The sequence below is a fragment of the Narcine bancroftii genome, chromosome 7, assembly GCF_036971445.1.
Source record: "Narcine bancroftii isolate sNarBan1 chromosome 7, sNarBan1.hap1, whole genome shotgun sequence".
NCBI lineage: Eukaryota > Metazoa > Chordata > Chondrichthyes > Torpediniformes > Narcinidae > Narcine > Narcine bancroftii.
Window position 1 is genome coordinate 111,619,289 of NC_091475.1, and position 576,716 is coordinate 112,196,004.

Below are 576,716 nucleotides of genomic sequence, written 5' to 3' on the forward strand. Positions count from 1 at the left end.
CTGATTCCCAACCTCTGATTCCCCACCTCTGATTCCCCGTGTTTGATTCCCCGCCTCTGTATCCCCGCCTCTGATTCCCCGCCTCTGATTCCCCAACGCTAATTCCCCGCCTCTGATTCCCCATATCTGATTCCACGCCTCTGTTTCCCCGCCTCTGATTCCCCGCCCCTGTTTCCCCATATCTGATTCCCTGACTCTGATTCCCCAACTTTGATTCCCAGCCTCTGATTCCCCAGCTCTCATTCCCCGCCTCTGATTCCCCGCATCTGATTCACTGCATCTGATTCCAAGCCTCTGATTCCCTGCCTCTGATTCCCAACCTCTGATTCCCCACCTCTGATTCCCCATATCTGATTCCCAGCCTCTGTTTCCCCGCCTCTGATTCCCCGCCTCTGTTTCCCCATATCTGATTCCCGGCCTCTGATTCCCCGCATCTGATTCCCCGCCTCTGATTCCCTGACTCTGATTCCCCGCCTCTGTTTCCCCATATCTAATTCCCCACCTCTGATGCCCCAACTCTGATTCCCCGCCTCTGATTCCACAGCTCTGATTCCCCGCCTCTGATTCCCCACATCCGATTCCCCATATCTGATTCCCCGCCTCTGTTTCCCAGCCCCTGATTCCCCGCCTCTGTTTCCGCATATCTGATTCCCCGCCTCTGATTCCCAACTATGATTCCCCGCCTCTTATTCCCCAGCTCTGATTCCCTGCCTCTGATTCCCCGCGTTCTATTCCCTGCCTCTGATTCCCCGCCTGTGATTCCCCATCTCTGATTCACCACCTCTGATTCCCCACCACTGATTCCCCCTATCTAATTCCCCACCTCTGTTTGCCCGCCTCTGATTCCCCGCCTCAGTTTCCCCATATCTGATTCCCCGCCTCTGAATCCCCAACTCTGATTCCCTGCCTCTGATTCCCCAGCTTCATTCCCCGCCTTTGATTCCCCCCGTCTGATTCCCAGCCTCTGAATCCCCGTGTCTGATAACCTGCCTCTGATTCCCCGCCTCTGATTCCCCATCTCAGATTCACCGCCTCTGATTCCCCACCTCTGATTCCCCATCTCTGATTCCGCACATCCGATTCCCTGCCTCTGATTCCCCGACTCTGATTCCCCACCTCTGATTCCCCAGCTCTGATTCCCCGCCTCTGATTCCCCAACTCTGATTCCCCGCCTCTGATTCCCCAGCTCTGATTCCCCGCCTCTGATTCCCCGTGTTTGATCCCCTGCCTCTGATTCCCCATCTCTGATTCCCCATCTCTGATTCACCGCCTTTGATTCGCCACCTCTGATTCCCCATATCTGATTCCTCGCCACTGTTTCCCCGCCTCTGATTCCCCGCCTCTGATTCCCCATATCTCATTCCCCGCCTCTGATTCCCCATCTCTGATTCCCGGACTCTGATTCCCCACCTCTGATTCCCGACCTCTTATTCCCGGCATCTGATTCCGGCCTGTGATTCCCGGCCTCTGATTCCCTGCTTCTGATTCTGATTCCCTGCCTCTGATTCCCCATTTCTGATTCCGCACATCTAATTCCCTGCCTCTGATTCCCCACCTCTGATTCCCCATATCTGAATCCCCGCCTCTGTTTCCCCGTCTCTGATTCCCCGCCTCTGTTTCCCCATATCTAAGTCCCCGCCTCTGATTCCCCAACTTTGATTCCCCACCTCTGATTCCCCAGCTCTGATTCCCCGCCTCTGATTCCCCACCTCTGATTCCCCATATCTGATTCCCAGCCTCTGTTTCCCCGCCTCTGATTCCCCGCCTCTGTTTCCCCATATCTGATTCCCGGCCTCTGATTCCCCGCCTCTGATTCCCCGCTTCTGATTCCCTGCCTCTGATTCCCCATCTCCGATTCCGCACATCTGATTCCCTGCCTCTCATTCCCCGCCTCTGATTCCCCGCCACTGATTCCCTGCCTCTGATTCCCAACCTCTGATTCCCCACCTCTGATTCCCAGTGTTTGATTCCCCGCCTCTGTTTCCCCGCCTCTGATTCCCCGCCTCTGATTCCCCAACTCTAATTCCCCGCCTCTGATTCCCCATATCTGATTCCCCGCCTCTGTTTCCCCGCCTCTGATTCCCCGCCCCTGTTTCCCCATATCTGATTCCCTGCCTCTGATTCCCCAACCTTGATTCCCAGCCTCTGATTCCCCAGCTCTGATTCCCCGCCTCTGATTCCCCGCATCTGATTCCCTGCATCTGATTCCAAGCCTCTGATTCCCTGCCTCTGATTCCCAACCTCTGATTCCCCACCTCTAATTCCCCATATCTGATTCCCAGCCTCTGTTTCCCCGCCTCTGATTCCCTGCCTCTGTTTCCCCATATCTGATTCCCGGCCTCTGATACCCCGCCTCTGATTCCCCGCCTCTGATTCCCTGCCTCTGATTCCCCATCTCCGATTCCGCACATCTGATTCCCTGCCTCTGATTCCCCGCCTCTGATTCCCCGCCTCTGATTCCCTGCCTCTGATTTCCAACCTCTGATTCCCCACCTCTGATTCCCCGTGTTTGATTCCCCGCCTATGTTTCCCCGCCTCTGATTCCCCGCCTCTGTTTCCCAATATCTAAGTCCCCGCCTCTGATTCCCCAACTCTAATTCCCCACCTCTGATTCCCCAGCTCTGATTCCCCGCCTCTGATTCCCTGCATCTGATTCCCTGCATCTGATTCCAAGCCTCTGATTCCCTGCCTCTGATTCCCAACCTCTGAGTCCCCACCTCTGATTCCCCATATCTGATTCCCAGCATCTGTTTCCCCGCCTCTGATTCCCCGCCTCTGTTTCCCCATATCTGATTCCCGGCCTCTGGTTCCCCGCCTCTGATTCCCCGCCTCTGATTCCCTGCCTTTGATTCCCCATCTCCGATTCCGCACATCTGATTCGCTGCCTCTGATGCCCCGCCTCTGATTTCCCGCCTCTGATTCCCTGCCTCTGATTCCCAACCTCTGATTCCCCACCTCTGATTCCCCGTGTTTGATTCCCCGCCTCTGTATCCCCGCCTCTGATTCCCCGCCTCTGATTCCCCAACGCTAATTCCCCGCCTCTGATTCCCCATATCTGATTCCCCGCCTCTGTTTCCCCGCCTCTGATTCCCCGCCCCTGTTTCCCCATATCTGATTCCCTGCCTCTGATTCCCCAACTTTGATTCCCAGCCTCTGATTCCCCAGCTCTCATTCCCCGCCTCTGATTCCCCGCATCTGATTCACTGCATCTGATTCCAAGCCTCTGATTCCCTGCCTCTGATTCCCAACCTCTGATTCCCCACCTCTGATTCCCCATATCTGATTCCCAGCCTCTGTTTCCCCGCCTCTGATTCCCCGCCTCTGTTTCCCCATATCTGATTCCCGGCCTCTGATTCCCCGCATCTGATTCCCCGCCTCTGATTCCCTGACTCTGATTCCCCGCCTCTGTTTCCCCATATCTAATTCCCCACCTCTGATGCCCCAACTCTGATTCCCCGCCTCTGATTCCACAGCTCTGATTCCCCGCCTCTGATTCCCCACATCCGATTCCCCATATCTGATTCCCCGCCTCTGTTTCCCAGCCCCTGATTCCCCGCCTCTGTTTCCGCATATCTGATTCCCCGCCTCTGATTCCCAACTATGATTCCCCGCCTCTTATTCCCCAGCTCTGATTCCCTGCCTCTGATTCCCCGCGTTCTATTCCCTGCCTCTGATTCCCCGCCTGTGATTCCCCATCTCTGATTCACCACCTCTGATTCCCCACCACTGATTCCCCCTATCTAATTCCCCACCTCTGTTTGCCCGCCTCTGATTCCCCGCCTCTGTTTCCCCATATCTGATTCCCCGCCTCTGAATCCCCAACTCTGATTCCCTGCCTCTGATTCCCCAGCTTCATTCCCCGCCTTTGATTCCCCCCGTCTGATTCCCAGCCTCTGAATCCCCGTGTCTGATAACCTGCCTCTGATTCCCCGCCTCTGATTCCCCATCTCAGATTCACCGCCTCTGATTCCCCACCTCTGATTCCCCATCTCTGATTCCGCACATCCGATTCCCTGCCTCTGATTCCCCGACTCTGATTCCCCACCTCTGATTCCCCAGCTCTGATTCCCCGCCTCTGATTCCCCAACTCTGATTCCCCGCCTCTGATTCCCCAGCTCTGATTCCCCGCCTCTGATTCCCCGTGTTTGATCCCCTGCCTCTGATTCCCCATCTCTGATTCCCCATCTCTGATTCACCGCCTTTGATTCGCCACCTCTGATTCCCCATATCTGATTCCTCGCCACTGTTTCCCCGCCTCTGATTCCCCGCCTCTGATTCCCCATATCTCATTCCCCGCCTCTGATTCCCCATCTCTGATTCCCGGACTCTGATTCCCCACCTCTGATTCCCGACCTCTTATTCCCGGCATCTGATTCCGGCCTGTGATTCCCGGCCTCTGATTCCCTGCTTCTGATTCTGATTCCCTGCCTCTGATTCCCCATTTCTGATTCCGCACATCTAATTCCCTGCCTCTGATTCCCCACCTCTGATTCCCCATATCTGAATCCCCGCCTCTGTTTCCCCGTCTCTGATTCCCCGCCTCTGTTTCCCCATATCTAAGTCCCCGCCTCTGATTCCCCAACTTTGATTCCCCACCTCTGATTCCCCAGCTCTGATTCCCCGCCTCTGATTCCCCACCTCTGATTCCCCATATCTGATTCCCAGCCTCTGTTTCCCCGCCTCTGATTCCCCGCCTCTGTTTCCCCATATCTGATTCCCGGCCTCTGATTCCCCGCCTCTGATTCCCCGCTTCTGATTCCCTGCCTCTGATTCCCCATCTCCGATTCCGCACATCTGATTCCCTGCCTCTCATTCCCCGCCTCTGATTCCCCGCCACTGATTCCCTGCCTCTGATTCCCAACCTCTGATTCCCCACCTCTGATTCCCAGTGTTTGATTCCCCGCCTCTGTTTCCCCGCCTCTGATTCCCCGCCTCTGATTCCCCAACTCTAATTCCCCGCCTCTGATTCCCCATATCTGATTCCCCGCCTCTGTTTCCCCGCCTCTGATTCCCCGCCCCTGTTTCCCCATATCTGATTCCCTGCCTCTGATTCCCCAACCTTGATTCCCAGCCTCTGATTCCCCAGCTCTGATTCCCCGCCTCTGATTCCCCGCATCTGATTCCCTGCATCTGATTCCAAGCCTCTGATTCCCTGCCTCTGATTCCCAACCTCTGATTCCCCACCTCTAATTCCCCATATCTGATTCCCAGCCTCTGTTTCCCCGCCTCTGATTCCCTGCCTCTGTTTCCCCATATCTGATTCCCGGCCTCTGATACCCCGCCTCTGATTCCCCGCCTCTGATTCCCTGCCTCTGATTCCCCATCTCCGATTCCGCACATCTGATTCCCTGCCTCTGATTCCCCGCCTCTGATTCCCCGCCTCTGATTCCCTGCCTCTGATTTCCAACCTCTGATTCCCCACCTCTGATTCCCCGTGTTTGATTCCCCGCCTATGTTTCCCCGCCTCTGATTCCCCGCCTCTGTTTCCCAATATCTAAGTCCCCGCCTCTGATTCCCCAACTCTAATTCCCCACCTCTGATTCCCCAGCTCTGATTCCCCGCCTCTGATTCCCTGCATCTGATTCCCTGCATCTGATTCCAAGCCTCTGATTCCCTGCCTCTGATTCCCAACCTCTGAGTCCCCACCTCTGATTCCCCATATCTGATTCCCAGCATCTGTTTCCCCGCCTCTGATTCCCCGCCTCTGTTTCCCCATATCTGATTCCCGGCCTCTGGTTCCCCGCCTCTGATTCCCCGCCTCTGATTCCCTGCCTTTGATTCCCCATCTCCGATTCCGCACATCTGATTCGCTGCCTCTGATGCCCCGCCTCTGATTTCCCGCCTCTGATTCCCTGCCTCTGATTCCCAACCTATGATTCCCCACCTCTGATTCCCCGTGTTTGATTCCCCGCCTCTGTATCCCCGCCTCTGATTCCCCGCCTCTGATTCCCCAACGCTAATTCCCCGCCTCTGATTCCCCATATCTGATTCCCCGCCTCTGTTTCCCCGCCTCTGATTCCCCGCCCCTGTTTCCCCATATCTGATTCCCTGCCTCTGATTCCCCAACTTTGATTCCCAGCCTCTGATTCCCCAGCTCTCATTCCCCGCCTCTGATTCCCCGCATCTGATTCACTGCATCTGATTCCAAGCCTCTGATTCCCTGCCTCTGATTCCCAACCTCTGATTCCCCACCTCTGATTCCCCATATCTGATTCCCAGCCTCTGTTTCCCCGCCTCTGATTCCCCGCCTCTGTTTCCCCATATCTGATTCCCGGCCTCTGATTCCCCGCATCTGATTCCCCGCCTCTGATTCCCTTCCTCTGATTCCTCATCTCCGATTCCGCACATCTGATTCCCTGCCTCTGATTCCCCGCCTCTGATTCCCCGCCTCTGATTCCCTGCCTCTGATTCCCAACCTCTAATTCCCCACCTCTGATTCCCCGTGTTTGATTACCCGCCTCTGTTTCCCCGCCTCTGATTCCCCGCCTCTGATTCCCCAACTCTAATTCCCCGCCTCTGATTCCCCATATCTGATTCCCTGCCTATGTTTCCCCGCCTCTTATTCCCCGCCCCTGTTTCCCCATATCTGATTCCCTGCCTCTGATTCCCCAACTTTGATTCCCAGCCTCTGATTCCCCAGCTCTGATTCCCCGCCTCTGATTCCCCGTGTTTGATTCCCTGCCTCTGATTCCCCGCCTCTGATTCCCCATCTCTGATTCACTGCCTTTGATTCGCCACCTCTGATTCCCCATATCTGACTCCCCACCTCTGTTTCCCCGCCTCTGATTCCCCGCCTCTGATTCTCCATATCTCATTACCCGCCTCTGACTCCCCATCTCTGATTCCCGTACTCTGATTCCCCACCTCTGATTCCCGGCCTCTTATTCCCAGCATCTGATGCCAGGCCTCTGATTCCCGGCCTCTGACTCCCCGCTTCTGATTCTGATTCCCTGCCTCTGATTCCCCGCCTCTGATTCCGCACATCTGATTCCCCGTCTCTGTTTCCCCATATCTAATTCCCCACCTCTGATGCCCCAACTCTGATTCCCCGCCTCTGATTCCCCAGCTCTGATTCCCCGCCTCTGATTCTCCACATCCGATTCCCAATATCTGATTCCCCGCCTTTGTTTCCCCGCCCCTGATTCCCCGCCTCTGTTTCCCCATATCTGATTCCCCGCCTCCGATTCCCAACTATGATTCCCCGCCTCTTATTCCCCAGCTCTGATTCCCTTCCTCTGATTCCCCGCGTTCTATTCCCTGCCTCTGATTCCCCGCCTGTGATTCCCCATCTCTGATTCACCACCTCTGATTCCCCACCACTGATTCCCCATATCTAATTCCCCGCCTCTGTTTGCCCGCCTCTGATTCCCCGCCTCTGTTTCCCCATATCTGATTCCCCGCCTCTGAATCCCCAACTCTGATTCCCTGCCTCTGATTCCCCAGCTTCATTCCCCGCCTTTGATTCCCCCCGTCTGATTCCCAGCCTCTGAATCCCCGTGTCTGATAACCTGCCTCTGATTCCCCGCCTCTGATTCCCCATCTCAGATTCACCGCCTCTGATTCCCCACCTCTGATTCCCCATCTCTGATTCCGCACATCCGATTCCCTGCCTCTGATTCCCCGACTCTGATTCCCCACCTCTGATTCCCCAGCTCTGATTCCCCGCCTCTGATTCCCCAACTCTGATTCCCCGCCTCTGATTCCCCAGCTCTGATTCCCCGCCTCTGATTCCCCGTGTTTGATCCCCTGCCTCTGATTCCCCAGCTCTGATTCCCCAGCTCTGATTCACCGCCTTGGATTCGCCACCTCTGATTCCCCATATCTGATTCCTCGCCACTGTTTCCCCGCCTCTGATTCCGCGCCTCTGATTCCCCATATCTCATTCCCCGCCTCTGATTCCCCATCTCTGATTCCCGGACTCTGATTCCCCACCTCTGATTCCCGACCTCTTATTCCCGGCATCTGATTCCGGCCTCTGATTCCCGGCCTCTGATTCCCTGCTTCTGATTCTGATTCCCTGCCTCTGATTCCCCATTTCTGATTCCGCACATCTAATTCCCTGCCTCTGATTCCCCACCTCTGATTCCCCATATCTGAATCCCCGCCTCTGTTTCCCCGTCTCTGATTCCCCGCCTCTGTTTCCCCATATCTAAGTCCCCGCCTCTGATTCCCCAACTTTGATTCCCCACCTCTGATTCCCCAGCTCTGATTCCCCGCCTCTGATTCCCCACCTCTGATTCCCCATACCTGATTCCCAGCCTCTGTTTCCCCGCCTCTGATTCCCCACTTCTGTTTCCCCATATCTGATTCCCGGCCTCTGATTCCCTGCCTCTGATTCCCCGCCTCTGATTCCCTGCCTCTGATTCCCCATCTCCGATTCCGCACATCTGATTCCCTGCCTCTCATTCCCCGCCTCTGATTCCCCGCCTCTGATTCCCTGCCTCTGATTCCCAACCTCTGATTCCCCACCTCTGATTCCCCGTGTTTGATTCCCCGCCTCTGTTTCCCCGCCTCTCATTCCCCGCCTCTGATTCCCCAACCCTAATTCCCCGCCTCTGATTCCCCATATCTGATTCCCCGCCTCTGTTTCCCCGCCTCTGATTCCCCGCCCCTGTTTCCCCATATCTGATTCCCTGCCTCTGATTCCCCAACTTTGATTCCCAGACTCTGATTCCCCAGCTCTGATTCCCCGCCTCTGATTCCCCGCATCTGATTCCCTGCATCTGATTCCAAGCCTCTGATTCCCTGGCTCTGATTCCCAACCTCTGATTCCCCACCTCTGATTCCCCGTGTTTGATTCCCCGCCTCTGTTTCCCCGCCTCTGATTCCCCGCCTCTGATTCCCCAACTCTAATTCCCCGCCTCTGATTCCCCATATCTGATTCCCTGCCTCTGTTTCCCCGCCTCTGATTCCCCGCCCCTGTTTCCCCATATCTGATTCCCTGCCTCTGATTCCCCAACTTTGATTCCCAGCCTCTGATTCCCCAGCTCTGATTCCCCGCCTCTGATTCCCCGTGTTTGATTCCCTGCCTCTGATTCCCCGCCTCTGATTCCCCATCTCTGATTCACCGCCTTTGATTCGCCACCTCTGATTCCCCATATCTGATTCCCCACCTCTGTTTCCCCGCCTCTGACTCCCCATCTCTGATTCCCGGACTCTGATTCCCCACCTCTGATTCCCGGCCTCTTATTCCCAGCATCTGATTCCAGGCCTCTGATTCCCGTCCTCTGACTCCCCGCTTCTGATTCTGATTCCCTGCCTCTGATTCCCCATCTCAGATTCACCGCCTCTGATTCCCCACCTCTGATTCCCCATATCTGACTCCCCACCTCTGTTTCCCCGCCTCTGATTCCCCGCCTCTGATTCTCCATATCTCATTACCCGCCTCTGACTCCCCATCTCTGATTCCCGTACTCTGATTCCCCACCTCTGATTCCCGGCCTCTTATTCCCAGCATCTGATGCCAGGCCTCTGATTCCCGGCCTCTGACTCCCCGCTTCTGATTCTGATTCCCTGCCTCTGATTCCCCGCCTCTGATTCCGCACATCTGATTCCCCGTCTCTGTTTCCCCATATCTAATTCCCCACCTCTGATGCCCCAACTCTGATTCCCCGCCTCTGATTCCCCAGCTCTGATTCCCCGCCTCTGATTCTCCACATCCGATTCCCAATATCTGATTCCCCGCCTTTGTTTCCCCGCCCCTGATTCCCCGCCTCTGTTTCCCCATATCTGATTCCCCGCCTCCGATTCCCAACTATGATTCCCCGCCTCTTATTCCCCAGCTCTGATTCCCTTCCTCTGATTCCCCGCGTTCTATTCCCTGCCTCTGATTCCCCGCCTGTGATTCCCCATCTCTGATTCACCACCTCTGATTCCCCACCACTGATTCCCCATATCTAATTCCCCGCCTCTGTTTGCCCGCCTCTGATTCCCCGCCTCTGTTTCCCCATATCTGATTCCCCGCCTCTGAATCCCCAACTCTGATTCCCTGCCTCTGATTCCCCAGCTTCATTCCCCGCCTTTGATTCCCCCCGTCTGATTCCCAGCCTCTGAATCCCCGTGTCTGATAACCTGCCTCTGATTCCCCGCCTCTGATTCCCCATCTCAGATTCACCGCCTCTGATTCCCCACCTCTGATTCCCCATCTCTGATTCCGCACATCCGATTCCCTGCCTCTGATTCCCCGACTCTGATTCCCCACCTCTGATTCCCCAGCTCTGATTCCCCGCCTCTGATTCCCCAACTCTGATTCCCCGCCTCTGATTCCCCAGCTCTGATTCCCCGCCTCTGATTCCCCGTGTTTGATCCCCTGCCTCTGATTCCCCAGCTCTGATTCCCCAGCTCTGATTCACCGCCTTGGATTCGCCACCTCTGATTCCCCATATCTGATTCCTCGCCACTGTTTCCCCGCCTCTGATTCCGCGCCTCTGATTCCCCATATCTCATTCCCCGCCTCTGATTCCCCATCTCTGATTCCCGGACTCTGATTCCCCACCTCTGATTCCCGACCTCTTATTCCCGGCATCTGATTCCGGCCTCTGATTCCCGGCCTCTGATTCCCTGCTTCTGATTCTGATTCCCTGCCTCTGATTCCCCATTTCTGATTCCGCACATCTAATTCCCTGCCTCTGATTCCCCACCTCTGATTCCCCATATCTGAATCCCCGCCTCTGTTTCCCCGTCTCTGATTCCCCGCCTCTGTTTCCCCATATCTAAGTCCCCGCCTCTGATTCCCCAACTTTGATTCCCCACCTCTGATTCCCCAGCTCTGATTCCCCGCCTCTGATTCCCCACCTCTGATTCCCCATACCTGATTCCCAGCCTCTGTTTCCCCGCCTCTGATTCCCCACTTCTGTTTCCCCATATCTGATTCCCGGCCTCTGATTCCCTGCCTCTGATTCCCCGCCTCTGATTCCCTGCCTCTGATTCCCCATCTCCGATTCCGCACATCTGATTCCCTGCCTCTCATTCCCCGCCTCTGATTCCCCGCCTCTGATTCCCTGCCTCTGATTCCCAACCTCTGATTCCCCACCTCTGATTCCCCGTGTTTGATTCCCCGCCTCTGTTTCCCCGCCTCTCATTCCCCGCCTCTGATTCCCCAACCCTAATTCCCCGCCTCTGATTCCCCATATCTGATTCCCCGCCTCTGTTTCCCCGCCTCTGATTCCCCGCCCCTGTTTCCCCATATCTGATTCCCTGCCTCTGATTCCCCAACTTTGATTCCCAGACTCTGATTCCCCAGCTCTGATTCCCCGCCTCTGATTCCCCGCATCTGATTCCCTGCATCTGATTCCAAGCCTCTGATTCCCTGGCTCTGATTCCCAACCTCTGATTCCCCACCTCTGATTCCCCGTGTTTGATTCCCCGCCTCTGTTTCCCCGCCTCTGATTCCCCGCCTCTGATTCCCCAACTCTAATTCCCCGCCTCTGATTCCCCATATCTGATTCCCTGCCTCTGTTTCCCCGCCTCTGATTCCCCGCCCCTGTTTCCCCATATCTGATTCCCTGCCTCTGATTCCCCAACTTTGATTCCCAGCCTCTGATTCCCCAGCTCTGATTCCCCGCCTCTGATTCCCCGTGTTTGATTCCCTGCCTCTGATTCCCCGCCTCTGATTCCCCATCTCTGATTCACCGCCTTTGATTCGCCACCTCTGATTCCCCATATCTGATTCCCCACCTCTGTTTCCCCGCCTCTGACTCCCCATCTCTGATTCCCGGACTCTGATTCCCCACCTCTGATTCCCGGCCTCTTATTCCCAGCATCTGATTCCAGGCCTCTGATTCCCGTCCTCTGACTCCCCGCTTCTGATTCTGATTCCCTGCCTCTGATTCCCCATCTCTGATTCCGCACATCTGATTACCTGCCTCTGATTCCCCACCTCTGATTCCCCATATCTGATTCCCCGCCTCTGTTTCCACGCCTCTGATTCCCCGCCTCTGTTTCCCCATATCTAATTCCCCACCTCTGATGCCCCAACTCTGATTCCCCGCCTCTGATTCCACAGCTCTGATTCCCCGCCTCTGATTCCCCACATCCGATTCCCCATATCTGATTCCCCGCCTCTGTTTCCCCGCCCCTGATTCCCCGCCTCTGTTTCCCCATATCTGATTCCCCGCCTCTGATTCCCAACTATGATTCCCCGCCTCTTATTCCCCAGCTCTGATTCCCTGCCTCAGATTCCCCAGCTCTGATTCCCCGCCTCTGATTCCCTGCATCTGATTCCCTGCATCTGATTCCAAGCCTCTGATTCCCTGCCTCTGATTCCCAACCTCTGAGTCCCCACCTCTGATTCCCCATATCTGATTCCCTGCATCTGATTCCCTGCATCTGATTCCAAGCCTCTGATTCCCTGCCTCTGATTCCCAACCTCTGAGTCCCCACCTCTGATTCCCCATATCTGATTCCCAGCATCTGTTTCCCCGCCTCTGATTCCCCGCCTCTGTTTCCCCATATCTGATTCCCGGCCTCTGGTTCCCCGCCTCTGATTCCCCGCCTCTGATTCCCTGCCTCTGATTCCCCATCTCCGATTCCGCACATCTGATTCGCTGCCTCTGATGCCCCGCCTCTGATTTCCCGCCTCTGATTCCCTGCCTCTGATTCCCAACCTCTGATTCCCCACCTCTGATTCCCCGTGTTTGATTCCCCGCCTCTGTATCCCCGCCTCTGATTCCCCGCCTCTGATTCCCCAACGCTAATTCCCCGCCTCTGATTCCCCATATCTGATTCCCCGCCTCTGTTTCCCCGCCTCTGATTCCCCGCCCCTGTTTCCCCATATCTGATTCCCTGCCTCTGATTCCCCAACTTTGATTCCCAGCCTCTGATTCCCCAGCTCTCATTCCCCGCCTCTGATTCCCCGCATCTGATTCACTGCATCTGATTCCAAGCCTCTGATTCCCTGCCTCTGATTCCCAACCTCTGATTCCCCACCTCTGATTCCCCATATCTGATTCCCAGCCTCTGTTTCCCCGCATCTGATTCCCCGCCTCTGTTTCCCCATATCTGATTCCCGGCCTCTGATTCCCCGCATCTGATTCCCCGCCTCTGATTCCCTGACTCTGATTCCCCGCCTCTGTTTCCCCATATCTAATTCCCCACCTCTGATGCCCCAACTCTGATTCCCCGCCTCTGATTCCACAGCTCTGATTCCCCGCCTCTGATTCCCCACATCCGATTCCCCATATCTGATTCCCCGCCTCTGTTTCCCAGCCCCTGATTCCCCGCCTCTGTTTCCGCATATCTGATTCCCCGCCTCTGATTCCCAACTATGATTCCCCGCCTCTTATTCCCCAGCTCTGATTCCCTGCCTCTGATTCCCCGCGTTCTATTCCCTGCCTCTGATTCCCCGCCTGTGATTTCCCTTCTCTGATTCACCACCTCTGATTCCCCACCACTGATTCCCCCTATCTAATTCCCCACCTCTGTTTGCCCGCCTCTGATTCCCCGCCTCTGTTTCCCCATATCTGATTCCCCGCCTCTGAATCCCCAACTCTGATTCCCTGCCTCTGATTCCCCAGCTTCATTCCCCGCCTTTGATTCCCCCCGTCTGATTCCCAGCCTCTGAATCCCCGTGTCTGATAACCTGCCTCTGATTCCCCGCCTCTGATACCCCATCTCAGATTCACCGCCTCTGATTCCCCACCTCTGATTCCCCATCTCTGATTCCGCACATCCGATTCCCTGCCTCTGATTCCCCGACTCTGATTCCCCACCTCTGATTCCCCAGCTCTGATTCCCCGCCTCTGATTCCCCAACTCTGATTCCCCGCCTCTGATTCCCCAGCTCTGATTCCCCGCCTCTGATTCCCCGTGTTTGATCCCCTGCCTCTGATTCCCCATCTCTGATTCCCCATCTCTGATTCACCGCCTTTGATTCGCCACCTCTGATTCCCCATATCTGATTCCTCGCCACTGTTTCCCCGCCTCTGATTCCCCGCCTCTGATTCCCCATATCTCATTCCCCGCCTCTGATTCCCCATCTCTGATTCCCGGACTCTGATTCCCCACCTCTGATTCCCGACCTCTTATTCCCGGCATCTGATTCCGGCCTGTGATTCCCGGCCTCTGATTCCCTGCTTCTGATTCTGATTCCCTGCCTCTGATTCCCCATTTCTGATTCCGCACATCTAATTCCCTGCCTCTGATTCCCCACCTCTGATTCCCCATATCTGAATCCCCGCCTCTGTTTCCCCGTCTCTGATTCCCCGCCTCTGTTTCCCCATATCTAAGTCCCCGCCTCTGATTCCCCAACTTTGATTCCCCACCTCTGATTCCCCAGCTCTGATTCCCCGCCTCTGATTCCCCACCTCTGATTCCCCATATCTGATTCCCAGCCTCTGTTTCCCCGCCTCTGATTCCCCGCCTCTGTTTCCCCATATCTGATTCCCGGCCTCTGATTCCCCGCCTCTGATTCCCCGCTTCTGATTCCCTGCCTCTGATTCCCCATCTCCGATTCCGCACATCTGATTCCCTGCCTCTCATTCCCCGCCTCTGATTCCCCGCCACTGATTCCCTGCCTCTGATTCCCAACCTCTGATTCCCCACCTCTGATTCCCAGTGTTTGATTCCCCGCCTCTGTTTCCCCGCCTCTGATTCCCCGCCTCTGATTCCCCAACTCTAATTCCCCGCCTCTGATTCCCCATATCTGATTCCCCGCCTCTGTTTCCCCGCCTCTGATTCCCCGCCCCTGTTTCCCCATATCTGATTCCCTGCCTCTGATTCCCCAACTTTGATTCCCAGCCTCTGATTCCCCAGCTCTGATTCCCCGCCTCTGATTCCCCGCATCTGATTCCCTGCATCTGATTCCAAGCCTCTGATTCCCTGCCTCTGATTCCCAACCTCTGATTCCCCACCTCTAATTCCCCATATCTGATTCCCAGCCTCTGTTTCCCCGCCTCTGATTCCCCGCCTCTGTTTCCCCATATCTGATTCCCGGCCTCTGATACCCCGCCTCTGATTCCCCGCCTCTGATTCCCTGCCTCTGATTCCCCATCTCCGATTCCGCACATCTGATTCCCTGCCTCTGATTCCCCGCCTCTGATTCCCCGCCTCTGATTCCCTGCCTCTGATTTCCAACCTCTGATTCCCCACCTCTGATTCCCCGTGTTTGATTCCCCGCCTATGTTTCCCCGCCTCTGATTCCCCGCCTCTGTTTCCCAATATCTAAGTCCCCGCCTCTGATTCCCCAACTCTAATTCCCCACCTCTGATTCCCCAGCTCTGATTCCCCGCCTCTGATTCCCTGCATCTGATTCCCTGCATCATATTCCAAGCCTCTGATTCCCTGCCTCTGATTCCCAACCTCTGAGTCCCCACCTCTGATTCCCCATATCTGATTCCCAGCATCTGTTTCCCCGCCTCTGATTCCCCGCCTCTGTTTCCCCATATCTGATTCCCGGCCTCTGGTTCCCCGCCTCTGATTCCCCGCCTCTGATTCCCTGCCTCTGATTCCCCATCTCCGATTCCGCACATCTGATTCGCTGCCTCTGATGCCCCGCCTCTGATTTCCCGCCTCTGATTCCCTGCCTCTGATTCCCAACCTCTGATTCCCCACCTCTGATTCCCCGTGTTTGATTCCCCGCCTCTGTATCCCCGCCTCTGATTCCCCGCCTCTGATTCCCCAACGCTAATTCCCCGCCTCTGATTCCCCATATCTGATTCCCCGCCTCTGTTTCCCCGCCTCTGATTCCCCGCCCCTGTTTCCCCATATCTGATTCCCTGCCTCTGATTCCCCAACTTTGATTCCCAGCCTCTGATTCCCCAGCTCTCATTCCCCGCCTCTGATTCCCCGCATCTGATTCACTGCATCTGATTCCAAGCCTCTGATTCCCTGCCTCTGATTCCCAACCTCTGATTCCCCACCTCTGATTCCCCATATCTGATTCCCAGCCTCTGTTTCCCCGCCTCTGATTCCCCGCCTCTGTTTCCCCATATCTGATTCCCGGCCTCTGATTCCCCGCATCTGATTCCCCGCCTCTGATTCCCTGCCTCTGATTCCCCATCTCCGATTCCGCACATCTGATTCCCTGCCTCTCATTCCCCGCCTCTGATTCCCCGCCACTGATTCCCTGCCTCTGATTCCCAACCTCTGATTCCCCACCTCTGATTCCCAGTGTTTGATTCCCCGCCTCTGTTTCCCCGCCTCTGATTCCCCGCCTCTGATTCCCCAACTCTAATTCCCCGCCTCTGATTCCCCATATCTGATTCCCCGCCTCTGTTTCCCCGCCTCTGATTCCCCGCCCCTGTTTCCCCATATCTGATTCCATGCCTCTGATTCCCCAACTTTGATTCCCAGCCTCTGATTCCCCAGCTCTGATTCCCCGCCTCTGATTCCCTGCATCTGATTCCCTGCATCTGATTCCAAGCCTCTGATTCCCTGCCTCTGATTCCCAACCTCTGATTCCCCACCTCTAATTCCCCATATCTGATTCCCAGCCTCTGTTTCCCCGCCTCTGATTCCCCGCCTCTGATTCCCAACCTCTGATTCCCCACCTCTGATTCCCCGTGTTTGATTCCCCGCCTCTGTATCCCCGCCTCTGATTCCCCGCCTCTGATTCCCCAACGCTAATTCCCCGCCTCTGATTCCCCATATCTGATTCCCCGCCTCTGTTTCCCCGCCTCTGATTCCCCGCCCCTGTTTCCCCATATCTGATTCCCTGCCTCTGATTCCCCAACTTTGATTCCCAGCCTCTGATTCCCCAGCTCTCATTCCCCGCCTCTGATTCCCCAGCTCTCATTCCCCGCCTCTGATTCCCCGCATCTGATTCACTGCATCTGATTCCAAGCCTCTGATTCCCTGCCTCTGATTCCCAACCTCTGATTCCCCACCTCTGATTCCCCATATCTGATTCCCAGCCTCTGTTTCCCCGCCTCTGATTCCCCGCCTCTGTTTCCCCATATCTGATTCCCGGCCTCTGATTCCCCGCATCTGATTCCCCGCCTCTGATTCCCTGACTCTGATTCCCCGCCTCTGTTTCCCCATATCTAATTCCCCACCTCTGATGCCCCAACTCTGATTCCCCGCCTCTGATTCCACAGCTCTGATTCCCCGCCTCTGATTCCCCACATCCGATTCCCCATATCTGATTCCCCGCCTCTGTTTCCCAGCCCCTGATTCCCCGCCTCTGTTTCCGCATATCTGATTCCCCGCCTCTGATTCCCAACTATGATTCCCCGCCTCTTATTCCCCAGCTCTGATTCCCTGCCTCTGATTCCCCGCGTTCTATTCCCTGCCTCTGATTCCCCGCCTGTGATTCCCCATCTCTGATTCACCACCTCTGATTCCCCACCACTGATTCCCCCTATCTAATTCCCCACCTCTGTTTGCCCGCCTCTGATTCCCCGCCTCAGTTTCCCCATATCTGATTCCCCGCCTCTGAATCCCCAACTCTGATTCCCTGCCTCTGATTCCCCAGCTTCATTCCCCGCCTTTGATTCCCCCCGTCTGATTCCCAGCCTCTGAATCCCCGTGTCTGATAACCTGCCTCTGATTCCCCGCCTCTGATTCCCCATCTCAGATTCACCGCCTCTGATTCCCCACCTCTGATTCCCCATCTCTGATTCCGCACATCCGATTCCCTGCCTCTGATTCCCCGACTCTGATTCCCCACCTCTGATTCCCCAGCTCTGATTCCCCGCCTCTGATTCCCCAACTCTGATTCCCCGCCTCTGATTCCCCAGCTCTGATTCCCCGCCTCTGATTCCCCGTGTTTGATCCCCTGCCTCTGATTCCCCATCTCTGATTCCCCATCTCTGATTCACCGCCTTTGATTCGCCACCTCTGATTCCCCATATCTGATTCCTCGCCACTGTTTCCCCGCCTCTGATTCCCCGCCTCTGATTCCCCATATCTCATTCCCCGCCTCTGATTCCCCATCTCTGATTCCCGGACTCTGATTCCCCACCTCTGATTCCCGACCTCTTATTCCCGGCATCTGATTCCGGCCTGTGATTCCCGGCCTCTGATTCCCTGCTTCTGATTCTGATTCCCTGCCTCTGATTCCCCATTTCTGATTCCGCACATCTAATTCCCTGCCTCTGATTCCCCACCTCTGATTCCCCATATCTGAATCCCCGCCTCTGTTTCCCCGTCTCTGATTCCCCGCCTCTGTTTCCCCATATCTAAGTCCCCGCCTCTGATTCCCCAACTTTGATTCCCCACCTCTGATTCCCCAGCTCTGATTCCCCGCCTCTGATTCCCCACCTCTGATTCCCCATATCTGATTCCCAGCCTCTGTTTCCCCGCCTCTGATTCCCCGCCTCTGTTTCCCCATATCTGATTCCCGGCCTCTGATTCCCCGCCTCTGATTCCCCGCTTCTGATTCCCTGCCTCTGATTCCCCATCTCCGATTCCGCACATCTGATTCCCTGCCTCTCATTCCCCGCCTCTGATTCCCCGCCACTGATTCCCTGCCTCTGATTCCCAACCTCTGATTCCCCACCTCTGATTCCCAGTGTTTGATTCCCCGCCTCTGTTTCCCCGCCTCTGATTCCCCGCCTCTGATTCCCCAACTCTAATTCCCCGCCTCTGATTCCCCATATCTGATTCCCCGCCTCTGTTTCCCCGCCTCTGATTCCCCGCCCCTGTTTCCCCATATCTGATTCCCTGCCTCTGATTCCCCAACCTTGATTCCCAGCCTCTGATTCCCCAGCTCTGATTCCCCGCCTCTGATTCCCCGCATCTGATTCCCTGCATCTGATTCCAAGCCTCTGATTCCCTGCCTCTGATTCCCAACCTCTGATTCCCCACCTCTAATTCCCCATATCTGATTCCCAGCCTCTGTTTCCCCGCCTCTGATTCCCTGCCTCTGTTTCCCCATATCTGATTCCCGGCCTCTGATACCCCGCCTCTGATTCCCCGCCTCTGATTCCCTGCCTCTGATTCCCCATCTCCGATTCCGCACATCTGATTCCCTGCCTCTGATTCCCCGCCTCTGATTCCCCGCCTCTGATTCCCTGCCTCTGATTTCCAACCTCTGATTCCCCACCTCTGATTCCCCGTGTTTGATTCCCCGCCTATGTTTCCCCGCCTCTGATTCCCCGCCTCTGTTTCCCAATATCTAAGTCCCCGCCTCTGATTCCCCAACTCTAATTCCCCACCTCTGATTCCCCAGCTCTGATTCCCCGCCTCTGATTCCCTGCATCTGATTCCCTGCATCTGATTCCAAGCCTCTGATTCCCTGCCTCTGATTCCCAACCTCTGAGTCCCCACCTCTGATTCCCCATATCTGATTCCCAGCATCTGTTTCCCCGCCTCTGATTCCCCGCCTCTGTTTCCCCATATCTGATTCCCGGCCTCTGGTTCCCCGCCTCTGATTCCCCGCCTCTGATTCCCTGCCTTTGATTCCCCATCTCCGATTCCGCACATCTGATTCGCTGCCTCTGATGCCCCGCCTCTGATTTCCCGCCTCTGATTCCCTGCCTCTGATTCCCAACCTCTGATTCCCCACCTCTGATTCCCCGTGTTTGATTCCCCGCCTCTGTATCCCCGCCTCTGATTCCCCGCCTCTGATTCCCCAACGCTAATTCCCCGCCTCTGATTCCCCATATCTGATTCCCCGCCTCTGTTTCCCCGCCTCTGATTCCCCGCCCCTGTTTCCCCATATCTGATTCCCTGCCTCTGATTCCCCAACTTTGATTCCCAGCCTCTGATTCCCCAGCTCTCATTCCCCGCCTCTGATTCCCCGCATCTGATTCACTGCATCTGATTCCAAGCCTCTGATTCCCTGCCTCTGATTCCCAACCTCTGATTCCCCACCTCTGATTCCCCATATCTGATTCCCAGCCTCTGTTTCCCCGCCTCTGATTCCCCGCCTCTGTTTCCCCATATCTGATTCCCGGCCTCTGATTCCCCGCATCTGATTCCCCGCCTCTGATTCCCTGACTCTGATTCCCCGCCTCTGTTTCCCCATATCTAATTCCCCACCTCTGATGCCCCAACTCTGATTCCCCGCCTCTGATTCCACAGCTCTGATTCCCCGCCTCTGATTCCCCACATCCGATTCCCCATATCTGATTCCCCGCCTCTGTTTCCCAGCCCCTGATTCCCCGCCTCTGTTTCCGCATATCTGATTCCCCGCCTCTGATTCCCAACTATGATTCCCCGCCTCTTATTCCCCAGCTCTGATTCCCTGCCTCTGATTCCCCGCGTTCTATTCCCTGCCTCTGATTCCCCGCCTGTGATTCCCCATCTCTGATTCACCACCTCTGATTCCCCACCACTGATTCCCCCTATCTAATTCCCCACCTCTGTTTGCCCGCCTCTGATTCCCCGCCTCTGTTTCCCCATATCTGATTCCCCGCCTCTGAATCCCCAACTCTGATTCCCTGCCTCTGATTCCCCAGCTTCATTCCCCGCCTTTGATTCCCCCCGTCTGATTCCCAGCCTCTGAATCCCCGTGTCTGATAACCTGCCTCTGATTCCCCGCCTCTGATTCCCCATCTCAGATTCACCGCCTCTGATTCCCCACCTCTGATTCCCCATCTCTGATTCCGCACATCCGATTCCCTGCCTCTGATTCCCCGACTCTGATTCCCCACCTCTGATTCCCCAGCTCTGATTCCCCGCCTCTGATTCCCCAACTCTGATTCCCCGCCTCTGATTCCCCAGCTCTGATTCCCCGCCTCTGATTCCCCGTGTTTGATCCCCTGCCTCTGATTCCCCATCTCTGATTCCCCATCTCTGATTCACCGCCTTTGATTCGCCACCTCTGATTCCCCATATCTGATTCCTCGCCACTGTTTCCCCGCCTCTGATTCCCCGCCTCTGATTCCCCATATCTCATTCCCCGCCTCTGATTCCCCATCTCTGATTCCCGGACTCTGATTCCCCACCTCTGATTCCCGACCTCTTATTCCCGGCATCTGATTCCGGCCTGTGATTCCCGGCCTCTGATTCCCTGCTTCTGATTCTGATTCCCTGCCTCTGATTCCCCATTTCTGATTCCGCACATCTAATTCCCTGCCTCTGATTCCCCACCTCTGATTCCCCATATCTGAATCCCCGCCTCTGTTTCCCCGTCTCTGATTCCCCGCCTCTGTTTCCCCATATCTAAGTCCCCGCCTCTGATTCCCCAACTTTGATTCCCCACCTCTGATTCCCCAGCTCTGATTCCCCGCCTCTGATTCCCCACCTCTGATTCCCCATATCTGATTCCCAGCCTCTGTTTCCCCGCCTCTGATTCCCCGCCTCTGTTTCCCCATATCTGATTCCCGGCCTCTGATTCCCCGCCTCTGATTCCCCGCTTCTGATTCCCTGCCTCTGATTCCCCATCTCCGATTCCGCACATCTGATTCCCTGCCTCTCATTCCCCGCCTCTGATTCCCCGCCACTGATTCCCTGCCTCTGATTCCCAACCTCTGATTCCCCACCTCTGATTCCCAGTGTTTGATTCCCCGCCTCTGTTTCCCCGCCTCTGATTCCCCGCCTCTGATTCCCCAACTCTAATTCCCCGCCTCTGATTCCCCATATCTGATTCCCCGCCTCTGTTTCCCCGCCTCTGATTCCCCGCCCCTGTTTCCCCATATCTGATTCCCTGCCTCTGATTCCCCAACCTTGATTCCCAGCCTCTGATTCCCCAGCTCTGATTCCCCGCCTCTGATTCCCCGCATCTGATTCCCTGCATCTGATTCCAAGCCTCTGATTCCCTGCCTCTGATTCCCAACCTCTGATTCCCCACCTCTAATTCCCCATATCTGATTCCCAGCCTCTGTTTCCCCGCCTCTGATTCCCTGCCTCTGTTTCCCCATATCTGATTCCCGGCCTCTGATACCCCGCCTCTGATTCCCCGCCTCTGATTCCCTGCCTCTGATTCCCCATCTCCGATTCCGCACATCTGATTCCCTGCCTCTGATTCCCCGCCTCTGATTCCCCGCCTCTGATTCCCTGCCTCTGATTTCCAACCTCTGATTCCCCACCTCTGATTCCCCGTGTTTGATTCCCCGCCTATGTTTCCCCGCCTCTGATTCCCCGCCTCTGTTTCCCAATATCTAAGTCCCCGCCTCTGATTCCCCAACTCTAATTCCCCACCTCTGATTCCCCAGCTCTGATTCCCCGCCTCTGATTCCCTGCATCTGATTCCCTGCATCTGATTCCAAGCCTCTGATTCCCTGCCTCTGATTCCCAACCTCTGAGTCCCCACCTCTGATTCCCCATATCTGATTCCCAGCATCTGTTTCCCCGCCTCTGATTCCCCGCCTCTGTTTCCCCATATCTGATTCCCGGCCTCTGGTTCCCCGCCTCTGATTCCCCGCCTCTGATTCCCTGCCTTTGATTCCCCATCTCCGATTCCGCACATCTGATTCGCTGCCTCTGATGCCCCGCCTCTGATTTCCCGCCTCTGATTCCCTGCCTCTGATTCCCAACCTATGATTCCCCACCTCTGATTCCCCGTGTTTGATTCCCCGCCTCTGTATCCCCGCCTCTGATTCCCCGCCTCTGATTCCCCAACGCTAATTCCCCGCCTCTGATTCCCCATATCTGATTCCCCGCCTCTGTTTCCCCGCCTCTGATTCCCCGCCCCTGTTTCCCCATATCTGATTCCCTGCCTCTGATTCCCCAACTTTGATTCCCAGCCTCTGATTCCCCAGCTCTCATTCCCCGCCTCTGATTCCCCGCATCTGATTCACTGCATCTGATTCCAAGCCTCTGATTCCCTGCCTCTGATTCCCAACCTCTGATTCCCCACCTCTGATTCCCCATATCTGATTCCCAGCCTCTGTTTCCCCGCCTCTGATTCCCCGCCTCTGTTTCCCCATATCTGATTCCCGGCCTCTGATTCCCCGCATCTGATTCCCCGCCTCTGATTCCCTTCCTCTGATTCCTCATCTCCGATTCCGCACATCTGATTCCCTGCCTCTGATTCCCCGCCTCTGATTCCCCGCCTCTGATTCCCTGCCTCTGATTCCCAACCTCTAATTCCCCACCTCTGATTCCCCGTGTTTGATTACCCGCCTCTGTTTCCCCGCCTCTGATTCCCCGCCTCTGATTCCCCAACTCTAATTCCCCGCCTCTGATTCCCCATATCTGATTCCCTGCCTATGTTTCCCCGCCTCTTATTCCCCGCCCCTGTTTCCCCATATCTGATTCCCTGCCTCTGATTCCCCAACTTTGATTCCCAGCCTCTGATTCCCCAGCTCTGATTCCCCGCCTCTGATTCCCCGTGTTTGATTCCCTGCCTCTGATTCCCCGCCTCTGATTCCCCATCTCTGATTCACTGCCTTTGATTCGCCACCTCTGATTCCCCATATCTGACTCCCCACCTCTGTTTCCCCGCCTCTGATTCCCCGCCTCTGATTCTCCATATCTCATTACCCGCCTCTGACTCCCCATCTCTGATTCCCGTACTCTGATTCCCCACCTCTGATTCCCGGCCTCTTATTCCCAGCATCTGATGCCAGGCCTCTGATTCCCGGCCTCTGACTCCCCGCTTCTGATTCTGATTCCCTGCCTCTGATTCCCCGCCTCTGATTCCGCACATCTGATTCCCCGTCTCTGTTTCCCCATATCTAATTCCCCACCTCTGATGCCCCAACTCTGATTCCCCGCCTCTGATTCCCCAGCTCTGATTCCCCGCCTCTGATTCTCCACATCCGATTCCCAATATCTGATTCCCCGCCTTTGTTTCCCCGCCCCTGATTCCCCGCCTCTGTTTCCCCATATCTGATTCCCCGCCTCCGATTCCCAACTATGATTCCCCGCCTCTTATTCCCCAGCTCTGATTCCCTTCCTCTGATTCCCCGCGTTCTATTCCCTGCCTCTGATTCCCCGCCTGTGATTCCCCATCTCTGATTCACCACCTCTGATTCCCCACCACTGATTCCCCATATCTAATTCCCCGCCTCTGTTTGCCCGCCTCTGATTCCCCGCCTCTGTTTCCCCATATCTGATTCCCCGCCTCTGAATCCCCAACTCTGATTCCCTGCCTCTGATTCCCCAGCTTCATTCCCCGCCTTTGATTCCCCCCGTCTGATTCCCAGCCTCTGAATCCCCGTGTCTGATAACCTGCCTCTGATTCCCCGCCTCTGATTCCCCATCTCAGATTCACCGCCTCTGATTCCCCACCTCTGATTCCCCATCTCTGATTCCGCACATCCGATTCCCTGCCTCTGATTCCCCGACTCTGATTCCCCACCTCTGATTCCCCAGCTCTGATTCCCCGCCTCTGATTCCCCAACTCTGATTCCCCGCCTCTGATTCCCCAGCTCTGATTCCCCGCCTCTGATTCCCCGTGTTTGATCCCCTGCCTCTGATTCCCCAGCTCTGATTCCCCAGCTCTGATTCACCGCCTTGGATTCGCCACCTCTGATTCCCCATATCTGATTCCTCGCCACTGTTTCCCCGCCTCTGATTCCGCGCCTCTGATTCCCCATATCTCATTCCCCGCCTCTGATTCCCCATCTCTGATTCCCGGACTCTGATTCCCCACCTCTGATTCCCGACCTCTTATTCCCGGCATCTGATTCCGGCCTCTGATTCCCGGCCTCTGATTCCCTGCTTCTGATTCTGATTCCCTGCCTCTGATTCCCCATTTCTGATTCCGCACATCTAATTCCCTGCCTCTGATTCCCCACCTCTGATTCCCCATATCTGAATCCCCGCCTCTGTTTCCCCGTCTCTGATTCCCCGCCTCTGTTTCCCCATATCTAAGTCCCCGCCTCTGATTCCCCAACTTTGATTCCCCACCTCTGATTCCCCAGCTCTGATTCCCCGCCTCTGATTCCCCACCTCTGATTCCCCATACCTGATTCCCAGCCTCTGTTTCCCCGCCTCTGATTCCCCACTTCTGTTTCCCCATATCTGATTCCCGGCCTCTGATTCCCTGCCTCTGATTCCCCGCCTCTGATTCCCTGCCTCTGATTCCCCATCTCCGATTCCGCACATCTGATTCCCTGCCTCTCATTCCCCGCCTCTGATTCCCCGCCTCTGATTCCCTGCCTCTGATTCCCAACCTCTGATTCCCCACCTCTGATTCCCCGTGTTTGATTCCCCGCCTCTGTTTCCCCGCCTCTCATTCCCCGCCTCTGATTCCCCAACCCTAATTCCCCGCCTCTGATTCCCCATATCTGATTCCCCGCCTCTGTTTCCCCGCCTCTGATTCCCCGCCCCTGTTTCCCCATATCTGATTCCCTGCCTCTGATTCCCCAACTTTGATTCCCAGACTCTGATTCCCCAGCTCTGATTCCCCGCCTCTGATTCCCCGCATCTGATTCCCTGCATCTGATTCCAAGCCTCTGATTCCCTGGCTCTGATTCCCAACCTCTGATTCCCCACCTCTGATTCCCCGTGTTTGATTCCCCGCCTCTGTTTCCCCGCCTCTGATTCCCCGCCTCTGATTCCCCAACTCTAATTCCCCGCCTCTGATTCCCCATATCTGATTCCCTGCCTCTGTTTCCCCGCCTCTGATTCCCCGCCCCTGTTTCCCCATATCTGATTCCCTGCCTCTGATTCCCCAACTTTGATTCCCAGCCTCTGATTCCCCAGCTCTGATTCCCCGCCTCTGATTCCCCGTGTTTGATTCCCTGCCTCTGATTCCCCGCCTCTGATTCCCCATCTCTGATTCACCGCCTTTGATTCGCCACCTCTGATTCCCCATATCTGATTCCCCACCTCTGTTTCCCCGCCTCTGACTCCCCATCTCTGATTCCCGGACTCTGATTCCCCACCTCTGATTCCCGGCCTCTTATTCCCAGCATCTGATTCCAGGCCTCTGATTCCCGTCCTCTGACTCCCCGCTTCTGATTCTGATTCCCTGCCTCTGATTCCCCATCTCTGATTCCGCACATCTGATTACCTGCCTCTGATTCCCCACCTCTGATTCCCCATATCTGATTCCCCGCCTCTGTTTCCACGCCTCTGATTCCCCGCCTCTGTTTCCCCATATCTAATTCCCCACCTCTGATGCCCCAACTCTGATTCCCCGCCTCTGATTCCACAGCTCTGATTCCCCGCCTCTGATTCCCCACATCCGATTCCCCATATCTGATTCCCCGCCTCTGTTTCCCCGCCCCTGATTCCCCGCCTCTGTTTCCCCATATCTGATTCCCCGCCTCTGATTCCCAACTATGATTCCCCGCCTCTTATTCCCCAGCTCTGATTCCCTGCCTCAGATTCCCCAGCTCTGATTCCCCGCCTCTGATTCCCTGCATCTGATTCCCTGCATCTGATTCCAAGCCTCTGATTCCCTGCCTCTGATTCCCAACCTCTGAGTCCCCACCTCTGATTCCCCATATCTGATTCCCTGCATCTGATTCCCTGCATCTGATTCCAAGCCTCTGATTCCCTGCCTCTGATTCCCAACCTCTGAGTCCCCACCTCTGATTCCCCATATCTGATTCCCAGCATCTGTTTCCCCGCCTCTGATTCCCCGCCTCTGTTTCCCCATATCTGATTCCCGGCCTCTGGTTCCCCGCCTCTGATTCCCCGCCTCTGATTCCCTGCCTCTGATTCCCCATCTCCGATTCCGCACATCTGATTCGCTGCCTCTGATGCCCCGCCTCTGATTTCCCGCCTCTGATTCCCTGCCTCTGATTCCCAACCTCTGATTCCCCACCTCTGATTCCCCGTGTTTGATTCCCCGCCTCTGTATCCCCGCCTCTGATTCCCCGCCTCTGATTCCCCAACGCTAATTCCCCGCCTCTGATTCCCCATATCTGATTCCCCGCCTCTGTTTCCCCGCCTCTGATTCCCCGCCCCTGTTTCCCCATATCTGATTCCCTGCCTCTGATTCCCCAACTTTGATTCCCAGCCTCTGATTCCCCAGCTCTCATTCCCCGCCTCTGATTCCCCGCATCTGATTCACTGCATCTGATTCCAAGCCTCTGATTCCCTGCCTCTGATTCCCAACCTCTGATTCCCCACCTCTGATTCCCCATATCTGATTCCCAGCCTCTGTTTCCCCGCATCTGATTCCCCGCCTCTGTTTCCCCATATCTGATTCCCGGCCTCTGATTCCCCGCATCTGATTCCCCGCCTCTGATTCCCTGACTCTGATTCCCCGCCTCTGTTTCCCCATATCTAATTCCCCACCTCTGATGCCCCAACTCTGATTCCCCGCCTCTGATTCCACAGCTCTGATTCCCCGCCTCTGATTCCCCACATCCGATTCCCCATATCTGATTCCCCGCCTCTGTTTCCCAGCCCCTGATTCCCCGCCTCTGATTCCGCATATCTGATTCCCCGCCTCTGATTCCCAACTATGATTCCCCGCCTCTTATTCCCCAGCTCTGATTCCCTGCCTCTGATTCCCCGCGTTCTATTCCCTGCCTCTGATTCCCCGCCTGTGATTTCCCATCTCTGATTCACCACCTCTGATTCCCCACCACTGATTCCCCCTATCTAATTCCCCACCTCTGTTTGCCCGCCTCTGATTCCCCGCCTCTGTTTCCCCATATCTGATTCCCCGCCTCTGAATCCCCAACTCTGATTCCCTGCCTCTGATTCCCCAGCTTCATTCCCCGCCTTTGATTCCCCCCGTCTGATTCCCAGCCTCTGAATCCCCGTGTCTGATAACCTGCCTCTGATTCCCCGCCTCTGATACCCCATCTCAGATTCACCGCCTCTGATTCCCCACCTCTGATTCCCCATCTCTGATTCCGCACATCCGATTCCCTGCCTCTGATTCCCCGACTCTGATTCCCCACCTCTGATTCCCCAGCTCTGATTCCCCGCCTCTGATTCCCCAACTCTGATTCCCCGCCTCTGATTCCCCAGCTCTGATTCCCCGCCTCTGATTCCCCGTGTTTGATCCCCTGCCTCTGATTCCCCATCTCTGATTCCCCATCTCTGATTCACCGCCTTTGATTCGCCACCTCTGATTCCCCATATCTGATTCCTCGCCACTGTTTCCCCGCCTCTGATTCCCCGCCTCTGATTCCCCATATCTCATTCCCCGCCTCTGATTCCCCATCTCTGATTCCCGGACTCTGATTCCCCACCTCTGATTCCCGACCTCTTATTCCCGGCATCTGATTCCGGCCTGTGATTCCCGGCCTCTGATTCCCTGCTTCTGATTCTGATTCCCTGCCTCTGATTCCCCATTTCTGATTCCGCACATCTAATTCCCTGCCTCTGATTCCCCACCTCTGATTCCCCATATCTGAATCCCCGCCTCTGTTTCCCCGTCTCTGATTCCCCGCCTCTGTTTCCCCATATCTAAGTCCCCGCCTCTGATTCCCCAACTTTGATTCCCCACCTCTGATTCCCCAGCTCTGATTCCCCGCCTCTGATTCCCCACCTCTGATTCCCCATATCTGATTCCCAGCCTCTGTTTCCCCGCCTCTGATTCCCCGCCTCTGTTTCCCCATATCTGATTCCCGGCCTCTGATTCCCCGCCTCTGATTCCCCGCTTCTGATTCCCTGCCTCTGATTCCCCATCTCCGATTCCGCACATCTGATTCCCTGCCTCTCATTCCCCGCCTCTGATTCCCCGCCACTGATTCCCTGCCTCTGATTCCCAACCTCTGATTCCCCACCTCTGATTCCCAGTGTTTGATTCCCCGCCTCTGTTTCCCCGCCTCTGATTCCCCGCCTCTGATTCCCCAACTCTAATTCCCCGCCTCTGATTCCCCATATCTGATTCCCCGCCTCTGTTTCCCCGCCTCTGATTCCCCGCCCCTGTTTCCCCATATCTGATTCCCTGCCTCTGATTCCCCAACTTTGATTCCCAGCCTCTGATTCCCCAGCTCTGATTCCCCGCCTCTGATTCCCCGCATCTGATTCCCTGCATCTGATTCCAAGCCTCTGATTCCCTGCCTCTGATTCCCAACCTCTGATTCCCCACCTCTAATTCCCCATATCTGATTCCCAGCCTCTGTTTCCCCGCCTCTGATTCCCCGCCTCTGTTTCCCCATATCTGATTCCCGGCCTCTGATACCCCGCCTCTGATTCCCCGCCTCTGATTCCCTGCCTCTGATTCCCCATCTCCGATTCCGCACATCTGATTCCCTGCCTCTGATTCCCCGCCTCTGATTCCCCGCCTCTGATTCCCTGCCTCTGATTTCCAACCTCTGATTCCCCACCTCTGATTCCCCGTGTTTGATTCCCCGCCTATGTTTCCCCGCCTCTGATTCCCCGCCTCTGTTTCCCAATATCTAAGTCCCCGCCTCTGATTCCCCAACTCTAATTCCCCACCTCTGATTCCCCAGCTCTGATTCCCCGCCTCTGATTCCCTGCATCTGATTCCCTGCATCATATTCCAAGCCTCTGATTCCCTGCCTCTGATTCCCAACCTCTGAGTCCCCACCTCTGATTCCCCATATCTGATTCCCAGCATCTGTTTCCCCGCCTCTGATTCCCCGCCTCTGTTTCCCCATATCTGATTCCCGGCCTCTGGTTCCCCGCCTCTGATTCCCCGCCTCTGATTCCCTGCCTCTGATTCCCCATCTCCGATTCCGCACATCTGATTCGCTGCCTCTGATGCCCCGCCTCTGATTTCCCGCCTCTGATTCCCTGCCTCTGATTCCCAACCTCTGATTCCCCACCTCTGATTCCCCGTGTTTGATTCCCCGCCTCTGTATCCCCGCCTCTGATTCCCCGCCTCTGATTCCCCAACGCTAATTCCCCGCCTCTGATTCCCCATATCTGATTCCCCGCCTCTGTTTCCCCGCCTCTGATTCCCCGCCCCTGTTTCCCCATATCTGATTCCCTGCCTCTGATTCCCCAACTTTGATTCCCAGCCTCTGATTCCCCAGCTCTCATTCCCCGCCTCTGATTCCCCGCATCTGATTCACTGCATCTGATTCCAAGCCTCTGATTCCCTGCCTCTGATTCCCAACCTCTGATTCCCCACCTCTGATTCCCCATATCTGATTCCCAGCCTCTGTTTCCCCGCCTCTGATTCCCCGCCTCTGTTTCCCCATATCTGATTCCCGGCCTCTGATTCCCCGCATCTGATTCCCCGCCTCTGATTCCCTGCCTCTGATTCCCCATCTCCGATTCCGCACATCTGATTCCCTGCCTCTCATTCCCCGCCTCTGATTCCCCGCCACTGATTCCCTGCCTCTGATTCCCAACCTCTGATTCCCCACCTCTGATTCCCAGTGTTTGATTCCCCGCCTCTGTTTCCCCGCCTCTGATTCCCCGCCTCTGATTCCCCAACTCTAATTCCCCGCCTCTGATTCCCCATATCTGATTCCCCGCCTCTGTTTCCCCGCCTCTGATTCCCCGCCCCTGTTTCCCCATATCTGATTCCATGCCTCTGATTCCCCAACTTTGATTCCCAGCCTCTGATTCCCCAGCTCTGATTCCCCGCCTCTGATTCCCTGCATCTGATTCCCTGCATCTGATTCCAAGCCTCTGATTCCCTGCCTCTGATTCCCAACCTCTGATTCCCCACCTCTAATTCCCCATATCTGATTCCCAGCCTCTGTTTCCCCGCCTCTGATTCCCCGCCTCTGATTCCCAACCTCTGATTCCCCACCTCTGATTCCCCGTGTTTGATTCCCCGCCTCTGTATCCCCGCCTCTGATTCCCCGCCTCTGATTCCCCAACGCTAATTCCCCGCCTCTGATTCCCCATATCTGATTCCCCGCCTCTGTTTCCCCGCCTCTGATTCCCCGCCCCTGTTTCCCCATATCTGATTCCCTGCCTCTGATTCCCCAACTTTGATTCCCAGCCTCTGATTCCCCAGCTCTCATTCCCCGCCTCTGATTCCCCGCATCTGATTCACTGCATCTGATTCCAAGCCTCTGATTCCCTGCCTCTGATTCCCAACCTCTGATTCCCCACCTCTGATTCCCCATATCTGATTCCCAGCCTCTGTTTCCCCGCCTCTGATTCCCCGCCTCTGTTTCCCCATATCTGATTCCCGGCCTCTGATTCCCCGCATCTGATTCCCCGCCTCTGATTCCCTGCCTCTGATTCCCCATCTCCGATTCCGCACATCTGATTCCCTGCCTCTCATTCCCCGCCTCTGATTCCCCGCCACTGATTCCCTGCCTCTGATTCCCAACCTCTGATTCCCCACCTCTGATTCCCAGTGTTTGATTCCCCGCCTCTGTTTCCCCGCCTCTGATTCCCCGCCTCTGATTCCCCAACTCTAATTCCCCGCCTCTGATTCCCCATATCTGATTCCCCGCCTCTGTTTCCCCGCCTCTGATTCCCCGCCCCTGTTTCCCCATATCTGATTCCATGCCTCTGATTCCCCAACTTTGATTCCCAGCCTCTGATTCCCCAGCTCTGATTCCCCGCCTCTGATTCCCTGCATCTGATTCCCTGCATCTGATTCCAAGCCTCTGATTCCCTGCCTCTGATTCCCAACCTCTGATTCCACACCTCTAATTCCCCATATCTGATTCCCAGCCTCTGTTTCCCCGCCTCTGATTCCCCGCCTCTGTTTCCCCATATCTGATTCCCGGCCTCTGATACCCCGCCTCTGATTCCCCGCCTCTGATTCCCTGCCTCTGATTCCCCATCTCCGATTCCGCACATCTGATTCCCTGCCTCTGATTCCCCGCCTCTGATTCCCCGCCTCTGATTCCCTGCCTCTGATTTCCAACCTCTGATTCCCCACCTCTGATTCCCCGTGTTTGATTCCCCGCCTATGTTTCCCCGCCTCTGATTCCCCGCCTCTGTTTCCCAATATCTAAGTCCCCGCCTCTGATTCCCCAACTCTAATTCCCCACCTCTGATTCCCCAGCTCTGATTCCCCGCCTCTGATTCCCTGCATCTGATTCCCTGCATCTGATTCCAAGCCTCTGATTCCCTGCCTCTGATTCCCAACCTCTGAGTCCCCACCTCTGATTCCCCATATCTGATTCCCAGCATCTGTTTCCCCGCCTCTGATTCCCCGCCTCTGTTTCCCCATATCTGATTCCCGGCCTCTGGTTCCCCGCCTCTGATTCCCCGCCTCTGATTCCCTGCCTCTGATTCCCCATCTCCGATTCCGCACATCTGATTCGCTGCCTCTGATGCCCCGCCTCTGATTTCCCGCCTCTGATTCCCTGCCTCTGATTCCCAACCTCTGATTCCCCACCTCTGATTCCCCGTGTTTGATTCCCCGCCTCTGTATCCCCGCCTCTGATTCCCCGCCTCTGATTCCCCAATGCTAATTCCCCGCCTCTGATTCCCCATATCTGATTCCCCGCCTCTGTTTCCCCGCCTCTGATTCCCCGCCCCTGTTTCCCCATATCTGATTCCCTGACTCTGATTCCCCAACTTTGATTCCCAGCCTCTGATTCCCCAGCTCTCATTCCCCGCCTCTGATTCCCCGCATCTGATTCACTGCATCTGATTCCAAGCCTCTGATTCCCTGCCTCTGATTCCCAACCTCTGATTCCCCACCTCTGATTCCCCATATCTGATTCCCAGCCTCTGTTTCCCCGCCTCTGATTCCCCGCCTCTGTTTCCCCATATCTGATTCCCGGCCTCTGATTCCCCGCATCTGATTCCCCGCCTCTGATTCCCTGACTCTGATTCCCCGCCTCTGTTTCCCCATATCTAATTCCCCACCTCTGATGCCCCAACTCTGATTCCCCGCCTCTGATTCCACAGCTCTGATTCCCCGCCTCTGATTCCCCACATCCGATTCCCCATATCTGATTCCCCGCCTCTGTTTCCCAGCCCCTGATTCCCCGCCTCTGATTCCCAACTATGATTCCCCGCCTCTTATTCCCCAGCTCTGATTCCCTGCCTCTGATTCCCCGCGTTCTATTCCCTGCCTCTGATTCCCCGCCTGTGATTCCCCATCTCTGATTCACCACCTCTGATTCCCCACCACTGATTCCCCCTATCTAATTCCCCACCTCTGTTTGCCCGCCTCTGATTCCCCGCCTCTGTTTCCCCATATCTGATTCCCCGCCTCTGAATCCCCAACTCTGATTCCCTGCCTCTGATTCCCCAGCTTCATTCCCCGCCTTTGATTCCCCCCGTCTGATTCCCAGCCTCTGAATCCCCGTGTCTGATAACCTGCCTCTGATTCCCCGCCTCTGATTCCCCATCTCAGATTCACCGCCTCTGATTCCCCACCTCTGATTCCCCATCTCTGATTCCGCACATCCGATTCCCTGCCTCTGATTCCCCGACTCTGATTCCCCACCTCTGATTCCCCAGCTCTGATTCCCCGCCTCTGATTCCCCAACTCTGATTCCCCGCCTCTGATTCCCCAGCTCTGATTCCCCGCCTCTGATTCCCCGTGTTTGATCCCCTGCCTCTGATTCCCCATCTCTGATTCCCCATCTCTGATTCACCGCCTTTGATTCGCCACCTCTGATTCCCCATATCTGATTCCTCGCCACTGTTTCCCCGCCTCTGATTCCCCGCCTCTGATTCCCCATATCTCATTCCCCGCCTCTGATTCCCCATCTCTGATTCCCGGACTCTGATTCCCCACCTCTGATTCCCGACCTCTTATTCCCGGCATCTGATTCCGGCCTGTGATTCCCGGCCTCTGATTCCCTGCTTCTGATTCTGATTCCCTGCCTCTGATTCCCCATTTCTGATTCCGCACATCTAATTCCCTGCCTCTGATTCCCCACCTCTGATTCCCCATATCTGAATCCCCGCCTCTGTTTCCCCGTCTCTGATTCCCCGCCTCTGTTTCCCCATATCTAAGTCCCCGCCCCTGATTCCCCAACTTTGATTCCCCACCTCTGATTCCCCAGCTCTGATTCCCCGCCTCTGATTCCCCACCTCTGATTCCCCATATCTGATTCCCAGCCTCTGTTTCCCCGCCTCTGATTCCCCGCCTCTGTTTCCCCATATCTGATTCCCGGCCTCTGATTCCCCGCCTCTGATTCCCCGCTTCTGATTCCCTGCCTCTGATTCCCCATCTCCGATTCCGCACATCTGATTCCCTGCCTCTCATTCCCCGCCTCTGATTCCCCGCCACTGATTCCCTGCCTCTGATTCCCAACCTCTGATTCCCCACCTCTGATTCCCAGTGTTTGATTCCCCGCCTCTGTTTCCCCGCCTCTGATTCCCCGCCTCTGATTCCCCAACTCTAATTCCCCGCCTCTGATTCCCCATATCTGATTCCCCGCCTCTGTTTCCCCGCCTCTGATTCCCCGCCCCTGTTTCCCCATATCTGATTCCCTGCCTCTCATTCCCCAACCTTGATTCCCAGCCTCTGATTCCCCAGCTCTGATTCCCCGCCTCTGATTCCCCGCATCTGATTCCCTGCATCTGATTCCAAGCCTCTGATTCCCTGCCTCTGATTCCCAACCTCTGATTCCCCACCTCTAATTCCCCATATCTGATTCCCAGCCTCTGTTTCCCCGCCTCTGATTCCCTGCCTCTGTTTCCCCATATCTGATTCCCGGCCTCTGATACCCCGCCTCTGATTCCCCGCCTCTGATTCCCTGCCTCTGATTCCCCATCTCCGATTCCGCACATCTGATTCCCTGCCTCTGATTCCCCGCCTCTGATTCCCCGCCTCTGATTCCCTGCATCTGATTTCCAACCTCTGATTCCCCACCTCTGATTCCCCGTGTTTGATTCCCCGCCTATGTTTCCCCGCCTCTGATTCCCCGCCTCTGTTTCCCAATATCTAAGTCCCCGCCTCTGATTCCCCAACTCTAATTCCCCACCTCTGATTCCCCAGCTCTGATTCCCCGCCTCTGATTCCCTGCATCTGATTCCCTGCATCTGATTCCAAGCCTCTGATTCCCTGCCTCTGATTCCCAACCTCTGAGTCCCCACCTCTGATTCCCCATATCTGATTCCCAGCATCTGTTTCCCCGCCTCTGATTCCCCGCCTCTGTTTCCCCATATCTGATTCCCGGCCTCTGGTTCCCCGCCTCTGATTCCCCGCCTCTGATTCCCTGCCTTTGATTCCCCATCTCCGATTCCGCACATCTGATTCGCTGCCTCTGATGCCCCGCCTCTGATTTCCCGCCTCTGATTCCCTGCCTCTGATTCCCAACCTCTGATTCCCCACCTCTGATTCCCCGTGTTTGATTCCCCGCCTCTGTATCCCCGCCTCTGATTCCCCGCCTCTGATTCCCCAACGCTAATTCCCCATATCTGATTCCCCGCCTCTGTTTCCCCGCCTCTGATTCCCCGCCCCTGTTTCCCCATATCTGATTCCCTGCCTCTGATTCCCCAACTTTGATTCCCAGCCTCTGATTCCCCAGCTCTCATTCCCCGCCTCTGATTCCCCGCATCTGATTCACTGCATCTGATTCCAAGCCTCTGATTCCCTGCCTCTGATTCCCAACCTCTGATTCCCCACCTCTGATTCCCCATATCTGATTCCCAGCCTCTGTTTCCCCGCCTCTGATTCCCCGCCTCTGTTTCCCCATATCTGATTCCCGGCCTCTGATTCCCCGCATCTGATTCCCCGCCTCTGATTCCCTTCCTCTGATTCCTCATCTCCGATTCCGCACATCTGATTCCCTGCCTCTGATTCCCCGCCTCTGATTCCCCGCCTCTGATTCCCTGCCTCTGATTCCCAACCTCTGATTCCCCACCTCTGATTCCCCGTGTTTGATTACCCGCCTCTGTTTCCCCGCCTCTGATTCCCCGCCTCTGATTCCCCAACTCTAATTCCCCGCCTCTGATTCCCCATATCTGATTCCCTGCCTATGTTTCCCCGCCTCTTATTCCCCGCCCCTGTTTCCCCATATCTGATTCCCTGCCTCTGATTCCCCAACTTTGATTCCCAGCCTCTGATTCCCCAGCTCTGATTCCCCGCCTCTGATTCCCCGTGTTTGATTCCCTGCCTCTGATTCCCCGCCTCTGATTCCCCATCTCTGATTCACCGCCTTTGATTCGCCACCTCTGATTCCCCATATCTGACTCCCCACCTCTGTTTCCCCGCCTCTGATTCCCCGCCTCTGATTCTCCATATCTCATTACCCGCCTCTGACTCCCCATCTCTGATTCCCGTACTCTGATTCCCCACCTCTGATTCCCGGCCTCTTATTCCCAGCATCTGATGCCAGGCCTCTGATTCCCGGCCTCTGACTCCCCGCTTCTGATTCTGATTCCCTGCCTCTGATTCCCCGCCTCTGATTCCGCACATCTGATTCCCCGTCTCTGTTTCCCCATATCTAATTCCCCACCTCTGATGCCCCAACTCTGATTCCCCGCCTCTGATTCCCCAGCTCTGATTCCCCGCCTCTGATTCTCCACATCCGATTCCCAATATCTGATTCCCCGCCTTTGTTTCCCCGCCCCTGATTCCCCGCCTCTGTTTCCCCATATCTGATTCCCCGCCTCCGATTCCCAACTATGATTCCCCGCCTCTTATTCCCCAGCTCTGATTCCCTTCCTCTGATTCCCCGCGTTCTATTCCCTGCCTCTGATTCCCCGCCTGTGATTCCCCATCTCTGATTCACCACCTCTGATTCCCCACCACTGATTCCCCATATCTAATTCCCCGCCTCTGTTTGCCCGCCTCTGATTCCCCGCCTCTGTTTCCCCATATCTGATTCCCCGCCTCTGAATCCCCAACTCTGATTCCCTGCCTCTGATTCCCCAGCTTCATTCCCCGCCTTTGATTCCCCCCGTCTGATTCCCAGCCTCTGAATCCCCGTGTCTGATAACCTGCCTCTGATTCCCCGCCTCTGATTCCCCATCTCAGATTCACCGCCTCTGATTCCCCACCTCTGATTCCCCATCTCTGATTCCGCACATCCGATTCCCTGCCTCTGATTCCCCGACTCTGATTCCCCACCTCTGATTCCCCAGCTCTGATTCCCCGCCTCTGATTCCCCAACTCTGATTCCCCGCCTCTGATTCCCCAGCTCTGATTCCCCGCCTCTGATTCCCCGTGTTTGATCCCCTGCCTCTGATTCCCCAGCTCTGATTCCCCAGCTCTGATTCACCGCCTTGGATTCGCCACCTCTGATTCCCCATATCTGATTCCTCGCCACTGTTTCCCCGCCTCTGATTCCGCGCCTCTGATTCCCCATATCTCATTCCCCGCCTCTGATTCCCCATCTCTGATTCCCGGACTCTGATTCCCCACCTCTGATTCCCGACCTCTTATTCCCGGCATCTGATTCCGGCCTCTGATTCCCGGCCTCTGATTCCCTGCTTCTGATTCTGATTCCCTGCCTCTGATTCCCCATTTCTGATTCCGCACATCTAATTCCCTGCCTCTGATTCCCCACCTCTGATTCCCCATATCTGAATCCCCGCCTCTGTTTCCCCGTCTCTGATTCCCCGCCTCTGTTTCCCCATATCTAAGTCCCCGCCTCTGATTCCCCAACTTTGATTCCCCACCTCTGATTCCCCAGCTCTGATTCCCCGCCTCTGATTCCCCACCTCTGATTCCCCATACCTGATTCCCAGCCTCTGTTTCCCCGCCTCTGATTCCCCACTTCTGTTTCCCCATATCTGATTCCCGGCCTCTGATTCCCTGCCTCTGATTCCCCGCCTCTGATTCCCTGCCTCTGATTCCCCATCTCCGATTCCGCACATCTGATTCCCTGCCTCTCATTCCCCGCCTCTGATTCCCCGCCTCTGATTCCCTGCCTCTGATTCCCAACCTCTGATTCCCCACCTCTGATTCCCCGTGTTTGATTCCCCGCCTCTGTTTCCCCGCCTCTCATTCCCCGCCTCTGATTCCCCAACCCTAATTCCCCGCCTCTGATTCCCCATATCTGATTCCCCGCCTCTGTTTCCCCGCCTCTGATTCCCCGCCCCTGTTTCCCCATATCTGATTCCCTGCCTCTGATTCCCCAACTTTGATTCCCAGACTCTGATTCCCCAGCTCTGATTCCCCGCCTCTGATTCCCCGCATCTGATTCCCTGCATCTGATTCCAAGCCTCTGATTCCCTGCCTCTGATTCCCAACCTCTGATTCCCCACCTCTGATTCCCCGTGTTTGATTCCCCGCCTCTGTTTCCCCGCCTCTGATTCCCCGCCTCTGATTCCCCAACTCTAATTCCCCGCCTCTGATTCCCCATATCTGATTCCCTGCCTCTGATTCCCCGCCTCTGATTCCCCGCCCCTGTTTCCCCATATCTGATTCCCTGCCTCTGATTCCCCAACTTTGATTCCCAGCCTCTGATTCCCCAGCTCTGATTCCCCGCCTCTGATTCCCCGTGTTTGATTCCCTGCCTCTGATTCCCCGCCTCTGATTCCCCATCTCTGATTCACCGCCTTTGATTCGCCACCTCTGATTCCCCATATCTGATTCCCCACCTCTGTTTCCCCGCCTCTGACTCCCCATCTCTGATTCCCGGACTCTGATTCCCCACCTCTGATTCCCGGCCTCTTATTCCCAGCATCTGATTCCAGGCCTCTGATTCCCGTCCTCTGACTCCCCGCTTCTGATTCTGATTCCCTGCCTCTGATTCCCCATCTCTGATTCCGCACATCTGATTACCTGCCTCTGATTTCCCACCTCTGATTCCCCATATCTGATTCCCCGCCTCTGTTTCCACGCCTCTGATTCCCCGCCTCTGTTTCCCCATATCTAATTCCCCACCTCTGATGCCCCAACTCTGATTCCCCGCCTCTGATTCCACAGCTCTGATTCCCCGCCTCTGATTCCCCACATCCGATTCCCCATATCTGATTCCCCGCCTCTGTTTCCCCGCCCCTGATTCCCCGCCTCTGTTTCCCCATATCTGATTCCCCGCCTCTGATTCCCAACTATGATTCCCCGCCTCTTATTCCCCAGCTCTGATTCCCTGCCTCAGATTCCCCGCGTTCTATTCCCTGCCTCTGATTCCCCGCCTGTGATTCCCCATCTCTGATTCACCACCTCTGATTCCCCACCACTGATTCCCCATATCTAATTCCCCGCCTCTGTTTGCCCGCCTCTGATTCCCCGCCTCTGTTTCCCCATATCTGATTCCCCGCCTTTGAATCCCCAACACTGATTACCTGCCTCTGATTCCCCAGCTTCATTCCCCGCCTTTGATTCCCCCCGTCTGATTCCCAGCCTCTGAATCCCCGTGTCTGAAAACCTGCCTCTGATTCCCCGCCTCTGATTCCCCATCTCAGATTCACCGCCTCTGATTCCCCACCTCTGATTCCCCATCTCTGATTCCGCACATCCGATTCCCTGCCTCTGATTCCCCGACTCTGATTCCCCACCTCTGATTCCCCAGCTCTGATTCCCCGCCTCTGATTCCCCAACTCTGATTCCCCAGCTCTGATTCCCCAGCTGTGATTCCCTGCCTCTGATTCCCCGTGTTTGATCCCCTGCCTCTGATTCCCCAGCTCTGATTCCCCATCTCTGATTCACCGCCTTTGATTCGCCACCTCTGATTCCCCATATCTGATTCCTCGCCACTGTTTCCCCGCCTCTGATTCCCCGCCTCTGATTCCCCATATCTCATTCCCCGCCTCTGATTCCCCATCTCTGATTCCCGGACTCTGATTCCCCACCTCTGATTCCCCAGCTGTGATTCCCCGCCTCTGATTCCCCGTGTTTGATCCCCTGCCTCTGATTCCCCAGCTCTGATTCCCCATCTCTGATTCACCGCCTTTGATTCGCCACCTCTGATTCCCCATATCTGATTCCTCGCCACTGTTTCCCCGCCTCTGATTCCCCGCCTCTGATTCCCCATATCTCATTCCCCGCCTCTGATTCCCCATCTCTGATTCCCGGACTCTGATTCCCCACCTCTGATTCCTGACCTCTTATTCCCGGCATCTGATTCCGGCCTCTGATTCCCGGCCTCTGATTCCCTGCTTCTGATTCTGATTCCCTGCCTCTGATTCCCCATTTCTGATTCCGCACATCTAATTCCCTGCCTCTGATTCCCCACCTCTGATTCCCCATATCTGAATCCCCGCCTCTGTTTCCCCGTCTCTGATTCCCCGCCTCTGTTTCCCCATATCTAAGTCCCCGCCTCTGATTCCCCAACTTTGATTCCCCACCTCTGATTCCCCAGCTCTGATTCCCCGCCTCTGATTCCCCACCTCTGATTCCCCATATCTGATTCCCAGCCTCTGTTTCCCCGCCTCTGATTCCCCAGCCCTGTTTCCCCATATCTGATTCCCTGCCTCTGATTCCCCAACATTGATTCCCAGCCTCTGATTCCCCAGCTCTGATTCCCCGCCTCTGATTCCCTGTGTTTGATTCCCTGCCTCTGATTCCCCGCCTCTGATTCCCCATCTCTGATTCACCGCCTTTGATTCGCCACCTCTGATTCCCCATATCTGATTCCCCACCTCTGTTTCCCCGCCTCTGATTCCCCGCCTCTGATTCCCCACCTCTGATTCTCCATATCTCATTCCCCGCCTCTGACTCCCTATCTCTGATTCCCGGACTCTGATACCCCACCTCTGATTCCCGGCATCTTATTCCCAGCATCTGATTCCAGGCCTCTGATTCCCGGCCTCTGACTCCCCGCTTCAGATTCTGATTCCCTGCCTCTGATTCCCCATCTCTGATTCCACACATCTGATTACCTGCCTCTGATTCCCCACCTCTGATTCAACATATCTGATTCCCCGCCTCTGTTTCCACGCCTCTGATTCCCCGCCTCTGTTTCCCCATATCTAATTCCCCACCTCTGATGCCCCAACTCTGATTCCCCGCCTCTGATTCCACAGCTCTGATTCCCCGCCTCTGATTCCCCACATCCGATTCCCCATATCTGATTCCCCGCCTCTGTTTCCCAGCCCCTGATTCCCCGCCTCTGTTTCCGCATATCTGATTCCCCGCCTCTGATTCCCAACTATGATTCCCCGCCTCTTATTCCCCAGCTCTGATTCCCTGCCTCTGATTCCCCGCGTTCTATTCCCTGCCTCTGATTCCCCGCCTGTGATTCCCCATCTCTGATTCACCACCTCTGATTCCCCACCACTGATTCCCCCTATCTAATTCCCCACCTCTGTTTGCCCGCCTCTGATTCCCCGCCTCTGTTTCCCCATATCTGATTCCCCGCCTCTGAATCCCCAACTCTGATTCCCTGCCTCTGATTCCCCAGCTTCATTCCCCGCCTTTGATTCCCCCGTCTGATTCCCAGCCTCTGAATCCCCGTGTCTGATAACCTGCCTCTGATTCCCCACCTCTGATTCCCCATCTCAGATTCACCGCCTCTGATTCCCCACCTGTGATACCCCATCTCTGATTCCGCACATCCGATTCCCTGCCTCTGATTCCCCGACTCTGATTCCCCACCTCTGATTCCCCAGCTCTGATTCCCCGCCTCTGATTCCCCAACTCTGATTCCCCGCCTCTGATTCCCCAGCTGTGATTCCCCGCCTCTGATTCCCCGTGTTTGATCCCCTGCCTCTGATTCCCCATCTCTGATTCCCCATCTCTGATTCACCGCCTTTGATTCGCCACCTCTGATTCCCCATATCTGATTCCTCGCCACTGTTTCCCCGCCTCTGATTCCCCGCCTCTGATTCCCCATATCTCATTCCCCGCCTCTGATTCCCCATCTCTGATTCCCGGACTCTGATTCCCCACCTCTGATTCCCGACCTCTTATTCCCGGCATCTGATTCCGGCCTGTGATTCCCGGCATCTGATTCCCTGCTTCTGATTCTGATTCCCTGCCTCTGATTCCCCATTTCTGATTCCGCACATCTAATTCCCTGCCTCTGATTCCCCACCTCTGATTCCCCATATCTGAATCCCCGCCTCTGTTTCCCCGTCTCTGATTCCCCGCCTCTGTTTCCCCATATCTAAGTCCCCGCCTCTGATTCCCCAACTTTGATTCCCCACCTCTGATTCCCCAGCTCTGATTCCCCGCCTCTGATTCCACACCTCTGATTCCCCATATCTGATTCCCAGCCTCTGTTTCCCCGCCTCTGATTCCCCGCCTCTGTTTCCCCATATCTGATTCCCGGCCTCTGATTCCCCGCCTCTGATTCCCCGCTTCTGATTCCCTGCCTCTGATTCCCCATCTCCGATTCCGCACATCTGATTCCCTGCCTCTCATTCCCCGCCTCTGATTCCCCGCCACTGATTCCCTGCCTCTGATTCCCAACCTCTGATTCCCCACCTCTGATTCCCAGTGTTTGATTCCCCGCCTCTGTTTCCCCGCCTCTGATTCCCCGCCTCTGATTCCCCAACTCTAATTCCCCGCCTCTGATTCCCCATATCTGATTCCCCGCCTCTGTTTCCCCGCCTCTGATTCCCCGCCCCTGTTTCCCCATATCTGATTCCATGCCTCTGATTCCCCAACTTTGATTCCCAGCCTCTGATTCCCCAGCTCTGATTCCCCGCCTCTGATTCCCCGCATCTGATTCCCTGCATCTGATTCCAAGCCTCTGATTCCCTGCCTCTGATTCCCAACCTCTGATTCCCCACCTCTAATTCCCCATATCTGATTCCCAGCCTCTGTTTCCCCGCCTCTGATTCCCCGCCTCTGTTTCCCCATATCTGATTCCCGGCCTCTGATACCCCGCCTCTGATTCCCCGCCTCTGATTCCCTGCCTCTGATTCCCCATCTCCGATTCCGCACATCTGATTCCCTGCCTCTGATTCCCCGCCTCTGATTCCCCGCCTCTGATTCCCTGCCTCTGATTTCCAACCTCTGATTCCCCACCTCTGATTCCCCGTGTTTGATTCCCCGCCTATGTTTCCCCGCCTCTGATTCCCCGCCTCTGTTTCCCAATATCTAAGTCCCCGCCTCTGATTCCCCAACTCTAATTCCCCACCTCTGATTCCCCAGCTCTGATTCCCCGCCTCTGATTCCCTGCATCTGATTCCCTGCATCTGATTCCAAGCCTCTGATTCCCTGCCTCTGATTCCCAACCTCTGAGTCCCCACCTCTGATTCCCCATATCTGATTCCCAGCATCTGTTTCCCCGCCTCTGATTCCCCGCCTCTGTTTCCCCATATCTGATTCCCGGCCTCTGGTTCCCCGCCTCTGATTCCCCGCCTCTGATTCCCTGCCTCTGATTCCCCATCTCCGATTCCGCACATCTGATTCGCTGCCTCTGATGCCCCGCCTCTGATTTCCCGCCTCTGATTCCCTGCCTCTGATTCCCAACCTCTGATTCCCCACCTCTGATTCCCCGTGTTTGATTCCCCGCCTCTGTATCCCCGCCTCTGATTCCCCAACGCTAATTCCCCGCCTCTGATTCCCCATATCTGATTCCCCGCCTCTGTTTCCCCGCCTCTGATTCCCCGCCCCTGTTTCCCCATATCTGATTCCCTGCCTCTGATTCCCCAACTTTGATTCCCAGCCTCTGATTCCCCAGCTCTCATTCCCCGCCTCTGATTCCCCGCATCTGATTCACTGCATCTGATTCCAAGCCTCTGATTCCCTGCCTCTGATTCCCAACCTCTGATTCCCCACCTCTGATTCCCCATATCTGATTCCCAGCCTCTGTTTCCCCGCCTCTGATTCCCCGCCTCTGTTTCCCCATATCTGATTCCCGGCCTCTGATTCCCCGCATCTGATTCCCCGCCTCTGATTCCATGACTCTGATTCCCCGCCTCTGTTTCCCCATATCTAATTCCCCACCTCTGATGCCCCAACTCTGATTCCCCGCCTCTGATTCCACAGCTCTGATTCCCCGCCTCTGATTCCCCACATCCGATTCCCCATATCTGATTCCTCGCCACTGTTTCCCCGCCTCTGATTCCCCGCCTCTGATTCCCCATATCTCATTCCCCGCCTCTGATTCCCCATCTCTGATTCCCGGACTCTGATTCCCCACCTCTGATTCCCCAGCTGTGATTCCCCGCCTCTGATTCCCCGTGTTTGATCCCCTGCCTCTGATTCCCCAGCTCTGATTCCCCATCTCTGATTCACCGCCTTTGATTCGCCACCTCTGATTCCCCATATCTGATTCCTCGCCACTGTTTCCCCGCCTCTGATTCCCCGCCTCTGATTCCCCATATCTCATTCCCCGCCTCTGATTCCCCATCTCTGATTCCCGGACTCTGATTCCCCACCTCTGATTCCTGACCTCTTATTCCCGGCATCTGATTCCGGCCTCTGATTCCCGGCCTCTGACTCCCTGCTTCTGATTCTGATTCCCTGCCTCTGATTCCCCATTTCTGATTCCGCACATCTAATTCCCTGCCTCTGATTCCCCACCTCTGATTCCCCATATCTGAATCCCCGCCTCTGTTTCCCCGTCTCTGATTCCCCGCCTCTGTTTCCCCATATCTAAGTCCCCGCCTCTGATTCCCCAACTTTGATTCCCCACCTCTGATTCCCCAGCTCTGATTCCCCGCCTCTGATTCCCCACCTCTGATTCCCCATATCTGATTCCCAGCCTCTGTTTCCCCGCCTCTGATTCCCCAGCCCTGTTTCCCCATATCTGATTCCCTGCCTCTGATTCCCCAACATTGATTCCCAGCCTCTGATTCCCCAGCTCTGATTCCCCGCCTCTGATTCCCCGTGTTTGATTCCCTGCCTCTGATTCCCCGCCTCTGATTCCCCATCTCTGATTCACCGCCTTTGATTCGCCACCTCTGATTCCCCATATCTGATTCCCCACCTCTGTTTCCCCGCCTCTGATTCCCCGCCTCTGATTCCCCGCCTCTGATTCTCCATATCTCATTCCCCGCCTCTGACTCCCCATCTCTGATTCCCGGACTCTGATACCCCACCTCTGATTCCCGGCATCTTATTCCCAGATTCTGATTCCAGGCCTCTGATTCCCGGCATCTGACTCCCCGCTTCAGATTCTGATTCCCTGCCTCTGATTCCCCATCTCTGATTCCACACATCTGATTACCTGCCTCTGATTCCCCACCTCTGATTCAACATATCTGATTCCCCGCCTCTGTTTCCACGCCTCTGATTCCCCGCCTCTGTTTCCCCATATCTAATTCCCCACCTCTGATGCCCCAACTCTGATTCCCCGCCTCTGATTCCACAGCTCTGATTCCCCGCCTCTGATTCCCCACATCCGATTCCCCATATCTGAATCCCTGCCTCTGTTTCCCAGCCCCTGATTCCCCGCCTCTGTTTCCGCATATCTGATTCCCCGCCTCTGATTCCCAACTATGATTCCCCGCCTCTTATTCCCCAGCTCTGATTCCCTGCCTCTGATTCCCCGCGTTCTATTCCCTGCCTCTGATTCCCCGCCTGTGATTCCCCATCTCTGATTCACCACCTCTGATTCCCCACCACTGATTCCCCCTATCTAATTCCCCACCTCTGTTTGCCCGCCTCTGATTCCCCGCCTCTGTTTCCCCATATCTGATTCCCCGCCTCTGAATCCCCAACTCTGATTCCCTGCCTCTGATTCCCCAGCTTCATTCCCTGCCTTTGATTCCCCCCGTCTGATTCCCAGCCTCTGAATCCCCGTGTCTGATAACCTGCCTCTGATTCCCCGCCTCTGATTCCCAATCTCACATTCACCGCCTCTGATTCCCCACCTGTGATTCCCCATCTCTGATTCCGCACATCCGATTCCCTGCCTCTGATTCCCCGACTCTGATTCCCCACCTCTGATTCCCCAGCTCTGATTCCCCGCCTCTGATTCCCCAACTCTGATTCCCCGCCTCTGATTCCCCAGCTCTGATTCCCCGCCTCTGATTCCCCGTGTTTGATCCCCTGCCTCTGATTCCCCATCTCTGATTCCCCATCTCTGATTCACCGCCTTTGATTCGCCACCTCTGATTCCCCATATCTGATTCCTCGCCACTGTTTCCCCGCCTCTGATTCCCCGCCTCTGATTCCCCATATCTCATTCCCCGCCTCTGATTCCCCATCTCTGATTCCCGGACTCTGATTCCCAACCTCTGATTCCCGACCTCTTATTCCCGGCATCTGATTCCGGCCTGTGATTCCCGGCCTCTGATTCCCTGCTTCTGATTCTGATTCCCTGCCTCTGATTCCCCATTTCTGATTCCGCACATCTAATTCCCTGCCTCTGATTCCCCACCTCTGATTCCCCATATCTGAATCCCCGCCTCTGTTTCCCCGTCTCTGATTCCCCGCCTCTGTTTCCCCATATCTAAGTCCCCGCCTCTGATTCCCCAACTTTGATTCCCCACCTCTGATTCCCCAGCTCTGATTCCCCGCCTCTGATTCCACACCTCTGATTCCCCATATCTGATTCCCAGCCTCTGTTTCCCCGCCTCTGATTCCCCGCCTCTGTTTCCCCATATCTGATTCCCGGCCTCTGATTCCCCGCCTCTGATTCCCCGCTTCTGATTCCCTGCCTCTGATTCCCCATCTCCGATTCCGCACATCTGATTCCCTGCCTCTCATTCCCCGCCTCTGATTCCCCGCCACTGATTCCCTGCCTCTGATTCCCAACCTCTGATTCCCCACCTCTGATTCCCAGTGTTTGATTCCCCGCCTCTGTTTCCCCGCCTCTGATTCCCCGCCTCTGATTCCCCAACTCTAATTCCCCGCCTCTGATTCCCCATATCTGATTCCCCGCCTCTGTTTCCCCGCCTCTGATTCCCCGCCCCTGTTTCCCCATATCTGATTCCATGCCTCTGATTCCCCAACTTTGATTCCCAGCCTCTGATTCCCCAGCTCTGATTCCCCGCCTCTGATTCCCCGCATCTGATTCCCTGCATCTGATTCCAAGCCTCTGATTCCCTGCCTCTGATTCCCAACCTCTGATTCCCCACCTCTAATTCCCCATATCTGATTCCCAGCCTCTGTTTCCCCGCCTCTGATTCCCCGCCTCTGTTTCCCCATATCTGATTCCCGGCCTCTGATACCCCGCCTCTGATACCCCGCCTCTGATTCCCTGCCTCTGATTCCCCATCTCTGATTCCGCACATCTGATTCCCTGCCTCTGATTCCCCGCCTCTGATTCCCCGCCTCTGATTCCCTGCCTCTGATTTCCAACCTCTGATTCCCCACCTCTGATTCCCCGTGTTTGATTCCCCGCCTATGTTTCCCCGCCTCTGATTCCCCGCCTCTGTTTCCCAATATCTAAGTCCCCGCCTCTGATTCCCCAACTCTAATTCCCCACCTCTGATTCCCCAGCTCTGATTCCCCGCCTCTGATTCCCTGCATCTGATTCCCTGCATCTGATTCCAAGCCTCTGATTCCCTGCCTCTGATTCCCAACCTCTGAGTCCCCACCTCTGATTCCCCATATCTGATTCCCAGCATCTGTTTCCCCGCCTCTGATTCCCCGCCTCTGTTTCCCCATATCTGATTCCCGGCCTCTGGTTCCCCGCCTCTGATTCCCCGCCTCTGATTCCCTGCCTCTGATTCCCCATCTCCGATTCCGCACATCTGATTCGCTGCCTCTGATGCCCCGCCTCTGATTTCCCGCCTCTGATTCCCTGCCTCTGATTCCCAACCTCTGATTCCCCACCTCTGATTCCCCGTGTTTGATTCCCCGCCTCTGTATCCCCGCCTCTGATTCCCCGCCTCTGATTCCCCAACGCTAATTCCCCGCCTCTGATTCCCCATATCTGATTCCCCGCCTCTGTTTCCCCGCCTCTGATTCCCCGCCCCTGTTTCCCCATATCTGATTCCCTGCCTCTGATTCCCCAACTTTGATTCCCAGCATCTGATTCCCCAGCTCTGATTCCCCGCCTCTGATTCCCCGCATCTGATTCCCTGCATCTGATTCCAAGCCTCTGATTCCCTGCCTCTGATTCCCAAACTCTGATTCCCCACCTCTGATTCCCCAGCTCTCATTCCCCGCCTCTGATTCCCCGCATCTGATTCACTGCATCTGATTCCAATCCTCTGATTCCCTGCCTCTGATTCCCAACCTCTGATTCCCCACCTCTGATTCCCCATATCTGATTCCCAGCCTCTGTTTCCCCGCCTCTGATTCCCCGCCTCTGTTTCCCCATATCTGATTCCCGGCCTCTGATTCCCCGCATCTGATTCCCCGCCTCTGATTCCCTGACTCTGCTTCCCCGCCTCTGTTTCCCCATATCTAATTCCCCACCTCTGATGCCCCAACTCTGATTCCCCGCCTCTGATTCCACAGCTCTGATTCCCCGCCTCTGATTCCCCACATCCGATTCCCCATATCTGATTCCCCGCCTCTGTTTCCCAGCCCCTGATTCCCCGCCTCTGTTTCCGCATATCTGATTCCCCGCCTCTGATTCCCAACTATGATTCCCCGCCTCTTATTCCCCAGCTCTGATTCCCTGCCTCTGATTCCCCGCGTTCTATTCCCTGCCTCTGATTCCCCGCCTGTGATTCCCCATCTCTGATTCACCACCTCTGATTCCCCACCACTGATTCCCCCTATCTAATTCCCCACCTCTGTTTGCCCGCCTCTGATTCCCCGCCTCTGATTCCCCAGCTTCATTCCCCGCCTTTGATTCCCCCCGTCTGATTCCCAGCCTCTGAATCCCCGTGTCTGATAACCTGCCTCTGATTCCCCGCCTCTGATTCCCCATCTCAGATTCACCGCCTCTGATTCCCCACCTCTGATTCCCCATCTCTGATTCCGCACATCCGATTCCCTGCCTCTGATTCCCCGACTCTGATTCCCCACCTCTGATTCCCCAGCTCTGATTCCCCGCCTCTGATTCCCCAACTCTGATTCCCCGCCTCTGATTCCCCAGCTCTGATTCCCCGCCTCTGATTCCCCGTGTTTGATCCCCTGCCTCTGATTCCCCATCTCTGATTCCCCATCTCTGATTCACCGCCTTTGATTCGCCACCTCTGATTCCCCATATCTGATTCCTCGCCACTGTTTCCCCGCCTCTGATTCCCCGCCTCTGATTCCCCATATCTCATTCCCCGCCTCTGATTCCCCATCTCTGATTCCCGGACTCTGATTCCCCACCTCTGATTCCCGACCTCTTATTCCCGGCATCTGATTCCGGCCTGTGATTCCCGGCCTCTGATTCCCTGCTTCTGATTCTGATTCCCTGCCTCTGATTCCCCATTTCTGATTCCGCACATCTAATTCCCTGCCTCTGATTCCCCACCTCTGATTCCCCATATCTGAATCCCCGCCTCTGTTTCCCCGTCTCTGATTCCCCGCCTCTGTTTCCCCATATCTAAGTCCCCGCCTCTGATTCCCCAACTTTGATTCCCCACCTCTGATTCCCCAGCTCTGATTCCCCGCCTCTGATTCCCCACCTCTGATTCCCCATATCTGATTCCCAGCCTCTGTTTCCCCGCCTCTGATTCCCCGCCTCTGTTTCCCCATATCTGATTCCCGGCCTCTGATTCCCCGCCTCTGATTCCCCGCTTCTGATTCCCTGCCTCTGATTCCCCATCTCCGATTCCGCACATCTGATTCCCTGCCTCTCATTCCCCGCCTCTGATTCCCCGCCACTGATTCCCTGCCTCTGATTCCCAACCTCTGATTCCCCACCTCTGATTCCCAGTGTTTGATTCCCCGCCTCTGTTTCCCCGCCTCTGATTCCCCGCCTCTGATTCCCCAACTCTAATTCCCCGCCTCTGATTCCCCATATCTGATTCCCCGCCTCTGTTTCCCCGCCTCTGATTCCCCGCCCCTGTTTCCCCATATCTGATTCCCTGCCTCTGATTCCCCAACTTTGATTCCCAGCCTCTGATTCCCCAGCTCTGATTCCCCGCCTCTGATTCCACGCATCTGATTCCCTGCATCTGATTCCAAGCCTCTGATTCCCTGCCTCTGATTCCCAACCTCTGATTCCCCACCTCTAATTCCCCATATCTGATTCCCAGCCTCTGTTTCCCCGCCTCTGATTCCCCGCCTCTGTTTCCCCATATCTGATTCCCGGCCTCTGATACCCCGCCTCTGATTCCCCGCCTCTGATTCCCTGCCTCTGATTCCCCATCTCCGATTCCGCACATCTGATTCCCTGCCTCTGATTCCCCGCCTCTGATTCCCCGTGTTTGATTCCCCGCCTATGTTTCCCCGCCTCTGATTCCCCGCCTCTGTTTCCCAATATCTAAGTCCCCGCCTCTGATTCCCCAACTCTAATTCCCCACCTCTGATTCCCCAGCTCTGATTCCCCGCCTCTGATTCCCTGCATCTGATTCCCTGCATCTGATTCCAAGCCTCTGATTCCCTGCCTCTGATTCCCAACCTCTGAGTCCCCACCTCTGATTCCCCATATCTGATTCCCAGCATCTGTTTCCCCGCCTCTGATTCCCCGCCTCTGTTTCCCCATATCTGATTCCCGGCCTCTGGTTCCCCGCCTCTGATTCCCGGCCTCTGATTCCCTGCCTCTGATTCCCCATCTCCGATTCCGCACATCTGATTCGCTGCCTCTGATGCCCCGCCTCTGATTTCCCGCCTCTGATTCCCTGCCTCTGATTCCCAACCTCTGATTCCCCACCTCTGATTCCCCGTGTTTGATTCCCCGCCTCTGTATCCCCGCCTCTGATTCCCCGCCTCTGATTCCCCAACGCTAATTCCCCGCCTCTGATTCCCCATATCTGATTCCCCGCCTCTGTTTCCCCGCCTCTGATTCCCCGCCCCTGTTTCCCCATATCTGATTCCATGCCTCTGATTCCCCAACTTTGATTCCCAGCCTCTGATTCCCCAGCTCTGATTCCCCGCCTCTGATTCCCTGCATCTGATTCCCTGCATCTGATTCCAAGCCTCTGATTCCCTGCCTCTGATTCCCAACCTCTGATTCCCCACCTCTAATTCCCCATATCTGATTCCCAGCCTCTGTTTCCCCGCCTCTGATTCCCCGCCTCTGTTTCCCCATATCTGATTCCCGGCCTCTGATACCCCGCCTCTGATTCCCCGCCTCTGATTCCCTGCCTCTGATTCCCCATATCCGATTCCGCACATCTGATTCCCTGCCTCTGATTCCCCGCCTCTGATTCCCCGCCTCTGATTCCCTGCCTCTGATTTCCAACCTCTGATTCCCCACCTCTGATTCCCCGTGTTTGATTCCCCGCCTATGTTTCCCCGCCTCTGATTCCCCGCCTCTGTTTCCCAATATCTAAGTCCCCGCCTCTGATTCCCCAACTCTAATTCCCCACCTCTGATTCCCCAGCTCTGATTCCCCGCCTCTGATTCCCTGCATCTGATTCCCTGCATCTGATTCCAAGCCTCTGATTCCCTGCCTCTGATTCCCAACCTCTGAGTCCCCACCTCTGATTCCCCATATCTGATTCCCAGCATCTGTTTCCCCGCCTCTGATTCCCCGCCTCTGTTTCCCCATATCTGATTCCCGGCCTCTGGATCCCCGCCTCTGATTCCCCGCCTCTGATTCCCTGCCTCTGATTCCCCATCTCCGATTCCGCACATCTGATTCGCTGCCTCTGATACCCCGCCTCTGATTTCCCGCCTCTGATTCCCTGCCTCTGATTCCCAACCTCTGATTCCCCACCTCTGATTCCCCGTGTTTGATTCCCCGCCTCTGTATCCCCGCCTCTGATTCCCCGCCTCTGATTCCCCAACGCTAATTCCCCGCCTCTGATTCCCCATATCTGATTCCCCGCCTCTGTTTCCCCGCCTCTGATTCCCCGCCCCTGTTTCCCCATATCTGATTCCCTGACTCTGATTCCCCAACTTTGATTCCCAGCCTCTGATTCCCCAGCTCTCATTCCCCGCCTCTGATTCCCCGCATCTGATTCACTGCATCTGATTCCAAGCCTCTGATTCCCTGCCTCTGATTCCCAACCTCTGATTCCCCACCTCTGATTCCCCATATCTGATTCCCAGCCTCTGTTTCCCCGCCTCTGATTCCCCGCCTCTGTTTCCCCATATCTGATTCCCGGCCTCTGATTCCCCGCATCTGATTCCCCGCCTCTGATTCCCTGACTCTGATTCCCCGCCTCTGTTTCCCCATATCTAATTCCCCACCTCTGATGTCCCAACTCTGATTCCCCGCCTCTGATTCCACAGCTCTGATTCCCCGCCTCTGATTCCCCACATCCGATTCCCCATATCTGATTCCCCGCCTCTGTTTCCCAGCCCCTGATTCCCCGCCTCTGTTTCCGCATATCTGATTCCCTGCCTCTGATTCCCAACTATGATTCCCCGCCTCTTATTCCCCAGCTCTGATTCCCTGCCTCTGATTCCCCGCGTTCTATTCCCTGCCTCTGATTCCCCGCCTGTGATTCCCCATCTCTGATTCACCACCTCTGATTCCCCACCACTGATTCCCCCTATCTAATTCCCCACCTCTGTTTGCCCGCCTCTGATTCCCCGCCTCTGTTTCCCCATATCTGATTCCCCGCCTCTGAATCCCCAACTCTGATTCCCTGCCTCTGATTCCCCAGCTTCATTCCCCGCCTTTGATTCCCCCCGTCTGATTCCCAGCCTCTGAATCCCCGTGTCTGATAACCTGCCTCTGATTCCCCGCCTCTGATTCCCCATCTCAGATTCACCGCCTCTGATTCCCCACCTCTGATTCCCCATCTCTGATTCCGCACATCCGATTCCCTGCCTCTGATTCCCCGACTCTGATTCCCCACCTCTGATTCCCCAGCTCTGATTCCCCGCCTCTGATTCCCCAACTCTGATTCCCCGCCTCTGATTCCCCAGCTCTGATTCCCCGCCTCTGATTCCCCGTGTTTGATCCCCTGCCTCTGATTCCCCATCTCTGATTCCCCATCTCTGATTCACCGCCTTTGATTCGCCACCTCTGATTCCCCATATCTGATTCCTCGCCACTGTTTCCCCGCCTCTGATTCCCCGCCTCTCATTCCCCATATCTCATTCCCCACCTCTGATTCCCCATCTCTGATTCCCGGACTCTGATTCCCCACCTCTGATTCCCGACCTCTTATTCCCGGCATCTGATTCCGGCCTGTGATTCCCGGCCTCTGATTCCCTGCTTCTGATTCTGATTCCCTGCCTCTGATTCCCCATTTCTGATTCCGCACATCTAATTCCCTGCCTCTGATTCCCCACCTCTGATTCCCCATATCTGAACCCCGCCTCTGTTTCCCCGTCTCTGATTCCCCGCCTCTGTTTCCCCATATCTAAGTCCCCGCCTCTGATTCCCCAACTTTGATTCCCCACCTCTGATTCCCCAGCTCTGATTCCCCGCCTCTGATTCCCCACCTCTGATTCCCCATATCTGATTCCCAGCCTCTGTTTCCCCGCCTCTGATTCCCCGCCTCTGTTTCCCCATATCTGATTCCCGGCCTCTGATTCCCCGCCTCTGATTCCCCGCTTCTGATTCCCTGCCTCTGATTCCCCATCTCCGATTCCGCACATCTGATTCCCTGCCTCTCATTCCCCGCCTCTGATTCCCCGCCACTGATTCCCTGCCTCTGATTCCCAACCTCTGATTCCCCACCTCTGATTCCCAGTGTTTGATTCCCCGCCTCTGTTTCACCGCCTCTGATTCCCCGCCTCTGATTCCCCAACTCTAATTCCCCGCCTCTGATTCCCCATATCTGATTCCCCGCCTCTGTTTCCCCGCCTCTGATTCCCCGCCCCTGTTTCCCCATATCTGATTCCCTGCCTCTGATTCCCCAACCTTGATTCCCAGCCTCTGATTCCCCAGCTCTGATTCCCCGCCTCTGATTCCCCGCATCTGATTCCCTGCATCTGATTCCAAGCCTCTGATTCCCTGCCTCTGATTCCCAACCTCTGATTCCCCACCTCTAATTCCCCATATCTGATTCCCAGCCTCTGTTTCCCCGCCTCTGATTCCCTGCCTCTGTTTCCCCATATCTGATTCCCGGCCTCTGATACCCCGCCTCTGATTCCCCGCCTCTGATTCCCTGCCTCTGATTCCCCATCTCCGATTCCGCACATCTGATTCCCTGCCTCTGATTCCCCGCCTCTGATTCCCCGCCTCTGATTCCCTGCCTCTGATTTCCAACCTCTGATTCCCCACCTCTGATTCCCCGTGTTTGATTCCCCGCCTATGTTTCCCCGCCTCTGATTCCCCGCCTCCGTTTCCCAATATCTAAGTCCCCGCCTCTGATTCCCCAACTCTAATTCCCCACCTCTGATTCCCCAGCTCTGATTCCCCGCCTCTGATTCCCTGCATCTGATTCCCTGCATCTGATTCCAAGCCTCTGATTCCCTGCCTCTGATTCCCAACCTCTGAGTCCCCACCTCTGATTCCCCATATCTGATTCCCAGCATCTGTTTCCCCGCCTCTGATTCCCCGCCTCTGTTTCCCCATATCTGATTCCCGGCCTCTGGTTCCCCGCCTCTGATTCCCCGCCTCTGATTCCCTGCCTTTGATTCCCCATCTCCGATTCCGCACATCTGATTCGCTGCCTCTGATGCCCCGCCTCTGATTTCCCGCCTCTGATTCCCTGCCTCTGATTCCCAACCTCTGATTCCCCACCTCTGATTCCCCGTGTTTGATTCCCCGCCTCTGTATCCCCGCCTCTGATTCCCCGCCTCTGATTCCCCAACGCTAATTCCCCGCCTCTGATTCCCCATATCTGATTCCCCGCCTCTGTTTCCCCGCCTCTGATTCCCCGCCCCTGTTTCCCCATATCTGATTCCCTGCCTCTGATTCCCCAACTTTGATTCCCAGCCTCTGATTCCCCAGCTCTCATTCCCCGCCTCTGATTCCCCGCATCTGATTCACTGCATCTGATTCCAAGCCTCTGATTCCCTGCCTCTGATTCCCAACCTCTGATTCCCCACCTCTGATTCCCCATATCTGATTCCCAGCCTCTGTTTCCCCGCCTCTGATTCCCCGCCTCTGTTTCCCCATATCTGATTCCCGGCCTCTGATTCCCCGCATCTGATTCCCCGCCTCTGATTCCCTTCCTCTGATTCCTCATCTCCGATTCCGCACATCTGATTCCCTGCCTCTGATTCCCCGCCTCTGATTCCCCGCCTCTGATTCCCTGCCTCTGATTCCCAACCTCTGATTCCCCACCTCTGATTCCCCGTGTTTGATTACCCGCCTCTGTTTCCCCGCCTCTGATTCCCCGCCTCTGATTCCCCAACTCTAATTCCCCGCCTCTGATTCCCCATATCTGATTCCCTGCCTATGTTTCCCCGCCTCTTATTCCCCGCCCCTGTTTCCCCATATCTGATTCCCTGCCTCTGATTCCCCAACTTTGATTCCCAGCCTCTGATTCCCCAGCTCTGATTCCCCGCCTCTGATTCCCCGTGTTTGATTCCCTGCCTCTGATTCCCCGCCTCTGATTCCCCATCTCTGATTCACCGCCTTTGATTCGCCACCTCTGATTCCCCATATCTGACTCCCCACCTCTGTTTCCCCGCCTCTGATTCCCCGCCTCTGATTCTCCATATCTCATTACCCGCCTCTGACTCCCCATCTCTGATTCCCGTACTCTGATTCCCCACCTCTGATTCCCGGCCTCTTATTCCCAGCATCTGATGCCAGGCCTCTGATTCCCGGCCTCTGACTCCCCGCTTCTGATTCTGATTCCCTGCCTCTGATTCCCCGCCTCTGATTCCGCACATCTGATTCCCCGTCTCTGTTTCCCCATATCTAATTCCCCACCTCTGATGCCCCAACTCTGATTCCCCGCCTCTGATTCCCCAGCTCTGATTCCCCGCCTCTGATTCTCCACATCCGATTCCCAATATCTGATTCCCCGCCTTTGTTTCCCCGCCCCTGATTCCCCGCCTCTGTTTCCCCATATCTGATTCCCCGCCTCCGATTCCCAACTATGATTCCCCGCCTCTTATTCCCCAGCTCTGATTCCCTTCCTCTGATTCCCCGCGTTCTATTCCCTGCCTCTGATTCCCCGCCTGTGATTCCCCATCTCTGATTCACCACCTCTGATTCCCCACCACTGATTCCCCATATCTAATTCCCCGCCTCTGTTTGCCCGCCTCTGATTCCCCGCCTCTGTTTCCCCATATCTGATTCCCCGCCTCTGAATCCCCAACTCTGATTCCCTGCCTCTGATTCCCCAGCTTCATTCCCCGCCTTTGATTCCCCCCGTCTGATTCCCAGCCTCTGAATCCCCGTGTCTGATAACCTGCCTCTGATTCCCCGCCTCTGATTCCCCATCTCAGATTCACCGCCTCTGATTCCCCACCTCTGATTCCCCATCTCTGATTCCGCACATCCGATTCCCTCCCTCTGATTCCCCGTCTCTGATTCCCCACCTCTGATTCCCCAGCTCTGATTCCCCGCCTCTGATTCCCCAACTCTGATTCCCCGCCTCTGATTCCCCAGCTCTGATTCCCCGCCTCTGATTCCCCGTGTTTGATCCCCTGCCTCTGATTCCCCAGCTCTGATTCCCCAGCTCTGATTCACCGCCTTGGATTCGCCACCTCTGATTCCCCATATCTGATTCCTCGCCACTGTTTCCCCGCCTCTGATTCCGCGCCTCTGATTCCCCATATCTCATTCCCCGCCTCTGATTCCCCATCTCTGATTCCCGGACTCTGATTCCCCACCTCTGATTCCCGACCTCTTATTCCCGGCATCTGATTCCGGCCTCTGATTCCCGGCCTCTGATTCCCTGCTTCTGATTCTGATTCCCTGCCTCTGATTCCCCATTTCTGATTCCGCACATCTAATTCCCTGCCTCTGATTCCCCACCTCTGATTCCCCATATCTGAATCCCCGCCTCTGTTTCCCCGTCTCTGATTCCCCGCCTCTGTTTCCCCATATCTAAGTCCCCGCCTCTGATTCCCCAACTTTGATTCCCCACCTCTGATTCCCCAGCTCTGATTCCCCGCCTCTGATTCCCCACCTCTGATTCCCCATACCTGATTCCCAGCCTCTGTTTCCCCGCCTCTGATTCCCCACTTCTGTTTCCCCATATCTGATTCCCGGCCTCTGATTCCCTGCCTCTGATTCCCCGCCTCTGATTCCCTGCCTCTGATTCCCCATCTCCGATTCCGCACATCTGATTCCCTGCCTCTCATTCCCCGCCTCTGATTCCCCGCCTCTGATTCCCTGCCTCTGATTCCCAACCTCTGATTCCCCACCTCTGATTCCCCGTGTTTGATTCCCCGCCTCTGTTTCCCCGCCTCTCATTCCCCGCCTCTGATTCCCCAACCCTAATTCCCCGCCTCTGATTCCCCATATCTGATTCCCCGCCTCTGTTTCCCCGCCTCTGATTCCCCGCCCCTGTTTCCCCATATCTGATTCCCTGCCTCTGATTCCCCAACTTTGATTCCCAGACTCTGATTCCCCAGCTCTGATTCCCCGCCTCTGATTCCCCGCATCTGATTCCCTGCATCTGATTCCAAGCCTCTGATTCCCTGCCTCTGATTCCCAACCTCTGATTCCCCACCTCTGATTCCCCATATCTGATTCCCAGCCTCTGTTTCCCCGCCTCTGATTCCCCGCCTCTGTTTCCCCATATCTGATTCCCGGCCTCTGATTCCCCGCCTCTGATTCCCCGCCTCTGATTCCCTGCCTCTGATTCCCCATCTCCGATTCCGCACATCTGATTCCCTGCCTCTGATTCCCCGCCTCTGATTCCCCGCCGCTGATTCCCTGCCTCTGATTTCCAACCTCTGATTCCCCACCTATGATTCCCCGTGTTTGATTCCCCGCCTCTGTTTCCCCGCCACTGATTCCCCGCCTCTGATTCCCCAACTCTAATTCCCCGCCTCTGATTCCCCATATCTGATTCCCCGCCTCTGTTTCCCCGCCTCTGATTACCCGCCCCTGTTTCCCCATATCTGATTCCCTGACTCTGATTCCCCAACTTTGATTCCCAGCCTCTGATTCCCCAGCTCTGATTCCCCGCCTCTGATTCCACGTGTTTGATTCCCTGCCTCTGATTCCCCGCCTCTGATTAACCATCTCTGATTCACCGCCTTTGATTCGCCACCTCTGATTCCCCATATCTGATTCCCCACCTCTGTTTCCCCGCCTCTGATTCCCCGCCTCTGATTCTCCATATCTCATTCCCCGCCTCTGACTCCCCATCTCTGATTCCCGGACTCTGATTCCCCACCTCTGATTCCCGGCCTCTTATTCCCAGCATCTGATTCCAGGCCTCTGATTCCCGGCCTCTGACTCCCCGCTTCTGATTCTGATTCCCTGCCTCTGATTCCCCATCTCTGATTCCGCACATCTGATTACCTGCCTCTGATTCCCCACCTCTGATTCCCCATATCTGATTCCCCGCCTCTGTTTCCACGCCTCTGATTCCCCGCCTCTGTTTCCCCATATCTAATTCCCCACCTCTGATGCCCCAACTCTGATTCCCCGCCTCTGATTCCCCAGCTCTGATTCCCCGCCCCTGATTCCCCGCCTCTGTTTCCCCATATCTGATTCCCCGCCTCCGATTCCCAACTATGATTCCCCGCCTCTTATTCCCCAGCTCTGATTCCCTTCCTCTGATTCCCCGCGTTCTATTCCCTGCCTCTGATTCCCCGCCTGTGATTCCCCATCTCTGATTCACCACCTCTGATTCCCCACCACTGATTCCCCATATCTAATTCCCCGCCTCTGTTTGCCCGCCTCTGATTCCCCGCCTCTGTTTCCCCATATCTGATTCCCCGCCTCTGAATCCCCAACTCTGATTCCCTGCCTCTGATTCCCCAGCTTCATTCCCCGCCTTTGATTCCCCCCGTCTGATTCCCAGCCTCTGAATCCCCGTGTCTGATAACCTGCCTCTGATTCCCCGCCTCTGATTCCCCATCTCAGATTCACCGCCTCTGATTCCCCACCTCTGATTCCCCATCTCTGATTCCGCACATCCGATTCCCTGCCTCTGATTCCCCGACTCTGATTCCCCACCTCTGATTCCCCAGCTCTGATTCCCCGCCTCTGATTCCCCAACTCTGATTCCCCGCCTCTGATTCCCCAGCTCTGATTCCCCGCCTCTGATTCCCCGTGTTTGATCCCCTGCCTCTGATTCCCCAGCTCTGATTCCCCAGCTCTGATTCACCGCCTTGGATTCGCCACCTCTGATTCCCCATATCTGATTCCTCGCCACTGTTTCCCCGCCTCTGATTCCGCGCCTCTGATTCCCCATATCTCATTCCCCGCCTCTGATTCCCCATCTCTGATTCCCGGACTCTGATTCCCCACCTCTGATTCCCGACCTCTTATTCCCGGCATCTGATTCCGGCCTCTGATTCCCGGCCTCTGATTCCCTGCTTCTGATTCTGATTCCCTGCCTCTGATTCCCCATTTCTGATTCCGCACATCTAATTCCCTGCCTCTGATTCCCCACCTCTGATTCCCCATATCTGAATCCCCGCCTCTGTTTCCCCGTCTCTGATTCCCCGCCTCTGTTTCCCCATATCTAAGTCCCCGCCTCTGATTCCCCAACTTTGATTCCCCACCTCTGATTCCCCAGCTCTGATTCCCCGCCTCTGATTCCCCACCTCTGATTCCCCATACCTGATTCCCAGCCTCTGTTTCCCCGCCTCTGATTCCCCACTTCTGTTTCCCCATATCTGATTCCCGGCCTCTGATTCCCTGCCTCTGATTCCCCGCCTCTGATTCCCTGCCTCTGATTCCCCATCTCCGATTCCGCACATCTGATTCCCTGCCTCTCATTCCCCGCCTCTGATTCCCCGCCTCTGATTCCCTGCCTCTGATTCCCAACCTCTGATTCCCCACCTCTGATTCCCCGTGTTTGATTCCCCGCCTCTGTTTCCCCGCCTCTCATTCCCCGCCTCTGATTCCCCAACCCTAATTCCCCGCCTCTGATTCCCCATATCTGATTCCCCGCCTCTGTTTCCCCGCCTCTGATTCCCCGCCCCTGTTTCCCCATATCTGATTCCCTGCCTCTGATTCCCCAACTTTGATTCCCAGACTCTGATTCCCCAGCTCTGATTCCCCGCCTCTGATTCCCCGCATCTGATTCCCTGCATCTGATTCCAAGCCTCTGATTCCCTGCCTCTGATTCCCAACCTCTGATTCCCCACCTCTGATTCCCCATATCTGATTCCCAGCCTCTGTTTCCCCGCCTCTGATTCCCCGCCTCTGTTTCCCCATATCTGATTCCCGGCCTCTGATTCCCCGCCTCTGATTCCCCGCCGCTGATTCCCTGCCTCTGATTTCCAACCTCTGATTCCCCACCTATGATTCCCCGTGTTTGATTCCCCGCCTCTGTTTCCCCGCCACTGATTCCCCGCCTCTGATTCCCCAACTCTAATTCCCCGCCTCTGATTCCCCATATCTGATTCCCCGCCTCTGTTTCCCCGCCTCTGATTACCCGCCCCTGTTTCCCCATATCTGATTCCCTGACTCTGATTCCCCAACTTTGATTCCCAGCCTCTGATTCCCCAGCTCTGATTCCCCGCCTCTGATTCCACGTGTTTGATTCCCTGCCTCTGATTCCCCGCCTCTGATTAACCATCTCTGATTCACCGCCTTTGATTCGCCACCTCTGATTCCCCATATCTGATTCCCCACCTCTGTTTCCCCGCCTCTGATTCCCCGCCTCTGATTCTCCATATCTCATTCCCCGCCTCTGACTCCCCATCTCTGATTCCCTGCCTCTGATTCCCCGCCTCTGATTCCCCGCCTCTGATTCCCTGCATCTGATTCCCAACCTCTGATTCCCCACCTCTGATTCCCCGTGTTTGATTCCCCTCCTCTGTTTCCCCGCCTCTGATTCCCCGCCTCCGATTCCCCAACTCTAATTCCCCGCCTCTGATTCCCCATATCTGATTCCCTGCCTCTGTTTCCCCGCCTCTGATTCCCCGCCCCTGTTTCCCCATATCTGATTCCCTGCCTCTGATTCCCCAACTTTGATTCCCAGCCTCTGATTCCCCAGCTCTGATTCCCCGCCTCTGATTCCCCGTGTTTGATTCCCTGCCTCTGATTCCCCGCCTCTGATTCCCCATCTCTGATTCACCGCCTTTGATTCGCCACCTCTGATTCCCCATATCTGATTCCCCACCTCTGTTTCCCCGCCTCTGATTCCCCGCCTCTGATTCTCCATATCTCATTCCCCGCCTCTGACTCCCCATCTCTGATTCCCGGACTCTGATTCCCCACCTCTGATTCCCGGCCTCTTATTCCCAGCATCTGATTCCAGGCCTCTGATTCCCGTCCTCTGACTCCCCGCTTCTGATTCTGATTCCCTGCCTCTGATTCCCCATCTCTGATTCCGCACATCTGATTACCTGCCTCTGATTCCCCACCTCTGATTACCCATATCTGATTCCCCACCTCTGTTTCCACGCCTCTGATTCCCCGCCTCTGTTTCCCCATATCTAATTCCCCACCTCTGATGCCCCAACTCTGATTCCCCACCTCTGATTCCACAGCTCTGATTCCCCGCCTCTGATTCCCCACATCCGATTCCCCATATCTGATTCCCCGCCTCTGTTTCCCCGCCCCTGATTCCCCGCCTCTGTTTCCCCATATCTGATTCCCCGCCTCTGATTCCCAACTATGATTCCCCGCCTCTTATTCCCCAGCTCTGATTCCCTGCCTCAGATTCCCCGCGTTCTATTCCCTGCCTCTGATTCCCCGCCTGTGATTCCCCATCTCTGATTCACCACCTCTGATTCCCCACCACTGATTCCCCATATCTAATTCCCCGCCTCTGTTTGCCCGCCTCTGATTCCCCGCCTCTGTATCCCCATATCTGATTCCCCGCCTTTGAATCCCCAACACTGATTCCCTGCCTCTGATTCCCCAGCTTCATTCCCCGCCTTTGATTCCCCCCGTCTGATTCCCAGCCTCTGAATCCCCGTGTCTGAAAACCTGCCTCTGATTCCCCGCCTCTGATTCCCCATCTCAGATTCACCGCCTCTGATTCCCCACCTCTGATTCCCCACCTCTGATTCCGCACATCCGATTCCCTGCCTCTGATTCCCCGACTCTGATTCCCCACCTCTGATTCCCCAGCTCTGATTCCCCGCCTCTGATTCCCCGCCTCTGATTCCCCAACTCTGATTCCCCAGCTCTGATTCCCCAACTCTGATTCCCCACCTCTGATTCCCCAGCTCTGATTCCCCGCCTCTGATTCCCCAACTCTGATTCCCCAGATCTGATTCCCTGCCTCTGATTCCCCGCCTCTGATTCCCCGCCTCTGATTCCCTGCCTCTGATTCCCAACCTCTGATTCCCCACCTCTGATTCCCCGTGTTTGATTACCCGCCTCTGTTTCCCCGCCTCTGATTCCCCGCCTCTGATTCCCCAACTCTAATTCCCCGCCTCTGATTCCCCATATCTGATTCCCTGCCTATGTTTCCCCGCCTCTTATTCCCCGCCCCTGTTTCCCCATATCTGATTCCCTGCCTCTGATTCCCCAACTTTGATTCCCAGCCTCTGATTCCCCAGCTCTGATTCCCCGCCTCTGATTCCCCGTGTTTGATTCCCTGCCTCTGATTCCCCGCCTCTGATTCCCCATCTCTGATTCACCGCCTTTGATTCGCCACCTCTGATTCCCCATATCTGACTCCCCACCTCTGTTTCCCCGCCTCTGATTCCCCGCCTCTGATTCTCCATATCTCATTACCCGCCTCTGACTCCCAATCTCTGATTCCCGTACTCTGATTCCCCACCTCTGATTCCCGGCCTCTTATTCCCAGCATCTGATGCCAGGCCTCTGATTCCCGGCCTCTGACTCCCCGCTTCTGATTCTGATTCCCTGCCTCTGATTCCCCGCCTCTGATTCCGCACATCTGATTCCCCGTCTCTGTTTCCCCATATCTAATTCCCCACCTCTGATGCCCCAACTCTGATTCCCCGCCTCTGATTCCCCAGCTCTGATTCCCCGCCTCTGATTCTCCACATCCGATTCCCAATATCTGATTCCCCGCCTTTGTTTCCCCGCCCCTGATTCCCCGCCTCTGTTTCCCCATATCTGATTCCCCGCCTCCGATTCCCAACTATGATTCCCCGCCTCTTATTCCCCAGCTCTGATTCCCTTCCTCTGATTCCCCGCGTTCTATTCCCTGCCTCTGATTCCCCGCCTGTGATTCCCCATCTCTGATTCACCACCTCTGATTCCCCACCACTGATTCCCCATATCTAATTCCCCGCCTCTGTTTGCCCGCCTCTGATTCCCCGCCTCTGTTTCCCCATATCTGATTCCCCGCCTCTGAATCCCCAACTCTGATTCCCTGCCTCTGATTCCCCAGCTTCATTCCCCGCCTTTGATTCCCCCCGTCTGATTCCCAGCCTCTGAATCCCCGTGTCTGATAACCTGCCTCTGATTCCCCGCCTCTGATTCCCCATCTCAGATTCACCGCCTCTGATTCCCCACCTCTGATTCCCCATCTCTGATTCCGCACATCCGATTCCCTCCCTCTGATTCCCCGTCTCTGATTCCCCACCTCTGATTCCCCAGCTCTGATTCCCCGCCTCTGATTCCCCAACTCTGATTCCCCGCCTCTGATTCCCCAGCTCTGATTCCCCGCCTCTGATTCCCCGTGTTTGATCCCCTGCCTCTGATTCCCCAGCTCTGATTCCCCAGCTCTGATTCACCGCCTTGGATTCGCCACCTCTGATTCCCCATATCTGATTCCTCGCCACTGTTTCCCCGCCTCTGATTCCGCGCCTCTGATTCCCCATATCTCATTCCCCGCCTCTGATTCCCCATCTCTGATTCCCGGACTCTGATTCCCCACCTCTGATTCCCGACCTCTTATTCCCGGCATCTGATTCCGGCCTCTGATTCCCGGCCTCTGATTCCCTGCTTCTGATTCTGATTCCCTGCCTCTGATTCCCCATTTCTGATTCCGCACATCTAATTCCCTGCCTCTGATTCCCCACCTCTGATTCCCCATATCTGAATCCCCGCCTCTGTTTCCCCGTCTCTGATTCCCCGCCTCTGTTTCCCCATATCTAAGTCCCCGCCTCTGATTCCCCAACTTTGATTCCCCACCTCTGATTCCCCAGCTCTGATTCCCCGCCTCTGATTCCCCACCTCTGATTCCCCATACCTGATTCCCAGCCTCTGTTTCCCCGCCTCTGATTCCCCACTTCTGTTTCCCCATATCTGATTCCCGGCCTCTGATTCCCTGCCTCTGATTCCCCGCCTCTGATTCCCTGCCTCTGATTCCCCATCTCCGATTCCGCACATCTGATTCCCTGCCTCTCATTCCCCGCCTCTGATTCCCCGCCTCTGATTCCCTGCCTCTGATTCCCAACCTCTGATTCCCCACCTCTGATTCCCCGTGTTTGATTCCCCGCCTCTGTTTCCCCGCCTCTCATTCCCCGCCTCTGATTCCCCAACCCTAATTCCCCGCCTCTGATTCCCCATATCTGATTCCCCGCCTCTGTTTCCCCGCCTCTGATTCCCCGCCCCTGTTTCCCCATATCTGATTCCCTGCCTCTGATTCCCCAACTTTGATTCCCAGACTCTGATTCCCCAGCTCTGATTCCCCGCCTCTGATTCCCCGCATCTGATTCCCTGCATCTGATTCCAAGCCTCTGATTCCCTGCCTCTGATTCCCAACCTCTGATTCCCCACCTCTGATTCCCCATATCTGATTCCCAGCCTCTGTTTCCCCGCCTCTGATTCCCCGCCTCTGTTTCCCCATATCTGATTCCCGGCCTCTGATTCCCCGCCTCTGATTCCCCGCCTCTGATTCCCTGCCTCTGATTCCCCATCTCCGATTCCGCACATCTGATTCCCTGCCTCTGATTCCCCGCCTCTGATTCCCCGCCGCTGATTCCCTGCCTCTGATTTCCAACCTCTGATTCCCCACCTATGATTCCCCGTGTTTGATTCCCCGCCTCTGTTTCCCCGCCACTGATTCCCCGCCTCTGATTCCCCAACTCTAATTCCCCGCCTCTGATTCCCCATATCTGATTCCCCGCCTCTGTTTCCCCGCCTCTGATTACCCGCCCCTGTTTCCCCATATCTGATTCCCTGACTCTGATTCCCCAACTTTGATTCCCAGCCTCTGATTCCCCAGCTCTGATTCCCCGCCTCTGATTCCACGTGTTTGATTCCCTGCCTCTGATTCCCCGCCTCTGATTAACCATCTCTGATTCACCGCCTTTGATTCGCCACCTCTGATTCCCCATATCTGATTCCCCACCTCTGTTTCCCCGCCTCTGATTCCCCGCCTCTGATTCTCCATATCTCATTCCCCGCCTCTGACTCCCCATCTCTGATTCCCGGACTCTGATTCCCCACCTCTGATTCCCGGCCTCTTATTCCCAGCATCTGATTCCAGGCCTCTGATTCCCGGCCTCTGACTCCCCGCTTCTGATTCTGATTCCCTGCCTCTGATTCCCCATCTCTGATTCCGCACATCTGATTACCTGCCTCTGATTCCCCACCTCTGATTCCCCATATCTGATTCCCCGCCTCTGTTTCCACGCCTCTGATTCCCCGCCTCTGTTTCCCCATATCTAATTCCCCACCTCTGATGCCCCAACTCTGATTCCCCGCCTCTGATTCCCCAGCTCTGATTCCCCGCCCCTGATTCCCCGCCTCTGTTTCCCCATATCTGATTCCCCGCCTCCGATTCCCAACTATGATTCCCCGCCTCTTATTCCCCAGCTCTGATTCCCTTCCTCTGATTCCCCGCGTTCTATTCCCTGCCTCTGATTCCCCGCCTGTGATTCCCCATCTCTGATTCACCACCTCTGATTCCCCACCACTGATTCCCCATATCTAATTCCCCGCCTCTGTTTGCCCGCCTCTGATTCCCCGCCTCTGTTTCCCCATATCTGATTCCCCGCCTCTGAATCCCCAACTCTGATTCCCTGCCTCTGATTCCCCAGCTTCATTCCCCGCCTTTGATTCCCCCCGTCTGATTCCCAGCCTCTGAATCCCCGTGTCTGATAACCTGCCTCTGATTCCCCGCCTCTGATTCCCCATCTCAGATTCACCGCCTCTGATTCCCCACCTCTGATTCCCCATCTCTGATTCCGCACATCCGATTCCCTGCCTCTGATTCCCCGACTCTGATTCCCCACCTCTGATTCCCCAGCTCTGATTCCCCGCCTCTGATTCCCCAACTCTGATTCCCCGCCTCTGATTCCCCAGCTCTGATTCCCCGCCTCTGATTCCCCGTGTTTGATCCCCTGCCTCTGATTCCCCAGCTCTGATTCCCCAGCTCTGATTCACCGCCTTGGATTCGCCACCTCTGATTCCCCATATCTGATTCCTCGCCACTGTTTCCCCGCCTCTGATTCCGCGCCTCTGATTCCCCATATCTCATTCCCCGCCTCTGATTCCCCATCTCTGATTCCCGGACTCTGATTCCCCACCTCTGATTCCCGACCTCTTATTCCCGGCATCTGATTCCGGCCTCTGATTCCCGGCCTCTGATTCCCTGCTTCTGATTCTGATTCCCTGCCTCTGATTCCCCATTTCTGATTCCGCACATCTAATTCCCTGCCTCTGATTCCCCACCTCTGATTCCCCATATCTGAATCCCCGCCTCTGTTTCCCCGTCTCTGATTCCCCGCCTCTGTTTCCCCATATCTAAGTCCCCGCCTCTGATTCCCCAACTTTGATTCCCCACCTCTGATTCCCCAGCTCTGATTCCCCGCCTCTGATTCCCCACCTCTGATTCCCCATACCTGATTCCCAGCCTCTGTTTCCCCGCCTCTGATTCCCCACTTCTGTTTCCCCATATCTGATTCCCGGCCTCTGATTCCCTGCCTCTGATTCCCCGCCTCTGATTCCCTGCCTCTGATTCCCCATCTCCGATTCCGCACATCTGATTCCCTGCCTCTCATTCCCCGCCTCTGATTCCCCGCCTCTGATTCCCTGCCTCTGATTCCCAACCTCTGATTCCCCACCTCTGATTCCCCGTGTTTGATTCCCCGCCTCTGTTTCCCCGCCTCTCATTCCCCGCCTCTGATTCCCCAACCCTAATTCCCCGCCTCTGATTCCCCATATCTGATTCCCCGCCTCTGTTTCCCCGCCTCTGATTCCCCGCCCCTGTTTCCCCATATCTGATTCCCTGCCTCTGATTCCCCAACTTTGATTCCCAGACTCTGATTCCCCAGCTCTGATTCCCCGCCTCTGATTCCCCGCATCTGATTCCCTGCATCTGATTCCAAGCCTCTGATTCCCTGCCTCTGATTCCCAACCTCTGATTCCCCACCTCTGATTCCCCATATCTGATTCCCAGCCTCTGTTTCCCCGCCTCTGATTCCCCGCCTCTGTTTCCCCATATCTGATTCCCGGCCTCTGATTCCCCGCCTCTGATTCCCCGCCGCTGATTCCCTGCCTCTGATTTCCAACCTCTGATTCCCCACCTATGATTCCCCGTGTTTGATTCCCCGCCTCTGTTTCCCCGCCACTGATTCCCCGCCTCTGATTCCCCAACTCTAATTCCCCGCCTCTGATTCCCCATATCTGATTCCCCGCCTCTGTTTCCCCGCCTCTGATTACCCGCCCCTGTTTCCCCATATCTGATTCCCTGACTCTGATTCCCCAACTTTGATTCCCAGCCTCTGATTCCCCAGCTCTGATTCCCCGCCTCTGATTCCACGTGTTTGATTCCCTGCCTCTGATTCCCCGCCTCTGATTAACCATCTCTGATTCACCGCCTTTGATTCGCCACCTCTGATTCCCCATATCTGATTCCCCACCTCTGTTTCCCCGCCTCTGATTCCCCGCCTCTGATTCTCCATATCTCATTCCCCGCCTCTGACTCCCCATCTCTGATTCCCTGCCTCTGATTCCCCGCCTCTGATTCCCCGCCTCTGATTCCCTGCATCTGATTCCCAACCTCTGATTCCCCACCTCTGATTCCCCGTGTTTGATTCCCCTCCTCTGTTTCCCCGCCTCTGATTCCCCGCCTCCGATTCCCCAACTCTAATTCCCCGCCTCTGATTCCCCATATCTGATTCCCTGCCTCTGTTTCCCCGCCTCTGATTCCCCGCCCCTGTTTCCCCATATCTGATTCCCTGCCTCTGATTCCCCAACTTTGATTCCCAGCCTCTGATTCCCCAGCTCTGATTCCCCGCCTCTGATTCCCCGTGTTTGATTCCCTGCCTCTGATTCCCCGCCTCTGATTCCCCATCTCTGATTCACCGCCTTTGATTCGCCACCTCTGATTCCCCATATCTGATTCCCCACCTCTGTTTCCCCGCCTCTGATTCCCCGCCTCTGATTCTCCATATCTCATTCCCCGCCTCTGACTCCCCATCTCTGATTCCCGGACTCTGATTCCCCACCTCTGATTCCCGGCCTCTTATTCCCAGCATCTGATTCCAGGCCTCTGATTCCCGTCCTCTGACTCCCCGCTTCTGATTCTGATTCCCTGCCTCTGATTCCCCATCTCTGATTCCGCACATCTGATTACCTGCCTCTGATTCCCCACCTCTGATTCCCCATATCTGATTCCCCACCTCTGTTTCCACGCCTCTGATTCCCCGCCTCTGTTTCCCCATATCTAATTCCCCACCTCTGATGCCCCAACTCTGATTCCCCACCTCTGATTCCACAGCTCTGATTCCCCGCCTCTGATTCCCCACATCCGATTCCCCATATCTGATTCCCCGCCTCTGTTTCCCCGCCCCTGATTCCCCGCCTCTGTTTCCCCATATCTGATTCCCCGCCTCTGATTCCCAACTATGATTCCCCGCCTCTTATTCCCCAGCTCTGATTCCCTGCCTCAGATTCCCCGCGTTCTATTCCCTGCCTCTGATTCCCCGCCTGTGATTCCCCATCTCTGATTCACCACCTCTGATTCCCCACCACTGATTCCCCATATCTAATTCCCCGCCTCTGTTTGCCCGCCTCTGATTCCCCGCCTCTGTATCCCCATATCTGATTCCCCGCCTTTGAATCCCCAACACTGATTCCCTGCCTCTGATTCCCCAGCTTCATTCCCCGCCTTTGATTCCCCCCGTCTGATTCCCAGCCTCTGAATCCCCGTGTCTGAAAACCTGCCTCTGATTCCCCGCCTCTGATTCCCCATCTCAGATTCACCGCCTCTGATTCCCCACCTCTGATTCCCCACCTCTGATTCCGCACATCCGATTCCCTGCCTCTGATTCCCCGACTCTGATTCCCCACCTCTGATTCCCCAGCTCTGATTCCCCGCCTCTGATTCCCCAACTCTGATTCCCCAGCTCTGATTCCCCAGCTGTGATTCCCTGCCTCTGATTCCCCGTGTTTGATCCCCTGCCTCTGATTCCCCAGCTCTGATTCCCCATCTCTGATTCACCGCCTTTGATTCGCCACCTCTGATTCCCCATATCTGATTCCTCGCCACTGTTTCCCCGCCTCTGATTCCCCGCCTCTGATTCCCCATATCTCATTCCCCGCCTCTGATTCCCCATCTCTGATTCCCGGACTCTGATTCCCCACCTCTGATTCCCCAGCTGTGATTCCCCGCCTCTGATTCCCCGTGTTTGATCCCCTGCCTCTGATTCCCCAGCTCTGATTCCCCATCTCTGATTCACCGCCTTTGATTCGCCACCTCTGATTCCCCATATCTGATTCCTCGCCACTGTTTCCCCGCCTCTGATTCCCCGCCTCTGATTCCCCATATCTCATTCCCCGCCTCTGATTCCCCATCTCTGATTCTCGGACTCTGATTCCCCACCTCTGATTCCTGACCTCTTATTCCCGGCATCTGATTCCGGCCTCTGATTCCCGGCCTCTGATTCCCTGCTTCTGATTCTGATTCCCTGCCTCTGATTACCCATTTCTGATTCCGCACATCTAATTCCCTGCCTCTGATTCCCCACCTCTGATTCCCCATATCTGAATCCCCGCCTCTGTTTCCCCGTCTCTGATTCCCCGCCTCTGTTTCCCCATATCTAAGTCCCCGCCTCTGAGTCCCCAACTTTGATTCCCCACCTCTGATTCCCCAGCTCTGATTCCCCGCCTCTGATTCCCCACCTCTGATTCCCCATATCTGATTCCCAGCCTCTGTTTCCCCGCCTCTGATTCCCCAGCCCTGTTTCCCCATATCTGATTCCCTGCCTCTGATTCCCCAACATTGATTCCCAGCCTCTGATTCCCCAGCTCTGATTCCCCGCCTCTGATTCCCCGTGTTTGATTCCCTGCCTCTGATTCCCCGCCTCTGATTCCCCATCTCTGATTCACCGCCTTTGATTCGCCACCTCTGATTCCCCATATCTGATTCCCCACCTCTGTTTCCCCGCCTCTGATTCCCTGCCTCTGATTCCCCGCCTCTGATTCTCCATATCTCATTCCCCGCCTCTGACTCCCCGCCTCTGATTAACCATCTCTGATTCACCGCCTTTGATTCGCCACCTCTGATTCCCCATATCTGATTCCCCACCTCTGTTTCCCCGCCTCTGATTCCCCGCCTCTGATTCTCCATATCTCATTCCCCGCCTCTGACTCCCCATCTCTGATTCCCGGACTCTGATTCCCCACCTCTGATTCCCGGCCTCTTATTCCCAGCATCTGATTCCAGGCCTCTGATTCCCGGCCTCTGACTCCCCGCTTCTGATTCTGATTCCCTGCCTCTGATTCCCCATCTCTGATTCCGCACATCTGATTACCTGCCTCTGATTCCCCACCTCTGATTCCCCATATCTGATTCCCCGCCTCTGTTTCCACGCCTCTGATTCCCCGCCTCTGTTTCCCCATATCTAATTCCCCACCTCTGATGCCCCAACTCTGATTCCCCGCCTCTGATTCCCCAGCTCTGATTCCCCGCCTCTGATTCCCTGCATCCGATTCCCCATATCTGATTCCCCGCCTCTGTTTCCCTGCCCCTGATTCCCCGCCTCTGAATCCCCGCGTCTGATTCCCTGCCTCTGCTTCCCCGCCTCTGATTCACCAACTCTGATTCCCCGCCTCTGATTCCCCGTGTTTGATTCCCTGCCTCTGATTCCCGGCCTCTGATTCCCCATATCTGATTCCCCGCCTCTGATTCCCAACTATGATTCCCCGCCTCTTATTCCCCAGCTCTGATTCCCTGCCTCTGATTCCCCATCTCCGATTCCGCACATCTGATTCCCTGCCTCTGATTCCCAGCCTCTGATTCTCTGCCTCTGATTCCCCATCTCCGATTCCGCACATCTGATTCCCTGCCTCTGATTCCCCGCCTCTGATTCCCCGCCTCTGATTCCCTGCATCTGATTCCCAACCTCTGATTCCCCACCTCTGATTCCCCGTGTTTGATTCCCCTCCTCTGTTTCCCTGCCTCTGATTCCCCGCCTCCGATTCCCCAACTCTAATTCCCCGCCTCTGATTCCCCATATCTGATTCCCTGCCTCTGTTTCCCCGCCTCTGATTCCCCGCCCCTGTTTCCCCATATCTGATTCCCTGCCTCTGATTCCCCAACTTTGATTCCCAGCCTCTGATTCCCCAGCTCTGATTCCCCGCCTCTGATTCCCCGTGTTTGATTCCCTGCCTCTGATTCCCCGCCTCTGATTCCCCATCTCTGATTCACCGCCTTTGATTCGCCACCTCTGATTCCCCATATCTGATTCCCCACCTCTGTTTCCCCGCCTCTGATTCCCCGCCTCTGATTCTCCATATCTCATTCCCCGCCTCTGACTCCCCATCTCTGATTCCCGGACTCTGATTCCCCACCTCTGATTCCCGGCCTCTTATTCCCAGCATCTGATTCCAGGCCTCTGATTCCCGTCCTCTGACTCCCCGCTTCTGATTCTGATTCCCTGCCTCTGATTCCCCATCTCTGATTCCGCACATCTGATTACCTGCCTCTGATTCCCCACCTCTGATTCCCCATATCTGATTCCCCGCCTCTGTTTCCACGCCTCTGATTCCCCGCCTCTGTTTCCCCATATCTAATTCCCCACCTCTGATGCCCCAACTCTGATTCCCCGCCTCTGATTCCACAGCTCTGATTCCCCGCCTCTGATTCCCCACATCCGATTCCCCATATCTGATTCCCCGCCTCTGTTTCCCCGCCCCTGATTCCCCGCCTCTGTTTCCCCATATCTGATTCCCCGCCTCTGATTCCCAACTATGATTCCCCGCCTCTTATTCCCCAGCTCTGATTCCCTGCCTCAGATTCCCCGCGTTCTATTCCCTGCCTCTGATTCCCCGCCTGTGATTCCCCATCTCTGATTCACCACCTCTGATTCCCCACCACTGATTCCCCATATCTAATTCCCCGCCTCTGTTTGCCCGCCTCTGATTCCCCGCCTCTGTTTCCCCATATCTGATTCCCCGCCTTTGAATCCCCAACACTGATTCCCTGCCTCTGATTCCCCAGCTTCATTCCCCGCCTTTGATTCCCCCCGTCTGATTCCCAGCCTCTGAATCCCCGTGTCTGAAAACCTGCCTCTGATTCCCCGCCTCTGATTCCCCATCTCAGATTCACCGCCTCTGATTCCCCACCTCTGATTCCCCATCTCTGATTCCGCACATCCGATTCCCTGCCTCTGATTCCCCGACTCTGATTCCCCACCTCTGATTCCCCAGCTCTGATTCCCCGCCTCTGATTCCCCAACTCTGATTCCCCACCTCTGATTCCCCAGCTCTGATTCCCCGCCTCTGATTCCCCAACTCTGATTCCCCAGCTCTGATTCCCCAGCTGTGATTCCCTGCCTCTGATTCCCCGTGTTTGATCCCCTGCCTCTGATTCGCCACCTCTGATTCCCCATATCTGATTCCTCGCCACTGTTTCCCCGCCTCTGATTCCCCGCCTCTGATTCCCCATATCTCATTCCCCGCCTCTGATTCCCCATCTCTGATTCCCGGACTCTGATTCCACACCTCTGATTCCCCAGCTGTGATTCCCCGCCTCTGATTCCCCGTGTTTGATCCCCTGCCTCTGATTCCCCAGCTCTGATTCCCCATCTCTGATTCACCGCCTTTGATTCGCCACCTCTGATTCCCCATATCTGATTCCTCGCCACTGTTTCCCCGCCTCTGATTCCCCGCCTCTGATTCCCCATATCTCATTCCCCGCCTCTGATTCCCCATCTCTGATTCCCGGACTCTGATTCCCCACCTCTGATTCCTGACCTCTTATTCCCGGCATCTGATTCCGGCCTCTGATTCCCGGCCTCTGATTCCCTGCTTCTGATTCTGATTCCCTGCCTCTGATTCCCCATTTCTGATTCCGCACATCTAATTCCCTGCCTCTGATTCCCCACCTCTGATTCCCCATATCTGAATCCCCGCCTCTGTTTCCCCGTCTCTGATTCCCTGCCTCTGTTTCCCCATATCTAAGTCCCCGCCTCTGATTCCCCAACTTTGATTCCCCACCTCTGATTCCCCAGCTCTGATTCCCCGCCTCTGATTCCCCACCTCTGATTCCCCATATCTGATTCCCAGCCTCTGTTTCCCCGCCTCTGATTCCCCAGCCCTGTTTCCCCATATCTGATTCCCTGCCTCTGATTCCCCAACATTGATTCCCAGCCTCTGATTCCCCAGCTCTGATTCCCCGCCTCTGATTCCCCGTGTTTGATTCCCTGCCTCTGATTCCCCGCCTCTGATTCCCCATCTCTGATTCACCGCCTTTGATTCGCCACCTCTGATTCCCCATATCTGATTCCCCACCTCTGTTTCCCCGCCTCTGATTCCCTGCCTCTGATTCCCCGCCTCTGATTCTCCATATCTCATTCCCCGCCTCTGACTCCCCATCTCTGATTCCCGGACTCTGATACCCCACCTCTGATTCCCGGCATCTTATTCCCAGCATCTGATTCCAGGCCTCTGATTCCCGGCCTCTGACTCCCCGCTTCAGATTCTGATTCCCTGCCTCTGATTCCCCATCTCTGATTCCACACATCTGATTACCTGCCTCTGATTCCCCACCTCTGATTCAACATATCTGATTCCCCGCCTCTGTTTCCACGCCTCTGATTCCCCGCCTCTGTTTCCCCAGATCTAATTCCCCACCTCTGATGCCCCAACTCTGATTCCCCGCCTCTGATTCCACAGCTCTGATTCCCCGCCTCTGATTCCCCACATCCGATTCCCCATATCTGATTCCCCGCCTCTGTTTCCCAGCCCCTGATTCCCCGCCTCTGTTTCCGCATATCTGATTCCCCGCCTCTGATTCCCAACTATGATTCCCCGCCTCTTATTCCCCAGCTCTGATTCCCTGCCTCTGATTCCCCGCGTTCTATTCCCTGCCTCTGATTCCCCGCCTGTGATTCCCCATCTCTGATTCACCACCTCTGATTCCCCACCACTGATTCCCCCTATCTAATTCCCCACCTCTGTTTGCCCGCCTCTGATTCCCCGCCTCTGTTTCCCCATATCTGATTCCCCGCCTCTGAATCCCCAACTCTGATTCCCTGCCTCTGATTCCCCAGCTTCATTCCCCGCCTTTGATTCCCCCCGTCTGATTCCCAGCCTCTGAATCCCCGTGTCTGATAACCTGCCTCTGATTCCCCGCCTCTGATTCCCCATCTCAGATTCACCGCCTCTGATTCCCCACCTCTGATTCCCCATCTCTGATTCCGCACATCCAATTCCCTGCCTCTGATTCCCCGACTCTGATTCCCCACCTCTGATTCCCCAGCTCTGATTCCCCGCCTCTGATTCCCCAACTCTGATTCCCCGCCTCTGATTCCCCAGCTCTGATTCCCCGCCTCTGATTCCCCGTGTTTGATCCCCTGCCTCTGATTCCCCATCTCTGATTCCCCATCTCTGATTCACCGCCTTTGATTCGCCACCTCTGATTCCCCATATCTGATTCCTCGCCACTGTTTCCCCGCCTCTGATTCCCCGCCTCTGATTCCCCATATCTCATTCCCCGCCTCTGATTCCCCATCTCTGATTCCCGGACTCTGATTCCCCACCTCTGATTCCCGACCTCTTATTCCCGGCATCTGATTCCGGCCTGTGATTCCCGGCCTCAGATTCCCTGCTTCTGATTCTGATTCCCTGCCTCTGATTCCCCATTTCTGATTCCGCACATCTAATTCCCTGCCTCTGATTCCCCACCTCTGATTCCCCATATCTGAATCCCCGCCTCAGTTTCCCCGTCTCTGATTCCCCGCCTCTGTTTCCCCATATCTAAGTCCCCGCCTCTGATTCCCCAACTTTGATTCCCCACCTCTGATTCCCCAGCTCTGATTCCCCGCCTCTGATTCCCCACCTCTGATTCCCCATATCTGATTCCCAGCCTCTGTTTCCCCGCCTCTGATTCCCTGCCTCTGTTTCCCCATATCTGATTCCCGGCCTCTGATTCCCCGCCTCTGATTCCCCGCTTCTGATTCCCTGCCTCTGATTCCCCATCTCCGATTCCGCACATCTGATTCCCTGCCTCTCATTCCCCGCCTCTGATTCCCCGCCACTGATTCCCTGCCTCTGATTCCCAACCTCTGATTCCCCACCTCTGATTCCCAGTGTTTGATTCCTCGCCTCTGTTTCCCCGCCTCTGATTCCCCGCCTCTGATTCCCCAACTCTAATTCCCCGCCTCTGATTCCCCATATCTGATTTCCCGCCTCTGTTTCCCCGCCTCTGATTCCCCGCCCCTGTTTCCCCATATCTGATTCCCTGCCTCTGATTCCCCAACTTTGATTCCCAGCCTCTGATTCCCCAGCTCTGATTCCCCGCCTCTGATTCCCCGCATCTGATTCCCTGCATCTGATTCCAAGCCTCTGATTCCCTGCCTCTGATTCCCAACCTCTGATTCCCCACCTCTAATTCCCCATATCTGATTCCCAGCCTCTGTTTCCCCGCCTCTGATTCCCCGCCTCTGTTTCCCCATATCTGATTCCCGGCCTCTCATACCCCGCCTCTGATTCCCCGCCTCTGATTCCCTGCCTCTGATTCCACATCTCCGATTCCGCACATCTGATTCCCTGCCTCTGATTCCCCGCCTCTGATTCCCCGCCTCTGATTCCCTGCCTCTGATTTCCAACCTCTGATTCCCCACCTCTGATTCCCCGTGTTTGATTCCCCGCCTATGTTTCCCCGCCTCTGATTCCCCGCCTCTGTTTCCCAATATCTAAGTCCCCGCCTCTGATTCCCCAACTCTAATTCCCCACCTCTGATTCCCCAGCTCTGATTCCCCGCCTCTGATTCCCTGCATCTGATTCCCTGCATCTGATTCCAAGCCTCTGATTCCCTGCCTCTGATTCCCAACCTCTGAGTCCCCACCTCTGATTCCCCATATCTGATTCCCAGCATCTGTTTCCCCGCCTCTGATTCCCCGCCTCTGTTTCCCCATATCTGATTCCCGGCCTCTGGTTCCCCGCCTCTGATTCCCCGCCTCTGATTCCCTGCCTCTGATTCCCCATCTCCGATTCCGCACATCTGATTCGCTGCCTCTGATTCCCCGCCTCTGATTCCCCGCCTCTGATTCCCTGCCTCTGATTCCCAACCTCTGATTCCCCACCTCTGATTCCCCGTGTTTGATTCCCCGCCTCTGTATCCCCGCCTCTGATTCCCCCCCTCTAATTCCCCAACTCTAATTCCCCGCCTCTGATTCCCCATATCTGATTCCCCGCCTCTGTTTCCCCGCCTCTGATTCCCCGCCCCTGTTTCCCCATATCTGATTCCCTGCCTCTGATTCCCCAACTTTGATTCCCAGCCTCTGATTCCCCAGCTCTCATTCCCCGCCTCTGATTCCCCGCATCTGATTCACTGCATCTGATTCCAAGCCTCTGATTCCCTGCCTCTGATTCCCAACCTCTGATTCCCCACCTCTGATTCCCCATATCTGATTCCCAGCCTCTGTTTCCCCGCCTCTGATTCCCCGCCTCTGTTTCCCATATCTGATTCCCGGCCTCTGATTCCCTGCATCTGATTCCCCGCCTCTGATTCCCTGCCTCTGATTCCTCATCTCCGATTCCGCACATCTGATTCCCTGCCTCTGATTCCCCGCCTCTGATTCCCCGCCTCTGATTCCCTGCCTCTGATTCCCAACCTCTGATTCCCCACCTCTGATTCCCCGTGTTTGATTACCCGCCTCTGTTTCCCCGCCTCTGATTCCCCAACTCTAATTCCCCGCCTCTGATTCCCCATATCTGATTCCCTGCCTATGTTTCCCCGCCTCTGATTCCCCGCCCCTGTTTCCCCATATCTGATTCCCTGCCTCTGATTCCCCAACTTTGATTCCCAGCCTCTGATTCCCCAGCTCTGATTCCCCGCCTCTGATTCCCCGTGTTTGATTCCCTGCCTCTGATTCCCCGCCTCTGATTCCCCATCTCTGATTCACCGCCTTTGATTCGCCACCTCTGATTCCCCATATCTGATTCCCCACCTCTGTTTCCCCGCCTCTGATTCCCCGCCTCTGATTCTCCATATCTCATTACCCGCCTCTGACTCCCCATCTCTGATTCCCGTACTCTGATTCCCCACCTCTGATTCCCGGCCTCTTATTCCCAGCATCTGATTCCAGGCCTCTGATTCCCGGCCTCTGACTCCCCGCTTCTGATTCTGATTCCCTGCCTCTGATTCCCCGCCTCTGATTCCGCACATCTGATTCCCCGTCTCTGTTTCCCCATATCTAATTCCCCACCTCTGATGCCCCAACTCTGATTCCCCGCCTCTGATTCCCCAGCTCTGATTCCCCGCCTCTGATTCTCCACATCCGATTCCCAATATCTGATTCCCCGCCTTTGTTTCCCCGCTCCTGATTCCCCGCCTCTGTTTCCCCATATCTGATTCCCCGCCTCTGATTCCCAACTATGATTCCCCGCCTCTTATTCCCCAGCTCTGATTCCCTTCCTCTGATTCCCCGCGTTCAATTCCCTGCCTCTGATTCCCCGCCTGTGATTCCCCATCTCTGATTCACCACCTCTGATTCCCCACCACTGATTCCCCATATCTAATTCCCCGCCTCTGTTTGCCCGCCTCTGATTCCCCGCCTCTGTTTCCCCATATCTGATTCCCCGCCTCTGAATCCCCAACTGATTCCCTGCCTCTGATTCCCCAGCTTCATTCCCCGCCTTTGATTCCCCCCGTCTGATTCCCAGCCTCTGAATCCCCGTGTCTGATAACCTGCCTCTGATTCCCCGCCTCTGATTCCCCATCTCAGATTCACCGCCTCTGATTCCCCACCTCTGATTCCCCATCTCTGATTCCGCACATCCGATTCCCTGCCTCTGATTCCCCGACTATGATTCCCCACCTCTGATTCCCCAGCTCTGATTCCCCGCCTCTGATTCCCCAACTCTGATTCCCCGCCTCTGATTCCCCAGCTCTGATTCCCCGCCTCTGATTCCCCGTGTTTGATCCCCTGCCTCTGATTCCCCAGCTCTGATTCCCCATCTCTGATTCACCGCCTTTGATTCGCCACCTCTGATTCCCCATATCTGATTCCTCGCCACTGTTTCCCCGCCTCTGATTCCGCGCCTCTGATTCCCCATATCTCATTCCCCGCCTCTGATTCCCCATCTCTGATTCCCGGACTCTGATTCCCCACCTCTGATTCCCGACCTCTTATTCCCGGCATCTGATTCCGGCCTCTGATTCCCGGCCTCTGATTCCCTGCTTCTGATTCTGATTCCCTGCCTCTGATTCCCCATTTCTGATTCCGCACATCTAATTCCCTGCCTCTGATTCCCCACCTCTGATTCCCCATATCTGAATCCCCGCCTCTGTTTCCCCGTCTCTGATTCCCCGCCTCTGTTTCCCCATATCTAAGTCCCCGCCTCTGATTCCCCAACTTTGATTCCCCACCTCTGATTCCCCAGCTCTGATTCCCCGCCTCTGATTCCCCACCTCTGATTCCCCATACCTGATTCCCAGCCTCTGTTTCCCCGCCTCTGATTCCCCACTTCTGTTTCCCCATATCTGATTCCCGGCCTCTGATTCCCTGCCTCTGATTCCCCGCCTCTGATTCCCTGCCTCTGATTCCCCATCTCCGATTCCGCACATCTGATTCCCTGCCTCTCATTCCCCGCCTCTGATTCCCCGCCTCTGATTCCCTGCCTCTGATTCCCAACCTCTGATTCCCCATCTCTGATTCCCCATCTCTGATTCACCACCTCTGATTCCCCACCACTGATTCCCCATATCTAATTCCCCGCCTCTGTTTGCCCGCCTCTGATTCCCCGCCTCTGTTTCCCCATATCTGATTCCCCGCCTCTGAATCCCCAACTCTGATTCCCTGCCTCTGATTCCCCAGCTTCATTCCCCGCCTTTGATTCCCCCCGTCTGATTCCCAGCCTCTGAATCCCCGTGTCTGATAACCTGCCTCTGATTCCCCGCCTCTGATTCCCCATCTCAGATTCACCGCCTCTGATTCCCCACCTCTGATTCCCCATCTCTGATTCCGCACATCCGATTCCCTGCCTCTGATTCCCCGACTCTGATTCCCCACCTCTGATTCCCCAGCTCTGATTCCCCGCCTCTTATTCCCCAACTCTGATTCCCCGCCTCTGATTCCCCAGCTCTGATTCCCCGCCTCTGATTCCCCATGTTTGATCCCCTGCCTCTGATTCCCCAGCTCTGATTCCCCATCTCTGATTCACCGCCTTTGATTCGCCACCTCTGATTCCCCATATCTGATTCCCCGCCTCTGTATCCCCGCCTCTGATTCCCCGCCTCTGATTCCCCAACGCTAATTCCCCGCCTCTGATTCCCCATATCTGATTCCCCGCCTCTGTTTCCCCGCCTCTGATTCCCCGCCCCTGTTTCCCCATATCTGATTCCCTGCCTCTGATTCCCCAACTTTGATTCCCAGCCTGTGATTCCCAGCTCTCATTCCCCGCCTCTGATTCCCCGCATCTGATTCACTGCATCTGATTCCAAGCCTCTGATTCCCTGCCTCTGATTCCCAACCTCTGATTCCCCACCTCTGATTCCCCATATCTGATTCCCAGCCTCTGTTTCCCCGCCTCTGATTCCCCGCCTCTGTTTCCCCATATCTAATTCCCAGCCTCTGATTCCCCGCATCTGATTCCCCGCCTCTGATTCCCTTCCTCTGATTCCTCATCTCCGATTCCGCACATCTGATTCCCTGCCTCTGATTCCCCGCCTCTGATTCCCCGCCTCTGATTCCCTGCCTCTGATTCCCAACCTCTGATTCCCCACCTCTGATTCCCCGTGTTTGATTACCCGCCTCTGTTTCCCCGCCTCTGATTCCCCGCCTCTGATTCCCCAACTCTAATTCCCCGCCTCTGATTCCCCATATCTGATTCCCTGCCTATGTTTCCCCGCCTCTGATTCCCCGCCCCTGTTTCCCCATATCTGATTCCCTGCCTCTGATTCCCCAACTTTGATTCCCAGCCTCTGATTCCCCAGCTCTGATTCCCCGCCTCTGATTCCCCGTGTTTGATTCCCTGCCTCTGATTCCCCGCCTCTGATTCCCCATCTCTGATTCACCGCCTTTGATTCGCCACCTCTGATTCCCCATATCTGACTCCCCACCTCTGTTTCCCCGCCTCTGATTCCCCGCCTCTGATTCTCCATATCTCATTACCCGCCTCTGACTCCCCATCTCTGATTCCCGTACTCTGATTCCCCACCTCTGATTCCCGGCCTCTTATTCCCAGCATCTGATTCCAGGCCTCTGATTCCCGGCCTCTGACTCCCCGCTTCTGATTCTGATTCCCTGCCTCTGATTTCCCGCCTCTGATTCCGCACATCTGATTCCCCGTCTCTGTTTCCCCATATCTAATTCCCCACCTCTGATGCCCCAACTCTGATTCCCCGCCTCTGATTCCCCAGCTCTGATTCCCCGCCTCTGATTCTCCACATCCGATTCCCAATATCTGATTCCCCGCCTTTGTTTCCCCGCCCCTGATTCCCCGCCTCTGTTTCCCCATATCTGATTCCCCGCCTCTGATTCCCAACTATGATTCCCCGCCTCTTATTCCCCAGCTCTGATTCCCTTCCTCTGATTCCCCGCGTTCTATTCCCTGCCTCTGATTCCCCGCCTGTGATTCCCCATCTCTGATTCACCACCTCTGATTCCCCACCACTGATTCCCCATATCTAATTCCCCGCCTCTGTTTGCCCGCCTCTGATTCCCCGCCTCTGTTTCCCCATATCTGATTCCCCGCCTCTGAATCCCCAACTCTGATTCCCTGCCTCTGATTCCCCAGCTTCATTCCCCGCCTTTGATTCCCCCCGTCTGATTCCCAGCCTCTGAATCCCCGTGTCTGATAACCTGCCTCTGATTCCCCGCCTCTGATTCCCCATCTCAGATTCACCGCCTCTGATTCCCCACCTCTGATTCCCCATCTCTGATTCCGCACATCCGATTCCCTGCCTCTGATTCCCCGACTCTGATTCCCCACCTCTGATTCCCCAGCTCTGATTCCCCGCCTCTGATTCCCCAACTCTGATTCCCCGCCTCTGATTCCCCAGCTCTGATTCCCCGCCTCTGATTCCCCGTGTTTGATCCCCTGCCTCTGATTCCCCAGCTCTGATTCCCCAGCTCTGATTCACCGCCTTGGATTCGCCACCTCTGATTGCCCATATCTGATTCCTCGCCACTGTTTCCCCGCCTCTGATTCCGCGCCTCTGATTCCCCATATCTCATTCCCCGCCTCTGATTCCCCATCTCTGATTCCCGGACTCTGATTCCCCACCTCTGATTCCCGACCTCTTATTCCCGGCATCTGATTCCGGCCTCTGATTCCCGGCCTCTGATTCCCTGCTTCTGATTCTGATTCCCTGCCTCTGATTCCCCATTTCTGATTCCGCACATCTAATTCCCTGCCTCTGATTCCCCACCTCTGATTCCCCATATCTGAATCCCCGCCTCTGTTTCCCCGTCTCTGATTCCCCGCCTCTGTTTCCCCATATCTAAGTCCCCGCCTCTGATTCCCCAACTTTGATTCCCCACCTCTGATTCCCCAGCTCTGATTCCCCGCCTCTGATTCCCCACCTCTGATTCCCCATACCTGATTCCCAGCCTCTGTTTCCCCGCCTCTGATTCCCCACTTCTGTTTCCCCATATCTGATTCCCGGCCTCTGATTCCCTGCCTCTGATTCCCCGCCTCTGATTCCCTGCCTCTGATTCCCCATCTCCGATTCCGCACATCTGATTCCCTGCCTCTCATTCCCCGCCTCTGATTCCCCGCCTCTGATTCCCTGCCTCTGATTCCCAACCTCTGATTCCCCACCTCTGATTCCCCGTGTTTGATTCCCCGCCTCTGTTTCCCCGCCTCTCATTCCCCGCCTCTGATTCCCCAACCCTCATTCCCCGCCTCTGATTCCCCATATCTGATTCCCCGCCTCTGTTTCCCCGCCTCTGATTCCCCGCCCCTGTTTCCCCATATCTGATTCCCTGCCTCTGATTCCCCAACTTTGATTCCCAGACTCTGATTCCCCAGCTCTGATTCGCCGCCTCTGATTCCCCGCATCTGATTCCCTGCATCTGATTCCAAGCCTCTGATTCCCTGCCTCTGATTCCCAACCTCTGATTCCCCACCTCTGATTCCCCATATCTGATTCCCAGCCTCTGTTTCCCCGCCTCTGATTCCCCGCCTCTGTTTCCCCATATCTGATTCCCGGCCTCTGATTCCCCGCCTCTGATTCCCCGCCTCTGATTCCCTGCCTCTGATTCCCCATCTCCGATTCCGCACATCTGATTCCCTGCCTCTGATTCCCCGCCTCTGATTCCCCGCCGCTGATTCCCTGCCTCTGATTTCCAACCTCTGATTCCCCACCTATGATTCCCCGTGTTTGATTCCCCGCCTCTGTTTCCCCGCCACTGATTCCCCGCCTCTGATTCCCCAACTCTAATTCCCCGCCTCTGATTCCGCATATCTGATTCCCCGCCTCTGTTTCCCCGCCTCTGATTACCCGCCCCTGTTTCCCCATATCTGATTCCCTGACTCTGATTCCCCAACTTTGATTCCCAGCCTCTGATTCCCCAGCTCTGATTCCCCGCCTCTGATTCCACGTGTTTGATTCCCTGCCTCTGATTCCCCGCCTCTGATTAACCATCTCTGATTCACCGCCTTTGATTCGCCACCTCTGATTCCCCATATCTGATTCCCCACCTCTGTTTCCCCGCCTCTGATTCCCCGCCTCTGATTCTCCATATCTCATTCCCCGCCTCTGACTCCCCATCTCTGATTCCCGGACTCTGATTCCCCACCTCTGATTCCCGGCCTCTTATTCCCAGCATCTGATTCCAGGCCTCTGATTCCCGGCCTCTGACTCCCCGCTTCTGATTCTGATTCCCTGCCTCTGATTCCCCATCTCTGATTCCGCACATCTGATTACCTGCCTCTGATTCCCCACCTCTGATTCCCCATATCTGATTCCCCGCCTCTGTTTCCACGCCTCTGATTCCCCGCCTCTGTTTCCCCATATCTAATTCCCCACCTCTGATGCCCCAACTCTGATTCCCCGCCTCTGATTCCCCAGCTCTGATTCCCCGCCTCTGATTCCCTGCATCCGATTCCCCATATCTGATTCCCCGCCTCTGTTTCCCTGCCCCTGATTCCCCGCCTCTGAATCCCCGCGTCTGATTCCCTGCCTCTGCTTCCCCGCCTCTGATTCCCCAACTCTGATTCCCCGCCTCTGATTCCCCGTGTTTGATTCCCTGCCTCTGATTCCCGGCCTCTGATTCCCCATATCTGATTCCCCGCCTCTGATTCCCAACTATGATTCCCCGCCTCTTATTCCCCAGCTCTGATTCCCTGCCTCTGATTCCCCATCTCCGATTCCGCACATCTGATTCCCTGCCTCTGATTCCCAGCCTCTGATTCCCTGCCTCTGATTCCCCATCTCCGATTCCGCACATCTGATTCCCTGCCTCTGATTCCCCGCCTCTGATTCCCCGCCTCTGATTCCCTGCATCTGATTCCCAACCTCTGATTCCCCACCTCTGATTCCCCGTGTTTGATTCCCCTCCTCTGTTTCCCCGCCTCTGATTCCCCGCCTCCGATTCCCCAACTCTAATTCCCCGCCTCTGATTCCCCATATCTGATTCCCTGCCTCTGTTTCCCCGCCTCTGATTCCCCGCCCCTGTTTCCCCATATCTGATTCCCTGCCTCTGATTCCCCAACTTTGATTCCCAGCCTCTGATTCCCCAGCTCTGATTCCCCGCCTCTGATTCCCCGTGTTTGATTCCCTGCCTCTGATTCCCCGCCTCTGATTCCCCATCTCTGATTCACCGCCTTTGATTCGCCACCTCTGATTCCCCATATCTGATTCCCCACCTCTGTTTCCCCGCCTCTGATTCCCCGCCTCTGATTCTCCATATCTCATTCCCCGCCTCTGACTCCCCATCTCTGATTCCCGGACTCTGATTCCCCACCTCTGATTCCCGGCCTCTTATTCCCAGCATCTGATTCCAGGCCTCTGATTCCCGTCCTCTGACTCCCCGCTTCTGATTCTGATTCCCTGCCTCTGATTCCCCATCTCTGATTCCGCACATCTGATTACCTGCCTCTGATTCCCCACCTCTGATTCCCCATATCTGATTCCCCGCCTCTGTTTCCACGCCTCTGATTCCCCGCCTCTGTTTCCCCATATCTAATTCCCCACCTCTGATGCCCCAACTCTGATTCCCCGCCTCTGATTCCACAGCTCTGATTCCCCGCCTCTGAATCCCCACATCCGATTCCCCATATCTGATTCCCCGCCTCTGTTTCCCCGCCCCTGATTCCCCGCCTCTGTTTCCCCATATCTGATTCCCCGCCTCTGATTCCCAACTATGATTCCCCGCCTCTTATTCCCCAGCTCTGATTCCCTGCCTCAGATTCCCCGCGTTCTATTCCCTGCCTCTGATTCCCCGCCTGTGATTCCCCATCTCTGATTCACCACCTCTGATTCCCCAAGACTGATTCCCCATATCTAATTCCCCGCCTCTGTTTGCCCGCCTCTGATTCCCCGCCTCTGTTTCCCCATATCTGATTCCCCGCCTTTGAATCCCCAACACTGATTCCCTGCCTCTGATTCCCCAGCTTCATTCCCCGCCTTTGATTCCCCCCGTCTGATTCCCAGCCTCTGAATCCCCGTGTCTGAAAACCTGCCTCTGATTCCCCGCCTCTGATTCCCCATCTCAGATTCACCGCCTCTGATTCCCCACCTCTGATTCCCCATCTCTGATTCCGCACATCCGATTCCCTGCCTCTGATTCCCCGACTCTGATTCCCCACCTCTGATTCCCCAGCTCTGATTCCCCGCCTCTGATTCCCCAACTCTGATTCCCCAGCTCTGATTCCCCAGCTGTGATTCCCTGCCTCTGATTCCCCGTGTTTGATCCCCTGCCTCTGATTCCCCAGCTCTGATTCCCCATCTCTGATTCACCGCCTTTGATTCGCCACCTCTGATTCCCCATATCTGATTCCTCGCCACTGTTTCCCCGCCTCTGATTCCCCGCCTCTGATTCCCCATATCTCATTCCCCGCCTCTGATTCCCCATCTCTGATTCCCGGACTCTGATTCCCCACCTCTGATTCCCCAGCTGTGATTCCCCGCCTCTGATTCCCCGTGTTTGATCCCCTGCCTCTGATTCCCCAGCTCTGATTCCCCATCTCTGATTCACCGCCTTTGATTCGCCACCTCTGATTCCCCATATCTGATTCCTCGCCACTGTTTCCCCGCCTCTGATTCCCCGCCTCTGATTCCCCATATCTCATTCCCCGCCTCTGATTCCCCATCTCTGATTCCCGGACTCTGATTCCCCACCTCTGATTCCTGACCTCTTATTCCCGGCATCTGATTCCGGCCTCTGATTCCCGGCCTCTGATTCCCTGCTTCTGATTCTGATTCCCTGCCTCTGATTCCCCATTTCTGATTCCGCACATCTAATTCCCTGCCACTGATTCCCCACCTCTGATTCCCCATATCTGAATCCCCGCCTCTGTTTCCCCGTCTCTGATTCCCCGCCTCTGTTTCCCCATATCTAAGTCCCCGCCTCTGATTCCCCAACTTTGATTCCCCACCTCTGATTCCCCAGCTCTGATTCCCCGCCTCTGATTCCCCACCTCTGATTCCCCATATCTGATTCCCAGCCTCTGTTTCCCCGCCTCTGATTCCCCAGCCCTGTTTCCCCATATCTGATTCCCTGCCTCTGATTCCCCAACATTGATTCCCAGCCTCTGATTCCCCAGCTCTGATTCCCCGCCTCTGATTCCCCGTGTTTGATTCCCTGCCTCTGATTCGCCGCCTCTGATTCCCCATCTCTGATTCACCGCCTTTGATTCGCCACCTCTGATTCCCCATATCTGATTCCCCACCTCTGTTTCCCCGCCTCTGATTCCCTGCCTCTGATTCCCTGCCTCTGATTCTCCATATCTCATTCCCCGCCTCTGACTCCCCATCTCTGATTCCCGGACTCTGATACCCCACCTCTGATTCCCGGCATCTTATTCCCAGCATCTGATTCCAGGCCTCTGATTCCCGGCCTCTGACTCCCCGCTTCAGATTCTGATTCCCTGCCTCTGATTCCCCATCTCTGATTCCACACATCTGATTACCTGCCTCTGATTCCCCACCTCTGATTCAACATATCTGATTCCCCGCCTCTGTTTCCACGCCTCTGATTCCCCGCCTCTGTTTCCCCATATCTAATTCCCCACCTCTGATGCCCCAACTCTGATTCCCCGCCTCTGATTCCACAGCTCTGATTCCCCGCCTCTGATTCCCCACATCCGATTCCCCATATCTGATTCCCCGCCTCTGTTTCCCAGCCCCTGATTCCCCGCCTCTGTTTCCGCATATCTGATTCCCCGCCTCTGATTCCCAACTATGATTCCCCGCCTCTTATTCCCCAGCTCTGATTCCCTGCCTCTGATTCCCCGCGTTCTATTCCCTGCCTCTGATTCCCCGCCTGTGATTCCCCATCTCTGATTCACCACCTCTGATTCCCCACCACTGATTCCCCCTATCTAATTCCCCACCTCTGTTTGCCCGCCTCTGATTCCCCGCCTCTGTTTCCCCATATCTGATTCCCCGCCTCTGAATCCCCAACTCTGATTCCCTGCCTCTGATTCCCCAGCTTCATTCCCCGCCTTTGATTCCCCCCGTCTGATTCCCAGCCTCTGAATCCCCGTGTCTGATAACCTGCCTCTGATTCCCCGCCTCTGATTCCCCATCTCAGATTCACCGCCTCTGATTCCCCACCTCTGATTCCCCATCTCTGATTCCGCACATCCAATTCCCTGCCTCTGATTCCCCGACTCTGATTCCCCACCTCTGATTCCCCAGCTCTGATTCCCCGCCTCTGATTCCCCAACTCTGATTCCCCGCCTCTGATTCCCCAGCTCTGATTCCCCGCCTCTGATTCCCCGTGTTTGATCCCCTGCCTCTGATTCCCCATCTCTGATTCCCCATCTCTGATTCACCTCCTTTGATTCGCCACCTCTGATACCCCATATCTGATTCCTCGCCACTGTTTCCCCGCCTCTGATTCCCCGCCTCTGATTCCCCATATCTCATTCCCCGCCTCTGATTCCCCATCTCTGATTCCCGGACTCTGATTCCCCACCTCTGATTCCCGACCTCTTATTCCCGGCATCTGATTCCGGCCTGTGATTCCCGGCCTCTGATTCCCTGCTTCTGATTTTGATTCCCTGCCTCTGATTCCCCATTTCTGATTCCGCACATCTAATTCCCTGCCTCTGATTCCCCACCTCTGATTCCCCATATCTGAATCCCCGCCTCAGTTTCCCCGTCTCTGATTCCCCGCCTCTGTTTCCCCATATCTAAGTCCCCGACTCTGATTCCCCAACTTTGATTCCCCACCTCTGATTCCCCAGCTCTGATTCCCCGCCTCTGATTCCCCACCTCTGATTCCCCATATCTGATTCCCAGCCTCTGTTTCCCCGCCTCTGATTCCCCGCCTCTGATTCCCCATCTCTGATTCCCGGCCTCTGATTCCCCGCCTCTGATTCCCCGCTTCTGATTCCCTGCCTCTGATTCCCCATCTCCGATTCCGCACATCTGATTCCCTGCCTCTCATTCCCCGCCTCTGATTCCCCGCCACTGATTCCCTGCCTCTGATTCCCAACCTCTGATTCCCCACCTCTGATTCCCAGTGTTTGAATCCCCGCCTCTGTTTCCCCGCCTCTGATTCCCCGCCTCTGATTCCCCAACTCTAATTCCCCGCCTCTGATTCCCCATATCTGATTCCCCGCCTCTGTTTCCCCGCCTCTGATTCCCCGCCCCTGTTTCCCCATATCTGATTCCCTGCCTCTGATTCCCCAACTTTGATTCCCAGCCTGTGATTCCCCAGCTCTGATTCCCCGCCTCTGATTCCCCGCATCTGATTCCCTGCATCTGATTCCAAGCCTCTGATTCCCTGCCTCTGATTCCCAACCTCTGATTCCCCACCTCTAATTCCCCATATCTGATTCCCAGCCTCTGTTTTCCCTCCTCTGATTCCCCGCCTCTGTTTCCCCATATCTGATTCCCGGCCTCTGATACCACGCCTCTGATTCCCCGCCTCTGATTCCCTGCCTCTGATTCCCCATCTCCGATTCCGCACATCTGATTCCCTGCCTCTGATTCCCCGCCTCTGATTCCCCGCCTCTGATTCCCTGCCTCTGATTTCCAACCTCTGATTCCCCACCTCTGATTCCCCGTGTTTGATTCCCCGCCTATGTTTCCCCGCCTCTGATTCCCCGCCTCTGTTTCCCAATATCTAAGTCCCCGCCTCTGATTCCCCAACTCTAATTCCCCACCTCTGATTCCCCAGCTCTGATTCCCCGCCTCTGATTCCCTGCATCTGATTCCCTGCATCTGATTCCAAGCCTCTGATTCCCTGCCTCTGATTCCCAACCTCTGAGTCCCCACCTCTGATTCCCCATATCTGATTCCCAGCATCTGTTTCCCCGCCTCTGATTCCCCGCCTCTGTTTCCCCATATCTGATTCCCGGCCTCTGGTTCCCCGCCTCTGATTCCCCGCCTCTGATTCCCTGCCTCTGATTCCCCATCTCCGATTCCACGCCTCTGATTCCCCGCCTCTGTTTCCCCATATCTAATTCCCCACCTCTGATGCCCCAACTCTGATTCCCCGCCTCTGATTCCACAGCTCTGATTCCCCGCCTCTGATTCCCCACATCCGATTCCCCATATCTGATTCCCCGCCTCTGTTTCCCCGCCCCTGATTCCCCGCCTCTGTTTCCCCATATCTGATTCCCCGCCTCTGATTCCCAACTATGATTCCCCGCCTCTTATTCCCCAGCTCTGATTCCCTGCCTCAGATTCCCCGCGTTCTATTCCCTGCCTCTGATTCCCCGCCTGTGATTCCCCATCTCTGATTCACCACCTCTGATTCCCCACCACTGATTCCCCATATCTAATTCCCCGCCTCTGTTTGCCCGCCTCTGATTCCCCGCCTCTGTTTCCCCATATCTGATTCCCCGCCTTTGAATCCCCAACACTGATTCCCTGCCTCTGATTCCCCAGCTTCATTCCCCGCCTTTGATACCCCCCGTCTGATTCCCAGCCTCTGAATCCCCGTGTCTGAAAACCTGCCTCTGATTCCCCGCCTCTGATTCCCCATCTCAGATTCACCGCCTCTGATTCCCCACCTCTGATTCCCCATCTCTGATTCCGCACATCCGATTCCCTGCCTCTGATTCCCCGACTCTGATTCCCCACCTCTGATTCCCCAGCTCTGATTCCCCGCCTCTGATTCCCCAACTCTGATTCCCCAGCTCTGATTCCCCAGCTGTGATTCCCTGCCTCTGATTCCCCGTGTTTGATCCCCTGCCTCTGATTCCCCAGCTCTGATTCCCCATCTCTGATTCACCGCCTTTGATTCGCCACCTCTGATTCCCCATATCTGATTCCTCGCCACTGTTTCCCCGCCTCTGATTCCCCGCCTCTGATTCCCCATATCTCATTCCCCGCCTCTGATTCCCCATCTCTGATTCCCGGACTCTGATTCCCCACCTCTGATTCCCCAGCTGTGATTCCCCGCCTCTGATTCCCCGTGTTTGATCCCCTGCCTCTGATTCCCCAGCTCTGATTCCCCATCTCTGATTCACCGCCTTTGATTCGCCACCTCTGATTCCCCATATCTGATTCCTCGCCACTGTTTCCCCGCCTCTGATTCCCCGCCTCTGATTCCCCATATCTCATTCCCCGCCTCTGATTCCCCATCTCTGATTCCCGGACTCTGATTCCCCACCTCTGATTCCTGACCTCTTATTCCCGGCATCTGATTCCGGCCTCTGATTCCCGGCCTCTGATTCCCTGCTTCTGATTCTGATTCCCTGCCTCTGATTCCCCATTTCTGATTCCGCACATCTAATTCCCTGCCTCTGATTCCCCACCTCTGATTCCCCATATCTGAATCCCCGCCTCTGTTTCCCCGTCTCTGATTCCCTGCCTCTGTTTCCCCATATCTAAGTCCCCGCCTCTGATTCCCCAACTTTGATTCCCCACCTCTGATTCCCCAGCTCTGATTCCCCGCCTCTGATTCCCCACCTCTGATTCCCCATATCTGATTCCCAGCCTCTGTTTCCCCGCCTCTGATTCCCCAGCCCTGTTTCCCCATATCTGATTCCCTGCCTCTGATTCCCCAACATTGATTCCCAGCCTCTGATTCCCCAGCTCTGATTCCCCGCCTCTGATTCCCCGTGTTTGATTCCCTGCCTCTGATTCCCCGCCTCTGATTCCCCATCTCTGATTCACCGCCTTTGATTCGCCACCTCTGATTCCCCATATCTGATTCCCCACCTCTGTTTCCCCGCCTCTGATTCCCAGCCTCTGTTTCCCCGCCTCTGATTCCCCAGCCCTGTTTCCCCATATCTGATTCCCTGCCTCTGATTCCCCAACATTGATTCCCAGCCTCTGATTCCCCAGCTCTGATTCCCCGCCTCTGATTCCCCGTGTTTGATTCCCTGCCTCTGATTCCCCGCCTCTGATTCCCCATCTCTGATTCACCGCCTTTGATTCGCCACCTCTGATTCCCCATATCTGATTCCCCACCTCTGTTTCCCCGCCTCTGATTCCCTGCCTCTGATACCCCACCTCTGATTCCCGGCATCTTATTCCCAGCATCTGATTCCAGGCCTCTGATTCCCGGCCTCTGACTCCCCGCTTCAGATTCTGATTCCCTGCCTCTGATTCCCCATCTCTGATTCCACACATCTGATTACCTGCCTCTGATTCCCCACCTCTGATTCAACATATCTGATTCCCCGCCTCTGTTTCCACGCCTCTGATTCCCCGCCTCTGTTTCCCCATATCTAATTCCCCACCTCTGATGCCCCAACTCTGATTCCCCGCCTCTGATTCCACAGCTCTGATTCCCCGCCTCTGATTCCCCACATCCGATTCCCCATATCTGATTCCCCGCCTCTGTTTCCCAGCCCCTGATTCCCCGCCTCTGTTTCCGCATATCTGATTCCCCGCCTCTGATTCCCAACTATGATTCCCGGCCTCTTATTCCCCAGCTCTGATTCCCTGCCTCTGATTCCCCGCGTTCTATTCCCTGCCTCTGATTCCCCGCCTGTGATTCCCCATCTCTGATTCACCACCTCTGATTCCCCACCACTGATTCCCCCTATCTAATTCCCCACCTCTGTTTGCCCGCCTCTGATTCCCCGCCTCTGTTTCCCCATATCTGATTCCCCGCCTCTGAATCCCCAACTCTGATTCCCTGCCTCTGATTCCCCAGCTTCATTCCCCGCCTTTGATTCCCCCCGTCTGATTCCCAGCCTCTGAATCCCCGTGGCTGATAACCTGCCTCTGATTCCCCGCCTCTGATTCCCCATCTCAGATTCACCGCCTCTGATTCCCCACCTCTGATTCCCCATCTCTGATTCCGCACATCCAATTCCCTGCCTCTGATTCCCCGACTCTGATTCCCCACCTCTGATTCCCCAGCTCTGATTCCCCGCCTCTGATTCCCCAACTCTGATTCCCCGCCTCTGATTCCCCAGCTCTGATTCCCCGCCTCTGATTCCCCGTGTTTGATCCCCTGCCTCTGATTCCCCATCTCTGATTCCCCATCTCTGATTCACCGCCTTTGATTCGCCACCTCTGATTCCCCATATCTGATTCCTCGCCACTGTTTCCCCGCCTCTGATTCCCCGCCTCTGATTCCCCATATCTCATTCCCCGCCTCTGATTCCCCATCTCTGATTCCCGGACTCTGATTCCCCACCTCTGATTCCCGACCTCTTATTCCCGGCATCTGATTCCGGCCTGTGATTCCCGGCCTCAGATTCCCTGCTTCTGATTCTGATTCCCTGCCTCTGATTCCCCATTTCTGATTCCGCACATCTAATTCCCTGCCTCTGATTCCCCACCTCTGATTCCCCATATCTGAATCCCCGCCTCAGTTTCCCCGTCTCTGATTCCCCGCCTCTGTTTCCCCATATCTAAGTCCCCGCCTCTGATTCCCCAACTTTGATTCCCCACCTCTGATTCCCCAGCTCTGATTCCCCGCCTCTGATTCCCCACCTCTGATTCCCCATATCTGATTCCCAGCCTCTGTTTCCCCGCCTCTGATTCCCCGCCTCTGTTTCCCCATATCTGATTCCCGGCCTCTGATTCCCCGCCTCTGATTCCCCGCTTCTGATTCCCTGCCTCTGATTCCCCATCTCCGATTCCGCACATCTGATTCCCTGCCTCTCATTCCCCGCCTCTGATTCCCCGCCACTGATTCCCTGCCTCTGATTCCCAACCTCTGATTCCCCACCTCTGATTCCCAGTGTTTGATTCCTCGCCTCTGTTTCCCCGCCTCTGATTCCCCGCCTCTGATTCCCCAACTCTAATTCCCCGCCTCTGATTCCCCATATCTGATTTCCCGCCTCTGTTTCCCCGCCTCTGATTCCCCGCCCCTGTTTCCCCATATCTGATTCCCTGCCTCTGATTCCCCAACTTTGATTCCCAGCCTCTGATTCCCCAGCTCTGATTCCCCGCCTCTGATTCCCCGCATCTGATTCCCTGCATCTGATTCCAAGCCTCTGATTCCCTGCCTCTGATTCCCAACCTCTGATTCCCCACCTCTAATTCCCTATATCTGATTCCCAGCCTCTGTTTCCCCGCCTCTGATTCCCCGCCTCTGTTTCCCCATATCTGATTCCCGGCCTCTGATACCCCGCCTCTGATTCCCCGCCTCTGATTCCCTGCCTCTGATTCCACATCTCCGATTCCGCACATCTGATTCCCTGCCTCTGATTCCCCGCCTCTGATTCCCCGCCTCTGATTCCCTGCCTCTGATTCCCAACCTCTGATTCCCCACCTCTGATTCCCCGTGTTTGATTCCCCGCCTCTGTATCCCCGCCTCTGATTCCCCGCCTCTGATTCCCCAACTCTAATTCCCCGCCTCTGATTCCCCATATCTGATTCCCCGCCTCTGTTTCCCCGCCTCTGATTCCCCGCCCCTGTTTCCCCATATCTGATTCCCTGCCTCTGATTCCCCAACTTTGATTCCCAGCCTCTGATTCCCCAGCTCTCATTCCCCGCCTCTGATTCCCCGCATCTGATTCACTGCATCTGATTCCAAGCCTCTGATTCCCTGCCTCTGATTCCCAACCTCTGATTCCCCACCTCTGATTCCCCATATCTGATTCCCAGCCTCTGTTTCCCCGCCTCTGATTCCCCGCCTCTGTTTCCCATATCTGATTCCCGGCCTCTGATTCCCTGCATCTGATTCCCCGCCTCTGATTCCCTGCCTCTGATTCCTCATCTCCGATTCCGCACATCTGATTCCCTGCCTCTGATTCCCCGCCTCTGATTCCCCGCCTCTGATTCCCTGCCTCTGATTCCCAACCTCTGATTCCCCACCTCTGATTCCCCGTGTTTGATTACCCGCCTCTGTTTCCCCGCCTCTGATTCCCCGCCTCTGATTCCCCAACTCTAATTCCCCGCCTCTGATTCCCCATATCTGATTCCCTGCCTATGTTTCCCCGCCTCTGATTCCCCGCCCCTGTTTCCCCATATCTGATTCCCTGCCTCTGATTCCCCAACTTTGATTCCCAGCCTCTGATTCCCCAGCTCTGATTAGCCGCCTCTGATTCCCCGTGTTTGATTCCCTGCCTCTGATTCCCCGCCTCTGATTCCCCATCTCTGATTCACCGCCTTTGATTCGCCACCTCTGATTCCCCATATCTGATTCCCCACCTCTGTTTCCCCGCCTCTGATTCCCCGCCTCTGATTCTCCATATCTCATTACCCGCCTCTGACTCCCCATCTCTGATTCCCGTACTCTGATTCCCCACCTCTGATTCCCGGCCTCTTATTCCCAGCATCTGATTCCAGGCCTCTGATTCCCGGCCTCTGACTCCCCGCTTCTGATTCTGATTCCCTGCCTCTGATTCCCCGCCCCTGATTCCGCACATCTGATTCCCCGTCTCTGTTTCCCCATATCTAATTCCCCACCTCTGATGCCCCAACTCTGATTCCCCGCCTCTGATTCCCCAGCTCTGATTCCCCGCCTCTGATTCTCCACATCTGATTCCCAATATCTGATTCCCCGCCTTTGTTTCCCCGCCCCTGATTCCCCGCCTCTGTTTCCCCATATCTGATTCCCCGCCTCTGATTCCCAACTATGATTCCCCGCCTCTTATTCCCCAGCTCTGATTCCCTTCCTCTGATTCCCCGCGTTCTATTCCCTGCCTCTGATTCCCCGCCTGTGATTCCCCATCTCTGATTCACCACCTCTGATTCCCCACCACTGATTCCCCATATCTAATTCCCCGCCTCTGTTTGCCCGCCTCTGATTCCCCGCCTCTGTTTCCCCATATCTGATTCCCCGCCTCTGAATCCCCAACTCTGATTCCCTGCCTCTGATTCCCCAGCTTCATTCCCCGCCTTTGATTCCCCCCGTCTGATTCCCAGCCTCTGAATCCCCGTGTCTGATAACCTGCCTCTGATTCCCCGCCTCTGATTCCCCATCTCAGATTCACCGCCTCTGATTCCCCACCTCTGATTCCCCATCTCTGATTCCGCACATCCGATTCCCTGCCTCTGATTCCCCGACTCTGATTCCCCACCTCTGATTCCCCAGCTCTGATTCCCCGCCTCTGATTCCCCAACTCTGATTCCCCGCCTCTGATTCCCCAGCTCTGATTCCCCGCCTCTGATTCCCCGTGTTTGATCTCCTGCCTCTGATTCCCCAGCTCTGATTCCCCATCTCTGATTCACCGCCTTTGATTCGCCACCTCTGATTCCCCATATCTGATTCCTCGCCACTGTTTCCCCGCCTCTGATTCCGCGCCTCTGATTCCCCATATCTCATTCCCCGTCTCTGATTCCCCATCTCTGATTCCCGGACTCTGATTCCCCACCTCTGATTCCTGACCTCTTATTCCCGGCATCTGATTCCGGCCTCTGATTCCCGGCCTCTGATTCCCTGCTTCTGATTCTGATTCCCTGCCTCTGATTCCCCATTTCTGATTCCGCACATCTAATTCCCTGCCTCTGATTCCCCACCTCTGATTCCCCATATCTGAATCCCCGCCTCTGTTTCCCCGTCTCTGATTCCCCGCCTCTGTTTCCCCATATCTAAGTCCCCGCCTCTGATTCCCCAACTTTGATTCCCCACCTCTGATTCCCCAGCTCTGATTCCCCGCCTCTGATTCCCCACCTCTGATTCCCCATACCTGATTCCCAGCCTCTGTTTCCCCGCCTCTGATTCCCCACTTCTGTTTCCCCATATCTGATTCCCGGCCTCTGATTCCCTGCCTCTGATTCCCCGCCTCTGATTCCCTGCCTCTGATTCCCCATCTCCGATTCCGCACATCTGATTCCCTGCCTCTCATTCCCCGCCTCTGATTCCCCGCCTCTGATTCCCTGCCTCTGATTCCCAACCTCTGATTCCCCATCTCTGATTCCCCATCTCTGATTCACCACCTCTGATTCCCCAACACTGATTCCCCATATCTAATTCCCCGCCTCTGTTTGCCCGCCTCTGATTCCCCGCCTCTGTTTCCCCATATCTGATTCCCCGCCACTGAATCCCCAACTCTGATTCCCTGCCTCTGATTCCCCAGCTTCATTCTCGCCTTTGATTCCCCCCGTCTGATTCCCAGCCTCTGAATCCCCGTGTCTGATAACCTGCCTCTGATTCCCCGCCTCTGATTCCCCATCTCAGATTCACCGCCTCTGATTCCCCACCTCTGATTCCCCATCTCTGATTCCGCACATCCGATTCCCTGCCTCTGATTCCCCGACTCTGATTCCCCACCTCTGATTCCCCAGCTCTGATTCCCCGCCTCTGATTCCCCAACTCTGATTCCCCGCCTCTGATTTCCCGTGTTTGATTCCCTGCCTCTGATTCCCCGCCTCTGATTCCCCATCTCTGATTCACCGCCTTTGATTCGCCACCTCTGATTCCACATATCTGATTCCCCACCTCTCTTTCCCCGCCTCTGATTCCCCGCCTCTGATTCTCCATATCTCATTCCCCGCCTCTGAATCCCCATCTCTGATTCCCGGACTCTGATTCCCCACCTCTGATTCCCGGCCTCTTATTCCCAGCATCTGATTCCCGGCCTCTGATTCCCGGCCTCTGACTCCCCGCTTCTGATTCTGATTCCCTGCCTCTGATTCCCCATCTCTGATTCCGCACATCTGATTCCCTGCCTCTGATTCCCCACCTATGATTCCCCATATCTTATTTCCCGCCTCTGTTTCCCCGCCTCTGATTCCCCGCCTCTGTTTCCCCATATCTAATTCCCAACCTCTGATGCCCCAACTCTGATTCCCTGCCTCTGATTCCCCGCGTTCTATTCCCTGCCTCTGATTCCCCGCCTGTGATTCCCCATCTCTGATTCACCACCTCTGATTCCCCACCTCTGATTCCCCATATCTAATTCCCCGCCTCTGTTTGCCTGCCTCTGATTCCCCGCCTCTGTTTCCCCATATCTGATTCCCCGCCTCTGAATCCCCAACTCTGATTCCCTGCCTCTGATTCCCCTGCTCTGATTCCCCGCCTTTGATTCCCCCCGTCTGATTCCCAGCCTCTGAATCCCCGTGTCTGATTTCCTGCCTCTGTTTCCCCGCCTCTGATTCCCCGCCTCTGATTCCCCATATCTCATTCCCCGCCTCTGAATCCCCATCTCTGATTCCCAATATCTGATTCCCCGCCTCTGATTCCCCACCTCTGATTCCCCACCTCTGATTCGCCAGCTATGATTCCCCGCCTCTTATTCCCCGCGTCTGATTCCCTGCCTCTGATTCCCCGCCTCTGATTTCCCATATTGATTCCCTGCGTCTGATTCCCCGCCTCTGATTCCCCAACTCTGATTCCCCGTCTCTGATTCCCCATCTCTGATTCCGCACATCCGATTCCCTGCCTCTGATTCCCCGACTCTGATTCCCCACCTCTGATTCCCCATCTCTGATTCCCCGCCTCTGATTCCCCAACTCTGATTCCCCGCCTCTGATTCCCCAGCTCTGATTCCCCGCCTCTGATTCCCCGTGTTTGATCCCCTGCCTCTGATTCCCCGCCTCTGATTCCCCATCTCTGATTCACCGCCTTTGATTCGCCACCTCTGATTCCCCTTATCTGATTCCTCACCACTGTTTCCCCGCCTCTGATTCCCCACCTCTGATTCGCCAGCTATGATTCCCCGCCTCTGATTCCCCGCGTCTGATTCCCTGCCTCTGATTCCCCGCCTCTGATTCCACATCTCTGATTCACCACCTCTGTTTCCCCGCGTCTGATTCCCCGCCTCTGATTCCCCATCTCTAATTCCCCATCTCTGATTCCCCAATTCTGATTCCCCGCCTCTGATTCCCCAGCTCTGATTCCTCACCTCTGATTCCCTTCCTCTGATTCCCAACCACTCATTCCACACCTCTGATTTCCCATATTGATTCCCTGCGTCTGATTCCCCGCCTCTGATTCCCCAACTCTGATTCCCCGCCTCTGATTCCCCAGCTCTGATTCCCCGCCTCTGATTCCCCGTGTTTGATTCCCTGCCTCTGATCCCCGGCCTCTGATTCCCCATCTCTGATTCACCACCTTTGATTCGCCACCGCTGATTCCCCATATCTGATTCCCCGCCACTGTTTCCCCGCCTCTGATTCCCGGACTCTGATTCCCCACCTCTGATTCCCGGCCTCTTATTCCCGGCATCTGATTCAGGCCTCTGATTCCCGGCCTCTGATTCCCTGCTTCTGATTCTGATTCCCTGCCTCTGATTCCCCATCTCTGATTCCGCACATCTGATTCCCTGCCTCTGATTCCCCACCTCTGATTCCCCATATCTGACTCCCCGCATCTGTTTCCCCGCCTCTGATTCCCCGCCTCTGTTTCCCAATATCTAAGTCCCCGCCTCTGATTCCCCAACTCTGATTCCCCACCTCTGTTTCCCCAGCTCTGATTACCCGCCTCTGATTCCCCGCATCTGATTCCCTGCATCTGATTCCAAGCCTCTGATTCCCTGCCTCTGATTCCCAACCTCTGATTCCCCACCTCTGATTCCCCATATGTGAATCCCCGCCTCTGTTTCCCCGCCTCTGATTCCCCACCTCTGTTTCCCCATATCTGATTCCCGGCCTCTGATTCCCCGCCTCTGATTCCCCGCCTCTTATTCCCTGCCTCTGATTCCCCATCTCCGATTCGGCACATCTGATTCCCCGCCTCTGATTTCCCGCCTCTGATTCCCTGCCTCTGATTCCCAACCTCTGATTCCCCACCTCTGATTCCCCATATCTGATTCCCCGCCTCTGTTTCCCCGCCTCTGATTCCCCTCCTCTGATTCCCCAACTCTAATTCCCCGCCTCTGATTCCCCAGCTCTGATTCCCCGTGTTTGATTCCCTGCCTCTGATTCCCTGCCCTGATTCCCCATCTCTGTTTCACCGCCTTTGATTCGCCACCTCTGATTCCCCATATCTGATTCCCCGCCTCTGTTTCCCCGCCTCTGATTCCCTGCCTCTGATTCCCAACCTCTGATTCCACACCTCTGATTCCCCATATCTGATTCCCCGCCTCTGTTTCCCCGCCTCTGATTCCCTGCCCCTGTTTCCCCATATCTGATTCCCTGCCTCTGATTCCCCAACTCTGATTCCCCGCCTCTGATTCCCCAGCTCTGATTCCCCGACTCTGATTTCCAGTGTTTGATTCCCTGCCTCTGATTCCCCGCCTCTGAATCCCCATCTCTGATTCCCGGACTCTTATTCCCCACCTCTGATTCCCGGCCTCTTATTCCCAGCATCTGATTCCCGGCCTCTGATTCCCGGCCTCTGATTCCCCGCTTCTGATTCTGATTCCCTGCCTCTGATTCCCCATCTCCTATTCCGCACATCTGATTCCCTGCCTCTGATTCCCCACCTCTGATTCCCCATATCTGATATCCCGCCTCTGTTTCCCCGCCTCTGATTCCCTGCCTCTTTTTCCCCATATCTAATTCCCAACCTCTGATGCCCCAACTCTGATTCCCTGCCTCTGATTCCCCGCGTTCTATTCCCTGCCTCTGATTCCCCGCCTGTGATACCCCATCTCTGATTCACCACCTCTGATTCCCCACCTCTGATTCCCCATATCTAATTTCCCGCCTCTGTTTGCCCGCCTCTGATTCCCCGCCTCTGTTTCCCCATATCTGATTCCCCGCCTCTGAATCCCCAACTCTGATTCCCTGCCTCTGATTCCCCAGCTCTGATTCCCCACCTTTGATTCCCCCGTCTGATTCCCAGCCTCTGAAACCCCGTGTCTGATTTCTTGCCTCCGATTCCCCGCCTCTGATTCCCCATCTCTGATTCACAGCCTCTGATTCCCCACCTCCGATTCCCCATCTCTGATTCCGCACATCTGATTCCCCAGCTCTGATTCCCCGCCTCTGATTTCCCGTGTTTGATTCCCTGCCTCTGATTCCCCGCCTCTGATTCCCCATATCTCATTCCCCGCCTCTGATTCCCCATCTCTTATTCCCGGACTCTGATTCCCCACCTCTGATTCCCGGCCTCTTATTCCCGGCATCTGATTCCGGCCTCTGATTCCCGGCCTCTGATTCCCTGATTCTGATTCCCCATCTCTGATTCCGCAAATCTAATACCCTGCCTCTGATTCCCCACCTCTGATTCCCCATATCTGATTCCCCGCCTCTGTTTCCCGGCCTCTGATTCCCCGCTTCTGATTCTGATTCCCTGCCTCTGATTCCCCATCTCTGATTCCGCACATCTGATTCCCTGCCTCTGATTCCCCACCTCTGATTCCCCATATCTGATTTCCCACCTCTGTTTCCCCGACTCTGATTCCCCGCCTCTGCTTCCCCATATCTAATTCCCAACCTCTGATGCCCCAACTCTGATTCCCAGCCTCTGATTCCCCGCGTTCTATTCCCTGCCTCTGATTCCCCGCATGTGATTCCCCATCTCTGATTCACCACCTCTGATTCCCCACCTCTGATTCCCCATATCTAATTCCCCGCCTCTGTTTGCCCGACTCTGATTCCCCGCCTCTGTTTCCCCATATCAGATTCCCCGCCTCTGAATCCCCAACTCTGATTCCCTGCCTCTGATTCCCCAGCTCCGATTCCCCGCCTTTGATTCCCCCGTCTGATTCCCAGCCTCTGAAACCCCGTGTCTGATTTCTTGCCTCTGATTCCCCGCCTTTGATTCCCCATCTCTGATTCACAGCCTCTGATTCCCCACCTCTGATTCCCCATCTCTGATTCCGCACATCTGATTCCCTGCCTCTGATTCCCCGACTCTGATCCCCACCTCTGATTCCCCAGCTCTGATTCCCCGCCTCTGATTCCCCAACTCTGATTCCCCGCCTCTGATTCCCCAGCTCTGATTCCCCGCCTCTGATTCCCCGTGTTTGATTCCCTGCCTCTGATTCCCCGCCTCTGATTCCCCATCTCTGATTCACCGCCTTTGATTCGCCACCTCTGATTCCCCATATCTGATTCCTCGCCTCTGTTTCCCCGCCTCTGATTCCCCGCCTCTGATTCCCCATATCTCATTCCCCGCCTCTGATTCCCCATCTCTGATTCCCGGACTCTGATTCCCCACCTCTGATTCCCGTCATCTTATTCCCGGCATCTGATTCCGGCCTCTGATTCCCGGCCTCTGATTCCCTGCTTCTGATTCCCCATCTCTGATTCGGCAAATCTAATTCCCTGCCTCTGATTCCCCACCTCTGATTCCCCATATCTGATTCCCCGCCTCTGTTTCCCCGCCTCTGATTCCCCGCCTCTGTTTCCCCATATATAAGTCCCCGCCTCTGATTCCCCAACTTTGATTCCCCACCTCTGATTCCCCAGCTCTGATTCGCCACCTCTGATTCCCCTTATCTGATTCCTCGCCACTGTTTCCCCGCCTCTGATTCCCCGCCTCTGATTCCCCATATCTCATTCCCCGCCTCTGATTCGCCAGCTATGATTCCCCGCCTCTGATTCCCTGCGTCTGATTCCCTGCCTCTGATTCCCCGCCTCTGATTCCACATCTCGGATTCACCACCTCTGTTTCCCCGCGTCTGATTCCCCGCCTCTGATCCCCATCTCTGATTCCCCATCTCTGATTCCCCAATTCTGATTCCCCGCCTCTGATTCCCCAGCTCTGATTCTTCGCCTCTGATTCCCTTCCTCTGATTCCCAACCACTCATTCCCCACCTCTGATTTCCCATATTGATTCCCTGCGTCTGATTCCCCGCCTCTGATTCCCCAACTCTGATTCCCCGCCTCTGATTCCCCAGCTCTGATTCCCCGCCTCTGATTCCCCGTGTTTGATTCCCTGCCTCTGATTCCCGGCCTCTGATTCCCCATCTCTGATTCACCGCCTTTGATTCGCCACCTCTGATTCCCCATATCTGATTCCCCGCCTCTGATTCCACATCTCTGATTCACCACCTCTGATTCCCCGCATCTGATTCCCTGCCTCTGATTCCCGGACTCTGATTCCCCACCTCTGATTCCCGGCCTCTTATTCCCGGCATCTGATTCAGGCCTCTGATTCCCGGCCTCTGATTCCCTGCTTCTGATTCTGATTCCCTGCCTCTGATTCCCCATCTCTGATTCCGCACATCTGATTCCCTGCCTCTGATTCCCCACCTCTGATTCCCCATATCTGACTCCCCGCATCTGTTTCCGCGCCTCTGATTCCCCGCCTCTGTTTCCCAATATCTAAGTCCCCGCCTCTGATTCCCCAACTCTGATTCCCCACCTCTGTTTCCCCAGCTCTGATTCCCCGCCTCTGATTCCCCGCATCTGATTCCCTGCATCTGATTCCAAGCCTCTGATTCCCTGCCTCTGATTCCAAACCTCTGATTCCCCACCTCTGATTCCCCATATCTGAATCCCCGCCTCTGTTTCCCCGCCTCTGATTCCCCACCTCTGTTTCCCCATATCTGATTCCCTGCCTCTGATTCCCCGCTTCTGATTCCCCGCCTCTGATTCCCTGCCTCTGATTCCCCATCTCCGATTCCGCACATCTGATTCCCTGCCTCTGATTCCCCGCCTCTGATTCCCCGCCTCTGATTCCCTGCCTCTGATTCCCAACCTCTGATTCCCCACCTCTGATTCCCCATATCTGATTCCCCGCCTCTGTTTCCCCGCCTCTGATTCCCCTCCTCTGATTCCCCAACTCTAATTCCCCGCCTCTGATTCCCCAGCTCTGATTCCCCGTGTTTGATTCCCCGCCTCTGATTCCCTGCCCCTGTTTCACCATATCTGATTCCCTGCCTCTGATTCCCCAACTCTGATTCCCCGCCTCTGATTCCCCAGCTCTGATTCCCCGCCTCTGATTTCCAGTGTTTGATTCCCTGCCGCTGATTCCCCGCGTCTGATTCCCCATCTCTGATTCACCGCCTTTGATTCGCCACCTCTGATTCCACATATCTGATTCCCCACCTCTGTTTCCCGCCTCCGATTCCCCGCCTCTGATTCTCCATATCTCATTCCCCGCCTCTGATTCCCCATCTCTTATTCCCGGACTCTGATTCCCCACCTTTGATTCCCGGCCTCTTATTCCCGGCATCTGATTCCGGCCTCTGATTCCCGGCCTCTGATTCCCTGATTCTGATTCCCCATCTCTGATTCCGCAAATCTAATACCCTGCCTCTGATTCCCCACCTCTGATTCCCCATATCTGATTCCCCGCCTCTGTTTCCCGGCCTCTGATTCCCCGCTTCTGATTCTGATTCCCTGCCTCTGATTCCCCATCTCTGATTCCGCACATCTGATTCCCTGCCTCTGATTCCCCACCTCTGATTCCCCATATCTGATTTCCCACCTCTGTTTCCCCGACTCTGATTCCCCGCCTCTGCTTCCCCATATCTAATTCCCAACCTCTGATGCCCCAACTCTGATTCCCAGCCTCTGATTCCCCGCGTTCTATTCCCTGCCTCTGATTCCCCGCATGTGATTCCCCATCTCTGATTCACCACCTCTGATTCCCCACCTCTGATTCCCCATATCTAATTCCCCGCCTCTGTTTGCCCGACTCTGATTCCCCGCCTCTGTTTCCCCATATCAGATTCCCCGCCTCTGAATCCCCAACTCTGATTCCCTGCCTCTGATTCCCCAGCTCCGATTCCCCGCCTTTGATTCCCCCGTCTGATTCCCAGCCTCTGAAACCCCGTGTCTGATTTCTTGCCTCTGATTCCCCGCCTCTGATTCCCCATCTCTGATTCACAGCCTCTGATTCCCCACCTCTGATTCCCCATCTCTGATTCCGCACATCTGATTCCCTGCCTCTGATTCCCCGACTCTGATCCCCACCTCTGATTCCCCAGCTCTGATTCCCCGCCTCTGATTCCCCAACTCTGATTCCCCGCCTCTGATTCCCCAGCTCTGATTCCCCGCCTCTGATTCCCCGTGTTTGATTCCCTGCCTCTGATTCCCCGCCTCTGATTCCCCATCTCTGATTCACCGCCTTTGATTCGCCACCTCTGATTCCCCATATCTGATTCCTCGCCTCTGTTTCCCCCCCTCTGATTCCCCGCCTCTGATTTCCCATATCTCATTCCCCGCCTCTGATTCCCCATATCTGATATCCCGCCTCTGTTTCCCCGCCTCTGATTCCCCGCCTCTTTTTCCCCATATCTAATTCCCAACCTCTGATGCCCCAACTCTGATTCCCTGCCTCTGATTCCCCGCGTTCTATTCCCTGCCTCTGATTCCCCGCCTGTGATACCCCATCTCTGATTCACCACCTCTGATTCCCCACCTCTGATTACCCATATCTAATTTCCCGCCTCTGTTTGCCCGCCTCTGATTCCCCGCCTCTGTTTCCCCATATCTGATTCCCCGCCTCTGAATCCCCAACTCTGATTCCCTGCCTCTGATTCCCCAGCTCTGATTCCCCACCTTTGATTCCCCCGTCTGATTCCCAGCCTCTGAAACCCCGTGTCTGATTTCTTGCCTCCGATTCCCCGCCTCTGATTCCCCATCTCTGATTCACAGCCTCTGATTCCCCACCTCCGATTCCCCATCTCTGATTCCGCACATCTGATTCCCCAGCTCTGATTCCCCGCCTCTGATTTCCCGTGTTTGATTCCCTGCCTCTGATTCCCCGCCTCTGATTCCCCATATCTCATTCCCCGCCTCTGATTCCCCATCTCTTATTCCCGGACTCTGATTCCCCACCTCTGATTCCCGGCCTCTTATTCCCGGCATCTGATTCCGGCCTCTGATTCCCGGCCTCTGATTCCCTGATTCTGATTCCCCATCTCTGATTCCGCAAATCTAATACCCTGCCTCTGATTCCCCACCTCTGATTCCCCATATCTGATTCCCCGCCTCTGTTTCCCGGCCTCTGATTCCCCGCTTCTGATTCTGATTCCCTGCCTCTGATTCCCCATCTCTGATTCCGCACATCTGATTCCCTGCCTCTGATTCCCCACCTCTGATTCCCCATATCTGATTTCCCACCTCTGTTTCCCCGACTCTGATTCCCCGCCTCTGCTTCCCCATATCTAATTCCCAACCTCTGATGCCCCAACTCTGATTCCCAGCCTCTGATTCCCCGCGTTCTATTCCCTGCCTCTGATTCCCCGCATGTGATTCCCCATCTCTGATTCACCACCTCTGATTCCCCACCTCTGATTCCCCATATCTAATTCCCCGCCTCTGTTTGCCCGACTCTGATTCCCCGCCTCTGTTTCCCCATATCAGATTCCCCGCCTCTGAATCCCCAACTCTGATTCCCTGCCTCTGATTCCCCAGCTCCGATTCCCCGCCTTTGATTCCCCCGTCTGATTCCCAGCCTCTGAAACCCCGTGTCTGATTTCTTGCCTCTGATTCCCCGCCTCTGATTCCCCATCTCTGATTCACAGCCTCTGATTCCCCACCTCTGATTCCCCGACTCTGATCCCCACCTCTGATTCCCCAGCTCTGATTCCCCGCCTCTGATTCCCCAACTCTGATTCCCCGCCTCTGATTCCCCAGCTCTGATTCCCCGCCTCTGATTCCCCGTGTTTGATTCCCTGCCTCTGATTCCCCGCCTCTGATTCCCCATCTCTGATTCACCGCCTTTGATTCGCCACCTCTGATTCCCCATATCTGATTCCTCGCCTCTGTTTCCCCACCTCTGATTCCCCATATCTAATTTCCCGCCTCTGTTTGCCCGCCTCTGATTCCCCGCCTCTGTTTCCCCATATCTGATTCCCCGCCTCTGAATCCCCAACTCTGATTCCCTGCCTCTGATTCCCCAGCTCTGATTCCCCACCTTTGATTCCCCCGTCTGATTCCCAGCCTCTGAAACCCCGTGTCTGATTTCTTGCCTCCGATTCCCCGCCTCTGATTCCCCATCTCTGATTCACAGCCTCTGATTCCCCACCTCCGATTCCCCATCTCTGATTCCGCACATCTGATTCCCCAGCTCTGATTCCCCGCCTCTGATTTCCCGTGTTTGATTCCCTGCCTCTGATTCCCCGCCTCTGATTCCCCATATCTCATTCCCCGCCTCTGATTCCCCATCTCTTATTCCCGGACTCTGATTCCCCACCTCTGATTCCCGGCCTCTTATTCCCGGCATCTGATTCCGGCCTCTGATTCCCGGCCTCTGATTCCCTGATTCTGATTCCCCATCTCTGATTCCGCAAATCTAATACCCTGCCTCTGATTCCCCACCTCTGATTCCCCATATCTGATTCCCCGCCTCTGTTTCCCGGCCTCTGATTCCCCGCTTCTGATTCTGATTCCCTGCCTCTGATTCCCCATCTCTGATTCCGCACATCTGATTCCCTGCCTCTGATTCCCCACCTCTGATTCCCCATATCTGATTTCCCACCTCTGTTTCCCCGACTCTGATTCCCCGCCTCTGCTTCCCCATATCTAATTCCCAACCTCTGATGCCCCAACTCTGATTCCCAGCCTCTGATTCCCCGCGTTCTATTCCCTGCCTCTGATTCCCCGCATGTGATTCCCCATCTCTGATTCACCACCTCTGATTCCCCACCTCTGATTCCCCATATCTAATTCCCCGCCTCTGTTTGCCCGACTCTGATTCCCCGCCTCTGTTTCCCCATATCAGATTCCCCGCCTCTGAATCCCCAACTCTGATTCCCTGCCTCTGATTCCCCAGCTCCGATTCCCCGCCTTTGATTCCCCCGTCTGATTCCCAGCCTCTGAAACCCCGTGTCTGATTTCTTGCCTCTGATTCCCCGCCTTTGATTCCCCATCTCTGATTCACAGCCTCTGATTCCCCACCTCTGATTCCCCATCTCTGATTCCGCACATCTGATTCCCTGCCTCTGATTCCCCGACTCTGATCCCCACCTCTGATTCCCCAGCTCTGATTCCCCGCCTCTGATTCCCCAACTCTGATTCCCCGCCTCTGATTCCCCAGCTCTGATTCCCCGCCTCTGATTCCCCGTGTTTGATTCCCTGCCTCTGATTCCCCGCCTCTGATTCCCCATCTCTGATTCACCGCCTTTGATTCGCCACCTCTGATTCCCCATATCTGATTCCTCGCCTCTGTATCCCCGCCTCTGATTCCCCGCCTCTGATTCCCCATATCTCATTCCCCGCCTCTGATTCCCCATCTCTGATTCCCGGACTCTGATTCCCCACCTCTGATTCCCGTCATCTTATTCCCGGCATCTGATTCCGGCCTCTGATTCCCGGCCTCTGATTCCCTGCTTCTGATTCCCCATCTCTGATTCGGCAAATCTAATTCCCTGCCTCTGATTCCCCACCTCTGATTCCCCATATCTGATTCCCCGCCTCTGTTTCCCCGCCTCTGATTCCCCGCCTCTGTTTCCCCATATATAAGTCCCCGCCTCTGATTCCCCAACTTTGATTCCCCACCTCTGATTCCCCAGCTCTGATTCGCCACCTCTGATTCCCCTTATCTGATTCCTCGCCACTGTTTCCCCGCCTCTGATTCCCCGCCTCTGATTCCCCATATCTCATTCCCCGCCTCTGATTCGCCAGCTATGATTCCCCGCCTCTGATTCCCTGCGTCTGATTCCCTGCCTCTGATTCCCCGCCTCTGATTCCACATCTCGGATTCACCACCTCTGTTTCCCCGCGTCTGATTCCCCGCCTCTGATCCCCATCTCTGATTCCCCATCTCTGATTCCCCAATTCTGTTTCCCCGCGTCTGATTCCCCGCCTCTGATCCCCATCTCTGATTCCCCATCTCTGATTCCCCAATTCTGATTCCCCGCCTCTGATTCCCCAGCTCTGATTCTTCGCCTCTGATTCCCTTCCTCTGATTCCCAACCACTCATTCCCCACCTCTGATTTCCCATATTGATTCCCTGCGTCTGATTCCCCGCCTCTGATTCCCCAACTCTGATTCCCCGCCTCTGATTCCCCAGCTCTGATTCCCCGCCTCTGATTCCCCGTGTTTGATTCCCTGCCTCTGATTCCCGGCCTCTGATTCCCCATCTCTGATTCACCGCCTTTGATTCGCCACCTCTGATTCCCCATATCTGATTCCCCGCCTCTGATTCCACATCTCTGATTCACCACCTCTGATTCCCCGCATCTGATTCCCTGCCTCTGATTCCCGGACTCTGATTCCCCACCTCTGATTCCCGGCCTCTTATTCCCGGCATCTGATTCAGGCCTCTGATTCCCGGCCTCTGATTCCCTGCTTCTGATTCTGATTCCCTGCCTCTGATTCCCCATCTCTGATTCCGCACATCTGATTCCCTGCCTCTGATTCCCCACCTCTGATTCCCCATATCTGACTCCCCGCATCTGTTTCCGCGCCTCTGATTCCCCGCCTCTGTTTCCCAATATCTAAGTCCCCGCCTCTGATTCCCCAACTCTGATTACCCACCTCTGTTTCCCCAGCTCTGATTCCCCGCCTCTGATTCCCCGCATCTGATTCCCTGCATCTGATTCCAAGCCTCTGATTCCCTGCCTCTGATTCCAAACCTCTGATTCCCCACCTCTGATTCCCCATATCTGAATCCCCGCCTCTGTTTCCCCGCCTCTGATTCCCCACCTCTGTTTCCCCATATCTGATTCCCTGCCTCTGATTCCCCGCTTCTGATTCCCCGCCTCTGATTCCCTGCCTCTGATTCCCCATCTCCGATTCCGCACATCTGATTCCCTGCCTCTGATTCCCCGCCTCTGATTCCCCGCCTCTGATTCCCTGCCTCTGATTCCCAACCTCTGATTCCCCACCTCTGATTCCCCATATCTGATTCCCCGCCTCTGTTTCCCCGCCTCTGATTCCCCTCCTCTGATTCCCCAACTCTAATTCCCCGCCTCTGATTCCCCAGCTCTGATTCCCCGTGTTTGATTCCCCGCCTCTGATTCCCTGCCCCTGTTTCACCATATCTGATTCCCTGCCTCTGATTCCCCAACTCTGATTCCCCGCCTCTGATTCCCCAGCTCTGATTCCCCGCCTCTGATTTCCAGTGTTTGATTCCCTGCCGCTGATTCCCCGCGTCTGATTCCCCATCTCTGATTCACCGCCTTTGATTCGCCACCTCTGATTCCACATATCTGATTCCCCACCTCTGTTTCCCGCCTCCGATTCCCCGCCTCTGATTCTCCATATCTCATTCCCCGCCTCTGATTCCCCATCTCTTATTCCCGGACTCTGATTCCCCACCTTTGATTCCCGGCCTCTTATTCCCGGCATCTGATTCCGGCCTCTGATTCCCGGCCTCTGATTCCCTGATTCTGATTCCCCATCTCTGATTCCGCAAATCTAATACCCTGCCTCTGATTCCCCACCTCTGATTCCCCATATCTGATTCCCCGCCTCTGTTTCCCGGCCTCTGATTCCCCGCTTCTGATTCTGATTCCCTGCCTCTGATTCCCCATCTCTGATTCCGCACATCTGATTCCCTGCCTCTGATTCCCCACCTCTGATTCCCCATATCTGATTTCCCACCTCTGTTTCCCCGACTCTGATTCCCCGCCTCTGCTTCCCCATATCTAATTCCCAACCTCTGATGCCCCAACTCTGATTCCCAGCCTCTGATTCCCCGCGTTCTATTCCCTGCCTCTGATTCCCCGCATGTGATTCCCCATCTCTGATTCACCACCTCTGATTCCCCACCTCTGATTCCCCATATCTAATTCCCCGCCTCTGTTTGCCCGACTCTGATTCCCCGCCTCTGTTTCCCCATATCAGATTCCCCGCCTCTGAATCCCCAACTCTGATTCCCTGCCTCTGATTCCCCAGCTCCGATTCCCCGCCTTTGATTCCCCCGTCTGATTCCCAGCCTCTGAAACCCCGTGTCTGATTTCTTGCCTCTGATTCCCCGCCTCTGATTCCCCATCTCTGATTCACAGCCTCTGATTCCCCACCTCTGATTCCCCATCTCTGATTCCGCACATCTGATTCCCTGCCTCTGATTCCCCGACTCTGATCCCCACCTCTGATTCCCCAGCTCTGATTCCCCGCCTCTGATTCCCCAACTCTGATTCCCCGCCTCTGATTCCCCAGCTCTGATTCCCCGCCTCTGATTCCCCGTGTTTGATTCCCTGCCTCTGATTCCCCGCCTCTGATTCCCCATCTCTGATTCACCGCCTTTGATTCGCCACCTCTGATTCCCCATATCTGATTCCTCGCCTCTGTTTCCCCCCCTCTGATTCCCCGCCTCTGATTTCCCATATCTCATTCCCCGCCTCTGATTCCCCATATCTGATATCCCGCCTCTGTTTCCCCGCCTCTGATTCCCCGCCTCTTTTTCCCCATATCTAATTCCCAACCTCTGATGCCCCAACTCTGATTCCCTGCCTCTGATTCCCCGCGTTCTATTCCCTGCCTCTGATTCCCCGCCTGTGATACCCCATCTCTGATTCACCACCTCTGATTCCCCACCTCTGATTACCCATATCTAATTTCCCGCCTCTGTTTGCCCGCCTCTGATTCCCCGCCTCTGTTTCCCCATATCTGATTCCCCGCCTCTGAATCCCCAACTCTGATTCCCTGCCTCTGATTCCCCAGCTCTGATTCCCCACCTTTGATTCCCCCGTCTGATTCCCAGCCTCTGAAACCCCGTGTCTGATTTCTTGCCTCCGATTCCCCGCCTCTGATTCCCCATCTCTGATTCACAGCCTCTGATTCCCCACCTCCGATTCCCCATCTCTGATTCCGCACATCTGATTCCCCAGCTCTGATTCCCCGCCTCTGATTTCCCGTGTTTGATTCCCTGCCTCTGATTCCCCGCCTCTGATTCCCCATATCTCATTCCCCGCCTCTGATTCCCCATCTCTTATTCCCGGACTCTGATTCCCCACCTCTGATTCCCGGCCTCTTATTCCCGGCATCTGATTCCGGCCTCTGATTCCCGGCCTCTGATTCCCTGATTCTGATTCCCCATCTCTGATTCCGCAAATCTAATACCCTGCCTCTGATTCCCCACCTCTGATTCCCCATATCTGATTCCCCGCCTCTGTTTCCCGGCCTCTGATTCCCCGCTTCTGATTCTGATTCCCTGCCTCTGATTCCCCATCTCTGATTCCGCACATCTGATTCCCTGCCTCTGATTCCCCACCTCTGATTCCCCATATCTGATTTCCCACCTCTGTTTCCCCGACTCTGATTCCCCGCCTCTGCTTCCCCATATCTAATTCCCAACCTCTGATGCCCCAACTCTGATTCCCAGCCTCTGATTCCCCGCGTTCTATTCCCTGCCTCTGATTCCCCGCATGTGATTCCCCATCTCTGATTCACCACCTCTGATTCCCCACCTCTGATTCCCCATATCTAATTCCCCGCCTCTGTTTGCCCGACTCTGATTCCCCGCCTCTGTTTCCCCATATCAGATTCCCCGCCTCTGAATCCCCAACTCTGATTCCCTGCCTCTGATTCCCCAGCTCCGATTCCCCGCCTTTGATTCCCCCGTCTGATTCCCAGCCTCTGAAACCCCGTGTCTGATTTCTTGCCTCTGATTCCCCGCCTCTGATTCCCCATCTCTGATTCACAGCCTCTGATTCCCCACCTCTGATTCCCCATCTCTGATTCCGCACATCTGATTCCCTGCCTCTGATTCCCCGACTCTGATCCCCACCTCTGATTCCCCAGCTCTGATTCCCCGCCTCTGATTCCCCAACTCTGATTCCCCGCCTCTGATTCCCCAGCTCTGATTCCCCGCCTCTGATTCCCCGTGTTTGATTCCCTGCCTCTGATTCCCCGCCTCTGATTCCCCATCTCTGATTCACCGCCTTTGATTCGCCACCTCTGATTCCCCATATCTGATTCCTCGCCTCTGTTTCCCCGCCTCTGATTCCCCGCCTCTGATTCCCCATATCTCATTCCCCGCCTCTGATTCCCCATCTCTGATTCCCGGACTCTGATTCCCCACCTCTGATTCCCGTCATCTTATTCCCGGCATCTGATTCCGGCCTCTGATTCCCGGCCTCTGATTCCCTGCTTCTGATTCTCCATCTCTGATTCGGCAAATCTAATTCCCTGCCTCTGATTCCCCACCTCTGATTCCCCATATCTGATTCCCCGCCTCTGTTTCCCCGCCTCTGATTCCCCGCCTCTGTTTCCCCATATATAAGTCCCCGCCTCTGATTCCCCAACTTTGATTCCCCACCTCTGATTCCCCAGCTCTGATTCGCCACCTCTGATTCCCCTTATCTGATTCCTCGCCACTGTTTCCCCGCCTCTGATTCCCCGCCTCTGATTCCCCATATCTCATTCCCCGCCTCTGATTCGCCAGCTATGATTCCCCGCCTCTGATTCCCCGCGTCTGATTCCCTGCCACTGATTCCCCGCCTCTGATTCCACATCTCGGATTCACCACCTCTGTTTCCCCGCGTCTGATTCCCCGCCTCTGATCCCCATCTCTGATTCCCCATCTCTGATTCCCCAATTCTGATTCCCCGCCTCTGATTCCCCAGCTCTGATTCTTCGCCTCTGATTCCCTTCCTCTGATTCCCAACCACTCATTCCCCACCTCTGATTTCCCATATTGATTCCCTGCGTCTGATTCCCCGCCTCTGAATCCCCAACTCTGATTCCCCGCCTCTGATTCCCCAGCTCTGATTCCCCGCCTCTGATTCCCCGTGTTTGATTCCCTGCCTCTGATTCCCGGCCTCTGATTCCCCATCTCTGATTCACCGCCTTTGATTCGCCACCTCTGATTCCCCATATCTGATTCCCCGCCTCTGATTCCACATCTCTGATTCACCACCTCTGATTCCCCGCGTCTGATTCCCTGCCTCTGATTCCCGGACTCTGATTCCCCACCTCTGATTCCCGGCCTCTTATTCCCGGCATCTGATTCAGGCCTCTGATTCCCGGCCTCTGATTCCCTGCTTCTGATTCTGATTCCCTGCCTCTGATTCCCCATCTCTGATTCCGCACATCTGATTCCCTGCCTCTGATTCCCCACCTCTGATTCCCCATATCTGACTCCCCGCATCTGTTTCCCCGCCTCTGATTCCCCGCCTCTGTTTCCCAATATCTAAGTCCCCGCCTCTGATTCCCCAACTCTGATTCCCCACCTCTGTTTCCCCAGCTCTGATTCCCCGCCTCTGATTCCCCGCATCTGATTCCCTGCATCTGATTCCAAGCCTCTGATTCCCTGCCTCTGATTCCAAACCTCTGATTCCCCACCTCTGATTCCCCATATCCGAATCCCCGCCTCTGTTTCCCCGCCTCTGATTCCCCACCTCTGTTTCCCCATATCTGATTCCCTGCCTCTGATTCCCCGCTTCTGATTCCCCGCCTCTGATTCCCTGCCTCTGATTCCCCATCTCCGATTCCGCACATCTGATTCCCTGCCTCTGATTCCCCGCCTCTGATTCCCCGCCTCTGATTCCCTGCCTCTGATTCCCAACCTCTGATTCCCCACCTCTGATTCCCCATATCTGATTCCCCGCCTCTGTTTCCCCGCCTCTGATTCCCCTCCTCTGATTCCCCAACTCTAATTCCCCGCCTCTGATTCCCCAGCTCTGATTCCCCGTGTTTGATTCCCTGCCTCTGATTCCCTGCCCTGATTCCCCATCTCTGTTTCACCGCCTTTGATTCGCCACCTCTGATTCCCCATATCTGATTCCCCGCCTCTGTTTCCCCGCCTCTGATTCCCTGCCTCTGATTCCCAACCTCTGATTCCACACCTCTAATTCCCCATATCTGATACCCCGCCTCTGAATCCCCGCGTCTGATTCCCTGCCTCTGATTCCCCGCCTCTGATTCCACATCTCTGATTCACCACCTCTGTTTCCCCGCGTCTGATTCCCCGCCTCTGATTCCCCACCTCTGATTTCCCATATTGATTCCCTGCGTCTGATTCCCCGCCTCTGATTCCCCAACTCTGATTCCCCGCCTCTGATTCCCCAGCTCTGATTCCCCGCCTCTGATTCCCCGTGTTTGATTCCCTGCCTCTGATTCCCGGCCTCTGATTCCCCATCTCTGATTCACCGCCTTTGATTCGCCACCTCTGATTCCCCATATCTGATTCCCCGCCTCTGTTTCCCCGCCTCTGATTCCCGGACTCTGATTCCCCACCTCTGATTCCCGGCCTCTTATTCCCGGCATCTGATTCAGGCCTCTGATTCCCGGCCTCTGATTCCCTGCTTCTGATACTGATTCCCTGCCTCTGATTCCCCATCTCTGATTCCGCACATCTGATTCCCTGCCTCTGATTCCCCACCTCTGATTCCCCATATCTGACTCCCCGCCTCTGTTTCCCAATATCTATGTCCCCGCCTCTGATTCCCCAACTCTGATTCCCCACCTCGGTTTCCCCAGCTCAGATTCCCCGCCTCTGATTCCCCGCATCTGATTCCCTGCATCTGATTCCAAGCCTCTGATTCCCTGCCTCTGATTCCCAACCTCTGATTCCTCACCTCTGATTCCCCATATCTGAATCCCCGCCTCTGTTTCCCCGCCTCTGATTCCCCACCTCTGTTTCCCCATATCTGATTCCCCGCCTCTGATTCCCCGCCTCTGATTCCCCGCCTCAGATTCCCTGCCTCTGATTCCCCATCTCCGATTCCGCACATCTGATTCCCTGCCTCTGATTCCCCGCCTTTGATTCCCCGCCTCTGATTCCCTGCCTCTGATTCCCAACCTCTGATTCCCCACCTCTGATTCCCCATATCTGATTCCCCGCCTCTGTTTCCCCGCCTCTGATTCCCCTCCTCTGATTCCCCAACTCTAATTCCCCGCCTCTGATTCCCCAGCTCTGATTCCCCGTGTTTGATTCCCTGCCTCTGATTCCCTGCCCTGATTCCCCATCTCTGTTTCACCGCCTTTGATTCGCCACCTCTGATTCCCCATATCTGATTCCCCGCCTCTGTGTCCCCGCCTCTGATTCCCTGCCTCTGATTCCCAACCTCTGAATCCACACCTCTGATTCCCCATATCTGATTCCCCGCCTCTGTTTCCCCGCCTCTGATTCCCTGCCCCTGTTTCACCATATCTGATTCCCTGCCTCTAATTCCCCAACTCTGATTCCCCGCCTCTGATTCCCCAGCTCTGATTCCCCGCCTCTGATTTCCAGTGTTTGATTCCCTGCCTCTGATTCCCCGCGTCTGATTCCCCATCTCTGATTCACCGCCTTTGATTCGCCACCTCTGATTCCACATATCTGATTCCCCACCTCTGTTTCCCGCCTCCGATTCCCCGCCTCTGATTCTCCATATCTCATTCCCCGCCTCTGATTCCCCATCTCTTATTCCCGGACTCTGATTCCCCACCTCTGATTCCCGGCCTCTTATTCCCGGCATCTGATTCCGGCCTCTGATTCCCGGCCTCTGATTCCCTGATTCTGATTCCCCATCTCTGATTCCGCAAATCTAATACCCTGCCTCTGATTCCCCACCTCTGATTCCCCATATCTGATTCCCCGCCTCTGTTTCCCGGCCTCTGATTCACCGCTTCTGATTCTGATTCCCTGCCTCTGATTCCCCATCTCTGATTCCGCACATCTGATTCCCTGCCTCTGATTCCCCACCTCTGATTCCCCATATCTGATTTCCCACCTCTGTTTCCCCGACTCTGATTCCCCGCCTCTGCTTCCCCATATCTAATTCCCAACCTCTGATGCCCCAACTCTGATTCCCAGCCTCTGATTCCCCGCGTTCTATTCCCTGCCTCTGATTCCCCGCATGTGATTCCCCATCTCTGATTCACCACCTCTGATTCCCCACCTCTGATTCCCCATATCTAATTCCCCGCCTCTGTTTGCCCGACTCTGATTCCCCGCCTCTGTTTCCCCATATCAGATTCCCCGCCTCTGAATCCCCAACTCTGATTCCCTGCCTCTGATTCCCCAGCTCCGATTCCCCGCCTTTGATTCCCCCGTCTGATTCCCAGCCTCTGAAACCCCGTGTCTGATTTCTTGCCTCTGATTCCCCGCCTCTGATTCCCCATCTCTGATTCACAGCCTCTGATTCCCCACCTCTGATTCCCCATCTCTGATTCCGCACATCTGATTCCCTGCCTCTGATTCCCCGACTCTGATCCCCACCTCTGATTCCCCAGCTCTGATTCCCTGCCTCTGATTCCCCAACTCTGATTCCCCGCCTTTGATTCCCCAGCTCTGATTCCCCGCCTCTGATTCCCCGTGTTTGATTCCCTGCCTCTGATTCCCCGCCTCTGATTCCCCATCTCTGATTCACCGCCTTTGATTCGCCACCTCTGATTCCCCATATCTGATTCCTCGCCTCTGTTTCCCCGCCACTGATTCCCCGCCTCTGATTCCCCATATCTCATTCCCCGCCTCTGATTCCCCATCTCTGATTCCCGGACTCTGATTCCCCACCTCTGATTCCCGTCATCTTATTCCCGGCATCTGATTCCGGACTCTGATTCCCAGCCTCTGATTCCCTGCTTCTGATTCCCCATCTCTGATTCGGCAAATCTAATTCCCTGCCTCTGATTCCCCACCTCTGATTCCCCATATCTGATTCCCCGCCTCTGTTTCCCCGCCTCTGATTCCCCGCCTCTGTTTCCCCATATATAAGTCCCCGCCTCTGATTCCCCAACTTTGAATCCCCACCTCTGATTCCCCAGCTCTGATTCGCCACCTCTGATTCCCCTTATCTGATTCCTCGCCACTGTTTCCCCACCTCTGATTCCCCGCCTCTGATTCCCCATATCTCATTCCCCGCCTCTGATTCGCCAGCTATGATTCCCCGCCTCTGATTCCCCGCGTCTGATTCCCTGCCTCTGATTCCCCGCCTCTGATTCCACATCTCGGATTCACCACCTCTGTTTCCCCGCGTCTGATTCCCCGCCTCTGATCCCCATCTCTGATTCCCCATCTCTGATTCCCCAATTCTGATTCCCCGCCTCTGATTCCCCAGCTCTGATTCTTCGCCTCTGATTCCCTTCCTCTGATTCCCAACCACTCATTCCCCACCTCTGATTTCCCATATTGATTCCCTGCGTCTGATTCCCCGCCTCTGATTCCCCAACTCTGATTCCCCGCCTCTGATTCCCCAGCTCTGATTCCCCGCCTCTGATTCCCCGTGTTTGATTCCCTGCCTCTGATTCCCGGCCTCTGATTCCCCATCTCTGATTCACCGCCTTTGATTCGCCACCTCTGATTCCCCATATCTGATTCCCCGCCTCTGATTCCACATCTCTGATTCACCACCTCTGATTCCCCGCGTCTGATTCCCTGCCTCTGATTCCCGGACTCTGATTCCCCACCTCTGATTCCCGGCCTCTTATTCCCGGCATCTGATTCAGGCCTCTGATTCCCGGCCTCTGATTCCCTGCTTCTGATTCTGATTCCCTGCCTCTGATTCCCCATCTCTGATTCCGCACATCTGATTCCCTGCCTCTGATTCCCCACCTCTGATTCCCCATATCTGACTCCCCGCATCTGTTTCCCCGCCTCTGATTCCCCGCCTCTGTTTCCCAATATCTAAGTCCCCGCCTCTGATTCCCCAACTCTGATTCCCCACCTCTGTTTCCCCAGCTCTGATTCCCCGCCTCTGATTCCCCGCATCTGATTCCCTGCATCTGATTCCAAGCCTCTGATTCCCTGCCTCTGATTCCAAACCTCTGATTCCCCACCTCTGATTCCCCATATCTGAATCCCCGCCTCTGTTTCCCCGCCTCTGATTCCCCACCTCTGTTTCCCCATATCTGATTCCCTGCCTCTGATTACCCGCTTCTGATTCCCCGCCTCTGATTCCCTGCCTCTGATTCCCCATCTCCGATTCCGCACATCTGATTCCCTGCCTCTGATTCCCCGCCTCTGATTCCCCGCCTCTGATTCCCTGCCTCTGATTCCCAACCTCTGATTCCCCACCTCTGATTCCCCATATCTGATTCCCCGCCTCTGTTTCCCCGCCTCTGATTCCCCTCCTCTGATTCCCCAACTCTAATTCCCCGCCTCTGATTCCCCAGCTCTGATTCCCCGTGTTTGATTCCCTGCCTCTGATTCCCTGCCCTGATTCCCCATCTCTGTTTCACCGCCTTTGATTCGCCACCTCTGATTCCCCATATCTGATTCCCCGCCTCTGTTTCCCCGCCTCTGATTCCCTGCCTCTGATTCCCAACCTCTGATTCCACACCTCTAATTCCCCATATCTGATACCCCGCCTCTGAATCCCCGCGTCTGATTCCCTGCCTCTGATACCCCGCCTCTGATTCCACATCTCTGATTCACCACCTCTGTTTCCCCGCGTCTGATTCCCCGCCTCTGATTCCCTACCTCTGATTTCCCATATTGATTCCCTGCGTCTGATTCCCCGCCTCTGATTCCCCAACTCTGATTCCCCGCCTCTGATTCCCCAGCTCTGATTCCCCGCCTCTGATTCCCCGTGTTTGATTCCCTGCCTCTGATTCCCGGCCTCTGATTCCCCATCTCTGATTCACCGCCTTTGATTCGCCACCTCTGATTCCCCATATCTGATTCCCCGCCTCTGTTTCCCCGCCTCTGATTCCCGGACTCTGATTCCCCACCTCTGATTCCCGGCCTCTTATTCCCGGCATCTGATTCAGGCCTCTGATTCCCGGCCTCTGATTCCCTGCTTCTGATACTGATTCCCTGCCTCTGATTCCCCATCTCTGATTCCGCACATCTGATTCCCTGCCTCTGATTCCCCACCTCTGATTCCCCATATCTGACTCCCCGCCTCTGTTTCCCAATATCTAAGTCCCCGCCTCTGATTCCCCAACTCTGATTCCCCACCTCTGTTTCCCCAGCTCAGATTCCCCGCCTCTGATTCCCCGCATCAGATTCCCTGCATCTGATTCCAAGCCTCTGATTCCCTGCCTCTTATTCCCAACCTCTGATTCCTCACCTCTGATTCCCCATATCTGAATCCCCGCCTCTGTTTCCCCGCCTCTGATTCCCCACCTCTGTTTCCCCATATCTGATTCCCCGCCTCTGATTCCCCGCCTCTGATTCCCCGCCTCAGATTCCCTGCCTCTGATTCCCCATCTCCGATTCCGCACATCTGATTCCCTGCCTCTGATTCCCCGCCTTTGATTCCCCACCTCTGATTCCCTGCCTCTGATTCCCAACCTCTGATTCCCCACCTCTGATTCCCCATATCTGATTCCCCGCCTCTGTTTCCCCGCCTCTGATTCCCCTCCTCTGATTCCCCAACTCTAATTCCCCGCCTCTGATTCCCCAGCTCTGATTCCCCGTGTTTGATTCCCTGCCTCTGATTCCCTGCCCTGATTCCCCATCTCTGTTTCACCGCCTTTGATTTGCCACCTCTGATTCCCCATATCTGATTCCCCGCCTCTGTTTCCCCGCCTCTGATTCCCTGCCTCTGATTCCCAACCTCTGATTCCACACCTCTGATTCCCCATATCTGATTCCCCGCCTCTGTTTCCCCGCCTCTGATTCCCTGCCCCTGTTTCACCATATCTGATTCCCTGCCTCTGATTCCCCAACTCTGATTCCCCGCTTCTGATTCCCCAGCTCTGATTCCCCGCCTCTGATTCCCCCGTCTGATTCCCTGCCTCTGATTCCCCGCGTCTGATTTCTTGCCTCTGATTCCCCGCCTCTGATTCCCCATCTCTGATTCACAGCCTCTGATTCCCCACCTCTGATTCCCCATCTCTGATTCCGCACATCTGATTCCCTGCCTCTGATTCCCCGACTCTGATCCCCACCTCTGATTCCCCAGCTCTGATTCCCCGCCTCTGATTTCCCGTGTTTGATTCCCTGCCTCTGATTCCCCGCCTCTGATTCCCCATATCTCATTCCCCGCCTCTGATTCCCCATCTCTGATTCCTGGATTCTGATTCCCCACCTCTGATTCCCGGCCTCTTATTCCCGGCATCTGATTCCGGCCTCTGATTCCCGGCCTCTGATTCCCTGCTTCTGATTCCCCATCTCTGATTCCGCAAATCTAATTCCCTGCCTCTGATTCCCCACCTCATATTCCCCATATCTGATTCCCCGCCTCTGTTTCCCGGCCTCTGATTCCCCGCTTCTGATTCTGATTCCCTGCCTCTGATTCCCCATCTCTGATTCCGCACATCTGATTCCCTGCCTCTGATTCCCCACCTCTGATTCCCCATATCTGATTTCCCGCCTCTGTTTCCCCGACTCTGATTCCCCGCCTCTGTTTCCCCATTTCTAATTCCCAACCTCTGATGCCCCAACTCTGATTCCCTGCCTCTGATTCCCCGCGTTCTATTCCCTGCATCTGATTCCCCGCATGTGATTCCCCATCTCTGATTCACCACCTCTGATTCCCCACCTCTGATTCCCCATATCTAATTTCCCGCCTCTGTTTGCCCGCCTCTGATTCCCCGCCTCTGTTTCCCCATATCTGATTCCCCGCCTCTGAATCCCCAACTCTGTTTCCCTGCCTCTGATTCCCCAGCTCTGATTCCCCGCCTTTGATTCCCCCGTCTGATTCCCAGCCTCTGAAACCCCGTGTCTGATTTCTTGCCTCTGATTCCCCGCCTCTGATTCCCCATCTCTGATTCGGCAAATCTAATTCCCTGCCTCTGATTCCCCACCTCTGATTCCCCATATCTGATTCCCCGCCTCTGTTTCCCCGCCTCTGATTCCCCGCCTCTGTTTCCCCATATATAAGTCCCCGCCTCTGATTCCCCAACTTTGAATCCCCACCTCTGATTCCCCAGCTCTGATTCGCCACCTCTGATTCCCCTTATCTGATTCCTCGCCACTGTTTCCCCACCTCTGATTCCCCGCCTCTGATTCCCCATATCTCATTCCCCGCCTCTGATTCGCCAGCTATGATTCCCCGCCTCTGATTCCCCGCGTCTGATTCCCTGCCTCTGATTCCCCGCCTCTGATTCCACATCTCGGATTCACCACCTCTGTTTCCCCGCGTCTGATTCCCCGCCTCTGATCCCCATCTCTGATTCCCCATCTCTGATTCCCCAATTCTGATTCCCCGCCTCTGATTCCCCAGCTCTGATTCTTCGCCTCTGATTCCCTTCCTCTGATTCCCAACCACTCATTCCCCACCTCTGATTTCCCATATTGATTCCCTGCGTCTGATTCCCCGCCTCTGATTCCCCAACTCTGATTCCCCGCCTCTGATTCCCCAGCTCTGATTCCCCGCCTCTGATTCCCCGTGTTTGATTCCCTGCCTCTGATTCCCGGCCTCTGATTCCCCATCTCTGATTCACCGCCTTTGATTCGCCACCTCTGATTCCCCATATCTGATTCCCCGCCTCTGATTCCACATCTCTGATTCACCACCTCTGATTCCCCGCGTCTGATTCCCTGCCTCTGATTCCCGGACTCTGATTCCCCACCTCTGATTCCCGGCCTCTTATTCCCGGCATCTGATTCAGGCCTCTGATTCCCGGCCTCTGATTCCCTGCTTCTGATTCTGATTCCCTGCCTCTGATTCCCCATCTCTGATTCCGCACATCTGATTCCCTGCCTCTGATTCCCCACCTCTGATTCCCCATATCTGACTCCCCGCATCTGTTTCCCCGCCTCTGATTCCCCGCCTCTGTTTCCCAATATCTAAGTCCCCGCCTCTGATTCCCCAACTCTGATTCCCCACCTCTGTTTCCCCAGCTCTGATTCCCCGCCTCTGATTCCCCGCATCTGATTCCCTGCATCTGATTCCAAGCCTCTGATTCCCTGCCTCTGATTCCAAACCTCTGATTCCCCACCTCTGATTCCCCATATCTGAATCCCCGCCTCTGTTTCCCCGCCTCTGATTCCCCACCTCTGTTTCCCCATATCTGATTCCCTGCCTCTGATTACCCGCTTCTGATTCCCCGCCTCTGATTCCCTGCCTCTGATTCCCCATCTCCGATTCCGCACATCTGATTCCCTGCCTCTGATTCCCCGCCTCTGATTCCCCGCCTCTGATTCCCTGCCTCTGATTCCCAACCTCTGATTCCCCACCTCTGATTCCCCATATCTGATTCCCCGCCTCTGTTTCCCCGCCTCTGATTCCCCTCCTCTGATTCCCCAACTCTAATTCCCCGCCTCTGATTCCCCAGCTCTGATTCCCCGTGTTTGATTCCCTGCCTCTGATTCCCTGCCCTGATTCCCCATCTCTGTTTCACCGCCTTTGATTCGCCACCTCTGATTCCCCATATCTGATTCCCCGCCTCTGTTTCCCCGCCTCTGATTCCCTGCCTCTGATTCCCAACCTCTGATTCCACACCTCTAATTCCCCATATCTGATACCCCGCCTCTGAATCCCCGCGTCTGATTCCCTGCCTCTGATACCCCGCCTCTGATTCCACATCTCTGATTCACCACCTCTGTTTCCCCGCGTCTGATTCCCCGCCTCTGATTCCCTACCTCTGATTTCCCATATTGATTCCCTGCGTCTGATTCCCCGCCTCTGATTCCCCAACTCTGATTCCCCGCCTCTGATTCCCCAGCTCTGATTCCCCGCCTCTGATTCCCCGTGTTTGATTCCCTGCCTCTGATTCCCGGCCTCTGATTCCCCATCTCTGATTCACCGCCTTTGATTCGCCACCTCTGATTCCCCATATCTGATTCCCCGCCTCTGTTTCCCCGCCTCTGATTCCCGGACTCTGATTCCCCACCTCTGATTCCCGGCCTCTTATTCCCGGCATCTGATTCAGGCCTCTGATTCCCGGCCTCTGATTCCCTGCTTCTGATACTGATTCCCTGCCTCTGATTCCCCATCTCTGATTCCGCACATCTGATTCCCTGCCTCTGATTCCCCACCTCTGATTCCCCATATCTGACTCCCCGCCTCTGTTTCCCAATATCTAAGTCCCCGCCTCTGATTCCCCAACTCTGATTCCCCACCTCTGTTTCCCCAGCTCAGATTCCCCGCCTCTGATTCCCCGCATCAGATTCCCTGCATCTGATTCCAAGCCTCTGATTCCCTGCCTCTTATTCCCAACCTCTGATTCCTCACCTCTGATTCCCCATATCTGAATCCCCGCCTCTGTTTCCCCGCCTCTGATTCCCCACCTCTGTTTCCCCATATCTGATTCCCCGCCTCTGATTCCCCGCCTCTGATTCCCCGCCTCAGATTCCCTGCCTCTGATTCCCCATCTCCGATTCCGCACATCTGATTCCCTGCCTCTGATTCCCCGCCTTTGATTCCCCACCTCTGATTCCCTGCCTCTGATTCCCAACCTCTGATTCCCCACCTCTGATTCCCCATATCTGATTCCCCGCCTCTGTTTCCCCGCCTCTGATTCCCCTCCTCTGATTCCCCAACTCTAATTCCCCGCCTCTGATTCCCCAGCTCTGATTCCCCGTGTTTGATTCCCTGCCTCTGATTCCCTGCCCTGATTCCCCATCTCTGTTTCACCGCCTTTGATTTGCCACCTCTGATTCCCCATATCTGATTCCCCGCCTCTGTTTCCCCGCCTCTGATTCCCTGCCTCTGATTCCCAACCTCTGATTCCACACCTCTGATTCCCCATATCTGATTCCCCGCCTCTGTTTCCCCGCCTCTGATTCCCTGCCCCTGTTTCACCATATCTGATTCCCTGCCTCTGATTCCCCAACTCTGATTCCCCGCTTCTGATTCCCCAGCTCTGATTCCCCGCCTCTGATTCCCCCGTCTGATTCCCTGCCTCTGATTCCCCGCGTCTGATTTCTTGCCTCTGATTCCCCGCCTCTGATTCCCCATCTCTGATTCACAGCCTCTGATTCCCCACCTCTGATTCCCCATCTCTGATTCCGCACATCTGATTCCCTGCCTCTGATTCCCCGACTCTGATCCCCACCTCTGATTCCCCAGCTCTGATTCCCCGCCTCTGATTTCCCGTGTTTGATTCCCTGCCTCTGATTCCCCGCCTCTGATTCCCCATATCTCATTCCCCGCCTCTGATTCCCCATCTCTGATTCCTGGACTCTGATTCCCCACCTCTGATTCCCGGCCTCTTATTCCCGGCATCTGATTCCGGCCTCTGATTCCCGGCCTCTGATTCCCTGCTTCTGATTCCCCATCTCTGATTCCGCAAATCTAATTCCCTGCCTCTGATTCCCCACCTCATATTCCCCATATCTGATTCCCCGCCTCTGTTTCCCGGCCTCTGATTCCCCGCTTCTGATTCTGATTCCCTGCCTCTGATTCCCCATCTCTGATTCCGCACATCTGATTCCCTGCCTCTGATTCCCCACCTCTGATTCCCCATATCTGATTTCCCGCCTCTGTTTCCCCGACTCTGATTCCCCGCCTCTGTTTCCCCATTTCTAATTCCCAACCTCTGATGCCCCAACTCTGATTCCCTGCCTCTGATTCCCCGCGTTCTATTCCCTGCATCTGATTCCCCGCATGTGATTCCCCATCTCTGATTCACCACCTCTGATTCCCCACCTCTGATTCCCCATATCTAATTTCCCGCCTCTGTTTGCCCGCCTCTGATTCCCCGCCTCTGTTTCCCCATATCTGATTCCCCGCCTCTGAATCCCCAACTCTGTTTCCCTGCCTCTGATTCCCCAGCTCTGATTCCCCGCCTTTGATTCCCCCGTCTGATTCCCAGCCTCTGAAACCCCGTGTCTGATTTCTTGCCTCTGATTCCCCGCCTCTGATTCCCCATCTCTGATTCACAGCCTCTGATTCCCCACCTCTGATTCCCCATCTCTGATTCCGCACATCTGATTCCCTGCCTCTGATTCCCCGACTCTGATCCCCACCTCTGATTCCCCAGCTCTGATTCCCCGCCTCTGATTTCCCGTGTTTGATTCCCTGCCTCTGATTCCCCGCCTCTGATTCCCCATATCTCATTCCCCGCCTCTGATTCCCCATCTCTGATTCCCGGACTCTGATTCCCCACCTCTGATTCCCGGCCTCTTATTCCCGGCATCTGATTCCGGCCTCTGATTCCCGGCCTCTGATTCCCTGCTTCTGTTTCCCCATCTCTGATTCCGCAAATCTAATTCCCTGCCTCTGATTCCCCACCTCATATTCCCCATATCTGATTCCCCGCCTCTGTCTCCCGGCCTCTGATTCCCCGCTTCTGATTCTGATTCCCTGCCTCTGATTCCCCATCTCTGATTCCGCACATCTGATTCCCTGCCTCTGATTCCCCACCTCTGATTCCCCATATCTGATTTCCCGCCTCTGTTTCCCCGACTCTGATTCCCCGCCTCTGTTTCCCCATTTCTAATTCCCAACCTCTGATGCCCCAACTCTGATTCCCTGCCTCTGATTCCCCGCGTTCTATTCCCTGCCTCTGATTCCCCGCATGTGATTCCCCATCTCTGATTCACCACCTCTGATTCCCCACCTCTGATTCCCCATATCTAATTTCCCGCCTCTGTTTGCCCGCCTCTGATTCCCCGCCTCTGTTTCCCCATATCTGATTCCCCGCCTCTGAATCCCCAACTCTGATTCCCTGCCTCTGATTCCCCAGCTCTGATTCCCCGCCTTTGATTCCCCCGTCTGATTCCCAGCCTCTGAAACCCCGTGTCTGATATCTTGCCTCTGATTCCCCGCCTCTGATTCCCCATCTCTGATTCACAGCCTCTGATTCCCCACCTCTGATTCCCCATCTCTGATTCCGCACATCTGATTCCCTGCCTCTGATTCCCCGACTCTGATCCCCACCTCTGATTCCCCAGCTCTGATTCCCCGCCTCTGATTTCCCGTGTTTGATTCCCTGCCTCTGATTCCCCGCCTCTGATTCCCCATATCTCATTCCCCACCTCTGATTCCCAATCTCTGATTCCGCACATCTGATTCCCTGCCTCTGATTCCCCGAATCTGATCCCCACCTCTGATTCCCCAGCTCTGATTCCCCGCCTCTGATTTCCCGTGTTTGATTCCCTGCCTCTGATTCCCAGACTCTGATTCCCCATATCTGATTCCCCGCCTCTGAATCCCCAACTCTGATTCCCTGCCTCTGATTCCCCAGCTCTGATTCCCCGCCTTTGATACCCCCGTCTGATTCCCAGCCTCTGAAACCCCGTGTCTGATTTCTTGCCTCTGATTCCCCGCCTCTGATTCCCCATCTCTGATTCACAGCCTCTGATTCCCCACCTCTGATTCCCCATCTCTGATTCCGCACATCTGATTCCCTGCCTCTGATTCCCCGACTCTGATCCCCACCTCTGATTCCCCAGCTCTGATTCCCCGCCTCTGATTCCCCAACTCTGATTCCCCGCCTCTGATTCCCCAGCTCTGATTCCCCGCCTCTGATTCCCCGTGTTTGATTCCCTGCCTCTGATTCCCCGCCTCTGATTCCCCATCTCTGATTCACCGCCTTTGATTCGCCACCTCTGATTCCCCATATCTGATTCCTCGCCTCTGTTTCCCCGCCTCTGATTCCCCGCCTCTGATTCCCCATATCTCATTCCCCGCCTCTGATTCCCCATCTCTTATTCCCGGACTCTGATTCCCCACCTCTGATTCCCGGCCTCTTATTCCCGGCATCTGATTCCGGCCTCTGATTCCCGGCCTCTGATTCCCTGCTTCTGATTCCCCATCTCTGATTCCGCAAATCTAATTCCCTGCCTCTGATTCCCCACCTCTGATTCCCCATATCTGATTCCTCGCCTCTGTTTCCCCGCCTCTGATTCCCCGCCTCTGTTTCCCCATATCTAAGTCCCCGCCTCTGATTCCCCAACTTTGATTCCCCACCTCTGATTCCCCAGCTCTGATTCGCCACCTCTGATTCCCCTTATCTGATTCCTCGCCACTGTTTCCCCGCCTCTGATTCCCCGCCTCTGATTCCCCATATCTCATTCCCCGCCTCTGATTCGCCAGATATGATTCCCCGCCTCTGATTCCCCACGTCTGATTCCCTGCCTCTGATTCCCCGCCTCTGATTCCACATCTCGGATTCACCACCTCTGTTTCCCCGCGTCTGATTCCCCGCCTCTGATTCCCCATCTCTGATTCCCCATCTCTGATTCCCCAATTCTGATTCCCCGCCTCTGATTCCCAAGCTCTGATTCCTCGCCTCTGATTCCCTTCCTCTGATTCCCAACCACTCATTCCCCACCTCTGATTTCCCATTTTGATTCCCTGCGTCTGATTCCCCGCCTCTGATTCCCCAACTCTGATTCCCCGCCTCTGATTCCCCAGCTCTGATTCCCCGCCTCTGATTCCCCGTGTTTGATTCCCTGCCTCTGATTTTCGGCCTCTGATTCCCCATCTCTGATTCACCGCCTTTGATTCGCCACCTCTGATTCCCCATATCTGATTTCCCGCCTCTGTTTCCCCGCCTCTGATTCCCGGACTCTGATTCCCCAACTCTGATTCCCGGCCTCTTATTCCCGGCATCTGATTCAGGCCTCTGATTCCCGGCCTCTGATTCCCTGCTTCTGATTCTGATTCCCTGCCTCTGATTCCCCATCTCTGATTCCACACATCTGATTCCCTGCCTCTGATTCCCCACCTCTGATTCCCCATATCTGACTCCCCGCCTCTGTTTCCCCGCCTCTGATTCCCCGCCTCTGTTTCCCAATATCTAAGTCGCCGCCTCTGATTCCCCAACTCTGATTCCCCACCTCTGTTTCCCCAGCTCTGATTCCCCGCCTCTGATTCCCCGCATCTGATTCCCTGCATCTGATTCCAAGCCTCTGATTCCCTGCCTCTGATTCCAAACCTCTGATTCCCCACCTCTGATTCCCCATATCTGAATCCCCGCCTCTGTTTCCCCGCCTCTGATTCCCCACCTCTGTTTCCCCATATCTGATTCCCGGCCTCTGTTTCCCCGCCTCTGATTCCCCGCCTCTGATTCCCTGCCTCTGATTCCCCATCTCCGATTCCGCACATCTGATTCCCTGCCTCTGATTCCCCGCCTCTGATTCCCCGCCTCTGATTCCCTGCCTCTGATTCCCAACCTCTGATTCCCCAACTCTGATTCCCCATATCTGATTCCCCGCCTCTGTTTCCCCGCCTCTGATTCCCCTCCTCTGAATCCCCAACTCTAATTCACCGCCTCTGATTCCCCAGCTCTGATTCCCCGTGTTTGATTCCCTGCCTCTGATTCCCTGCCCTGATTCCCCATCTCTGTTTCACCGCCTTTGATTCGCCACCTCTGATTCCCCATATCTGATTCCCCGCCTCTGTTTCCCCGCCTCTGATTCCCTGCCTCTGATTCCCAACCTCTGATTCCACACCTCTAATTCCCCATATCTGATTCCCCGTCTCTGTTTCCCCGCCTCTGATTCCCTGCCCCTGTTACCCCATATCTGATTCCCTGCCTCTGATTCCCCAACTCTGATTCCCCGCCTCTGATTCCCCAGCTCTGATTCCCCGCCTCTGATTTCCCGTGTTTGATTCCCTGCCTCTGATTCCCCGCCTCTGATTCCCCATCTCTGATTCACCGCCTTTGATTCGCCACCTCTGATTCCACATTCTGATTCCCAACCTCTGTTTCCCCGCCTCTGATTCCCCGCCTCTGATTCTCCATATCTCATTCCCCGCCTCTGAATCCCCATCTCGGATTCCCGGACTCTGATTCCCCACCTCTGATTCCCGGCCTCTTATTCCCTGCCTCTGATTCCCCAGCTCTGATTCCCCGCCTTTGATTCCCCCGTCTGATTCCCAGCCTCTGAAACCCCGTGTCTGATATCTTGCCTCTGATTCCCCGCCTCTGATTCCCCATCTCTGATTCACAGCCTCTGATTCCCCACCTCTGATTCCCCATCTCTGATTCCGCACATCTGATTCCCTGCCTCTGATTCCCCGACTCTGATCCCCACCTCTGATTCCCCAGCTCTGATTCCCCGCCTCTGATTTCCCGTGTTTGATTCCCTGCCTCTGATTCCCCGCCTCTGATTCCCCATATCTCATTCCCCACCTCTGATTCCCAATCTCTGATTCCGCACATCTGATTCCCTGCCTCTGATTCCCCGAATCTGATCCCCACCTCTGATTCCCCAGCTCTGATTCCCCGCCTCTGATTTCCCGTGTTTGATTCCCTGCCTCTGATTCCCAGACTCTGATTCCCCATATCTGATTCCCCGCCTCTGAATCCCCAACTCTGATTCCCTGCCTCTGATTCCCCAGCTCTGATTCCCCGCCTTTGATACCCCCGTCTGATTCCCAGCCTCTGAAACCCCGTGTCTGATTTCTTGCCTCTGATTCCCCGCCTCTGATTCCCCATCTCTGATTCACAGCCTCTGATTCCCCACCTCTGATTCCCCATCTCTGATTCCGCACATCTGATTCCCTGCCTCTGATTCCCCGACTCTGATCCCCACCTCTGATTCCCCAGCTCTGATTCCCCGCCTCTGATTCCCCAACTCTGATTCCCCGCCTCTGATTCCCCAGCTCTGATTCCCCGCCTCTGATTCCCCGTGTTTGATTCCCTGCCTCTGATTCCCCGCCTCTGATTCCCCATCTCTGATTCACCGCCTTTGATTCGCCACCTCTGATTCCCCATATCTGATTCCTCGCCTCTGTTTCCCCGCCTCTGATTCCCCGCCTCTGATTCCCCATATCTCATTCCCCGCCTCTGATTCCCCATCTCTGATTCCCGGACTCTGATTCCCCACCTCTGATTCCCGGCCTCTTATTCCCGGCATCTGATTCCGGCCTCTGATTCCCGGCCTCTGATTCCCTGCTTCTGATTCCCCATCTCTGATTCCGCAAATCTAATTCCCTGCCTCTGATTCCCCACCTCTGATTCCCCATATCTGATTCCTCGCCTCTGTTTCCCCGCCTCTGATTCCCCGCCTCTGTTTCCCCATATCTAAGTCCCCGCCTCTGATTCCCCAACTTTGATTCCCCACCTCTGATTCCCCAGCTCTGATTCGCCACCTCTGATTCCCCTTATCTGATTCCTCGCCACTGTTTCCCCGCCTCTGATTCCCCGCCTCTGATTCCCCATATCTCATTCCCCGCCTCTGATTCGCCAGATATGATTCCCCGCCTCTGATTCCCCACGTCTGATTCCCTGCCTCTGATTCCCCGCCTCTGATTCCACATCTCGGATTCACCACCTCTGTTTCCCCGCGTCTGATTCCCCGCCTCTGATTCCCCATCTCTGATTCCCCATCTCTGATTCCCCAATTCTGATTCCCCGCCTCTGATTCCCAAGCTCTGATTCCTCGCCTCTGATTCCCTTCCTCTGATTCCCAACCACTCATTCCCCACCTCTGATTTCCCATTTTGATTCCCTGCGTCTGATTCCCCGCCTCTGATTCCCCAACTCTGATTCCCCGCCTCTGATTCCCCAGCTCTGATTCCCCGCCTCTGATTCCCCGTGTTTGATTCCCTGCCTCTGATTTTCGGCCTCTGATTCCCCATCTCTGATTCACCGCCTTTGATTCGCCACCTCTGATTCCCCATATCTGATTCCCCGCCTCTGTTTCCCCGCCTCTGATTCCCGGACTCTGATTCCCCAACTCTGATTCCCGGCCTCTTATTCCCGGCATCTGATTCAGGCCTCTGATTCCCGGCCTCTGATTCCCTGCTTCTGATTCTGATTCCCTGCCTCTGATTCCCCATCTCTGATTCCACACATCTGATTCCCTGCCTCTGATTCCCCACCTCTGATTCCCCATATCTGACTCCCCGCCTCTGTTTCCCCGCCTCTGATTCCCCGCCTCTGTTTCCCAATATCTAAGTCGCCGCCTCTGATTCCCCAACTCTGATTCCCCACCTCTGTTTCCCCAGCTCTGATTCCCCGCCTCTGATTCCCCGCATCTGATTCCCTGCATCTGATTCCAAGCCTCTGATTCCCTGCCTCTGATTCCAAACCTCTGATTCCCCACCTCTGATTCCCCATATCTGAATCCCCGCCTCTGTTTCCCCGCCTCTGATTCCCCACCTCTGTTTCCCCATATCTGATTCCCGGCCTCTGTTTCCCCGCCTCTGATTCCCCGCCTCTGATTCCCTGCCTCTGATTCCCCATCTCCGATTCCGCACATCTGATTCCCTGCCTCTGATTCCCCGCCTCTGATTCCCCGCCTCTGATTCCCTGCCTCTGATTCCCAACCTCTGATTCCCCAACTCTGATTCCCCATATCTGATTCCCCGCCTCTGTTTCCCCGCCTCTGATTCCCCTCCTCTGAATCCCCAACTCTAATTCCCCGCCTCTGATTCCCCAGCTCTGATTCCCCGTGTTTGATTCCCTGCCTCTGATTCCCTGCCCTGATTCCCCATCTCTGTTTCACCGCCTTTGATTCGCCACCTCTGATTCCCCATATCTGATTCCCCGCCTCTGTTTCCCCGCCTCTGATTCCCTGCCTCTGATTCCCAACCTCTGATTCCACACCTCTAATTCCCCATATCTGATTCCCCGTCTCTGTTTCCCCGCCTCTGATTCCCTGCCCCTGTTACCCCATATCTGATTCCCTGCCTCTGATTCCCCAACTCTGATTCCCCGCCTCTGATTCCCCAGCTCTGATTCCCCGCCTCTGATTTCCCGTGTTTGATTCCCTGCCTCTGATTCCCCGCCTCTGATTCCCCATCTCTGATTCACCGCCTTTGATTCGCCACCTCTGATTCCACATTCTGATTCCCAACCTCTGTTTCCCCGCCTCTGATTCCCCGCCTCTGATTCTCCATATCTCATTCCCCGCCTCTGAATCCCCATCTCGGATTCCCGGACTCTGATTCCCCACCTCTGATTCCCGGCCTCTTATTCCCAGCATCTGATTCCCGGCCTCTGATTCCCGGCCTCTGATTCCCCGCTTCTGATTCTGATTCCCCGCCTCTGATTCCCCGTGTTTGATTCCCTGCCTCTGATTCCCGGCCTCTGATTCCCCATCTCTGATTCACCGCCTTTGATTCGCCACCTCTGATTCCCCATATCTGATTCCCCGCCTCTGATTCCACATCTCTGATTCACCACCTCTGATTCCCCGCGTCTGATTCCCTGCCTCTGATTCCCGGACTCTGATTCCCCACCTCTGATTCCCGGCCTCTTATTCCCGGCATCTGATTCAGGCCTCTGATTCCCGGCCTCTGATTCCCTGCTTCTGATTCTGATTCCCTGCCTCTGATTCCCCATCTCTGATTCCGCACATCTGATTCCCTGCCTCTGATTCCCCACCTCTGATTCCCCATATCTGACTCCCCGCATCTGTTTCCCCGCCTCTGATTCCCCGCCTCTGTTTCCCAATATCTAAGTCCCCGCCTCTGATTCCCCAACTCTGATTCCCCACCTCTGTTTCCCCAGCTCTGATTCCCCGCCTCTGATTCCCCGCATCTGATTCCCTGCATCTGATTCCAAGCCTCTGATTCCCTGCCTCTGATTCCAAACCTCTGATTCCCCACCTCTGATTCCCCATATCTGAATCCCCGCCTCTGTTTCCCCGCCTCTGATTCCCCACCTCTGTTTCCCCATATCTGATTCCCTGCCTCTGATTCCCCGCTTCTGATTCCCCGCCTCTGATTCCCTGCCTCTGATTCCCCATCTCCGATTCCGCACATCTGATTCCCTGCCTCTGATTCCCCGCCTCTGATTCCCCGCCTCTGATTCCCTGCCTCTGATTCCCAACCTCTGATTCCCCACCTCTGATTCCCCATATCTGATTCCCCGCCTCTGTTTCCCCGCCTCTGATTCCCCTCCTCTGATTCCCCAACTCTAATTCCCCGCCTCTGATTCCCCAGCTCTGATTCCCCGTGTTTGATTCCCTGCCTCTGATTCCCTGCCCTGATTCCCCATCTCTGTTTCACCGCCTTTGATTCGCCACCTCTGATTCCCCATATCTGATTCCCCGCCTCTGTTTCCCCGCCTCTGATTCCCTGCCTCTGATTCCCCAACCTCTGATTCCACACCTCTAATTCCCCATATCTGATACCCCGCCTCTGAATCCCCGCGTCTGATTCCCTGCCTCTGATTCCCCGCCTCTGATTCCATATCTCTGATTCACCACCTCTGTTTCCCCGCGTCTGATTCCCCGCCTCTGATTCCCCACCTCTGATTTCCCATATTGATTCCCTGCGTCTGATTCCCCGCCTCTGATTCCCCAACTCTGATTCCCCGCCTCTGATTCCCCAGCTCTGATTCCCCGCCTCTGATTCCCCGTGTTTGATTCCCTGCCTCTGATTCCCGGCCTCTGATTCCCCATCTCTGATTCACCGCCTTTGATTCGCCACCTCTGATTCCCCATATCTGATTCCCCGCCTCTGTTTCCCCGCCTCTGATTCCCGGACTCTGATTCCCCACCTCTGATTCCCGGCCTCTTATTCCCGGCATCTGATTCAGGCCTCTGATTCCCGGCCTCTGATTCCCTGCTTCTGATACTGATTCCCTGCCTCTGATTCCCCATCTCTGATTCCGCACATCTGATTCCCTGCCTCTGATTCCCCACCTCTGATTCCCCATATCTGACTCCCCGCCTCTGTTTCCCAATATCTAAGTCCCCGCCTCTGATTCCCCAACTCTGATTCCCCACCTCTGTTTCCCCAGCTCAGATTCCCCGCCTCTGATTCCCCGCATCTGATTCCCTGCATCTGATTCCAAGCCTCTGATTCCCTGCCTCTGATTCCCAACCTCTGATTCCTCACCTCTGATTCCCCATATCTGAATCCCCGCCTCTGTTTCCCCGCCTCTGATTCCCCACCTCTGTTTCCCCATATCTGATTCCCCGCCTCTGATTCCCCGCCTCAGATTCCCTGCCTCTGATTCCCCATCTCCGATTCCGCACATCTGATTCCCTGCCTCTGATTCCCCGCCTTTGATTCCCCGCCTCTGATTCCCTGCCTCTGATTCCCAACCTCTGATTCCCCACCTCTGATTCCCCATATCTGATTCCCCGCCTCTGTTTCCCCGCCTCTGATTCCCCTCCTCTGATTCCCCAACTCTAATTCCCCGCCTCTGATTACACAGCTCTGATTCCCCGTGTTTGATTCCCTGCCTCTGATTCCCTGCCCTGATTCCCCATCTCTGTTTCACCGCCTTTGATTCGCCACCTCTGATTCCCCATATCTGATTCCCCGCCTCTGTTTCCCCGCCTCTGATTCCCTGCCTCTGATTCCCAACCTCTGATTCCACACCTCTGATTCCCCATATCTGATTCCCCGCCTCTGTTTCCCCGCCTCTGATTCCCTGCCCCTGTTTCACCATATCTGATTCCCTGCCTCTGATTTCCAGTGTTTGATTCCCTGCCGCTGATTCCCCGCGTCTGATTCCCCATCTCTGATTCACCGCCTTTGATTCGCCACCTCTGATTCCACATATCTGATTCCCCACCTCTGCTTCCCGCCTCCGATTCCCCCCCTCTGATTCTCCATATCTCATTCCCCGCCTCTGATTCCCCATCTCTTATTCCCGGACTCTGATTCCCCACCTTTGATTCCCGGCCTCTTATTCCCGGCATCTGATTCCGGCCTCTGATTCCCGGCCTCTGATTCCCTGATTCTGATTCCCCATCTCTGATTCCGCAAATCTAATACCCTGCCTCTGATTCCCCACCTCTGATTCCCCATATCTGATTCCCCGCCTCTGTTTCCCGGCCTCTGATTCCCCGCTTCTGATTCTGATTCCCTGCCTCTGATTCCCCATCTCTGATTCCGCACATCTGATTCCCTGCCTCTGATTCCCCACCTCTGATTCCCCATATCTGATTTCCCACCTCTGTTTCCCCGACTCTGATTCCCCGCCTCTGCTTCCCCATATCTAATTCCCAACCTCTGATGCCCCAACTCTGATTCCCAGCCTCTGATTCCCCGCGTTCTATTCCCTGCCTCTGATTCCCCGCATGTGATTCCCCATCTCTGATTCACCACCTCTGATTCCCCACCTCTGATTCCCCATATCTAATTCCCCGCCTCTGTTTGCCCGACTCTGATTCCCCGCCTCTGTTTCCCCATATCAGATTCCCCGCCTCTGAATCCCCAACTCTGATTCCCTGCCTCTGATTCCCCAGCTCCGATTCCCCGCCTTTGATTCCCCCGTCTGATTCCCAGCCTCTGAAACCCCGTGTCTGATTTCTTGCCTCTGATTCCCCGCCTCTGATTCCCCATCTCTGATACACAGCCTCTGATTCCCCACCTCTGATTCCCCATCTCTGATTCCGCACATCTGATTCCCTGCCTCTGATTCCCCGACTCTGATCCCCACCTCTGATTCCCCAGCTCTGATTCCCCGCCTCTGATTCCCCAACTCTGATTCCCCGCCTCTGATTCCCCAGCTCTGATTCCCCGCCTCTGATTCCCCGTGTTTGATTCCCTGCCTCTGATTCCCCGCCTCTGATTCCCCATCTCTGATTCACCGCCTTTGATTCGCCACCTCTGATTCCCCATATCTGATTCCTCGCCTCTGTTTCCCCGCCTCTGATTCCCCGCCTCTGATTCCCCATATCTCATTCCCCGCCTCTGATTCCCCATATCTGATATCCCGCCTCTGTTTCCCCGCCTCTGATTCCCCGCCTCTTTATCCCCATATCTAATTCCCAACCTCTGATGCCCCAACTCTGATTCCCTGCCTCTGATTCCCCGCGTTCTATTCCCTGCCTCTGATTCCCCGCCTGTGATACCCCATCTCTGATTCACCACCTCTGATTCCCCACCTCTGATTCCCCATATCTAATTTCCCGCCTCTGTTTGCCCGCCTCTGATTCCCCGCCTCTGTTTCCCCATATCTGATTCCCCGCCTCTGAATCCCCAACTCTGATTCCCTGCCTCTGATTCCCCAGCTCTGATTCCCCACCTTTGATTCCCCCGTCTGATTCCCAGCCTCTGAAACCCCGTGTCTGATTTCTTGCCTCCGATTCCCCGCCTCTGATTCCCCATCTCTGATTCACAGCCTCTGATTCCCCACCTCCGATTCCCCATCTCTGATTCCGCACATCTGATTCCCCAGCTCTGATTCCCCGCCTCTGATTTCCCGTGTTTGATTCCCTGCCTCTGATTCCCCGCCTCTGATTCCCCATATCTCATTCCCCGCCTCTGATTCCCCATCTCTTATTCCCGGACTCTGATTCCCCACCTCTGATTCCCGGCCTCTTATTCCCGGCATCTGATTCCGGCCTCTGATTCCCGGCCTCTGATTCCCTGATTCTGATTCCCCATCTCTGATTCCGCAAATCTAATACCCTGCCTCTGATTCCCCACCTCTGATTCCCCATATCTGATTCCCCGCCTCTGTTTCCCGGCCTCTGATTCCCCGCTTCTGATTCTGATTCCCTGCCTCTGATTCCCCATCTCTGATTCCGCACATCTGATTCCCTGCCTCTGATTCCCCACCTCTGATTCCCCATATCTGATTTCCCACCTCTGTTTCCCCGACTCTGATTCCCCGCCTCTGCTTCCCCATATCTAATTCCCAACCTCTGATGCCCCAACTCTGATTCCCAGCCTCTGATTCCCCGCGTTCTATTCCCTGCCTCTGATTCCCCGCATGTGATTCCCCATCTCTGATTCACCACCTCTGATTCCCCACCTCTGATTCCCCATATCTAATTCCCCGCCTCTGTTTGCCCGACTCTGATTCCCCGCCTCTGTTTCCCCATATCAGATTCCCCGCCTCTGAATCCCCAACTCTGATTCCCTGCCTCTGATTCCCCAGCTCCGATTCCCCGCCTTTGATTCCCCCGTCTGATTCCCAGCCTCTGAAACCCCGTGTCTGATTTCTTGCCTCTGATTCCCCGCCTCTGATTCCCCATCTCTGATTCACAGCCTCTGATTCCCCACCTCTGATTCCCCATCTCTGATTCCGCACATCTGATTCCCTGCCTCTGATTCCCCGACTCTGATACCCACCTCTGATTCCCCAGCTCTGATTCCCCGCCTCTGATTCCCCAACTCTGATTCCCCGCCTCTGATTCCCCAGCTCTGATTCCCCGCCTCTGATTCCCCGTGTTTGATTCCCTGCCTCTGATTCCCCGCCTCTGATTCCCCATCTCTGATTCACCGCCTTTGATTCGCCACCTCTGATTCCCCATATCTGATTCCTCGCCTCTGTTTCCCCGCCTCTGATTCCCCGCCTCTGATTCCCCATATCTCATTCCCCGCCTCTGATTCCCCATCTCTGATTCCGGCCTCTGATTCCCGGCCTCTGATTCCCTGCTTCTGATTCCCCATCTCTGATTCGGCAAATCTAATTCCCTGCCTCTGATTCCCCACCTCTGATTCCCCATATCTGATTCCCCGCCTCTGTTTCCCCGCCTCTGATTCCCCGCCTCTGTTTCCCCATATATAAGTCCCCGCCTCTGATTCCCCAACTTTGATTCCCCACCTCTGATTCCCCAGCTCTGATTCGCCACCTCTGATTCCCCTTATCTGATTCCTCGCCACTGTTTCCCCGCCTCTGATTCCCCGCCTCTGATTCCCCATATCTCATTCCCCGCCTCTGATTCGCCAGCTATGATTCCCCGCCTCTGATTCCCCGCATCTGATTCCCTGCCTCTGATTCCCCGCCTCTGATTCCACATCTCGGATTCACCACCTCTGTTTCCCCGCGTCTGATTCCCCGCCTCTGATCCCCATCTCTGATTCCCCATCTCTGATTCCCCAATTCTGATTCCCCGCCTCTGATTCCCCAGCTCTGATTCTTCGCCTCTGATTCCCTTCCTCTGATTCCCAACCACTCATTCCCCACCTCTGATTTCCCATATTGATTCCCTGCGTCTGATTCCCCGCCTCTGATTCCCCAACTCTGATTCCCCGCCTCTGATTCCCCAGCTCTGATTCCCCGCCTCTGATTCCCCGTGTTTGATTCCCTGCCTCTGATACCCGGCCTCTGATTCCCCATCTCTGATTCACCGCCTTTGATTCGCCACCTCTGATTCCCCATATCTGATTCCCCGCCTCTGATTCCACATCTCTGATTCACCACCTCTGATTCCCCGCGTCTGATTCCCTGCCTCTGATTCCCGGACTCTGATTCCCCACCTCTGATTCCCGGCCTCTTATTCCCGGCATCTGATTCAGGCCTCTGATTCCCGGCCTCTGATTCCCTGCTTCTGATTCTGATTCCCTGCCTCTGATTCCCCATCTCTGATTCCGCACATCTGATTCCCTGCCTCTGATTCCCCACCTCTGATTCCCCATATCTGACTCCCCGCATCTGTTTCCCCGCCTCTGATTCCCCGCCTCTGTTTCCCAATATCTAAGTCCCCGCCTCTGATTCCCCAACTCTGATTCCCCACCTCTGTTTCCCCAGCTCTGATTCCCCGCCTCTGATTCCCCGCATCTGATTCCCTGCATCTGATTCCAAGCCTCTGATTCCCTGCCTCTGATTCCAAACCTCTGATTCCCCACCTCTGATTCCCCATATCTGAATCCCCGCCTCTGTTTCCCCGCCTCTGATTCCCCACCTCTGTTTCCCCATATCTGATTCCCTGCCTCTGATTCCCCGCTTCTGATTCCCCGCCTCTGATTCCCTGCCTCTGATTCCCCATCTCCGATTCCGCACATCTGATTCCCTGCCTCTGATTCCCCGCCTCTGATTCCCCGCCTCTGATTCCCTGCCTCTGATTCCCAACCTCTGATTCCCCACCTCTGATTCCCCATATCTGATTCCCCGCCTCTGTTTCCCCGCCTCTGATTCCCCTCCTCTGATTCCCCAACTCTAATTCCCCGCCTCTGATTCCCCAGCTCTGATTCCCCGTGTTTTATTCCCTGCCTCTGATTCCCTGCCCTGATTCCCCATCTCTGTTTCACCGCCTTTGATTCGCCACCTCTGATTCCCCATATCTGATTCCCCGCCTCTGTTTCCCCGCCTCTGATTCCCTGCCTCTGATTCCCACCCTCTGATTCCACACCTCTAATTCCCCATATCTGATACCCCGCCTCTGAATCCCCGCGTCTGATTCCCTGCCTCTGATTCCCCGCCTCTGATTCCACATCTCTGATTCACCACCTCTGTTTCCCCGCGTCTGATTCCCCGCCTCTGATTCCCCACCTCTGATTTCCCATATTGATTCCCTGCGTCTGATTCCCCGCCTCTGATTCCCCAACTCTGATTCCCCGCCTCTGATTCCCCAGCTCTGATTCCCCGCATCTGATTCCCCGTGTTTGATTCCCTGCTTCTGATTCCCGGCCTCTGATTCCCCATCTCTGATTCACCGCCTTTGATTCGCCACCTCTGATTCCCCATATCTGATTCCCCGCCTCTGTTTCCCCGCCTCTGATTCCCGGACTCTGATTCCCCACCTCTGATTCCCGGCCTCTTATTCCCGGCATCTGATTCAGGCCTCTGATTCCCGGCCTCTGATTCCCTGCTTCTGATACTGATTCCCTGCTTCTGATTCCCCATCTCTGATTCCGCACATCTGATTCCCTGCCTCTGATTCCCCACCTCTGATTCCCCATATCTGACTCCCCGCCTCTGTTTCCCAATATCTAAGTCCCCGCCTCTGATTCCCCAACTCTGATTCCCCACCTCTGTTTCCCCAGCTCAGATTCCCCGCCTCTGATTCCCCGCATCTGATTCCCTGCATCTGATTCCAAGCCTCTGATTCCCTGCCTCTGATTCCCAACCTCTGATTCCTCACCTCTGATTCCCCATATCTGAATCCCCGCCTCTGTTTCCCCGCCTCTGATTCCCCACCTCTGTTTCCCCATATCTGATTCCCCGCCTCTGATTCCCCGCCTCTGATTCCCCGCCTCAGATTCCCTGCCTCTGATTCCCCATCTCCGATTCCGCACATCTGATTCCCTGCCTCTGATTCCCCGCCTTTGATTCCCCGCCTCTGATTCCCTGCCTCTGATTCCCAACCTCTGATTCCCCACCTCTGATTCCCCATATCTGATTCCCCGCCTCTGTTTCCCCGCCTCTGATTCCCCTCCTCTGATTCCCCAACTCTAATTCCCCGCCTCTGATTCCCCAGCTCTGATTCCCCGTGTTTGATTCCCTGCCTCTGATTCCCTGCCCTGATTCCCCATCTCTGTTTCACCGCCTTTGATTCGCCACCTCTGATTCCCCATATCTGATTCCCCGCCTCTGTTTCCCCGCCTCTGATTCCCTGCCTCTGATTCCCAACCTCTGAATCCACACCTCTGATTCCCCATATCTGATTCCCCGCCTCTGTTTCCCCGCCTCTGATTCCCTGCCCCTGTTTCACCATATCTGATTCCCTGCCTCTGATTCCCCAACTCTGATTCCCCGCCTCTGATTCCCCAGCTCTGATTCCCCGCCTCTGATTTCCAGTGTTTGATTCCCTGCCTCTGATTCCCCGCGTCTGATTCCCCATCTCTGATTCACCGCCTTTGATTCGCCACCTCTGATTCCACATATCTGATTCCCCACCTCTGTTTCCCGCCTCCGATTCCCCGCCTCTGATTCTCCATATCTCATTCCCCGCCTCTGATTCCCCATCTCTTATTCCCGGACTCTGATTCCCCACCTCTGATTCCCGGCCTCTTATTCCCGGCATCTGATTCCGGCCTCTGATTCCCGGCCTCTGATTCCCTGATTCTGATTCCCCATCTCTGATTCCGCAAATCTAATACCCTGCCTCTGATTCCCCACCTCTGATTCCCCATATCTGATTCCCCGCCTGTTTCCCGGCCTCTGATTCCCCGCTTCTGATTCTGATTCCCTGCCTCTGATTCCCCATCTCTGATTCCGCACATCTGATTCCCTGCCTCTGATTCCCCACCTCTGATTCCCCATATCTGATTTCCCACCTCTGTTTCCCCGACTCTGATTCCCCGCCTCTGCTTCCCCATATCTAATTCCCAACCTCTGATGCCCCAACTCTGATTCCCAGCCTCTGATTCCCCGCGTTCTATTCCCTGCCTCTGATTCCCCGCATGTGATTCCCCATCTCTGATTCACCACCTCTGATTCCCCACCTCTGATTCCCCATATCTAATTCCCCGCCTCTGTTTGCCCGACTCTGATTCCCCGCCTCTGTTTCCCCATATCAGATTCCCCGCCTCTGAATCCCCAACTCTGATTCCCTGCCTCTGATTCCCCAGCTCCGATTCCCCGCCTTTGATTCCCCCGTCTGATTCCCAGCCTCTGAAACCCCGTGTCTGATTTCTTGCCTCTGATTCCCCGCCTCTGATTCCCCATCTCTGATTCACAGCCTCTGATTCTCCACCTCTGATTCCCCATCTCTGATTCCGCACATCTGATTCCCTGCCTCTGATTCCCCGACTCTGATCCCCACCTCTGATTCCCCAGCTCTGATTCCCTGCCTCTGATTCCCCAACTCTGATTCCCCGCCTCTGATTCCCCAGCTCTGATTCCCCGCCTCTGATTCCCCGTGTTTGATTCCCTGCCTCTGATTCCCCGCCTCTGATTCCCCATCTCTGATTCACCGCCTTTGATTCGCCACCTCTGATTCCCCATATCTGATTCCTCGCCTCTGTTTCCCCGCCACTGATTCCCCGCCTCTGATTCCCCATATCTCATTCCCCGCCTCTGATTCCCCATCACTGATTCCCGGACTCTGATTCCCCACCTCTGATTCCCGTCATCTTATTCCCGGCATCTGATTCCGGCCTCTGATTCCCAGCCTCTGATTCCCTGCTTCTGATTCCCCATCTCTGATTCGGCAAATCTAATTCCCTGCCTCTGATTCCCCACCTCTGATTCCCCATATCTGATTCCCCGCCTCTGTTTCCCCGCCTCTGATTCCCCGCCTCTGTTTCCCCATATATAAGTCCCCGCCTCTGATTCCCCAACTTTGATTCCCCACCTCTGATTCCCCAGCTCTGATTCGCCACCTCTGATTCCCCTTATCTGATTCCTCGCCACTGTTTCCCCACCTCTGATTCCCCGCCTCTGATTCCCCATATCTCATTCCCCGCCTCTGATTCGCCAGCTATGATTCCCCGCCTCTGATTCCCCGCGTCTGATTCCCTGCCTCTGATTCCCCGCCTCTGATTCCACATCTCGGATTCACCACCTCTGTTTCCCCGCGTCTGATTCCCCGCCTCTGATCCCCATCTCTGATTCCCCATCTCTGATTCCCCAATTCTGATTCCCCGCCTCTGATTCCCCAGCTCTGATTCTTCGCCTCTGATTCCCTTCCTCTGATTCCCAACCACTCATTCCCCACCTCTGATTTCCCATATTGATTCCCTGCGTCTGATTCCCCGCCTCTGATTCCCCAACTCTGATTCCCCGCCTCTGATTCCCTAGCTCTGATTCCCCGCCTCTGATTCCCCGTGTTTGATTCCCTGCCTCTGATTCCCGGCCTCTGATTCCCCATCTCTGATTCACCGCCTTTGATTCGCCACCTCTGATTCCCCATATCTGATTCCCCGCCTCTGATTCCACATCTCTGATTCACCACCTCTGATTCCCCGCGTCTGATTCCCTGCCTCTGATTCCCGGACTCTGATTCCCCACCTCTGATTCCCGGCCTCTTATTCCCGGCATCTGATTCAGGCCTCTGATTCCCGGCCTCTGATTCCCTGCTTCTGATTCTGATTCCCTGCCTCTGATTCCCCATCTCTGATTCCGCACATCTGATTCCCTGCCTCTGATTCCCCACCTCTGATTCCCCATATCTGACTCCCCGCATCTGTTTCCCCGCCTCTGATTCCCCGCCTCTGTTTCCCAATATCTAAGTCCCCGCCTCTGATTCCCCAACTCTGATTCCCCACCTCTGTTTCCCCAGCTCTGATTCCCCGCCTCTGATTCCCCGCATCTGATTCCCTGCATCTGATTCCAAGCCTCTGATTCCCTGCCTCTGATTCCAAACCTCTGATTCCCCACCTCTGATTCCCCATATCTGAATCCCCGCCTCTGTTTCCCCGCCTCTGATTCCCCACCTCTGTTTCCCCATATCTGATTCCCTGCCTCTGATTCCCCGCTTCTGATTCCCCGCCTCTGATTCCCTGCCTCTGATTCCCCATCTCCGATTCCGCACATCTGATTCCCTGCCTCTGATTCCCCGCCTCTGATTCCCCGCCTCTGATTCCCTGCCTCTGATTCCCAACCTCTGATTCCCCACCTCTGATTCCCCATATCTGATTCCCCGCCTCTGTTTCCCCGCCTCTGATTCCCCTCCTCTGATTCCCCAACTCTAATTCCCCGCCTCTGATTCCCCAGCTCTGATTCCCCGTGTTTGATTCCCTGCCTCTGATTCCCTGCCCTGATTCCCCATCTCTGTTTCACCGCCTTTGATTCGCCACCTCTGATTCCCCATATCTGATTCCCCGCCTCTGTTTCCCCGCCTCTGATTCCCTGCCTCTGATTCCCAACCTCTGATTCCACACCTCTAATTCCCCATATCTGATACCCCGCCTCTGAATCCCCGCGTCTGATTCCCTGCCTCTGATACCCCGCCTCTGATTCCACATCTCTGATTCACCACCTCTGTTTCCCCGCGTCTGATTCCCCGCCTCTGATTCCCTACCTCTGATTTCCCATATTGATTCCCTGCGTCTGATTCCCCGCCTCTGATTCCCCAACTCTGATTCCCCGCCTCTGATTCCCCAGCTCTGATTCCCCGCCTCTGATTCCCCGTGTTTGATTCCCTGCCTCTGATTCCCGGCCTCTGATTCCCCATCTCTGATTCACCGCCTTTGATTCGCCACCTCTGATTCCCCATATCTGATTCCCCGCCTCTGTTTCCCCGCCTCTGATTCCCGGACTCTGATTCCCCACCTCTGATTCCCGGCCTCTTATTCCCGGCATCTGATTCAGGCCTCTGATTCCCGGCCTCTGATTCCCTGCTTCTGATACTGATTCCCTGCCTCTGATTCCCCATCTCTGATTCCGCACATCTGATTCCCTGCCTCTGATTCCCCACCTCTGATTCCCCATATCTGACTCCCCGCCTCTGTTTCCCAATATCTAAGTCCCCGCCTCTGATTCCCCAACTCTGATTCCCCACCTCTGTTTCCCCAGCTCAGATTCCCCGCCTCTGATTCCCCGCATCTGATTCCCTGCATCTGATTCCAAGCCTCTGATTCCCTGCCTCTGATTCCCAACCTCTGATTCCTCACCTCTGATTCCCCATATCTGAATCCCCGCCTCTGTTTCCCCGCCTCTGATTCCCCACCTCTGTTTCCCCATATCTGATTCCCCGCCTCTGATTCCCCGCCTCTGATTCCCCGCCTCAGATTCCCTGCCTCTGATTCCCCATCTCCGATTCCGCACATCTGATTCCCTGCCTCTGATTCCCCGCCTTTGATTCCCCGCCTCTGATTCCCTGCCTCTGATTCCCAACCTCTGATTCCCCACCTCTGATTCCCCATATCTGATTCCCCGCCTCTGTTTCCCCGCCTCTGATTCCCCTCCTCTGATTCCCCAACTCTAATTCCCCGCCTCTGATTCCCCAGCTCTGATTCCCCGTGTTTGATTCCCTGCCTCTGATTCCCTGTCCTGATTCCCCATCTCTGTTTCACCGCCTTTGATTCGCCACCTCTGATTCCCCATATCTGATTCCCCGCCTCTGTTTCCCCGCCTCTGATTCCCTGCCTCTGATTCCCAACTTCTGATTCCACACCTCTGATTCCCCATATCTGATTCCCCGCCTCTGTTTCCCCGCCTCTGATTCCCTGCCCCTGTTTCACCATATCTGATTCCCTGCCTCTGATTCCCCAACTCTGATTCCCCGCTTCTGATTCCCCAGCTCTGATTCCCCGCCTCTGATTTCCAGTGTTTGATTCCCTGCCTCTGATTCCCCGCGTCTGATTCCCCATCTCTGATTCACCGCCTTTGATTCGCCACCTCTGATTCCACATATCTGATTCCCCACCTCTGTTTCCCGCCTCCGATTCCCCGCCTCTGATTCTCCATATCTCATTCCCCGCCTCTGAATCCCCATCTCTGATTCCCGGACTCTGATTCCCCACCTCTGATTCCCGGCCTCTTATTCCCAGCATCTGATTCCCGGCCTCTGATTCCCGGCCTCTGATTCCCCGCTTCTGATTCTGATTCCCTGCCTCTGATTCCCCATCTCTGATTCCGCACATCTGATTCCCTGCCTCTGATTCCCCACCTCTGATTCCCCATATCTGATATCCCGCCTCTGTTTCCCCGCCTCTGATTCCCCGCCTCTGTTTCCCCATATCTAATTCCCAACCTCTGATGCCCCCTCTGATTCCCTTCCTCTGATTCCCCGCGTTCTATTCCCTGCCTCTGATTCCCCGCCTGTGATTCCCCATCTCTGATTCACCACCTCTGATTCCCCACCTCTGATTCCCCATATCTAATTTCCCGCCTCTGTTTGCCCGCCTCTGATTCCCCGCCTCTGTTTCCCCATATCTGATTCCCCGCCTCTGAATCCCCAACTCTGATTCCCTGCCTCTGATTCCCCAGCTCTGATTCCCCGCCTTTGATTCCCCCGTCTGATTCCCAGCCTCTGAAACCCCGTGTCTGATTTCTTGCCTCTGATTCCCCGCCTCTGATTCCCCATCTCTGATTCACAGCCTCTGATTCCCCACCTCTGATTCCCCATCTCTGATTCCGCACATCTGATTCCCTGCCTCTGATTCCCCGACTCTGATCCCCACCTCTGATTCCCCAGCTCTGATTCCCCGCCTCTGATTTCCCGTGTTTGATTCCCTGCCTCTGATTCCCCGCCTCTGATTCCCCATATCTCATTCCCCGCCTCTGATTCCCCATCTCTGATTCCTGGACTCTGATTCCCCACCTCTGATTCCCGGCCTCTTATTCCCGGCATCTGATTCCGGCCTCTGATTCCCGGCCTCTGATTCCCTGCTTCTGATTCCCCATCTCTGATTCCGCAAATCTAATTCCCTGCCTCTGATTCCCCACCTCATATTCCCCATATCTGATTCCCCGCCTCTGTTTCCCGGCCTCTGATTCCCCGCTTCTGATTCTGATTCCCTGCCTCTGATTCCCCATCTCTGATTCCGCACATCTGATTCCCTGCCTCTGATTCCCCACCTCTGATTCCCCATATCTGATTTCCCGCCTCTGTTTCCCCGACTCTGATTCCCCGCCTCTGTTTCCCCATTTCTAATTCCCAACCTCTGATGCCCCAACTCTGATTCCCTGCCTCTGATTCCCCGCGTTCTATTCCCTGCATCTGATTCCCCGCATGTGATTCCCCATCTCTGATTCACCACCTCTGATTCCCCACCTCTGATTCCCCATATCTAATTTTCCGCCTCTGTTTGCCCGCCTCTGATTCCCCGCCTCTGTTTCCCCATATCTGATTCCCCGCCTCTGAATCCCCAACTCTGATTCCCTGCCTCTGATTCCCCAGCTCTGATTCCCCGCCTTTGATTCCCCCGTCTGTTTCCCAGCCTCTGAAACCCCGTGTCTGATTTCTTGCCTCTGATTCCCCGCCTCTGATTCCCCATCTCTGATTCACAGCCTCTGATTCCCCACCTCTGATTCCCCATCTCTGATTCCGCACATCTGATTCCCTGCCTCTGATTCCCCGACTCTGATCCCCACCTCTGATTCCCCAGCTCTGATTCCCCGCCTCTGATTTCCCGTGTTTGATTCCCTGCCTCTGATTCCCCGCCTCTGATTCCCCATATCTCATTCCCCGCCTCTGATTCCCCATCTCTGATTCCCGGACTCTGATTCCCCACCTCTGATTCCCGGCCTCTTATTCCCGGCATCTGATTCCGGCCTCTGATTCCCGGCCTCTGATTCCCTGCTTCTGTTTCCCCATCTCTGATTCCGCAAATCTAATTCCCTGCCTCTGATTCCCCACCTCATATTCCCCATATCTGATTCCCCGCCTCTGTTTCCCGGCCTCTGATTCCCCGCTTCTGATTCTGATTCCCTGCCTCTGATTCCCCATCTCTGATTCCGCACATCTGATTCCCTGCCTCTGATTCCCCACCTCTGATTCCCCATATCTGATTTCCCGCCTCTGTTTCCCCGACTCTGATTCCCCGCCTCTGTTTCCCCATTTCTAATTCCCTACCTCTGATGCCCCAACTCTGATTCCCTGCCTCTGATTCCCCGCGTTCTATTCCCTGCCTCTGATTCCCCGCATGTGATTCCCCATCTCTGATTCACCACCTCTGATTCCCCACCTCTGATTCCCCATATCTAATTTCCCGCCTCTGTTTGCCCGCCTCTGATTCCCCGCCTTTGTTTCCCTATATCTGATTCCCCGCCTCTGAATCCCCAACTCTGATTCCCTGCCTCTGATTCCCCAGCTCTGTTTCCCCGCCTTTGATTCCCCCGTCTGATTCCCAGCCTCTGAAACCCCGTGTCTGATATCTTGCCTCTGATTCCCCGCCTCTGATTCCCCATCTCTGATTCACAGCCTCTGATTCCCCACCTCTGATTCCCCATCTCTGATTCCGCACATCTGATTCCCTGCCTCTGATTCCCCGACTCTGATCCCCACCTCTGATTCCCCACCTCTGATTCCCCGCCTCTGATTTCCCGTGTTTGATTCCCTGCCTCTGATTCCCCGCCTCTGATTCCCCATATCTCATTCCCCACCTCTGATTCCCAATCTCTGATTCCGCACATCTGATTCCCTGCCTCTGATTCCCCGAATCTGATCCCCACCTCTGATTCCCCAGCTCTGATTCCCCGCCTCTGATTTCCCGTGTTTGATTCCCTGCCTCTGATTCCCAGACTCTGATTCCCCATATCTGATTCCCCGCCTCTGAATCCCCAACTCTGATTCCCTGCCTCTGATTCCCCAGCTCTGATTCCCCGCCTTTGATACCCCCGTCTGATTCCCAGCCTCTGAAACCCCGTGTCTGATTTCTTGCCTCTGATTCCCCGCCTCTGATTCCCCATCTCTGATTCACAGCCTCTGATTCCCCACCTCTGATTCCCCATCTCTGATTCCGCACATCTGATTCCCTGCCTCTGATTCCCCGACTCTGATCCCCACCTCTGATTCCCCAGCTCTGATTCCCCGCCTCTGATTCCCCAACTCTGATTCCCCGCCTCTGATTCCCCAGCTCTGATTCCCCGCCTCTGATTCCCCGTGTTTGATTCCCTGCCTCTGATTCCCCGCCTCTGATTCCCCATCTCTGATTCACCGCCTTTGATTCGCCACCTCTGATTCCCCATATCTGATTCCTCGCCTCTGTTTCCCCGCCTCTGATTCCCCGCCTCTGATTCCCCATATCTCATTCCCCGCCTCTGATTCCCCATCTCTGATTCCCGGACTCTGATTCCCCACCTCTGATTCCCGGCCTCTTATTCCCGGCATCTGATTCCGGCCTCTGATTCCCGGCCTCTGATTCCCTGCTTCTGATTCCCCATCTCTGATTCCGCAAATCTAATTCCCTGCCTCTGATTCCCCACCTCTGATTCCCCATATCTGATTCCCCGCCTCTGTTTCCCCGCCTCTGATTCCCCGCCTCTGTTTCCCCATATCTAAGTCCCCGCCTCTGATTCCCCAACTTTGATTCCCCACCTCTGATTCCCCAGCTCTGATTCGCCACCTCTGATTCCCCTTATCTGATTCCTCGCCACTGTTTCCCCGCCTCTGATTCCCCGCCTCTGATTCCCCATATCTCATTCCCCGCCTCTGATTCGCCAGATATGATTCCCCGCCTCTGATTCCCCACGTCTGATTCCCTGCCTCTGATTCCCCGCCTCTGATTCCACATCTCGGATTCACCACCTCTGTTTCCCCGCGTCTGATTCCCCGCCTCTGATTCCCCATCTCTGATTCCCCATCTCTGATTCCCCAATTCTGATTCCCCGCCTCTGATTCCCCAGCTCTGATTCCTCGCCTCTGATTCCCTTCCTCTGATTCCCAACCACTCATTCCCCACCTCTGATTTCCCATTTTGATTCCCTGCGTCTGATTCCCCGCCTCTGATTCCCCAACTCTGATTCCCCGCCTCTGATTCCCCAGCTCTGATTCCCCGCCTCTGATTCCCCGTGTTTGATTCCCTGCCTCTGATTTTCGGCCTCTGATTCCCCATCTCTGATTCACCGCCTTTGATTCGCCACCTCTGATTCCCCATATCTGATTCCCCGCCTCTGTTTCCCCGTCTCTGATTCCCGGACTCTGATTCCCCAACTCTGATTCCCGGCCTCTTATTCCCGGCATCTGATTCAGGCCTCTGATTCCCGGCCTCTGATTCCCTGCTTCTGATTCTGATTCCCTGCCTCTGATTCCCCATCTCTGATTCCACACATCTGATTCCCTGCCTCTGATTCCCCACCTCTGATTCCCCATATCTGACTCCCCGCCTCTGTTTCCCCGCCTCTGATTCCCCGCCTCTGTTTCCCAATATCTAAGTCGCCGCCTCTGATTCCCCAACTCTGATTCCCCACCTCTGTTTCCCCAGCTCTGATTCCCCGCCTCTGATTCCCCGCATCTGATTCCCTGCATCTGATTCCAAGCCTCTGATTCCCTGCCTCTGATTCCAAACCTCTGATTCCCCACCTCTGATTCCCCATATCTGAATCCCCGCCTCTGTTTCCCCGCCTCTGATTCCCCACCTCTGTTTCCCCATATCTGATTCCCGGCCTCTGTTTCCCCGCCTCTGATTCCCCGCCTCTGATTCCCTGCCTCTGATTCCCCATCTCCGATTCCGCACATCTGATTCCCTGCCTCTGATTCCCCGCCTCTGATTCCCCGCCTCTGATTCCCTGCCTCTGATTCCCAACCTCTGATTCCCCACCTCTGATTCCCCATATCTGATTCCCCGCCTCTGTTTCCCCGCCTCTGATTCCCCTCCTCTGAATCCCCAACTCTAATTCCCCGCCTCTGATTCCCCAGCTCTGATTCCCCGTGTTTGATTCCCTGCCTCTGATTCCCTGCCCTGATTCCCCATCTCTGTTTCACCGCCTTTGATTCGCCACCTCTGATTCCCCATATCTGATTCCCCGCCTCTGTTTCCCCGCCTCTGATTCCCTGCCTCTGATTCCCAACCTCTGATTCCACACCTCTAATTCCCCATATCTGATTCCCCGTCTCTGTTTCCCCGCCTCTGATTCCCTGCCCCTGTTACCCCATATCTGATTCCCTGCCTCTGATTCCCCAACTCTGATTCCCCGCCTCTGATTCCCCAGCTCTGATTCCCCGCCTCTGATTTCCCGTGTTTGATTCCCTGCCTCTGATTCCCCGCCTCTGATTCCCCATCTCTGATTCACCGCCTTTGATTCGCCACCTCTGATTCCACATTCTGATTCCCAACCTCTGTTTCCCCGCCTCTGATTCCCCGCCTCTGATTCTCCATATCTCATTCCCCGCCTCTGAATCCCCATCTCGGATTCCCGGACTCTGATTCCCCACCTCTGATTCCCGGCCTCTTATTCCCAGCATCTGATTCCCGGCCTCTGATTCCCGGCCTCTGATTCCCCGCTTCTGATTCTGATTCCCTGCCTCTGATTCCCCATCTCTGATTCAGCACATCTGATTCCCTGCCTCTGATTCCCCACCTCTGATTCCCCATATCTGATATCCCGCCTCTGTTTCCCCGCCTCTGATTCCCCGCCTCTGTTTCCCCATATCTAATTCCCAACCTCTGATGCCCCAACTCTGATTCCCTGCCTCTGATTCCCCGCGTTCTATTCCCTGCCTCTGATTCCCCGCCTGTGATTCCCCATCTCTGATTCACCACCTCTGATTCCCCACCTCTGATTCCCCATATCTAATTCCCCGCCTCTGTTTGCCCGCCTCTGATTCCCCGCCTCTGTTTCCCCATATCTGATTCCCCGCCTCTGAATCCCCAACTCTGATTCCCTGCCTCTGATTCCCCAGCTCTGATTCTCCGCCTTTGATTCCCCCGTCTGATTCCCAGCCTCTGAAACCCCGTGTCTGATTTCTTGCCTCTGATTCCCCGCCTCTGATTCCCCATCTCTGATTCACAGCCTCTGATTCCCCACCTCTGATTCCCCATCTCTGATTCCGCACATCTGATTCCCTGCCTCTGATTCCCCGACTCTGATCCCCACCTCTGATTACCCAGCTCTGATTCCCCGCCTCTGATTTCCCGTGTTTGATTCCCTGCCTCTGATTCCCCGCCTCTGATTCCCCATATGTCATTCCCCGCCTCTTATTCCCCATCTCTGATTCCCGGACTCTGATTCCCCACCTCTGATTCCCGGCCTCTTATTCCCGGCATCTGATTCCGGCCTCTGATTCCCGGCCTCTGATTCCCTGCTTCTGTTTCCCCATCTCTGATTCCGCAAATCTAATTCCCTGCCTCTGATTCCCCACCTCATATTCCCCATATCTGATTCCCCGCCTCTGTTTCCCGGCCTCTGATTCCCCGCTTCTGATTCTGATTCCCTGCCTCTGATTCCCCATCTCTGATTCCGCACATCTGATTCCCTGCCTCTGATTCCCCACCTCTGATTCCCCATATCTGATTTCCCGCCTCTGTTTCCCCGACTCTGATTCCCCGCCTCTGTTTCCCCATTTCTAATTCCCAACCTCTGATGCCCCAACTCTGATTCCCTGCCTCTGATTCCCCGCGTTCTATTCCCTGCCTCTGATTCCCCGCATGTGATTCCCCATCTCTGATTCACCACCTCTGATTCCCCACCTCTGATTCCCCATATCTAATTTCCCGCCTCTGTTTGCCAGCCTCTGATTCCCCGCCTCTGTTTCCCCATATCTGATTCCCCGCCTCTGAATCCCCAACTCTGATTCCCTGCCTCTGATTCCCCAGCTCTGATTCCCCGCCTTTGATTCCCGCGTCTGATTCCCAGCCTCTGAAACCCCGTGTCTGATTTCTTGCCTATGATTCCCCGCCTCTGATTCCCCATCTCTGATTCACAGCCTCTGATTCCCCACCTCTGATTCCCCATCTCTGATTCCGCACATCTGATTCCCTGCCTCTGATTCCCCGACTCTGATCCCCACCTCTGATTCCCCAGCTCTGATTCCCCGCCTCTGATTTCCCGTGTTTGATTCCCTGCCTCTGATTCCCCGCCTCTGATTCCCCATATCTCATTTCCCACCTCTGATTCCCAATCTCTGATTCCGCACATCTGATTCCCTGCCTCTGATTCCCCGAATCTGATCCCCACCTCTGATTCCCCAGCTCTGATTCCCCGCCTCTGATTTCCCGTGTTTGATTCCCTGCCTCTGATTCCCAGACTCTGATTCCCCATATCTGATTCCCCGCCTCTGAATCCCCAACTCTGATTCCCTGCCTCTGATTCCCCAGCTCTGATTCCCCGCCTTTGATACCCCCGTCTGATTCCCAGCCTCTGAAACCCCGTGTCTGATTTCTTGCCTCTGATTCCCCGCCTCTGATTCCCCATCTCTGATTCACAGCCTCTGATTCCCCACCTCTGATTCCCCATCTCTGATTCCGCACATCTGATTCCCTGCCTCTGATTCCCCGACTCTGATCCCCACCACTGATTCCCCAGCTCTGATTCCCCGCCTCTGATTCCCCAACTCTGATTCCCCGCCTCTGATTCCCCAGCTCTGATTCCCCGCCTTTGATTCCCCGTGTTTGATTCCCTGCCTCTGATTCCCCATCTCTGATTCACCGCCTTTGATTCGCCACCTCTGATTCCCCATATCTGATTCCTCGCCTCTGTTTCCCCGCCTCTGATTCCCCGCCTCTGATTCCCCATATCTCATTCCCCGCCTCTGATTCCCCATCTCTGATTCCCGGACTCTGATTCCCCACCTCTGATTCCCGGCCTCTTATTCCCGGCATCTGATTCCGGCCTCTGATTCCCGGCCTCTGATTCCCTGCTTCTGATTCCCCATCTCTGATTCCGCAAATCTAATTCCCTGCCTCTGATTCCCCACCTCTGATTCCCCATATCTGATTCCCCGCCTCTGTTTCCCCGCCTCTGATTCCCCGCCTCTGTTTCCCCATATCTAAGTCCCCGCCTCTGATTCCCCAACTTTGATTCCCCACCTCTGATTCCCCAGCTCTGATTCGCCACCTCTGATTCCCCTTATCTGATTCCTCGCCACTGTTTCCCCGCCTCTGATTCCCCGCCTCTGATTCCCCATATCTCATTCCCCGCCTCTGATTCGCCAGCTATGATTCCCCACCTCTGATTCCCCGCGTCTGATTCCCTGCCTCTGATTCCCCGCCTCTGATTCCACATCTCGGATTCACCACCTCTGTTTCCCCGCGTCTGATTCCCCGCCTCTGATTCCCCATCTCTGATTCCCCATCTCTGATTCCCCAATTCTGATTCCCCGCCTCTGATTCCCCAGCTCTGATTCCTCGCCTCTGATTCCCTTCCTCTGATTCCCAACCACTCATTCCCCACCTCTGATTTCCCATATTGATTCCCTGCGTCTGATTCCCCGCCTCTGATTCCCCAACTCTGATTCCCCGCCTCTGATTCCCCAGCTCTGATTCCCCGCCTCTGATTCCCCGTGTTTGATTCCCTGCCTCTGATTTTCGGCCTCTGATTCCCCATCTCTGATTCACCGCCTTTGATTCGCCACCTCTGATTCCCCATATCTGATTCCCCGCCTCTGTTTCCCCGCCTCTGATTCCCGGACTCTGATTCCCCAACTCTGATTCCCGGCCTCTTATTTCCGGCATCTGATTCAGGCCTCTGATTCCCGGCCTCTGATTCCCTGCTTCTGATTCTGATTCCCTGCCTCTGATTCCCCATCTCTGATTCCACACATCTGATTCCCTGCCTCTGATTCCCCTCCTCTGATTCCCAATATCTGACTCCCCGCCTCTGTTTCCCCGCCTCTGATTCCCCGCCTCTGTTTCCCAATATTTAAGTCGCCGCCTCTGATTCCCCAACTCTGATTCCCCACCTCTGTTTCCCCAGCTCTGATTCCCCGCCTCTGATTCCCCGCATCTGATTGCCTGCATCTGATTCCAAGCCTCTGATTCCCTGCCTCTGATTCCAAACCTCTGATTCCCCACCTCTGATTCCCCATATCTGAATCCCCGCCTCTGTTTCCCCGCCTCTGATTCCCCACCTCTGTTTCCGCATATCTGATTCCCGGCCTCTGTTTCCCCGCCTCTGATTCCCCGCCTCTGATTCCCTGCCTCTGATTCCCCATCTCCGATTCCGCACATCTGATTCCCTGCCTCTGATTCCCCGCCTCTGATTCCCCGCCTCTGATTCCCTGCCTCTGATTCCCAACCTCCGATTCCCCACCTCTGATTCCCCATATCTGATTCCCCGCCTCAGTTTCCCCGCCTCTGATTCCCCTCCTCTGATTCCCCAACTCTAATTCCCCGCCTCTGATTCCCCAGCTCTGATTCCCCGCCTCTGATTTCCCGTGTTTGATTCCCTGCCTCTGATTCCCCGCCTCTGATTCCCCATCTCTGATTCACCGCCTTTGATTCGCCACCTCTGATTCCACATATCTGATTCCCAACCTCTGTTTCCCCGCCTCTGATTCCCCGCCTCTGATTCTCCATATCTCATTCCCCGCCTCTGAATCCCCATCTCGGATTCCCGGACTCTGATTCCCCACCTCTGATTCCCGGCCTCTTATTCCCAGCATCTGATTCCCGGCCTCTGATTCCCGGCCTCTGATTCCCCGCTTCTGATTCTGATTCCCTGCCTCTGATTCCCCATCTCTGATTCAGCACATCTGATTCCCTGCCTCTGATTCCCCACCTCTGATTCCCCATATCTGATATCCCGCCTCTGTTTCCCCGCCTCTGATTCCCCGCCTCTGTTTCCCCATATCTAATTCCCAACCTCTGATGCCCCAACTCTGATTCCCTGCCTCTGATTCCCCGCGTTCTATTCCCTGCCTCTGATTCCCCGCCTGTGATTCCCCATCTCTGATTCACCACCTCTGATTCCCCACCTCTGATTCCCCATATCTAATTCCCCGCCTCTGTTTGCCCGCCTCTGATTCCCCGCCTCTGTTTCCCCATATCTGATTCCCCGCCTCTGAATCCCCAACTCTGATTCCCTGCCTCTGATTCCCCAGCTCTGATTCTCCGCCTTTGATTCCCCCGTCTGATTCCCAGCCTCTGAAACCCCGTGTCTGATTTCTTGCCTCTGATTCCCCGCCTCTGATTCCCCATCTCTGATTCACAGCCTCTGATTCCCCACCTCTGATTCCCCATCTCTGATTCCGCACATCTGATTCCCTGCCTCTGATTCCCCGACTCTGATCCCCACCTCTGATTCCCCAGCTCTGATTCCCCGCCTCTGATTTCCCGTGTTTGATTCCCTGCCTCTGATTCCCCGCCTCTGATTCCCCATATCTCATTCCCCGCCTCTGATTCCCCATCTCTGATTCCCGGACTCTGATTCCCCACCTCTGATTCCCGGCCTCTTATTCCCGGCATCTGATTCCGGCCTCTGATTCCCGGCCTCTGATTCCCTGCTTCTGATTCCCCATCTCTGATTCCGCAAATCTAATTCCCTGCCTCTGATTCCCCACCTCTGATTCCCCATATCTGATGCCCCGCCTCTGTTTCCCGGCCTCTGATTCCCCGCTTCTGATTCTGATTCCCTGCCTCTGATTCCCCATCTCTGATTCCGCACATCTGATTCCCTGCCTCTGATTCCCCACCTCTGATTCCCCATATCTGATTTCCCGCCTCTGTTTCCCCGCCTCTGATTCCCCGCCTCTGTTTCCCCATATCTAATTCCCAACCTCTGATGCCCCAACTCTTATTCCCTGCCTCTGATTCCCCGCGTTCTATTCCCTGCCTCTGATTCCCCGCATGTGATTCCCCATCTCTGATTCACCACCTCTGATTCCCCACCTCTGATTCCCCAGCTCTGATTCCCCGCCTCTGATTTCCCGTGTTTGATTCCCTGCCTCTGATTCCCAGACTCTGATTCCCCATATCTGATTCCCCGCCTCTGAATCCCCAACTCTGATTCCCTGCCTCTGATTCCCCAGCTCTGATTCCCCGCCTTTGATACCCCCGTCTGATTCCCAGCCTCTGAAACCCCGTGTCTGATTTCTTGCCTCTGATTCCCCGCCTCTAATTCCCCATCTCTGATTCACAACCTCTGATTCCCCACCTCTGATTCCCCATCTCTGATTCCGCACATTTGATTCCCTGCCTCTGATTCCCCGACTCTGATTCCCACCTCTGATTCCCCAGCTCTGATTCCCCGCCTCTGATTCCCCAACTCTGATTCCCCGCCTCTGATTCCCCGTGTTTGATTCCCTGCCTCTGATTCCCCGCCTCTGATTCCCCATCTTTGATTCACCGCCTTTGATTCGCCACCTCTGATTCCCCATATCTGATTCCTCGCCTCTGTTTCCCCGCCTCTGATTCCCCGCCTCTGATTCCCCATATCTCATTCCCCGCCTCTGATTCCCCATCTCTGATTCCCGGACTCTGATTCCCCACCTCTGATTCCCGGCCTCTTATTCCCGGCATCTGATTCCGGCCTCTGATTCCCGGCCTCTGATTCCCTGCTTCTGATTCCCCATCTCTGATTCCGCAAATCTAATTCCCTGCCTCTGATTCCCCACCTCTGATTCCCCATATCTGATTCCCCGCCTCTGTTTCCCCGCCTCTGATTCCCCGCCTCTGTTTCCCCATATCTAAGTCCCCGCCTCTGATTCCCCAACTTTGATTCCCCACCTCTGATTCCCCAGCTCTGATTCGCCACCTCTGATTCCCCTTATCTGATTCCTCGCCACTGTTTCCCCGCCTCTGATTCCCCGCCTCTGATTCCCCATATCTCATTCCCCGCCTCTGATTCGCCAGCTATGATTCCCCACCTCAGATTCCCCGCGTCTGATTCCCTGCCTCTGATTCCCCGCCTCTGATTCCACATCTCGGATTCACCACCTCTGTTTCCCCGCGTCTGATTCCCCGCCTCTGATTCCCCATCTCTGATTCCCCATCTCTGATTCCCCAATTCTGATTCCCCGCCTCTGATTCCCCAGCTCTGATTCCTCGCCTCTGATTCCCTTCCTCTGATTCCCAACCACTCATTCCCCACCTCTGATTTCCCATATTGATTCCCTGCGTCTGATTCCCCGCCTCTGATTCCCCAACTCTGATTCCCCGCCTCTGATTCCCCAGCTCTGATTCCCCGCCTCTGATTCCCCGTGTTTGATTCCCTGCCTCTGATTCTCGGCCTCTGATTCCCCATCTCTGATTCACCGCCTTTGATTCGCCACCTCTGATTCCCCATATCTGATTCCCCGCCTCTGTTTCCCCGCCTCTGATTCCCAGACTCTGATTCCCCAACTCTGATTCCCGGCCTCTTATTCCCGGCATCTGATTCAGGCCTCTGATTCCCGGCCTCTGATTCCCTGCTTCTGATTCTGATTCCCTGCCTCTGATTCCCCATCTCTGATTCCACACATCTGATTCCCTGCCTCTGATTCCCCACCTCTGATTCCCCATATCTGACTCCCCGCCTCTGTTTCCCCGCCTCTGATTCCCCGCCTCTGTTTCCCAATATCTAAGTCCCCGCCTCTGATTCCCCAACTCTGATTCCCCACCTCTGTTTCCCCAGCTCTGATTCCCCACCTCTGATTCCCCGCATCTGATTCCCTGCATCTGATTCCAAGCCTCTGATTCCCTGCCTCTGATTCCAAACCTCTGATTCCCCACCTCTGATTCCCCATATCTGAATCCCCGCCTCTGTTTCCCCGCCTCTGATTCCCCACCTCTGTTTCCCCATATCTGATTCCCGGCCTCTGTTTCCCCACCTCTGATTCCCCGCCTCTGATTCCCTGCCTCTGATTCCCCATCTCCGATTCCGCACATCTGATTCCCTGCCTCTGATTCCCCGCCTCTGATTCCCCGCCTCTGATTCCCTGCCTCTGATTCCCAACCTCTGATTCCCCACCTCTGATTCCCCATATCTGATTCCCCGCCTCTGTTTCCCCGCCTCTGATTCCCCTCCTCTGATTCCCCAACTCTAATTCCCCACCTCTGATTCCCCAGCTCTGATTCCCCGCCTCTGATTCCCCGTGTTTGATTCCCTGCCTCTGATTCCCCGCCTCTGATTCCCCATCTCTGATTCACCGCCTTTGATTCGCCACCTCTGATTCCCCATATCTGATTCCTCGCCTCTGTTTCCCCGCCTCTGATTCCCCGCCTCTGATTCCCCATATCTCATTCCCCGCCTCTGATTCCCCATCTCTGATTCCCGGACTCTGATTCCCCACCTCTGATTCCCGGCCTCTTATTCCCGGCATCTGATTCCGGCCTCTGATTCCCGGCCTCTGATTCCCTGCTTCTGATTCCCCATCTCTGATTCCGCAAATCTAATTCCCTGCCTCTGATTCCCCACCTCTGATTCCCCATATCTGATTCCCCGCCTCTGTTTCCCCGCCTCTGATTCCCCGCCTCTGTTTCCCCATATCTAAGTCCCCGCCTCTGATTCCCCAACTTTGATTCCCCACCTCTGATTCCCCAGCTCTGATTCGCCACCTCTGATTCCCCTTATCTGATTCCTCGCCACTGTTTCCCCGCCTCTGATTCCCCGCCTCTGATTCCCCATATCTCATTCCCCGCCTCTGATTCGCCAGATATGATTCCCCGCCTCTGATTCCCCACGTCTGATTCCCTGCCTCTGATTCCCCGCCTCTGATTCCACATCTCGGATTCACCACCTCTGTTTCCCCGCGTCTGATTCCCCGCCTCTGATTCCCCATCTCTGATTCCCCATCTCTGATTCCCCAATTCTGATTCCCCGCCTCTGATTCCCCAGCTCTGATTCCTCGCCTCTGATTCCCTTCCTCTGATTCCCAACCACTCATTCCCCACCTCTGATTTCCCATTTTGATTCCCTGCGTCTGATTCCCCGCCTCTGATTCCCCAACTCTGATTCCCCGCCTCTGATTCCCCAGCTCTGATTCCCCGCCTCTGATTCCCCGTGTTTGATTCCCTGCCTCTGATTTTCGGCCTCTGATTCCCCATCTCTGATTCACCGCCTTTGATTCGCCACCTCTGATTCCCCATATCTGATTCCCCGCCTCTGTTTCCCCGCCTCTGATTCCCGGACTCTGATTCCCCAACTCTGATTCCCGGCCTCTTATTCCCGGCATCTGATTCAGGCCTCTGATTCCCGGCCTCTGATTCCCTGCTTCTGATTCTGATTCCCTGCCTCTGATTCCCCATCTCTGATTCCACACATCTGATTCCCTGCCTCTGATTCCCCACCTCTGATTCCCCATATCTGACTCCCCGCCTCTGTTTCCCCGCCTCTGATTCCCCGCCTCTGTTTCCCAATATCTAAGTCGCCGCCTCTGATTCCCCAACTCTGATTCCCCACCTCTGTTTCCCCAGCTCTGATTCCCCGCCTCTGATTCCCCGCATCTGATTCCCTGCATCTGATTCCAAGCCTCTGATTCCCTGCCTCTGATTCCAAACCTCTGATTCCCCACCTCTGATTCCCCATATCTGAATCCCCGCCTCTGTTTCCCCGCCTCTGATTCCCCACCTCTGTTTCCCCATATCTGATTCCCGGCCTCTGTTTCCCCGCCTCTGATTCCCCGCCTCTGATTCCCTGCCTCTGATTCCCCATCTCCGATTCCGCACATCTGATTCCCTGCCTCTGATTCCCCGCCTCTGATTCCCCGCCTCTGATTCCCTGCCTCTGATTCCCAACCTCTGATTCCCCACCTCTGATTCCCCATATCTGATTCCCCGCCTCTGTTTCCCCGCCTCTGATTCCCCTCCTCTGAATCCCCAACTCTAATTCCCCGCCTCTGATTCCCCAGCTCTGATTCCCCGTGTTTGATTCCCTGCCTCTGATTCCCTGCCCTGATTCCCCATCTCTGTTTCACCGCCTTTGATTCGCCACCTCTGATTCCCCATATCTGATTCCCCGCCTCTGTTTCCCCGCCTCTGATTCCCTGCCTCTGATTCCCAACCTCTGATTCCACACCTCTAATTCCCCATATCTGATTCCCCGTCTCTGTTTCCCCGCCTCTGATTCCCTGCCCCTGTTACCCCATATCTGATTCCCTGCCTCTGATTCCCCAACTCTGATTCCCCGCCTCTGATTCCCCAGCTCTGATTCCCCGCTTCTGATTTCCCGTGTTTGATTCCCTGCCTCTGATTCCCCGCCTCTGATTCCCCATCTCTGATTCACCGCCTTTGATTCGCCACCTCTGATTCCACATTCTGATTCCCAACCTCTGTTTCCCCGCCTCTGATTCCCCGCCTCTGATTCTCCATATCTCATTCCCCGCCTCTGAATCCCCATCTCGGATTCCCGGACTCTGATTCCCCACCTCTGATTCCCGGCCTCTTATTCCCAGCATCTGATTCCCGGCCTCTGATTCCCGGCCTCTGATTCCCCGCTTCTGATTCTGATTCCCTGCCTCTGATTCCCCATCTCTGATTCAGCACATCTGATTCCCTGCCTCTGATTCCCCACCTCTGATTCCCCATATCTGATATCCCGCCTCTGTTTCCCCGCCTCTGATTCCCCGCCTCTGTTTCCCCATATCTAATTCCCAACCTCTGATGCCCCAACTCTGATTCCCTGCCTCTGATTCCCCGCGTTCTATTCCCTGCCTCTGATTCCCCGCCTGTGATTCCCCATCTCTGATTCACCACCTCTGATTCCCCACCTCTGATTCCCCATATCTAATTCCCCGCCTCTGTTTGCCCGCCTCTGATTCCCCGCCTCTGTTTCCCCATATCTGATTCCCCGCCTCTGAATCCCCAACTCTGATTCCCTGCCTCTGATTCCCCAGCTCTGATTCTCCGCCTTTGATTCCCCCGTCTGATTCCCAGCCTCTGAAACCCCGTGTCTGATTTCTTGCCTCTGATTCCCCGCCTCTGATTCCCCATCTCTGATTCACAGCCTCTGATTCCCCACCTCTGATTCCCCATCTCTGATTCCGCACATCTGATTCCCTGCCTCTGATTCCCCGACTCTGATCCCCACCTCTGATTACCCAGCTCTGATTCCCCGCCTCTGATTTCCCGTGTTTGATTCCCTGCCTCTGATTCCCCGCCTCTGATTCCCCATATGTCATTCCCCTCCTCTGATTCCCCATCTCTGATTCCCGGACTCTGATTCCCCACCTCTGATTCCCGGCCTCTTATTCCCGGCATCTGATTCCGGCCTCTGATTCCCGGCCTCTGATTCCCTGCTTCTGTTTCCCCATCTCTGATTCCGCAAATCTAATTCCCTGCCTCTGATTCCCCACCTCATATTCCCCATATCTGATTCCCCGCCTCTGTTTCCCGGCCTCTGATTCCCCGCTTCTGATTCTGATTCCCTGCCTCTGATTCCCCATCTCTGATTCCGCACATCTGATTCCCTGCCTCTGATTCCCCACCTCTGATTCCCCATATCTGATTTCCCGCCTCTGTTTCCCCGACTCAGATTCCCCGCCTCTGTTTCCCCATTTCTAATTCCCAACCTCTGATGCCCCAACTCTGATTCCCTGCCTCTGATTCCCCGCGTTCTATTCCCTGCCTCTGATTCCCCGCATGTGATTCCCCATCTCTGATTCACCACCTCTGATTCCCCACCTCTGATTCCCCATATCTAATTTCCCGCCTCTGTTTGCCAGCCTCTGATTCCCCGCCTCTGTTTCCCCATATCTGATTCCCCGCCTCTGAATCCCCAACTCTGATTCCCTGCCTCTGATTCCCCAGCTCTGATTCCCCGCCTTTGATTCCCGCGTCTGATTCCCAGCCTCTGAAACCCCGTGTCTGATTTCTTGCCTATGATTCCCCGCCTCTGATTCCCCATCTCTGATTCACAGCCTCTGATTCCCCACCTCTGATTCCCCATCTCTGATTCCGCACATCTGATTCCCTGCCTCTGATTCCCCGACTCTGATCCCCACCTCTGATTCCCCAGCTCTGATTCCCCGCCTCTGATTTCCCGTGTTTGATTCCCTGCCTCTGATTCCCCGCCTCTGATTCCCCATATCTCATTTCCCACCTCTGATTCCCAATCTCTGATTCCGCACATCTGATTCCCTGCCTCTGATTCCCCGAATCTGATCCCCACCTCTGATTCCCCAGCTCTGATTCCCCGCCTCTGATTTCCCGTGTTTGATTCCCTGCCTCTGATTCCCAGACTCTGATTCCCCATATCTGATTCCCCGCCTCTGAATCCCCAACTCTGATTCCCTGCCTCTGATTCCCCAGCTCTGATTCCCCGCCTTTGATACCCCCGTCTGATTCCCAGCCTCTGAAACCCCGTGTCTGATTTCTTGCCTCTGATTCCCCGCCTCTGATTCCCCATCTCTGATTCACAGCCTCTGATTCCCCACCTCTGATTCCCCATCTCTGATTCCGCACATCTGATTCCCTGCCTCTGATTCCCCGACTCTGATCCCCACCACTGATTCCCCAGCTCTGATTCCCCGCCTCTGATTCCCCAACTCTGATTCCCCGCCTCTGATTCCCCAGCTCTGATTCCCCGCCTTTGATTCCCCGTGTTTGATTCCCTGCCTCTGATTCCCCATCTCTGATTCACCGCCTTTGATTCGCCACCTCTGATTCCCCATATCTGATTCCTCGCCTCTGTTTCCCCGCCTCTGATTCCCCGCCTCTGATTCCCCATATCTCATTCCCCGCCTCTGATTCCCCATCTCTGATTCCCGGACTCTGATTCCCCACCTCTGATTCCCGGCCTCTTATTCCCGGCATCTGATTCCGGCCTCTGATTCCCGGCCTCTGATTCCCTGCTTCTGATTCCCCATCTCTGATTCCGCAAATCTAATTCCCTGCCTCTGATTCCCCACCTCTGATTCCCCATATCTGATTCCCCGCCTCTGTTTCCCCGCCTCTGATTCCCCGCCTCTGTTTCCCCATATCTAAGTCCCCGCCTCTGATTCCCCAACTTTGATTCCCCACCTCTGATTCCCCAGCTCTGATTCGCCACCTCTGATTCCCCTTATCTGATTCCTCGCCACTGTTTCCCCGCCTGTGATTCCCCGCCTCTGATTCCCCATATCTCATTCCCCGCCTCTGATTCGCCAGCTATGATTCCCCGCCTCTGATTCCCCGCGTCTGATTCCCTGCCTCTGATTCCCCGCCTCTGATTCCACATCTCGGATTCACCACCTCTGTTTCCCCGCGTCTGATTCCCCGCCTCTGATTCCCCATCTCTGATTCCCCATCTCTGATTCCCCAATTCTGATTCCCCGCCTCTGATTCCCCAGCTCTGATTCCTCGCCTCTGATTCCCTTCCTCTGATTCCCAACCACTCATTCCCCACCTCTGATTTCCCATATTGATTCCCTGCGTCTGATTCCCCGCCTCTGATTCCCCAACTCTGATTCCCCGCCTCTGATTCCCCAGCTCTGATTCCCCGCCTCTGATTCCCCGTGTTTGATTCCCTGCCTCTGATTTTCGGCCTCTGATTCCCCATCTCTGATTCACCGCCTTTGATTCGCCACCTCTGATTCCCCATATCTGATTCCCCGCCTCTGTTTCCCCGCCTCTGATTCCCGGACTCTGATTCCCCAACTCTGATTCCCGGCCTCTTATTTCCGGCATCTGATTCAGGCCTCTGATTCCCGGCCTCTGATTCCCTGCTTCTGATTCTGATTCCCTGCCTCTGATTCCCCATCTCTGATTCCACACATCTGATTCCCTGCCTCTGATTCCCCTCCTCTGATTCCCAATATCTGACTCCCCGCCTCTGTTTCCCCGCCTCTGATTCCCCGCCTCTGTTTCCCAATATTTAAGTCGCCGCCTCTGATTCCCCAACTCTGATTCCCCACCTCTGTTTCCCCAGCTCTGATTCCCCGCCTCTGATTCCCCGCATCTGATTGCCTGCATCTGATTCCAAGCCTCTGATTCCCTGCCTCTGATTCCAAACCTCTGATTCCCCACCTCTGATTCCCCATATCTGAATCCCCGCCTCTGTTTCCCCGCCTCTGATTCCCCACCTCTGTTTCCCCATATCTGATTCCCGGCCTCTGTTTCCCCGCCTCTGATTCCCCGCCTCTGATTCCCTGCCTCTGATTCCCCATCTCCGATTCCGCACATCTGATTCCCTGCCTCTGATTCCCCGCCTCTGATTCCCCGCCTCTGATTCCCTGCCTCTGATTCCCAACCTCCGATTCCCCACCTCTGATTCCCCATATCTGATTCCCCGCCTCAGTTTCCCCGCCTCTGATTCCCCTCCTCTGATTCCCCAACTCTAATTCCCCGCCTCTGATTCCCCAGCTCTGATTCCCCGCCTCCGATTTCCCGTGTTTGATTCCCTGCCTCTGATTCCCCGCCTCTGATTCCCCATCTCTGATTCACCGCCTTTGATTCGCCACCTCTGATTCCACATATCTGATTCCCAACCTCTGTTTCCCCGCCTCTGATTCCCCGCCTCTGATTCTCCATATCTCATTCCCCGCCTCTGAATCCCCATCTCGGATTCCCGGACTCTGATTCCCCACCTCTGATTCCCGGCCTCTTATTCCCAGCATCTGATTCCCGGCCTCTGATTCCCGGCCTCTGATTCCCCGCTTCTGATTCTGATTCCCTGCCTCTGATTCCCCATCTCTGATTCAGCACATCTGATTCCCTGCCTCTGATTCCCCACCTCTGATTCCCCATATCTGATATCCCGCCTCTGTTTCCCCGCCTCTGATTCCCCGCCTCTGTTTCCCCATATCTAATTCCCAACCTCTGATGCCCCAACTCTGATTCCCTGCCTCTGATTCCCCGCGTTCTATTCCCTGCCTCTGATTCCCCGCCTGTGATTCCCCATCTCTGATTCACCACCTCTGATTCCCCACCTCTGATTCCCCATATCTAATTCCCCGCCTCTGTTTGCCCGCCTCTGATTCCCCGCCTCTGTTTCCCCATATCTGATTCCCCGCCTCTGAATCCCCAACTCTGATTCCCTGCCTCTGATTCCCCAGCTCTGATTCTCCGCCTTTGATTCCACCGTCTGATTCCCAGCCTCTGAAACCCCGTGTCTGATTTCTTGCCTCTGATTCCCCGCCTCTGATTCCCCATCTCTGATTCACAGCCTCTGATTCCCCACCTCTGATTCCCCATCTCTGATTCCGCACATCTGATTCCCTGCCTCTGATTCCCCGACTCTGATCCCCACCTCTGATTCCCCAGCTCTGATTCCCCGCCTCTGATTTCCCGTGTTTGATTCCCTGCCTCTGATTCCCCGCCTCTGATTCCCCATATCTCATTCCCCGCCTCTGATTCCCCATCTCTGATTCCCGGACTCTGATTCCCCACCTCTGATTCCCGGCCTCTTATTCCCGGCATCTGATTCCGGCCTCTGATTCCCGGCCTCTGATTCCCTGCTTCTGATTCCCCATCTCTGATTCCGCAAATCTAATTCCCTGCCTCTGATTCCCCACCTCTGATTCCCCATATCTGATGCCCCGCCTCTGTTTCCCGGCCTCTGATTCCCCGCTTCTGATTCTGATTCCCTGCCTCTGATTCCCCATCTCTGATTCCGCACATCTGATTCCCTGCCTCTGATTCCCCACCTCTGATTCCCCATATCTGATTTCCCGCCTCTGTTTCCCCGCCTCTGATTCCCCGCCTCTGTTTCCCCATATCTAATTCCCAACCTCTGATGCCCCAACTCTTATTCCCTGCCTCTGATTCCCCGCGTTCTATTCCCTGCCTCTGATTCCCCGCATGTGATTCCCCATCTCTGATTCACCACCTCTGATTCCCCACCTCTGATTCCCCAGCTCTGATTCCCCGCCTCTGATTTCCCGTGTTTGATTCCCTGCCTCTGATTCCCAGACTCTGATTCCCCATATCTGATTCCCCGCCTCTGAATCCCCAACTCTGATTCCCTGCCTCTGATTCCCCAGCTCTGATTCCCCGCCTTTGATACCCCCGTCTGATTCCCAGCCTCTGAAACCCCGTGTCTGATTTCTTGCCTCTGATTCCCCGCCTCTGATTCCCCATCTCTGATTCACAACCTCTGATTCCCCACCTCTGATTCCCCATCTCTGATTCCGCACATTTGATTCCCTGCCTCTGATTCCCCGACTCTGATTCCCACCTCTGATTCCCCAGCTCTGATTCCCCGCCTCTGATTCCCCAACTCTGATTCCCCGCCTCTGATTCCCCGTGTTTGATTCCCTGCCTCTGATTCCCCGCCTCTGATTCCCCATCTTTGATTCACCGCCTTTGATTCGCCACCTCTGATTCCCCATATCTGATTCCTCGCCTCTGTTTCCCCGCCTCTGATTCCCCGCCTCTGATTCCCCATATCTCATTCCCCACCTCTGATTCCCCATCTCTGATTCCCGGACTCTGATTCCCCACCTCTGATTCCCGGCCTCTTATTCCCGGCATCTGATTCCGGCCTCTGATTCCCGGCCTCTGATTCCCTGCTTCTGATTCCCCATCTCTGATTCCGCAAATCTAATTCCCTGCCTCTGATTCCCCACCTCTGATTCCCCATATCTGATTCCCCGCCTCTGTTTCCCCGCCTCTGATTCCCCGCCTCTGTTTCCCCATATCTAAGTCCCCGCCTCTGATTCCCCAACTTTGATTCCCCACCTCTGATTCCCCAGCTCTGATTCGCCACCTCTGATTCCCCTTATCTGATTCCTCGCCACTGTTTCCCCGCCTCTGATTCCCCGCCTCTGATTCCCCATATCTCATTCCCCGCCTCTGATTCGCCAGCTATGATTCCCCACCTCAGATTCCCCGCGTCTGATTCCCTGCCTCTGATTCCCCGCCTCTGATTCCACATCTCGGATTCACCACCTCTGTTTCCCCGCGTCTGATTCCCCGCCTCTGATTCCCCATCTCTGATTCCCCATCTCTGATTCCCCAATTCTGATTCCCCGCCTCTGATTCCCCAGCTCTGATTCCTCGCCTCTGATTCCCTTCCTCTGATTCCCAACCACTCATTCCCCACCTCTGATTTCCCATATTGATTCCCTGCGTCTGATTCCCCGCCTCTGATTCCCCAACTCTGATTCCCCGCCTCTGATTCCCCAGCTCTGATTCCCCGCCTCTGATTCCCCGTGTTTGATTCCCTGCCTCTGATTCTCGGCCTCTGATTCCCCATCTCTGATTCACCGCCTTTGATTCGCCACCTCTGATTCCCCATATCTGATTCCCCGCCTCTGTTTCCCCGCCTCTGATTCCCAGACTCTGATTCCCCAACTCTGATTCCCGGCCTCTTATTCCCGGCATCTGATTCAGGCCTCTGATTCCCGGCCTCTGATTCCCTGCTTCTGATTCTGATTCCCTGCCTCTGATTCCCCATCTCTGATTCCACACATCTGATTCCCTGCCTCTGATTCCCCACCTCTGATTCCCCATATCTGACTCCCCGCCTCTGTTTCCCCGCCTCTGATTCCCCGCCTCTGTTTCCCAATATCTAAGTCCCCGCCTCTGATTCCCCAACTCTGATTCCCCACCTCTGTTTCCCCAGCTCTGATTCCCCACCTCTGATTCCCCGCATCTGATTCCCTGCATCTGATTCCAAGCCTCTGATTCCCTGCCTCTGATTCCAAACCTCTGATTCCCCACCTCTGATTCCCCATATCTGAATCCCCGCCTCTGTTTCCCCGCCTCTGATTCCCCACCTCTGTTTCCCCATATCTGATTCCCGGCCTCTGTTTCCCCACCTCTGATTCCCCGCCTCTGATTCCCTGCCTCTGATTCCCCATCTCCGATTCCGCACATCTGATTCCCTGCCTCTGATTCCCCGCCTCTGATTCCCCGCCTCTGATTCCCTGCCTCTGATTCCCAACCTCTGATTCCCCACCTCTGATTCCCCATATCTGATTCCCCGCCTCTGTTTCCCCGCCTCTGATTCCCCTCCTCTGATTCCCCAACTCTAATTCCCCACCTCTGATTCCCCATATCTGATTCCCCGCCTCTGTTTCCCCGCCTCTGATTCCCTGCCTCTGATTCCCAACCTCTGATTCCACACCTCTAATTCCCCATATCTGATTCCCCGCCTCTGTTTCTCCGCCTCTGATTCCCTGCCCCTGTTTCCCCATATCTGATTCCCTGCCTCTGATTCCCCAACTCTGATTCCCCGCCTCTGATTCCCCAGCTCTGATTCCCCGCCTCTGATTTCCCGTGTTTGATTCCCTGCCTCTGATTCCCCGCCTCTGATTCCCCATCTCTGATTCACCGCCTTTGATTCGCCACCTCTGATTCCACATATCTGATTCCCCACCTCTGTTTCCCCGCCTCTGATTCCCCGCCTCTGATTCTCCATATCTCATTCCCCGCCTCTGAATCCCCATATCTGATTCCCGGCCTCTTATTCCCAGCATCTGATTCCCGGCCTCTGATTCCCGGCCTCTGATTCCCCGCTTCTGATTCTGATTCCCTGCCTCTGATTCCCCATCTCTGATTCCGCACATCTGATTCCCTGCCTCTGATTCCCCACCTCTGATTCCCCATATCTGATATCCCGCCTCTGTTTCCCCGCCTCTGATTCCCCGCCTCTGTTTCCCCATATCTAATTCCCAACCTCTGATGCCCCAACTCTGATTCCCTGCCTCTGATTCCCCGCGTTCTATTCCCTGCCTCTGATTCCCCTCCTGTGATTCCCCATCTCTGATTCACCACCTCTGATTCCCCACCTCTGATTCCCCATATCTAATTCCCCGCCTCTGTTTGCCCGCCTCTGATTCCCCGCCTCTGTTTCCCCATATCTGATTCCCTGCCTCTGAATCCCCAACTCTGATTCCCTGCCTCTGATTCCCCAGCTCAGATTCCCCGCCTTTGATTCCCCCGTCTGATTCCCAGCCTCTGAATCCCCGTGTCTGATTTCTTGCCTCTGATTCCCCGCCTCTGATTCCCCATCTCTGATTCACAGCCTCTGATTCCCCACCTCTGATTCCCCATCTCTGATTCCGCATATCTGATTCCCTGCCTCTGATTCCCCGACTCTGATCCCCACCTCTGATTCCCCAGCTCTGATTCCCCGCCTCTGATTTCCCGTGTTTGATTCCCTGCCTCTGATTCACCGCCTCTGATTCCCCATATCTCATTCCCCGCCTCTGATTCCCCATCTCTGATTCCCGGACTCTGATTCCCCACCTCTGATTCCCGGCCTCTTATTCCCGGCATCTGATTCCGGCCTCTGAATCCCGGCCTCTGATTCCCTGCTTCTGATTCCCCATCTCTGATTCCCCATCTCTGATTCACGACCTCTGATTCCCCACCTCTGATTCCCCAGCTCTGATTCCCCGCCTCTGATTTCCCGTGTTTGATTCCCTGCCTCTGATTCCCAGACTCTGATTCCCCATATCTGATTCCCCGCCTCTGAATCCCCAACTCTGATTCCCTGCCTCTGATTCCCCAGCTCTGATTCCCCGCCTTTGATACCCCCGTCTGATTCCCAGCCTCTGAAACCCCGTGTCTGATTTCTTGCCTCTGATTCCCCGCCTCTGATTCCCCATCTCTGATTCACAACCTCTGATTCCCCACCTCTGATTCCCCATCTCTGATTCCGCACATCTGATTCCCTGCCTCTGATTCCCCGACTCTGATCCCCACCTCTGATTCCCCAGCTCTGATTCCCCGCCTCTGATTCCCCAACTCTGATTCCCCGCCTCTGATTCCCCAGCTCTGATTCCCCGCCTCTGATTCCCCGTGTTTGATTCCCTGCCTCTGATTCCCCGCCTCTGATTCCCCATCTTTGATTCACCGCCTTTGATTCGCCACCTCTGATTCCCCATATCTGATTCCTCGCCTCTGTTTCCCCGCCTCTGATTCCCCGCCTCTGATTCCCCATATCTCATTCCCCGCCTCTGATTCCCCATCTCTGATTCCCGGACTCTGATTCCCCACCTCTGATTCCCGGCCTCTTATTCCCGGCATCTGATTCCGGCCTCTGATTCCCGGCCTCTGATTCCCTGCTTCTGATTCCCCATCTCTGATTCCGCAAATCTAATTCCCTGCCTCTGATTCCCCACCTCTGATTCCCCATATCAGATTCGTCGCATCTGTTTCCCCACCTCTGATTCCCCGCCTCTGTTTCCCCATATCTAAGTCCCCGCCTCTGATTCCCCAACTTTGATTCCCCACCTCTGATTCCCCAGCTCTGATTCGCCACCTCTGATTCCCCTTATCTGATTCCTCGCCACTGTTTCCCCGCCTCTGATTCCCCGCCTCTGATTCCCCATATCTCATTCCCCGCCTCTGATTCGCCAGCTATGATTCCCCGCCTCTGATTCCCCGCGTCTGATTCCCTGCCTCTGATTCCCCGCCTCTGATTCCACATCTTGGATTCACCACCTCTGTTTCCCCGCGTCTGATTCCCCGCCTCTGATTCCCCATCTCTGATTCCCCATCTCTGATTCCCCAATTCTGATTCCCCGCCTCTGATTCCCCAGCTCTGATTCCTCGCCTCTGATTCCCTTCCTCTGATTCCCAACCACTCATTCCCCACCTCTGATTTCCCATATTGATTCCCTGCGTCTGATTCCCCGCCTCTGATTCCCCAACTCTGATTCCCCGCCTCTGATTCCCCGTGTTTGATTCCCTGCCTCTGATTCTCGGCCTCTGATTCCCCATCTCTGATTCACCGCCTTTGATTCGCCAACTCTGATTCCCCATATCTGATTCCCCGCCTCTGTTTCCCCGCCTCTGATTCCCAGACTCTGATTCCCCAACTCTGATTCCCGGCCTCTTATTCCCGGCATCTGATTCAGGCCTCTGATTCCCGGCCTCTGATTCCCTGCTTCTGATTCTGATTCCCTGCCTCTGATTCCCCATCTCTGATTCCACACATCTGATTCCCTGCCTCTGATTCCCCACCTCTGATTCCCCATATCTGACTCCCCGCCTCTGTTTCCCCGCCTCTGATTCCCCGCCTCTGTTTCCCAATATCTAAGTCCCCGCCTCTGATTCCCCAACTCTGATTCCCCACCTCTGTTTCCCCAGCTCTGATTCCCCACCTCTGATTCCCCGCATCTGATTCCCTGCATCTGATTCCAAGCCTCTGATTCCCTGCCTCTGATTCCAAACCTCTGATTCCCCACCTCTGATTCCCCATATCTGAATCCCCGCCTCTGTTTCCCCGCCTCTGATTCCCCACCTCTGTTTCCCCATATCTGATTCCCGGCCTCTGTTTCCCCACCTCTGATTCCCCGCCTCTGATTCCCTGCCTCTGATTCCCCATCTCCGATTCCGCACATCTGATTCCCTGCCTCTGATTCCCCGCCTCTGATTCCCCGCCTCTGATTCCCCACCTCTGTTTCCCCATATCTGATTCCCGGCCTCTGTTTCCCCACCTCTGATTCCCCGCCTCTGATTCCCCACCTCTGATTCCCCATATCTGAATCCCCGCCTCTGTTTCCCCGCCTCTGATTCCCCACCTCTGTTTCCCCATATCTGATTCCCGGCCTCTGTTTCCCCACCTCTGATTCCCCGCCTCTGATTCCCTGCCTCTGATTCCCCATCTCCGATTCCGCACATCTGATTCCCTGCCTCTGATTCCCCGCCTCTGATTCCCCGCCTCTGATTCCCTGCCTCTGATTCCCAACCTCTGATTCCCCACCTCTGATTCCCCATATCTGATTCCCCGCCTCTGTTTCCCCGCCTCTGATTCCCCTCCTCTGATTCCCCAACTCTAATTCCCCACCTCTGATTCCCCATATCTGATTCCCCGCCTCTGTTTCCCCGCCTCTGATTCCCTGCCTCTGATTCCCAACCTCTGATTCCACACCTCTAATTCCCCATATCTGATTCCCCGCCTCTGTTTCTCCGCCTCTGATTCCCTGCCCCTGTTTCCCCATATCTGATTCCCTGCCTCTGATTCCCCAACTCTGATTCCCCGCCTCTGATTCCCCAGCTCTGATTCCCCGCCTCTGATTTCCCGTGTTTGATTCCCTGCCTCTGATTCCCCGCCTCTGATTCCCCATCTCTGATTCACCGCCTTTGATTCGCCACCTCTGATTCCACATATCTGATTCCCCACCTCTGTTTCCCCGCCTCTGATTCCCCGCCTCTGATTCTCCATATCTCATTCCCCGCCTCTGAATCCCCATATCTGATTCCCGGCCTCTTATTCCCAGCATCTGATTCCCGGCCTCTGATTCCCGGCCTCTGATTCCCCGCTTCTGATTCTGATTCCCTGCCTCTGATTCCCCATCTCTGATTCCGCACATCTGATTCCCTGCCTCTGATTCCCCACCTCTGATTCCCCATATCTGATATCCCGCCTCTGTTTCCCCGCCTCTGATTCCCCGCCTCTGTTTCCCCATATCTAATTCCCAACCTCTGATGCCCCAACTCTGATTCCCTGCCTCTGATTCCCCGCGTTCTATTCCCTGCCTCTGATTCCCCGCCTGTGATTCCCCATCTCTGGTTCACCACCTCTGATTCCCCACCTCTGATTCCCCATATCTAATTCCCCGCCTCTGTTTGCCCGCCTCTGATTCCCCGCCTCTGTTTCCCCATATCTGATTCCCTGCCTCTGATTCCCTGCCTCTGATTCCCCAGCTCAGATTCCCCGCCTTTGATTCCCCCGTCTGATTCCCAGCCTCTGAATCCCCGTGTCTGATTTCTTGCCTCTGATTCCCCGCCTCTGATTCCCCATCTCTGATTCACAGCCTCTGATTCCCCACCTCTGATTCCCCATCTCTGATTCCGCACATCTGATTTCCTGCCTCTGATTCCCCGACTCTGATCCCCACCTCTGATTCCCCAGCTCTGATTCCCCGCCTCTGATTTCCCGTGTTTGATTCCCTGCCTCTGATTCACCGCCTCTGATTCCCCATATCTCATTCCCCGCCTCTGATTCCCCATCTCTGATTCCCGGACTCTGATTCCCCACCTCTGATTCCCGGCCTCTTATTCCCGGAATCTGATTCCGGCCTCTGATTCCCGGCCTCTGATTCCCTGCTTCTGATTCCCCATCTCTGATTCCGCAAATCTAATTCCCTGCCTCTGATTCCCCACCTCTGATTCCCCATATCTGATTCCCCGCCTCTGTTTCCCGGCCTCTGATTCCCCGCTTCTGATTCTGATTCCCTGCCTCTGATTCCCCATCTCTGATTCCGCACATCTGATTCCCTGCCTCTGATTCCCCACCTCTGATTCCCCATATCTGATTTCCCGCCTCTGTTTCCCCGCCTCTGATTCCCCGCCTCTGTTTCCCCATATCTAATTCCCAACCTCTGATGCCCCAACTCTTATTCCCTGCCTCTGATTCCCCGCGTTCTATTCCCTGCCTCTGATTCCCCGCATGTGATTCCCCATCTCTGATTCACCACCTCTGATTCCCCACCTCTGATTCCCCAGCTCTGATTCCCCGCCTCTGATTTCCCGTGTTTGATTCCCTGCCTCTGATTCCCAGACTCTGATTCCCCATATCTGATTCCCCGCCTCTGAATCCCCAACTCTGATTCCCTGCCTCTGATTCCCCAGCTCTGATTCCCCGCCTTTGATACCCCCGTCTGATTCCAAGCCTCTGAAACCCCGTGTCTGATTTCTTGCCTCTGATTCCCCGCCTCTGATTCCCCATCTCTGATTCACAACCTCTGATTCCCCACCTCTGATTCCCCATCTCTGATTCCGCACATCTGATTCCCTGCCTCTGATTCCCCGACTCTGATCCCCACCTCTGATTCCCCAGCTCTGATTCCCCGCCTCTGATTCCCCAACTCTGATTCCCCGCCTCTGATTCCCCAGCTCTGATTCCCCGCCTCTGATTCCCCGTGTTTGATTCCCTGCCTCTGATTCCCCGCCTCTGATTCCCCATCTTTGATTCACCGCCTTTGATTCGCCACCTCTGATTCCCCATATCTGATTCCTCGCCTCTGTTTCCCCGCCTCTGATTCCCCGCCTCTGATTCCCCATATCTCATTCCCCGCCTCTGATTCCCCATCTCTGATTCCCGGACTCTGATTCCCCACCTCTGATTCCCGGCCTCTTATTCCCGGCATCTGATTCCGGCCTCTGATTCCCGGCCTCTGATTCCCTGCTTCTGATTCCCCATCTCTGATTCCGCAAATCTAATTCCCTGCCTCTGATTCCCCACCTCTGATTCCCCATATCTGATTCCCCGCATCTGTTTCCCCACCTCTGATTCCCCGCCTCTGTTTCCCCATATCTAAGTCCCCGCCTCTGATTCCCCACCTCTGATTCCCCGCATCTGATTCCCTGCATCTGATTCCAAGCCTCTGATTCCCTGCCTCTGATTCCAAACCTCTGATTCCCCACCTCTGATTCCCCATATCTGAATCCCCGCCTCTGTTTCCCCGCCTCTGATTCCCCACCTCTGTTTCCCCATATCTGATTCCCGGCCTCTGTTTCCCCACCTCTGATTCCCCGCCTCTGATTCCCTGCCTCTGATTCCCCATCTCCGATTCCGCACATCTGATTCCCTGCCTCTGATTCCCCGCCTCTGATTCCCCGCCTCTGATTCCCTGCCTCTGATTCCCAACCTCTGATTCCCCACCTCTGATTCCCCATATCTGATTCCCCGCCTCTGTTTCCCCGCCTCTGATTCCCCTCCTCTGATTCCCCAACTCTAATTCCCCACCTCTGATTCCCCATATCTGATTCCCCGCCTCTGTTTCCCCGCCTCTGATTCCCTGCCTCTGATTCCCAACCTCTGATTCCACACCTCTAATTCCCCATATCTGATTCCCCGCCTCTGTTTCTCCGCCTCTGATTCCCTGCCCCTGTTTCCCCATATCTGATTCCCTGCCTCTGATTCCCCAACTCTGATTCCCCGCCTCTGATTCCCCAGCTCTGATTCCCCGCCTCTGATTTCCCGTGTTTGATTCCCTGCCTCTGATTCCCCGCCTCTGATTCCCCATCTCTGATTCACCGCCTTTGATTCGCCACCTCTGATTCCACATATCTGATTCCCCACCTCTGTTTCCCCGCCTCTGATTCCCCGCCTCTGATTCTCCATATCTCATTCCCCGCCTCTGAATCCCCATATCTGATTCCCGGCCTCTTATTCCCAGCATCTGATTCCCTGCCTCTGATTCCCGGCCTCTGATTCCCCGCTTCTGATTCTGATTCCCTGCCTCTGATTCCCCATCTCTGATTCCGCATATCTGATTCCCTGCCTCTGATTCCCCACCTCTGATTCCCCATATCTGATATCCCGCCTCTGTTTCCCCGCCTCTGATTCCCCGCCTCTGTTTCCCCATATCTAATTCCCAACCTCTGATGCCCCAACTCTGATTCCCTGCCTCTGATTCCCCGCGTTCTATTCCCTGCCTCTGATTCCCCGCCTGTGATTCCCCATCTCTGGTTCACCACCTCTGATTCCCCACCTCTGATTCCCCATATCTAATTCCCCGCCTCTGTTTGCCCGCCTCTGATTCCCCGCCTCTGTTTCCCCATATCTGATTCCCTGCCTCTGAATCCCCAACTCTGATTCCCTGCCTCTGATTCCCCAGCTCAGATTCCCCGCCTTTGATTCCCCCGTCTGATTCCCAGCCTCTGAATCCCCGTGTCTGATTTCTTGCCTCTGATTCCCCGCCTCTGATTCCCCATCTCTGATTCACAGCCTCTGATTCCCCACCTCTGATTCCCCATCTCTGATTCCGCACATCTGATTCCCTGCCTCTGATTCCCCGACTCTGATCCCCACCTCTGATTCCCCAGCTCTGATTCCCCGCCTCTGATTTCCCGTGTTTGATTCCCTGCCTCTGATTCACCGCCTCTGATTCCCCATATCTCATTCCCCGCCTCTGATTCCCCATCTCTGATTCCCGGACTCTGATTCCCCACCTCTGATTCCCGGCCTCTTATTCCCGGCATCTGATTCCGGCCTCTGATTCCCGGCCTCTGATTCCCTGCTTCTGATTCCCCATCTCTGATTCCGCAAATCTAATTCCCTGCCTCTGATTCCCCACCTCTGATTCCCCATATCTGATTCCCCGCCTCTGTTTCCCGGCCTCTGATTCCCCGCTTCTGATTCTGATTCCCTGCCTCTGATTCCCCATCTCTGATTCCGCACATCTGATTCCCTGCCTCTGATTCCCCACCTCTGATTCCCCATATCTGATTTCCCGCCTCTGTTTCCCCGCCTCTGATTCCCCGCCTCTGTTTCCCCATATCTAATTCCCAACCTCTGATGCCCCAACTCTTATTCCCTGCCTCTGATTCCCCGCGTTCTATTCCCTGCCTCTGATTCCCCGCATGTGATTCCCCATCTCTGATTCACGACCTCTGATTCCCCACCTCTGATTCCCCAGCTCTGATTCCCCGCCTCTGATTTCCCGTGTTTGATTCCCTGCCTCTGATTCCCAGACTCTGATTCCCCATATCTGATTCCCCGCCTCTGAATCCCCAACTCTGATTCCCTGCCTCTGATTCCCCAGCTCTGATTCCCCGCCTTTGATACCCCCGTCTAATTCCCAGCCTCTGAAACCCCGTGTCTGATTTCTTGCCTCTGATTCCCCGCCTCTGATTCCCCATCTCTGATTCACAACCTCTGATTCCCCACCTCTGATTCCCCATCTCTGATTCCGCACATCTGATTCCCTGCCTCTGATTCCCCGACTCTGATCCCCACCTCTGATTCCCCAGCTCTGATTCCCCGCCTCTGATTCCCCAACTCTGATTCCCCGCCTCTGATTCCCCAGCTCTGATTCCCCGCCTCTGATTCCCCGTGTTTGATTCCCTGCCTCTGATTCCCCGCCTCTGATTCCCCATCTTTGATTCACCGCCTTTGATTCGCCACCTCTGATTCCCCATATCTGATTCCTCGCCTCTGTTTCCCCGCCTCTGATTCCCCGCCTCTGATTCCCCATATCTCATTCCCCGCCTCTGATTCCCCATCTCTGATTCCCGGACTCTGATTCCCCACCTCTGATTCCCCATCTCTGATTCCGCACATCTGATTCCCTGCCTCTGATTCCCCGACTCTGATCCCCACCTCTGATTACCCAGCTCTGATTCCCCGCCTCTGATTTCCCGTGTTTGATTCCCTGCCTCTGATTCCCCGCCTCTGATTCCCCATATGTCATTCCCCGCCTCTGATTCCCCATCTCTGATTCCCGGACTCTGATTCCCCACCTCTGATTCCCGGCCTCTTATTCCCGGCATCTGATTCCGGCCTCTGATTCCCGGCCTCTGATTCCCTGCTTCTGTTTCCCCATCTCTGATTCCGCAAATCTAATTCCCTGCCTCTGATTCCCCACCTCATATTCCCCATATCTGATTCCCCGCCTCTGTTTCCCGGCCTCTGATTCCCCGCTTCTGATTCTGATTCCCTGCCTCTGATTCCCCATCTCTGGTTCCGCACATCTGATTCCCTGCCTCTGATTCCCCACCTCTGATTCCCCATATCTGATTTCCCGCCTCTGTTTCCCCGACTCTGATTCCCCGCCTCTGTTTCCCCATTTCTAATTCCCAACCTCTGATGCCCCAACTCTGATTCCCTGCCTCTGATTCCCCGCGTTCTATTCCCTGCCTCTGATTCCCCGCATGTGATTCCCCATCTCTGATTCACCACCTCTGATTCCCCACCTCTGATTCCCCATATCTAATTTCCCGCCTCTGTTTGCCCGCCTCTGATTCCCCGCCTCTGTTTCCCCATATCTGATTCCCCGCCTCTGAATCCCCAACTCTGATTCCCTGCCTCTGATTCCCCAGCTCTGATTCCCCGCCTTTGATTCCCGCGTCTGATTCCCAGCCTCTGAAACCCCGTGTCTGATTTCTTGCCTATGATTCCCCGCCTCTGATTCCCCATCTCTGATTCACAGCCTCTGATTCCCCACCTCTGATTCCCCATCTCTGATTCCGCACATCTGATTCCCTGCCTCTGATTCCCCGACTCTGATCCCCACCTCTGATTCCCCAGCTCTGATTCCCCGCCTCTGATTTCCCGTGTTTGATTCCCTGCCTCTGATTCCCCGCCTCTGATTCCCCATATCTCATTTCCCACCTCTGATTCCCAATCTCTGATTCCGCACATCTGATTCCCTGCCTCTGATTCCCCGAATCTGATCCCCACCTCTGATTCCCCAGCTCTGATTCCCCGCCTCTGATCTCCCGTGTTTGATTCCCTGCCTCTGATTCCCAGACTCTGATTCCCCATATCTGATTCCCCGCCTCTGAATCCCCAACTCTGATTCCCTGCCTCTGATTCCCCAGCTCTGATTCCCCGCCTTTGATACCCCCGTCTGATTCCCAGCCTCTGAAACCCCGTGTCTGATTTCTTGCCTCTGATTCCCCGCCTCTGATTCCCCATCTCTGATTCACAGCCTCTGATTCCCCACCTCTGATTCCCCATCTCTGATTCCGCACATCTGATTCCCTGCCTCTGATTCCCCGACTCTGATCCCCACCACTGATTCCCCAGCTCTGATTCCCCGCCTCTGATTCCCCAACTCTGATTCCCCGCCTCTGATTCCCCAGCTCTGATTCCCCGCCTCTGATTCCCCGTGTTTGATTCCCTGCCTCTGATTCCCCATCTCTGATTCACCGCCTTTGATGCGCCACCTCTGATTCCCCATATCTGATTCCTCGCCTCTGTTTCCCCGCCTCTGATTCCCCGCCTCTGATTCCCCATATCTCATTCCCCGCCTCTGATTCCCCATCTCTGATTCCCGGACTCTGATTCCCCACCTCTGATTCCCGGCCTCTTATTCCCGGCATCTGATTCCGGCCTCTGATTCCCGGCCTCTGATTCCCTGCTTCTGATTCCCCATCTCTGATTCCGCAAATCTAATTCCCTGCCTCTGATTCCCCACCTCTGATTCCCCATATCTGATTCCCCGCCTCTGTTTCCCCGCCTCTGATTCCCCGCCTCTGTTTCCCCATATCTAAGTCCCCGCCTCTGATTCCCCAACTTTGATTCCCCACCTCTGATTCCCCAGCTCTGATTCGCCACCTCTGATTCCCCTTATCTGATTCCTCGCCACTGTTTCCCCGCCTCTGATTCCCCGCCTCTGATTCCCCATATCTCATTCCCCGCCTCTGATTCGCCAGCTATGATTCCCCGCCTCTGATTCCCCGCGTCTGATTCCCTGCCTCTGATTCCCCGCCTCTGATTCCACATCTTGGATTCACTACCTCTGTTTCCCCGCGTCTGATTCCCCGCCTCTGATTCCCCATCTCTGATTCCCCATCTCTGATTCCCCAATTCTGATTCCCCGCCTCTGATTCCCCAGCTCTGATTCCTCGCCTCTGATTCCCTTCCTCTGATTCCCAACCACTCATTCCCCACCTCTGATTTCCCATATTGATTCCCTGCGTCTGATTCCCCGCCTCTGATTCCCCAACTCTGATTCCCCGCCTCTGATTCCCCAGCTCTGATTCCCCGCCTCTGATTCCCCGTGTTTGATTCCCTGCCTCTGATTTTCGGCCTCTGATTTCCCATCTCTGATTCACCGCCTTTGATTCGCCACCTCTGATTCCCCATATCTGATTCCCCGCCTCTGTTTCCCCGCCTCTGATTCCCGGACTCTGATTCCCCAACTCTGATTCCCGGCCTCTTATTTCCGGCATCTGATTCAGGCCTCTGATTCCCGGCCTCTGATTCCCTGCTTCTGATTCTGATTCCCTGCCTCTGATTCCCCATCTCTGATTCCACACATCTGATTCCCTGCCTCTGATTCCCCTCCTCTGATTCCCAATATCTGACTCCCCGCCTCTGTTTCCCCGCCTCTGATTCCCCGCCTCTGTTTCCCAATATTTAAGTCGCCGCCTCTGATTCCCCAACTCTGATTCCCCACCTCTGTTTCCCCAGCTCTGATTCCCCGCCTCTGATTCCCCGCATCTGATTGCCTGCATCTGATTCCAAGCCTCTGATTCCCTGCCTCTGATTCCAAACCTCTGATTCCCCACCTCTGATTCCCCATATCTGAATCCCCGCCTCTGTTTCCCCGCCTCTGATTCCCCACCTCTGTTTCCCCATATCTGATTCCCGGCCTCTGTTTCCCCGCCTCTGATTCCCCGCCTCTGATTCCCTGCCTCTGATTCCCCATCTCCGATTCCGCACATCTGATTCCCTGCCTCTGATTCCCCGCCTCTGATTCCCCGCCTCTGATTCCCTGCCTCTGATTCCCAACCTCCGATTCCCCACCTCTGATTCCCCATATCTGATTCCCCGCCTCAGTTTCCCCGCCTCTGATTCCCCTCCTCTGATTCCCCAACTCTAATTCCCCGCCTCTGATTCCCCAGCTCTGATTCCCCGCCTCTGATTTCCCGTGTTTGATTCCCTGCCTCTGATTCCCCGCCTCTGATTCCCCATCTCTGATTCACCGCCTTTGATTCGCCACCTCTGATTCCACATATCTGATTCCCAACCTCTGTTTCCCCGCCTCTGATTCCCCGCCTCTGATTCTCCATATCTCATTCCCCGCCTCTGAATCCCCATCTCGGATTCCCGGACTCTGATTCCCCACCTCTGATTCCCGGCCTCTTATTCCCAGCATCTGATTCCCGGCCTCTGATTCCCGGCCTCTGATTCCCCGCTTCTGATTCTGATTCCCTGCCTCTGATTCCCCATCTCTGATTCAGCACATCTGATTCCCTGCCTCTGATTCCCCACCTCTGATTCCCCATATCTGATATCCCGCCTCTGTTTCCCCGCCTCTGATTCCCCGCCTCTGTTTCCCCATATCTAATTCCCAACCTCTGATGCCCCAACTCTGATTCCCTGCCTCTGATTCCCCGCGTTCTATTCCCTGCCTCTGATTCCCCGCCTGTGATTCCCCATCTCTGATTCACCACCTCTGATTCCCCACCTCTGATTCCCCATATCTAATTCCCCGCCTCTGTTTGCCCGCCTCTGATTCCCCGCCTCTGTTTCCCCATATCTGATTCCCCGCCTCTGAATCCCCAACTCTGATTCCCTGCCTCTGATTCCCCAACTCTGATTCTCCGCCTTTGATTCCCCCGTCTGATTCCCAGCCTCTGAAACCCCGTGTCTGATTTCTTGCCTCTGATTCCCCGCCTCTGATTCCCCATCTCTGATTCACAGCCTCTGATTCCCCACCTCTGATTCCCCATCTCTGATTCCGCACATCTGATTCCCTGCCTCTGATTCCCCGACTCTGATCCCCACCTCTGATTCCCCAGCTCTGATTCCCCGCCTCTGATTTCCCGTGTTTGATTCCCTGCCTCTGATTCCCCGCCTCTGATTCCCCATATCTCATTCCCCGCCTCTGATTCCCCATCTCTGATTCCCGGACTCTGATTCCCCACCTCTGATTCCCGGCCTCTTATTCCCGGCATCTGATTCCGGCCTCTGATTCCCGGCCTCTGATTCCCTGCTTCTGATTCCCCATCTCTGATTCCGCAAATCTAATTCCCTGCCTCTGATTCCCCACCTCTGATTCCCCATATCTGATGCCCCGCCTCTGTTTCCCGGCCTCTGATTCCCCGCTTCTGATTCTGATTCCCTGCCTCTGATTCCCCATCTCTGATTCCGCACATCTGATTCCCTGCCTCTGATTCCCCACCTCTGATTCCCCATATCTGATTTCCCGCCTCTGTTTCCCCGCCTCTGATTCCCCGCCTCTGTTTCCCCATATCTAATTCCCAACCTCTGATGCCCCAACTCTTATTCCCTGCCTCTGATTCCCCGCGTTCTATTCCCTGCCTCTGATTCCCCGCATGTGATTCCCCATCTCTGATTCACCACCTCTGATTCCCCACCTCTGATTCCCCAGCTCTGATTCCCCGCCTCTGATTTCCCGTGTTTGATTCCCTGCCTCTGATTCCCAGACTCTGATTCCCCATATCTGATTCCCCGCCTCTGAATCCCCAACTCTGATTCCCTGCCTCTGATTCCCCAGCTCTGATTCCCCGCCTTTGATACCCCCGTGTGATTCCCAGCCTCTGAAACCCCGTGTCTGATTTCTTGCCTCTGATTCCCCGCCTCTGATTCCACATCTCTGATTCACAACCTCTGATTCCCCACCTCTGATTCCCCATCTCTGATTCCGCACATTTGATTCCCTGCCTCTGATTCCCCGACTCTGATTCCCACCTCTGATTCCCCAGCTCTGATTCCCCGCCTCTGATTCCCCAACTCTGATTCCCCGCCTCTGATTCCCCGTGTTTGATTCCCTGCCTCTGATTCCCCGCCTCTGATTCCCCATCTTTGATTCACCGCCTTTGATTCGCCACCTCTGATTCCCCATATCTGATTCCTCGCCTCTGTTTCCCCGCCTCTGATTCCCCGCCTCTGATTCCCCATATCTCATTCCCCGCCTCTGATTCCCCATCTCTGATTCCCGGACTCTGATTCCCCACCTCTGATTCCCGGCCTCTTATTCCCGGCATCTGATTCCGGCCTCTGATTCCCGGCCTCTGATTCCCTGCTTCTGATTCCCCATCTCTGATTCCGCAAATCTAATTCCCTGCCTCTGATTCCCCACCTCTGATTCCCCATATCTGATTCCCCGCCTCTGTTTCCCCGCCTCTGATTCCCCGCCTCTGTTTCCCCATATCTAAGTCCCCGCCTCTGATTCCCCAACTTTGATTCCCCACCTCTGATTCCCCAGCTCTGATTCGCCACCTCTGATTCCCCTTATCTGATTCCTCGCCACTGTTTCCCCGCCTCTGATTCCCCGCCTCTGATTCCCCATATCTCATTCCCCGCCTCTGATTCGCCAGCTATGATTCCCCACCTCAGATTCCCCGCGTCTGATTCCCTGCCTCTGATTCCCCGCCTCTGATTCCACATCTCGGATTCACCACCTCTGTTTCCCCGCGTCTGATTCCCCGCCTCTGATTCCCCATCTCTGATTCCCCATCTCTGATTCCCCAATTCTGATTCCCCGCCTCTGATTCCCCAGCTCTGATTCCTCGCCTCTGATTCCCTTCCTCTGATTCCCAACCACTCATTCCCCACCTCTGATTTCCCATATTGATTTCCTGCGTCTGATTCCCCGCCTCTGATTCCCCAACTCTGATTCCCCGCCTCTGATTCCCCAGCTCTGATTCCCCGCCTCTGATTCCCCGTGTTTGATTCCCTGCCTCTGATTCTCGGCCTCTGATTCCCCATCACTGATTCACCGCCTTTGATTCGCCACCTCTGATTCCCCATATCTGATTCCCCGCCTCTGTTTCCCCGCCTCTGATTCCCAGACTCTGATTCCCCAACTCTGATTCCCGGCCTCTTATTCCCGGCATCTGATTCAGGCCTCTGATTCCCGGCCTCTGATTCCCTGCTTCTGATTCTGATTCCCTGCCTCTGATTCCCCATCTCTGATTCCACACATCTGATTCCCTGCCTCTGATTCCCCACCTCTGATTCCCCATATCTGACTCCCCGCCTCTGTTTCCCCGCCTCTGATTCCCCGCCTCTGTTTCCCAATATCTAAGTCCCCGCCTCTGATTCCCCAACTCTGATTCCCCACCTCTGTTTCCCCAGCTCTGATTCCCCACCTCTGATTCCCCGCATCTGATTCCCTGCATCTGATTCCAAGCCTCTGATTCCCTGCCTCTGATTCCAAACCTCTGATTCCCCACCTCTGATTCCCCATATCTGAATCCCCGCCTCTGTTTCCCCGCCTCTGATTCCCCACCTCTGTTTCCCCATATCTGATTCCCGGCCTCTGTTTCCCCACCTCTGATTCCCCGCCTCTGATTCCCTGCCTCTGATTCCCCATCTCCGATTCCGCACATCTGATTCCCTGCCTCTGATTCCCCGCCTCTGATTCCCCGCCTCTGATTCCCTGCCTCTGATTCCCAACCTCTGATTCCCCACCTCTGATTCCCCATATCTGATTCCCCGCCTCTGTTTCCCCGCCTCTGATTCCCCTCCTCTGATTCCCCAACTCTAATTCCCCACCTCTGATTCCCCATATCTGATTCCCCGCCTCTGTTTCCCCGCCTCTGATTCCCTGCCTCTGATTCCAAACCTCTGATTCCACACCTCTAATTCCCCATATCTGATTCCCCGCCTCTGTTTCTCCGCCTCTGATTCCCTGCCCCTGTTTCCCCATATCTGATTCCCTGCCTCTGATTCCCCAACTCTGATTCCCCGCCTCTGATTCCCCAGCTCTGATTCCCCGCCTCTGATTTCCCGTGTTTGATTCCCTGCCTCTGATTCCCCGCCTCTGATTCCCCATCTCTGATTCACCGCCTTTGATTCGCCACCTCTGATTCCACATATCTGATTCCCCACCTCTGTTTCCCCGCCTCTGATTCCCCGCCTCTGATTCTCCATATCTCATTCCCCGCCTCTGAATCCCCATATCTGATTCCCGGCCTCTTATTCCCAGCATCTGATTCCCTGCCTCTGATTCCCCAGCTCAGATTCCCCGCCTTTGATTCCCCCGTCTGATTCCCAGCCTCTGAATCCCCGTGTCTGATTTCTTGCCTCTGATTCCCCGCCTCTGATTTCCCATCTCTGATTCACAGCCTCTGATTCCCCACCTCTGATTCCCCATCTCTGATTCCGCACATCTGATTCCCTGCCTCTGATTCCCCGACTCTGATCCCCACCTCTGATTCCCCAGCTCTGATTCCCCGCCTCTGATTTCCCGTGTTTGATTCCCTGCCTCTGATTCACCGCCTCTGATTCCCCATATCTCATTCCCCGCCTCTGATTCCCCATCTCTGATTCCCGGACTCTGATTCCCCACCTCTGATTCCCGGCCTCTTATTCCCGGCATCTGATTCCGGCCTCTGATTCCCGGCCTCTGATTCCCTGCTTCTGATTCCCCATCTCTGATTCCCCATCTCTGATTCACGACCTCTGATTCCCCACCTCTGATTCCCCAGCTCTGATTCCCCGCCTCTGATTTCCGTGTTTGATTCCCTGCCTCTGATTCCCAGACTCTGATTCCCCATATCTGATTCCCCGCCTCTGAATCCCCAACTCTGATTCCCTGCCTCTGATTCCCCAGCTCTGATTCCCCGCCTTTGATACCCCCTTCTGATTCCCAGCCTCTGAAACCCCGTGTCTGATTTCTTGCCTCTGATTCCCCGCCTCTGATTCCCCATCTCTGATTCACAACCTCTGATTCCCCACCTCTGATTCCCCATCTCTGATTCCGCACATCTGATTCCCTGCCTCTGATTCCCCGACTCTGATCCCCACCTCTGATTCCCCAGCTCTGATTCCCCGCCTCTGATTTCCCAACTCTGATTCCCCGCCTCTGATTCCCCAGCTCTGATTCCCCGCCTCTGATTCCCCGTGTTTGATTCCCTGCCTCTGATTCCCCGCCTCTGATTCCCCATCTTTGATTCACCGCCTTTGATTCGCCACCTCTGATTCCCCATATCTGATTCCTCGCCTCTGTTTCCCCGCCTCTGATTCCCCGCCTCTGATTCCCCATATCTCATTCCCCGCCTCTGATTCCCCATCTCTGATTCCCGGACTCTGATTCCCCACCTCTGATTCCCGGCCTCTTATTCCCGGCATCTGATTCCGGCCTCTGATTCCCGGCCTCTGATTCCCTGCTTCTGATTCCCCATCTCTGATTCCGCAAATCTAATTCCCTGCCTCTGATTCCCCACCTCTGATTCCCCATATCAGATTCGTCGCATCTGTTTCCCCACCTCTGATTCCCCGCCTCTGTTTCCCCATATCTAAGTCCCCGCCTCTGATTCCCCAACTTTGATTCCCCACCTCTGATTCCCCAGCTCTGATTCGCCACCTCTGATTCCCCTTATCTGATTCCTCGCCACTGTTTCCCCGCCTCTGATTCCCCGCCTCTGATTCCCCATATCTCATTCCCCGCCTCTGATTCGCCAGCTATGATTCCCCGCCTCTGATTCCCCGCGTCTGATTCCCTGCCTCTGATTCCCCGCCTCTGATTCCACATCTTGGATTCACCACCTCTGTTTCCCCGCGTCTGATTCCCCGCCTCTGATTCCCCATCTCTGATTCCCCATCTCTGATTCCCCAATTCTGATTCCCCGCCTCTGATTCCCCAGCTCTGATTCCTCGCCTCTGATTCCCTTCCTCTGATTCCCAACCACTCATTCCCCACCTCTGATTTCCCATATTGATTCCCTGCGTCTGATTCCCCGCCTCTGATTCCCCAACTCTGATTCCCCGCCTCTGATTCCCCGTGTTTGATTCCCTGCCTCTGATTCTCGGCCTCTGATTCCCCATCTCTGATTCACCGCCTTTGATTCGCCAACTCTGATTCCCCATATCTGATTCCCCGCCTCTGTTTCCCCGCCTCTGATTCCCAGACTCTGATTCCCCAACTCTGATTCCCGGCCTCTTATTCCCGGCATCTGATTCAGGCCTCTGATTCCCGGCCTCTGATTCCCTGCTTCTGATTCTGATTCCCTGCCTCTGATTCCCCATCTCTGATTCCACACATCTGATTCCCTGCCTCTGATTCCCCACCTCTGATTCCCCATATCTGACTCCCCGCCTCTGTTTCCCCGCCTCTGATTCCCCGCCTCTGTTTCCCAATATCTAAGTCCCCGCCTCTGATTCCCCAACTCTGATTCCCCACCTCTGTTTCCCCAGCTCTGATTCCCCACCTCTGATTCCCCGCATCTGATTCCCTGCATCTGATTCCAAGCCTCTGATTCCCTGCCTCTGATTCCAAACCTCTGATTCCCCACCTCTGATTCCCCATATCTGAATCCCCGCCTCTGTTTCCCCGCCTCTGATTCCCCACCTCTGTTTCCCCATATCTGATTCCCGGCCTCTGTTTCCCCACCTCTGATTCCCCGCCTCTGATTCCCTGCCTCTGATTCCCCATCTCCGATTCCGCACATCTGATTCCCTGCCTCTGATTCCCCGCCTCTGATTCCCCGCCTCTGATTCCCTGCCTCTGATTCCCAACCTCTGATTCCCCACCTCTGATTCCCCATATCTGATTCCCCGCCTCTGTTTCCCCGCCTCTGATTCCCCTCCTCTGATTCCCCAACTCTAATTCCCCACCTCTGATTCCCCATATCTGATTCCCCGCCTCTGTTTCCCCGCCTCTGATTCCCTGCCTCTGATTCCCAACCTCTGATTCCACACCTCTAATTCCCCATATCTGATTCCCCGCCTCTGTTTCTCCGCCTCTGATTCCCTGCCCCTGTTTCCCCATATCTGATTCCCTGCCTCTGATTCCCCAACTCTGATTCCCCGCCTCTGATTCCCCAGCTCTGATTCCCCGCCTCTGATTTCCCGTGTTTGATTCCCTGCCTCTGATTCCCCGCCTCTGATTCCCCATCTCTGATTCACCGCCTTTGATTCGCCACCTCTGATTCCACATATCTGATTCCCCACCTCTGTTTCCCCGCCTCTGATTCCCCGCCTCTGATTCTCCATATCTCATTCCCCGCCTCTGAATCCCCATATCTGATTCCCGGCCTCTTATTCCCAGCATCTGATTCCCGGCCTCTGATTCCCGGCCTCTGATTCCCCGCTTCTGATTCTGATTCCCTGCCTCTGATTCCCCATCTCTGATTCCGCACATCTGATTCCCTGCCTCTGATTCCCCACCTCTGATTCCCCATATCTGATATCCCGCCTCTGTTTCCCCGCCTCTGATTCCCCGCCTCTGTTTCCCCATATCTAATTCCCAACCTCTGATGCCCCAACTCTGATTCCCTGCCTCTGATTCCCCGCGTTCTATTCCCTGCCTCTGATTCCCCGCCTGTGATTCCCCATCTCTGGTTCACCACCTCTGATTCCCCACCTCTGATTCCCCATATCTAATTCCCCGCCTCTGTTTGCCCGCCTCTGATTCCCCGCCTCTGTTTCCCCATATCTGATTCCCTGCCTCTGAATCCCCAACTCTGATTCCCTGCCTCTGATTCCCCAGCTCAGATTCCCCGCCTTTGATTCCCCCGTCTGATTCCCAGCCTCTGAATCCCCGTGTCTGATTTCTTGCCTCTGATTCCCCGCCTCTGATTCCCCATCTCTGATTCACAGCCTCTGATTCCCCACCTCTGATTCCCCATCTCTGATTCCGCACATCTGATTCCCTGCCTCTGATTCTCCGACTCTGATCCCCACCTCTGATTCCCCAGCTCTGATTCCCCGCCTCTGATTTCCCGTGTTTGATTCCCTGCCTCTGATTCACCGCCTCTGATTCCCCATATCTCATTCCCCGCCTCTGATTCCCCATCTCTGATTCCCGGACTCTGATTCCCCACCTCTGATTCCCGGCCTCTTATTCCCGGCATCTGATTCCGGCCTCTGATTCCCGGCCTCTGATTCCCTGCTTCTGATTCCCCATCTCTGATTCCGCAAATCTAATTCCCTGCCTCTGATTCCCCACCTCTGATTCCCCATATCTGATTCCCCGCCTCTGTTTCCCGGCCTCTGATTCCCCGCTTCTGATTCTGATTCCCTGCCTCTGATTCCCCATCTCTGATTCCGCACATCTGATTCCCTGCCTCTGATTCCCCACCTCTGATTCCCCATATCTGATTTCCCGCCTCTGTTTCCCCGCCTCTGATTCCCCGCCTCTGTTTCCCCATATCTAATTCCCAACCTCTGATGCCCCAACTCTTATTCCCTGCCTCTGATTCCCCGCGTTCTATTCCCTGCCTCTGATTCCCCGCATGTGATTCCCCATCTCTGATTCACGACCTCTGATTCCCCACCTCTGATTCCCCAGCTCTGATTCCCCGCCTCTGATTTCCCGTGTTTGATTCCCTGCCTCTGATTCCCAGACTCTGATTCCCCATATCTGATTCCCCGCCTCTGAATCCCCAACTCTGATTCCCTGCCTCTGATTCCCCAGCTCTGATTCCCCGCCTTTGATACCCCCGTCTGATTCCCAGCCTCTGAAACCCCGTGTCTGATTTCTTGCCTCTGATTCCCCGCCTCAGATTCCCCATCTCTGATTCACAACCTCTGATTCCCCACCTCTGATTCCCCATCTCTGATTCCGCACATCTGATTCCCTGCCTCTGATTCCCCGACTCTGATCCCCACCTCTGATTCCCCAGCTCTGATTCCCCGCCTCTGATTCCCCAACTCTGATTCCCCGCCTCTGATTCCCCAGCTCTGATTCCCCGCCTCTGATTCCCCGTGTTTGATTCCCTGCCTCTGATTCCCCGCCTCTGATTCCCCATCTTTGATTCACCGCCTTTGATTCGCCACCTCTGATTCCCCATATCTGATTCCTCGCCTCTGTTTCCCCGCCTCTGATTCCCCGCCTCTGATTCCCCATATCTCATTCCCCGCCTCTGATTCCCCATCTCTGATTCCCGGACTCTGATTCCCCACCTCTGATTCCCGGCCTCTTATTCCCGGCATCTGATTCCGGCCTCTGATTCCCGGCCTCTGATTCCCTGCTTCTGATTCCCCATCTCTGATTCCGCAAATCTAATTCCCTGCCTCTGATTCCCCACCTCTGATTCCCCATATCTGATTCCCCGCATCTGTTTCCCCACCTCTGATTCCCCGCCTCTGTTTCCCCATATCTAAGTCCCCGCCTCTGATTCCCCACCTCTGATTCCCCGCATCTGATTCCCTGCATCTGATTCCAAGCCTCTGATTCCCTGCCTCTGATTCCAAACCTCTGATTCCCCACCTCTGATTCCCCATATCTGAATCCCCGCCTCTGTTTCCCCGCCTCTGATTCCCCACCTCTGTTTCCCCATATCTGATTCCCGGCCTCTGTTTCCCCACCTCTGATTCCCCGCCTCTGATTCCCTGCCTCTGATTCCCCATCTCCGATTCCGCACATCTGATTCCCTGCCTCTGATTCCCCGCCTCTGATTCCCCGCCTCTGATTCCCTGCCTCTGATTCCCAACCTCTGATTCCCCACCTCTGATTCCCCATATCTGATTCCCCGCCTCTGTTTCCCCGCCTCTGATTCCCCTCCTCTGATTCCCCAACTCTAATTCCCCACCTCTGATTCCCCATATCTGATTCCCCGCCTCTGTTTCCCCGCCTCTGATTCCCTGCCTCTGATTCCCAACCTCTGATTCCACACCTCTAATTCCCCATATCTGATTCCCCGCCTCTGTTTCTCCGCCTCTGATTCCCTGCCCCTGTTTCCCCATATCTGATTCCCTGCCTCTGATTCCCCAACTCTGATTCCCCGCCTCTGATTCCCCAGCTCTGATTCCCCGCCTCTGATTTCCCGTGTTTGATTCCCTGCCTCTGATTCCCCGCCTCTGATTCCCCATCTCTGATTCACCGCCTTTGATTCGCCACCTCTGATTCCACATATCTGATTCCCCACCTCTGTTTCCCCGCCTCTGATTCCCCGCCTCTGATTCTCCATATCTCATTCCCCGCCTCTGAATCCCCATATCTGATTCCCGGCCTCTTATTCCCAGCATCTGATTCCCGGCCTCTGATTCCCGGCCTCTGATTCCCCGCTTCTGATTCTGATTCCCTGCCTCTGATTCCCCATCTCTGATTCCGCATATCTGATTCCCTGCCTCTGATTCCCCACCTCTGATTCCCCATATCTGATATCCCGCCTCTGTTTCCCCGCCTCTGATTCCCCGCCTCTGTTTCCCCATATCTAATTCCCAACCTCTGATGCCCCAACTCTGATTCCCTGCCTCTGATTCCCCGCGTTCTATTCCCTGCCTCTGATTCCCCGCCTGTGATTCCCCATCTCTGGTTCACCACCTCTGATTCCCCACCTCTGATTCCCCATATCTAATTCCCCGCCTCTGTTTGCCCGCCTCTGATTCCCCGCCTCTGTTTCCCCATATCTGATTCCCTGCCTCTGAATCCCCAACTCTGATTCCCTGCCTCTGATTCCCCAGCTCAGATTCCCCGCCTTTGATTCCCCCGTCTGATTCCCAGCCTCTGAATCCCCGTGTCTGATTTCTTGCCTCTGATTCCCCGCCTCTGATTCCCCATCTCTGATTCACAGCCTCTGATTCCCCACCTCTGATTCCCCATCTCTGATTCCGCACATCTGATTCCCTGCCTCTGATTCCCCGACTCTGATCCCCACCTCTGATTCCCCAGCTCTGATTCCCCGCCTCTGATTTCCCGTGTTTGATTCCCTGCCTCTGATTCACCGCCTCTGATTCCCCATATCTCATTCCCCGCCTCTGATTCCCCATCTCTGATTCCCGGACTCTGATTCCCCACCTCTGATTCCCGGCCTCTTATTCCCGGCATCTGATTCCGGCCTCTGATTCCCGGCCTCTGATTCCCTGCTTCTGATTCCCCATCTCTGATTCCGCAAATCTAATTCCCTGCCTCTGATTCCCCACCTCTGATTCCCCATATCTGATTCCCCGCCTCTGTTTCCCGGCCTCTGATTCCCCGCTTCTGATTCTGATTCCCTGCCTCTGATTCCCCATCTCTGATTCCGCACATCTGATTCCCTGCCTCTGATTCCCCACCTCTGATTCCCCATATCTGATTTCCCGCCTCTGTTTCCCCGCCTCTGATTCCCCGCCTCTGTTTCCCCATATCTAATTCCCAACCTCTGATGCCCCAACTCTTATTCCCTGCCTCTGATTCCCCGCGTTCTATTCCCTGCCTCTGATTCCCCGCATGTGATTCCCCATCTCTGATTCACGACCTCTGATTCCCCACCTCTGATTCCCCAGCTCTGATTCCCCGCCTCTGATTTCCCGTGTTTGATTCCCTGCCTCTGATTCCCAGACTCTGATTCCCCATATCTGATTCCCCGCCTCTGAATCCCCAACTCTGATTCCCTGCCTCTGATTCCCCAGCTCTGATTCCCCGCCTTTGATACCCCCGTCTGATTCCCAGCCTCTGAAACCCCGTGTCTGATTTCTTGCCTCTGATTCCCCGCCTCTGATTCCCCATCTCTGATTCACAACCTCTGATTCCCCACCTCTGATTCCCCATCTCTGATTCCGCACATCTGATTCCCTGCCTCTGATTCCCCGACTCTGATCCCCACCTCTGATTCCCCAGCTCTGATTCCCCGCCTCTGATTCCCCAACTCTGATTCCCCGCCTCTGATTCCCCAGCTCTGATTCCCCGCCTCTGATTCCCAGTGTTTGATTCCCTGCCTCTGATTCCCCGCCTCTGATTCCCCATCTTTGATTCACCGCCTTTGATTCGCCACCTCTGATTCCCCATATCTGATTCCTCGCCTCTGTTTCCCCGCCTCTGATTCCCCGCCTCTGATTCCCCATATCTCATTCCCCGCCTCTGATTCCCCATCTCTGATTCCCGGACTCTGATTCCCCACCTCTGATTCCCGGCCTCTTATTCCCGGCATCTGATTCCGGCCTCTGATTCCCGGCCTCTGATTCCCTGCTTCTGATTCCCCATCTCTGATTCCGCAAATCTAATTCCCTGCCTCTGATTCCCCACCTCTGATTCCCCATATCTGATTCCCCGCATCTGTTTCCCCACCTCTGATTCCCCGCCTCTGTTTCCCCATATCTAAGTCCCCGCCTCTGATTCCCCACCTCTGATTCCCCGCATCTGATTCCCTGCATCTGATTCCAAGCCTCTGATTCCCTGCCTCTGATTCCAAACCTCTGATTCCCCACCTCTGATTCCCCATATCTGAATCCCCGCCTCTGTTTCCCCGCCTCTGATTCCCCACCTCTGTTTCCCCATATCTGACTCCCGGCCTCTGTTTCCCCACCTCTGATTCCCCGCCTCTGATTCCCTGCCTCTGATTCCCCATCTCTGATTCCGCACATCTGATTCCCTGCCTCTGATTCCCCGCCTCTGATTCCCCGCCTCTGATTCCCTGCCTCTGATTCCCAACCTCTGATTCCCCACCTCTGATTCCCCATATCTGATTCCCCGCCTCTGTTTCCCCGCCTCTGATTCCCCTCCTCTGATTCCCCAACTCTAATTCCCCACCTCTGATTCCCCATATCTGATTCCCCGCCTCTGTTTCCCCGCCTCTGATTCCCTGCCTCTGATTCCCAACCTCTGATTCCACACCTCTAATTCCCCATATCTGATTCCCCGCCTCTGTTTCTCCGCCTCTGATTCCCTGCCCCTGTTTCCCCATATCTGATTCCCTGCCTCTGATTCCCCAACTCTGATTCCCCGCCTCTGATTCCCCAGCTCTGATTCCCCGCCTCTGATTTCCCGTGTTTGATTCCCTGCCTCTGATTCCCCGCCTCTGATTCCCCATCTCTGATTCACCGCCTTTGATTCGCCACCTCTGATTCCACATATCTGATTCCCCACCTCTGTTTCCCCGCCTCTGATTCCCCGCCTCTGATTCTCCATATCTCATTCCCCGCCTCTGAATCCCCATATCTGATTCCCGGCCTCTTATTCCCAGCATCTGATTCCCGGCCTCTGATTCCCGGCCTCTGATTCCCCGCTTCTGATTCTGATTCCCTGCCTCTGATTCCCCATCTCTGATTCCGCACATCTGATTCCCTGCCTCTGATTCCCCACCTCTGATTCCCCATATCTGATATCCCGCCTCTGTTTCCCCGCCTCTGATTCCCCGCCTCTGTTTCCCCATATCTAATTCCCAACCTCTGATGCCCCAACTCTGATACCCTGCCTCTGATTCCCCGCGTTCTATTCCCTGCCTCTGATTCCCCGCCTGTGATTCCCCATCTCTGGTTCACCACCTCTGATTCCCCACCTCTGATTCCCCATATCTAATTCCCCGCCTCTGTTTGCCCGCCTCTGATTCCCCGCCTCTGTTTCCCCATATCTGATTCCCTGCCTCTGAATCCCCAACTCTGATTCCCTGCCTCTGATTCCCCAGCTCAGATTCCCCGCCTTTGATTCCCCCGTCTGATTCCCAGCCTCTGAATCCCCGTGTCTGATTTCTTGCCTCTGATTCCCCGCCTCTGATTCCCCATCTCTGATTCACAGCCTCTGATTCCCCACCTCTGATTCCCCATCTCTGATTCCGCACATCTGATTCCCTGCCTCTGATTCCCCGACTCTGATCCCCACCTCTGATTCCCCAGCTCTGATTCCCCGCCTCTGATTTCCCGTGTTTGATTCCCTGCCTCTGATTCACCGCCTCTGATTCCCCATATCTCATTCCCCGCCTCTGATTCCCCATCTCTGATTCCCGGACTCTGATTCCCCACCTCTGATTCCCGGCCTCTTATTCCCGGCATCTGATTCCGGCCTCTGATTCCCGGCCTCTGATTCCCTGCTTCTGATTCCCCATCTCTGATTCCGCAAATCTAATTCCCTGCCTCTGATTCCCCACCTCTGATTCCCCATATCTGATTCCCCGCCTCTGTTTCCCGGCCTCTGATTCCCCGCTTCTGATTCTGATTCCCTGCCTCTGATTCCCCATCTCTGATTCCGCACATCTGATTCCCTGCCTCTGATTCCCCACCTCTGATTCCCCATATCTGATTTCCCCCCTCTGTTTCCCCGCCTCTGATTCCCCGCCTCTGTTTCCCCATATCTAATTCCCAACCTCTGATGCCCCAACTCTTATTCCCTGCCTCTGATTCCCCGCGTTCTATTCCCTGCCTCTGATTCCCCGCATGTGATTCCCCATCTCTGATTCACGACCTCTGATTCCCCACCTCTGATTCCCCAGCTCTGATTCCCCGCCTCTGATTTCCCGTGTTTCATTCCCTGCCTCTGATTCCCAGACTCTGATTCCCCATATCTGATTCCCCGCCTCTGAATCCCCAACTCTGATTCCCTGCCTCTGATTCCCCAGCTCTGATTCCCCGCCTTTGATACCCCCGTCTGATTCCCAGCCTCTGAAACCCCGTGTCTGATTTCTTGCCTCTGATTCCCCGCCTCTGATTCCCCATCTCTGATTCACAACCTCTGATTCCCCACCTCTGATTCCCCATCTCTGATTCCGCACATCTGATTCCCTGCCTCTGATTCCCCGACTCTGATCCCCACCTCTGATTCCCCAGCTCTGATTCCCCGCCTCTGATTCCCCAACTCTGATTCCCCGCCTCTGATTCCCCAGCTCTGATTCCCCGCCTCTGATTCCCCGTGTTTGATTCCCTGCCTCTGATTCCCCGCCTCTGATTCCCCATCTTTGATTCACCGCCTTTGATTCGCCACCTCTGATTCCCCATATCTGATTCCTCGCCTCTGTTTCCCCGCCTCTGATTCCCCGCCTCTGATTCCCCATATCTCATTCCCCGCCTCTGATTCCCCATCTCTGATTCCCGGACTCTGATTCCCCACCTCTGATTCCCGGCCTCTTATTCCCGGCATCTGATTCCGGCCTCTGATTCCCGGCCTCTGATTCCCTGCTTCTGATTCCCCATCTCTGATTCCGCAAATCTAATTCCCTGCCTCTGATTCCCCACCTCTGATTCCCCATATCTGATTCCCCGCATCTGTTTCCCCACCTCTGATTCCCCGCCTCTGTTTCCCCATATCTAAGTCCCCGCCTCTGATTCCCCAACTTTGATTCCCCACCTCTGATTCCCCAGCTCTGATTCGCCACCTCTGATTCCCCTTATCTGATTCCTCGCCACTGTTTCCCCGCCTCTGATTCCCCGCCTCTGATTCCCCATATCTCATTCCCCGCCTCTGATTCGCCAGCTATGATTCCCCGCCTCTGATTCCCCGCGTCTGATTCCCTGCCTCTGATTCCCCGCCTCTGATTCCACATCTTGGATTCACCACCTCTGTTTCCCCGCGTCTGATTCCCCGCCTCTGATTCCCCATCTCTGATTCCCCATCTCTGATTCCCCAATTCTGATTCCCCGCCTCTGATTCCCCAGCTCTGATTCCTCGCCTCTGATTCCCTTCCTCTGATTCCCAACCACTCATTCCCCACCTCTGATTTCCCATATTGATTCCCTGCGTCTGATTCCCCGCCTCTGATTCCCCAACTCTGATTCCCCGCCTCTGATTCCCCGTGTTTGATTCCCTGCCTCTGATTCTCGGCCTCTGATTCCCCATCTCTGATTCACCGCCTTTGATTCGCCAACTCTGATTCCCCATATCTGATTCCCCGCCTCTGTTTCCCCGCCTCTGATTCCCAGACTCTGATTCCCCAACTCTGATTCCCGGCCTCTTATTCCCGGCATCTGATTCAGGCCTCTGATTCCCGGCCTCTGATTCCCTGCTTCTGATTCTGATTCCCTGCCTCTGATTCCCCATCTCTGATTCCCCATATCTGATTCCCCGCATCTGTTTCCCCACCTCTGATTCCCCGCCTCTGTTTCCCCATATCTAAGTCCCCGCCTCTGATTCCCCACCTCTGATTCCCCGCATCTGATTCCCTGCATCTGATTCCAAGCCTCTGATTCCCTGCCTCTGATTCCAAACCTCTGATTCCCCACCTCTGATTCCCCATATCTGAATCCCCGCCTCTGTTTCCCCGCCTCTGATTCCCCACCTCTGTTTCCCCATATCTGACTCCCGGCCTCTGTTTCCCCACCTCTGATTCCCCGCCTCTGATTCCCTGCCTCTGATTCCCCATCTCTGATTCCGCACATCTGATTCCCTGCCTCTGATTCCCCGCCTCTGATTCCCCGCCTCTGATTCCCTGCCTCTGATTCCCAACCTCTGATTCCCCACCTCTGATTCCCCATATCTGATTCCCCGCCTCTGTTTCCCCGCCTCTGATTCCCCTCCTCTGATTCCCCAACTCTAATTCCCCACCTCTGATTCCCCATATCTGATTCCCCGCCTCTGTTTCCCCGCCTCTGATTCCCTGCCTCTGATTCCCAACCTCTGATTCCACACCTCTAATTCCCCATATCTGATTCCCCGCCTCTGTTTCTCCGCCTCTGATTCCCTGCCCCTGTTTCCCCATATCTGATTCCCTGCCTCTGATTCCCCAACTCTGATTCCCCGCCTCTGATTCCCCAGCTCTGATTCCCCGCCTCTGATTTCCCGTGTTTGATTCCCTGCCTCTGATTCCCCGCCTCTGATTCCCCATCTCTGATTCACCGCCTTTGATTCGCCACCTCTGATTCCACATATCTGATTCCCCACCTCTGTTTCCCCGCCTCTGATTCCCCGCCTCTGATTCTCCATATCTCATTCCCCGCCTCTGAATCCCCATATCTGATTCCCGGCCTCTTATTCCCAGCATCTGATTCCCGGCCTCTGATTCCCGGCCTCTGATTCCCCGCTTCTGATTCTGATTCCCTGCCTCTGATTCCCCATCTCTGATTCCGCACATCTGATTCCCTGCCTCTGATTCCCCACCTCTGATTCCCCATATCTGATATCCCGCCTCTGTTTCCCCGCCTCTGATTCCCCGCCTCTGTTTCCCCATATCTAATTCCCAACCTCTGATGCCCCAACTCTGATACCCTGCCTCTGATTCCCCGCGTTCTATTCCCTGCCTCTGATTCCCCGCCTGTGATTCCCCATCTCTGGTTCACCACCTCTGATTCCCCACCTCTGATTCCCCATATCTAATTCCCCGCCTCTGTTTGCCCGCCTCTGATTCCCCGCCTCTGTTTCCCCATATCTGATTCCCTGCCTCTGAATCCCCAACTCTGATTCCCTGCCTCTGATTCCCCAGCTCAGATTCCCCGCCTTTGATTCCCCCGTCTGATTCCCAGCCTCTGAATCCCCGTGTCTGATTTCTTGCCTCTGATTCCCCGCCTCTGATTCCCCATCTCTGATTCACAGCCTCTGATTCCCCACCTCTGATTCCCCATCTCTGATTCCGCACATCTGATTCCCTGCCTCTGATTCCCCGACTCTGATCCCCACCTCTGATTCCCCAGCTCTGATTCCCCGCCTCTGATTTCCCGTGTTTGATTCCCTGCCTCTGATTCACCGCCTCTGATTCCCCATATCTCATTCCCCGCCTCTGATTCCCCATCTCTGATTCCCGGACTCTGATTCCCCACCTCTGATTCCCGGCCTCTTATTCCCGGCATCTGATTCCGGCCTCTGATTCCCGGCCTCTGATTCCCTGCTTCTGATTCCCCATCTCTGATTCCGCAAATCTAATTCCCTGCCTCTGATTCCCCACCTCTGATTCCCCATATCTGATTCCCCGCCTCTGTTTCCCGGCCTCTGATTCCCCGCTTCTGATTCTGATTCCCTGCCTCTGATTCCCCATCTCTGATTCCGCACATCTGATTCCCTGCCTCTGATTCCCCACCTCTGATTCCCCATATCTGATTTCCCCCCTCTGTTTCCCCGCCTCTGATTCCCCGCCTCTGTTTCCCCATATCTAATTCCCAACCTCTGATGCCCCAACTCTTATTCCCTGCCTCTGATTCCCCGCGTTCTATTCCCTGCCTCTGATTCCCCGCATGTGATTCCCCATCTCTGATTCACGACCTCTGATTCCCCACCTCTGATTCCCCAGCTCTGATTCCCCGCCTCTGATTTCCCGTGTTTCATTCCCTGCCTCTGATTCCCAGACTCTGATTCCCCATATCTGATTCCCCGCCTCTGAATCCCCAACTCTGATTCCCTGCCTCTGATTCCCCAGCTCTGATTCCCCGCCTTTGATACCCCCGTCTGATTCCCAGCCTCTGAAACCCCGTGTCTGATTTCTTGCCTCTGATTCCCCGCCTCTGATTCCCCATCTCTGATTCACAACCTCTGATTCCCCACCTCTGATTCCCCATCTCTGATTCCGCACATCTGATTCCCTGCCTCTGATTCCCCGACTCTGATCCCCACCTCTGATTCCCCAGCTCTGATTCCCCGCCTCTGATTCCCCAACTCTGATTCCCCGCCTCTGATTCCCCAGCTCTGATTCCCCGCCTCTGATTCCCCGTGTTTGATTCCCTGCCTCTGATTCCCCGCCTCTGATTCCCCATCTTTGATTCACCGCCTTTGATTCGCCACCTCTGATTCCCCATATCTGATTCCTCGCCTCTGTTTCCCCGCCTCTGATTCCCCGCCTCTGATTCCCCATATCTCATTCCCCGCCTCTGATTCCCCATCTCTGATTCCCGGACTCTGATTCCCCACCTCTGATTCCCGGCCTCTTATTCCCGGCATCTGATTCCGGCCTCTGATTCCCGGCCTCTGATTCCCTGCTTCTGATTCCCCATCTCTGATTCCGCAAATCTAATTCCCTGCCTCTGATTCCCCACCTCTGATTCCCCATATCTGATTCCCCGCATCTGTTTCCCCACCTCTGATTCCCCGCCTCTGTTTCCCCATATCTAAGTCCCCGCCTCTGATTCCCCAACTTTGATTCCCCACCTCTGATTCCCCAGCTCTGATTCGCCACCTCTGATTCCCCTTATCTGATTCCTCGCCACTGTTTCCCCGCCTCTGATTCCCCGCCTCTGATTCCCCATATCTCATTCCCCGCCTCTGATTCGCCAGCTATGATTCCCCGCCTCTGATTCCCCGCGTCTGATTCCCTGCCTCTGATTCCCCGCCTCTGATTCCACATCTTGGATTCACCACCTCTGTTTCCCCGCGTCTGATTCCCCGCCTCTGATTCCCCATCTCTGATTCCCCATCTCTGATTCCCCAATTCTGATTCCCCGCCTCTGATTCCCCAGCTCTGATTCCTCGCCTCTGATTCCCTTCCTCTGATTCCCAACCACTCATTCCCCACCTCTGATTTCCCATATTGATTCCCTGCGTCTGATTCCCCGCCTCTGATTCCCCAACTCTGATTCCCCGCCTCTGATTCCCCGTGTTTGATTCCCTGCCTCTGATTCTCGGCCTCTGATTCCCCATCTCTGATTCACCGCCTTTGATTCGCCAACTCTGATTCCCCATATCTGATTCCCCGCCTCTGTTTCCCCGCCTCTGATTCCCAGACTCTGATTCCCCAACTCTGATTCCCGGCCTCTTATTCCCGGCATCTGATTCAGGCCTCTGATTCCCGGCCTCTGATTCCCTGCTTCTGATTCTGATTCCCTGCCTCTGATTCCCCATCTCTGATTCCACACATCTGATTCCCTGCCTCTGATTCCCCACCTCTGATTCCCCATATCTGACTCCCCGCCTCTGTTTCCCCGCCTCTGATTCCCCGCCTCTGTTTCCCAATATCTAAGTCCCCGCCTCTGATTCCCCAACTCTGATTCCCCACCTCTGTTTCCCCAGCTCTGATTCCCCGCCTCTGATTCCCCGTATCTGATTCCCTGCATCTGATTCCAAGCCTCTGATTCCCTGCCTCTGATTCCAAACCTCTGATTCCCCACCTCTGATTCCCCATATCTGAATCCCCGCCTCTGTTTCCCCGCCTCTGATTCCCCACCTCTGTTTCCCCATATCTGATTCCCGGCCTCTGTTTCCCCGCCTCTGATTCCCCGCCTCTGATTCCCTGCCTCTGATTCCCCATCTCCGATTCCGCACATCTGATTCCCTGCCTCTGATTCCCCGCCTCTGATTCCCCGCCTCTGATTCCCTGCCTCTGATTCCCAACCTCTGATTCCCCACCTCTGATTCCCCATATCTGATTCCCCGCCTCTGTTTCCCCGCCTCTGATTCCCCTCCTCTGATTCCCCAACTCTAATTCCCCACCTCTGATTCCCCATATCTGATTCCCCGCCTCTGTTTCCCCGCCTCTGATTCCCTGCCTCTGATTCCCAACCTCTGATTCCACACCTCTAATTCCCCATATCTGATTCCCCGCCTCTGTTTCCCCGCCTCTGATTCCCTGCCCCTGTTTCCCCATATCTGATTCCCTGCCTCTGATTCCCCAACTCTGATTCCCCGCCTCTGATTCCCCAGCTCTGATTCCCCGCCTCTGATTTCCCGTGTTTGATTCCCTGCCTCTGATTCCCCGCCTCTGATTCCCCATCTCTGATTCACCGCCTTTGATTCGCCACCTCTGATTCCACATATCTGATTCCCCACCTCTGTTTCCCCGCCTCTGATTCCCCGCCTCTGATTCTCCATATCTCATTCCCCGCCTCTGAATCCCCATCTCTGATTCCCGGCCTCTTATTCCCAGCATCTGATTCCCGGCCTCTGATTCCCGGCCTCTGATTCCCCGCTTCTGATTCTGATTCCCTGCCTCTGATTCCCCATCTCTGATTCCGCACATCTGATTCCCTGCCTCTGATTCCCCACCTCTGATTCCCCATATCTGATATCCCGCCTCTGTTTCCCCGCCTCTGATTCCCCGCCTCTGTTTCCCCATATCTAATTCCCAACCTCTGATGCCCCAACTCTGATTCCCTGCCTCTGATTCCCCGCGTTCTATTCCCTGCCTCTGATTCCCCGCCTGTGATTCCCCATCTCTGATTCACCACCTCTGATTCCACACCTCTGATTCCCCATATCTAATTCCCCGCCTCTGTTTGCCCGCCTCTGATTCCCCGCCTCTGTTTCCCCATATCTGATTCCCCGCCTCTGAATCCCCAACTCTGATTCCCTGCCTCTGATTCCCCAGCTCAGATTCCCCGCCTTTGATTCCCCCGTCTGATTCCCAGCCTCTGAAACCCCGTGTCTGATTTCTTGCCTCTGATTCCCCGCCTCTGATTCCCCATCTCTGATTCACAGCCTCTGATTCCCCACCTCTGATTCCCCATCTCTGATTCCGCACATCTGATTCCCTGCCTCTGATTCCCCGACTCTGATCCCCACCTCTGATTCCCCAGCTCTGATTCCCCGCCTCTGATTTCCCGTGTTTGATTCCCTGCCTCTGATTCACCGCCTCTGATTCCCCATATCTCATTCCCCGCCTCTGATTCCCCATCTCTGATTCCCGGACTCTGATTCCCCACCTCTGATTCCCGGCCTCTTATTCCCGGCATCTGATTCCGGCCTCTGATTCCCGGCCTCTGATTCCCTGCTTCTGATTCCCCATCTCTGATTCCGCAAATCTAATTCCCTGCCTCTGATTCCCCACCTCTGATTCCCCATATCTGATTCCCTGCCTCTGTTTCCCGGCCTCTGATTCCCCGCTTCTGATTCTGATTCCCTGCCTCTGATTCCCCATCTCTGATTCCGCACATCTGATTCCCTGCCTCTGATTCCCCACCTCTGATTCCCCATATCTGATTTCCCGCCTCTGTTTCCCCGCCTCTGATTCCCCGCCTCTGTTTCCCCATATCTAATTCCCAACCTCTGATGCCCCAACTCTTATTCCCTGCCTCTGATTCCCCGCGTTCTATTCCCTGCCTCTGATTCCCCGCATGTGATTCCCCATCTCTGATTCACCACCTCTGATTCCCCACCTCTGATTCCCCATATCTAATTCCCCGCCTCTGTTTGCCCGAATCTGATTCCCCGCCTCTGTTTCCCCATATCTGATTCCCCGCCTCTGAATCCCCAACTCTGATTCCCTGCCTCTGATTCCCCAGCTCTGATTCCCCGCCTTTGATTCCCGCGTCTGATTCCCAGCCTCTGAAACCCCGTATCTGATTTCTTGCCTCTGATTCCCCGCCTCTGTTTCCCCATCTCTGATTCACAGCCTCTGATTCCCCACCTCTGATTCCCCATCTCTGATTCCGCACATCTGATTCCCTGCCTCTGATTCCCCGACTCTGATCCCCACCTCTGATTCCCCAGCTCTGATTCCCCGCCTCTGATTCCCCAACTCTGATTCCCCACCTCTGATTCCCCAGCTCTGATTCCCCGCCTCTGATTCCCCGTGTTTGATTCCCTGCCTCTGATTCCCCGCCTCTGATTCCCCATCTCTGATTCACCGCCTTTGATTCGCCACCTCTGATTCCCCATATGTGATTCCTCGCCTCTGTTTCCCCGCCTCTGATTCCCCGCCTCTGATTCCCCATATCTCATTCCCCATATCTAAGTCCCCGCCTCTGATTCCCCAACTTTGATTCCCCACCTCTGATTCCCCAGCTCTGATTCCCCGCCTCTGATTCCCCGCATCTGATTCCATGCATCTGATTCCCAGCCTCTGATTCCCAGCCTCTGATTCCCAACCTCTGATTCCCCACCTCTGATTCCCCATATCTGATTCCCCGCCTCTGTATCCCCGCCTCTGATTCCCCGCCTCTGTTTCCCCATATCTGATCCCCGCCTCTATTTGCCCGCATCTGATTCCCCGCCTCTGTTTCCCCATATCTGATTCCCCGCCTCTGAATCCCCAACTCTGATTCCCTGCCTCTAATTTCCCAGCTCTGATTCCCCGCCTCTGATTCCCCGCGTCTGATTACCGGCCTCTGATTCCCCGCCTCTGATTCCCCATCTCTGATTCACAACCTCTGATTCCCCACCTCTGATACCCCATATCTGATTCCCCGCCTCTGTTTCCCCGCCTCTGATTCCCCACCTCTGATTCCCAATATCTGATTCCCCGCCTCTGATTCCCCACCTCTGATTCCCCGCCTCTGATTCGCCAGCTATGATTCCCCGCCTCCGATTCCCCGTGTTTGATTCCCTGCCTCTGAATCCCGGCCTCTGATTCCCCATCTCTGATTCACCGCCTTTGATTCGCCACCTCTGATTCCCCATATCTGATTCCCCGCCTCTGTTTCCCCGCCTCTGATTCCCCACCTCTGATTCCCCATATCTCATTCCCCGCCTCTGAATCCCCATCTCTGATTCCCGGACTCTGATTCCCCACCTCTGATTCCCTGCTTCTGATTCTGATTCCCTGCCTTTGATTCACCATCTCTGATTCCGCACATCTGATTCCCTGCCTCTGATTCCCCATCTCTGATTCCCCATATCTGATTCCCCGCCTCTGTTTCCCCGCCTCTGATTCCCCGCCTCTGTTTCCCAATATCTAAGTCCCCGCCTCTGATTCCCCAACTCTAATTCCCCACCTCTGATTCCCCAGCTCTGATTCCCCGCCTCTGATTCCCCATCTCTGATTCCCCATATCTGATTCCCAGCCTCTGTTTCCCCGCCTTTGATTCCCCGCCTCTGTTTCCCCATATCTGATTCCCGGCCTCTGGTTCCCCGCCTCTGATTCCCCGCCTCTGATTCCCCATCTCCGATTCCGCACATCTGATTCCCTGCCTCTGATTCCCCGCCTCTGATTCCCCGCCTCTGATTCCCTGCCTCTGATTCCCCGCCCCTGTTTCCCCATATCTGATTCCCTGCCTCTGATTCCCCAACTTTGATTCCCAGCATCTGATTCCCCACCTCTGATTCCCCGTGTTTTATTCCCCGCCTCTGTTTCCCCGCCTCTGATTCCCCGCCTCTGATTCCCCAACTTTGATTCCCAGCCTCTGATTCCCCAGCTCTGATTCCCCGCCTCTGATTCCCCGCATCTGATTCCCTGCATCTGATTCCAAGCCTCTGATTCCCTGCCTCTGATTCACCACCTCTGATTCCCCACCTCTGATTTCCCATATCTAATTCCCCGCCTCTGTTTGCCCGCCTCTGATTCCCCGCCTCTGTTTCCCCATATCTGATTCCCCGCCTCTGAATCCCCAACTCTGATTCCCTGCCTCTGATTCCCCAGCTCAGATTCCCCGCCTTTGATTCCCCCGTCTGATTCCCAGCCTCTGAAACCCCGTGTCTGATTTCTTGCCTCTGATTCCCCGCCTCTGATTCCCCATCTCTGATTCACAGCCTCTGATTCCCCACCTCTGATTCCCCATCTCTGATTCCGCACATCTGATTCCCTGCCTCTGATTCCCCGACTCTGATCCCCACCTCTGATTCCCCAGCTCTGATTCCCCGCCTCTGATTTCCCGTGTTTGATTCCCTGCCTCTGATTCACCGCCTCTGATTCCCCATATCTCATTCCCCGCCTCTGATTCCCCATCTCTGATTCCCGGACTCTGATTCCCCACCTCTGATTCCCGGCCTCTTATTCCCGGCATCTGATTCCGGCCTCTGATTCCCGGCCTCTGATTCCCTGCTTCTGATTCCCCATCTCTGATTCCGCAAATCTAATTCCCTGCCTCTGATTCCCCACCTCTGATTCCCCATATCTGATTCCCCGCCTCTGTTTCCCGGCCTCTGATTCCCCGCTTCTGATTCTGATTCCCTGCCTCTGATTCCCCATCTCTGATTCCGCACATCTGATTCCCTGCCTCTGATTCCCCACCTCTGATTCCCCATATCTGATTTCCCGCCTCTGTTTCCCCGCCTCTGATTCCCCGCCTCTGTTTCCCAATATCTAATTCCCAACCTCTGATGCCCCAACTCTTATTCCCTGCCTCTGATTCCCCGCGTTCTATTCCCTGCCTCTGATTCCCCGCATGTGATTCCCCATCTCTGATTCACCACCTCTGATTCCCCACCTCTGATTCCCCATATCTAATTCCCCGCCTCTGTTTGCCCGAATCTGATTCCCCGCCTCTGTTTCCCCATATCTGATTCCCCGCCTCTGAATCCCCAACTCTGATTCCCTGCCTCTGATTCCCCAGCTCTGATTCCCCGCCTTTGATTCCCGCGTCTGATTCCCAGCCTCTGAAACCCCGTATCTGATTTCTTGCCTCTGATTCCCCGCCTCTGTTTCCCCATCTCTGATTCACAGCCTCTGATTCCCCACCTCTGATTCCCCATCTCTGATTCCGCACATCTGATTCCCTGCCTCTGATTCCCCGACTCTGATCCCCACCTCTGATTCCCCAGCTCTGATTCCCCGCCTCTGATTCCCCAACTCTGATTCCCCACCTCTGATTCCCCAGCTCTGATTCCCCGCCTCTGATTCCCCGTGTTTGATTCCCTGCCTCTGATTCCCCGCCTCTGATTCCCCATCTCTGATTCACCGCCTTTGATTCGCCACCTCTGATTCCCCATATGTGATTCCTCGCCTCTGTTTCCCCGCCTCTGATTCCCCGCCTCTGATTCCCCATATCTCATTCCCCATATCTAAGTCCCCGCCTCTGATTCCCCAACTTTGATTCCCCACCTCTGATTCCCCAGCTCTGATTCCCCGCCTCTGATTCCCCGCATCTGATTCCATGCATCTGATTCCCAGCCTCTGATTCCCAGCCTCTGATTCCCAACCTCTGATTCCCCACCTCTGATTCCCCATATCTGATTCCCCGCCTCTGTATCCCCGCCTCTGATTCCCCGCCTCTGTTTCCCCATATCTGATCCCCGCCTCTATTTGCCCGCATCTGATTCCCCGCCTCTGTTTCCCCATATCTGATTCCCCGCCTCTGAATCCCCAACTCTGATTCCCTGCCTCTAATTTCCCAGCTCTGATTCCCCGCCTCTGATTCCCCGCGTCTGATTACCGGCCTCTGATTCCCCGCCTCTGATTCCCCATCTCTGATTCACAACCTCTGATTCCCCACCTCTGATACCCCATATCTGATTCCCCGCCTCTGTTTCCCCGCCTCTGATTCCCCACCTCTGATTCCCAATATCTGATTCCCCGCCTCTGATTCCCCACCTCTGATTCCCCGCCTCTGATTCGCCAGCTATGATTCCCCGCCTCCGATTCCCCGTGTTTGATTCCCTGCCTCTGAATCCCGGCCTCTGATTCCCCATCTCTGATTCACCGCCTTTGATTCGCCACCTCTGATTCCCCATATCTGATTCCCCGCCTCTGTTTCCCCGCCTCTGATTCCCCACCTCTGATTCCCCATATCTCATTCCCCGCCTCTGAATCCCCATCTCTGATTCCCGGACTCTGATTCCCCACCTCTGATTCCCTGCTTCTGATTCTGATTCCCTGCCTTTGATTCACCATCTCTGATTCCGCACATCTGATTCCCTGCCTCTGATTCCCCATCTCTGATTCCCCATATCTGATTCCCCGCCTCTGTTTCCCCGCCTCTGATTCCCCGCCTCTGTTTCCCAATATCTAAGTCCCCGCCTCTGATTCCCCAACTCTAATTCCCCACCTCTGATTCCCCAGCTCTGATTCCCCGCCTCTGATTCCCCGCATCTGATTCCCTGCATCTTATTCCAAGCCTCTTATTCCCTGCCTCTGATTCCCAACCTCTGATTCCCCATCTCTGATTCCCCATATCTGATTCCCAGCCTCTGTTTCCCCGCCTTTGATTCCCCGCCTCTGTTTCCCCATATCTGATTCCCGGCCTCTGGTTCCCCGCCTCTGATTCCCCGCCTCTGATTCCCCATCTCCGATTCCGCACATCTGATTCCCTGCCTCTGATTCCCCGCCTCTGATTCCCCGCCTCTGATTCCCTGCCTCTGATTCCCCGCCCCTGTTTCCCCATATCTGATTCCCTGCCTCTGATTCCCCAACTTTGATTCCCAGCATCTGATTCCCCAGCTCTGATTCCCCGCCTCTGATTCCCCGCATCTGATTCCCTGCATCTGATTCCAAGCCTCTGATTCCCTGCCTCTGATTCCCAACCTCTGATTCCCCACCTCTGATTCCCCATATCTGATCCCCAGCCTCTGTTTCCCCGCCTCTGTTTCCCCATATCTGATTCCCGGCCTCTGATTCCCCGCCTCTGATTCCCCGCCTCTGATTCCCTGCCTCTGATTCCCCATCTCCGATTCCGCACATCTGATTCCCTGCCTCTGATTCCCTGCCTCTGATTCCCCATCTCCGATTCCGCACATCTGATTCCCTGCCTCTGATTCCCCGCCTCTGATTCCCCAACTCTAATTCCCCGCCTCTGATTCCCCATATCTGATTCCCCGCCTCTGTTTCCCCGCCTCTGATTCCCCGCCCCTGTTTCCCCATATCTGATTCCCTGCCTCTGATTCCCCAACTTTGATTCCCAGCATCTGATTCCCCAGCTCTGATTCCCCGCCTCTGATTCCCCGCATCTGATTCCCCGTGTTTGATTCCCCGCCTCTGTTTCCCCGTCTCTGATTCCCCGCCTCTGATTCCCCAACTCTAATTCCCCGCCTCTGATTCCCCATATCTGATTCCCTGCCTCTGTTTCCCCGCCTCTGATTCCCCGCCCCTGTTTCCCCATATCTGATTCCCTGCCTCTGATTCCCCAACTTTGATTCCCAGCCTCTTATTCCCCAGCTCTGATTCCCCGCCTCTGATTCCCCGTGTTTGATTCCCTGCCTCTGATTCCCCGCCTCTGATTCCCCACCTCTGATTCCCCGTGTTTGATTCCCCGCCTCTGTTTCCCCGCCTCTGATTCCCCGCCTCTGATTCCCCAACTCTAATTCCCCGCCTCTGATTCCCCATATCTTATTCCCTGCCTCTGTTTCCCCGCCTCTGATTCCCCGCCCCTGTTTCCCCATATCTGATTCCCTGCCTCTGATTCCCCAACTTTGATTCCCAGCCTCTGATTCCCCAGCTCTGATTCCCCGCCTCTGATTCCCCGTGTTTGATTCCCTGCCTCTGATTCCCCGCCTCTGATTCCCCATCTCTGATTCACCGCATTTGATTCGCCACCTCTGATTCCCCATATCTGATTCCCCACCTCTGTTTCCCCGCCTCTGATTCCCCGCCTCTGATTCTCCATATCTCATTCCCCGCCTCTGACTCCCCATCTCTGATTCCCGGACTCTGATTCCCCACCTCTGATTCCCGGCCTCTTATTCCCAGCATCTGATTCCAGGACTCTTATTCCCGGCCTCTGACTCCCCGCTTCTGATTCTGATTCCCTGCCTCTGATTCCCCATCTCTGATTCCGCACATCTGATTACCTGCCTCTGATTCCCCACCTCTGATTCCCCATATCTGATTCCCCGCCTCTGTTTCCACGCCTCTGATTCCCCGCCTCTGTTTCCCCATATCTAATTCCCCACCTCTGATGCCCCAACTCTGATTCCCCGCCTCTGATTCCACAGCTCTGATTCCCCGCCTCTGAATCCCCACATCCGATTCCCCATATCTGATTCCCCGCCTCTGTTTCCCCTCCCCTGATTCCCCGCCTCTGTTTCCCCATATCTGATTCCCCGCCTCTGATTCCCAACTATGATTCCCCGCCTCTTATTCCCCAGCTCTGATTCCCTGCCTCTGATTCCCCGCTTTCTATTCCCTGCCTCTGATTCCCCGCCTGTGATTCCCCATCTCTGATTCACCACCTCTGATTCCCCACCACTGATTCCCCATATCTAATTCCCCGCCTCTGTTTGCCCGCCTCTGATTCCCTGCCTCTGTTTCCCCATATCTGATTCCCCGCCTCTGAATCCCCAACTCTGATTCCCTGCCTCTGATTCCCCATCTTCATTCCCCGCCTTTGATTCCCCCCGACTGATTCCCAGCCTCTGAATCCCCGTGTCTGATAACCTGCCTCTGATTCCCCGCCTCTGATTCCCCGCCTCTGATTCCCCAACTCTGATTCCCTGCCTCTGATTCCCCAGCTCTGATTCCCCGCCTCTGATTCCCCGTGTTTGATCCCCTGCCTCTGATTCCCCAGCTCTGATTCCCCATCTCTGATTCACCGCCTTTGATTCGCCACCTCTGATTCCCCATATCTGATTCCTCGCCTCTGATTCCCCATCTCTGATTCCCGGACTCTGATTCCCCACCTCTGATTCCCGACCTCTTATTCCCGGCATCTGATTCCGGCCTCTGATTCCCGGCCTCTGATTCCCTGCTTCTGATTCTGATTCCCTGCCTCTGATTCCCCATTTCTGATTCCGCACATCTAATTCCCTGCCTCTGATTCCCCACCTCTGATTCCCCATATCTGAATCCACGCCTCTGTTTCCCCGTCTCTGATTCCCCGCCTCTGTTTCCCTATATCTAAGTCCCCGCCTCTGATTCCCCAACTTTGATTCCCCACCTCTGATTCCCCAGCTCTGATTCCCCGCCTCTGATTCCCCACCTCTGATTCCCCATATCTGATTCCTGGCCTCTGATTCCCCGCCTCTGATTCCCCGCCTCTGATTCCCTGCCTCTGATTCCCCATCTCCGATTCCGCACATCTGATTCCCTGCCTCTCATTCCCCGCCTCTGATTCCCCGCCTCTGATTCCCTGCCTCTGATTCCCAACCTCTGATTCCCCACCTCTGATTCCCCGTGTTTTATTCCCCGCCTCTGTTTCCCCGCCTCTGATTCCCCGCCTCTGATTCCCCAACTCTAATTCCCCGCCTCTGATTCCCCATATCTGATTCCCCGCCTCTGTTTCCCCATATCTGATTCCCTGCCTCTGATTCCCCAACTTTGATTCCCAGCCTCTGATTCCCCAGCTCTGATTCCCCGCCTCTGATTCCCCGCATCTGATTCCCTGCATCTGATTCCAAGCCTCTGATTCCCTGCCTCTGATTCCCAACCTCTGATTCCCCACCTCTGATTCCCCATATCTGATTCCCAGCCTCTGTTTCCCCGCCTCTGATTCCCCGCCTCTGTTTCCCCATATCTGATTCCCGGCCTCTGATTCCCCGCCTCTGATTCCCCGCCTCTGATTCCCTGCCTCTGATTCCCCATCTCCGATTCCGCACATCTGATTCCCTGCCTCTGATTCCCCGCCTCTGATTCCCCGCCTCTGATTCCCTGCCTCTGATTTCCAACCTCTGATTCCCCACCTCTGATTCCCAGTGTTTGATTCCACGCCTATGTTTCCCCGCCTCTGATTCCCCGCCTCTGTTTCCCAATATCTAAGTCCCCGCCTCTGATTCCCCAACTCTAATTCCCCACCTCTGATTCCCCAGCTCTGATTCCCCGCCTCTGATTTCCTGCATCTGATTCCCTGCATCTGATTCCAAGCCTCTGATTCCGTGCCTCTAATTCCCAACCTCTGATTCCCCACCTCTGATTCCCCATATCTGATTCCCAGAATCTGTTTCCCCGCCTCTGATTCCCCGCCTCTGTTTCCCCATATCTGATTCCCGGCCTCTGGTTCCCCGCCTCTGATTCCCCGCCTCTGATTCCCTGCCTCTGATTCCCAACCTCTGATTCCCCACCTCTGATTCCCCGTGTTTGATTCCCCGCCTCTGTATCCCCGCCTCTGATTCCCCGCCTCTGATTCCCCAACTCTAATTCCCCACCTCTGATTCCCCATATCTGATTCGCCGCCTCTGTTTCCCCGCCTCTGATTCCCCGCCCCTGTTTCCCCATATCTGATTCCCTGCCTCTGATTCCCCAACTTTGATTCCCAGCCTCTGATTCCCCAGCTCTGATTCCCCGCCTCTGATTCCCCGCATCTGATTCCCTGCATCTGATTCCAAGCCTCTGATTCCCTGCCTCTGATTCCCAACCTCTGATTCCCCACCTCTGATTACCCATATCTGATTCCCAGCCTCTGTTTCCCCGCCTCTGATTCCCCGCCTCTGTTTCCCCATATCTGATTCCCGGCCTCTGATTCCCCGCATCTGATTCCCCGCCTCTGATTCCCTGCCTCTGATTCCTCATCTCCGATTCCGCACATCTGATTCCATGCCTCTGATTCCCCGCCGCTGATTCCCCGCCTCTGATTCCGTGCCTCTGATTCCCAACCTCTGATTCCCCACCTCTGATTCCCCGTGTTTGATTCCCCGCCTCTGTTTCCCCGCCTCTGATTCCCCGCCTCTGATTCCCCAACTCTAATTCCCCGCCTCTGATTCCCCACCTCTGATTCCCCATCTCTGATTCCGCACATCCGATTCCCTGCCTCTGATTCCTCGACTCTGATTCCCCACCTCTGATTCCCCAGCTCTGATTCCCCGCCTCTGATTCCCCAACTCTGATTCCCCGCCTCTGATTCCCCAGCTCTGATTCCCCGCCTCTGATTCCCCGTGTTTGATCCCCTGCCTCTGATTCCCCAGCTCTGATTCCCCATCTCTGATTCACCGCCTTTGATTCGCCACCTCTGATTCCCCATATCTGATTCCCAGCCTCTGTTTCCCCGCCTCTGATTCCCCGCCTCTGTTTCCCCATATCTGATTCCCGGCCTCTGATTCCCCGCCTCTGATTCCCTGCCTCTGATTCCCCATCACCGATTCCGCACATCTGATTCCCTGCCTCTGATTCCCCGCCTCTGATTCCCCGCCACTGATTCCCTGCCTCTGATTTCCAACCTCTGATTCCCCACCTCTGATTCCCCGTGTTTGATTCCCCGCCTCTGTTTCCCCACCACTGATTCCCCGCCTCTGATTCCCCAACTCTAATTCCCCGCCTCTGATTCCCCATATCTGATTCCCTGCCTCTGTTTCCCCGCCTCTGATTCCCCGCCCCTGTTTCCCCATATCTGAATCCCTGACTCTGATTCCCCAACTTTGATTCCCAGCCTCTGATTCCCCAGCTCTGATTCCCCGCCTCTGATTCCCCGTGTTTGATTCCCTGCCTCTGATTCCCCGCCTCTGATTCCCCATCTCTGATTCACCGCCTTTGATTCGCCACCTCTGATTCCCCATATCTGATTCCCCACCACTGTTTCCCCGCCTCTGATTCCCCGCCTCTGATTCTCCATATCTCATTCCCCGCCTCTGACTCCCCATCTCTGATTCCCGGACTCTGATTCCCCACCTCTGATTCCCGGCCTCTTATTCCCAGCATCTGATTCCAGGCCTCTGATTCCCGGCGTCTGACTCCCCGCTTCTGATTCTGATTCCCTGCCTCTGATTCCCCGCCTCTGATTCCGCACATCTGATTCCCCGCCTCTGTTTCCCCATATCTAATTCACCACCTCTGATGCCCCAACTCTGATTCCCCGCCTCTGATTCCCCAGCTCTGATTCCCCGCCTCTGATTCTCCACATCCGATTCCCCATATCTGATTCCCCGCCTCTGTTTCCCCGCCCCTGATTCCCCGCCTCTGTTTCCCCATATCTGATTCCCCGCCTCTGATTCCCAACTATGATTCCCCGCCTCTTATTCCCCAGCTCTGATTCCCTGCCTCTGATTCCCCGCGTTCTATTCCCTGCCTCTGATTCCCCGCCTGTGATTCCCCATCTCTGATTCACCACCTCTGATTCCCCACCACTGATTCCCCATATCTAATTCCCCGCCTCTGTTTGCCCGCCTCTGATTCCCCGCCTCTGTTTCCCCATATCTGATTCCCCGCCTCTGAATCCCCAACTCTGATTCCCTGCCTCTGATTCCCCAGCTTCATTCCCCGCCTTTGATTCCCCCCGTCTGATTCCCAGCCTCTGAATCCCCGTGTCTGATAACCTGCCTCTGATTCCCCGCCTCTGATTCCCCATCTCAGATTCACCGCCTCTGATTCCCCACCTCTGATTCCCCATCTCTGATTCCGCACATCCGATTCCCTGCCTCTGATTCCTCGACTCTGATTCCCCACCTCTGATTCCCCAGCTCTGATTCCCCGCCTCTGATTCCCCAACTCTGATTCCCCGCCTCTGATTCCCCAGCTCTGATTCCCCGCCTCTGATTCCCCGTGTTTGATCCCCTGCCTCTGATTCCCCAGCTCTGATTCCCCATCTCTGATTCACCGCCTTTGATTCGCCACCTCTGATTCCCCATATCTGATTCCTCGCCACTGTTTCCCCGCCTCTGATTCCCCGCCTCTGATTCCCCATATCTCATTCCCCGCCTCTGATTCCCCATCTCTGATTCCCGGACTCTGATTCCCCACCTCTGATTCCCGACCCCTTATTCCCGGCATCTGATTCCGGCCTCTGATTCCCGGCCTCTGATTCCCTGCTTCTGATTCTGATTCCCTGCCTCTGATTCCCCATTTCTGATTCCGCACATCTAATTCCCTGCCTCTGATTCCCCACCTCTGATTACCCATATCTGAATCCCCGCCTCTGTTTCCCCGTCTCTGATTCCCCGCCTCTGTTTCCCCATATCTAAGTACCCGCCTCTGATTCCCCAACTTCGATTCCACCCCTCTGATTCCCCAGCTCTGATTCCCCGCTTCTGTTTCCCCATATCTGATTCCCGGCCTCTGATTCCCCGACTCTTATTCCCCGCCTCTGATTCCCTGCCTCTGATTCCCCATCTCCGATTCCGCACATCTGATTCCCTGCCTCTCATTCCCCGCCTCTGATTCCCCGCCTCTGATTCCCTGCCTCTGATTCCCAACCTCTGATTCCCCACCTCTGATTCCCCGTGTTTGATTCCCCGCCTCTGTTTCCCCGCCTCTGATTCCCCACCTCTGATAACCCAACTCTAATTCCCCGCCTCTGATTCCCCATATCTGATTCCCCGCCTCTGTTTCCCCGCCTCTGATTCCCCGCCCCTGTTTCCCCATATCTGATTCCCTGTCTCTGATTCCCCAACTTTGATTCCCAGACTCTGATTCCCCAGCTCTGATTCCCTGCCTCTGATTCCCCGCATCTGATTCCCTGCATCTGATTCCAAGCCTCTCATCCCCTGCCTCTGATTCCCAACCTCTGATTCCCCACCTCTGATTCCCCATATCTGATTCCCAGCCTCTGTTTCCCCGCCTCTGATTCCCCGCCTCTGTTTCCCCATATCTGATTCCCGGCCTCTGATTCCCCGCCTCTGATTCCCTGCCTCTGATTCCCCATCACCGATTCCGCACATCTGATTCCCTGCCTCTGATTCCCCGCCTCTGATTCCCCGCCACTGATTCCCTGCCTCTGATTTCCAACCTCTGATTCCCCACCTCTGATTCCCCGTGTTTGATTCCCCGCCTCTGTTTCCCCACCACTGATTCCCCGCCTCTGATTCCCCAACTCTAATTCCCCGCCTCTGATTCCCCATATCTGATTCCCTGCCTCTGTTTCCCCGCCTCTGATTCCCCGCCCCTGTTTCCCCATATCTGAATCCCTGACTCTGATTCCCCAACTTTGATTCCCAGCCTCTGATTCCCCAGCTCTGATTCCCCGCCTCTGATTCCCCGTGTTTGATTCCCTGCCTCTGATTCCCCGCCTCTGATTCCCCATCTCTGATTCACCGCCTTTGATTCGCCACCTCTGATTCCCCATATCTGATTCCCCACCACTGTTTCCCCGCCTCTGATTCCCCGCCTCTGATTCTCCATATCTCATTCCCCGCCTCTGACTCCCCATCTCTGATTCCCGGACTCTGATTCCCCACCTCTGATTCCCGGCCTCTTATTCCCAGCATCTGATTCCAGGCCTCTGATTCCCGGCCTCTGACTCCCCGCTTCTGATTCTGATTCCCTGCCTCTGATTCCCCATCTCTGATTCCGCACATCTGATTACCTGCCTCTGATTCCCCACGTCTGATTCCCCATATCTGATTCCCCGCCTCTGTTTCCACGCCTCTGATTCCCCGCCTCTGTTTCCCCATATCTAATTCCCCACCTCTGATGCCCCAACTCTGATTCCCCGCCTCTGATTCCACAGCTCTGATTCCCCGCCTTTGTTTCCCCATATCTGATTATCCGCCTCTGATTCCCAACTATGATTCCCCGCCTCTGAATCCCCGCGTCTGATTCCCTGCCTCTGCTTCCCCGCCTCTGATTCCGCAACTCTGATTCCCCGCCTCTGATTCCCCAGCTCTGATTCCCCGCCTCTGATTCCCCGTGTTTGATTCCCTGCCTCTGATTCCCGGCCTCTGATTCCCCATCTCTGATTCACCGCCTTTGATTCGCCACCTCTGATTCCCCATATCTGATTCCCCGCATCTGTTTCCCCGCCTCTGATTCCCCGCCTCTGATTCCCCATTTCTCATTCCCCGCCTCTGAATGCCCATCTCTGATTCCCGGACTCTGATTCCCCACCTCTGATTCCCGGCCTCTTATTCCCGGCATCTGATTCCGGCCTCTGATTCCCGGCCTCTGATTCCCTGCTTCTGATTCTGATTCCCTGCCTCTGATACCCAATCTCTGATTCCGCACATCTGATTCCCTGCCTCTGATTCCCCACCTCTGATTCCCCATATTTGACTCCCCGCCTCTGTTTCCCCGCCTCTGATTCCCCGCCTCTGTTTCCCAATATCTAAGTCCCCGCCTCTGATTCCCCAACTCTGTTTCCCCACCTCTGATTCCCCAGCTCTGATTCCCCGCCTCTGATTCCCCGCATCTGATTCCCTGCATCTGATTCCAAGCCTCTGATTCCATGCCTCTGATTCCCAACCTCTGATTCCCCACCTCTGATTCCCCATATCTGATTCCCCGCCTCTGTTTCCCCGCCTCTGATTCCCCACCTCTGTTTCCCCATATCTGATTCCTGGCCTCTTATTCCCCGCCTCTGATTCCCCACCTCTGATTCCCTACCTCTGATTCCCCATCTCCGATTCCGCACATCTGATTCCCTGCCTCTGATTTCCCGCCTCTGATTCCCTGCCTCTGATTCCCAACCTCTGATTCCCCACCTCTGATTCCCCATATCTGATTCCCCGCCTCTGTTTCCCCGCCTCTGATTCCCCTCCTCTGATTCCCCAACTCTAATTCCCCGCCTCTGATTCCCCAGCTCTGATTCCCCATGTTTGATTCCCTGCCTCTGATTCCCTGCCCTGATTCCCCATCACTGTTTCACCGCCTTTGATTCGCCACCTCTGATTCCCCATATCTGATTCCCCGCCTCTGTTTCGCCGCCTCTGATTCCCTGCCTCTGATTCCCAACCTCTGATTCCACACCTCTGATTCCCCATATCTGATTCTCCGCCTCTGATTCCCCGCATCTGATTCCCCGTGTTTGATTCCCCGCCTCTGTTTCCCCGCCTCTGATTCCCCGCCTCTGATTCCCCAACTCTAATTCCCCGCCTCTGATTCCCCATATCTGATTCCCTGCCTCTGTTTCCCCGCCTCTGATTCCCCGCCCCTGTTTCCCCATATCTGATTCCCTGCCTCTGATTCCCCAACTTTGATTCCCAGCCTCTTATTCCCCAGCTCTGATTCCCCGCCTCTGATTCCCCGTGTTTGATTCCCTGCCTCTGATTCCCCGCCTCTGATTCCCCACCTCTGATTCCCCGTGTTTGATTCCCCGCCTCTGTTTCCCCGCCTCTGATTCCCCGCCTCTGATTCCCCAACTCTAATTCCCCCCCTCTGATTCCCCATATCTTATTCCCTGCCTCTGTTTCCCCGCCTCTGATTCCCCGCCCCTGTTTCCCCATATCTGATTCCCTGCCTCTGATTCCCCAACTTTGATTCCCAGCCTCTGATTCCCCAGCTCTGATTCCCCGCCTCTGATTCCCCGTGTTTGATTCCCTGCCTCTGATTCCCCGCCTCTGATTCCCCATCTCTGATTCACCGCCTTTGATTCGCCACCTCTGATTCCCCATATCTGATTCCCCACCTCTGTTTCCCCGCCTCTGATTCCCCGCCTCTGATTCTCCATAGCTCATTCCCCGCCTCTGACTCCCCATCTCTGATTCCCGGACTCTGATTCCCCACCTCTGATTCCCGGCCTCTTATTCCCAGCATCTGATTCCAGGACTCTTATTCCCGGCCTCTGACTCCCCGCTTCTGATTCTGATTCCCTGCCTCTGATTCCCCATCTCTGATTCCGCACATCTGATTACCTGCCTCTGATTCCCCACCTCTGATTCCCCATATCTGATTCCCCGCCTCTGTTTCCACGCCTCTGATTCCCCGCCTCTGTTTCCCCATATCTAATTCCCCACCTCTGATGCCCCAACTCTGATTCCCCGCCTCTGATTCCACAGCTCTGATTCCCCGCCTCTGAATCCCCACATCCGATTCCCCATATCTGATTCCCCGCCTCTGTTTCCCCTCCCCTGATTCCCCGCCTCTGTTTCCCCATATCTGATTCCCCGCCTCTGATTCCCAACTATGATTCCCCGCCTCTTATTCCCCAGCTCTGATTCCCTGCCTCTGATTCCCCGCTTTCTATTCCCTGCCTCTGATTCCCCGCCTGTGATTCCCCATCTCTGATTCACCACCTCTGATTCCCCACCACTGATTCCCCATATCTAATTCCCCGCCTCTGTTTGCCCGCCTCTGATTCCCTGCCTCTGTTTCCCCATATCTGATTCCCCGCCTCTGAATCCCCAACTCTGATTCCCTGCCTCTGATTCCCCATCTTCATTCCCCGCCTTTGATTCCCCCCGACTGATTCCCAGCCTCTGAATCCCCGTGTCTGATAACCTGCCTCTGATTCCCCGCCTCTGATTCCCCGCCTCTGATTCCCCAACTCTGATTCCCTGCCTCTGATTCCCCAGCTCTGATTCCCCGCCTCTGATTCCCCGTGTTTGATCCCCTGCCTCTGATTCCCCAGCTCTGATTCCCCATCTCTGATTCACCGCCTTTGATTCGCCACCTCTGATTCCCCATATCTGATTCCTCGCCTCTGATTCCCCATCTCTGATTCCCGGACTCTGATTCCCCACCTCTGATTCCCGACATTTTATTCCCGGCATCTGATTCCGGCATCTGATTCCCGGCCTCTGATTCCCTGCTTCTGATTCTGATTCCCTGCCTCTGATTCCCCATTTCTGATTCCGCACATCTAATTCCCTGCCTCTGATTCCCCACCTCTGATTCCCCATATCTGAATCCACGCCTCTGTTTCCCCGTCTCTGATTCCCCGCCTCTGTTTCCCTATATCTAAGTCCCCGCCTCTGATTCCCCAACTTTGATTCCCCACCTCTGATTCCCCAGCTCTGATTCCCCGCCTCTGATTCCCCACCTCTGATTCCCCATATCTGATTCCTGGCCTCTGATTCCCCGCCTCTGATTCCCCATCTCCGATTCCGCACATCTGATTCCCTGCCTCTCATTCCCCGCCTCTGATTCCCCGCCTCTGATTCCCTGCCTCTGATTCCCAACCTCTGATTCCCCACCTCTGATTCCCCGTGTTTTATTCCCCGCCTCTGTTTCCCCGCCTCTGATTCCCCGCCTCTGATTCCCCAACTCTAATTCCCCGCCTCTGATTCCCCATATCTGATTCCCCGCCTCTGTTTCCCCGCCTCTGATTCCCCGCCCCTGTTTCCCCATATCTGATTCCCTGCCTCTGATTCCCCAACTTTGATTCCCAGCCTCTGATTCCCCAGCTTGGATTCCCCGCCTCTGATTCCCCGCATCTGATTCCCTGCATCTGATTCCAAGCCTCTGATTCCCTGCCTCTGATTCCCAACCTCTGATTCCCCACCTCTGATTCCCCATATCTGATTCCCAGCCTCTGATTCCCTGCCTCTGATTCCCCATCTCCGATTCCGCACATCTGATTCCCTGCCTCTGATTCCCCGCCTCTGATTCCCCGCCTCTGATTCCCTGCCTCTGATTTCCAACCTCTGATTCCCCACCTCTGATTCCCAGTGTTTGATTCCACGCCTATGTTTCCCCGCCTCTGATTCCCCGCCTCTGTTTCCCAATATCTAAGTCCCCGCCTCTGATTCCCCAACTCTAATTCCCCACCTCTGATTCCCCAGCTCTGATTCCCCGCCTCTGATTTCCTGCATCTGATTCCCTGCATCTGATTCCAAGCCTCTGATTCCGTGCCTCTAATTCCCAACCTCTGATTCCCCACCTCTGATTCCCCATATCTGATTCCCAGAATCTGTTTCCCCGCCTCTGATTCCCCGCCTCTGTTTCCCCATATCTGATTCCCGGCCTCTGGTTCCCCGCCTCTGATTCCCCGCCTCTGATTCCCTGCCTCTGATTCCCAACCTCTGATTCCCCACCTCTGATTCCCCGTGTTTGATTCCCCGCCTCTGTATCCCCGCCTCTGATTCCCCGCCTCTGATTCCCCAACTCTAATTCCCCACCTCTGATTCCCCATATCTGATTCGCCGCCTCTGTTTCCCCGCCTCTGCTTCCCCGCCCCTGTTTCCCCATATCTGATTCCCTGCCTCTGATTCCCCAACTTTGATTCCCAGCCTCTGATTCCCCAGCTCTGATTCCCCGCCTCTGATTCCCCGCATCTGATTCCCTGCATCTGATTCCAAGCCTCTGATTCCCTGCCTCTGATTCCCAACCTCTGATTCCCCACCTCTGATTACCCATATCTGATTCCCAGCCTCTGTTTCCCCGCCTCTGATTCCCCGCCTCTGTTTCCCCATATCTGATTCCCGGCCTCTGATTCCCCGCATCTGATTCCCCGCCTCTGATTCCCTGCCTCTGATTCCTCATCTCCGATTCCGCACATCTGATTCCATGCCTCTGATTCCCCGCCTCTGATTCCCCGCCTCTGATTCCGTGCCTCTGATTCCCAACCTCTGATTCCCCACCTCTGATTCCCCGTGTTTGATTCCCCGCCTCTGTTTCCCCGCCTCTGATTCCCCGCCTCTGATTCCCCAACTCTAATTCCCCGCCTCTGATTCCCCACCTCTGATTCCCCATCTCTGATTCCGCACATCCGATTCCCTGCCTCTGATTCCTCGACTCTGATTCCCCACCTCTGATTCCCCAGCTCTGATTCCCCGCCTCTGATTCCCCAACTCTGATTCCCCGCCTCTGATTCCCCAGCTCTGATTCCCCGCCTCTGATTCCCCGTGTTTGATCCCCTGCCTCTGATTCCCCAGCTCTGATTCCCCATCTCTGATTCACCGCCTTTGATTCGCCACCTCTGATTCCCCATATCTGATTCCCAGCCTCTGTTTCCCCGCCTCTGATTCCCCGCCTCTGTTTCCCCATATCTGATTCCCGGCCTCTGATTCCCCGCCTCTGATTCCCTGCCTCTGATTCCCCATCACCGATTCCGCACATCTGATTCCCTGCCTCTGATTCCCCGCCTCTGATTCCCCGCCACTGATTCCCTGCCTCTGATTTCCAACCTCTGATTCCCCACCTCTGATTCCCCGTGTTTGATTCCCCGCCTCTGTTTCCCCACCACTGATTCCCCGCCTCTGATTCCCCAACTCTAATTCCCCGCCTCTGATTCCCCATATCTGATTCCCTGCCTCTGTTTCCCCGCCTCTGATTCCCCGCCCCTGTTTCCCCATATCTGAATCCCTGACTCTGATTCCCCAACTTTGATTCCCAGCCTCTGATTCCCCAGCTCTGATTCCCCGCCTCTGATTCCCCGTGTTTGATTCCCTGCCTCTGATTCCCCGCCTCTGATTCCCCATCTCTGATTCACCGCCTTTGATTCGCCACCTCTGATTCCCCATATCTGATTCCCCACCACTGTTTCCCCGCCTCTGATTCCCCGCCTCTGATTCTCCATATCTCATTCCCCGCCTCTGACTCCCCATCTCTGATTCCCGGACTCTGATTCCCCACCTCTGATTCCCGGCCTCTTATTCCCAGCATCTGATTCCAGGCCTCTGATTCCCGGCGTCTGACTCCCCGCTTCTGATTCTGATTCCCTGCCTCTGATTCCCCGCCTCTGATTCCGCACATCTGATTCCCCGCCTCTGTTTCCCCATATCTAATTCCCCACCTCTGATGCCCCAACTCTGATTCCCCGCCTCTGATTCCCCAGCTCTGATTCCCCGCCTCTGATTCTCCACATCCGATTCCCCATATCTGATTCCCCGCCTCTGTTTCCCCGCCCCTGATTCCCCGCCTCTGTTTCCCCATATCTGATTCCCCGCCTCTGATTCCCAACTATGATTCCCCGCCTCTTATTCCCCAGCTCTGATTCCCTGCCTCTGATTCCCCGCGTTCTATTCCCTGCCTCTGATTCCCCGCCTGTGATTCCCCATCTCTGATTCACCACCTCTGATTCCCCACCACTGATTCCCCATATCTAATTCCCCGCCTCTGTTTGCCCGCCTCTGATTCCCCGCCTCTGTTTCCCCATATCTGATTCCCCGCCTCTGAATCCCCAACTCTGATTCCCTGCCTCTGATTCCCCAGCTTCATTCCCCGCCTTTGATTCCCCCCGTCTGATTCCCAGCCTCTGAATCCCCGTGTCTGATAACCTGCCTCTGATTCCCCGCCTCTGATTCCCCATCTCAGATTCACCGCCTCTGATTCCCCACCTCTGATTCCCCATCTCTGATTCCGCACATCCGATTCCCTGCCTCTGATTCCTCGACTCTGATTCCCCATCTCTGATTCCCCAGCTCTGATTCCCCGCCTCTGATTCCCCAACTCTGATTCCCCGCCTCTGATTCCCCAGCTCTGATTCCCCGCCTCTGATTCCCCGTGTTTGATCCCCTGCCTCTGATTCCCCAGCTCTGATTCCCCATCTCTGATTCACCGCCTTTGATTCGCAACCTCTGATTCCCCATATCTGATTCCTCGCCACTGTTTCCCCGCCTCTGATTCCCCGCCTCTGATTCCCCATATCTCATTCCCCGCCTCTGATTCCCCATCTCTGATTCCCGGACTCTGATTCCCCACCTCTGATTCCCGACCCCTTATTCCCGGCATCTGATTCCGGCCTCTGATTCCCGGCCTCTGATTCCCTGCTTCTGATTCTGATTCCCTGCCTCTGATTCCCCATTTCTGATTCCGCACATCTAATTCCCTGCCTCTGATTCCCCACCTCTGATTACCCATATCTGAATCCCCGCCTCTGTTTCCCCGTCTCTGATTCCCCGCCTCTGTTTCCCCATATCTAAGTACCCGCCTCTGATTCCCCAACTTCGATTCCACCCCTCTGATTCCCCAGCTCTGATTCCTCGCTTCTGTTTCCCCATATCTGATTCCCGGCCTCTGATTCCCCGACTCTTATTCCCCGCCTCTGATTCCCTGCCTCTGATTCCCCATCTCCGATTCCGCACATCTGATTCCCTGCCTCTCATTCCCCGCCTCTGATTCCCCGCCTCTGATTCCCTGCCTCTGATTCCCAACCTCTGATTCCCCACCTCTGATTCCCCGTGTTTGATTCCCCGCCTCTGTTTCCCCGCCTCTGATTCCCCACCTCTTATAACCCAACTCTAATTCCCCGCCTCTGATTCCCCATATCTGATTCCCCGCCTCTGTTTCCCCGCCTCTGATTCCCCGCCCCTGTTTCCCCATATCTGATTCCCTGCCTCTGATTCCCCAACTTTGATTCCCAGACTCTGATTCCCCAGCTCTGATTCCCTGCCTCTGATTCCCCGCATCTGATTCCCTGCATCTGATTCCAAGCCTCTCATCCCCTGCCTCTGATTCCCAACCTCTGATTCCCCACCTCTGATTCCCCATATCTGATTCCCAGCCTCTGTTTCCCCGCCTCTGATTCCCCGCCTCTGTTTCCCCATATCTGATTCCCGGCCTCTGATTCCCCGCCTCTGATTCCCTGCCTCTGATTCCCCATCACCGATTCCGCACATCTGATTCCCTGCCTCTGATTCCCCGCCTCTGATTCCCCGCCACTGATTCCCTGCCTCTGATTTCCAACCTCTGATTCCCCACCTCTGATTCCCCGTGTTTGATTCCCCGCCTCTGTTTCCCCACCACTGATTCCCCGCCTCTGATTCCCCAACTCTAATTCCCCGCCTCTGATTCCCCATATCTGATTCCCTGCCTCTGTTTCCCCGCCTCTGATTCCCCGCCCCTGTTTCCCCATATCTGAATCCCTGACTCTGATTCCCCAACTTTGATTCCCAGCCTCTGATTCCCCAGCTCTGATTCCCCGCCTCTGATTCCCCGTGTTTGATTCCCTGCCTCTGATTCCCCGCCTCTGATTCCCCATATCTGATTCACCGCCTTTGATTCGCCACCTCTGATTCCCCATATCTGATTCCCCACCACTGTTTCCCCGCCTCTGATTCCCCGCCTCTGATTCTCCATATCTCATTCCCCGCCTCTGACTCCCCATCTCTGATTCCCGGACTCTGATTCCCCACCTCTGATTCCCGGCCTCTTATTCCCAGCATCTGATTCCAGGCCTCTGATTCCCGGCCTCTGACTCCCCGCTTCTGATTCTGATTCCCTGCCTCTGATTCCCCATCTCTGATTCCGCACATCTGATTACCTGCCTCTGATTCCCCACGTCTGATTCCCCATATCTGATTCCCCGCCTCTGTTTCCACGCCTCTGATTCCCCGCCTCTGTTTCCCCATATCTAATTCCCCACCTCTGATGCCCCAACTCTGATTCCCCGCCTCTGATTCCACAGCTCTGATTCCCCGCCTTTGTTTCCCCATATCTGATTATCCGCCTCTGATTCCCAACTATGATTCCCCGCCTCTGAATCCCCGCGTCTGATTCCCTGCCTCTGCTTCCCCGCCTCTGATTCCGCAACTCTGATTCCCCGCCTCTGATTCCCCAGCTCTGATTCCCCGCCTCTGATTCCCCGTGTTTGATTCCCTGCCTCTGATTCCCGGCCTCTGATTCCCCATCTCTGATTCACCGCCTTTGATTCGCCACCTCTGATTCCCCATATCTGATTCCCCGCATCTGTTTCCCCGCCTCTGATTCCCCGCCTCTGATTCCCCATTTCTCATTCCCCGCCTCTGAATGCCCATCTCTGATTCCCGAACTCTGATTCACCACCTCTGATTCCCGGCCTCTTATTCCCGGCATCTGATTCCGGCCTCTGATTCCCGGCCTCTGATTCCCTGCTTCTGATTCTGATTCCCTGCCTCTGATACCCAATCTCTGATTCCGCACATCTGATTCCCTGCCTCTGATTCCCCACCTCTGATTCCCCATATTTGACTCCCCGCCTCTGTTTCCCCGCCTCTGATTCCCCGCCTCTGTTTCCCAATATCTAAGTCCCCGCCTCTGATTCCCCAACTCTGTTTCCCCACCTCTGATTCCCCAGCTCTGATTCCCCGCCTCTGATTCCCCGCATCTGATTCCCTGCATCTGATTCCAAGCCTCTGATTCCATGCCTCTGATTCCCAACCTCTGATTCCCCACCTCTGATTCCCCATATCTGATTCCCCGCCTCTGTTTCCCCGCCTCTGATTCCCCACCTCTGTTTCCCCATATCTGATTCCTGGCCTCTTATTCCCCGCCTCTGATTCCCCACCTCTGATTCCCTACCTCTGATTCCCCATCTCCGATTCCGCACATCTGATTCCCTGCCTCTGATTTCCCGCCTCTGATTCCCTGCCTCTGATTCCCAACCTCTGATTCCCCACCTCTGATTCCCCATATCTGATTCCCCGCCTCTGTTTCCCCGCCTCTGATTCCCCTCCTCTGATTCCCCAACTCTAATTCCCCGCCTCTGATTCCCCAGCTCTGATTCCCCGTGTTTGATTCCCTGCCTCTGATTCCCTGCCCTGATTCCCCATCTCTGTTTCACCGCCTTTGATTCGCCACCTCTGATTCCCCATATCTGATTCCCCGCCTCTGTTTCGCCGCCTCTGATTCCCTGCCTCTGATTCCCAACCTCTGATTCCACACCTCTGATTCCCCATATCTGATTCTCCGCCTCTGTTTCCCCGCCTCTGATTCCCTGCCCTTGTTTCCCCATATCTGATTCCCTGCCTCTGATTCCCCAACTCTGATTCCCCGCCTCTGATTCCCCAGCTCTGATTCCCCGCCTCTGATTTCCCGTGTTTGATTCCCTGCCTCTGATTCCCCGCCTCTGATTCCCCATCTCTGATTCACCGCCTTTGATTCGCCACCTCTGATTCCACATATCTGATTCCCCACCTCTGTTTCCCCGCCTCTGATTCCCCGCCTCTGATTCTCCATATCTCATTTTCCGCCTCTGAATCCCCATCTCTGATTCCCGGACTCTGATTCCCCACCTCTGATTCCCGGCCTCTTATTCCCAGCATCTGATTCCCGGCCTCTGATTCCCGGCCTCTGATTCCCCGCTTCTGATTCTGATTCGCTGCCTCTGATTCCCCATCTCTGATTCCGCACATCTGATTCCCTGCCTCTGATTCCCCACCTCTGATTCCCCATATCTGATTTCCCGCCTCTGTTTCCCCGCCTCTGATTCCCCGCCTCTGTTTCCCCATATCTAATTCCCAACCTCTGATGCCCCAACTCTGATTCCCTGCCTCTGATTCCCCACGTTCTATTCCCTGCCTCTGATTCCCCGCCTGTGATTCCCCATCTCTGATTCACCACCTCTGATTCCCCACCTCTGATTCCCCATATCTAATTCCCCGCCTCTGTTTGCCCGCCTCTGATTCCCCGCCTCTGTTTCCCAATATCTGATTCCCCGCCTCTGAATCCCCAACTCTGATTCCCTGCCTCTGATTCCCCAGCTCTGATTCCCCGCCTTTGATTCCCCCCGTCTGATACCCAGCCTCTGAATCCCCGTGTCTGATTTCCTGCCTCTGATTCCCCGCCTCTGATTCCCCATCTCTGATTCACAGCCTCTGATTCCCCACCTCTGATTCCCCATCTCGGATTCCGCACATCTGATTCCCTGCCTCTGATTCCCCGACTCTGATCCCCACCTCTGATTCCCAAGCTCTGATTCCCCGCCTCTGATTCCCCAACTCTGATTCCCCGCCTCTGATTCCCCAGCTCTGATTCCCCGCCTCTGATTCCCCGTGTTTGATTCCCTGCCTCTGATTCCCCGCCTCTGATTCCCCATCTCTGATTCACCGCCTTTGATTCGCCACCTCTGATTCCCCATATCTGATTCCTCGCCTCTGTTTCCCCGCCTCTGATTCCCCGCCTCTGATTCCCCATATCTCATTCCCCGCCTCTGATTCCCCATCTCTGATTCCCGGACTCTGATTCCCCACCTCTGATTCCCAGCCTCTTATTCCCGGCATCTGATTCCGGCCTCTGATTCCCGGCCTCTGATTCCCTGCTTCTGATTCTGTTTCCCTGCCTTTGATTCCCCATCTCTGATTCCGCTCATCTGTTTCCTTGCCTCTGATTCCCCATCTCTGATTCCCCATATCTGATTCCCCGCCTCTGTTTCCCCGCCTCTGATTCCCCGCCTCTGTTTCCCAATATCTAAGTCCCCGCCTCTGATTCCCCAACTCTGATTCCCCACCTCTGATTCCCCAGCTCTGATTCCCCGCCTCTGATTCCCTGCATCTGATTCCCTGCATCTGATTCCAAGCCTCTGATTCCCTGACTCTGATTCCCAACCTCTGATTCCCCACCTCTGATTCCCCATATCTGATTCCCAGCCTCTGTTTCCCCGCCTCTGATTCCCCGCCTCTGTTTCCCCTTATCTGATTCCCGGACTCTGATTCCCCACCTCTGATTCCCTGCCTCTGATTCCCCATCTCCGATTCCGCACATCTGATTCCCTGCCTCTGATTCCCCGCCTCTGATTCCCCGCCTCTGATTCCCTGCCTCTGATTCCCAACCTCTGATTCCCCACCTCTGATTCCCCGTGTTTGATTCCCCGCCTCTGTTTCCCCGCCTCTGATTCCCCGCCTCTGATTCCCCAACTCTAATTCCCCGCCTCTGATTCCCCATATCTGATTCCCCGCCTCTGTTTCCCCGCCTCTGATTCCCCGCCCCTGTTTCCCCATATCTGATTCCCTGCCTCTGATTCCCCAACTTTGATTCCCAGCCTCTGATTCCCCAGCTCTGATTCCCCGCCTCTGATTCCCCGTGTTTGATTCCCTGCCTCTGATTCCCGGCCTCTGATTCCCCATCTCTGATTCACCGCCTTTGATTCGCCACCTCTGATTCCCCATATCTGATTCCCCGCCTCTGTTTCCCCGCCTCTGATTCCCCGCCTCTGATTCCCCATATCTCATTCCCCGCCTCTGAATCCCCATCTCTGATTCCCGGACTCTGATTCCCCACCTCTGATTCCCGGCCTCTTATTCCCGGCATCTGATTCCGGCCTATGATTCCCGGCCTATGATTCCCTGCTTCTGATTCTGATTCCCTGCCTTTGATTCCCCATCTCTGATTCCGCACATCTGATTCCCTGCCTCTGATTCCCCATCTCTGATTCCCCATATCTGATTCCCCGCCTCTGTTTCCCCGCCTCTGATTCCACGCCTCTGTTTCCCAATATCTAAGTCCCCGCCTCTGATTCCCCAACTCTGATTCCCCACCTCTGATTCCCCAGCTCTGATTCCCGGCCTCTGATTCCCCGCATCTGATTCCCTGCATCTGATTCCAAGCCTCTGATTCCCTGCCTCTGATTCCCAACCTCTGATTCCCCACCTCTGATTCCCCATATCTGATTCCCAGCCTCTGTTTCCCCGCCTCTGATTCCCCGCCTCTGTTTCCCCATATCTGATTCCCGGCCTCTGATTCCCCGCCTCTGATTCCCCGCCTCTGATTCCCTGCCTCTGATTCCCCATCTCCGATTCCGCACATCAGATTCCCTGCCTCTGATTCCCCGCCTCTGATTCCCCGCCTCTGATTCCCTGCCTCTGATTCCCCGCCTGTGATTCCCCATCTCTGATTCACCACCTCTGATTCCCCACCACTGATTCCCAATATCTAATTCCCCGCCTCTGTTTGCCCGCCTCTGATTCCCCGCCTCTGTTTCCCCATATCTGATTCCCCGCCTCTGAATCCCCAACTCTGATTCCCTGCCTCTGATTCCCCAGCTTCATTCCCCGCCTTTGATTCCCCCCGTCTGATTCCCAGCCTCTGAATCCCCGTGTCTGATAACCTGCCTCTGATTCCCCGCCTCTGATTCCCCATCTCAGATTCACCGCCTCTGATTCCCCACCTCTGATTCCCCATCTCTGATTCCGCACATCCGATTCCCTGCCTCTGATTCCCCGACTCTGATTCCCCACCTCTGATTCCCCAGCTCTGATTCCCCGCCTCTGATTCCCCAACTCTGATTCCCCGCCTCTGTTTCCCCATATCTGATTCCCGGCCTCTGATTCCCCGCATCTGATTCCCCGCCTCTGATTCCCTGCCTCTGATTCCTCATCTCCGATTCCGCACATCTGATTCCATGCCTCTGATTCCCCGCCTCTGATTCCCCGCCTCTGATTCCGTGCCTCTGATTCCCAACCTCTGATTCCCCACCTCTGATTCCCCGTGTTTGATTCCCCGCCTCTGTTTCCCCGCCTCTGATTCCCCGCCTCTGATTCCCCAACTCTAATTCCCCGCCTCTGATTCCCCACCTCTGATTCCCCATCTCTGATTCCGCACATCCGATTCCCTGCCTCTGATTCCTCGACTCTGATTCCCCACCTCTGATTCCCCAGCTCTGATTCCCCGCCTCTGATTCCCCAACTCTGATTCCCCGCCTCTGATTCCCCAGCTCTGATTCCCCGCCTCTGATTCCCCGTGTTTGATCCCCTGCCTCTGATTCCCCAGCTCTGATTCCCCATCTCTGATTCACCGCCTTTGATTCGCCACCTCTGATTCCCCATATCTGATTCCCAGCCTCTGTTTCCCCGCCTCTGATTCCCCGCCTCTGTTTCCCCATATCTGATTCCCGGCCTCTGATTCCCCGCCTCTGATTCCCTGCCTCTGATTCCCCATCACCGATTCCGCACATCTGATTCCCTGCCTCTGATTCCCCGCCTCTGATTCCCCGCCACTGATTCCCTGCCTCTGATTTCCAACCTCTGATTCCCCACCTCTGATTCCCCGTGTTTGATTCCCCGCCTCTGTTTCCCCACCACTGATTCCCCGCCTCTGATTCCCCAACTCTAATTCCCCGCCTCTGATTCCCCATATCTGATTCCCTGCCTCTGTTTCCCCGCCTCTGATTCCCCGCCCCTGTTTCCCCATATCTGAATCCCTGACTCTGATTCCCCAACTTTGATTCCCAGCCTCTGATTCCCCAGCTCTGATTCCCCGCCTCTGATTCCCCGTGTTTGATTCCCTGCCTCTGATTCCCCGCCTCTGATTCCCCATCTCTGATTCACCGCCTTTGATTCGCCACCTCTGATTCCCCATATCTGATTCCCCACCACTGTTTCCCCGCCTCTGATTCCCCGCCTCTGATTCTCCATATCTCATTCCCCGCCTCTGACTCCCCATCTCTGATTCCCGGACTCTGATTCCCCACCTCTGATTCCCGGCCTCTTATTCCCAGCATCTGATTCCAGGCCTCTGATTCCCGGCGTCTGACTCCCCGCTTCTGATTCTGATTCCCTGCCTCTGATTCCCCGCCTCTGATTCCGCACATCTGATTCCCCGCCTCTGTTTCCCCATATCTAATTCCCCACCTCTGATGCCCCAACTCTGATTCCCCGCCTCTGATTCCCCAGCTCTGATTCCCCGCCTCTGATTCTCCACATCCGATTCCCCATATCTGATTCCCCGCCTCTGTTTCCCCGCCCCTGATTCCCCGCCTCTGTTTCCCCATATCTGATTCCCCGCCTCTGATTCCCAACTATGATTCCCCGCCTCTTATTCCCCAGCTCTGATTCCCTGCCTCTGATTCCCCGCGTTCTATTCCCTGCCTCTGATTCCCCGCCTGTGATTCCCCATCTCTGATTCACCACCTCTGATTCCCCACCACTGATTCCCCATATCTAATTCCCCGCCTCTGTTTGCCCGCCTCTGATTCCCCGCCTCTGTTTCCCCATATCTGATTCCCCGCCTCTGAATCCCCAACTCTGATTCCCTGCCTCTGATTCCCCAGCTTCATTCCCCGCCTTTGATTCCCCCCGTCTGATTCCCAGCCTCTGAATCCCCGTGTCTGATAACCTGCCTCTGATTCCCCGCCTCTGATTCCCCATCTCAGATTCACCGCCTCTGATTCCCCACCTCTGATTCCCCATCTCTGATTCCGCACATCCGATTCCCTGCCTCTGATTCCTCGACTCTGATTCCCCATCTCTGATTCCCCAGCTCTGATTCCCCGCCTCTGATTCCCCAACTCTGATTCCCCGCCTCTGATTCCCCAGCTCTGATTCCCCGCCTCTGATTCCCCGTGTTTGATCCCCTGCCTCTGATTCCCCAGCTCTGATTCCCCATCTCTGATTCACCGCCTTTGATTCGCAACCTCTGATTCCCCATATCTGATTCCTCGCCACTGTTTCCCCGCCTCTGATTCCCCGCCTCTGATTCCCCATATCTCATTCCCCGCCTCTGATTCCCCATCTCTGATTCCCGGACTCTGATTCCCCACCTCTGATTCCCGACCCCTTATTCCCGGCATCTGATTCCGGCCTCTGATTCCCGGCCTCTGATTCCCTGCTTCTGATTCTGATTCCCTGCCTCTGATTCCCCATTTCTGATTCCGCACATCTAATTCCCTGCCTCTGATTCCCCACCTCTGATTACCCATATCTGAATCCCCGCCTCTGTTTCCCCGTCTCTGATTCCCCGCCTCTGTTTCCCCATATCTAAGTACCCGCCTCTGATTCCCCAACTTCGATTCCACCCCTCTGATTCCCCAGCTCTGATTCCTCGCTTCTGTTTCCCCATATCTGATTCCCGGCCTCTGATTCCCCGACTCTTATTCCCCGCCTCTGATTCCCTGCCTCTGATTCCCCATCTCCGATTCCGCACATCTGATTCCCTGCCTCTCATTCCCCGCCTCTGATTCCCCGCCTCTGATTCCCTGCCTCTGATTCCCAACCTCTGATTCCCCACCTCTGATTCCCCGTGTTTGATTCCCCGCCTCTGTTTCCCCGCCTCTGATTCCCCGCCTCTGATTCCCCAACTCTAATTCCCCGCCTCTGATTCCCCACCTCTGATTCCCCATCTCTGATTCCGCACATCCGATTCCCTGCCTCTGATTCCTCGACTCTGATTCCCCACCTCTGATTCCCCAGCTCTGATTCCCCGCCTCTGATTCCCCAACTCTGATTCCCCGCCTCTGATTCCCCAGCTCTGATTCCCCGCCTCTGATTCCCCGTGTTTGATCCCCTGCCTCTGATTCCCCAGCTCTGATTCCCCATCTCTGATTCACCGCCTTTGATTCGCCACCTCTGATTCCCCATATCTGATTCCCAGCCTCTGTTTCCCCGCCTCTGATTCCCCGCCTCTGTTTCCCCATATCTGATTCCCGGCCTCTGATTCCCCGCCTCTGATTCCCTGCCTCTGATTCCCCATCACCGATTCCGCACATCTGATTCCCTGCCTCTGATTCCCCGCCTCTGATTCCCCGCCACTGATTCCCTGCCTCTGATTTCCAACCTCTGATTCCCCACCTCTGATTCCCCGTGTTTGATTCCCCGCCTCTGTTTCCCCACCACTGATTCCCCGCCTCTGATTCCCCAACTCTAATTCCCCGCCTCTGATTCCCCATATCTGATTCCCTGCCTCTGTTTCCCCGCCTCTGATTCCCCGCCCCTGTTTCCCCATATCTGAATCCCTGACTCTGATTCCCCAACTTTGATTCCCAGCCTCTGATTCCCCAGCTCTGATTCCCCGCCTCTGATTCCCCGTGTTTGATTCCCTGCCTCTGATTCCCCGCCTCTGATTCCCCATCTCTGATTCACCGCCTTTGATTCGCCACCTCTGATTCCCCATATCTGATTCCCCACCACTGTTTCCCCGCCTCTGATTCCCCGCCTCTGATTCTCCATATCTCATTCCCCGCCTCTGACTCCCCATCTCTGATTCCCGGACTCTGATTCCCCACCTCTGATTCCCGGCCTCTTATTCCCAGCATCTGATTCCAGGCCTCTGATTCCCGGCGTCTGACTCCCCGCTTCTGATTCTGATTCCCTGCCTCTGATTCCCCGCCTCTGATTCCGCACATCTGATTCCCCGCCTCTGTTTCCCCATATCTAATTCCCCACCTCTGATGCCCCAACTCTGATTCCCCGCCTCTGATTCCCCAGCTCTGATTCCCCGCCTCTGATTCTCCACATCCGATTCCCCATATCTGATTCCCCGCCTCTGTTTCCCCGCCCCTGATTCCCCGCCTCTGTTTCCCCATATCTGATTCCCCGCCTCTGATTCCCAACTATGATTCCCCGCCTCTTATTCCCCAGCTCTGATTCCCTGCCTCTGATTCCCCGCGTTCTATTCCCTGCCTCTGATTCCCCGCCTGTGATTCCCCATCTCTGATTCACCACCTCTGATTCCCCACCACTGATTCCCCATATCTAATTCCCCGCCTCTGTTTGCCCGCCTCTGATTCCCCGCCTCTGTTTCCCCATATCTGATTCCCCGCCTCTGAATCCCCAACTCTGATTCCCTGCCTCTGATTCCCCAGCTTCATTCCCCGCCTTTGATTCCCCCCGTCTGATTCCCAGCCTCTGAATCCCCGTGTCTGATAACCTGCCTCTGATTCCCCGCCTCTGATTCCCCATCTCAGATTCACCGCCTCTGATTCCCCACCTCTGATTCCCCATCTCTGATTCCGCACATCCGATTCCCTGCCTCTGATTCCTCGACTCTGATTCCCCATCTCTGATTCCCCAGCTCTGATTCCCCGCCTCTGATTCCCCAACTCTGATTCCCCGCCTCTGATTCCCCAGCTCTGATTCCCCGCCTCTGATTCCCCGTGTTTGATCCCCTGCCTCTGATTCCCCAGCTCTGATTCCCCATCTCTGATTCACCGCCTTTGATTCGCAACCTCTGATTCCCCATATCTGATTCCTCGCCACTGTTTCCCCGCCTCTGATTCCCCGCCTCTGATTCCCCATATCTCATTCCCCGCCTCTGATTCCCCATCTCTGATTCCCGGACTCTGATTCCCCACCTCTGATTCCCGACCCCTTATTCCCGGCATCTGATTCCGGCCTCTGATTCCCGGCCTCTGATTCCCTGCTTCTGATTCTGATTCCCTGCCTCTGATTCCCCATTTCTGATTCCGCACATCTAATTCCCTGCCTCTGATTCCCCACCTCTGATTACCCATATCTGAATCCCCGCCTCTGTTTCCCCGTCTCTGATTCCCCGCCTCTGTTTCCCCATATCTAAGTACCCGCCTCTGATTCCCCAACTTCGATTCCACCCCTCTGATTCCCCAGCTCTGATTCCTCGCTTCTGTTTCCCCATATCTGATTCCCGGCCTCTGATTCCCCGACTCTTATTCCCCGCCTCTGATTCCCTGCCTCTGATTCCCCATCTCCGATTCCGCACATCTGATTCCCTGCCTCTCATTCCCCGCCTCTGATTCCCCGCCTCTGATTCCCTGCCTCTGATTCCCAACCTCTGATTCCCCACCTCTGATTCCCCGTGTTTGATTCCCCGCCTCTGTTTCCCCGCCTCTGATTCCCCACCTCTGATAACCCAACTCTAATTCCCCGCCTCTGATTCCCCATATCTGATTCCCCGCCTCTGTTTCCCCGCCTCTGATTCCCCGCCCCTGTTTCCCCATATCTGATTCCCTGCCTCTGATTCCCCAACTTTGATTCCCAGACTCTGATTCCCCAGCTCTGATTCCCTGCCTCTGATTCCCCGCATCTGATTCCCTGCATCTGATTCCAAGCCTCTCATCCCCTGCCTCTGATTCCCAACCTCTGATTCCCCACCTCTGATTCCCCATATCTGATTCCCAGCCTCTGTTTCCCCGCCTCTGATTCCCCGCCTCTGTTTCCCCATATCTGATTCCCGGCCTCTGATTCCCCGCCTCTGATTCCCTGCCTCTGATTCCCCATCACCGATTCCGCACATCTGATTCCCTGCCTCTGATTCCCCGCCTCTGATTCCCCGCCACTGATTCCCTGCCTCTGATTTCCAACCTCTGATTCCCCACCTCTGATTCCCCGTGTTTGATTCCCCGCCTCTGTTTCCCCACCACTGATTCCCCGCCTCTGATTCCCCAACTCTAATTCCCCGCCTCTGATTCCCCATATCTGATTCCCTGCCTCTGTTTCCCCGCCTCTGATTCCCCGCCCCTGTTTCCCCATATCTGAATCCCTGACTCTGATTCCCCAACTTTGATTCCCAGCCTCTGATTCCCCAGCTCTGATTCCCCGCCTCTGATTCCCCGTGTTTGATTCCCTGCCTCTGATTCCCCGCCTCTGATTCCCCATATCTGATTCACCGCCTTTGATTCGCCACCTCTGATTCCCCATATCTGATTCCCCACCACTGTTTCCCCGCCTCTGATTCCCCGCCTCTGATTCTCCATATCTCATTCCCAGCCTCTGACTCCCCATCTCTGATTCCCGGACTCTGATTCCCCACCTCTGATTCCCGGCCTCTTATTCCCAGCATCTGATTCCAGGCCTCTGATTCCCGGCCTCTGACTCCCCGCTTCTGATTCTGATTCCCTGCCTCTGATTCCCCATCTCTGATTCCGCACATCTGATTACCTGCCTCTGATTCCCCACGTCTGATTCCCCATATCTGATTCCCCGCCTCTGTTTCCACGCCTCTGATTCCCCGCCTCTGTTTCCCAATATCTAATTCCCCACCTCTGATGCCCCAACTCTGATTCCCCGCCTCTGATTCCACAGCTCTGATTCCCCGCCTTTGTTTCCCCATATCTGATTATCCGCCTCTGATTCCCAACTATGATTCCCCGCCTCTGAATCCCCGCGTCTGATTCCCTGCCTCTGCTTCCCCGCCTCTGATTCCGCAACTCTGATTCCCCGCCTCTGATTCCCCAGCTCTGATTCCCCGCCTCTGATTCCCCGTGTTTGATTCCCTGCCTCTGATTCCCGGCCTCTGATTCCCCATCTCTGATTCACCGACTTTGATTCGCCACCTCTGATTCCCCATATCTGATTCCCCGCATCTGTTTCCCCGCCTCTGATTCCCCGCCTCTGATTCCCCATTTCTCATTCCCCGCCTCTGAATGCCCATCTCTGATTCCCGAACTCTGATTCACCACCTCTGATTCCCGGCCTCTTATTCCCGGCATCTGATTCCGGCCTCTGATTCCCGGCCTCTGATTCCCTGCTTCTGATTCTGATTCCCTGCCTCTGATACCCAATCTCTGATTCCGCACATCTGATTCCCTGCCTCTGATTCCCCACCTCTGATTCCCCATATTTGACTCCCCGCCTCTGTTTCCCCGCCTCTGATTCCCCGCCTCTGTTTCCCAATATCTAAGTCCCCGCCTCTGATTCCCCAACTCTGTTTCCCCACCTCTGATTCCCCAGCTCTGATTCCCCGCCTCTGATTCCCCGCATCTGATTCCCTGCATCTGATTCCAAGCCTCTGATTCCATGCCTCTGATTCCCAACCTCTGATTCCCCACCTCTGATTCCCCATATCTGATTCCCCGCCTCTGTTTCCCCGCCTCTGATTCCCCACCTCTGTTTCCCCATATCTGATTCCTGGCCTCTTATTCCCCGCCTCTGATTCCCCACCTCTGATTCCCTACCTCTGATTCCCCATCTCCGATTCCGCACATCTGATTCCCTGCCTCTGATTTCCCGCCTCTGATTCCCTGCCTCTGATTCCCAACCTCTGATTCCCCACCTCTGATTCCCCATATCTGATTCCCCGCCTCTGTTTCCCCGCCTCTGATTCCCCTCCTCTGATTCCCCAACTCTAATTCCCCGCCTCTGATTCCCCAGCTCTGATTCCCCGTGTTTGATTCCCTGCCTCTGATTCCCTGCCCTGATTCCCCATCTCTGTTTCACCGCCTTTGATTCGCCACCTCTGATTCCCCATATCTGATTCCCCGCCTCTGTTTCGCCGCCTCTGATTCCCTGCCTCTGATTCCCAACCTCTGATTCCACACCTCTGATTCCCCATATCTGATTCTCCGCCTCTGTTTCCCCGCCTCTGATTCCCTGCCCTTGTTTCCCCATATCTGATTCCCTGCCTCTGATTCCCCAACTCTGATTCCCCGCCTCTGATTCCCCAGCTCTGATTCCCCGCCTCTGATTTCCCGTGTTTGATTCCCTGCCTCTGATTCCCCGCCTCTGATTCCCCATCTCTGATTCACCGCCTTTGATTCGCCACCTCTGATTCCACATATCTGATTCCCCACCTCTGTTTCCCCGCCTCTGATTCCCCGCCTCTGATTCTCCATATCTCATTTTCCGCCTCTGAATCCCCATCTCTGATTCCCGGACTCTGATTCCCCACCTCTGATTCCCGGCCTCTTATTCCCAGCATCTGATTCCCGGCCTCTGATTCCCGGCCTCTGATTCCCCGCTTCTGATTCTGATTCGCTGCCTCTGATTCCCCATCTCTGATTCCGCACATCTGATTCCCTGCCTCTGATTCCCCACCTCTGATTCCCCATATCTGATTTCCCGCCTCTGTTTCCCCGCCTCTGATTCCCCGCCTCTGTTTCCCCATATCTAATTCCCAACCTCTGATGCCCCAACTCTGATTCCCTGCCTCTGATTCCCCACGTTCTATTCCCTGCCTCTGATTCCCCGCCTGTGATTCCCCATCTCTGATTCACCACCTCTGATTCCCCACCTCTGATTCCCCATATCTAATTCCCCGCCTCTGTTTGCCCGCCTCTGATTCCCCGCCTCTGTTTCCCAATATCTGATTCCCCGCCTCTGAATCCCCAACTCTGATTCCCTGCCTCTGATTCCCCAGCTCTGATTCCCCGCCTTTGATTCCCCCCGTCTGATACCCAGCCTCTGAATCCCCGTGTCTGATTTCCTGCCTCTGATTCCCCGCCTCTGATTCCCCATCTCTGATTCACAGCCTCTGATTCCCCACCTCTGATTCCCCATCTCGGATTCCGCACATCTGATTCCCTGCCTCTGATTCCCCGACTCTGATCCCCACCTCTGATTCCCAAGCTCCGATTCCCCGCCTCTGATTCCCCAACTCTGATTCCCCGCCTCTGATTCCCCAGCTCTGATTCCCCGCCTCTGATTCCCCGTGTTTGATTCCCTGCCTCTGATTCCCCGCCTCTGATTCCCCATCTCTGATTCACCGCCTTTGATTCGCCACCTCTGATTCCCCATATCTGATTCCTCGCCTCTGTTTCCCCGCCTCTGATTCCCCGCCTCTGATTCCCCATATCTCATTCCCCGCCTCTGATTCCCCATCTCTGATTCCCGGACTCTGATTCCCCACCTCTGATTCCCAGCCTCTTATTCCCGGCATCTGATTCCGGCCTCTGATTCCCGGCCTCTGATTCCCTGCTTCTGATTCTGTTTCCCTGCCTTTGATTCCCCATCTCTGATTCCGCTCATCTGTTTCCTTGCCTCTGATTCCCCATCTCTGATTCCCCATATCTGATTCCCCGCCTCTGTTTCCCCGCCTCTGATTCCCCGCCTCTGTTTCCCAATATCTAAGTCCCCGCCTCTGATTCCCCAACTCTGATTCCCCACCTCTGATTCCCCAGCTCTGATTCCCCGCCTCTGATTCCCTGCATCTGATTCCCTGCATCTGATTCCAAGCCTCTGATTCCCTGACTCTGATTCCCAACCTCTGATTCCCCACCTCTGATTCCCCATATCTGATTCCCAGCCTCTGTTTCCCCGCCTCTGATTCCCCGCCTCTGTTTCCCCTTATCTGATTCCCGGACTCTGATTCCCCGCCTCTGATTCCCTGCCTCTGATTCCCCATCTCCGATTCCGCACATCTGATTCCCTGCCTCTGATTCCCCGCCTCTGATTCCCCGCCTCTGATTCCCTGCCTCTGATTCCCAACCTCTGATTCCCCACCTCTGATTCCCCGTGTTTGATTCCCCGCCTCTGTTTCCCCGCCTCTGATTCCCCGCCTCTGATTCCCCAACTCTAATTCCCCGCCTCTGATTCCCCATATCTGATTCCCCGCCTCTGTTTCCCCGCCTCTGATTCCCCGCCCCTGTTTCCCCATATCTGATTCCCTGCCTCTGATTCCCCAACTTTGATTCCCAGCCTCTGATTCCCCAGCTCTGATTCCCCGCCTCTGATTCCCCGTGTTTGATTCCCTGCCTCTGATTCCCGGCCTCTGATTCCCCATCTCTGATTCACCGCCTTTGATTCGCCACCTCTGATTCCCCATATCTGATTCCCCGCCTCTGTTTCCCCGCCTCTGATTCCCCGCCTCTGATTCCCCATATCTCATTCCCCGCCTCTGAATCCCCATCTCTGATTCCCGGACTCTGATTCCCCACCTCTGATTCCCGGCCTCTTATTCCCGGCATCTGATTCCGGCCTATGATTCCCGGCCTATGATTCCCTGCTTCTGATTCTGATTCCCTGCCTTTGATTCCCCATCTCTGATTCCGCACATCTGATTCCCTGCCTCTGATTCCCCATCTCTGATTCCCCATATCTGATTCCCCGCCTCTGTTTCCCCGCCTCTGATTCCACGCCTCTGTTTCCCAATATCTAAGTCCCCGCCTCTGATTCCCCAACTCTGATTCCCCACCTCTGATTCCCCAGCTCTGATTCCCGGCCTCTGATTCCCCGCATCTGATTCCCTGCATCTGATTCCAAGCCTCTGATTCCCTGCCTCTGATTCCCAACCTCTGATTCCCCACCTCTGATTCCCCATATCTGATTCCCAGCCTCTGTTTCCCCGCCTCTGATTCCCCGCCTCTGTTTCCCCATATCTGATTCCCGGCCTCTGATTCCCCGCCTCTGATTCCCCGCCTCTGATTCCCTGCCTCTGATTCCCCATCTCCGATTCCGCACATCAGATTCCCTGCCTCTGATTCCCCGCCTCTGATTCCCCGCCTCTGATTCCCTGCCTCTGATTCCCCGCCTGTGATTCCCCATCTCTGATTCACCACCTCTGATTCCCCACCACTGATTCCCAATATCTAATTCCCCGCCTCTGTTTGCCCGCCTCTGATTCCCCGCCTCTGTTTCCCCATATCTGATTCCCCGCCTCTGAATCCCCAACTCTGATTCCCTGCCTCTGATTCCCCAGCTTCATTCCCCGCCTTTGATTCCCCCCGTCTGATTCCCAGCCTCTGAATCCCCGTGTCTGATAACCTGCCTCTGATTCCCCGCCTCTGATTCCCCATCTCAGATTCACCGCCTCTGATTCCCCACCTCTGATTCCCCATCTCTGATTCCGCACATCCGATTCCCTGCCTCTGATTCCCCGACTCTGATTCCCCACCTCTGATTCCCCAGCTCTGATTCCCCGCCTCTGATTCCCCAACTCTGATTCCCCGCCTCTGATTCCCCAGCTCTGATTCCCCGCCTCTGATTCCCCGTGTTTGATCCCCTGCCTCTGATTCCCCAGCTCTGATTCCCCATCTCTGATTCACCGCCTTTGATTCGCCACCTCTGATTCCCCATATCTGATTCCTCGCCACTGTTTCCCCGCCTCTGATTCCCCGCCTCTGATTCCCCATATCTCATTCCCCGCCTCTGATTCCCCATCTCTGATTCCCGGACTCTGATTCCCCACCTCTGATTCCCGACCTCTTATTCCCGGCATCTGATTCCGGCCTCTGATTCCCGGCCTCTGATTCCCTGCTTCTGATTCTGATTCCCTGCCTCTGATTCCCCATTTCTGATTCCGCACACCTAATTCCCTGCCTCTGATTCCCCACCTCTGATTCCCCATATCTGAATCCCCGCCTCTGTTTCCCCGTCTCTGATTCCCCGCCACTGTTTCCCCATATCTAAGTCCCCGCCTCTGATTCCCCAACTTTGATTCCCCACCTCTGATTCCCCAGCTCTGATTCCCCGCCTCTGATTCCCCACCTCTGATTCCCCATACCTGATTCCCAGCCTCTGTTTCCCCACCTCTGATTCCCCGCTTCTGTTTCCCCATATCTGATTCCCGGCCTCTGATTCCCCGCCTCTGATTCCCCGCCTCTGATTCCCTGCCTCTGATTCCCCATCTCCGATTCCACACATCTGATTCCCTGCCTCTCATTCCCCGCCTCTGATTCCCCGCCTCTGATTCCCTGCCTCTGATTCCCAACCTCTGATTCCCCACCTCTGATTCCCCATCTTTGATTCCCCGCCTCTGTTTCCCCGCCTCTGATTCCCCGCCTCTGATTCCCCAACTCTAATTCCCCGCCTCTGATTCCCCATATCTGATTCCCCGCCTCTGTTTCCCCACCTCTGATTCCCCGCCCCTGTTTCCCCATATCTGATTCCCTGCCTCTGATTCCCCAACTTTGATTCCCAGACTCTGATTCCCCAGCTCTGATTCCCCGCCTCTGATTCCCCGCATCTGATTCCCTGCATCTGATTCCAAGCCTCTGATTCCCTGCCTCTGATTCCCAACCTCTGATTCCGCACCTCTGATTCCCCATATCTCATTCCCCGCCTCTGATTCGCCAGCTATGATTCCCCGCCTCTGATTCCCCGCGTCTGATTCCCTGCCTCTGTTTCCCCGCCTCTGATTCCACATCTCTGATTCACCACCTCTGTTTCCCCGCGTCTGATTCCCCGCCTCTGATTCCCCATCTCTGATTCCCCATCTCTGATTCCCCAATTCTGATTCCCCGCCTCTGATTCCCCAGCTCTGATTCCTCGCCTCTGGTTCCCTTCCTCTGATTCCCAACCACTCATTCCCCACCTCTGATTTCCCATATTGATTCCCTGCGTCTGATTCCCCGCCTCTGATTCCCCAACTCTGATTCCCCGCCTCTGATTCCCCAGCTCTGTTTCCCCTCCTCTGATTCCCCGTGTTTGATTCCCTGCCTCTGATTCCCGGCCTCTGTTTCCCCATATCTGATTCCCCGCCTCTGAATCCCCAACTCTGATTCCCTGCCTCTGATTCCCCAGCTCTGATTCCCGCCTTTGATTCCCCCGTCTGATTCCCAGCCTCTGAAACCCCGTGTCTGATTTCTTGCCTCTGATTCCCCGCCTCTGATTCCCCATCTCTGATTCACAGCCTCTGATTCCCCACCTCTGATTCCCCATCTCTGATTCCGCACATCTGATTCCCTGCCTCTGATTCCCCGACTCTGATCCCCACCTCTGATTCCCCAGCTCTGATTCCCCGCCTCTGATTCCCCAACTCTGATTCCCCGCCTCTGATTCCCCAGCTCTGATTCCCCGCCTCTGATTCCCCGTGTTTGATTCCCTGCCTTTGATTCCACGCCTCTGATTCCCCATCTCTGATTCATCGCCTTTGATTCGCCACCTCTGATTCCCCATATCTGATTCCTCGCCTCTGTTTCCCCGCCTCTGATTCCCCGCCTCTGATTCCCCATATCTCATTCCCCGCCTCTGATTCCCCATCTCTGATTCCCCGCCTCTGATTCCCCGCCTCTGATTCCCTGCCTCTGATTCCCCATCTCCGATTCCGCACATCAGATTCCCTGCCTCTGATTCCCCGCCTCTGATTCCCCGCCTCTGATTCCCTGCCTCTGATTCCCCGCCTGTGATTCCCCATCTCTGATTCACCACCTCTGATTCCCCACCACTGATTCCCAATATCTAATTCCCCGCCTCTGTTTGCCCGCCTCTGATTCCCCGCCTCTGTTTCCCCATATCTGATTCCCCGCCTCTGAATCCCCAACTCTGATTCCCTGCCTCTGATTCCCCAGCTTCATTCCCCGCCTTTGATTCCCCCCGTCTGATTCCCAGCCTCTGAATCCCCGTGTCTGATAACCTGCCTCTGATTCCCCGCCTCTGATTCCCCATCTCAGATTCACCGCCTCTGATTCCCCACCTCTGATTCCCCATCTCTGATTCCGCACATCCGATTCCCTGCCTCTGATTCCCCGACTCTGATTCCCCACCTCTGATTCCCCAGCTCTGATTCCCCGCCTCTGATTCCCCAACTCTGATTCCCCGCCTCTGATTCCCCAGCTCTGATTCCCCGCCTCTGATTCCCCGTGTTTGATCCCCTGCCTCTGATTCCCCAGCTCTGATTCCCCATCTCTGATTCACCGCCTTTGATTCGCCACCTCTGATTCCCCATATCTGATTCCTCGCCACTGTTTCCCCGCCTCTGATTCCCCGCCTCTGATTCCCCATATCTCATTCCCCGCCTCTGATTCCCCATCTCTGATTCCCGGACTCTGATTCCCCACCTCTGATTCCCGACCTCTTATTCCCGGCATCTGATTCCGGCCTCTGATTCCCGGCCTCTGATTCCCTGCTTCTGATTCTGATTCCCTGCCTCTGATTCCCCATTTCTGATTCCGCACACCTAATTCCCTGCCTCTGATTCCCCACCTCTGATTCCCCATATCTGAATCCCCGCCTCTGTTTCCCCGTCTCTGATTCCCCGCCACTGTTTCCCCATATCTAAGTCCCCGCCTCTGATTCCCCAACTTTGATTCCCCACCTCTGATTCCCCAGCTCTGATTCCCCGCCTCTGATTCCCCACCTCTGATTCCCCATACCTGATTCCCAGCCTCTGTTTCCCCACCTCTGATTCCCCGCTTCTGTTTCCCCATATCTGATTCCCGGCCTCTGATTCCCCGCCTCTGATTCCCCGCCTCTGATTCCCTGCCTCTGATTCCCCATCTCCGATTCCACACATCTGATTCCCTGCCTCTCATTCCCCGCCTCTGATTCCCCGCCTCTGATTCCCTGCCTCTGATTCCCAACCTCTGATTCCCCACCTCTGATTCCCCATCTTTGATTCCCCGCCTCTGTTTCCCCGCCTCTGATTCCCCGCCTCTGATTCCCCAACTCTAATTCCCCGCCTCTGATTCCCCATATCTGATTCCCCGCCTCTGTTTCCCCACCTCTGATTCCCCGCCCCTGTTTCCCCATATCTGATTCCCTGCCTCTGATTCCCCAACTTTGATTCCCAGACTCTGATTCCCCAGCTCTGATTCCCCGCCTCTGATTCCCCGCATCTGATTCCCTGCATCTGATTCCAAGCCTCTGATTCCCTGCCTCTGATTCCCAACCTCTGATTCCGCACCTCTGATTCCCCATATCTCATTCCCCGCCTCTGATTCGCCAGCTATGATTCCCCGCCTCTGATTCCCCGCGTCTGATTCCCTGCCTCTGTTTCCCCGCCTCTGATTCCACATCTCTGATTCACCACCTCTGTTTCCCCGCGTCTGATTCCCCGCCTCTGATTCCCCATCTCTGATTCCCCATCTCTGATTCCCCAATTCTGATTCCCCGCCTCTGATTCCCCAGCTCTGATTCCTCGCCTCTGGTTCCCTTCCTCTGATTCCCAACCACTCATTCCCCACCTCTGATTTCCCATATTGATTCCCTGCGTCTGATTCCCCGCCTCTGATTCCCCAACTCTGATTCCCCGCCTCTGATTCCCCAGCTCTGTTTCCCCTCCTCTGATTCCCCGTGTTTGATTCCCTGCCTCTGATTCCCGGCCTCTGTTTCCCCATATCTGATTCCCCGCCTCTGAATCCCCAACTCTGATTCCCTGCCTCTGATTCCCCAGCTCTGATTCCCGCCTTTGATTCCCCCGTCTGATTCCCAGCCTCTGAAACCCCGTGTCTGATTTCTTGCCTCTGATTCCCCGCCTCTGATTCCCCATCTCTGATTCACAGCCTCTGATTCCCCACCTCTGATTCCCCATCTCTGATTCCGCACATCTGATTCCCTGCCTCTGATTCCCCGACTCTGATCCCCACCTCTGATTCCCCAGCTCTGATTCCCCGCCTCTGATTCCCCAACTCTGATTCCCCGCCTCTGATTCCCCAGCTCTGATTCCCCGCCTCTGATTCCCCGTGTTTGATTCCCTGCCTCTGATTCCACGCCTCTGATTCCCCATCTCTGATTCATCGCCTTTGATTCGCCACCTCTGATTCCCCATATCTGATTCCTCGCCTCTGTTTCCCCGCCTCTGATTCCCCGCCTCTGATTCCCCATATCTCATTCCCCGCCTCTGATTCCCCATCTCTGATTCCCGGACTCTGATTCCCCACCTCTGATTCCCGGCCTCTTATTCCCGGCATCTGATTCCGGCCTCTGATTCCCCACCTCTGATTCCCCATATCTGATTCCCCACCTCTGTTTCCCGGCCTCTGATTCCCCGCTTCTGATTCTGAATCCCTGCCTCTGATTCCCCATCTCTGATTCCGCACATCTGATTCCCTGCCTCTGATTCCCCACCTCTGATTCCCCATATCTGATTTCCCGCCTCTGTTTCCCCGCCTCTGATTCCCCGCCTCTGTTTCCCCATATCTAATTCCCAACCTCTGATGCCCCAACTCTGATTCCCTGCCTCTGATTCCCCGCGTTCTATTCCCTGCCTCTGATTCCCCGCCTGTGATTCCCCATCTCTGATTCACCACCTCTGATTCCCCACCTCTGATTCCCCATATCTAATTCCCCGCCTCTGTTTGCCCGACTCTGATTCCCCGCCTCTGTTTCCCCATATCTGATTCCCCGCCTCTGAATCCCCAACTCTGATTCCCTGCCTCTGATTCCCCAGCTCTGATTCCCCGCCTCTGATTCCCCGTGTTTGATCCCCTGCCTCTGATTCCCCGACTCTGATCCCCACCTCTGATTCCGCAGCTCTGATTCCCCGCCTCTGATTCCCCAACTCTGATTCCCCGCCTCTGATTCCCCAACTCTGATTCCCTGCCTCTGATTCCCCAGCTTCATTCCCCGCCTTTGATTCCCCCCGTCTGATTCCCAGCCTCTGAATCCCCGTGACTGATAACCTGCCTCTGATTCCCCGCCTCTGATTCCCCATCTCAGATTCACCGCCTCTGATTCCCCACCTCTGATTCCCCATCTCTGATTCCGCACATCCGACTCCCTGCCTCTGATTCCCCGACTCTGATTCCCCACCTCTGATTCCCCAGCTCTGATTCCCCGCCTCTGATTCCCCAACTCTGATTCCCCGCCTCTGATTCCACAGCTCAGATTCCCCGCCTCGGATTCCCCGTGTTTGATCCCCTGCCTCTGATTCCCCGCCTCTGATTCCCCATCTCTGATTCACCGCCTTTGATTCGCCACCTCTGATTCCCCATATCTGATTCCTCGCCACTGTTTCCCCGCCTCTGATTCCCCGCCTCTGATTCCCCATATCTCATTCCCCGCCTCTGATTCGCCAGCTATGATTCCCCGCCTCTGATTCCCCGCGTCTGATTCCCTGCCTCTGATTCCCCGCCTCTGATTCCACATCTCTGATTCACCACCTCTGATTCCACGCGTCTGATTCCCCGCCTCTGATTCCCCATCTCTGATTCCCCATCTCTGATTCCCCAATTCTGATTCCTCGCCTCTGATTCCCCAGCTCTGATTCCTCGCCTCTGATTCCCTTCCTTTGATTCCCAACCTCTGATTCCCCAACTCTGATTTCCCATATTGATTCCCTGCGTCTGATTCCCCACCTCTGATTTCCCACATTGATTCCCTGCGTCTGATTCCCCGCCTCTGATTCCCCAACTCTGATTCCCCGCCTCTGATTCCCCAGCTCTGATTCCCCGCATCTGATTCCCCGTGTTTGATTCCCTGCCTCTGATTCCCCACCTCTGATTCCCCATATCTGATTCCCCGCCTCTGTTTCCCCACCTTTGATTCCCCGCCTCTGTTTCCCAATATCTAAGTCCCCGCCTCTGATTCCCCAACTCTGATTCCCCACCTCTGATTACCCAACTCTGATTCCCCGCCTCTGATTCCCCAGCTCTGATTCCCCGCCTCTGATTCCCCGTGTTTGATCCCCTGCCTCTGATTCCCCGCCTCTGATTCCCCATCTCTGATTCACCGCCTTTGATTCGCCACCTCTGATTCCCCATATCTGATTCCTCGCATCTGTTTCCCCGCCTCTGATTCCCCGCCTCTGATTCCCCATATCTCATTCCCCGCCTCTGATTCCCCATCTCTGATTCCAGGACTCTAATTCCCCACCTCTGATTCCCGGCCTCTTATTCCCGGCATCTGATTCCGGCCTCTGATTCCCGGCCTCTGATTCCCTGCTTCTGATTCCCCATCTCTGATTCCGCAAATCTAATTCCCTGCCTCTGATTCCCCACCTCTGATTCCCCATATATGATTCCCCACCTCTGTTTCCCCGCCTCTGATTCCCCGCCTCTGTTTCCCCATATCTAAGTCCCCGCCTCTGATTCCCCAACTTTGATTCCCCACCTCTGATTCCCCAGCTCTGATTCCCCGCCTCTGATTCCCCGCATCTGATTCCATGCATCTGATTCCCAGCCTCTGATTCCCAGCCTCTGATTCCCAACCTCTGATTCCCCACCTCTGATTCCCCATATCTGATTCCACGCCTCTGTTTCCCCGCCTCTGATTCCCCGCCTCTGTTTCCCCATATCTGATCCCCGCCTCTATTTGCCCGCATCTGATTCCCCGCCTCTGTTTCCCCATATCTGATTCCCCGCCTCTGAATCCCCAACTCTGATTCCCTGCCTCTAATTTCCCAGCTCTGATTCCCCGCCTCTGATTCCCCGCGTCTGATTACCGGCCTCTGATTCCCCGCCTCTGATTCCCCATCTCTGATTCACAACCTCTGATTCCCCACCTCTGATACCCCATATCTGATTCCCCGCCTCTGTTTCCCCGCCTCTGATTCCCCACCTCAGATTCCCAATATCTGATTCCCCGCCTCTGATTCCCCACCTCTGATTCCCCGCCTCTGATTCGCCAGCTAAGATTCCCCGCCTCTGATTCCCCGTGTTTGATTCCCTGCCTCTGATTCCCGGCCTCTGATTCCCCAACTCTGATTCACCGCCTTTGATTCGCCACCTCTGATTCCCCATATCTGATTCCCCGCCTCTGTTTCCCCGCCTCTGATTCCCGGCCTCTGATTCCCCATATCTCATTCCCCGCCTCTGAATCCCCACCTCTGATTCCCTGCTACTGATTCTGATTCCCTGCCTTTGATTCCCCATATCTCATTCCCCGCCTCTGATTCCCCATCTCTGATTCCCCACCTCTGATTCCCCATATCTGACTCCCAGCCTCTGTTTCCCCGCCTCTGATTCCCCGCCTCTGTTTCCCCATATCTGATTCCCGGCCTCTGATTCCCCGCCTCTGATTCCCCGCCTCTGATTCCCTATCTCCGATTCCGCACATCTGATTCCCTGCCTCTGATTCCCCGCCTCTGATTCCCCGCCTCTGATTCCCTGCCTCTGATTCCCAACCTCTGATTCCCCACCTCTGATTCCCCGTGTTTGATTCCCCGCCTCTGTTTCCCCGCCTCTGATTCCCCGCCTCTGATTCCCCAACTCTAATTCCCCGCCTCTGATTCCCCATATCTGATTCCCCGCCTCTGTTTCCCCGCCTCTGATTCCCCGCCCCTGTTTCCCCATATCTGATTCCCTGCCTCTGATTCCCCAACTTTGATTCCCAGCCTCTGATTCCCCAGCTCTGATTCCCCGCCTCTGATTCCCCGTGTTTGATTCCCTGCCTCTGATTCCCCGCCTCTGATTCCCCATCTCTGATTCACCACCTTTGATTCGCCACCTCTGATTCCCCATATCTGATTCCCCACCTCTGTTTTCCCGCCTCTGATTCCCCGCCTCTGATTCTCCATATCTCATTCCCCGCCTCTGAATCCCCATCTCTGATTCCCGGACTCTGATTCCCCACCTCTGATTCCCGGCCTCTTATTCCCAGCATCTGATTCCAGGCCTCTGATTCCCGGCCTCTGACTCCCCGCTTCTGATTCTGATTCCCTGCCTCTGATTCCCCATCTCTGATTCCGCACATCTGATTACCTGCCTCTGATTCCCCACCTCTGATTCCCCATATCTGATTCCCCGCCTCTGATTCCCCGCATCCGATTCCCCATATCTGATTCCCCGCCTCTGTTTCCCCGCCCCTGATTCCCCGCCTCTGTTTCCCCATATCTGATTCCCCGCCTCTGATTCCCAACTATGATTCCCCGCCTCTGATTCCCCAGCTCTGATTCCCTGCCTCTGATTCCCCGCGTTCTATTCCCTGCCTCTGATTCCCCGCCTGCGATTCCCCATCTCTGATAAACCACCTCTGATTCCCCACCACTGATTCCCCATATCTAATTCCCCGCCTCTGTTTGCCCGCCTCTGATTCCCCGCCTCTGATTCCCCATATCTAATTCCCCGCCTCTGTTTGCCCGCCTCTGATTCCCCGCCTCTGTTTCCCCATATCTGATTCCCCGCCTCTGAATCCCCAACTCTGATTCCCTGCTTCTGATTCCCCAGCTCTGATTCCCCGCCTTTGATTCCCCCGTCCGATTCCCAGCCTCTGAAACCCCGTGTCTGATTTCTTGCCTCTGATTCCCCGCCTCTGATTCCCCATCTCTGATTCACAGCCTCTGATTCCCCACCTCTGATTCCCCATCTCTGATTCCGCACATCTGATTCCCTGCCTCTGATTCCCCGACTCTGATCCCCACCTCTGATTCCCCATCTCTGATTCCCCGCCTCTGATTCCCCAACTCTGATTCCCCGCCTCTGATTCCCCAGCTCTGATTCCCCGCCTCTGATTCCACGCCTCAGATTCCCCATCTCTGATTCATCGCCTTTGATTCGCCACCTCTGATTCCCCATATCTGATTCCTCGCCTCTGTTTCCCCGCCTCTGATTCCCCTCCTCTGATTCCCCATATCTCATTCCCCGCCTCTGATTCCCCATCTCTGATTCCCGGACTCTGATTCCCCACCTCTGATTCCCGGCCTCTTATTCCCGACATCTGATTCCGGCCTCTGATTCCCGGCCTCTGATTCCCTGCTTCTGATTCCCCATCTCTGATTCCGCAAATCTAATTCCCTGCCTCTGATTCCCCACCTCTGATTCCCCATATCTGATTCCCCGCCTCTGTTTCCCCGCCTCTAATTCCCCGCCTCTGTTTCCCCATATCTAAGTCCCCGCCTCTGATTCCCCAACTTTGATTCCCCACCTCTGATTCCCCAGCTCTGATTCCCCGCCTCTGATTCCCCGCATCTGATTCCATGCATCTGATTCCCAGCCTCTGATTCCCAGCCTCTGATTCCCAACCTCTGATTCCCCACCTCTGATCCCCATATCTGATTCCCCGCCTCTGTTTCCCCGCCTCTGATTCCCCGCCTCTGTTTCCCCATATCTGAACCCCGCCTCTATTTGCACGCCTCTGATTCCCCGCCTCTGTTTCCCCATATCTGATTCCCCGCCTCTGAATCCCCAACTCTGATTCCCTGCCTCTAATTTCCCAGCTCTGATTCCCCGCCTCTGATTCCCCGCGTCTGAATACCGGCCTCTGATTCCCCGCCTCTGATTCCCCATCTCTGATTCACAACCTCTGATTCCCCACCTCTGATACCCCATATCTGATTCCCCGCCTCTGTTTCCCCGCCTCTGATTCCCCACCTCTGATTCCCAATATCTGATTCCCCGCCTCTGATTCCCCAACTCTGATTCCCCGCCTCTGATTCGCCAGCTATGATTCCCCGCCTCTTATTCCCCGCGTCTGATTCCCTGCCTCTGATTCCCCGCCTCTGATTCCACATCTCTGATTCACCACCTCTGATTCCCCGCATCTGATTCCCTGCCTCTGATTCCCCATCTCTGATTCCCCATCTCTGATTCCCCAATTCTGATTCCCCTCCTCTGATTCCCCGTGTTTGATTCCCTGCCTCTGATTCCCGGCCTCTGATTCCCCATCTCTGATTCACCGCCTTTGATTCGCCACCTCTGATTCGCCATATCTGATTCCCCGCCTCTGTTTCCCCGCCTCTGATTCCCCGCCTCTGATTCCCCATATCTCATTCCCCGCATCTGAATCCCCATCTCTGATTCCCGGACTCTGATTCCCCACCTCTGATTTCCGGCCTCTTATTCCCGGCATCTGATTCCGGCCTCTGATTCCCGGCCTCTGATTCCCTGCTTCTGATTCTGATTCCCTGCCTTTGATTCCCCATCTCTGATTCCGCACATCTGATTCCCTGCCTCTGTTTCCCCATCTCTGATTCCCCATATCTGATTCCCCGCCTCTGATTCCCTGCCTCTGTTTCCCAATATCTAAGTCCCCGCCTCTGATTCCCCAACTCTGATTCCCCACCTCTGATTCCCCAGCTCTGATTCCCCGCCTCTGATTCCCCGCATCTGATTCCCTGCATCTGATTCCAAGCCTCTGATTCCCTGCCTCTGATTCCCAACCTCTGATTCCCCACCTCTGATTCCCCATATCTGATTCCCAGCCTCTGTTTCCCCGCCTCTGATTCCCCGCCTCTGTTTCCCCATATCTGATTCCCGGCCTCTGATTCCCCGCCTCTGATTCCCCGCCTCTGATTCCCTATCTCCGATTCCGCACATCTGATTCCCTGCCTCTGATTCCCCGCCTCTGATTCCCCGCCTCTGATTCCCTGCCTCTGATTCCCAACCTCTGATTCCCCACCTCTGATTCCCCGTGTTTGATTCCCCGCCTCTGATTCCCCATATCTGATTCCACGCCTCTGATTCCTCACCTCTGATTCCCGACCTCTTATTCCCGGCATCTGATTCCGGCCTCTGATTCCCGGCCTCTGATTCCCTGCTTCTGATTCTGATTCCCTGCCTCTGATTCCCCATTTCTGATTCCGCACACCTAATTCCCTGCCTCTGATTCCCCACCTCTGATTCCCCATATCTGAATCCCCGCCTCTGTTTCCCCGTCTCTGATTCCCCGCCACTGTTTCCCCATATCTAAGTCCCCGCCTCTGATTCCCCAACTTTGATTCCCCACCTCTGATTCCCCAGCTCTGATTCCCCGCCTCTGATTCCCCACCTCTGATTCCCCATACCTGATTCCCAGCCTCTGTTTCCCCACCTCTGATTCCCCGCTTCTGTTTCCCCATATCTGATTCCCGGCCTCTGATTCCCCGCCTCTGATTCCCCGCCTCTGATTCCCTGCCTCTGATTCCCCATCTCCGATTCCACACATCTGATTCCCTGCCTCTCATTCCCCGCCTCTGATTCCCCGCCTCTGATTCCCTGCCTCTGATTCCCAACCTCTGATTCCCCACCTCTGATTCCCCATCTTTGATTCCCCGCCTCTGTTTCCCCGCCTCTGATTCCCCGCCTCTGTTTCCCCGCCTCTGATTCCCCGCCCCTGTTTCCCCATATCTGATTCCCTGCCTCTGATTCCCCAACTTTGATTCCCAGACTCTGATTCCCCAGCTCTGATTCCCCGCCTCTGATTCCCCGCATCTGATTCCCTGCATCTGATTCCAAGCCTCTGATTCCCTGCCTCTGATTCCCAACCTCTGATTCCGCACCTCTGATTCCCCATATCTCATTCCCCGCCTCTGATTCGCCAGCTATGATTCCCCGCCTCTGATTCCCCGCGTCTGATTCCCTGCCTCTGTTTCCCCGCCTCTGATTCCACATCTCTGATTCACCACCTCTGTTTCCCCGCGTCTGATTCCCCGCCTCTGATTCCCCATCTCTGATTCCCCATCTCTGATTCCCCAATTCTGATTCCCCGCCTCTGATTCCCCAGCTCTGATTCCTCGCCTCTGGTTCCCTTCCTCTGATTCCCAACCACTCATTCCCCACCTCTGATTTCCCATATTGATTCCCTGCGTCTGATTCCCCGCCTCTGATTCCCCAGCTCTGATTCCCCTCCTCTGATTCCCCGTGTTTGATTCCCTGCCTCTGATTCCCGGCCTCTGTTTCCCCATATCTGATTCCCCGCCTCTGAATCCCCAACTCTGATTCCCTGCCTCTGATTCCCCAGCTCTGATTCCCCGCCTTTGATTCCCCCGTCTGATTCCCAGCCTCTGAAACCCCGTGTCTGATTTCTTGCCTCTGATTCCCCGCCTCTGATTCCCCATCTCTGATTCACAGCCTCTGATTCCCCACCTCTGATTCCCCATCTCTGATTCCGCACATCTGATTCCCTGCCTCTGATTCCCCGACTCTGATCCCCACCTCTGATTCCCCAGCTCTGATTCCCCGCCTCTGATTCCCCAACTCTGATTCCCCGCCTCTGATTCCCCAGCTCTGATTCCCCGCCTCTGATTCCCCGTGTTTGATTCCCTGCCTCTGATTCCACGCCTCTGATTCCCCATCTCTGATTCATCGCCTTTGATTCGCCACCTCTGATTCCCCATATCTGATTCCTCGCCTCTGTTTCCCCGCCTCTGATTCCCCGCCTCTGATTCCCCATATCTCATTCCCCGCCTCTGATTCCCCATCTCTGATTCCCGGACTCTGATTCCCCACCTCTGATTCCCGGCCTCTTATTCCCGGCATCTGATTCCGGCCTCTGATTCCCCACCTCTGATTCCCCATATCTGATTCCCCACCTCTGTTTCCCGGCCTCTGATTCCCCGCTTCTGATTCTGAATCCCTGCCTCTGATTCCCCATCTCTGATTCCGCACATCTGATTCCCTGCCTCTGATTCCCCACCTCTGATTCCCCATATCTGATTTCCCGCCTCTGTTTCCCCGCCTCTGATTCCCCGCCTCTGTTTCCCCATATCTAATTCCCAACCTCTGATGCCCCAACTCTGATTCCCTGCCTCTGATTCCCCGCGTTCTATTCCCTGCCTCTGATTCCCCGCCTGTGATTCCCCATCTCTGATTCACCACCTCTGATTCCCCACCTCTGATTCCCCATATCTAATTCCCCGCCTCTGTTTGCCCGACTCTGATTCCCCGCCTCTGTTTCCCCATATCTGATTCCCCGCCTCTGAATCCCCAACTCTGATTCCCTGCCTCTGATTCCCCAGCTCTGATTCCCCGCCTCTGATTCCCCGTGTTTGATCCCCTGCCTCTGATTCCCGACTCTGATCCCCACCTCTGATTCCGCAGCTCTGATTCCCCGCCTCTGATTCCCCAACTCTGATTCCCCGCCTCTGATTCCCCAACTCTGATTCCCTGCCTCTGATTCCCCAGCTTCATTCCCCGCCTTTGATTCCCCCCGTCTGATTCCCAGCCTCTGAATCCCCGTGACTGATAACCTGCCTCTGATTCCCCGCCTCTGATTCCCCATCTCAGATTCACCGCCTCTGATTCCCCACCTCTGATTCCCCATCTCTGATTCCGCACATCCGACTCCCTGCCTCTGATTCCCCGACTCTGATTCCCCACCTCTGATTCCCCAGCTCTGAGTCCCCGCCTCTGATTCCCCACCTCTGATTCCCCATATCTGATTCCCCGCCTCTGTTTCCCCGCCTCTAATTCCCCGCCTCTGTTTCCCCATATCTAAGTCCCCGCCTCTGATTCCCCAACTTTGATTCCCCACCTCTGATTCCCCAGCTCTGATTCCCCGCCTCTGATTCCCCGCATCTGATTCCATGCATCTGATTCCCAGCCTCTGATTCCCAGCCTCTGATTCCCAACCTCTGATTCCCCACCTCTGATCCCCATATCTGATTCCCCGCCTCTGTTTCCCCGCCTCTGATTCCCCGCCTCTGTTTCCCCATATCTGATTCCCCGCCTCTGAATCCCCAACTCTGATTCCCTGCCTCTAATTTCCCAGCTCTGATTCCCCGCCTCTGATTCCCCGCGTCTGATTACCGGCCTCTGATTCCCCGCCTCTGATTCCCCATCTCTGATTCACAACCTCTGATTCCCCACCTCTGATACCCCATATCTGATTCCCCGCCTCTGTTTCCCCGCCTCTGATTCCCCACCTCTGATTCCCAATATCTGATTCCCCGCCTCTGATTCCCCAACTCTGATTCCCCGCCTCTGATTCGCCAGCTATGATTCCCCGCCTCTTATTCCCCGCGTCTGATTCCCTGCCTCTGATTCCCCGCCTCTGATTCCACATCTCTGATTCACCACCTCTGATTCCCCGCATCTGATTCCCTGCCTCTGATTCCCCATCTCTGATTCCCCATCTCTGATTCCCCAATTCTGATTCCCCTCCTCTGATTCCCCGTGTTTGATTCCCTGCCTCTGATTCCCGGCCTCTGATTCCCCATCTCTGATTCACCGCCTTTGATTCGCCACCTCTGATTCGCCATATCTGATTCCCCGCCTCTGTTTCCCCGCCTCTGATTCCCCGCCTCTGATTCCCCATATCTCATTCCCCGCATCTGAATCCCCATCTCTGATTCCCGGACTCTGATTCCCCACCTCTGATTTCCGGCCTCTTATTCCCGGCATCTGAATCCGGCCTCTGATTCCCGGCCTCTGATTCCCTGCTTCTGATTCTGATTCCCTGCCTTTGATTCCCCATCTCTGATTCCGCACATCTGATTCCCTGCCTCTGTTTCCCCATCTCTGATTCCCCATATCTGATTCCCCGCCTCTGATTCCCTGCCTCTGTTTCCCAATATCTAAGTCCCCGCCTCTGATTCCCCAACTCTGATTCCCCACCTCTGATTCCCCAGCTCTGATTCCCCGCCTCTGATTCCCCGCATCTGATTCCCTGCATCTGATTCCAAGCCTCTGATTCCCTGCCTCTGATTCCCAACCTCTGATTCCCCACCTCTGATTCCCCATATCTGATTCCCAGCCTCTGTTTCCCCGCCTCTGATTCCCCGCCTCTGTTTCCCCATATCTGATTCCCGGCCTCTGATTCCCCGCCTCTGATTCCCCGCCTCTGATTCCCTATCTCCGATTCCGCACATCTGATTCCCTGCCTCTGATTCCCCGCCTCTGATTCCCCGCCTCTGATTCCCCATATCTAATTCCCCGCCTCTGTTTGCCCGCCTCTGATTCCCCGCCTCTGTTTCCCCATATCTGATTCCCCGCCTCTGAATCCCCAACTCTGATTCCCTGCTTCTGATTCCCCAGCTCTGATTCCCCGCCTTTGATTCCCCCGTCCGATTCCCAGCCTCTGAAACCCCGTGTCTGATTTCTTGCCTCTGATTCCCCGCCTCTGATTCCCCATCTCTGATTCACAGCCTCTGATTCCCCACCTCTGATTCCCCATCTCTGATTCCGCACATCTGATTCCCTGCCTCTGATTCCCCGACTCTGATCCCCACCTCTGATTCCCCATCTCTGATTCCCCGCCTCTGATTCCCCAACTCTGATTCCCCGCCTCTGATTCCCCAGCTCTGATTCCCCGCCTCTGATTCCACGCCTCAGATTCCCCATCTCTGATTCATCGCCTTTGATTCGCCACCTCTGATTCCCCATATCTGATTCCTCGCCTCTGTTTCCCCGCCTCTGATTCCCCTCCTCTGATTCCCCATATCTCATTCCCCGCCTCTGATTCCCCATCTCTGATTCCCGGACTCTGATTCCCCACCTCTGATTCCCGGCCTCTTATTCCCGACATCTGATTCCGGCCTCTGATTCCCGGCCTCTGATTCCCTGCTTCTGATTCCCCATCTCTGATTCCGCAAATCTAATTCCCTGCCTCTGATTCCCCACCTCTGATTCCCCATATCTGATTCCCCGCCTCTGTTTCCCCGCCTCTAATTCCCCGCCTCTGTTTCCCCATATCTAAGTCCCCGCCTCTGATTCCCCAACTTTGATTCCCCACCTCTGATTCCCCAGCTCTGATTCCCCGCCTCTGATTCCCCGCATCTGATTCCATGCATCTGATTCCCAGCCTCTGATTCCCAGCCTCTGATTCCCAACCTCTGATTCCCCACCTCTGATCCCCATATCTGATTCCCCGCCTCTGTTTCCCCGCCTCTGATTCCCCGCCTCTGTTTCCCCATATCTGAACCCCGCCTCTATTTGCACGCCTCTGATTCCCCGCCTCTGTTTCCCCATATCTGATTCCCCGCCTCTGAATCCCCAACTCTGATTCCCTGCCTCTAATTTCCCAGCTCTGATTCCCCGCCTCTGATTCCCCGCGTCTGATTACCGGCCTCTGATTCCCCGCCTCTGATTCCCCATCTCTGATTCACAACCTCTGATTCCCCACCTCTGATACCCCATATCTGATTCCCCGCCTCTGTTTCCCCGCCTCTGATTCCCCACCTCTGATTCCCAATGTCTGATTCCCCGCCTCTGATTCCCCAACTCTGATTCCCCGCCTCTGATTCGCCAGCTATGATTCCCCGCCTCTTATTCCCCGCGTCTGATTCCCTGCCTCTGATTCCCCGCCTCTGATTCCACATCTCTGATTCACCACCTCTGATTCCCCGCATCTGATTCCCTGCCTCTGATTCCCCATCTCTGATTCCCCATCTCTGATTCCCCAATTCTGATTCCCCTCCTCTGATTCCCCGTGTTTGATTCCCTGCCTCTGATTCCCGGCCTCTGATTCCCCATCTCTGATTCACCGCCTTTGATTCGCCACCTCTGATTCGCCATATCTGATTCCCCGCCTCTGTTTCCCCGCCTCTGATTCCCCGCCTCTGATTCCCCATATCTCATTCCCCGCATCTGAATCCCCATCTCTGATTCCCGGACTCTGATTCCCCACCTCTGATTTCCGGCCTCTTATTCCCGGCATCTGATTCCGGCCTCTGATTCCCGGCCTCTGATTCCCTGCTTCTGATTCTGATTCCCTGCCTTTGATTCCCCATCTCTAATTCCGCACATCTGATTCCCTGCCTCTGTTTCCCCATCTCTGATTCCCCATATCTGATTCCCCGCCTCTGATTCCCTGCCTCTGTTTCCCAATATCTAAGTCCCCGCCTCTGATTCCCAACTCTGATTCCCCACCTCTGATTCCCCAGCTCTGATTCCCCGCCTCTGATTCCCCGCATCTGATTCCCTGCATCTGATTCCAAGCCTCTGATTCCCTGCCTCTGATTCCCAACCTCTGATTCCCCACCTCTGATTCCCCATATCTGATTCCCAGCCTCTGTTTCCCCGCCTCTGATTCCCCGCCTCTGTTTCCCCATATCTGATTCCCGGCCTCTGATTCCCCGCCTCTGATTCCCCGCCTCTGATTCCCTATCTCCGATTCCGCACATCTGATTCCCTGCCTCTGATTCCCCGCCTCTGATTCCCCGCCTCTGATTCCCTGCCTCTGATTCCCAACCTCTGATTCCCCACCTCTGATTCCCCGTGTTTGATTCCCCGCCTCTGATTCCCCATATCTGATTCCACGCCTCTGATTCCCCACCTCTGATTCCCGACCTCTTATTCCCGGCATCTGATTCCGGCCTCTGATTCCCGGCCTCTGATTCCCTGCTTCTGATTCTGATTCCCTGCCTCTGATTCCCCATTTCTGATTCCGCACACCTAATTCCCTGCCTCTGATTCCCCACCTCTGATTCCCCATATCTGAATCCCCGCCTCTGTTTCCCCGTCTCTGATTCCCCGCCACTGTTTCCCCATATCTAAGTCCCCGCCTCTGATTCCCCAACTTTGATTCCCCACCTCTGATTCCCCAGCTCTGATTCCCCGCCTCTGATTCCCCACCTCTGATTCCCCATACCTGATTCCCAGCCTCTGTTTCCCCACCTCTGATTCCCCGCTTCTGTTTCCCCATATCTGATTCCCGGCCTCTGATTCCCCGCCTCTGATTCCCCGCCTCTGATTCCCTGCCTCTGATTCCCCATCTCCGATTCCACACATCTGATTCCCTGCCTCTCATTCCCCGCCTCTGATTCCCCGCCTCTGATTCCCTGCCTCTGATTCCCAACCTCTGATTCCCCACCTCTGATTCCCCATCTTTGATTCCCCGCCTCTGTTTCCCCGCCTCTGATTCCCCGCCTCTGATTCCCCAACTCTAATTCCCCGCCTCTGATTCCCCATATCTGATTCCCCGCCTCTGTTTCCCCACCTCTGATTCCCCGCCCCTGTTTCCCCATATCTGATTCCCTGCCTCTGATTCCCCAACTTTGATTCCCAGACTCTGATTCCCCAGCTCTGATTCCCCGCCTCTGATTCCCCGCATCTGATTCCCTGCATCTGATTCCAAGCCTCTGATTCCCTGCCTCTGATTCCCAACCTCTGATTCCGCACCTCTGATTCCCCATATCTCATTCCCCGCCTCTGATTCGCCAGCTATGATTCCCCGCCTCTGATTCCCCGCGTCTGATTCCCTGCCTCTGTTTCCCCGCCTCTGATTCCACATCTCTGATTCACCACCTCTGTTTCCCCGCGTCTGATTCCCCGCCTCTGATTCCCCATCTCTGATTCCCCATCTCTGATTCCCCAATTCTGATTCCCCGCCTCTGATTCCCCAGCTCTGATTCCTCGCCTCTGGTTCCCTTCCTCTGATTCCCAACCACTCATTCCCCACCTCTGATTTCCCATATTGATTCCCTGCGTCTGATTCCCCGCCTCTGATTCCCCAACTCTGATTCCCCGCCTCTGATTCCCCAGCTCTGATTCCCCTCCTCTGATTCCCCGTGTTTGATTCCCTGCCTCTGATTCCCGGCCTCTGTTTCCCCATATCTGATTCCCCGCCTCTGAATCCCCAACTCTGATTCCCTGCCTCTGATTCCCCAGCTCTGATTCCCCGCCTTTGATTCCCCCGTCTGATTCCCAGCCTCTGAAACCCCGTGTCTGATTTCTTGCCTCTGATTCCCCGCCTCTGATTCCCCATCTCTGATTCCGCACATCTGATTCCCTGCCTCTGATTCCCCGACTCTGATCCCCACCTCTGATTCCCCAGCTCTGATTCCCCGCCTCTGATTCCCCAACTCTGATTCCCCGCCTCTGATTCCCCAGCTCTGATTCCCCGCCTCTGATTCCCCGTGTTTGATTCCCTGCCTCTGATTCCACGCCTCTGATTCCCCATCTCTGATTCATCGCCTTTGATTCGCCACCTCTGATTCCCCATATCTGATTCCTCACCTCTGTTTCCCCACCTCTGATTCCCCGCCTCTGATTCCCCATATCTCATTCCCCGCCTCTGATTCCCCATCTCTGATTCCCGGACTCTGATTCCCCACCTCTGATTCCCGGCCTCTTATTCCCGGCATCTGATTCCGGCCTCTGATTCCCCACCTCTGATTCCCCATATCTGATTCCCCACCTCTGTTTCCCGGCCTCTGATTCCCCGCTTCTGATTCTGAATCCCTGCCTCTGATTCCCGATCTCTGATTCCGCACATCTGATTCCCTGCCTCTGATTCCCCACCTCTGATTCCCCATATCTGATTTCCCGCCTCTGTTTCCCCGCCTCTGATTCCCCGCCTCTGTTTCCCCATATCTAATTCCCAACCTCTGATGCCCCAACTCTGATTCCCTGCCTCTGATTCCCCGCGTTCTATTCCCTGCCTCTGATTCCCCGCCTGTGATTCCCCATCTCTGATTCACCACCTCTGATTCCCCACCTCTGATTCCCCATATCTAATTCCCCGCCTCTGTTTGCCCGACTCTGATTCCCCGCCTCTGTTTCCCCATATCTGATTCCCCGCCTCTGAATCCCCAACTCTGATTCCCTGCCTCTGATTCCCCAGCTCTGATTCCCCGCCTCTGATTCCCCGTGTTTGATCCCCTGCCTCTGATTCCCCGACTCTGATCCCCACCTCTGATTCCGCAGCTCTGATTCCCCGCCTCTGATTCCCCAACTCTGATTCCCTGCCTCTGATTCCCCAACTCTGATTCCCTGCCTCTGATTCCCCAGCTTCATTCCCCGCCTTTGATTCCCCCCGTCTGATTCCCAGCCTCTGAATCCCCGTGACTGATAACCTGCCTCTGATTCCCCGCCTCTGATTCCCCATCTCAGATTCACCGCCTCTGATTCCCCACCTCTGATTCCCCATCTCTGATTCCGCACATCCGACTCCCTGCCTCTGATTCCCCGACTCTGATTCCCCACCTCTGATTCCCCAGCTCTGAGTCCCCGCCTCTGATTCCCCAACTCTGATTCCCCGCCTCTGATTCCACAGCTCAGATTCCCCGCCTCGGATTCCCCGTGTTTGATCCCCTGCCTCTGATTCCCCGCCTCTGATTCCCCATCTCTGATTCACCGCCTTTGATTCGCCACCTCTGATTCCCCATATCTGATTCCTCGCCACTGTTTCCCCGCCTCTGATTCCCCGCCTCTGATTCCCCATATCTCATTCCCCGCCTCTGATTCGCCAGCTATGATTCCCCGCCTCTGATTCCCCGCGTCTGATTCCCTGCCTCTGATTCCCCGCCTCTGATTCCACATCTCTGATTCACCACCTCTGATTCCACGCGTCTGATTCCCCGCCTCTGATTCCCCATCTCTGATTCCCCATCTCTGATTCCCCAATTCTGATTCCCCGCCTCTGATTCCCCAGCTCTGATTCCTCGCCTCTGATTCCCTTCCTTTGATTCCCAACCTCTGATTCCCCAACTCTGATTTCCCATATTGATTCCCTGCGTCTGATTCCCCACCTCTGATTTCCCACATTGATTCCCTGCGTCTGATTCCCCGCCTCTGATTCCCCAACTCTGATTCCCCGCCTCTGATTCCCCAGCTCTGATTCCCCGCATCTGATTCCCCGTGTTTGATTCCCTGCCTCTGATTCCCCACCTCTGATTCCCCATATCTGATTCCCCGCCTCTGTTTCCCCACCTTTGATTCCCCGCCTCTGTTTCCCAATATCTAAGTCCCCGCCTCTGATTCCCCAACTCTGATTCCCCACCTCTGATTCCCCATCTCTGATTCACCGCCTTTGATTCGCCACCTCTGATTCCCCATATCTGATTCCTCGCCTCTGTTTCCCCGCCTCTGATTCCCCGCCTCTGATTCCCCATATCTCATTCCCCGCCTCTGATTCCCCATCTCTGATTCCAGGACTCTGATTCCCCACCTCTGATTCCCGGCCTCTTATTCCCGGCATCTGATTCCGGCCTCTGATTCCCGGCCTCTGATTCCCTGCTTCTGATTCCCCATCTCTGATTCCGCAAATCTAATTCCCTGCCTCTGATTCCCCACCTCTGATTCCCCATATATGATTCCCCACCTCTGTTTCCCCGCCTCTGATTCCCCGCCTCTGTTTCCCCATATCTAAGTCCCCGCCTCTGATTCCCCAACTTTGATTCCCCACCTCTGATTCCCCAGCTCTGATTCCCCGCCTCTGATTCCCCGCATCTGATTCCATGCATCTGATTCCCAGCCTCTGATTCCCAGCCTCTGATTCCCAACCTCTGATTCCCCACCTCTGATTCCCCATATCTGATTCCACGCCTCTGTTTCCCCGCCTCTGATTCCCCGCCTCTGTTTCCCCATATCTGATCCCCGCCTCTATTTGCCCGCATCTGATTCCCCGCCTCTGTTTCCCCATATCTGATTCCCCGCCTCTGAATCCCCAACTCTGATTCCCTGCCTCTAATTTCCCAGCTCTGATTCCCCGCCTCTGATTCCCCGCGTCTGATTACCGGCCTCTGATTCCCCGCCTCTGATTCCCCATCTCTGATTCACAACCTCTGATTCCCCACCTCTGATACCCCATATCTGATTCCCCGCCTCTGTTTCCCCGCCTCTGATTCCCCACCTCAGATTTCCAATATCTGATTCCCCGCCTCTGATTCCCCACCTCTGATTCCCCGCCTCTGATTCGCCAGCTAAGATTCCCCGCCTCTGATTCCCCGTGTTTGATTCCCTGCCTCTGATTCCCGGCCTCTGATTCCCCAACTCTGATTCACCGCCTTTGATTCGCCACCTCTGATTCCCCATATCTGATTCCCCGCCTCTGTTTCCCCGCCTCTGATTCCCGGCCTCTGATTCCCCATATCTCATTCCCCGCCTCTGAATCCCCACCTCTGATTCCCTGCTACTGATTCTGATTCCCTGCCTTTGATTCCCCATATCTCATTCCCCGCCTCTGATTCCCCATCTCTGATTCCCCACCTCTGATTCCCCATATCTGACTCCCAGCCTCTGTTTCCCCGCCTCTGATTCCCCGCCTCTGTTTCCCCATATCTGATTCCCGGCCTCTGATTCCCCGCCTCTGATTCCCCGCCTCTGATTCCCTATCTCCGATTCCGCACATCTGATTCCCTGCCTCTGATTCCCCGCCTCTGATTCCCCGCCTCTGATTCCCTGCCTCTGATTCCCAACCTCTGATTCCCCACCTCTGATTCCCCGTGTTTGATTCCCCGCCTCTGTTTCCCCGCCTCTGATTCCCCGCCTCTGATTCCCCAACTCTAATTCCCCGCCTCTGATTCCCCATATCTGATTCCCCGCCTCTGTTTCCCCGCCTCTGATTCCCCGCCCCTGTTTCCCCATATCTGATTCCCTGCCTCTGATTCCCCAACTTTGATTCCCAGCCTCTGATTCCCCAGCTCTGATTCCCCGCCTCTGATTCCCCGTGTTTGATTCCCTGCCTCTGATTCCCCGCCTCTGATTCCCCATCTCTGATTCACCACCTTTGATTCGCCACCTCTGATTCCCCATATCTGATTCCCCACCTCTGTTTTCCCGCCTCTGATTCCCCGCCTCTGATTCTCCATATCTCATTCCCCGCCTCTGAATCCCAATCTCTGATTCCCGGACTCTGATTCCCCACCTCTGATTCCCGGCCTCTTATTCCCAGCATCTGATTCCAGGCCTCTGATTCCCGGCCTCTGACTCCCCGCTTCTGATTCTGATTCCCTGCCTCTGATTCCCCATCTCTGATTCCGCACATCTGATTACCTGCCTCTGATTCCCCACCTCTGATTCCCCATATCTGATTCCCCGCCTCTGATTCCCCGCATCCGATTCCCCATATCTGATTCCCCGCCTCTGTTTCCCCGCCCCTGATTCCCCGCCTCTGTTTCCCCATATCTGATTCCCCGCCTCTGATTCCCAACTATGATTCCCCGCCTCTGATTCCCCAGCTCTGATTCCCTGCCTCTGATTCCCCGCGTTCTATTCCCTGCCTCTGATTCCCCGCCTGCGATTCCCCATCTCTGATAAACCACCTCTGATTCCCCACCACTGATTCCCCATATCTAATTCCCCGCCTCTGTTTGCCCGCCTCTGATTCCCCACCTCTGATTCCCCATATCTAATTCCCCGCCTCTGTTTGCCCGCCTCTGATTCCCCGCCTCTGTTTCCCCATATCTGATTCCCCGCCTCTGAATCCCCAACTCTGATTCCCTGCTTCTGATTCCCCAGCTCTGATTCCCCGCCTTTGATTCCCCCGTCCGATTCCCAGCCTCTGAAACCCCGTGTCTGATTTCTTGCCTCTGATTCCCCGCCTCTGATTCCCCATCTCTGATTCACAGCCTCTGATTCCCCACCTCTGATTCCCCATCTCTGATTCCGCACATCTGATTCCCTGCCTCTGATTCCCCGACTCTGATCCCCACCTCTGATTCCCCATCTCTGATTCCCCGCCTCTGATTCCCCAACTCTGATTCCCCGCCTCTGATTCCCCAGCTCTGATTCCCCGCCTCTGATTCCACGCCTCAGATTCCCCATCTCTGATTCATCGCCTTTGATTCGCCACCTCTGATTCCCCATATCTGATTCCTCGCCTCTGTTTCCCCGCCTCTGATTCCCCTCCTCTGATTCCCCATATCTCATTCCCCGCCTCTGATTCCCCATCTCTGATTCCCGGACTCTGATTCCCCACCTCTGATTCCCGGCCTCTTATTCCCGACATCTGATTCCGGCCTCTGATTCCCGGCCTCTGATTCCCTGCTTCTGATTCCCCATCTCTGATTCCGCAAATCTAATTCCCTGCCTCTGATTCCCCACCTCTGATTCCCCATATCTGATTCCCCGCCTCTGTTTCCCCGCCTCTAATTCCCCGCCTCTGTTTCCCCATATCTAAGTCCCCGCCTCTGATTCCCCAACTTTGATTCCCCACCTCTGATTCCCCAGCTCTGATTCCCCGCCTCTGATTCCCCGCATCTGATTCCATGCATCTGATTCCCAGCCTCTGATTCCCAGCCTCTGATTCCCAACCTCTGATTCCCCACCTCTGATCCCCATATCTGATTCCCCGCCTCTGTTTCCCCGCCTCTGATTCCCCGCCTCTGTTTCCCCATATCTGAACCCCGCCTCTATTTGCACGCCTCTGATTCCCCGCCTCTGTTTCCCCATATCTGATTCCCCGCCTCTGAATCCCCAACTCTGATTCCCTGCCTCTAATTTCCCAGCTCTGATTCCCCGCCTCTGATTCCCCGCGTCTGATTACCGGCCTCTGATTCCCCGCCTCTGATTCCCCATCTCTGATTCACAACCTCTGATTCCCCACCTCTGATACCCCATATCTGATTCCCCGCCTCTGTTTCCCCGCCTCTGATTCCCCACCTCTGATTCCCAATATCTGATTCCCCGCCTCTGATTCCCCAACTCTGATTCCCCGCCTCTGATTCCCCGCATCCGATTCCCCATATCTGATTCCCCGCCTCTGTTTCCCCGCCCCTGATTCCCCGCCTCTGTTTCCCCATATCTGATTCCCCGCCTCTGATTCCCAACTATGATTCCCCGCCTCTGATTCCCCAGCTCTGATTCCCTGCCTCTGATTCCCCGCGTTCTATTCCCTGCCTCTGATTCCCCGCCTATGATTCCCCATCTCTGATAAACCACCTCTGATTCCCCACCACTGATTCCCCATATCTAATTCCCCGCCTCTGTTTGCCCGCCTCTGATTCCCCACCTCTGATTCCCCATATCTAATTCCCCGCCTCTGTTTGCCCGCCTCTGATTACCCGCCTCTGTTTCCCCATATCTGATTCCCCGCCTCTGAATCCCCAACTCTGATTCCCTGCCTCTGATTCCCCAGATCTGATTCCCCGCCTTTGATTCCCCCGTCTGATTCCCAGCCTCTGAAACCCCGTGTCTGATTTCTTGCCTCTGATTCCCCGCCTCTGATTCCCCATCTCTGATTCACAGCCTCTGATTCCCCACCTCTGATTCCCCATCTCTGATTCCGCACATCTGATTCCCTGCCTCTGATTCCCCGACTCTGATCCCCACCTCTGATTCCCCAGCTCTGATTCCCCGTCTCTGATTCCCCAACTCTGATTCCCCGCCTCTGATTCCCCAGCTCTGATTCCCCGCCTCTGATTCCCCGTGTTTGATTCCCTGCCTCTGATTCCACGCCTCTGATTCCCCATCTCTGATTCATCGCCTTTGATTCGCCACCTCTGATTCCCCATATCTGATTCCTCGCCTCTGTTTCCCCGCCTCTGATTCCCCGCCTCTGATTCCCCATATCTCATTCCCCGCCTCTGATTCCCCATCTCTCATTCCCGGACTCTGATTCCCCACCTCTGATTCCCGGCCTCTTATTCCCGGCATCTGATTCCGGCCTCTGATTCCCCACCTCTGATTCCCCATATCTGATTCCCCACCTCTGTTTCCCGGCCTCTGATTCCCCGCCTCTGATTCTGAATCCCTGCCTCTGATTCCCCATCTCTGATTCCGCACATCTGATTCCCTGCCTCTGATTCCCCACCTCTGATTCCCCATATCTGATTTCCCGCCTCTGTTTCCCCGCCTCTGATTCCCCGCCTCTGTTTCCCCATATCTAATTCCCAACCTCTGATGCCCCAACTCTGATTCCCTGCCTCTGATTCCCCGCGTTCTATTCCCTGCCTCTGATTCCCCGCCTGTGATTCCCCATCTCTGATTCACCACCTCTGATTCCCCACCTCTGATTCCCCATATCTAATTCCCCGCCTCTGTTTGCCCGACTCTGATTCCCCGCCTCTGTTTCCCCATATCTGATTCCCCGCCTCTGAATCCCCAACTCTGATTCCCTGCCTCTGATTCCCCAGCTCTGATTCCCCGCCTTTGATTCCCCCGTCTGATTCCCAGCCTCTGAAACCCCGTGTCTGATTTCTTGCCTCTGATTCCCCGCCTCTGATTCCCCATCTCTGATTCACAGCCTCTGATTCCCCACCTCTGATTCCCCATCTCTGATTCCGCACATCTGTTCCCTGCCTCTGATTCCACGACTCTGATCCCCACCTCTGATTCCGCAGCTCTGATTCCCCGCCTCTGATTCCCCAACTCTGATTCCCCGCCTCTGATTCCCCAGCTCTGATTCCCCGCCTCTGATTCCCCGTGTTTGATCCCCTGCCTCTGATTCCCCGACTCTGATCCCCACCTCTGATTCCGCAGCTCTGATTCCCCGCCTCTGATTCCCCAACTCTGATTCCCCGCCTCTGATTCCCCAACTCTGATTCCCTGCCTCTGATTCCCCAGCTTCATTCCCCGCCTTTGATTCCCCCCGTCTGATTCCCAGCCTCTGAATCCCCGTGACTGATAACCTGCCTCTGATTCCCCGCCTCTGATTCCCCATCTCAGATTCACCGCCTCTGATTCCCCACCTCTGATTCCCCATCCCTGATTCCGCACATCCGACTCCCTGCCTCTGATTCCCCGACTCTGATTCCCCACCTCTGATTCCCCAGCTCTGATTCCCCGCCTATGATTCCCCAACTCTGATTCCCCGCCTCTGATTCCACAGCTCTGATTCCCCGCCTCTGATTCCCCGTGTTTGATCCCCTGCCTCTGATTCCCCGCCTCTGATTCCCCATCTCTGATTCACCGCCTTTGATTCGCCACCTCTGATTCCCCATATCTGATTCCTCGCCACTGTTTCCCCGCATCTGATTCCCCGCCTCTGATTCCCCATATCTCATTCCCCGCCTCTGATTCGCCAGCTATGATTCCCCGCCTCTGATTCCCCGCGTCTGATTCCCTGCTTCTGATTCCCCGCCTCTGATTCCACATCTCTGATTCACCACCTCTGATTCCACGCGTCTGATTCCCGGCCTCTGATTCCCCATCTCTGATTCCCCATCTCTGATTCCCCAATTCTGATTCCCCGCCTCTGATTCCCCAGCTCTGATTCCTCGCCTCTGATTCCCTTCCTTTGATTCCCAACCTCTGATTCCCCAACTCTGATTTCCCATATTGATTCCCTGCGTCTGATTCCCCGCCTCTGATTCCCCAACTCTGATTCCCCGCCTCTGATTCCCCAGCTCTGATTCCCCGCATCTGATTCCCCGTGTTTGATTCCCTGCCTCTGATTCCCCACCTCTGATTCCCCATATCTGATTCCCCGCCTCTGTTTCCCCACCTTTGATTCCCCGCCTCTGTTTCCCAATATCTAAGTCCCCGCCTCTGATTCCCCAACTCTGATTCCCCACCTCTGATTCCCCAACTCTGATTCCCCGCCTCTGATTCCCCAGCTCTGATTCCCCGCCTCTGATTCCCCGTGTTTGATCCCCTGCCTCTGATTCCCCGCCTCTGATTCCCCATCTCTGATTCACCGCCTTTGATTCGCCACCTCTGATTCCCCATATCTGATTCCTCGCCTCTGTTTCCCCGCCTCTGATTCCCCGCCTCTGATTCCCCATATCTCATTCCCCGCCTCTGATTCCCCATCTCTGATTCCAGGACTCTGATTCCCCACCTCTGATTCCCGGCCTCTTATTCCCGGCATCTGATTCCGGCCTCTGATTCCCGGCCTCTGATTCCCTGCTTCTGATTCCCCATCTCTGATTCCGCAAATCTAATTCCCTGCCTCTGATTCCCCACCTCTGATTCCCCATATCTGATTCCCCACCTCTGTTTCCCCGCCTCTGAATCCCCGCCTCTGTTTCCCCATATCTAAGTCCCCGCCTCTGATTCCCCAACTTTGATTCCCCACCTCTGATTCCCCAGCTCTGATTCCCCGCCTCTGATTCCCCGCATCTGATTCCATGCATCTGATTCCCAGCCTCTGATTCCCAGCCTCTGATTCCCAACCTCTGATTCCCCACCTCTGATTCCCCATATCTGATTCCACGCCTCTGTTTCCCCGCCTCTGATTCCCCGCCTCTGTTTCCCCATATCTGATCCCCGCCTCTATTTGCCCGCATCTGATTCCCCGCCTCTGTTTCCCCATATCTGATTCCCCGCCTCTGAATCCCCAACTCTGATTCCCTGCCTCTAATTTCCCAGCTCTGATTCCCCGCCTCTGATTCCCCGCGTCTGATTACCGGCCTCTGATTCCCCGCCTCTGATTCCCCATCTCTGATTCACAACCTCTGATTCCCCACCTCTGATACCCCATATCTGATTCCCCGCCTCTGTTTCCCCGCCTCTGATTCCCCACTTCTGATTCCCAATATCTGATTCCCCGCCTCTGATTCCCCACCTCTGATTCCCCGCCTCTGATTCGCCAGCTATGATTCCCCGCCTCTGATTCCCCGTGTTTGATTCCCTGCCTCTGATTCCCGGCCTCTGATTCCCCATATCTGATTCCCCGCCTCTGTTTCCCCGCCTCTGATTCCCGGCCTCTGATTCCCCATATCTCATTCCCCGCCTCTGAATCCCCATCTCTGATTCCCGGACTCTGATTCCCCACCTCTGATTCCCTGCTACTGATTCTGATTCCCTGCCTTTGATTCCCCATATCTCATTCCCCGCCTCTGATTCCCCATCTCTGATTCCCCACCTCTGATTCCCCATATCTGATTCCCAGCCTCTGTTTCCCCGCCTCTGATTCCCCGCCTCTGTTTCCCCATATCTGATTCCCGGCCTCTGATTCCCCGCCTCTGATTCCCCGCCTCTGATTCCCTATCTCCGATTCCGCACATCTGATTCCCTGCCTCTGATTCCCCGACTCTGATCCCCACCTCTGATTCCCCAGCTCTGATTCCCCGCCTCTGATTCCCCAACTCTGATTCCCCGCCTCTGATTCCCCAGCTCTGATTCCCCGCCTCTGATTCCCCGTGTTTGATTCCCTGCCTCTGATTCCACGCCTCTGATTCCCCATCTCTGATTCATCGCCTTTGATTCGCCACCTCTGATTCCCCATATCTGATTCCTCGCCTCTGTTTCCCCGCCTCTGATTCCCCGCCTCTGATTCCCCATATCTCATTCCCCGCCTCTGAATCCCCATCTCTGATTCCCGGACTCTGATTCCCCACCTCTGATTTCCGGCCTCTTATTCCCGGCATCTGATTCCGGCCTCTGATTCCCGGCCTCTGATTCCCTGCTTCTGATTCTGATTCCCTGCCTTTGATTCCCCATCTCTGATTCCGCACATCTGATTCCCTGCCTCTGATTCCCCATCTCTGATTCCCCATATCTGATTCCCCGCCTCTGATTCCCTGCCTCTGTTTCCCAATATCTAAGTCCCCGCCTCTGATTCCCCAACTCTGATTCCCCACCTCTGATTCCCCAGCTCTGATTCCCCGCCTCTGATTCCCCGCATCTGATTCCCTGCATCTGATTCCAAGCCTCTGATTCCCTGCCTCTGATTCCCAACCTCTGATTCCCCACCTCTGATTCCCCATATCTGATTCCCAGCCTCTGTTTCCCCGCCTCTGATTCCCCGCCTCTGTTTCCCCATATCTGATTCCCGGCCTCTGATTCCCCGCCTCTGATTCCCCGCCTCTGATTCCCTATCTCCGATTCCGCACATCTGATTCCCTGCCTCTGATTCCCCGCCTCTGATTCCCCGCCTCTGATTCCCTGCCTCTGATTCCCAACCTCTGATTCCCCACCTCTGATTCCCCGTGTTTGATTCCCCGCCTCTGTTTCCCCGCCTCTGATTCCCCGACTCTGATTCCCCAACTCTAATTCCCCGCCTCTGATTCCCCATATCTGATTCCCCGCCTCTGTTTCCCCGCCTCTGATTCCCCGCCCCTGTTTCCCCATATCTGATTCCCTGCCTCTGATTACCCAACTTTGATTCCCAGCCTCTGCTTCCCCAGCTCTGATTCCCCGCCTCTGATTCCCCGTGTTTGATTCCCTGCCTGTGATTCCCCGCCTCTGATTCCCCATCTCTGATTCAGCACCTTTGATTCGCCACCTCTGATTCCCCATATCTGATTCCCCACCTCTGTTTTCCCGCCTCTGATTCCCCGCCTCTGATTCTCCATATCTCATTCCCCGCCTCTGAATCCCCATCTCTGATTCCCAGACTCTGATTCCCCACCTCTGATTCCCGGCCTCTTATTCCCAGCATCTGATTCCAAGCCTCTGATTCCCGGCCTCTGACTCCCCGCTTCTGATTCTGATTCCCTGCCTCTGATTCCCCATCTCTGATTCCGCACATCTGATTACCTGCCTCTGATTCCCCACCTCTGATTCCCCATATCTGATTCCCCGCCTCTGATTCCCCGCATCCGATTCCCCATATCTGATTCCCCGCCTCTGTTTCCCCGCCCCTGATTCCCCGCCTCTGTTTCCCCATATCTGATTCCCCGCCTCTGATTCCCAACTATGATTCCCCGCCTCTGATTCCCCAGCTCTGATTCCCTGCCTCTGATTCCCCGCGTTCTATTCCCTGCCTCTGATTCCCCGCCTGTGATTCCCCATCTCTGATAAACCACCTCTGATTCCCCACCACTGATTCCCCATATCTAATTCCCCGCCTCTGTATGCCCGCCTCTGATTCCCCACCTCTGATTCCCCATATCTAATTCCCCGCCTCTGTTTGCCCGCCTCTGATTCCCCGCCTCTGTTTCCCCATATCTGATTCCCCGCCTCTGAATCCCCAACTCTGATTCCCTGCCTCTGATTACCCAGCTCTGATTCCCCGCCTTTGATTCCCCCGTCTGATTCCCAGCCTCTGAAACCCCGTGTCTGATTTCTTGCCTCTGATTCCCCGCCTCTGATTCCCCATCTCTGATTCACAGCCTCTGATTCCCCACCTCTGATTCCCCATCTCTGATTCCGCACATCTGATTCCCTGCCTCTGATTCCCCGACTCTGATCCCCACCTCTGATTCCCCAGCTCTGATTCCCCGCCTCTGATTCCCCAACTCTGATTGCCCGCCTCTGATTCCCCAGCTCTGATTCCCCGCCTCTGATTCCCCGTGTTTGATTTCCTGCCTCTGATTCCCCATCTCTGATTCCGCAAATCTAATTCCCTGCCTCTGATTCCCCACCTCTGATTCCCCATATCTGATTCCCCACCTCTGTTTCCCCGCCTCTGATTCCCCGCCTCAGTTTCCCCATATCTAAGTCCCCGCCTCTGATTCCCCAACTTTGATTCCCCACCTCTGATTCCCCAGCTCTGATTCCCCGCCTCTTATTCCCGGCATCTGATTCCGGCCTCTGATTCCCCACCTCTGATTCCCCATATCTGATTCCCCACCTCTGTTTCCCTGCCTCTGATTCCCCGCTTCTGATTCTGAATCCCTGCCTCTGATTCCCCATCTCTGATTCCGCACATCTGATTCCCTGCCTCTGATTCCCCACCTCTGATTCCCCATATCTGATTTCCCGCCTCTGTTTCCCCGCCTCTGATTCCCCGCCTCTGTTTCCCCATATCTAATTCCCAACCTCTGATGCCCCAACTCTGATTCCCTGCCTCTGATTCCCCGCGTTCTATTCCCTGCCTCTGATTCCCCGCCTGTGATTCCCCATCTCAGATTCACCACCTCTGATTCCCCACCTCTTATTCCCCATATCTAATTCCCCGCCTCTGTTTGCCCGACTCTGATTCCCCGCCTCTGTTTCCCCATATCTGATTCCCCGCCTCTGAATCCCCAACTCTGATTCCCTGCCTCTGATTCCCCAGCTCTGATTCCCCGCCTTTGATTCCCCCGTCTGATTCCCAGCCTCTGAAACCCCGTGTCTGATTTCTTGCCTCTGATTCCCCGCCTCTGATTCCCCATCTCTGATTCACAGCCTCTGATTCCCCACCTCTGATTCCCCATCTCTGATTCCGCACATCTGTTCCCTGCCTCTGATTCCACGACTCTGATCCCCACCTCTGATTCCGCAGCTCTGATTCCCCGCCTCTGATTCCCCAACTCTGATTCCCCGCTTCTGATTCCCCAGCTCTGATTCCCCGCCTCTGATTCCCCGTGTTTGATCCCCTGCCTCTGATTCCCCGACTCTGATCCCCACCTCTGATTCCGCAGCTCTGATTCCCCGCCTCTGATTCCCCAACTCTGATTCCCCGCCTCTGATTCCCCAACTCTGATTCCCTGCCTCTGATTCCACAGCTTCATTCCCCGCCTTTGATTCCCCCCGTCTGATTCCCAGCCTCTGAATCCCCGTGACTGATAACCTGCCTCTGATTCCCCGCCTCTGATTCCCCATCCCAGATTCACCGCCTCTGATTCCCCACCTCTGATTCCCCATCTCTGATTCTGCACATCCGACTCCCTGCCTCTGATTCCCCGACTCTGATTCCCCACCTCTGATTCCCCAGCTCTGATTCCCCGCCTCTGATTCCCCAACTCTGATTCCCCGCCTCTGATTCCACAGCTCTGATTCCCCGCCTCTGATTCCCCGTGTTTGATCCCCTGCCTCTGATTCCCCGCCTCTGATTCCCCATCTCTGATTCACCGCCTTTGATTCGCCACCTCTGATTCCCCATATCTGATTCCTCGCCACTGTTTCCCCGCATCTGATTCCCCGCCTCTGATTCCCCATATCTCATTCCCCGCCTCTGATTCGCCAGCTATGATTCCCCGCCTCTGATTCCCCGCGTCTGATTCCCTGCCTCTGATTCCCCGCCTCTGATTCCACATCTCTGATTCACCACCTCTGATTCCACGCGTCTGATTCCCCGCCTCTGATTCCCCATCTCTGATTCCCCATCTCTGATTCCCCAATTCTGATTCCCCGCCTCTGATTCCCCAGCTCTGATTCCTCGCCTCTGATTCCCTTCCTTTGATTCCCAACCTCTGATTCCCCAACTCTGATTTCCCATATTGATTCCCTGCGTCTGATTCCCCGCCTCTGATTCCCCAACTCTGATTCCCCGCCTCTGATTCCCCAGCTCTGATTCCCCGCATCTGATTCCCCGTGTTTGATTCCCTGCCTCTGATTCCCCACCTCTGATTCCCCATATCTGATTCCCCGCCTCTGTTTCCCCACCTTTGATTCCCCGCCTCTGTTTCCCAATATCTAAGTCCCCGCCTCTGATTCCCCAACTCTGATTCCCCGCCTCTGATTCCCCAGCTCTGATTCCCCGCCTCTGATTCCCCGTGTTTGATCCCCTGCCTCTGATTCCCCGCCTCTGATTCCCCATCTCTGATTCACCGCCTTTGATTCGCCACCTCTGATTCCCCATATCTGATTCCTCGCCTCTGTTTCCCCGCCTCTGATTCCCCGCCTCTGATTCCCCATATCTCATTCCCCGCCTCTGATTCCCCATCTCTGATTCCAGGACTCTGATTCCCCACCTCTGATTCCCGGCCTCTTATTCCCGGCATCTGATTCGGCCTCTGATTCCCGGCCTCCGATTCCCTGCTTCTGATTCCCCATCTCTGATTCCGCAAATCTAATTCCCTGCCTCTGATTCCCCACCTCTGATTCCCCATATCTGATTCCCCACCTCTGTTTCCCCGCCTCTGATTCCCCGCCTCTGTTTCCCCATATCTAAGTCCCCGCCTCTGATTCCCCAACTTTGATTCCCCACCTCTGATTCCCCAGCTCTGATTCCCCGCCTCTGATTCCCCGCATCTGATTCCATGCATCTGATTCCCAGCCTCTGATTCCCAGCCTCTGATTCCCAACCTCTGATTCCCCACCTCTGATTCCCCATATCTGATTCCACGCCTCTGTTTCCCCGCCTCTGATTCCCCGCCTCTGCTTCCCCATATCTGATCCCCGCCTCTATTTGCCCGCATCTGATTCCCCGCCTCTGTTTCCCCATATCTGATTCCCCGCCTCTGAATCCCCAACTCTGATTCCCTGCCTCTAATTTCCCAGCTCTGATTCCCCGCCTCTGATTCCCCGCGTCTGATTACCGGCCTCTGATTCCCCGCCTCTGATTCCCCATCTCTGATTCACAACCTCTGATTCCCCACCTCTGATGCCCCATATCTGATTCCCCGCCTCTGTTTCCCCACCTCTGATTCCCCACCTCTGATTCCCAATATCTGATTCCCCACCTCTGATTTCCCGCCTCTGATTCGCCAGCTATGATTCCCCGCCTCTGATTCCCCGTGTTTGATTCCCTGCCTCTGATTCCCGGCCTCTGATTCCCCATATCTGATTCCCCGCCTCTGTTTCCCCGCCTCTGATTCCCGGCCTCTGATTCCCCATATCTCATTCCCCGCCTCTGAATCCCCATCTCTGATTCCCGGACTCTGATTCCCCACCTCTGATTCCCTGCTACTGATTCTGATTCCCTGCCTTTGATTCCCCATATCTCATTCCCCGCCTCTGATTCCCCATCTCTGATTCCCCACCTCTGATTCCCCATATCTGATTCCCAGCCTCTGTTTCCCCGCCTCTGATTCCCCGCCTCTGTTTCCCCATATCTGATTCCCGGCCTCTGATTCCCCGCCTCTGATTCCCCGCCTCTGATTCCCTATCTCCGATTCCGCACATCTGATTCCCTGCCTCTGATTCCCCGCCTCTGATTCCCCATATCTGATTCCCAGCCTCTGTTTCCCCGCCTCTGATTCCCCGCCTCTGTTTCCCCATATCTGATTCCCGGCCTCTGATTCCCCGCCTCTGTTTCCCCGCCTCTGATTCCCCGCCCCTGTTTCCCCATATCTGATTCCCTGCCTCTGATTCCCCAACTTTGATTCCCAGCCTCTGATTCCCCAGCTCTGATTCCCCGCCTCTGATTCCCCGTGTTTGATTCCCTGCCTCTGATTCCCCATCTCTGATTCACCACCTTTGATTCGCCACCTCTGATTCCCCATATCTGATTCCCCACCTCTGTTTTCCCGCCTCTGTTTTCCCGCCTCTGATTCCCCGCCTCTGATTCTCCATATCTCATTCCCCGCCTCTGAATCCCCATCTCTGATTCCCGGACTCTGATTCCCCACCTCTGATTCCCGGCCTCTTATTCCCAGCATCTGATTCCAGGCCTCTGATTCCCGGCCTCTGACTCCCCGCTTCTGATTCTGATTCCCTGCCTCTGATTCCCCATCTCTGATTCTGCACATCTGATTACCTGACTCTGATTCCCCACCTCTGATTCCCCATATCTGATTCCCCGCCTCTGATTCCCCGCATCCGATTCCCCATATCTGATTCCCCGCCTCTGTTTCCCCGCCCCTGATTCCCCGCCTCTGTTTCCCCATATCTGATTCCCCGCCTCTGATTCCCAACTATGATTCCCCGCCTCTTATTCCCCAGCTCTGATTCCCTGCCTCTGATTCCCCGCGTTCTATTCCCTGCCTCTGATTCCCCGCCTGTGATTCCCCATCTCTGATAAACCACCTCTGATTCCCCACCACTGATTCCCCATATCTAATTCCCCGCCTCTGTTTGCCCGCCTCTGATTCCCCACCTCTGATTCCCCATATCTAATTCCCCGCCTCTGTTTGCCCGCCTCTGATTCCCCGCCTCTGTTTCCCCATATCTGATTCCCCGCCTCTGAATCCCCAACTCTGATTCCCTGCTTCTGATTCCCCAGCTCTGATTCCCCGCCTTTGATTCCCCCGTCTGATTCCCAGCCTCTGAAACCCCGTGTCTGATTTCTTGCCTCTGATTCCCCGCCTCTGATTCCCCATCTCTGATTCACAGCCTCTGATTCCCCACCTCTGATTCCCCATCTCTGATTCCGCACATCTGATTCCCTGCCTCTGATTCCCCGACTCTGATCCCCACCTCTGATTCCCCAGCTCTGATTCCCCGCCTCTGATTCCCCAACTCTGATTCCCCGCCTCTGATTCCCCAGCTCTGATTCCCCGCCTCTGATTCCACGCCTCTGATTCCCCATCTCTGATTCATCGCCTTTGATTCGCCACCTCTGATTCCCCATATCTGATTCCTCGCCTCTGTTTCCCCGCCTCTGATTCCCCGCCTCTGATTCCCCATATCTCATTCCCCGCCTCTGATTCCCCATCTCTGATTCCCGGACTCTGATTCCCCGCCTCTGATTCCCGGCCTCTTATTCCCGAAATCTGATTCCGGCCTCTGATTCCCCACCTCTGATTCCCCATATCTGATTCCCCACCTCTGTTTCCCGGCCTCTGATTCCCCGCTTCTGATTCTGAATCCCTGCCTCTGATTCCCCATCTCTGATTCCGCACATCTGATTCCCTGCCTCTGATTCCCCACCTCTGATTCCCCATATCTGATTTCCCGCCTCTGTTTCCCCGCCTCTGATTCCCCGCCTCTGTTTCCCCATATCTAATTCCCAACCTCTGATGCCCCAACTCTGATTCCCTGCCTCTGATTCCCCGCGTTCTATTCCCTGCCTCTGATTCCCCGCCTGTGATTCCCCATCTCTGATTCACCACCTCTGATTCCCCACCTCTGATTCCCCATATCTAATTCCCCGCCTCTGTTTGCCCGACTCTGATTCCCCGCCTCTGTTTCCCCATATCTGATTCCCCGCCTCTGAATCCCCAACTCTGATTCCCTGCCTCTGATTCCCCAGCTCTGATTCCCCGCCTTTGATTCCCCCGTCTGATTCCCAGCCTCTGAAACCCCGTGTCTGATTTCTTGCCTCTGATTCCCCGCCTCTGATTCCCCATCTCTGATTCACAGCCTCTGATTCCCCACCTCTGATTCCCCATCTCTGATTCCGCAGCTCTGATTCCCCGCCTCTGATTCCCCAACTCTGATTCCCCGCCTCTGATTCCCCAGCTCTGATTCCCCGCCTCTGATTCCCCGTGTTTGATCCCCTGCCTCTGATTCCCCGACTCTGATCCCCACCTCTGATTCCGCAGCTCTGATTCCCCGCCTCTGATTCCCCAACTCTGATTCCCCGCCTCTGATTCCCCATCTCTGATTCCCTGCCTCTGATTCCCCAGCTTCATTCCCCGCCTTTGATTCCCCCGTCTGATTCCCAGCCTCTGAATCCCCGTGTCTGATAACCTGCCTCTGATTCCCCGCCTCTGATTCCCCATCTCAGATTCACCGCCTCTGATTCCCCACCTCTGATTCCCCATCTCTGATTCCGCACATCCGACTCCCTGCCTCTGATTCCCCGACTCTGATTCCCCACCTCTGATTCCCCAGCTCTGATTCCCCGCCTCTGATTCCCCAACTCTGATTCCCCGCCTCTGATTCCACAGCTCTGATTCCCCGCCTCTGATTCCCCGTGTTTGATCCCCTGCCTCTGATTCCCCGCCTCTGATTCCCCATCTCTGATTCACCGCCTTTGATTCGCCACCTCTGATTCCCCATATCTGATTCCTCGCCACTGTTTCCCCGCCTCTGATTCCCCGCCTCTGATTCCCCATATCTCATTCCCCGCCTCTGATTCGCCAGCTATGATTCCCCGCCTCTGATTCCCCGCGTCTGATTCCCTGCCTCTGATTCCCCGCCTCTGATTCCACATCTCTGATTCACCACCTCTGATTCCACGCGTCTGATTCCCCGCCTCTGATTCCCCATCTCTGATTCCCCATCTCTGATTCCCCAATTCTGATTCCCCGCCTCTGATTCCCCAGCTCTGATTCCTCGCCTCTGATTCCCTTCCTTTGATTCCCAACCTCTGATTCCCCAACTCTGATTTCCCATATTGATTCCCTGCGTCTGATTCCCCACCTCTGATTTCCCATATTGATTCCCTGCGTCTGATTCCCCGCCTCTGATTCCCCAACTCTGATTCCCCGCCTCTGATTCCCCAGCTCTGATTCCCCGCATCTGATTCCCCGTGTTTGATTCCCTGCCTCTGATTCCCCACCTCTGATTCCCCATATCTGATTCCCCGCCTCTGTTTCCCCACCTTTGATTCCCCGCCTCCGTTTCCCAATATCTAAGTCCCCGCCTCTGATTCCCCAACTCTGATTCCCCACCTCTGATTCCCCAACTCTGATTCCCCGCCTCTGATTCCCCAGCTCTGATTCCCCGCCTCTGATTCCCCGTGTTTGATCCCCTGCCTCTGATTCCCCGCCTCTGATTCCCCATGTCTCATTCCCCGCCTCTGATTCCCCATCTCTGATTCCCGGACTCTGATTCCCCACCTCTGATTCCCGGCCTCTTATTCCCGGCATCTGATTCCGGCCTCTGATTCCCGGCCTCTGATTCCCTGCTTCTGATTCCCCATCTCTGATTCCGCAAATCTAATACCCTGCCTCTGATTCCCCACCTCTGATTCCCCATATCTGATTCCCCGCCTCTGTTTCCCCGCCTCTGATTCCCCGCCTCTGTTTCCCCATATCTAATCCCCGCCTCTGATTCCCCAACTTTGATTCCCCACCTCTGATTCCCCAGCTCTGATTCCCCGCCTCTGATTCCCCGCATCTGATTCCATGCATCTGATTCCCAGCCTCTGATTCCCAGCCTCTGATTCCCAACCTCTGATTCCCCACCTCTGATTCCCCATATCTGATTCCACGCCTCTGTTTCCCCGCCTCTGATTCCCCGCCTCTGTTTCCCCATATCTGATCCCCGCCTCTATTTGCCCGCATCTGATTCCCCGCCTCTGTTTCCCCATATCTGATTCCCCGCCTCTGAATCCCCAACTCTGATTCCCTGCCTCTAATTTCCCAGCTCTGATTCCCCGCCTCTGATTCCCCGCGTCTGATTACCGGCCTCTGATTCCCCGCCTCTGATTCCCCATCTCTGATTCACAACCTCTGATTCCCCACCTCTGATACCCCATATCTGATTCCCCGCCTCTGTTTCCCCGCCTTTGATTCCCCACGTCTGATTCCCAATATCTGATTCCCCGCCTCTGATTCCCCACCTCTGATTCCCCGCCTCTGATTCGCCAGCTATGATTCCCCGCCTCTGATTCCCCGTGTTTGATTCCCTGCCTCTGATTCCCGGCCTCTGATTCCCCAACTCTGATTCACCGCCTTTGATTCGCCACCTCTGATTCCCCATATCTGATTCCCCGCCGCTGTTTCCCCGCCTCTGATTCCCCATATCTCATTCCCCGCCTCTGAATCCCCATCTATGATTCCCGGACTCTGATTCCCCACCTCTGATTCCCTGCTACTGATTCTGATTCCCTGCCTTTGATTCCCCATCTCTGATTCCGCACATCTGATTCCCTGCCTCTGATTCCCCATCTCTGATTCCCCATATCTGATTCCCCGCTTCTGTTTCCCCGCCTCTGATTCCCCGCCTCTGTTTCCCAATATCTAAGTCCCCGCCTCTGATTCCACAACTCTAATTCCCCACCTCTGATTCCCCAGCTCTGATTCCCCGCCTCTGATTCCCCGCATCTGATTCCCTGCATCTGATTCCAAGCCTCTTATTCCCTGCCTCTGATTCCCAACCTCTGATTCCCCACCTCTGATTCCCCATATCTGATTCCCAGCCTCTGTTTCCCCGCCTCTGATTCCCCGCCTCTGTTTCCCCATATCTGATTCCCGGCCTCTGGTTCCCCGCCTCTGATTCCCCGCCTCTGATTCCCTGCCTCTGATTCCCCATCTCCGATTCCGCACATCTGATTCCCTGCCTCTGATTCCCCGCCTCTGATTCCCCGCCTCTGATTCCCTGCCTCTGATTCCCAACCTCTGATTCCCCACCTCTGATTCCCCGTGTTTGATTCCCCGCCTCTGTTTCCCCGCCTCTGATTCCCCGCCTCTGATTCCCCAACTCTAATTCCCCGCCTCTGATTCCCCATATCTGATTCCCCGCCTCTGTTTCCCCACCTCTGATTCCCCACCCCTGTTTCCCCATATCTGATTCCCTGCCTCTGATTCCCCAACTTTGATTCCCAGCATCTGATTCCCCAGCTCTGATTCCCCGCCTCTGATTCCCCGCATCTGATTCCCTGCATCTGATTCCAAGCCTCTGATTCCCTGACTCTGATTCCCAACCTCTGATTCCCCACCTCTGATTCCCCATATCTGATACCCAGCCTCTGTTTCCCCGCCTCTGTTTCCCCATATCTGATTCCCGGCCTCTGATTCCCCGCCTCTGATTCCCCGCCTCTGATTCCCTGCCTCTGATTCCCCATCTCCGATTCCGCACATCTGATTCCCTGCCTCTGATTCCCCGCCTCTGATTCCCCGCCTCTGATTCCCTGCATCTGATTCCCAACCTCTGATTCCCCACCTCTGATTCCCCGTGTTTGATTCCCCGCCTCTGTTTCCCCGCCTCTGATTCCCCGCCTCTGATTCCCCAACTCTAATTCCCCGCCTCTGATTCCCCATATCTGATTCCCTGCCTCTGTGTCCCAGCCTCTGATACCCCGCCCCTGTTTCCCCATATCTGATTCCCTGCCTCTGATTCCCCAACTTTGATTCCCAGCCTCTGATTCCCCAGCTCTGATTCCCCGCCTTTGATTCCCCCGTCTGATTCCCAGCCTCTGAAACCCCGTGTCTGATTTCTTGCCTCTGATTCCCCGCCTCTGATTCCCCGCCTCTGATTCCCCGTGTTTGATCCCCTGCCTCTGATTCCCCGACTCTGATCCCCACCTCTGATTCCGCAGCTCTGATTCCCCGCCTCTGATTCCCCAACTCTGATTCCCCGCCTCTGATTCCCCAGCTCTGATTCCCCGCCTCTGATTCCCCGTGTTTGATCCCCTGCCTCTGATTCCCCGACTCTGATCCCCACCTCTGATTCCGCAGCTCTGATTCCCCGCCTCTGATTCCCCAACTCTGATTCCCCGCCTCTGATTCCCCAACTCTGATTCCCTGCCTCTGATTCCCCAGCTTCATTCCCCGCCTTTGATTCCCCCCGTCTGATTCCCAGCCTCTGAATCCCCGTGTCTGATAACCTGCCTCTGATTCCCCGCCTCTGATTCCCCATCTCAGATTCACCGCCTCTGATTCCCCACCTCTGATTCCCCATCTCTGATTCCGCACATCCGACTCCCTGCCTCTGATTCCCCGAATCTGATTCCCCACCTCTGATTCCCCAGCTCTGATTCCCCGCCTCTGATTCCCCAACTCTGATTCCCCGCCTCTGATTCCACAGCTCTGGTTCCCCGCCTCTGATTCCCCGTGGTGAATCCCCTGCCTCTGATTCCCCGCCTCTGATTCCCCATCTCTGATTCACCGCCTTTGATTCGCCACCTCTGATTCCCCATATCTGATTCCTCGCCACTGTTTCCCCGCCTCTGATTCCCCGCCTCTGATTCCCCATATCTCATTCCCCGCCTCTGATTCGCCAGCTATGATTCCCCGCCTCTGATTCCCCGCGTCTGATTCCCTGCCTCTGATTCCCCGCCTTTGATTCCACATCTCTGATTCACCACCTCTGATTCCACGCGTCTGATTCCCCGCCTCTGATTCCCCATCTCTGATTCCCCATCTCTGATTCCCCAATTCTGATTCCCCGCCTCTGATTCCCCAGCTCTGATTCCTCGCCTCTGATTCCCTTCCTTTGATTCCCAACCTCTGATTCCCCAACTCTGATTTCCCATATTGATTCCCTGCGTCTGATTCCCCACCTCTGATTTCCCATATTGATTCCCTGCGTCTGATTCCCCGCCTCTGATTCCCCAACTCTGATTCCCCGCCTCTGATTCCCCAGCTCTGATTCCCCGCATCTGATTCCCCGTGTTTGATTCCCTGCCTCTGTTTCCCCACCTCTGATTCCCCATATCTGATTCCCCGCCTCTGTTTCCCCACCTTTGATTCCCCGCCTCCGTTTCCCAATATCTAAGTCCCCGCATCTGATTCCCCAACTCTGATTCCCCACCTCTGATTCCCCAACTCTGATTCCCCGCCTCTGATTCCCCAGCTCTGATTCCCCGCCTCTGATTCCCCGTGTTTGATCCCCTGCCTCTGATTCCCCGCCTCTGATTCCCCATGTCTCATTCCCCGCCTCTGATTCCCCATCTCTGATTCCCGGACTCTGATTCCCCACCTCTGATTCCCGGCCTCTTATTCCCTGCATCTGAGTCCGGCCTCTGATTCCCGGCCTCTGATTCCCTGCTTCTGATTCCCCATCTCTGATTCCGCAAATCTAATACCCTGCCTCTGATTCCCCACCTCTGATTCCCCATATCTGATTCCCCGCCTCTGTTTCCCCGCCTCTGATTCCCCGCCTCTGTTTCCCCATATCTAAGTCCCCGCCTCTGATTCCCCAACTTTGATTCCCCACCTCTGATTCCCCAGCTCTGATTCCCCGCCTCTTATTCCCCGCATCTGATTCCATGCATCTGATTCCCAGCCTCTGATTCCCAGCCTCTGATTCCCAACCTCTGATTCCCCACCTCTGATTCCCCATATCTGATTCCACGCCTCTGTTTCCCCGCCTCTGATTCCCCACCTCTGTTTCCCCATATCTGATCCCCGCCTCTATTTGCCCGCATCTGATTACCCGCCTCTGTTTCCCCATATCTGATTCCCCGCCTCTGAATCCCCAACTCTGATTCCCTGCCTCTAATTTCCCAGCTCTGATTCCCCGCCTCTGATTCCCCGCGTCTGATTACCGGCCTCTGATTCCCCGCCTCTGATTCCCCATCTCTGATTCACAACCTCTGATTCCCCACCTCTGATACCCCATATCTGATTCCCCGCCTCTGTTTCCCCGCCTTTGATTCACCATCTCTGATTCACCGCCTTTCATTCGCCACCCTGATTCCCCATATCAGATTCCCCGCCTCTGTTTCCCCGCCTCTGATACCCCGCCTCTGATTCCCCATATTTCATTCCCCGCCTCTGATTCCCCATCTCTGATTCCCGGACTCTGATTCCTGGCCTCTTATTCCCGGCATCTGATTCCCGGCCTCTGATCCCGGCCTCTGATTCCCCGCTTCTGATTCTGATCCCTGCCTCTGATTCCCCATCTCTGATTCCGCACATCTGATTCCCTGCCTCTGATTCCCCACCTCTGATTCCCCATATCTGATTCCCCGCCTCTGTTTCCCCGCCTCTAATTCCCCGCCTCTGTTTCCCCATATCTATTTCCCCGCCTCTGATTCCCCGCCTCTGACTCCCCAGCTCTGATTCCCCCCTTCTGAATCCCCAACTCTGATTCCCTGCCTCAGATTCCCCAGCTCTGATTCCCCGCCTCTGATTCCCCAGCTTTGATTCCCTGCCTCTGTTTCGCAACCTCTGATTCCCCACCTCTGATTCCCCATATATGATTCCCCACCTCTGTTTCCCTGCCTCTGATTCCCAGCCTCTGTTTCCCCATATCTGATTCCCCGCCTCTGATTCCCCAACTCTGATTCCCCGCCTCTGATTCCCCAGCTCTGATTCCCCACCTATGATTCCCCGTGTTTGATTCACTGCCTCTGATTCCCCGCATCTGATTCCCCATCTCTGATTCACCGCCTTTCATTCGCCACCTCTGATTCCCCATATCAGATTCCCCGCCTCTGATTCCCTGCCTCTGATTCCCCATCTCCGATTCCGCACATCTGATTCCCCGCCTCAGATTCCCTGCCTCTGATTCCCAACCTCTGATAACCCACCTCTGATTCCCCATATCTGATTCCCCGCCGCTGTTTCCCCGCCTCTGATTCCCCTCCTCTGATTCCCCAACTCTAATTCCCCGCCTCTGATTCCCCAGCTCTGATTCCCCGTGTTTGATTCCCTGCCTCTGATTCCCTGCCCTGATTCCCCATCACTGTTTCACCGCCTTTGATTCGCCACCTCTGATTCCCCATATCTGATTCCCCGCCTCTGTTTCCCCGCCTCTGATTCCCTGCCTCTGATTCCCAACCTCTGATTCCACACATCTGATTCCCCATATCTGATTCCCCGCCTCTGTTTCCCCGCCTCTGATTCCCTGCCCCTGTTTCCCCATATCTGATTCCCTGCCTCTGATTCCCCAACTCTGATCCCCGCCTCTGATTCCCCAGCTCTGATTCCCCACCTCTGATTTCCCGTGTTTGATTCCCTGCCTCTGATTCCCCGCCTCTGATTCCCCATCTCTGATTCACCGCCTTTGATTCGCCACCTCTGATTCCACATATCTGATTCCCCACCTCTGTTTCCCCGCCTCTGATTCCCCGCCTCTGATTCTCCATATCTCATTCCCCGCCTCTGAATCCCCATCTCTGATTCCCGGACTCTGATTCCCCACCTCTGATTCCCGGCCTCTTATTCCCAGCATCTGATTCCCGGCCTCTGATTCCCGGCCTCTGATTCCCTGCTTCTGATTCTGATTCCCTGCCTCTGATTCCCCATCTCTGATTCCGCACATCTGATTCCCTGCCTCTGATTCCCCACCTCTGATTCCCCATATCTGATTTCCCGCCTCTGTTTCCCCGCCTCTGATTCCCCGCCTCCGTTTCCCCATATCTAATTCTCAACCTCTGATGCCCCAACTCTGATTCCCTGCCTCTGATTCCCCGCGTTCTATTCCCTGCCTCTGATTCCCCGCCTGTGATTCCCCATCTCTGATTCACCACCTCTGATTCCCCACCTCTGATTCCCCATATCTAATTCCCCGTCTCTGTTTGCCCGCCTCTGATTCCCCGCCTCTGTTTCCCCATATCTGATTCCCCGCCTCTGAATCCCCAACTCTGATTCCCTGCCTCTGATTCCCCAGCTCTGATTCCCCGCCTTTGATTCCCCCCGTCTCATTCCCAGCCTCTGAATCCCCGTGTCTGATTTCCTGCCTCTGATTCCCCGCCTCTGATTCCCCATCTCTGATTCACAGCCTCTGATTCCCCACCTCTGATTCCCCATCTCTGATTCCGCACATCTGATTCCCTGCCTCTGATTCCCCAGCTCTGCTTCCCCGCCTCTGATTCCCCGTGTTTGATTCCCTGCCTCTGATTCCCCGCCTCTGATTCACCATCTCTGATTCAACGCCTTTGATTCGCCACCTCTGATTCCCCATATCTGATTCCTCGCCTCTGTTTCCCCGCCTCTGATTCCCCTCCTCTGATTCCCCATATCTCATTCCCCGCCTCTTATTCCCCATCTCTGATTCCCGGACTCTGATTCCCCACCTCTGATTCCCGGCCTCTTATTCCCAGCATCTGATTCCGGCCTCTGATTCCCGGCCTCTGATTCCCTGCTTCTGATTCCCCATCTCTGATTCCGCAAATCTAATTCCCTGCGTCTGATTCCCCACCTCTGATTCCCCATATCTGATTCCCCGCCTCTGTTTCCCCGCCTCTGATTCCCCACCTCTGTTTCCCCATATCTAAGTCCCCGCCTCTGATTCGCCAACTTTGATTCGCCACCTCTGATTCCCCAGCTCTGATTACCCGCCTCTGATTCCCCGCATCTGATTCCATGCATCTGATTCCCAGCCTCTGATTCCCAGCCTCTGATTCCCAACCTCTGATTCCCCACCTCTGATCCCCATATCTGATCCCCACCTCTATTTGCCCGCCTCTGATTCCCCGCCTCTGTTTCCCATATCTGATTCCCCGCCTCTGAATCCCCAACTCTGATTCCCTGCCTCTAATTACCCAGCTCTGATTCCCCGCCTCTGATTCCCCGCGTCTGATTACCGGCCTCTGATTCCCCGCCTCTGATTCCCCATCTCTGATTCACAACCTCTGATTCCCCACCTCTGATACCCCATATCTGATTCCCCGCCTCTGTTTCCCCGCCTCTGATTCCCCACCTCTGATTCCCAATATCTGATTCCCCGCCTCTGATTCCCCACCTCTGATTCCCTGCCTCTGATTCCCTGCCCTGATTCCCCATCTCTGTTTCACCGCCTTTGATTCGCCACCTCTGATTCCCCATATCTGATTCCCCGCTTCTGTTTCCCCGCCTCTGATTCCCTGCCTCTGATTCCCAACCTCTGATTCCACACCTCTGATTCCCCATATCTGATACCCCGCCTCTGTTTCCCCGCCTCTGATTCCCTGCCCCTGTTTCCCCATATCTGATTCCCTGCCTCTGATTCCCCAACTCTGATTCCCCGCCTCTGATTCCCCAGCTCTGATTCCCCGCCTCTGATTTCCCGTGTTTGATTCCCTGCCTCTGATTCCCCGCCTCTGATTCCCCATCTCTGATTCACCGCCTTTGATTCGCCACCTCTGATTCCACATATCTGATTCCCCACCTCTGTTTCCCCGCCTCTGATTCCCCGCCTCTGATTCTCCATATCTCATTCCCCGCCTCTGAATCCCCATCTCTGATTCCCGGACTCTGATTCCCCACCTCTGATTCCCGGCCTCTTATTCCCAGCATCTGATTCCCGGCCTCTGATTCCCGGCCTCTGATTCCCCGCTTCTGATTCTGATTCCCTGCCTCTGATTCCCCATCTCTGATTCCGCACATCTGATTCCCTGCCTCTGATTCCCCACCTCTGATTCCCCATATCTGATTTCCCGCCTCTGTTTCCCCGCCTCTGATTCCCCGCCTCTGTTTCCCCATATCTAATTCCCAACCTCTGATGCCCCAACTCTGATTCCCTGCCTCTGATTTCCCGCGTTCTATTCCCTGCCTCTGATTCCCCGCCTGTGATTCCCCATCTCTGATTCACCACCTCTGATTCCCCACCTCTGATTCCCCATATCTAATTCCCCGCCTCTGTTTGCCCGCCTCTGATTCCCCGCCTCTGTTTCCCCATATCTGATTCCCCGCCTCTGAATCCCCAACTCTGATTCCCTGCCTCTGATTCCCCAGCTCTGATTCCCCGCCTTTGATTCCCCCCGTCTGATTCCCAGCCTCTGAATCCCCGTCTCTGATTTCCTGCCTCTGATTCCCCGCCTCTGATTCCCCATCTCTGATTCACAGCCTCTGATTCCCCACCTCTGATTCCCCATCTCTGATTCCGCACATCTGATTCCCTGCCTCTGATTCCCCGACTCTGATCCCCACCTCTGATTCCCCAGCTCTGATTCCCCGCCTCTGATTCCCCAACTCTGATTCCCCGCCTCTGATTCCCCAGCTCTGATTCCCCGCCTCTGATTCCCCGTGTTTGATTCCCTGCCTCTGATTCCCCGCCTCTGATTCCCCATCTCTGATTCAACGCCTTTGATTCGCCACCTCTGATTCCCCATATCTGATTCCTCGCCTCTGTTTCCCAGCCTCTGATTCCCCTCCTCTGATTCCCCATATCTCATTCCCCGCCTCTGATTCCCTATCTCTGATTCCCGGACTCTGATTCCCCACCTCTGATTCCCGGCCTCTTATTCCCGGCATCTGATTCCGGCCTCTGATTCCCGGCCTCTGATTCCCTGCCTCTGATTCCCCATCTCTGATTCCGCAAATCTAATTCCCTGCCTCTGATTCCCCACCTCTGATTCCCCATCTCTGATTCCCCGCCTCTGTTACCCCGCCTCTGATTCCCCACCTCTGTTTCCCCATATCTAAGTCCCCGCCTCTGATTCCCCAACTTTGATTCCCCACCTCTGATTCCCCAGCTCTGATTCCCCGCCTCTGATTCCCCGCATCTGATTCCATGCATCTGATTCCCAGCCTCTGATTCCCAGCCTCTGATTCCCAACCTCTGATTCCCCACCTCTGATCCCCATATCTGAATCCCCGCCTCTGTTTCCCTGCCTCTGATTCCCCGCCTCTGTTTCCCCATATCTGATCCCCGCCTCTATTTGCCCACCTCTGATTTCCCGCCTCTGTTTCGCCATATCTGATTCCCCGCCTCTGAATCCCCAACTCTGATTCCCTGCCTCTAATTTCCCAGCTCTGATTCCCCGCCTCTGATTCCCCATCTCTGATTCACAACCTCTGTTTCCCCACCTCTGATACCCCATATCTGATTCCCCGCCTCTGTTACCCCGCCTCTGATTCCCCACCTCTGATTCCCAATATCTGATTCCCCGCCTCTGATTCCCCGCCTCTGATTCGCCAGCTATGATTCCCCGCCTCTTATTCCCCGCGTCTGATTCCCTGCCTCTGATTCCCCGCCTCTGATTCGACATCTCTGATTCACCACCTCTGATTCCCCGCGTCTGATTCCCTGCCTCTGATTCCCCATCTCTGATTCCCCATCTCTGATTCCCTAATTCTGATTCCCCTCCTCTGATTCCCAGTGTTTGATTCCCTGCCTCTGATTCCCGGCTTCTGATTCCCCATCTCTGATTCACCGCCTTTGATTCGCCACCTCTGATTCGCCATATCTGATTCCCCGCCTCTGTTTCCCCGCCTCTGATTCCCCGCCTCTGATTCCCCATATCTCATTCCCCGCCTCTGAATCCCCATCTCTGATTCCCGGACTCTGATTCCCCACCTCTGATTCCCGGCCTCTTATTCCCGGCATCTGATTCCGGCCTCTGATTCCCGGCCTCTGATTCCCTGCTTCTGATTCTGATTCCCTGCCTTTGATTCCCCATCTCTGATTCCGCACATCTGATTCCCTGCCTCTGATTCCCCATCTCTGATTCCGCACATCTGATTCCCTGCCTCTGATTCCCCGCCTCTGAATCCCCGTGTCTGATACCCAGCCTCTGATACCCCACCCCTGATTCCCCACCTCTGATTCCCCATATCTGATTCCCCGCCTCTCTTTCCGTGCCTCTAATTCCCCGCCTCTGATTCCCCATATCTGATTCCCCGCCTCCGATTCCCCAACTCTGATTTCCCCGCCTCTGATTCCCCAGCTCTGTTTCCCCGCCTCTGATTCCCCGCCTCTGTTTCCCCATATCTAATTCCACGCCTCTGATTCCCAAACTCTGATTCCCCGCCTCTGATTCCCCAGCTCTGATTCTCCGCCTCTGATTCCCCACATCTGATTCCCTTCCTCTGATTCCCCGCCTCTGATTCCCTGTCTCTGATTCCCCAGCTCTGATTCCCCGTGTTTGATTCCCCGCCTCTGAATCCCCATCTCTAATTCCCTGCCTCTGATTGCCGGCCTCTGATTCCCGGCCTCTGATTCCCAGCCTCTGATTCCCGGCCTCTGATACCCCGCCTCTGATTCCCCGCCTCTGATTCGCTGCCTCTGATTCCCCATCTCTGATTCTGCACATCTGATTCCCTGCCTCTGATTCCCTGCCTCTGTTTCCCATCCTCTGATTCCCCACCTCTGATTCCCCATATCTGATTCCCCGCATCTGTTTCCCCATATCTGATTCCCCGCCTCTGATTCCCCGCCTCTGATTCACCATCTCTGATTCACCGCCTTTCATTCGCCACCCTGATTCCCCATATCAGATTCCCCGCCTCTGTTTCCCCGCCTCTGATACCCCGCCTCTGATTCCCCATATTTCATTCCCCACCTCTGATTCCCCATCTCTGATTCCCGGACTCTGATTCCTGGCCTCTTATTCCCGGCATCTGATTCCCGGCCTCTGATCCCGGCCTCTGATTCCCCGCTTCTGATTCTGATCCCTGCCTCTGATTCCCCATCTCTGATTCCGCACATCTGATTCCGTGCCTCTGATTCCCCACCTCTGATTCCCCATATCTGATTCCCCGCCTCTGTTTCCCCGCCTCTAATTCCCCGCCTCTGTTTCCCCATATCTATTTCCCCGCCTCTGATTCCCCGCCTCTGATTTCCCAGCTCTGATTCCCCGCCTCTGAATCCCCAACTCTGATTCCCTGCCTCTGATTCCCCAGCTCTGATTCCCTGCCTCTGTTTCGCAACCTCTGATTCCCCACCTCTGATTCCCCATATATGATTCCCCACTCTGTTTCCCTGCCTCTGATTCCCAGCCTCTGTTTCCCCATATCTGATTCCCCGCCTCTGATTCCCCAACTCTGATTCCCCGCCTCTGATTCCCCAGCTCTGATTCCCCACCTATGATTCCCCGTGTTTGATTCACTGCCTCTGATTCCCCGCCTCTGATTCCCCATCTCTGATTCACCGCCTTTCATTCGCCACCTCTGATTCCCCATATCAGATTCCCCGCCTGTGTTTCCCCGCCTCTGATTCCCCTCTTCGGTTTCCCCATATCTGATTCCCCGCTTCTGATTCCCCAACTCTGATTCCCTGCCTCTGATTCCCCAGCTCTGATTCCCCGCCTTTGATTCCCCCCGTCTGATTCCCAGCCTCTGAATCCCCGTCTCTGATTTCCTGCCTCTGATTCCCCGCCTCTGATTCCCCATCTCTGATTCACAGCCTCTGATTCCCCACCTCTGATTCCCCATCTCTGATTCCGCACATCTGATTCCCTGCCTCTGATTCCCCGACTCTGATCCCCACCTCTGATTCCCCAGCTCTGATTCCCCGCCTCTGATTCCCCAACTCTGATTCCCCGCCTCTGATTCCCCAGCTCTGATTCCCCGCCTCTGATTCCCCTTGTTTGATTCCCTGCCTCTGATTCCCCGCCTCTGATTCCCCATCTCTGATTCAACGCCTTTGATTCGCCACCTCTGATTCCCCATATCTGATTCCTCGCCTCTGTTTCCCAGCCTCTGATTCCCCTCCTCTGATTCCCCATATCTCATTCCCCGCCTCTGATTCCCTATCTCTGATTCCCGGACTCTGATTCCCCACCTCTGATTCCCGGCCTCTTATTCCCGGCATCTGATTCCGGCCTCTGATTCCCGGCCTCTGATTCCCTGCCTCTGATTCCCCATCTCTGATTCCGCAAATCTAATTCCCTGCCTCTGATTCCCCACCTCTGATTCCCCATCTCTGATTCCCCGCCTCTGTTACCCCGCCTCTGATTCCCCACCTCTGTTTCCCCATATCTAAGTCCCCGCCTCTGATTCCCCAACTTTGATTCCCCACCTCTGATTCCCCAGCTCTGATTCCCCGCCTCTGATTCCCCGCATCTGATTCCATGCATCTGATTCCCAGCCTCTGATTCCCAGCCTCTGATTCCCAACCTCTGATTCCCCACCTCTGATCCCCATATCTGAATCCCCGCCTCTGTTTCCCTGCCTCTGATTCCCCGCCTCTGTTTCCCCATATCTGATCCCCGCCTCTATTTGCCCACCTCTGATTTCCCGCCTCTGTTTCGCCATATCTGATTCCCCGCCTCTGAATCCCCAACTCTGATTCCCTGCCTCTAATTTCCCAGCTCTGATTCCCCGCCTCTGATTCCCCATCTCTGATTCACAACCTCTGTTTCCCCACCTCTGATACCCCATATCTGATTCCCCGCCTCTGTTACCCCGCCTCTGATTCCCCACCTCTGATTCCCAATATCTGATTCCCCGCCTCTGATTCCCCACCTCTGATTCCCCGCCTCTGATTCGCCAGCTATGATTCCCCGCCTCTTATTCCCCGCGTCTGATTCCCTGCCTCTGATTCCCCGCCTCTGATTCGACATCTCTGATTCACCACCTCTGATTCCCCGCGTCTGATTCCCTGCCTCTGATTCCCCATCTCTGATTCCCCATCTCTGATTCCCTAATTCTGATTCCCCTCCTCTGATTCCCAGTGTTTGATTCCCTGCCTCTGATTCCCGGCTTCTGATTCCCCATCTCTGATTCACCGCCTTTGATTCGCCACCTCTGATTCGCCATATCTGATTCCCCGCCTCTGTTTCCCCGCCTCTGATTCCCCGCCTCTGATTCCCCATATCTCATTCCCCGCCTCTGAATCCCCATCTCTGATTCCCGGACTCTGATTCCCCACCTCTGATTCCCGGCCTCTTATTCCCGGCATCTGATTCCGGCCTCTGATTCCCGGCCTCTGATTCCCTGCTTCTGATTCTGATTCCCTGCCTTTGATTCCCCATCTCTGATTCCGCACATCTGATTCCCTGCCTCTGATTCCCCATCTCTGATTCCGCACATCTGATTCCCTGCCTCTGATTCCCCGCCTCTGAATCCCCGTGTCTGATACCCAGCCTCTGATACCCCACCCCTGATTCCCCACCTCTGATTCCCCATATCTGATTCCCCGCCTCTCTTTCCGTGCCTCTAATTCCCCGCCTCTGATTCCCCATATCTGATTCCCCGCCTCCGATTCCCCAACTCTGATTTCCCCGCCTCTGATTCCCCAGCTCTGTTTCCCCGCCTCTGATTCCCCGCCTCTGTTTCCCCATATCTAATTCCACGCCTCTGATTCCCAAACTCTGATTCCCCGCCTCTGATTCCCCAGCTCTGATTCTCCGCCTCTGATTCCCCACATCTGATTCCCTTCCTCTGATTCCCCGCCTCTGATTCCCTGTCTCTGATTCCCCAGCTCTGATTCCCCGTGTTTGATTCCCCGCCTCTGAATCCCCATCTCTAATTCCCTGCCTCTGATTGCCGGCCTCTGATTCCCGGCCTCTGATTCCCAGCCTCTGATTCCCGGCCTCTGATACCCCGCCTCTGATTCCCCGCCTCTGATTCGCTGCCTCTGATTCCCCATCTCTGATTCTGCACATCTGATTCCCTGCCTCTGATTCCCTGCCTCTGTTTCCCATCCTCTGATTCCCCACCTCTGATTCCCCATATCTGATTCCCCGCATCTGTTTCCCCATATCTGATTCCCCGCCTCTGATTCCCCGCCTCTGATTCACCATCTCTGATTCACCGCCTTTCATTCGCCACCCTGATTCCCCATATCAGATTCCCCGCCTCTGTTTCCCCGCCTCTGATACCCCGCCTCTGATTCCCCATATTTCATTCCCCACCTCTGATTCCCCATCTCTGATTCCCGGACTCTGATTCCTGGCCTCTTATTCCCGGCATCTGATTCCCGGCCTCTGATCCCGGCCTCTGATTCCCCGCTTCTGATTCTGATCCCTGCCTCTGATTCCCCATCTCTGATTCCGCACATCTGATTCCGTGCCTCTGATTCCCCACCTCTGATTCCCCATATCTGATTCCCCGCCTCTGTTTCCCCGCCTCTAATTCCCCGCCTCTGTTTCCCCATATCTATTTCCCCGCCTCTGATTCCCCGCCTCTGATTTCCCAGCTCTGATTCCCCGCCTCTGAATCCCCAACTCTGATTCCCTGCCTCTGATTCCCCAGCTCTGATTCCCTGCCTCTGTTTCGCAACCTCTGATTCCCCACCTCTGATTCCCCATATATGATTCCCCACTCTGTTTCCCTGCCTCTGATTCCCAGCCTCTGTTTCCCCATATCTGATTCCCCGCCTCTGATTCCCCAACTCTGATTCCCCGCCTCTGATTCCCCAGCTCTGATTCCCCACCTATGATTCCCCGTGTTTGATTCACTGCCTCTGATTCCCCGCCTCTGATTCCCCATCTCTGATTCACCGCCTTTCATTCGCCACCTCTGATTCCCCATATCAGATTCCCCGCCTGTGTTTCCCCGCCTCTGATTCCCCTCTTCGGTTTCCCCATATCTGATTCCCCGCTTCTGATTCCCCAACTCTGATTCCCCGCCTCTGATTCCCCAGCTCTGATTCCCCGCCTTGGATTCCCCCCGTCTGATTCCCAGCCTCTGAGTCCCCGTGTCTGATTTCCTGCCTCTGATTCCCCGCCTCTGATTCCCCATCTCTAATTCACAGCCGCTGATTCCCCACCTCTGATTCCCCATCTCTGATTCCGCACATCTGATTCCCTGCCTCTGATTCCCCGACTCTGATCCCCACCTCTGATTCCCCAGCTCTGATTCCCCGCCTCTGATTCCCCAACTCTGATTCCCCGCCTCTGATTCCCCAGCTCTGATTCCCCGCCTCTGATGCCCCGTGTTTGATTCCCTGCCTCTGATTCCCCGCCTCTGATTCCCCATCTCTGATTCAACGCCTTTGATTCGCCACCTCTGATTCCCCATATCTGATTCCTCGCCTCTGTTTCCCCGCCTCTGATTCCCCTCCTCTGATTCCCCATATCTCATTCCCCGCCTCTGATTCCCCATCTCTGATTCCCGGACTCTGATTCCCCACCTCTGATTCCCGGCCTCTTATTCCCGGCATCTGATTCCGGCCTCTGATTCCCGGCCTCTGATTCCCTGCCTCTGATTCCCCACCTCTGATTCCCCATATCTGATTCCCCGCCTCTGTTTCCCCACCTCTGATTCCCCGCCTCTGTTTCCCCATATCTAAGTCCCCGCCTCTGATTCCCCAACTTTGATTCCCCACCTCTGATTCCCCAGCTCTGATTCCCCGCCTCTGATTCCCTGCATCTGATTCCATGCATCTGATTCCCAGCCTCTGATTCCCAGCCTCTGATTCCCAAACTCTGATTCCCCACCTCTGATCCCCATATCTGATTCCCCGCCTCTGTTTCCCCGCCTCTGATTCCCCGCCTCTGTTTCCCCATATCTGAACCCCGCCTCTATTTGCCCGCCTCTGATTCCCCGCCTCTGCTTCCCCATATCTGATTCCCCGCCTCTGAATCCCCAACTCTGATTCCCTGCCTCTAATTTCCCAGCTCTGATTCCCCGCCTCTGATTCCCCGCGTCTGATTACCGGCCTCTGATTCCCCGCCTCTGATTCCCCATCTCTGATTCACAACCTCTGATTCCCCACCTCTGATATCCCATATCTGATTCCCCGCCTCTGTTTCCCCGCCTCTGATTCCCCACCTCTGATTCCCAATATCTGATTCCCCGCCTCTGATTCCCCACCTCTGATTCCCCGCCTCTGATTCGCCAGCTATGATTCCCCGCCTCTTATTCCCCGCGTCTGATTCCCTGCCTCTGATTCCCCGCCTCTGATTCCACATCTCTGATTCACCACCTCTGATTCCCCGCGTCTGATTCCCTGCCTCTGATTCCCCATCTCTGATTCCCCATCTCTGATTCCCCAATTCTGATTCCCCTCCTCTGATTCTCCATGTTTGATTCCCTGCCTCTGATTCCCGGCCTCTGATTCCCCATCTCTGATTCACCGCCTTTGATTCGCCACCTCTGATTCGCCATATCTGATTCCCCGCCTCTGTTTCCCCGCCTCTGATTCCCCGCCTCTGATTCCCCATATCTCATTCCCCGCCTCTGAATCCCCATCTCTGATTCCCGGACTCTGATTCCCCACCTCTGATTTCCGGCCTCTTATTCCCGGCATCTGATTCCAGCCTCTGATTCCCGGCCTCTGATTCCCTGCTTCTGATTCTGATTCCCTGCCTTTGATTCCCCATCTCTGATTCCGCACATCTGATTCCCTGCCTCTGATTCCCCATCTCTGATTCCGCACATCTGATTCCCTGCCTCTGATTCCCCGCCTCTGAATCCCCGTGTCTGATACCCAGCCTCTGATACCCCACCCCTGATTCCCCACCTCTGATTCCCCATATCTGATTCCCCGCCTCTCTTTCCGTGCCTCTAATTCCCCGCCTCTGATTCCCCATATCTGATTCCCCGCCTCCGATTCCCCAACTCTGATTTCCCCGCCTCTGATTCCCCAGCTCTGTTTCCCCGCCTCTGATTCCCCGCCTCTGTTTCCCCATATCTAATTCCACGCCTCTGATTCCCAAACTCTGATTCCCCGCCTCTGATTCCCCAGCACTGATTCCCCGCCTCTGATTCCCCACATCTGATTCCCTTCCTCTGATTCCCCGCCTCTGATTCCCTGCCTCTGATTCCCCAGCTCTGATTCCCCGTGTTTGATTCCCCGCCTCTGAATCCCCTCTCTGATTCCCGGCCTCTGATTGCCGGCCTCTGATTCCCGGCCTCTGATTCCCGGCCTCTGATTCCCGGCCTCTGATTCCCCGCCTCTGACTCCCCGCCTCTGATTCCCTGCCTCGGTTTCCCATCCTCTGATTCCCCACCTCTGATTCCCCATATCTGATTCCCCGCCTCTGTTTCCCCATATCTGATTCCCCGCCTCTGATTCCCCAACTCTGATTCCCCGCCTCTGATTCCCCAGCTCTGATTCCCCGCCTCTGATTCCCCGTGTTTGATTCCCTGCCTCTGATTCCCTGCCTCTGATTCACCATCTCTGATTCACCGCCTTTCATTCGCCACCCTGATTCCCCATATCAGATTCCCCGCCTCTGTTTCCCCGCCTCTGATACCCCGCCTCTGATTCCCCATATTTCATTCCCCGCCTCAGATTCCCCATATTTCATTCCCCGCCTCTGATTCCCCATCTCTGATTCCCGGACTCTGATTCCTGGCCTCTTATTCCCGGCATCTGATTCCCGGCCTCTGATTCCCGGCCTCTGATCCCGGCCTCTGATTCCCCGCTTCTGATTCTGATCCCTGCCTCTGATTCCCCATCTCTGATTCCGCACATCTGATTCCCTGCCTCTGATTCCCCACCTCTGATTCCCCATATCTGATTCCCCGCCTCTGTTTCCCCGCCTCTATTTCCCCGCCTCTGATTCCCCGCCTCTGATTCCCCAGCTCTGATTCCCCGCCTCTGAATCCCCAACTCTGATTCCCTGCCTCTGATTCCCCAGCTCTGATTCCCCGCCTCTGATTCCCCAGCTCTGATTCCCTGCCTCTGTTTCGCAACCTCTGATTCCCCACCTCTGATTCCCCGCCGCTGTTTCCCCGCCTCTGATTCCCCGCCTCTGATTCCCCATATCTCATTCCCCGCCTCTGAATCCCCATCTATGATTCCCGGACTCTGATTCCCCACCTCTGATTCCCTGCTACTGATTCTGATTCCCTGCCTTTGATTCCCCATCTCTGATTCCGCACATCTGATTCCCTGCCTCTGATTCCCCATCTCTGATTCCCCATATCTGATTCCCCGCTTCTGTTTCCCCGCCTCTGATTCCCCGCCTCTGTTTCCCAATATCTAAGTCCCCGCCTCTGATTCCACAACTCTAATTCCCCACCTCTGATTCCCCAGCTCTGATTCCCCGCCTCTGATTCCCCGCATCTGATTCCCTGCATCTGATTCCAAGCCTCTTATTCCCTGCCTCTGATTCCCAACCTCTGATTCCCCACCTCTGATTCCCCATATCTGATTCCCAGCCTCTGTTTCCCCGCCTCTGATTCCCCGCCTCTGTTTCCCCATATCTGATTCCCGGCCTCTGGTTCCCCGCCTCTGATTCCCCGCCTCTGATTCCCTGCCTCTGATTCCCCATCTCCGATTCCGCACATCTGATTCCCTGCCTCTGATTCCCCGCCTCTGATTCCCCGCCTCTGTTTCCCTGCCTCTGATTCCCAACCTCTGATTCCCCACCTCTGATTCCCCGTGTTTGATTCCCCGCCTCTGTTTCCCCGCCTCTGATTCCCCGCCTCTGATTCCCCAACTCTAATTCCCCGCCTCTGATTCCCCATATCTGATTCCCCGCCTCTGTTTCCCCACCTCTGATTCCCCACCCCTGTTTCCCCATATCTGATTCCCTGCCTCTGATTCCCCAACTTTGATTCCCAGCATCTGATTCCCCAGCTCTGATTCCCCGCCTCTGATTCCCCGCATCTGATTCCCTGCATCTGATTCCAAGCCTCTGATTCCCTGCCTCTGATTCCCAACCTCTGATTCCCCACCTCTGATTCCCCATATCTGATCCCCAGCCTCTGTTTCCCCGCCTCTGTTTCCCCATATCTGATTCCCGGCCTCTGATTCCCCGCCTCTGATTCCCCGCCTCTGATTCCCTGCCTCTGATTCCCCATCTCCGATTCCGCACATCTGATTCCCTGCCTCTGATTCCCCGCCTCTGATTCCCCGCCTCTGATTCCCTGCATCTGATTCCCAACCTCTGATTCCCCACCTCTGATTCCCCGTGTTTGATTCCCCGCCTCTGTTTCCCCGCCTCTGATTCCCCGCCTCTGATTCCCCAACTCTAATTCCCCGCCTCTGATTCCCCATATCTGATTCCCTGCCTCTGTGTCCCCGCCTCTGATTCCCCGCCCCTGTTTCCCCATATCTGATTCCCTGCCTCTGATTCCCCAACTTTGATTCCCAGCCTCTGATTCCCCAGCTCTGATTCCCCGCCTTTGATTCCCCCGTCTGATTCCCTGCCTCTGAAACCCCGTGTCTGATTTCTTGCCTCTGATTCCCCGCCTCTGATTCCCCGCCTCTGATTCCCCGTGTTTGATCCCCTGCCTCTGATTCCCCGACTCTGATCCCCACCTCTGATTCCGCAGCTCTGATTCCCCGCCTCTGATTCCCCAACTCTGATTCCCCGCCTCTGATTCCCCAGCTCTGATTCCCCGCCTCTGATTCCCCGTGTTTGATCCCCTGCCTCTGATTCCCCGACTCTGATCCCCACCTCTGATTCCGCAGCTCTGATTCCCCGCCTCTGATTCCCCAACTCTGATTCCCCGCCTCTGATTCCCCAACTCTGATTCCCTGCCTCTGATTCCCCAGCTTCATTCCCCGCCTTTGATTCCCCCCGTCTGATTCCCAGCCTCTGAATCACCGTGTCTGATAACCTGCCTCTGATTCCCCGCCTCTGATTCCCCATCTCAGATTCACCGCCTCTGATTCCCCACCTCTGATTCCCCATCTCTGATTCCGCACATCCGACTCCCTGCCTCTGATTCCCCGAATCTGATTCCCCACCTCTGATTCCCCAGCTCTGATTCCCCGCCTCTGATTCCCCAACTCTGATTCCCCGCCTCTGATTCCACAGCTCTGATTCCCCGCCTCTGATTCCCCGTGTTTGATCCCCTGCCTCTGATTCCCCGCCTCTGATTCCCCATCTCTGATTCACCGCCTTTGATTCGCCACCTCTGATTCCCCATATCTGATTCCTCGCCACTGTTTCCCCGCCTCTGATTCCCCGCCTCTGATTCCCCATATCTCATTCCCCGCCTCTGATTCGCCAGCTATGATTCCCCGCCTCTGATTCCCCGCGTCTGATTCCCTGCCTCTGATTCCCCGCCTTTGATTCCACATCTCTGATTCACCACCTCTGATTCCACGCGTCTGATTCCCCGCCTCTGATTCCCCATCTCTGATTCCCCATCTCTGATTCCCCAATTCTGATTCCCCGCCTCTGATTCCCCAGCTCTGATTCCTCGCCTCTGATTCCCTTCCTTTGATTCCCAACCTCTGATTCCCCAACTCTGATTTCCCATATTGATTCCTTGCGTCTGATTCCCCACCTCTGATTTCCCATATTGATTCCCTGCGTCTGATTCCCCGCCTCTGATTCCCCAACTCTGATTCCCCGCCTCTGATTCCCCAGCTCTGATTCCCCGCATCTGATTCCCCGTGTTTGATTCCCTGCCTCTGTTTCCCCACCTCTGATTCCCCATATCTGATTCCCCGCCTCTGTTTCCCCACCTTTGATTCCCCGCCTCCGTTTCCCAATATCTAAGTCCCCGCCTCTGATTCCCCAACTCTGATTCCCCACCTCTGATACCCCAACTCTGATTCCCCGCCTCTGATTCCCCAGCTCTGATTCCCCGCCTCTGATTCCCCGTGTTTGATCCCCTGCCTCTGATTCCCCGCCTCTGATTCCCCATGTCTCATTCCCCGCCTCTGATTCCCCATCTCTGATTCCCGGACTCTGATTCCCCACCTCTGATTCCCGGCCTCTTATTCCCTGCATCTGAGTCCGGCCTCTGATTCCCGGCCTCTGATTCCCTGCTTCTGATTCCCCATCTCTGATTCCGCAAATCTAATACCCTGCCTCTGATTCCCCACCTCTGATTCCCCATATCTGATTCCCCGCCTCTGTTTCCCCGCCTCTGATTCCCCGCCTCTGTTTCCCCATATCTAAGTCCCCGCCTCTGATTCCCCAACTTTGATTCCCCACCTCTGATTCCCCAGCTCTGATTCCCCGCCTCTGATTCCCCGCATCTGATTCCATGCATCTGATTCCCAGCCTCTGATTCCCAGCCTCTGATTCCCAACCTCTGATTCCCCACCTCTGATTCCCCATATCTGATTCCACGCCTCTGTTTCCCCGCCTCTGATTCCCCACCTCTGTTTCCCCATATCTGATCCCCGCCTCTATTTGCCCGCATCTGATTACCCGCCTCTGTTTCCCCATATCTGATTCCCCGCCTCTGAATCCCCAACTCTGATTCCCTGCCTCTAATTTCCCAGCTCTGATTCCCCGCCTCTGATTCCCCGCGTCTGATTACCGGCCTCTGATTCCCCGCCTCTGATTCCCCATCTCTGATTCACAACCTCTGATTCCCCACCTCTGATACCCCATATCTGATTCCCCGCCTCTGTTTCCCCGCCTTTGATTCACCATCTCTGATTCACCGCCTTTCATTCGCCACCCTGATTCCCCATATCAGATTCCCCGCCTCTGTTTCCCCGCCTCTGATACCCCGCCTCTGATTCCCCATATTTCATTCCCCGCCTCTGATTCCCCATCTCTGATTCCCGGACTCTGATTCCTGGCCTCTTATTCCCGGCATCTGATTCCCGGCCTCTGATCCCAGCCTCTGATTCCCCGCTTCTGATTCTGATCCCTGCCTCTGATTCCCCATCTCTGATTCCGCACATCTGATTCCCTGCCTCTGATTCCCCACCTCTGATTCCCCATATCTGATTCCCCGCCTCTGTTTCCCCGCCTCTAATTCCCCGCCTCTGTTTCCCCATATCTATTTCCCCGCCTCTGATTCCCCGCCTCTGATTCCCCAGCTCTGATTCCCCCCTTCTGAATCCCCAACTCTGATTCCCTGCCTCAGATTCCCCAGCTCTGATTCCCCGCCTCTGATTCCCCAGCTTTGATTCCCTGCCTCTGTTTCGCAACCTCTGATTCCCCACCTCTGATTCCCCATATATGATTCCCCACCTCTGTTTCCCTGCCTCTGATTCCCAGCCTCTGTTTCCCCATATCTGATTCCCCGCCTCTGATTCCCCAACTCTGATTCCCCGCCTCTGATTCCCCAGCTCTGATTCCCCACCTATGATTCCCCGTGTTTGATTCACTGCCTCTGATTCCCCGCATCTGATTCCCCATCTCTGATTCACCGCCTTTCATTCGCCACCTCTGATTCCCCATATCAGATTCCCCGCCTCTGATTCCCTGCCTCTGATTCCCCATCTCCGATTCCGCACATCTGATTCCCCGCCTCAGATTCCCTGCCTCTGATTCCCAACCTCTGATAACCCACCTCTGATTCCCCATATCTGATTCCCCGCCGCTGTTTCCCCGCCTCTGATTCCCCTCCTCTGATTCCCCAACTCTAATTCCCCGCCTCTGATTCCCCAGCTCTGATTCCCCGTGTTTGATTCCCTGCCTCTGATTCCCTGCCCTGATTCCCCATCACTGTTTCACCGCCTTTGATTCGCCACCTCTGATTCCCCATATCTGATTCCCCGCCTCTGTTTCCCCGCCTCTGATTCCCTGCCTCTGATTCCCAACCTCTGATTCCACACCTCTGATTCCCCATATCTGATTCCCCGCCTCTGTTTCCCCGCCTCTGATTCCCTGCCCCTGTTTCCCCATATCTGATTCCCTGCCTCTGATTCCCCAACTCTGATCCCCGCCTCTGATTCCCCAGCTCTGATTCCCCACCTCTGATTTCCCGTGTTTGATTCCCTGCCTCTGATTCCCCGCCTCTGATTCCCCATCTCTGATTCACCGCCTTTGATTCGCCACCTCTGATTCCACATATCTGATTCCCCACCTCTGTTTCCCCGCCTCTGATTCCCCGCCTCTGATTCTCCATATCTCATTCCCCGCCTCTGAATCCCCATCTCTGATTCCCGGACTCTGATTCCCCACCTCTGATTCCCGGCCTCTTATTCCCAGCATCTGATTCCCGGCCTCTGATTCCCGGCCTCTGATTCCCTGCTTCTGATTCTGATTCCCTGCCTCTGATTCCCCATCTCTGATTCCGCACATCTGATTCCCTGCCTCTGATTCCCCACCTCTGATTCCCCATATCTGATTTCCCGCCTCTGTTTCCCCGCCTCTGATTCCCCGCCTCTGTTTCCCCATATCTAATTGTCAACCTCTGATGCCCCAACTCTGATTCCCTGCCTCTGATTCCCCGCGTTCTATTCCCTGCCTCTGATTCCCCGCCTGTGATTCCCCATCTCTGATTCACCACCTCTGATTCCCCACCTCTGATTCCCCATATCTAATTCCCCGCCTCTGTTTGCCCGCCTCTGATTCCCCGCCTCTGTTTCCCCATATCTGATTCCCCGCCTCTGAATCCCCAACTCTGATTCCCTGCCTCTGATTCCCCAGCTCTGATTCCCCGCCTTTGATTCCCCCCGTCTCATTCCCAGCCTCTGAATCCCCGTGTCTGATTTCCTGCCTCTGATTCCCCGCCTCTGATTCCCCATCTCTGATTCACAGCCTCTGATTCCCCACCTCTGATTCCCCATCTCTGATTCCGCACATCTGATTCCCTGCCTCTGATTCCCCAGCTCTGCTTCCCCGCGTCTGATTCCCCGTGTTTGATTCCCTGCCTCTGATTCCCCGCCTCTGATTCACCATCTCTGATTCAACGCCTTTGATTCGCCACCTCTGATTCCCCATATCTGATTCCTCGCCTCTGTTTCCCCGCCTCTGATTCCCCTCCTCTGATTCCCCATATCTCATTCCCCGCCTCTTATTCCCCATCTCTGATTCCCGGACTCTGATTCCCCACCTCTGATTCCCGGCCTCTTATTCCCAGCATCTGATTCCGGCCTCTGATTCCCGGCCTCTGATTCCCTGCTTCTGATTCCCCATCTCTGATTCCGCAAATCTAATTCCCTGCGTCTGATTCCCCACCTCTGATTCCCCATATCTGATTCCCCGCCTCTGTTTCCCCGCCTCTGATTCCCCACCTCTGTTTCCCCATATCTAAGTCCCCGCCTCTGATTCGCCAACTTTGATTCCCCACCTCTGATTCCCCAGCTCTGATTACCCGCCTCTGATTCCCCGCATCTGATTCCATGCATCTGATTCCCAGCCTCTGATTCCCAGCCTCTGATTCCCAACCTCTGATTCCCCACCTCTGATCCCCATATCTGATCCCCACCTCTATTTGCCCGCCTCTGATTCCCCGCCTCTGTTTCCCATATCTGATTCCCCGCCTCTGAATCCCCAACTCTGATTCCCTGCCTCTAATTACCCAGCTCTGATTCCCCGCCTCTGATTCCCCGCGTCTGATTACCGGCCTCTGATTCCCCGCCTCTGATTCCCCATCTCTGATTCACAACCTCTGATTCCCCACCTCTGATACCCCATATCTGATTCCCCGCCTCTGTTTCCCCGCCTCTGATTCCCCACCTCTGATTCCCAATATCTGATTCCCCGCCTCTGATTCCCCACCTCTGATTCCCTGCCTCTGATTCCCTGCCCTGATTCCCCATCTCTGTTTCACCGCCTTTGATTCGCCACCTCTGATTCCCCATATCTGATTCCCCGCCTCTGTTTCCCCGCCTCTGATTCCCTGCCTCTGATTCCCAACCTCTGATTCCACACCTCTGATTCCCCATATCTGATACCCCGCCTCTGTTTCCCCGCCTCTGATTCCCTGCCCCTGTTTCCCCATATCTGATTCCCTGCCTCTGATTCCCCAACTCTGATTCCCCGCCTCTGATTCCCCAGCTCTGATTCCCCGACTCTGATTTCCCGTGTTTGATTCCCTGCCTCTGATTCCCCGCCTCTGATTCCCCATCTCTGATTCACCGCCTTTGATTCGCCACCTCTGATTCCACATATCTGATTCCCCACCTCTGTTTCCCCGCCTCTGATTCCCCGCCTCTGATTCTCCATATCTCATTCCCCGCCTCTGAATCCCCATCTCTGATTCCCGGACTCTGATTCCCCACCTCTGATTCCCGGCCTCTTATTCCCAGCATCTGATTCCCGGCCTCTGATTCCCGGCCTCTGATTCCCCGCTTCTGATTCTGATTCCCTGCCTCTGATTCCCCATCTCTGATTCCGCACATCTGATTCCCTGCCTCTGATTCCCCACCTCTGATTCCCCATATCTGATTTCCCGCCTCTGTTTCCCCGCCTCTGATTCCCCGCCTCTGTTTCCCCATATCTAATTCCCAACCTCTGATGCCCCAACTCTGATTCCCTGCCTCTGATTTCCCGCGTTCTATTCCCTGCCTCTGATTCCCCGCCTGTGATTCCCCATCTCTGATTCACCACCTCTGATTCCCCACCTCTGATTCCCCATATCTAATTCCCCGCCTCTGTTTGCCCGCCTCTGATTCCCCGCCTCTGTTTCCCCATATCTGATTCCCCGCCTCTGAATCCCCAACTCTGATTCCCTGCCTCTGATTCCCCAGCTCTGATTCCCCGCCTTTGATTCCCCCCGTCTGATTCCCAGCCTCTGAATCCCCGTCTCTGATTTCCTGCCTCTGATTCCCCGCCTCTGATTCCCCATCTCTGATTCACAGCCTCTGATTCCCCACCTCTGATTCCCCATCTCTGATTCCGCACATCTGATTCCCTGCCTCTGATTCCCCGACTCTGATCCCCACCTCTGATTCCCCAGCTCTGATTCCCCGCCTCTGATTCCCCAACTCTGATTCCCCGCCTCTGATTCCCCAGCTCTGATTCCCCGCCTCTGATTCCCCGTGTTTGATTCCCTGCCTCTGATTCCCCGCCTCTGATTCCCCATCTCTGATTCAACGCCTTTGATTCGCCACCTCTGATTCCCCATATCTGATTCCTCGCCTCTGTTTCCCAGCCTCTGATTCCCCTCCTCTGATTCCCCATATCTCATTCCCCGCCTCTGATTCCCTATCTCTGATTCCCGGACTCTGATTCCCCACCTCTGATTCCCGGCCTCTTATTCCCGGCATCTGATTCCGGCCTCTGATTCCCGGCCTCTGATTCCCTGCCTCTGATTCCCCATCTCTGATTCCGCAAATCTAATTCCCTGCCTCTGATTCCCCACCTCTGATTCCCCATCTCTGATTCCCCGCCTCTGTTACCCCGCCTCTGATTCCCCGCCTCTGTTTCCCCATATCTAAGTCCCCGCCTCTGATTCCCCAACTTTGATTCCCCACCTCTGATTCCCCAGCTCTGATTCCCCGCCTCTGATTCCCCGCATCTGATTCCATGCATCTGATTCCCAGCCTCTGATTCCCAGCCTCTGATTCCCAACCTCTGATTCCCCACCTCTGATCCCCATATCTGATTCCCCGCCTCTGTTTCCCTGCCTCTGATTCCCCGCCTCTGTTTCCCCATATCTGATCCCCGCCTCTATTTGCCCACCTCTGATTCCCCGCCTCTGTTTCGCCATATCTGATTCCCCGCCTCTGAATCCCCAACTCTGATTCCCTGCCTCTAATTTCCCAGCTCTGATTCCCCGCCTCTGATTCCCCATCTCTGATTCACAACCTCTGTTTCCCCACCTCTGATACCCCATATCTGATTCCCCGCCTCTGTTACCCCGCCTCTGATTCCCCACCTCTGATTCCCAATATCTGATTCCCCGCCTCTGATTCCCCACCTCTGATTCCCCGCCTCTGATTCGCCAGCTATGATTCCCCGCCTCTTATTCCCCGCGTCTGATTCCCTGCCTCTGATTCCCCGCCTCTGATTCGACATCTCTGATTCACCACCTCTGATTCCCCGCGTCTGATTCCCTGCCTCTGATTCCCCATCTCTGATTCCCCATCTCTGATTCCCTAATTCTGATTCCCCTCCTCTGATTCCCAGTGTTTGATTCCCTGCCTCTGATTCCCGGCTTCTGATTCCCCATCTCTGATTCACCGCCTTTGATTCGCCACCTCTGATTCGCCATATCTGATTCCCCGCCTCTGTTCCCCGCCTCAGATTCCCCGCCTCTGATTCCCCATATCTCATTCCCCGCCTCTGAATCCCCATCTCTGATTCCCGGACTCTGATTCCCCACCTCTGATTCCCGGCCTCTGATTCCCTGCTTCTGATTCTGATTCCCTGCCTTTGATTCCCCATCTCTGATTCCGCACATCTGATTCCCTGCCTCTGATTCCCCATCTCTGATTCCGCACATCTGATTCCCTGCCTCTGATTCCCCGCCTCTGAATCCCCGTATCTGATACCCAGCCTCTGATACCCCACCCCTGATTCCCCACCTCTGATTCCCCATATCTGATTCCCCGCCTCTCTTTCCGTGCCTCTAATTCCCCGCCTCTGATTCCCCATATCTGATTCCCCGCCTCCGATTCCCCAACTCTGATTTCCCCGCCTCTGATTCCCCAGCTCTGTTTCCCCGCCTCTGATTCCCCGCCTCTGTTTCCCCATATCTAATTCCACGCCTCTGATTCCCAAACTCTGATTCCCCGCCTCTGATTCCCCAGCTCTGATTCTCCGCCACTGATTCCCCACATCTGATTCCCTTCCTCTGATTCCCCGCCTCTGATTCCCTGTCTCTGATTCCCCAGCTCTGATTCCCCGTGTTTGATTCCCCGCCTCTGAATCCCCATCTCTAATTCCCTGCCTCTGATTGCCGGCCTCTGATTCCCGGCCTCTGATTCCCAGCCTCTGATTCCCGGCCTCTGATACCCCGCCTCTGATTCCCCGCCTCTGATTCGCTGCCTCTGATTCCCCATCTCTGATTCTGCACATCTGATTCCCTGCCTCTGATTCCCTGCCTCTGTTTCCCATCCTCTGATTCCCCAACTCTGATTCCCCATATCTGATTCCCCGCATCTGTTTCCCCATATCTGATTCCCCGCCTCTGATTCCCCGCCTCTGATTCACCATCTCTGATTCACCTCCTTTCATTCGCCACCCTGATTCCCCATATCAGATTCCCCGCCTCTGTTTCCCCGCCTCTGATACCCCGCCTCTGATTCCCCATATTTCATTCCCCACCTCTGATTCCCCATCTCTGATTCCCGGACTCTGATTCCTGGCCTCTTATTCCCGGCATCTGATTCCCGGCCTCTGATCCCGGCCTCTGATTCCCCGCTTCTGATTCTGATCCCTGCCTCTGATTCCCCATCTCTGATTCCGCACATCTGATTCCGTGCCTCTGATTCCCCACCTCTGATTCCCCATATCTGATTCCCCGCCTCTGTTTCCCCGCCTCTAATTCCCCGCCTCTGTTTCCCCATATCTATTTCCCCGCCTCTGATACCCCGCCTCTGATTTCCCAGCTCTGATTCCCCGCCTCTGAATCCCCAACTCTGATTCCCTGCCTCTGATTCCCCAGCTCTGATTCCCTGCCTCTGTTTCGCAACCTCTGATTCCCCACCACTGATTCCCCATATATGATTCCCCACTCTGTTTCCCTGCCTCTGATTCCCAGCCTCTGTTTCCCCATATCTGATTCCCCGCCTCTGATTCCCCAACTCTGATTCCCCGCCTCTGATTCCCCAGCTCTGATTCCCCACCTATGATTCCCCGTGTTTGATTCACTGCCTCTGATTCCCCGCCTCTGATTCCCCATCTCTGATTCACCGCCTTTCATTCGCCACCTCTGATTCCCCATATCAGATTCCCCGCCTCTGTTTCCCCGCCTCTGATTCCCCTCCTCTGTTTCCCCATATCTGATTCCCCGCTTCTGATTCCCCAACTCTGATTCCCCGCCTCTGATTCCCCAGCTCTGATTCCCCGCCTTTGATTCCCCCCGTCTGATTCCCAGCCTCTGAGTCCCCGTGTCTGATTTCCTGCCTCTGATTCCCCGCCTCTGATTCCCCATCTCTAATTCACAGCCGCTGATTCCCCACCTCTGATTCCCCATCTCTGATTCCGCACATCTGATTCCCTGCCTCTGATTCCCCGACTCTGATCCCCACCTCTGATTCCCCAGCTCTGATTCCCCGCCTCTGATTCCCCAACTCTGATTCCCCGCCTCTGATTCCCCAGCTCTGATTCCCCGCCTCTGATGCCCCGTGTTTGATTCCCTGCCTCTGATTCCCCGCCTCTGATTCCCCATCTCTGATTCAACGCCTTTGATTCGCCACCTCTGATTCCCCATATCTGATTCCTCGCCTCTGTTTCCCCGCCTCTGATTCCCCTCCTCTGATTCCCCATATCTCATTCCCCGCCTCTGATTCCCCATCTCTGATTCCCGGACTCTGATTCCCCACCTCTGATTCCCGGCCTCTTATTCCCGGCATCTGATTCCGGCCTCTGATTCCCGGCCTCTGATTCCCTGCCTCTGATTCCCCACCTCTGATTCCCCATATCTGATTCCCCGCCTCTGTTTCCCCGCCTCTGATTCCCCGCCTCTGTTTCCCCATATCTAAGTCCCCGCCTCTGATTCCCCAACTTTGATTCCCCACCTCTGATTCCCCAGCTCTGATTCCCCGCCTCTGATTCCCTGCATCTGATTCCATGCATCCGATTCCCAGCCTCTGATTCCCAGCCTCTGATTCCCAAACTCTGATTCCCCACCTCTGATCCCCATATCTGATTCCCCGCCTCTGTTTCCCCGCCTCTGATTCCCCGCCTCTGTTTCCCCATATCTGAACCCCGCCTCTATTTGCCCGCCTCTGATTCCCCGCCTCTGCTTCCCCATATCTGATTCCCCGCCTCTGAATCCCCAACTCTGATTCCCTGCCTCTAATTTCCCAGCTCTGATTCCCCGCCTCTGATTCCCCGCGTCTGATTACCGGCCTCTGATTCCCCGCCTCTGATTCCCCATCTCTGATTCACAACCTCTGATTCCCCACCTCTGATATCCCATATCTGATTCCCCGCCTCTGTTTCCCCGCCTCTGATTCCCCACCTCTGATTCCCAATATCTGATTCCCCGCCTCTGATTCCCCACCTCTGATTCCCCGCCTCTGATTCACCAGCTATGATTCCCCGCCTCTTATTCCCCGCGTCTGATTCCCTGCCTCTGATTCCCCGCCTCTGATTCCACATCTCTGATTCACCACCTCTGATTCCCCGCGTCTGATTCCCTGCCTCTGATTCCCCATCTCTGATTCCCCATCTCTGATTCCCCAATTCTGATTCCCCTCCTCTGATTCTCCGTGTTTGATTCCCTGCCTCTGATTCCCGGCCTCTGATTCCCCATCTCTGATTCACCGCCTTTGATTCGCCACCTCTGATTCGCCATATCTGATTCCCCGCCTCTGTTTCCCCGCCTCTGATTCCACGCCTCTGATTCCCCATATCTCATTCCCCGCCTCTGAATCCCCATCTCTGATTCCCGGACTCTGATTCCCCACCTCTGATTTCCGGCCTCTTATTCCCGGCATCTGATTCCAGCCTCTGATTCCCGGCCTCTGATACCCTGCTTCTGATTCTGATTCCCTGCCTTTGATTCCCCATCTCTGATTCCGCACATCTGATTCCCTGCCTCTGATTCCCCATCTCTGATTCCGCACATCTGATTCCCTGCCTCTGATTCCCCGCCTCTGAATCCCCGTGTCTGATACCCAGCCTCTGATACCCCACCCCTGATTCCCCACCTCTGATTCCCCATATCTGATTCCCCGCCTCTCTTTCCGTGCCTCTAATTCCCCGCCTCTGATTCCCCATATCTGATTCCCCGCCTCCGATTCCCCAACTCTGATTTCCCCGCCTCTGATTCCCCAGCTCTGTTTCCCCGCCTCTGATTCCCCAGCACTGATTCCCCGCCTCTGATTCCCCACATCTGATTCCCTTCCTCTGATTCCCCGCCTCTGATTCCCTGCCTCTGATTCCCCAGCTCTGATTCCCCGTGTTTGATTCCCCGCCTCTGAATCCCCATCTCTGATTCCCGGCCTCTGATTGCCGGCCTCTGATTCCCGGCCTCTGATTCCCGGCCTCTGATTCCCGGCCTCTGATTCCCCGCCTCTGATTCCCCGCCTCTGATTCGCTGCCTCTGATTCCCCATCTCTGATTCTGCACATCTGATTCCCTGCCTCTGATTCCCCGCCTCTGACTCCCCGCCTCTGATTCCCTGCCTCTGTTTCCCATCCTCTGATTCCCCACCTCTGATTCCCCATATCTGATTCCCCGCCTCTGTTTCCCCATATCTGATTCCCCGCCTCTGATTCCCCAACTCTGATTCCCCGCCTCTGATTCCCCAGCTCTGATTCCCCGCCTCTGATTCCCCGTGTTTGATTCCCTGCCTCTGATTCCCTGCCTCTGATTCACCATCTCTGATTCACCGCCTTTCATTCGCCACCCTGATTCCCCATATCAGATTCCCCGCCTCTGTTTCCCCGCCTCTGATACCCCGCCTCTGATTCCCCATATTTCATTCCCCGCCTCAGATTCCCCATATTTCATTCCCCGCCTCTGATTCCCCATCTCTGATTCCCGGACTCTGATTCCTGGCCTCTTATTCCCGGCATCTGATTCCCGGCCTCTGATCCCGGCCTCTGATTCCCCGCTTCTGATTCTGATCCCTGCCTCTGATTCCCCATCTCTGATTCCGCACATCTGATTCCCTGCCTCTGATTCCCCACCTCTGATTCCCCATATCTGATTCCCCGCCTCTGTTTCCCCGCCTCTATTTCCCCGACTCTGATTCCCCGCCTCTGATTCCCCAGCTCTGATTCCCCGCCTCTGAATCCCCAACTCTGATTCCCTGCCTCTGATTCCCCAGCTCTGATTCCCCGCCTCTGATTCCCCAGCTCTGATTCCCTGCCTCTGTTTCGCAACCTCTGATTCCCCACCTCTGATTCCCCATATATGATTCCCCACCTCTGTTTCCCTGCCTCTGATTCCCAGCCTCTGTTTCCCCATATCTGATTCCCCGCCTCTGATTCCCCAACTCTGATTCCCCGCCTCTGATTCCCCAGTTCTGATTCCCCACCTATGATTCCCCGTGTTTGATTCACTGCCTCTGATTCCCCGCCTCTGATTCCCCATCTCTGATTCACCACCTTTCATTCGCCACCTCTGATTCCCCATATCAGATTCCCCGCCTCTGTTTCCCCGCCTCTGATTCCCCTCCTCTGTTTCCCCATATCTGATTCCCCGCCTCTGATTCCCCAACTCTGATTCCCCGCCTCTGATTCCCCAGCACTGATTCCCCACCTTTGATTCCCCCCGTCTGATTCCCAGCCTCTGAGTCCCCGTGTCTGATTTCCTGCCTCTGATTCCCCGCCTCTGATTCCCCATCTCTGATTCACAGCCGCTGATTCCCCACCTCTGATTCCCCATCTCTGATTCCGCACATCTGATTCCCTGCCTCTGATTCCCCGACTCTGATCCCCACCTCTGATTCCCCAGCTCTGATTCCCCGCCTCTGATTCCCCAACTCTGATTCCCCGCCTCTGATTCCCCAGCTCTGATTCCCCGCCTCTGATTCCCCGTGTTTGATTCCCTGCCTCTGATTCCCCGCCTCTGATTCCCCATCTCTGATTCAACGCCTTTGATTCGCCACCTCTGATTCCCCATATCTGATTCCTCGCCTCTGTTTCCCCGCCTCTGATTCCCCTCCTCTGATTCCCCATATCTCATTCCCCGCCTCTGATTCCCCATCTCTGATTCCCGGACTCTGATTCCCCACCTCTGATTCCCGGCCTCTTATACCCGGCATCTGATTCCGGCCTCTGATTCCTGGCCTCTGATTCCCTGCTTCTGATTCCCCATCTCTGATTCCGCAAATCTAATTCCCTGCCTCTGATTCCCCACCTCTGATTCCCCATATCTGATTCCCCGCCTCTGTTTCCCCGCCTCTGATTCCCCGCCTCTGTTTCCCCATATCTAAGTCCCCGCCTCTGATTCCCCAACTTTGATTCCCCACCTCTGATTCCCCAGCTCTGATTCCCCGCCTCTGATTCCCCGCATCTGATTCCATGCATCTGATTCCCAGCCTCTGATTCCCAGCCTCTGATTCCCAACCTCTGATTCCCCACCTCTGATCCCCATATCTGATTCCCCGCCTCTGTTTCCCCGCCTCTGATTCCCCGCCTCTGTTCCCCATATCTGAACCCCGCCTCTATTTGCACGCCTCTGATTCCCCGCCTCTGTTTCCCCATATCTGATTCCCCGCCTCTGAATCCCCAACTCTGATTCCCTGCCTCTAATTTCCCAGCTCTGATTCCCCGCCTCTGATTCCCCGCGTCTGATTACCGGCCTCTGATTCCCCGCCTCTGATTCCCCATCTCTGATTCACAACCTCTGATTCCCCACCTCTGATACCCCATATCTGATTCCCCGCCTCTGTTTCCCCGCCTCTGATTCCCCACCTCTGATTCCCAATATCTGATTCCCCGCCTCTGATTCCCCACCTCTGATTCCCCGCCTCTGATTCGCCAGCTATGATTCCCCGCCTCTTATTCCCCGCGTCTGATTCACTGCCTCTGATTCCCCGCCTCTGATTCCACATCTCTGATTCACCACCTCTGATTCCCCGCATCTGATTCCCTGCCTCTGATTCCCCATCTCTGATTCCCCATCTCTGATTCCCCAATTCTGATTCCCCTCCTCTGATTCCCCGTGTTTGATTCCCTGCCTCTGATTCCCGGCCTCTGATTCCCCATCTCTGATTCACCGCCTTTGATTCGCCACCTCTGATTCGCCATATCTGATTCCCCGCCTCTGTTTCCCCGCCTCTGATTCCCCGCCTCTGATTCCCCATATCTCATTCCCCGCCTCTGAATCCCCATCTCTGATTCCCGGACTCTGATTCCCCACCTCTGATTTCCGGCCTCTTATTCCCGGCATCTGATTCCGGCCTCTGATTCCCGGCCTCTGATTCCCTGCTTCTGATTCTGATTCCCTGCCTTTGATTCCCCATCTCTGATTCCGCACATCTGATTCCCTGCCTCTGATTCCCCATCTCTGATTCCCCATATCTGATTCCCCGCCTCTGATTCCCTGCCTCTGTTTCCCAATATCTAAGTCCCCGCCTCTGATTCCCCAACTTTGATTCCCCACCTCTGATTCCCCAGCTCTGATTCCCCGCCTCTGATTCCCCGCATCTGATTCCCTGCATCTGATTCCAAGCCTCTGATTCCCTGCCTCTGATTCCCAACCTCTGATTCCCCACCTCTGATTCCCCATATCTGATTCCCAGCCTCTGTTTCCCCGCCTCTGATTCCCCGCCTCTGTTTCCCCATATCTGATTCCCGGCCTCTGATTCCCCGCCTCTGATTCCCCGCCTCTGATTCCCTATCTCCGATTCCGCACATCTGATTCCCTGCCTCTGATTCCCCGCCTCTGATTCCCCGCCTCTGATTCCCTGCCTCTGATTCCCAACCTCTGATTCCCCACCTCTGATTCCCCGTGTTTGATTCCCCGCCTCTGTTTCCCCGCCTCTGATTCCCCGCCTCTGATTCCCCAACTCTAATTCCCCGCCTCTGATTCCCCATATCTGATTCCCCGCCTCTGTTTCCCCGCCTCTGATTCCCCGCCCCTGTTTCCCCATATCTGATTCCCCGCCTCTGATTCCCCAACTCTGATTCCCCGCCTCTGATTCCCCAGCTCTGATTCCCCACCTATGATTCCCCGTGTTTGATTCACTGCCTCTGATTCCCCGCCTCTGATTCCCCATCTCTGATTCACCGCCTTTCATTCGCCACCTCTGATTCCCCATATCAGATTCCCCGCCTCTGTTTCCCCGCCTCTGATTCCCCTCCTCTGTTTCCCCATATCTGATTCCCCGCTTCTGATTCCCCAACTCTGATTCCCCGCCTCTGATTCCCCAGCTCTGATTCCCCGCCTTTGATTCCCCCCGTCTGATTCCCAGCCTCTGAGTCCCCGTGTCTGATTTCCTGCCTCTGATTCCCCGCCTCTGATTCCCCATCTCTAATTCACAGCCGCTGATTCCCCACCTCTGATTCCCCATCTCTGATTCCGCACATCTGATTCCCTGCCTCTGATTCCCCGACTCTGATCCCCACCTCTGATTCCCCAGCTCTGATTCCCCGCCTCTGATTCCCCAACTCTGATTCCCCGCCTCTGATTCCCCAGCTCTGATTCCCCGCCTCTGATGCCCCGTGTTTGATTCCCTGCCTCTGATTCCCCGCCTCTGATTCCCCATCTCTGATTCAACGCCTTTGATTCGCCACCTCTGATTCCCCATATCTGATTCCTCGCCTCTGTTTCCCCGCCTCTGATTCCCCTCCTCCGATTCCCCATATCTCATTCCCCGCCTCTGATTCCCCATCTCTGATTCCCGGACTCTGATTCCCCACCTCTGATTCCCGGCCTCTTATTCCCGGCATCTGATTCCGGCCTCTGATTCCCGGCCTCTGATTCCCTGCCTCTGATTCCCCACCTCTGATTCCCCATATCTGATTCCCCGCCTCTGTTTCCCCGCCTCTGATTCCCCGCCTCTGTTTCCCCATATCTAAGTCCCCGCCTCTGATTCCCCAACTTTGATTCCCCACCTCTGATTCCCCAGCTCTGATTCCCCGCCTCTGATTCCCTGCATCTGATTCCATGCATCTGATTCCCAGCCTCTGATTCCCAGCCTCTGATTCCCAAACTCTGATTCCCCACCTCTGATCCCCATATCTGATTCCCCGCCTCTGTTTCCCCGCCTCTGATTCCCCGCCTCTGCTTCCCCATATCTGATTCCCCGCCTCTGAATCCCCAACTCTGATTCCCTGCCTCTAATTTCCCAGCTCTGATTCCCCGCCTCTGATTCCCCGCGTCTGATTACCGGCCTCTGATTCCCCGCCTCTGATTCCCCATCTCTGATTCACAACCTCTGATTCCCCACCTCTGATATCCCATATCTGATTCCCCGCCTCTGTTTCCCCGCCTCTGATTCCCCACCTCTGATTCCCAATATCTGATTCCCCGCCTCTGATTCCCCACCTCTGATTCCCCGCCTCTGATTCACCAGCTATGATTCCCCGCCTCTTATTCCCCGCGTCTGATTCCCTGCCTCTGATTCCCCGCCTCTGATTCCACATCTCTGATTCACCACCTCTGATTCCCCGCATCTGATTCCCTGCCTCTGATTCCCCATCTCTGATTCCCCATCTCTGATTCCCCAATTCTGATTCCCCTCCTCTGATTCTCCGTGTTTGATTCCCTGCCTCTGATTCCCGGCCTCTGATTCCCCATCTCTGATTCACCGCCTTTGATTCGCCACCTCTGATTCGCCATATCTGATTCCCCGCCTCTGTTTCCCCGCCTCTGATTCCCCGCCTCTGATTCCCCATATCTCATTCCCCGCCTCTGAATCCCCATCTCTGATTCCCGGACTCTGATTCCCCACCTCTGATTTCCGGCCTCTTATTCCCGGCATCTGATTCCAGCCTCTGATTCCCGGCCTCTGATACCCTGCTTCTGATTCTGATTCCCTGCCTTTGATTCCCCATCTCTGATTCCGCACATCTGATTCCCTGCCTCTGATTCCCCATCTCTGATTCCGCACATCTGATTCCCTGCCTCTGATTCCCCGCCTCTGAATCCCCGTGTCTGATACCCAGCCTCTGATACCCCACCCCTGATTCCCCACCTCTGATTCCCCATATCTGATTCCCCGCCTCTCTTTCCGTGCCTCTAATTCCCCGCCTCTGATTCCCCATATCTGATTCCCCGCCTCCGATTCCCCAACTCTGATTTCCCCGCCTCTGATTCCCCAGCTCTGTTTCCCCGCCTCTGATTCCCCGCCTCTGTTTCCCCATATCTAATTCCACGCCTCTGATTCCCAAACTCTGATTCCCCGCCTCTGATTCCCCAGCACTGATTCCCCGCCTCTGATTCCCCACATCTGATTCCCTTCCTCTGATTCCCCGCCTCTGATTCCCTGCCTCTGATTCCCCAGCTCTGATTCCCCGTGTTTGATTCCCCGCCTCTGAATCCCCATCTCTGATTCCCGGCCTCTGATTGCCGGCCTCTGATTCCCGGCCTCTGATTCCCGGCCTCTGATTCCCGGCCTCTGATTCCCCGCCTCTGATTCCCCGCCTCTGATTCGCTGCCTCTGATTCCCCATCTCTGATTCTGCACATCTGATTCCCTGCCTCTGATTCCCCGCCTCTGACTCCCCGCCTCTGATTCCCTGCCTCTGTTTCCCATCCTCTGATTCCCCACCTCTGATTCCCCATATCTGATTCCCCGCCTCTGTTTCCCCATATCTGATTCCCCGCCTCTGATTCCCCAACTCTGATTCCCCGCCTCTGATTCCCCAGCTCTGATTCCCCGCCTCTGATTCCCCGTGTTTGTTTCCCTGCCTCTGATTCCCTGCCTCTGATTCACCATCTCTGATTCACCGCCTTTCATTCGCCACCCTGATTCCCCATATCAGATTCCCCGCCTCTGTTTCCCCGCCTCTGATACCCCGCCTCTGATTCCCCATATTTCATTCCCCGCCTCAGATTCCCCATATTTCATTCCCCGCCTCTGATTCCCCATCTCTGATTCCCGGACTCTGATTCCTGGCCTCTTATTCCCGGCATCTGATTCCCGGCCTCTGATCCCGGCCTCTGATTCCCCGCTTCTGATTCTGATCCCTGCCTCTGATTCCCCATCTCTGATTCCGCACATCTGATTCCCTGCCTCTGATTCCCCACCTCTGATTCCCCATATCTGATTCCCCGCCTCTGTTTCCCCGCCTCTATTTCCCCGCCTCTGATTCCCCGCCTCTGATTCCCCAGCTCTGATTCCCCGCCTCTGAATCCCCAACTCTGATTCCCTGCCTCTGATTCCCCAGCTCTGATTCCCCGCCTCTGATTCCCCAGCTCTGATTCCCTGCCTCTGTTTCGCAACCTCTGATTCCCCACCTCTGATTCCCCATATATGATTCCCCACCTCTGTTTCCCTGCCTCTGATTCCCAGCCTCTGTTTCCCCATATCTGATTCCCCGCCTCTGATTCCCCAACTCTGATTCCCCGCCTCTGATTCCCCAGCTCTGATTCCCCACCTATGATTCCCCGTGTTTGATTCACTGCCTCTGATTCCCCGCCTCTGATTCCCCATCTCTGATTCACCACCTTTCATTCGCCACCTCTGATTCCCCATATCAGATTCCCCGCCTCTGTTTCCCTGCCTCTGATTCCCCTCCTCTGTTTCCCCATATCTGATTCCCCGCCTCTGATTCCCCAACTCTGTTTCCCCGCCTCTGATTCCCCAGCACTGATTCCCCACCTTTGATTCCCCCCATCTGATTCCCAGCCTCTGAGTCCCCGTGTCTGATTTCCTGCCTCTGATTCCCCGCCTCTGATTCCCCATCTCTGATTCACAGCCGCTGATTCCCCACCTCTGATTCCCCATCTCTGATTCCGCACATCTGATTCCCTGCCTCTGATTCCCCGACTCTGATCCCCACCTCTGATTCCCCAGCTCTGATTCCCCGCCTCTGATTCCCCAACTCTGATTCCCCGCCTCTGATTCCCCAGCTCTGATTCCCCGCCTCTGATTCCCCGTGTTTGATTCCCTGCCTCTGATTCCCCGCCTCTGATTCCCCATCTCTGATTCAACGCCTTTGATTCGCCACCTCTGATTCCCCATATCTGATTCCTCGCCTCTGTTTCCCCGCCTCTGATTCCCCTCCTCTGATTCCCCATATCTCATTCCCCGCCTCTGATTCCCCATCTCTGATTCCCGGACTCTGATTCCCCACCTCTGATTCCCGGCCTCTTATACCCGGCATCTGATTCCGGCCTCTGATTCCTGGCCTCTGATTCCCTGCTTCTGATTCCCCATCTCTGATTCCGCAAATCTAATTCCCTGCCTCTGATTCCCCACCTCTGATTCCCCATATCTGATTCCCCGCCTCTGTTTCCCCGCCTCTGATTCCCCGCCTCTGTTTCCCCATATCTAAGTCCCCGCCTCTGATTCCCCAACTTTGATTCCCCACCTCTGATTCCCCAGCTCTGATTCCCCGCCTCTGATTCCCCGCATCTGATTCCATGCATCTGATTCCCAGCCTCTGATTCCCAGCCTCTGATTCCCAACCTCTGATTCCCCACCTCTGATCCCCATATCTGATTCCCCGCCTCTGTTTCCCCGCCTCTGATTCCCCGCCTCTGTTCCCCATATCTGAACCCCGCCTCTATTTGCACGCCTCTGATTCCCCGCCTCTGTTTCCCCATATCTGATTCCCCGCCTCTGAATCCCCAACTCTGATTCCCTGCCTCTAATTTCCCAGCTCTGATTCCCCGCCTCTGATTCCCCGCGTCTGATTACCGGCCTCTGATTCCCCGCCTCTGATTCCCCATCTCTGATTCACAACCTCTGATTCCCCACCTCTGATACCCCATATCTGATTCCCCGCCTCTGTTTCCCCGCCTCTGATTCCCCACCTCTGATTCCCAATATCTGATTCCCCGCCTCTGATTCCCCACCTCTGATTCCCCGCCTCTGATTCGCCAGCTATGATTCCCCGCCTCTTATTCCCCGCGTCTGATTCACTGCCTCTGATTCCCCGCCTCTGATTCCACATCTCTGATTCACCACCTCTGATTCCCCGCATCTGATTCCCTGCCTCTGATTCCCCATCTCTGATTCCCCATCTCTGATTCCCCAATTCTGATTCCCCTCCTCTGATTCCCCGTGTTTGATTTCCTGCCTCTGATTCCCGGCCTCTGATTCCCCATCTCTGATTCACCGCCTTTGATTCGCCACCTCTGATTCGCCATATCTGATTCCCCGCCTCTGTTTCCCCGCCTCTGATTCCCCGCCTCTGATTCCCCATATCTCATTCCCCGCCTCTGAATCCCCATCTCTGATTCCCGGACTCTGATTCCCCACCTCTGATTTCCGGCCTCTTATTCCCGGCATCTGATTCCGGCCTCTGATTCCCGGCCTCTGATTCCCTGCTTCTGATTCTGATTCCCTGCCTTTGATTCCCCATCTCTGATTCCGCACATCTGATTCCCTGCCTCTGATTCCCCATCTCTGATTCCCCATATCTGATTCCCCGCCTCTGATTCCCTGCCTCTGTTTCCCAATATCTAAGTCCCCGCCTCTGATTCCCCAACTTTGATTCCCCACCTCTGATTCCCCAGCTCTGATTCCCCGCCTCTGATTCCCCACATCTGATTCCCTGCATCTGATTCCAAGCCTCTGATTCCCTGCCTCTGATTCCCAACCTCTGATTCCCCACCTCTGATTCCCCATATCTGATTCCCAGCCTCTGTTTCCCCGCCTCTGATTCCCCGCCTCTGTTTCCCCATATCTGATTCCCGGCCTCTGATTCCCCGCCTCTGATTCCCCGCCTCTGATTCCCTATCTCCGATTCCGCACATCTGATTCCCTGCCTCTGATTCCCCGCCTCTGATTCCCCGCCTCTGATTCCCTGCCTCTGATTCCCAACCTCTGATTCCCCACCTCTGATTCCCCGTGTTTGATTCCCCGCCTCTGTTTCCCCGCCTCTGATTCCCCGCCTCTGATTCCCCAACTCTAATTCCCCGCCTCTGATTCCCCATATCTGATTCCCCGCCTCTGTTTCCCCGCCTCTGATTCCCCGCCCCTGTTTCCCCATATCTGATTCCCTGCCTCTGATTCCCCAACTTTGATTCCCAGCCTCTGCTTCCCCAGCTCTGATTCCCCGCCTCTGATTCCCCGTGTTTGATTCCCTGCCTCTGATTCCCCGCCTCTGATTCCCCATCTCTGATTCACCACCTTTGATTCGCCACCTCTGATTCCCCATATCTGATTCCCCACCTCTGTTTTCCCGCCTCTGATTCCCCGCCTCTGATTCTCCATATCTCATTCCCCGCCTCTGAATCCCCATCTCTGATTCCCGGACTCTGATTCCCCACCTCTGATTCCCGGCCTCTTATTCCCAGCATCTGATTCCAGGCCTCTGATTCCCGGCCTCTGACTCCCCGCTTCTGATTCTGATTCCCTGCCTCTGATTCCCCATCTCTGATTCCGCACATCTGATTACCTGCCTCTGATTCCCCACCTCTGATTCCCCATATCTGATTCCCCGCCTCTGATTCCCCGCATCCGATTCCCCATATCTGATTCCCCGCCTCTGTTTCCCCGCCCCTGATTCCCCGCCTCTGTTTCCCCATATCTGATTCCCCGCCTCTGATTCCCAACTATGATTCCCCGCCTCTGATTCCCCAGCTCTGATTCCCTGCCTCTGATTCCCCGCGTTCTATTCCCTGCCTCTGATTCCCCGCCTGTGATTCCCCATCTCTGATAAACCACCTCTGATTCCCCACCACTGATTCCCCATATCTAATTCCCCGCCTCTGTTTGCCCGCCTCTGATTCCCCACCTCTGATTCCCCATATCTAATTCCCCGCCTCTGTTTGCCCGCCTCTGATTCCCCGCCTCTGTTTCCCCATATCTGATTCCCCGCCTCTGAATCCCCAACTCTGATTCCCTGCCTCTGATTCCCCAGCTCTGATTCCCCGCCTTTGATTCCCCCGTCTGATTCCCAGCCTCTGAAACCCCGTGTCTGATTTCTTGCCTCTGATTCCCCTCCTCTGATTCCCCATCTCTGATTCACAGCCTCTGATTCCCCACCTCTGATTCCCCATCTCTGATTCCGCACATCTGATTCCCTGCCTCTGATTCCCAGACTCTGATCCCCACCTCTGATTCCCCAGCTCTGATTCCCCGCCTCTGATTCCCCAACTCTGATTCCCCGCCTCTGATTCCCCAGCTCTGATTCCCCACCTCTGATTCCCCGTGTTTGATTCCCTGCCTCTGATTCCACGCCTCTGATTCCCCATCTCTGATTCATCGCCTTTGATTCGCCACCTCTGATTCCCCATATCTGATTCCTCGCCTCTGTTTCCCCGCCTCTGATTCCCCGCCTCTGATTCCCCATATCTCATTCCCCGACTCTGATTCCCCATCTCTGATTCCCCACCTCTGATTCCCGGCCTCTTATTCCCGGCATCTGATTCCGGCCTCTGATTCCCCACCTCTGATTCCCCATATCTGATTCCCCACCTCTGTTTCCCGGCCTCTGATTCCCCGCTTCTGATTCTGAATCCCTGCCTCTGATTCCCCATCTCTGATTCCGCACATCTGATTCCCTGCCTCTGATTCCCCACCTCTGATTCCCCATATCTGATTTCCCGCCTCTGTTTCCCCGCCTCTGATTCCCCGCCTCTGTTTTCCCATATCTAATTCCCAACCACTGATGCCCCAACTCTGATTCCCTGCCTCTGATTCCCCGCGTTCTATTCCCTGCCTCTGATTCCCCGCCTGTGATTCCCCATCTCTGATTCACCACCTCTGATTCCCCACCTCTGATTCCCCATATCTAATTCCCCGCCTCTGTTTGCCCGACTCTGATTCCCCGCCTCTGTTTCCCCATATCTGATTCCCCGCCTCTGAATCCCCAACTCTGATTCCCTGCCTCTGATTCCCCAGCTCTGATTCCCCGCCTCTGATTCCCCAGCTTCATTCCCCGCCTTTGATTCCCCCCGTCTGATTCCCAGCCTCTGAATCCCCGTGACTGATAACCTGCCTCTGATTCCCCGCCTCTGATTCCCCATCTCAGATTCACCGCCTCTGATTCCCCACCTCTGATTCCCCATCTCTGATTCCGCACATCCGACTCCCTGCCTCTGATTCCCCGACTCTGATTCCCCACCTCTGATTCCCCAGCTCTGATTCCCCGCCTCTGATTCCCCAACTCTGATTCCCCGCCTCTGATTCCACAGCTCTGATTCCCCGCCTCTGATTCCCCGTGTTTGATCCCCTGCCTCTGATTCCCCGCCTCTGATTCCCCATCTCTGATTCACCGCCTTTGATTCGCCACCTCTGATTCCCCATATCTGATTCCTCGCCACTGTTTCCCCGCCTCTGATTCCCCGCCTCTGATTCCCCATATCTCATTCCCCGCCTCTGATTCGCCAGCTATGATTCCCCGCCTCTGATTCCCCGCGTCTGATTCCCTGCCTCTGATTCCCCGCCTCTGATTCCACATCTCTGATTCACCACCTCTGATTCCACGCGTCTGATTCCCCGCCTCTGATTCCCCATCTCTGATTCCCCATCTCTGATTCCCCAATTCTGATTCCCCGCCTCTGATTCCCCAGCTCTGATTCCTCGCCTCTGATTCCCTTCCTTTGATTCCCAACCTCTGATTCCCCAACTCTGATTTCCCATATTGATTCCCTGCGTCTGATTCCCCACCTCTGATTTCCCACATTGAATCCCTGCGTCTGATTCCCCGCCTCTGATTCCCCAACTCTGATTCCCCGCCTCTGATTCCCCAGCTCTGATTCCCCATATCTGATTCCCCGCCTCTGTTTCCCCACCTTTGATTCCCCGCCTCTGTTTCCAATATCTAAGTCCCCGCCTCTGATTCCCCAACTCTGATTCCCCACCTCTGATTACCCAACTCTGATTCCCCGCCTCTGATTCCCCAGCTCTGATTCCCCGCCTCTGATTCCCCGTGTTTGATCCCCTGCCTCTGATTCCCCGCCTCTGATTCCCCATCTCTGATTCACCGCCTTTGATTCGCCACCTCTGATTCCCCATATCTGATTCCTCGCCTCTGTTTCCCCGCCTCTGATTCCCCGCCTCTGATTCCCCATATCTCATTCCCCGCCTCTGATTCCCCATCTCTGATTCCAGGACTCTGATTCCCCACCTCTGATTCCCGGCCTCTTATTCCCGGCATCTGATTCCGGCCTCTGATTCCCGGCCTCTGATTCCCTGCTTCTGATTCCCCATCTCTGATTCCGCAAATCTAATTCCCTGCCTCTGATTCCCCACCTCTGATTCCCTATATCTGATTCCCCACCTCTGTTTCCCCGCCTCTGATTCCCCGCCTCTGTTTCCCCATATCTAAGTCCCCGCCTCTGATTCCCCAACTTTGATTCCCCACCTCTGATTCCCCAGCTCTGATTCCCCGCCTCTGATTCCCCGCATCTGATTCCATGCATCTGATTCCCAGCCTCTGATTCCCAGCCTCTGATTCCCAACCTCTGATTCCCCACCTCTGATTCCCCATATCTGATTCCACGCCTCTGTTTCCCCGCCTCTGATTCCCCGCCTCTGTTTCCCCATATCTGATCCCCGCCTCTATTTGCCCGCATCTGATTCCCCGCCTCTGTTTCCCCATATCTGATTCCCCGCCTCTGAATCCCCAACTCTGATTCCCTGCCTCTAATTTCCCAGCTCTGATTCCCCGCCTCTGATTCCCCGCGTCTGATTACCGGCCTCTGATTCCCCGCCTCTGATTCCCCATCTCTGATTCACAACCTCTGATTCCCCACCTCTGATACCCCATATCTGATTCCCCGCCTCTGTTTCCCCGCCTCTGATTCCCCACCTCTGATTCCCAATATCTGATTCCCCGCCTCTGATTCCCCACCTCTGATTCCCCGCCTCTGATTCGCCAGCTAAGATTCCCCGCCTCTGATTCCCCGTGTTTGATTCCCTGCCTCTGATTCCCGGCCTCTGATTCCCCAACTCTGATTCACCGCCTTTGATTCGCCACCTCTGATTCCCCATATCTGATTCCCCGCCTCTGTTTCCCCGCCTCTGATTCCCGGCCTCTGATTCCCCATATCTCATTCCCCGCCTCTGAATCCCCATCTCTGATTCCCGGACTCTGATTCCCCACCTCTGATTCCCTGCTACTGATTCTGATTCCCTGCCTTTGATTCCCCATATCTCATTCCCCGCCTCTGATTCCCCATCTCTGATTCCCCACCTCTGATTCCCCATATCTGATTCCCAGCCTCTGTTTCCCCGCCTCTGATTCCCTGCCTCTGTTTCCCCATATCTGATTCCCGGCCTCTGATTCCCCGCCTCTGATTCCCCGCCTCTGATTCCCTATCTCCGATTCCGCACATCTGATTCCCTGCCTCTGATACCCCGCCTCTGATTCCCCGCCTCTGATTCCCTGCCTCTGATTCCCAACCTCTGATTCCCCACCTCTGATTCCCCGTGTTTGATTCCCCGCCTCTGTTTCCCCGCCTCTGATTCCCCGCCTCTGATTCCCCAACTCTAATTCCCCGCCTCTGATTCCCCATATCTGATTCCCCGCCTCTGTTTCCCCGCCTCTGATTCCCCGCCCCTATTTCCCCATATCTGATTCCCTGCCTCTGATTCCCCAACTTTGATTCCCAGCCTCTGATTCCCCAGCTCTGATTCCCCGCCTCTGATTCCCCGTGTTTGATTCCCTGCCTCTGATTCCCCGCCTCTGATTCCCCATCTCTGATTCACAACCTATGATTCGCCACCTCTGATTCCCCATATCTGATTCCCCACCTCTGTTTTCCCGCCTCTGATTCCCCGCCTCTGATTCTCCATATCTCATTCCCCGCCTCTGAATCCCCATCTCTGATTCCCGGACTCTGATTCCCCACCTCTGATTCCCGGCCTCTTATTCCCAGCATCTGATTCCAGGCCTCTGATTCCCGGCCTCTGACTCCCCGCTTCTGATTCTGATTCCCTGCCTCTGATTCCCCATCTCTGATTCCGCACATCTGATTACCTGCCTCTGATTCCCCACCTCTGATTCCCCATATCTGATTCCCCGCCTCTGATTCCCCGCATCCGATTCCCCATATCTGATTCCCCGCCTCTGTTTCCCCGCCCCTGATTCCCCGCCTCTGTTTCCCCATATCTGATTCCCCGCCTCTGATTCGCAACTATGATTCCCCGCCTCTGATTCCCCAGCTCTGATTCCCTGCCTCTGATTCCCCGCGTTCTATTCCCTGCCTCTGATTCCCCGCCTGCGATTCCCCATCTCTGATAAACCACCTCTGATTCCCCACCACTGATTCCCCATATCTAATTCCCCGCCTCTGTTTACCCGCCTCTGATTCCCCACCTCTGATTCCCCATATCTAATTCCCCGCCTCTGTTTGCCCGCCTCTGATTCCCCGCCTCTGTTTCCCCATATCTGATTCCCCGCCTCTGAATCCCCAACTCTGATTCCCTGCTTCTGATTCCCCAGCTCTGATTCCCCGCCTTTGATTCCCCCGTCTGATTCCCAGCCTCTGAAACCCCGTGTCTGATTTCTTGCCTCTGATTCCCCGCCTCTGATTCCCCATCTCTGATTCACAGCCTCTGATTCCCCACCTCTGATTCCCCATCTCTGATTCCGCACATCTGATTCCCTGCCTCTGATTCCCCGACTCTGATCCCCACCTCTGATTCCCCAGCTCTGATTCCCCGCCTCTGATTCCCCAACTCTGATTCCCCGCCTCTGATTCCCCAGCTCTGATTCCCCGCCTCTGATTCCACGCCTCAGATTCCCCATCTCTGATTCATCGCCTTTGATTCGCCACCTCTGATTCCCCATATCTGATTCCTCGCCTCTGTTTCCCCGCCTCTGATTCCCCTCCTCTGATTCCCCATATCTCATTCCCCGCCTCTGATTCCCCATCTCTGATTCCCGGACTCTGATTCCCCACCTCTGATTCCCGGCCACTTATTCCCGGCATCTGATTCCGGCCTCTGATTCCCGGCCTCTGATTCCCTGCTTCTGATTCCCCATCTCTGATACCGCAAATCTAATTCCCTGCCTCTTATTCCCCACCTCTGATTCCCCATATCTGATTCCCCGCCTCTGTTTCCCCGCCTCTGATTCCCCGCCTCTGTTTCCCCATATCTAAGTCCCCGCCTCTGATTCCCCAACTTTGATTCCCCACCTCTGATTCCCCAGCTCTGATTCCCCGCCTCTGATTCCCCGCATCTGATTCCATGCATCTGATTCCCAGCCTCTGATTCCCAGCCTCTGATTCCCAACCTCTGATTCCCCACCTCTGATCCCCATATCTGATTCCCCGCCTCTGTTTCCCCGCCTCTGATTCCCCGCCTCCTTTTCCCCATATCTGAACCCCGCCTCTATTTGCACGCCTCTGATTCCCCGCCTCTGTTTCCCCATATCTGATTCCCCGCCTCTGAATCCCCAACTCTGATTCCCTGCCTCTAATTTCCCAGCTCTGATTCCCCGCCTCTGATTCCCCGCGTCTGATTACCGGCCTCTGATTCCCCGCCTCTGATTCCCCATCTCGGATTCACAACCTCTGATTCCCCACCTCTGATACCCCATATCTGATTCCCCGCCTCTGTTTCCCCGCCTCTGATTCCCCACCTCTGATTCCCAATATCTGATTCCCCGCCTCTGATTCCCCAACTCTGATTCCCAGCCTCTGATTCGCCAGCTATGATTCCCCGCCTCTTATTCCCCGCGTCTGATTCCCTGCCTCTGATTCCCCGCCTCTGATTCCACATCTCTGATTCACCACCTCTGATTCCCCGCATCTGATTCCCTGCCTCTGATTCCCCATCTCTGATTCCCCATCTCTGATTCCCCAATTCTGATTCCCCTCCTCTGATTCCCCGTGTTTGATTCCCTGCCTCTGATTCCCGGCCTCTGATTCCCCATCTCTGATTCACCGCCTTTGATTCGCCACCTCTGATTCGCCATATCTGATTCCCCGCCTCTGTTTCCCCGCCTCTGATTCCCCGCCTCTGATTCCCCATATCTCATTCCCCGCCTCTGAATCCCCATCTCTGATTCCCGGACTCTGATTCCCCACCTCTGATTTCCGGCCTCTTATTCCCGGCATCTGATTCCGGCCTCTGATTCCCGGCCTCTGATTCCCTGCTTCTGATTCTGATTCCCTGCCTTTGATTCCCCATCTCTGATTCCGCACATCTGATTCCCTGCCTCTGATTCCCCATCTCTGATTCCCCATATCTGATTCTCCGCCTCTGATTCCCTGCCTCTGTTTCCCAATATCTAAGTCCCCGCCTCTGATTCCCCAACTCTGATTCCCCACCTCTGATTCACCAGCTCTGATTCCCCGCCTCTGATTCCCCGCATCTGATTCCCTGCATCTGATTCCAAGCCTCTGATTCCCTGCCTCTGATTCCCAACCTCTGATTCCCCACCTCTGATTCCCCATATCTGATTCCCAGCCTCTGTTTCCCCGCCTCTGATTCCCCGCCTCTGTTTCCCCATATCTGATTCCCGGCCTCTGATTCCCCGCCTCTGATTCCCCGCCTCTGATTCCCTATCTCCGATTCCGCACATCTGATTCCCTGCCTCTGATTCCCCGCCTCTGATTCCCCGCCTCTGATTCCCTGCCTCTGATTCCCAACCTCTGATTCCCCACCTCTGATTCCCCGTGTTTGATTCCCCGCCTCTGTTTCCCCGACTCTGATTCCCCGCCTCTGATTCCCCAACTCTAATTCCCCGCCTCTGATTCCCCATATCTGATTCCCCGCCTCTGTTTCCCCGCCTCTGATTCCCAGCCTCTGCTTCCCCAGCTCTGATTCCCCGCCTCTGATTCCCCGTGTTTGATTCCCTGCCTCTGATTCCCCGCCTCTGATTCCCCATCTCTGATTCAGCACCTTTGATTCGCCACCTCTGATTCCCCATATCTGATTCCCCACCTCTGTTTTCCCGCCTCTGATTCCCCGCCTCTGATTTTCCATATCTCATTCCCCGCCTCTGAATCCCCATCTCTGATTCCCAGACTGTGATTCCCCACCTCTGATTCCCGGCCTCTTATTCCCAGCATCTGATTCCAGGCCTCTGATTCCCGGCCTCTGACTCCCCGCTTCTGATTCTGATTCCCTGCCTCTGATTCCCCATCTCTGATTCCGCACATCTGATTACCTGCCTCTGATTCCCCACCTCTGATTCCCCATATCTGATTCCCCGCCTCTGATTCCCCGCATCCGATTCCCCATATCTGATTCCCCGCCTCTGTTTCCCCGCCCCTGATTCCCCGCCTCTGTTTCCCCATATCTGATTCCCCGCCTCTGATTCCCAACTATGATTCCCTGCCTCTGATTCCCCGCGTTCTATTCCCTGCCTCTGATTCCCCGCCTGTGATTCCCCATCTCTGATAAACCACCTCAGATTCCCCACCACTGATTCCCCATATCTAATTCCCCTCCTCTGTTTGCCCGCTTCTGATTCCCCACCTCTGATTCCCCATATCTAATTCCCCGCCTCTGTTTGCCCGCCTCTGATTCCCCGCCTCTGTTTCCCCATATCTGATTCCCCGCCTCTGAATCCCCAACTCTGATTCCCTGCCTCTGATTCCCCAGCTCTGATTCCCCGCCTTTGAATCCCCCGTCTGATTCCCAGCCTCTGAAACCCCGTGTCTGATTTCTTGCCTCTGATTCCCCGCCTCTGTTTCCCCATATCTGATTCCCCGCCTCTGATTCCTAACTATGATTCCCTGCCTCTGATTCCCCGCGTTCTATTCCCTGCCTCTGATTCCCCGCCTGTGATTCCCCATCTCTGATAAACCACCTCTGATTCCCCACCACTGATTCCCCATATCTAATTCCCCGCCTCTGTTTGCCCGCCTCTGATTCCCCACCTCTGATTCCCCATATCTAATTCCCCGCCTCTGTTTGCCCGCCTCTGATTCCCCGCCTCTGTTTCCCCATATCTGATTCCCCGCCTCTGAATCCCCAACTCTGATTCCCTGCCTCTGATTCCCCAGCTCTGATTCCCCGCCTTTGATTCCCCCGTCTGATTCCCAGCCTCTGAAACCCCGTGTCTGATTTCTTGCCTCTGATTCCCCGCCTCTGATTCCCCATCTCTGATTCACAGCCTCTGATTCCCCACCTCTGATTCCCCATCTCTGATTCCGCACATCTGATTCCCTGCCTCTGATTCCCCGACTCTGATCCCCACCTCTGATTCCCCAGCTCTGATTCCCCGCCTCTGATTCCCCAACTCTGATTCCCCGCCTCTGATTCCCCAGCTCTGATTCCCCGCCTCTGATTCCCCGTGTTTGATTCCCTGCCTCTGATTCCACGCCTCTGATTCCCCATCTCTGATTCATCGCCTTTGATTCGCCACCTCTGATTCCCCATATCTGATTCCTCGCCTCTGTTTCCCCGCCTCTGATTCCCCGCCTCTGATTCCCCATATCTCATTCCCCGCCTCTGATTCCCCATCTCTGATTCCCGGACTCTGATTCCCCACCTCTGATTCCCGGCCTCTTATTCCCGGCATCTGATTCCGGCCTCTGATTCCCTACCTCTGATTCCCCATATCTGATTCCCCACCTCTGTTTCCCGGCCTCTGATTCCCCGCTTCTGATTCTGAATCCCTGCCTCTGATTCCCCATCTCTGATTCCGCACATCTGATTCCCTGCCTCTGATTCCCCACCTCTGATTCCCCATATCTGATTTCCCGCCTCTGTTTCCCCGCCTCTGATTCCCCGCCTCTGTTTCCCCATATCTAATTCCCAACCTCTGATGCCCCAACTCTGATTCCCTGCCTCTGATTCCCCGCGTTCTATTCCCTGCCTCTGATTCCCCGCCTGTGATTCCCCATCTCTGATTCACCACCTCTGATTCCCCACCTCTGATTCCCCATATCTAATTCCCCGCCTCTGTTTGCCCGACTCTGATTCCCCGCCTCTGAATCCCCAACTCTGATTCCCTGCCTCTGATTCCCCAGCTCTGATTCCCCGCCTTTGATTCCCCCGTCTGATTCCCAGCCTCTGAAACCCCGTGTCTGATTTCTTGCCTCTGATTCCCCGCCTCTGATTCCCCATCTCTGATTCACAGCCTCTGATTCCCCACCTCTGATTCCCCATCTCTGATTCCGCACATCTGTTCCCTGCCTCTGATTCCACGACTCTGATCCCCACCTCTGATTCCGCAGCTCTGATTCCCCGCCTCTGATTCCCCAACTCTGATTCCCCGTCTCTGATTCCCCAGCTCTGATTCCCCGCCTCTGATTCCCCGTGTTTGATCCCCTGCCTCTGATTCCCCGACTCTGATCCCCACCTCTGATTCCGCAGCTCTGATTCCCCGCCTCTGATTCCCCAACTCTGATTCCCCGCCTCTGATTCCCCAACTCTGATTCCCTGCCTCTGATTCCCCAGCTTCATTCCCCGCCTTTGATTCCCCCCGTCTGATTCCCAGCCTCTGAATCCCCGTGACTGATAACCTGCCTCTGATTCCCCGCCTCTGATTCCCCATCTCAGATTCACCGCCTCTGATTCCCCACCTCTGATTCCCCATCTCTGATTCCGCACATCCGACTCCCTGCCTCTGATTCCCCGACTCTGATTCCCCACCTCTGATTCCCCAGCTCTGATTCCCCGCCTCTGATTCCCCAACTCTGATTCCCCGCCTCTGATTCCACAGCTCTGATTCCCCGCCTCTGATTCCCCGTGTTTGATCCCCTGCCTCTGATTCCCCGCCTCTGATTCCCCATTTCTGATTCACCGCCTTTGATTCGCCACCTCTGATTCCCCATATCTGATTCCTCGCCACTGTTTCCCCGCATCTGATTCCCCGCCTCTGATTCCCCATATCTCATTCCCCGCCTCTGATTCGCCAGCTATGATTCCCCGCCTCTGATTCCCCGCGTCTGATTCCCTGCCTCTGATTCCCCGCCTCTGATTCCACATCTCTGATTCACCACCTCTGATTCCACGCATCTGATTCCCGGCCTCTGATTCCCCATCTCTGATTCCCCATCTCTGATTCCCCAATTCTGATTCCCCGCCTCTGATTCCCCAGCTCTGATTCCTCGCCTCTGATTCCCTTCCTTTGATTCCCAACCTCTGATTCCCCAACTCTGATTTCCCATATTGATTCCCTGCGTCTGATTCCCCGCCTCTGATTCCCCAACTCTGATTCCCCGCCTCTGATTCCCCAGCTCTGATTCCCCGCATCTGATTCCCCGTGTTTGATTCCCTGCCTCTGATTCCCCACCTCTGATTCCCCATATCTGATACCCCGCCTCTGTTTCCCCACCTTTGATTCCCCGCCTCTGTTTCCCAATATCTAAGTCCCCGCCTCTGATTCCCCAACTCTGATTCCCCACCTCTGATTCCCCAACTCTGATTCCCCGCCTCTGATTCCCCAGCTCTGATTCCCCGCCTCTGATTCCCCGTGTTTGATCCCCTGCCTCTGATTCCCCGCCTCTGATTCCCCATCTCTGATTCACCGCCTTTGATTCGCCACCTCTGATTCCCCATATCTGATTCCTCGCCTCTGTTTCCCCGCCTCTGATTCCCCGCCTCTGATTCCCCATATCTCATTCCCCGCCTCTGATTCCCCATCTCTGATTCCAGGACTCTGATTCCCCACCTCTGATTCCCGGCCTCTTATTCCCGGCATCTGATTCCGGCCTCTGATTCCCGGCCTCTGATTCCCTGCTTCTGATTCCCCATCTCTGATTCCGCAGATCTAATTCCCTGCCTCTGATTCCCCACCTCTGATTCCCCATATCTGATTCCCCACCTCTGTTTCCCCGCCTCTGATTCCCCGCCTCTGTTTCCCCATATCTAAGTCCCCGCCTCTGATTCCCCAACTTTGATTCCCCACCTCTGATTCCCCAGCTCTGATTCCCCGCCTCTGATTCCCCGCATCTGATTCCATGCATCTGATTCCCAGCCTCTGATTCCCAGCCTCTGATTCCCAACCTCTGATTCCCCACCTCTGATTCCCCATATCTGATTCCACGCCTCTGTTTCCCTGCCTCTGATTCCCCGCCTCTGTTTCCCCATATCTGATTCCCCGCCTCTATTTGCCCGCATCTGATTCCCCGCCTCTGTTTCCCCATATCTGATTCCCCGCCTCTGAATCCCCAACTCTGATTCCCTGCCTCTAATTTCCCAGCTCTGATTCCCCGCCTCTGATTCCCCGCGTCTGATTACCGGCCTCTGATTCCCCGCCTCTGATTCCCCATCTCTGATTCACAACCTCTGATTCCCCACCTCTGATACCCCATATCTGATTCCCCGCCTCTGTTTCCCCGCCTCTGATTCCCCACTTCTGATTCCCAATATCTGATTCCCCGCCTCTGATTCCCCACCTCTGATTCCCCGCCTCTGATTCGCCAGCTATGATTCCCCGCCTCTGATTCCCCGTGTTTGATTCCCTGCCTCTGATTCCCGGCCTCTGATTCCCCATATCTGATTCCCCGCCTCTGTTTCCCCGCCTCTGATTCCCGGCCTCTGATTCCCCATATCTCATTCCCCGCCTCTGAATCCCCATCTCTGATTCCCGGACTCTGATTCCCCACCTCTGATTCCCTGCTACTGATTCTGATTCCCTGCCTTTGATTCCCCATATCTCATTCCCCGCCTCTGATTCCCCATCTCTGATTCCCCACCTCTGATTCCCCATATCTGATTCCCAGCCTCTGTTTCCCCGCCTCTGATTCCCCGCCTCTGTTTCCCCATATCTGATTCCCGGCCTCTGATTCCCCGCCTCTGATTCCCCGCCTCTGATTCCCTATCTCCGATTCCGCACATCTGATTCCCTGCCTCTGATTCCCCGACTCTGATCCCCACCTCTGATTCCCCAGCTCTGATTCCCCGCCTCTGATTCCCTGCCTCTGATTCCACGCCTCTGATTCCCCATCTCTGATTCATCGCCTTTGATTCGCCACCTCTGATTCCCCATATCTGATTCCTCGCCTCTGTTTCCCCGCCTCTGATTCCCCGCCTCTGATTCCCCATATCTCATTCCCCGCCTCTGAATCCCCATCTCTGATTCCCGGACTCTGATTCCCCACCTCTGATTTCCGGCCTCTTATTCCCGGCATCTGATTCCGGCCTCTGATTCCCGGCCTCTGATTCCCTGCTTCTGATTCTGATTCCCTGCCTTTGATTCCCCATCTCTGATTCCGCACATCTGATTCCCTGCCTCTGATTCCCCATCTCTGATTCCCCATATCTGATTCCCCGCCTCTGATTCCCTGCCTCTGTTTCCCAATATCTAAGTCCCCGCCTCTGATTCCCCAACTCTGATTCCCCACCTCTGATTCCCCAGCTCTGATTCCCCGCCTCTGATTCCCCGCATCTGATTCCCTGCATCTGATTCCAAGCCTCTGATTCCCTGCCTCTGATTCCCAACCTCTGATTCCCCACCTCTGATTCCCCATATCTGATTCCCAGCCTCTGTTTCCCCGCCTCTGATTCCCCGCCTCTGTTTCCCCATATCTGATTCCCGGCCTCTGATTCCCCGCCTCTGATTCCCCGCCTCTGATTCCCTATCTCCGATTCCGCACATCTGATTCCCTGCCTCTGATTCCCCGCCTCTGATTACCCGCCTCTGATTCCCTGCCTCTGATTCCCAACCTCTGATTCCCCACCTCTGATTCCCCGTGTTTGATTCCCCGCCTCTGTTTCCCCGCCTCTGATTCCCCGCCTCTGATTCCCCAACTCTAATTCCCCGCCTCTGATTCCCCATATCTGATTCCCCGCCTCTGTTTCCCCGCCTCTGATTCCCCGCCCCTGTTTCCCCATATCTGATTCCCTGCCTCTGATTCCCCAACTTTGATTCCCAGCCTCTGCTTCCCCAGCTCTGAATCCCCGCCTCTGATTCCCCGTGTTTGATTCCCTGCCTCTGATTCCCCGCCTCTGATTCCCCATCTCTGATTCAGCACCTTTGATTCGCCACCTCTGATTCCCCATATCTGATTCCCCACCTCTGTTTTCCCGCCTCTGATTCCCCGCCTCTGATTCTCCATATCTCATTCCCCGCCTCTGAATCCCCATCTCTGATTCCCAGACTCTGATTCCCCACCTCTGATTCCCGGCCTCTTATTCCCAGCATCTGATTCCAGGCCTCTGATTCCCGGCCTCTGACTCCCCGCTTCTGATTCTGATTCCCTGCCTCTGATTCCCCATGTCTGATTCCGCACATCTGATTACCTGCCTCTGATTCCCCACCTCTGATTCCCCATATCTGATTCCCCGCCTCTGATTCCCCGCATCCGATTCCCCATATCTGATTCCCCACCTCTGTTTCCCCGCCCCTGATTCCCCGCCTCTGTTTCCCCATATCTGATTCCCCGCCTCTGATTCCCAACTATGATTCCCAGCCTCTGATTCCCCAGCTCTGATTCCCTGCCTCTGATTCCCCGCGTTCTATTCCCTGCCTCTGATTCCCCGCCTGTGATTCCCCATCTCTGATAAACCACCTCTGATTCCCCACCACTGATTCCCCATATCTAATTCCCCGCCTCTGTTTGCCCGCCTCTGATTCCCCACCTCTGATTCCCCATATCTAATTCCCCGCCTCTGTTTGCCCGCCTCTGATTCCCCGCCTCTGTTTCCCCATATCTGATTCCCCGCCTCTGAATCCCCAACTCTGATTCCCTGCCTCTGATTCCCCAGCTCTGATTTCCCGCCTTTGATTCCCCCGTCTGATTCCCAGCCTCTGAAACCCCGTGTCTGATTTCTTGCCTCTGATTCCCCGCCTCTGATTCCCCATCTCTGATTCACAGCCTCTGATTCCCCACCTCTGATTCCCCATCTCTGATTCCGCACATCTGATTCCCTGCCTCTGATTCCCCGACTCCGATCCCCACCTCTGATTCCCCAGCTCTGATTCCCCGCCTCTGATTCCCCAACTCTGATTCCCCGCCTCTGATTCCCCAGCTCTGATTCCCCGCCTCTGATTCCCCGTGTTTGATTCCCTGCCTCTGATTCCACGCCTCTGATTCCCCATCTCTGATTCATCGCCTTTGATTCGCCACCTCTGATTCCCCATATCTGATTCCTCGCCTCTGTTTCCCCGCCTCTGATTCCCCGCCTCTGATTCCCCATATCTCATTCCCCGCCTCTGATTCCCCATCTCTGATTCCAGGACTCTGATTCCCCACCTCTGATTCCCGGCCTCTTATTCCCGGCATCTGATTCCGGCCTCTGATTCCCCACCTCTGATTCCGCACATCTGATTCCCTGCTTCTGATTCCCCACCTCTGATTCCCCATATCTGATTTCCCGCCTCTGTTTCCCCGCCTCTGATTCCCCGCCTCTGTTTCCCCATATCTAATTCCCAACCTCTGATGCCCCAACTCTGATTCCCTGCCTCTGATTCCCCGCGTTCTATTCCCTGCCTCTGATTCCCCGCCTGTGATTCCCCATCTCAGATTCACCACCTCTGATTCCCCACCTCTGATTCCCCATATCTAATTCCCCGCCTCTGTTTGCCCGACTCTGATTCCCCGCCTCTGTTTCCCCATATCTGATTCCCCGCCTCTGAATCCCCAACTCTGATTCCCTGCCTCTGATTTCCCAGCTCTGATTCCCCGCCTTTGATTCCCCCGTCTGATTCCCAGCCTCTGAAACCCCGTGTCTGATTTCTTGCCTCTGATTCCCCGCCTCTGATTCCCCATCTCTGATTCACAGCCTCTGATTCCCCACCTCTGATTCCCCATCTCTGATTCCGCACATCTGTTCCCTGCCTCTGATTCCACGACTCTGATCCCCACCTCTGATTCCGCAGCTCTGATTCCCCGCCTCTGATTCCCCAACTCTGATTCCCCGCCTCTGATTCCCCAGCTCTGATTCCCCGCCTCTGATTCCCCGTGTTTGATCCCCTGCCTCTGATTCCCCGACTCTGATCCCCACCTCTGATTCCGCAGCTCTGATTCCCCGCCTCTGATTCCCCAACTCTGATTCCCCGCCTCTGATTCCCCAACTCTGATTCCCTGCCTCTGATTCCCCAGCTTCATTCCCCGCCTTTGATTCCCCCCGTCTGATTCCCAGCCTCTGAATCCCCGTGACTGATAACCTGCCTCTGATTCCCCGCCTCTGATTCCCCATCTCAGATTCACCGCCTCTGATTCCCCACCTCTGATTCCCCATCTCTGATTCCGCACATCCGACTCCCTGCCTCTGATTCCCCGACTCTGATTCCCCACCTCTGATTCCCCAGCTCTGATTCCCCGCCTCTGATTCCCCAACTCTGATTCCCCGCCTCTGATTCCACAGCTCTGATTCCCCGCCTCTGATTCCCCGTGTTTGATCCCCTGCCTCTGATTCCCCGCCTCTGATTCCCCATCTCTGATTCACCGCCTTTGATTCGCCACCTCTGATTCCCCATATCTGATTCCTCGCCACTGTTTCCCCGCATCTGATTCCCCGCCTCTGATTCCCCATATCTCATTCCCCGCCTCTGATTCGCCAGCTATGATTCCCCGCCTCTGATTCCCCGCGTCTGATTCCCTGCCTCTGATTCCCCGCCTCTGATTCCACATCTCTGATTCACCACCTCTGATTCCACGCGTCTGATTCCCCGCCTCTGATTCCCCATCTCTGATTCCCCATCTCTGATTCCCCAATTCTGATTCCCCGCCTCTGATTCCCCAGCTCTGATTCCTCGCCTCTGATTCCCTTCCTTTGATTCCCAACCTCTGATTCCCCAACTCTGATTTTCCATATTGATTCCCTGCGTCTGATTCCCCGCCTCTGATTCCCCAACTCTGATTCCCCGCCTCTGATTCCCCAGCTCTGATTCCCCGCATCTGATTCCCCGTGTTTGATTCCCTGCCTCTGATTCCCCACCTCTGATTCCCCATATCTGATTCCCCGCCCCTGTTTCCCCACCTTTGATTCCCCGCCTCTGTTTCCCAATATCTAAGTCCCCGCCTCTGATTCCCCAACTCTGATTCCCCGCCTCTGATTCCCCAGCTCTGATTCCCCGCCTCTGATTCCCCGTGTTTGATCCCCTGCCTCTGATTCCCCGCCTCTGATTCCCCATCTCTGATTCACCGCCTTTGATTCGCCACCTCTGATTCCCCATATCTGATTCCTCGCCTCTGTTTCCCCGCCTCTGATTCCCCGCCTCTGATTCCCCATATCTCATTCCCCGCCTCTGATTCCCCATCTCTGATTCCAGGACTCTGATTCCCCACCTCTGATTCCCGGCCTCTTATTCCCGGCATCTGATTCCGGCCTCTGATTCCCGGCCTCTGATTCCCTGCTTCTGATTCCCCATCTCTGATTCCGCAAATCTAATTCCCTGCCTCTGATTCCCCACCTCTGATTCCCCATATCTGATTCCCCACCTCTGTTTCCCCGCCTCTGATTCCCCGCCTCTGTTTCCCCATATCTAAGTCCCCGCCTCTGATTCCCCAACTTTGATTCCCCACCTCTGATTCCCCAGCTCTGATTCCCCGCCTCTGATTCCCCGCATCTGATTCCATGCATCTGATTCCCAGCCTCTGATTCCCAGCCTCTGATTCACAACCTCTGATTCCCCACCTCTGATTCCCCATATCTGATTCCACGCCTCTGTTTCCCCGCCTCTGATTCCCCGCCTCTGTTTCCCCATATCTGATCCCCGCCTCTATTTGCCCGCATCTGATTCCCCGCCTCTGTTTCCCCATATCTGATTCCCCGCCTCTGAATCCCCAACTCTGATTCCCTGCCTCTAATTTCCCAGCTCTGATTCCCCGCCTCTGATTCCCCGCGTCTGATTACCGGCCTCTGATTCCCCGCCTCTGATTCCCCATCTCTGATTCACAACCTCTGATTCCCCACCTCTGATACCCCATATCTGATTCCCCGCCTCTGTTTCCCCGCCTCTGATTCCCCACCACTGATTCCCAATATCTGATTCCCCGCCTCTGATTCCCCACCTCTGATTCCCCGCCTCTGATTCGCCAGCTATGATTCCCCGCCTCTGATTCCCCGTGTTTGATTCCCTGCCTCTGATTCCCGGCCTCTGATTCCCCATATCTGATTCCCCGCCTCTGTTTCCCCGCCTCTGATTCCCGGCCTCTGATTCCCCATATCTCATTCCCCGCCTCTGAATCCCCATCTCTGATTCCCGGACTCTGATTCCCCACCTCTGATTCCCTGCTACTGATTCTGATTCCCTGCCTTTGATTCCCCATATCTCATTCCCCGCCTCTGATTCCCCATCTCTGATTCCCCACCTCTGATTCCCCATATCTGATTCCCAGCCTCTGTTTCCCCGCCTCTGATTCCCCGCCTCTGTTTCCCCATATCTGATTCCCGGCCTCTGATTCCCCGCCTCTGATTCCCCGCCTCTGATTCCCTATCTCCGATTCCGCACATCTGATTCCCTGCCTCTGATTCCCCGCCTCTGATTCCCTGCCTCTGATTCCCAACCTCTGATTCCCCACCTCTGATTCCCCGTGTTTGATTCCCCGCCTCTGTTTCCCCGCCTCTGATTCCCCGCCTCTGATTCCCCAACTCTAATTCCCCGCCTCTGATTCCCCATATCTGATTCCCCGCCTCTGTTTCCCCGCCTCTGATTCCCCGCCCCTGTTTCCCCATATCTGATTCCCTGCCTCTGATTCCCCAACTTTGATTCCCAGCCTCTGATTCCCCAGCTCTGATTCCCCGCCTCTGATTCCCCGTGTTTGATTCCCTGCCTCTGATTCCCCGCCTCTGATTCCCCATCTCTGATTCACCACCTTTGATTCGCCACCTCTGATTCCCCATATCTGATTCCCCACCTCTGTTTTCCCGCCTCTGATTCCCCGCCTCTGATTCTCCATATCTCATTCCCCGCCTCTGAATCCCCATCTCTGATTCCCGGACTCTGATTCCCCACCTCTGATTCCCGGCCTCTTATTCCCAGCATCTGATTCCAGGCCTCTGATTCCCGGCCTCTGACTCCCCGCTTCTGATTCTGATTCCCTGCCTCTGATTCCCCATCTCTGATTCTGCACATCTGATTACCTGCCTCTTATTCCCCACCTCTGATTCCCCATATCTGATTCCCCGCCTCTGATTCCCCGCATCCGATTCCCCATATCTGATTCCCCGCCTCTGTTTCCCAGCCCCTGATTCCCCGCCTCTGTTTCCCCATATCTGATTCCCCGCCTCTGATTCCCAACTATGATTCCCCGCCTCTGATTCCCCAGCTCTGATTCCCTGCCTCTGATTCCCCGCGTTCTATTCCCTGCCTCTGATTCCCCGCCTGTGATTCCCCATCTCTGATAAACCACCTCTGATTCCCCACCACTGATTCCCCATATCTAATTCCCCGCCTCTGTTTGCCCGCCTCTGATTCCCCACCTCTGATTCCCCATATCTAATTCCCCGCCTCTGTTTGCCCGCCTCTGATTCCCCGCCTCTGTTTCCCCATATCTGATTCCCCGCCTCTGAATCCCCAACTCTGATTCCCTGCTTCTGATTCCCCAGCTCTGATTCCCCGCCTTTGATTCCCCCGTCTGATTCCCAGCCTCTGAAACCCCGTGTCTGATTTCTTGCCTCTGATTCCCCGCCTCTGATTCCCCATCTCTGATTCACAGCCTCTGATTCCCCACCTCTGATTCCCCATCTCTGATTCCGCACATCTGATTCCCTGCCTCTGATTCCCCGACTCTGATCCCCACCTCTGATTCCCCAGCTCTGATTCCCCGCCTCTGATTCCCCAACTCTGATTCCCCGCCTCTGATTCCCCAGCTCTGATTCCCCGCCTCTGATTCCACGCCTCTGATTCCCCATCTCTGATTCATCGCCTTTGATTCGCCACCTCTGATTCCCCATATCTGATTCCTCGCCTCTGTTTCCCCGCCTCTGATTCCCCGCCTCTGATTCCCCATATCTCATTCCCCGCCTCTGATTCCCCATCTCTGATTCCCGGACTCTGATTCCCCGCCTCTGATTCCCGGCCTCTTATTCCCGGCATCTGATTCCGGCCTCTGATTCCCCACCTCTGATTCCCCATATCTGATTCCCCACCTCTGTTTCCCGGCCTCTGATTCCCCGCTTCTGATTCTGAATCCCTGCCTCTGATTCCCCATCTCTGATTCCGCACATCTGATTCCCTGCCTCTGATTCCCCACCTCTGATTCCCCATATCTGATTTCCCGCCTCTGTTTCCCCGCCTCTGATTTCCCGCCTCTGTTTCCCCATATCTAATTCCCAACCTCTGATGCCCCAACTCTGATTCCCTGCCTCTGATTCCCCGCGTTCTATTCCCTGCCTCTGATTCCCCGCCTGTGATTCCCCATCTCTGATTCACCACCTCTGATTCCCCACCTCTGATTCCCCATATCTAATTCCCCGCCTCTGTTTGCCCGACTCTGATTCCCCGCCTCTGTTTCCCCATATCTGATTCCCCGCCTCTGAATCCCCAACTCTGATTCCCTGCCTCTGATTCCCCAGCTCTGATTCCCCGCCTTTGATTCCCCCGTCTGATTCCCAGCCTCTGAAACCCCGTGTCTGATTTCTTGCCTCTGATTCCCCGCATCTGATTCCCCATCTCTGATTCACAGCCTCTGATTCCCCACCTCTGATTCCCCATCTCTGATTCCGCACATCTGATTCCCTGCCTCTGATTCCACGACTCTGATCCCCACCTCTGATTCCGCAGCTCTGATTCCCCGCCTCTGATTCCCCAACTCTGATTCCCCGCCTCTGATTCCCCAGCTCTGATTCCCCGCCTCTGATTCCCCGTGTTTGATCCCCTGCCTCTGATTCCCCGACTCTGATCCCCACCTCTGATTCCGCAGCTCTGATTCCCCGCCTCTGATTCCCCAACTCTGATTCCCCGCCTCTGATTCCCCAACTCTGATTCCCTGCCTCTGATTCCCCAGCTTCATTCCCTGCCTTTGATTCCCCCGTCTGATTCCCAGCCTCTGAATCCCCGTGTCTGATAACCTGCCTCTGATTCCCCGCCTCTGATTCCCCATCTCAGATTCACCGCCTCTGATTCCCCACCTCTAATTCCCCATCTCTGATTCCGCACATCCGACTCCCTGCCTCTGATTCCCCGACTCTGATTCCCCACCTCTGATTCCCCAGCTCTGATTCCCCGCCTCTGATTCCCCAACTCTGATTCCCCGCCTCTGATTCCACAGCTCTGATTCCCCGCCTCTGATTCCCCGTGTTTGATCCCCTGCCTCTGATTCCCCGCCTCTGATTCCCCATCTCTGATTCACCGCCTTTGATTCGCCACCTCTGATTCCCCATATCTGATTCCTCGCCACTGTTTCCCCGCCTCTGATTCCCCGCCTCTGATTCCCCATATCTCATTCCCCGCCTCTGATTCGCCAGCTATGATTCCCCGCCTCTGATTCCCCGCGTCTGATTCCCTGCCTCTGATTCCCCGCCTCTGATTCCACATCTCTGATTCACCACCTCTGATTCCACGCGTCTGATTCCCCGCCTCTGATTCCCCATCTCTGATTCCCCATCTCTGATTCCCCAATTCTGATTCCCCGCCTCTGATTCCCCAGCTCTGATTCCTCGCCTCTGATTCCCTTCCTTTGATTCCCAACCTCTGATTCCCCAACTCTGATTTCCCATATTGATTCCCTGCGTCTGATTCCCCACCTCTGATTTCCCATATTGATTCCCTGCGTCTGATTCCCCGCCTCTGATTCCCCAACTCTGATTCCCCGCCTCTGATTCCCCAGCTCTGATTCCCCGCATCTGATTCCCCGTGTTTGATTCCCTGCCTCTGATTCCCCACCTCTGATTCCCCATATCTGATTCCCCGCCTCTGTTTCCCCACCTTTGATTCCCCGCCTCCGTTTCCCAATATCTAAGTCCCCGCCTCTGATTCCCCAACTCTGATTCCCCACCTCTGATTCCCCAACTCTGATTCCCCGCCTCTGATTCCCCAGCTCTGATTCCCCGCCTCTGATTCCCCGTGTTTGATCCCCTGCCTCTGATTCCCCGCCTCTGATTCCCCATGTCTCATTCCCCGCCTCTGATTCCCCATCTCTGATTCCCGGACTCTGATTCCCCACCTCTGATTCCCGGCCTCTTATTCCCGGCATCTGATTCCGGCCTCTGATTCCCGGCCTCTGATTCCCTGCTTCTGATTCCCCATCTCTGATTCCGCAAATCTAATACCCTGCCTCTGATTCCCCACCTCTGATTCCCCATATCTGATTCCCCGCCTCTGTTTCCCCGCCTCTGATTCCCCGCCTCTGTTTCCCCATATCTAATCCCCGCCTCTGATTCCCCAACTTTGATTCCCTACCTCTGATTCCCCAGCTCTGATTCCCCGCCTCTGATTCCCCGCATCTGATTCCATGCATCTGATTCCCAGCCTCTGATTCCCAGCCTCTGATTCCCAACCTCTGATTCCCCACCTCTGATTCCCCATATCTGATTCCACGCCTCTGTTTCCCCGCCTCTGATTCCCCGCCTCTGTTTCCCCATATCTGATCCCCGCCTCTATTTGCCCGCATCTGATTCCCCGCCTCTGTTTCCCCATATCTGATTCCCCGCCTCTGAATCCCCAACTCTGATTCCCTGCCTCTAATTTCCCAGCTCTGATTCCCCGCCTCTGATTCCCCGCGTCTGATTACCGGCCTCTGATTCCCCGCCTCTGATTCCCCATCTCTGATTCACAACCTCTGATTCCCCACCTCTGATACCCCATATCTGATTCCCCGCCTCTGTTTCCCCGCCTTTGATTCCCCACCTCTGATTCCCAATATCTGATTCCCCGCCTCTGATTCCCCACCTCTGATTCCCCGCCTCTGATTCGCCAGCTATGATTCCCCGCCTCTGATTCCCCGTGTTTGATTCCCTGCCTCTGATTCCCGGCCTCTGATTCCCCAACTCTGATTCACCGCCTTTGATTCGCCACCTCTGATTCCCCATATCTGATTCCCCGCCTCTGTTTCCCCGCCTCTGATTCCCCGCCTCTGATTCCCCATATCTCATTCCCCGCCTCTGAATCCCCATCTATGATTCCCGGACTCTGATTCCCCACCTCTGATTCCCTGCTACTGATTCTGATTCCCTGCCTTTGATTCCCCATCTCTGATTCCGCACATCTGATTCCCTGCCTCTGATTCCCCATCTCTGATTCCCCATATCTGATTCCCCGCTTCTGTTTCCCCGCCTCTGATTCCCCGCCTCTGTTTCCCAATATCTAAGTCCCCGCCTCTGATTCCACAACTCTAATTCCCCACCTCTGATTCCCCAGCTCTGATTTCCCGCCTCTGATTCCCCGCATCTGATTCCCTGCATCTGATTCCAAGCCTCTTATTCCCTGCCTCTGATTCCCAACCTCTGATTCCCCACCTCTGATTCCCCATATCTGATTCCCAGCCTCTGTTTCCCCGCCTCTGATTCCCCGCCTCTGTTTCCCCATATCTGATTCCCGGCCTCTGGTTCCCCGCCTCTGATTCCCCGCCTCTGATTCCCTGCCTCTGATTCCCCATCTCCGATTCCGCACATCTGATTCCCTGCCTCTGATTCCCCGCCTCTGATTCCCCACCTCTGATTCCCCGTGTTTGATTCCCCGCCTCTGTTTCCCCGCCTCTGATTCCCCGCCTCTGATTCCCCAACTCTAATTCCCCGCCTCTGATTCCCCATATCTGATTCCCCGCCTCTGTTTCCCCACCTCTGATTCCCCACCCCTGTTTCCCCATATCTGATTCCCTGCCTCTGATTCCCCAACTTTGATTCCCAGCATCTGATTCCACAGCTCTGATTCCCCACCTCTGATTCCCCGCATTTGATTCCATGCATCTGATTCCCAGCCTCTGATTCCCAGCCTCTGATTCCCAACCTCTGATTCCCCACCTCTGATTCCCCATATCTGATTCCACGCCTCTGTTTCCCCGCCTCTGATTCCCCGCCTCTGTTTCCCCATATCTGATCCCCGCCTCTATTTGCCCGCATCTGATTCCCCGCCTCTGTTTCCCCATATCTGATTCCCCGCCTCTGAATCCCCAACTCTGATTCCCTGCCTCTAATTTCCCAGCTCTGATTCCCCGCCTCTGATTCCCCGCGTCTGATTACCGGCCTCTGATTCCCCGCCTCTGATTCCCCATCTCTGATTCACAACCTCTGATTCCCCACCTCTGATACCCCATATCTGATTCCCCGCCTCTGTTTCCCCGCCTCTGATTCCCCACCTCTGATTCCCAATATCTGATTCCCCGCCTCTGATTCCCCACCTCTGATTCCCCGCCTCTGATTCGCCAGCTATGATTCCCCGCCTCTGATTCCCCGTGTTTGATTCCCTGCCTCTGATTCCCGGCCTCTGATTCCCCATCTCTGATTCACCGCCTTTGATTCGCCACCTCTGATTCCCCATATCTGATTCCCCGCCTCTGTTTCCCCGCCTCTGATTCCCCGCCTCTGATTCCCCATATCTCATTCCCCGCCTCTGAATCCCCATCTCTGATTCCCGGACTCTGATTCCCCACCTCTGATTCCCTGCTACTGATTCTGATACCCTGCCTTTGATTCCCCATCTCTGATTCCGCACAAATGATTCCCTGCCTCTGATTCCCCATCTCTGATTCCCCATATCTGATTCCCCGCTTCTGTTTCCCCGCTTCTGATTCCCCGCCTCTGTTTCCCAATATCTAAGTCCCCGCCTCTGATTCCAAAACTCTAATTCCCCACCTCTGATTCCCCAGCTCTGATTCCACGCCTCTGATTCCCCGCATCTGATTCCCTGCATCTGATTCCAAGCCTCTTATTCCCTGCCTCTGATTCCCAACCTCTGATTCCCCACCTCTGATTCCCCATATCTGATTCCCAGCCTCTGTTTCCCCGCCTCTGATTCCCCGCCTCTGTTTCCCCATATCTGATTCCCGGCCTCTGGTTCCCCGCCTCTGATTCCCCGCCTCTGATTCCCTGCCTCTGATTCCCCATCTCCGATTCCGCACATCTGATTCCCTGCCTCTGATTCCCCGCCTCTGATTCCCCGCCTCTGATTCCCTGCCTCTGATTCCCAACCTCTGATTCCCCACCTCTGATTCCCCGTGTTTGATTCCCCGCCTCTGTTTCCCCGCCTCTGATTCCCCGCCTCTGATTCCCCAACTCTAATTCCCCGCCTCTGATTCCCCATATCTGATTCCCCGCCTCTGTTTCCCCGCCTCTGATTCCCCACCCCTGTTTCCCCATATCTGATTCCCTGCCTCTGATTCCCCAACTTTGATTCCCAGCATCTGATTCCCCAGCTCTGATTCCCCGCCTCTGATTCCCCGCATCTGATTCCCTGCATCTGATTCCAAGCCTCTGATTCCCTGCCTCTGATTCCCAACCTCTGATTCCCCACCTCTGATTCCCCATATCTGATCCCCAGCCTCTGTTTCCCCGTCTCTGTTTCCCCATATCTGATTCCCGGCCTCTGATTCCCCATCTCCGATTCCGCACATCTGATTCCCTGCCTCTGATTCCCCGCCTCTGATTCCCCGCCTCTGATTCCCTGCCTCTGATTCCCAACCTCTGATTCCCCACCTCTGATTCCCCGTGTTTGATTCCCCGCCTCTGTTTCCCCGCCTCTGATTCCCCGCCTCTGATTCCCCAACTCTAATTCCCCGCCTCTGATTCCCCATATCTGATTCCCCGCCTCTGTTTCCCCGCCTCTGATTCCCCACCCCTGTTTCCCCATATCTGATTCCCTGCCTCTGATTCCCCAACTTTGATTCCCAGCATCTGATTCCCCAGCTCTGATTCCCCGCCTCTGATTCCCCGCATCTGATTCCCTGCATCTGATTCCAAGCCTCTGATTCCCTGCCTCTGATTCCCAACCTCTGATTCCCCACCTCTGATTCCCCATATCTGATCCCCAGCCTCTGTTTCCCCGTCTCTGTTTCCCCATATCTGATTCCCTGCCTCTGATTCCCCATCTCCGATTCCGCACATCTGATTCCCTGCCTCTGATTCCCCGCCTCTGATTCCCCGCCTCTGATTCCCTGCATCTGATTCCCAACCTCTGATTCCCCACCTCTGATTCCCCGTGTTTGATTCCCCGCCTCTGTTTCCCCGCCTCTGATTCCCCGCCTCTGATTCCCCAACTCTAATTCCCCGCCTCTGATTCCCCATATCTGATTCCCTGCCTCTGTTTCCCCGCCTCTGATTCCCCGCCCCTGTTTCCCCATATCTGATTCCCTGCCTCTGATTCCCCAACTTTGATTCCCAGCCTCTGATTCCCCAGCTCTGATTCCCCGCCTCTGATTCCCCGTGTTTGATTCCCTGCCTCTGATTCCCCGCCTCTGATTCCCCATCTCTGATTCACCGCCTTTGATTCGCCACCTCTGATTCCCCATATCTGATTCCCCACCTCTGTTTCCCCGCCTCTGATTCCCCGTCTCTGATTCTCCATATCTCATTCCCCGCCTCTGACTCCCCATCTCTGATTCCCGGACTCTGATTCCCCACCTCTGATTCCCGGCCTCTTATTCCCAGCATCTGATTCCAGGCCTCTGATTCCCGTCCTCTGACTCCCCGCTTCTGATTCTGATTCCCTGCCTCTGATTCCCCATCTCTGATTCCGCACATCTGATTACCTGCCTCTGATTCCCCACCTCTGATTCCCCATTACTGATTCCCCGCCTCTGTTTCTACGCCTCTGATTCCCCGCCTCTGTTTCCCCATATCTAATTCCCCACCTCTGATGCCCCAACTCTGATTCCCCGCCTCTGATTCCACAGCTCTGATTCCCCGCCTCTGATTCCCCACATCCGATTCCCCATATCTGATTCCCCGCCTCTATTTCCCCGCCCCTGATTCCCCGCCTCTGTTTCCCCATATCTGATTCCCCGCCTCTGATTCCCAACTATGATTCCCCGCCTCTTATTCCCCAGCTCTGATTCCCTGCCTCTGATTCCCCGCGTTCTATTCCCTGCCTCTGATTCCCCGCCTGTGATTCCCCATCTCTGATTCACCACCTCTGATTCCCCGCCTTTGATTCCCCATCTCTGATTCACCACCTCTGATTCCCCACCACTGATTCCCCATATCTAATTCCCCGCCTCTGTTTGCCCGCCTCTGATTCCCCGCCTCTGTTTCCCCATATCTGATTCCCCGCCTCTGAATCCCCAACTCTGATTCCCTGCCTCTGATTCCCCAGCTTCATTCCCCGCCTTTGATTCCCCCCGTCTGATTCCCAGCCTCTGAATCCCCGTGTCTGAAAACCTGCCTCTGATTCCCCGCCTCTGATTCCCCATCTCAGATTCACCGCCTCTGATTCCCCACCTCTGATTCCCCATCTCTGATTCCGCACATCCGATTCCCTGCCTCTGATTCCCCGACTCTGATTCCCCACCTCTGATTCCCTAGCTCTGATTCCCCGCCTCTGATTCCCCAACTCTGATTCCCCACCTCTGATTCCCCAGCTGTGATTCCCCGCCTCTGATTCCCCTTGTTTGATCCCCTGCCTCTGATTCCCCAGCTCTGATTCCCCATCTCTGATTCACCGCCTTTGATTCGCCACCTCTGATTCCCCATATCTGATTCCTCGCCACTGTTTCCCCGCCTCTGATTCCCCGCCTCTGATTCCCCATATCTCATTCCCCGCCTCTGATTCCCCATCTCTGATTCCCGGACTCTGATTCCCCACCTCTGATTCCCGACCTCTTATTCCCGGCATCTGATTCCGGCCTCTGATTCCTGGCCTCTGATTCCCTGCTTCTGATTCTGATTCCCTGCCTCTGATTCCCCATCTCTGATTCCGCACATCTGATTCCCTGCCGCTGATTCCCCACCTCTGAATCCCCATATCTGATTTCCCGCCTCTGTTTCCCCGCCTCTGATTCCCTGCCTCTGTTTCCCCATATCTAATTCCCAACCTCTGATGCCCCAACTCTGATTCCCTGCCTCTGATTCCCCGTGTTCTATTCCCTGCCTCTGATTCCCCGCCTGTGATTCCCCATCTCTGATTCACCACCTCTGATTCCCCACCTCTGATTCCCCATATCTAATTCCCCGCCTCTGTTTGCCCGACTCTGATTCCCCGCCTCTGTTTCCCCATATCTGATTCCCCGCCTCTGAATCCCCAACTCTGATTCCCTGCCTCTGATTCCCCAGCTCTGATTCCCCGCCTTTGATTCCCCCATCTGATTCCCAGCCTCTGAAACCCCGTGTCTGATTTCTTGCCTCTGATTCCCCGCCTCTGATTCCCCATCTCTGATTCACAGCCTCTGATTCCCCACCTCTGATTCCCCATCTCTGATTCCGCACATCTGATTCCCTGCTTCTGATTCCCCGACTCTGATCCCCACCTCTGATTCCGCAGCTCTGATTCCCCGCCTCTGATTCTCCAACTCTGATTCCCCGCCTCTGATTCCCCAGCTCTGATTCCCCGCCTCTGATTCCCCGTGTTTGATTCCCTGCCTCTGATTCCCCACCTCTGATTCCCCATCTCTGATTCACCGCCTTTGATTCGCCACCTCTGATTCCCCATATCTGATTCCTCGCCTCTGTTTCCCCGCCTCTGATTCCCCGCCTCTGATTCCCCATATCTCATTCCCCGCCTCTGATTCCCCATCTCTGATTCCCGGACTCTGATTCCCCACCTCTGATTCCCGGCCTCTTATTCCCGGCATCTGATTCCGGCCTCTGATTCCCGGCCTCTGATTCCCTGCTTCTGATTCCCCATCTCTGATTCCGCAAATCTAATTCCCTGCCTCTAATTCCCCACCTCTGATTCCCCATATCTGATTCCCCGCCTCTGTTTCCCCGCCTCTGATTCCCCGCCTCTGTTTCCCCATATCTAAGTCCCCGCCTCTGATTCTCCCACTTTGATTCCCCACCTCTGATTCCCCAGCTCTGATTCCCCGCCTCTGATTCCCCGCATCTGATTCCATGCATCTGATTCCCAGCCTCTGATTCCCAGCCTCTGATTCCCAACCTCTGATTCCCCACCTCTGATTCCCCATATCTGATTCCCCGCCTCTGTTTCCCCGCCTCTGATTCCCCACCTCTGTTTCCCCATATCTGATCCCCGCCTCTATTTGCCCGCATCTGATTCCCCGCCTCTGTTTCCCCATATCTGATTCCCCGCCTCTGAATCCCCAACTCTGATTCCCTGCCTCTAATTTCCCAGCTCTGATTCCCCGCCTCTGATTCCCCGCGTCTGATTACCGGCCTCTGATTCCCCGCCTCTGATTCCCCATCTCTGATTCACAACCTCTGATTCCCCACCTCTGATACCCCATATCAGATTCCCCGCCTCTGTTTCCCCGCCTCTGATTCCCCACCTCTGATTCCCAATATCTGATTCCCCGCCTCTGATTCCCCACCTCTGATTCCCCGCCTCTGATTCGCCAGCTATGATTCCACGCCTCTGATTCCCCGTGTTTGATTCCCTGCCTCTGATTCCCGGCCTCTGATTCCCCATCTCTGATTCACCGCCTTTGATTCGCCACCTCTGATTCACCATATCTGATTCCCCGCCTCTGTTTCCCCGCCTCTGATTCCCCGCCTCTGATTCCCCGCCTCTGATTCCCCATATCTCATTCCCCGCCTCTCAATCCCCATCTCTGATTCCCGGACTCTGATTCCCCACCTCTGATTCCCTGCTACTGATTCTGATTCGCTGCCTTTGATTCCCCATCTCTGATTCCGCACATCTGATTCCCTGCCTCTGATTCCCCATCTATGATTCCCCATATCTGATTCCCCGCTTCTGTTTCCCCGCCTCTGATTCCCCGCCTCTGTTTCCCAATATCTAAGTCCCCGCCTCTGATTCCCCAACTCTAATTCCCCACCTCTGATTCCCCAGCTCTGATTCCCCGCCTCTGATTCCCCGCATCTGATTCCCTGCATCTGATTCCAAGCCTCTTATTCCCTGCCTCTGATTCCCAACCTCTGATTCCCCACCTCTGATTCCCCATATCTGATTCCCAGCCTCTGTTTCCCCGCCTCTGATTCCCCGCCTCTGTTTCCCCATATCTGATTCCCGGCCTCTGGTTCCCCGCCTCTGATTCCCAGCCTCTGATTCCCTGCCTCTGATTCCCCATCTCCGATTCCGCACATCTGATTCCCTGCCTCTGATTCCCCGCCTCTGATTCCCCGCCTCTGATTCCCTGCATCTGATTCCCAACCTCTGATTCCCCACCTCTGATTCCCCGTGTTTGATTCCCCGCCTCTGTTTCCCCGCCTCTGATTCCCCGCCTCTGATTCCCCAACTCTAATTCCCCGCCTCTGATTCCCCATATCTGATTCCCTGCCTCTGTTTCCCCGCCTCTGATTCCCCGCCCCTGTTTCCCCATATCTGATTCCCTGCCTCTGATTCCCCAACTTTGATTCCCAGCCTCTGATTCCCCAGCTCTGATTCCCCGCCTCTGATTCCCCGTGTTTGATTCCCTGCCTCTGATTCCCCGCCTCTGATTCCCCATCTCTGATTCACCGCCTTTGATTCGCCACCTCTGATTCCCCATATCTGATTCCCCACCTCTGTTTCCCCGCCTCTGACTCCCCATCTCTGATTTCCGGACTCTGAATCCCCACCTCTGATTCCCGGCCTCTTATTCCCAGCATCTGTTTCCAGGCCTCTGATTCCCGTCCTCTGACTCCCCGCTTCTGATTCTGATTCCCTGCCTCTGGTTCCCCATCTCTGATTCCGCACATCTGATTACCTGCCTCTGATTCCCCACCTCTGATTCCCCATATCTGATTCCCCGCCTCTGTTTCCACGCCTCTGATTCCCCGCCTCTGTTTCCCCATATCTAATTCCCCACCTCTGATGCCCCAACTCTGATCCCCCGCCTCTGATTCCACAGCTCTGATTCCCCGCCTCTGATTCCCCACATCCGATTCCCCATATCTGATTCCCCGCCTCTGTTTCCCCGCCCCTGATTCCCCGCCTCTGTTTCCCCATATCTGATTCCCCGCCTCTGATTCCCAACTATGATTCCCCGCCTCTTATTCCCCAGCTCTGATTCACTGCCTCAGATTCCCCGCGTTCTATTCCCTGCCTCTGATTCCCCGCCTGTGATTCCCCATCTCTGATTCACCACCTCTGATTCCCCACCACTGATTCCCCATATCTAATTCCCCGCCTCTGTTTGCCCGCCTCTGATTCCCCGCCTCTGTTTCCCCATATCTGATTCCCCGCCTTTGAATCCCCAACACTGATTCCCTGCCTCTGATTCCCCAGCTTCATTCCCCGCCTTTGATTCCCCCCGTCTGATTCCCAGCCTCTGAATCCCCGTGTCTGAAAACCTGCCTCTGATTCCCCGCCTCTGATTCCCCATCTCAGATTCACCGCCTCTGATTCCCCACCTCTGATTCCCCCTCTCTGATTCCGCACATCCGATTCCCTGCCTCTGATTCCCCGACTCTGATTCCCCACCTCTGATTCCCCAGCTCTGATTCCCCGCCTCTGATTCCCCAACTCTGATTCCCCAGCTCTGATTCCCCAGCTGTGATTCCCTGCCTCTGATTCCCCGTGTTTGATCCCCTGCCTCTGATTCCCCAGCTCTGATTCCCCATCTCTGATTCACCGCCTTTGATTCGCCACCTCTGATTCCCCATATCTGATTCCTCGCCACTGTTTCCCCGCCTCTGATTCCCCGCCTCTGATTCCCCATATCTCATTCCCCGCCTCTGATTCCCCATCTCTGATTCCCGGACTCTGATTCCCCACCTCTGATTCCCCAGCTGTGATTCCCCGCCTCTGATTCCCCGTGTTTGATCCCCTGCCTCTGATTCCCCAGCTCTGATTCCCCATCTCTGATTCACCGCCTTTGATTCGCCACCTCTGATTCCCCATATCTGATTCCTCGCCACTGTTTCCCCGCCTCTGATTCCCCGCCTCTGATTCCCCATATCTCATTCCCCGCCTCTGATTCCCCATCTCTGATTCCCGGACTCTGATTCCCCACCTCTGATTCCTGACCTCTTATTCCCGGCATCTGATTCCGGCCTCTGATTCCCGGCCTCTGATTCCCTGCTTCTGATTCTGATTCCCTGCCTCTGATTCCCCATTTCTGATTCCGCACATCTAATTCCCTGCCTATGATTCCCCACCTCTGATTCCCCATATCTGAATCCCCGCCTCTGTTTCCCCGTCTCTGATTCCCCGCCTCTGTTTCCCCATATCTAAGTCCCCGCCTCTGATTCCCCAACTTTGATTCCCCACCTCTGATTCCCCAGCTCTGATTCCCCGCCTCTGATTCCCCACCTCTGATTCCCCATATCTGATTCCCAGCCTCTGTTTCCCCGCCTCTGATTCCCCAGCCCTGTTTCCCCATATCTGATTCCCTGCCTCTGATTCCCCAACATTGATTCCCAGCCTCTGATTCCCCAGCTCTGATTCCCCGCCTCTGATTCCCTGTGTTTGATTCCCTGCCTCTGATTCCCCGCCTCTGATTCCCCATCTCTGATTCACCGCCTTTGATTCGCCACCTCTGATTCCCCATATCTGATTCCCCACCTCTGTTTCCCCGCCTCTGATTCCCCGCCTCTGATTCCCCGCCTCTGATTCTCCATATCTCATTCCCCGCCTCTGACTCCCCATCTCTGATTCCCGGACTCTGATACCCCACCTCTGATTCCCGGCATCTTATTCCCAGCATCTGATTCCAGGCCTCTGATTCCCGGCCTCTGACTCCCCGCTTCAGATTCTGATTCCCTGCCTCTGATTCCCCATCTCTGATTCCACACATCTGATTACCTGCCTCTGATTCCCCACCTCTGATTCAACATATCTCATTCCCCGCCTCTGTTTCCACGCCTCTGATTCCCCGCCTCTGTTTCCCCATATCTAATTCCCCACCTCTGATGCCCCAACTCTGATTCCCCGCCTCTGATTCCACAGCTCTGATTCCCCGCCTCTGATTCCCCACATCCGATTCCCCATATCTGATTCCCCGCCTCTGTTTCCCAGCCCCTGATTCCCCGCCTCTGTTTCCGCATATCTGATTCCCCGCCTCTGATTCCCAACTATGATTCCCCGCCTCTTATTCCCCAGCTCTGATTCCCTGCCTCTGATTCCCCGCGTTCTATTCCCTGCCTCTGATTCCCCGCCTGTGATTCCCCATCTCTGATTCACCACCTCTGATTCCCCACCACTGATTCCCCCTATCTAATTCCCCACCTCTGTTTGCCCGCCTCTGATTCCCCGCCTCTGTTTCCCCATATCTGATTCCCCGCCTCTGAATCCCCAACTCTGATTCCCTGCCTCTGATTCCCCAGATTCATTCCCCGCCTTTGATTCCCCCGTCTGATTCCCAGCCTCTGAATCCCCGTGTCTGATAACCTGCCTCTGATTCCCCACCTCTGATTCCCCATCTCAGATTCACCGCCTCTGATTCCCCACCTGTGATACCCCATCTCTGATTCCGCACATCCGATTCCCTGCCTCTGATTCCCCGACTCTGATTCCCCACCTCTGATTCCCCAGCTCTGATTCCCCGCCTCTGATTCCCCAACTCTGATTCCCCGCCTCTGATTCCCCAGCTCTGATTCCCCGCCTCTGATTCCACGTGTTTGATCCCCTGCCTCTGATTCCCCATCTCTGATTCCCCATCTCTGATTCACCGCCTTTGATTCGCCACCTCTGATTCCCCATATCTGATTCCTCGCCACTGTTTCCCCGCCTCTGATTCCCCGCCTCTGATTCCCCATATCTCATTCCCCGCCTCTGATTCCCCATCTCTGATTCCCGGACTCTGATTCCCCACCTCTGATTCCCGACCTCTTATTCCCGGCATCTGATTCCGGCCTGTGATTCCCGGCCTCTGATTCCCTGCTTCTGATTCTGATTCCCTGCCTCTGATTCCCCATTTCTGATTCCGCACATCTAATTCCCTGCCTCTGATTCCCCACCTCTGATTCCCCATATCTGAATCCCCGCCTCTGTTTCCCCGTCTCTGATTCCCCGCCTCTGTTTCCCCATATCTAAGTCCCCGCCTCTGATTCCCCAACTTTGATTCCCCACCTCTGATTCCCCAGCTCTGATTCCCCGCCTCTGATTCCACACCTCTGATTCCCCATATCTGATTCCCAGCCTCTGTTTCCCCGCCTCTGATTCCCCGCCTCTGTTTCCCCATATCTGATTCCCGGCCTCTGATTCCCCGCCTCTGATTCCCCGCTTCTGATTCCCTGCCTCTGATTCCCCATCTCCGATTCCGCACATCTGATTCCCTGCCTCTCATTCCCCGCCTCTGATTCCCCGCCACTGATTCCCTGCCTCTGATTCCCAACCTCTGATTCCCCACCTCTGATTCCCAGTGTTTGATTCCCCGCCTCTGTTTCCCCGCCTCTGATTCCCCGCCTCTGATTCCCCAACTCTAATTCCCCGCCTCTGATTCCCCATATCTGATTCCCCGCCTCTGTTTCCCCGCCTCTGATTCCCCGCCCCTGTTTCACCATATCTGATTCCATGCCTCTGATTCCCCAACTTTGATTCCCAGCCTCTGATTCCCCAGCTCTGATTCCCCGCCTCTGATTCCCCGCATCTGATTCCCTGCATCTGATTCCAAGCCTCTGATTCCCTGCCTCTGATTCCCAACCTCTGATTCCCCACCTCTAATTCCCCATATCTGATTCCCAGCCTCTGTTTCCCCGCCTCTGATTCCCCGCCTCTGTTTCCCCATGTCTGATTCCCGGCCTCTGATACCCCGCCTCTGATTCCCCGCCTCTGATTCCCTGCCTCTGATTCCCCATCTCCGATTCCGCACATCTGATTCCCTGCCTCTGATTCCCCGCCTCTGATTCCCCGCCTCTGATTGCCTGCCTCTGATTTCCAACCTCTGATTCCCCACCTCTGATTCCCCGTGTTTGATTCCCCGCCTATGTTTCCCCGCCTCTGATTCCCCGCCTCTGTTTCCCAATATCTAAGTCCCCGCCTCTGATTCCCCAACTTTAATTCCCCACCTCTGATTCCCCAGCTCTGATTCCCCGCCTCTGATTCCCTGCATCTGATTCCCTGCATCTGATTCCAAGCCTCTGATTCCCTGCCTCTGATTCCCAACCTCTGAGTCCCCACCTCTGATTCCCCATATCTGATTCCCAGCATCTGTTTCCCCGCCTCTGATTCCCCGCCTCTGTTTCCCCATATCTGATTCCCGGCCTCTGGTTCCCCGCCTCTGATTCCCCGCCTCTGATTCCCTGCCTCTGATTCCCCATCTCCGATTCCGCACATCTGATTCGCTGCCTCTGATGCCCCGCCTCTGATTTCCCGCCTCTGATTCCCTGCCTCTGATTCCCAACCTCTGATTCCCCACCTCTGATTCCCCGTGTTTGATTCCCCGCCTCTGTATCCCCGCCTCTGATTCCCCGCCTCTGATTCCCCAACGCTAATTCCCCGCCTCTGATTCCCCATATCTGATTCCCCGCCTCTGTTTCCCCGCCTCTGATTCCCCGCCCCTGTTTCCCCATATCTGATTCCCTGCCTCTGATTCCCCAACTTTGATTCCCAGCCTCTGATTCCCCAGCTCTCATTCCCCGCCTCTGATTCCCCGCATCTGATTCACTGCATCTGATTCCAAGCCTCTGATTCCCTGCCTCTGATTCCCAACCTCTGATTCCCCACCTCTGATTCCCCATATCTGATTCCCAGCCTCTGTTTCCCCGCCTCTGATTCCCCGCCTCTGTTTCCCCATATCTGATTCCCGGCCTCTGATTCCCCGCATCTGATTCCCCGCCTCTGATTCCCTGACTCTGATTCCCCGCCTCTGTTTCCCCATATCTAATTCCCCACCTCTGATGCCCCAACTCTGATTCCCCGCCTCTGATTCCACAGCTCTGATTCCCCGCCTCTGATTCCCCACATCCGATTCCCCATATCTGATTCCTCGCCACTGTTTCCCCGCCTCTGATTCCCCGCCTCTGATTCCCCATATCTCATTCCCCGCCTCTGATTCCCCATCTCTGATTCCCGGACTCTGATTCCCCACCTCTGATTCCCCAGCTGTGATTCCCCGCCTCTGATTCCCGGTGTTTGATCCCCTGCCTCTGATTCCCCAGCTCTGATTCCCCATCTCTGATTCACCGCCTTTGATTCGCCACCTCTGATTCCCCATATCTGATTCCTCGCCACTGTTTCCCCGCCTCTGATTCCCCGCCTCTGATTCCCCATATCTCATTCCCCGCCTCTGATTCCCCATCTCTGATTCCCGGACTCTGATTCCCCACCTCTGATTCCTGACCTCTTATTCCCGGCATCTGATTCCGGCCTCTGATTCCCGGCCTCTGATTCCCTGCTTCTGATTCTGATTCCCTGCCTCTGATTCCCCATTTCTGATTCCGCACATCTAATTCCCTGCCTCTGATTCCCCACCTCTGATTCCCCATATCTGAATCCCCGCCTCTGTTTCCCCGTCTCTGATTCCCCGCCTCTGTTTCCCCATATCTAAGTCCCCGCCTCTGATTCCCCAACTTTGATTCCCCACCTCTGATTCCCCAGCTCTGATTCCCCGCCTCTGATTCCCCACCTCTGATTCCCCATATCTGATTCCCAGCCTCTGTTTCCCCGCCTCTGATTCCCCAGCCCTGTTTCCCCATATCTGATTCCCTGCCTCTGATTCCCCAACATTGATTCCCAGCCTCTGATTCCCCAGCTCTGATTCCCCGCCTCTGATTCCCCGTGTTTGATTCCCTGCCTCTGATTCCCCGCCTCTGATTCCCCATCTCTGATTCACCGCCTTTGATTCGCCACCTCTGATTCCCCATATCTGATTCCCCACCTCTGTTTCCCCGCCTCTGATTCCCCGCCTCTGATTCCCCGCCTCTGATTCTCCATATCTCATTCCCCGCCTCTGACTCCCCATCTCTGATTCCCGGACTCTGATACCCCACCTCTGATTCCCGGCATCTTATTCCCAGATTCTGATTCCAGGCCTCTGATTCCCGGCATCTGACTCCCCGCTTCAGATTCTGATTCCCTGCCTCTGATTCCCCATCTCTGATTCCACACATCTGATTACCTGCCTCTGATTCCCCACCTCTGATTCAACATATCTGATTCCCCGCCTCTGTTTCCACGCCTCTGATTCCCCGCCTCTGTTTCCCCATATCTAATTCCCCACCTCTGATGCCCCAACTCTGATTCCCCGCCTCTGATTCCACAGCTCTGATTCCCCGCCTCTGATTTCCCACATCCGATTCCCCATATCTGAATCCCTGCCTCTGTTTCCCAGCCCCTGATTCCCCGCCTCTGTTTCCGCATATCTGATTCCCCGCCTCTGATTCCCAACTATGATTCCCCGCCTCTTATTCCCCAGCTCTGATTCCCTGCCTCTGATTCCCCGCGTTCTATTCCCTGCCTCTGATTCCCCGCCTGTGATTCCCCATCTCTGATTCACCACCTCTGATTCCCCACCACTGATTCCCCCTATCTAATTCCCCACCTCTGTTTGCCCGCCTCTGATTCCCCGCCTCTGTTTCCCCATATCTGATTCCCCGCCTCTGAATCCCCAACTCTGATTCCCTGCCTCTGATTCCCCAGCTTCATTCCCCGCCTTTGATTCCCCCCGTCTGATTCCCAGCCTCTGAATCCCCGTGTCTGATAACCTGCCTCTGATTCCCCGCCTCTGATTCCCAATCTCACATTCACCGCCTCTGATTCCCCACCTGTGATTCCCCATCTCTGATTCCGCACATCCGATTCCCTGCCTCTGATTCCCCGACTCTGATTCCCCACCTCTGATTCCCCAGCTCTGATTCCCCGCCTCTGATTCCCCAACTCTGATTCCCCGCCTCTGATTCCCCAGCTCTGATTCCCCGCCTCTGATTCCCCGTGTTTGATCCCCTGCCTCTGATTCCCCATCTCTGATTCCCCATCTCTGATTCACCGCCTTTGATTCGCCACCTCTGATTCCCCATATCTGATTCCTCGCCACTGTTTCCCCGCCTCTGATTCCCCGCCTCTGATTCCCCATATCTCATTCCCCGCCTCTGATTCCCCATCTCTGATTCCCGGACTCTGATTCCCAACCTCTGATTCCCGACCTCTTATTCCCGGCATCTGATTCCGGCCTGTGATTCCCGGCCTCTGATTCCCTGCTTCTGATTCTGATTCCCTGCCTCTGATTCCCCATTTCTGATTCCGCACATCTAATTCCCTGCCTCTGATTCCCCACCTCTGATTCCCCATATCTGAATCCCCGTCTCTGTTTCCCCGTCTCTGATTCCCCGCCTCTGTTTCCCCATATCTAAGTCCCCGCCTCTGATTCCCCAACTTTGATTCCCCACCTCTGATTCCCCAGCTCTGATTCCCCGCCTCTGATTCCACACCTCTGATTCCCCATATCTGATTCCCAGCCTCTGTTTCCCCGCCTCTGATTCCCCGCCTCTGTTTCCCCATATCTGATTCCCGGCCTCTGATTCCCCAGCTCTGATTCCCCGCCTCTGATTCCACACCTCTGATTCCCCATATCTGATTCCCAGCCTCTGTTTCCCCGCCTCTGATTCCCCGCCTCTGTTTCCCCATATCTGATTCCCCGCCTCTGTTTCCCCATATCTGATTCCCCGCCTCTGTTTCCCCGCCTCTGATTCCCCGCCCCTGTTTCCCCATATCTGATTCCATGCCTCTGATTCTCCAACTTTGATTCCCAGCCTCTGATTCCCCAGCTCTGATTCCCCGCCTCTGATTCCCCGCATCTGATTCCCTGCATCTGATTCCAAGCCTCTGATTCCCTGCCTCTGATTCCCAACCTCTGATTCCCCACCTCTAATTCCCCATATCTGATTCCCAGCCTCTGTTTCCCCGCCTCTGATTCCCCGCCTCTGTTTCCCCATATCTGATTCCCGGCCTCTGATACCCCGCCTCTGATACCCCGCCTCTGATTCCCTGCCTCTGATTCCCCATCTCTGATTCCGCACATCTGATTCCCTGCCTCTGATTCCCCGCCTCTGATTCCCCGCCTCTGATTCCCTGCCTCTGATTTCCAACCTCTGATTCCCCACCTCTGATTCCCCGTGTTTGATTCCCCGCCTATGTTTCCCCGCCTCTGATTCCCCGCCTCTGTTTCCCAATATCTAAGTCCCCGCCTCTGATTCCCCAACTCTAATTCCCCACCTCTGATTCCCCAGCTCTGATTCCCCGCCTCTGATTCCCTGCATCTGATTCCCTGCATCTGATTCCAAGCCTCTGATTCCCTGCCTCTGATTCCCAACATCTGAGTCCCCACCTCTGATTCCCCATATCTGATTCCCAGCATCTGTTTCCCCGCCTCTGATTCCCCGCCTCTGTTTCCCCATATCTGATTCCCGGCCTCTGGTTCCCCGCCTCTGATTCCCCGCCTCTGATTCCCTGCCTCTGATTCCCCATCTCCGATTCCGCACATCTGATTCGCTGCCTCTGATGCCCCGCCTCTGATTTCCCGCCTCTGATTCCCTGCCTCTGATTCCCAACCTCTGATTCCCCACCTCTGATTCCCCGTGTTTGATTCCCCGCCTCTGTATCCCCGCCTCTGATTCCCCGCCTCTGATTCCCCAACGCTAATTCCCCGCCTCTGATTCCCCATATCTGATTCCCCGCCTCTGTTTCCCCGCCTCTGATTCCCCGCCCCTGTTTCCCCATATCTGATTCCCTGCCTCTGATTCCCCAACTTTGATTCCCAGCCTCTGATTCCCCAGCTCTCATTCCCCGCCTCTGATTCCCCGCATCTGATTCACTGCATCTGATTCCAAGCCTCTGATTCCCTGCCTCTGATTCCCAACCTCTGATTCCCCACCTCTGATTCCCCATATCTGATTCCCAGCCTCTGTTTCCCCGCCTCTGATTCCCCGCCTCTGTTTCCCCATATCTGATTCCCGGCCTCTGATTCCCCGCATCTGATTCCCCGCCTCTGATTCCCTGACTCTGATTCCCCGCCTCTGTTTCCCCATATCTAATTCCCCACCTCTGATGCCCCAACTCTGATTCCCCGCCTCTGATTCCACAGCTCTGATTCCCCGCCTCTGATTCCCCACATCCGATTCCCCATATCTGATTCCCCGCCTCTGTTTCCCAGCCCCTGATTCCCCGCCTCTGTTTCCGCATATCTGATTCCCCGCCTCTGATTCCCAACTATGATTCCCCGCCTCTTATTCCCCAGCTCTGATTCCCTGCCTCTGATTCCCCGCGTTCTATTCCCTGCCTCTGATTCCCCGCCTGTGATTCCCCATCTCTGATTCACCACCTCTGATTCCCCACCACTGATTCCCCCTATCTAATTCCCCACCTCTGTTTGCCCGCCTCTGATTCCCCGCCTCTGTTTCCCCATATCTGATTCCCCGCCTCTGAATCCCCAACTCTGATTCCCTGCCTCTGATTCCCCAGCTTCATTCCCCGCCTTTGATTCCCCCCGTCTGATTCCCAGCCTCTGAATCCCCGTGTCTGATAACCTGCCTCTGATTCCCCGCCTCTGATTCCCCATCTCAGATTCACCGCCTCTGATTCCCCACCTCTGATTCCCCATCTCTGATTCCGCACATCCGATTCCCTGCCTCTGATACCCCGACTCTGATTCCCCACCTCTGATTCCCCAGCTCTGATTCCCCGCCTCTGATTCCCCAACTCTGATTCCCCGCCTCTGATTCCCCAGCTCTGATTCCCCGCCTCTGATTCCCCGTGTTTGATCCCCTGCCTCTGATTCCCCATCTCTGATTCCCCATCTCTGATTCACCGCCTTTGATTCGCCACCTCTGATTCCCCATATCTGATTCCTCGCCACTGTTTCCCCGCCTCTGATTCCCCGCCTCTGATTCCCCATATCTCATTCCCCGCCTCTGATTCCCCATCTCTGATTCCCGGACTCTGATTCCCCACCTCTGATTCCCGACCTCTTATTCCCGGCATCTGATTCCGGCCTGTGATTCCCGGCCTCTGATTCCCTGCTTCTGATTCTGATTCCCTGCCTCTGATTCCCCATTTCTGATTCCGCACATCTAATTCCCTGCCTCTGATTCCCCACCTCTGATTCCCCATATCTGAATCCCCGCCTCTGTTTCCCCGTCTCTGATTCCCCGCCTCTGTTTCCCCATATCTAAGTCCCCACCTCTGATTCCCCAACTTTGATTCCCCACCTCTGATTCCCCAGCTCTGATTCCCCGCCTCTGATTCCCCACCTCTGATTCCCCATATCTGATTCCCAGCCTCTGTTTCCCCGCCTCTGATTCCCCGCCTCTGTTTCCCCATATCTGATTCCCGGCCTCTGATTCCCCGCCTCTGATTCCCCGCTTCTGATTCCCTGCCTCTGATTCCCCATCTCCGATTCCGCACATCTGATTCCCTGCCTCTCATTCCCCGCCACTGATTCCCCGCCACTGATTCCCTGCCTCTGATTCCCAACATCTGATTCCCCACCTCTGATTCCCAGTGTTTGATTCCCCGCCTCTGTTTCCCCGCCTCTGATTCCCCGCCTCTGATTCCCCAACTCTAATTCCCCGCCTCTGATTCCCCATATCTGATTCCCCGCCTCTGTTTCCCCGCCTCTGATTCCCCGCCCCTGTTTCCCCATATCTGATTCCCTGCCTCTGATTCCCCAACTTTGATTCCCAGCCTCTGATTCCCCAGCTCTGATTCCCCGCCTCTGATTCCCCGCATCTGATTCCCTGCATCTGATTCCAAGCCTCTGATTCCCTGCCTCTGATTCCCAACCTCTGATTCCCCACCTCTAATTCCCCATATCTGATTCCCAGCCTCTGTTTCCCCGCCTCTGATTCCCCGCCTCTGTTTCCCCATATCTGATTCCCGGCCTCTGATACCCCGCCTCTGATTCCCCGCCTCTGATTCCCTGCCTCTGATTCCCCATCTCCGATTCCGCACATCTGATTCCCTGCCTCTGATTCCCCGCCTCTGATTCCCCGCCTCTGATTCCCTGCCTCTGATTTCCAACCTCTGATTCCCCACCTCTGATTCCCCGTGTTTGATTCCCCGCCTATGTTTCCCCGCCTCTGATTCCCCGCCTCTGTTTCCCAATATCTAAGTCCCCGCCTCTGATTCCCCAACTCTAATTCCCCACCTCTGATTCCCCAGCTCTGATTCCCCGCCTCTGATTCCCTGCATCTGATTCCCTGCATCTGATTCCAAGCCTCTGATTCCCTGCCTCTGATTCCCAACCTCTGAGTCCCCACCTCTGATTCCCCATATCTGATTCCCAGCATCTGTTTCCCCGCCTCTGATTCCCCGCCTCTGTTTCCCCATATCTGATTCCCGGCCTCTGGTTCCCCGCCTCTGATTCCCCGCCTCTGATTCCCTGCCTCTGATTCCCCATCTCCGATTCCGCACATCTGATTCGCTGCCTCTGATGCCCCGCCTCTGATTTCCCGCCTCTGATTCCCTGCCTCTGATTCCCAACCTCTGATTCCCCACCTCTGATTCCCCGTGTTTGATTCCCCGCCTCTGTATCCCTGCCTCTGATTCCCCGCCTCTGATTCCCCAACGCTAATTCCCCGCCTCTGATTCCCCATATCTGATTCCCCGCCTCTGTTTCCCCGCCTCTGATTCCCCGCCCCTGTTTCCCCATATCTGATTCCCTGCCTCTGATTCCCCAACTTTGATTCCCAGCCTCTGATTCCCCAGCTCTCATTCCCCGCCTCTGATTCCCCGCATCTGATTCACTGCATCTGATTCCAAGCCTCTGATTCCCTGCCTCTGATTCCCAACCTCTGATTCCCCACCTCTGATTCCCCATATCTGATTCCCAGCCTCTGTTTCCCCGCCTCTGATTCCCCGCCTCTGTTTCCCCATATCTGATTCCCGGCCTCTGATTCCCCACATCTGATTCCCCGCCTCTGATTCCCTGCCTCTGATTCCCCATCTCCGATTCCGCACATCTGATTCCCTGCCTCTCATTCCCCGCCTCTGATTCCCCGCCACTGATTCCCTGCCTCTGATTCCCAACCTCTGATTCCCCACCTCTGATTCCCAGTGTTTGATTCCCCGCCTCTGTTTCCCCGCCTCTGATTCCCCGCCTCTGATTCCCCAACTCTAATTCCCCGCCTCTGATTCCCCATATCTGATTCCCCGCCTCTGTTTCCCCGCCTCTGATTCCCCGCCCCTGTTTCCCCATATCTGATTCCATGCCTCTGATTCCCCAACTTTGATTCCCAGCCTCTGATTCCCCAGCTCTGATTCCCCGCCTCTGATTCCCTGCATCTGATTCCCTGCATCTGATTCCAAGCCTCTGATTCCCTGCCTCTGATTCCCAACCTCTGATTCCCCACCTCTAATTCCCCATATCTGATTCCCAGCCTCTGTTTCCCCGCCTCTGATTCCCCGCCTCTGTTTCCCCATATCTGATTCCCGGCCTCTGATACCCCGCCTCTGATTCCCCGCCTCTGATTCCCTGCCTCTGATTCCCCATCTCCGATTCCGCACATCTGATTCCCTGCCTCTGATTCCCCGCCTCTGATTCCCCGCCTCTGATTCCCTGCCTCTGATTTCCAACCTCTGTTTCCCCGCCTCTGATTCCCCGCCTCTGTTTCCCCATATCTGATTCCCGGCCTCTGGTTCCCCGCCTCTGATTCCCCGCCTCTGATTCCCTGCCTCTGATTCCCCATCTCCGATTCCGCACATCTGATTCGCTGCCTCTGATGCCCCGCCTCTGATTTCCCGCCTCTGATTCCCTGCCTCTGATTCCCAACCTCTGATTCCCCACCTCTGATTCCCCGTGTTTGATTCCCCGCCTCTGTATCCCCGCCTCTGATTCCCCGCCTCTGATTCCCCAACGCTAATTCCCCGCCTCTGATTCCCCATATCTGATTCCCCGCCTCTGTTTCCCCGCCTCTGATTCCCCGCCCCTGTTTCCCCATATCTGATTCCCTGCCTCTGATTCCCCAACTTTGATTCCCAGCCTCTGATTCCCCAGCTCTCATTCCCCGCCTCTGATTCCCCGCATCTGATTCACTGCATCTGATTCCAAGCCTCTGATTCCCTGCCTCTGATTCCCAACCTCTGATTCCCCACCTCTGATTCCCCATATCTGATTCCCAGCCTCTGTTTCCCCGCCTCTGATTCCCCGCCTCTGTTTCCCCATATCAGATTCCCGGCCTCTGATTCCCCGCATCTGATTCCCCGCCTCTGATTCCCTGACTCTGATTCCCCGCCTCTGTTTCCCCATATCTAATTCCCCACCTCTGATGCCCCAACTCTGATTCCCCGCCTCTGATTCCACAGCTCTGATTCCCCGCCTCTGATTCCCCACATCCGATTCCCCATATCTGATTCCCCGCCTCTGTTTCCCAGCCCCTGATTTCCCGCCTCTGTTTCCGCATATCTGATTCCCCGCCTCTGATTCCCAACTATGATTCCCCGCCTCTTATTCCCCAGCTCTGATTCCCTGCCTCTGATTCCCCGCGTTCTATTCCCTGCCTCTGATTCCCCGCCTGTGATTCCCCATCTCTGATTCACCACCTCTGATTCCCCACCACTGATTCCCCCTATCTAATTCCCCACCTCTGTTTGCCCGCCTCTGATTCCCCGCCTCTGTTTCCCCATATCTGATTCCCCGCCTCTGAATCCCCAACTCTGATTCCCTGCCTCTGATTCCCCAGCTTCATTCCCCGCCTTTGATTCCCCCCGTCTGATTCCCAGCCTCTGAATCCCCGTGTCTGATAACCTGCCTCTGATTCCCCGCCTCTGATTCCCCATCTCAGATTCACCGCCTCTGATTCCCCACCTCTGATTCCCCATCTCTGATTCCGCACATCCGATTCCCTGCCTCTGATTCCCCGACTCTGATTCCCCACCTCTGATTCCCCAGCTCTGATTCCCCGCCTCTGATTCCCCAACTCTGATTCCCCGCCTCTGATTCCCCAGCTCTGATTCCCCGCCTCTGATTCCCCGTGTTTGATCCCCTGCCTCTGATTCCCCATCTCTGATTCCCCATCTCTGATTCACCGCCTTTGATTCGCCACCTCTGATTCCCCATATCTGATTCCTCGCCACTGTTTCCCCGCCTCTGATGCCCCGCCTCTGATTCCCCATATCTCATTCCCCGCCTCTGATTCCCCATCTCTGATTCCCGGACTCTGATTCCCCACCTCTGATTCCCGACCTCTTATTCCCGGCATCTGATTCCGGCCTGTGATTCCCGGCCTCTGATTCCCTGCTTCTGATTCTGATTCCCTGCCTCTGATTCCCCATTTCTGATTCCGCACATCTAATTCCCTGCCTCTGATTCCCCACCTCTGATTCCCCATATCTGAATCCCCGCCTCTGTTTCCCCGTCTCTGATTCCCCGCCTCTGTTTCCCCATATCTAAGTCCCCGCCTCTGATTCCCCAACTTTGATTCCCCACCTCTGATTCCCCAGCTCTGATTCCCCGCCTCTGATTCCCCACCTCTGATTCCCCATATCTGATTCCCAGCCTCTGTTTCCCCGCCTCTGATTCCCCGCCTCTGTTTCCCCATATCTGATTCCCGGCCTCTGATTCCCCGCCTCTGATTCCCCGCTTCTGATTCCCTGCCTCTGATTCCCCATCTCCGATTCCGCACATCTGATTCCCTGCCTCTCATTCCCCGCCTCTGATTCCCCGCCACTGATTCCCTGCCTCTGATTCCCAACCTCTGATTCCCCACCTCTGATTCCCAGTGTTTGATTCCCCGCCTCTGTTTCCCCGCCTCTGATTCCCCGCCTCTGATTCCCCAACTCTAATTCCCCGCCTCTGATTCCCCATATCTGATTCCCCGCCTCTGTTTCCCCGCCTCTGATTCCCCGCCCCTGTTTCCCCATATCTGATTCCCTGCCTCTGATTCCCCAACCTTGATTCCCAGCCTCTGATTCCCCAGCTCTGATTCCCCGCCTCTGATTCCCCGCATCTGATTCCCTGCATCTGATTCCAAGCCTCTGATTCCCTGCCTCTGATTCCCAACCTCTGATTCCCCACCTCTAATTCCCCATATCTGATTCCCAGCCTCTGTTTCCCCGCCTCTGATTCCCTGCCTCTGTTTCCCCATATCTGATTCCCGGCCTCTGATACCCCGCCTCTGATTCCCCGCCTCTGATTCCCTGCCTCTGATTCCCCATCTCCGATTCCGCACATCTGATTCCCTGCCTCTGATTCCCCGCCTCTGATTCCCCGCCTCTGATTCCCTGCCTCTGATTTCCAACCTCTGATTCCCCACCTCTGATTCCCCGTGTTTGATTCCCCGCCTATGTTTCCCCGCCTCTGATTCCCCGCCTCTGTTTCCCAATATCTAAGTCCCCGCCTCTGATTCCCCAACTCTAATTCCCCACCTCTGATTCCCCAGCTCTGATTCCCCGCCTCTGATTCCCTGCATCTGATTCCCTGCATCTGATTCCAAGCCTCTGATTCCCTGCCTCTGATTCCCAACCTCTGAGTCCCCACCTCTGATTCCCCATATCTGATTCCCAGCATCTGTTTCCCCGCCTCAGATTCCCCGCCTCTGTTTCCCCATATCTGATTCCCGGCCTCTGGTTCCCCGCCTCTGATTCCCCGCCTCTGATTCCCTGCCTTTGATTCCCCATCTCCGATTCCGCACATCTGATTCGCTGCCTCTGATGCCCCGCCTCTGATTTCCCGCCTCTGATTCCCTGCCTCTGATTCCCAACCTCTGATTCCCCACCTCTGATTCCCCGTGTTTGATTCCCCGCCTCTGTATCCCTGCCTCTGATTCCCCGCCTCTGATTCCCCAATGCTAATTCCCCGCCTCTGATTCCCCATATCTGATTCCCCGCCTCTGTTTCCCCGCCTCTGATTCCCCGCCCCTGTTTCCCCATATCTGATTCCCTGCCTCTGATTCCCCAACTTTGATTCCCAGCCTCTGATTCCCCAGCTCTCATTCCCCGCCTCTGATTCCCCGCATCTGATTCACTGCATCTGATTCCAAGCCTCTGATTCCCTGCCTCTGATTCCCAACCTCTGATTCCCCACCTCTGATTCCCCATATCTGATTCCCAGCCTCTGTTTCCCCGCCTCTGATTCCCCGCCTCTGTTTCCCCATATCTGATTCCCGGCCTCTGATTCCCCACATCTGATTCCCCGCCTCTGATTCCCTGCCTCTGATTCCCCATCTCCGATTCCGCACATCTGATTCCCTGCCTCTCATTCCCCGCCTCTGATTCCCCGCCACTGATTCCCTGCCTCTGATTCCCAACCTCTGATTCCCCACCTCTGATTCCCAGTGTTTGATTCCCCGCCTCTGTTTCCCCGCCTCTGATTCCCCGCCTCTGATTCCCCAACTCTAATTCCCCGCCTCTGATTCCCCATATCTGATTCCCCGCCTCTGTTTCCCCGCCTCTGATTCCCCGCCCCTGTTTCCCCATATCTGATTCCATGCCTCTGATTCCCCAACTTTGATTCCCAGCCTCTGATTCCCCAGCTCTGATTCCCCGCCTCTGATTCCCTGCATCTGATTCCCTGCATCTGATTCCAAGCCTCTGATTCCCTGCCTCTGATTCCCAACCTCTGATTCCCCACCTCTAATTCCCCATATCTGATTCCCAGCCTCTGTTTCCCCGCCTCTGATTCCCCGCCTCTGTTTCCCCATATCTGATTCCCGGCCTCTGATACCCCGCCTCTGATTCCCCGCCTCTGATTCCCTGCCTCTGATTCCCCATCTCCGATTCCGCACATCTGATTCCCTGCCTCTGATTCCCCGCCTCTGATTCCCCGCCTCTGATTCCCTGCCTCTGATTTCCAACCTCTGTTTCCCCGCCTCTGATTCCCCGCCTCTGTTTCCCCATATCTGATTCCCGGCCTCTGGTTCCCCGCCTCTGATTCCCCGCCTCTGATTCCCTGCCTCTGATTCCCCATCTCCGATTCCGCACATCTGATTCGCTGCCTCTGATGCCCCGCCTCTGATTTCCCGCCTCTGATTCCCTGCCTCTGATTCCCAACCTCTGATTCCCCACCTCTGATTCCCCGTGTTTGATTCCCCGCCTCTGTATCCCCGCCTCTGATTCCCCGCCTCTGATTCCCCAACGCTAATTCCCCGCCTCTGATTCCCCATATCTGATTCCCCGCCTCTGTTTCCCCGCCTCTGATTCCCCGCCCCTGTTTCCCCATATCTGATTCCCTGCCTCTGATTCCCCAACTTTGATTCCCAGCCTCTGATTCCCCAGCTCTCATTCCCCGCCTCTGATTCCCCGCATCTGATTCACTGCATCTGATTCCAAGCCTCTGATTCCCTGCCTCTGATTCCCAACCTCTGATTCCCCACCTCTGATTCCCCATATCTGATTCCCAGCCTCTGTTTCCCCGCCTCTGATTCCCCGCCTCTGTTTCCCCATATCAGATTCCCGGCCTCTGATTCCCCGCATCTGATTCCCCGCCTCTGATTCCCTGACTCTGATTCCCCGCCTCTGTTTCCCCATATCTAATTCCCCACCTCTGATGCCCCAACTCTGATTCCCCGCCTCTGATTCCACAGCTCTGATTCCCCGCCTCTGATTCCCCACATCCGATTCCCCATATCTGATTCCCCGCCTCTGTTTCCCAGCCCCTGATTCCCCGCCTCTGTTTCCGCATATCTGATTCCCCGCCTCTGATTCCCAACTATGATTCCCCGCCTCTTATTCCCCAGCTCTGATTCCCTGCCTCTGATTCCCCGCGTTCTATTCCCTGCCTCTGATTCCCCGCCTGTGATTCCCCATCTCTGATTCACCACCTCTGATTCCCCACCACTGATTCCCCCTATCTAATTCCCCACCTCTGTTTGCCCGCCTCTGATTCCCCGCCTCTGTTTCCCCATATCTGATTCCCCGCCTCTGAATCCCCAACTCTGATTCCCTGCCTCTGATTCCCCAGCTTCATTCCCCGCCTTTGATTCCCCCCGTCTGATTCCCAGCCTCTGAATCCCCGTGTCTGATAACCTGCCTCTGATTCCCCGCCTCTGATTCCCCATCTCAGATTCACCGCCTCTGATTCCCCACCTCTGATTCCCCATCTCTGATTCCGCACATCCGATTCCCTGCCTCTGATTCCCCGACTCTGATTCCCCACCTCTGATTCCCCAGCTCTGATTCCCCGCCTCTGATTCCCCAACTCTGATTCCCCGCCTCTGATTCCCCAGCTCTGATTCCCCGCCTCTGATTCCCCGTGTTTGATCCCCTGCCTCTGATTCCCCATCTCTGATTCCCCATCTCTGATTCACCGCCTTTGATTCGCCACCTCTGATTCCCCATATCTGATTCCTCGCCACTGTTTCCCCGCCTCTGATGCCCCGCCTCTGATTCCCCATATCTCATTCCCCGCCTCTGATTCCCCATCTCTGATTCCCGGACTCTGATTCCCCACCTCTGATTCCCGACCTCTTATTCCCGGCATCTGATTCCGGCCTGTGATTCCCGGCCTCTGATTCCCTGCTTCTGATTCTGATTCCCTGCCTCTGATTCCCCATTTCTGATTCCGCACATCTAATTCCCTGCCTCTGATTCCCCACCTCTGATTCCCCATATCTGAATCCCGCCTCTGTTTCCCCGTCTCTGATTCCCCGCCTCTGTTTCCCCATATCTAAGTCCCCGCCTCTGATTCCCCAACTTTGATTCCCCACCTCTGATTCCCCAGCTCTGATTCCCCGCCTCTGATTCCCCACCTCTGATTCCCCATATCTGATTCCCAGCCTCTGTTTCCCCGCCTCTGATTCCCCGCCTCTGTTTCCCCATATCTGATTCCCGGCCTCTGATTCCCCGCCTCTGATTCCCCGCTTCTGATTCCCTGCCTCTGATTCCCCATCTCCGATTCCGCACATCTGATTCCCTGCCTCTCATTCCCCGCCTCTGATTCCCCGCCACTGATTCCCTGCCTCTGATTCCCAACCTCTGATTCCCCACCTCTGATTCCCAGTGTTTGATTCCCCGCCTCTGTTTCCCCGCCTCTGATTCCCCGCCTCTGATTCCCCAACTCTAATTCCCCGCCTCTGATTCCCCATATCTGATTCCCCGCCTCTGTTTCCCCGCCTCTGATTCCCCGCCCCTGTTTCCCCATATCTGATTCCCTGCCTCTGATTCCCCAACCTTGATTCCGAGCCTCTGATTCCCCAGCTCTGATTCCCCGCCTCTGATTCCCCGCATCTGATTCCCTGCATCTGATTCCAAGCCTCTGATTCCCTGCCTCTGATTCCCAACCTCTGATTCCCCACCTCTAATTCCCCATATCTGATTCCCAGCCTCTGTTTCCCCGCCTCTGATTCCCTGCCTCTGTTTCCCCATATCTGATTCCCGGCCTCTGATACCCCGCCTCTGATTCCCCGCCTCTGATTCCCTGCCTCTGATTCCCCATCTCCGATTCCGCACATCTGATTCCCTGCCTCTGATTCCCCGCCTCTGATTCCCCGCCTCTGATTCCCTGCCTCTGATTTCCAACCTCTGATTCCCCACCTCTGATTCCCCGTGTTTGATTCCCCGCCTATGTTTCCCCGCCTCTGATTCCCCGCCTCTGTTTCCCAATATCTAAGTCCCCGCCTCTGATTCCCCAACTCTAATTCCCCACCTCTGATTCCCCAGCTCTGATTCCCCGCCTCTGATTCCCTGCATCTGATTCCCTGCATCTGATTCCAAGCCTCTGATTCCCTGCCTCTGATTCCCAACCTCTGAGTCCCCACCTCTGATTCCCCATATCTGATTCCCAGCATCTGTTTCCCCGCCTCAGATTCCCCGCCTCTGTTTCCCCATATCTGATTCCCGGCCTCTGGTTCCCCGCCTCTGATTCCCCGCCTCTGATTCCCTGCCTTTGATTCCCCATCTCCGATTCCGCACATCTGATTCGCTGCCTCTGATGCCCCGCCTCTGATTTCCCGCCTCTGATTCCCTGCCTCTGATTCCCAACCTCTGATTCCCCACCTCTGATTCCCCGTGTTTGATTCCCCGCCTCTGTATCCCCGCCTCTGATTCCCCGCCTCTGATTCCCCAACGCTAATTCCCCGCCTCTGATTCCCCATATCTGATTCCCCGCCTCTGTTTCCCCGCCTCTGATTCCCCGCCCCTGTTTCCCCATATCTGATTCCCTGCCTCTGATTCCCCAACTTTGATTCCCAGCCTCTGATTCCCCAGCTCTCATTCCCCGCCTCTGATTCCCCGCATCTGATTCCCTGCATCTGATTCCAAGCCTCTGATTCCCTGCCTCTGATTCCCAACCTCTGATTCCCCACCTCTGATTCCCCATATCTGATTCCCAGCCTCTGTTTCCCCGCCTCTGATTCCCCGCCTCTGTTTCCCCATATCTGATTCCCGGCCTCTGATTCCCCGCATCTGATTCCCCGCCTCTGATTCCCTTCCTCTGATTCCTCATCTCCGATTCCGCACATCTGATTCCCTGCCTCTGATTCCCCGCCTCTGATTCCCCGCCTCTGATTCCCTGCCTCTGATTCCCAACCTCTGATTCCCCACCTCTGATTCCCCGTGTTTGATTACCCGCCTCTGTTTCCCCGCCTCTGATTCCCCGCCTCTGATTCCCCAACTCTAATTCCCCGCCTCTGATTCCCCATATCTGATTCCCTGCCTATGTTTCCCCGCCTCTTATTCCCCGCCCCTGTTTCCCCATATCTGATTCCCTGCCTCTGATTCCCCAACTTTGATTCCCAGCCTCTGATTCCCCAGCTCTGATTCCCCGCCTCTGATTCCCCGTGTTTGATTCCCTGCCTCTGATTCCCCGCCTCTGATTCCCCATCTCTGATTCACCGCCTTTGATTCGCCACCTCTGATTCCCCATATCTGACTCCCCACCTCTGTTTCCCCGCCTCTGATTCCCCGCCTCTGATTCTCCATATCTCATTACCCGCCTCTGACTCCCCATCTCTGATTCCCGTACTCTGATTCCCCACCTCTGATTCCCGGCCTCTTATTCCCAGCATCTGATTCCAGGCCTCTGATTCCCGGCCTCTGACTCCCCGCTTCTGATTCTGATTCCCTGCCTCTGATTCCCCGCCTCTGATTCCGCACATCTGATTCCCCGTCTCTGTTTCCCCATATCTAATTCCCCACCTCTGATGCCCCAACTCTGATTCCCCGCCTCTGATTCCCCAGCTCTGATTCCCCGCCTCTGATTCTCCACATCCGATTCCCAATATCTGATTCCCCGCCTTTGTTTCCCCGCCCCTGATTCCTCGCCTCTGTTTCCCCATATCTGATTCCCCGCCTCCGATTCCCAACTATGATTCCCCGCCTCTTATTCCCCAGCTCTGATTCCCTTCCTCTGATTCCCCGCGTTCTATTCCCTGCCTCTGATTCCCCGCCTGTGATTCCCCATCTCTGATTCACCACCTCTGATTCCCCACCACTGATTCCCCATATCTAATTCCCCGCCTCTGTTTGCCCGCCTCTGATTCCCCGCCTCTGTTTCCCCATATCTGATTCCCCGCCTCTGAATCCCCAACTCTGATTCCCTGCCTCTGATTCCCCAGCTTCATTCCCCGCCTTTGATTCCCCCCGTCTGATTCCCAGCCTCTGAATCCCCGTGTCTGATAACCTGCCTCTGATTCCCCGCCTCTGATTCCCCATCTCAGATTCACCGCCTCTGATTCCCCACCTCTGATTCCCCATCTCTGATTCCGCACATCCGATTCCCTGCCTCTGATTCCCCGACTCTGATTCCCCACCTCTGATTCCCCAGCTCTGATTCCCCGCCTCTGATTCCCCAACTCTGATTCCCCGCCTCTGATTCCCCAGCTCTGATTCCCCGCCTCTGATTCCCCGTGTTTGATCCCCTGCCTCTGATTCCCCAGCTCTGATTCCCCAGCTCTGATTCACCGCCTTGGATTCGCCACCTCTGATTCCCCATATCTGATTCCTCGCCACTGTTTCCCCGCCTCTGATTCCGCGCCTCTGATTCCCCATATCTCATTCCCCGCCTCTGATTCCCCATCTCTAATTCCCGGACTCTGATTCCCCACCTCTGATTCCCGACCTCTTATTCCCGGCATCTGATTCCGGCCTCTGATTCCCGGCCTCTGATTCCCTGCTTCTGATTCTGATTCCCTGCCTCTGATTCCCCATTTCTGATTCCGCACATCTAATTCCCTGCCTCTGATTCCCCACCTCTGATTCCCCATATCTGAATCCCCGCCTCTGTTTCCCCGTCTCTGATTCCCCGCCTCTGTTTCCCCATATCTAAGTCCCCGCCTCTGATTCCCCAACTTTGATTCCCCACCTCTGATTCCCCAGCTCTGATTCCCCGCCTCTGATTCCCCACCTCTGATTCCCCATACATGATTCCCAGCCTCTGTTTCCCCGCCTCTGATTCCCCACTTCTGTTTCCCCATATCTGATTCCCGGCCTCTGATTCCCTGCCTCTGATTCCCCGCCTCTGATTCCCTGCCTCTGATTCCCCATCTCCGATTCCGCACATCTGATTCCCTGCCTCTCATTCCCCGCCTCTGATTCCCCGCCTCTGATTCCCTGCCTCTGATTCCCAACCTCTGATTCCCCACCTCTGATTCCCCGTGTTTGATTCCCCGCCTCTGTTTCCCCGCCTCTCATTCCCCGCCTCTGATTCCCCAACCCTAATTCCCCGCCTCTGATTCCCCATATCTGATTCCCCGCCTCTGTTTCCCCGCCTCTGATTCCCCGCCCCTGTTTCCCCATATCTGATTCCCTGCCTCTGATTCCCCAACTTTGATTCCCAGACTCTGATTCCCCAGCTCTGATTCCCCGCCTCTGATTCCCCGCATCTGATTCCCTGCATCTGATTCCAAGCCTCTGATTCCCTGCCTCTGATTCCCAACCTCTGATTCCCCACCTCTGATTCCCCATATCTGATTCCCAGCCTCTGTTTCCCCGCCTCTGATTCCCCGCCTCTGTTTCCCCATATCTGATTCCCGGCCTCTGATTCCCCGCCTCTGATTCCCCGCCTCTGATTCCCTGCCTCTGATTCCCCATCTCCGATTCCGCACATCTGATTCCCTGCCTCTGATTCCCCGCCTCTGATTCCCCGCCGCTGATTCCCTGCCTCTGATTTCCAACCTCTGATTCCCCACCTATGATTCCCCGTGTTTGATTCCCCGCCTCTGTTTCCCCGCCACTGATTCCCCGCCTCTGATTCCCCAACTCTAATTCCCCGCCTCTGATTCCCCATATCTGATTCCCCGCCTCTGTTTCCCCGCCTCTGATTACCCGCCCCTGTTTCCCCATATCTGATTCCCTGACTCTGATTCCCCAACTTTGATTCCCAGCCTCTGATTCCCCAGCTCTGATTCCCCGCCTCTGATTCCACGTGTTTGATTCCCTGCCTCTGATTCCCCGCCTCTGATTAACCATCTCTGATTCACCGCCTTTGATTCGCCACCTCTGATTCCCCATATCTGATTCCCCACCTCTGTTTCCCCGCCTCTGATTCCCCGCCTCTGATTCTCCATATCTCATTCCCCGCCTCTGACTCCCCATCTCTGATTCCCGGACTCTGATTCCCCACCTCTGATTCCCGGCCTCTTATTCCCAGCATCTGATTCCAGGCCTCTGATTCCCGGCCTCTGACTCCCCGCTTCTGATTCTGATTCCCTGCCTCTGATTCCCCATCTCTGATTCCGCACATCTGATTACCTGCCTCTGATTCCCCACCTCTGATTCCCCATATCTGATTCCCCGCCTCTGTTTCCACGCCTCTGATTCCCCGCCTCTGTTTCCCCATATCTAATTCCCCACCTCTGATGCCCCAACTCTGATTCCCCGCCTCTGATTCCCCAGCTCTGATTCCCCGCCTCTGATTCCCTGCATCCGATTCCCCATATCTGATTCCCCGCCTCTGTTTCCCTGCCCCTGATTCCCCGCCTCTGAATCCCCGCGTCTGATTCCCTGCCTCTGCTTCCCCGCCTCTGATTCTCCAACTCTGATTCCCCACCTCTGATTCCCCGTGTTTGATTCCCTGCCTCTGATTCCCGGCCTCTGATTCCCCATATCTGATTCCCCGCCTCTGATTCCCAACTATGATTCCCCGCCTCTTATTCCCCAGCTCTGATTCCCTGCCTCTGATTCCCCATCTCCGATTCCGCACATCTGATTCCCTGCCTCTGATTCCCAGCCTCTGATTCCCTGCCTCTGATTCCCCATCTCCGATTCCGCACATCTGATTCCCTGCCTCTGATTCCCCGCCTCTGATTCCCCGCCTCTGATTCCCTGCATCTGATTCCCAACCTCTGATTCCCCACCTCTGATTCCCCGTGTTTGATTCCCCTCCTCTGTTTCCCCGCCTCTGATTCCCCGCCTCCGATTCCCCAACTCTAATTCCCCGCCTCTGATTCCCCATATCTGATTCCCTGCCTCTGTTTCCCCGCCTCTGATTCCCCGCCCCTGTTTCCCCATATCTGATTCCCTGCCTCTGATTCCCCAACTTTGATTCCCAGCCTCTGATTCCCCAGCTCTGATTCCCCGCCTCTGATTCCCCGTGTTTGATTCCCTGCCTCTGATTCCCCGCCTCTGATTCCCCATCTCTGATTCACCGCCTTTGATTCGCCACCTCTGATTCCCCATATCTGATTCCCCACCTCTGTTTCCCCGCCTCTGATTCCCCGCCTCTGATTCTCCATATCTCATTCCCCGCCTCTGACTCCCCATCTCTGATTCCCGGACTCTGATTCCCCACCTCTGATTCCCGGCCTCTTATTCCCAGCATCTGATTCCAGGCCTCTGATTCCCGTCCTCTGACTCCCCGCTTCTGATTCTGATTCCCTGCCTCTGATTCCCCATCTCTGATTCCGCACATCTGATTACCTGCCTCTGATTCCCCACCTCTGATTCCCCATATCTGATTCCCCGCCTCTGTTTCCACGCCTCTGATTCCCCGCCTCTGTTTCCCCTAATCTAATTCCCCACCTCTGATGCCCCAACTCTGATTCCCCACCTCTGATTCCACAGCTCTGATTCCCCGCCTCTGATTCCCCACATCCGATTCCCCATATCTGATTCCCCGCCTCTGTTTCCCCGCCCCTGATTCCCCGCCTCTGTTTCCCCATATCTGATTCCCTGCCTCTGATTCCCAACTATGATTCCCCGCCTCTTATTCCCCAGCTCTGATTCCCTGCCTCAGATTCCCCGCGTTCTATTCCCTGCCTCTGATTCCCCGCCTGTGATTCCCCATCTCTGATTCACCACCTCTGATTCCCCACCACTGATTCCCCATATCTAATTCCCCGCCTCTGTTTGCCCGCCTCTGATTCCCCGCCTCTGTTTCCCCATATCTGATTCCCCGCCTTTGAATCCCCAACACTGATTCCCTGCCTCTGATTCCCCAGCTTCATTCCCCGCCTTTGATTCCCCCCGTCTGATTCCCAGCCTCTGAATCCCCGTGTCTGAAAACCTGCCTCTGATTCCCCGCCTCTGATTCCCCATCTCAGATTCACCGCCTCTGATTCCCCACCTCTGATTCCCCATCTCTGATTCCGCACATCCGATTCCCTGCCTCTGATTCCCCGACTCTGATTCCCCACCTCTGATTCCCCAGCTCTGATTCCCCGCCTCTGATTCCCCAACTCTGATTCCCCAGCTCTGATTCCCCAGCTGTGATTCCCTGCCTCTGATTCCCCGTGTTTGATCCCCTGCCTCTGATTCCCCAGCTCTGATTCCCCATCTCTGATTCACCGCCTTTGATTCGCCACCTCTGATTCCCCATATCTGATTCCTCGCCACTGTTTCCCCGCCTCTGATTCCCCGCCTCTGATTCCCCATATCTCATTCCCCGCCTCTGATTCCCCATCTCTGATTCCCGGACTCTGATTCCCCACCTCTGATTCCCCAGCTGTGATTCCCCGCCTCTGATTCCCCGTGTTTGATCCCCTGCCTCTGATTCCCCAGCTCTGATTCCCCATCTCTGATTCACCGCCTTTGATTCGCCACCTCTGATTCCCCATATCTGATTCCTCGCCACTGTTTCCCCGCCTCTGATTCCCCGCCTCTGATTCCCCATATCTCATTCCCCGCCTCTGATTCCCCATCTCTGATTCTCGGACTCTGATTCCCCACCTCTGATTCCTGACCTCTTATTCCCGGCATCTGATTCCGGCCTCTGATTCCCGGCCTCTGATTCCCTGCTTCTGATTCTGATTCCCTGCCTCTGATTCCCCATTTCTGATTCCGCACATCTAATTCCCTGCCTCTGATTCCCCACCTCTGATTCCCCATATCTGAATCCCCGCCTCTGTTTCCCCGTCTCTGATTCCCCGCCTCTGTTTCCCCATATCTAAGTCCCCGCCTCTGAGTCCCCAACTTTGATTCCCCACCTCTGATTCCCCAGCTCTGATTCCCCGCCTCTGATTCCCCACCTCTGATTCCCCATATCTGATTCCCAGCCTCTGTTTCCCCGCCTCTGATTCCCCAGACCTGTTTCCCCATATCTGATTCCCTGCCTCTGATTCCCCAACATTGATTCCCAGCCTCTGATTCCCCAGCTCTGATTCCCCGCCTCTGATTCCCCGTGTTTGATTCCCTGCCTCTGATTCCCCGCCTCTGATTCCCCATCTCTGATTCACCGCCTTTGATTCGCCACCTCTGATTCCCCATATCTGATTCCCCACCTCTGTTTCCCCGCCTCTGATTCCCTGCCTCTGATTCCCCGCCTCTGATTCTCCATATCTCATTCCCCGCCTCTGACTCCCCGCCTCTGATTAACCATCTCTGATTCACCGCCTTTGATTCGCCACCTCTGATTCCCCATATCTGATTCCCCACCTCTGTTTCCCCGCCTCTGATTCCCCGCCTCTGATTCTCCATATCTCATTCCCCGCCTCTGACTCCCCATCTCTGATTCCCGGACTCTGATTCCCCACCTCTAATTCCCGGCCTCTTATTCCCAGCATCTGATTCCAGGCCTCTGATTCCCGGCCTCTGACTCCCCGCTTCTGATTCTGATTCCCTGCCTCTGATTCCCCATCTCTGATTCCGCACATCTGATTACCTGCCTCTGATTCCCCACCTCTGATTCCCCATATCTGATTCCCCGCCTCTGTTTCCACGCCTCTGATTCCCCGCCTCTGTTTCCCCATATCTAATTCCCCACCTCTGATGCCCCAACTCTGATTCCCCGCCTCTGATTCCCCAGCTCTGATTCCCCGCCTCTGATTCCCTGCATCCGATTCCCCATATCTGATTCCCCGCCTCTGTTTCCCTGCCCCTGATTCCCCGCCTCTGAATCCCCGCGTCTGATTCCCTGCCTCTGCTTCCCCGCCTCTGATTCACCAACTCTGATTCCCCGCCTCTGATTCCCCGTGTTTGATTCCCTGCCTCTGATTCCCGGCCTCTGATTCCCCATATCTGATTCCCCGCCTCTGATTCCCAACTATGATTCCCCGCCTCTTATTCCCCAGCTCTGATTCCCTGCCTCTGATTCCCCATCTCCGATTCCGCACATCTGATTCCCTGCCTCTGATTCCCCGCCTCTGATTCCCCGCCTCTGATTCCCTGCATCTGATTCCCAACCTCTGATTCCCCACCTCTGATTCCCCGTGTTTGATTCCCCTCCTCTGTTTCCCCGCCTCTGATTCCCCGCCTCCGATTCCCCAACTCTAATTCCCCGCCTCTGATTCCCCATATCTGATTCCCTGCCTCTGTTTCCCCGCCTCTGATTCCCCGCCCCTGTTTCCCCATATCTGATTCCCTGCCTCTGATTCCCCAACTTTGATTCCCAGCCTCTGATTCCCCAGCTCTGATTCCCCGCCTCTGATTCCCCGTGTTTGATTCCCTGCCTCTGATTCCCCGCCTCTGATTCCCCATCTCTGATTCACCGCCTTTGATTCGCCACCTCTGATTCCCCATATCTGATTCCCCACCTCTGTTTCCCCGCCTCTGATTCCCCGCCTCTGATTCTCCATATCTCATTCCCCGCCTCTGACTCCCCATCTCTGATTCCCGGACTCTGATTCCCCACCTCTGATTCCCGGCCTCTTATTCCCAGCATCTGATTCCAGGCCTCTGATTCCCGTCCTCTGACTCCCCGCTTCTGATTCTGATTCCCTGCCTCTGATTCCCCATCTCTGATTCCGCACATCTGATTACCTGCCTCTGATTCCCCACCTCTGATTCCCCATATCTGATTCCCCGCCTCTGTTTCCACGCCTCTGATTCCCCGCCTCTGTTTCCCCATATCTAATTCCCCACCTCTGATGCCCCAACTCTGATTCCCCACCTCTGATTCCACAGCTCGGATTCCCCGCCTCTGATTCCCCACATCCGATTCCCCATATCTGATTCCCCGCCTCTGTTTCCCCGCCCCTGATTCCCCGCCTCTGTTTCCCCATATCTGATTCCCCGCCTCTGATTCCCAACTATGATTCCCCGCCTCTTATTCCCCAGCTCTGATTCCCTGCCTCAGATTCCCCGCGTTCTATTCCCTGCCTCTGATTCCCCGCCTGTGATTCCCCATCTCTGATTCACCACCTCTGATTCCCCACCACTGATTCCCCATATCTAATTCCCCGCCTCTGTTTGCCCGCCTCTGATTCCCCGCCTCTGTTTCCCCATATCTGATTCCCCGCCTTTGAATCCCCAACACTGATTCCCTGCCTCTGATTCCCCAGCTTCATTCCCCGCCTTTGATTCCCCCCGTCTGATTCCCAGCCTCTGAATCCCCGTGTCTGAAAACCTGCCTCTGATTCCCCGCCTCTGATTCCCCATCTCAGATTCACCGCCTCTGATTCCCCACCTCTGATTCCCCATCTCTGATTCCGCACATCCGATTCCCTGCCTCTGATTCCCCGACTCTGATTCCCCACCTCTGATTCCCCAGCTCTGATTCCCCGCCTCTGATTCCCCAACTCTGATTCCCCAGCTCTGATTCCCCAGCTGTGATTCCCTGCCTCTGATTCCCCGTGTTTGATCCCCTGCCTCTGATTCCCCAGCTCTGATTCCCCATCTCTGATTCACCGCCTTTGATTCGCCACCTCTGATTCCCCATATCTGATTCCTCGCCACTGTTTCCCCGCCTCTGATTCCCCGCCTCTGATTCCCCATATCTCATTCCCCGCCTCTGATTCCCCATCTCTGATTCCCGGACTCTGATTCCCCACCTCTGATTCCCCAGCTGTGATTCCCCGCCTCTGATTCCCCGTGTTTGATCCCCTGCCTCTGATTCCCCAGCTCTGATTCCCCATCTCTGATTCACCGCCTTTGATTCGCCACCTCTGATTCCCCATATCTGATTCCTCGCCACTGTTTCCCCGCCTCTGATTCCCCGCCTCTGATTCCCCATATCTCATTCCCCGCCTCTGATTCCCCATCTCTGATTCCCGGACTCTGATTCCCCACCTCTGATTCCTGACCTCTTATTCCCGGCATCTGATTCCGGCCTCTGATTCCCGGCCTCTGATTCCCTGCTTCTGATTCTGATTCCCTGCCTCTGATTCCCCATTTCTGATTCCGCACATCTAATTCCCTGCCTCTGATTCCCCACCTCTGATTCCCCATATCTGAATCCCCGCCTCTGTTTCCCCGTCTCTGATTCCCTGCCTCTGTTTCCCCATATCTAAGTCCCCGCCTCTGATTCCCCAACTTTGATTCCCCACCTCTGATTCCCCAGCTCTGATTCCCCGCCTCTGATTCCCCACCTCTGATTCCCCATATCTGATTCCCAGCCTCTGTTTCCCCGCCTCTGATTCCCCAGCCCTGTTTCCCCATATCTGATTCCCTGCCTCTGATTCCCCAACATTGATTCCCAGCCTCTGATTCCCCAGCTCTGATTCCCCGCCTCTGATTCCCCGTGTTTGATTCCCTGCCTCTGATTCCCCGCCTCTGATTCCCCATCTCTGATTCACCGCCTTTGATTCGCCACCTCTGATTCCCCATATCTGATTCCCCACCTCTGTTTCCCCGCCTCTGATTCCCTGCCTCTGATTCCCCGCCTCTGATTCTCCATATCTCATTCCCCGCCTCTGACTCCCCATCTCTGATTCCCGGACTCTGATACCCCACCTCTGATTCCCGGCATCTTATTCCCAGCATCTGATTCCAGGCCTCTGATTCCCGGCCTCTGACTCCCCGCTTCAGATTCTGATTCCCTGCCTCTGATTCCCCATCTCTGATTCCACACATCTGATTACCTGCCTCTGATTCCCCACCTCTGATTCAACATATCTGATTCCCCGCCTCTGTTTCCACGCCTCTGATTCCCCGCCTCTGTTTCCCCATATCTAATTCCCCACCTCTGATGCCCCAACTCTGATTCCCCGCCTCTGATTCCACAGCTCTGATTCCCCGCCTCTTATTCCCCACATCCGATTCCCCTTATCTGATTCCCCGCCTCTGTTTCCCAGCCCCTGATTCCCCGCCTCTGTTTCCGCATATCTGATTCCCCGCCTCTGATTCCCAACTATGATTCCCCGCCTCTTATTCCCCAGCTCTGATTCCCTGCCTCTGATTCCCCGCGTTCTATTCCCTGCCTCTGATTCCCCGCCTGTGATTCCCCATCTCTGATTCACCACCTCTGATTCCCCACCACTGATTCCCCCTATCTAATTCCCCACCTCTGTTTGCCCGCCTCTGATTCCCTGCCTCTGTTTCCCCATATCTAAGTCCCCGCCTCTGATTCCCCAACTTTGATTCCCCACCTCTGATTCCCCAGCTCTGATTCCCCGCCTCTGATTCCCCACCTCTGATTCCCCATATCTGATTCCCAGCCTCTGTTTCCCCGCCTCTGATTCCCCAGCCCTGTTTCCCCATATCTGATTCCCTGCCTCTGATTCCCCAACATTGATCCCAGCCTCTGATTCCCCAGCTCTGATTCCCCGCCTCTGATTCCCCGTGTTTGATTCCCAGCCTCTGAATCCCCGTGTCTGATAACCTGCCTCTGATTCCCCGCCTCTGATTCCCCATCTCAGATTCACCGCCTCTGATTCCCCACCTCTGATTCCCCATCTCTGATTCCGCACATCCAATTCCCTGCCTCTGATTCCCCGACTCTGATTCCCCACCTCTGATTCCCCAGCTCTGATTCCCCGCCTCTGATTCCCCAACTCTGATTCCCCGCCTCTGATTCCCCAGCTCTGATTCCCCGCCTCTGATTCCCCGTGTTTGATCCCCTGCCTCTGATTCCCCATCTCTGATTCCCCATCTCTGATTCACCGCCTTTGATTCGCCACCTCTGATTCCCCATATCTGATTCCTCGCCACTGTTTCCCCGCCTCTGATTCCCCGCCTCTGATTCCCCATATCTCATTCCCCGCCTCTGATTCCCCATCTCTGATTCCCGGACTCTGATTCCCCACCTCTGATTCCCGACCTCTTATTCCCGGCATCTGATTCCGGCCTGTGATTCCCGGCCTCAGATTCCCTGCTTCTGATTCTGATTCCCTGCCTCTGATTCCCCATTTCTGATTCCGCACATCTAATTCCCTGCCTCTGATTCCCCACCTCTGATTCCCCATATCTGAATCCCCGCCTCAGTTTCCCCGTCTCTGATTCCCCGCCTCTGTTTCCCCATATCTAAGTCCCCGCCTCTGATTCCCCAACTTTGATTCCCCACCTCTGATTCCCCAGCTCTGATTCCCCGCCTCTGATTCCCCTCCTCTGATTCCCCATATCTGATTCCCAGCCTCTGTTTCCCCGCCTCTGATTCCCCGCCTCTGTTTCCCCATATCTGATTCCCGGCCTCTGATTCCCCGCCTCTGATTCCCCGCTTCTGATTCCCTGCCTCTGATTCCCCATCTCCGATTCCGCACATCTGATTCCCTGCCTCTCATTCCCCGCCTCTGATTCCCCGCCACTGATTCCCTGCCTCTGATTCCCAACCTCTGATTCCCCACCTCTGATTCCCAGTGTTTGATTCCTCGCCTCTGTTTCCCCGCCTCTGATTCCCCGCCTCTGATTCCCCAACTCTAATTCCCCGCCTCTGATTCCCCATATCTGATTTCCCGCCTCTGTTTCCCCGCCTCTGATTCCCCGCCCCTGTTTCCCCATATCTGATTCCCTGCCTCTGATTCCCCAACTTTGATTCCCAGCCTCTGATTCCCCAGCTCTGATTCCCCGCCTCTGATTCCCCGCATCTGATTCCCTGCATCTGATTCCAAGCCTCTGATTCCCTGCCTCTGATTCCCAACCTCTGATTCCCCACCTCTAATTCCCCATATCTGATTCCCAGCCTCTGTTTCCCCGCCTCTGATTCCCCGCCTCTGTTTCCCCATATCTGATTCGCGGCCTCTCATACCCCGCCTCTGATTCCCCGCCTCTGATTCCCTGCCTCTGATTCCACATCTCCGATTCCGCACATCTGATTCCCTGCCTCTGATTCCCCGCCTCTGATTCCCCGCCTCTGATTCCCTGCCTCTGATTTCCAACCTCTGATTCCCCACCTCTGATTCCCCGTGTTTGATTCCCCGCCTATGTTTCCCCGCCTCTGATTCCCCGCCTCTGTTTCCCAATATCTAAGTCCCCGCCTCTGATTCCCCAACTCTAATTCCCCACCTCTGATTCCCCAGCTCTGATTCCCCGCCTCTGATTCCCTGCATCTGATTCCCTGCATCTGATTCCAAGCCTCTGATTCCCTGCCTCTGATTCCCAACCTCTGAGTCCCCACCTCTGATTCCCCATATCTGATTCCCAGCATCTGTTTCCCCGCCTCTGATTCCCCGCCTCTGTTTCCCCATATCTGATTCCCGGCCTCTGGTTCCCCGCCTCTGATTCCCCGCCTCTGATTCCCTGCCTCTGATTCCCCATCTCCGATTCCGCACATCTGATTCGCTGCCTCTGATTCCCCGCCTCTGATTCCCCGCCTCTGATTCCCTGCCTCTGATTCCCAACCTCTGATTCCCCACCTCTGATTCCCCGTGTTTGATTCCCCGCCTCTGTATCCCCGCCTCTGATTCCCCGCCTCTGATTCCCCAACTCTAATTCCCCGCCTCTGATTCCCCATATCTGATTCCCCGCCTCTGTTTCCCCGCCTCTGATTCCCCGCCCCTGTTTCCCCATATCTGATTCCCTGCCTCTGATTCCCCAACTTTGATTCCCAGCCTCTGATTCCCCAGCTCTCATTCCCCGCCTCTGATTCCCCGCATCTGATTCACTGCATCTGATTCCAAGCCTCTGATTCCCTGCCTCTGATTCCCAACCTCTGATTCCCCACCTCTGATTCCCCATATCTGATTCCCAGCCTCTGTTTCCCCGCCTCTGATTCCCCGCCTCTGTTTCCCATATCTGATTCCCGGCCTCTGATTCCCTGCATCTGATTCCCCGCCTCTGATTCCCTGCCTCTGATTCCTCATCTCCGATTCCGCACATCTGATTCCCTGCCTCTGATTCCCCGCCTCTGATTCCCCGCCTCTGATTCCCTGCCTCTGATTCCCAACCTCTGATTCCCCACCTCTGATTCCCCGTGTTTGATTACCCGCCTCTGTTTCCCTGCCTCTGATTCCCCGCCTCTGATTCCCCAACTCTAATTCCCCGCCTCTGATTCCCCATATCTGATTCCCTGCCTATGTTTCCCCGCCTCTGATTCCCCGCCCCTGTTTCCCCATATCTGATTCCCTGCCTCTGATTCCCCAACTTTGATTCCCAGCCTCTGATTCCCCAGCTCTGATTCCCCGCCTCTGATTCCCCGTGTTTGATTCCCTGCCTCTGATTCCCCGCCTCTGATTCCCCATCTCTGATTCACCGCCTTTGATTCGCCACCTCTGATTCCCCATATCTGATTCCCCACCTCTGTTTCCCCGCCTCTGATTCCCCGCCTCTGATTCTCCATATCTCATTACCCGCCTCTGACTCCCCATCTCTGATTCCCGTACTCTGATTCCCCACCTCTGATTCCCGGCCTCTTATTCCCAGCATCTGATTCCAGGCCTCTGATTCCCGGCCTCTGACTCCCCGCTTCTGATTCTGATTCCCTGCCTCTGATTCCCCGCCTCTGATTCCGCACATCTGATTCCCCGTCTCTGTTTCCCCATATCTAATTCCCCACCTCTGATGCCCCAACTCTGATTCCCCGCCTCTGATTCCCCAGCTCTGATTCCCCGCCTCTGATTCTCCACATCCGATTCCCAATATCTGATTCCCCGCCTTTGTTTCCCCGCCCCTGATTCCCCGCCTCTGTTTCCCCATATCTGATTCCCCGCCTCTGATTCCCAACTATGATTCCCCGCCTCTTATTCCCCAGCTCTGATTCCCTTCCTCTGATTCCCCGTGTTCAATTCCCTGCCTCTGATTCCCCGCCTGTGATTCCCCATCTCTGATTCACCACCTCTGATTCCCCACCACTGATTCCCCATATCTAATTCCCCGCCTCTGTTTGCCCGCCTCTGATTCCCCGCCTCTGTTTCCCCATATCTGATTCCCCGCCTCTGAATCCCCAACTCTGATTCCCTGCCTCTGATTCCCCAGCTTCATTCCCCGCCTTTGATTCCCCCCGTCTGATTCCCAGCCTCTGAATCCCCGTGTCTGATAACCTGCCTCTGATTCCCCGCCTCTGATTCCCCATCTCAGATTCACCGCCTCTGATTCCCCACCTCTGATTCCCCATCTCTGATTCCGCACATCCGATTCCCTGCCTCTGATTCCCCGACTCTGATTCCCCACCTCTGATTCCCCAGCTCTGATTCCCCGCCTCTGATTCCCCAACTCTGATTCCCCGCCTCTGATTCCCCAGCTCTGATTCCCCGCCTCTGATTCCCCGTGTTTGATCCCCTGCCTCTGATTCCCCAGCTCTGATTCCCCATCTCTGATTCACCGCCTTTGATTCGCCACCTCTGATTCCCCATATCTGATTCCTCGCCACTGTTTCCCCGCCTCTGATTCCGCGCCTCTGATTCCCCATATCTCATTCCCCGCCTCTGATTCCCCATCTCTGATTCCCGGACTCTGATTCCCCACCTCTGATTCCCGACCTCTTATTCCCGGCATCTGATTCCGGCCTCTGATTCCCGGCCTCTGATTCCCTGCTTCTGATTCTGATTCCCTGCCTCTGATTCCCCATTTCTGATTCCGCACATCTAATTCCCTGCCTCTGATTCCCCACCTCTGATTCCCCATATCTGAATCCCCGCCTCTGTTTCCCCGTCTCTGATTCCCCGCCTCTGTTTCCCCATATCTAAGTCCCCGCCTCTGATTCCCCAACTTTGATTCCCCACCTCTGATTCCCCAGCTCTGATTCCCCGCCTCTGATTCCCCACCTCTGATTCCCCATACCTGATTCCCAGCCTCTGTTTCCCCGCCTCTGATTCCCCACTTCTGTTTCCCCATATCTGATTCCCGGCCTCTGATTCCCTGCCTCTGATTCCCCGCCTCTGATTCCCTGCCTCTGATTCCCCATCTCCGATTCCGCACATCTGATTCCCTGCCTCTCATTCCCCGCCTCTGATTCCCCGCCTCTGATTCCCTGCCTCTGATTCCCAACCTCTGATTCCCCATCTCTGATTCCCCATCTCTGATTCACCACCTCTGATTCCCCACCACTGATTCCCCATATCTAATTCCCCTCCTCTGTTTGCCCGCCTCTGATTCCCTGCCTCTGTTTCCCCATATCTGATTCCCCGCCTCTGAATCCCCAACTCTGATTCCCTGCCTCTGATTCCCCAGCTTCATTCCCCGCCTTTGATTCCCCCCGTCTGATTCCCAGCCTCTGAATCCCCGTGTCTGATAACCTGCCTCTGATTCCCCGCCTCTGATTCCCCATCTCAGATTCACCGCCTCTGATTCCCCACCTCTGATTCCCCATCTCTGATTCCGCACATCCGATTCCCTGCCTCTGATTCCCCGACTCTGATTCCCCACCTCTGATTCCCCAGCTCTGATTCCCCGCCTCTGATTCCCCAACTCTGATTCCCCGCCTCTGATTCCCCAGCTCTGATTCCCCGCCTCTGATTCCCCGTGTTTGATCCCCTGCCTCTGATTCCCCAGCTCTGATTCCCCATCTCTGATTCACCGCCTTTGATTCGCCACCTCTGATTCCCCATATCTGATTCCCCGCCTCTGTATCCCCGCCTCTGATTCCCCGCCTCTGATTCCCCAACGCTAATTCCCCGCCTCTGATTCCCCATATCTGATTCCCCGCCTCTGTTTCCCCGCCTCTGATTCCCCGCCCCTGTTTCCCCATATCTGATTCCCTGCCTCTGATTCCCCAACTTTGATTCCCAGCCTGTGATTCCCAGCTCTCATTCCCCGCCTCTGATTCCCCGCATCTGATTCACTGCATCTGATTCCAAGCCTCTGATTCCCTGCCTCTGATTCCCAACCTCTGATTCCCCACCTCTGATTCCCCATATCTGATTCCCAGCCTCTGTTTCCCCGCCTCTGATTCCCCGCCTCTGTTTCCCCATATCTAATTCCCAGCCTCTGATTCCCCGCATCTGATTCCCCGCCTCTGATTCCCTTCCTCTGATTCCTCATCTCCGATTCCGCACATCTGATTCCCTGCCTCTGATTCCCCGCCTCTGATTCCCCGCCTCTGATTCCCTGCCTCTGATTCCCAACCTCTGATTCCCCACCTCTGATTCCCCGTGTTTGATTACCCGCCTCTGTTTCCCCGCCTCTGATTCCCCGCCTCTGATTCCCCAACTCTAATTCCCCGCCTCTGATTCCCCATATCTGATTCCCTGCCTATGTTTCCCCGCCTCTGATTCCCCGCCCCTGTTTCCCCATATCTGATTCCCTGCCTCTGATTCCCCAACTTTGATTCCCAGCCTCTGATTCCCCAGCTCTGATTCCCCGCCTCTGATTCCCCGTGTTTGATTCCCTGCCTCTGATTCCCCGCCTCTGATTCCCCATCTCTGATTCACCGCCTTTGATTCGCCACCTCTGATTCCCCATATCTGACTCCCCACCTCTGTTTCCCCGCCTCTGATTCCCCGCCTCTGATTCTCCATATCTCATTACCCGCCTCTGACTCCCCATCTCTGATTCCCGTACTCTGATTCCCCACCTCTGATTCCCGGCCTCTTATTCCCAGCATCTGATTCCAGGCCTCTGATTCCCGGCCTCTGACTCCCCGCTTCTGATTCTGATTCCCTGCCTCTGATTCCCCGCCTCTGATTCCGCACATCTGATTCCCCGTCTCTGTTTCCCCATTTCTAATTCCCCACCTCTGATGCCCCAACTCTGATTCCCCGCCTCTGATTCCCCAGCTCTGATTCCCCGCCTCTGATTCTCCACATCCGATTCCCAATATCTGATTCCCCGCCTTTGTTTCCCCGCCCCTGATTCCCCGCCTCTGTTTCCCCATATCTGATTCCCCGCCTCTGATTCCCAACTATGATTCCCCGCCTCTTATTCCCCAGCTCTGATTCCCTTCCTCTGATTCCCCGCGTTCTATTCCCTACCTCTGATTCCCCGCCTGTGATTCCCCATCTCTGATTCACCACCTTTGATTCCCCACCACTGATTCCCCATATCTAATTCCCCGCCTCTGTTTGCCCGCCTCTGATTCCCCGCCTCTGTTTCCCCATATCTGATTCCCCGCCTCTGAATCCCCAACTCTGATTCCCTGCCTCTGATTCCCCAGCTTCATTCCCCGCCTTTGATTCCCCCCGTCTGATTCCCAGCCTCTGAATCCCCGTGTCTGATAACCTGCCTCTGATTCCCCGCCTCTGATTCCCCATCTCAGATTCACCGCCTCTGATTCCCCACCTCTGATTCCCCATCTCTGATTCCGCACATCCGATTCCCTGCCTCTGATTCCCCGACTCTGATTCCCCACCTCTGATTCCCCAGCTCTGATTCCCCGCCTCTGATTCCCCAACTCTGATTCCCCGCCTCTGATTCCCCAGCTCTGATTCCCCGCCTCTGATTCCCCGTGTTTGATCCCCTGCCTCTGATTCCCCAGCTCTGATTCCCCAGCTCTGATTCACCGCCTTGGATTCGCCACCTCTGATTCCCCATATCTGATTCCTCGCCACTGTTTCCCCGCCTCTGATTCCGCGCCTCTGATTCCCCATATCTCATTCCCCGCCTCTGATTCCCCATCTCTGATTCCCGGACTCTGATTCCCCACCTCTGATTCCCGACCTCTTATTCCCGGCATCTGATTCCGGCCTCTGATTCCCGGCCTCTGATTCCCTGCTTCTGATTCTGATTCCCTGCCTCTGATTCCCCATTTCTGATTCCGCACATCTAATTTCCTGCCTCTGATTCCCCACCTCTGATTCCCCATATCTGAATCCCCGCCTCTGTTTCCCCGTCTCTGATTCCCCGCCTCTGTTTCCCCATATCTAAGTCCCCGCCTCTGATTCCCCAACTTTGATTCCCCACCTCTGATTCCCCAGCTCTGATTCCCCGCCTCTGATTCCCCACCTCTGATTCCCCATACCTGATTCCCAGCCTCTGTTTCCCCGCCTCTGATTCCCCACTTCTGTTTCCCCATATCTGATTCCCGGCCTCTGATTCCCTGCCTCTGATTCCCCGCCTCTGATTCCCTGCCTCTGATTCCCCATCTCCGATTCCGCACATCTGATTCCCTGCCTCTCATTCCCCGCCTCTGATTGCCCGCCTCTGATTCCCTGCCTCTGATTCCCAACCTCTGATTCCCCACCTCTGATTCCCCGTGTTTGATTCCCCGCCTCTGTTTCCCCATATCTGATTCCCTGCCTCTGATTCCCCAACTTTGATTCCCAGACTCTGATTCCCCAGCTCTGATTCCCCGCCTCTGATTCCCCGCATCTGATTCCCTGCATCTGATTCCAAGCCTCTGATTCCCTGCCTCTGATTCCCAACCTCTGATTCCCCACCTCTGATTCCCCATATCTGATTCCCAGCCTCTGTTTCCCCGCCTCTGATTCCCCGCCTCTGTTTCCCCATATCTGATTCCCGGCCTCTGATTCCCCGCCTCTGATTCCCCGCCTCTGATTCCCTGCCTCTGATTCCCCATCTCCGATTCCGCACATCTGATTCCCTGCCTCTGATTCCCCGCCTCTGATTCCCCGCCGCTGATTCCCTGCCTCTGATTTCCAACCTCTGATTCCCCACCTATGATTCCCCGTGTTTGATTCCCCGCCTCTGTTTCCCCGCCACTGATTCCCCGCCTCTGATTCCCCAACTCTAATTCCCCGCCTCTGATTCCCCATATCTGATTCCCCGCCTCTGTTTCCCCGCCTCTGATTACCCGCCCCTGTTTCCCCATATCTGATTCCCTGACTCTGATTCCCCAACTTTGATTCCCAGCCTCTGATTCCCCAGCTCTGATTCCCCGCCTCTGATTCCACGTGTTTGATTCCCTGCCTCTGATTCCCCGCCTCTGATTAACCATCTCTGATTCACCGCCTTTGATTCGCCACCTCTGATTCCCCATATCTGATTCCCCACCTCTGTTTCCCCGCCTCTGATTCCCCGCCTCTGATTCTCCATATCTCATTCCCCGCCTCTGACTCCCCATCTCTGATTCCCGGACTCTGATTCCCCACCTCTGATTCCCGGCCTCTTATTCCCAGCATCTGATTCCAGGCCTCTGATTCCCGGCCTCTGACTCCCCGCTTCTGATTCTGATTCCCTGCCTCTGATTCCCCATCTCTGATTCCGCACATCTGATTACCTGCCTCTGATTCCCCACCTCTGATTCCCCATATCTGATTCCCCGCCTCTGTTTCCACGCCTCTGATTCCCCGCCTCTGTTTCCCCATATCTAATTCCCCACCTCTGATGCCCCAACTCTGATTCCCCGCCTCTGATTCCCCAGCTCTGATTCCCCGCCTCTGATTCCCTGCATCCGATTCCCCATATCTGATTCCCCGCCTCTGTTTCCCTGCCCCTGATTCCCCGCCTCTGAATCCCCGCGTCTGATTCCCTGCCTCTGCTTCCCCGCCTCTGATTCCCCAACTCTGATTCCCCGCCTCTGATTCCCCGTGTTTGATTCCCTGCGTCTGATTCCCGGCCTCTGATTCCCCATATCTGATTCCCCGCCTCTGATTCCCAACTATGATTCCCCGCCTCTTATTCCCCAGCTCTGATTCCCTGCCTCTGATTCCCCATCTCCGATTCCGCACATCTGATTCCCTGCCTCTGATTCCCAGCCTCTGATTCCCTGCCTCTGATTCCCCATCTCCGATTCCGCACATCTGATTCCCTGCCTCTGATTCCCCGCCTCTGATTCCCCGCCTCTGATTCCCTGCATCTGATTCCCAACCTCTGATTCCCCACCTCTGATTCCCCGTGTTTGATTCCCCTCCTCTGTTTCCCCGCCTCTGATTCCCCGCCTCCGATTCCCCAACTCTAATTCCCCGCCTCTGATTCCCCATATCTGATTCCCTGCCTCTGTTTCCCCGCCTCTGATTCCCCGCCCCTGTTTCCCCATATCTGATTCCCTGCCTCTGATTCCCCAACTTTGATTCCCAGCCTCTGATTCCCCAGCTCTGATTCCCCGCCTCTGATTCCCCGTGTTTGATTCCATGCCTCTGATTCCCCGCCTCTGATTCCCCATCTCTGATTCACCGCCTTTGATTCGCCACCTCTGATTCCCCATATCTGATTCCCCACCTCTGTTTCCCCGCCTCTGATTCCCCGCCTCTGATTCTCCATATCTCATTCCCCGCCTCTGACTCCCCATCTCTGATTCCCGGACTCTGATTCCCCACCTCTGATTCCCGGCCTCTTATTCCCAGCATCTGATTCCAGGCCTCTGATTCCCGTCCTCTGACTCCCCGCTTCTGATTCTGATTCCCTGCCTCTGATTCCCCATCTCTGATTCCGCACATCTGATTACCTGCCTCTGATTCCCCACCTCTGATTCCCCATATCTGATTCCCCGCCTCTGTTTCCACGCCTCTGATTCCCCGCCTCTGTTTCCCCATATCTAATTCCCCACCTCTGATGCCCCAACTCTGATTCCCCGCCTCTGATTCCACAGCTCTGATTCCCCGCCTCTGAATCCCCACATCCGATTCCCCATATCTGATTCCCCGCCTCTGTTTCCCCGCCCCTGATTCCCCGCCTCTGTTTCCCCATATCTGATTCCCCGCCTCTGATTCCCAACTATGATTCCCCGCCTCTTATTCCCCAGCTCTGATTCCCTGCCTCAGATTCCCCGCGTTCTATTCCCTGCCTCTGATTCCCCGCCTGTGATTCCCCATCTCTGATTCACCACCTCTGATTCCCCACCACTGATTCCCCATATCTAATTCCCCGCCTCTGTTTGCCCGCCTCTGATTCCCCGCCTCTGTTTCCCCATATCTGATTCCCCGCCTTTGAATCCCCAACACTGATTCCCTGCCTCTGATTCCCCAGCTTCATTCCCCGCCTTTGATTCCCCCCGTCTGATTCCCAGCCTCTGAATCCCCGTGTCTGAAAACCTGCCTCTGATTCCCCGCCTCTGATTCCCCATCTCAGATTCACCGCCTCTGATTCCCCACCTCTGATTCCCCATCTCTGATTCCGCACATCCGATTCCCTGCCTCTGATTCCCCGACTCTGATTCCCCACCTCTGATTCCCCAGCTCTGATTCCCCGCCTCTGATTCCCCAACTCTGATTCCCCAGCTCTGATTCCCCAGCTGTGATTCCCTGCCTCTGATTCCCCGTGTTTGATCCCCTGCCTCTGATTCCCCAGCTCTGATTCCCCATCTCTGATTCACCGCCTTTGATTCGCCACCTCTGATTCCCCATATCTGATTCCTCGCCACTGTTTCCCCGCCTCTGATTCCCCGCCTCTGATTCCCCATATCTCATTCCCCGCCTCTGATTCCCCATATCTGATTCCCGGCCTCTGATTCCCCGCCTCTGATTCCCCGCCTCTGATTCCCTGCCTCTGATTCCCCATCTCCGATTCCGCACATCTGATTCCCTGCCTCTGATTCCCTGCCTCTGATTCCCCATCTCCGATTCCGCACATCTGATTCCCTGCCTCTGATTCCCCGCCTCTGATTCCCCAACTCTAATTCCCCGCCTCTGATTCCCCATATCTGATTCCCCGCCTCTGTTTCCCCGCCTCTGATTCCCCGCCCCTGTTTCCCCATATCTGATTCCCTGCCTCTGATTCCCCAACTTTGATTCCCAGCATCTGATTCCCCAGCTCTGATTCCCCGCCTCTGATTCCCCGCATCTGATTCCCCGTGTTTGATTCCCCGCCTCTGTTTCCCCGCCTCTGATTCCCCGCCTCTGATTCCCCAACTCTAATTCCCCGCCTCTGATTCCCCATATCTGATTCCCTGCCTCTGTTTCCCCGCCTCTGATTCCCCGCCCCTGTTTCCCCATATCTGATTCCCTGCCTCTGATTCCCCAACTTTGATTCCCAGCCTCTTATTCCCCAGCTCTGATTCCCCGCCTCTGATTCCCCGTGTTTGATTCCCTGCCTCTGATTCCCCGCCTCTGATTCCCCACCTCTGATTCCCCGTGTTTGATTCCCCGCCTCTGTTTCCCCGCCTCTGATTCCCCGCCTCTGATTCCCCAACTCTAATTCCCCGCCTCTGATTCCCCATATCTTATTCCCTGCCTCTGTTTCCCCGCCTCTGATTCCCCGCCCCTGTTTCCCCATATCTGATTCCCTGCCTCTGATTCCCCAACTTTGATTCCCAGCCTCTGATTCCCCAGCTCTGATTCCCCGCCTCTGATTCCCCGTGTTTGATTCCCTGCCTCTGATTCCCCGCCTCTGATTCCCCATCTCTGATTCACCGCCTTTGATTCGCCACCTCTGATTCCCCATATCTGATTCCCCACCTCTGTTTCCCCGCCTCTGATTCCCCGCCTCTGATTCTCCATATCTCATTCCCCGCCTCTGACTCCCCATCTCTGATTCCCGGACTCTGATTCCCCACCTCTGATTCCCGGCCTCTTATTCCCAGCATCTGATTCCAGGACTCTTATTCCCGGCCTCTGACTCCCCGCTTCTGATTCTGATTCCCTGCCTCTGATTCCCCATCTCTGATTCCGCACATCTGATTACCTGCCTCTGATTCCCCACCTCTGATTCCCCATATCTGATTCCCCGCCTCTGTTTCCACGCCTCTGATTCCACGCCTCTGTTTCCCCATATCTAATTCCCCACCTCTGATGCCCCAACTCTGATTCCCCGCCTCTGATTCCACAGCTCTGATTCCCCGCCTCTGAATCCCCACATCCGATTCCCCATATCTGATTCCCCGCCTCTGTTTCCCCTCCCCTGATTCCCCGCCTCTGTTTCCCCATATCTGATTCCCCGCCTCTGATTCCCAACTATGATTCCCCGCCTCTTATTCCCCAGCTCTGATTCCCTGCCTCTGATTCCCCGCTTTCTATTCCCTGCCTCTGATTCCCCGCCTGTGATTCCCCATCTCTGATTCACCACCTCTGATTCCCCACCACTGATTCCCCATATCTAATTCCCCGCCTCTGTTTGCCCGCCTCTGATTCCCTGCCTCTGTTTCCCCATATCTGATTCCCCGCCTCTGAATCCCCAACTCTGATTCCCTGCCTCTGATTCCCCATCTTCATTCCCCGCCTTTGATTCCCCCCGACTGATTCCCAGCCTCTGAATCCCCGTGTCTGATAACCTGCCTCTGATTCCCCGCCTCTGATTCCCCGCCTCTGATTCCCCAACTCTGATTCCCTGCCTCTGATTCCCCAGCTCTGATTCCCCGCCTCTGATTCCCCGTGTTTGATCCCCTGCCTCTGATTCCCCAGCTCTGATTCCCCATCTCTGATTCACCGCCTTTGATTCGCCACCTCTGATTCCCCATATCTGATTCCTCGCCTCTGATTCCCCATCTCTGATTCCCGGACTCTGATTCCCCACCTCTGATTCCCGACCTCTTATTCCCGGCATCTGATTCCGGCCTCTGATTCCCGGCCTCTGATTCCCTGCTTCTGATTCTGATTCCCTGCCTCTGATTCCCCATTTCTGATTCCGCACATCTAATTCCCTGCCTCTGATTCCCCACCTCTGATTCCCCATATCTGAATCCACGCCTCTGTTTCCCCGTCTCTGATTCCCCGCCTCTGTTTCCCTATATCTAAGTCCCCGCCTCTGATTCCCCAACTTTGATTCCCCACCTCTGATTCCCCAGCTCTGATTCCCCGCCTCTGATTCCCCACCTCTGATTCCCCATATCTGATTCCTGGCCTCTGATTCCCCGCCTCTGATTCCCCGCCTCTGATTCCCTGCCTCTGATTCCCCATCTCCGATTCCGCACATCTGATTCCCTGCCTCTCATTCCCCGCCTCTGATTCCCCGCCTCTGATTCCCTGCCTCTGATTCCCAACCTCTGATTCCCCACCTCTGATTCCCCGTGTTTTATTCCCCGCCTCTGTTTCCCCGCCTCTGATTCCCCGCCTCTGATTCCCCAACTCTAATTCCCCGCCTCTGATTCCCCATATCTGATTCCCCGCCTCTGTTTCCCCGCCTCTGATTCCCCGCCCCTGTTTCCCCATATCTGATTCCCTGCCTCTGATTCCCCAACTTTGATTCCCAGCCTCTGATTCCCCAGCTCTGATTCCCCGCCTCTGATTCCCCGCATCTGATTCCCTGCATCTGATTCCAAGCCTCTGATTCCCTGCCTCTGATTCCCAACCTCTGATTCCCCATCTCTGATTCCCCATATCTGATTCCCAGCCTCTGTTTCCCCGCCTCTGATTCCCCGCCTCTGTTTCCCCATATCTGATTCCCGGCCTCTGATTCCCCGCCTCTGATTCCCCGCCTCTGATTCCCTGCCTCTGATTCCCCATCTCCGATTCCGCACATCTGATTCCCTGCCTCTGATTCCCCGCCTCTGATTCCCCGCCTCTGATTCCCTGCCTCTGATTTCCAACCTCTGATTCCCCACCTCTGATTCCCAGTGTTTGATTCCACGCCTATGTTTCCCCGCCTCTGATTCCCCGCCTCTGTTTCCCAATATCTAAGTCCCCGCCTCTGATTCCCCAACTCTAATTCCCCACCTCTGATTCCCCAGCTCTGATTCCCCGCCTCTGATTCCCTGCATCTGATTCCCTGCATCTGATTCCAAGCCTCTGATTCCGTGCCTCTAATTCCCAACCTCTGATTCCCCACCTCTGATTCCCCATATCTGATTCCCAGAATCTGTTTCCCCGCCTCTGATTCCCCGCCTCTGTTTCCCCATATCTGATTCCCGGCCTCTGGTTCCCCGCCTCTGATTCCCCGCCTCTGATTCCCTGCCTCTGATTCCCAACCTCTGATTCCCCACCTCTGATTCCCCGTGTTTGATTCCCCGCCTCTGTATCCCCGCCTCTGATTCCCCGCCTCTGATTCCCCAACTCTAATTCCCCACCTCTGATTCCCCATATCTGATTCGCCGCCTCTGTTTCCCCGCCTCTGATTCCCCGCCCCTGTTTCCCCATATCTGATTCCCTGCCTCTGATTCCCCAACTTTGATTCCCAGCCTCTGATTCCCCAGCTCTGATTCCCCGCCTCTGATTCCCCGCATCTGATTCCCTGCATCTGATTCCAAGCCTCTGATTCCCTGCCTCTGATTCCCAACCTCTGATTCCCCACCTCTGATTACCCATATCTGATTCCCAGCCTCTGTTTCCCCGCCTCTGATTCCCCGCCTCTGTTTCCCCATATCTGATTCCCGGCCTCTGATTCCCCGCATCTGATTCCCCGCCTCTGATTCCCTGCCTCTGATTCCTCATCTCCGATTCCGCACATCTGATTCCATGCCTCTGATTCCCCGCCTCTGATTCCCCGCCTCTGATTCCGTGCCTCTGATTCCCAACCTCTGATTCCCCACCTCTGATTCCCCGTGTTTGATTCCCCGCCTCTGTTTCCCCGCCTCTGATTCCCCGCCTCTGATTCCCCAACTCTAATTCCCCGCCTCTGATTCCCCATATCTGATTCCCTGCCTCTGTTTCCCCGCCTCTGATTCCCCGCCCCTGTTTCCCCATATCTGATTCCCTGCCTCTGATTCCCAAACTTTGATTCCCAGCCTCTGATTCCCCAGCTCTGATTCCCCGCCTCTGATTCCCCGTGTTTGATTCCCTGCCTCTGATTCCCCGCCTCTGATTCCCCATCTCTGATTCACCGCCTTTGATTCGCCACCTCTGATTCCCCATATCTGATTCCCCACCTCTGTTTCCCCACCTCTGATTCCCCGCCTCTGATTCTCCATATCTCATTCCCCGCCTCTGACTCCCCATCTCTGATTCCCGGACTCTGATTCCCCACCTCTGATTCCCGGCCTCTTATTCCCAGCATCTGATTCCAGGCCTCTGATTCCCGGCGTCTGACTCCCCGCTTCTGATTCTGATTCCCTGCCTCTGATTCCCCGCCTCTGATTCCGCACATCTGATTCCCCGCCTCTGTTTCCCCATATCTAATTCCCCACCTCTGATGCCCCAACTCTGATTCCCCGCCTCTGATTCCCCAGCTCTGATTCCCCGCCTCTGATTCTCCACATCCGATTCCCCATATCTGATTCCCCGCCTCTGTTTCCCCGCCCCTGATTCCCCGCCTCTGTTTCCCCATATCTGATTCCCCGCCTCTGATTCCCAACTATGATTCCCCGCCTCTTATTCCCCAGCTCTGATTCCCTGCCTCTGAATCCCCGCGTTCTATTCCCTGCCTCTGATTCCCCGCCTGTGATTCCCCATCTCTGATTCACCACCTCTGATTCCCCACCACTGATTCCCCATATCTAATTCCCCGCCTCTGTTTGCCCGCCTCTGATTCCCCGCCTCTGTTTCCCCATATCTGATTCCCCGCCTCTGAATCCCCAACTCTGATTCCCTGCCTCTGATTCCCCAGCTTCATTCCCCGCCTTTGATTCCCCCCGTCTGATTCCCAGCCTCTGAATCCCCGTGTCTGATAACCTGCCTCTGATTCCCCGCCTCTGATTCCCCATCTCAGATTCACCGCCTCTGATTCCCCACCTCTGATTCCCCATCTCTGATTCCGCACATGCGATTCCCTGCCTCTGATTCCTCGACTCTGATTCCCCACCTCTGATTCCCCAGCTCTGATTCCCCGCCTCTGATTCCCCAACTCTGATTCCCCGCCTCTGATTCCCCAGCTCTGATTCCCCGCCTCTGATTCCCCGTGTTTGATCCCCTGCCTCTGATTCCCCAGCTCTGATTCCCCATCTCTGATTCACCGCCTTTGATTCGCCACCTCTGATTCCCCATATCTGATTCCTCGCCTCTGATTCCCCATCTCTGATTCCCGGACTCTGATTCCCCACCTCTGATTCCCGACCTCTTATTCCCGGCATCTGATTCCGGCCTCTGATTCCCGGCCTCTGATTCCCTGCTTCTGATTCTGATTCCCTGCCTCTGATTCCCCATTTCTGATTCCGCACATCTAATTCCCTGCCTCTGATTCCCCACCTCTGATTCCCCATATCTGAATCCACGCCTCTGTTTCCCCGTCTCTGATTCCCCGCCTCTGTTTCCCTATATCTAAGTCCCCGCCTCTGATTCCCCAACTTTGATTCCCCACCTCTGATTCCCCAGCTCTGATTCCCCGCCTCTGATTCCCCACCTCTGATTCCCCATATCTGATTCCTGGCCTCTGATTCCCCGCCTCTGATTCCCCGCCTCTGATTCCCTGCCTCTGATTCCCCATCTCCGATTCCGCACATCTGATTCCCTGCCTCTCATTCCCCGCCTCTGATTCCCCGCCTCTGATTCCCTGCCTCTGATTCCCAACCTCTGATTCCCCACCTCTGATTCCCCGTGTTTTATTCCCCGCCTCTGTTTCCACGCCTCTGATTCCCCGCCTCTGATTCCCCAACTCTAATTCCCCGCCTCTGATTCCCCATATCTGATTCCCCGCCTCTGTTTCCCCGCCTCTGATTCCCCGCCCCTGTTTCCCCATATCTGATTCCCTGCCTCTGATTCCCCAACTTTGATTCCCAGCCTCTGATTCCCCAGCTCTGATTCCCCGCCTCTGATTCCCCGCATCTGATTCCCTGCATCTGATTCCAAGCCTCTGATTCCCTGCCTCTGATTCCCAACCTCTGATTCCCCATCTCTGATTCCCCATATCTGATTCCCAGCCTCTGTTTCCCCGCCTCTGATTCCCCGCCTCTGTTTCCCCATATCTGATTCCCGGCCTCTGATTCCCCGCCTCTGATTCCCCGCCTCTGATTCCCTGCCTCTGATTCCCCATCTCCGATTCCGCACATCTGATTCCCTGCCTCTGATTCCCCGCCTCTGATTCCCCGCCTCTGATTCCCTGCCTCTGATTTCCAACCTCTGATTCCCCACCTCTGATTCCCAGTGTTTGATTCCACGCCTATGTTTCCCCGCCTCTGATTCCCTGCCTCTGTTTCCCAATATCTAAGTCCCCGCCTCTGATTCCCCAACTCTAATTCCCCACCTCTGATTCCCCAGCTCTGATTCCCCGCCTCTGATTCCCTGCATCTGATTCCCTGCATCTGATTCCAAGCCTCTGATTCCGTGCCTCTAATTCCCAACCTCTGATTCCCCACCTCTGATTCCCCATATCTGATTCCCAGAATCTGTTTCCCCGCCTCTGATTCCCCGCCTCTGTTTCCCCATATCTGATTCCCGGCCTCTGGTTCCCCGCCTCTGATTCCCCGCCTCTGATTCCCTGCCTCTGATTCCCAACCTCTGATTCCCCACCTCTGATTCCCCGTGTTTGATTCCCCGCCTCTGTATCCCCGCCTCTGATTCCCCGCCTCTGATTCCCCAACTCTAATTCCCCACCTCTGATTCCCCATATCTGATTCGCCGCCTCTGTTTCCCCGCCTCTGATTCCCCGCCCCTGTTTCCCCATATCTGATTCCCTGCCTCTGATTCCCCAACTTTGATTCCCAGCCTCTGATTCCCCAGCTCTGATTCCCCGCCTCTGATTCCCCGCATCTGATTCCCTGCATCTGATTCCAAGCCTCTGATTCCCTGCCTCTGATTCCCAACCTCTGATTCCCCACCTCTGATTACCCATATCTGATTCCCAGCCTCTGTTTCCCCGCCTCTGATTCCCCGCCTCTGTTTCCCCATATCTGATTCCCGGCCTCTGATTCCCCGCATCTGATTCCCCGCCTCTGATTCCCTGCCTCTGATTCCTCATCTCCGATTCCGCACATCTGATTCCATGCCTCTGATTCCCCGCCTCTGATTCCCCGCCTCTGATTCCGTGCCTCTGATTCCCAACCTCTGATTCCCCACCTCTGATTCCCCGTGTTTGATTCCCCGCCTCTGTTTCCCCGCCTCTGATTCCCCGCCTCTGATTCCCCAACTCTAATTCCCCGCCTCTGATTCCCCATATCTGATTCCCTGCCTCTGTTTCCCCGCCTCTGATTCCCCGCCCCTGTTTCCCCATATCTGATTCCCTGCCTCTGATTCCCAAACTTTGATTCCCAGCCTCTGATTCCCCAGCTCTGATTCCCCGCCTCTGATTCCCCGTGTTTGATTCCCTGCCTCTGATTCCCCGCCTCTGATTCCCCATCTCTGATTCACCGCCTTTGATTCGCCACCTCTGATTCCCCATATCTGATTCCCCACCTCTGTTTCCCCACCTCTGATTCCCCGCCTCTGATTCTCCATATCTCATTCCCCGCCTCTGACTCCCCATCTCTGATTCCCGGACTCTGATTCCCCACCTCTGATTCCCGGCCTCTTATTCCCAGCATCTGATTCCAGGCCTCTGATTCCCGGCGTCTGACTCCCCGCTTCTGATTCTGATTCCCTGCCTCTGATTCCCCGCCTCTGATTCCGCACATCTGATTCCCCGCCTCTGTTTCCCCATATCTAATTCCCCACCTCTGATGCCCCAACTCTGATTCCCCGCCTCTGATTCCCCAGCTCTGATTCCCCGCCTCTGATTCTCCACATCCGATTCCCCATATCTGATTCCCCGCCTCTGTTTCCCCGCCCCTGATTCCCCGCCTCTGTTTCCCCATATCTGATTCCCCGCCTCTGATTCCCAACTATGATTCCCCGCCTCTTATTCCCCAGCTCTGATTCCCTGCCTCTGATTCCCCGCGTTCTATTCCCTGCCTCTGATTCCCCGCCTGTGATTCCCCATCTCTGATTCACCACCTCTGATTCCCCACCACTGATTCCCCATATCTAATTCCCCGCCTCTGTTTGCCCGCCTCTGATTCCCCGCCTCTGTTTCCCCATATCTGATTCCCCGCCTCTGAATCCCCAACTCTGATTCCCTGCCTCTGATTCCCCAGCTTCATTCCCCGCCTTTGATTCCCCCCGTCTGATTCCCAGCCTCTGAATCCCCGTGTCTGATAACCTGCCTCTGATTCCCCGCCTCTGATTCCCCATCTCAGATTCACCGCCTCTGATTCCCCACCTCTGATTCCCCATCTCTGATTCCGCACATCCGATTCCCTGCCTCTGATTCCTCGACTCTGATTCCCCACCTCTGATTCCCCAGCTCTGATTCCCCGCCTCTGATTCCCCAACTCTGATTCCCCGCCTCTGATTCCCCAGCTCTGATTCCCCGCCTCTGATTCCTCGTGTTTGATCCCCTGCCTCTGATTCCCCAGCTCTGATTCCCCATCTCTGATTCACCGCCTTTGATTCGCCACCTCTGATTCCCCATATCTGATTCCTCGCCACTGTTTCCCCGCCTCTGATTCCCCGCCTCTGATTCCCCATATCTCATTCCCCGCCTCTGATTCCCCATCTCTGATTCCCGGACTCTGATTCCCCACCTCTGATTCCCGACCCCTTATTCCCGGCATCTGATTCCGGCCTCTGATTCCCGGCCTCTGATTCCCTGCTTCTGATTCTGATTCCCTGCCTCTGATTCCCCATTTCTGATTCCGCACATCTAATTCCCTGCCTCTGATTCCCCACCTCTGATTACCCATATCTGAATCCCCGCCTCTGTTTCCCCGTCTCTGATTCCCCGCCTCTGTTTCCCCATATCTAAGTACCCGCCTCTGATTCCCCAACTTCGATTCCACCCCTCTGATTCCCCAGCTCTGATTCCCTGCTTCTGTTTCCCCATATCTGATTCCCGGCCTCTGATTCCCCGACTCTTATTCCCCGCCTCTGATTCCCTGCCTCTGATTCCCCATCTCCGATTCCGCACATCTGATTCCCTGCCTCTCATTCCCCGCCTCTGATTCCCCGCCTCTGATTCCCTGCCTCTGATTCCCAACCTCTGATTCCCCACCTCTGATTCCCCGTGTTTGATTCCCCGCCTCTGTTTCCCCGCCTCTGATTCCCCACCTCTGATAACCCAACTCTAATTCCCCGCCTCTGATTCCCCATATCTGATTCCCCGCCTCTGTTTCCCCGCCTCTGATTCCCCGCCCCTGTTTCCCCATATCTGATTCCCTGCCTCTGATTCCCCAACTTTGATTCCCAGACTCTGATTCCCCAGCTCTGATTCCCTGCCTCTGATTCCCCGCATCTGATTCCCTGCATCTGATTCCAAGCCTCTCATCCCCTGCCTCTGATTCCCAACCTCTGATTCCCCACCTCTGATTCCCCATATCTGATTCCCAGCCTCTGTTTCCCCGCCTCTGATTCCCCGCCTCTGTTTCCCCATATCTGATTCCCGGCCTCTGATTCTCCGCCTCTGATTCCCTGCCTCTGATTCCCCATCACCAATTCCGCACATCTGATTCCCTGCCTCTGATTCCCCGCCTCTGATTCCCCGCCACTGATTCCCTGCCTCTGATTTCCAACCTCTGATTCCCCACCTCTGATTCCCCGTGTTTGATTCCCCGCCTCTGTTTCCCCACCACTGATTCCCCGCCTCTGATTCCCCAACTCTAATTCCCCGCCTCTGATTCCCCATATCTGATTCCCTGCCTCTGTTTCCCCGCCTCTGATTCCCCGCCCCTGTTTCCCCATATCTGAATCCCTGACTCTGATTCCCCAACTTTGATTCCCAGCCTCTGATTCCCCAGCTCTGATTCCCCGCCTCTGATTCCCCGTGTTTGATTCCCTGCCTCTGATTCCCCACCTCTGATTCCCCATCTCTGATTCACCGCCTTTGATTCGCCACCTCTGATTCCCCATATCTGATTCCCCACCACTGTTTCCCCGCCTCTGATTCCCCGCCTCTGATTCTCCATATCTCATTCCCCGCCTCTGACTCCCCATCTCTGATTCCCGGACTCTGATTACCCACCTCTGATTCCCGGCCTCTTATTCCCAGCATCTGATTCCAGGCCTCTGATTCCCGGCCTCTGACTCCCCGCTTCTGATTCTGATTCCCTGCCTCTGATTCCCCATCTCTGATTCCGCACATCTGATTACCTGCCTCTGATTCCCCACGTCTGATTCCCCATACCTGATTCCCCGCCTCTGTTTCCACGCCTCTGATTCCCCGCCTCTGTTTCCCCATATCTAATTCCCCACCTCTGATGCCCCAACTCTGATTCCCCGCCTCTGATTCCACAGCTCTGATTCCCCGCCTTTGTTTCCCCATATCTGATTATCCGCCTTTGATTCCCAACTATGATTCCCCGCCTCTGAATCCCCACGTCTGATTCCCTGCCTCTGCTTCCCCGCCTCTGATTCCGCAACTCTGATTCCCCGCCTCTGATTCCCCAGCTCTGATTCCCCGCCTCTGATTCCCCGTGTTTGATTCCCTGCCTCTGATTCCCGGCCTCTGATTCCCCATCTCTGATTCACCGCCTTTGATTCGCCACCTCTGATTCCCCATATCTGATTCCCCGCATCTGTTTCCCCGCCTCTGATTCCCCGCCTCTGATTCCCCATTTCTCATTCCCCGCCTCTGAATGCCCATCTCTGATTCCCGGACTCTGATTCCCCACCTCTGATTCCCGGCCTCTTATTCCCGGCATCTGATTCCGGCCTCTGATTCCCGGCCTCTGATTCCCTGCTTCTGATTCTGATTCCCTGCCTCTGATACCCAATCTCTGATTCCGCACATCTGATTCCCTGCCTCTGATTCCCCACCTCTGATTCCCCATATTTGACTCCCCGCCTCTGTTTCCCCGCCTCTGATTCCCCGCCTCTGTTTCCCAATATCTAAGTCCCCGCCTCTGATTCCCCAACTCTGTTTCCCCACCTGTGATTCCCCAGCTCTGATTCCCCGCCTCTGATTCCCCGCATCTGATTCCCTGCATCTGATTCCAAGCCTCTGATTCCATGCCTCTGATTCCCAACCTCTGATTCCCCACCTCTGATTCCCCATATCTGATTCCCCGCCTCTGTTTCCCCGCCTCTGATTCCCCACCTCTGTTTCCCCATATCTGATTCCTGGCCTCTTATTCCCCGCCTCTGATTCCCCACCTCTGATTCCCTACCTCTGATTCCCCATCTCCGATTCCGCACATCTGATTCCCTGCCTCTGATTTCCCGCCTCTGATTCCCTGCCTCTGATTCCCAACCTCTGATTCCCCACCTCTGATTCCCCATATCTGATTCCCCGCCTCTGTTTCCCCGCCTCTGATTCCCCTCCTCTGATTCCCCAACTCTAATTCCCCGCCTCTGATTCCCCAGCTCTGATTCCCCGTGTTTGATTCCCTGCCTCTGATTCCCTGCCCTGATTCCCCATCTCTGTTTCACCGCCTTTGATTCGCCACCTCTGATTCCCCATATCTGATTCCCCGCCTCTGTTTCGCCGCCTCTGATTCCCTGCCTCTGATTCCCAAACTCTGATTCCACACCTCTGATTCCCCATATCTGATTCTCCGCCTCTGTTTCCCCGCCTCTGATTCCCTGCCCTTGTTTCCCCATATCTGATTCCCTGCCTCTGATTCCCCAACTCTGATTCCCCGCCTCTGATTCCCCAGCTCTGATTCCCCGCCTCTGATTTCCCGTGTTTGATTCCCTGCCTCTGATTCCCCGCCTCTGATTCCCCATCTCTGATTCACCGCCTTTGATTCGCCACCTCTGATTCCACATATCTGATTCCCCACCTCTGTTTCCCCGCCTCTGATTCCCCGCCGCTGATTCTCCATATCTCATTTTCCGCCTCTGAATCCCCATCTCTGATTCCCGGACTCTGATTCCCCACCTCTGATTCCCGGCCTCTTATTCCCAGCATCTGATTCCCGGCCTCTGATTCCCGGCCTCTGATTCCCCGCTTCTGATTCTGATTCGCTGCCTCTGATTCCCCATCTCTGATTCCGCACATCTGATTCCCTGCCTCTGATTCCCCACCTCTGATTCCCCATATCTGATTTCCCGCCTCTGTTTCCCCGCCTCTGATTCCCCGCCTCTGTTTCCCCATATCTAATTCCCAACCTCTGATGCCCCAACTCTGATTCCCTGCCTCTGATTCCCCACGTTCTATTCCCTGCCTCTGATTCCCCGCCTGTGATTCCCCATCTCTGATTCACCACCTCTGATTCCCCACCTCTGATTCCCCATATCTAATTCCCCGCCTCTGTTTGCCCGCCTCTGATTCCCCGCCTCTGTTTCCCAATATCTGATTCCCCGCCTCTGAATCCCCAACTCTGATTCCCTGCCTCTGATTCCCCAGCTCTGATTCCCCGCCTTTGATTCCCCCCGTCTGATACCCAGCCTCTGAATCCCCGTGTCTGATTTCCTGCCTCTGATTCCCCGCCTCTGATTCCCCATCTCTGATTCACAGCCTCTGATTCCCCACCTCTGATTCCCCATCTCGGATTCCGCACATCTGATTCCCTGCCTCTGATTCCCCGACTCTGATCCCCACCTCTGATTCCCAAGCTCTGATTCCCCGCCTCTGATTCCCCAACTCTGATTCCCCGCCTCTGATTCCCCAGCTCTGATTCCCCGCCTCTGATTCCCCGTGTTTGATTCCCTGCCTCTGATTCCCCGCCTCTGATTCCCCATCTCTGATTCACCGCCTTTGATTCGCCACCTCTGATTCCCCATATCTGATTCCTCGCCTCTGTTTCCCCGCCTCTGATTCCCCGCCTCTGATTCCCCATATCTCATTCCCCGCCTCTGATTCCCCATCTCTGATTCCCGGACTCTGATTCCCCACCTCTGATTCCCAGCCTCTTATTCCCGGCATCTGATTCCGGCCTCTGATTCCCGGCCTCTGATTCCCTGCTTCTGATTCTGTTTCCCTGCCTTTGATTCCCCATCTCTGATTCCGCTCATCTGTTTCCTTGCCTCTGATTCCCCATCTCTGATTCCCCATATCTGATTCCCCGCCTCTGTTTCCCCGCCTCTGATTCCCCGCCTCTGTTTCCCAATATCTAAGTCCCCGCCTCTGATTCCCCAACTCTGATTCCCCACCTCTGATTCCCCAGCTCTGATTCCCCGCCTCTGATTCCCTGCATCTGATTCCCTGCATCTGATTCCAAGCCTCTGATTCCCTGACTCTGATTCCCAACCTCTGATTCCCCACCTCTGATTCCCCATATCTGATTCCCAGCCTCTGTTTCCCCGCCTCTGATTCCCCGCCTCTGTTTCCCCTTATCTGATTCCCGGACTCTGATTCCCCGCCTCTGATTCCCTGCCTCTGATTCCCCATCTCCGATTCCGCACATCTGATTCCCTGCCTCTGATTCCCCGCCTCTGATTCCCCGCCTCTGATTCCCTGCCTCTGATTCCCAACCTCTGATTCCCCACCTCTGATTCCCCGTGTTTGATTCCCCGCCTCTGTTTCCCCGCCTCTGATTCCCCATATCTGATTCCCCGCCTCTGTTTCCCCGCCTCTGATTCCCCGCCCCTGTTTCCCCATATCTGATTCCCTGCCTCTGATTCCCCAACTTTGATTCCCAGCCTCTGATTCCCCAGCTCTGATTCCCCGCCTCTGATTCCCCGTGTTTGATTCCCTGCCTCTGATTCCCGGCCTCTGATTCCCCATCTCTGATTCACCGCCTTTGATTCGCCACCTCTGATTCCCCATATCTGATTCCCCGCCTCTGTTTCCCCGCCTCTGATTCCCCGCCTCTGATTCCCCATATCTCATTCCCCGCCTCTGAATCCCCATCTCTGATTCCCGGACTCTGATTCCCCACCTCTGATTCCCGGCCTCTTATTCCCGGCATCTGATTCCGGCCTCTGATTCCCGGCCTATGATTCCCTGCTTCTGATTCTGATTCCCTGCCTTTGATTCCCCATCTCTGATTCCGCACATCTGATTCCCTGCCTCTGATTCCCCATCTCTGATTCCCCATATCTGATTCCCCGCCTCTGTTTCCCCGCCTCTGATTCCACGCCTCTGTTTCCCAATATCTAAGTCCCCGCCTCTGATTCCCCAACTCTGATTCCCCACCTCTGATTCCCCAGCTCTGATTCCCGGCCTCTGATTCCCCGCATCTGATTCCCTGCATCTGATTCCAAGCCTCTGATTCCCTGCCTCTGATTCCCAACCTCTGATTCCCCACCTCTGATTCCCCATATCTGATTCCCAGCCTCTGTTTCCCCGCCTCTGATTCCCCGCCTCTGTTTCCCCATATCTGATTCCCGGCCTCTGATTCCCCGCCTCTGATTCCCCGCCTCTGATTCCCTGCCTCTGATTCCCCATCTCCGATTCCGCACATCAGATTCCCTGCCTCTGATTCCCCGCCTCTGATTCCCCGCCTCTGATTCCCTGCCTCTGATTCCCCGCCTGTGATTCCCCATCTCTGATTCACCACCTCTGATTCCCCACCACTGATTCCCAATATCTAATTCCCCGCCTCTGTTTGCCCGCCTCTGATTCCCCGCCTCTGTTTCCCCATATCTGATTCCCCGCCTCTGAATCCCCAACTCTGATTCCCTGCCTCTGATTCCCCAGCTTCATTCCCCGCCTTTGATTCCCCCCGTCTGATTCCCAGCCTCTGAATCCCCGTGTCTGATAACCTGCCTCTGATTCCCCGCCTCTGATTCCCCATCTCAGATTCACCGCCTCTGATTCCCCACCTCTGATTCCCCATCTCTGATTCCGCACATCCGATTCCCTGCCTCTGATTCCCCGACTCTGATTCCCCACCTCTGATTCCCCAGCTCTGATTCCCCGCCTCTGATTCCCCAACTCTGATTCCCCGCCTCTGATTCCCCAGCTCTGATTCCCCGCCTCTGATTCCCCGTGTTTGATCCCCTGCCTCTGATTCCCCAGCTCTGATTCCCCATCTCTGATTCACCGCCTTTGATTCGCCACCTCTGATTCCCCATATCTGATTCCTCGCCACTGTTTCCCCGCCTCTGATTCCCCGCCTCTGATTCCCCATATCTCATTCCCCGCCTCTGATTCCCCATCTCTGATTCCCGGACTCTGATTCCCCACCTCTGATTCCCGACCTCTTATTCCCGGCATCTGATTCCGGCCTCTGATTCCCGGCCTCTGATTCCCTGCTTCTGATTCTGATTCCCTGCCTCTGATTCCCCATTTCTGATTCCGCACACCTAATTCCCTGCCTCTGATTCCCCACCTCTGATTCCCCATATCTGAATCCCCGCCTCTGTTTCCCCGTCTCTGATTCCCCGCCACTGTTTCCCCATATCTAAGTCCCCGCCTCTGATTCCCCAACTTTGATTCCCCACCTCTGATTCCCCAGCTCTGATTCCCCGCCTCTGATTCCCCACCTCTGATTCCCCATACCTGATTCCCAGCCTCTGTTTCCCCACCTCTGATTCCCCGCTTCTGTTTCCCCATATCTGATTCCCGGCCTCTGATTCCCCGCCTCTGATTCCCCGCCTCTGATTCCCTGCCTCTGATTCCCCATCTCCGATTCCACACATCTGATTCCCTGCCTCTCATTCCCCGCCTCTGATTCCCACCCTCTGATTCCCTGCCTCTGATTCCCCATCTTCATTCCCCGCCTTTGATTCCCCCCGACTGATTCCCAGCCTCTGAATCCCCGTGTCTGATAACCTGCCTCTGATTCCCCGCCTCTGATTCCCCGCCTCTGATTCCCCAACTCTGATTCCCTGCCTCTGATTCCCCAGCTCTGATTCCCCGCCTCTGATTCCCCGTGTTTGATCCCCTGCCTCTGATTCCCCAGCTCTGATTCCCCATCTCTGATTCACCGCCTTTGATTCGCCACCTCTGATTCCCCATATCTGATTCCTCGCCTCTGATTCCCCATCTCTGATTCCCGGACTCTGATTCCCCACCTCTGATTCCCGACCTCTTATTCCCGGCATCTGATTCCGGCCTCTGATTCCCGGCCTCTGATTCCCTGCTTCTGATTCTGATTCCCTGCCTCTGATTCCCCATTTCTGATTCCGCACATCTAATTCCCTGCCTCTGATTCCCCACCTCTGATTCCCCATATCTGAATCCACGCCTCTGTTTCCCCGTCTCTGATTCCCCGCCTCTGTTTCCCTATATCTAAGTCCCCGCCTCTGATTCCCCAACTTTGATTCCCCACCTCTGATTCCCCAGCTCTGATTCCCCGCCTCTGATTCCCCACCTCTGATTCCCCATATCTGATTCCTGGCCTCTGATTCCCCGCCTCTGATTCCCCGCCTCTGATTCCCTGCCTCTGATTCCCCATCTCCGATTCCGCACATCTGATTCCCTGCCTCTCATTCCCCGCCTCTGATTCCCCGCCTCTGATTCCCTGCCTCTGATTCCCAACCTCTGATTCCCCACCTCTGATTCCCCGTGTTTTATTCCCCGCCTCTGTTTCCCCGCCTCTGATTCCCCGCCTCTGATTCCCCAACTCTAATTCCCCGCCTCTGATTCCCCATATCTGATTCCCCGCCTCTGTTTCCCCGCCTCTGATTCCCCGCCCCTGTTTCCCCATATCTGATTCCCTGCCTCTGATTCCCCAACTTTGATTCCCAGCCTCTGATTCCCCAGCTCTGATTCCCCGCCTCTGATTCCCCGCATCTGATTCCCTGCATCTGATTCCAAGCCTCTGATTCCCTGCCTCTGATTCCCAACCTCTGATTCCCCATCTCTGATTCCCCATATCTGATTCCCAGCCTCTGTTTCCCCGCCTCTGATTCCCCGCCTCTGTTTCCCCATATCTGATTCCCGGCCTCTGATTCCCCGCCTCTGATTCCCCGCCTCTGATTCCCTGCCTCTGATTCCCCATCTCCGATTCCGCACATCTGATTCCCTGCCTCTGATTCCCCGCCTCTGATTCCCCGCCTCTGATTCCCTGCCTCTGATTTCCAACCTCTGATTCCCCACCTCTGATTCCCAGTGTTTGATTCCACGCCTATGTTTCCCCGCCTCTGATTCCCCGCCTCTGTTTCCCAATATCTAAGTCCCCGCCTCTGATTCCCCAACTCTAATTCCCCACCTCTGATTCCCCAGCTCTGATTCCCCGCCTCTGATTCCCTGCATCTGATTCCCTGCATCTGATTCCAAGCCTCTGATTCCGTGCCTCTAATTCCCAACCTCTGATTCCCCACCTCTGATTCCCCATATCTGATTCCCAGAATCTGTTTCCCCGCCTCTGATTCCCCGCCTCTGTTTCCCCATATCTGATTCCCGGCCTCTGGTTCCCCGCCTCTGATTCCCCGCCTCTGATTCCCTGCCTCTGATTCCCAACCTCTGATTCCCCACCTCTGATTCCCCGTGTTTGATTCCCCGCCTCTGTATCCCCGCCTCTGATTCCCCGCCTCTGATTCCCCAACTCTAATTCCCCACCTCTGATTCCCCATATCTGATTCGCCGCCTCTGTTTCCCCGCCTCTGATTCCCCGCCCCTGTTTCCCCATATCTGATTCCCTGCCTCTGATTCCCCAACTTTGATTCCCAGCCTCTGATTCCCCAGCTCTGATTCCCCGCCTCTGATTCCCCGCATCTGATTCCCTGCATCTGATTCCAAGCCTCTGATTCCCTGCCTCTGATTCCCAACCTCTGATTCCCCACCTCTGATTACCCATATCTGATTCCCAGCCTCTGTTTCCCCGCCTCTGATTCCCCGCCTCTGTTTCCCCATATCTGATTCCCGGCCTCTGATTCCCCGCATCTGATTCCCCGCCTCTGATTCCCTGCCTCTGATTCCTCATCTCCGATTCCGCACATCTGATTCCATGCCTCTGATTCCCCGCCTCTGATTCCCCGCCTCTGATTCCGTGCCTCTGATTCCCAACCTCTGATTCCCCACCTCTGATTCCCCGTGTTTGATTCCCCGCCTCTGTTTCCCCGCCTCTGATTCCCCGCCTCTGATTCCCCAACTCTGATTCCCTGCCTCTGATTCCCCAGCTCTGATTCCCCGCCTCTGATTCCCCGTGTTTGATCCCCTGCCTCTGATTCCCCAGCTCTGATTCCCCATCTCTGATTCACCGCCTTTGATTCGCCACCTCTGATTCCCCATATCTGATTCCTCGCCTCTGATTCCCCATCTCTGATTCCCGGACTCTGATTCCCCACCTCTGATTCCCGACCTCTTATTCCCGGCATCTGATTCCGGCCTCTGATTCCCGGCCTCTGATTCCCTGCTTCTGATTCTGATTCCCTGCCTCTGATTCCCCATTTCTGATTCCGCACATCTAATTCCCTGCCTCTGATTCCCCACCTCTGATTCCCCATATCTGAATCCACGCCTCTGTTTCCCCGTCTCTGATTCCCCGCCTCTGTTTCCCTATATCTAAGTCCCCGCCTCTGATTCCCCAACTTTGATTCCCCACCTCTGATTCCCCAGCTCTGATTCCCCGCCTCTGATTCCCCACCTCTGATTCCCCATATCTGATTCCTGGCCTCTGATTCCCCGCCTCTGATTCCCCGCCTCTGATTCCCTGCCTCTGATTCCCCATCTCCGATTCCGCACATCTGATTCCCTGCCTCTCATTCCCCGCCTCTGATTCCCCGCCTCTGATTCCCTGCCTCTGATTCCCAACCTCTGATTCCCCACCTCTGATTCCCCGTGTTTTATTCCCCGCCTCTGTTTCCCCGCCTCTGATTCCCCGCCTCTGATTCCCCAACTCTAATTCCCCGCCTCTGATTCCCCATATCTGATTCCCCGCCTCTGTTTCCCCGCCTCTGATTCCCCGCCCCTGTTTCCCCATATCTGATTCCCTGCCTCTGATTCCCCAACTTTGATTCCCAGCCTCTGATTCCCCAGCTCTGATTCCCCGCCTCTGATTCCCCGCATCTGATTCCCTGCATCTGATTCCAAGCCTCTGATTCCCTGCCTCTGATTCCCAACCTCTGATTCCCCATCTCTGATTCCCCATATCTGATTCCCAGCCTCTGTTTCCCCGCCTCTGATTCCCCGCCTCTGTTTCCCCATATCTGATTCCCGGCCTCTGATTCCCCGCCTCTGATTCCCCGCCTCTGATTCCCTGCCTCTGATTCCCCATCTCCGATTCCGCACATCTGATTCCCTGCCTCTGATTCCCCGCCTCTGATTCCCCGCCTCTGATTCCCTGCCTCTGATTTCCAACCTCTGATTCCCCACCTCTGATTCCCAGTGTTTGATTCCACGCCTATGTTTCCCCGCCTCTGATTCCCCGCCTCTGTTTCCCAATATCTAAGTCCCCGCCTCTGATTCCCCAACTCTAATTCCCCACCTCTGATTCCCCAGCTCTGATTCCCCGCCTCTGATTCCCTGCATCTGATTCCCTGCATCTGATTCCAAGCCTCTGATTCCGTGCCTCTAATTCCCAACCTCTGATTCCCCACCTCTGATTCCCCATATCTGATTCCCAGAATCTGTTTCCCCGCCTCTGATTCCCCGCCTCTGTTTCCCCATATCTGATTCCCGGCCTCTGGTTCCCCGCCTCTGATTCCCCGCCTCTGATTCCCTGCCTCTGATTCCCAACCTCTGATTCCCCACCTCTGATTCCCCGTGTTTGATTCCCCGCCTCTGTATCCCCGCCTCTGATTCCCCGCCTCTGATTCCCCAACTCTAATTCCCCACCTCTGATTCCCCATATCTGATTCGCCGCCTCTGTTTCCCCGCCTCTGATTCCCCGCCCCTGTTTCCCCATATCTGATTCCCTGCCTCTGATTCCCCAACTTTGATTCCCAGCCTCTGATTCCCCAGCTCTGATTCCCCGCCTCTGATTCCCCGCATCTGATTCCCTGCATCTGATTCCAAGCCTCTGATTCCCTGCCTCTGATTCCCAACCTCTGATTCCCCACCTCTGATTACCCATATCTGATTCCCAGCCTCTGTTTCCCCGCCTCTGATTCCCCGCCTCTGTTTCCCCATATCTGATTCCCGGCCTCTGATTCCCCGCATCTGATTCCCCGCCTCTGATTCCCTGCCTCTGATTCCTCATCTCCGATTCCGCACATCTGATTCCATGCCTCTGATTCCCCGCCTCTGATTCCCCGCCTCTGATTCCGTGCCTCTGATTCCCAACCTCTGATTCCCCACCTCTGATTCCCCGTGTTTGATTCCCCGCCTCTGTTTCCCCGCCTCTGATTCCCCGCCTCTGATTCCCCAACTCTAATTCCCCGCCTCTGATTCCCCATATCTGATTCCCTGCCTCTGTTTCCCCGCCTCTGATTCCCCGCCCCTGTTTCCCCATATCTGATTCCCTGCCTCTGATTCCCAAACTTTGATTCCCAGCCTCTGATTCCCCAGCTCTGATTCCCCGCCTCTGATTCCCCGTGTTTGATTCCCTGCCTCTGATTCCCCGCCTCTGATTCCCCATCTCTGATTCACCGCCTTTGATTCGCCACCTCTGATTCCCCATATCTGATTCCCCACCTCTGTTTCCCCACCTCTGATTCCCCGCCTCTGATTCTCCATATCTCATTCCCCGCCTCTGACTCCCCATCTCTGATTCCCGGACTCTGATTCCCCACCTCTGATTCCCGGCCTCTTATTCCCAGCATCTGATTCCAGGCCTCTGATTCCCGGCGTCTGACTCCCCGCTTCTGATTCTGATTCCCTGCCTCTGATTCCCCGCCTCTGATTCCGCACATCTGATTCCCCGCCTCTGTTTCCCCATATCTAATTCCCCACCTCTGATGCCCCAACTCTGATTCCCCGCCTCTGATTCCCCAGCTCTGATTCCCCGCCTCTGATTCTCCACATCCGATTCCCCATATCTGATTCCCCGCCTCTGTTTCCCCGCCCCTGATTCCCCGCCTCTGTTTCCCCATATCTGATTCCCCGCCTCTGATTCCCAACTATGATTCCCCGCCTCTTATTCCCCAGCTCTGATTCCCTGCCTCTGAATCCCCGCGTTCTATTCCCTGCCTCTGATTCCCCGCCTGTGATTCCCCATCTCTGATTCACCACCTCTGATTCCCCACCACTGATTCCCCATATCTAATTCCCCGCCTCTGTTTGCCCGCCTCTGATTCCCCGCCTCTGTTTCCCCATATCTGATTCCCCGCCTCTGAATCCCCAACTCTGATTCCCTGCCTCTGATTCCCCAGCTTCATTCCCCGCCTTTGATTCCCCCCGTCTGATTCCCAGCCTCTGAATCCCCGTGTCTGATAACCTGCCTCTGATTCCCCGCCTCTGATTCCCCATCTCAGATTCACCGCCTCTGATTCCCCACCTCTGATTCCCCATCTCTGATTCCGCACATCCGATTCCCTGCCTCTGATTCCTCGACTCTGATTCCCCACCTCTGATTCCCCAGCTCTGATTCCCCGCCTCTGATTCCCCAACTCTGATTCCCCGCCTCTGATTCCCCAGCTCTGATTCCCCGCCTCTGATTCCCCGTGTTTGATCCCCTGCCTCTGATTCCCCAGCTCTGATTCCCCATCTCTGATTCACCGCCTTTGATTCGCCACCTCTGATTCCCCATATCTGATTCCTCGCCTCTGATTCCCCATCTCTGATTCCCGGACTCTGATTCCCCACCTCTGATTCCCGACCTCTTATTCCCGGCATCTGATTCCGGCCTCTGATTCCCGGCCTCTGATTCCCTGCTTCTGATTCTGATTCCCTGCCTCTGATTCCCCATTTCTGATTCCGCACATCTAATTCCCTGCCTCTGATTCCCCACCTCTGATTCCCCATATCTGAATCCACGCCTCTGTTTCCCCGTCTCTGATTCCCCGCCTCTGTTTCCCTATATCTAAGTCCCCGCCTCTGATTCCCCAACTTTGATTCCCCACCTCTGATTCCCCAGCTCTGATTCCCCGCCTCTGATTCCCCACCTCTGATTCCCCATATCTGATTCCTGGCCTCTGATTCCCCGCCTCTGATTCCCCGCCTCTGATTCCCTGCCTCTGATTCCCCATCTCCGATTCCGCACATCTGATTCCCTGCCTCTCATTCCCCGCCTCTGATTCCCCGCCTCTGATTCCCTGCCTCTGATTCCCAACCTCTGATTCCCCACCTCTGATTCCCCGTGTTTTATTCCCCGCCTCTGTTTCCACGCCTCTGATTCCCCGCCTCTGATTCCCCAACTCTAATTCCCCGCCTCTGATTCCCCATATCTGATTCCCCGCCTCTGTTTCCCCGCCTCTGATTCCCCGCCCCTGTTTCCCCATATCTGATTCCCTGCCTCTGATTCCCCAACTTTGATTCCCAGCCTCTGATTCCCCAGCTCTGATTCCCCGCCTCTGATTCCCCGCATCTGATTCCCTGCATCTGATTCCAAGCCTCTGATTCCCTGCCTCTGATTCCCAACCTCTGATTCCCCATCTCTGATTCCCCATATCTGATTCCCAGCCTCTGTTTCCCCGCCTCTGATTCCCCGCCTCTGTTTCCCCATATCTGATTCCCGGCCTCTGATTCCCCGCCTCTGATTCCCCGCCTCTGATTCCCTGCCTCTGATTCCCCATCTCCGATTCCGCACATCTGATTCCCTGCCTCTGATTCCCCGCCTCTGATTCCCCGCCTCTGATTCCCTGCCTCTGATTTCCAACCTCTGATTCCCCACCTCTGATTCCCAGTGTTTGATTCCACGCCTATGTTTCCCCGCCTCTGATTCCCTGCCTCTGTTTCCCAATATCTAAGTCCCCGCCTCTGATTCCCCAACTCTAATTCCCCACCTCTGATTCCCCAGCTCTGATTCCCCGCCTCTGATTCCCTGCATCTGATTCCCTGCATCTGATTCCAAGCCTCTGATTCCGTGCCTCTAATTCCCAACCTCTGATTCCCCACCTCTGATTCCCCATATCTGATTCCCAGAATCTGTTTCCCCGCCTCTGATTCCCCGCCTCTGTTTCCCCATATCTGATTCCCGGCCTCTGGTTCCCCGCCTCTGATTCCCCGCCTCTGATTCCCTGCCTCTGATTCCCAACCTCTGATTCCCCACCTCTGATTCCCCGTGTTTGATTCCCCGCCTCTGTATCCCCGCCTCTGATTCCCCGCCTCTGATTCCCCAACTCTAATTCCCCACCTCTGATTCCCCATATCTGATTCGCCGCCTCTGTTTCCCCGCCTCTGATTCCCCGCCCCTGTTTCCCCATATCTGATTCCCTGCCTCTGATTCCCCAACTTTGATTCCCAGCCTCTGATTCCCCAGCTCTGATTCCCCGCCTCTGATTCCCCGCATCTGATTCCCTGCATCTGATTCCAAGCCTCTGATTCCCTGCCTCTGATTCCCAACCTCTGATTCCCCACCTCTGATTACCCATATCTGATTCCCAGCCTCTGTTTCCCCGCCTCTGATTCCCCGCCTCTGTTTCCCCATATCTGATTCCCGGCCTCTGATTCCCCGCATCTGATTCCCCGCCTCTGATTCCCTGCCTCTGATTCCTCATCTCCGATTCCGCACATCTGATTCCATGCCTCTGATTCCCCGCCTCTGATTCCCCGCCTCTGATTCCGTGCCTCTGATTCCCAACCTCTGATTCCCCACCTCTGATTCCCCGTGTTTGATTCCCCGCCTCTGTTTCCCCGCCTCTGATTCCCCGCCTCTGATTCCCCAACTCTAATTCCCCGCCTCTGATTCCCCATATCTGATTCCCTGCCTCTGTTTCCCCGCCTCTGATTCCCCGCCCCTGTTTCCCCATATCTGATTCCCTGCCTCTGATTCCCAAACTTTGATTCCCAGCCTCTGATTCCCCAGCTCTGATTCCCCGCCTCTGATTCCCCGTGTTTGATTCCCTGCCTCTGATTCCCCGCCTCTGATTCCCCATCTCTGATTCACCGCCTTTGATTCGCCACCTCTGATTCCCCATATCTGATTCCCCACCTCTGTTTCCCCACCTCTGATTCCCCGCCTCTGATTCTCCATATCTCATTCCCCGCCTCTGACTCCCCATCTCTGATTCCCGGACTCTGATTCCCCACCTCTGATTCCCGGCCTCTTATTCCCAGCATCTGATTCCACGCCTCTGATTCCCGGCGTCTGACTCCCCGCTTCTGATTCTGATTCCCTGCCTCTGATTCCCCGCCTCTGATTCCGCACATCTGATTCCCCGCCTCTGTTTCCCCATATCTAATTCCCCACCTCTGATGCCCCAACTCTGATTCCCCGCCTCTGATTCCCCAGCTCTGATTCCCCGCCTCTGATTCTCCACATCCGATTCCCCATATCTGATTCCCCGCCTCTGTTTCCCCGCCCCTGATTCCCCGCCTCTGTTTCCCCATATCTGATTCCCCGCCTCTGATTCCCAACTATGATTCCCCGCCTCTTATTCCCCAGCTCTGATTCCCTGCCTCTGATTCCCCGCGTTCTATTCCCTGCCTCTGATTCCCCGCCTGTGATTCCCCATCTCTGATTCACCACCTCTGATTCCCCACCACTGATTCCCCATATCTAATTCCCCGCCTCTGTTTGCCCGCCTCTGATTCCCCGCCTCTGTTTCCCCATATCTGATTCCCCGCCTCTGAATCCCCAACTCTGATTCCCTGCCTCTGATTCCCCAGCTTCATTCCCCGCCTTTGATTCCCCCCGTCTGATTCCCAGCCTCTGAATCCCCGTGTCTGATAACCTGCCTCTGATTCCCCGCCTCTGATTCCCCATCTCAGATTCACCGCCTCTGATTCCCCACCTCTGATTCCCCATCTCTGATTCCGCACATCCGATTCCCTGCCTCTGATTCCTCGACTCTGATTCCCCACCTCTGATTCCCCAGCTCTGATTCCCCGCCTCTGATTCCCCAACTCTGATTCCCCGCCTCTGATTCCCCAGCTCTGATTCCCCGCCTCTGATTCCTCGTGTTTGATCCCCTGCCTCTGATTCCCCAGCTCTGATTCCCCATCTCTGATTCACCGCCTTTGATTCGCCACCTCTGATTCCCCATATCTGATTCCTCGCCACTGTTTCCCCGCCTCTGATTCCCCGCCTCTGATTCCCCATATCTCATTCCCCGCCTCTGATTCCCCATCTCTGATTCCCGGACTCTGATTCCCCACCTCTGATTCCCGACCCCTTATTCCCGGCATCTGATTCCGGCCTCTGATTCCCGGCCTCTGATTCCCTGCTTCTGATTCTGATTCCCTGCCTCTGATTCCCCATTTCTGATTCCGCACATCTAATTCCCTGCCTCTGATTCCCCACCTCTGATTACCCATATCTGAATCCCCGCCTCTGTTTCCCCGTCTCTGATTCCCCGCCTCTGTTTCCCCATATCTAAGTACCCGCCTCTGATTCCCCAACTTCGATTCCACCCCTCTGATTCCCCAGCTCTGATTCCCTGCTTCTGTTTCCCCATATCTGATTCCCGGCCTCTGATTCCCCGACTCTTATTCCCCGCCTCTGATTCCCTGCCTCTGATTCCCCATCTCCGATTCCGCACATCTGATTCCCTGCCTCTCATTCCCCGCCTCTGATTCCCCGCCTCTGATTCCCTGCCTCTGATTCCCAACCTCTGATTCCCCACCTCTGATTCCCCGTGTTTGATTCCCCGCCTCTGTTTCCCCGCCTCTGATTCCCCACCTCTGATAACCCAACTCTAATTCCCCGCCTCTGATTCCCCATATCTGATTCCCCGCCTCTGTTTCCCCGCCTCTGATTCCCCGCCCCTGTTTCCCCATATCTGATTCCCTGCCTCTGATTCCCCAACTTTGATTCCCAGACTCTGATTCCCCAGCTCTGATTCCCTGCCTCTGATTCCCCGCATCTGATTCCCTGCATCTGATTCCAAGCCTCTCATCCCCTGCCTCTGATTCCCAACCTCTGATTCCCCACCTCTGATTCCCCATATCTGATTCCCAGCCTCTGTTTCCCCGCCTCTGATTCCCCGCCTCTGTTTCCCCATATCTGATTCCCGGCCTCTGATTCTCCGCCTCTGATTCCCTGCCTCTGATTCCCCATCACCAATTCCGCACATCTGATTCCCTGCCTCTGATTCCCCGCCTCTGATTCCCCGCCACTGATTCCCTGCCTCTGATTTCCAACCTCTGATTCCCCACCTCTGATTCCCCGTGTTTGATTCCCCGCCTCTGTTTCCCCACCACTGATTCCCCGCCTCTGATTCCCCAACTCTAATTCCCCGCCTCTGATTCCCCATATCTGATTCCCTGCCTCTGTTTCCCCGCCTCTGATTCCCCGCCCCTGTTTCCCCATATCTGAATCCCTGACTCTGATTCCCCAACTTTGATTCCCAGCCTCTGATTCCCCAGCTCTGATTCCCCGCCTCTGATTCCCCGTGTTTGATTCCCTGCCTCTGATTCCCCACCTCTGATTCCCCATCTCTGATTCACCGCCTTTGATTCGCCACCTCTGATTCCCCATATCTGATTCCCCACCACTGTTTCCCCGCCTCTGATTCCCCGCCTCTGATTCTCCATATCTCATTCCCCGCCTCTGACTCCCCATCTCTGATTCCCGGACTCTGATTACCCACCTCTGATTCCCGGCCTCTTATTCCCAGCATCTGATTCCAGGCCTCTGATTCCCGGCCTCTGACTCCCCGCTTCTGATTCTGATTCCCTGCCTCTGATTCCCCATCTCTGATTCCGCACATCTGATTACCTGCCTCTGATTCCCCACGTCTGATTCCCCATACCTGATTCCCCGCCTCTGTTTCCACGCCTCTGATTCCCCGCCTCTGTTTCCCCATATCTAATTCCCCACCTCTGATGCCCCAACTCTGATTCCCCGCCTCTGATTCCACAGCTCTGATTCCCCGCCTTTGTTTCCCCATATCTGATTATCCGCCTTTGATTCCCAACTATGATTCCCCGCCTCTGAATCCCCACGTCTGATTCCCTGCCTCTGCTTCCCCGCCTCTGATTCCGCAACTCTGATTCCCCGCCTCTGATTCCCCAGCTCTGATTCCCCGCCTCTGATTCCCCGTGTTTGATTCCCTGCCTCTGATTCCCGGCCTCTGATTCCCCATCTCTGATTCACCGCCTTTGATTCGCCACCTCTGATTCCCCATATCTGATTCCCCGCATCTGTTTCCCCGCCTCTGATTCCCCGCCTCTGATTCCCCATTTCTCATTCCCCGCCTCTGAATGCCCATCTCTGATTCCCGGACTCTGATTCCCCACCTCTGATTCCCGGCCTCTTATTCCCGGCATCTGATTCCGGCCTCTGATTCCCGGCCTCTGATTCCCTGCTTCTGATTCTGATTCCCTGCCTCTGATACCCAATCTCTGATTCCGCACATCTGATTCCCTGCCTCTGATTCCCCACCTCTGATTCCCCATATTTGACTCCCCGCCTCTGTTTCCCCGCCTCTGATTCCCCGCCTCTGTTTCCCAATATCTAAGTCCCCGCCTCTGATTCCCCAACTCTGTTTCCCCACCTGTGATTCCCCAGCTCTGATTCCCCGCCTCTGATTCCCCGCATCTGATTCCCTGCATCTGATTCCAAGCCTCTGATTCCATGCCTCTGATTCCCAACCTCTGATTCCCCACCTCTGATTCCCCATATCTGATTCCCCGCCTCTGTTTCCCCGCCTCTGATTCCCCACCTCTGTTTCCCCATATCTGATTCCTGGCCTCTTATTCCCCGCCTCTGATTCCCCACCTCTGATTCCCTACCTCTGATTCCCCATCTCCGATTCCGCACATCTGATTCCCTGCCTCTGATTTCCCGCCTCTGATTCCCTGCCTCTGATTCCCAACCTCTGATTCCCCACCTCTGATTCCCCATATCTGATTCCCCGCCTCTGTTTCCCCGCCTCTGATTCCCCTCCTCTGATTCCCCAACTCTAATTCCCCGCCTCTGATTCCCCAGCTCTGATTCCCCGTGTTTGATTCCCTGCCTCTGATTCCCTGCCCTGATTCCCCATCTCTGTTTCACCGCCTTTGATTCGCCACCTCTGATTCCCCATATCTGATTCCCCGCCTCTGTTTCGCCGCCTCTGATTCCCTGCCTCTGATTCCCAAACTCTGATTCCACACCTCTGATTCCCCATATCTGATTCTCCGCCTCTGTTTCCCCGCCTCTGATTCCCTGCCCTTGTTTCCCCATATCTGATTCCCTGCCTCTGATTCCCCAACTCTGATTCCCCGCCTCTGATTCCCCAGCTCTGATTCCCCGCCTCTGATTTCCCGTGTTTGATTCCCTGCCTCTGATTCCCCGCCTCTGATTCCCCATCTCTGATTCACCGCCTTTGATTCGCCACCTCTGATTCCACATATCTGATTCCCCACCTCTGTTTCCCCGCCTCTGATTCCCCGCCGCTGATTCTCCATATCTCATTTTCCGCCTCTGAATCCCCATCTCTGATTCCCGGACTCTGATTCCCCACCTCTGATTCCCGGCCTCTTATTCCCAGCATCTGATTCCCGGCCTCTGATTCCCGGCCTCTGATTCCCCGCTTCTGATTCTGATTCGCTGCCTCTGATTCCCCATCTCTGATTCCGCACATCTGATTCCCTGCCTCTGATTCCCCACCTCTGATTCCCCATATCTGATTTCCCGCCTCTGTTTCCCCGCCTCTGATTCCCCGCCTCTGTTTCCCCATATCTAATTCCCAACCTCTGATGCCCCAACTCTGATTCCCTGCCTCTGATTCCCCACGTTCTATTCCCTGCCTCTGATTCCCCGCCTGTGATTCCCCATCTCTGATTCACCACCTCTGATTCCCCACCTCTGATTCCCCATATCTAATTCCCCGCCTCTGTTTGCCCGCCTCTGATTCCCCGCCTCTGTTTCCCAATATCTGATTCCCCGCCTCTGAATCCCCAACTCTGATTCCCTGCCTCTGATTCCCCAGCTCTGATTCCCCGCCTTTGATTCCCCCCGTCTGATACCCAGCCTCTGAATCCCCGTGTCTGATTTCCTGCCTCTGATTCCCCGCCTCTGATTCCCCATCTCTGATTCACAGCCTCTGATTCCCCACCTCTGATTCCCCATCTCGGATTCCGCACATCTGATTCCCTGCCTCTGATTCCCCGACTCTGATCCCCACCTCTGATTCCCAAGCTCTGATTCCCCGCCTCTGATTCCCCAACTCTGATTCCCCGCCTCTGATTCCCCAGCTCTGATTCCCCGCCTCTGATTCCCCGTGTTTGATTCCCTGCCTCTGATTCCCCGCCTCTGATTCCCCATCTCTGATTCACCGCCTTTGATTCGCCACCTCTGATTCCCCATATCTGATTCCTCGCCTCTGTTTCCCCGCCTCTGATTCCCCGCCTCTGATTCCCCATATCTCATTCCCCGCCTCTGATTCCCCATCTCTGATTCCCGGACTCTGATTCCCCACCTCTGATTCCCAGCCTCTTATTCCCGGCATCTGATTCCGGCCTCTGATTCCCGGCCTCTGATTCCCTGCTTCTGATTCTGTTTCCCTGCCTTTGATTCCCCATCTCTGATTCCGCTCATCTGTTTCCTTGCCTCTGATTCCCCATCTCTGATTCCCCATATCTGATTCCCCGCCTCTGTTTCCCCGCCTCTGATTCCCCGCCTCTGTTTCCCAATATCTAAGTCCCCGCCTCTGATTCCCCAACTCTGATTCCCCACCTCTGATTCCCCAGCTCTGATTCCCCGCCTCTGATTCCCTGCATCTGATTCCCTGCATCTGATTCCAAGCCTCTGATTCCCTGACTCTGATTCCCAACCTCTGATTCCCCACCTCTGATTCCCCATATCTGATTCCCAGCCTCTGTTTCCCCGCCTCTGATTCCCCGCCTCTGTTTCCCCTTATCTGATTCCCGGACTCTGATTCCCCGCCTCTGATTCCCTGCCTCTGATTCCCCATCTCCGATTCCGCACATCTGATTCCCTGCCTCTGATTCCCCGCCTCTGATTCCCCGCCTCTGATTCCCTGCCTCTGATTCCCAACCTCTGATTCCCCACCTCTGATTCCCCGTGTTTGATTCCCCGCCTCTGTTTCCCCGCCTCTGATTCCCCATATCTGATTCCCCGCCTCTGTTTCCCCGCCTCTGATTCCCCGCCCCTGTTTCCCCATATCTGATTCCCTGCCTCTGATTCCCCAACTTTGATTCCCAGTTCTGATTCCCCAGCTCTGATTCCCCGCCTCTGATTCCCCGTGTTTGATTCCCTGCCTCTGATTCCCGGCCTCTGATTCCCCATCTCTGATTCACCGCCTTTGATTCGCCACCTCTGATTCCCCATATCTGATTCCCCGCCTCTGTTTCCCCGCCTCTGATTCCCCGCCTCTGATTCCCCATATCTCATTCCCCGCCTCTGAATCCCCATCTCTGATTCCCGGACTCTGATTCCCCACCTCTGATTCCCGGCCTCTTATTCCCGGCATCTGATTCCGGCCTCTGATTCCCGGCCTATGATTCCCTGCTTCTGATTCTGATTCCCTGCCTTTGATTCCCCATCTCTGATTCCGCACATCTGATTCCCTGCCTCTGATTCCCCATCTCTGATTCCCCATATCTGATTCCCCGCCTCTGTTTCCCCGCCTCTGATTCCACGCCTCTGTTTCCCAATATCTAAGTCCCCGCCTCTGATTCCCCAACTCTGATTCCCCACCTCTGATTCCCCAGCTCTGATTCCCGGCCTCTGATTCCCCGCATCTGATTCCCTGCATCTGATTCCAAGCCTCTGATTCCCTGCCTCTGATTCCCAACCTCTGATTCCCCACCTCTGATTCCCCATATCTGATTCCCAGCCTCTGTTTCCCCGCCTCTGATTCCCCGCCTCTGTTTCCCCATATCTGATTCCCGGCCTCTGATTCCCCGCCTCTGATTCCCCGCCTCTGATTCCCTGCCTCTGATTCCCCATCTCCGATTCCGCACATCAGATTCCCTGCCTCTGATTCCCCGCCTCTGATTCCCCGCCTCTGATTCCCTGCCTCTGATTCCCCGCCTGTGATTCCCCATCTCTGATTCACCACCTCTGATTCCCCACCACTGATTCCCAATATCTAATTCCCCGCCTCTGTTTGCCCGCCTCTGATTCCCCGCCTCTGTTTCCCCATATCTGATTCCCCGCCTCTGAATCCCCAACTCTGATTCCCTGCCTCTGATTCCCCAGCTTCATTCCCCGCCTTTGATTCCCCCCGTCTGATTCCCAGCCTCTGAATCCCCGTGTCTGATAACCTGCCTCTGATTCCCCGCCTCTGATTCCCCATCTCAGATTCACCGCCTCTGATTCCCCACCTCTGATTCCCCATCTCTGATTCCGCACATCCGATTCCCTGCCTCTGATTCCCCGACTCTGATTCCCCACCTCTGATTCCCCAGCTCTGATTCCCCGCCTCTGATTCCCCAACTCTGATTCCCCGCCTCTGATTCCCCAGCTCTGATTCCCCGCCTCTGATTCCCCGTGTTTGATCCCCTGCCTCTGATTCCCCAGCTCTGATTCCCCATCTCTGATTCACCGCCTTTGATTCGCCACCTCTGATTCCCCATATCTGATTCCTCGCCACTGTTTCCCCGCCTCTGATTCCCCGCCTCTGATTCCCCATATCTCATTCCCCGCCTCTGATTCCCCATCTCTGATTCCCGGACTCTGATTCCCCACCTCTGATTCCCGACCTCTTATTCCCGGCATCTGATTCCGGCCTCTGATTCCCGGCCTCTGATTCCCTGCTTCTGATTCTGATTCCCTGCCTCTGATTCCCCATTTCTGATTCCGCACACCTAATTCCCTGCCTCTGATTCCCCACCTCTGATTCCCCATATCTGAATCCCCGCCTCTGTTTCCCCGTCTCTGATTCCCCGCCACTGTTTCCCCATATCTAAGTCCCCGCCTCTGATTCCCCAACTTTGATTCCCCACCTCTGATTCCCCAGCTCTGATTCCCCGCCTCTGATTCCCCACCTCTGATTCCCCATACCTGATTCCCAGCCTCTGTTTCCCCACCTCTGATTCCCCGCTTCTGTTTCCCCATATCTGATTCCCGGCCTCTGATTCCCCGCCTCTGATTCCCCGCCTCTGATTCCCTGCCTCTGATTCCCCATCTCCGATTCCACACATCTGATTCCCTGCCTCTCATTCCCCGCCTCTGATTCCCACCCTCTGATTCCCTGCCTCTGATTCCCAACCTCTGATTCCCCACCTCTGATTCCCCATCTTTGATTCCCCGCCTCTGTTTCCCCGCCTCTGATTCCCCGCCTCTGATTCCCCAACTCTAATTCCCCGCCTCTGATTCCCCATATCTGATTCCCCGCCTCTGTTTCCCCACCTCTGATTCCCCGCCCCTGTTTCCCCATATCTGATTCCCTGCCTCTGATTCCCCAACTTTGATTCCCAGACTCTGATTCCCCAGCTCTGATTCCCCGCCTCTGATTCCCCGCATCTGATTCCCTGCATCTGATTCCAAGCCTCTGATTCCCTGCCTCTGATTCCCAACCTCTGATTCCGCACCTCTGATTCCCCATATCTCATTCCCCGCCTCTGATTCGCCAGCTATGATTCCCCGCCTCTGATTCCCCGCGTCTGATTCCCTGCCTCTGTTTCCCCGCCTCTGATTCCACATCTCTGATTCACCACCTCTGTTTCCCCGCGTCTGATTCCCTGCCTCTGATTCCCCATCTCTGATTCCCCATCTCTGATTCCCCAATTCTGATTCCCCGCCTCTGATTCCCCAGCTCTGATTCCTCGCCTCTGATTCCCTTCCTCTGATTCCCAACCACTCATTCCCCACCTCTGATTTCCCATATTGATTCCCTGCGTCTGATTCCCCGCCTCTGATTCCCCAACTCTGATTCCCCGCCTCTGATTCCCCAGCTCTGATTCCCCTCCTCTGATTCCCCGTGTTTGATTCCCTGCCTCTGATTCCCGGCCTCTGATTCCCCATCTCTGATTCACCGCCTTTGATTCGCCACCTCTGATTCCCCATATCTGATTCCCCGCCTCTGTTTCCCCGCCTCTGATTCCCGGACTCTGATTCCCCACCTCTGATTCCCGGCCTCTTATTCCCGGCATCTGATTCAGGCCTCTGATTCCCGGCCTCTGATTCCCTGCTTCTGATTCTGATTCCCTGCCTCTGATTCCCCATCTCTGATTCCGCACATCTGATTCCCTGCCTCTGATTCCCCACCTCTGATTCCCCATATCTGACTCCCCGCCTCTGTTTCCCCGCCTCTGATTCCCCGCCTCTGTTTCCCAATATCTAAGTCCCCGCCTCTGATTCCCCAACTCTGATTTCCCACCTCTGTTTCCCCAGCTCTGATTCCCCGCCTCTGATTCCCCGCATCTGATTCCCTGCATCTGATTCCAAGCCTCTGATTCCCTGCCTCTGATTCCCAACCTCTGATTCCCCACCTCTGATTCCCCATATCTGAATCCCCGCCTCTGTTTCCCCGCCTCTGATTCCCCACCTCTGTTCCCCATATCTGATTCCCGGCCTCTGATTCCCCGCCTCTGATTCCCCGCCTCTGATTCCCTGCCTCTTATTCCCCATCTCCAATTCCGCACATCTGATTCCCTACCTCTGATTCCCCGCCTCTGATTCCCTGCCTCTGATTCCCTGCCTCTGATTCCCAACCTCTGATTCCCCACCTCTGATTCCCGGCCTCTTATTCCCGGCATCTGATTCCGGCCTCTGATTCCCGGCCTATGATTCCCTGCTTCTGATTCTGATTCCCTGCCTTTGATTCCCCATCTCTGATTCCGCACATCTGATTCCCTGCCTCTGATTCCCCAACTTTGATTCCCCACCTCTGATTCCCCAGCTCTGATTCCCCGCCTCTGATTCCCCACCTCTGATTCCCCATACCTGATTCCCAGCCTCTGTTTCCCCACCTCTGATTCCCCGCTTCTGTTTCCCCATATCTGATTCCCGGCCTCTGATTCCCCGCCTCTGATTCCCCGCCTCTGATTCCCTGCCTCTGATTCCCCATCTCCGATTCCACACATCTGATTCCCTGCCTCTCATTCCCCGCCTCTGATTCCCACCCTCTGATTCCCTGCCTCTGATTCCCAACCTCTGATTCCCCACCTCTGATTCCCCATCTTTGATTCCCCGCCTCTGTTTCCCCGCCTCTGATTCCCCGCCTCTGATTCCCCAACTCTAATTCCCCGCCTCTGATTCCCCATATCTGATTCCCCGCCTCTGTTTCCCCACCTCTGGTTCCCCGCCCCTGTTTCCCCATATCTGATTCCCTGCCTCTGATTCCCCAACTTTGATTCCCAGACTCTGATTCCCCAGCTCTGATTCCCCGCCTCTGATTCCCCGCATCTGATTCCCTGCATCTGATTCCAAGCCTCTGATTCCCTGCCTCTGATTCCCAACCTCTGATTCCGCACCTCTGATTCCCCATATCTCATTCCCCGCCTCTGATTCGCCAGCTATGATTCCCCGCCTCTGATTCCCCGCGTCTGATTCCCTGCCTCTGTTTCCCCGCCTCTGACTCCACATCTCTGATTCACCACCTCTGTTTCCCCGCGTCTGATTCCCCGCCTCTGATTCCCCATCTCTGATTCCCCATCTCTGATTCCCCAATTCTGATTCCCCGCCTCTGATTCCCCAGCTCTGATTCCTCGCCTCTGATTCCCTTCCTCTGATTCCCAACCACTCATTCCCCACCTCTGATTTCCCATATTGATTCCCTGCGTCTGATTCCCCGCCTCTGATTCCCCAACTCTGATTCCCCGCCTCTGATTCCCCAGCTCTGATTCCCCTCCTCTGATTCCCCGTGTTTGATTCCCTGCCTCTGATTCCCGGCCTCTGATTCCCCATCTCTGATTCACCGCCTTTGATTCGCCACCTCTGATTCCCCATATCTGATTCCGCGCCTCTGTTTCCCCGCCTCTGATTCCCGGACTCTGATTCCCCACCTCTGATTCCCGGCCTCTTATTCCCGGCATCTGATTCAGGCCTCTGATTCCCGGCCTCTGATTCCCTGCTTCTGATTCTGATTCCCTGCCTCTGATTCCCCATCTCTGATTCCGCACATCTGATTCCCTGCCTCTGATTCCCCACCTCTGATTCCCCATATCTGACTCCCCGCCTCTGTTTCCCCGCCTCTGATTCCCCGCCTCTGTTTCCCAATATCTAAGTCCCCGCCTCTGATTCCCCAACTCTGATTCCCCACCTCTGTTTCCCCAGCTCTGATTCCCCGCCTCTGATTCCCCGCATCTGATTCCCTGCATCTGATTCCAAGCCTCTGATTCCCTGCCTCTGATTCCCAACCTCTGATTCCCCACCTCTGATTCCCCATATCTGAATCCCCGCCTCTGTTTCCCCGCCTCTGATTCCCCACCTCTGTTCCCCATATCTGATTCCCGGCCTCTGATTCCCCGCCTCTGATTCCCCGCCTCTGATTCCCTGCCTCTTATTCCCCATCTCCAATTCCGCACATCTGATTCCCTACCTCTGATTCCCCGCCTCTGATTCCCTGCCTCTGATTCCCTGCCTCTGATTCCCAACCTCTGATTCCCCACCTCTGATTCCCGGCCTCTTATTCCCGGCATCTGATTCCGGCCTCTGATTCCCGGCCTGTGATTCCCTGCTTCTGATTCTGATTCCCTGCCTTTGATTCCCCATCTCTGATTCCGCACATCTGATTCCCTGCCTCTGATTCCCCATCTCTGATTCCCCATATCTGATTCCCCGCCTCTGTTTCCCCGCCTCTGATTCCACGCCTCTGTTTCCCAATATCTAAGTCCCCGCCTCTGATTCCCCAACTCTGATTCCCCACCTCTGATTCCCCAGCTCTGATTCCCGGCCTCTGATTCCCTGCCTCTGATTCCCCGCCTCTGATTCCCTGCCTCTGATTCCCCATCTCCGATTCCGCACATCTGATTCCCTGCCTCTGATTCCCCGCCTCTGATTCCCCGCCTCTGATTCCCTGCCTCTGATTCCCCGCCTGTGATTCCCCATCTCTGATTCACCACCTCTGATTCCCCACCACTGATTCCCCATATCTAATTCCCCGCCTCTGTTTGCCCGCCTCTGATTCCCCGCCTCTGTTTCCCCATATCTGATTCCCCGCCTCTGAATCCCCAACTCTGATTCCCTGCCTCTGATTCCCCAGCTTCATTCCCCGCCTTTGATTCCCCCCGTCTGATTCCCAGCCTCTGAATCCCCGTGTCTGATAACCTGCCTCTGATTCCCCGCCTCTGATTCCCCATCTCAGATTCACCGCCTCTGATTCCCCACCTCTGATTCCCCATCTCTGATTCCACACATCCGATTCCCTGCCTCTGATTCCCCGACTCTGATTCCCCACCTCTGATTCCCCAGCTCTGATTCCCCGCCTCTGATTCCCCAACTCTGATTCCCCGCGTCTGATTCCCCAGCTCTGATTCCCCGCATCTGATTCCCCGTGTTTGATCCCCTGCCTCTGATTCCCCAGCTCTGATTCCCCATCTCTGATTCACCGCCTTTGATTCGCCACCTCTGATTTCCCATATCTGATTCCTCGCCACTGTTTCCCCGCCTCTGATTCCCCGCCTCTGATTCCCCATATCTCATTCCCCGCCTCTGATTCCCCATCTCTGATTCCCGGACTCTGAATCCCCACCTCTGATTCCCGACCTCTTATTCCCGGCATCTGATTCCGGCCTCTGATTCCCGGCCTCTGATTCCCTGCTTCTGATTCTGATTCCCTGCCTCTGATTCCCCATTTCTGATTCCGCACACCTAATTCAGTGCCTCTGATTCCCCACCTCTGATTCCCCATATCTGAATCCCCGCCTCTGTTTCCCCGTCTCTGATTCCCCGCCACTGTTTCCCCATATCTAAGTCCCCGCCTCTGATTCCCCAACTTTGATTCCCCACCTCTGATTCCCCAGCTCTGATTCCCCGCCTCTGATTCCCCACCTCTGATTCCCCATACCTGATTCCCAGCCTCTGTTTCCCCGCCTCTGATTCCCCGCTTCTGTTTCCCCATATCTGATTCCCGGCCTCTGATTCCCCGCCTCTGATTCCCCGCCTCTGATTCCCTGCCTCTGATTCCCCATCTCCGATTCCGCACATCTGATTCCCTGCCTCTCATTCCCCGCCTCTGATTCCCCGCCTCTGATTCCCTGCCTCTGATTCCCAACCTCTGATTCCCCACCTCTGATTCCCCATCTTTGATTCCCCGCCTCTGTTTCCCCGCCTCTGATTCCCCGCCTCTGATTCCCCAACTCTAATTCCCCGCCTCTGATTCCCCATATCTGATTCCCCGCCTCTGTTTCCCCACCTCTGATTCCCCGCCCCTGTTTCCCCATATCTGATTCCCTGCCTCTGATTCCCCAACTTTGATGCCCAGACTCTGATTCCCCAGCTCTGATTCCCCGCCTCTGATTCCCCGCATCTGATTCCCTGCATCTGATTCCAAGCCTCTGATTCCCTGCCTCTGATTCCCAACCTCTGATTCCCCGCCTCTGATTCCACATCTCTGATTCACCACCTCTGTTTCCCCGCGTCTGATTCCCCGCCTCTGATTCCCCATCTCTGATTCCCCATCTCTGATTCCCCAATTCTGATTCCCCGCCTCTGATTCCCCAGCTCTGATTCCTCGCCTCTGATTCCCTTCCTCTGATTCCCAACCACTCATTCCCCACCTCTGATTTCCCATATTGATTCCCTGCGTCTGATTCCCCGCCTCTGATTCCCCAACTCTGATTCCCCGCCTCTGATTCCCCAGCTCTGATTCCCCTCCTCTGATTCCCCGTGTTTGATTCCCTGCCTCTGATTCCCGGCCTCTGATTCCCCATCTCTGATTCACCACCTTTGATTCGCCACCTCTGATTCCCCATATCTGATTCCCCGCCTCTGTTTCCCCGCCTCTGATTCCCGGACTCTGATTCCCCACCTCTGATTCCCGGCCTCTTATTCCCGGCATCTGATTCAGGCCTCTGATTCCCGGCCTCTGATTCCCTGCTTCTGATTCTGATTCCCTGCCTCTGATTCCCCATCTCTGATTCCGCACATCTGATTCCCTGCCTCTGATTCCCCACCTCTGATTCCCCATATCTGACTCCCCGCCTCTGTTTCCCCGCCTCTGATTCCCCGCCTCTGTTTCCCAATATCTAAGTCCCCGCCTCTGATTCCCCAACTCTGATTCCCCACCTCTGTTTCCCCAGCTCTGATTCCCCGCCTCTGATTCCCCGCATCTGATTCCCTGCATCTGATTCCAAGCCTCTGATTCCCTGCCTCTGATTCCCAACCTCTGATTCCCCACCTCTGATTCCCCATATCTGAATCCCCGCTTCTGTTTCCCCGCCTCTGATTCCCCACCTCTGTTTCCCTATATCTGATTCCCGGCCTCTGATTCCCCGCCTCTGATTCCCCGCCTCTGATTCCCTGCCTCTTGTTCCCCATCTCCGATTCCGCACATCTGATTCCCTGCCTCTGATTCCCCGCCTCTGATTCCCTGCCTCTGATTCCCTGCCTCTGATTCCCAACCTCTGATTCCCCACCTCTGATTCCCCATATCTGATTCCCCGCCTCTGTTTCCCCGCCTCTGATTCCCCTCCTCTGATTCCCCAACTCTAATTCCCCGCCTCTGATTCCCCGTGCTTGATTCCCTGCCTCTGATTCCCTGCCCTGATTCCCCATCTCTGTTTCACCGCCTTTGATTCGCCACCTCTGATTCCCCATATCTGATTCCCCGCTTCTGTTTCCCCGCCTCTGATTCCCTGCCTCTGATTCCCAACCTCTGATTCCACACCTCTGATTCCCCATATCTGATTCCCCGCCTCTGTTTCCCCGCCTCTGATTCCCTGCCCCTGTTTCCCCATATCTGATCCCCTGCCTCTGATTCCCCAACTCTGATTCCCCGCCTCTGATTCCCCAGCTCTGATTCCCCGCCTCTGATTTCCCGTGTTTGATTCCTGCCTCTGATTCCCGGCCTCTGATTCCCCATCTTTGATTCACCGCCTTTGATTCGCCACCTCTGATTCCACATATCTGATTCCCCACCTCTGTTTTCCCGCCTCTGATTCCCCGCCTCTGATTCTCCATATCTCATTCCCCGCCTCTGAATCCCCATCTCTGATTCCCGGACTCTGATTCCCCACCTCTGATTCCCGGCCTCTTATTCCCAGCATCTGATTCCCGGCCTCTGATTCCCGGCCTCTGATTCCCCGCTTCTGATTCTGATTCCCTGCCTCTGATTCCCCATCTCTGATTCTGCACATCTGATTCCCTTCCTCTGATTCCCCACCTCTGATTCCCCATATCTGATTTCCCGCCTCTGTTTCCCCGCCTCTGATTCCCCGCCTCTGTTTCCCCATATCTAATTCCCAACCTCTGATGCCCCAACTCTGATTCCCTGCCTCTGATTCCCCGCGTTCTATTCCCTGCCTCTGATTCCCCGCCTGTGATTCCCCATCTCTGATTCACCACCTCTGATTCCCCACCTCTGATTCCCCATATCTAATTCCCCGCCTCTGTTTGCCCGCCTCTGATTCCCCACCTCTGTTTCCCCATATCTGATTCCCCGCCTCTGAATCCCCAACTCTGATTCCCTGCCTCTGATTCCCCAGCTCTGATTCCCCGCCTTTGATTCCCCCGTCTGATTCCCAGCCTCTGAAACCCCGTGTCTGATTTCTTGCCTCTGATTCCCCACCTCTGATTCCCCATCTCTGATTCCGCACATCTGATTCCCTGCCTCTGATTCCCCGACTCTGATCCCCACCTCTGATTCCCCAGCTCTGATTCCCCGCCTCTGATTCCCCAACTCTGATTCCCCGCCCCTGATTCCCCAGCTCCGATTCCCCACCTCTGATTCCCCGTGTTTGTTTCCCTGCATCTGATTCCCCGCCTCTGATTCCCCATCTCTGATTCACCGCCTTTGATTCGCCACCTCTGATTCCCCATATCTGATTCCTCGCCTCTGTTTCCTCGCCTCTGATTCCCCGCCTCTGATTCCCCATATCTCATTCCCCGCCTCTGATTCCCCATCTCTGATTCCCGGACTCTGATTCCCCACCTCTGATTCCCGGCCTCTTATTCCCGGCATCTGATTCCGGCCTCTGATTCCCGGTCTCTGATTCCCTGCTTCTGATTCCCGATCTCTGATTCCTCAAATCTAATTCCCTGCCTCTGATTCCCCACCTCTGATTCCCCATATCTGATTCCCCGCCTCTGTTTCCCTGCCTCTGATTCCCCGCCTCTGTTTCCCCATATCTAAGTCCCCGCCTCTGATTCCCCAACTTTGATTCCCCACCTCTGATTCCCCAGCTCTGATTCCCCGCCTCTGATTCCCCGCATCTGATTCCATGCATCTGATTCCCAGCCTCTGATTCCCAGCCTCTGATTCCCAACCTCTGATTCCCCACCTCTGATTCCCCATATCTGATTCCTCGCCTCTGTTTCCCCGCCTCTGATTCCCCGCCTCTGTTTCCCCATATCTGATCCCCGCCTCTATTTGCCCGCCTCTGATTCCCCGCCTCTGTTTCCCCATATCTGATTCCCCGCCTCTGAATCCCCAACTCTGATTCCCTGCCTCTAATTTCCCAGCTCTGATTCCCCGCCTCTGATTCCCCGCGTCTGATTACCGGCCTCTGATTCCCCGCCTCTGATTCCCCATCTCTGATTCACAACCTCTGATTCCCCACCTCTGATACCCCATATCTGATTCCCCACCTCTGTTTCCCCGCCTCTGATTCCACACCTCTGATTCCCAATATCTGATTCCCCGCCTCTGATTCCCCACCTCTGATTCCCCGCCTCTGATTCCCCGCCTCTGATTCGCCAGCTATGATTCCCCGCCTCTTATTCCCCGCGTCTGATTCCCTGCCTCTGATTCCCCGCCTCTGATTCCACATCTCTGATTCACCACCTCTGATTCCCCGCGTCTGATTCCCCGCCTCTGATTCCCCATCTCTGATTCCCCAATTCTGATACCCCGCCTCTGATTCCCCGTGTTTGATTCCCTGCCTCTGATTCCCGGCCTCTGATTCCCCATCTCTGATTCACCGCCTTTGATTCGCCACCTCTGATTCCCCATATCTGATTCCCCGCCTCTGTTTCCCCGCCTCTGATTCCCCACCTCTGATTCCCCATATCTCATTCCCCGCCTCTGAATCCCCATCTCTGATTCCCGGACTCTGATTCCCCACCTCTGATTCCCGGCCTCTTATTCCCGGCATCTGATTCCGGCCTCTGATTCCCGGCCTCTGATTCCCTGCTTCTAATTCTGATTCCCTGCCTTTGATTCCCCATCTCTTATTCCGCACATCTGATTCCCTGCCTCTGATTCCCCATCTCTGATTCCCCATATCTGATTCCCCACCTCTGATTCCCCGCCTCTGATTCCCAACCTCTGATTCCCCACCTCTGATTCCCCGCCTCTGATTCCCTGCCTCTGATTCCCTGCCTCTGATTCCCCATCTCCGATTCCCCATATCTGATTCCCCGCCTCTGAATCCCCAACTCTGATTCCCTGCCTCTAATTTCCCAGCTCTGATTCCCCGCCTCTGATTCCCCGCGTCTGATTACCGGCCTCTGATTCCCCGCCTCTGATTCCCCATCTCTGATTCACAACCTCTGATTCCCCACCTCTGATACCCCATATCTGATTCCCCGCCTCTGTTTCCCCACCTCTGATTCCCCACCTCTGATTCCCAATATCTGATTCCCCGCCTCTGATTCCCCACCTCTGATTCCCCGCCTCTGATTCGCCAGCTATGATTCCCCGCCTCTGATTCCCCGTGTTTGATTCCCTGCCTCTGATTCCCGGCCTCTGATTCCCCATATCTGATTCCCCGCCTCTGTTTCCCTGCCTCTGATTCCCGGCCTCTGATTCCCCATATCTCATTCCCCGCCTCTGAATCCCCATCTCTGATTCCCGGACTCTGATTCCCCACCTCTGATTCCCTGCTACTGATTCTGATTCCCTGCCTTTGATTCCCCATATCTCATTCCCCGCCTCTGATTCCCCATCTCTGATTCCCCACCTCTGATTCCCCATATCTGATTCCCAGCCTCTGTTTCCCCGCCTCTGATTCCCCGCCTCTGTTTCCCCATATCTGATTCCCGGCCTCTGATTCCCCGCCTCTGATTCCCCGCCTCTGATTCCCTATCTCCGATTCCGCACATCTGATTCCCTGCCTCTGATTCCCCGCCTCTGATTCCCCGCCTCTGATTCCCTGCCTCTGATTCCCAACCTCTGATTCCCCACCTCTGATTCCCCGTGTTTGATTCCCCGCCTCTGTTTCCCCGCCTCTGATTCCCCGCCTCTGATTCCCCAACTCTAATTCCCCACCTCTGATTCCCCATATCTGATTCCCCGCCTCTGTTTCCCCGCCTCTGATTCCCCGCCCCTGTTTCCCCATATCTGATTCCCTGCCTCTGATTCCCCAACTTTGATTCCCAGCCTCTGATTCCCCAGCTCTGATTCCCCGCCTCTGATTCCCCGTGTTTGATTCCCTGCCTCTGATTCCCCATCTCTGATTCACCACCTTTGATTCGCCACCTCTGATTCCCCATATCTGATTCCCCACCTCTGTTTTCCCGCCTCTGTTTTCCCGCCTCTGATTCCCCGCCTCTGATTCTCCATATCTCATTCCCCGCCTCTGAATCCCCATCTCTGATTCCCGGACTCTGATTCCCCACCTCTGATTCCCGGCCTCTTATTCCCAGCATCTGATTCCAGGCCTCTGATTCCCGGCCTCTGACTCCCCGCTTCTGATTCTGATTCCCTGCCTCTGATTCCCCATCTCTGATTCTGCACATCTGATTACCTGCCTCTGATTCCCCACCTCTGATTCCCCATATCTGATTCCCCGCCTCTGATTCCCCGCATCCGATTCCCCATATCTGATTCCCCGCCTCTGTTTCCCCGCCCCTGATTCCCCGCCTCTGTTTCCCCATATCTGATTCCCCGCCTCTGATTCCCAACTATGATTCCCCGCCTCTGATTCCCCAGCTCTGATTCCCTGCCTCTGATTCCCCGCGTTCTATTCCCTGCCTCTGATTCCCCGCCTGTGATTCCCCATCTCTGATAAACCACCTCTGATTCCCCACCACTGATTCCCCATATCTAATTCCCCGCCTCTGTTTGCCCGCCTCTGATTCCCCACCTCTGATTCCCCATATCTAATTCCCCGCCTCTGTTTGCCCGCCTCTGATTCCCCGCCTCTGTTTCCCCATATCTGATTCCCCGCCTCTGAATCCCCAACTCTGATTCCCTGCTTCTGATTCCCCAGCTCTGATTCCCCGCCTTTGATTCCCCCGTCTGATTTTCAGCCTCTGAATCCCCGTGTCTGATTTCTTGCCTCTGATTCCCCGCCTCTGATTCCCCATCTCTGATTCACAGCCTCTGATTCCCCACCTCTGATTCCCCATCTCTGATTCCGCACATCTGATTCCCTGCCTCTGATTCCCCGACTCTGATCCCCACCTCTGATTCCCCAGCTCTGATTCCCCGCCTCTGATTCCCCAACTCTGATTCCCCGCCTCTGATTCCCCAGCTCTGATTCCCCGCCTCTGATTCCACGCCTCTGATTCCCCATCTCTGATTCATCGCCTTTGATTCGCCACCTCTGATTCCCCATATCTGATTCCTCGCCTCTGTTTCCCCGCCTCTGATTCCCCGCCTCTGATTCCCCATATCTCATTCCCCGCCTCTGATTCCCCATCTCTGATTCCCGGACTCTGATTCCCCGCCTCTGATTCCCGGCCTCTTATTCCCGAAATCTGATTCCGGCCTCTGATTCCCCACCTCTGATTCCCCATATCTGATTCCCCACCTCTGTTTCCCGGCCTCTGATTCCCCGCTTCTGATTCTGAATCCCTGCCTCTGATTCCCCATCTCTGATTCCGCACATCTGATTCCCTGCCTCTGATTCCCCACCTCTGATTCCCCATATCTGATTTCCCGCCTCTGTTTCCCCGCCTCTGATTCCCCGCCTCTGTTTCCCCATATCTAATTCCCAACCTCTGATGCCCCAACTCTGATTCCCTGCCTCTGATTCCCCGCGTTCTATTCCCTGCCTCTGATTCCCCGCCTGTGATTCCCCATCTCTGATTCACCACCTCTGATTCCCCACCTCTGATTCCCCATATCTAATTCCCCGACTCTGTTTGCCCGACTCTGATTCCCCGCCTCTGTTTCCCCATATCTGATTCCCCGCCTCTGAATCCCCAACTCTGATTCCCTGCCTCTGATTCCCCAGCTCTGATTCCCCGCCTTTGATTCCCCCGTCTGATTCCCAGCCTCTGAAACCCCGTGTCTGATTTCTTGCCTCTGATTCCCCGCCTCTGATTCCCCATCTCTGATTCACAGCCTCTGATTCCCCACCTCTGATTCCCCATCTCTGATTCCGCACATCTGATTCCCTGCCTCTGATTCCACGACTCTGATCCCCACCTCTGATTCCGCAGCTCTGATTCCCCGCCTCTGATTCCCCGTGTTTGATCCCCTGCCTCTGATTCCCCGACTCTGATCCCCACCTCTGATTCCGCAGCTCTGATTCCCCGCCTCTGATTCCCCAACTCTGATTCCCCGCCTCTGATTCCCCAACTCTGATTCCCTGCCTCTGATTCCCCAGCTACATTCCCCGCCTTTGATTCCCCCGTCTGATTCCCAGCCTCTGAATCCCCGTGTCTGATAACCTGCCTCTGATTCCCCGCCTCTGATTCCCCATCTCAGATTCACCGCCTCTGATTCCCCACCTCTGATTCCCCATCTCTGATTCCGCACATCCGACTCCCTGCCTCTGATTCCCCGACTCTGATTCCCCACCTCTGATTCCCCAGCTCTGATTCCCCGCCTCTGATTCCACAACTCTGATTCCCCGCCTCTGATTCCCCGTGTTTGATCCCCTGCCTCTGATTCCCCGCCTCTGATTCCCCATCTCTGATTCACCGCCTTTGATTCGCCACCTCTGATTCCCCATATCTGATTCCTCGCCACTGTTTCCCCGCCTCTGATTCCCCGCCTCTGATTCCCCATATCTCATTCCCCGCCTCTGATTCGCCAGCTATGATTCCCCGCCTCTGATTCCCCGCGTCTGATTCCCTGCCTCTGATTCCCCGCCTCTGATTCCACATCTCTGATTCACCACCTCTGATTCCACGCGTCTGATTCCCCGCCTCTGATTCCCCATCTCTGATTCCCCATCTCTGATTCCCCAATTCTGATTCCCCGCCTCTGATTCCCCAGCTCTGATTCCTCGCCTCTGATTCCCTTCCTTTGATTCCCAACCTCTGATTCCCCAACTCTGATTTCCCATATTGATTCCCTGCGTCTGATTCCCCACCTCTGATTTCCCATATTGATTCCCTGCGTCTGATTCCCCGCCTCTGATTCCCCAACTCTGATTCCCCGCCTCTGATTCCCCAGCTATGATTCCCCGCATCTGATTCCCCGTGTTTGATTCCCTGCCTCTGATTCCCCACCTCTGATTCCCCATATCTGATTCCCCGCCTCTGTTTCCCCACCTTTGATTCCCCGCCGCCGTTTCCCAATATCTAAGTCCCCGCCTCTGATTCCCCAACTCTGATTCCCCACCTCTGATTCCCCAACTCTGATTCCCCGCCTCTGATTCCCCAGCTCTGATTCCCCGCCTCTGATTCCCCGTGTTTGATCCCCTGCCTCTGATTCCCCGCCTCTGATTCCCCATGCCTCATTCCCCGCCTCTGATTCCCCATCTCTGATTCCCGGACTCTGATTCCCCACCTCTGATTCCCGGCCTCTTATTCCCGGCATCTGATTCCGGCCTCTGATTCCCGGCCTCTGATTCCCTGCTTCTGATTCCCCATCTCTGATTCCGCAAATCTAATACCCTGCCTCTGATTCCCCACCTCTGATTCCCCATATCTGATTCCCCGCCTCTGTTTCCCCGCCTCTGATTCCCCGCCTCTGTTTCCCCATATCTAATCCCCGCCTCTGATTCCCCAACTTTGATTCCCCACCTCTGATTCCCCAGCTCAGATTCCCCGCCTCTGATTCCCCGCATCTGATTCCATGCATCTGATTCCCAGCCTCTGATTCCCAGCCTCTGATACCCAACCTCTGATTCCCCACCTCTGATTCCCCATATCTGATTCCACGCCTCTGTTTCCCCGCCTCTGATTCCCCGCCTCTGTTTCCCCATATCTGATCCCCGCCTATATTTGCCCGCATCTGATTCCCCGCCTCTGTTTCCCCATATCTGATTCCCCGCCTCTGAATCCCCAACTCTGATTCCCTGCCTCTAATTTCCCAGCTCTGATTCCCCGCCTCTGATTCCCCGCGTCTGATTACCGGCCTCTGATTCCCCGCCTCTGATTCCCCATCTCTGATTCACAACCTCTGATTCCCCACCTCTGATACCCCATATCTGATTCCCCGCCTCTGTTTCCCCGCCTTTGATTCCCCACCTCTGATTCCCAATATCTGATTCCCCGCCTCTGATTCCCCACCTCTGATTCCCCGCCTCTGATTCGCCAGCTATGATTCCCCGCCTCTGATTCCCCGTGTTTGATTCCCTGCCTCTGATTCCCGGCCTCTGATTCCCCAACTCTTATTCACCGCCTTTGATTCGCCACCTCTGATTCCCCATATCTGATTCCCCGCCGCTGTTTCCCCGCCTCTGATTCCCCGCCTCTGATTCCCCATATCTCATTCCCCGCCTCTGAATCCCCATCTATGATTCCCGGACTCTGATTCCCCACCTCTGATTCCCTGCTACTGATTCTGATTCCCTGCCTTTGATTCCCCATCTCTGATTCCGCACATCTGATTCCCTGCCTCTGATTCCCCATCTCTGATTCCCCATATCTGATTCCCCGCTTCTGTTTCCCCGCCTCTGATTCCCCGCCTCTGTTTCCCAATATCTAAGTCCCCGCCTCTGATTCCACAACTCTAATTCCCCACCTCTGATTCCCCAGCTCTGATTCCCCGCCTCTGATTCCCCGCATCTGATTCCCTGCATCTGATTCCAAGCCTCTTATTCCCTGCCTCTGATTCCCAACCTCTGATTCCCCACCTCTGATTCCCCATATCTGATTCCCAGCCTCTGTTTCCCCGCCTCTGATTCCCCGCCTCTGTTTCCCCATATCTGATTCCCGGCCTCTGGTTCCCCGCCTCTGATTCCCCGCCTCTGATTCCCTGCCTCTGATTCCCCATCTCCGATTCCGCACATCTGATTCCCTGCCTCTGATTCCCCGCCTCTGATTCCCCGCCTCTGATTCCCTGCCTCTGATTCCCATCCTCTGATTCCCCACCTCTGATTCCCCGTGTTTGATTCCCCACCTCTGTTTCCCCGCCTCTGATTCCCCGCCTCTGATTCCCCAACTCTAATTCCCCGCCTCTGATTCCCCATATCTGATTCCCCGCCTCTGTTTCCCCACCTCTGATTCCCCACCCCTGTTTCCCCATATCTGATTCCCTGCCTCTGATTCCCCAACTTTGATTCCCAGCATCTGATTCCCCAGCTCTGATTCCCCGCCTCTGATTCCCCGCATCTGATTCCCTGCATCTGATTCCAAGCCTCTGATTCCCTGCCTCTGATTCCCAACCTCTGATTCCCCACCTCTGATTCCCCATATCTGATCCCCAGCCTCTGTTTCCCCGCCTCTGTTTCCCCATATCTGATTCCCGGCCTCTGATTCCCCGCCTCTGATTCCCCGCCTCTGATTCCCTGCCTCTGATTCCCCATCTCCGATTCCGCACATCTGATTCCCTGCCTCTGATTCCCCGCCTCTGATTCCCCGCCTCTGATTCCCTGCATCTGATTCCCAACCTCTGATTCCCCACCTCTGATTCCCCGTGTTTGATTCCCCGCCTCTGTTTCCCCGCCTCTGATTCCCCGCCTCTGATTCCCCAACTCTAATTCCCCGCCTCTGATTCCCCATATCTGATTCCCTGCCTCTGTGTCCCCGCCTCTGATTCCCCGCCCCTGTTTCCCCATATCTGATTCCCTGCCTCTGATTCCCCAACTTTGATTCCCAGCCTCTGATTCCCCAGCTCTGATTCCCCGCCTTTGATTCCCCCGTCTGATTCCCAGCCTCTGAAACCCCGTGTCTGATTTCTTGCCTCTGATTCCCCGCCTCTGATTCCCCGCCTCTGATTCCCCGTGTTTGATCCCCTGCCTCTGATTCCCCGACTCTGATCCCCACCTCTGATTCCGCAGCTCTGATTCCCCGCCTCTGATTCCCCAACTCTGATTCCCCGCCTCTGATTCCCCAGCTCTGATTCCCCGCCTCTGATTCCCCGTGTTTGATCCCCTGCCTCTGATTCCCCGACTCTGATCCCCACCTCTGATTCCGCAGCTCTGATTCCCCGCCTCTGATTCCCCAACTCTGATTCCCCGCCTCTGATTCCCCAACTCTGATTCCCTGCCTCTGATTCCCCAGCTTCATTCCCCGCCTTTGATTCCCCCCGTCTGATTCCCAGCCTCTGAATCCCCGTGTCTGATAACCTGCCTCTGATTCCCCGCCTCTGATTCCCCATCTCAGATTCACCGCCTCTGATTCCCCACCTCTGATTCCCCATCTCTGATTCCGCACATCCGACTCCCTGCCTCTGATTCCCCGAATCTGATTCCCCACCTCTGATTCCCCAGCTCTGATTCCCCGCCTCTGATTCCCCAACTCTGATTCCCCGCCTCTGATTCCACAGCTCTGATTCCCCGCCTCTGATTCCCCGTGTTTGATCCCCTGCCTCTGATTCCCCGCCTCTGATTCCCCATCTCTGATTCACCGCCTTTGATTCGCCACCTCTGATTCCCCATATCTGATTCCTCGCCACTGTTTCCCCGCCTCTGATTCCCCGCCTCTGATTCCCCATATCTCATTCCCCGCCTCTGATTCCCCGCGTCTGATTCCCTGCCTCTGATTCCCCGCCTTTGATTCCACATCTCTGATTCACCACCTCTGATTCCACGCGTCTGATTCCCCGCCTCTGATTCCCCATCTCTGATTCCCCATCTCTGATTCCCCAATTCTGATTCCCCGCCTCTGGTTCCCCAGCTCTGATTCCTCGCCTCTGATTCCCTTCCTTTGATTCCCAACCTCTGATTCCCCAACTCTGATTTCCCATATTGATTCCCTGCGTCTGATTCCCCACCTCTGATTTCCCATATTGATTCCCTGCGTCTGATTCCCCGCCTCTGATTCCCCAACTCTGATTCCCCGCCTCTGATTCCCCAGCTCTGATTCCCCGCATCTGATTCCCCGTGTTTGATTCCCTGCCTCTGTTTCCCCACCTCTGATTCCCCATATCTGATTCCCCGCCTCTGTTTCCCCACCTTTGATTCCCCGCCTCCGTTTCCCAATATCTAAGTCCCCGCCTCTGATTCCCCAACTCTGATTCCCCACCTCTGATTCCCCAACTCTGATTCCCCGCCTCTGATTCCCCAGCTCTGATTCCCCGCCTCTGATTCCCCGTGTTTGATCCCCTGCCTCTGATTCCCCGCCTCTGATTCCCCATGTCTCATTCCCCGCCTCTGATTCCCCATCTCTGATTCCCGGACTCTGATTCCCCACCTCTGATTCCCGGCCTCTTATTCCCTGCATCTGAGTCCGGCCTCTGATTCCCGGCCTCTGATTCCCTGCTTCTGATTCCCCATCTCTGATTCCGCAAATCTAATACCCTGCCTCTGATTCCCCACCTCTGATTCCCCATATCTGATTCCCCGCCTCTGTTTCCCCGCCTCTGATTCCCCGCCTCTGTTTCCCCATATCTAAGTCCCCGCCTCTGATTCCCCAACTTTGATTCCCCACCTCTGATTCCCCAGCTCTGATTCCCCGCCTCTGATTCCCCGCATCTGATTCCATGCATCTGATTCCCAGCCTCTGATTCCCAGCCTCTGATTCCCAACCTCTGATTCCCCACCTCTGATTCCCCATATCTGATTCCACGCCTCTGTTTCCCCGCCTCTGATTCCCCACCTCTGTTTCCCCATATCTGATCCCCGCCTCTATTTGCCCGCATCTGATTACCCGCCTCTGTTTCCCCATATCTGATTCCCCGCCTCTGAATCCCCAACTCTGATTCCCTGCCTCTAATTTCCCAGCTCTGATTCCCCGCCTCTGATTCCCCGCGTCTGATTACCGGCCTCTGATTCCCCGCCTCTGATTCCCCATCTCTGATTCACAACCTCTGATTCCCCACCTCTGATACCCCATATCTGATTCCCCGCCTCTGTTTCCCCGCCTTTGATTCACCATCTCTGATTCACCGCCTTTCATTCGCCACCCTGATTCCCCATATCAGATTCCCCGCCTCTGTTTCCCCGCCTCTGATACCCCGCCTCTGATTCCCCATATTTCATTCCCCGCCTCTGATTCCCCATCTCTGATTCCCGGACTCTGATTCCTGGCCTCTTATTCCCGGCATCTGATTCCCGGCCTCTGATCCCGGCCTCTGATTCCCCGCTTCTGATTCTGATCCCTGCCTCTGATTCCCCATCTCTGATTCCGCACATCTGATTCCCTGCCTCTGATTCCCCACCTCTGATTCCCCATATCTGATTCCCCGCCTCTGTTTCCCCGCCTCTAATTCCCCGCCTCTGTTTCCCCATATCTATTTCCCCGCCTCTGATTCCCCGCCTCTGATTCCCCAGCTCTGATTCCCCCCTTCTGAATCCCCAACTCTGATTCCCTGCCTCAGATTCCCCAGCTCTGATTCCCCAGCTTTGATTCCCTGCCTCTGTTTCGCAACCTCTGATTCCCCACCTCTGATTCCCCATATATGATTCCCCACCTCTGTTTCCCTGCCTCTGATTCCCAGCCTCTGTTTCCCCATATCTGATTCCCCGCCTCTGATTCCCCAACTCTGATTCCCCGCCTCTGATTCCCCAGCTCTGATTCCCCACCTATGATTCCCCGTGTTTGATTCACTGCCTCTGATTCCCCGCATCTGATTCCCCATCTCTGATTCACCGCCTTTCATTCGCCACATCTGATTCCCCATATCAGATTCCCCGCCTCTGATTCCCTGCCTCTGATTCCCCATCTCCGATTCCGCACATCTGATTCCCCGCCTCAGATTCCCTGCCTCTGATTCCCAACCTCTGATAACCCACCTCTGATTCCCCATATCTGATTCCCCGCCGCTGTTTCCCCGCCTCTGATTCCCCTCCTCTGATTCCCCAACTCTAATTCCCCGCCTCTGATTCCCCAGCTCTGATTCCCCGTGTTTGATTCCCTGCCTCTGATTCCCTGCCCTGATTCCCCATCACTGTTTCACCGCCTTTGATTCGCCACCTCTGATTCCCCATATCTGATTCCCCGCCTCTGTTTCCCCGCCTCTGATTCCCTGCCTCTGATTCCCAACCTCTGATTCCACACCTCTGATTCCCCATATCTGATTCCCCGCCTCTGTTTCCCCGCCTCTGATTCCCTGCCCCTGTTTCCCCATATCTGATTCCCTGCCTCTGATTCCCCAACTCTGATCCCCGCCTCTGATTCCCCAGCTCTGATTCCCCACCTCTGATTTCCCGTGTTTGATTCCCTGCCTCTGATTCCCCGCCTCTGATTCCCCATCTCTGATTCACCGCCTTTGATTCGCCACCTCTGATTCCACATATCTGATTCCCCACCTCTGTTTCCCCGCCTCTGATTCCCCGCCTCTGATTCTCCATATCTCATTCCCCGCCTCTGAATCCCCATCTCTGATTCCCGGACTCTGATTCCCCACCTCTGATTCCCGGCCTCTTATTCCCAGCATCTGATTCCCGGCCTCTGATTCCCGGCCTCTGATTCCCTGCTTCTGATTCTGATTCCCTGCCTCTGATTCCCCATCTTTGATTCCGCACATCTGATTCCCTGCCTCTGATTCCCCACCTCTGATTCCCCATATCTGATTTCCCGCCTCTGTTTCCCCGCCTCTGATTCCCCGCCTCTGTTTCCCCATATCTAATTCTCAACCTCTGATGCCCCAACTCTGATTCCCTGCCTCTGATTCCCCGCGTTCTATTCCCTGCCTCTGATTCCCCGCCTGTGATTCCCCATCTCTGATTCACCACCTCTGATTCCCCACCTCTGATTCCCCATATCTAATTCCCCGCCTCTGTTTGCCCGCCTCTGATTCCCCGCCTCTGTTTCCCCATATCTGATTCCCCGCCTCTGAATCCCCAACTCTGATTCCCTGCCTCTGATTCCCCAGCTCTGATTCCCCGCCTTTGATTCCCCCCGTCTCATTCCCAGCCTCTGAATCCCCGTGTCTGATTTCCTGCCTCTGATTCCCCGCCTCTGATTCCCCATCTTGATTCACAGCCTCTGATTCCCCACCTCTGATTCCCCATCTCTGATTCCGCACATCTGATTCCCTGCCTCTGATTCCCCAGCTCTGCTTCCCCGCCTCTGATTCCCCGTGTTTGATTCCCTGCCTCTGATTCCCCGCCTCTGATTCACCATCTCTGATTCAACGCCTTTGATTCGCCACCTCTGATTCCCCATATCTGATTCCTCGCCTCTGTTTCCCCGCCTCTGATTCCCCTCCTCTGATTCCCCATATCTCATTCCCCGCCTCTTATTCCCCATCTCTGATTCCCGGACTCTGATTCCCCACCTCTGATTCCCGGCCTCTTATTCCCAGCATCTGATTCCGGCCTCTGATTCCCGGCCTCTGATTCCCTGCTTCTGATTCCCCATCTCTGATTCCGCAAATCTAATTCCCTGCGTCTGATTCCCCACCTCTGATTCCCCATATCTGATTCCCCGCCTCTGTTTCCCCGCCTCTGATTCCCCACCTCTGTTTCCCCATATCTAAGTCCCCGCCTCTGATTCGCCAACTTTGATTCCCCACCTCTGATTCCCCAGCTCTGATTACCCGCCTCTGATTCCCCGCATCTGATTCCATGCATCTGATTCCCAGCCTCTGATTCCCAGCCTCTGATTCCCAACCTCTGATTCCCCACCTCTGATCCCCATATCTGATCCCCACCTCTATTTGCCCGCCTCTGATTCCCCGCCTCTGTTTCCCATATCTGATTCCCCGCCTCTGAATCCCCAACTCTGATTCCCTGCCTCTAATTACCCAGCTCTAATTCCCCGCCTCTGATTCCCCGCGTCTGATTACCGGCCTCTGATTCCCCGCCTCTGATTCCCCATCTCTGATTCACAACCTCTGATTCCCCACCTCTGATACCCCATATCTGATTCCCCGCCTCTGTTTCCCCGCCTCTGATTCCCCACCTCTGATTCCCAATATCTGATTCCCCGCCTCTGATTCCCCACCTCTGATTCCCTGCCTCTGATTCCCTGCCCTGATTCCCCATCTCTGTTTCACCGCCTTTGATTCGCCACCTCTGATTCCCCATATCTGATTCCCCGCCTCTGTTTCCCCGCCTCTGATTCCCTGCCTCTGATTCCCAACCTCTGATTCCACACCTCTGATTCCCCATATCTGATACCCCGCCTCTGTTTCCCCGCCTCTGATTCCCTGCCCCTGTTTCCCCATATCTGATTCCCTGCCTCTGATTCCCCAACTCTGATTCCCCGCCTCTGATTCCCCAGCTCTGATTCCCCGCCTCTGATTTCCCGTGTTTGATTCCCTGCCTCTGATTCCCCGCCTCTGATTCCCCATCTCTGATTCACCGCCTTTGATTCGCCACCTCTGATTCCACATATCTGATTCCCCACCTCTGTTTCCCCGCCTCTGATTCCCCGCCTCTGATTCTCCATATCTCATTCCCCGCCTCTGAATCCCCATCTCTGATTCCCGGACTCTGATTCCCCACCTCTGATTCCCGGCCTCTTATTCCCAGCATCTGATTCCCGGCCTCTGATTCCCGGCCTCTGATTCCCCGCTTCTGATTCTGATTCCCTGCCTCTGATTCCCCATCTCTGATTCCGCACATCTGATTCCCTGCCTCTGATTCCCCACCTCTGATTCCCCATATCTGATTTCCCGCCTCTGTTTCCCCGCCTCTGATTCCCCGCCTCTGTTTCCCCATATCTAATTCCCAACCTCTGATGCCCCAACTCTGATTCCCTGCCTCTGATTTCCCGCGTTCTATTCCCTGCCTCTGATTCCCCGCCTGTGATTCCCCATCTCTGATTCACCACCTCTGATTCCCCACCTCTGATTCCCCATATCTAATTCCCCGCCTCTGTTTGCCCGCCTCTGATTCCCCGCCTCTGTTTCCCCATATCTGATTCCCCGCCTCTGAATCCCCAACTCTGATTCCCTGCCTCTGATTCCCCAGCTCTGATTCCCCGCCTTTGATTCCCCCCGTCTGATTCCCAGCCTCTGAATCCCCGTCTCTGATTTCCTGCCTCTGATTCCCCGCCTCTGATTCCCCATCTCTGATTCACAGCCTCTGATTCCCCACCTCTGATTCCCCATCTCTGATTCCGCACATCTGATTCCCTGCCTCTGATTCCCCGACTCTGATCCCCACCTCTGATTCCCCAGCTCTGATTCCCCGCCTCTGATTCCCCAACTCTGATTCCCCGCCTCTGATTCCCCAGCTCTGATTCCCCGCCTCTGATTCCCCGTGTTTGATTCCCTGCCTCTGATTCCCCGCCTCTGATTCCCCATCTCTGATTCAACGCCTTTGATTCGCCACCTCTGATTCCCCATATCTGATTCCTCGCCTCTGTTTCCCAGCCTCTGATTCCCCTCCTCTGATTCCCCATATCTCATTCCCCGCCTCTGATTCCCTATCTCTGATTCCCGGACTCTGATTCCCCACCTCTGATTCCCGGCCTCTTATTCCCGGCATCTGATTCCGGCCTCTGATTCCCGGCCTCTGATTCCCTGCCTCTGATTCCCCATCTCTGATTCCGCAAATCTAATTCCCTGCCTCTGATTCCCCACCTCTGATTCCCCATCTCTGATTCCCCGCCTCTGTTACCCCGCCTCTGATTCACCGCCTCTGTTTCCCCATATCTAAGTCCCCGCCTCTGATTCCCCAACTTTGATTCCCCACCTCTGATTCCCCAGCTCTGATTCCCCGCCTCTGATTCCCCGCATCTGATTCCATGCATCTGATTCCCAGCCTCTGATTCCCAGCCTCTGATTGCCAACCTCTGATTCCCCACCTCTGATCCCCATATCTGATTCCCCGCCTCTGTTTCCCTGCCTCTGATTCCCCGCCTCTGTTTCCCCATATCTGATCCCCGCCTCTATTTGCCCACCTCTGATTCCCCGCCTCTGTTTCGCCATATCTGATTCCCCGCCTCTGAATCCCCAACTCTGATTCCCTGCCTCTAATTTCCCAGCTCTGATTCCCCGCCTCTGATTCCCCATCTCTGATTCACAACCTCTGTTTCCCCACTTCTGATACCCCATATCTGATTCCCCGCCTCTGTTACCCCGCCTCTGATTCCCCACCTCTGATTCCCAATATCTGATTCCCCGCCTCTGATTCCCCACCTCTGATTCCCCGCCTCTGATTCGCCAGCTATGATTCCCCGCCTCTTATTCCCCGCGTCTGATTCCCTGCCTCTGATTCCCCGCCTCTGATTCGACATCTCTGATTCACCACCTCTGATTCCCCGCGTCTGATTCCCTGCCTCTGATTCCCCATCTCTGATTCCCCATCTCTGATTCCCTAATTCTGATTCCCCTCCTCTGATTCCCAGTGTTTGATTCCCTGCCTCTGATTCCCGGCTTCTGATTCCCCATCTCTGATTCACCGCCTTTGATTCGCCACCTCTGATTCGCCATATCTGATTCCCCGCCTCTGTTTCCCCGCCTCTGATTCCCCGCCTCTGATTCCCCATATCTCATTCCCCGCCTCTGAATCCCCATCTCTGATTCCCGGACTCTGATTCCCCACCTCTGATTCCCGGCCTCTTATTCCCGGCATCTGATTCCGGCCTCTGATTCCCGGCCTCTGATTCCCTGCTTCTGATTCTGATTCCCTGCCTTTGATTCCCCATCTCTGATTCCGCACATCTGATTCCCTGCCTCTGATTCCCCATCTCTGATTCCGCACATCTGATTCCCTGCCTCTGATTCCCCGCCTCTGAATCCCCGTGTCTGATACCAAGCCTCTGATACCCCACCCCTGATTCCCCACCTCTGATTCCCCATATCTGATTCCCCGCCTCTCTTTCCGTGCCTCTAATTCCCCGCCTCTGATTCCCCATATCTGATTCCCCGCCTCCGATTCCCCAACTCTGATTTCCCCGCCTCTGATTCCCCAGCTCTGTTTCCCCGCCTCTGATTCCCCGCCTCTGTTTCCCCATATCTAATTCCACGCCTCTGATTCCCAAACTCTGATTCCCCGCCTCTGATTCCCCAGCTCTGATTCTCCGCCTCTGATTCCCCACATCTGATTCCCTTCCTCTGATTCCCCGCCTCTGATTCCCTGTCTCTGATTCCCCAGCTCTGATTCCCCGTGTTTGATTCCCCGCCTCTGAATCCCCATCTCTAATTCCCTGCCTCTGATTGCCGGCCTCTGATTCCCGGCCTCTGATTCCCAGCCTCTGATTCCCGGCCTCTGATACCCCGCCTCTGATTCCCCGCCTCTGATTCGCTGCCTCTGATTCCCCATCTCTGATTCTGCACATCTGATTCCCTGCCTCTGATTCCCCGCCTCTGTTTCCCCGCCTCTAATTCCCCGCCTCTGTTTCCCCATATCTATTTCCCCGCCTCTGATTCCCCGCCTCTGATTTCCCAGCTCTGATTCCCCGCCTCTGAATCCCCAACTCTGATTCCCTGCCTCTGATTCCCCAGCTCTGATTCCCTGCCTCTGTTTCGCAACCTCTGATTCCCCACCTCTGATTCCCCATATAGGATTCCCCACTCTGTTTCCCTGCCTCTGATTCCCAGCCTCTGTTTCCCCATATCTGATTCCCCGCCTCTGATTCCCCAACTCTGATTCCCCGCCTCTGATATCCCAGCTCTGATTCCCCACCTATGATTCCCCGTGTTTGATTCACTGCCTCTAATTCCCCGCCTCTGATTCCCCATCTCTGATTCACCGCCTTTCATTCGCCACCTCTGATTCCCCATATCAGATACCCCGCCTCTGTTTCCCCGCCTCTGATTCCCCGCCTCTGATTCGCTGCCTCTGATTCCCCATCTCTGATTCTGCACATCTGATTCCCTGCCTCTGATTCCCTGCCTCTGTTTCCCATCCTCTGATTCCCCACCTCTGATTCCCCATATCTGATTCCCCGCCTCTGATATCCCAGCTCTGATTCCCCACCTATGATTCCCCGTGTTTGATTCACTGCCTCTGATTCCCCGCCTCTGATTCCCCATCTCTGATTCACCGCCTTTCATTCGCCACCTCTGATTCCCCATATCAGATACCCCGCCTCTGTTTCCCCGCCTCTGATTCCCCGCCTCTGATTCGCTGCCTCTGATTCCCCATCTCTGATTCTGCACATCTGATTCCCTGCCTCTGATTCCCTGCCTCTGTTTCCCATCCTCTGGTTCCCCGCCTCTGATTCCCCATCTCTGATTCAACGCCTTTGATTCGCCACCTCTGATTCCCCATATCTGATTCCTCGCCTCTGTTTCCCCGCCTCTGATTCCCCTCCTCTGATTCCCCATATCTCATTCCCCGCCTCTGATTCCCCATCTCTGATTCCCGGACTCTGATTCCCCACCTCTGATTCCCGGCCTCTTATTCCCGGCATCTGATTCCGGCCTCTGATTCCCGGCCTCTGATTCCCTGCCTCTGATTCCCCACCTCTGATTCCCCATATCTGATTCCCCGCCTCTGTTTCCCCGCCTCTGATTCCCCGCCTCTGTTTCCCCATATCTAAGTCCCCGCCTCTGATTCCCCAACTTTGATTCCCCACCTCTGATTCCCCAGCTCTGATTCCCCGCCTCTGATTCCCTGCATCTGATTCCATGCATCTGATTCCCAGCCTCTGATTCCCAGCCTCTGATTCCCAAACTCTGATTCCCGACCTCTGATCCCCATATCTGATTCCCCGCCTCTGTTTCCCCGCCTCTGATTCCCCGCCTCTGTTTCCCCATATCTGAACCCCGCCTCTATTTGCCCGCCTCTGATTCCCCGCCTCTGCTTCCCCATATCTGATTCCCCGCCTCTGAATCCCCAACTCTGATTCCCTGCCTCTAATTTCCCAGCTCTGATTCCCCGCCTCTGATTCCCCGCGTCTGATTACCGGCCTCTGATTCCCCGCCTCTGATTCCCCATCTCTGATTCACAACCTCTGATTCCCCACCTCTGATATCCCATATCTGATTCCCCGCCTCTGTTTCCCCGCCTCTGATTCCCCACCTCTGATTCCCAATATCTGATTCCCCGCCTCTGATTCCCCACCTCTGATTCCCCGCCTCTGATTCGCCAGCTATGATTCCCCGCCTCTTATTCCCCGCGTCTGATTCCCTGCCTCTGATTCCCCGCCTCTGATTCCACATCTCTGATTCACCACCTCTGATTCCCCGCGTCTGATTCCCTGCCTCTGATTCCCCATCTCTGATTCCCCATCTCTGATTCCCCAATTCTGATTCCCCTCCTCTGATTCTCCGTGTTTGATTCCCTGCCTCTGATTCCCGGCCTCTGATTCCCCATCTCTGATTCACCGCCTTTGATTCGCCACCTCTGATTCGCCATATCTGATTCCCCGCCTCTGTTTCCCCGCCTCTGATTCCCCGCCTCTGATTCCCCATATCTCATTCCCCGCCTCTGAATCCCCATCTCTGATTCCCGGACTCTGATTCCCCACCTCTGATTTCCGGCCTCTTATTCCCGGCATCTGATTCCAGCCTCTGATTCCCGGCCTCTGATTCCCTGCTTCTGATTCTGATTCCCTGCCTTTGATTCCCCATCTCTGATTCCGCACATCTGATTCCCTGCCTCTGATTCCCCATCTCTGATTCCGCACATCTGATTCCCTGCCTCTGATTCCCCGCCTCTGAATCCCCGTGTCTGATACTCAGCCTCTGATACCCCACCCCTGATTCCCCACCTCTGATTCCCCATATCTGATTCCCCGCCTCTCTTTCCGTGCCTCTAATTCCCCGCCTCTGATTCCCCATATCTGATTCCCCGCCTCCGATTCCCCAACTCTGATTTCCCCGCCTCTGATTCCCCAGCTCTGTTTCCCCGCCTCTGATTCCCCGCCTCTGTTTCCCCATATCTAATTCCACGCCTCTGATTCCCAAACTCTGATTCCCCGCCTCTGATTCCCCAGCACTGATTCCCCGCCTCTGATTCCCCACATCTGATTCCCTTCCTCTGATTCCCCGCCTCTGATTCCCTGCCTCTGATTCCCCAGCTCTGATTCCCCGTGTTTGATTCCCCGCCTCTGAATCCCCATCTCTGATTCCCGGCCTCTGATTGCCGGCCTCTGATTCCTGGCCTCTGATTCCCGGCCTCTGATTCCCGGCCTCTGATTCCCCGCCTCTGATTCCCCGCCTCTGATTCGCTGCCTCTGATTCCCCATCTCTGATTCTGCACATCTGATTCCCTGCCTCTGATTCCCCGCCTCTGACTCCCCGCCTCTGATTCCCTGCCTCTGTTTCCCATCCTCTGATTCCCCACCTCTGATTCCCCATATCTGATTCCCCGCCTCTGTTTCCCCATATCTGATTCCCCGCCTCTGATTCCCCAACTCTGATTCCCCGCCTCTGATTCCCCAGCTCTGATTCCCCGCCTCTGATTCCCCGTGTTTGATTCCCTGCCTCTGATTCCCTGCCTCTGATTCACCATCTCTGATTCACCGCCTTTCATTCGCCACCCTGATTCCCCATATCAGATTCCCCGCCTCTGTTTCCCCGCCTCTGATACCCCGCCTCTGATTCCCCATATTTCATTCCCCGCCTCAGATTCCCCATATTTCATTCCCCGCCTCTGATTCCCCATCTCTGATTCCCGGACTCTGATTCCTGGCCTCTTATTCCCGGCATCTGATTCCCGGCCTCTGATCCCGGCCTCTGATTCCCCGCTTCTGATTCTGATCCCTGCCTCTGATTCCCCATCTCTGATTCCGCACATCTGATTCCCTGCCTCTGATTCCCCACCTCTGATTCCCCATATCTGATTCCCCGCCTCTGTTTCCCCGCCTCTATTTCCCCGCCTCTGATTCCCCGCCTCTGATTCCCCAGCTCTGATTCCCCGCCTCTGAATCCCCAACTCTGATTCCCTGCCTCTGATTCCCCAGCTCTGATTCCCCGCCTCTGATTCCCCAGCTCTGATTCCCTGCCTCTGTTTCGCAACCTCTGATTCCCCACCTCTGATAACCCGCCGCTGTTTCCCCGCCTCTGATTCCCCGCCTCTGATTCCCCATATCTCATTCCCCGCCTCTGAATCCCCATCTATGATTCCCGGACTCTGATTCCCCACCTCTGATTCCCTGCTACTGATTCTGATTCCCTGCCTTTGATTCCCCATCTCTGATTCCGCACATCTGATTCCCTGCCTCTGATTCCCCATCTCTGATTCCCCATATCTGATTCCCCGCTTCTGTTTCCCCGCCTCTGATTCCCCGCCTCTGTTTCCCAATATCTAAGTCCCCGCCTCTGATTCCACAACTCTAATTCCCCACCTCTGATTCCCCAGCTCTGATTCCCCGCCTCTGATTCCCCGCATCTGATTCCCTGCATCTGATTCCAAGCCTCTTATTCCCTGCCTCTGATTCCCAACCTCTGATTCCCCACCTCTGATTCCCCATATCTGATTCCCAGCCTCTGTTTCCCCGCCTCTGATTCCCCGCCTCTGTTTCCCCATATCTGATTCCCGGCCTCTGGTTCCCCGCCTCTGATTCCCCGCCTCTGATTCCCTGCCTCTGATTCCCCATCTCCGATTCCGCACATCTGATTCCCTGCCTCTGATTCCCCGCCTCTGATTCCCCGCCTCTGATTCCCTGCCTCTGATTCCCAACCTCTGATTCCCCACCTCTGATTCCCCGTGTTTGATTCCCCGCCTCTGTTTCCCCGCCTCTGATTCCCCAACTCTAATTCCCCGCCTCTGATTCCCCATATCTGATTCCCCGCCTCTGTTTCCCCACCTCTGATTCCCCACCCCTGTTTCCCCATATCTGATTCCCTGCCTCTGATTCCCCAACTTTGATTCCCAGCATCTGATTCCCCAGCTCTGATTCCCCGCCTCTGATTCCCCGCATCTGATTCCCTGCATCTGATTCCAAGCCTCTGATTCCCTGCCTCTGATTCCCAACCTCTGATTCCCCACCTCTGATTCCCCATATCTGATCCCCAGCCTCTGTTTCCCCGCCTCTGTTTCCCCATATCTGATTCCCGGCCTCTGATTCCCCGCCTCTGATTCCCCGCCTCTGATTCCCTGCCTCTGATTCCCCATCTCCGATTCAGCACATCTGATTCCCTGCCTCTGATTCCCCGCCTATGATTCCCCGCCTCTGATTCCCTGCATCTGATTCCCAACCTCTGATTCCCCACCTCTGATTCCCCGTGTTTGATTCCCCGCCTCTGTTTCCCCGCCTCTGATTCCCCGCCTCTGATTCCCCAACTCTAATTCCCCGCCTCTGATTCCCCATATCTGATTCCCTGCCTCTGTGTCCCCGCCTCTGATTCCCCGCCCCTGTTTCCCCATATCTGATTCCCTGCCTCTGATTCCCCAACTTTGATTCCCAGCCTCTGATTCCCCAGCTCTGATTCCCCGCCTTTGATTCCCCCGTCTGATTCCCAGCCTCTGAAACCCCGTGTCTGATTTCTTGCCTCTGATTCCCCGCCTCTGATTCCCCGCCTCTGATTCCCCGTGTTTGATCCCCTGCCTCTGATTCCCCGACTCTGATCCCCACCTCTGATTCCGCAGCTCTGATTCCCCGCCTCTGATTCCCCAACTCTGATTCCCCGCCTCTGATTCCCCAGCTCTGATTCCCCGCCTCTGATTCCCCGTGTTTGATCCCCTGCCTCTGATTCCCCATCTCTGATTCCGCACATCTGATTCCCTGCCTCTGATTCCCCACCTCTGATTCCCCATATCTGATTCCCCGCCTCTGTTTCCCCGCCTCTATTTCCCCGCCTCTGATTCCCCGCCTCTGATTCCCCAGCTCTGATTCCCCGCCTCTGAATCCCCAACTCTGATTCCCTGCCTCTGATTCCCCAGCTCTGATTCCCCGCCTCTGATTCCCCAGCTCTGATTCCCTGCCTCTGTTTCGCAACCTCTGATTCCCCACCTCTGATAACCCGCCGCTGTTTCCCCGCCTCTGATTCCCCGCCTCTGATTCCCCATATCTCATTCCCCGCCTCTGAATCCCCATCTATGATTCCCGGACTCTGATTCCCCACCTCTGATTCCCTGCTACTGATTCTGATTCCCTGCCTTTGATTCCCCATCTCTGATTCCGCACATCTGATTCCCTGCCTCTGATTCCCCATCTCTGATTCCCCATATCTGATTCCCCGCTTCTGTTTCCCCGCCTCTGATTCCCCGCCTCTGTTTCCCAATATCTAAGTCCCCGCCTCTGATTCCACAACTCTAATTCCCCACCTCTGATTCCCCAGCTCTGATTCCCCGCCTCTGATTCCCCGCATCTGATTCCCTGCATCTGATTCCAAGCCTCTTATTCCCTGCCTCTGATTCCCAACCTCTGATTCCCCACCTCTGATTCCCCATATCTGATTCCCAGCCTCTGTTTCCCCGCCTCTGATTCCCCGCCTCTGTTTCCCCATATCTGATTCCCGGCCTCTGGTTCCCCGCCTCTGATTCCCCGCCTCTGATTCCCTGCCTCTGATTCCCCATCTCCGATTCCGCACATCTGATTCCCTGCCTCTGATTCCCCGCCTCTGATTCCCCGCCTCTGATTCCCTGCCTCTGATTCCCAACCTCTGATTCCCCACCTCTGATTCCCCGTGTTTGATTCCCCGCCTCTGTTTCCCCGCCTCTGATTCCCCGCCTCTGATTCCCCAACTCTAATTCCCCGCCTCTGATTCCCCATATCTGATTCCCCGCCTCTGTTTCCCCACCTCTGATTCCCCACCCCTGTTTCCCCATATCTGATTCCCTGCCTCTGATTCCCCAACTTTGATTCCCAGCATCTGATTCCCCAGCTCTGATTCCCCGCCTCTGATTCCCCGCATCTGATTCCCTGCATCTGATTCCAAGCCTCTGATTCCCTGCCTCTGATTCCCAACCTCTGATTCCCCACCTCTGATTCCCCATATCTGATCCCCAGCCTCTGTTTCCCCGCCTCTGTTTCCCCATATCTGATTCCCGGCCTCTGATTCCCCGCCTCTGATTCCCCGCCTCTGATTCCCTGCCTCTGATTCCCCATCTCCGATTCAGCACATCTGATTCCCTGCCTCTGATTCCCCGCCTCTGATTCCCCGCCTCTGATTCCCTGCATCTGATTCCCAACCTCTGATTCCCCACCTCTGATTCCCCGTGTTTGATTCCCCGCCTCTGTTTCCCCGCCTCTGATTCCCCGCCTCTGATTCCCCAACTCTAATTCCCCGCCTCTGATTCCCCATATCTGATTCCCTGCCTCTGTGTCCCCGCCTCTGATTCCCCGCCCCTGTTTCCCCATATCTGATTCCCTGCCTCTGATTCCCCAACTTTGATTCCCAGCCTCTGATTCCCCAGCTCTGATTCCCCGCCTTTGATTCCCCCGTCTGATTCCCAGCCTCTGAAACCCCGTGTCTGATTTCTTGCCTCTGATTCCCCGCCTCTGATTCCCCGCCTCTGATTCCCCGTGTTTGATCCCCTGCCTCTGATTCCCCGACTCTGATCCCCACCTCTGATTCCGCAGCTCTGATTCCCCGCCTCTGATTCCCCAACTCTGATTCCCCGCCTCTGATTCCCCAGCTCTGATTCCCCGCCTCTGATTCCCCGTGTTTGATCCCCTGCCTCTGATTCCCCGACTCTGATCCCCACCTCTGATTCCGCAGCTCTGATTCCCCGCCTCTGATTCCCCAACTCTGATTCCCCGCCTCTGATTCCCCAACTCTGATTCCCTGCCTCTGATTCCCCAGCTTCATTCCCCGCCTTTGATTCCCCCCGTCTGATTCCCAGCCTCTGAATCCCCGTGTCTGATAACCTGCCTCTGATTCCCCGCCTCTGATTCCCCATCTCAGATTCACCGCCTCTGATTCCCCACCTCTGATTCCCCATCTCTGATTCCGCACATCCGACTCCCTGCCTCTGATTCCCCGAATCTGATTCCCCACCTCTGATTCCCCAGCTCTGATTCCCCGCCTCTGATTCCCCAACTCTGATTCCCCGCCTCTGATTCCACAGCTCTGATTCCCCGCCTCTGATTCCCCGTGTTTGATCCCCTGCCTCTGATTCCCCGCCTCTGATTCCCCATCTCTGATTCACCGCCTTTGATTCGCCACCTCTGATTCCCCATATCTGATTCCTCGCCACTGTTTCCCCGCCTCTGATTCCCCGCCTCTGATTCCCCATATCTCATTCCCCGCCTCTGATTCGCCAGCTATGATTCCCCGCCTCTGATTCCCCGCGTCTGATTCCCTGCCTCTGATTCCCCGCCTTTGATTCCACATCTCTGATTCACCACCTCTGATTCCACGCGTCTGATTCCCCGCCTCTGATTCCCCATCTCTGATTCCCCATCTCTGATTCCCCAATTCTGATTCCCCGCCTCTGATTCCCCAGCTCTGATTCCTCGCCTCTGATTCCCTTCCTTTGATTCCCAACCTCTGATTCCCCAACTCTGATTTCCCATATTGATTCCCTGCGTCTGATTCCCCACCTCTGATTTCCCATATTGATTCCCTGCGTCTGATTCCCCGCCTCTGATTCCCCAACTCTGATTCCCCGCCTCTGATTCCCCAGCTCTGATTCCCCGCATCTGATTCCCCGTGTTTGATTCCCTGCCTCTGTTTCCCCACCTCTGATTCCCCATATCTGATTCCCCGCCTCTGTTTCCCCACCTTTGATTCCCCGCCTCCGTTTCCCAATATCTAAGTCCCCGCCTCTGATTCCCCAACTCTGATTCCCCACCTCTGATTCCCCAACTCTGATTCCCCGCCTCTGATTCCCCAGCTCTGATTCCCCGCCTCTGATTCCCCGTGTTTGATCCCCTGCCTCTGATTCCCCGCCTCTGATTCCCCATGTCTCATTCCCCGCCTCTGATTCCCCATCTCTGATTCCCGGACTCTGATTCCCCACCTCTGATTCCCGGCCTCTTATTCCCTGCATCTGAGTCCGGCCTCTGATTCCCGGCCTCTGATTCCCTGCTTCTGATTCCCCATCTCTGATTCCGCAAATCTAATACCCTGCCTCTGATTCCCCACCTCTGATTCCCCATATCTGATTCCCCGCCTCTGTTTCCCCGTCTCTGATTCCCCGCCTCTGTTTCCCCATATCTAAGTCCCCGCCTCTGATTCCCCAACTTTGATTCCCCACCTCTGATTCCCCAGCTCTGATTCCCCGCCTCTGATTCCCCGCATCTGATTCCATGCATCTGATTCCCAGCCTCTGATTCCCAGCCTCTGAATCCCAACCTCTGATTCCCCACCTCTGATTCCCCATATCTGATTCCACGCCTCTGTTTCCCCGCCTCTGATTCCCCACCTCTGTTTCCCCATATCTGATCCCCGCCTCTATTTGCCCGCATCTGATTACCCGCCTCTGTTTCCCCATATCTGATTCCCCGCCTCTGAATCCCCAACTCTGATTCCCTGCCTCTAATTTCCCAGCTCTGATTCCCCGCCTCTGATTCCCCGCGTCTGATTACCGGCCTCTGATTCCCCGCCTCTGATTCCCCATCTCTGATTTACAACCTCTGATTCCCCACCTCTGATACCCCATATCTGATTCCCCGCCTCTGTTTCCCCGCCTTTGATTCACCATCTCTGATTCACCGCCTTTCATTCGCCACCTCTGATTCCCCATATCAGATTCCCCGCCTCTGTTTCCCCGCCTCTGATACCCCGCCTCTGATTCCCCATATTTCATTCCCCGCCTCTGATTCCCCATCTCTGATTCCCCATATCTGATTCCCCGCTTCTGTTTCCCCGCCTCTGATTCCCCGCCTCTGTTTCCCAATATCTAAGTCCCCGCCTCTGATTCCACAACTCTAATTCCCCACCTCTGATTCCCCAGCTCTGATTCCCCGCCTCTGATTCCCCGCATCTGATTCCCTGCATCTGATTCCAAGCCTCTTATTCCCTGCCTCTGATTCCCAACCTCTGATTCCCCACCTCTGACTCCCCATATCTGATTCCCAGCCTCTGTTTCCCCGCCTCTGATTCCCCGCCTCTGTTTCCCCATATCTGATTCCCGGCCTCTGGTTCCCCGCCTCTGATTCCCCGCCTCTGATTCCCTGCCTCTGATTCCCCATCTCCGATTCCGCACATCTGATTCCCTGCCTCTGATTCCCCGCCTCTGATTCCCCGCCTCTGATTCCCTGCCTCTGATTCCCAACCTCTGATTCCCCACCTCTGATTCCCCGTGTTTGATTCCCCGCCTCTGTTTCCCCGCCTCTGATTCCCCGCCTCTGATTCCCCAACTCTAATTCCCCGCCTCTGATTCCCCATATCTGATTCCCCGCCTCTGTTTCCCCACCTCTGATTCCCCACCCCTGTTTCCCCATATCTGATTCCCTGCCTCTGATTCCCCAACTTTGATTCCCAGCATCTGATTCCCCAGCTCTGAATCCCCGCCTCTGATTCCCCGCATCTGATTCCCTGCATCTGATTCCAAGCCTCTGATTCCCTGCCTCTGATTCCCAACCTCTGATTCCCCACCTCTGATTCCCCATATCTGATCCCCAGCCTCTGTTTCCCCGCCTCTGTTTCCCCATATCTGATTCCCGGCCTCTGATTCCCCGCCTCTGATTCCCCGCCTCTGATTCCCTGCCTCTGATTCCCCATCTCCGATTCCGCACATCTGATTCCCTGCCTCTGATTCCCCGCCTCTGATTCCCCGCCTCTGATTCCCTGCATCTGATTCCCAACCTCTGATTCCCCACCTCTGATTCCCCGTGTTTGATTCCCCGCCTCTGTTTCCCCGCCTCTGATTCCCCGCCTCTGATTCCCCAACTCTAATTCCCCGCCTCTGATTCCCCATATCTGATTCCCTGCCTCTGTGTCCCCGCCTCTGATTCCCCGCCCCTGTTTCCCCATATCTGATTCCCTGCCTCTGATTCCCCAACTTTGATTCCCAGCCTCTGATTCCCCAGCTCTGATTCCCCGCCTTTGATTCCCCCGTCTGATTCCCAGCCTCTGAAACCCCGTGTCTGATTTCTTGCCTCTGATTCCCCGCCTCTGATTCCCCGCCTCTGATTCCCCGTGTTTGATCCCCTGCCTCTGATTCCCCGACTCTGATCCCCACCTCTGATTCCGCAGCTCTGATTCCCCGCCTCTGATTCCCCAACTCTGATTCCCCGCCTCTGATTCCCCAGCTCTGATTCCCCGCCTCTGATTCCCCGTGTTTGATCCCCTGCCTCTGATTCCCCGACTCTGATCCCCACCTCTGATTCCGCAGCTCTGATTCCCCGCCTCTGATTCCCCAACTCTGATTCCCCGCCTCTGATTCCCCAACTCTGATTCCCTGCCTCTGATTCCCCAGCTTCATTCCCCGCCTTTGATTCCCCCCGTCTGATTCCCAGCCTCTGAATCCCCGTGTCTGATAACCTGCCTCTGATTCCCCGCCTCTGATTCCCCATCTCAGATTCACCGCCTCTGATTCCCCACCTCTGATTCCCCATCTCTGATTCCGCACATCCGACTCCCTGCCTCTGATTCCCCGAATCTGATTCCCCACCTCTGATTCCCCAGCTCTGATTCCCCGCCTCTGATTCCCCAACTCTGATTCCCCGCCTCTGATTCCACAGCTCTGATTCCCCGCCTCTGATTCCCCGTGTTTGATCCCCTGCCTCTGATTCCCCGCCTCTGATTCCCCATCTCTGATTCACCGCCTTTGATTCGCCACCTCTGATTCCCCATATCTGATTCCTCGCCACTGTTTCCCCGCCTCTGATTCCCCGCCTCTGATTCCCCATATCTCATTCCCCGCCTCTGATTCGCCAGCTATGATTCCCCGCCTCTGATTCCCCGCGTCTGATTCCCTGCCTCTGATTCCCCGCCTTTGATTCCACATCTCTGATTCATCACCTCTGATTCCACGCGTCTGATTCCCCGCCTCTGATTCCCCATCTCTGATTCCCCATCTCTGATTCCCCAATTCTGATTCCCCGCCTCTGATTCCCCAGCTCTGATTCCTCGCCTCTGATTCCCTTCCTTTGATTCCCAACCTCTGATTCCCCAACTCTGATTTCCCATATTGATTCCCTGCGTCTGATTCCCCACCTCTGATTTCCCATATTGATTCCCTGCGTCTGATTCCCCGCCTCTGATTCCCCAACTCTGATTCCCCGCCTCTGATTCCCCAGCTCTGATTCCCCGCATCTGATTCCCCGTGTTTGATTCCCTGCCTCTGTTTCCCCACCTCTGATTCCCCATATCTGATTCCCCGCCTCTGTTTCCCCACCTTTGATTCCCCGCCTCCGTTTCCCAATATCTAAGTCCCCGCCTCTGATTCCCCAACTCTGATTCCCCACCTCTGATTCCCCAACTCTGATTCCCCGCCTCTGATTCCCCAGCTCTGATTCCCCGCCTCTGATTCCCCGTGTTTGATCCCCTGCCTCTGATTCCCCGCCTCTGATTCCCCATGTCTCATTCCCCGCCTCTGATTCCCCATCTCTGATTCCCGGACTCTGATTCCCCACCTCTGATTCCCGGCCTCTTATTCCCTGCATCTGAGTCCGGCCTCTGATTCCCGGCCTCTGATTCCCTGCTTCTGATTCCCCATCTCTGATTCCGCAAATCTAATACCCTGCCTCTGATTCCCCACCTCTGATTCCCCATATCTGATTCCCCGCCTCTGTTTCCCCGTCTCTGATTCCCCGCCTCTGTTTCCCCATATCTAAGTCCCCGCCTCTGATTCCCCAACTTTGATTCCCCACCTCTGATTCCCCAGCTCTGATTCCCCGCCTCTGATTCCCCGCATCTGATTCCATGCATCTGATTCCCAGCCTCTGATTCCCAGCCTCTGAATCCCAACCTCTGATTCCCCACCTCTGATTCCCCATATCTGATTCCACGCCTCTGTTTCCCCGCCTCTGATTCCCCACCTCTGTTTCCCCATATCTGATCCCCGCCTCTATTTGCCCGCATCTGATTACCCGCCTCTGTTTCCCCATATCTGATTCCCCGCCTCTGAATCCCCAACTCTGATTCCCTGCCTCTAATTTCCCAGCTCTGATTCCCCGCCTCAGATTCCCCGCGTCTGATTACCGGCCTCTGATTCCCCGCCTCTGATTCCCCATCTCTGATTTACAACCTCTGATTCCCCACCTCTGATACCCCATATCTGATTCCCCGCCTCTGTTTCCCCGCCTTTGATTCACCATCTCTGATTCACCGCCTTTCATTCGCCACCTCTGATTCCCCATATCAGATTCCCCGCCTCTGTTTCCCCGCCTCTGATACCCCGCCTCTGATTCCCCATATTTCATTCCCCGCCTCTGATTCCCCATCTCTGATTCCCGGACTCTGATTCCTGGCCTCTTATTCCCGGCATCTGATTCCCGGCCTCTGATCCCGGCCTCTGATTCCCCGCTTCTGATTCTGATCCCTGCCTCTGATTCCCCATCTCTGATTCCGCACATCTGATTCCCTGCCTCTGATTCCCCACCTCTGATTCCCCATATCTGATTCCCCGCCTCTGTTTCCCCGCCTCTAATTCCCCGCCTCTGTTTCCCCATATCTATTTCCCCGCCTCTGATTCCCCGCCTCTGATTCCCCAGCTCTGATTCCCCCCTTCTGAATCCCCAACTCTGATTCCCTGCCTCAGATTCCCCAGCTCTGATTCCCCGCCTCTGATTCCCCAGCTTTGATTCCCTGCCTCTGTTTCGCAACCTCTGATTCCCCACCTCTGATTCCCCATATATGATTCCCCACCTCTGTTTCCCTGCCTCTGATTCCCAGCCTCTGTTTCCCCATATCTGATTCCCCGCCTCTGATTCCCCAACTCTGATTCCCCGCCTCTGATTCCCCAGCTCTGATTCCCCACCTATGATTCCCCGTGTTTGATTCACTGCCTCTGATTCCCCGCATCTGATTCCCCATCTCTGATTCACCGCCTTTCATTCGCCACCTCTGATTCCCCATATCAGATTCCCCGCCTCTGATTCCCTGCCTCTTATTCCCCATCTCCGATTCCGCACATCTGATTCCCCGCCTCAGATTCCCTGCCTCTGATTCCCAACCTCTGATAACCCACCTCTGATTCCCCATATCTGATTCCCCGCCGCTGTTTCCCCGCCTCTGATTCCCCTCCTCTGATTCCCCAACTCTAATTCCCCGCCTCTGATTCCCCAGCTCTGATTCCCCGTGTTTGATTCCCTGCCTCTGATTCCCTGCCCTGATTCCCCATCACTGTTTCACCGCCTTTGATTTGCCACCTCTGATTCCCCATATCTGATTCCCCGCCTCTGTTTCCCCGCCTCTGATTCCCTGCCTCTGATTCCCAACCTCTGATTCCACACCTCTGATTCCCCATATCTGATTCCCCGCCTCTGTTTCCCCGCCTCTGATTCCCTGCCCCTGTTTCCCCATATCTGATTCCCTGCCTCTGATTCCCCAACTCTGATCCCCGCCTCTGATTCCCCAGCTCTGATTCCCCACCTCTGATTTCCCGTGTTTGATTCCCTGCCTCTGATTCCCCGCCTCTGATTCCCCATCTCTGATTCACCGCCTTTGATTCGCCACCTCTGATTCCACATATCTGATTCCCCACCTCTGTTTCCCCGCCTCTGATTCCCCGCCTCTGATTCTCCATATCTCATTCCCCGCCTCTGAATCCCCATCTCTGATTCCCGGACTCTGATTCCCCACCTCTGATTCCCGGCCTCTTATTCCCAGCATCTGATTCCCGGCCTCTGATTCCCGGCCTCTGATTCCCTGCTTCTGATTCTGATTCCCTGCCTCTGATTCCCCATCTCTGATTCCGCACATCTGATTCCCTGCCTCTGATTCCCCACCTCTGATTCCCCATATCTGATTTCCCGCCTCTGTTTCCCCGCCTCTGATTCCCCGCCTCTGTTTCCCCATATCTAATTCTCAACCTCTGATGCCCCAACTCTGATTCCCTGCCTCTGATTCCCCGCGTTCTATTCCCTGCCTCTGATTCCCCGCCTGTGATTCCCCATCTCTGATTCACCACCTCTGATTCCCCACCTCTGATTCCCCATATCTAATTCCCCGCCTCTGTTTGCCCGCCTCTGATTCCCCGCCTCTGTTTCCCCATATCTGATTCCCCGCCTCTGAATCCCCAACTCTGATTCCCTGCCTCTGATTCCCCAGCTCTGATTCCCCGCCTTTGATTCCCCCCGTCTCATTCCCAGCCTCTGAATCCACGTGTCTGATTTCCTGCCTCTGATTCCCCGCCTCTGATTCCCCATCTCTGATTCCGCACATCTGATTCCCTGCCTCTGATTCCCCAGCTCTGCTTCCCCGCCTCTGATTCCCCGTGTTTGATTCCCTGCCTCTGATTCCCCGCCTCTGATTCACCATCTCTGATTCAACGCCTTTGATTCGCCACCTCTGATTCCCCATATCTGATTCCTCGCCTCTGTTTCCCCGCCTCTGATTCCCCTCCTCTGATTCCCCATATCTCATTCCCCGCCTCTTATTCCCCATCTCTGATTCCCGGACTCTGATTCCCCACCTCTGATTCCCGGCCTCTTATTCCCAGCATCTGATTCCGGCCTCTGATTCCCGGCCTCTGATTCCCTGCTTCTGATTCTCCATCTCTGATTCCGCAAATCTAATTCCCTGCGTCTGATTCCCCACCTCTGATTCCCCATATCTGATTCCCCGCCTCTGTTTCCCCGCCTCTGATTCCCCACCTCTGTTTCCCCATATCTAAGTCCCCGCCTCTGATTCGCCAACTTTGATTCCCCACCTCTGATTCCCCAGCTCTGATTACCCGCCTCTGATTCCCCGCATCTGATTCCATGCATCTGATTCCCAGCCTCTGATTCCCAGCCTCTGATTCCCAACCTCTGATTCCCCACCTCTGATCCCCATATCTGATCCCCACCTCTATTTGCCCGCCTCTGATTCCCCGCCTCTGTTTCCCATATCTGATTCCCCGCCTCTGAATCCCCAACTCTGATTCCCTGCCTCTAATTACCCAGCTCTGATTCCCCGCCTCTGATTCCCCGCGTCTGATTACCGGCCTCTGATTCCCCGCCTCTGATTCCCCATCTCTGATTCACAACCTCTGATTCCCCACCTCTGATACCCCATATCTGATTCCCCGCCTCTGTTTCCCCGCCTCTGATTCCCCACCTCTGATTCCCAATATCTGATTCCCCGCCTCTGATTCCCCACCTCTGATTCCCTGCCTCTGATTCCCTGCCCTGATTCCCCATCTCTGTTTCACCGCCTTTGATTCGCCACCTCTGATTCCCCATATCTGATTCCCCGCCTCTGTTTCCCCGCCTCTGATTCCCTGCCTCTGATTCCCAACCTCTGATTCCACACCTCTGATTCCCCATATCTGATACCCCGCCTCTGTTTCCCCGCCTCTGATTCCCTGCCCCTGTTTCCCCATATCTGATTCCCTGCCTCTGATTCCCCAACTCTGATTCCCCGCCTCTGATTCCCCAGCTCTGATTCCCCGCCTCTGATTTCCCGTGTTTGATTCCCTGCCTCTGATTCCCCGCCTCTGATTCCCCATCTCTGGTTCACCGCCTTTGATTCGCCACCTCTGATTCCACATATCTGATTCCCCACCTCTGTTTCCCTGCCTCTGATTCCCCGCCTCTGATTCTCCATATCTCATTCCCCGCCTCTGAATCCCCATCTCTGATTCCCGGACTCTGATTCCCCACCTCTGATTCCCGGCCTCTTATTCCCAGCATCTGATTCCCGGCCTCTGATTCCCGGCCTCTGATTCCCCGCTTCTGATTCTGATTCCCTGCCTCTGATTCCCCATCTCTGATTCCGCACATCTGATTCCCTGCCTCTGATTCCCCACCTCTGATTCCCCATATCTGATTTCCCGCCTCTGTTTCCCCGCCTCTGATTCACCGCCTCTGTTTCCCCATATCTAATTCCCAACCTCTGATGCCCCAACTCTGATTCCCTGCCTCTGATTTCCCGCGTTCTATTCCCTGCCTCTGATTCCCCGCCTGTGATTCCCCATCTCTGATTCACCACCTCTGATTCCCCACCTCTGATTCCCCACCTCTGATTCCCCATATCTAATTCCCCGCCTCTGTTTGCCCGCCTCTGATTCCCCGCCTCTGTTTCCCCATATCTGATTCCCCGCCTCTGAATCCCCAACTCTGATTCCCTGCCTCTGATTCCCCAGCTCTGATTCCCCGCCTTTGATTCCCCCCGTCTGATTCCCAGCCTCTGAATCCCCGTCTCTGATTTCCTGCCTCTGATTCCCCGCCTCTGATTCCCCATCTCTGATTCACAGTCTCTGATTCCCCACCTCTGATTCCCCATCTCTGATTCCGCACATCTGATTCCCTGCCTCTGATTCCCCGACTGTGATCCCCACCTCTGATTCCCCAGCTCTGATTCCCCGCCTCTGATTCCCCAACTCTGATTCCCCGCCTCTGATTCCCCAGCTCTGATTCCCCGCCTCTGATTCCCCGTGTTTGATTCCCTGCCTCTGATTCCCCGCCTCTGATTCCCCATCTCTGATTCAACGCCTTTGATTCGCCACCTCTGATTCCCCATATCTGATTCCTCGCCTCTGTTTCCCAGCCTCTGATTCCCCTCCTCTGATTCCCCATATCTCATTCCCCGCCTCTGATTCCCTATCTCTGATTCCCGGACTCTGATTCCCCACCTCTGATTCCCGGCCTCTTATTCCCGGCATCTGATTCCGGCCTCTGATTCCCGGCCTCTGATTCCCTGCCTCTGATTCCCCATCTCTGATTCCGCAAATCTAATTCCCTGCCTCTGATTCCCCACCTCTGATTCCCCATCTCTGATTCCCCGCCTCTGTTACCCCGCCTCTGATTCCCCGCCTCTGTTTCCCCATATCTAAGTCCCCGCCTCTGATTCCCCAACTTTGATTCCCCACCTCTGATTCCCCAGCTCTGATTCCCCACCTCTGATTCCCCGCATCTGATTCCATGCATCTGATTCCCAGCCTCTGATTCCCAGCCTCTGATTCCCAACCTCTGATTCCCCACCTCTGATCCCCATATCTGATTCCCCGCCTCTGTTTCCCTGCCTCTGATTCCCCGCCTCTGTTTCCCCATATCTGATCCCCGCCTCTATTTTCCCACCTCTGATTCCCCGCCTCTGTTTCGCCATATCTGATTCCCCGCCTCTGAATCCCCAACTCTGATTCCCTGCCTCTGATTCCCCGCCTCTGATTCGACATCTCTGATTCACCACCTCTGATTCCCCGCGTCTGATTCCCTGCCTCTGATTCCCCATCTCTGATTCCCCATCTCTGATTCCCTAATTCTGATTCCCCTCCTCTGATTCCCAGTGTTTGATTCCCTGCCTCTGATTCCCGGCTTCTGATTCCCCATCTCTGATTCACCGCCTTTGATTCGCCACCTCTGATTCGCCATATCTGATTCCCCGCCTCTGTTTCCCCGCCTCTGATTCCCCGCCTCTGATTCCCCATATCTCATTCCCCGCCTCTGAATCCCCATCTCTGATTCCCGGACTCTGATTCCCCACCTCTGATTCCCGGCCTCTTATTCCCGGCATCTGATTCCGGCCTCTGATTCCCGGCCTCTGATTCCCTGCTTCTGATTCTGATTCCCTGCCTTTGATTCCCCATCTCTGATTCCGCACATCTGATTCCCTGCCTCTGATTCCCCATCTCTGATTCCGCACATCTGATTCCCTGCCTCTGATTCCCCGCCTCTGAATCCCCGTGTCTGATACCCAGCCTCTGATACCCCACCCCTGATTCCCCACCTCTGATTCCCCATATCTGATTCCCCGCCTCTCTTTCCGTGCCTCTAATTCCCCGCCTCTGATTCCCCATATCTGATTCCCCGCCTCCGATTCCCCAACTCTGATTTCCCCGCCTCTGATTCCCCAGCTCTGTTTCCCCGCCTCTGATTCCCCGCCTCTGTTTCCCCATATCTAATTCCACGCCTCTGATTCCCAAACTCTGATTCCCCGCCTCTGATTCCCCAGCTCTGATTCTCCGCCTCTGATTCCCCACATCTGATTCCCTTCCTCTGATTCCCCGCCTCTGATTCCCTGTCTCTGATTCCCCAGCTCTGATTCCCCGTGTTTGATTCCCCGCCTCTGAATCCCCATCTCTAATTCCCTGCCTCTGATTGCCGGCCTCTGATTCCCGGCCTCTGATTTCCAGCCTCTGATTCCCGGCCTCTGATACCCCGCCTCTGATTCCCCGCCTCTGATTCGCTGCCTCTGATTCCCCATCTCTGATTCTGCACATCTGATTCCCTGCCTCTGATTCCCTGCCTCTGTTTCCCATCCTCTGATTCCCCACCTCTGATTCCCCATATCTGATTCCCCGCATCTGTTTCCCCATATCTGATTCCCCGCCTCTGATTCCCCGCCTCTGATTCACCATCTCTGATTCACCGCCTTTCATTCGCCACCCTGATTCCCCATATCAGATTCCCCGCCTCTGTTTCCCCGCCTCTGATACCCCGCCTCTGATTCCCCATATTTCATTCTCCACCTCTGATTCCCCATCTCTGATTCCCGGACTCTGATTCCTGGCCTCTTATTCCCGGCATCTGATTCCCGGCCTCTGATCCCGGCCTCTGATTCCCCGCTTCTGATTCTGATCCCTGCCTTTGATTCCCCATCTCTGATTCCGCACATCTGATTCCGTGCCTCTGATTCCCCACCTCTGATTCCCCATATCTGATTCCCCGCCTCTGTTTCCCCGCCTCTAATTCCCCGCCTCTGTTTCCCCATATCTATTTCCCCGCCTCTGATTCCCCGCCTCTGATTTCCCAGCTCTGATTCCCCGCCTCTGAATCCCCAACTCTGATTCCCTGCCTCTGATTCCCCAGCTCTGATTCCCTGCCTCTGTTTCGCAACCTCTGATTCCCCACCTCTGATTCCCCATATATGATTCCCCACTCTGTTTCCCTGCCTCTGATTCCCAGCCTCTGTTTCCCCATATCTGATTCCCCGCCTCTGATTCCCCAACTCTGATTCCCCGCCTCTGATTCCCCAGCTCTGATTCCCCACCTATGATTCCCCGTGTTTGATTCACTGCCTCTGATTCCCCGCCTCTGATTCCCCATCTCTGATTCACCGCCTTTCATTCGCCACCTCTGATTCCCCATATCAGATTCCCCGCCTCTGTTTCCCCGCCTCTGATTCCCCTCCTCTGTTTTCCCATATCTGATTCCCCGCTTCTGATTCCCCAACTCTGATTCCCCGCCTCTGATTCCCCAGCTCTGATTCCCCGCCTTTGATTCCCCCCGTCTGATTCCCAGCCTCTGAGTCCCCGTGTCTGATTTCCTGCCTCTGATTCCCCGCCTCTGATTCCCCATCTCTAATTCACAGCCGCTGATTCCCCACCTCTGATTCCCCATCTCTGATTCCGCACATCTGATTCCCTGCCTCTGATTCCCCGACTCTGATCCCCACCTCTGATTCCCCAGCTCTGATTCCCCGCCTCTGATTCCCCAACTCTGATTCCCCGCCTCTGATTCCCCAGCTCTGATTCCCCGCCTCTGATGCCCCGTGTTTGATTCCCTGCCTCTGATTCCCCGCCTCTGATTCCCCATCTCTGATTCAACGCCTTTGATTCGCCACCTCTGATTCCCCATATCTGATTCCTCGCCTCTGTTTCCCCGCCTCTGATTCCCCTCCTCTGATTCCCCATATCTCATTCCCCGCCTCTGATTCCCCATCTCTGATTCCCGGACTCTGATTCCCCACCTCTGATTCCCGGCCTCTTATTCCCGGCATCTGATTCCGGCCTCTGATTCCCGGCCTCTGATTCCCTGCCTCTGATTCCCCACCTCTGATTCCCCATATCTGATTCCCCGCCTCTGTTTCCCCGCCTCTGATTCCCTGCCCCTGTTTCCCCATATCTGATTCCCTGCCTCTGATTCCCCAACTCTGATCCCCGCCTCTGATTCCCCAGCTCTGATTCCCCACCTCTGATTTCCCGTGTTTGATTCCCTGCCTCTGATTCCCCGCCTCTGATTCCCCATCTCTGATTCACCGCCTTTGATTCGCCACCTCTGATTCCACATATCTGATTCCCCACCTCTGTTTCCCCGCCTCTGATTCCCCGCCTCTGATTCTCCATATCTCATTCCCCGCCTCTGAATCCCCATCTCTGATTCCCGGACTCTGATTCCCCACCTCTGATTCCCGGCCTCTTATTCCCAGCATCTGATTCCCGGCCTCTGATTCCCGGCCTCTGATTCCCTGCTTCTGATTCTGATTCCCTGCCTCTGATTCCCCATCTCTGATTCCGCACATCTGATTCCCTGCCTCTGATTCCCCACATCTGATTCCCCATATCTGATTTCCCGCCTCTGTTTCCCCGCCTCTGATTCCCCGCCTCTGTTTCCCCATATCTAATTCTCAACCTCTGATGCCCCAACTCTGATTCCCTGCCTCTGATTCCCCGCGTTCTATTCCCTGACTCTGATTCCCCGCCTGTGATTCCCCATCTCTGATTCACCACCTCTGATTCCCCACCTCTGATTCCCCATATCTAATTCCCCGCCTCTGTTTGCCCGCCTCTGATTCCCCGCCTCTGTTTCCCCATATCTGATTCCCCGCCTCTGAATCCCCAACTCTGATTCCCTGCCTCTGATTCCCCAGCTCTGATTCCCCGCCTTTGATTCCCCCCGTCTCATTCCCAGCCTCTGAATCCCCGTGTCTGATTTCCTGCCTCTGATTCCCCGCCTCTGATTCCCCATCTCTGATTCCGCACATCTGATTCCCTGCCTCTGATTCCCCAGCTCTGCTTCCCCGCCTCTGATTCCCCGTGTTTGATTCCCTGCCTCTGATTCCCCGCCTCTGATTCACCATCTCTGATTCAACGCCTTTGATTCGCCACCTCTGATTCCCCATATCTGATTCCTCGCCTCTGTTTCCCCGCCTCTGATTCCCCTCCTCTGATTCCCCATATCTCATTCCCCGCCTCTTATTCCCCATCTCTGATTCCCGGACTCTGATTCCCCACCTCTGATTCCCGGCCTCTTATTCCCAGCATCTGATTCCGGCCTCTGATTCCCGGCCTCTGATTCCCTGCTTCTGATTCTCCATCTCTGATTCCGCAAATCTAATTCCCTGCGTCTGATTCCCCACCTCTGATTCCCCATATCTGATTCCCCGCCTCTGTTTCCCCGCCTCTGATTCCCCACCTCTGTTTCCCCATATCTAAGTCCCCGCCTCTGATTCGCCAACTTTGATTCCCCACCTCTGATTCCCCAGCTCTGATTACCCGCCTCTGATTCCCCGCATCTGATTCCATGCATCTGATTCCCAGCCTCTGATTCCCAGCCTCTGATTCCCAACCTCTGATTCCCCACCTCTGATCCCCATATCTGATCCCCACCTCTATTTGCCCGCCTCTGATTCCCCGCCTCTGTTTCCCATATCTGATTCCCCGCCTCTGAATCCCCAACTCTGATTCCCTGCCTCTAATTACCCAGCTCTGATTCCCCGCCTCTGATTCCCCGCGTCTGATTACCGGCCTCTGATTCCCCGCCTCTGATTCCCCATCTCTGATTCACAACCTCAGATTCCCCACCTCTGATACCCCATATCTGATTCCCCGCCTCTGTTTCCCCGCCTCTGATTCCCCACCTCTGATTCCCAATATCTGATTCCCCGCCTCTGATTCCCCACCTCTGATTCCCTGCCTCTGATTCCCTGCCCTGATTCCCCATCTCTGTTTCACCGCCTTTGATTCGCCACCTCTGATTCCCCATATCTGATTCCCCGCCTCTGTTTCCCCGCCTCTGATTCCCTGCCTCTGATTCCCAACCTCTGATTCCACACCTCTGATTCCCCATATCTGATACCCCGCCTCTGTTTCCCCGCCTCTGATTCCCTGCCCCTGTTTCCCCATATCTGATTCCCTGCCTCTGATTCCCCAACTCTGATTCCCCGCCTCTGATTCCCCAGCTCTGATTCCCCGCCTCTGATTTCCCGTGTTTGATTCCCTGCCTCTGATTCCCCGCCTCTGATTCCCCATCTCTGATTCACCGCCTTTGATTCGCCACCTCTGATTCCACATATCTGATTCCCCACCTCTGTTTCCCTGCCTCTGATTCCCCGCCTCTGATTCTCCATATCTCATTCCCCGCCTCTGAATCCCCATCTCTGATTCCCGGACTCTGATTCCCCACCTCTGATTCCCGGCCTCTTATTCCCAGCATCTGATTCCCGGCCTCTGATTCCCGGCCTCTGATTCCCCGCTTCTGATTCTGATTCCCTGCCTCTGATTCCCCATCTCTGATTCCGCACATCTGATTCCCTGCCTCTGATTCCCCACCTCTGATTCCCCATATCTGATTTCCCGCCTCTGTTTCCCCGCCTCTGATTCCCCGCCTCTGTTTCCCCATATCTAATTCCCAACCTCTGATGCCCCAACTCTGATTCCCTGCCTCTGATTTCCCGCGTTCTATTCCCTGCCTCTGATTCCCCGCCTGTGATTCCCCATCTCTGATTCACCACCTCTGATTCCCCACCTCTGATTCCCCACCTCTGATTCCCCATATCTAATTCCCCGCCTCTGTTTGCCCGCCTCTGATTCCCCGCCTCTGTTTCCCCATATCTGATTCCCCGCCTCTGAATCCCCAACTCTGATTCCCTGCCTCTGATTCCCCAGCTCTGATTCCCCGCCTTTGATTCCCCCCGTCTGATTCCCAGCCTCTGAATCCCCGTCTCTGATTTCCTGCCTCTGATTCCCCGCCTCTGATTCCCCATCTCTGATTCACAGCCTCTGATTCCCCACCTCTGATTCCCCATCTCTGATTCCGCACATCTGATTCCCTGCCTCTGATTCCCCGACTGTGATCCCCACCTCTGATTCCCCAGCTCTGATTCCCCGCCTCTGATTCCCCAACTCTGATTCCCCGCCTCTGATTCCCCAGCTCTGATTCCCCGCCTCTGATTCCCCGTGTTTGATTCCCTGCCTCTGATTCCCCGCCTCTGATTCCCCATCTCTGATTCAACGCCTTTGATTCGCCACCTCTGATTCCCCATATCTGATTCCTCGCCTCTGTTTCCCAGCCTCTGATTCCCCTCCTCTGATTCCCCATATCTCATTCCCCGCCTCTGATTCCCTATCTCTGATTCCCGGACTCTGATTCCCCACCTCTGATTCCCGGCCTCTTATTCCCGGCATCTGATTCCGGCCTCTGATTCCCGGCCTCTGATTCCCTGCCTCTGATTCCCCATCTCTGATTCCGCAAATCTAATTCCCTGCCTCTGATTCCCCACCTCTGATTCCCCATCTCTGATTCCCCGCCTCTGTTACCCCGCCTCTGATTCCCCGCCTCTGTTTCCCCATATCTAAGTCCCCGCCTCTGATTCCCCAACTTTGATTCCCCACCTCTGATTCCCCAGCTCTGATTCCCCACCTCTGATTCCCCGCATCTGATTCCATGCATCTGATTCCCAGCCTCTGATTCCCAGCCTCTGATTCCCAACCTCTGATTCCCCACCTCTGATCCCCATATCTGATTCCCCGCCTCTGTTTCCCTGCCTCTGATTCCCCGCCTCTGTTTCCCCATATCTGATCCCCGCCTCTATTTGCCCACCTCTGATTCCCCGCCTCTGTTTCGCCATATCTGATTCCCCGCCTCTGAATCCCCAACTCTGATTCCCTGCCTCTAATTTCCCAGCTCTGATTCCCCGCCTCTGATTCCCCATCTCTGATTCACAACCTCTGTTTCCCCACCTCTGATACCCCATATCTGATTCCCCGCCTCTGTTACCCCGCCTCTGATTCCCCACCTCTGATTCCCAATATCTGATTCCCCGCCTCTGATTCCCCACCTCTGATTCCCCGCCTCTGATTCGCCAGCTATGATTCCCCGCCTCTTATTCCCCGCGTCTGATTCCCTGCCTCTGATTCCCCGCCTCTGATTCGACATCTCTGATTCACCACCTCTGATTCCCCGCGTCTGATTCCCTGCCTCTGATTCCCCATCTCTGATTCCCCATCTCTGATTCCCTAATTCTGATTCCCCTCCTCTGATTCCCAGTGTTTGATTCCCTGCCTCTGATTCCCGGCTTCTGATTCCCCATCTCTGATTCACCGCCTTTGATTCGCCACCTCTGATTCGCCATATCTGATTCCCCGCCTCTGTTTCCCCGCCTCTGATTCCCCGCCTCTGATTCCCCATATCTCATTCCCCGCCTCTGAATCCCCATCTCTGATTCCCGGACTCTGATTCCCCACCTCTGATTCCCGGCTTCTTATTCCCGGCATCTGATTCCGGCCTCTGATTCCCGGCCTCTGATTCCCTGCTTCTGATTCTGATTCCCTGCCTTTGATTCCCCATCTCTGATTCCGCACATCTGATTCCCTGCCTCTGATTCCCCATCTCTGATTCCGCACATCTGATTCCCTGCCTCTGATTCCCCGCCTCTGAATCCCCGTGTCTGATACCCAGCCTCTGATACCCCACCCCTGATTCCCCACCTCTGATTCCCCATATCTGATTCCCCGCCTCTCTTTCCGTGCCTCTAATTCCCCGCCTCTGATTCCCCATATCTGATTCCCCGCCTCCGATTCCCCAACTCTGATTTCCCCGCCTCTGATTCCCCAGCTCTGTTTCCCCGCCTCTGATTCCCCGCCTCTGTTTCCCCATATCTAATTCCACGCCTCTGATTCCCAAACTCTGATTCCCCGCCTCTGATTCCCCAGCTCTGATTCTCCGCCTCTGATTCCCCACATCTGATTCCCTTCCTCTGATTCCCCGCCTCTGATTCCCTGTCTCTGATTCCCCAGCTCTGATTCCCCGTGTTTGATTCCCCGCCTCTGAATCCCCATCTCTAATTCCCTGCCTCTGATTGCCGGCCTCTGATTCCCGGCCTCTGATTCCCAGCCTCTGATTCCCGGCCTCTGATACCCCGCCTCTGATTCCCCGCCTCTGATTCGCTGCCTCTGATTCCCCATCTCTGATTCTGCACATCTGATTCCCTGCCTCTGATTCCCTGCCTCTGTTTCCCATCCTCTGATTCCCCACCTCTGATTCCCCATATCTGATTCCCCGCATCTGTTTCCCCATATCTGATTCCCCGCCTCTGATTCCCCGCCTCTGATTCACCATCTCTGATTCACCGCCTTTCATTCGCCACCCTGATTCCCCATATCAGATTCCCCGCCTCTGTTTCCCCGCCTCTGATACCCCGCCTCTGATTCCCCATATTTCATTCCCCACCTCTGATTCCCCATCTCTGATTCCCGGACTCTGATTCCTGGCCTCTTATTCCCGGCATCTGATTCCCGGCCTCTGATCCCGGCCTCTGATTCCCCGCTTCTGATTCTGATCCCTGCCTCTGATTCCCCATCTCTGATTCCGCACATCTGATTCCGTGCCTCTGATTCCCCACCTCTGATTCCCCATATCTGATTCCCCGCCTCTGTTTCCCCGCCTCTAATTCCCCGCCTCTGTTTCCCCATATCTATTTCCCCGCCTCTGATTCCCCGCCTCTGATTTCCCAGCTCTGATTCCCCGCCTCTGAATCCCCAACTCTGATTCCCTGCCTCTGATTCCCCAGCTCTGATTCCCTGCCTCTGTTTCGCAACCTCTGATTCCCCACCTCTGATTCCCCATATATGATTCCCCACTCTGTTTCCCTGCCTCTGATTCCCAGCCTCTGTTTCCCCATATCTGATTCCCCGCCTCTGATTCCCCAACTCTGATTCCCCGCCTCTGATTCCCCAGCTCTGATTCCCCACCTATGATTCCCCGTGTTTGATTCACTGCCTCTGATACCCCGCCTCTGATTCCCCATCTCTGATTCACCGCCTTTCATTCGCCACCTCTGATTCCCCATATCAGATTCCCCGCCTCTGTTTCCCCGCCTCTGATTCCCCTCCTCTGTTTTCCCATATCTGATTCCCCGCTTCTGATTCCCCAACTCTAATTCCCCGCCTCTGATTCCCCAGCTCTGATTCCCCGCCTTTGATTCCCCCCGTCTGATTCCCAGCCTCTGAGTCCCCGTGTCTGATTTCCTGCCTCTGATTCCCCGCCTCTGATTCCCCATCTCTAATTCACAGCCGCTGATTCCCCACCTCTGATTCCCCATCTCTGATTCCGCACATCTGATTCCCTGCCTCTGATTCCCCGACTCTGATCCCCACCTCTGATTCCCCAGCTCTGATTCCCCGCCTCTGATTCCCCAACTCTGATTCCCCGCCTCTGATTCCCCAGCTCTGATTCCCCGCCTCTGATGCCCCGTGTTTGATTCCCTGCCTCTGATTCCCCGCCTCTGATTCCCCATCTCTGATTCAACGCCTTTGATTCGCCACCTCTGATTCCCCATATCTGATTCCTCGCCTCTGTTTCCCCGCCTCTGATTCCCCTCCTCTGATTCCCCATATCTCATTCGCCGCCTCTGATTCCCCATCTCTGATTCCCGGACTCTGATTCCCCACCTCTGATTCCCGGCCTCTTATTCCCGGCATCTGATTCCGGCCTCTGATTCCCGGCCTCTGATTCCCTGCCTCTGATTCCCCACCTCTGATTCCCCATATCTGATTCCCCGCCTCTGTTTCCCCGCCTCTGATTCCCCGCCTCTGTTTCCCCATATCTAAGTCCCCGCCTCTGATTCCCCAACTTTGATTCCCCACCTCTGATTCCCCAGCTCTGATTCCCCGCCTCTGATTCCCTGCATCTGATTCCATGCATCTGATTCCCAGCCTCTGATTCCCAGCCTCTGATTCACAAACTCTGATTCCCCACCTCTGATCCCCATATCTGATTCCCCGCCTCTGTTTCCCCATATCTGAACCCCGCCTCTATTTGCCCGCCTCTGATTCCCCGCCTCTGCTTCCCCATATCTGATTCCCCGCCTCTGAATCCCCAACTCTGATTCCCTGCCTCTAATTTCCCAGCTCTGATTCCCCGCCTCTGATTCCCCGCGTCTGATTACCGGCCTCTGATTCCCCGCCTCTGATTCCCCATCTCTGATTCACAACCTCTGATTCCCCACCTCTGATATCCCATATCTGATTCCCCGCCTCTGTTTCCCCGCCTCTGATTCCCCACCTCTGATTCCCAATATCTGATTCCCCGCCTCTGATTCCCCACCTCTGATTCCCCGCCTCTGATTCACCAGCTATGATTCCCCGCCTCTTATTCCCCGCGTCTGATTCCCTGCCTCTGATTCCCCGCCTCTGATTCCACATCTCTGATTCACCACCTCTGATTCCCCGCGTCTGATTCCCTGCCTCTGATTCCCCATCTCTGATTCCCCATCTCTGATTCCCCAATTCTGATTCCCCTCCTCTGATTCTCCGTGTTTGATTCCCTGCCTCTGATTCCCGGCCTCTGATTCCCCATCTCTGATTCACCGCCTTTGATTCGCCACCTCTGATTCGCCATATCTGATTCCCCGCCTCTGTTTCCCCGCCTCTGATTCCCCGCCTCTGATTCCCCATATCTCATTCCCCGCCTCTGAATCCCCATCTCTGATTCCCGGACTCTGATTCCCCACCTCTGATTTCCGGCCTCTTATTCCCGGCATCTGATTCCAGCCTCTGATTCCCGGCCTCTGATTCCCTGCTTCTGATTCTGATTCCCTGCCTTTGATTCCCCATCTCTGATTCCGCACATCTGATTCCCTGCCTCTGATTCCCCATCTCTGATTCCGCACATCTGATTCCCTGCCTCCGATTCCCCGCCTCTGAATCCCCGTGTCTGATACCCAGCCTCTGATACCCCACCCCTGATTCCCCACCTCTGATTCCCCATATCTGATTCCCCGCCTCCGATTCCCCAACTCTGATTTCCCCGCCTCTGATTCCCCAGCTCTGTTTCCCCGCCTCTGATTCCCCGCCTCTGTTTCCCCATATCTAATTCCACGCCTCTGATTCCCAAACTCTGATTCCCCGCCTCTGATTCCCCAGCACTGATTCCCCGCCTCTGATTCCCCACATCTGATTCCCTTCCTCTGATTCCCCGCCTCTGATTCCCTGCCTCTGATTCCCCAGCTCTGATTCCCCGTGTTTGATTCCCCGCCTCTGAATCCCCATCTCTGATTCCCGGCCTCTGATTGCCGGCCTCTGATTCCCGGCCTCTGATTCCCGGCCTCTGATTCCCGGCCTCTGATTCCCCGCCTCTGATTCCCCGCCTCTGATTCGCTGCCTCTGATTCCCCATCTCTGATTCTGCACATCTGATTCCCTGCCTCTGATTCCCCGCCTCTGACTCCCCGCCTCTGATTCCCTGCCTCTGTTTCCCATCCTCTGATTCCCCACCTCTGATTCCCCATATCTGATTCCCCGCCTCTGTTTCCCCATATCTGATTCCCCGCCTCTGATTCCCCAACTCTGATTCCCCGCCTCTGATTCCCCAGCTCTGATTCCCCGCCTCTGATTCCCCGTGTTTGATTCCCTGCCTCTGATTCCCTGCCTCTGATTCACCATCTCTGATTCACCGCCTTTCATTCGCCACCCTGATTCCCCATATCAGATTCCCCGCCTCTGTTTCCCCGCCTCTGATACCCCGCCTCTGATTCCCCATATTTCATTCCCCGCCTCAGATTCCCCATATTTCATTCCCCGCCTCTGATTCCCCATCTCTGATTCCCGGACTCTGATTCCTGGCCTCTTATTCCCGGCATCTGATTCCCGGCCTCTGATCCCGGCCTCTGATTCCCCGCTTCTGATTCTGATCCCTGCCTCTGATTCCCCATCTCTGATTCCGCACATCTGATTCCCTGCCTCTGATTCCCCACCTCTGATTCCCCATATCTGATTCCCCGCCTCTGTTTCCCCGCCTCTATTTCCCCGCCTCTGATTCCCCGCCTCTGATTCCCCAGCTCTGATTCCCCGCCTCTGAATCCCCAACTCTGATTCCCTGCCTCTGATTCCCCAGCTCTGATTCCCCGCCTCTGATTCCCCAGCTCTGATTCCCTGCCTCTGTTTCGCAACCTCTGATTCCCCACCTCTGATTCCCCATATATGATTCCCCACCTCTGTTTCCCTGCCTCTGATTCCCAGCCTCTGTTTCCCCATATCTGATTCCCCGCCTCTGATTCCCCAACTCTGATTCCCCGCCTCTGATTCCCCAGCTCTGATTCCCCACCTATGATTCCCCGTGTTTGATTCACTGCCTCTGATTCCCCGCCTCTGATTCCCCATCTCTGATTCACCACCTTTCATTCGCCACCTCTGATTCCCCATATCAGATTCCCCGCCTCTGTTTCCCCGCCTCTGATTCCCCTCCTCTGTTTCCCCATATCTGATTCCCCGCCTCTGATTCCCCAACTCTGATTCCCCGCCTCTGATTCCCCAGCACTGATTCCCCACCTTTGATTCCCCCCGTCTGATTCCCAGCCTCTGAGTCCCCGTGTCTGATTTCCTGCCTCTGATTCCCCACCTCTGATTCCCCATCTCTGATTCACAGCCGCTGATTCCCCACCTCTGATTCCCCATCTCTGATTCCGCACATCTGATTCCCTGCCTCTGATTCCCCGACTCTGATCCCCACCTCTGATTCCCCAGCTCTGATTCCCCGCCTCTGATTCCCCAACTCTGATTCCCCGCCTCTGATTCCCCAGCTCTGATTCCCCGCCTCTGATTCCCCGTGTTTGATTCCCTGCCTCTGATTCCCCGCCTCTGATTCCCCATCTCTGATTCAACGCCTTTGATTCGCCACCTCTGATTCCCCATATCTGATTCCTCGCCTCTGTTTCCCCGCCTCTGATTCCCCTCCTCTGATTCCCCATATCTCATTCCCCGCCTCTGATTCCCCATCTCTGATTCCCGGACTCTGATTCCCCACCTCTGATTCCCGGCCTCTTATACCCGGCATCTGATTCCGGCCTCTGATTCCCGGCCTCTGATTCCCTGCTTCTGATTCCCCATCTCTGATTCCGCAAATCTAATTCCCTGCCTCTGATTCCCCACCTCTGATTCCCCATATCTGATTCCCCGCCTCTGTTTCCCCGCCTCTGATTCCCCGCCTCTGTTTCCCCATATCTAAGTCCCCGCCTCTGATTCCCCAACTTTGATTCCCCACCTCTGATTCCCCAGCTCTGATTCCCCGCCTCTGATTCCCCGCATCTGATTCCATGCATCTGATTCCCAGCCTCTGATTCCCAGCCTCTGATTCCCAACCTCTGATTCCCCACCTCTGATCCCCATATCTGATTCCCCGCCTCTGTTTCCCCGCCTCTGATTCCCCGCCTCTGTTCCCCATATCTGAACCCCGCCTCTATTTGCACGCCTCTGATTCCCCGCCTCTGTTTCCCCATATCTGATTCCCCGCCTCTGAATCCCCAACTCTGATTCCCTGCCTCTAATTTCCCAGCTCTGATTCCCCGCCTCTGATTCCCCGCGTCTGATTACCGGCCTCTGATTCGCCGCCTCTGATTCCCCATCTCTGATTCACAACCTCTGATTCCCCACCTCTGATACCCCATATCTGATTCCCCGCCTCTGTTTCCCCGCCTCTGATTCCCCACCTCTGATTCCCAATATCTGATTCCCCGCCTCTGATTCCCCACCTATGATTCCCCGCCTCTGATTCGCCAGCTATGATACCCCGCCTCTTATTCCCCGCGTCTGATTCACTGCCTCTGATTCCCCGCCTCTGATTCCACATCTCTGATTCACCACCTCTGATTCCCCGCATCTGATTCCCTGCCTCTGATTCCCCATCTCTGATTCCCCATCTCTGATTCCCCAATTCTGATTCCCCTCCTCTGATTCCCCGTGTTTGATTCCCTGCCTCTGATTCCCGGCCTCTGATTCCCCATCTCTGATTCACCGCCTTTGATTCGCCACCTCTGATTCGCCATATCTGATTCCCCGCCTCTGTTTCCCCGCCTCTGATTCCCCGCCTCTGATTCCCCATATCTCATTCCCCGCCTCTGAATCCCCATCTCTGATTCCCGGACTCTGATTCCCCACCTCTGATTTCCGGCCTCTTATTCCCGGCATCTGATTCCGGCCTCTGATTCCCGGCCTCTGATTCCCTGCTTCTGATTCTGATTCCCTGCCTTTGATTCCCCATCTCTGATTCCGCACATCTGATTCCCTGCCTCTGATTCCCCATCTCTGATTCCCCATATCTGATTCCCCGCCTCTGATTCCCTGCCTCTGTTTCCCAATATCTAAGTCCCCGCCTCTGATTCCCCAACTTTGATTCCCCACCTCTGATTCCCCAGCTCTGATTCCCCGCCTCTGATTCCCCGCATCTGATTCCCTGCATCTGATTCCAAGCCTCTGATTCCCTGCCTCTGATTCCCAACCTCTGATTCCCCACCTCTGATTCCCCATATCTGATTCCCAGCCTCTGTTTCCCCGCCTCTGATTCCCCGCCTCTGTTTCCCCATATCTGATTCCCGGCCTCTGATTCCCCGCCTCTGATTCCCCGCCTCTGATTCCCTATCTCCGATTCCGCACATCTGATTCCCTGCCTCTGATTCCCCGCCTCTGATTCCCCGCCTCTGATTCCCTGCCTCTGATTCCCAACCTCTGATTCCCCACCTCTGATTCCCCGTGTTTGATTCCCCGCCTCTGTTTCCCCGCCTCTGATTCCCCGCCTCTGATTCCCCAACTCTAATTCCCCGCCTCTGATTCCCCATATCTGATTCCCCGCCTCTGTTTCCCCGCCTCTGATTCCCCACCCCTGTTTCCCCATATCTGATTCCCTGCCTCTGATTCCCCAACTTTGATTCCCAGCCTCTGCTTCCCCAGCTCTGATTCCCCGCCTCTGATTCCCCGTGTTTGATTCCCTGCCTCTGATTACCCGCCTCTGATTCCCCATCTCTGATTCACCACCTTTGATTCGCCACCTCTGATTCCCCATATCTGATTCCCCACCTCTGTTTTCCCGCCTCTGATTCCCCGCCTCTGATTCTCCATATCTCATTCCCCGCCTCTGAATCCCCATCTCTGATTCCCGGACTCTGATTCCCCACCTCTGATTCCCGGCCTCTTATTCCCAGCATCTGATTCCAGGCCTCTGATTCCCGGCCTCTGACTCCCCGCTTCTGATTCTGATTCCCTGCCTCTGATTCCCCATCTCTGATTCCGCACATCTGATTACCTGCCTCTGATTCCCCACCTCTGATTCCCCATATCTGATTCCCCGCCTCTGATTCCCCGCATCCGATTCCCCATATCTGATTCCCCGCCTCTGTTTCCCCGCCCCTGATTCCCCGCCTCTGTTTCCCCATATCTGATTCCCCGCCTCTGATTCCCAACTATGATTCCCCGCCTCTGATTCCCCAGCTCTGATTCCCTGCCTCTGATTCCCCGCGTTCTATTCCCTGCCTCTGATTCCCCGCCTGTGATTCCCCATCTCTGATAAACCACCTCTGATTCCCCACCACTGATTCCCCATATCTAATTCCCCGCCTCTGTTTGCCCGCCTCTGATTCCCCACCTCTGATTCCCCATATCTAATTCCCCGCCTCTGTTTGCCCGCCTCTGATTCCCCGCCTCTGTTTCCCCATATCTGATTCCCCGCCTCTGAATCCCCAACTCTGATTCCCTGCCTCTGATTCCCCAGCTCTGATTCCCCGCCTTTGATTCCCCCGTCTGATTCCCAGCCTCTGAAACCCCGTGTCTGATTTCTTGCCTCTGATTCCCCGCCTCTGATTCCCCATCTCTGATTCACAGCCTCTGATTCCCCACCTCTGATTCCCCATCTCTGATTCCGCACATCTGATTCCCTGCCTCTGATTCCCAGACTCTGATCCCCACCTCTGATTCCCCAGCTCTGATTCCCCGCCTCTGATTCCCCAACTCTGATTCCCCGCCTCTGATTCCCCAGCTCTGATTCCCCGCCTCTGATTCCCCGTGTTTGATTCCCTGCCTCTGATTCCACGCCTCTGATTCCCCATCTCTGATTCATCGCCTTTGATTCGCCACCTCTGATTCCCCATATCTGATTCCTCGCCTCTGTTTCCCCGCCTCTGATTCCCCGCCTCTGATTCCCCATATCTCATTCCCCGCCTCTGATTCCCCATCTCTGATTCCCCACCTCTGATTCCCGGCCTCTTATTCCCGGCATCTGATTCCGGCCTCTGATTCACCACCTCTGATTCCCCATATCTGATTCCCCACCTCTGTTTCCCGGCCTCTGATTCCCCGCTTCTGATTCTGAATCCCTGCCTCTGATTCCCCATCTCTGATTCCGCACATCTGATTCCCTGCCTCTGATTCCCCACCTCTGATTCCCCATATCTGATTTCCCGCCTCTGTTTCCCCGCCTCTGATTCCCCGCCTCTGTTTCCCCATATCTAATTCCCAACCTCTGATGCCCCAACTCTGATTCCCTGCCTCTGATTCCCCGCGTTCTATTCCCTGCCTCTGATTCCCCGCCTGTGATTCCCCATCTCTGATTCACCACCTCTGATTCCCCACCTCTGATTCCCCATATCTAATTCCCCGCCTCTGTTTGCCCGACTCTGATTCCCCGCCTCTGTTTCCCCATATCTGATTCCCCGCCTCTGAATCCCCAACTCTGATTCCCTGCCTCTGATTCCCCAGCTCTGATTCCCCGCCTCAGATTCCCCGTGTTTGATCCCCTGCCTCTGATTCCCCGACTCTGATCCCCACCTCTGATTCCGCAGCTCTGATTCCCCGCCTCTGATTCCCCAACTCTGATTCCCCGCCTCTGATTCCCCAACTCTGATTCCCTGCCTCTGATTCCCCAGCTTCATTCCCCGCCTTTGATTCCCCCCGTCTGATTCCCAGCCTCTGAATCCCCGTGATTGATAACCTGCCTCTGATTCCCCGCCTCTGATTCCCCATCTCAGATTCACCGCCTCTGATTCCCCACCTCTGATTCCCCATCTCTGATTCCGCACATCCGACTCCCTGCCTCTGATTCCCCGACTCTGATTCCCCACCTCTGATTCCCCAGCTCTGATTTCCCGCCTCTGATTCCCCAACTCTGATTCCCCGCCTCTGATTCCACAGCTCTGATTCCCCGCCTCTGATTCCCCGTGTTTGATCCCCTGCCTCTGATTCCCCGCCTCTGATTCCCCATCTCTGATTCACCGCCTTTGATTCGCCACCTCTGATTCCCCATATCTGATTCCTCGCCACTGTTTCCCCGCCTCTGATTCCCCGCCTCTGATTCCCCATATCTCATTCCCCGCCTCTGATTCGCCAGCTATGATTCCCCGCCTCTGATTCCCCGCGTCTGATTCCCTGCCTCTGATTCCCCGCCTCTGATTCCACATCTCTGATTCACCACCTCTGATTCCACGCGTCTGATTCCCCGCCTCTGATTCCCCATCTCTGATTCCCCATCTCTGATTCCCCAATTCTGATTCCCCGCCTCTGATTCCCCAGCTCTGATTCCTCGCCTCTGATTCCCTTCCTTTGATTCCCAACCTCTGATTCCCCAACTCTGATTTCCCATATTGATTCCCTGCGTCTGATTCCCCACCTCTGATTTCCCACATTGATTCCCTGCATCTGATTACCCGCCTCTGATTCCCCATCTCTGATTCACCACCTTTGATTCGCCACCTCTGATTCCCCATATCTGATTCCCCACCTCTGTTTTCCCGCCTCTGATTCCCCGCCTCTGATTCTCCATATCTCATTCCCCGCCTCTGAATCCCCATCTCTGATTCCCGGACTCTGATTCCCCACCTCTGATTCCCGGCCTCTTATTCCCAGCATCTGATTCCAGGCCTCTGATTCCCGGCCTCTGACTCCCCGCTTCTGATTCTGATTCCCTGCCTCTGATTCCCCATCTCTGATTCCGCACATCTGATTACCTGCCTCTGATTCCCCACCTCTGATTCCCCATATCTGATTCCCCGCCTCTGATTCCCCGCATCCGATTCCCCATATCTGATTCCCCGCCTCTGTTTCCCCGCCCCTGATTCCCCGCCTCTGTTTCCCCATATCTGATTCCCCGCCTCTGATTCCCAACTATGATTCCCCGCCTCTGATTCCCCAGCTCTGATTCCCTGCCTCTGATTCCCCGCGTTCTATTCCCTGCCTCTAATTCCCCGCCTCTGTTTGCCCGACTCTGATTCCCCGCCTCTGTTTCCCCATATCTGATTCCCCGCCTCTGAATCCCCAACTCTGATTCCCTGCCTCTGATTCCCCAGCTCTGATTCCCCGCCTCAGATTCCCCGTGTTTGATCCCCTGCCTCTGATTCCCCGACTCTGATCCCCACCTCTGATTCCGCAGCTCTGATTCCCCGCCTCTGATTCCCCAACTCTGATTCCCCGCCTCTGATTCCCCAACTCTGATTCCCTGCCTCTGATTCCCCAGCTTCATTCCCCGCCTTTGATTCCCCCCGTCTGATTCCCAGCCTCTGAATCCCCGTGACTGATAACCTGCCTCTGATTCCCCGCCTCTGATTCCCCATCTCAGATTCACCGCCTCTGATTCCCCACCTCTGATTCCCCATCTCTGATTCCGCACATCCGACTCCCTGCCTCTGATTCCCCGACTCTGATTCCCCACCTCTGATTCCCCAGCTCTGATTTCCCGCCTCTGATTCCCCAACTCTGATTCCCCGCCTCTGATTCCACAGCTCTGATTCCCCGCCTCTGATTCCCCGTGTTTGATCCCCTGCCTCTGATTCCCCGCCTCTGATTCCCCATCTCTGATTCACCGCCTTTGATTCGCCACCTCTGATTCCCCATATCTGATTCCTCGCCACTGTTTCCCCGCCTCTGATTCCCCGCCTCTGATTCCCCATATCTCATTCCCCGCCTCTGATTCGCCAGCTATGATTCCCCGCCTCTGATTCCCCGCGTCTGATTCCCTGCCTCTGATTCCCCGCCTCTGATTCCACATCTCTGATTCACCACCTCTGATTCCACGCGTCTGATTCCCCGCCTCTGATTCCCCATCTCTGATTCCCCATCTCTGATTCCCCAATTCTGATTCCCCGCCTCTGATTCCCCAGCTCTGATTCCTCGCCTCTGATTCCCTTCCTTTGATTCCCAACCTCTGATTCCCCAACTCTGATTTCCCATATTGATTCCCTGCGTCTGATTCCCCACCTCTGATTTCCCACATTGATTCCCTGCATCTGATTCCCCGCCTCTGATTCCCCAACTCTGATTCCCCGCCTCTGATTCCCCAGCTCTGATTCCCCGCATCTGATTCCCCGTGTTTGATTCCCTGCCTCTGATTCCCCACCTCTGATTCCCCATATCTGATTCCCCGCCTCTGTTTCCCCACCTTTGATTCCCCGCCTCTGTTTCCCAATATCTAAGTCCCCGCCTCTGATTCCCCAACTCTGATTCCCCACCTCTGATTACCCAACTCTGATTCCCCGCCTCTGATTCCCCAGCTCTGATTCCCCGCCTCTGATTCCCCGTGTTTGATCCCCTGCCTCTGATTCCCCGCCTCTGATTCCCCATCTCTGATTCACCGCCTTTGATTCGCCACCTCTGATTCCCCATATCTGATTCCTCGCCTCTGTTTCCCCGCCTCTGATTCCCCGCCTCTGATTCCCCATATCTCATTCCCCGCCTCTGATTCCCCATCTCTGATTCCAGGACTCTGATTCCCCACCTCTGATTCCCGGCCTCTTATTCCCGGCATCTGATTCCGGCCTCTGATTCCCGGCCTCTGATTCCCTGCTTCTGATTCCCCATCTCTGATTCCGCAAATCTAATTCCCTGCCTCTGATTCCCCACCTCTGATTCCCCATATCTGATTCCCCACCTCTGTTTCCCCGCCTCTGATTCCCCGCCTCTGTTTCCCCATATCTAAGTCCCCGCCTCTGATTCCCCAACTTTGATTCCCCACCTCTGATTCCCCAGCTCTGATTCCCCGCCTCTGATTCCCCGCATCTGATTCCATGCATCTGATTCCCAGCCTCTGATTCCCGGCCTCTGATTCCCAACCTCTGATTCCCCACCTCTGATTCCCCATATCTGATTCCACGCCTCTGTTTCCCCGCCTCTGATTCCCCGCCTCTGTTTCCCCATATCTGATCCCCGCCTCTATTTGCCCGCATCTGATTCCCCGCCTCTGTTTCCCCATATCTGATTCCCCGCCTCTGAATCCCCAACTCTGATTCCCTGCCTCTAATTTCCCAGCTCTGATTCCCCGCCTCTGATTCCCCGCGTCTGATTACCGGCCTCTGATTCCCCGCCTCTGATTCCCCATCTCTGATTCACAACCTCTGATTCCCCACCTCTGATACCCCATATCTGATTCCCCGCCTCTGTTTCCCCACCTCTGATTCCCCACCTCTGATTCCCAATATCTGATTCCCCGCCTCTGATTCCCCACCTCTGATTCCCCGCCTCTGATTCGCCAGCTAAGATTCCCCGCCTCTGATTCCCCGTGTTTGATTCCCTGCCTCTGATTCCCGGCCTCTGATTCCCCAACTCTGATTCACCGCCTTTGATTCGCCACCTCTGATTCCCCATATCTGATTCCCCGCCTCTGTTTCCCCGCCTCTGATTCCCGGCCTCTGATTCCCCATATCTCATTCCCCGCCTCTGAATCCCCATCTCTGATTCCCGGACTCTGATTCCCCACCTCTGATTCCCTGCTACTGATTCTGATTCCCTGCCTTTGATTCCCCATATCTCATTCCCCGCCTCTGATTCCCCATCTCTGATTCCCCACCTCTGATTCCCCATATCTGATTCCCAGCCTCTGTTTCCCCGCCTCTGATTCCCTGCCTCTGTTTCCCCATATCTGATTCCCGGCCTCTGATTCCCCGCCTCTGATTCCCCGCCTCTGATTCCCTTTCTCCGATTCCGCACATCTGATTCCCTGCCTCTGATTCCCCGCCTCTGATTCCCCGCCTCTGATTCCCTGCCTCTGATTCCCAACCTCTGATTCCCCACCTCTGATTCCCCGTATTTGATTCCCCGCCTCTGTTTCCCCGCCTCTGATTCCCCGCCTCTGATTCCCCAACTCTAATTCCCCGCCTCTGATTCCCCATATCTGAGTCCCCGCCTCTGTTTCCCCGCCTCTGATTCCCCGCCCCTATTTCCCCATATCTGATTCCCTGCCTCTGATTCCCCAACTTTGATTCCCAGCCTCTGATTCCCCAGCTCTGATTCCCCGCCTCTGATTCCCCGTGTTTGATTCCCTGCCTCTGATTCCCCGCCTCTGATTCCCCATCTCTGATTCACCACCTTTGATTCGCCACCTCTGATTCCCCATATCTGATTCCCCACCTCTGTTTTCCCGCCTCTGATTCCCCGCCTCTGATTCTCCATATCTCATTCCCCGCCTCTGAATCCCCATCTCTGATTCCCGGACTCTGATTCCCCACCTCTGATTCCCGGCCTCTTATTCCCAGCATCTGATTCCAGGCCTCTGATTCCCGGCCTCTGACTCCCCGCTTCTGATTCTGATTCCCTGCCTCTGATTCCCCATCTCTGATTCCGCACATCTGATTACCTGCCTCTGATTCCCCACCTCTGATTCCCCATATCTGATTCCCCGCCTCTGATTCCCCGCATCCGATTCCCCATATCTGATTCCCCGCCTCTGTTTCCCCGCCCCTGATTCCCCGCCTCTGTTTCCCCATATCTGATTCCCCGCCTCTGATTCGCAACTATGATTCCCCGCCTCTGATTCCCCAGCTCTGATTCCCTGCCTCTGATTCCCCGCGTTCTATTCCCTGCCTCTGATTCCCCGCCTGCGATTCCCCATCTCTGATAAACCACCTCTGATTCCCCACCACTGATTCCCCATATCTAATTCCCCGCCTCTGTTTGCCCGCCTCTGATTCCCCACCTCTGATTCCCCATATCTAATTCCCCGCCTCTCTTTGCCCGCCTCTGATTCCCCGCCTCTGTTTCCCCATTACTGATTCCCCGCCTCTGAATCCCCAACTCTGATTCCCTGCTTCTGATTCCCCAGCTCTGATTCCCCGCCTTTGATTCCCCCGTCTGATTCCCAGCCTCTGAAACCCCGTGTCTGATTTCTTGCCTCTGATTCCCCGCCTCTGATTCCCCATCTCTGAGTCACAGCCTCTGATTCCCCACCTCTGATTCCCCATCTCTGATTCCGCACATCTGATTCCCTGCCTCTGATTCCCCGACTCTGATCCCCACCTCTGATTCCCCAGCTCTGATTCCCCGCCTCTGATTCCCCAACTCTGATACCCCGCCTCTGATTCCCCAGCTCTGATTCCCCGCCTCTGATTCCACGCCTCAGATTCCCCATCTCTGATTCATCGCCTTTGATTCGCCACCTCTGATTCCCCATATCTGATTCCTCGCCTCTGTTTCCCCGCCTCTGATTCCCCTCCTCTGATTCCCCATATCTCATTCCCCGCCTCTGATTCCCCATCTCTGATTCCCGGACTCTGATTCCCCACCTCTGATTTACGGCCTCTTATTCCCGGCATCTGATTCCGGCCTCTGATTCCCGGCCTCTGATTCCCTGCTTCTGATTCCCCATCTCTGATTCCGCAAATCTAATTCCCTGCCTCTGATTCCCCACCTCTGATTCCCCATATCTGATTCCCCGCCTCTGTTTCCCCGCCTCTGATTCCCCGCCTCTGTTTCCCCATATCTAAGTCCCCGCCTCTGATTCCCCAACTTTGATTCCCCACCTCTGATTCCCCAGCTCTGATTCCCCGCCTCTGATTCCCCGCATCTGATTCCATGCATCTGATTCCCAGCCTCTGATTCCCAGCCTCTGATTCCCAACCTCTGATTCCCCACCTCTGATCCCCATATCTGATTCCCCGCCTCTGTTTCCCCGCCTCTGATTCCCCGCCTCTGTTTCCCCATATCTGAACCCCGCCTCTATTTGCACGCCTCTGATTCCCCGCCTCTGTTTCCCCATATCTGATTCCCCGCCTCTGAATCCCCAACTCTGATTCCCTGCCTCTAATTTCCCAGCTCTGATTCCCCGCCTCTGATTCCCCGCGTCTGATTACCGGCCTCTGATTCCCCGCCTCTGATTCCCCATCTCTGATTCACAACCTCTGATTCCCCACCTCTGATACCCCATATCTGATTCCCCGCCTCTGTTTCCCCGCCTCTGATTCCCCACCTCTGATTCCCAATATCTGATTCCCCGCCTCTGATTCCCCAACTCTGATTCCCCGCCTCTGATTCGCCAGCTATGATTCCCCGCCTCTTATTCCCCGCGTCTGATTCCCTGCCTCTGATTCCCCGCCTCTGATTCCACATCTCTGATTCACCACCTCTGATTCCCCGCATCTGATTCCCTGCCTCTGATTCCCCATCTCTGATTCCCCATCTCTGATTCCCCAATTCTGATTCCCCTCCTCTGATTCCCCGTGTTTGATTCCCTGCCTCTGATTCCCGGCCTCTGATTCCCCATCTCTGATTCACCGCCTTTGATTCGCCACCTCTGATTCGCCATATCTGATTCCCCGCCTCTGTTTCCCCGCCTCTGATTCCCCGCCTCTGATTCCCCATATCTCATTCCCCGCCTCTGAATCCCCATCTCTGATTCCCGGACTCTGATTCCCCACCTCTGATTTCCGGCCTCTTATTCCCGGCATCTGATTCCGGCCTCTGATTCCCGGCCTCTGATTCCCTGCTTCTGATTCTGATTCCCTGCCTTTGATTCCCCATCTCTGATTCCGCACATCTGATTCCCTGCCTCTGATTCCCCATCTCTGATTCCCCATATCTGATTCCCCGCCTCTGATTCCCTGCCTCTGTTTCCCAATATCTAAGTCCCCGCCTCTGATTCCCCAACTCTGATTCCCCACCTCTGATTCACCAGCTCTGATTCCCCGCCTCTGATTCCCCGCATCTGATTCCCTGCATCTGATTCCAAGCCTCTGATTCCCTGCCTCTGATTCCCAACCTCTGATTCCCCACCTCTGATTCCCCATATCTGATTCCCAGCCTCTGTTTCCCCGCCTCTGATTCCCCGCCTCTGTTTCCCCATATCTGATTCCCGGCCTCTGATTCCCCGCCTCTGATTCCCTATCTCCGATTCCGCACATCTGATTCCCTGCCTCTGATTCCCCGCCTCTGATTCCCTGCCTCTGATTCCCAACCTCTGATTCCCCACCTCTGATTCCCCGTGTTTGATTCCCCGCCTCTGTTTCCCCGCCTCTGATTCCCCGCCTCTGATTCCCCAACTCTAATTCCCCGCCTCTGATTCCCCATATCTGATTCCCCGCCTCTGTTTCCCCGCCTCTGATTCCCAGCCTCTGCTTCCCCAGCTCTGATTCCCCGCCTCTGATTCCCCGTGTTTGATTCCCTGCCTCTGATTCCCCGCCTCTGATTCCCCATCTCTGATTCAGCACCTTTGATTCGCCACCTCTGATTCCCCATATCTGATTCCCCACCTCTGTTTTCCCGCCTCTGATTCCCCGCCTCTGATTCTCCATATCTCATTCCCCGCCTCTGAATCCCCATCTCTGATTCCCAGACTGTGATTCCCCACCTCTGATTCCCGGCCTCTTATTCCCAGCATCTGATTCCAGGCCTCTGATTCCCGGCCTCTGACTCCCCGCTTCTGATTCTGATTCCCTGCCTCTGATTCCCCATCTCTGATTCCGCACATCTGATTACCTGCCTCTGATTCCCCACCTCTGATTCCCCATATCTGATTCCCCGCCTCTGATTCCCCGCATCCGATTCCCCATATCTGATTCCCCGCCTCTGTTTCCCCGCCCCTGATTCCCCGCCTCTGTTTCCCCATATCTGATTCCCCGCCTCTGATTCCCAACTATGATTCCCTGCCTCTGATTCCCCGCGTTCTATTCCCTGCCTCTGATTCCCCGCCTGTGATTCCCCATCTCTGATAAACCACCTCTGATTCCCCACCACTGATTCCCCATATCTAATTCCCCGCCTCTGTTTGCCCGCCTCTGACTCCCCACCTCTGATTCCCCATATCTAATTCCCCGCCTCTGTTTGCCCGCCTCTGATTCCCCGCCTCTGTTTCCCCATATCTGATTCCCCGCCTCTGAATCCCCAACTCTGATTCCCTGCCTCTGATTCCCCAGCTCTGATTCCCCGCCTTTGATTCCCCCGTCTGATTCCCAGCCTCTGAAACCCCGTGTCTGATTTCTTGCCTCTGATTCCCCGCCTCTGTTTCCCCATATCTGATTCCCCGCCTCTGATTCCCAACTATGATTCCCTGCCTCTGATTCCCCGCGTTCTATTCCCTGCCTCTGATTCCCCGCCTGTGATTCCCCATCTCTGATAAACCACCTCTGATTCCCCACCACTGATTCCCCATATCTAATTCCCCGCCTCTGTTTGCCCGCCTCTGATTCCCCACCTCTGATTCCCCATATCTAATTCCCCGCCTCTGTTTGCCCGCCTCTGATTCCCCGCCTCTGTTTCCCCATATCTGATTCCCCGCCTCTGAATCCCCAACTCTGATTCCCTGCCTCTGATTCCCCAGCTCTGATTCCCCGCCTTTGATTCCCCCGTCTGATTCCCAGCCTCTGAAACCCCGTGTCTGATTTCTTGCCTCTGATTCCCTGCCTCTGATTCCCCATCTCTGATTCACAGCCTCTGATTCCCCACCTCTGATTCCCCATCTCTGATTCCGCACATCTGATTCCCTGCCTCTGATTCCCCGACTCTGATCCCCACCTCTGATTCCCCAGCTCTGATTCCCCGCCTCTGATTCCCCAACTCTGATTCCCCGCCTCTGATTCCCCAGCTCTGATTCCCCGCCTCTGATTCCCCGTGTTTGATTCCCTGCCTCTGATTCCACGCCTCTGATTCCCCATCTCTGATTCATCGCCTTTGATTCGCCACCTCTGATTCCCCATATCTGATTCCTCGCCTCTGTTTCCCCGCCTCTGATTCCCCGCCTCTGATTCCCCATATCTCATTCCCCGCCTCTGATTCCCCATCTCTGATTCCCGGACTCTGATTCCCCACCTCTGATTCCCGGCCTCTTATTCCCGGCATCTGATTCCGGCCTCTGATTCCCTACCTCTGATTCCCCATATCTGATTCCCCAGCTCTGTTTCCCGGCCTCTGATTCCCCGCTTCTGATTCTGAATCCCTGCCTCTGATTCCCCATCTCTGATTCCGCACATCTGATTCCCTGCCTCTGATTCCCCACCTCTGATTCCCCATATCTGATTTCCCGCCTCTGTTTCCCCGCCTCTGATTCCCCGCCTCTGTTTCCCCATATCTAATTCCCAACCTCTGATGCCCCAACTCTGATTCCCTGCCTCTGATTCCCCGCGTTCTATTCCCTGCCTCTGATTCCCCGCCTGTGATTCCCCATCTCTGATTCACCACCTCTGATTCCCCACCTCTGATTCCCCATATCTAATTCCCCGCCTCTGTTTGCCCGACTCTGATTCCCCGCCTCTGTTTCCCCATATCTGATTCCCCGCCTCTGAATCCCCAACTCTGATTCCCTGCCTCTGATTCCCCAGCTCTGATTCCCTGCCTTTGATTCCCCCGTCTGATTCCCAGCCTCTGAAACCCCGTGTCTGATTTCTTGCCTCTGATTCCCCGCCTCTGATTCCCCATCTCTGATTCACAGCCTCTGATTCCCCACCTCTGATTCCCCATCTCTGATTCCGCACATCTGTTCCCTGCCTCTGATTCCACGACTCTGATCCCCACCTCTGATTCCGCAGCTCTGATTCCCCGCCTCTGATTCCCCAACTCTGATTCCCCGCCTCTGATTCCCCAGCTCTGATTCCCCGCCTCTGATTCCCCGTGTTTGATCCCCTGCCTCTGATTCCCCGACTCTGATCCCCACCTCTGATTCCGCAGCTCTGATTCCCCGCCTCTGATTCCCCAACTCTGATTCCCCGCCTCTGATTCCCCAACTCTGATTCCCTGCCTCTGATTCCCCAGCTTCATTCCCCGCCTTTGATTCCCCCCGTCTGATTCCCAGCCTCTGAATCCCCGTGACTGATAACCTGCCTCTGATTCCCCGCCTCTGATTCCCCATCTCAGATTCACCGCCTCTGATTCCCCACCTCTGATTCCCCATCTCTGATTCCGCACATCCGACTCCCTGCCTCTGATTCCCCGACTCTGATTCCCCACCTCTGATTCCCCAGCTCTGATTCCCCGCCTCTGATTCCCCAACTCTGATTCCCCGCCTCTGATTCCACAGCTCTGATTCCCCGCCTCTGATTCCCCGTGTTTGATCCCCTGCCTCTGATTCCCCGCCTCTGATTCCCCATTTCTGATTCACCGCCTTTGATTCGCCACCTCTGATTCCCCATATCTGATTCCTCGCCACTGTTTCCCCGCATCTGATTCCCCGCCTCTGATTCCCCATATCTCATTCCCCGCCTCTGATTCGCCAGCTATGATTCCCCGCCTCTGATTCCCCGCGTCTGATTCCCTGCCTCTGATTCCCCGCCTCTGATTCCACATCTCTGATTCACCACCTCTGATTCCACGCGTCTGATTCCCGGCCTCTGATTCCCCATCTCTGATTCCCCATCTCTGATTCCCCAATTCTGATTCCCCGCCTCTGATTCCCCGTGTTTGATTCCCTGCCTCTGATTCCCCACCTCTGATTCCCCATATCTGATACCCCGCCTCTGTTTCCCCACCTTTGATTCCCCGCCTCTGTTTCCCAATATCTAAGTCCCCGCCTCTGATTCCCCAACTCTGATTCCCCACCTCTGATTCCCCAACTCTGATTCCCCGCCTCTGATTCCCCAGCTCTGATTCCCCGCCTCTGATTCCCCGTGTTTGATCCCCTGCCTCTGATTCCCCGCCTCTGATTCCCCATCTCTGATTCACCGCCTTTGATTCACCACCTCTGATTCCCCATATCTGATTCCTCGCCTCTGTTTCCCCGCCTCTGATTCCCCGCCTCTGATTCCCCATATCTCATTCCCCGCCTCTGATTCCCCATCTCTGATTCCAGGACTCTGATTCCCCACCTCTGATTCCCGGCCTCTTATTCCCGGCATCTGATTCCGGCCTCTGATTCCCGGCCTCTGATTCCCTGCTTCTGATTCCCCATCTCTGATTCTGCAGATCTAATTCCCTGCCTCTGATTCCCCACCTCTGATTCCCCATATCTGATTCCCCACCTCTGTTTCCCCGCCTCTGATTCCCCGCCTCTGTTTCCCCATATCTAAGTCCCCGCCTCTGATTCCCCAACTTTGATTCCCCACCTCTGATTCCCCAGCTCTGATTCCCCGCCTCTGATTCCCCGCATCTGATTCCATGCATCTGATTCCCAGCCTCTGATTCCCAGCCTCTGATTCCCAACCTCTGATTCCCCACCTCTGATTCCCCATATCTGATTCCACGCCTCTGTTTCCCCGCCTCTGATTCCCCGCCTCTGTTTCCCCATATCTGATCCCTGCCTCTATTTGCCCGCATCTGATTCCCCGCCTCTGTTTCCCCATATCTGATTCCCCGCCTCTGAATCCCCAACTCTGATTCCCTGCCTCTAATTTCCCAGCTCTGATTCCCCGCCTCTGATTCCCCGCGTCTGATTACCGGCCTCTGATTCCCCGCCTCTGATTCCCCATCTCTGATTCACAACCTCTGATTCCCCACCTCTGATACCCCATATCTGATTCCCCGCCTCTGTTTCCCCGCCTCTGATTCCCCACTTCTGATTCCCAATATCTGATTCCCCGCCTCTGATTCCCCACCTCTGATTCCCCGCCTCTGATTCGCCAGCTATGATTCCCCGCCTCTGATTCCCCGTGTTTGATTCCCTGCCTCTGATTCCCGGCCTCTGATTCCCCATATCTGATTCCCCGCCTCTGTTTCCCCGCCTCTGATTCCCGGCCTCTGATTCCCCATATCTCATTCCCCGCCTCTGAATCCCCATCTCTGATTCCCGGACTCTGATTCCCCACCTTTGATTCCCTGCTACTGATTCTGATTCCCTGCCTTTGATTCCCCATATCTCATTCCCCGCCTCTGATTCCCCATCTCTGATTCCCCACCTCTGATTCCCCATATCTGATTCCCAGCCTCTGTTTCCCCGCCTCTGATTCCCCACCTCTGATTCCCAATATCTGATTCCCCGCCTCTGATTCCCCAACTCTGATTCCCCGCCTCTGATTCGCCAGCTATGATTCCCCGCCTCTTATTCCCCGCGTCTGATTCCCTGCCTCTGATTCCCCGCCTCTGATTCCACATCTCTGATTCACCACCTCTGATTCCCCGCATCTGATTCCCTGCCTCTGATTCCCCATCTCTGATTCCCCATCTCTGATTCCCCAATTCTGATTCCCCTCCTCTGATTCCCCGTGTTTGATTCCCTGCCTCTGATTCCCGGCCTCTGATTCCCCATCTCTGATTCACCGCCTTTGATTCGCCACCTCTGATTCGCCATATCTGATTCCCCGCCTCTGTTTCCCCGCCTCTGATTCCCCGCCTCTGATTCCCCATATCTCATTCCCCGCCTCTGAATCCCCATCTCTGATTCCCGGACTCTGATTCCCCACCTCTGATTTCCGGCCTCTTATTCCCGGCATCTGATTCCGGCCTCTGATTCCCGGCCTCTGATTCCGTGCTTCTGATTCTGATTCCCTGCCTTTGATTCCCCATCTCTGATTCCGCACATCTGATTCCCTGCCTCTGATTCCCCATCTCTGATTCCCCATATCTGATTCCCCGCCTCTGATTCCCTGCCTCTGTTTCCCAATATCTAAGTCCCCGCCTCTGATTCCCCAACTCTGATTCCCCACCTCTGATTCACCAGCTCTGATTCCCCGCCTCTGATTCCCCGCATCTGATTCCCTGCATCTGATTCCAAGCCTCTGATTCCCTGCCTCTGATTCCCAACCTCTGATTCCCCACCTCTGATTCCCCATATCTGATTCCCAGCCTCTGTTTCCCCGCCTCTGATTCCCCGCCTCTGTTTCCCCATATCTGATTCCCGGCCTCTGATTCCCCGCCTCTGATTCCCTATCTCCGATTCCGCACATCTGATTCCCTGCCTCTGATTCCCCGCCTCTGATTCCCTGCCTCTGATTCCCAACCTCTGATTCCCCACCTCTGATTCCCCGTGTTTGATTCCCCGCCTCTGTTTCCCCGCCTCTGATTCCCCGCCTCTGATTCCCCAACTCTAATTCCCCGCCTCTGATTCCCCATATCTGATTCCCCGCCTCTGTTTCCCCGCCTCTGATTCCCAGCCTCTGCTTCCCCAGCTCTGATTCCCCGCCTCTGATTCCCCGTGTTTGATTCCCTGCCTCTGATTCCCCGCCTCTGATTCCCCATCTCTGATTCAGCACCTTTGATTCGCCACCTCTGATTCCCCATATCTGATTCCCCACCTCTGTTTTCCCGCCTCTGATTCCCCGCCTCTGATTCTCCATATCTCATTCCCCGCCTCTGAATCCCCATCTCTGATTCCCAGACTGTGATTCCCCACCTCTGATTCCCGGCCTCTTATTCCCAGCATCTGATTCCAGGCCTCTGATTCCCGGCCTCTGACTCCCCGCTTCTGATTCTGATTCCCTGCCTCTGATTCCCCATCTCTGATTCCGCACATCTGATTACCTGCCTCTGATTCCCCACCTCTGATTCCCCATATCTGATTCCCCGCCTCTGATTCCCCGCATCCGATTCCCCATATCTGATTCCCCGCCTCTGTTTCCCCGCCCCTGATTCCCCGCCTCTGTTTCCCCATATCTGATTCCCCGCCTCTGATTCCCAACTATGATTCCCTGCCTCTGATTCCCCGCGTTCTATTCCCTGCCTCTGATTCCCCGCCTGTGATTCCCCATCTCTGATAAACCACCTCTGATTCCCCACCACTGATTCCCCATATCTAATTCCCCGCCTCTGTTTGCCCGCCTCTGACTCCCCACCTCTGATTCCCCATATCTAATTCCCCGCCTCTGTTTGCCCGCCTCTGATTCCCCGCCTCTGTTTCCCCATATCTGATTCCCCGCCTCTGAATCCCCAACTCTGATTCCCTGCCTCTGATTCCCCAGCTCTGATTCCCCGCCTTTGATTCCCCCGTCTGATTCCCAGCCTCTGAAACCCCGTGTCTGATTTCTTGCCTCTGATTCCCCGCCTCTGTTTCCCCATATCTGATTCCCCGCCTCTGATTCCCAACTATGATTCCCTGCCTCTGATTCCCCGCGTTCTATTCCCTGCCTCTGATTCCCCGCCTGTGATTCCCCATCTCTGATAAACCACCTCTGATTCCCCACCACTGATTCCCCATATCTAATTCCCCGCCTCTGTTTGCCCGCCTCTGATTCCCCACCTCTGATTCCCCATATCTAATTCCCCGCCTCTGTTTGCCCGCCTCTGATTCCCCGCCTCTGTTTCCCCATATCTGATTCCCCGCCTCTGAATCCCCAACTCTGATTCCCTGCCTCTGATTCCCCAGCTCTGATTCCCCGCCTTTGATTCCCCCGTCTGATTCCCAGCCTCTGAAACCCCGTGTCTGATTTCTTGCCTCTGATTCCCCGCCTCTGATTCCCCATCTCTGATTCACAGCCTCTGATTCCCCACCTCTGATTCCCCATCTCTGATTCCGCACATCTGATTCCCTGCCTCTGATTCCCCGACTCTGATCCCCACCTCTGATTCCCCAGCTCTGATTCCCCGCCTCTGATTCCCCAACTCTGATTCCCCGCCTCTGATTCCCCAGCTCTGATTCCCCGCCTCTGATTCCCCGTGTTTGATTCCCTGCCTCTGATTCCACGCCTCTGATTCCCCATCTCTGATTCATCGCCTTTGATTCGCCACCTCTGATTCCCCATATCTGATTCCTCGCCTCTGTTTCCCCGCCTCTGATTCCCCGCCTCTGATTCCCCATATCTCATTCCCCGCCTCTGATTCCCCATCTCTGATTCCCGGACTCTGATTCCCCACCTCTGATTCCCGGCCTCTTATTCCCGGCATCTGATTCCGGCCTCTGATTCCCTACCTCTGATTCCCCATATCTGATTCCCCAGCTCTGTTTCCCGGCCTCTGATTCCCCGCTTCTGATTCTGAATCCCTGCCTCTGATTCCCCATCTCTGATTCCGCACATCTGATTCCCTGCCTCTGATTCCCCACCTCTGATTCCCCATATCTGATTTCCCGCCTCTGTTTCCCCGCCTCTGATTCCCCGCCTCTGTTTCCCCATATCTAATTCCCAACCTCTGATGCCCCAACTCTGATTCCCTGCCTCTGATTCCCCGCGTTCTATTCCCTGCCTCTGATTCCCCGCCTGTGATTCCCCATCTCTGATTCACCACCTCTGATTCCCCACCTCTGATTCCCCATATCTAATTCCCCGCCTCTGTTTGCCCGACTCTGATTCCCCGCCTCTGTTTCCCCATATCTGATTCCCCGCCTCTGAATCCCCAACTCTGATTCCCTGCCTCTGATTCCCCAGCTCTGATTCCCCGCCTTTGATTCCCCCGTCTGATTCCCAGCCTCTGAAACCCCGTGTCTGATTTCTTGCCTCTGATTCCCCGCCTCTGATTCCCCATCTCTGATTCACAGCCTCTGATTCCCCACCTCTGATTCCCCATCTCTGATTCCGCACATCTGTTCCCTGCCTCTGATTCCACGACTCTGATCCCCACCTCTGATTCCGCAGCTCTGATTCCCCGCCTCTGATTCCCCAACTCTGATTCCCCGCCTCTGATTCCCCGTGTTTGATCCCCTGCCTCTGATTCCCCGACTCTGATCCCCACCTCTGATTCCGCAGCTCTGATTCCCCGCCTCTGATTCCCCAACTCTGATTCCCCGCCTCTGATTCCCCAACTCTGATTCCCTGCCTCTGATTCCCCAGCTTCATTCCCCGCCTTTGATTCCCCCCGTCTGATTCCCAGCCTCTGAATCCCCGTGACTGATAACCTGCCTCTGATTCCCCGCCTCTGATTCCCCATCTCAGATTCACCGCCTCTGATTCCCCACCTCTGATTCCCCATCTCTGATTCCGCACATCCGACTCCCTGCCTCTGATTCCCCGACTCTGATTCCCCACCTCTGATTCCCCAGCTCTGATTCCCCGCCTCTGATTCCCCAACTCTGATTCCCCGCCTCTGATTCCACAGCTCTGATTCCCCGCCTCTGATTCCCCGTGTTTGATCCCCTGCCTCTGATTCCCCGCCTCTGATTCCCCATTTCTGATTCACCGCCTTTGATTCGCCACCTCTGATTCCCCATATCTGATTCCTCGCCACTGTTTCCCCGCATCTGATTCCCCGCCTCTGATTCCCCATATCTCATTCCCCGCCTCTGATTCGCCAGCTATGATTCCCCGCCTCTGATTCCCCGCGTCTGATTCCCTGCCTCTGATTCCCCGCCTCTGATTCCACATCTCTGATTCACCACCTCTGATTCCACGCGTCTGATTCCCGGCCTCTGATTCCCCATCTCTGATTCCCCATCTCTGATTCCCCAATTCTGATTCCCCGCCTCTGATTCCCCGTGTTTGATTCCCTGCCTCTGATTCCCCACCTCTGATTCCCCATATCTGATACCCCGCCTCTGTTTCCCCACCTTTGATTCCCCGCCTCTGTTTCCCAATATCTAAGTCCCCGCCTCTGATTCCCCAACTCTGATTCCCCACCTCTGATTCCCCAACTCTGATTCCCCGCCTCTGATTCCCCAGCTCTGATTCCCCGCCTCTGATTCCCCGTGTTTGATCCCCTGCCTCTGATTCCCCGCCTCTGATTCCCCATCTCTGATTCACCGCCTTTGATTCGCCACCTCTGATTCCCCATATCTGATTCCTCGCCTCTGTTTCCCCGCCTCTGATTCCCCGCCTCTGATTCCCCATATCTCATTCCCCGCCTCTGATTCCCCATCTCTGATTCCAGGACTCTGATTCCCCACCTCTGATTCCCGGCCTCTTATTCCCGGCATCTGATTCCGGCCTCTGATTCCCGGCCTCTGATTCCCTGCTTCTGATTCCCCATCTCTGATTCCGCAGATCTAATTCCCTGCCTCTGATTCCCCACCTCTGATTCCCCATATCTGATTCCCCACCTCTGTTTCCCCGCCTCTGATTCCCCGCCTCTGTTTCCCCATATCTAAGTCCCCGCCTCTGATTCCCCAACTTTGATTCCCCACCTCTGATTCCCCAGCTCTGATTCCCCGCCTCTGATTCCCCGCATCTGATTCCATGCATCTGATTCCCAGCCTCTGATTCCCAGCCTCTGATTCCCAACCTCTGATTCCCCACCTCTGATTCCCCATATCTGATTCCACGCCTCTGTTTCCCCGCCTCTGATTCCCCGCCTCTGTTTCCCCATATCTGATCCCTGCCTCTATTTGCCCGCATCTGATTCCCCGCCTCTGTTTCCCCATATCTGATTCCCCGCCTCTGAATCCCCAACTCTGATTCCCTGCCTCTAATTTCCCAGCTCTGATTCCCCGCCTCTGATTCCCCGCGTCTGATTACCGGCCTCTGATTCCCCGCCTCTGATTCCCCATCTCTGATTCACAACCTCTGATTCCCCACCTCTGATACCCCATATCTGATTCCCCGCCTCTGTTTCCCCGCCTCTGATTCCCCACTTCTGATTCCCAATATCTGATTCCCCGCCTCTGATTCCCCACCTCTGATTCCCCGCCTCTGATTCGCCAGCTATGATTCCCCGCCTCTGATTCCCCGTGTTTGATTCCCTGCCTCTGATTCCCGGCCTCTGATTCCCCATATCTGATTCCCCGCCTCTGTTTCCCCGCCTCTGATTCCCGGCCTCTGATTCCCCATATCTCATTCCCCGCCTCTGAATCCCCATCTCTGATTCCCGGACTCTGATTCCCCACCTTTGATTCCCTGCTACTGATTCTGATTCCCTGCCTTTGATTCCCCATATCTCATTCCCCGCCTCTGATTCCCCATCTCTGATTCCCCACCTCTGATTCCCCATATCTGATTCCCAGCCTCTGTTTCCCCGCCTCTGATTCCCCGCCTCTGTTTCCCCATATCTGATTCCCGGCCTCTGATTCCCCGCCTCTGATTCCCCGCCTCTGATTCCCTATCTCCGATTCCGCACATCTGATTCCCTGCCTCTGATTCCCCGACTCTGATCCCCACCTCTGATTCCCCAGCTCTGATTCCCCGCCTCTGATTCCCCAACTCTGATTCCCCGCCTCTGATTCCCCAGCTCTGATTCCCCGCCTCTGATTCCCCGTGTTTGATTCCCTGCCTCTGATTCCACGCCTCTGATTCCCCATCTCTGATACATCGCCTTTGATTCGCCACCTCTGATTCCCCATATCTGATTCCTCGCCTCTGTTTCCCCGCCTCTGATTCCCCGCCTCTGATTCCCCATATCTCATTCCCCGCCTCTGAATCCCCATCTCTGATTCCCGGACTCTGATTCCCCACCTCTGATTTCCGGCCTCTTATTCCCGGCATCTGATTCCGGCCTCTGATTCCCGGCCTCTGATTCCCTGCTTCTGATTCTGATTCCCTGCCTTTGATTCCCCATCTCTGATTCCGCACATCTGATTCCCTGCCTCTGATTCCCCATCTCTGATTCCCCATATCTGATTCCCCGCCTCTGATTCCCTGCCTCTGTTTCCCAATATCTAAGTCCCCGCCTCTGATTCCCCAACTCTGATTCCCCACCTCTGATTCCCCAGCTCTGATTCCCCGCCTCTGATTCCCCGCATCTGATTCCCTGCATCTGATTCCAAGCCTCTGATTCCCTGCCTCTGATTCCCAACCTCTGATTCCCCACCTCTGATTCCCCATATCTGATTCCCAGCCTCTGTTTCCCCGCCTCTGATTCCCCGCCTCTGTTTCCCCATATCTGATTCCCGGCCTCTGATTCCCCGCCTCTGATTCCCCGCCTCTGATTCCCTATCTCCGATTCCGCACATCTGATTCCCTGCCTCTGATTCCCCGCCTCTGATTCCCCGCCTCTGATTCCCTGCCTCTGATTCCCAACCTCTGATTCCCCACCTCTGATTCCCCGTGTTTGATTCCCCGCCTCTGTTTCCCCGCCTCTGATTCCCCGCCTCTGATTCCCCAACTCTAATTCCCCGCCTCTGATTCCCCATATCTGATTCCCCGCCTCTGTTTCCCCGCCTCTGATTCCCCGCCCCTGTTTCCCCATATCTGATTCCCTGCCTCTGATTCCCCAACTTTGATTCCCAGCCTCTGCTTCCCCAGCTCTGAATCCCCGCCTCTGATTCCCCGTGTTTGATTCCCTGCCTCTGATTCCCCGCCTCTGATTCCCCATCTCTGATTCAGCACCTTTGATTCGCCACCTCTGATTCCCCATATCTGATTCCCCACCTCTGTTTTCCCGCATCTGATTCCCCGCCTCTGATTCTCCATATCTCATTCCCCGCCTCTGAATCCCCATCTCTGATTCCCAGACTCTGATTCCCCACCTCTGATTCCCGGCCTCTTATTCCCAGCATCTGATTCCAGGCCTCTGATTCCCGGCCTCTGACTCCCCGCTTCTGATTCTGATTCCCTGCCTCTGATTCCCCATCTCTGATTCCGCACATCTGATTACCTGCCTCTGATTCCCCACCTCTGATTCCCCATATCTGATTCCCCGCCTCTGATTCCCCGCATCCGATTCCCCATATCTGATTCCCCACCTCTGTTTACCCGCCCCTGATTCCCCGCCTCTGTTTCCCCATATCTGATTCCCCGCCTCTGATTCCCAACTATGATTCCCCGCCTCTGATTCCCCAGCTCTGATTCCCTGCCTCTGATTCCCCGCGTTCTATTCCCTGCGTCTGATTCCCCGCCTGTGATTCCCCATCTCTGATAAACCACCTCTGATTCCCCACCACTGATTCCCCATATCTAATTCCCCGCCTCTGTTTGCCCGCCTCTGATTCCCCACCTCTGATTCCCCATATCTAATTCCCCGCCTCTGTTTGCCCGCCTCTGATTCCCCGCCTCTGTTTCCCCATATCTGATTCCCCGCCTCTGAATCCCCAACTCTGATTCCCTGCCTCTGATTCCCCAGCTCTGATTCCCCGCCTTTGATTCCCCCGTCTGATTCCCAGCCTCTGAAACCCCGTGTCTGATTTCTTGCCTCTGATTCCCCGCCTCTGATTCCCCATCTCTGATTCACAGCCTCTGATTCCCCACCTCTGATTCCCCATCTCTGATTCCGCACATCTGATTCCCTGCCTCTGATTCCCCGACTCTGATCCCCACCTCTGATTCCCCAGCTCTGATTCCCCGCCTCTGATGCCCCAACTCTGATTCCCCGCCTCTGATTCCCCAGCTCTGATTCCCCGCCTCTGATTCCCCGTGTTTGATTCCCTGCCTCTGATTCCACGCCTCTGATTCCCCATCTCTGATTCATCGCCTTTGATTCGCCACCTCTGATTCCCCATATCTGATTCCTCGCCTCTGTTTCCCCGCCTCTGATTCCCCGCCTCTGATTCCCCATATCTCATTCCCCGCCTCTGATTCCCCATCTCTGATTCCAGGACTCTGATTCCCCACCTCTGATTCCCGGCCTCTTATTCCCGGCATCTGATTCCGGCCTCTGATTCCCCACCTCTGATTCCCCATATCTGATTCCCCACCTCTGTTTCCCGGCCTCTGATTCCCCGCTTCTGATTCTGAATCCCTGCCTCTGATTCCCCATCTCTGATTCCGCACATCTGATTCCCTGCCTCTGATTCCCCACCTCTGATTCCCCATATCTGATTTCCCGCCTCTGTTTCCCCGCCTCTGATTCCCCGCCTCTGTTTCCCCATATCTAATTCCCAACCTCTGATGCCCCAACTCTGATTCCCTGCCTCTGATTCCCCGCGTTCTATTCCCTGCCTCTGATTCCCCGCCTGTGATTCCCCATCTCAGATTCACCACCTCTGATTCCCCTCCTCTGATTCCCCATATCTAATTCCCCGCCTCTGTTTGCCCGACTCTGATTCCCCGCCTCTGTTTCCCCATATCTGATTCCCCGCCTCTGAATCCCCAACTCTGATTCCCTGCCTCTGATTCCCCAGCTCTGATTCCCCGCCTTTGATTCCCCCGTCTGATTCCCAGCCTCTGAAACCCCGTGTCTGATTTCTTGCCTCTGATTCCCCGCCTCTGATTCCCCATCTCTGATTCACAGCCTCTGATTCCCCACCTCTGATTCCCCATCTCTGATTCCGCACATCTGTTCCCTGCCTCTGATTCCACGACTCTGATCCCCACCTCTGATTCCGCAGCTCTGATTCCCCGCCTCTGATTCCCCAACTCTGATTCCCCGCCTCTGATTCCCCAGCTCTGATTCCCCGCCTCTGATTCCCCGTGTTTGATCCCCTGCCTCTGATTCCCCGACTCTGATCCCCACCTCTGATTCCGCAGCTCTGATTCCCCGCCTCTGATTCCCCAACTCTGATTCCCCGCCTCTGATTCCCCAACTCTGATTCCCTGCCTCTGATTCCCCAGCTTCATTCCCCGCCTTTGATTCCCCCCGTCTGATTCCCAGCCTCTGAATCCCCGTGACTGATAACCTGCCTCTGATTCCCCGCCTCTGATTCCCCATCTCAGATTCACCGCCTCTGATTCCCCACCTCTGATTCCCCATCTCTGATTCCGCACATCCGACTCCCTGCCTCTGATTCCCCGACTCTGATTCCCCACCTCTGATTCCCCAGCTCTGATTCCCCGCCTCTGATTCCCCAACTCTGATTCCCCGCCTCTGATTCCACAGCTCTGATTCCCCGCCTCTGATTCCCCGTGTTTGATCCCCTGCCTCTGATTCCCCGCCTCTGATTCCCCATCTCTGATTCACCGCCTTTGATTCGCCACCTCTGATTCCCCATATCTGATTCCTCGCCACTGTTTCCCCGCATCTGATTCCCCGCCTCTGATTCCCCATATCTCATTCCCCGCCTCTGATTCGCCAGCTATGATTCCCCGCCTCTGATTCCCCGCGTCTGATTCCCTGCCTCTGATTCCCCGCCTCTGATTCCACATCTCTGATTCACCACCTCTGATTCCACGCGTCTGATTCCCCGCCTCTGATTCCCCATCTCTGATTCCCCATCTCTGATTCCCCAATTCTGATTCCCCGCCTCTGATTCCCCAGCTCTGATTCCTCGCCTCTGATTCCCTTCCTTTGATTCCCAACCTCTGATTCCCCAACTCTGATTTCCCATATTGATTCCCTGCGTCTGATTCCCCGCCTCTGATTCCCCAACTCTGATTCCCCGCCTCTGATTCCCCAGCTCTGATTCCCCGCATCTGATTCCCCGTGTTTGATTCCCTGCCTCTGATTCCCCACCTCTGATTCCCCATATCTGATTCCCCGCCTCTGTTTCCCCACCTTTGATTCCCCGCCTCTGTTTCCCAATATCTAAGTCCCCGCCTCTGATTCCCCAACTCTGATTCCCCGCCTCTGATTCCCCAGCTCTGATTCCCCGCCTCTGATTCCCCGTGTTTGATCCCCTGCCTCTGATTCCCCGCCTCTGATTCCCCATCTCTGATTCACCGCCTTTGATTCGCCACCTCTGATTCCCCATATCTGATTCCTCGCCTCTGTTTCCCCGCCTCTGATTCCCCGCCTCTGATTCCCCATATCTCATTCCCCGCCTCTGATTCCCCATCTCTGATTCCAGGACTCTGATTCCCCACCTCTGATTCCCGGCCTCTTATTCCCGGCATCTGATTCCGGCCTCTGATTCCCGGCCTCTGATTCCCTGCTTCTGATTCCCCATCTCTGATTCCGCAAATCTAATTCCCTGCCTCTGATTCCCCACCTCTGATTCCCCATATCTGATTCCCCACCTCTGTTTCCCCGCCTCTGATTCCCCGCCTCTGTTTCCCCATATCTAAGTCCCCGCCTCTGATTCCCCAACTTTGATTCCCCACCTCTGATTCCCCAGCTCTGATTCCCCGCCTCTGATTCCCCGCATCTGATTCCATGCATCTGATTCCCAGCCTCTGATTCCCAGCCTCTGATTCCCAACCTCTGATTCCCCACCTCTGATTCCCCATATCTGATTCCACGCCTCTGTTTCCCCGCCTATGATTCCCCGCCTCTGTTTCCCCATATCTGATCCCCGCCTCTATTTGCCCGCATCTGATTCCCCGCCTCTGTTTCCCCATATCTGATTCCCCGCCTCTGAATCCCCAACTCTGATTCCCTGCCTCTAATTTCCCAGCTCTGATTCCCCGCCTCTGATTCCCCGCGTCTGATTACCGGCCTCTGATTCCCCGCCTCTGATTCCCCATCTCTGATTCACAACCTCTGATTCCCCACCTCTGATACCCCATATCTGATTCCCCGCCTCTGTTTCCCCGCCTCTGATTCCCCACCACTGATTCCCAATATCTGATTCCCCGCCTCTGATTCCCCACCTCTGATTCCCCGCCTCTGATTCACCAGCTATGATTCCCCGCCTCTGATTCCCCGTGTTTGATTCCCTGCCTCTGATTCCCGGCCTCTGATTCCCCATATCTGATTCCCCGCCTCTGTTTCCCCGCCTCTGATTCCCGGCCTCTGATTCCCCATATCTCATTCCCCGCCTCTGAATCCCCATCTCTGATTCCCGGACTCTGATTCCCCACCTCTGATTCCCTGCTACTGATTCTGCTTCCCTGCCTTTGATTCCCCATATCTCATTCCCCGCCTCTGATTCCCCATCTCTGATTCCCCACCTCTGATTCCCCATATCTGATTCCCAGCCTCTGTTTCCCCGCCTCTGATTCCCCGCCTCTGTTTCCCCATATCTGATTCCCGGCCTCTGATTCCCCGCCTCTGATTCCCCGCCTCTGATTCCCTATCTCCGATTCCGCACATCTGATTCCCTGCCTCTGATTCCCCGCCTCTGATTCCCCGCCTCTGATTCCCTGCCTCTGATTCCCAACCTCTGATTCCCCACCTCTGATTCCCCGTGTTTGATTCCCCGCCTCTGTTTCCCCGCCTCTGATTCCCCGCCTCTGATTCCCCAACTCTAATTCCCCGCCTCTGATTCCCCATATCTGATTCCCCGCCTCTGTTTCCCCGCCTCTGATTCCCCGCCCCTGTTTCCCCATATCTGATTTCCTGCCTCTGATTCCCCAACTTTGATTCCCAGCCTCTGATTCCCCAGCTCTGATTCCCCGCCTCTGATTCCCCGTGTTTGATTCCCTGCCTCTGATTCCCCGCCTCTGATTCCCCATCTCTGATTCACCACCTTTGATTCGCCACCTCTGATTCCCCATATCTGATTCCCCACCTCTGTTTTCCCGCCTCTGATTCCCCGCCTCTGATTCTCCATATCTCATTCCCCGCCTCTGAATCCCCATCTCTGATTCCCGGACTCTGATTCCCCACCTCTGATTCCCGGCCTCTTATTCCCAGCATCTGATTCCAGGCCTCTGATTCCCGGCCTCTGACTCCCCGCTTCTGATTCTGATTCCCTGCCTCTGATTCCCCATCTCTGATTCTGCACATCTGATTACCTGCCTCTGATTCCCCACCTCTGATTCCCCATATCAGATTCCCCGCCTCTGATTCCCCGCATCCGATTCCCCATATCTGATTCCCCGCCTCTGTTTCCCCGCCCCTGATTCCCCGCCTCTGTTTCCCCATATCTGATTCCCCGCCTCTGATTCCCAACTATGATTCCCCGCCTCTGATTCCCCAGCTCTGATTCCCTGCCTCTGATTCCCCGCGTTCTATTCCCTGCCTCTGATTCCCCGCCTGTGATTCCCCATCTCTGATAAACCACCTCTGATTCCCCACCACTGATTCCCCATATCTAATTCCCCGCCTCTGTTTGCCCGCCTCTGATTCCCCACCTCTGATTCCCCATATCTAATTCCCCGCCTCTGTTTGCTCGCATCTGATTCCCCGCCTCTGTTTCCCCATATCTGATTCCCCGCCTCTGAATCCCCAACTCTGATTCCCTGCTTCTGATTCCCCAGCTCTGATTCCCCGCCTTTGATTCCCCCGTCTGATTCCCAGCCTCTGAAACCCCGTGTCTGATTTCTTGCCTCTGATTCCCCGCCTCTGATTCCCCATCTCTGATTCACAGCCTCTGATTCCCCACCTCTGATTCCCCATCTCTGATTCCGCACATCTGATTCCCTGCCTCTGATTCCCCGACTCTGATCCCCACCTCTGATTCCCCAGCTCTGATTCCCCGCCTCTGATTCCCCAACTCTGATTCCCCGCCTCTGATTCCCCAGCTCTGATTCCCCGCCTCTGATTCCACGCCTCTGATTCCCCATCTCTGATTCATCGCCTTTGATTCGCCACCTCTGATTCCCCATATCTGATTCCTCGCCTCTGTTTCCCCGCCTCTGATTCCCCGCCTCTGATTCCCCATATCTCATTCCCCGCCTCTGATTCCCCATCTCTGATTCCCGGACTCTGATTCCCCGCCTCTGATTCCCGGCCTCTTATTCCCGGCATCTGATTCCGGCCTCTGATTCCCCACCTCTGATTCCCCATATCTGATTCCCCACCTCTGTTTCCCGGCCTCTGATTCCCCGCTTCTGATTCTGAATCCCTGCCTCTGATTCCCCATCTCTGATTCCGCACATCTGATTCCCTGCCTCTGATTCCCCACCTCTGATTCCCCATATCTGATTTCCCGCCTCTGTTTCCCCGCCTCTGATTCCCCGCCTCTGTTTCCCCATATCTAATTCCCAACCTCTGATGCCCCAACTCTGATTCCCTGCCTCTGATTCCCCGCGTTCTATTCCCTGCCTCTGATTCCCCGCCTGTGATTCCCCATCTCTGATTCACCACCTCTGATTCCCCACCTCTGATTCCCCATATCTAATTTCCCGCCTCTTTTTGCCCGACTCTGATTCCCCGCCTCTGTTTCCCCATATCTGATTCCCCGCCTCTGAATCCCCAACTCTGATTCCCTGCCTCTGATTCCCCAGCTCTGATTCCCCGCCTTTGATTCCCCCGTCTGATTCCCAGCCTCTGAAACCCCGTGTCTGATTTCTTGCCTCTGATTCCCCGCCTCTGATTCACCATCTCTGATTCACAGCCTCTGATTCCCCACCTCTGATTCCCCATCTCTGATTCCGCACATCTGATTCCCTGCCTCTGATTCCACGACTCTGATCCCCACCTCTGATTCCGCAGCTCTGATTCCCCGCCTCTGATTCCCCAACTCTGATTCCCCGCCTCTGATTCCCCAGCTCTGATTCCCCGCCTCTGATTCCCCGTGTTTGATCCCCTGCCTCTGATTCCCCGACACTGATCCCCACCTCTGATTCCGCAGCTCTGATTCCCCGCCTCTGATTCCCCAACTCTGATTCCCCGCCTCTGATTCCCCAACTCTGATTCCCTGCCTCTGATTCCCCAGCTTCATTCCCCGCCTTTGATTCCCCCGTCTGATTCCCAGCCTCTGAATCCCCGTGTCTGATAACCTGCCTCTGATTCCCCGCCTCTGATTCCCCATCTCAGATTCACCGCCTCTGATTCCCCACCTCTGATTCCCCATCTCTGATTCCGCACATCCGAATCCCTGCCTCTGATTCCCCGACTCTGATTCCCCACCTCTGATTCCCCAGCTCTGATTCCCCGCCTCTGATTCCCCAACTCTGATTCCCCGCCTCTGATTCCACAGCTCTGATTCCCCGCCTCTGATTCCCCGTGTTTGATCCCCTGCCTCTGATTCCCCGCCTCTGATTCCCCATCTCTGATTCACCGCCTTTGATTCGCCACCTCTGATTCCCCATATCTGATTCCTCGCCACTGTTTCCCCGCCTCTGATTCCCCGCCTCTGATTCCCCATATCTCATTCCCCGCCTCTGATTCGCCAGCTATGATTCCCCGCCTCTGATTCCCCGCGTCTGATTCCCTGCCTCTGATTCCCCGCCTCTGATTCCACATCTCTGATTCACCACCTCTGATTCCACGCGTCTGATTCCCCGCCTCTGATTCCCCATCTCTGATTCCCCATCTCTGATTCCCCAATTGTGATTCCCCGCCTCTGATTCCCCAGCTCTGATTCCTCGCCTCTGATTCCCTTCCTTTGATTCCCAACCTCTGATTCCCCAACTCTGATTTCCCATATTGATTCCCTGCGTCTGATTCCCCACCTCTGATTTCCCATATTGATTCCCTGCGTCTGATTCCCCGCCTCTGATTCCCCAACTCTGATTCCCCGCCTCTGATTCCCCAGCTCTGATACCCCGCATCTGATTCCCCGTGTTTGATTCCCTGCCTCTGATTCCCCACCTCTGATTCCCCATATCTGATTCCCCGCCTCTGTTTCCCCACCTTTGATTCCCCGCCTCCGTTTCCCAATATCTAAGTCCCCGCCTCTGATTCCCCAACTCTGATTCCCCACCTCTGATTCCCCAACTCTGATTCCCCGCCTCGGATTCCCCAGCTCTGATTCCCCGCCTCTGATTCCCCGTGTTTGATCCCCTGCCTCTGATTCCCCGCCTCTGATTCCCCATGTCTCATTCCCCGCCTCTGATTCCCCATCTCTGATTCCCGGACTCTGATTCCCCACCTCTGATTCCCGGCCTCTTATTCCCGGCATCTGATTCCGGCCTCTGATTCCCGGCCTCTGATTCCCTGCTTCTGATTCCCCATCTCTGATTCCGCAAATCTAATACCCTGCATCTGATTCCCCACCTCTGATTCCCCATATCTGATTCCCCGCCTCTGCTTCCCCGCCTCTGATTCCCCGCCTCTGTTTCCCCATATCTAATCCCCGCCTCTGATTCCCCAACTTTGATTCCCTACCTCTGATTCCCCAGCTCTGATTCCCCGCCTCTGATTCCCCGCATCTGATCCCATGCATCTGATTCCCAGCCTCTGATTCCCAGCCTCTGATTCCCAACCTCTGATTCCCCACCTCTGATTCCCCATATCTGATTCCACGCCTCTGTTTCCCCGCCTCTGATTCCCCGCCTCTGTTTCCCCATATCTGATCCCCGCCTCTATTTGCCCGCATCTGATTCCCCGCCTCTGTTTCCCCATATCTGATTCCCCGCCTCTGAATCCCCAACTCTGATTCCCTGCCTCTAATTTCCCAGCTCTGATTCCCCGCCTCTGATTCCCCGCGTCTGATTACCGGCCTCTGATTCCCCGCCTCTGATTCCCCATCTCTGATTCACAACCTCTGATTCCCCACCTCTGATACCCCATATCTGATTCCCCGCCTCTGTTTCCCCGCCTTTGATTCCCCACCTCTGATTCCCAATATCTGATTCCCCGCCTCTGATTCCCCACCTCTGATTCCCCGCCTCTGATTCGCCAGCTATGATTCCCCGCCTCTGATTCCCCGTGTTTGATTCCCTGCCTCTGATTCCCGGCCTCTGATTCCCCAACTCTGATTCACCGCCTTTGATTCGCCACCTCTGATTCCCCATATCTGATTCCCCGGCTCTGTTTCCCCGCCTCTGATTCCCCGCCTCTGATTCCCTATATCTCATTCCCCGCCTCTGAATCCCCATCTATGATTCCCGGACTCTGATTCCCCACCTCTGATTCCCTGCTACTGATTCTGATTCCCTGCCTTTGATTCCCCATCTCTGATTCCGCACATCTGATTCCCTGCCTCTGATTCCCCATCTCTGATTCCCCATATCTGATTCCCCGCTTCTGTTTCCCCGCCTCTGATTCCCCGCCTCTGTTTCCCAATATCTAAGTCCCCGCCTCTGATTCCACAACTCTAATTCCCCACCTCTGATTCCCCAGCTCTGATTTCCCGCCTCTGATTCCCCGCATCTGATTCCCTGCATCTGATTCCAAGCCTCTTATTCCCTGCCACTGATTCCCAACCTCTGATTCCCCACCTCTGATTCCCCATATCTGATTCCCAGCCTCTGTTTCCCCGCCTCTGATTCCCCGCCTCTGTTTCCCCATATCTGATTCCCGGCCTCTGGTTCCCCGCCTCTGATTCCCCGCCTCTGATTCCCTGCCTCTGATTCCCCATCTCCGATTCCGCACATCTGATTCCCTGCCTCTGATTCCCCGCCTCTGATTCCCCACCTCTGATTCCCCGTGTTTGATTCCCCGCCTCTGTTTCCCCGCCTCTGATTCCCCGCCTCTGATTCCCCACCTCTGATTCCCCAGCTCTGATTCCCCGCCTCTGATTCCACGCCTCTGATTCCACGCCTCTGATTCCCCATCTCTGATTCATCGCCTTTGATTCGCCACCTCTGATTCCCCATATCTGATTCCTCGCCTCTGTTTCCCCGCCTCTGATTCCCCGCCTCTGATTCCCCATATCTCATTCCCCGCCTCTGATTCCCCATCTCTGATTCCCGGACTCTGATTCCCCGCCTCTGATTCCCGGCCTCTTATTCCCGGCATCTGATTCCGGCCTCTGATTCCCCACCTCTGATTCCCCATATCTGATTCCCCACCTCTGTTTCCCGGCCTCTGATTCCCCGCTTCTGATTCTGAATCCCTGCCTCTGATTCCCCATCTCTGATTCCGCACATCTGATTCCCTGCCTCTGATTCCCCACCTCTGATTCCCCATATCTGATTTCCCGCCTCTGTTTCCCCGCCTCTGATTCCCCGCCTCTGTTTCCCCATATCTAATTCCCAACCTCTGATGCCCCAACTCTGATTCCCTGCCTCTGATTCCCCGCGTTCTATTCCCTGCCTCTGATTCCCCGCCTGTGATTCCCCATCTCTGATTCACCACCTCTGATTCCCCACCTCTGATTCCCCATATCTAATTTCCCGCCTCTTTTTGCCCGACTCTGATTCCCCGCCTCTGTTTCCCCATATCTGATTCCCCGCCTCTGAATCCCCAACTCTGATTCCCTGCCTCTGATTCCCCAGCTCTGATTCCCCGCCTTTGATTCCCCCGTCTGATTCCCAGCCTCTGAAACCCCGTGTCTGATTTCTTGCCTCTGATTCCCCGCCTCTGATTCACCATCTCTGATTCACAGCCTCTGATTCCCCACCTCTGATTCCCCATCTCTGATTCCGCACATCTGATTCCCTGCCTCTGATTCCACGACTCTGATCCCCACCTCTGATTCCGCAGCTCTGATTCCCCGCCTCTGATTCCCCAACTCTGATTCCCCGCCTCTGATTCCCCAGCTCTGATTCCCCGCCTCTGATTCCCCGTGTTTGATCCCCTGCCTCTGATTCCCCGACACTGATCCCCACCTCTGATTCCGCAGCTCTGATTCCCCGCCTCTGATTCCCCAACTCTGATTCCCCGCCTCTGATTCCCCAACTCTGATTCCCTGCCTCTGATTCCCCAGCTTCATTCCCCGCCTTTGATTCCCCCGTCTGATTCCCAGCCTCTGAATCCCCGTGTCTGATAACCTGCCTCTGATTCCCCGCCTCTGATTCCCCATCTCAGATTCACCGCCTCTGATTCCCCACCTCTGATTCCCCATCTCTGATTCCGCACATCCGAATCCCTGCCTCTGATTCCCCGACTCTGATTCCCCACCTCTGATTCCCCAGCTCTGATTCCCCGCCTCTGATTCCCCAACTCTGATTCCCCGCCTCTGATTCCACAGCTCTGATTCCCCGCCTCTGATTCCCCGTGTTTGATCCCCTGCCTCTGATTCCCCGCCTCTGATTCCCCATCTCTGATTCACCGCCTTTGATTCGCCACCTCTGATTCCCCATATCTGATTCCTCGCCACTGTTTCCCCGCCTCTGATTCCCCGCCTCTGATTCCCCATATCTCATTCCCCGCCTCTGATTCGCCAGCTATGATTCCCCGCCTCTGATTCCCCGCGTCTGATTCCCTGCCTCTGATTCCCCGCCTCTGATTCCACATCTCTGATTCACCACCTCTGATTCCACGCGTCTGATTCCCCGCCTCTGATTCCCCATCTCTGATTCCCCATCTCTGATTCCCCAATTCTGATTCCCCGCCTCTGATTCCCCAGCTCTGATTCCTCGCCTCTGATTCCCTTCCTTTGATTCCCAACCTCTGATTCCCCAACTCTGATTTCCCATATTGATTCCCTGCGTCTGATTCCCCACCTCTGATTTCCCATATTGATTCCCTGCGTCTGATTCCCCGCCTCTGATTCCCCAACTCTGATTCCCCGCCTCTGATTCCCCAGCTCTGATACCCCGCATCTGATTCCCCGTGTTTGATTCCCTGCCTCTGATTCCCCACCTCTGATTCCCCATATCTGATTCCCCGCCTCTGTTTCCCCACCTTTGATTCCCCGCCTCCGTTTCCCAATATCTAAGTCCCCGCCTCTGATTCCCCAACTCTGATTCCCCACCTCTGATTCCCCAACTCTGATTCCCCGCCTCGGATTCCCCAGCTCTGATTCCCCGCCTCTGATTCCCCGTGTTTGATCCCCTGCCTCTGATTCCCCGCCTCTGATTCCCCATGTCTCATTCCCCGCCTCTGATTCCCCATCTCTGATTCCCGGACTCTGATTCCCCACCTCTGATTCCCTGCTACTGATTCTGCTTCCCTGCCTTTGATTCCCCATATCTCATTCCCCGCCTCTGATTCCCCATCTCTGATTCCCCACCTCTGATTCCCCATATCTGATTCCCAGCCTCTGTTTCCCCGCCTCTGATTCCCCGCCTCTGTTTCCCCATATCTGATTCCCGGCCTCTGATTCCCCGCCTCTGATTCCCCGCCTCTGATTCCCTATCTCCGATTCCGCACATCTGATTCCCTGCCTCTGATTCCCCGCCTCTGATTCCCCGCCTCTGATTCCCTGCCTCTGATTCCCAACCTCTGATTCCCCACCTCTGATTCCCCGTGTTTGATTCCCCGCCTCTGTTTCCCCGCCTCTGATTCCCCGCCTCTGATTCCCCAACTCTAATTCCCCGCCTCTGATTCCCCATATCTGATTCCCCGCCTCTGTTTCCCCGCCTCTGATTCCCCGCCCCTGTTTCCCCATATCTGATTTCCTGCCTCTGATTCCCCAACTTTGATTCCCAGCCTCTGATTCCCCAGCTCTGATTCCCCGCCTCTGATTCCCCGTGTTTGATTCCCTGCCTCTGATTCCCCGCCTCTGATTCCCCATCTCTGATTCACCACCTTTGATTCGCCACCTCTGATTCCCCATATCTGATTCCCCACCTCTGTTTTCCCGCCTCTGATTCCCCGCCTCTGATTCTCCATATCTCATTCCCCGCCTCTGAATCCCCATCTCTGATTCCCGGACTCTGATTCCCCACCTCTGATTCCCGGCCTCTTATTCCCAGCATCTGATTCCAGGCCTCTGATTCCCGGCCTCTGACTCCCCGCTTCTGATTCTGATTCCCTGCCTCTGATTCCCCATCTCTGATTCTGCACATCTGATTACCTGCCTCTGATTCCCCACCTCTGATTCCCCATATCAGATTCCCCGCCTCTGATTCCCCGCATCCGATTCCCCATATCTGATTCCCCGCCTCTGTTTCCCCGCCCCTGATTCCCCGCCTCTGTTTCCCCATATCTGATTCCCCGCCTCTGATTCCCAACTATGATTCCCCGCCTCTGATTCCCCAGCTCTGATTCCCTGCCTCTGATTCCCCGCGTTCTATTCCCTGCCTCTGATTCCCCGCCTGTGATTCCCCATCTCTGATAAACCACCTCTGATTCCCCACCACTGATTCCCCATATCTAATTCCCCGCCTCTGTTTGCCCGCCTCTGATTCCCCACCTCTGATTCCCCATATCTAATTCCCCGCCTCTGTTTGCTCGCATCTGATTCCCCGCCTCTGTTTCCCCATATCTGATTCCCCGCCTCTGAATCCCCAACTCTGATTCCCTGCTTCTGATTCCCCAGCTCTGATTCCCCGCCTTTGATTCCCCCGTCTGATTCCCAGCCTCTGAAACCCCGTGTCTGATTTCTTGCCTCTGATTCCCCGCCTCTGATTCCCCATCTCTGATTCACAGCCTCTGATTCCCCACCTCTGATTCCCCATCTCTGATTCCGCACATCTGATTCCCTGCCTCTGATTCCCCGACTCTGATCCCCACCTCTGATTCCCCAGCTCTGATTCCCCGCCTCTGATTCCCCAACTCTGATTCCCCGCCTCTGATTCCCCAGCTCTGATTCCCCGCCTCTGATTCCACGCCTCTGATTCCCCATCTCTGATTCATCGCCTTTGATTCGCCACCTCTGATTCCCCATATCTGATTCCTCGCCTCTGTTTCCCCGCCTCTGATTCCCCGCCTCTGATTCCCCATATCTCATTCCCCGCCTCTGATTCCCCATCTCTGATTCCCGGACTCTGATTCCCCGCCTCTGATTCCCGGCCTCTTATTCCCGGCATCTGATTCCGGCCTCTGATTCCCCACCTCTGATTCCCCATATCTGATTCCCCACCTCTGTTTCCCGGCCTCTGATTCCCCGCTTCTGATTCTGAATCCCTGCCTCTGATTCCCCATCTCTGATTCCGCACATCTGATTCCCTGCCTCTGATTCCCCACCTCTGATTCCCCATATCTGATTTCCCGCCTCTGTTTCCCCGCCTCTGATTCCCCGCCTCTGTTTCCCCATATCTAATTCCCAACCTCTGATGCCCCAACTCTGATTCCCTGCCTCTGATTCCCCGCGTTCTATTCCCTGCCTCTGATTCCCCGCCTGTGATTCCCCATCTCTGATTCACCACCTCTGATTCCCCACCTCTGATTCCCCATATCTAATTTCCCGCCTCTTTTTGCCCGACTCTGATTCCCCGCCTCTGTTTCCCCATATCTGATTCCCCGCCTCTGAATCCCCAACTCTGATTCCCTGCCTCTGATTCCCCAGCTCTGATTCCCCGCCTTTGATTCCCCCGTCTGATTCCCAGCCTCTGAAACCCCGTGTCTGATTTCTTGCCTCTGATTCCCCGCCTCTGATTCACCATCTCTGATTCACAGCCTCTGATTCCCCACCTCTGATTCCCCATCTCTGATTCCGCACATCTGATTCCCTGCCTCTGATTCCACGACTCTGATCCCCACCTCTGATTCCGCAGCTCTGATTCCCCGCCTCTGATTCCCCAACTCTGATTCCCCGCCTCTGATTCCCCAGCTCTGATTCCCCGCCTCTGATTCCCCGTGTTTGATCCCCTGCCTCTGATTCCCCGACACTGATCCCCACCTCTGATTCCGCAGCTCTGATTCCCCGCCTCTGATTCCCCAACTCTGATTCCCCGCCTCTGATTCCCCAACTCTGATTCCCTGCCTCTGATTCCCCAGCTTCATTCCCCGCCTTTGATTCCCCCGTCTGATTCCCAGCCTCTGAATCCCCGTGTCTGATAACCTGCCTCTGATTCCCCGCCTCTGATTCCCCATCTCAGATTCACCGCCTCTGATTCCCCACCTCTGATTCCCCATCTCTGATTCCGCACATCCGAATCCCTGCCTCTGATTCCCCGACTCTGATTCCCCACCTCTGATTCCCCAGCTCTGATTCCCCGCCTCTGATTCCCCAACTCTGATTCCCCGCCTCTGATTCCACAGCTCTGATTCCCCGCCTCTGATTCCCCGTGTTTGATCCCCTGCCTCTGATTCCCCGCCTCTGATTCCCCATCTCTGATTCACCGCCTTTGATTCGCCACCTCTGATTCCCCATATCTGATTCCTCGCCACTGTTTCCCCGCCTCTGATTCCCCGCCTCTGATTCCCCATATCTCATTCCCCGCCTCTGATTCGCCAGCTATGATTCCCCGCCTCTGATTCCCCGCGTCTGATTCCCTGCCTCTGATTCCCCGCCTCTGATTCCACATCTCTGATTCACCACCTCTGATTCCACGCGTCTGATTCCCCGCCTCTGATTCCCCATCTCTGATTCCCCATCTCTGATTCCCCAATTGTGATTCCCCGCCTCTGATTCCCCAGCTCTGATTCCTCGCCTCTGATTCCCTTCCTTTGATTCCCAACCTCTGATTCCCCAACTCTGATTTCCCATATTGATTCCCTGCGTCTGATTCCCCACCTCTGATTTCCCATATTGATTCCCTGCGTCTGATTCCCCGCCTCTGATTCCCCAACTCTGATTCCCCGCCTCTGATTCCCCAGCTCTGATACCCCGCATCTGATTCCCCGTGTTTGATTCCCTGCCTCTGATTCCCCACCTCTGATTCCCCATATCTGATTCCCCGCCTCTGTTTCCCCACCTTTGATTCCCCGCCTCCGTTTCCCAATATCTAAGTCCCCGCCTCTGATTCCCCAACTCTGATTCCCCACCTCTGATTCCCCAACTCTGATTCCCCGCCTCGGATTCCCCAGCTCTGATTCCCCGCCTCTGATTCCCCGTGTTTGATCCCCTGCCTCTGATTCCCCGCCTCTGATTCCCCATGTCTCATTCCCCGCCTCTGATTCCCCATCTCTGATTCCCGGACTCTGATTCCCCACCTCTGATTCCCGGCCTCTTATTCCCGGCATCTGATTCCGGCCTCTGATTCCCGGCCTCTGATTCCCTGCTTCTGATTCCCCATCTCTGATTCCGCAAATCTAATACCCTGCATCTGATTCCCCACCTCTGATTCCCCATATCTGATTCCCCGCCTCTGCTTCCCCGCCTCTGATTCCCCGCCTCTGTTTCCCCATATCTAATCCCCGCCTCTGATTCCCCAACTTTGATTCCCTACCTCTGATTCCCCAGCTCTGATTCCCCGCCTCTGATTCCCCGCATCTGATCCCATGCATCTGATTCCCAGCCTCTGATTCCCAGCCTCTGATTCCCAACCTCTGATTCCCCACCTCTGATTCCCCATATCTGATTCCACGCCTCTGTTTCCCCGCCTCTGATTCCCCGCCTCTGTTTCCCCATATCTGATCCCCGCCTCTATTTGCCCGCATCTGATTCCCCGCCTCTGTTTCCCCATATCTGATTCCCCGCCTCTGAATCCCCAACTCTGATTCCCTGCCTCTAATTTCCCAGCTCTGATTCCCCGCCTCTGATTCCCCGCGTCTGATTACCGGCCTCTGATTCCCCGCCTCTGATTCCCCATCTCTGATTCACAACCTCTGATTCCCCACCTCTGATACCCCATATCTGATTCCCCGCCTCTGTTTCCCCGCCTTTGATTCCCCACCTCTGATTCCCAATATCTGATTCCCCGCCTCTGATTCCCCACCTCTGATTCCCCGCCTCTGATTCGCCAGCTATGATTCCCCGCCTCTGATTCCCCGTGTTTGATTCCCTGCCTCTGATTCCCGGCCTCTGATTCCCCAACTCTGATTCACCGCCTTTGATTCGCCACCTCTGATTCCCCATATCTGATTCCCCGGCTCTGTTTCCCCGCCTCTGATTCCCCGCCTCTGATTCCCTATATCTCATTCCCCGCCTCTGAATCCCCATCTATGATTCCCGGACTCTGATTCCCCACCTCTGATTCCCTGCTACTGATTCTGATTCCCTGCCTTTGATTCCCCATCTCTGATTCCGCACATCTGATTCCCTGCCTCTGATTCCCCATCTCTGATTCCCCATATCTGATTCCCCGCTTCTGTTTCCCCGCCTCTGATTCCCCGCCTCTGTTTCCCAATATCTAAGTCCCCGCCTCTGATTCCACAACTCTAATTCCCCACCTCTGATTCCCCAGCTCTGATTTCCCGCCTCTGATTCCCCGCATCTGATTCCCTGCATCTGATTCCAAGCCTCTTATTCCCTGCCACTGATTCCCAACCTCTGATTCCCCACCTCTGATTCCCCATATCTGATTCCCAGCCTCTGTTTCCCCGCCTCTGATTCCCCGCCTCTGTTTCCCCATATCTGATTCCCGGCCTCTGGTTCCCCGCCTCTGATTCCCCGCCTCTGATTCCCTGCCTCTGATTCCCCATCTCCGATTCCGCACATCTGATTCCCTGCCTCTGATTCCCCGCCTCTGATTCCCCACCTCTGATTCCCCGTGTTTGATTCCCCGCCTCTGTTTCCCCGCCTCTGATTCCCCGCCTCTGATTCCCCACCTCTGATTCCCCAGCTCTGATTCCCCGCCTCTGATTCCACGCCTCTGATTCCACGCCTCTGATTCCCCATCTCTGATTCATCGCCTTTGATTCGCCACCTCTGATTCCCCATATCTGATTCCTCGCCTCTGTTTCCCCGCCTCTGATTCCCCGCCTCTGATTCCCCATATCTCATTCCCCGCCTCTGATTCCCCATCTCTGATTCCCGGACTCTGATTCCCCGCCTCTGATTCCCGGCCTCTTATTCCCGGCATCTGATTCCGGCCTCTGATTCCCCACCTCTGATTCCCCATATCTGATTCCCCACCTCTGTTTCCCGGCCTCTGATTCCCCGCTTCTGATTCTGAATCCCTGCCTCTGATTCCCCATCTCTGATTCCGCACATCTGATTCCCTGCCTCTGATTCCCCACCTCTGATTCCCCATATCTGATTTCCCGCCTCTGTTTCCCCGCCTCTGATTCCCCGCCTCTGTTTCCCCATATCTAATTCCCAACCTCTGATGCCCCAACTCTGATTCCCTGCCTCTGATTCCCCGCGTTCTATTCCCTGCCTCTGATTCCCCGCCTGTGATTCCCCATCTCTGATTCACCACCTCTGATTCCCCACCTCTGATTCCCCATATCTAATTTCCCGCCTCTTTTTGCCCGACTCTGATTCCCCGCCTCTGTTTCCCCATATCTGATTCCCCGCCTCTGAATCCCCAACTCTGATTCCCTGCCTCTGATTCCCCAGCTCTGATTCCCCGCCTTTGATTCCCCCGTCTGATTCCCAGCCTCTGAAACCCCGTGTCTGATTTCTTGCCTCTGATTCCCCGCCTCTGATTCACCATCTCTGATTCACAGCCTCTGATTCCCCACCTCTGATTCCCCATCTCTGATTCCGCACATCTGATTCCCTGCCTCTGATTCCACGACTCTGATCCCCACCTCTGATTCCGCAGCTCTGATTCCCCGCCTCTGATTCCCCAACTCTGATTCCCCGCCTCTGATTCCCCAGCTCTGATTCCCCGCCTCTGATTCCCCGTGTTTGATCCCCTGCCTCTGATTCCCCGACACTGATCCCCACCTCTGATTCCGCAGCTCTGATTCCCCGCCTCTGATTCCCCAACTCTGATTCCCCGCCTCTGATTCCCCAACTCTGATTCCCTGCCTCTGATTCCCCAGCTTCATTCCCCGCCTTTGATTCCCCCGTCTGATTCCCAGCCTCTGAATCCCCGTGTCTGATAACCTGCCTCTGATTCCCCGCCTCTGATTCCCCATCTCAGATTCACCGCCTCTGATTCCCCACCTCTGATTCCCCATCTCTGATTCCGCACATCCGAATCCCTGCCTCTGATTCCCCGACTCTGATTCCCCACCTCTGATTCCCCAGCTCTGATTCCCCGCCTCTGATTCCCCAACTCTGATTCCCCGCCTCTGATTCCACAGCTCTGATTCCCCGCCTCTGATTCCCCGTGTTTGATCCCCTGCCTCTGATTCCCCGCCTCTGATTCCCCATCTCTGATTCACCGCCTTTGATTCGCCACCTCTGATTCCCCATATCTGATTCCTCGCCACTGTTTCCCCGCCTCTGATTCCCCGCCTCTGATTCCCCATATCTCATTCCCCGCCTCTGATTCGCCAGCTATGATTCCCCGCCTCTGATTCCCCGCGTCTGATTCCCTGCCTCTGATTCCCCGCCTCTGATTCCACATCTCTGATTCACCACCTCTGATTCCACGCGTCTGATTCCCCGCCTCTGATTCCCCATCTCTGATTCCCCATCTCTGATTCCCCAATTCTGATTCCCCGCCTCTGATTCCCCAGCTCTGATTCCTCGCCTCTGATTCCCTTCCTTTGATTCCCAACCTCTGATTCCCCAACTCTGATTTCCCATATTGATTCCCTGCGTCTGATTCCCCACCTCTGATTTCCCATATTGATTCCCTGCGTCTGATTCCCCGCCTCTGATTCCCCAACTCTGATTCCCCGCCTCTGATTCCCCAGCTCTGATACCCCGCATCTGATTCCCCGTGTTTGATTCCCTGCCTCTGATTCCCCACCTCTGATTCCCCATATCTGATTCCCCGCCTCTGTTTCCCCACCTTTGATTCCCCGCCTCCGTTTCCCAATATCTAAGTCCCCGCCTCTGATTCCCCAACTCTGATTCCCCACCTCTGATTCCCCAACTCTGATTCCCCGCCTCGGATTCCCCAGCTCTGATTCCCCGCCTCTGATTCCCCGTGTTTGATCCCCTGCCTCTGATTCCCCGCCTCTGATTCCCCATGTCTCATTCCCCGCCTCTGATTCCCCATCTCTGATTCCCGGACTCTGATTCCCCACCTCTGATTCCCGGCCTCTTATTCCCGGCATCTGATTCCGGCCTCTGATTCCCGGCCTCTGATTCCCTGCTTCTGATTCCCCATCTCTGATTCCGCAAATCTAATACCCTGCCTCTGATTCCCCACCTCTGATTCCCCATATCTGATTCCCCGCCTCTGCTTCCCCGCCTCTGATTCCCCGCCTCTGTTTCCCCATATCTAATCCCCGCCTCTGATTCCCCAACTTTGATTCCCTACCTCTGATTCCCCAGCTCTGATTCCCCGCCTCTGATTCCCCGCATCTGATCCCATGCATCTGATTCCCAGCCTCTGATTCCCAGCCTCTGATTCCCAACCTCTGATTCCCCACCTCTGATTCCCCATATCTGATTCCACGCCTCTGTTTCCCCGCCTCTGATTCCCCGCCTCTGTTTCCCCATATCTGATCCCCGCCTCTATTTGCCCGCATCTGATTCCCCGCCTCTGTTTCCCCATATCTGATTCCCCGCCTCTGAATCCCCAACTCTGATTCCCTGCCTCTAATTTCCCAGCTCTGATTCCCCGCCTCTGATTCCCCGCGTCTGATTACCGGCCTCTGATTCCCCGCCTCTGATTCCCCATCTCTGATTCACAACCTCTGATTCCCCACCTCTGATACCCCATATCTGATTCCCCGCCTCTGTTTCCCCGCCTTTGATTCCCCACCTCTGATTCCCAATATCTGATTCCCCGCCTCTGATTCCCCACCTCTGATTCCCCGCCTCTGATTCGCCAGCTATGATTCCCCGCCTCTGATTCCCCGTGTTTGATTCCCTGCCTCTGATTCCCGGCCTCTGATTCCCCAACTCTGATTCACCGCCTTTGATTCGCCACCTCTGATTCCCCATATCTGATTCCCCGGCTCTGTTTCCCCGCCTCTGATTCCCCGCCTCTGATTCCCTATATCTCATTCCCCGCCTCTGAATCCCCATCTATGATTCCCGGACTCTGATTCCCCACCTCTGATTCCCTGCTACTGATTCTGATTCCCTGCCTTTGATTCCCCATCTCTGATTCCGCACATCTGATTCCCTGCCTCTGATTCCCCATCTCTGATTCCCCATATCTGATTCCCCGCTTCTGTTTCCCCGCCTCTGATTCCCCGCCTCTGTTTCCCAATATCTAAGTCCCCGCCTCTGATTCCACAACTCTAATTCCCCACCTCTGATTCCCCAGCTCTGATTTCCCGCCTCTGATTCCCCGCATCTGATTCCCTGCATCTGATTCCAAGCCTCTTATTCCCTGCCACTGATTCCCAACCTCTGATTCCCCACCTCTGATTCCCCATATCTGATTCCCAGCCTCTGTTTCCCCGCCTCTGATTCCCCGCCTCTGTTTCCCCATATCTGATTCCCGGCCTCTGGTTCCCCGCCTCTGATTCCCCGCCTCTGATTCCCTGCCTCTGATTCCCCATCTCCGATTCCGCACATCTGATTCCCTGCCTCTGATTCCCCGCCTCTGATTCCCCACCTCTGATTCCCCGTGTTTGATTCCCCGCCTCTGTTTCCCCGCCTCTGATTCCCCGCCTCTGATTCCCCAACTCTAATTCCCCGCCTCTGATTCCCCATATCTGATTCCCCGCCTCTGTTTCCCCACCTCTGATTCCCCACCCCTGTTTCCCCATATCTGATTCCCTGCCTCTGATTCCCCAACTTTGATTCCCAGCATCTGATTCCCCAGCTCTGATTCCCCGCCTCTGATTCCCCGCATTTGATTCCCTGCATCTGATTCCAAGCCTCTGATTCCCTGCCTCTCATTCCCAACCTCTGATTCCCCACCTCTGATTCCCCATATCTGATCCCCAGCCTCTGTTTCCCCGCCTCTGTTTCCCCATATCTGATTCCCGGCCTCTGATTCCCCGCCTCTGATTCCCCGCCTCTGATTCCCTGCCTCTGATTCCCCATCTCCGATTCCGCACATCTGATTCCCTGCCTCTGATTCCCCGCCTCTGATTCCCCGCCTCTGATTCCCTGCATCTGATTCCCAATCTCTGATTCCCCACCTCTGATTCCCCGTGTTTGATTCCCCGCCTCTGTTTCTCCGCCTCTGATTCCCCGCCTCTGATTCCCCAACTCTAATTCCCCGCCTCTGATTCCCCATATCTGTTTCCCTGCCTCTGTGTCCCCGCCTCTGATTCCCCGCCCCTGTTTCCCCATATCTGATTCCCTGCCTCTGATTCCCCAACTTTGATTCCCAGCCTCTGATTCCCCAGCTCTGATTCCCCGCCTTTGATTCCCCCGTCTGATTCCCAGCCTCTGAAACCCCTTGTCTGATTTCTTGCCTCTGATTCCCCGCCTCTGATTCCCCGCCTCTGATTCCCCGTGTTTGATCCCCTGCCTCTGATTCCCCGACTCTGATCCCCACCTCTGATTCCGCAGCTCTGATTCCCCGCCTCTGATTCCCCAACTCTGATTCCCCGCCTCTGATTCCCCAGCTCTGATTCCCCGCCTCTGATTCCCCGTGTTTGATCCCCTGCCTCTGATTCCCCGACTCTGATCCCCACCTCTGATTCCGCAGCTCTGATTCCCCGCCTCTGATTCCCCAACTCTGATTCCCCGCCTCTGATTCCCCAACTCTGATTCCCTGCCTCTGATTCCCCAGCTTCATTCCCCGCCTTTGATTCCCCCCGTCTGATTCCCAGCCTCTGAATCCCCGTGTCTGATAACCTGCCTCTGATTCCCCGCCTCTGATTCCCCATCTCAGATTCACCGCCTCTGATTCCCCACCTCTGATTCCCCATCTCTGATTCCGCACATCCGACTCCCTGCCTCTGATTCCCCGAATCTGATTCCCCACCTCTGATTCCCCAGCTCTGATTCCCCGCCTCTGATTCCCCAACTCTGATTCCCCGCCTCTGATTCCACAGCTCTGATTCTTCGCCTCTGATTCCCCATGTTTGATCCCCTGCCTCTGATTCCCCGCCTCTGATTCCCCATCTCTGATTCACCGCCTTTGATTCGCCACCTCTGATTCCCCATATCTGATTCCTCGCCACTGTTTCCCCGCCTCTGATTCCCCGCCTCTGATTCCCCATATCTCATTCCCCGCCTCTGATTCGCCAGCTATGATTCCCCGCCTCTGATTCCCCACGTCTGATTCCCTGCCTCTGATTCCCCGCCTTTGATTCCACATCTCTGATTCACCACCTCTGATTCCACGCGTCTGATTCCCCGCCTCTGATTCCCCATCTCTGATTCCCCATCTCTGATTCCCCAATTCTGATTCCCCGCCTCTGATTCCCCAGCTCTGATTCCTCGCCTCTGATTCCCTTCCTTTGATTCCCAACCTCTGATTCCCCAACTCTGATTTCCCATATTGATTCCCTGCGTCTGATTCCCCACCTCTGATTTCCCATATTGATTCCCTGCGTCTGATTCCCCGCCTCTGATTCCCCAACTCTGATTCCCCGCCTCTGATTCCCCAGCTCTGATTCCCCGCATCTGATTCCCCGTGTTTGATTCCCTGCCTCTGTTTCCCCACCTTTGATTCCCCGCCTCCGTTTCCCAATATCTAAGTCCCCGCCTCTGATTCCCCAACTCTGATTCCCCACCTCTGATTCCCCAACTCTGATTCCCCGCCTCTGATTCCCCAGCTCTGATTCCCCGCCTCTGATTCCCCGTGTTTGATCCCCTGCCTCTGATTCCCCGCCTCTGATTCCCCATGTCTCATTCCCCGCCTCTGATTCCCCATCTCTGATTCCCGGACTCTGATTCCCCACCTCTGATTCCCGGCCTCTTATTCCCTGCATCTGAGTCCGGCCTCTGATTCCCGGCCTCTGATTCCCTGCTTCTGATTCCCCATCTCTGATTCCGCAAATCTAATACCCTGCCTCTGATTCCCCACCTCTGATTCCCCATATCTGATTCCCCGCCTCTGTTTCCCCGCCTCTGATTCCCCGCCTCTGTTTCCCCATATCTAAGTCCCCGCCTCTGATTCCCCAACTTTGATTCCCCACCTCTGATTCCCCAGCTCTGATTCCCCGCCTCTGATTCCCCGCATCTGATTCCATGCATCTGATTCCCAGCCTCTGATTCCCAGCCTCTGATTCCCAACCTCTGATTCCCCACCTCTGATTCCCCATATCTGATTCCACGCCTCTGTTTCCCCGCCTCTGATTCCCCGCCTCTGTTTCCCCATATCTGATCCCCGCCTCTATTTGCCCGCATCTGATTACCCGCCTCTGTTTCCCCATATCTGATTCCCCGCCTCTGAATCCCCAACTCTGATTCCCTGCCTCTAATTTCCCAGCTCTGATTCCCCGCCTCTGATTCCCCGCGTCTGATTACCGGCCTCTGATTCCCCGCCTCTGATTCCCCATCTCTGATTCACAACCTCTGATTCCCCACCTCTGATACCCCATATCTGATTCCCCGCCTCTGTTTCCCCGCCTTTGATTCCCCACCTCTGATTCCCAATATCTGATTCCCCGCCTCTGATTCCCCACCTCTGATTCCCCGCCTCTGATTCGCCAGCTATGATTCCCCGCCTCTGATTCCCCGTGTTTGATTCCCTGCCTCTGATTCCCGGCCTCTGATTCCCCAACTCTGATTCACCGCCTTTGATTCGCCACCTCTGATTCCCCATATCTGATTCCCCGCCTCTGTTTCCCCGCCTCTGATTCCCCGCCTCTGATTCCCCATATTTCATTCCCCGCCTCTGTATCCCCATCTCTGATTCCCGGACTCTGATTCCCCACCTCTGATTCCCTGCTACTGATTCTGATTCCCTGCCTTTGATTCCCCATCTCTGATTCCGCACATCTGATTCCCTGCCTCTGATTCCCCATCTCTGATTCCCCATATCTGATTCCCCGCTTCTGTTTCCCCGCCTCTGATTCCCCGCCTTTGTTTCCCAATATCTAAGTCCCCGCCTCTGATTCCCCGCCTCTGATTCCCTGCATCTGATTCCCAATCTCTGATTCCCCACCTCTGATTCCCTGTGTTTGATTCCCCGCCTCTGTTTCTCCGCCTCTGATTCCCCGCCTCTGATTCCCCAACTCTAATTCCCCGCCTCTGATTCCCCATATCTGATTCCCTGCCTCTGTGTCCCCGCCTCTGATTCCCCGCCCCTGTTTCCCCATATCTGATTCCCTGCCTCTGATTCCCCAACTTTGATTCCCAGCCTCTGATTCCCCAGCTCTGATTCCCCGCCTTTGATTCCCCCGTCTGATTCCCAGCCTCTGAAACCCCGTGTCTGATTTCTTGCCTCTGATTCCCCGCCTCTGATTCCCCGCCTCTGATTCCCCGTGTTTGATCCCCTGCCTCTGATTCCCCGACTCTGATCCCCACCTCTGATTCCGCAGCTCTGATTCCCCGCCTCTGATTCCCCAACTCTGATTCCCCGCCTCTGATTCCCCAGCTCTGATTCCCCGCCTCTGATTCCCCGTGTTTGATCCCCTGCCTCTGATTCCCCGACTCTGATCCCCACCTCTGATTCCGCAGCTCTGATTCCCCGCCTCTGATTCCCCAACTCTGATTCCCCGCCTCTGATTCCCCAACTCTGATTCCCTGCCTCTGATTCCCCAGCTTCATTCCCCGCCTTTGATTCCCCCCGTCTGATTCCCAGCCTCTGAATCCCCGTGTCTGATAACCTGCCTCTGATTCCCCGCCTCTGATTCCCCATCTCAGATTCACCGCCTCTGATTCCCCACCTCTGATTCCCCAGCTCTGATTCCCCGCCTCTGATTCCCCAACTCTGATTCCCCGCCTCTGATTCCACAGCTCTGATTCTTCGCCTCTGATTCCCCGTGTTTGATCCCCTGCCTCTGATTCCCCGCCTCTGATTCCCCATCTCTGATTCACCGCCTTTGATTCGCCACCTCTGATTCCCCATATCTGATTCCTCGCCACTGTTTCCCCGCCTCTGATTCCCCGCCTCTGATTCCCCATATCTCATTCCCCGCCTCTGATTCGCCAGCTATGATTCCCCGCCTCTGATTCCCCGCGTCTGATTCCCTGCCTCTGATTCCCCGCCTTTGATTCCACATCTCTGATTCACCACCTCTGATTCCACGCGTCTGATTCCCCGCCTCTGATTCCCCATCTCTGATTCCCCATCTCTGATTCCCCAATTCTGATTCCCCGCCTCTGATTCCCCAGCTCTGATTCCTCGCCTCTGATTCCCTTCCTTTGATTCCCAACCTCTGATTCCCCAACTCTGATTTCCCATATTGATTCCCTGCGTCTGATTCCCCACCTCTGATTTCCCATATTGATTCCCTGCGTCTGATTCCCCGCCTCTGATTCCCCAACTCTGATTCCCCGCCTCTGATTCCCCAGCTCTGATTCCCCGCATCTGATTCCCCGTGTTTGATTCCCTGCCTCTGTTTCCCCACCTTTGATTCCCCGCCTCCGTTTCCCAATATCTAAGTCCCCGCCTCTGATTCCCCAACTCTGATTCCCCACCTCTGATTCCCCAACTCTGATTCCCCGCCTCTGATTCCCCAGCTCTGATTCCCCGCCTCTGATTCCCCGTGTTTGATCCCCTGCCTCTGATTCCCCGCCTCTGATTCCCCATGTCTCATTCCCCGCCTCTGATTCCCCATCTCTGATTCCCGGACTCTGATTCCCCACCTCTGATTCCCGGCCTCTTATTCCCTGCATCTGAGTCCGGCCTCTGATTCCCGGCCTCTGATTCCCTGCTTCTGATTCCCCATCTCTGATTCCGCAAATCTAATACCCTGCCTCTGATTCCCCACCTCTGATTCCCCATATCTGATTCCCCGCCTCTGTTTCCCCGCCTCTGATTCCCCGCCTCTGTTTCCCCATATCTAAGTCCCCGCCTCTGATTCCCCAACTTTGATTCGCCACCTCTGATTCCCCAGCTCTGATTCCCCGCCTCTGATTCCCCGCATCTGATTCCATGCATCTGATTCCCAGCCTCTGATTCCCAGCCTCTGATTCCCAACCTCTGATTCCCCACCTCTGATTCCCCATATCTGATTCCACGCCTCTGTTTCCCCGCCTCTGATTCCCCGCCTCTGTTTCCCCATATCTGATCCCCGCCTCTATTTGCCCGCATCTGATTACCCGCCTCTGTTTCCCCATATCTGATTCCCCGCCTCTGAATCCCCAACTCTGATTCCCTGCCTCTAATTTCCCAGCTCTGATTCCCCGCCTCTGATTCCCCGCGTCTGATTACCGGCCTCTGATTCCCCGCCTCTGATTCCCCATCTCTGATTCACAACCTCTGATTCCCCACCTCTGATACCCCATATCTGATTCCCCTCCTCTGTTTCCCCGCCTTTGATTCCCCACCTCTGATTCCCAATATCTGATTCCCCGCCTCTGATTCCCCACCTCTGATTCCCCGCCTCTGATTCGCCAGCTATGATTCCCCGCCTCTGATTCCCCGTGTTTGATTCCCTGCCTCTGATTCCCGGCCTCTGATTCCCCAACTCTGATTCACCGCCTTTGATTCGCCACCTCTGATTCCCCATATCTGATTCCCCGCCTCTGTTTCCCCGCCTCTGATTCCCCGCCTCTGATTCCCCATATCTCATTCCCCGCCTCTGTATCCCCATCTCTGATTCCCGGACTCTGATTCCCCACCTCTGATTCCCTGCTACTGATTCTGATTCCCTGCCTTTGATTCCCCATCTCTGATTCCGCACATCTGATTCCCTGCCTCTGATTCCCCATCTCTGATTCCCCATATCTGATTCCCCGCTTCTGTTTCCCCGCCTCTGATTCCCCGCCTTTGTTTCCCAATATCTAAGTCCCCGCCTCTGATTCCACAACTCTAATTCCCCACCTCTGATTCCCCAGCTCTGATTCCCCGCCTCTGATTCCCCGCATCTGATTCCCTGCATCTGATTCCAAGCCTCTTATTCCCTGCCTCTGATTCCCAACCTCTGATTCCCCACCTCTGATTCCCCATATCTGATTCCCAGCCTCTGTTTCCCCGCCTCTGATTCCCCGCCTCTGTTTCCCCATATCTGATTCCCGGCCTCTGGTTCCCCGCCTCTGATTCCCCGCCTCTGATTCCCTGCCTCTGATTCCCCATCTCCGATTCCGCACATCTGATTCCCTGCCTCTGATTCCCCGCCTCTGATTCCCCGCCTCTGATTCCCTGCCTCTGATTCTCAACCTCTGATTCCCCACCTCTGATTCCCCGTGTTTGATTCCCCGACTCTGTTTCCCCGCCTCTGATTCCCCGCCTCTGATTCCCCAACTCTAATTCCCCGCCTCTGATTCCCCATATCTGATTCCCCGCCTCTGTTTCCCCGCCTCTGATTCCCCACCCCTGTTTCCCCATATCTGATTCCCTGCCTCTGATTCCCCAACTTTGATTCCCAGCATCTGATTCCCCAGCTCTGATTCCCCGCCTCTGATTCCCCGCATCTGATTCCCTGCATCTGATTCCAAGCCTCTCATTCCCTGCCTCTGATTCCCAACCTTTGATTCCCCACCTCTGATTCCCCATATCTGATCCCCAGCCTCTGTTTCCCCGCCTCTGTTTCCCCATATCTGATTCCCGGCCTCTGATTCCCCGCCTCTGATTCCCCGCCTCTGATTCCCTGCCTCTGATTCCCCATCTCCGATTCCGCACATCTGATTCCCTGCCTCTGATTCCCCGCCTCTGATTCCCCGCCTCTGATTCCCTGCATCTGATTCCCAACCTCTGATTCCCCACCTCTGATTCCCCGTGTTTGATTCCCCGCCTCTGTTTCCCCGCCTCTGATTCCCCGCCTCTGATTCCCCAACTCTAATTCCCCGCCTCTGATTCCCCATATCTGATTCCCTGCCTCTGTGTCCCCGCCTCTGATTCCCCGCCCCTGTTTCCCCATATCTGATTCCCTGCCTCTGATTCCCCAACTTTGATTCCCAGCCTCTGATTCCCCAGCTCTGATTCCCCGCCTCTGATTCCCCGTGTTTGATTCCCTGCCTCTGATTCCCCGCCTCTGATTCCCCATCTCTGATTCACCGCCTTTGATTCACCACCTCTGATTCCCCATATCTGATTCCCCACCTCTGTTTCCCCGCCTCTGATTCCCCGCCTCTGATACTCCATATCTCATTCCCCGCCTCTGACTCCCCATCTCTGATTCCCGGACTCTGATTCCCCACCTCTGATTCCCGGCCTCTTATTCCCAGCATCTGATTCCAGGCCTCTGATTCCCGTCCTCTGACTCCCCGCTTCTGACTCTGATTCCCTGCCTCTGATTCCCCATCTCTGATTCCGCACATCTGATTACCTGCCTCTGATTCCCCACCTCTGATTCCCCATATCTGATTCCCCGCCTCCGTTTCCACGACTCTGATTCCCCGCCTCTGTTTCCCCATATCTAATTCCCCACCTCTGATGCCCCAACTCTGATTCCCCGCCTCTGATTCCACAGCTCTGATTCCCCGCATCTGATTCCCCACATCCGATTCCCCATATCTGATTCCCCGCCTCTGTTTCCCCGCCCCTGATTCCCCGCCTCTGTTTCCCCATATCTGATTCCCCGCCTCTGATTCCCAACTATGATTCCCCGCCTCTTATTCCCCAGCTCTGACTCCCTGCCTCTGATTCCCCGCGTTCTATTCCCTGCCTCTGATTCCCCGCCTGTGATTCCCCATCTCTGATTCACCACCTCTGATTCCCCACCACTGATTCCCCATATCTAATTCCCCGCCTCTGTTTGCCCGCCTCTGATTCCCCGCCTCTGTTTCCCCATATCTGATTCCCCGCCTCTGATTCCCCAACTCTGATTCCCTGCCTCTGATTCCCCAGCTTCATTCCCCGCCTTTGATTCCCCCCGTCTGATTCCCAGCCTCTGAATCCCCGTGTCTGAAAACCTGCCTCTGATTCCACGCCTCTGATTCCCCATCTCAGATTCACCGCCTCTGATTCCCCACCTCTGATTCCCCATCTCTGATTCCGCACATCCGATTCCCTGCCTCTGATTCCCCACCTTTGATTCCCCGCCTCTGTTTCCCAATATCTAAGTCCCTGCCTCTGATTCCCCAGCTCTGATTCCCCGCCTCTGATTCCCCAACTCTGATTCCCCACCTCTGATTCCCCAGCTGTGATTCCCTGCCTCTGATTCCCCGTGTTTGATCCCCTGCCTCTGATTCCCCAGCTCTGATTCCCCATATCTGATTCCCCGCCTCTGTTTCCCCGCCTCTGATTCCCCGCCTCTGATTCCCCATATCTCATTCCCCGCCTCTAAATCCCCATCTCTGATTCCCGGACTCTGATTCCCCACCTCTGATTCCCGGCCTCTTATTCCTGGCATCTGATTCCGGCCTCTGATTCCCGGCCTCTGATTCCGTGCGTCTGTTTCTGATTCCCTGCCTCTGATTCCCCATCTCTGATTCCGCACATCTGATTCCCTGCCTCTGATTCCCCACCTCTGATTCCCCATATCTGATTCCCCGCCTCTGTTTCCCCACCTTTGATTCCCCGCCTCTGTTTCCCAATATCTAAGTCCCTGCCTCTGATTCCCCAACTCTGATTCCCCACCTCTGATTCCCCAACTCTGATTCCCCGTCTCTGATTCCTCGGCTCTGATTCCCCGCCTCTGATTCCCCGTGTTTGATCCCCTGCCTCTGATTCCCCACCTCTGATTCCCCATCTCTGATTCACCGCCTTTGATTCGCCACCTCTGATTCCCCATATCTGATTCCTCGCCTCTGTTTCCCCGCCTCTGATTCCCCACCTCTGATTCCCCATATCTAATTCCCCGCCTCTGATTCCCCATCTCTGATTCCCGGACTCTGATTCCCCACCTCTGATTCCCGGCCTCTTATTCCCGGCATCTGATTCCGGCCTCTGATTGCCGGCCTCTGATTCCCTGCTTCTGATTCCCCATCTCTGATTCCGCAAATCTAATTCCCTGCCTCTGATTCCCCACCTCTGATTCCCCATATCTGATTCCCCGCCTCTGTTTCCCCGCCTCTGATTCCCCGCCTCTGTTTCCCCATATCTAAGTCCCCGCCTCTGATTCCCCAACTTTGATTCCCCACTTCTGATTCCCCAGCTCTGATTCCCCGCCTCTGATTCCCCGCATCTGATTCCATGCATCTGATTCCCAGCCTCTGATTCCCAGCCTCTGATTCCCAACCTCTGATTCCCCACCTCTGATTCCCCATATCTGATTCCACGCCTCTGTTTCCCCGCCTCTGATTCCCCGCCTCTGTTTCCCCATATCTGATCCCCGCCTCTATTTGCCCGCATCTGATTCCCCGCCTCTGTTTCCCCATATCTGATTCCCCGCCTCTGAATCCCCAACTCTGATTCCCTGCCTCTAATTTCCCAGCTCTGATTCCCCGCCTCTGATTCCCCGCGTCTGATTACCGGCCTCTGATTCCCCGCCTCTGATTCCCCATCTCTGATTCACAACCTCTGATTCCCGACCTCTGATACCCCATATCTGATTCCCCGCCTCTGTTTCCCCGCCTCTGATTCCCCACCTCTGATTCCCAATATCTGATTCCCCGCCTCTGATTCCCCACCTCTGATTCCCCGCCTCTGATTCGCCAGCTATGATTCCCCGCCTCTGATTCCCCGTGTTTGATTCCCTGCCTCTGATTCCCGGCCTCTGATTCCCCATCTCTGATTCACCGCCTTTGATTCGCCACCTCTGATTCCCCATATCTGATTCCCCGCCTCTGTTTCCCCGCCTCTGATTCCCCGCCTCTGATTCCCCATATCTGATTCCCCGCCTCTGAATCCCCATCTCTGATTCCCGGACTCTGATTCCCCACCTCTGATTCACTGCTACTGATTCTGATACCCTGCCTTTGATTCCCCATCTCTGATTCCGCACAAATGATTCCCTGCCTCTGATTCCCCATCTCTGATTCCCCATATCTGATTCCCCGCTTCTGTTTCCCCGCTTCTGATTCCCCGCCTCTGTTTCCCAATATCTAAGTCCCCGCCTCTGATTCCAAAACTCTAATTCCCCACCTCTGATTCCCCAGCTCTGATTCCACGCCTCTGATTCCCCGCATCTGATTCCCTGCATCTGATTCCAAGCCTCTTATTCCCTGCCTCTGATTCCCAACCTCTGATTCCCCACCTCTGATTCCCCATATCTGATTCCCAGCCTCTGTTTCCCCGCCTCTGATTCCCCGCCTCTGTTTCCCCATATCTGATTCCCGGCCTCTGGTTCCCCGCCTCTGATTCCCCGCCTCTGATTCCCTGCCTCTGATTCCCCATCTCCGATTCCACACATCTGATTCCCTGCCTCTGATTCCCCGCCTCTGATTCCCCGCCTCTGATTCCCTGCCTCTGATTCGCAACCTCTGATTCCCCACCTCTGATTCCCCGTGTTTGATTCCACGCCTCTGTTTCCCCGCCTCTGATTCCCCGCCTCTGATTCCCCAACTCTAATTCCCCGCCTCTGATTCCCCATATCTGATTCCCCGCCTCTGTTTCCCCGCCTCTGATTCCCCACCCCTGTTTCCCCATATCTGATTCCCTGCCTCTGATTCCCCAACTTTGATTCCCAGCATCTGATTCCCCAGCTCTGATTCCCCGCCTCTGATTCCCCGCATCTGATTCCCTGCATCTGATTCCAAGCCTCTGATTCCCTGCCTCTGATTCCCAACCTCTGATTCCCCACCTCTGATTCCCCATATCTGATCCCCAGCCTCTGTTTCCCCGCCTCTGTTTCCCCATATCTGATTCCCGGCCTCTGATTCCCCGCCTCTGATTCCCCGCCTCTGATTCCCTGCCTCTGATTCCCCATCTCCGATTCCGCACATCTGATTCCCTGCCTCTGATTCCCCGCCTCTGATTCCCCGCCTCTGATTCCCTGCATCTGATTCCCAACCTCTGATTCCCCACCTCTGATTCCCCGTGTTTGATTCCCCGCCTCTGTTTCCCCGCCTCTGATTCCCCGCCTCTGATTCCCCAACTCTAATTCCCCGCCTCTGATTCCCCATATCTGATTCCCTGCCTCTGTTTCCCCGCCTCTGATTCCCCGCCCCTGTTTCCCCATATCTGATTCCCTGCCTCTGATTCCCCAACTTTGATTCCCAGCCTCTGATTCCCCAGCTCTGATTCCCCGCCTCTGATTCCCCGTGTTTGATTCCCTGCCTCTGATTCCCCGCCTCTGATTCCCCATCTCTGATTCACCGCCTTTGATTCGCCACCTCTGATTCCCCATATCTGATTCCCCACCTCTGTTTCCCCGCCTCTGATTCCCCGTCTCTGATTCTCCATATCTCATTCCCCGCCTCTGACTCCCCATCTCTGATTCCCGGACTCTGATTCCCCACCTCTGATTCCCGGCCTCTTATTCCCAGCATCTGATTCCAGGCCTCTGATTCCCGTCCTCTGACTCCCCGCTTCTGATTCTGATTCCCTGCCTCTGATTCCCCATCTCTGATTCCGCACATCTGATTACCTGCCTCTGATTCCCCACCTCTGATTCCCCATTACTGATTCCCCGCCTCTATTTCCCCGCCCCTGATTCCCCGCCTCTGTTTCCCCATATCTGATTCCCCGCCTCTGATTCCCAACTATGATTCCCCGCCTCTTATACCCCAGCTCTGATTCCCTGCCTCTGATTCCCCGCGTTCTATTCCCTGCCTCTGATTCCCCGCCTGTGATTCCCCATCTCTGATTCACCACCTCTGATTCCCCGCCTGTGATTCCCCATCTCTGATTCACCACCTCTGATTCCCCACCACTGATTCCCCATATCTAATTCCCCGCCTCTGTTTGCCCGCCTCTGATTCCCCGCCTCTGTTTCCCCATATCTGATTCCCCGCCTCTGAATCCCCAACTCTGATTCCCTGCCTCTGATTCCCCAGCTTCATTCCCCGCCTTTGATTCCCCCCGTCTGATTCCCAGCCTCTGAATCCCCGTGTCTGAAAACCTGCCTCTGATTCCCCGCCTCTGATTCCCCATCTCAGATTCACCGCCTCTGATTCCCCACCTCTGATTCCCCATCTCTGATTCCGCACATCTGATTCCCTGCCTCTGATTCCCCGACTCTGATTCCCCACCTCTGATTCCCTAGCTCTGATTCCCCGCCTCTGATTCCCCAACTCTGATTCCCCACCTCTGATTCCCCAGCTGTGATTCCCCGCCTCTGATTCCCCTTGTTTGATCCCCTGCCTCTGATTCCCCAGCTCTGATTCCCCATCTCTGATTCACCGCCTTTGATTCGCCACCTCTGATTCCCCATATCTGATTCCTCGCCACTGTTTCCCCGCCTCTGATTCCCCGCCTCTGATTCCCCATATCTCATTCCCCGCCTCTGATTCCCCATCTCTGATTCCCGGACTCTGATTCCCCACCTCTGATTCCCGACCTCTTATTCCCGGCATCTGATTCCGGCCTCTGATTCCCGGCCTCTGATTCCCTGCTTCTGATTCTGATTCCCTGCCTCTGATTCCCCATTTCTGATTCCGCACATCTAATTCCCTGCCTCTGATTCCCCACCTCTGATTCCCCATATCTGAATCCCCGCCTCTGTTTCCCCGTCTCTGATTCCCCGCCTCTGTTTCCCCATATCTAAGTCCCCGCCTCTGATTCCCCAACTTTGATTCCCCACCTCTGATTCCCCAGCTCTGATTCCCCGCCTCTGATTCCCCACCTCTGATTCCCCATATCTGATTCCCAGCCTCTGTTTCCCCGCCTCTGATTCCCCGCCCCTGTTTCCCCATATCTGATTCCCTGCCTCTGTTTCCCCAACTTTGATTCCCAGCCTCTGATTCCCCAGCTCTGATTCCCCGCCTCTGATTCCCCGTGTTTGATTCCCTGCCTCTGATTCCCTGCTTCTGATTCCCCATTTCTGATTCCGCAAATCTAATTCCCTGCCTCTGATTCCCCACCTCTGATTCCCCATATCTGATTCCCCACCTCTGTTTCCCGGCCTCTGATTCCCCGCTTCTGATTCTGATTCCCTGCCTCTGATTCCCCATCTCTGATTCCGCACATCTGATTCCCTGCCGCTGATTCCCCACCTCTGATTCCCCATATCTGATTTCCCGCCTCTGTTTCCCCGCCTCTGATTCCCCGCCTCTGTTTCCCCATATCTAATTCCCAACCTCTGATGCCCCAACTCTGATTCCCTGCCTCTGATTCCCCGTGTTCTATTCCCTGCCTCTGATTCCCCGCCTGTGATTCCCCATCTCTGATTCACCACCTCTGATTCCCCACCTCTGATTCCCCATATCTAATTCCCCGCCTCTGTTTGCCCGACTCTGATTCCCCGCCTCTGTTTCCCCATATCTGATTCCCCGCCTCTGAATCCCCAACTCTGATTCCCTGCCTCTGATTCCCCAGCTCTGATTCCCCGCCTTTGATTCCCCCATCTGATTCCCAGCCTCTGAAACCCCGTGTCTGATTTCTTGCCTCTGATTCCCCGCCTCTGATTCCCCATCTCTGATTCACAGCCTCTGATTCCCCACCTCTGATTCCCCATCTCTGATTCCGCACATCTGATTCCCTGCCTCTGATTCCCCGACTCTGATCCCCACCTCTGATTCCGCAGCTCTGATTCCCCGCCTCTGATTCTCCAACTCTGATTCCCCGCCTCTGATTCCCCAGCTCTGATTCCCCGCCTCTGATTCCCCGTGTTTGATTCCCTGCCTCTGATTCCCCGCCTCTGATTCCCCATCTCTGATTCACCGCCTTTGATTCGCCACCTCTGATTCCCCATATCTGATTCCTCGCCTCTGTTTCCCCGCCTCTGATTCCCCGCCTCTGATTCCCCATATCTCATTCCCCGCCTCTGATTCCCCATCTCTGATTCCCGGACTCTGATTCCCCACCTCTGATTCCCGGCCTCTTATTCCCGGCATCTGATTCCGGCCTCTGATTCCTGGCCTCTGATTCCCTGCTTCTGATTCCCCATCTCTGATTCCGCAAATCTAATTCCCTGCCTCTAATTCCCCACCTCTGATTCCCCATATCTGATTCCCCGCCTCTGTTTCCCCGCCTCTGATTCCCCGCCTCTGTTTCCCCATATCTAAGTCCCCGCCTCTGATTCTCCAACTTTGATTCCCCACCTCTGATTCCCCAGCTCTGATTCCCCGCCTCTGATTCCCCGCATCTGATTCCATGCATCTGATTCCCAGCCTCTGATTCCCAGCCTCTGATTCCCAACCTCTGATTCCCCACTTCTGATTCCCCATATCTGATTCCCCGCCTCTGTTTCCCCGCCTCTGATTCCCCGCCTCTGTTTCCCCATATCTGATCCCCGCCTCTATTTGCCCGCATCTGATTCCCCGCCTCTGAATCCCCAACTCTGATTCCCTGCCTCTAATTTCCCAGCTCTGATTCCCCGCCTCTGATTCCCCGCGTCTGATTACCGGCCTCTGATTCCCCGCCTCTGATTCCCCATCTCTGATTCACAACCTCTGATTCCCCACCTCTGATACCCCATATCTGATTCCCCGCCTCTGTTTCCCCGCCTCTGATTCCCCACCTCTGATTCCCAATATCTGATTCCCCGCCTCTGATTCCCCACCTCTGATTCCCCGCCTCTGATTCGCCAGCTATGATTACCCGCCTCTGATTCCCCGTGTTTGATTCCCTGCCTCTGATTCCCGGCCTCTGATTCCCCATCTCTGATTCACCGCCTTTGATTCGCCACCTCTGATTCACCATATCTGATTCCCCGCCTCTGTTTCCCTGCCTCTGATTCCCCGCCTCTGATTCCCCGCCTCTGATTCCCCATATCTCATTCCCCGCCTCTGAATCCCCATCTCTGATTCCCGGACTCTGATTCCCCACCTCTGATTCCCTGCTACTGATTCTGATTCCCTGCCTTTGATTCCCCATCTCTGATTCCGCACATCTGATTCCCTGCCTCTGATTCCCCATCTATGATTCCCCATATCTGATTCCCCGCTTCTGTTTCCCCGCCTCTGATTCCCCGCCTCTGTTTCCCAATATCTAAGTCCCCGCCTCTGATTCCCCAACTCTAATTCCCCACCTCTGATTCCCCAGCTCTGATTCCCCGCCTCTGATTCCCCGCATCTGATTCCCTGCATCTGATTCCAAGCCTCTTATTCCCTGCCTCTGATTCCCAACCTCTGATTCCCCACCTCTGATTCCCCATATCTGATTCCCAGCCTCTGTTTCCCCGCCTCTGATTCCCCGCCTCTGTTTCCCTATATCTGATTCCCGGCCTCTGGTTCCCCGCCTCTGATTCCCAGCCTCTGATTCCCTGCCTCTGATTCCCCATCTCCGATTCCGCACATCTGATTCCCTGCCTCTGATTCCCCGCCTCTGATTCCCCACCTCTGATTCCCTGCATCTGATTCCCAACCTCTGATTCCCCACCTCTGATTCCCCGTGTTTGATTCCCCGCCTCTGTTTCCCCGCCTCTGATTCCCCGCCTCTGATTCCCCAACTCTAATTCCCCGCCTCTGATTCCCCATATCTGATTCCCTGCCTCTGTTTCCCCGCCTCTGATTCCCCGCCCCTGTTTCCCCATATCTGATTCCCTGCCTCTGATTCCCCAACTTTGATTCCCAGCCTCTGATTCCCCAGCTCTGATTCCCCGCCTCTGATTCCCCGTGTTTGATTCCCTGCCTCTGATTCCCCGCCTCTGATTCCCCATCTCTGATTCACCGCCTTTGATTCGCCACCTCTGATTCCCCATATCTGATTCCCCACCTCTGTTTCCCCGCCTCTGACTCCCCATCTCTGATTCCCGGACTCTGATTCCCCACCTCTGATTCCCGGCCTCTTATTCCCAGCATCTGATTCCAGGCCTCTGATTCCCGTCCTCTGACTCCCCGCTTCTGATTCTGATTCCCTGCCTCTGATTCCCCATCTCTGATTCCGCACATCTGATTACCTGCCTCTGATTCCCCACCTCTGATTCCCCATATCTGATTCCCCGCCTCTGTTTCCACGCCTCTGATTCCCCGCCTCTGTTTCCCCATATCTAATTCCCCACCTCTGATGCCCCAACTCTGATTCCCCGCCTCTGATTCCACAGCTCTGATTCCCCGCCTCTGATTCCCCACATCCGATTCCCCATATCTGATTCCCCGCCTCTGTTTCCCCGCCCCTGATTCCCCGCCTCTGTTTCCCCATATCTGATTCCCCGCCTCTGATTCCCAACTATGATTCCCCGCCTCTTATTCCCCAGCTCTGATTCCCTGCCTCAGATTCCCCGCGTTCTATTCCCTGCCTCTGATTCCCCGCCTGTGATTCCCCATCTCTGATTCACCACCTCTGATTCCCCACCACTGATTCCCCATATCTAATTCCCCGCCTCTGTTTGCCCGCCTCTGATTCCCCGCCTCTGTTTCCCCATATCTGATTCCCCGCCTTTGAATCCCCAACACTGATTCCCTGCCTCTGATTCCCCAGCTTCATTCCCCGCCTTTGATTCCCCCCGTCTGATTCCCAGCCTCTGAATCCCCGTGTCTGAAAACCTGCCTCTGATTCCCCGCCTCTGATTCCCCATCTCAGATTCACCGCCTCTGATTCCCCACCTCTGATTCCCCATCTCTGATTCCGCACATCCGATTCCCTGCCTCTGATTCCCCGACTCTGATTCCCCACCTCTGATTCCCCAGCTCTGATTCCCCGCCTCTGATTCCCCAACTCTGATTCCCCAGCTCTGATTCCCCAGCTGTGATTCCCTGCCTCTGATTCCCCGTGTTTGATCCCCTGCCTCTGATTCCCCAGCTCTGATTCCCCATCTCTGATTCACCGCCTTTGATTCGCCACCTCTGATTCCCCATATCTGATTCCTCGCCACTGTTTCCCCGCCTCTGATTCCCCGCCTCTGATTCCCCATATCTCATTCCCCGCCTCTGATTCCCCATCTCTGATTCCCGGACTCTGATTCCCCACCTCTGATTCCTGACCTCTTATTCCCGGCATCTGATTCCGGCCTCTGATTCCCGGCCTCTGATTCCCTGCTTCTGATTCTGATTCCCTGCCTCTGATTCCACATTTCTGATTCCGCACATCTAATTCCCTGCCTCTGATTCCCCACCTCTGATTCCCCATATCTGAATCCCCGCCTCTGTTTCCCCGTCTCTGATTCCCCGCCTCTGTTTCCCCATATCTAAGTCCCCGCCTCTGATTCCCCAACTTTGATTCCCCACCTCTGATTCCCCAGCTCTGATTCCCCGCTTCTGATTCCCCACCTCTGATTCCCCATATCTGATTCCCAGCCTCTGTTTCCCCGCCTCTGATTCCCCAGCCCTGTTTCCCCATATCTGATTCCCTGCCTCTGATTCCCCAACATTGATTCCCAGCCTCTGATTCCCCAGCTCTGATTCCCCGCCTCTGATTCCCTGTGTTTGATTCCCTGCCTCTGATTCCCCGCCTCTGATTCCCCATCTCTGATTCACCGCCTTTGATTCGCCACCTCTGATTCCCCATATCTGATTCCCCACCTCTGTTTCCCCGCCTCTGATTCCCCGCCTCTGATTCCCCGCCTCTGATTCTCCATATCTCATTCCCCGCCTCTGACTCCCCATCTCTGATTCCCGGACTCTGATACCCCACCTCTGATTCCCGGCATCTTATTCCCAGCATCTGATTCCAGGCCTCTGATTCCCGGCCTCTGACTCCCCGCTTCAGATTCTGATTCCCTGCCTCTGATTCCCCATCTCTGATTCCACACATCTGATTACCTGCCTCTGATTCCCCACCTCTGATTCAACATATCTGATTCCCCGCCTCTGTTTCCACGCCTCTGATTCCCCGCCTCTGTTTCCCCATATCTAATTCCCCACCTCTGATGCCCCAACTCTGATTCCCCGCCTCTGATTCCACAGCTCTGATTCCCCGCCTCTGATTCCCCACATCCGATTCCCCATATCTGATTCCCCGCCTCTGTTTCCCAGCCCCTGATTCCCTGCCTCTGTTTCCGCATATCTGATTCCCCGCCTCTGATTCCCAACTATGATTCCCCGCCTCTTATTCCCCAGCTCTGATTCCCTGCCTCTGATTCCCCGCGTTCTATTCCCTGCCTCTGATTCCCCGCCTGTGATTCCCCATCTCTGATTCACCACCTCTGATTCCCCACCACTGATTCCCCCTATCTAATTCCCCACCTCTGTTTGCCCGCCTCTGATTCCCCGCCTCTGTTTCCCCATATCTGATTCCCCGCCTCTGAATCCCCAACTCTGATTCCCCACCTCTGATTCCCGGCCTCTTATTCCCGGCATCTGATTCCGGCCTCTGATTCCCGGCCTCTGATTCCCTGCTTCTGATTCTGATTCCCTGCCTCTGATTCCCCATCTCTGATTCTGCACATCTGATTCCCTGCCTCTGATTACCCCCCTCTGTTTCCCCGCCTCTGATTCCCCGCCTCTGTTTCCCAATATCTCTGATTCCCCAACTCTGATTCCCCACCTCTGATTCCCCAGCTCTGATTCCCCGCCTCTGATTCCCCGCATCTGATTCCCTGCATCTGATTCCAAGCCTCTGATTCCCTGCCTCTGATTCCCAACCTCTGATTCCCCACCTCTGATTCCCCATATCTGATTCCCCGCCTCTGTTTCCCCGCCTCTGATTCCCCACCTCTGTTTCCCCATATCTGATTCCCGGCCTCTGATTCCCCGCCTCTGTTTCCCCGCCTCTGATTCCCCTCCTCTGATTCCCCAACTCTAATTCCCCGCCTCTGATTCCCCAGCTCTGATTCCCCGTGTTTGATTCCCTGCCTCTGATTCCCTGCCCTGATTCCCCATCTCTGTTTCACTGCCTTTGATTCGCCACCTCTGATTCCCCATATCTGATTCCCCGCCTCTGTTTCCCCGCCTCTGATTCCCTGCCTCTGATTCCCAACCTCTGATTCCACACCTCTGATCCCCATATCTGATTCCCTGCCTCTGTTTCCCCGCCTCTGATTCCCCAGCTCTGATTCCCCGCCTCTGATTCGCCGCATCTGATTCCCTGCATCTGATTCCAAGCCTCTGATTCCCTGCCTCTGATTCCCAACCTCTGATTCCCCACCTCTGATTCCCCATATCTGATTCCCCGCCTCTGTTTCCCCGCCTCTGATTCCCCACCTCTGTTTCCCCATATCTGATTCCCGGCCTCTGATTCCCCGCCTCTGATTCCCCGCCTCTGATTCCCTGCCTCTGATTCCCCATCTCCGATTCCGCACATCTGATTCCCCGCATCTGATTCCCTGCATCTGATTCCAAGCCTCTGATTCCCTGCCTCTGATTCCCAACCTCTGATTCCCCACCTCTGATTCCCCATATCTGATTCCCCGCCTCTGTTTCCCCGCCTCTGATTCCCCACCTCTGTTTCCCCATATCTGATTCCCGGCCTCTGATTCCCCGCCTCTGATTCCCCGCCTCTGATTCCCTGCCTCTGATTCCCCATCTCCGATTCCGCACATCTGATTCCCTGCCTCTGATTCCCCGCCTCTGATTCCCCACCTCTGATTCCCTGCCTCTGATTCCCAACCTCTGATTCCCCACCTCTGATTCCCCATATCTGATTCCCCGCCTCTGTTTCCCCGCCTCTGATTCCCCTCCTCTGATTCCCCAACTCTAATTCCCCGCCTCTTTCCCCAGCTCTGATTCCCCGTGTTTGATTCCCTGCCTCTGATTCCCTGCCCTGATTCCCCATCTCTGTTTCACCGCCTTTGATTCGCCACCTCTGATTCCCCATATCTGATTCCCCGCCTCTGTTTCCCCGCCTCTGATTCCCTGCCTCTGATTCCCAACCTCTGATTCCACACCTCTGATTCCCCATATCTGATTCCCCGCCTCTGTTTCCCCGCCTCTGATTCCCTGCCCCTGTTTCCCCATATCTGATTCCCTGCCTCTGATTCCCCAACTCTGATTCCCCGCCTCTGATTCCCCATCTCTGATTCACCGCCTTTGATTCGCCACCTCTGATTCCACATATCTGATTCCCCGCCTCTGATTCCCCAACTCTGATTCCCCGCCTCTGATTCTCCATATCTCATTCCCCGCCTCTGAATCCCCATCTCTGATTCCCGGACTCTGATTCCCCACCTCTGATTCCCGGCCTCTTATTCCCAGCATCTGATTCCCGGCCTCTGATTCCCGGCCTCTGATTCCCCGCTTCTGATTCTGATTCCCTGCCTCTGATTCCCCATCTCTGATTCTGCACATCTGATTCCCTGCCTCTGATTCCCCGCGTTCTATTCCCTGCCTCTGATTCCCCGCCTGTGATTCCCCATCTCTGATTCACCACCTCTGATTCCCCACCTCTGATTCCCCATATCTAATTCCCCGCCTCTGTTTGCCCGCCTCTGATTCCCCGCCTCTGTTTCCCCATATCGGATTCCCCGCCTCTGAATCCCCAACTCTGATTCCCTGCCTCTGATTCCCCAGCTCTGATTCCCCGCCTTTGATTCCCCCCGTCTGATTCCCAGCCTCTGAATCCCCGTGTCTGATTTCCTGCCTCTGATTCCCCGCCTCTGATTCCCCATCTCTGATTCACAGCCTCTGATTCCCCACCTCTGATTCCCCATCTCTGATTCCGCACATCTGATTCCCTGCCTCTGATTCCCCGACTCTGATCCCCACCTCTGATTCCCCAGCTCTGATTCCCCACCTCTGATTCCCCAACTCTGATTCCCCGCCTCTGATTCCCCAGCTCTGATTCCCCGCCTCTGATTCCCCGTGTTTGATTCCCTGCCTCTGATTCCCCGCCTCTGATTCCCCATCTCTCATTCAACGCCTTTGATTCGCCACCTCTGATTCCCCATATCTGATTCCTCGCCTCTGTTTCCCCGCCTCTGATTCCCCGCCTCTGATTCCCCATATCTCATTCCCCGCCTCTGATTCCCCATCTCTGATTCCCGGACTCTGAATCCCCACCTCTGATTCCCGGCCTCTTATTCCCGGCATCTGATTCCGGCCTCTGATTCCCGGCCTCTGATTCCATGCTTCTGATTCCCCATCTCTGATTCCGCAAATCTAATTCCATGCCTCTGATTCCCCACCTCTGATTACCCATATCTGATTCCCCGCCTCTGTTTCCCCACCTCTGATTCCCCGCCTCTGTTTCCCCATATCTAAGTCCCCGCCTCTGATTCCCCAACTTTGATTCCCCACCTCTGATTCCCCAGCTCTGATTCCCCGCCTCTGATTCCCCGCATCTGATTCCATGCATCTGATTCCCAGCCTCTGATTCCCAGCCTCTGATTCCCAACCTCTGATTCCCCACCTCTGATCCCCATATCTGATTCCCCGCCTCTGTTTCCCCGCCTCTGATTCCCCGCCTCTGTTTCCCCATATCTGATCCCCGCCTCTATTTGCCCGCCTCTGATTCCCCGCCTCTGTTTCCCCATATCTGATTCCCCGCCTTTGAATCCCCAACTCTGATTCCCTGCCTCTAATTTCCCAGCTCTGATTCCCCGCCTCTGATTCCCCGCGTCTGATTACCGGCCTCTGATTCCCCGCCTCTGATTCCCCATCTCTGATTCACAACCTCTGATTCCCCACCTCTGATACCCCATATCTGATTCCCCGCCTCTGTTTCACCGCCTCTGATTCCCCACCTCTGATTCCCAATATCTGATTCCCCGCCTCTGATTCTCCACCTCTGATTCCCCGCCTCCGATTCGCCAGCTATGATTCCCCGCCTATTATTCCCCGCGTCTGATTCCCTGCCTCTGATTCCCCGCCTCTGATTCCACATCTCTGATTCACCACCTCTGATTCCCCGCGTCTGATTCCCTGCCTCTGATTCCCCATCTCTGATTCCCCATCTCTGATTCCCCAATTCTGATTCCCCTCCTCTGATTCCCCGTGTTTGATTCCCTGCCTCTGATTCCCGGCCTCTGATTCCCCATCTCTGATTCCCCGCCTTTGATTCCCCCCGTCTGATTCCCAGCCTCTGAATCCCCGTGTCTGATTTCCTGCCTCTGATTCCCCGCCTCTGATTCCCCATCTCTGATTCACAGCCTCTGATTCCCCACCTCTGATTCCCCATCTCTGATTCCGCACATCTGATTCCCTGCCTCTGATTCCCCGACTCTGATCCCCACCTCTGATTCCCCAGCTCTGATTCCCCGCCTCTGATTCCCCAACTCTGATTCCCCGCCTCTGATTCCCCAGCTCTGATTCCCCGCCTCTGATTCCCCGTGTTTGATTCCCTGCCTCTGATTCCCCGCCTCTGATTCCCCATATCTGATTCCTCGCCTCTGTTTCCCCGCCTCTGATTCCCCGCCTCTGATTCCCCATATCTCATTCCCCGCCTCTGATTCCCCATCTCTGATTCCCGGACTCTGATTCCACACCTCTGATTCCCGGCCTCTTATTCCCTGCATCTGATTCCGGCCTCTGATTCCCGGCCTCTGATTCCATGCTTCTGATTCCCCATCTCTGATTCCCCATATCTGATTCCCCGCCTCTGTTTCCCCACCTCTGATTCCCCGCCTCTCATTCCCCATATCTCATTCCCCGCCTCTGAATCCCCATCTCTGATTCCCGGACTCTGATTCCCCACCTCTGATATCCGGCCTCTTATTCCCGGCATCTGATTCCGGCCTCTGATTCCCGGCATCTGATTCCCTGCTTCTGATTCTGATTCCCTGCCTTTGATTCCCCATCTCTGATTCCGCACATCTGATTCCCTGCCTCTGATTCCCCATCTCTGATTCCCCATATCTGATTCCCCGCCTCTGTTTCCCCGCCTCTGATTCCCCGCCTCTGTTTCCCAATATCTAAGTCCCCGCCTCTGTTTCCCCGCCTCTGATTCCCCGCCTCTGATTCCCCGCGTCTGATTACCGGCCTCTGATTCCCCGCCTCTGATTCCCCATCTCTGATTCACAACCTCTGATTCCCCACCTCTGATTCCCCATATCTGATTCCCCACCTCTGATTCCCGGCCTCTTATTCCCGGCATCTGATTCCGGCCTCTGATTCCCGGCCTCTGATTCCCTGCTTCTGATTCTGATTCCCTGCCTCTGATTCCCCATCTCTGATTCTGCACATCTGATTCCCTGCCTCTGATTACCCCCCTCTGTTTCCCCGCCTCTGATTCCCCGCCTCTGTTTCCCAATATCTCTGATTCCCCAACTCTGATTCCCCACCTCTGATTCCCCAGCTCTGATTCCCCGCCTCTGATTCCCCGCATCTGATTCCCTGCATCTGATTCCAAGCCTCTGATTCCCTGCCTCTGATTCCCAACCTCTGATTCCCCACCTCTGATTCCCCATATCTGATTCCCCGCCTCTGTTTCCCCGCCTCTGATTCCCCACCTCTGTTTCCCCATATCTGATTCCCGGCCTCTGATTCCCCGCCTCTGTTTCCCCGCCTCTGATTCCCCTCCTCTGATTCCCCAACTCTAATTCCCCGCCTCTGATTCCCCAGCTCTGATTCCCCGTGTTTGATTCCCTGCCTCTGTTTCCCTGCCCTGAATCCCCATCTCTGTTTCACCGCCTTTGATTCGCCACCTCTGATTCCCCATATCTGATTCCCCGCCTCTGTTGCCCCGCCTCTGATTCCCTGCCTCTGATTCCCAACCTCTGATTCCCCTCCTCTGATTCCCCGTGTTTGATTCCCTGCCTCTGATTCCCGGCCTCTGATTCCCCATCTCTGATTCACAGCCTTTGATTCGCCACCTCTGATTCGCCATATCTGATTCCCCGCCTCTGTTTCCCCGCCTCTGATTCCCCGCCTCTTATTCCCCATATCTCATTCCCCGCCTCTGTTTCCCCGCCTCTGATTCCCTGCCCCTGTTTCCCCATATCTGATTCCCTGCCTCTGATTCCCCAACTCTGATTCCCCGCCTCTGATTCCCCAGCTCTGATTCCCCGCCTCTGATTTCCCGTGTTTGATTCCCTGCCTCTGATTCCCCGCCTCTGATTCCCCATCTCTGATTCACCGCCTTTGATTCGCCACCTCTGATTCCACATATCTGATTCCCCACCTCTGTTTCCCCGCCTCTGATTCCCCGCCTCTGATTCTCCATATCTCATTCCCCGCCTCTGAATCCCCATCTCTGATTCCCGGACTCTGATTCCCCACCTCTGATTCCCGGCCTCTTATTCCCAGCATCTGATTCCAGGCCTCTGATTCCCGGCCTCTGATTCCCCGCTTCTGATTCTGATTCCCTGCCTCTGATTCCCCATCTCTGATTCCGCACATCTGATTCCCTGCCTCTGATTCCCCACCTCTGATTCCCCATATCGGATTTCCCGCCTCTGTTGCCCCGCCTCTGATTCCCTGCCTCTGATTCCCAACCTCTGATTCCACACCTCTGATTCCCCATATCTGATTCCCCGCCTCTGTTTCCCCGCCTCTGATTCCCCAGCTCTGATTCCCCGCCTCTGATTCGCCGCATCTGATTCCCTGCATCTGATTCCAAGCCTCTGATTCCCTGCCTCTGATTCCCAACCTCTGATTCCCCACCTCTGATTCCCCATATCTGATTCACCGCCTCTGTTTCCCCGCCTCTGATTCCCCACCTCTGTTTCCCCATATCTGATTCCCGGCCTCTGATTCCCCGCCTCTGATTCCCCGCCTCTGATTCCCTGCCTCTGATTCCCCATCTCCGATTCCGCACATCTGATTCCCCGCATCTGATTCCCTGCATCTGATTCCAAGCCTCTGATTCCCTGCCTCTGATTCCCAACCTCTGATTCCCCACCTCTGATTCCCCATATCTGATTCCCCGCCTCTGTTTCCCCGCCTCTGATTCCCCACCTCTGTTTCCCCATATCTGATTCCCGGCCTCTGATTCCCCGCCTCTGATTCCCCGCCTCTGATTCCCTGCCTCTGATTCCCCATCTCCGATTCCGCACATCTGATTCCCTGCCTCTGATTCCCCGCCTCTGATTCCCCACCTCTGATTCCCTGCCTCTGATTCCCAACCTCTGATTCCCCACCTCTGATTCCCCATATCTGATTCCCCGCCTCTGTTTCCCCGCCTCTGATTCCCCTCCTCTGATTCCCCAACTCTAATTCCCCGCCTCTTTCCCCAGCTCTGATTCCCCGTGTTTGATTCCCTGCCTCTGATTCCCTGCCCTGATTCCCCATCTCTGTTTCACCGCCTTTGATTCGCCACCTCTGATTCCCCATATCTGATTCCCCGCCTCTGTTTCCCCGCCTCTGATTCCCTGCCTCTGATTCCCAACCTCTGATTCCACACCTCTGATTCCCCATATCTGATTCCCCGCCTCTGTTTCCCCGCCTCTGATTCCCTGCCCCTGTTTCCCCATATCTGATTCCCTGCCTCTGATTCCCCAACTCTGATTCCCCGCCTCTGATTCCCCAGCTCTGATTCCCCGCCTCTGATTTCCCGTGTTTGATTCCCTGCCTCTGATTCCCCGCCTCTGATTCCCCATCTCTGATTCACCGCCTTTGATTCGCCACCTCTGATTCCACATATCTGATTCCCCACCTCTGTTTCCCCGCCTCTGATTCCCCGCCTCTGATTCTCCATATCTCATTCCCCGCCTCTGAATCCCCATCTCTGATTCCCGGACTCTGATTCCCCACCTCTGATTCCCGGCCTCTTATTCCCAGCATCTGATTCCAGGCCTCTGATTCCCGGCCTCTGATTCCCCGCTTCTGATTCTGATTCCCTGCCTCTGATTCCCCATCTCTGATTCCGCACATCTGATTCCCTGCCTCTGATTCCCCACCTCTGATTCCCCATATCGGATTTCCCGCCTCTGTTTCCCCATATCTAATTCCCAACCTCTGATGCCCCAACTCTGATTCCCTGCCTCTGATTCCCCGCGTTCTATTCCCTGCCTCTGATTCCCCGCCTGTGATTCCCCATCTCTGATTCACCACCTCTGATTCCCCACCTCTGATTCCCCATATCTAATTCCCCGCCTCTGTTTGCCCGCCTCTGATTCCCCGCCTCTGTTTCCCCATATCTGATTCCCCGCCTCTGAATCCCCAACTCTGATTCCCTGCCTCTGATTCCCCAGCTCTGATTCCCCGCCTTTGATTCCCCCCGTCTGATTCCCAGCCTCTGAATCCTTGTGTCTGATTTCCTGCCTCTGATTCCCCGCCTCTGATTCCCCATCTCTGATTCACAGCCTCTGATTCCCCACCTCTGATTCCCCATCTCTGATTCCGCACATCTGATTTCCTGCCTCTGATTCCCCGACTCTGATCCCCACCTCTGATTCCCCAGCTCTGATTCCCCGCCTCTGATTCCCCAACTCTGATTCCCCGCCTCTGATTCCCCAGCTCTGATTCCCCGCCTCTGATTCCCCGTGTTTGATTCCCTGCCTCTGATTCCCCGCCTCTGATTCCCCATCTCTGATTCAACGCCTTTGATTCGCCACCTCTGATTCCCCATATCTGATTCCTCGCCTCTGTTTCCCCGCCTCTGATTCCCCGCCTCTGATTCCCCATATCTCATTCCCCGCCTCTGATTCCCCAGCTCTGATTCCCCGCCTCTGATTCCCCAACTCTGATTCCCCGCCTCTGATTCCCCAGCTCTGATTCCCCGCCTCTGATTCCCCGTGTTTGATTCCCTGCCTCTGATTCCCCGCCTCTGATTCCCCATATCTGATTCCTCGCCTCTGTTTCCCCGCCTCTGATTCCCCGCCTCTGATTCCCCATATCTCATTCCCCGCCTCTGATTCCCCATCTCTGATTCCCGGACTCTGATTCCACACCTCTGATTCCCGGCCTCTTATTCCCGGCATCTGATTCCGGCCTCTGATTCCCGGCCTCTGATTCCATGCTTCTGATTCCCCATCTCTGATTCCCCATATCTGATTCCCCGCCTCTGTTTCCCCACCTCTGATTCCCCGCCTCTCATTCCCCATATCTCATTCCCCGCCTCTGAATCCCCATCTCTGATTCCCGGACTCTGATTCCCCACCTCTGATATCCGGCCTCTTATTCCCGGCATCTGATTCCGGCCTCTGATTCCCGGCATCTGATTCCCTGCTTCTGATTCTGATTCCCTGCCTTTGATTCCCCATCTCTGATTCCGCACATCTGATTCCCTGCCTCTGATTCCCCATCTCTGATTCCCCATATCTGATTCCCCGCCTCTGTTTCCCCGCCTCTGATTCCCCGCCTCTGTTTCCCAATATCTAAGTCCCCGCCTCTGTTTCCCCGCCTCTGATTCCCCGCCTCTGATTCCCCGCGTCTGATTACCGGCCTCTGATTCCCCGCCTCTGATTCCCCATCTCTGATTCACAACCTCTGATTCCCCACCTCTGATTCCCCATATCTGATTCCCCACCTCTGATTCCCGGCCTCTTATTCCCGGCATCTGATTCCGGCCTCTGATTCCCGGCCTCTGATTCCCTGCTTCTGATTCTGATTCCCTGCCTCTGATTCCCCATCTCTGATTCTGCACATCTGATTCCCTGCCTCTGATTACCCCCCTCTGTTTCCCCGCCTCTGATTCCCCGCCTCTGTTTCCCAATATCTCTGATTCCCCAACTCTGATTCCCCACCTCTGATTCCCCAGCTCTGATTCCCCGCCTCTGATTCCCCGCATCTGATTCCCTGCATCTGATTCCAAGCCTCTGATTCCCTGCCTCTGATTCCCAACCTCTGATTCCCCACCTCTGATTCCCCATATCTGATTCCCCGCCTCTGTTTCCCCGCCTCTGATTCCCCACCTCTGTTTCCCCATATCTGATTCCCGGCCTCTGATTCCCCGCCTCTGTTTCCCCGCCTCTGATTCCCCTCCTCTGATTCCCCAACTCTAATTCCCCGCCTCTGATTCCCCAGCTCTGATTCCCCGTGTTTGATTCCCTGCCTCTGATTCCCTGCCCTGAATCCCCATCTCTGTTTCACCGCCTTTGATTCGCCACCTCTGATTCCCCATATCTGATTCCCCGCCTCTGTTGCCCCGCCTCTGATTCCCTGCCTCTGATTCCCAACCTCTGATTCCCCTCCTCTGATTCCCCGTGTTTGATTCCCTGCCTCTGATTCCCGGCCTCTGATTCCCCATCTCTGATTCACAGCCTTTGATTCGCCACCTCTGATTCGCCATATCTGATTCCCCGCCTCTGTTTCCCCGCCTCTGATTCCCCGCCTCTTATTCCCCATATCTCATTCCCCGCCTCTGTTTCCCCGCCTCTGATTCCCTGCCCCTGTTTCCCCATATCTGATTCCCTGCCTCAGATTCCCCAACTCTGATTCCCCGCCTCTGATTCCCCAGCTCTGATTCCCCGCCTCTGATTTCCCGTGTTTGATTCCCTGCCTCTGATTCCCCGCCTCTGATTCCCCATCTCTGATTCACCGCCTTTGATTCGCCACCTCTGATTCCACATATCTGATTCCCCACCTCTGTTTCCCCGCCTCTGATTCCCCGCCTCTGATTCTCCATATCTCATTCCCCGCCTCTGAATCCCCATCTCTGATTCCCGGACTCTGATTCCCCACCTCTGATTCCCGGCCTCTTATTCCCAGCATCTGATTCCAGGCCTCTGATTCCCGGCCTCTGATTCCCCGCTTCTGATTCTGATTCCCTGCCTCTGATTCCCCATCTCTGATTCCGCACATCTGATTCCCTGCCTCTGATTCCCCACCTCTGATTCCCCATATCGGATTTCCCGCCTCTGTTGCCCCGCCTCTGATTCCCTGCCTCTGATTCCCAACCTCTGATTCCACACCTCTGATTCCCCATATCTGATTCCCCGCCTCTGTTTCCCCGCCTCTGATTCCCCAGCTCTGATTCCCCGCCTCTGATTCGCCGCATCTGATTCCCTGCATCTGATTCCAAGCCTCTGATTCCCTGCCTCTGATTCCCAACCTCTGATTCCCCACCTCTGATTCCCCATATCTGATTCACCGCCTCTGTTTCCCCGCCTCTGATTCCCCACCTCTGTTTCCCCATATCTGATTCCCGGCCTCTGATTCCCCGCCTCTGATTCCCCGCCTCTGATTCCCTGCCTCTGATTCCCCATCTCCGATTCCGCACATCTGATTCCCCGCATCTGATTCCCTGCATCTGATTCCAAGCCTCTGATTCCCTGCCTCTGATTCCCAACCTCTGATTCCCCACCTCTGATTCCCCATATCTGATTCCCCGCCTCTGTTTCCCCGCCTCTGATTCCCCACCTCTGTTTCCCCATATCTGATTCCCGGCCTCTGATTCCCCGCCTCTGATTCCCCGCCTCTGATTCCCTGCCTCTGATTCCCCATCTCCGATTCCGCACATCTGATTCCCTGCCTCTGATTCCCCGCCTCTGATTCCCCACCTCTGATTCCCTGCCTCTGATTCCCAACCTCTGATTCCCCACCTCTGATTCCCCATATCTGATTCCCCGCCTCTGTTTCCCCGCCTCTGATTCCCCTCCTCTGATTCCCCAACTCTAATTCCCCGCCTCTTTCCCCAGCTCTGATTCCCCGTGTTTGATTCCCTGCCTCTGATTCCCTGCCCTGATTCCCCATCTCTGTTTCACCGCCTTTGATTCGCCACCTCTGATTCCCCATATCTGATTCCCCGCCTCTGTTTCCCCGCCTCTGATTCCCTGCCTCTGATTCCCAACCTCTGATTCCACACCTCTGATTCCCCATATCTGATTCCCCGCCTCTGTTTCCCCGCCTCTGATTCCCTGCCCCTGTTTCCCCATATCTGATTCCCTGCCTCTGATTCCCCAACTCTGATTCCCCGCCTCTGATTCCCCAGCTCTGATTCCCCGCCTCTGATTTCCCGTGTTTGATTCCCTGCCTCTGATTCCCCGCCTCTGATTCCCCATCTCTGATTCACCGCCTTTGATTCGCCACCTCTGATTCCACATATCTGATTCCCCACCTCTGTTTCCCCGCCTCTGATTCCCCGCCTCTGATTCTCCATATCTCATTCCCCGCCTCTGAATCCCCATCTCTGATTCCCGGACTCTGATTCCCCACCTCTGATTCCCGGCCTCTTATTCCCAGCATCTGATTCCAGGCCTCTGATTCCCGGCCTCTGATTCCCCGCTTCTGATTCTGATTCCCTGCCTCTGATTCCCCATCTCTGATTCCGCACATCTGATTCCCTGCCTCTGATTCCCCACCTCTGATTCCCCATATCGGATTTCCCGCCTCTGTTTCCCCATATCTAATTCCCAACCTCTGATGCCCCAACTCTGATTCCCTGCCTCTGATTCCCCGCGTTCTATTCCCTGCCTCTGATTCCCCGCCTGTGATTCCCCATCTCTGATTCACCACCTCTGATTCCCCACCTCTGATTCCCCATATCTAATTCCCCGCCTCTGTTTGCCCGCCTCTGATTCCCCGCCTCTGTTTCCCCATATCTGATTCCCCGCCTCTGAATCCCCAACTCTGATTCCCTGCCTCTGATTCCCCAGCTCTGATTCCCCGCCTTTGATTCCCCCCGTCTGATTCCCAGCCTCTGAATCCTTGTGTCTGATTTCCTGCCTCTGATTCCCCGCCTCTGATTCCCCATCTCTGATTCACAGCCTCTGATTCCCCACCTCTGATTCCCCATCTCTGATTCCGCACATCTGATTTCCTGCCTCTGATTCCCCGACTCTGATCCCCACCTCTGATTCCCCAGCTCTGATTCCCCGCCTCTGATTCCCCAACTCTGATTCCCCGCCTCTGATTCCCCAGCTCTGATTCCCCGCCTCTGATTCCCCGTGTTTGATTCCCTGCCTCTGATTCCCCGCCTCTGATTCCCCATCTCTGATTCAACGCCTTTGATTCGCCACCTCTGATTCCCCATATCTGATTCCTCGCCTCTGTTTCCCCGCCTCTGATTCCCCGCCTCTGATTCCCCATATCTCATTCCCCGCCTCTGATTCCCCATCTCTGATTCCCGGACTCTGATTCCCCACCTCTGATTCCCGGCCTCTTTTTCCCGGCATCTGATTCCGGCCTCTGATTCCCGGCCTCTGATTCCATGCTTCTGATTCCCCATCTCTGATTCCGCAAATCTAATTCCCTGTCTCTGATTCCCCATCTCTGATTCCCCATATCTGATTCCCCGCCTCTGTTTCCCCACCTCTGATTCCCCGCCTCTGTTTCCCCATATCTAAGTCCCCGCCTCTGATTCCCCAACTTTGATTCCCCACCTCTGATTCCCCAGCTCTGATTCCCCGCCTCTGATTCCCCGCATCTGATTCCATGCATCTGATTCCCAGCCTCTGATTCCCAGCCTCTGATTCCCAAACCTGATTCCCCACCTCTGATCCCCATATCTGATTCCCCGCCTCTGTTTCCCCGCCTCTGATTCCCCGCCTCTGTTTCCCCATATCTGATCCCCGCCTCTATTTGCCCGCCTCTGATTCCCCGCCTCTGTTTCCCCATATCTGATTCTCCGCCTCTGAATCCCCAACTCTGATTCCCTGCCTCTAATTTCCCAGCTCTGATTCCCCGCCTCTGATTCCCCGCGTCTGATTACCGGCCTCTGATTCCCCGCCTCTGATTCCCCATCTCTGATTCACAACCTCTGATTCCCCACCTCTGATACCCCATATCTGATTCCACGCCTCTGTTTCACCGCCTCTGATTCCCCACCTCTGATTCCCAATATCTGATTCCCCGCCTCTGATTCCCCACCTCTGATTCCCCGCCTCTGATTCGCCAGCTATGATTCCCCGCCTCTTATTCCCCGCGTCTGATTCCCTGCCTCTGATTCCCCGCCTCTGATTCCACATCTCTGATTCACCACCTCTGATTCCCCGCGTCTGATTCCCTGCCTCTGATTCCCCATCTCTGATTCCCCATCTCTGATTCCCCAATTCTGATTCCCCTCCTCTGATTCCCCGTGTTTGATTCCCTGCCTCTGATTCCCGGCCTCTGATTCCCCATCTCTGATTCACAGCCTTTGATTCGCCACCTCTGATTCGCCATATCTGATTCCCCGCCTCTGTTTCCCCGCCTCTGATTCCCCGCCTCTTATTCCCCATATCTCATTCCCCGCCTCTGTTTCCCCGCCTCTGATTCCCTGCCCCTGTTTCCCCATATCTGATTCCCTGCCTCTGATTCCCCAACTCTGATTCCCCGCCTCTGATTCCCCAGCTCTGATTCCCCGCCTCTGATTTCCCGTGTTTGATTCCCTGCCTCTGATTCCCCGCCTCTGATTCCCCATCTCTGATTCACCGCCTTTGATTCGCCACCTCTGATTCCACATATCTGATTCCCCACCTCTGTTTCCCCGCCTCTGATTCCCCGCCTCTGATTCTCCATATCTCATTCCCCGCCTCTGAATCCCCATCTCTGATTCCCGGACTCTGATTCCCCACCTCTGATTCCCGGCCTCTTATTCCCAGCATCTGATTCCAGGCCTCTGATTCCCGGCCTCTGATTCCCCGCTTCTGATTCTGATTCCCTGCCTCTGATTCCCCATCTCTGATTCCGCACATCTGATTCCCTGCCTCTGATTCCCCACCTCTGATTCCCCATATCGGATTTCCCGCCTCTGTTTCCCCATATCTAATTCCCAACCTCTGATGCCCCAACTCTGATTCCCTGCCTCTGATTCCCCGCGTTCTATTCCCTGCCTCTGATTCCCCGCCTGTGATTCCCCATCTCTGATTCACCACCTCTGATTCCCCACCTCTGATTCCCCATATCTAATTCCCCGCCTCTGTTTGCCCGCCTCTGATTCCCCGCCTCTGTTTCCCCATATCTGATTCCCCGCCTCTGAATCCCCAAATCTGATTCCCTGCCTCTGATTCCCCAGCTCTGATTCCCCGCCTTTGATTCCCCCCGTCTGATTCCCAGCCTCTGAATCCTTGTGTCTGATTTCCTGCCTCTGATTCCCCGCCTCTGATTCCCCATCTCTGATTCACAGCCTCTGATTCCCCACCTCTGATTCCCCATCTCTGATTCCGCACATCTGATTCCCTGCCTCTGATTCCCCGACTCTGATCCCCACCTCTGATTCCCCAGCTCTGATTCCCCGCCTCTGATTCCCCAACTCTGATTCCCCGCCTCTGATTCCCCAGCTCTGATTCCCCGCCTCTGATTCCCCGTGTTTGATTCCCTGCCTCTAATTCCCCGCCTCTGATTCCCCATCTCTGATTCAACGCCTTTGATTCGCCACCTCTGATTCCCCATATCTGATTACTCGCCTCTGTTTCCCCGCCTCTGATTCCCCGCCTCTGATTCCCCATATCTCATTCCCCGCCTCTGATTCCCCATCTCTGATTCCCGGACTCTGATTCCCCACCTCTGATTCCCGGCCTCTTATTCCCGGCATCTGATTCCGGCCTCTGATTCCCGGCCTCTGATTCCATGCTTCTGATTCCCCATCTCTGATTCCGCAAATCTAATTCCCTGTCTCTGATTCCCCATCTCTGATTCCCCATATCTGATTCCCCGCCTCTGTTTCCCCACCTCTGATTCCCCGCCTCTGTTTCCCCATATCTAAGTCCCCGCCTCTGATTCCCCAACTTTGATTCCCCACCTCTGATTCCCCAGCTCTGATTCCCCGCCTCTGATTCCCCGCATCTGATTCCATGCATCTGATTCCCAGCCTCTGATTCCCAGCCTCTGATTCCCAACCTCTGATTCCCCACCTCTGATCCCCATATCTGATTCCCCGCCTCTGTTTCCCCGCCTCTGATTCCCCGCCTCTGTTTCCCCATATCTGATCCCCGCCTCTATTTGCCCGCCTCTGATTCCCCGCCTCTGTTTCCCCATATCTGATTCCCCGCCTCTGAATCCCCAACTCTGATTCCCTGCCTCTAATTTCCCAGCTCTGATTCCCCGCCTCTGATTCCCCGCGTCTGATTACCGGCCTCTGATTCCCCGCCTCTGATTCCCCATCTCTGATTCACAACCTCTGATTCCCCACCTCTGATACCCCATATCTGATTCCACGCCTCTGTTTCACCGCCTCTGATTCCCCACCTCTGATTCCCAATATCTGATTCCCCGCCTCTGATTCCCCACCTCTGATTCCCCGCCTCTGATTCGCCAGCTATGATTCCCCGCCTCTTATTCTCCGCGTCTGATTCCCTGCCTCTGATTCCCCGCCTCTGATTCCACATCTCTGATTCACCACCTCTGATTCCCCGCGTCTGATTCCCTGCCTCTGATTCCCCATCTCTGATTCCCCATCTCTGATTCCCCAATTCTGATTCCCCTCCTCTGATTCCCCGTGTTTGATTCCCTGCCTCTGATTCCCGGCCTCTGATTCCCCATCTCTGATTCACAGCCTTTGATTCGCCACCTCTGATTCGCCATATCTGATTCCCCGCCTCTGTTTCCCCGCCTCTGATTCCCCGCCTCTTATTCCCCATATCTCATTCCCCGCCTCTGAATCCCCATCTCTGATTCCCGGACTCTGATTCCCCACCTCTGATTTCCGGCCTCTTATTCCCGGCATCTGATTCCGGCCTCTGATTCCCGGCATCTGATTCCCTGCTTCTGATTCTGATTCCCTGCCTTTGATTCCCCATCTCTGATTCCGCACATCTGATTCCCTGCCTCTGATTCCCCATCTCTGATTCCCCATATCTGATTCCCCACCTCTGTTTCCCCGCCTCTGATTCCCCGCCTCTGTTTCCCAATATCTAAGTCCCCGCCTCTGATTCCCCAGCTCTGATTCCCCGCCTCTGATTCCCCGCATCTGATTCCCTGCATCTGATTCCAAGCCTCTGATTCCCTGCCTCTGATTCCCAACCTCTGATTCCCCACCTCTGATTCCCCATATCTGATTCCCAGCCTCTGTTTCCCCGCCTCTGATTCACCGCCTCTGTTTCCCCATATCTGATTCCCGGCCTCTGATTCCCCGCCTCTGATTCCCCGCCTCTGATTCCCTGCCTCTGATTCCCCATCTCCGATTCCGCACATCTGATTCCCTGCCCTGATTCCCCATCTCTGTTTCACCGCCTTTGATTCGCCACCTCTGATTCCCCATATCTGATTCCCCGCCTCTGTTTCCCCGCCTCTGATTCCCTGCCTCTGATTCCCAACCTCTGATTCCACACCTCTGATTCCCCATATCTGATTCCCGGCCTCTGATTCCCCGCCTCTGATTCCCCGCCTCTGATTCCCTGCCTCTGATTCCCCATCTCCGAATCCGCACATCTGATTCCCTGCCTCTGATTCCCCGCCTCTGATTCCCCACCTCTGATTCCCTGCCTCTGATTCCCAACCTCTGATTCCCCACCTCTGATTCCCCATATCTGATTCCCCGCCTCTGTTTCCCCGCCTCTGATTCCCCTCCTCTGATTCCCCAACTCTAATTCCCCGCCTCTTTCCCCAGCTCTGATTCCCCGTGTTTGATTCCCTGCCTCTGATTCCCTGCCCTGATTCCCCATCTCTGTTTCACCGCCTTTGATTCGCCACCTCTGATTCCCCATATCTGATTCCCCGCCTCTGTTTCCCCGCCTCTGATTCCCTGCCTCTGATTCCCAACCTCTGATTCCACACCTCTGATTCCCCATATCTGATTCCCCGCCTCTGTTTCCCCACCTCTGATTCCCTGCCCCTGTTTCCCCATATCTGATTCCCTGCCTCTGATTCCCCAACTCTGATTCCCCGCCTCTGATTCCCCAGCTCTGATTCCCCGCCTCTGATTTCCCGTGTTTGATTCCCTGCCTCTGATTCCCCGCCTCTGATTCCCCATCTCTGATTCACCGCCTTTGATTCGCCACCTCTGATTCCACATATCTGATTCCCCACCTCTGTTTCCCCGCCTCTGATTCCCCGCCTCTGATTCTCCATATCTCATTCCCCGCCTCTGAATCCCCATCTCTGATTCCCGGACTCTGATTCCCCACCTCTGATTCCCGGCCTCTTATTCCCAGCATCTGATTCCAGGCCTCTGATTCCCGGCCTCTGATTCCCCGCTTCTGATTCTGATTCCCTGCCTCTGATTCCCCATCTCTGATTCCGCACATCTGATTCCCTGCCTCTGATTCCCCACCTCTGATTCCCCATATCGGATTTCCCGCCTCTGTTTCCCCATATCTAATTCCCAACCTCTGATGCCCCAACTCTGATTCCCTGCCTCTGATTCCCCGCGTTCTATTCCCTGCCTCTGATTCCCCGCCTGTGATTCCCCATGTCTGATTCACCACCTCTGATTCCCCACCTCTGATTCCCCATATCTAATTCCCCGCCTCTGTTTGCCCGCCTCTGATTCCCCGCCTCTGTTTCCCCATATCTGATTCCCCGCCTCTGAATCCCCAACTCTGATTCCCTGCCTCTGATTCCCCAGCTCTGATTCCCCGCCTTTGATTCCCCCCGTCTGATTCCCAGCCTCTGAATCCTTGTGTCTGATTTCCTGCCTCTGATTCCCCGCCTCTGATTCCCCATCTCTGATTCACAGCCTCTGATTCCCCACCTCTGATTCCCCATCTCTGATTCCGCACATCTGATTCCCTGCCTCTGATTCCCCGACTCTGATCCCCACCTCTGATTCCCCAGCTCTGATTCCCCGCCTCTGATTCCCCAACTCTGATTCCCCGCCTCTGATTCCCCAGCTCTGATTCCCCGCCTCTGATTCCCCGTGTTTGATTCCCTGCCTCTGATTCCCCGCCTCTGATTCCCCATCTCTGATTCAACGCCTTTGATTCGCCACCTCTGATTCCCCATATCTGATTCCTCGCCTCTGTTTCCCCGCCTCTGATTCCCCGCCTCTGATTCCCCATATCTCATTCCCCGCCTCTGATTCCCCATCTCTGATTCCCGGACTCTGATTCCCCACCTCTGATTCCCGGCCTCTTATTCCCGGCATCTGATTCCGGCCTCTGATTCCCGGCCTCTGATTCCATGCTTCTGATTCCCCATCTCTGATTCCGCAAATCTAATTCCCTGTCTCTGATTCCCAATCTCTGATTCCCCATATCTGATTCCCCGCCTCTATTTCCCCATATCTAAGTCCCCGCCTCTGATTCCCCAACTTTGATTCCCCACCTCTGATTCCCCGACTCTGATCCCCACCTCTGATTCCCAACCTCTGATTCCCCACCTCTGATCCCCATATCTGATTCCCCGCCTCTGTTTCCCCGCCTCTGATTCCCCGCCTCTGTTTCCCCATATCTGATCCCCGCCTCTATTTGCCCGCCTCTGATTCCCCGCCTCTGTTTCCCCATATCTGATTCCCCGCCTCTGAATCCCCAACTCTGATTCCCTGCCTCTAATTTCCCAGCTATGATTCCCCGCCTCTTATTCCCCGCGTCTGATTCCCTGCCTCTGATTCCCCGCCTCTGATTCCACATCTCTGATTCACCACCTCTGATTCCCCGAGTCTGATTCCCTGCCTCTGATTCCCCATCTCTGATTCCCCATCTCTGATTCCCCAATTCTGATTCCCCTCCTCTGATTCCCCGTGTTTGATTCCCTGCCTCTGATTCCCGGCCTCTGATTCCCCATCTCTGATTCACAGCCTTTGATTCGCCACCTCTGATTCGCCATATCTGATTCCCCGCCTCTGTTTCCCCGCCTCTGATTCCCCGCCTCTTATTCCCCATATCTCATTCCCCGCCTCTGTTTCCCCGCCTCTGATTCCCTGCCCCTGCTTCCCCATATCTGATTCCCTGCCTCTGATTCCCCAACTCTGATTCCCCGCCTCTGATTCCCCAGCTCTGATTCCCCGCCTCTGATTTCCCGTGTTTGATTCCCTGCCTCTGATTCCCCGCCTCTGATTCCCCATCTCTGATTCACCGCCTTTGATTCGCCACCTCTGATTCCACATATCTGATTCCCCACCTCTGTTTCCCCGCCTCTGATTCCCCGCCTCTGATTCTCCATATCTCATTCCCCGCCTCTGAATCCCCATCTCTGATTCGCGGACTCTGATTCCCCACCTCTGATTCCCGGCCTCTTATTCCCAGCATCTGATTCCAGGCCTCTGATTCCCGGCCTCTGATTCCCCGCTTCTGATTCTGATTCCCTGCCTCTGATTCCCCATCTCTGATTCCGCACATCTGATTCCCTGCCTCTGATTCCCCACCTCTGATTCCCCATATCGGATTTCCCGCCTCTGTTTCCCCATATCTAATTCCCAACCTCTGATGCCCCAACTCTGATTCCCTGCATCTGATTCCCCGCGTTCTATTCCCTGCCTCTGATTCCCCGCCTGTGATTCCCCATCTCTGATTCACCACCTCTGATTCCCCACCTCTGATTCCCCATATCTAATTCCCCGCCTCTGTTTGCCCGCCTCTGATTCCCCGCCTCTGTTTCCCCATATCTGATTCCCCGCCTCTGAATCCCCAACTCTGATTCCCTGCCTCTGATTCCCCAGCTCTGATTCCCCGCCTTTGATTCCCCCCGTCTGATTCCCAGCCTCTGAATCCTTGTGTCTGATTTCCTGCCTCTGATTCCCCGCCTCTGATTCCCCATCTCTGATTCACAGCCTCTGATTCCCCACCTCTGATTCCCCATCTCTGATTCCGCACATCTGATTCCCTGCCTCTGATTCCCCGACTCTGATCCCCACCTCTGATTCCCCAGCTCTGATTCCCCGCCTCTGATTCCCCAACTCTGATTCCCCGCCTCTGATTCCCCAGCTCTGATTCCCCGCCTCTGATTCCCCGTGTTTGATTCCCTGCCTCTGATTCCCCGCCTCTGATTCCCCATCTCTGATTCAACGCCTTTGATTCGCCACCTCTGATTCCCCATATCTGATTCCTCGCCTCTGTTTCCCCGCCTCTGATTCCCCGCCTCTGATTCCCCATATCTCATTCCCCGCCTCTGATTCCCCATCTCTGATTCCCGGACTCTGATTCCCCACCTCTGATTCCCGGCCTCTTATTCCCGGCATCTGATTCCGGCCTCTGATTCCCGGCCTCTGATTCCATGCTTCTGATTCCCCATCTCTGATTCCGCAAATCTAATTCCCTGTCTCTGATTCCCCATCTCTGATTCCCCATATCTATTTCCCCGCCTCTGTTTCCCCACCTCTGATTCCCCGCCTCTGTTTCCCCATATCTAAGTCCCCGCCTCTGATTCCCCAACTTTGATTCCCCACCTCTGATTCCCCAGCTCTGATTCCCCGCCTCTGATTCCCCGCATCTGATTCCATGCATCTGATTCCCAGCCTCTGATTCCCAGCCTCTGATTCCCAACCTCTGATTCCCCACCTCTGATCCCCATATCTGATTCCCCGCCTCTGTTTCCCCGCCTCTGATTCCCCGCCTCTGTTTCCCCATATCTGATCCCCGCCTCTATTTGCCCGCCTCTGATTCCCCGCCTCTGTTTCCCCATATCTGATTCCCCGCCTCTGAATCCCCAACTCTGATTCCCTGCCTCTAATTTCCCAGCTCTGATTCCCCGCCTCTGATTCCCCGCGTCTGATTACCGGCCTCTGATTCCCCGCCTCTGATTCCCCATCTCTGATTCACAACCTCTGATTCCCCACCTCTGATACCCCATATCTGATTCCACGCCTCTGTTTCACCGCCTCTGATTCCCCACCTCTGATTCCCAATATCTGATTCCCCGCCTCTGATTCCCCACCTCTGATTCCCCGCCTCTGATTCGCCAGCTATGATTCCCCGCCTCTTATTCCCCGCGTCTGATTCCCTGCCTCTGATTCCCCGCCTCTGATTCCACATCTCTGATTCACCACCTCTGATTCCCCGCGTCTGATTCCCTGCCTCTGATTCCCCATCTCTGATTCCCCATCTCTGATTCCCCAATTCTGATTCCCCTCCTCTGATTCCCCGTGTTTGATTCCCTGCCTCTGATTCCCGGCCTCTGATTCCCCATCTCTGATTCACAGCCTTTGATTCGCCACCTCTGATTCGCCATATCTGATTCCCCGCCTCTGTTTCCCCGCCTCTGATTCCCCGCCTCTTATTCCCCATATCTCATTCCCCGCCTCTGAATCCCCATCTCTGATTCCCGGACTCTGATTCCCCACCTCTGATTTCCGGCCTCTTATTCCCGGCATCTGATTCCGGCCTCTGATTCCCGGCATCTGATTCCCTGCTTCTGATTCTGATTCCCTGCCTTTGATTCCCCATCTCTGATTCCGCACATCTGATTCCCTGCCTCTGATTCCCCATCTCTGATTCCCCATATCTGATTCCCCACCTCTGTTTCCCCGCCTCTGATTCCCCGCCTCTGTTTCCCAATATCTAAGTCCCCGCCTCTGATTCCCCAGCTCTGATTCCCCGCCTCTGATTCCCCGCATCTGATTCCCTGCATCTGATTCCAAGCCTCTGATTCCCTGCCTCTGATTCCCAACCTCTGATTCCCCACCTCTGATTCCCCATATCTGATTCCCAGCCTCTGTTTCCCCGCCTCTGATTCACCGCCTCTGTTTCCCCATATCTGATTCCCGGCCTCTGATTCCCCGCCTCTGATTCCCCGCCTCTGATTCCCTGCCTCTGATTCCCCATCTCCGATTCCGCACATCTGATTCCCTGCCTCTGATTCCCCGCCTCTGATTCCCCGCCTCTGATTCCCTGCCTCTGATTCCCAACCTCTGATTCCCCACCTCTGATTCCCCGTGTTTGATTCCCCGCCTCTGTTTCCCCGCCTCTGATTCCCCGCCTCTGATTCCCCAACTCTAATTCCCCGCCTCTGATTCCCCATATATGATTCCCCGCCTCTGTTTCCCCGCCTCTGATTCCCCGCCCCTGTTTCCCCATATCTGATTCCCTGCCTCTGATTCCCCAACTTTGATTCCCAGCCTCTGATTCCCCAGCTCTGATTCCCCGCCTCTGATTCCCCGTGTTTGATTCCCTGCCTCTGATTCCCCGCCTCTGATTCCCCATCTCTGATTCACCGCCTTTGATTCGCCACCTCTGATTCCCCATATCTGATTCCCCACCTCTGTTTCCCCGCCTCTGATTCCCCGCCTCTGATTCTCCATATCTCATTTCCCGCCTCTGATTCCCACCTCTGATTCCCGGCCTCTTATTCCCAGCATCTGATTCCAGGCCTCTGATTCCCGGCCTCTGACTCCCCGCTTCTGATTCTGATTCCCTGCCTCTGATTCCCCATCTCTGATTCAGCACATCTAATTACCTGCCTCTGATTCCCCACCTCTGATTCCCCATATCTGATTCCCCGCCTCTGTTTCCACGCCTCTGATTCCCCACCTCTGATTCCCCATATCTGATTCCCCAGCTCTGATTTCCCGCCTCTGATTCCCCGCATCCGATTCCCCATATCTGATTCCCCGCCTCTGTTTCCCCGCCCCTGCTTCCCCGCCTCTGTTTCCCCATATCTGATTCCCCGCCTCTGTTTCCCCGCCCCTGATTCCCCGCCTCTGTTTCCCCATATCTGATTCCCCGCCTCTGATTCCCAACTATGATTCCCCGCCTCTGATTCCCCAGCTCTGAATCCCTGCCTCTGATTCCCCGCGTCTGATTCCCTGCCTCTGATTCCCCATCTCTGATTCCCCATCTCTGATTCCCCAATTCTGATTCCCCTCCTCTGATTCCCCGTGTTTGATTCCCTGCCTCTGATTCCCGGCCTCTGATTCCCCATCTCTGATTCACCGCCTTAGATTCGCCACCTCTGATTCGCCATATCTGATTCCCCGCCTCTGTTTCCCCGCCTCTGATTCCCCGCCTCTTATTCCCCATATCTCATTCCCCGCCTCTGAATCCCCATCTCTGATTCCCGGACTCTGATTCCCCACCTCTGATTCCCTGCTTCTGATTCTGATTCCCTGCCTCTGATTCCCCATCTCTGATTCCGCACATCTAATTCCCTGCCTCTGATTCCCCACCTCTGATTCCCCATATCTGATTCCCCGCCTCTGTTTCCCCGCCTCTGATTCACCGCCTCTGTTTCCCCATATCTAAGTCCCCGCCTCTGATTCCCCAACTTTGATTCCCCACCTCTGATTCCCCAGCTCTGATTCCCCGCCTCTGATTCCCCGCATATGATTCCATGCATCTGATTCCCAGCCTCTGATTCCCAGCCTCTGATTCCCAACCTCTGATTCCCCACCTCTGATTCCCTATATCTGATTCCCCGCCTCTGTTTCCCCGCCTATGATTCCCCGCCTCTGTTTCCCCATATCTGATTCCCCGCCTCTGAATTCCCAACTCTGATTCCCTGCCTCTAATTTCCCATGTCTGATTCCCCGCCTCTGATTCCCCGCGTCTGATTACCGGCCTCTGATTCCCCGCCTCTGATTCCCCATCTCTGATTCACAACCTCTGATTCCCCACCTCTGATTCCCCATATCTGATTCCCCGCCTCTGTTTCCCCGCCTCTGATTCCCCACCTCTGATTCCCAATATCTGATTCCCCGCCTCTGATTCCCCACCTCTGATTCCCCGCCTCTGATTCGCCAGCTATGATTCCCCGCCTCTGATTCCCCGCGTCTGATTCCCTGCCTCTGCTTCCCCGCCTCTGATTCCACATCTCTGATTCACCACCTCTGATTCCCCGCGTCTGATTCCCCGCCTCTGATTCCCCATCTCTGATTCCCCATCTCTGATTCCCCAATTCTGATTCCCCGCCTCTGATTCCCCAGCTCTGATTCCTCGCCTCTGATTCCCTTCCTCTGATTCCCAACCTCTGATTCACCACCTCTGATTTCCCATATAGATTCCCTGCATCTGATTCCCCGCCTCTGATTCCCCAACTCTGATTCCCCGCCTCTGATACCCCAGCTCTGATTCCCCGCCTCTGATTCCCCGTGTTTGATTCCCTGCCTCTGATTCCCGGCCTCTGATTCCCCATCTCTGATTCACCGCCTTTGATTCGCCACCTCTGATTCCCCAAATCTGATTCCCCGCCTCTGTTTCCCTGCCTCTGATTCCCCGCCTCTGATTCCCCGCGTCTGATTACCGGCCTCTGATTCCCCGCCTCTGATTCCCCATCTCTGATTCACAACCTCTGATTCCCCACCTCTGATTCCCCATATCTGATTCCCCACCTCTGATTCCCGGCCTCTTATTCCCGGCATCTGATTCCGGCCTCTGATTCCCGGCCTCTGATTCCCTGCTTCTGATTCTGATTCCCTGCCTCTGATTCCCCATCTCTGATTCCCCGCCTCTGATTCCCCATCTCTGATTCACCGCCTTTGATTCGCCACCTCTGATTCCACATATCTGATTCCCCGCCTCTGATTCCCCAACTCTGATTCCCCTCCTCTGATTCTCCATATCTCATTCCCCGCCTCTGAATCCCCATCTCTGATTCCCGGACTCTGATTCCCCACCTCTGATTCCCGGCCTCTTATTCCCAGCATCTGATTCCCGGCCTCTGATTCCCGGCCTCTGATTCCCCGCTTCTGATTCTGATTCCCTGCCTCTGATTCCCCATCTCTGATTCTGCACATCTGATTCCCTGCCTCTGATTCCCCACCTCTGATTCCCCATATCGGATTTCCCGCCTCTGTTTCCCCATATCTAATTCCCAACCTCTGATGCACCAACTCTGATTCCCTGCCTCTGATTCCCCGCGTTCTATTCCCTGCCTCTGATTCCCCGCCTGTGATTCCCCATCTCTGATTCACCACCTCTGATTCCCCACCTCTGATTCCCCATATCTAATTCCCCGCCTCTGTTTGCCCGCCTCTGATTCCCCGCCTCTGTTTCCCCATATCTGATTCCCCGCCTCTGAATCCCCAACTCTGATTCCCTGCCTCTGATTCCCCAGCTCTGATTCCCCGCCTTTGATTCCCCCCGTCTGATTCCCAGCCTCTGAATCCCCGTGTCTGATTTCCTGCCTCTGATTCCCCGCCTCTGATTCCCCATCTCTGATTCACAGCCTCTGATTCCCCACCTCTGATTCCCCATCTCTGATTCCGCACATCTGATTCCCTGCCTCTGATTCCCCGACTCTGATCCCCACCTCTGATTCCCCAGCTCTGATTCCCCGCCTCTGATACCCCAACTCTGATTCCCCGCCTCTGATTCCCCAGCTCTGATTCCCCGCCTCTGATTCCCCGTGTTTGATTCCCTGCCTCTGATTCCCCGCCTCTGATTCCCCATCTCTCATTCAACGCCTTTGATTCGCCACCTCTGATTCCCCATATCTGATTCCTCGCCTCTGTTTCCCCGCCTCTGATTCCCCGCCTCTGATTCCCCATATCTCATTCCCCGCCTCTGATTCCCCATCTCTGATTCCCGGACTCTGAATCCCCACCTCTGATTCCCGGCCTCTTATTCCCGGCATCTGATTCCGGCCTCTGATTCCCGGCCTCTGATTCCATGCTTCTGATTCCCCATCTCTGATTCCGCAAATCTAATTCCCTGCCTCTGATTCCCCACCTCTGATTACCCATATCTGATTCCCCGCCTCTGTTTCCCCACCTCTGATTCCCCGCCTCTGTTTCCCCATATCTAAGTCCCCGCCTCTGATTCCCCAACTTTGATTCCCCACCTCTGATTCCCCAGCTCTGATTCCCCGCCTCTGATTCCCCGCATCTGATTCCATGCATCTGATTCCCAGCCTCTGATTCCCAGCCTCTGATTCCCAACCTCTGATTCCCCACCTCTGATCCCCATATCTGATTCCCCGCCTCTGTTTCCCCGCCTCTGATTCCCCGCCTCTGTTTCCCCATATCTGATCCCCGCCTCTATTTGCCCGCCTCTGATTCCCCGCCTCTGTTTCCCCATATCTGATTCCCCGCCTTTGAATCCCCAACTCTGATTCCCTGCCTCTAATTTCCCAGCTCTGATTCCCCGCCTCTGATTCCCCGCGTCTGATTACCGGCCTCTGATTCCCCGCCTCTGATTCCCCATCTCTGATTCACAACCTCTGATTCCCCACCTCTGATACCCCATATCTGATTCCCCGCCTCTGTTTCACCGCCTCTGATTCCCCACCTCTGATTCCCAATATCTGATTCCCCGCCTCTGATTCTCCACCTCTGATTCCCCGCCTCCGATTCGCCAGCTATGATTCCCCGCCTCTTATTCCCCGCGTCTGATTCCCTGCCTCTGATTCCCCGCCTCTGATTCCACATCTCTGATTCACCACCTCTGATTCCCCGCGTCTGATTCCCTGCCTCTGATTCCCCATCTCTGATTCCCCATCTCTGATTCCCCAATTCTGATTCCCCTCCTCTGATTCCCCGTGTTTGATTCCCTGCCTCTGATTCCCGGCCTCTGATTCCCCATCTCTGATTCCCCGCCTTTGATTCGCCCCGTCTGATTCCCAGCCTCTGAATCCCCGTGTCTGATTTCCTGCCTCTGATTCCCCGCCTCTGATTCCCCATCTCTGATTCACAGCCTCTGATTCCCCACCTCTGATTCCCCATCTCTGATTCCGCACATCTGATTCCCTGCCTCTGATTCCCCGACTCTGATCCCCACCTCTGATTCCCCAGCTCTGATTCCCCACCTCTGATTCCCCAACTCTGATTCCCCGCCTCTGATTCCCCAGCTCTGATTCCCCGCCTCTGATTCCCCGTGTTTGATTCCCTGCCTCTGATTCCCCGCCTCTGATTCCCCATATCTGATTCCTCGCCTCTGTTTCCCCGCCTCTGATTCCCCGCCTCTGATTCCCCATATCTCATTCCCCGCCTCTGATTCCCCATCTCTGATTCCCGGACTCTGATTCCACACCTCTGATTCCCGGTCTCTTATTCCCGGCATCTGATTCCGGCCTCTGATTCCCGGCCTCTGATTCCATGCTTCTGATTCCCCATCTCTGATTCCGCAAATCTAATTCCCTGCCTCTGATTCCCCACCTCTGATTCCCCATATCTGATTCCCCGCCTCTGTTTCCCCACCTCTGATTCCCCGCCTCTTATTCCCCATATCTCATTCCCCGCCTCTGAATCCCCATCTCTGATTCCCGGACTCTGATTCCCAACCTCTGATATCCGGCCTCTTATTCCCGGCATCTGATTCCGGCCTCTGATTCCCGGCATCTGATTCCCTGCTTCTGATTCTGATTCCCTGCCTTTGATTCCCCATCTCTGATTCCGCACATCTGATTCCCTGCCTCTGATTCCCCATCTCTGATTCCCCATATCTGATTCCCCGCCTCTGTTTCCCCGCCTCTGATTCCCCGCCTCTGTTTCACAATATCTAAGTCCCCGCCTCTGTTTCCCCGCCTCTGATTCCCCGCCTCTGATTCCCCGCGTCTGATTACCGGCCTCTGATTCCCCGCCTCTGATTCCCCATCTCTGATTCACAACCTCTGATTCCCCACCTCTGATTCCCCATATCTGATTCCCCACCTCTGATTCCCGGCCTCTTATTCCCGGCATCTGATTCCGGCCTCTGATTCCCGGCCTCTGATTCCCTGCTTCTGATTCTGATTCCCTGCCTCTGATTCCCCATCTCTGATTCTGCACATCTGATTCCCTGCCTCTGATTACCCCCCTCTGTTTCCCCGCCTCTGATTCCCCGCCTCTGTTTCCCAATATCTCTGATTCCCCAACTCTGATTCCCCACCTCTGATTCCCCAGCTCTGATTCCCCGCCTCTGATTCCCCGCATCTGATTCCCTACATCTGATTCCAAGCCTCTGATTCCCTGCCTCTGATTCCCAACCTCTGATTCCCCACCTCTGATTCCCCATATCTGATTCCCCGCCTCTGTTTCCCCGCCTCTGATTCCCCACCTCTGTTTCCCCATATCTGATTCCCGGCCTCTGATTCCCCGCCTCTGTTTCCCCGCCTCTGATTCCCCTCCTCTGATTCCCCAACTCTAATTCCCCGCCTCTGATTCCCCAGCTCTGATTTCCCGTGTTTGATTCCCTGCCTCTGATTCCCTGCCCTGATTCCCCATCTCTGTTTCACCGCCTTTGATTCGCCACCTCTGATACCCCATATCTGATTCCCCGCCTCTGTTTCCACGCCTCTGATTCCCTGCCTCTGATTCCCAACCTCTGATTCCACACATCTGATTCCCCATATCTGATTCCCCGCCTCTGTTTCCCCGCCTCTGATTCCCCAGCTCTGATTCCCCGCCTCTGATTCGCCGCATCTGATTCCCTGCATCTGATTCCAAGCCTCTGATTCCCTGCCTCTGATTCCCAACCTCTGATTCCCCACCTGTGATTCCCCATATCTGATTCCCCGCCTCTGTTTCCCCGCCTCTGATTCCCCACCTCTGTTTCCCCATATCTGATTCCCGGCCTCTGATTCCCCGCCTCTGATTCCCCGCCTCTGATTCCCTGCCTCTGATTCCCCATCTCCGATTCCGCACATCTGATTCCCCGCATCTGATTCCCTGCATCTGATTCCAAGCCTCTGATTCCCTGCCTCTGATTCCCAACCTCTGATTCCCCACCTCTGATTCCCCATATCTGATTCCCCGCCTCTGTTTCCCCGCCTCTGATTCCCCACCTCTGTTTCCCCATATCTGATTCCCGGCCTCTGATTCCCCGCCTCTGATTCCCCGCCTCTGATTCCCTGCCTCTGATTCCCCATCTCCGATTCCGCACATCTGATTCCCTGCCTCTGATTCCCCGCCTCTGATTCCCCACCTCTGATTCCCTGCCTCTGATTCCCAACCTCTGATTCCCCACCTCTGATTCCCCATATCTGATTCCCCGCCTCTGTTTCCCCGCCTCTGATTCCCCTCCTCTGATTCCCCAACTCTAATTCCCCGCCTCTTTCCCCAGCTCTGATTCCCCGTGTTTGATTCCCTGCCTCTGATTCCCTGCCCTGATTCCCCATCTCTGTTTCACCGCCTTTGATTCGCCACCTCTGATTCCCCATATCTGATTCCCCGCCTCTGTTTCCTCGCCTCTGATTCCCAGCCTCTGATTCCCAACCTCTGATTCCACACCTCTGATTCCCCATATCTGATTCCCCGCCTCTGTTTCCCCGCCTCTGATTCCCTGCCCCTGTTTCCCCATATCTCATTCCCTGCCTCTGATTCCCCAACTCTGATTCTGCACATCTGATTCCCTGCCTCTGATTACCCCCCTCTGTTTCCCCGCCTCTGATTCCCCGCCTCTGTTTCCCAATATCTCTGATTCCCCAACTCTGATTCCCCACCTCTGATTCCCCAGCTCTGATTCCCCGCCTCTGATTCCCCGCATCTGATTCCCTACATCTGATTCCAAGCCTCTGATTCCCTGCCTCTGATTCCCAACCTCTGATTCCCCACCTCTGATTCCCCATATCTGATTCCCCGCCTCTGTTTCCCCGCCTCTGATTCCCCACCTCTGTTTCCCCATATCTGATTCCCGGCCTCTGATTCCCCGCCTCTGTTTCCCCGCCTCTGATTCCCCTCCTCTGATTCCCCAACTCTAATTCCCCGCCTCTGATTCCCCAGCTCTGATTTCCCGTGTTTGATTCCCTGCCTCTGATTCCCTGCCCTGATTCCCCATCTCTGTTTCACCGCCTTTGATTCGCCACCTCTGATACCCCATATCTGATTCCCCGCCTCTGTTTCCACGCCTCTGATTCCCTGCCTCTGATTCCCAACCTCTGATTCCACACATCTGATTCCCCATATCTGATTCCCCGCCTCTGTTTCCCCGCCTCTGATTCCCCAGCTCTGATTCCCCGCCTCTGATTCGCCGCATCTGATTCCCTGCATCTGATTCCAAGCCTCTGATTCCCTGCCTCTGATTCCCAACCTCTGATTCCCCACCTGTGATTCCCCATATCTGATTCCCCGCCTCTGTTTCCCCGCCTCTGATTCCCCACCTCTGTTTCCCCATATCTGATTCCCGGCCTCTGATTCCCCGCCTCTGATTCCCCGCCTCTGATTCCCTGCCTCTGATTCCCCATCTCCGATTCCGCACATCTGATTCCCCGCATCTGATTCCCTGCATCTGATTCCAAGCCTCTGATTCCCTGCCTCTGATTCCCAACCTCTGATTCCCCACCTCTGATTCCCCATATCTGATTCCCCGCCTCTGTTTCCCCGCCTCTGATTCCCCACCTCTGTTTCCCCATATCTGATTCCCGGCCTCTGATTCCCCGCCTCTGATTCCCCGCCTCTGATTCCCTGCCTCTGATTCCCCATCTCCGATTCCGCACATCTGATTCCCTGCCTCTGATTCCCCGCCTCTGATTCCCCACCTCTGATTCCCTGCCTCTGATTCCCAACCTCTGATTCCCCACCTCTGATTCCCCATATCTGATTCCCCGCCTCTGTTTCCCCGCCTCTGATTCCCCTCCTCTGATTCCCCAACTCTAATTCCCCGCCTCTTTCCCCAGCTCTGATTCCCCGTGTTTGATTCCCTGCCTCTGATTCCCTGCCCTGATTCCCCATCTCTGTTTCACCGCCTTTGATTCGCCACCTCTGATTCCCCATATCTGATTCCCCGCCTCTGTTTCCCCGCCTCTGATTCCCAGCCTCTGATTCCCAACCTCTGATTCCACACCTCTGATTCCCCATATCTGATTCCCCGCCTCTGTTTCCCCGCCTCTGATTCCCTGCCCCTGTTTCCCCATATCTCATTCCCTGCCTCTGATTCCCCAACTCTGATTCCCCGCCTCTGATTCCCCATCTCTGATTCACCGCCTTTGATTCGCCACCTCTGATTCCACATATCTGATTCCCCGCCTCTGATTCCCCAACTCTGATTCCCCGCCTCTGATTCTCCATATCTCATTCCCCGCCTCTGAATCCCCATCTCTGATTCCCGGACTCTGATTCCCCACCTCTGATTCCCGGCCTCTTATTCCCAGAATCTGATTCCCGGCCTCTGATTCCCGGCCTCTGATTCCCCGCTTCTGATTCTGATTCCCTGCCTCTGATTCCCCATCTCTGATTCTGCACATCTGATTCCCTGCCTCTGATTCCCCACCTCTGATTCCCCATATCGGATTTCCCGCCTCCGTTTCCCCATATCTAATTCCCAACCTCTGATGCACCAACTCTGATTCCCTGCCTCTGATTCCCCGCGTTCTATTCCCTGCCTCTGATTCCCCGCCTGTGATTCCCCATCTCTGATTCACCACCTCTGATTCCCCACCTCTGATTCCCCAGCTCTGATTCCCCGCCTCTGATTCCCCGCATATGATTCCATGCATCTGATTCCCAGCCTCTGATTCCCAGCCTCTGATTCCCAACCTCTGATTCCCCACCTCTGATTCCCTATATCTGATTCCCTTCCTCTGTTTCCCCGCCTCTGATTCCCCGCGTCTGATTACCGGCCTCTGATTCCCCGCCTCTGATTCCCCATCTCTGATTCACAACCTCTGATTCCCCACCTCTGATACCCCATATCTGATTCCCCGCCTCTGTTTCACCGCCTCTGATTCCCCACCTCTGATTCCCAATATCTGATTCCCCGCCTCTGATTCCCCACCTCTGATTCCCCGCCTCTGATTCGCCAGCTATGATTCCCCGCCTCTTATTCCCCGCGTCTGATTCCCTGCCTCTGATTCCCCGCCTCTGATTCCACATCTCTGATTCACCACCTCTGATTCCCCGCGTCTGATTCCCTGCCTCTGATTCCCGGACTCTGATTCCCCACCTCTGATTCCCGGCCTCTTATTCCCGGCATCTGATTCCGGACTCTGATTCCCGGCCTCTGATTCCCTGCTTATGATTCTGATTCCCTGCCTCTGATTCCCCATCTCTGATACCGCACATCTAATTCCCTGCCTCTGATTCCCCACCTCTGATTCCCCATATCTGATTCCCCTCCTCTGTTTCCCCGCCTCTTATTCACCGCCTCTGTTTCCCCATATCTAAGTCCCCGCCTCTGATTCCCCAACTTTGATTCCCCACCTCTGATTCCCCAGCTCTGATTCCCCGCCTCTGATTCCCCGCATATGATTCCATGCATCTGATTCCCAGCCTCTGATTCCCAGCCTCTGATTCCCAACCTCTGATTCCCCACCTCTGATTCCCTATATCTGATTCCCCGCCTCTGTTTCCCCGCCTATGATTCCCCGCCTCTGTTTCCCCATATCTGATTCCCCGCCTCTGAATTCCCAACTCTGATTCCCTGCCTCTAATTTCCCATGTCTGATTCCCCGCCTCTGATTCCCCGCGTCTGATTACCGGCCTCTGATTCCCCGCCTCTGATTCCCCATCTCTGATTCACAACCTCTGATTCCCCACCTCTGATTCCCCATATCTGATTCCCCGCCTCTGTTTCCCCGCCTCTGATTCCCCACCTCTGATTCCCAATATCTGATTCCCCGCCTCTGATTCCCCACCTCTGATTCCCCGCCTCTGATTCGCCAGCTATGATTCCACGCCTCTGATTCCCCGCGTCTGATTCCCTGCCTCTGCTTCCCCGCCTCTGATTCCACATCTCTGATTCACCACCTCTGATTCCCCGCGTCTGATTCCCCGCCTCTGATTCCCCATCTCTGATTCCCCATCTCTGATTCCCCAATTCTGATTCCCCGCCTCTGATTCCCCAGCTCTGATTCCTCGCCTCTGATTCCCTTCCTCTGATTCCCAACCTCTGATTCACCACCTCTGATTTCCCATATAGATTCCCTGCATCTGATTCCCCGCCTCTGATTCCCCAACTCTGATTCCCCGCCTCTGATTCCCCAGCTCTGATTCCCCGCCTCTGATTCCCCGTGTTTGATTCCCTGCCTCTGATTCCCGGCCTCTGATTCCCCATCTCTGATTCACCGCCTTTGATTCGCCACCTCTGATTCCCCAAATCTGATTCCCCGCCTCTGTTTCCCCGCCTCTGATTCCCCGCCTCTGATTCCCCGCGTCTGATTACCGGCCTCTGATTCCCCGCCTCTGATTCCCCATCTCTGATTCACAACCTCTGATTCCCCACCTCTGATTCCCCATATCTGATTCCCCACCTCTGATTCCCGGACTCTTATTCCCGGCATCTGATTCCGGCCTCTGATTCCCGGCCTCTGATTCCCTGCTTCTGATTCTGATTCCCTGCCTCTGATTCCCCATCTCTGATTCCCCGCCTCTGATTCCCCATCTCTGATTCACCGCCTTTGATTCGCCACCTCTGATTCCACATATCTGATTCCCCGCCTCTGATTCCCCAACTCTGATTCCCCGCCTCTGATTCTCCATATCTCATTCCCCGCCTCTGAATCCCCATCTCTGATTCCCGGACTCTGATTCCCCACCTCTGATTCCCGGCCTCTTATTCCCAGCATCTGATTCCCGGCCTCTGATTCCCGGCCTCTGATTCCCCGCTTCTGATTCTGATTCCCTGCCTCTGATTCCCCATCTCTGATTCTGCACATCTGATTCCCTGCCTCTGATTCCCCACCTCTGATTCCCCATATCGGATTTCCCGCCTCCGTTTCCCCATATCTAATTCCAAACCTCTGATGCACCAACTCTGATTCCCTGCCTCTGATTCCCCGCGTTCTATTCCCTGCCTCTGATTCCCCGCCTGTGATTCCCCATCTCTGATTCACCACCTCTGATTCCCCACCTCTGATTCCCCATATCTAATTCCCCGCCTCTGTTTGCCCGCCTCTGATTCCCCGCCTCTGTTTCCCCATATCTGATTCCCCGCCTCTGAATCCCCAACTCTGATTCCCTGCCTCTGATTCCCCAGCTCTGATTCCCCGCCTTTGATTCCCCCCGTCTGATTCCCAGCCTCTGAATCCCCGTGTCTGATTTCCTGCCTCTGATTCCCCGCCTCTGATTCCCCATCTCTGATTCACAGCCTCCGATTCCCCACCTCTGATTCCCCATCTCTGATTCCGCACATCTGATTCCCTGCCTCTGATTCCCCGACTCTGATCCCCACCTCTGATTCCCCAGCTCTGATTCCCCGCCTCTGATTCCCCAACTCTGATTCCCCGCCTCTGATTCCCCAGCTCTGATTCCCCGCCTCTGATTCCCCGTGTTTGATTCCCTGCCTCTGATTCCCCGCCTCTGATTCCCCATCTCTCATTCAACGCCTTTGATTCGCCACCTCTGCTTCCCCATATCTGATTCCTCGCCTCTGTTTCCCCGCCTCTGATTCCCCGCCTCTGATTCCCCATATCTCATTCCCCGCCTCTGATTCCCCATCTCTGATTCCCGGACTCTGAATCCCCACCTCTGATTCCCGGCCTCTTATTCCCGGCATCTGATTCCGGCCTCTGATTCCCGGCCTCTGATTCCATGCTTCTGATTCCCCATCTCTGATTCCGCAAATCTAATTCCCTGCCTCTGATTCCCCACCTCTGATTACCCATATCTGATTCCCCGCCTCTGTTTCCCCACCTCTGATTCCCCGCCTCTGTTTCCCCATATCTAAGTCCCCGCCTCTGATTCCCCAACTTTGATTCCCCACCTCTGATTCCCCAGCTCTGATTCCCCGCCTCTGATTCCCCGCATCTGATTCCATGCATCTGATTCCCAGCCTCTGATTCCCAGCCTCTGATTCCCAACCTCTGATTCCCCACCTCTGATCCCCATATCTGATTACCCGCCTCTGTTTCCCCGCCTCTGATTCCCCGCCTCTGTTTCCCCATATCTGATCCCCGCCTCTATTTGCCCGCCTCTGATTCCCCGCCTCTGTTTCCCCATATCTGATTCCCCGCCTTTGAATCCCCAACTCTGATTCCCTGCCTCTAATTTCCCAGCTCTGATTCCCCGCCTCTGATTCCCCGCGTCTGATTACCGGCCTCTGATTCCCCGCCTCTGATTCCCCATCTCTGATTCACAACCTCTGATTCCCCACCTCTGATACCCCATATCTGATTCCCCGCCTCTGTTTCACCGCCTCTGATTCCCCACCTCTGATTCCCAATATCTGATTCCCCGCCTCTGATTCTCCACCTCTGATTCCCCGCCTCCGATTCGCCAGCTATGATTCCCCGCCTCTTATTCCCCGCGTCTGATTCCCTGCCTCTGATTCCCCGCCTCTGATTCCACATCTCTGATTCACCACCTCTGATTCCCCGCGTCTGATTCCCTGCCTCTGATTCCCCATCTCTGATTCCCCATCTCTGATTCCCCAATTCTGATTCCCCTCCTCTGATTCCCCGTGTTTGATTCCCTGCCTCTGATTCCCGGCCTCTGATTCCCCATCTCTGATTCCCCGCCTTTGATTCCCCCCGTCTGATTCCCAGCCTCTGAATCCCCGTGTCTGATTTCCTGCCTCTGATTCCCCGCCTCTGATTCCCCATCTCTGATTCACAGCCTCTGATTCCCCACCTCTGATTCCCCATCTCTGATTCCGCACATCTGATTCCCTGCCTCTGATTCCCCGACTCTGATCCCCACCTCTGATTCCCCAGCTCTTATTCCCCGCCTCTGATTCCCCAACTCTGATTCCCCGCCTCTGATTCCCCAGCTCTGATTCCCCGCCTCTGATTCCCCGTGTTTGATTCCCTGCCTCTGATTCCCCGCCTCTGATTCCCCATATCTGATTCCTCGCCTCTGTTTCCCCGCCTCTGATTCCCCGCCTCTGATTCCCCATATCTCATTCCCCGCCTCTGATTCCCCATCTCTGATTCCCGGACTCTGATTCCACACCTCTGATTCCCGGCCTCTTATTCCCGGCATCTGATTCCGGCCTCTGATTCCCGGCCTCTGATTCCATGCTTCTGATTCCCCATCTCTGATTCCGCAAATCTAATTCCCTGCCTCTGATTCCCCACCTCTGATTCCCCATATCTGATTCCCCGCCTCTGTTTCCCCACCTCTGATTCCCCGCCTCTTATTCCCCATATCTCATTCCCCGCCTCTGATTCCCCACCTCTGATATCCGGCCTCTTATTCCCGGCATCTGATTCCGGCCTCTGATTCCCGGCATCTGATTCCCTGCTTCTGATTCTGATTCCCTGCCTTTGATTCCCCATCTCTGATTCCGCACATCTGATTCCCTGCCTCTGATTCCCCATCTCTGATTCCCCATATCTGATTCCCCGCCTCTGTTTCCCCGCCTCTGATTCCCCGCCTCTGATTCCCCGCGTCTGATTACCGGCCTCTGATTCCCCGCCTCTGATTCCCCATCTCTGATTCACAACCTCTGATTCCCCACCTCTGATTCCCCATATCTGATTCCCCACCTCTGATTCCCGGCCTCTTATTCCCGGCATCTGATTCCGGCCTCTGATTCCCGGCCTCTGATTCCCTGCTTCTGATTCTGATTCCCTGCCTCTGATTCCCCATCTCTGATTCTGCACATCTGATTCCCTGCCTCTGATTACCCCCCTCTGTTTCCCCGCCTCTGATTCCCCGCCTCTGTTTCCCAATATCTCTGATTCCCCAACTCTGATTCCCCACCTCTGATTCCCCAGCTCTGATTCCCCGCCTCTGATTCCCCGCATCTGATTCCCTGCATCTGATTCCAAGCCTCTGATTCCCTGCCTCTGATTCCCAACCTCTGATTCCCCACCTCTGATTCCCCATATCTGATTCCCCGCCTCTGTTTCCCCGCCTCTGATTCCCCACCTCTGTTTCCCCATATCTGATTCCCGGCCTCTGATTCCCCGCCTCTGTTTCCCCGCCTCTGATTCCCCTCCTCTGATTCCCCAACTCTAATTCCCCGCCTCTGATTCCCCAGCTCTGATTCCCCGTGTTTGATTCCCTGCCTCTGATTCCCTGCCCTGATTCCCCATCTCTGTTTCACTGCCTTTGATTCGCCACCTCTGATTCCCCATATCTGATTCCCCGCCTCTGTTTCCCCGCCTCTGATTCCCTGCCTCTGATTCCCAACCTCTGATTCCACACCTCTGATCCCCATATCTGATTCCCTGCCTCTGTTTCCCCGCCTCTGATTCCCCAGCTCTGATTCCCCGCCTCTGATTCGCCGCATCTGATTCCCTGCATCTGATTCCAAGCCTCTGATTCCCTGCCTCTGATTCCCAACCTCTGATTCCCCACCTCTGATTCCCCATATCTGATTCCCCGCCTCTGTTTCCCCGCCTCTGATTCCCCACCTCTGTTTCCCCATATCTGATTCCCGGCCTCTGATTCCCCGCCTCTGATTCCCCGCCTCTGATTCCCTGCCTCTGATTCCCCATCTCCGATTCCGCACATCTGATTCCCCGCATCTGATTCCCTGCATCTGATTCCAAGCCTCTGATTCCCTGCCTCTGATTCCCAACCTCTGATTCCCCACCTCTGATTCCCCATATCTGATTCCCCGCCTCTGTTTCCCCGCCTCTGATTCCCCACCTCTGTTTCCCCATATCTGATTCCCGGCCTCTGATTCCCCGCCTCTGATTCCCCGCCTCTGATTCCCTGCCTCTGATTCCCCATCTCCGATTCCGCACATCTGATTCCCTGCCTCTGATTCCCCGCCTCTGATTCCCCACCTCTGATTCCCTGCCTCTGATTCCCAACCTCTGATTCCCCACCTCTGATTCCCCATATCTGATTCCCCGCCTCTGTTTCCCCGCCTCTGATTCCCCTCCTCTGATTCCCCAACTCTAATTCCCCGCCTCTTTCCCCAGCTCTGATTCCCCGTGTTTGATTCCCTGCCTCTGATTCCCTGCCCGGATTCCCCATCTCTGTTTCACCGCCTTTGATTCGCCACCTCTGATTCCCCATATCTGATTCCCCGCCTCTGTTTCCCCGCCTCTGATTCCCTGCCTCTGATTCCCAACCTCTGATTCCACACCTCTGATTCCCCATATCTGATTCCCCGCCTCTGTTTCCCCGCCTCTGATTCCCTGCCCCTGTTTCCCCATATCTGATTCCCTGCCTCTGATTCCCCAACTCTGATTCCCCGCCTCTGATTCCCCATCTCTGATTCACCGCC